The sequence below is a fragment of the Symphalangus syndactylus genome, chromosome 6 (assembly GCF_028878055.3).
Source record: "Symphalangus syndactylus isolate Jambi chromosome 6, NHGRI_mSymSyn1-v2.1_pri, whole genome shotgun sequence".
Lineage (NCBI taxonomy): Eukaryota > Metazoa > Chordata > Mammalia > Primates > Hylobatidae > Symphalangus > Symphalangus syndactylus.
In genome coordinates this window covers 113,392,744-113,969,459 of record NC_072428.2, presented here as the reverse complement: position 1 = coordinate 113,969,459, position 576,716 = coordinate 113,392,744, and the positions used below count along the sequence as shown (strand labels likewise).

General features: G+C 37.4%; 9 protein-coding genes and 1 non-coding gene across 24 annotated transcripts; 5 read left to right on the top strand and 5 right to left on the bottom strand.

Moving 5' to 3' along the window:
• Positions 1–64,741: 64,741 nt before the first annotated feature.
• On the bottom strand, positions 64,742–100,129 carry SPAM1 (sperm adhesion molecule 1). Of its 5 annotated transcripts, none has more exons than XM_055281425.2 (6): positions 78,747–78,862; positions 76,960–77,044; positions 74,776–74,886; positions 70,240–71,399; positions 69,683–69,772; positions 64,742–65,304 (listed from the first exon to the last, which is right to left on the bottom strand). In XM_055281425.2, exons 4-6 carry the CDS (start codon positions 71,191–71,193, stop codon positions 64,819–64,821), a joined length of 1,530 nt encoding a protein of 509 aa, XP_055137400.1. In that variant the 5' UTR covers positions 71,194–71,399; positions 74,776–74,886; positions 76,960–77,044; positions 78,747–78,862; the 3' UTR covers positions 64,742–64,818. The 5 variants fall into 5 exon arrangements, with proteins under 5 accessions (XP_055137400.1, XP_055137403.1, XP_063497883.1 ...); XM_055281426.2 differs by lacking the exons at positions 76,960–77,044; positions 78,747–78,862 and adding exons at positions 99,835–99,914; positions 100,018–100,050 and having other exon boundaries at positions 64,784–65,304; XM_055281427.2 differs by lacking the exons at positions 76,960–77,044; positions 78,747–78,862 and adding exons at positions 84,906–84,974; positions 100,018–100,045 and having other exon boundaries at positions 64,784–65,304.
• Positions 95,872–96,401, top strand: LOC129484022 (U6 snRNA-associated Sm-like protein LSm3). Its single transcript, XM_055281429.1, has one exon. The coding sequence runs from the start codon at positions 95,881–95,883 to the stop codon at positions 96,187–96,189; it is 309 nt and encodes a 102-aa protein (XP_055137404.1). The 5' UTR covers positions 95,872–95,880; the 3' UTR covers positions 96,190–96,401.
• Positions 100,130–142,796: 42,667 nt separating the features above from the next.
• HYAL4 (hyaluronidase 4) lies at positions 142,797–151,777 on the bottom strand. Its single transcript, XM_055281424.2, has 3 exons — positions 150,794–151,777; positions 145,181–145,270; positions 142,797–143,250 (listed from the first exon to the last, which is right to left on the bottom strand). Exons 1-3 carry the CDS (start codon positions 151,745–151,747, stop codon positions 142,849–142,851), a joined length of 1,446 nt encoding a protein of 481 aa, XP_055137399.1. The 5' UTR covers positions 151,748–151,777; the 3' UTR covers positions 142,797–142,848.
• Positions 151,778–187,463: 35,686 nt separating this feature from the next.
• LOC129484956 (hyaluronidase-4-like) lies at positions 187,464–209,293 on the bottom strand. The gene is given in 7 exon segments (XM_055283855.1): positions 187,464–187,972; positions 194,284–194,311; positions 194,619–194,632; positions 199,670–199,687; positions 203,984–204,073; positions 208,369–209,247; positions 209,249–209,293. Coding segments are annotated over 7 exon segments (1,458 nt in total). The 3' UTR covers positions 187,464–187,588.
• A 63,203-nt stretch (positions 209,294–272,496) lies between these two features.
• Positions 272,497–347,560, top strand: WASL (WASP like actin nucleation promoting factor). Of its 5 annotated transcripts, none has more exons than XR_010121594.1 (13): positions 272,576–273,114; positions 313,379–313,513; positions 315,767–315,853; positions 316,217–316,313; positions 317,938–317,961; positions 325,862–326,030; positions 326,742–326,784; positions 327,746–327,899; positions 329,740–330,260; positions 333,430–333,538; positions 338,310–338,400; positions 343,247–343,522; positions 346,175–347,560. XR_010121594.1 is itself a non-coding variant. In XM_063642183.1 (12 exons), the coding sequence occupies exons 1-11, from the start codon at positions 272,998–273,000 to the stop codon at positions 338,369–338,371; spliced, it is 1,518 nt and encodes a 505-aa protein (XP_063498253.1). In that variant the 5' UTR covers positions 272,497–272,997; the 3' UTR covers positions 338,372–338,400; positions 346,175–347,560. The 5 variants fall into 5 exon arrangements, 3 of the variants coding, with proteins under 3 accessions (XP_063498253.1, XP_055139825.1, XP_063498254.1); XR_010121595.1 differs by having other exon boundaries at positions 272,675–273,114; positions 343,247–344,280; XM_063642183.1 differs by lacking the exon at positions 343,247–343,522 and having other exon boundaries at positions 272,497–273,114.
• Positions 347,561–358,608: 11,048 nt separating this feature from the next.
• On the bottom strand, positions 358,609–366,866 carry LMOD2 (leiomodin 2). Its single transcript, XM_055283847.2, has 3 exons — positions 366,435–366,866; positions 359,515–360,861; positions 358,609–358,997 (listed from the first exon to the last, which is right to left on the bottom strand). Exons 1-3 carry the CDS (start codon positions 366,705–366,707, stop codon positions 358,971–358,973), a joined length of 1,647 nt encoding a protein of 548 aa, XP_055139822.1. The 5' UTR covers positions 366,708–366,866; the 3' UTR covers positions 358,609–358,970.
• Positions 366,867–383,223: 16,357 nt separating this feature from the next.
• ASB15 (ankyrin repeat and SOCS box containing 15) lies at positions 383,224–460,331 on the bottom strand. Of its 3 annotated transcripts, XM_055283845.2 has the most exons (13): positions 460,236–460,331; positions 443,436–443,490; positions 414,231–414,303; positions 411,392–411,579; positions 408,719–408,827; positions 407,052–407,104; positions 406,830–406,961; positions 405,593–405,751; positions 398,553–398,798; positions 396,029–396,200; positions 393,566–394,136; positions 392,541–392,694; positions 383,224–385,874 (listed from the first exon to the last, which is right to left on the bottom strand). In XM_055283845.2, exons 5-13 carry the CDS (start codon positions 408,823–408,825, stop codon positions 385,702–385,704), a joined length of 1,767 nt encoding a protein of 588 aa, XP_055139820.1. In that variant the 5' UTR covers positions 408,826–408,827; positions 411,392–411,579; positions 414,231–414,303; positions 443,436–443,490; positions 460,236–460,331; the 3' UTR covers positions 383,224–385,701. The 3 variants fall into 3 exon arrangements, with proteins under 3 accessions (XP_055139820.1, XP_063498252.1, XP_055139821.1); XM_063642182.1 differs by lacking the exons at positions 411,392–411,579; positions 443,436–443,490; positions 460,236–460,331 and adding an exon at positions 419,438–419,480 and having other exon boundaries at positions 383,759–385,874; XM_055283846.2 differs by lacking the exons at positions 411,392–411,579; positions 443,436–443,490; positions 460,236–460,331 and having other exon boundaries at positions 383,759–385,874; positions 414,231–414,305.
• Positions 443,685–567,088, top strand: IQUB (IQ motif and ubiquitin domain containing). 3 transcript variants are annotated; one of them, XM_063642181.1, is made up of 13 exons: positions 443,685–443,706; positions 508,004–508,404; positions 510,303–510,437; positions 516,982–517,143; positions 517,229–517,401; positions 517,594–517,749; positions 523,082–523,292; positions 538,399–538,574; positions 548,961–549,131; positions 553,571–553,747; positions 557,004–557,252; positions 561,036–561,221; positions 565,668–567,088. In XM_063642181.1, the coding sequence occupies exons 2-13, from the start codon at positions 508,008–508,010 to the stop codon at positions 565,848–565,850; spliced, it is 2,376 nt and encodes a 791-aa protein (XP_063498251.1). In that variant the 5' UTR covers positions 443,685–443,706; positions 508,004–508,007; the 3' UTR covers positions 565,851–567,088. The 3 variants fall into 3 exon arrangements, with proteins under 3 accessions (XP_063498251.1, XP_055139819.1, XP_055139816.1); XM_055283841.2 differs by lacking the exon at positions 443,685–443,706 and adding an exon at positions 494,054–494,842; XM_055283844.2 differs by lacking the exons at positions 443,685–443,706; positions 561,036–561,221; positions 565,668–567,088 and adding exons at positions 494,053–494,842; positions 560,506–560,584.
• Positions 470,772–488,702, top strand: NDUFA5 (NADH:ubiquinone oxidoreductase subunit A5). Of its 3 annotated transcripts, none has more exons than XM_055283851.2 (5): positions 470,772–470,894; positions 471,221–471,265; positions 478,665–478,781; positions 483,578–483,643; positions 487,043–488,702. In XM_055283851.2, the coding sequence occupies exons 1-5, from the start codon at positions 470,874–470,876 to the stop codon at positions 487,142–487,144; spliced, it is 351 nt and encodes a 116-aa protein (XP_055139826.1). In that variant the 5' UTR covers positions 470,772–470,873; the 3' UTR covers positions 487,145–488,702. The 3 variants fall into 3 exon arrangements, with proteins under 3 accessions (XP_055139826.1, XP_055139829.1, XP_055139828.1); XM_055283853.2 differs by having other exon boundaries at positions 470,857–471,044; XM_055283854.2 differs by lacking the exon at positions 471,221–471,265 and having other exon boundaries at positions 470,833–470,894.
• Positions 560,512–560,618, top strand: LOC129485503 (U6 spliceosomal RNA). The gene has a single exon (XR_008658655.1). It is a non-coding gene; the product is annotated as a U6 spliceosomal RNA (small nuclear RNA).
• Positions 567,089–576,716: the final 9,628 nt, after the last annotated feature.

Below are 576,716 nucleotides of genomic sequence, written 5' to 3'. Positions count from 1 at the left end.
ATTACTCCAGAAAATAAAAAAATACATTTATTGCAGGTTTAGGAGACTAAATTCTAGACACTCTGCTTGAGCCGTTAGAGTCTCAACCTGGTTCAAGCCAAGAAAAGCCTTTGGCGAACTGCTCTGGTCAACCTACAGAACATCACCTGGTGAAGTTTCCTGGTAACTTACCCTCGCAGGCCTAAACAGCTGTACCAAGAAAGAAATTGAGAGGCCATAGGTGTCACAGAGACAAGGAGCTAGCCAAAGAAGGGTGAAAGATTCCATCGATCAACAGTCCATCCAAGAAATTGTTCTTACCATATTAAGGAGAAAATTAGCTCCACTTTTCATGGGATTTCAACAGATGTTTATACTATATACAAGGTATTTTATTAAAATATTATTAACATCCATAACGAAAACAAAAGTAGCCTTATAGGATCTCAGATTCCAAACTTCAAACATTGAAAACTCATTACTGGGGGAAAATAATATTGAGAACATGCAGAAAGTTTATATCATTTTGTTATGATTACCTAATAACTTTTAGGACAAAAACAAAATTAAATAGGCTCTTGTATACTTCTGAAGGAGAACTATTTTAGTCTAATCCTTTTATTAGTAGCAATGAATGAAGAGGAAGAAAAAATAAATAAAAGAGTTCCCTGGTATATGAGAGAGAGCAATCAGATTCCAAATACTTAAAAGCAAGAGTTTAATAAAATTCATCATAGTACTTACTCATAATGCTGATATTTAAAGCAAACAAAACAAAACAGAAACAAAAGAATAATTAAGGCAGAAATTGAAGATCAATTGAGAAGGATACTATTCGATAGCTATAGAGAGCACATGTGTTAATTTTCTATGGGTAAAATAATTGGAATATGTGAATGTTATTCTATATCTTTCTAGAATGCAAGATTTGCATTCCAAAGTAAATTTTGGGTTCAGGAAACACTGCACACCCTAGGTTTGACAGAACACCAAATGTATACTTTATTGAGTTAATATTTATTTAGTGGAATTTCTGAGTTTATTTTTTGTGTAATGATGTTATTGGGCATGCTATGAAAGTTTTAATAATAGTGTTATTGAAGTGTCTACTCAGTGCATGAGTAAAGAGACCACAACTTATTAAAAACCTAAAATCACAGAACTTTAGAGCTTAAGAAGATAACTAATGGTCACCTAGTTCAACTCCCAGCCCATATGGTAATTCCTTCTAGATCATCTTGGACATGTGTCCGTCCATCGTCTTCATGATCACTTCCAATGACAGAGATCATTGTACTTATTCAGATCTCCCAAGAAAATGTGTTTCTTTGTTCTATAGCTTAGATTGTTAGAAAGGTCCAAACAATAAGACCACATCTGTAACTCAGTCATTTTTCGGAGTTTTTAATTCATGGACAAACCAAAAACCAAAGATTTTTTTTATTATTATACTTTAAGTTTTAGGGTACATGTGCACAACATGCAGGTTTGTTACATATGTATACATGTGCCATGTTGGTGTGCTGCACCCATTAACTCGTCATTTAACATTAGGTATATCTCCTAATGCTATCCCTCCCCCTCCCTCCACCCCACAACAGGCCCCGGTGTGTGATGTTCCCCTTCCTGTGTCCATGTGTTCTCATTGTTCAATTCCCACCTATGAGTGAGAACATGTAGTGTTTGGTTTTTTGTCCTTGCGATAGTTTGCTGAGAAGGATGGTTTCCAGCTTCATCCATGTCCCTACAAAGGACATGAACTCATCATTTTTTATAGCTGCATAGTATTCCATGGTGTATATGTGCCACATTTTCTTAATCCAGTCTATCATTGTTGGACATTTGGGTTGGTTCCAAGTCTTTGCTATTGTGAATAGTGCCGCAGTAAACATACGTGTGCATGTGTCTTTATAGCAGCATGTTTTATAATCCACCAAAAACCAAATATTTGAAGAAAGTTTCCAAGTGTGTCATAATTGTCTTACTCCAGGTTAAATATCCCAAAATATTTCAGCAATATGTAATAAAGTATAATGATAAAGCTATTTCCAACTTGGTCTAGAAATTTTATCTCTGCAAATAGGAAACAACATTACACACGATTAGCTATTTTTGCAGCTCAACTCTGCCATTGTTTCAATTGAATTTTCATTTCTCGAAATACCCTAGGTCTCCTTCCAGTGAACTACCTTTAAGCCAGCTGGTCCTCTTTATGCACTTATACATTCATATAAAGATAGTGGATATGGATCTCTGTTATTCCAGTACTGCATAACTAGGACCTGAAAGTGAGTTAGAGAGAAGTGACACCAAGTAGAGTGAAGAAGGGAAAAGTTACCATTGAATTTACTCTTCATTTCTTTTGTTTCTTCTATATTCCTGCTCTCTTCTCCTGGGATTAGATGTAATGTCATTTTCCTGTTTTCTGAACACTTAGCAAAGAACATAGCTAAGAGTGGATGCTCAGAAATTTTTTGTTGGTTCTGAATGTTTATGTCAGACATAATAGTGGAAGCAGAACTTAGAAATACTACCAGGTGGCATATGTGATTTCAATAGGACATTTGTTTATAGAACATATACAAGAATCACCTTGTGCCTAGAAAAAGAGGTAGGAGTTTTTTAATTTTTCATATTTTTCCCTCCTCTGCTCAGCAGCTTCTTTACCCAGGCAAAAAGCTCAGTTAGCCTTCTAAGAGAGTTTAACTACATGGTGGACTTTTAAATGTGTAGGCTAGTCAGAGAACCTAGCTACCCTTAAAAACATTATTTCTGAACCATGAATTTAGAAAGAAAAACTGATGTTCATGTGAACTAGTTCGAAAGAGTATGTTTTATTATGTGACTCTTCTCTAAAGACTGATTTGCTCAGTTTGCAGCTATTTTTATTTTTTTATTTTTAAAAAGAGATTTTCTTGTTTAGAACAGTTTCAGATTTGCAAGAAAACTGTGATGATAGCACACAGCTCTTACATACCCATTAACATCTTGCATTAGTATGAGTCTTTTGTTATTATTTAGGTACCTATATTACTAACAAGAGCCCGCACATTATTCAGATTTCCTTAGTTTGTACCTAATGTCCTTTTCCAAGATTCCATTCAGGACACAACATTGTGTGTTCCTGAATGGAACAAGAAGAAAATGCTCATGACAATTATATTTCTCATTTCTATAATTGGTTACATGGGCACAGCAGGTATTCATAACTACTTTCTTTCATTATTCATTTTGTATTCACTTCGCTTTCAGCAAATACTTCAGTTGGTCGTGGTTCTTTACCTGGTGGTGTAAACCAAACCTTCATTCTGAAAGGTCTGGGTCATTACAGACCTGGATTGGACTGGACAGTTGCTATGGTTTTCCACTGACCTTAATCACAAGGCATAGTAATGCTAAGAGACTCCCTAAGGGATCTCCTGTATTCCAGACCTATTCTTTCTTACCTCCGTTGTGAAGCAGCAGTCCAAATTTCCCCTTGTTAGTCAGAATAAATCACCCCAGCTAGCACAGTAACTCCCTTTTTTGCCTGTTGATTCAGAGGCATGAGGAATCCAAAGTAACTGAGTGGCAGTCTTAACTTCCAGTTCAATAGAATCATTGTTGTGTCTCCTGAAGGAATCATTTCTCCCTTTGAATCTAAGACCTCTAGGCCAGTGGAGCATAAGGTCATGGGAACAGGAAGCAAAAACTTTGCTGGTGGGTCACCATGTGTAATCCAGGTCCACCCCTTGATTCTTGGACCCATGAATGCTGGCTATGGGAGAAAGACTCATATAATTCATATGATGCTAAACCTTGTCCCAGCCCTGCAAGGCATTGTCATGGAGCTGGTGCTATAACTGAGTCTTCAAAAGGCCATTCCACCATTCTATCAAGCCAGCTGTTTCAAGATGGAGGAAAATATGGTTAAACCAGTAAATTCCATGAGTATGGACCCATTGTCATACTTTACTTACTGTGAAGTGAGTTCCTTGATCACAAGCAATGCTGTGAGGAATACTGGGACAATGGATAAGACATTCTGTCATTCCATGAATGGTTGTTTTGGCAGATGTATTGCATGCAGGAAACACAAATTTATATCCTGAGTGAGCATCTATTTCAATAAGGGCAAAATGCTGCCCCTTCCACCATGGAAGCAGCCCAATGTAATCAACCTGCCATCAGCTGGCTGGCCGATTGCTTTGGGGTATGGTGCTATATTGGGGACTCAATGTTGATCTCTGCTGCTGCCAAATTGGGTACTCAGCAGCAGGAGTAACCAGGCCTGCCTTGGTGAGTGGAAGTCTATGTTGCTTACCTCAAGCATAACCTCCATTCCTACCATCATAGACACTTTTTTCATGAGCCCACTGGGTGATGCCAGGGGTGATGAGAGAAAGACGCTTACTGGTATTCACAGAATGGGTTATCTTATTCAATTAATTATTAAAATTCTCCTCTGCTGATGTCATCCTTTGGTGTGTATTCACATGGGACTCAAATATCTTTAATTGTTTTTGCCCTTTCAGTGAGTTTTATTCACATACCTCTTCCCCAAATTTTCTTGTTACCAATTTTCCAAATATATTCCTTCCAAGCCCCTGAACATCCAGCCAAATCACTGGCCACAGCCATGAATTGTTACATAATTACCCATCTTGCCATTCCTTCTTCCAAACCAAGTGAACAACCAAGTACACTGCTCAAAGTTATGTGGAAGGATTTTTTTTCATCATTGTCCTTTCTTTCAGACAGTCCTTACAGATAAAGGCTGTATTGGTACAGCCATCCACTTTTGGGTGGTACCCACATATCATGCAGAACCATTTATAAACCAGGTCCAAGTCTTCTCTTCCTCTGTCAACTCATTATAGGGAAACCCCATGAAGCATAGGAAAAGGTTGGGAGAGACGAGGCAGTGTGGCAGAAGTGGGCAACATGGGCATTTGAGCCACTTTATATAACTTACTTATGCCTTCAGGGCTTACTCAGGCCCAATCACATATATATCATTTCCATTTGATAATGGAGTGCTGGTTTGCATGCCCAACTTTGTGACTTAGTGGTCACACAACACCCAGTTCATGATGGGCAGCTCAGGTCACATGGTAAATTGGTGAACTATGGTTAAGCATTCAGTATCTACTATGACACAGTAGCAGTAGCAGGCCAAGAGTTATTTCTTAAAAAAAAAAAAAAGTAGCTATCCATAGAGAATGGCTGGGATTTTCTCTACAATCCTAAGGCCCTACAGTACAATTCACCTATGGGGGCCTGCTTAAGGCTCCAAATAGCATCCATATCTGCCATTGACATTTCAAACACCATTGGATCTGCAGTTGTCAATGACACCACAATCTCTGAGTCTTTCGCCCATCTGACTGTATTTATTCCTGTACCTCTTGCAGGCTTCCTGTTTTCTTGTACTTTGGAAAGTCCTGAAGCCTCTGAGACTACATTCATTGACACTGAGTCCAGGAGGCCCAAAATGTCATTGTGGCCCAAGCAGCTAAGCAGCTTACACAGCAACTCATATTTGTTGCAAGACCTTCTTCTGTCTTGGGCCCCACTCAAAACTGGCAGCGTTATAGGTCATTCAGTAAATGGGCCAGAGTAACATATAGAATATGTGGAATACAAAGGGGGTCACTAGCTGTTGTGCCTCTTTTTGGTGTAGGAGTTGTAGACCAGATACAACAACTTATTCTTTACTTAGGAGAGAGATCTCAATATGCCCCACACCACTGGAACCCTAGAATTTTCAAGAGGGAGAAGGCGCCTAAATTTTGCTGGTTTTAATTTCTATCCTAAGGCACACAAATGGCCTTACCAACAAGTCTAGAGTATTTACTACTTCTTGATCCTAGGTCCAATCAGCAGAAGGTCACCAATGTAATGGACTAGTGTGATATCTAAGTCAATCAAAGAAAGGAAAGTCAATCAATATCCCTGACAACTAAATTATGACATAATGCTGGAGAATAGCTATACTCATGAGATAAGACAGTGCAAGTATATTGCTGGCCTTGCCAGCTTAAAGCAAATTGCTTCTGGTGTGTCTTATCAGCAAGTATGGATAAAAAGGCATTTGCCAGATCAACAGCTACATACCAGGTATTGGGGCTATGTTAATTTGCTGAAGCAATAAAACCACATAGTATAGCAGCTGCAGCTAAAGTCACCACTTGGCTAAGTTTATGATAATCCACTGTCTTTCTCTAAGATCCCTCTGTGTTTTACACAGGTCAAACTGAAGAGCTGAATGGGGATATGGTGGGAATCACCACCCTGTGTCTTTCAAGTCCTCAATAATGGCACTAATCTCTGCAATTCCTCCAAGGATATGGAATTGTTTTTGATTCACTATTTTTCTAGATAAACACAATTCTAATGACTTCCACTTGGCTTTTTCCACAGTAATAGCCCTTACTCAACAGGTCAGAGAACCAGTGAGGGGATTCTGCCAACTGATAAGTGTGTCTATTCCAATTATGCATTCTGGAACTGGGGAAATAATCACAGAATGTGTTCAGCAACCCCCTGGACCCATTATAAGATGGACCTGACCTAAAACTTGATTGGTCACCTGACCTCCATAAGCCTCTACTTTGGAGGGCCACAGTGACATTTTGAGTCTCCTGGACTCGCTGTCAGTGAATGTTGACTCAGAGACTTGAGGATTTCCCAAAGTAAGAGAAAACAAGAAGCCTGCAAGAAATACAGCAATAAATACAGTCAGATGGGCAAGACCAAGAGAATGTAGTGTCACTGACAATGGAAGCATCTTAGTCCGTATGGGCTGCTGTAACAAAATTCCACAAACTGAGTAGCTTAACAAAATAACAAGAATGTATTTCTTGTAGCTCTGAAGCCTATGAAGTTCAAGATCAAGGCGCTGGCAGATTTGGTGTCCGGTGAAGGCCTATTTCCTGATTTATAGATGGCACTTTCTCACTGTGTCCTCACGTGGTGAAAGAGACAAGCAAGCTCTCTCAGGTTTCTTTTATAAGGGCACTAATCTCATTCATAAGGGGTTCTCCCTTGTGATCTAATCACCTTCCATAGGCCACCTCTTAGTACTATCACACTGGGGACTAGGATTTCTACATATGAAGTCTGAAGGACACAAACATTCAGACCACAGCAAGAGGAGAGGAGAAAGAGGAGCATGTGTTCAGTATCATCAAATTTGGCACAAAATTAAAATAAGACCAAGGTCAATGACCATTATATTTCAGGATATTCAGAAAGGCAAAGTACAGAAATATATTGAGGAGTGTGACCTGAGAAAATGGTGACAATGGCATAAATGACTTATTTGAAATTTTGATTATATAGTGGAAAAAAAAGATGGGGCCTGTAGCTCAAGATGTGTGTGGAGTCAAGGAAGAATTTCTATGTCCTAAATCGTGAGATTTGTGTGAATATAAATGCTGGTGAGAAAGAATGCAACCCACTATAGAAGTTGAAGATACAAAAGATAAAAAGGACATAAAGTCTCACAGTTAAAGCATGCTTAAGAATAATTGATAACTACTAACATTATTGAGAGTTTACAAGTTATCTTCTAAGCATAATTAATTCTCATAGCAATCTGATGAGGTAGGCACTCTTATTATCTCCATTTTTCTGTATGCTATAAATGGGACACAGGAGAACTGACTATATTTCCTAAGGCCATAGGGGTAGAGTGAGGATTTGGACTCAGGCAGTCTGGATACCAAGCTGCATTCTCTAAACATCCACATTGACAGCGACATAGGATTGAAAGGGGAAAAAGACATAGGGAGCTAGCACTGCACTGAGTTTGCATGCTGCCCATCTTATACAATCCAATGCAGAACCCAGAGAAAGCTTCTGAAGTCAGCTCTACACAAAGGGAATTTAAATCCGTAAGTAATGACCAACTTTTGTATTTTTTTCAATCATTTATTCAGCAATGATTTGTTGAGCACCTACTATATAACATAAACAGACACTAGGAATACTCTAGGAATAAAAAACAAGCAAGTCTGACACGACACCTTGATTACCTACCTTATTGTATTAGTCAGTTCAGGCTGCCATAACAAAAATACCATAGATTGAGTGGCTTAAACAACAGTAATTTTTTTTCTCACCGTTCTGGAGGCTAGAGGCCCCAGATCAAGGTCCAGCAGAGTTGGTTTCTGGCGAAGGCTCTCTTTCTGGTTTGCAGACAGTCATCTTCTCTCTGGGTCCTCACGTGGTGGAAAAAGATTGAGCTCCTCAGTGTCTCTCCTTACAAGGACACTAATCCTGTCAGATCAGAACTGTGCTCTTATGGCCTCATTTAATCTTCATTACTTCTACAAAGCCCCTATCTCCGCATTCAGTCACATTGAAGGTTAGAGCTTCAACATATGGATTTGGAGGGAACACAATTCCATTTATAGCACTTCTAATTCCTTCTTTTAATTCCAACCAAGACCCTGTGTGATAATTGTTATTATCATTATTATTATTACCTACAACTCATGGATAAAGCCACTGAGACTTCCCCTGCCACACAGTTAGTAAGAGACAGGAATAACACTCCATTTCAGCATTCTTTTTTGGCAACATTATATGTCCCTCAGAAAGTTCAGGGCTGTGTCACTAGGCAGGGGAAAAGAGCATCCAAAAAGAGAAAGAGGGAGCATCCTCTTAGTTTTATCCTTGGACTATGTTATATAATCCCATTGTCATTGCTTTTTTATTGTCTCTTGGGAGGAGCTCTATTTTGTCTATGCCTAATTTTAACCTTTCTTAGAATTTGTACACGGATTGCTAAATCAGCCCCCTCCCCCACCATTTTTATTTTTTTCTTCTGAGTCTGTCTACTTTGTTACTCATAAAATTAGCTCTCTGCAAACATCTAATCACAGACACTCTGTCTCCAGGCCTTTCTGAAAGCTGAGACAGAGGCCTTGGAGAGCAACTATACTCAGAGCCAATTTCCTTAATTTCATGGAACATGTTTTGAGATGAGAGTTTAAAATATTTGACCAATGATATTCAGGAGTACAAAATCAATTTTCAATGCATTATAAATGGTGTATCATAAATCGGTAACTACATTTCCATTAAGTTTATAGGGTATTTATTTTCATTTTCGAAGCATGAATTCCTAATTGTATTTCTAGATGATCTATAAATAACTCCAAATGTGCTTATCAATGTTTTGCTTTTTAGGGAATAAAATAGATAACACAGATAACAAGGTATTTGGCTTTCTTAGGCAAATGAATTATTTTTTTTTTAGTCCAGATAATCTTATATTACTTTGGAAGCTGTGTGCAAATCAGGCAATTTAGATACAATGTCCGAGGGAAATAGTGTGCTTCTAAGGAACCACTGTTTGTAGTTTAAATATTCAGTGTGTAACTTCTCCAATTAAAGCACAACATAGTAAAGAGACACATCCCTGGTATCATTCTTTGTGTTAGAAATCATCAGCCTCTGAAAAACAATGAAAATAGTTTGAGTGAAGAAAACTTTGTGTTGAAGCAATGAGGTGAATTTTATGAAAATAAATACATTTCAGATTTTTTAACTTTACCACACAAATTATATATTTGAGGAAATATAGGTACCTTAACATGGGTACCATATGAAGATAAATAAATACCAGATTTTTAACTTTACCACACAAATTACATATTTGAGATAATATGGGTATCTTAATGATAAGGAATTCCGTTAGGGGTCAAACTGCACCCACATAGTTTAATGAGATCAAAACTCAAAATAGAAAAGGTGAGTGCCTGAAGTTAGCTATTCAAAGTGGTCTTTATACAAAGCTACTTTGTTTTCCATTACCAAACTTTCTTGAATAGGCCCACTCACTACACCAGTTAAATGTTGATAGATAATTTAAAAATCAGCTTTATACCACTTCTGTCCAGAATATTATGTAATGACAAATGTCATTTGCACTATTCAATGTCCACTAAACATATGTGGTAGCTGAACAGCTGGACTAGAGGTAGTGTACCTGAGGAGCTAAATCTTAAATTCTATTTAATTTTGACTAATTTAAAATGAAGTTATCACATGTAGCTAGTGGTTACTGTATTGAATTCTACAGCTCTAGTCTATATGTATTAGTTTGTCAGGGCTATTAGAAAAAGTGACTCAAACTGGGTGGCTTAAAACACCAAAAATTACTATCTGACACTATCAGAGGTTAATAGTCTGAAATTTAGGTGTCAGCAGTGCCATGATCTCTCTAAAGCCTGCAGGGGAGAATCCTTTCTGCCTTCTCTAGCTTCCAGTATTTGCCAGCAAACATTGACGTATCTTAGTTTGTAGATGTATCACTCCAATCTCTGCCTTCTTCATCACATGGTCATCTTCTCTCTGTGTGTTGCTGTGCTGAATGTTTGTGTCCCCACAAAATTCATATATTGAAATCTTAGTCCCCAGTGTGATAGTATTAGCAGGTAGGGCCTCTGGGAAGTGATTAGGTCATAGAGCAAAGCCCTCATGATTGGGACTAGTGCCCATATAAAAGAGATCCCAGAGAACAGGTTCATCCCTTCCAGCATGTGAGGACACAGCAAAAAGACATAGTCTATCAGCCAGAAAGTGCCCTTACCAAACTTCACATCTGCCTTGATATGGTGCCTCCCAGCTTCCAGATCTGTCAGAAATAAATTTTTGTTGTTTATAAGTTACCCAGTTTATGGTATTTTATTATTGCAGCTCAAATAGACTAAGGCACTCTGTGTCCAAATTTTCCTCGTCTTCTAAGCACACCAGTCATATTAGATTAAGGGTGCATTCTACTCCTGTGTGACCTCATCTTAACTAATTACATCTGCAACAATCCCATTCCCAAATAAGGTCACATGCTGAGGTACTAGGGGTTAGGATTTCAACATATCTTTTAGGGAGACTTAATTCAAACCATAAACCCACACTTTTGAAAAATAAAAAACTGAAAAAAAAATATGTTTTCTTAAGTTAACCATTATCATTAAGGCTACTGAAAACGTACCACTTTTACTTGGGTCTATGATCTCCTTAATTTTGACTTTAATTTGTAATCAAAATAGTTCAGTTCAGTTGAAATAAAATTAATTCAGAAAAGAATTTCAGAACAAAAGTTATTTTAAATAACTTCGGATAACCCAGATTATTTGATAGTGTTTGGCATCTAAAAACCAAAAAAAGCAAGTATATAAGATTGTTTTTAACTTAACAAACTTTTAAGTTGAAAACTGATTTAATTCCATTCCTCTTGGATTTTTGTGAACCTGTTGCTGCTTCTCCCTAAATCAACAGTTGGGAATAAAAAAGTTTGACATCCAAATAAATTTGAGCAACTCTGATTTTAAAAACATTCAAGACGTTTCCTTACTGTAGAACTTACCAGAAATCGTGTTAGCTAATGCTCATTGTGAGCTTCCAAGAGCTTGATATAGCTACACTATTTCCCAAACTTTTTGAGTACAGAATAGATTTCTTGAGTTGTTTTCATTTTGTCTTGTGTTTTGGCCTCTCACACGATATGCTCTGGGAAACATTCCCTAAATGTATCAACTTATCTTCTACCTATCCCATATTTCACTGTAATCTTCCTACTCTTGGTAACTCTACAACAGCCCTTTTGCCCGTGACATAAACTTATTCAAAAAGTATCAAAATTGAAGAGTAAAAAAACCTATTCTTTCTTGCCTACTGTATATGGAACCAGTAATCAATTCTTATCACATCTTTGAAATTATAGTGTATATTCATTTCTTTTCATTCCCTCAGTCTTCAGAAGGAATAGACATCTAATGCAACAGTTTTATAGTGTATTAGTCCATTTTCACACTGCTTATAAAGATACTGCCTGAGACTGGGTAATTTATAAATAAAAGAGATTTAATTGACTCACAGTTCTGCATGGCTCAGGAGGCCTCAGGAAACTTACAATCATGGCGGAAGGCAAAGGAGAAGCGAGCACCTTTTTCACAAGGCGGCAGGAGAGAGAGAGAGGGAGCAGTGGAAACACCAGACACTTATCACACAACCAGATCTTGTGAGAACTCACTATAACGAGCACAGCAAGGGGGAAATCCGCCTCCATGATCCAATCATCTCTCACCAGGTCCCTCCCTTGACACGTAGGGATTAAAATTTGAGATGAGATTTGGGTGGGGACACAGAGCCAAATCATAAATCATGTAGTTTATGTTACTTGTGCCCATTTCTATGTAATTCAATCTGTCTGAACTAAACTTTAAATTACCACAGTCATCACATTGAAGAAGAAATTAAAGCAGCATTTTATCAAATTTTGTCTAGTGGAAAAATAATTAGATTAGCCACTATTAACTAACTGGTCATTAAATGCCTAAGATTGTGAATTATTGCTTTTTCAATTCTTGATTTATTCTCAAATTAAAGTAGAACAAAGGTAGCCTAATCATTTGGCTTGGAATCAAATACTTCCTAGGAAAGCTCTTAGAGGTCCAAATAGATTTTTCTGTCTGATTTTGACTTTTCTTTGTGAGAACTATCAGTGGTTACCACTTAAAATGATGAGCTTACCATTTCTTATCATGTCTTTTTTTATCACTTAAACTCCAGGGCTTCTCTGAAGCTGGCATTACATGACTATCAGCTATGCTTGGATTCATTTCTCTAACTGTCCTCTTTTACAACTCGTTAATTGAATAAGTCTTCAAAGGATTTTAGTTGCCATGTCTTCAGAGTTGTTTTTCTTTTCTCCAGATAAAGAAAGGTCAGTTTGCCATAGTCAAATCATGTGGCTGTTTTTCCATGAAAGAAAATGTCTTTTTCAGGGCAAGTTACAGCAAGCCTACTTCTCACTAGAAAAATCATATATATTTTATATAATCATATATTTTATAATAATTATAATATTTGTATATATTGATATATTTTTATATAATGCATATGTGTATATCACAAAAACTTACCTTAGTAGCATTTCTGTTCCCCTCCAATAGTATTTTCTCCCCGAATATGCAGACATATTCTTGGGGATCCAATAGTTACTGTCAACTGAAATTAAGGCTGTTGAGGTAGAAATAATTTCATAAAGATTTATTTATTTTTATTTTATTGTATTTTATTTTATTTTCTTGAGATGGAGTCCCACTCTGTCACCCAGGCGGAGTGCAGTGGTGCAATTTCAGCTCAATGCAACCTCCGCCTCCCACTTCAAGCGATTCTCCTGCCTCAGCCTCCCAAGTAACTGGGATTACTGGCACATGTCACCATGCCCAGCTAATTTTTGTGTACTTTTAGTAGAGACAGGGTTTTGCCATGTTGGCCAGGCTGTTCTCGAACTTCTGACCTCAGGTTATCCACCCACCACGGCCTCCCAAAGTGCTGGGATTACAGGTGTGAACCACCATGCCCGGCCACATAAAGGTTTATTGGAAGCTAAATGTGAGGATTGACCCAGGAAGACACACCAGCAGAGCTGGGGGTGTTCCACAGTCTGTCACAAGGTGCAAGACATTTATAAGAAAGTTTTAGGCCAGACTCAGTGGCTCACACCTGTAATCTAAGCACTTTGGGAGGCCAAGGCAGGTGGATCACCAGATGTCAAGAGTTCCAGACCAGCCTGGACAACATGGTGAAACCCCATCCCTACTAAAAATACAAAAATTAGCCAGGCATAGTGGTGGGCACCTGTAATTCCGTCTACTGGGGAGGCTGAGGCAGGAGAATGACTTGAACTCAGGAGGCAGATGTTGCAGTGAGCCGAGATCAGGCCACCGCACTCCAACCTGGGTGACAGAGATTCTGTCGCCAGAAAAAAAAAAAAGAAAGTTTTAAAGAAAAAAGGGAGACTCCTTATAATGTAGTTGTCCCTTCTTCATTAGGGTTAGGGTTAGGGTACTATACAAAAGTTATAATTATCGGCTACAGATAACATCATATGGGCTAAAAATGTCTACATGCAGGACCATCAGTAGAACTTCATGCTTCAGTGAATCTTAAAATAAATCAGCATCCTATTTAGTGTCTGCAGGTTATACATTGATCAGTACAACCATTTGAGGAATGTATTATTTACTGAGAGACAGAATGTCACCATAGAGTCACAAGGCCTCCCCAAGATGGATTAATTTGGAAGTCTGCTTATAGTAAAATATGATCTGAAGGTTGTAATTTCTCATTTCTAAGGTTTTTTTTTGTTAATCTTTGCACTTTTATTTTATTGATGTAACTAAGTCCTGTATCTTACAATTTTGCATTACAATATTATTGCTCATGTTTATAATTTTAGTTATTATGGCGGTTGCTCTTGAGGCTGTGCCAAGTGAAAAGCTAATGACTTTAAGGTATACCAAATGAACTAAGGTTCATGACAGGAAAATTGATTTATCATAATGTACATGATATTACAGGGAAATTGAACCCAGATGAACGATTACCATACTCATTCTACAGGATGAATTGCCAAATCACTTTATTAGCACCAAAAATATTTTTCTGTTCTCAAATGTGGTAATAATTTAATTAGATCACTAATCAAAGTAAGTTTAATTAACACTACATGCAAATTTATCTTCAACTAAACAAAAGAACAGCTTTTCAGAGTTGTCTAGTACCGTCTCATTCAAATTGGCCTTTTTGATTACTCAGTGGATTTGGTTATCTTGAAGTAACAACATTATAAGCATCTCAAAGGCACCAATAGTAGTGAATTGTGGAAATATAACATTTATGTGAACAGATGCATAGAAACAGATCAAATAGAGGACAATATCCGAAGCTACATCTTCCAACTCTACACCCAATATCTGTAATTGACTTTCAGCAAGCAATATCATCCATCATGTTAAATTAACATTATTGCTTTATGGCTTGCTTTATATGAATGTATAGATTCGTTTAAGTTTTATATTTGTGTAAGAGCTATAAACACAAGGTTTTGCCCCTGTTTCTATTATCTAAGCAAATTAATGATAGATATTATTTCCACAATAATTTTTTTCTCCTTAATGGGAGTATGTGATATAAATTTCAGAAACAGTTTTGCAACTTTCAGTTTTTGATATAATCTGATTAGTGGAAAAGCTTCATACCCCAAGCTGTGGCTTTATCAGAACAAAACTTTTAAACAACCCATTAAAATGTTTTCAAATTCGGCTACATCTGCATGCCTGGCATTTACTAGCATTATAGAATACTCTTCTAAACACCACTGCATTTCTTATTCTCCTTATGAGACTAGGAGGGAATTGGAAAAGTGGAGATAAAAAGAATGAAGAAATGTAAACTGACTGAATAAGTCTGAAATTCAAACCCTCATACATTGTTAGAGTCTTCTGTATTCACATAGTAAAGTCCTTAGGAGACCAAACTTTGACATGCAAACAAAATTATGAATTTGAAGGAAATGAGTGTAAGTGCAGGTTTTAATATCAATGAATATGTGGAATAGAAACGAATGAGACCCTGAAAAGAAAGCCTACCATTGTTCAGAAACAATAGGATGTGTATTCCCCTATCTGATGGTGCCTTTTAGAGTCCCATAATCGCTTTCTTCTCTTTCTTGTTAGAGGCTTTCCTCTGTTGAAGGCCTTTTAACTGTCCCTGCTCCCTCACGTGTCTTCTCTGTGGAATGCACTCACCTAGATGTGGTGCCAACCAATTGGACGCTAAGGTGATCCATTACTACTGATTAGTGAATGATTCACTCCCCTGAGATCAGTCCATGTTGGTGTCTAGATAAATTCAGATTTAATCTTATCTTTTTGTATTCATCCATCTTTGAATTCTCTCTTTATTGGCCAATGAAATAGTGATGTAAAATTTTCACACAGAGATTAAGTCGGTTGATTTAAAATTAAATATGTAAATGTTTAAGCTGACTCTTTAATTCACTTCCCATTAAAAATTTGCTCTTAAATTAATGAAATCCATAGCTATGATTTATCAGGGATGAAAACTTATTTTATAAATCACAATAAAAAATGCCATTCCTTTTTTTTTGAGACGGAGTTTCACTCTTTTTGCCTAGGTCGGAGTGGTGCAATGGCACGATCTCGGCTCACTGCAACCTCCGCCTCCCGGGTTCAACCGATTCTCCTGCCTCAGCCTCCCAAGTAGCTGGGATTACAGGAGCCTGCCACCACGCCCGGCTAATTTTTTGTATTTTTAGTAGAAACGGGGTTTCACCATGTTGACCGGGATGGTCTCTATCTCTTGACCTCGTGATCCGCCCACCTTGGCCTCCCAAAGTGCTGGGATTACGGGCTTGAGCCACCGCGCCCGGCCGCCATTACCTTTTTCTAGCAACATGTTTTCTCTGTTGTATATAAGACTGCACTTTCCCTCTTCCTTCCCATGGGCCAGATCTAATTTAATTTAAATACCAGGTGCTTCTTAATAGAAAATTTTAAGTATATTTTTACCTATTGGGGTACATTAGGCCATTTCTGCATTGCTATAAAGAAATACCGGAGACGGGGTAATTTATAAAGAAAAGAATTTTGATTGACTCATGCTTCTGCAGGCTGTATAGGCATGGTGCTGCCATCTGCTCAGCTTCTGGGAGGCCTCAGGGAGCTTTTACTCATGGCAGAAGGCAAAGTGGGAACAGGTGTTTCACACGGCAAAAGCAGGAGGAAGTGAGAGAGTGGGGAGGGGAGGTGCCACAGACTTTCAAACAACCAGATCTAGATCTCATGTGAACTCAGAGTGAGAGCTCACTTATCACCAAGGAGATGGCACAAGCCATTCATGAGAGATCTACCCCCAAGATACAAACATCTCCCACCAGGCCCCACCTCCAACACTGGGGATCACATTTCAACATAAGATTTGGAGAAGACATCCAAACTATAATGGAGTCAGGAATCACTTTAGCTTCCATAAATACGCTCATTTATCTCAAAATTCTACACTTGTAAGACTTCTTTTAAAGTTTGATTAGAATTATACCATAATTCCAAGTTGATTAGTGGGAGTAGCTATGTATTGAGTATCCCCTCTGTACCTATAAGGGAATAAGAAACAGAATCCTTCACAAATTCTCTGTTTAACCAAGCATATGGATAAACACTTAACTGGCATAGAGATGGAGCATAATGGAACATTCCAATCAGAAGCAGGGAGGTAGAAAATCAAGGTAGGAGTGGTGAGACCGGCATAGGGGTCAGGCTATGAAGAGATATGTTTACCATGCTGAGGTCAAATTTATCCTGAGTATATTGGGTATTAATTGAAACAGGAAAGTGAACCATCTGTAACCAGATATGGTTTTAGAAAAATTACATCTATTAGCAAGGGGACATAGTAAATGAAAGAGAACCTGGGAAGTCACTGTAATGTCGAAGTAAGAAATGCTGAGAGCCTGAGTTAAGCTTATGGCAGAAGAGAATGTTATTTGGAAAGTAGGCTCTGGAAACATCCTGGATATGGCAAAAGAGGCATAGGAAGTTTCACTCACGTCTGTGTGAGGAGACCACCAAACAGGCTTTGTGTGAGCAATAAAGCTTTTTAATCACCTGGGTGCAGGCAGACTCAGTCCAAAAAGAGAGTCAGGGAAGGGAGATAGAGGTGGGGCCATTTTATAAGATTTAAGTGGGTAGTGGAAAATTACAGTCAAAGGGGGTTGTTCCCTGGCAGGCAGGGGCGGGGGTCACAAGGTGCTCAGTGGGGGAGCTTTTGAGCCAGGATGCCAGGAGAAGGAATTTCACAAGGTAACGTCATCAGTTAAGGCAGGAACAGGCCATTTTCACTTCTTTTATGGTGGAATGTCATCAGTTAAGGCAGGAACAGGCCATTTTCAATTCTTTTGTGATTCTTCAGTTACTTCAGGCCATCTGGATGCATACATGCAGGTCACAGGGGATATGATGGCTTAGCTTGGGCTCAGAGACCTGACAGGAAGGGTTGTGACTTCAAGATTTTTAGCTTTAAGTATATGACAGATGAAACAGTGCATCATCCGCATCCTGTTCCTTCTTTCTCGTTCTGTCTCTTCTTTTTTCACATTTTTAGCTAGCTTCTTATCCTAAAACACAGTACTGTCAAAGCTGATAGAATTACCTTATGTAAAAATATCTCATGACCTTTCTGATTCTATAGTATTAGATAGCTTGCATAAGTTATTTTTCTTGTATTTTATTTTAATAAACATTCACTTAGCCAGATGCTGGTTTGTCTCATCTTCTAAGGTGTTTTGTATATATTATGTGATATTTAAAGACCAAGGGTCCCAGACAACCTGACAAGGTAGTGGTTGAGGGTGAGGTGCACTGGAGAAGCCCCTCAAGGTGTCACATTGGGCCACCTGAGATGACAAACCTGCTCCCTGGAGGGGCTTTGGGGCTGCCCATGGGGCTTTCCTTGACTCACTCCTGGCAAAGTACAGCTGTGCAAAAGATATTTTAATTAGCACAATAATCCTAATGTTTTCACACCAATTTAGAGCCTAATTGAGAAAGACAAAGCAACTACTGGCAACTGCAAATTACGTGGCTTCAGAGGTAATCTAAACAAAAAGCAGGTCTGGGCAATTTTAGTCTCTCCCTAGGAGGACATAACAGAATTGAAAGATTGGTGCTGGCAAGTTCCAGGACCTGGGGTCAGAAAATAAGCACAAGCAGCACTCCTGAGCAAGGTATACAGACTGTTTGTGCCTCACCCTCTCTTATCCTCCTGCAGGCTGCTGAAAACTAGCTTTCAAAGTGTATATTTTTAGCAACATCCCACCTAATTGCAGCTTGCAGGAAAGCACTGTGATCAGAGCTAAGTTACGGATACTTTTAGAGTAGGGCACAGAGGTGCTGCGTAAAGTCCCAAGTTTAATGGCTGAGAATCCTTCAGTGGATCTCTACTTTTTTAACCCCACCGAGCATGTATACTAGAGCCTGTTACAGACTGACCGTGCTCAATTCATTCACCTACATGGGAGTTATGACAAGGGAGAGTCCTGGTACCTGGTACTTCCACATTGTCCAAACAAAAAGTGAAAAATCCATTTAGCCATAGGCTGTAGAAGTGTAAATAAGAAGAAAAGATTTAGTAGTAGACTATTTCCTACTGGATTTACAGTTGTATATAAACACAATACACATAAATGTATAATAGTAACTTTCATGTTTTAGTCCAAGTTTTTTTTTTATTACTTTGCATGGGATATTAAGTGATTTATACAGCTGAACTTTTACATTTTTTTCCACAGACAAGCATATCTTAAAGTAATTTGCTTAAAATTTTCAAACAGAAATTTGCAAGCCTTTTACCTTTTAAAGTATCCTTGCTTTCTTCTTAGATATACTTATTATTCGGTGTCCCATGAGGAATGATTACATTAGCGTGTTATAGTCATGTATTTTTAAAATACGCCCTGCTATAAATGTAAAAAGTATGGATATAGTTTAACTCTAGGAATACTAATTTGGAATAAAACTGATCTGTGTATTTTTACCATTTAAATGTAGATATGGTCTCAGAGCAAGATACTTTAGTGCTCTGTTTTAAGGTTCAAATAAATTAGTAAACTTTTATTTTTTATAACATTTCATTTCTCAAATGCATTTGCCATACATATGGCACAAAATTCAGAAACTATAAAGGAGAATGAGAAGAAAGCAAATAAAATCAAATTGAAATATTCTGACATATTACTGAAATATATTTAATACTGTATTAATATATGATTTTAATGCTTACATATTTTATGTAAGAATTTGTGGTTAGAACTGAGGAAACTGCTTATGCTTTAGCAAAAAGTAACTAATTGAGAAATCTTAAGGTTAGTTAATTTCTTAATCATTAGACATTTTAGTGGAGTTGCATGTCATTTATATATCTTGCTACTTAGGCATTGTAGTAGATTCAGTTATTATCAATAAATATTGATTCCCTCCTTTCCCCCTACTACATGGGTGGACTGAATTTTCCTGCCTTTTGACTTTGGCCTTGGCCATGTGACTTGCTTTGATCAATGAGACATTAAGAGGATGTAAGGATCGAAGTTTGTTTTTTTTTTTTTTTTTTTTTGAGACGGAGACTCGCTCTGTCACCCAGGCTGGAGTGCAGTGGCGCGATCTCGGCTTACTGCAAGCTCCGCCTCCCAGGTTCACGCCATTCTCCTGCCTCAGCCTCTCTGAGTAGCTGGGACTACAGGCGCCCGCCACCACGCCCGGCTAATTTTTTTGTATTTTTTTTATTAGAGACGGGGTTTCACCGTGGTCTCGATCTCCTGACCTTGTGATCCGCCCACCTCGGCCTCCCAAAGTGCTGGGATTACAAGCGTGAGCCACTGCGCCCGGCCGGATCGAAGTTTGAAAAGGAAAAGCACTGGCAAAATTGTTTGTTCTCCTGCACTCCTGCTATCCCCATGAGAATAGGACTGGGCTAGACTGGAGGTAAAAGGAACAGATCTGCCTCTAATGAGCTATGTCAGCCAAGCCCAGCCAAGCCTGGACACATGAGAAAAATTAAGTAAATGTTTCTGGAGGTACTGAATTTGGAAGTAGTTTGTTACACAGCATTATTTTGGCAATAAATAACCAATACAACCACCAACAGGAAATGCAATGAACAGACAATCTGGGTTTCAGTTCCAGTTCTGTCATACACTAGCTGTATGACCTTTGCACATTTAACCTATTTGATCCCATATTCACAGCCTGTTCAATTTGCAGCATAAAAACAGTATGTTAGCTGGATGTGGTGACACCCACCTGTAGTCCCAGCTACTCGGGAGGCTGAAGTGGGAGGAGGATCACTTGAGCAATAGGAGTTTGAGGCTGCAGTGAGCTGTGATTGTGCCACTGCAGTCCAGCCTGGGTGACAGGAAAAGACTTTTAAAAAAGGTGACAGAAAGAGAGATTGAGAGAGATTGAGAGAGAGAGAGAGAGAGAGGGAATGTTCCAGGAAGGTGGTTTCTCTAAGAGAAAAATAACTTTGGACTAATTGGTAAGCTTAAGAATGTGGAAATTGGGAGGTTAGGCTCCTGTACATACCTTTAGGAATGAGGTTGAATCCAGGGGGCTAAGCAGCAACAGCCCACAGGCTCCACTCCCACCTCCACTGCACCTCACAAGGTAAGACCCACTGGCTTAGAATTCCAGCCAGCTATCAGGAGCACCATTGCACCTCCCTAAGAAGGAGCTCCTAGGGAGAGGGGCAGGCTGCAATCTTTGCAGTCCAGGCACTTTAGCCATTCCAGCCTTCAGGCTTTGGAGAATCGGAGCCAACCCAGGGAGGAAGGGATTCCCCAGCACAGCACAGTTGCTCTACCAAAACGTGACCAGTCTGCTGCTTTAAGCGAGTGCCTGATCCCTTTCCTCTTCACTCGGCAGGGCCTCCCAACCAGGGCCTCTAGCCACCCCCACCCAAGCTCTCTAACTGACAGAGATCTTAATTCCCCCTGGGACAGCACTCCCAGACAGAGGGGTGGGCCACCATCTTTGCTGTTTGGGTGAGTTAGCCATTCCAACCTTTAGGCTTTGGAGTGTCTGAGTCAACCTGGGGTGGAAGGGATCCCCCAGCATAGCACAGCTGCTCTACCAAAATGTAGCCGGACTGCTGCTTTAAGCAGGTGCCCAATCCCAGTCCTCCTTACTAGGTGGGACCTCCCAACCAGGGTCTCCAGCCACTTCCTACAGGTGCCTTTGAGCTGGCAACAGGTTCATACCTTCCTGGGACAAAACTCCCAGAGGGAGGAACAGTCTGCCTTCTTTGTTGTTTTGTAGACTTCACTGGTGACACCTCTGGGTTCTGGAAAATCCAACATGACCAGAGACTAGAGTGGGCCCCAAGCATACCACCGCAGCCGTACAGAAGTGGTTAGCTGTTATGTGGGTACCTGTTCCCATATCTCCTCGCCAGGCAGGTCCTCTAGGCCTGGGCCTCCAGCCACCCCCTACCAGAGCTATTGAGCCAGCACCAACTCAGCAACTCCCTGGACAGAGCATCCAGGGGCAACTGAAAGCCTCTTAGCCCCTGCCTCTGCAGAGGAACTGCTCTTGCCACCTTTGGACTAACAAAGGCGCAAAGGCCCTTAGTGCCTTATCCACACCTCCAACAATCTGCAGTCAACCCAAAGAGAGGAGGCCAGTTCATCTCCTGTGGGTGCCACCCCCCCCCACCACCCATGGCTCATCACCAGACAGGGAACCCCTGGCTTGGGTCCATAGCACAAACCCTCCATCCTGCTCTGCTCTGAGTGATTGATGACCTGCATCTCTCTGGGGTGGGGCCCCCAGGAGTCAAGGAAATTACCCTTGGCCACAGCCACTACTAAGGTCCCTTGCTCTGCTGCCTCTGAGCTGGGGAAGGAACATAAACACTAGGATTGCCCTAGAGCTGCAGTGGGCAGCTCAGGAGTGCCAAGTCATGAACTAGAGCCAGCACTCAATGAGGAGAGGAATCCACACTTTCAGAGCACTGAGGGGTAACACAGCTGCAACTGTGAGGAAATATAGGGGAGCCACACAACAGAGCAAGAATCTACCAACTGACCAATAGGCCTAAGTGTCACTTGCTGGATCACACCCCAAAGCTTCCACACCAAAAATACCTCACTAACATACTCACCTCTGAAACCAGAGACAAGAAGTCAGCTTCAAGTAAAGACCCTACATAAAGCCTCAGCCCAGTGAAAAGATCCAGAAGTCTATTGACTGTTCTCAATCTATACTGCAGTTAAATGAACACTCGCACAGAGATGAGAAAGAATCAATGCCAGAACTCAGATAACTCAAATGGCCTGAGTGTCATATGTCCTTCAAATGACCACACCACTTCTCCAGCAAGAGTTCTTAACCAGGCCAAACTGGCTGGAATGGCAGAAATAGAATTTAGAATATGGACAGGAACAAAAATCATCAAGATTCAGGAGGAGGATGGCAAAACCCAGTTCAAGAAAAATAAAAATCACAATAAAGCAATGCAGGAGCTGAAAGACAAAATAGCCAGTATCAAAAAGAATCTAATGTATCTGACAGAGCTGAATAACACAATGCAAGAATTTCACAATGCAATCACAGGTATTAACGGCAGAATAAACCAAGCTGAGGACAGAATCTCAGAACTTGAAGACTTGTTCTCTCAAATAAGACAGTCAGACAAAAATAAAGAAAAAATGTTAAAAAAGAATGAACAAAAACCTCCAAGAAGTATAGGATCATGTAAAGAGGCCAAATCTACTAATCACTGGCATCCCTGAAAGGGAAGGGAGGAAAGGAAACAACTTGGAAAGTACATTTCAGAAAATAGCCCATGAAAACTTCCCCAACCTTGCTAGATAGGCCAATAGTCAAATTCAGGAAATACAGAGAAATCCTGCAGGATTCTACACAAGAAGATTATCCCCAAGACATGTAATTGTCAGATTTTCCAAAGTCAAAATGAAAGAATGTTAAAGGCAGCTACAGAAAGAAAGGGCAGATCACCTACAAAGGGATCCCCATCAGGCTAGCAGTGAAACTCTCAGCTGAAACCCTACAGGGTAGAAGAGATTGGGGCCCCATATTATTGGCTCCAAAGCTCCTTTAGCTGATAACTTCAGTAAAGTTGCAGGATACAAAATCAATGTACAAAAGTCACTAGCATTCCTATACACCAGCAACAACCAAACTGAGAGCCAAATCAGAAAGGCAATCCCATTCACAATTGCCACAAGAAAAATAAGATGCCCAGGAATACAGCTAACCAGGGAGATGAAAGATCTCTACAATGAGAATTACAAACATTATATTCAACAGTCTTAAAATAAATCTTCAACCAAGAATTTCATATCCAGCCAAACTAAGCTTCCTAAGTGAAGGAGATATAAGATCCTTTTCAGATAAGCAAATGTTGAGGGATTTCATTACCACCAGACCTGCCTTACAAGAGATCTTGAAAGGAGCACTAAATATAGAAAGGAAAGGCTGCTACCAACTAATACAAAAACACACAAACACACAGACCACTATCACTGTAAAGCAACCACACAAACAAGCCAACATATAACCAGCTAACAGCACAATGACAGGATCAAATCCATACGTATCAATGCTAAACTTGAATGTAAATGGACTAAATGACCCACTTAAAAGGGACAGAGTGGCAAGCTGGATGAAAAAGCAAGATCCAATGGTCTTCAAGAAACCCATCTGACATATAGTGACATTCACAGCCTCAAAATAAAGGGATGGATAAAAATGGAAAACAAAAAATCAGGTATTGCAATCCTAATTTTAAACAAAACAGATTTCAGACCAACAAAGATCAAAAAAGACAAGGAACACTTTTTTCTCTTTGATCTCTGCAATGAGAATTACAGAACACTGCTCAAAGAAATAAGAGAAGACAAAAACAAATGGAAAAACATCCTATGCTCATGAATAGGAAGAATCAATATTGTTAAAATGGCTATACTGTCCAAAGCAATTTACAGATTCAATGCTATTTCTATCAATTACCAATGACATTCTTCGCACAACCAGAAAACATTATTTTAAAATTTTTATGGAATGAAGAAAGAGCCCCAACAGCCAAAGCAATTCTAAACAAAAAGAGCAAAGCTGGAAGAATCATGTTACCTGACTGCAAACTGTACTACAAGGCTACCGTGACCAAAACAGCATGGTACTGGTACAAAAACAGGCACATAGACCAATGAAACAGAATAGAGAGCCCAGAAATAAGGCCACACATCTACAACCATCTGATCTTTGATAAAGCTGACAAAAACAAGCAATGAGGAAAGGATTCCCTATTCAATAAATGGTATTGGGGTAACTAGCTAGCCATATGCAGAAGACTAAAGCTAGACCCCTTCCTTACACTATATACAAAAATTGACTCCAGATAGATTAAAGACTCAAAAGTAAAACCCCAAACTATAAAAACCCTAGAAGATGTATGTGAAAACCTGGATGTCCAGGTAGAAGCCTGCTACAGAGGCAGAGCCCTGGTGGAGAACCTCTACTACAGGAGTATGAAGGGGAAATGTAGGTTTGGAGCCCCCACACAGAGTCCTCACTGAAGCACTGCCTAGTGGAGCTGTGAGAAGAAGGCCACAGTCCTCCAGACCCCAGAATAGTAGATACACTGACAGCCTGTACCATGAACCTGGAAAAGCCACAGGCACTAGCTCTTGAGAGCAGCTGTGGAAGCTGTACCCTGAAAAGCTTCAGGGACAGAGCTGCCCAGGGCCTTGGGAGCTCATCCCTTGCACCAGAGTGCCCTGGATGTGAGACACAGAGTCAAAAGAGATTATTTTGGAGATTTAAAATTTAATGACTGCATTGCTGGGTTTCAGACCTGCATGGGGACTACAATCCCTTTGTTTTGACTGATTTCTCCCTTTTGGAATGAGAGTCTTTACTCAATGCCTGTACCTCCATTGTATCTTGCAAGTAACTAAATTGTTTTTTATTTTACATGCTCATAGGTGGAAGGGACTTTCCTTTTCTCAGATGAGAATTTCGATTGTAGAATTTTGAGTTAATGCTAAAATTAGTTCAGACTTTGAGGGACTGTTGAGAAGGAATGATTGCATTTTGCAATGTGAGAAGGACATGAGATTCAGGAGGGGCCAGAGGTGGAATGACATGGTTTGGATTTCTATCCCCACCTAAATCTCATGTCGAATTGTAATCCCCAGTGTTGGAGGTGGGTCCTGGTGGGAGGTGACTGAATCATGGGGATGGATTTCCTCTTTGGTGCTATTCTCATGACAGTAAGTGATCCAAGATTTGGTTGTTAAAAGTGTGTAGCGCCTCCTCCCTCCCTCTCTTCCTTCTTCTCTGGCCATGTAAAATGCACCTGCTTCCCCATCACCTTCTGTCATGATTGTAAATTATCTGAGGCCTCCCCAGTCATGTTTCCAGTACAGCCTGGGGAACCATGAACCAATTAAACCTCTTTTCTTTATATATTACCCATTTTCAGGTATTTCTTTATAGCAGTGCAAAAACTGACTAATATTGTACCAAACAGGTACAATATTCACTTACAAAAAAATTAATTCACTTACAAAAAAAAAACAGGTAGGTTTTTTTTGTTGTTTTTGTTGTTTTTGTTTTTTTTTTTTTTGAGACGGAATCTCGCTCTGTCACCCAGGCTGGAGTGCAGTGGCACAATCTCGGCTCACTGCAAGCTCCGCCTCCCGGGTTCATGCCATTCTCCTGCCTCAGCCTCTCCGAATAGCTGGGACTACAGGCGCCCGCCACCAGGCCCGGCTAATTTTTTTGTATTTTTTTAGTAGAGACGGGGTTTCACCATGGTCTCGATCTCCTGACCTCGTGATCCACCCACCTCGGCCTCCCAAAGTGCTGGGATTACAAGTGTGAGCCACCGCGCCCGGCCCCAAACAGGTAGTTTTTCAACCCACGCCCTTCTCCCTCCCTTCTCTAGTAGTCCACAGTGCTCATTGTTCCCACGTTTATGCCCATGTGTGCTCAATATTTAGCTCCCACTTACAAGTGAGAGCACACAGTATTTGATTTTCCATTCCTGCATTAATTCACTTAGGATTATGGCCTCAGCTGCATCCATGTTACTGCAAAGGACATGATAGCATTCTTTTTATGGCTGCATCATATTTCATGGTGTATATGTACCACATTTTCTTTATCCATACACCAATTATGGGAACCCAGGTTGATTTTATGTTTTCACTATTGTGAATAGCATGGTAATGAGCACATGAGTGCATGTTTATTTGGTAGAATTATTTATTTTCCTTTGGGTATATATCCAATAATGGAATTGCTGGGTTGAACAGTAGCTCTGTTTTTAGTTCTTTGAGAAATCTCCAAACTGTTTTCCACAGTAGCTAGTTTATATTCTCACCAGGAGTGTATAAGCATTCCCTTTTCTCCACAGCTTCACCAACATCTGGTTTTATTTTTTACTTTTTAATAATAGTCATTCTGCCTGGTGTGTGATGATGTCTCATTGTGGTTTGGATTTGCAATTCTTCAATGATTAGTGTTGATGCAAATTTTTTCGTATGTTTGTTGGCCAGTTGCATGTGTTCTTTTGAGAACTGCCTGTACATGTCCTTTGCCCATTTTTTAATGTATTTGTTTTTCGCTTGTTGATTTAAGGTCCTTACAGATTCTGGATATTAGACCTTTTTAGGGTGCATGGTTTACAAATATTTTCTCCCATTCTATGGGTTGTCTGTTTCCTCTGTTAATAGTTTGTTTCGCTGTGCAGAAGTTCTTTAGTGTAATTAGGTCCCACTTGTTCATTTGTGATTTTGTTGCAATTGCTTTTGGAGACTTAGTTAAAAATTTATACCTGATTATCACCTACACCTAAGAAACCATCAGGATAAATCTCACTGTCCCCTAGATTCCTATATTCCTTGGTGACTCACAAGAAATTCAAGTTTCTAGGTCTTCCCTTATCTCCTGGATTCTTATCCTCATAAAGCTAGTCTGACTTCACCTTCTACCCATCCCTAACCTCCCAAGCCCTTTCACTGTACCCTTTGGAAGTCATAATTTGTCATCAGTAAAACTTCACATATTCTCAAACTCTTCTTTGAATATTCTATGCCCCTTCCTGCTCCACTGAACTTGACTTTCCTCTAAAAACACAGCCTCCCCTGCAGCCATCTCAGGATGTGGCAGTTTTTCTGCAGCATTTCATGTGCCTCTTGGCTGAAAGTGTGGTAATAACCTCCAAGCCCCTTGTTCATATTTCCAAACCTTTGTTTCTTATTCTTCCCATTTTATCAGCAACCTTGATGATTATGCCATCAGAGCAGCTTCCCATGCCCTCCTCTTGCTGTAGACAGCTGCTGTCTTGCCAGGTCCCCCATCACCACCCTCAATGCTACTCAAGTCACAAATCCTATCGGTTATAACAGCCCCATAACTAATACAACCAAGATCCTCACCTCTCTGTCTTTTGGCCTTTTAATGTCAGTAATCCTGTCCTCTCGCTAACATGATTACATCTTAGACAAGCTAGTCTCTAATTTTCATCATCCCCTCTCTCTAGTTACCACCTCTTTTCTTCTTTTTTTTCTTTAACTACTAATAATTGATCATTTATTATTGGGGCCTTAAAAATAAAAATGGGTTTTCAAAAACAGACTTTTATGTATGGATATGCTCATATGTGGGGCCAGCTACATGGGTCTATGGCCTGTGCAGCAATCACAATCCCATGCTTACACAGTCTCTATGCTTCATTTAATGCTCAGTTGTTACTGTCTTGAAATTATTTTATTTCATTTCTATTTCTTTTTTGAGATGGGGTCTCACTATGTTGCTCAGACTAGAATGCAATGGCTATTCGCAAGCATAATCATAACACACTACAGACTCGAACTCCTGGCCTCAAGTAATCTTTCTGCCTCAGCCTCCTAAGTAACTGAGATCACAGGCATACTCCAACATGCCCAGATCTTGAGATTCCTAATAATGTTTGAATGAGTGGCCCTAAATTTTTGTTTTGCACTAAGCCCCACAAATTAGGTGACTGGTCCTGATATATGTGAACATGAGAGGTATCACTTCTTATTTTTGCACCTCACTCCTCCAACCTAATTCTTGTCCTCACTCCATTCTACTCAGCTTGGATGACACGATCCATCATCATAATTAGTGCCTTGTATACATTCCCTCACCACTCTTATTTGTCTCTCCCTCTTGTTATACATCATTTCCAAAATTTCAAACGTGGAGAAATCCACTGTCTGCTTATTTCATGCCTTCACTCGAGCAGCTAACGAGAGATAGAATGAAGCTAAGAGGCCTTATATTAAGTTTAAAACCAGACTGGGCCTCAACGCTGACAGGCAATACAAATAATTTTCCCTAGTCAAGTAGTTCTCTTACTATTTCACAGTTTCTCTTTTTCCCTCAGATCTCTGATACTGCTAGCCCCTTCTCACATCAAATGAAGACCTACTTCTTATGCACTGAGGAAACAGAAGCAATTAGATGCTTATAGTAAATAGAAGAAGGACAGTAGAAGATGCCTCATCTACCTACCACCAAACTTTCAACCTCACTGCATGATGAATACAAATTCATGTATTCTGGCTTTTCTCCTATTTAAAGAGTAAACATTAGGGTTCCAATATAAGCCCAACCTCTCCTTGCACACTGCATCCAATCACTTCCTACATACTAAAGGATTTTGTACCTACATTAATCTCACTACTGCCTGCATCATCAAATTTCCTTCTCCATTGGATCATTCTTATCAGCCAACAAATGTACTTTAATAGCTCCCTCCCTTCTAAAAAAAAAAAAAAACATACACACACGCACAAAACAAAATAAAACTTCCCTGCCTTTACAAATCTCCTACAGCTTTTGTTTCTCTGCTAGCCTTCATAGCAAAACTCTGTGAAGAAGATTCCCACACATGCAGTCTTTACTTCCTCATTGTTCTTTTTCTCTTGAAGAAAAGTTGTATCTCCCCCACTCAAGGAAATTTCTCTTTTCACTGCCACAAATGACCTCCAGTTGCCAAATCAGTGGTCAACCAGTCTCATCTTCCCTGACCTCCCTGCAACAGGGCCAGCAGCGGCACCCAGCACTGTGCTCTCCTGTTCCTCCTTTTTGCAGATTTGCAACAGTTTGTACTTGACTCTGCAACTTTCTTTCCAATATGTCCTAGAAGATCTTCCAGGTTCTTTTTTTCTTTCTTTTTAAAGCACACATATTACTCCTTTACTAAAACTTTGGCAATAACGCCTTGATTTTTTTTTTTTTTTGGTTCACTTAAAAATTTCTTACCAAGTCCTACAAGATCAGTCTGGGCTGTATGCCTTCTGTTGTCTCTGTGCGAAGTAATGATATAGGAGTTAAGAAAAAATCACTTAGGCAGAAGCAAGGGTATGGGGGTCCTCGGTAAGGCTTTTCTTTTTGATGAAAAGCAGCCCCAAATCATTTTCTAACAAAGAGCAGCCTACAAGCTGGGAGCTTGCAGGGGCGAATGCCGGCAGGAACTATGGACTAGACTTTTCAAGATGGCGGCTCCCCCATTTCTTCCCTGCCAGCCAGGTGTACCATAAAAAGCAGACAAGATGGCACAGATCAACTGGAAAGCCCATTTGCATAATAAGATTAGGGTGGGGCAACCAGCCTTCCCTGAGCCCTGTGTAAATGTCATACCTGATCCAACCAATCTGTGAGCCTTACATAAATCAGACACCGCCTCTTCAAAGTGGACTATAAAATTCGGTGCATTCGCCACCAGCTGGTCCTTTCCACTTGGGGACCCCTTCCTCTATAGAGAGAACTATTTCTCTTTCTCTTCTCTTCTACCTATTAAACCTCTGACCCTAAACTCCTCATGTGTGTCCGTGTCCTAAAGTTTCCTGGCACACGACAATGAACCCCAGGGTACATACCCCGGGCAAGGTAGCCACTTGAGCAACTTTTATCCCACTTCATCCAGCTTGCCTGCCCCTCCCCACTCTGGCATAACTCACAGCACCCCTCCCCTACACTCTTTGTTTATACTGATATTATGAAACATCGCATTGTATTGTGGTTAACGTATATTGTGTGTGTGACTATTTGTTGGATAGATTCATATTTCTCTAGGAGATAGTGAACATGTCCCCAAATGGGAACAACATCATCATCATTGCATTTTGCATCTCACAATTGCATCATCTAATGCTAGCAATTGGGCTTTTCTGTGGGAGGAGTTTCTGGCTTGTAACTTCAACTTATGTCTGGAAAGTCCCATTTCCCCTTAGAGCTCTCTACTCACTGTTGCCATCCACATGTTAGTCTCAGAGTCAGGGCATATGGTTCTCCCTTTAGATATTCTGGTTCAGTATGCACCATCGTCTCTTCCCTTTGATACCCCTTAACACAAGTGAAATGAGGCCAGGATATTTAAATAAGACTTTGCCAGGGAGTAACAAAAGGGAAATTAATCCATGAAGTAACTTGAAACTATTTAATTTGCAATACAGGATACCACATGCTCTTTGAGCTCAAGGCTTTATTTCCATGTAAAGGGGCTGACTGGTAGCCCACATTCAAGAACTAAAGTCTCAATCTTTGCCTCCCTAAAAGTCTAGCCTAGAGAGGAAAAGCCCAAGTGTGGGGGCCAGAAATTCCTTCTCCAGCCTGACCAAGGCCAATCTTTTTCGTCCCAGTTTCCTGCGTAAACCCTGGTCTCTTTAGGGATTAACATTAACCATGTTTATCCCTTTCAAGGGAGATTCCATCCCCTAAGCACGGGAGTGTGGCTTTACACTCTCCTTTCATGAAGGCATCCAGATTGGAAAAGAGGTAAATTCATATAATAATTTTAAAACAGGCTATGGAGTGAAATCCTGGATTCAAATCTTTACTCTGCCAAGTAACAACTGTGATTTGGGGCAAGTTACTAAATCTCTCTGTGTGTTAGTGTCCTCTTTTGTAAAATAGCAATAATAGAACTTACCTCGGATGGGGTCATGGTGAGGATGAAGTGAGATAATAAACATCAAACACTCGAAACAGTGCTTGAGGCATAGCAAGGACTCATCATTCTAACTAGCTATAATGCAGAGATGCGGCTGCCGTCCACTCACAGGACACACACAGGTGATCAGGAGCTCTGTTCTGTTGCAAGAATAGTGAGCATGAAAGACAGAGTCAGAATATATCTGTTAACTTGAGAAGGAAAATGAAGGCAGAGCATTGCAGAACCTTGAAGGACAGATAAGGTGATCCCCACACTGCTCTACAAACATACATCTGGGAATGACGGCTCCCAGTTCTTTCATCCCCATCCCCTTGTCTCATTCCCACTTAAAATGGAAAGCTAAGGACCTTCCCTGCTTTACCAGGATCTTTTGAAGTGCAGATTTTACTCTAATCTTTAGTGGAGCTGTAGGGCTTCAGTCATTCATCTGCTCCCTTTATTATGCTACAGCATTTCTGATCAAACAGAATTTGAGAAGACAGAATCTGTCCTGTCAAACAGTAAACAAAGAAACTCTCATAATAGCCCAGTGTTGTCACATGGCCTCCAGGCTTAGGTGTCCTGGAATGCTCCAGATTTGTAGAAAGGCACTAAGCCATCTTGAATGTAGAAAAGGGACAATGTAGGACAAATTTGTTAAATATATCTTTGTCTTATAGAGTCATGATTATACAGATGATTAAGGTTTTTTTAAAATGCTTTCATAGTATAGCCTGGTAGAGAGGTCAGCAAACTTCCTGTAAAGGGCCAAATGGTAAATATTTTAGGATCTGGGAGCCATACAGACTCTGTCTCAACTACTTCACTCTGCCACTGTAGGAGAAAGTAGTCACAGAAAATAGTTTGAATGGATGTTACAATAATATGTTACTTCAAAAGCAGGAGCCAGTTGGATTTGGCCCAAGGTCCATAATTTGCCAAACACTGGCCCGACATACTGTTTCTTATACTTGCATTATATCCATAACACTTTCATGGTTTTTGCCAAATCTACGAACATATGTAATCTTATTTATTATAAAATTTAAGTTCACTCTATTTTTAAATACATTTTAAAATAAAAAATATAATTATTATTAATATAAAACATAAGCTAGTTTACTTTTAATAAAAAGATAACTTTAAAAACTACATAAAAAGAAACCACACAATTAAAATGCTAATTAAAATTTGAAGAATATTAAATGCTTACAATATAATTATAGAATAATTTTATAATATAATATAATATGATTAATATAATTATTATAGAACAATATTACAGAAGAATATTAAGTGCTTATATTATAATATGATAGAACCATATTGGGAGGATGGGAGTAGGAAAGTATACAGATGATACACAGGAGATGAGAGAGCTAAATCCTCATCTTTTATGATAACAAAATAGTAGAAAATGAATGGTTTCTAAAATGAAAAAATAAGAAATAGCATTATAAGCATATTATAATAGAAAAACAGAAGTAAATACCTGAAGAAACTTCTGAAATAATTTAAAATGATCGACTCTGAAAGTGGGAATTAGAAGGCAGCAGTTGAGAAGTCTAGCAAGTTACCATATTTTCAATCTTCTAGAACTATCTGACTTTTAAAACTCTGATAAGTATAAAAATGAAATTTTAAAAAGCCAAGGGTGTTGAAAAGGGTGTTTCCTTTCAAAGAAGGAACATTTTTGAATATATAGTTGACTTGAAGGTATCTACCATAATTTTTTAATTATTGATTTTTCTGTTAGGTATTAAACAAAATTCCTCAAAAAAATTTTTGAAGAAGAAATAAGATTTATCACTTCAAGCAAAGCTGCTTAACAAAGCTAGTCCCATATTGGACCTTGCTCAACCCCCATGCTGTTCTCTGTACCTTATCTATGGTGACGTTCTTTAAATCCCTCCTACCTGTGTTATCTCTACCACTGTCAGAAGCATTAGAACCAGAGTGACTCCATCTTGAATAGGGCTGGGTAAAATGAGGCTGACACCTCCTAAGTTGCCCTCCCAGGAGGTTAAGCATTCTTAGTCACAGGATGAGATAGGAGGTTGGCACAAGATACCGGTCACAAAGATCCTGCTGATAAAACAGGATGGTGTAAAGAAGCTAGCCAAAACTCATCAAAACCAAGATGCCTATGAAAGTGACTGCTGGTCACCCTCACTACTCATTATATGCTAATTATAATGCATTGGCCTTCTCAAAAATACTCCCACCAGCACCATGACAGTTTATAAAGGCCATAGCTATGTCCAGAAATTACTCTATATAATCTAAAAGGAGAAGGAACCCTTAGTTCCAGGAAATCCTCTTCCTTTTCTTGGAAAACTCATGAATAATCCACCCCTTTTTTAGCATATAACCAAGGAATAACTATAAGTATGGTGAACCCTGAATACCTGAGACAGGTCTCAGTTAATTCAGAGGTCTGTTTTGCTAAGGTTGAAGAGGCAGGCCGGTGACAGCCTCTAGAGTTCCTGACGACAGGTGCCCAAGGTGGCCAAAGCACAGCTTGGTTCTATACATTTTAGGGAGACATGAGACATCAATCAGCATATGTAAGATGAACACTGGTTTGGTCCAGAAAGGCGGGACAACTCAAAGCTGGCAGAGGGCTTCCAAGTCACAGGTAGTTAAGAGACAAATGGTTACATTCTTTTTGAGTTTCTGATTAGCCGCTCCAAAAGAGGCAATCAGATATGCATTTATATCAGTGAGCTGAGGGATGACTTTGAACAGAATGGGAGTCAGGTTTACCCTATGCAGTTCCCAGCTTGACTTTTCCCTTTAGCTTAGTGATTTGGGGGCCCCGAGATGTATTTTCCTTTCACAGTATACTCAGCCAAGCAGCCCATACCGCTGATTTCCCTATGGAGTAAACATTCTTTTGTTTCTTTATTTCTCTAATAAACTTGCTTTTACTTTACTCTATGAACTTGCCCCGAAATCTTTTTTGTGCGAGGTCCAAGAAATGTTCAACTGTTTTCAGGAAAGTCAGAGGCAGGGATTACTTCCTCAAGACATGGAGTAAAAGTGAGTGATTCTAAGTTTTAAGGTTTAGCTTTCTCCAAATCTTCCAAACATTTCCAGATATCACCTTCCAGATGTCAGGATTCCTTTCTTTCTTCATCAATATCCCACATTTCATGAGACCTAGCTATAATATAAATTTAATAATGTAAAATATATACACAATTCTTAAAATAAAAAGTGTTTATGCTACTTCAATTTCGGGACCATGGCAGACGGGAGGCAGGACTAGATTGAAGCTCCAGACACAGCAGCATGCGGAGACCATTAGCAAGATTAACCAAGAAAAAAAGAGAGAAAATCCAAATAACCTCACTAAGAAATGAAACAGGAGATGTTACAACTGACACCACTGAAATGCAAAAGATCATTTAAGGCTACTACGAACACCTTTATTGACATAAACTAGAAAATCTAGATGAGATAGATAAATTCCTGGAAAAATACAACACTCTTAGCTTAAATCAGGAAGAATTAGATACCCTGAACAGACCAAAAACAAGCAGCAAGATTGAAACGGTAATTTAAAAATTACCAACAAAAAAAAAGTCCAGGACCAGATAGATTCACAGCAGAATTCTACCAGACATTCAAAGAAGAATTGGTACCAATCCTTTTGACGCTATTCCACAAGACAGAGAAAGACGGAATCCTCCCTAATTCATTCTATGAAGCCAGCATCACCCAAATACCAAAACCAGGAAAAGAGACAACCAAAAAAGAAAACTACAGACTGATATCCTTGATGAACACAGATGCTAAAATTCTTAACAAAATACTAGCTGACCGAGTCCAACAACACATCAAAAAGATAATCCACCATCATCAAGTGGGTTTCATACCAGGGATGCAGGGATGATTTCACTCAAACAAATCAGGAAGAAAGAAACAAACCAGGAAGAAAGAAACAAACAATCCCATTGAAAAGTAGGCTAAGGGCATGAATAGACAGTTCTCAAAAGAAGATATACAAGTGGCTGACAAACATGAAAAAATGCTCAATATCACTAATGATCAGGGAAATGCAAATCAAAACCACAGTGATATCACCTGACTCCTGCAAGAATGGCCATAATCAAAAAATCGAAAAATAGTAGATGTTGGCATGGATGCAGTGATCAGGAAACACTTCCACACTGCTGGTGGGAATGTAAACTAGTACAGCCACTATGGAAAACTGTGTGGAGATTCCTTAAAGAACTTAAAGTAGAACGACCATTTGATCCAGCAATCCCACTACTGGGTATCTATCCAGAGGAAAAGAAGTCATTATTCGAAAAAGATACTTCCACACACATGTTTATAGCAGCACAATTCACAGTTGCAAAATCGTGGAACGAACCCAAAAGCCCATTAATAAATGAATGGATAAAGAAACTGGTATATATACATGATAGAATACTACTCAGCCATAAAAAGGAATGAATTAACAGCATTTTCAATGACCTGGATGAGATTAGAGACTATTATTCTAAGTGAAGTAACTCAGGAATGGAAAACCAAACATCATATGTTCTCACTGATATGTGGGAGCTAAGCTATGAGGATGCAAAGGCATAAGAATGATACAATGGACTTTGCAGATTTGGAGGGAAGAATGGCGGGGGGGTGAGGGATAAGACTACAAATATTGTGCATTGTATACTTCTCAGGTGATGGTTGCACCAAAATCTCACAAATAATCACTAAAGAACTTGCTCCTGTAACCAAATACCACCTGTACCCCAATAACTTATGGAAAAATTAAAAAATATAAAAAAGATTAATTCTAAAAAATAAATAAATAAACATAACACCAAAGCCAGAAACTACACAGGAAAAGGTCGATCATGGCTCTGAGCTAGTGTATCACTTTCCAAGTTTTACCTTCTATGTAGGGCATAAGGTCTGGAAGCCATGCTTTTTTTTTTCCACTGAATTTTTTCCCAATTTTTAAGTGCTTATATATCTGCCTATTCAAGGAAATAATAAGTAATTGTAAAAATACCCCAAATCTTGTCCAAAAAAAGTCTGGAAACACAGGGAATATGGTGTATTTTTAATATCATACTTTAGATTAACTATTGGATTTATTGCTTTAGAGACACTTACGCGAGATGGTATATGGAAGTTGAAGGAAAATATATTGAGCATATTCTATCAAAATGTTACGAATACATTGTTTGAAAATAAATTAGTGCTATGTTTCTGACTTTTTAAACACTCTATGATGTGCTGTTTTTAACTATAAAAAAATCAAACAAGATCAGTTGTGGTGGCTCACACTTGTAATCCCAACACTTTGGGAGGCCAAGGTGAGCAGATCCCTTGAGGCCATGAGTTTGGGAAAAGCCTGGGCAACATGGCAAAAATCTGTCTCTCCAAAAATACAAAACTTAGAGGACGTGGTGGCACGTGCCTGTAATCCCAGCTACTCAGGAGGCTGAGGCATGAGAATTGCTTGAACCAAAAGGTGGAGGCTGCAGTGAGCTGAGACCATGCCACTGCACTCCAGCCTGGGTCTACAGAGTGAGACCCTGTCTCAAAAAAAAAAGGAACGACCTAAACGGTCAATAAAGAATTGTTAATAAATAAATTACTCATAATGAAATAAATAAATAAATACATTCCTGGAGAAGTGTTATAAACAATTGTTCTAGAAAGACTTCAGGTAACTCATTTTTTTTAAGTTGAATTGATTTGTGATATGTAGGCATGATTGGACTGAAGCCATGGACCCCAAAAAGCAAGGCTCCATTGAAGCAAACAGTCCCTACAACTTTACATGATATAAGCAAATCAAGAATCTTTACAGAACTTTTAAAAATCTGTGTCCTCAAGGGAACTTTTCCTTTAAAATGTAACAGTGTACCAAAGGAAATTGCAAAGCAATTTGTAAATATTACTCTATTTGTGGTGAACTAAATAAAATTATATATGTTTATTTATATGCTTAAAATGTAGTCCAAAAGAATTTTTTAATTTACTTATGTACTTCCACCCTGCTTACATTTTTTTCAGTATCTACTATTTTTATACTTAATTTTTAAATTAATGTTAAATCAAATTTAAGTTAGTCATATACAAGCACCAAATGATAAATTGTTTTTATAACAGCATAAACTTACGTGTTTTAATATCTACTCCATATTTCTACTAAATAAAATTTTAAGCCATAGCACACAACCAGAGAAGCCCAACAATTCAATCTTTTCCTTATCTGAGTTTTGTATTAATAGACTCTTTCTTATCTACAAAGAGTGCCAGACGCATTAAAAAACAGCTAAGATTAGAATCGCAAAACATTAGTGTTTGTAAAGAACAACACTCAGCAATTATTAAGTGTTTAGTATTTACCATTCATTGTTCTAAGAATTTTTAAATTATAAGTTATTTTGTCCCTAAAAACCTTATTGTTATCTCAGTTTTACAGTTAAAGAAACTGAGAAACACAGTTTGAAAAACATAACCAAGGTCACAACTCCACAGTGGTGGAGCTAAGGTTTGAACCAAGCAGATAGAGTACTATTAACCACTCACTTACTATTAATCACTCACCACAGCACTCATTCCAGGGTAATTTTTAGAGAGTTTAAATAATGGACTGAAATCATAATAGAGTCTATTTTATAGGGGTAGTTCTTGGTATTTGATGGTTTTTGGTTTTAATCATATTGAGTCAAAGTCTGCTTCCCTGTGATTTATACCAACTGGTCTTAGTATTTCCATCTAGAAAAAATATAACAAGTCAGAGAATCAGTAGACAATGAGTTGAAAAAAAACCTTAACAGTTACATTGTCCAAATATCAAGTGCTTCCTCATCTAAATGGAATTTGAGGAGAGCTATCATATCTCTTGTACTATTCCTGTACTATTTCCCGAGCTTCTTTTTTCTAATTTTTTTTTTTTTTTTTTGAGACAGAGTCTCACTCTGTCACCCAGGCTAGAGTGCAGTGGCACAATCTCGGCTCACTGCAACCTCTGCCTGCCAGGTTCAAGCAATTCTCCTGCCTCAGCCTCCCAAGTAGCTGGGATTACAGGCATGCGCCACCATGCCTGACTAATTTTTTGTATTTTTAGTAGAGACGGGGTTTCACCATGCTGGCCAGGCTGGTCTCGAACTCCTGACCTTGTGACCCACCCACGTCGGCCTCCCAAAGTGCTGGGATTACAGGTGTGAGCCACTGTGCCCAGCCGCTCTCTTTAATTTTTTCAATCTGGCTTTTTGGGAACCAGATTGGGAACCACAGTTAAGATGTACTTCGGGAACCACAGCAGTTTGTCAAAGTTTCTCTTGAGTTTTGATATGCAGAATTGAATATAACATTTTAGTATAAAATTTGTATACCACAGAATGAGAGATATATTATATGTGATATATAATGTAATTAAATTATAATATGCTAATAATACAGCTTGAAGAAGACATCCCTGCTCTGCCCACATGTGTATATCTCATACTAATCTTGGACTATTGCATTATGACACAGTTGTCCTAATGAGGCCACAGTGTATTGTAATGCCAACCACATGAGTAGAAACTGAGGTATCACTGTAATGAAGTAGTCACTCTCAGTGCCAGTTATCCACGGAAAAGATAAATCCTGGGAATCGAATTATAACTTGGCAGAGAGTCTACAATGAAAAAAAGAAAAGAATCATGTTCTTCACTCTACTCTGAGCCTTCAGAAGTGTTTGGAGGGCTCTTGGGTGATGGGGAAAATAGACACTGCACAAGGAGGCAGACCAGGTAGTTAACAAGGAGATATAACCCTCTCACTGTGCAGGGGTCACACCCACAGTGGACCCAGAGGACAGCTAGGGTTCTGTTATTAAGAAAAGCCATTCCCAGAGGCCAATTGTATATGATGCTCTTTTATAGAAATTCTCTCCAGTTTCCTGAAGGCTTTAAATTATAGTCAGAAGACTATCCTATCTGCTTAAATTATGGCTGTGCCAGAGTAAGAATATACAGAGTGCAATTTGTTGGTGCCGGTGAAGTTTCTTAAAAGGTAAGAGAAGAACTGTGAGGTCCAGCTGCCCCTCCCTATCTGGAGACTCTCTGTCCATGACCAAGCCTGGAGAATCGGAAAATTATTCTATTAACGGAGCTGGCAAGTTTCCTTGTAGCGTGCTAATACTTTTAGCTTTTCAACAATCACATTACACCTTATAATTACAGTAAACTTTAAATCAACTAAAATGCTCAAGACTTTTTCAGATAACTGTACATACACCATACCTTTCAAATTTTATATATATATATGTTTTTTTGTTTGTTTGTTTTTGAGACGGAGTCTCACTCTGTCGCCCAGGCTGGAGTGCAGTGGTGCAATCTTGGCTCACTGCAAGCTCAGCCTCCGTGGTTCACGCCATTCTCCTGCCTCAGTCTCCTGAGTAGCTGGGACTACAGGCACCCGCCACCACGCCCGGCTAATTTTTTGTATTTTTAGTAGAGACGGAGTTTCACCGTGTTAGCCGGGATGGTCTCGATCTCCTGACCTCATGATCCGCCCGCCTTGGCCTCCCAAAGTGCTGGGATTACAGACGTGAGCCACTGTACCCAGCCTTGAATTATATTTTTAACCTAAATATGAGACTTCACAGTTTTCAATTACATAGGGTTTGTTTTTGTCCTAATATCCCAGCATGTCAAGATCATATAGTCAAACTCCCATTTGAATTGTTTTAGTACTAGTGAGCCCTCCCAGCCTTGGCCAGATTCAAGTTGGACAAACGTGTTATTAATAGATAAGGCCAAGGGTATAACCTTGCTTTATTTATTTGCCCAGCCTTGAAACTTGAATTTGCTTACTATTAACTAGTACATATTTCATCATCAGGTACTCAAGGATATCACAGGAGGCTTGTCAAATGCCTTGCAGCACTTAAAATACACTATATTTATATCATCCCTGGATAACCTAGTGATTTTCCTTGCAAAATAAAAACAAATAATTGGTTAATTTAGCTGTTATCAAATCTATCTTATGGTTTTTGTAATCAACTTACTCTTTTTTAAAATACCAAACTATCTGCTTAATACTTGTTTTATACTTTCTGCCAAGAATCTATTTCAGCATTAATAGAATTCACATTTCCAATTTTTTAAAAATATGAAAAGCATTATTCCATCAATCCATTTTCTCCTTATGAAAGATAAAAAAACAGCAACATACCAGGTATCTCTTCCGCTAACTTCCCCTTTTGCTGGTTCTAGGTATTAGGCAACAGAAGCAGAACAATAGAGATGTAAAGCCAATTATCAGAGATGGGCTTCCTCTGTTCCAATAGTTTTCAAATCTGAGTGACCATCAGAACTGAGTGGGGAGTGTTTTTTCTTAATTGTTGGCTGGCTTATTTTCGTATACATTCCTTGGACCCATCCCCCAGTATTCTGACACAACAGGTAAGAGGAAACCAGAAACCCCCAGGCAGTTCTGTTTAAGAGCCAGGTTTGGGGAATACCATGCTCATATCTATAATCTTTTCTTGGATATGATGGAACAAATAATTTTGACAACGAAATAATTATTACTGTATTTCATAGATTCCAAGACACTTTTTATGCATTTTAATATTTTCTAAATGGGGAAATATTTTACAATTGGTAGTGTTAACAGTTTAATTGACAGCATCTTCTTTTGCTGTGCTTAAAATGATGGTTCATCTTACAGTTGATGGCATATTTGATACAATGACATACGGTTGGTACAAGTTGTCAATTAATCTCACTATGGTTTATAGTCATGAACTTATCTTTAACCTTTAATCACGTGGCAGATAAATACATGCCTTTGGTCACAAGGTGGAATTAGTTGAGAATGCTTAGGAGAAACCACACATTTCCTTAGGACTGCTGGAAAAATCAGCAATCATCTTTATGTTGCAAGAAAAGCCAAGAATATCTAGGTCTTTTTGGTAACAAAAATTGAGGGGGGAAAAAGAAGACTTATTAGGAGTTATAGGCAATTCTAAGCTCTCAGCTTAATGTGGCCAAGAGAAAGCTTTTAGGAGTAATAACTCGCCTGTAATCTCAGCACTTTGGGAGGCTGAGGCAGGCGGATCACAAGGTCAGGAGTTCGAGACAAGCCTGGCCAACATGGTGAAACCCCGTATCTACTAAAAATACAAAAATTAGCCAGGTGTGGTGGCGGGTACCTTTAATCCCAGCTACTTGGGAGGCTGAGGCAGGATAATCACTTGAAACCAGAAGGCAGAAGTTGCAGTGAGCCGAGATTGCATCACGGCACTCCAGCCTGGGCGACAGAGGGAGACACCATCTCAAAAAAATATTATTAATCAATTAGAGAGAATGACACTGCATTGGTACATAGGAGCCTTTTATTTCCTTGCTTTCAGGACAGGTTCCTTGAGGTGGAAGTAAAGCTGGAAATGAAACTAATAAATAGGGGTCAGACTGTGATCCATGCCAGCACATAGGGGTAGGCTGCATCATGAACCATGTGTGATATAGTCATAGCAGGAAAAGAATTCAGGACTGCCGATCTGGCCCAATTAATTGTAAAAAAGAAGAAAATGAAGAAAAGTTGCAAAGCTGTTTTGTTTCCTGCTCAGGAAGAGGAACCCAGGAGCATGGCTCTGAGTCCAGTGTTCTTCACATTATGTTACATCTCTTGACATCTAAGCAGAGTGTACAATTTCCATGAACCTTAGAAGTCAACACTTTAAAAAATATGTTTAAATTATTTCAATAATCTATGAAACTTAAGTATATTCCAGATACATGATGCTGACTACATTTCGGTGACTAGGCTGCTTCTTTTTTCTTTATAAAGAAGTCCAGAATTTTTCAACAAAAATATGTTTTATCTTGGGAAAAATATTTGACCTTAAGCATTTATCCATTTTATTTCTTGACAAGTATTCAAAAAGAAACAAAAGCAAAACAAAAATCAATAAAAGTCACTTTCTCAAGACCATAGTCAGAACTTGCTGTCACCTTGGTTTAAGAATCATTAAAATTTAAGACTGGTTAGTCTGTATTAGCAGAAAATAAAAACTTTAGAGAAATCTTTTACCATAGATTTCAGATACTTACATAAGCAAAAAGATACAGTATAAGTGATGAAAAAGAACATTTTTCTCAGCTTTTACTTCCTGTGGTTAGTGTTATTTAAAACCAGTTGATTAAGATGATACTGAAGAACAATGGTCTTATCAGTAAGTGGCACTGGTTAAATTGGATATCCATATAGGAAAATAAATTAATTTTGACCCCATCTTCCATGATAAAAAAAAATCTAGGTATATTCCAGATGTAAACATGAGAGGTAAAACAATAAATCTTCTTGAGAATAGCATAGTGATATGGTTTGGCTGTGTCCCCACCCAAATCTCATCTTGAATTCCCATGTTTTGTGGAAAGGACCTAATTGAGTCCCTTCACAATTGAGTAAGGGGGCAGTAATTGAGTCATGGGGGCAGGTGGGAGGTAATTGAGTCATGGGGGCAGGTCTTTCCTGTGCTGCTCTTGTGGTAGTGAATAAGTCACAATGAGATCTGATGGTTTTATAAGGAGGAGTTTCCCTGCATAAGGTCTCTCTCTCTCTTTGCCTGCTACCATCCATGTAAGATGTGACTTGCTCCTCCTTGCCTTCCACCATGATTGTGAGGCCTCCTCAGCCATGTGGAACTGTAAATCCATTAAATCTCTTTTTTTTGTAAATTGCCCAGTCTCAGGTATGTCTTTATCAGAAACATGAAAATGGACTAATACACATAGTTATCTTCTAGATAGTATTAATGGCTTTGGTTTAAACAAAGATTTCTTAAGCAGGACATAAATATACTGTCCTTACAGAAAAACGCTGTTAAATCAGGCAACACTGACATTAAGAACTTCTCTTTCTTTCTTTTTAGGAAAAAAGAGGGGGATCTTCCTGTGTTGCCTAGGCTGATCTTAAACTCCTGACCTTAAGTGATCCTCCTGCCTCAGACCCCAAGTAGCTGGAATACAAGCACGTAGCACTGCATATGGCAGAACTTTTGTTCTTTAGCATAGACTGTTAAGAGATAAAAAGGCAAGCTGCCAGAATGGGAGAAAATGTTGACTAGACATTTAAGTTGGACTACTGTTGCTATAGGCATTCTTGAACCTCTTCTTTGGTGCACATTCTATACATTTCTCTTAGGTATAACCTAGGAATGGTTTATTATATAAATCACATATATGTGTGTGTGTGTATTTGTATGCAATCAAATATTAAACAGCAGTGAAGATGAACAAACTACCATCAAAACAGCATGAATGAACCTCACAAAAATAATGTCGAAGGGTGAAAGGCAGGCACAAAAGGGTGTATACTATTATGATTTTATTTATATAAATTTATAAAACAAAAAATCTAAGGTAATAGAAGTCAGACAGTGATTACCTTTGATGGGGAGGGTGACAACTGGGAAAGAATACAAAAAGATTTCAATGTAAAACTGCTTGACACTACAGATGTGTAATCTGTATACTTTATGTATGCTATACTTCAATAAGACTATTGTTATAAAAAGAATAAAATAAAAACATTATAGTAATAATCATGAATTGTAGAACTGATTGTGAATTAATAGAGTTGTGAACTGGAAATGATCCAAAATAATCAATAAATTTTAGCTAAAACAATTACTGAAGGTGACTCTACACATTTCTGGTGACAGAGGATATTTATTAGTATATTAATCTTATACCAGATAAAATTTGTTTTATTTTGAAGTAATTAATGTTTATGAGGTGGTATTTTTAATTTTTTAAACTTATTATTATTATTTTTCTTTTTTGAGATAGGGTCTCATTCTATCACCCAGGCTGGAGTGCAGTGGTGCAATCATGGATCACTGCAAACTTGACCTCCCAGGCTCAAGTGATCCTCCCACCTCAGCCTCCTGAATAGCTGGGACCACAAGTGTGTGCCACCATACCTGGCCAATTTTTTTTTATTTTTTCTGAAGATTGAGTCTTGCCATGTTGCCCAGGCTAGTCTCAAACTTCTGGGCTTAAGTGATCCTCCCACCTTGGCCTCACAAAGTGCTGGTATTACAGGTATGAGCCACTGCACCTGGCCTATCATTCTTATTTTTATTTAGTTTGCTTCTATAACATAAATTAATCTGGAGCAATTTGATGAATTGCAAATTTTCTTCAGAGTTGCTTTTTTCCTGGTTAATTCTCTAATATTAGGCTTTCAATAGAAATTACATTCTGTAGTTTTCTCTGATCATAAAGATAAAAAATTCAGTAGTTCATATGTTTAACAGACTATGGAACCTTTTAATCTCATTTTTCTAGGGAATACATACTTGCTATGCCTGTGTATTTCTGTCCTTGCAAAATTTGTATGTTGAAATCCTAATCCCTAAGGTGAAAGTGGGCTTTTGGGGCACTTCTCTCATGAACAGAATTAATGTCTTTATAAAAGAGCTCCCAGAGAGCTGCCTTGCCCCCTTCTTCCATGTCCTCCATGTGAGGACACAACTAGAAGGTGCTGTCTATGAACCAAAAGAGGACTCTCTCCAGGATAGCATAGTGATATGGTTTGGCTGTGTCCCTACCCAAATCTCAAAGCACCTTGATCTTGGACTTCCCAGCCTCCAAAACTGAGACATAAATTTCTGTTGTTTAAAAGCTATGCCAATTTATGGTATGTTGTTACAGCAGCCTGAATAGACCAAAACAGCACTACTATATCTACTTGATTTTGACAGACAGAGAAAGGAAACAAAAATCTTCAAAATAGAAGTACTAGAGGCATGGAGACCAGGTAGGAGGCTGTGGCAGTCAGCCAGGCCAGATAGCATGGTGACTCACACTAGGTTAGCAGCAGCGGAGGTGGTGAGAAGTGGTCAGATTCTGGACATATTTTGAAGGCAGAGCCAACAGTACTTCTGATAAATTGAACATGTGGTGTCAGAGAGATGTCAGGAGTGACTACGAGGACTCAGGCCTTAGCAATCAGAGGAGTTGCCATCAACTATGTGGGGAGAACAAGTATGGGAATAGAAGGAGGATCGGGACATCAGGGCTCCAGAAAGCCTACAAGGAACCTAGCTTTGTGGAATGCTCTATTGATCTCAGACCAAAGAAGGGATCGATTAATAAATTATCAAATTAGAAATGATCACTGAGAAAGACACACATCTGTCATCAAGACTGTTCCTCCTGTGGAGTAATTTTCTCAGGGGTTAGAATGTGATTAGCAGCTTCCTAAATATGGATGACATCCTCATCAAAATTTAGAAGGTGGGTTGCACCTTTTTCTACCCTCTGGAGACTGAGGCCTAAGGAGAATGAGTATCTTATCTAATAATAGTCAATAGTAATTTCCAGGTATCCTACTAATTCTAGAATAAACACATTTTTGATCTTTAAACACTTATTGTTTATCAAATGGGAATAGCAAGCTAGACACAGGAAATTTGATTTGAAAAAATTCTTAGCAATGATAAAGCAGAAGTTATACATAAACTAAGTTGGAAATTATCAGTTGCAATATTCCCAGTAATAATAATAAATTCAGCAATTAGTAATTCAGCAATAATCATTAGCATTATGAAATACTTCTTCTATGCAAGGCATCACACTAAGTTCTTTTACGCTTTATCTCATGTAAACTTCATCACAATTTCCTGATTTTACAGATGAAAAAACCTTAGAAATGGGTTCACAGCTCAGAAGTGTGCATCCAGATCTTAAATATACATCTGTCTGATTCCGCAAATCCATGCTAGCTAGTTACACTGCAAGAATAAGTTTAACAATTTAGAATTAAGTATGTATCCATCTCTTCTTCTCATATTGCTTCATTTTGATATATATCTTCATTGGATGGACTTAGGAGTTTCCATAAACACATCTTAAAATAGAAAGCGTTAATTTGAGTTGGCATGGTCACTTTTCCAGTATCATGTGACAGCTACCAAAGGGCTGCTTTATCTTGAGCAGAGCCTCCTCATGACAAAATAGGGTAGAGGAGGGGGACTTTCTGGGAGACCTTGAGGTCCTATTCCAGAAAGTGACATTCTTTCATTCTTAACTTATTTTCTCATCTATTATTCATTATCTTAACTTGTCCTTACAATAATTATATGTGTTAGACTTTTATTAGCAATCTCATGTTAGAGAAGAAAATTGTTGACATAAATATTGAGGTGATTTGCCTAGCGTCTGAGAGCATGTCGGTTCCATCTCTGGAACTAGAACAGTTTGATTTATTTTTTAAGTGAGCTGTGCATTATTTTTCCTCCTTAAAAGCAAATTTATTAAGTTTTATTTTATATGTAATAAAATTCATCCATTCTAAATGTATAATTCAATGAGTTTTGTTACATGTGTATGGCTGTGTGACCATTACTACAATTAAGAAACAAAACAGCTCCTTCTTACCCTCTATAGTCAATTTCCCCTCCTGACTCCCAGCACCTGGAAACCACTCATCCACTTTCTGTCACTAGAGTTATGTCTTTTCTAGAATTTCATATAAATACAATCCCATATTCTATAATTTTTTGTGTCTGCCTTCCTTTGATTGCCATAATGCTTTGGATATTTACCCATATTATTACATGTATCAGAAGTTTGTTCTTTCTTATTGCTGAAGAGTATTCCCTTGTGTGGATGTACCACAACTTGCTTATACATTCATCAGTTAATGGACATCTGGGTTGTTTAGAGTTGTTTGCTGTTATGCAAAAGCATAACATAACATAAATTAATATGAACATTCACAACAAGTCTTTGTGGGGACATGTTTTTCGACTTTTTCCTTAGTAAATGCCTGGGAGTGGAAAGGCTGGATTGTATGGTAGATATAATGTTTAACTTCATAAGAAACTGCCAGGTTTCTAAAGTGGTGGTAGCATTTTAAATTCCCACCAACAGTGTGTGAGAGTTCTGGTTGTTCTATACTTTCACCATCATTTTGTATTTTGGCCATTATGGACAAGTTACTCAATGCCCTCTAGGCCTGGTTTCCTCATCTTTAAATTGCAGCTGATAATAGTACCAACCTCATAGGATGGTTGTGAGGATTAAATAAGTTAAATATATTCATATGTCACACCACTGCATTTCAGTCAATGAAAGACTGCAAATACGAGAAGGTTCCATAAAATTATAATGGAGCATATATAGAAACCTGATATATGGCACTTGATATTGGCATTGCAGACCAAGGTGTGGAAAAGACTGATATTCAGAAGTGGTGTTGGAACATTTGGTTTTTTATATTAAAAAAATGTAAATACAAATATGAGCCGGGTGCAAAGGCTCATACCTGTAATCTTAGAGCTTTGGAAGGTGGAGGCAAAAAGATCCCTTGAGGCCAGGAGTTTAAGACCCATCTGGTCGAAAGAGCAAGTCCCTGTCTCTACAAAAAAGTAAAGAACAATTAGCCAGGGGTGGTGGCACACACCTGTATTCCTAGCTACTTGGGAGGCTAAGGCAGGAGGATCACTTGAGCCCAGGAGTTCGAGACTTCAGTGAGCTATGACTGTGCCACTGCACACCAACCTGGGTGACATAGCAAGACCTTGTCTCTAAATAAGTAAAAGCAAATATACATACCATCTAGGTTTGTGTAAGTACATCCTATGAAGTTCACACAATGACAAAATCTCCTAATGATGCATTTCTCAAAATGTATTCCTGTTGTTGAGTGACTCATGACTGTATGTGCAACATTTAGAACAATGTCTGGGGCTTGGTAAATGTTTAATAAAGATTAGCTGTTTTTTTTGTTATTGTTGTTACTGTTATTATTGTCTTAATTCAAAAAGGAGTTGAAAACTTTTGCTATGTGGTCACAGTGTAAATAATCTTCCTAGAGATGTGAGACTTGTTGCAACTGTTTTATAACACTAGTGGGGAGAGTGTAATAAAGAACAGTTGGGGAGCATGTCCACTTCTTCCATCCCCACATACCACAGATACCAAATCCATTGGCAACAAGCAAGATGGTGGTTTACCTGTTTTCCATATGAAGAAGGGGGAAACTCATTTAACGATTCACACACAAAGGCAATACAATATTGGGATTGGAGTTTAAGATAAAAGACAGAGAAGGAGGAGAAAACCACTTCAAGATAGATGCTCCAAGGACAAGAGAGGAAGGAAGACTTAGGGAGTAGAAGCAAGTCAGTCAGTCATGGACAGCTCTGGGAATGATGGTTAGAATGAGGGAAAGACAGATAGGATGGTAAGGATTTCACAAGCAAGATCTAGGATCTAGACCCAACTAAAGAGAAGATCAAATTGGCACTAGAGAATTAAATCAGATTTGAGAAGGGGTAACCTGGTAGTTTTCGTAGGCTGAAGATAGAATCTTTCTATAGTTTCTCCACACTGAGAATTATAAACTCCATTATACCCCCAAGAAAGCCAGTAAATATTTCTACAGACAAAATAGTAAAACCCTCATGACGGATACATCACATCTACATCAGGGAAAGAATGTGAGTCCAAGTCTTTGGCAAATAACTTCCCACTCTGACCCTTGGCATGGTAGTCTCTAAGCATCATAGTCTGTATGATCTTAAGCCACGTACCTACCCACTTCGACCTTCCTACCTTGACTCCTAGGCCAATCAAACCTCTTCCTCCATCTTTCTAGATCTATTTCTAATGGATTTTTCTATCCCACTCTCCCCATCCTCATCACTTCTACATTCAGCCTCAGTCTCTCTCTCTACCTGCTGCTTATCCTGACACACGGCTTTTGATCTCTGCTTTTTCCTCTTCACCTACACTGGCCCATCTTCATCCCACCCTATTATCTGAGCCTCTTCAGTCTAAGGAAAGGCACAAGGCATACATTTAGCATCCTTGTCTGCTGAATTGTATTATCATCACTGTGAAAAACACCAACTGCACTGCCAAGTCCCCCTGTGCTCATCTCCTTGACTTTGTTGAGCTAACAGGGCTTGGCTTCACATCAAGCTCAGTTCTTGTTTTGGTCTTCTCTGGCACTCTCCCTCTCTCTCTGTGACCTTAAGTCGAATAGATGTTTTACCGCTTGCTTGGAGGCAGATAAAAAATGTCCTACTTCATGGGAGAGTTGTGAGGACTAATTAAAAGCTCCTGAGGTCTTTTGAGAACTTGCTTGGTTCTTAGGAAACCTAAGTTCTTGACAGCCTGGCTGCACAGGTTCCTCGTAAACATGTCTGGGTTTTAGGTGCAACTTCCTTAAGGTAGGAATGGACTAAAATGAAACTGCAGTGTGACCAGCCATCACTTCAAATGCAACCCTAATGCAAGTATCCGTTTGTATAGCACCACTTTTTGTGTTCAAAGTGATTCAGATATAAATACTTTCTTTATTCTGATTTCCTCATTTAGAGGCTTTCATGTGGGAGACCCAGTGGTTACTACATGCAAGAGTATGTAGTAATACTTTTTTATGGTAAAGAAAGTAATCTTGGAGAGAGGTTTCAGGCCAAAGTGTCTCTTATGTTACTTGGCTGAATGAAATCCCTTGCTAATTTATATCTACAAATATGCCTTTGAAGTGACAACAATCTAGCTCAAAATATATGGTATAAACAAAATGTGGGCGAGGGATACTAAAAGAAGCAGATGATGCCACCCAGAAAGTCCATCTGTGTGACTTTCAACGTAACTATCTTAAGCAGGAAAATAGTTCTGCCACCACTGTGGCAAGAAGCCTCAGACACTGTTTTAGGATCAGAATCAGAAAAGAGTCCAGGGGATTTACAGGGCTGTGGACAACAGCACCCTTAGCCCTAATCTTCCTGAGAGTAGTAGAGTGGTGAGCAAGCCCCATTTTCTGCCCTGTCCCAGTTTACTCTACCATGCTACTTTACAGAATCAACCTAAATAAATAAAAATGGCAGAAATCAACACTCCCTTTCTATAACCTTAATCCAGATGGATAATTTTATAGGAAAAGATATGAAGGAAGAAATTCAAAAATATAAACAACAGATAAATCAAGCTGGATCCAGCTGGAGTCATTTCCCCCAGGCGGAACAGGCTCCTCCATTGATTGTAGCCTGACAGAATTCCTCAGAAAAGGAACAGCACGTGTTTGTATGGACCCCAGAAAAGAACTATGCCCCGATGCTATGAGCCTCTTTTAAAAGAATTTGTTTTATTATTTAGTGTTCTTTTTCTTTCTCTCCTCTCTGTGTTTCGTTTCCCGATGATAAAGTGAAACCCAAGGCAGTTACAATACACTTTCATGCTACACAGAGGTATTGGGGTACTACTGGGTTGGTGAAAAAGTTACTGTGATTTTGGCCATTACTTTCAATGGCCAAAAGTATTTTACTCAGGCCTGACAATAGCTCACTAGTCCCTCAAATTCCTTCTCCCAGACAAGCAGGGTCCTACACCCCTGGGCTCTAGCTGAAGCTGTTTCCTCAATCCCAGGTCGAGTGGAGGCATGTGTTACTTGCACTCAGACTGAGGTATGTGCAGCCAGCAGGGCAGGATGATCTGAGAAGCAGCTTCATGGAAAGAAGCCAATCGGATGTGAGCAGATCATCCATGGGAGGCATCAACCTGAGGGGCAGAGCATGAAGTTCACTGAATACAATTGAAAATCAGTCACCAGGTGAAATTTAAAACACAGCAGAGAGGAAAAAATGTGATTTCAGTCCCAACTCTCTTACTGCTATCTGTGTAATTGTGGCTATGTCACTTAGCATATCTAAGCCTCAATTTCTTCATCATGGACATAATGACAGCTTCTATCTCAAGTATTATGAGGAACAGATGTGAGGATACATGCAAAGCACTTATTAGAATACTTGGCATAAAGTAGAGGTTCCTTATATTTCATCTACTAGAATTACTACTATTATTGTTATTGTTACTCACCCTTAACCAAGAGGAGAGGGCATTCATGTATTTAGTGTGGCAAGGAGGGATTAAAGAAATCCTACGTGGGCAAACACAAGATGCCTAGCACATGTTGACCCCAACTGCTCTCCCATATTAAAAATGAGAAAACAGAGGCAAAAAGAGATTAAATGAAATTATCGGCCAAGCACGGTGGCTCACTCCTGTAATCCCGACACTTTGGGAGGCCGAGGCACAAGGGTCACTTGAGGTTAGGAGTTCGAGACCAGCCTGGGCAACACATCGCTACCAAACATACAAAGAGTTACCTGGGTATGGTGGCACGTGCCTGTGGTCTCAGCTCCTCCACATAGGCTGAGGTGGGAAGATCCTTTGAGCTCAGGAGGCAGAGGTTGCAGTGAGCCGAGATCATGCTACTACACTCCAGCCTGGGTAAAGATTGAGACCCCATCTCAAAAAATAAATAAAATAAAATAATTCCATGATGATTGACTTTTTAAAATTAGTATTTTGAGACATGTGATGAAGGAATTAGAAGATTCTTTATGCAACCAGCTGATGCCTTCAAAGATGATTTCCTATTTAGCAAGTACTTTTTGAAATTTAAAATCCATCAACATCTTTGGAATGTTGATAAGTTTTTGTTACATATAAAACTCACTGGACACTTTGTGAACAAACAGAGCACCTGTGGTCAGAGTGGCACATCTTGGAGTTTCACAGTTTTAGAGGAGGAAGTATCTTTATGCAGTGTGATCTGACTCCTGCTTTCTATGGTCCTGCTTGCCTATAGCAAAGTGTCAACTAATGCTAGGACTTTGAATCACTGCCTTTTGAATATGTTTTCACAGAAAATGAAAGCAGAATATGAACTTTTTTTTTTTTTGCAAATCTGTGATATAGAAATATGCAGACAACCCTCAGCATAACTCTTTTTAAAGTACTTCCGCTCAGACAACCCTTAAATTGAAACATGGGCTCTTAATCCTTCCTTTGCTGACATCAACAACCTCCCCTTGCTGAAGATGAAACTCAGTGATGTGAAGCCAATGGAAATTAAAGGACACCAATCTAATTCAGATAGTCTTGAAATATTTTGTTGTTCTGTTGTCACAAGCCCATTGTGTCATCTGTGAGCTTGAACTGATTCTATTTGCTACAACATGCTGTTGTGAGCCCAGCTTTTTAGAATGTGTTACCATCAAAACAGAAAGTCTACAGGAAAGTGAACATACTGCCATGTCAAAAACCATTCTCCAACTTCAGATCTAATTCAAAATAAGGAAGAGGCTGGGGGTGGTGGCTCATACCTGTAATCCCAGCACTTTGGGAGGCCGAGGCGTGTGGATCACTTGTCAGGAGTTCAGGACCAGCCGGACCAACATGGTGAAGCCCCATATCTACTAAAAATACAAAAATTAGCTGGGCGTGGTGGTGCACGCCTCTAATCCCAGCTACTTGGGATGCTAAGGCAGGAGAATCACTTGAATCTGGGAGACAGAGGTTGCAGTGAGCCAAGATCATGCCATGGCACTCCAGCCTGGTCAACAAGAGTGAAACTCCATCTCCAAAAAAAAAAAAAAGAAGAAGAAAAAGATAAGGAAGAGATGCTTTCTCATTGAAATTTATTTTTTAGCTAAACCAAAATTTATTTTTATTTACAGCTATGGATTTCTTTTTTTCTTCCCCCAATTTTTTTTTTTTTTTTGAGACGGAGTCTCGCTCTGTCACCCAGGCTGGAGTGCAGTGGCACGATCTCGGCTCACTGCAAGCTCCACCTCCTGGATTCACGCCATTCTCCTGCCTCAGCCTCTCCGAGTAGCTGGGACTACAGGCGCCCACCACCACTCCTGGCTAATTTTTTTTTTGTATTTTTAGCAGAGACGGGGTTTCACCATGGTCTCGATCTCCTGACCTCGTGATCCGCCCGCCTCGGCCTCCCAAAGTGCTGGGATTACAAGCGTGAGCCACCGCGCCTTGCCTCTCTTCCCCCGATTTTTAAGCATATTGCCTGAAATTATTTTTCCATGCTAAAATTGATGGAAAAGGCATAATTCTTTATAAACGGCATTTTGATCCAATGCAATAAAATAAGCTGTGTACATAATTTTTCTTATAATCTTATATAAATATCTACTGGAAGAAAATCAATAGGCTTCATCAGATTCCCAAAGCCTCCATGATGTCAAAAAGGTTAAGGATAATACCATGAAAATCTGATTATCTTGAGGGAAGGTCTATCTTTGTAACTTGCCTTCTCCCCACAGCATCTAGGAGAGTGACTGCACTTAATACCCAAGGATGTTGGTGATGATAGTCATGGTTTTTTCATTTCCTAAAGGATATTGATCATGAGACAGAGTTAGCTGAGTAAACAGAAACATATATGGATTTTAATTTTAAAACTGAGTTCAAAACTGTATTCCTTATAAAGTGAAGGAAGAAAACCTCTTTATTTAGTATCTTATGAATTGGAAAAGGAAGACCAGACTGGGAGGATGTAGAACAAAAATGTATTTCCTTTGTTTGCTACCACAAAATTATGAAATAGAATATGTTTCTTTACTTGTAGTGCATGCATTTGTATACTGTATTCATCAAAGTTAAAGTCTTTATTAATTAAAATAAACATTCTAAGGGTACTGATTTTGTTATGGACTGAACTGTGTCCTTTCAAAATTCATATGTTGAAGTTCTTAAACCTTAGTGCCTTACTATAATTATAATTATTATTATTATTATTATTATTTGTAGAGATAGGATCTCACTGTGTTGTCCAGGCTGGGCTTGAACTACTGGCCTTGTGCAATCCTTGATAGGAGGCCTTGAGCAATCCTCCTATCTTGTCCTCCCAAACTCTGGGATAACAAGCATTAGCCACTGCACCCACACTTAAACTCTAGTATCTTAGAATGTGACCTTATTTGAAGACAGGATCTTTAAGAGGTAATTAAGTGAAAATGAGGTCTTTGGAGTGTTCTCTAATCCAACATGACTGGTGTCCTTATAAGGGGAAGAAACATGGTCACAGACAGAAACATATGGAAGACACAAGGAGAAGATAGTCACCTATAAGCCAAGGGAAGAGGCCTGAAACACATTTTTCCCTCATGACTCTCAGAAGAAATCAATTCTGCTAATACCTTGATCCCAGACTTCCAGCCTCCACTGTAAGAAAACCATAAGAAAATTAATTTCTGTTGTTTAAGCCACCTAGTCTGTGGCACTTTGTTATAGCATCACTAGCAAACTAATGGAGATATATAGAATAAATCCCAGGAGACTCCAGGTAAAGAAAGTGAACCCAGACTAAAGGACTTGAGGAAACACTGAGCTGGGGGCATAGAAGAAGATATGACTTATTAATTCTTATGACCACCACTCTAGAAAAAAGAGAAACCTCTCTTAAAATACAGAGCTAGCTCTGAGGTTCCAAGTTTTCAGTGCCTTCACTATTCATCAAAGCTATTAGATATACTATCCAAAACAATCTATAGATTCGAAGCAATCCCTATCAAAATACCGATGTCATTTTTCACATAAATAGAAGAAACAATCTTAAAATGTGGGTGAATCAAAAAAAAAAAAAAAAAAGAGCCCAAATAGCCAAAACAATCCTGAGCAAAAGGAAGAAAGCTGGAGTCATCACACTACCTGATTTCAAAATATACTACGAGGTTATAGTAACCAAAAGAGAGAGCATGGTATTGGTATAAAAACAGACACATAGACCAACAAAACAGGACAGAGAACCCAGAAATAAATCCATGTTTCTATGGCCAACTGATTTTTGACAAAGGTGCCAAGAACATATATTGGGGAAAAGACACCCTTTTCAATAAATGGTGTGGGGAGAACTGGATATCCATATGCAGAAGAACGAGAATGTACACCTATCTCTCAACATATACAAAAATCAACTCAAGATCTATTAAAGACTCAAACATAAGACCCCAAACCATAAAAATACTAGCATAAAACATAGGGGAAATGCTTCACTACATCGACCTGGGTAGAGAATTTATGGCTAAGACCTCAAAAGCACAAGCAACAAAACCAGAAATAGACAAATGGGACTATGTTAAATGAAAGGCTTCAGTACAGCAAAGTCAACAACCAACAGAGTGAAGAGATAACCTGCTGAGTGAGAGAAAATATTTGTAAACTGTTCATCTGACTAGGGACTAATATCCAGAATATATAAGGAACTCAAACAACTCAACAGTAAAAAACCAAATAATCCGATTTTAAAAATGGGCACTCCAACCTTGGTTTGCATCTTGACCCTAGCCCTTGTTTTCTAGTGGGTTATTTTGGGAAAGTTGGTCAGAGTAAGGTCTCAATTTCTTCAGATAATAACAGTGTCACCATCACAGGGTATTATGGAGATCAAATGAGAAAATGCCTATAATTTCTTAACACAGGCCTGCCCAGAGCAAGTAATCAAAAAATATGAGCTAAAATAAAAATAACAATACAAGCATATGGTGCTTACTATGTACCAAGTACTGATCAAAGAGCTTACACATATCAATTCATTCCATTCTCACACAGATGAAGAAACAAAGGCACGGACAAGTTATGTAACCTGCTCAAGCTTACAGAGCCAATGAACGATGGGCCTAGAACTCAAACTCAGGTAGTCTGGCTCTAGAAACCATGTTTTCAAACTATTAGACATACTATCTCTCTCTATTATTAGCCGTTGTTAAAGACACAGCCCTTATCTTTTCCTTGAGCTTTGAAATCACATGGCTTTGAAACAAAAATTGTCAAGATACCCTCCAGGCACCTCAAATACAACATGCTCAAAACCTAATCCCCCAAACCTGCTTCTCCACCTTTGCTCCTTTCTCAAGACTCTATGACATTGTCCTAGCAAAGAACTTGGTGTCAGATTGAGGTTAGAAGGCAAGACTTTACCCCAGACCAGATTGAAGATTGGCTGAAACATGAAAGAGACACGAAAAGCAATTCTCCGTAAGACACCCTTGCCAGCATCATGAAAGTTTTTCATTGCCATGGCAACATCTGGAAGTTCCCTTCTCTTTCCATGGCAATAGCTCAGAAGTTACCACCCCTTTTCTAGAAATTTCTGAATAACCTACTCTCAGTTTGCGTATAATTATAAGTGGGTGTATATATGACTGCAGAACTGCCCCTCGGCAGCTACTCTCAAGCCCTGTTCTGCAGCAGCAGTCATGAAGCTCTAACACTGCCACCTCAGTAAAGCTGTTTTCTTCTGCCTTTGGGTCACTCTTGAATTCTTTCCTGAGCAAAGCCAAGAACCTTCCCAGGCTAAGCCCCAATTTTGGGGCTTATCTGCCCTGCAAAAAATTAGGTTCCTTGCTTTCCCTTGACCCTCCCACATCCAATCATCCAAGTATTGATTTCTAATTCTATCCTTTTCTCTCTATCCCTAATACTTTCCTAATTCAAGACTTTATCCTCCCTGGCCTAGATAATGGCAATAGCCTTCTAACTAGTTTTCCTGCCTCCAGACTCAAAGACCCAATTTCTCCACAATGTACTTTCTCTGCAGATTTAAAATACAAATCTGACCATTTCAATCCAGGCTAAAGGATTAATTACTGCTTCACTAACGCCACCCAGAAGACACTTCATATCTGACACCTACCTTTCCAGCCCCAACTCCCATCTTCCACCACACCCCCTTCCTTCTTGCATTTCAGCAATCTCCAGAGGCTCTCACACTCTCTCCATCTCTCTCACACACACATACATACACCCACACTTGTGCACACATGCACACACACATGCACATACACCATGCAGTTTCACAAATATTATATTGGAGTCTACGTTTTAAAATTATCAGCATACCTACTAAGAATATATAAAACAATCACAGGGAATATATAATCACTTAATTTCCTACCCTACCATTTCCCTCACTGACAAAATAACCACAAAATTAATTTACTTGTAGAAAAAAAGTTTAAATCAGTTTTATAAGTACATTTTAAAAATTATCTTTCAAGGACACAGAAGAACTTGCAGACAATCACAAAACAGCAACATTATGCATATAGTGTTTTTAGCATTGTAATACCAGATTTATCTGAAATATAAGCTGACTGATTTCCTTCAGGATATGTACTGTGACTAGCTATTACTTCTGTTTGCTGAAACAAGAAGGCTTCAAGGACACAGAAATGTTACTGTTGAAGAAGCACAGGGAACTTGATGCCATTATCCTACTGCCCCCTGCTACCATTATTGTATGTTATAAACGATGTCCAGGAAATTTTAAAGTGATGCAAACTTCTAATAACCTAAGCTTCCTCTTTTCTCAATTGCCAGTGTCTCCTTTAATCCATAAAAGCCATATTGAAAGTATATAAATAATTAACAGACGGCGCTTGATAACCTATTCCCTATAATACAGCACTGAGAAAAAAAAATTATTTTTTTTGCTTCAACCTTTAAGTTCCAGGGTATATGTGCAGGATGTGCAGGTTTGTTGCATAGGTAAATGTGTGCCATGGTCGTTTGCTAGACAGATCAATCCATCACCTGGGTATTAAGCCCAGCATCCATTAGCTATTCTTCCTAATGCTCTCCCCCTACACAGGCCCCAGTATGTGTTGTTTTTCCCAGCGTGCCCATGTGTTCTCATTGTTCAGTTCCCATTTGTAAGTAAGAACATGTGGTGTTTGGTTTTCTGTTACTGTGTTAGTTTGCTGAGGATAACAGCTTCCAGCTCCATCCATGTCCCTGCAAAGGACATAATCTCATTCCTTTTTATAGCTGCATAGTATTCCATGGTGTATATGTACCACATTTTCTTTATCTAGTCTATCATTGATAGGCATTTAGGTTGATTACGTCTTTGCTATTGTGAATAAGGCTGCAATGAACATACATGTTCATGTGTCTTTATAATAGAATGATTTATATTCCTTTGGATATATACCCAGTAATGGGATTTCTGGGTCAAATATTATTTCTGTTTCTAGATCTTTGAGGAATAGCCACATTGTCTTTCACAGTGATTGAACTAATTTGCACACTTCCCAACAGTGTAAACGTGTTCCTTTTTCTCCGCAACCTCACCAGCATCTGTTGTTTCTTGACTTTTTAATAATTGCCATTCTGACTGGTGTCAGATGGTATCTCATTGTGGTTTTGATTTTCATTTCTCTAATGATCAGTGATGTTGAGCTTTTTTTCATTTGTTTCTTGGCCACATGAATGTCTTCTTTCGAGAAATACCTGTTCACATCCTTTGCCCACTTCTTAATGGGGTTGTTTGTTTTTTTCTTGTGTATTTGTGTAAGTTCCTTGTAGACTATGGCTATTAGACCTTTGTCAGATGGTCAGATTACAAAAATTTTCTCCCATTCTACTAGATTGTTCCTTTGATGATAGTTTCTTTTGCTGTTCAGAAGCTGTTTGGTTTAATTAGATCCCATTTGTCAATATTGTTAAAATGGCCATATCGCCCGAAGTAATTTATAGATGCAATGCTATTCCATTAAACTATCATTGATATTTGTCACAGAATTAGAAAAAACTATTTTAAAATTCACAAGGAATGGAAAAAGACCCCAAACAGGCAAGACAATCCTAAGCAAAAAGAGCGAAGCTGGAGGCAATATCCTATCTGATTTCAAACTATACAACCAGGCTACAGTAACCAAAGTAGCATTGTACTGGTACAAAATAAACACATAGATCAATGGAACAGAATAGAGAACTCAGAAATAAGACCACACATCTGCACCCGTCTGATCTTCAACAAACCTGACAAAAATAAGCAATGGGGAAAGGATTCCCTATTTCATAAATGGTGCTGGGAGAACTGGGTAGCCATATGCAGAAAATTGAAACTGGACCCCCTTCCTTATACTTTATACAAAAATTAACTTAAGATGAATTAAAGACTTACATGTAAAACCCAAAACTATAAAAACCCTAGAAGAAAATCTAGACAATACCATTCAGGGCATAGGCAAGGGCAAAGATTTCATGATGAAAACGCCAAAAGCAATTGCAACAAAAGAAAAATTATTCATGATGGACAGATACCCATGGTCAGAAGCTATTCTGAAGCCTGGGGTGAAAAGGAATAGGAACTAGTTCCCTTGTGTTATAATGTTACTTGACTTCACATCCTTGCAGGAGCAGTATTTTATAATGGTGGAATGCACAGGCTTGGGAGTCAAAGCCACCCACTCCGATCTTCTTTCAGCCTCTAGGACTTATTAGCTGTCTGACCCAGGGCAAGTCACTTATCTAACGTGTAGTTATTTCAACTGGAAAAAAAATAATTAAATGAGGAATTGTATGTAAAGCATATGATTGTTGTGTAATAAACAGAAGTTCTTCTTATTTATGAAGAATTGTGAAGTGGTGATTAACAATTTCAGTCAGACTAATTGTCAGCATCACATGGAAACAGAACATCACTAAAAGTATTTGTCACTAAAGTCAACTCTAACTATTCAGGGATTAAGGTTTCCTACAGGATACAAAAATTATATATTTATTTTTGGCTGCACAGCCCTCAAAAACATTTGTATAATACATATTACAGTTTTAATGGTTTTTCCTACTTTTACAAAGTGATAAGCACAGTATATTAAACCCAGAAATGTCTTTACCTCCAGTCTTTAATTAAAACCTAGTAGTGCCGCATGTGGTGGGTCACACCTGTGGTCACACCTGCACTTTCAGCCACTAAGGAGGCTGAGGCGGGAGGATCAGTTGAACTCAGGAGTTCAAGGTTACAATGACCTGTCACCATGCTAGTGCATCCCAGCCTAAGCAACAGAGTCAAATGGCAAGATAACTTATCTCTTAAAAACTAAAAATTTTTAAAAAGTCAAACATTTAAAACCTAGCAGAGAAAAATAAAATCATTTATAATGATATAGCCTAAAAATTACATAATTGTATATTTATCCTTGTCCTTATATCTGTTATCTAGGATTAGCAAATTAGAATAAAAGAAGTGATATGTGATACATAATAAAAATTATGTATTCCACCTACTACTTTGAGGTTTATTATTAAATGTATCCTGTATTGAAAAGATTAGAAACCAAATAAATGAGCAAAGTTATATTAGCATAATGTTTTAAACATTTACAGAGTCTAATTACAGATGTAATGCATCAGTGATAATATAAAGATCTTCATGGAGGTCCCAATATTTTTCTGATAATTGACATGTACATCTAATATAGTATTTTTAAAAATTGGCACATAGTGCTTAAATTAGATAATTTGTAGTTTTCAGTCAAATTAAAGATGTTATAAATACATTTTACTTAATATACTGTCTTATAAAATAAAAATATTAAGTCAATTTTATCTTTCAGATATGAACCTTAAATCATCTAATAGAGGAAAAATTTTGGAAAATAGATACATTCTCCAAATAATCATTGCTATGTATTGAGCACCTATCATTCTTATAACAAGCACTGTACTAGCTAACTTTTGTTTACTTTCTCTAGTCTTCTAAACAATTGACCTTCTATTTGAGGAAATAAACTCAGAGAGGTTAAGTAAGTTTCCCAAAGTCAGCAGCTTACAAACTGCTAAACTGGGATTAGCTTGCTCTCCCCCCTATATCCTGCTACCAAGAATTGGGCTTCCCATGAAAAACTAACAGCTCATGAACTTTTGAATTTTATTTAAATGATATTTCTTATAAAAAAGTAATTTGCCAAAACTTTGTATAGCCTTATGCCCTTATAAAAGCAATGAGAGTCAGCAGATAGATGAATTTGTAATTCCTTGTAACTGATGTACTTTAAAAATATAATGATAATTATCATAGACAAATGCCACATATAAAATATAAAGGGAGAAAAAAATATTCTTTTTAATGCTAATCTTTGGTTCTTCTTTTCATACTATAATCTACTGGTATCTAAAAAGCCAATCTTAAATTTTAGAAATGGCAGCAGTCTACTAAAATCGAATTTAAGTATAAATGAGAAAACAAAGTTTACTCTGAAAAAAAATAAAAGATACCCATAATAAACTATAAAAAAAGTCAACATTACTGATTAGAAACCAAGTTAAAACAATATGTCATTTTCACCTATCAGGTGAACAATGACTGCAGAATTGTATAAAGACCAGTGTTGTTCATCTCTATTAGTGAGATCATTAATTGGAACAAAATTTTTTGAAAGATAATTTTGCAATATCTATCTAAATTAAAACGTATGTACCCTTCACATCAGCAATTCCATTTCATCCTGGCAAAAGTATGCCAAGGTATATATGTACATGATATTAACTATAAAATTTTTGGTAGAGAAAAAAGTTTCCATAAAATAAATATTCACTAACAAGAACTTTCTTTTAAAATTGTCATATAGTGGTATCATGGCATGAGGTGATCAGTACAAAAATGTACTGATATGGACAAACACCCAACATATATTGCTATATGGAAAGCAAGTTATCAAAAATTATGGCACCAGAGCCCAATGTGTTATTTGTGTATATATACATACACATTTGCTTCCACATTATTAGCAAATTTCCAGAATTATATACAAAAAAAGTGAAACCAGGTGTTGCTACTTGTAGTAGGAAGAGAGAAGTAAACTTTTAGTTTTCCACTTAGTATTATTTCATAATGAGCAGCAATGACTTATAAGAATAAAAAAAATTTTTACAACTCAAAATTGATTAAAGACTTAAATGTTAAGACCTGAAACTATAAAACTACAGGAAGAAAATATTGAGAAAACACCTCAGGACATTGGTCAAGGCAAAGATTTTACGGGTAAAACTATAAGAGTACAGGTAACAGACACTTTCGGAGGCCGAGGCGGGCAGATCACGAGGTCAGGAGATCGAGACCATGATGAAACCCCGTCTCTACTAAAAATACAAAAAATTAGCAGGGCATGGTGGCAGGCGCCTGTAGTCCCAGCTACTCGGAGAGGCTGAGGCAGGAGAATGGTGTGAACTGGGGAGGCGGAGCTTGCAGTGAGCCGAGATTGCGCCACTGCACTCCAGCCTGGGCGGCAGAGCGAGACTCCATCTCAATAAAATAAAATAAAATAAAAAAGTACAGGTAACAGAAACAAAAATATGCAAATGGGACTATAACAAACTAAAAAGCTTTTGCATGGCAAAGGAAAAGCAATGAACAGAGTAAAGCAAACATCTGTAGAATGGGAGAAAATATTTGCAAACTATGCATCTGACAATTGACTAATATATAAAATATACAAGGAACTCACAATTCAACAGCAAAAAACAACCTAATCAAAAAATTGCTGAAGGATCTAAGTAGACATCTCTCAAAACATACAAGTGACCAAGAGGTCTATGAAAAAAATACTCATCTTTGCTAATCACCAGGGAAACGCAAATCAAAACCACAATAAGATATCCTTCACCCCAGTTAGAATTGCTATTATCAAAAGACAAAAAACAGCAAACACTGGCCAGGATGTGGGAAAAGGGAACTCTTGGTGAGATGGAAATTAGCTCAGCCATTATGAAAAACAGTATGGAGGTTTCTTAGAAAACTAAAAATAGAACTACCCTAGTGATATGGTTTGGCTGGGGGCCCACTCAAATCTCATCTGGATTTGTAGCTCCCATAATTCCCACATGTTGTGGGAGGGATCGAGTGGGAGATAATTGAATCACGGTGATAGATTTCCCCCGTACTGTTCTCATAGTAGTGAATAAGTCTCTCAAGATCTGATGATTTTATAAGGGATTTCCCCTTTCCTTTGTCTCTCATTGTCTCTTGCTGCTGCCATGTAAGAAGTGGCTTTTGCCTTTCACCATGATTGTGAGGCCTCCCCAGCCATGTGGAACTAAGAGTCCATTAAACTTATTTTCCTTTATAAATTACCTAGTCTTGGACATGTCTTAATCAGCAGCATGAAAATGGACTAATACACATAGGATACAGCAATCCCACTATTTATCCAAAGGAAAAAAATCAGTATATCAAAGAGATATCTGCATCCCGTGTTTACTGCAGCACTATTCACAATGGCCAAGGTATGGAGTCAGTCTAAATGGCCATCAACAGATGAATGGATTAAAAAAATGTGGTATATATACACAATGGAATACTACTCAGTGATAAGAAAAATGGAGTCATGTTGTTTGTTGCAGCAACATGGATGGAACTACAGGCCATTATCTTATGTGAAATAAGGCAAGCACAGAAAGACAAGTATCTCATGTTCTCACTCATATGCGGGAGCTAAAAAAAAATTGAAATCATAGAGAGTGGAATTATTGTTATGATTATTAGAGGGTAGGAAGGATGGGAGGAGAGAGGGATAGGGAGAGGCCAGATAACGGGTACAAAACAGCTAGAGGGGAGGAATAAATTCTAGTGTTCTATAGCACTGGTGGTTACTGTAACTAGCAATAACATTGTATATGTTCAAAAAGCTAGAAGAGAGAATCTTACATGTTCCCAACACAAAGAAATGTTTGAGGTGCTGGTTATCCTTATTATCATGATCATTACACACTGTATGCATGTATCAAAATATCACTCTCTACCCCATAAATATGTACAATTAGTACATGTCAACTGAAGTTAAAAGAGAAAAAAATAAAAAAGATTTTAAGCTAACATAATGTAAAAGACTATACAAGTGGTTCAATTTTAAAAACTTCAACCTTAAAAATGCATAATAATTATTTTTAATTTTTAAAAAATGCATAATAATAATTTGAATTATTTTTATTGCTTTTTAGAGCTCAGTCTCATTTCAGATACTAAACAAAGCTTAAACATAAAGAAATGAGATCTGTAACAAGTAAAATATTTTCCTTTTTTTTCACGGAAAATGTAATGCCTTAAAAAAATTAAGATCCTAATGACTTGTGCCATAATTGGAAAGTACCTAGCCGAGTGGATTTGGAATATGTGGTTTCATCTCTTTTTGTTTCTAGGGAGGCATGGGGAAAGGAAGGAGGCGGTAGTAATATTTGTACAGGTCAGACTAGGTAAGGAATTTAGGTACAACTGCTTGTGCTTTAAAAGAGAGTCGAAGGTTAATTGTATACACTGAAGATATTCCTTTCAATCCTGTGCAAATTAGAGTCTTCAATGGCACCAGAGAAAGCAAAAAATACTAATTCTTTTCCCTTATCTCTTCCCTCCTTTTGTTTTCTTCTTTTCCACCCGAACTTTTTCCTTCTCCCTCTTTCTCTTGATTCTGAGCAGAGGAGAAATAGAAATATCCAAGCACTCTAAATGTTATCGATGGCTTGTATTGAAAGAGTTTTCACTTTCGAGTTCTTAAACACTCTATATCAAGTTTTATTTTATCAAAATATCAGTATCTTGTGCAGAATGATAGTGTTGAAACAATCCTGGCAGTTTTGCAAGTGAAACAGATAATATGAGTTTCTGTACTCTAAACTGGAGAATTTACGTAAGCTATTGATTCCTGAAATACAAATCCCTGAACTCATGATTGAGAATTCATACAATATAGCAGTGTTTGTCAAGTTCAAAGGAAATCGTCATTTCCTAGGTATAGTTATTCAGAAAGAACTTTCCAAAAATGATCTTTCAACAAGAGCTGTTCTTTTCAAAGATTTAATTAGTTGAAAAAGCACACTTTAAGATGGACATATTGTTCATTTCAGCTAACCTGTGCAATTATAAACTCACTACAGAAGAAATGATAGGAAACAAAATACTAACAATGAACATTGTGGCAGATAGTGTGGAGGGTGAGGCATTGTAGAAAATTTGAGATTCTTCTGTCTCCTTGGGAGGTTTTAGAAAGGCATCTATACAGACACCATCAGCAATACACACATCAACGGCATCAGTGTCTTTTACATCAGCTTTCTCCTTGCAACTCAAGGTGCTATAACAGCTGCAATAAAATTTTTCAGAAAATTGCTCCAGGTCTTCAGGTGTCGGTTTTCCACGTACTGTGAACTTTCCACCTTTCTCAAGTTGAATAGCAAAATTATCTGGGTTGAGGTGAAGATAGTCACTTGAATTCCAGTCTTTCCTTATACACACTCCTTGCTCCTGGCAAAGCACTTGGCTACACATTTTGGCTGCTAGTGTGACATTGATTATGTAAGGATTCAGTATAGTCTCCATGTAATTGTCTAGGAGCAAGCAAGATTTCTGTAAAATTATAAGACAGTCAGAATACCAAAGGACAAGTTAGTTCAAATGTGAATTAATTTAGTGTATTAAGCAATTTTTTTACAGAAGAAGGCAAAACCAGAGGTAGCAAGAAGTAGAAGATAATTTCTTTTTTACCTTAACCAACAAGATTATTCCAACTGCTTTTTGTAAGACAAGTTTCACATGCCACTTCATTCCACTGAATAATTGACTAATTGAGGCTTAGTATTCCTTACCCGTGCTATTCCTTTGTAATTCATAACATAATCAGGGGATAGAATGCTACAGCTGTTACAGTGTGTTAGAGTATGTTCTCTAGGATATTTGCCCTGATTGGAGTCCCAGTTCCATTGGTGACTAGCTGTAGGAACTTGGGAATTTCTTAAGCTTTCTAAGTCTTAGTTTCCTATCTGGGTGACTTGGGGCAAATTGATTAACTTGATTATGCTTCAGCTTTATCATCTGGAAAATAAGGATAATTATGATGCCTACCTCATAAAGTTGTTATAAAAATAGATAAAAAAGAAAAATACATATAAATGTGCTTAAAACAGGGGCCTACCATATCTTCAGTTGACCCTCAATAAATTATAAATAAATGTAAGAAGCACTACATTTGTCAGACAATTTTTTTTTTTTCCTGAGACAAAGTCTCACTCTGTTGCCCAGGCTGGAATACAGTGGTGCAGTCTTGGCTCACAGCACCTTTGATCTCCTGGGTTCAAGCAATCCTCCTGCCTCAGCCCCCTGAGTAGCTGGAACTGTAGGCACATGCCACTAGATCTGTCTAATTTTGGTTTTCTTTTGTGGTAAAAGTGAGGCCTTACTATGTTGCCCAGGCTGATCTTGAACTCTTGGGCTCAAGCAATCTTCCCACCCCAGCCTTCCACAGTGTCGGGATTACAGGCGTGATCCACCACGAATCGCCTGCCAGACAAGTCTAAATAGCATGGAAAAGGATGGCTTATAAATTGCTGGCTCGAATACATTAAACGGGTTCAACTGACTATACTTTCTATTAAATGTTATATATAGTCAAGTTATGGGTAAATAATGACAACTCTTTTACAAATTTGGCAGAGTATGAGTGATGACTAACTAAAATGATTCATCTTCATCTTGAGACTGGTGTGTCCTAAACCCTGGACACTGTCCTTTGAGAAACATTGAAGTTGATCACTTTTATTCATAATCAACAGCTCCATTGAGTGAGGTAGTTGTGCTAATCCTTTATCAGGCCAAAGGAAGTGGTAGTGGTAGATATGCAGGCATGTGAAGGAATCTTGGCAGCTTTCATCTGAATATATTTCTTTTCATCTTCCTTGAGATGATGTCATCTATTGTTGGCAGAATAACTGATTCCCAAAAATGTCTGCATCCTAATTCCCCGGAACCTGTCACAATGTGAACTTACACGGCAAAAGAGACTTTGCAGATGTGATTAAGGAATGGATCTTGAGGAGGGGAGATTATCCTGAATTATCAAGATGGACTCAATGTAATTACATGAGTCCTTGAAAGTATAGAAACTTTTCAAGCTGGGTTAGAAAGATGAAGTGAAGGAAGGAGAGATTCAAAGTGTAAGAGAGATTCAACCCACCTTGGCTGACTTTCAAGATAGAAGAGAGCCATGAGCTAAGGAATGTACTGGCCTCTAAAAGCTGGAAATAGCCATTTGCCAGTAGCCAGCCAGATAGCGGGGATCTCACTGCTACAAGCACAAGAAAGTGAATTTGCCAACAACCCAAATGAGCAAGTATCTTCTCCTAGAAAGGAATTCAGCCCTGCTGTCACTTTGATTTTATTCCATTGAAACCCATATTGGACTTCTGATCTAAGAACTACAAGATAACAAATTTCTTCTGTTTTTTTAACCCACTAAGTCTGTTGTAATTTTTATGAAAGCAATAGAAAACTAATACACCATCCATCTTCTTAACAATCCAATATTTTTCAATGGTGTTTAGAATGAAATTCAACTTCTTGTCTTGACGTGTGCACAGTGTGACATTGTATAACCCTTTCTTCCTCTTGTACAACCTTCCCACATCCATTCTACCTTAGATATAGTAGCTATTTCACTAGCACGGCAGGTTCATTTCAAACTGCATTTACTGTTCCCACTGCTGGGAATGGTCTTTCCTCTAATTTTTAACACAATTAACTTCATCTTTTCATTCAGATGGCAGCTTTAAATTAGACAATGCCCTTCTCTGATACCTTCTTTGTTAAACTCTCCATATCTATGTTTTAATTCTCTGTATAGCACTTACCATATCAAATATGCCTCTTACTTGTGTACTTTTTAAGTACTCATAAGTTCCAAGAGTACATAGACTTTGTCAATATTCTTCAACACTATGTCCCCAATATAAGGGACATGAGAATTTATACCAAGTTCAAATAACATTGCAGTTGCTTTCTCAACTCCACAGAGACAAGGGTTACACAAAGAGTACTAAAAGGATGAGAATGGCTTGAGAATCATTAACCTGCATACTTTGTAGTCTATGGAAATACATTAAAATTGGCTCTGTAATAGGTAAGACCTGGTTCTTATCATTTGTATATATATCCATAGTGTAAATACTCCTGCCATGGCCAATTTCAAGCTACCTCCCAAACATTACTGAATGCAGATCTGGGAATCAAGTACACCACCATTACACATTATGGTACCATGGTGTGAAGTAGCACATTATTACATAGTATTTCCATTTATAAAGATGCAAAAGATGTAAATAATCTCAAGAGCATGGATCATGGTAAAATGAGGTAAAATAATTGGTATATTGAAATGTGTCACCTGTTTTTAACATAATTTTTATTGTAAGTTTTTATCATTTAATTTTTAATAATGGCAGTGATTAACAACTGGTTCACAAAATCCCTGAATATTTAACAATTAGGTCTCAGCTGGGAGCAGTAGGGCTGGCTCTGTCACACCACCAGATCTAGTAAAATGGAATGAAAAGAAATGGCTCATTTGCATTTGTTTTATGTCAATTCCAGTAACTGCGAGTAAACTTGCAATTATCGGTTTCTTAAGTTGTCAATGAATCAGAGAAAACATGACAAGTAATCCAGGACTATCGATTACAAATGGCATAGAAAAAAGGGGAAGTAATGATAGATCTATTATTTAAAATGATCAGAAGTTGAGAAAGCTAGCAGAAATATATACAACAGAGTCTATAGGGAACAATTTTGGGACAATGCCATTAAGGAGAAAATAATCATATAAAAGTTGAAGAACTGTCTCTGGTATGGATAATATTGAAGATGATTTGAGAGACATAGTAGTAGAATTTGAATCTAAGCTTAAAGTGCCATTAAAAAACAAGCGTGACACTTAAATAGTATGTCATGTCATCCTATTCATTGAGGAGTGCCTAATTCACTCCTCCTCAGAGTAAGAGTGGAGCTTTCAGTTTTTTTAAAAAAGAAAAGAAAATAGTATGGAGCATTTATAAATATTTATAAGTTTTTAAGTAATAGGACATTTGAGAAGGGAGTTTATGGATTTGGGGAAACAACTAATAAAAATTAAGAATTTACTAAAGAAAATTATCATTTTACAATGATTTTCTGACACATAAAATACTTTACCAAGGGCCATATACCTTCTTCTGAACTTATATTTTCTGTTATTTCTTTATATTAGAGATCAAATTAAAGACAAAAGAGTTATGCAAAATAGGCAGATTACCTTTAAAAATTCTCATAAATGTAACTGCTGTTGAGTATTTTTAAATAAAGACTATGTCATGTCTATTCTATCCAAAGAACAAGAGATTAATATAATGCTTCTCAAAGGCTTTCTTAGACTACTGGAGTATAGACTATTCGCTGAGGTCCTAAGGTGGGACCCCTGGGCCATGAGTTTCATCTGGCATTCTTCATGGCATGTTCATCACTGGTATTTCCACAACCACCAGAGAAGAAAAAATTCAGCTTCAACTCAGCAATGTCCATACAACAGCTTTCCTATTGAGTCAAGAAGGTTGATAAGGTGGGGGATAAAGATCTGATATAGAGAATTAAACAAGAATAAAGGAACAAGGACCTATCTTCTGACACAAAACACCATGCCATAAAATTGAGACTGTAGTCCTGTTTTTGCTACTTAATAGTCACATAGCCTAGAGAAATTCAATTATTCACTAAATTTCTATTTCCCCACTGGAAAATGGGTATACTATTTTCTGCCTTACAACCACCACACAAATGTATTTTGATTCAGCCAGTATTAATTGAGCACCTATTACTACATTCCAAGCAGAGTACTACTTATTTTCTTATTTAATACCAAAACAATCCCCAAAAACATTAAACACAGAAATATTTTCATCTATTTTCTACCAATTCAACTTACCATACTTCGCATTATACTGAGGCTTCCCCATATTACAATTCCAGAAGCACCCAGAGCAACAGTTTCACCAAGTGTATACACAAGTTCATCCTGGAAAATGTGAGAGAAAGAGCAGATAAAAATGAAATGAAAGTGCTATACATAGGACAGTAACACCAAAGCTAAGCATGCTGACCCAATAATAATAATTTTAATACTTCCCCACTATTTCTATCTCTTACACAGCCATTGCCTTACTATAAAACAAATAAGATACTATTATTGTTTCAATCACTTCTATTGAAAAGAGAGCAGGCCTAAGAAAGAAAAAAAAAGAAACTGAGTTCATACACTGTCTATACTACCTAATTCTCCCTGCTTACTAAGAGATAAAGAGATTACATTAAAGATTAAGTGTATTCTTGTTTTGCATTCATATAATAATGTAGAACTACTTGTGTACACATTCCTGACTAATATTAAAAGCTAGATTTCACTCCCTTCAAAGATAATATTAAATTTCAATCAACATCTTTTGTGAATTTCATTTCCTAGCCCTCATACCCTGATTTACTTACTCGAGAAAGGAATTTCAAAACTTGATCAGTAAAAACTATGCGGGCATATACAAAAACCGGAAGTGGACTTTTTGCATCAGGTATTTTGGAAACTCTGATGGCTTCCCGAACTCGATTGCGCACATAGAGTGTAGCAGCTACAGGAGACTGCTGAGTGTTCAAATAAATGGATGGGTAAAGGGCAGTGCTTTCATTCCACAACCAGCTGAGATCATCATTTCTTTTTATTTCTACATTGAAGCAACTTCCATTGTAACCGGGTTTCTTATAGTGATGGTTGTAACAATCCGGAAAAAGATAATAACCCCACAAGTGATTTGGCCGAAGTAATTTTCCCAATTTTATAGTCTCTACCATGAAATCCTTCCCTGCCTTTTCAAATTCTTGTTTTGCTTTCTCAGTGGCCTCTGTGAGATTAAGTTGTACATTCTGTTGCTGAACCAATTCAATAGACCTATTCTTGTAAACATCTTTAGGTTTCCAGTTTCTTGCCCAAGTGGGTCTCCATTCTTCCCAGTCAATAACAGCCATTCCCAAATTGTCTACTGGCATATAAAATGTAATGTCTTGCTTAGCTTTGTCCAGATGGTCTTGTAAGGAAATCTTCTGGGGGATTCCTCCATTCACAGTTACTCCTGTGATTGAATCTATATAAGGATAGTAGCCAAGTCTATCAACATAAAATATTGTAACACCTTGCCCGGTGACGTTTATTCGGGGGCTTCCTATTAAAGAGAAGAGGCTCATATCTAGTGGCTCATCAAATTTTCCAAGACAAAATTCACTTGGGGCATTCCAGGCCCAGAGGAAAGGCACATTTGGAATAACAGGAGGTGCTCTGAAATTCAGAGTCAAGCAACGTGGAATCAGAAGGAAGGTGAAAACTATCTGGGATACTCCATTTGATTTAACAAAGCTTCTGAAAAAGATGTGCTTGAATTTTAGCACTCCCATTGTAAAGAGTAATGACTATGAAAACATTTATTTCTTCCTACACACTTTGGTTTACCCAATATTTGATGCAAAGTATGAGCACAGATGAAAGGGAATGGAATGAATTCACTTTGATGGATAAAGAGGTATAATGATTAAGTTATATTTAAATATTATTATTCTTGTTTCATGTTTCAGGATTGTTTTGCAAGTTGCATCACCTATAACTGAAAAATAAATACAGAATACATTGTTATGATGCATTTCATAATAAAGAATTAAGCGTATTCTTCTTTTGCATTCATACAATAATGTAGCTTTACCAAGTTCTCAACTTTAAGTGCGGGGGGTTTAATTTCATTTTAGAAGATGGAGGACCTACTCCTGTGTTTGAATCTATGAAATTATTTCCTCTCATGTATGATACAAATTCTATACTGTTAACATTTTTCTCATCTTCCCAAATCACTACTGGGCCTACAGAGAGGAGAATGTAGCTATTTTCCTTTTGCCTTTCTGGTTGTACAGGATGCTGTACCAAGCAATGCCTCAGCAAAAACCCATTGAAGGAAAATAAATTCCAAGTTGACCCTCTCATTCTGTTTCTTGCTTCTTGAAAGACCACTTTCTAGCAGTCTGCCATATACTGAAAACAACCTTTCATAGAATTGTGAAATTTCATCTTTCTCTTTCTTTTTTTTTTTTATTTTTTCACTTTTTTTTTTTAAAAGGGGAGCAAACTCACTTCTGCCAGAAGTAGTAAATCAACAGTTTGGTTGAATTTATTGAATCAACCAAAAACTTCTGCCAAACAAGTTGAAAATCTCCTTGGTATGCTGCTCAATCACATCTTACAATAATGTACTCCCATGTCTAAAGTTAATAAAACATTTTACCACTTTGTATTTTCTACTAAAAGGATCAGTTCTAGCCTAACTTAAGAAAAGCAATATATAGATTTTCCGCTTTTTATAGCATCTGATAAGTAAGATTGTGTTGTCATTCTGATTGTGACAAAGCGAAGTGTTATAGCACATACTTTAGCTGTATTAAACCACAAAAGTGATACAGTAAAATAGTCTGGGCAAAGGTCAAGAAATTAAACTATGTATATACTCAGCATTTAGTATTTGCAAAAATTACCTGCAAGAAGATATATTTAAATGTTCTGTGATTCTAGAAGGGAATTGGAAACTTTCTTTCTAATTAGATTAGTAGTATACTGCTATATGAAATTATAACAGGAATTATACTGTTCTTCCCAGGAAAATGTGTCCTTACCATAGCGAATTATCCAGTCATTCCCATTGCTGAAAAATAAATGACTCTAAAGAGATCACCATAGTCAGAATAAAATAAAATCATAAGGACTATTATAGTCTCAAGTTTTGAAGATAATGAATTTCCCTCATGTTTAGAACATATAAAGTAGCTAAATATTTAAATATTTATAAACTTCTTTATTCAGGACCTAGATAATCTTCACCTAAAATAATACTAGGGGGAAAAACTAATTGCTTTTAAATATCAACCATCAATACTAATGCCTGAACTGCAGTGACAGGGAAAAGGAAATGGAATAAAGGATTAGCTTTCCCTGTATCTCAGGGAAGGAGTAAGCTAACCTTATTGAAATTAACATTTAAATCTATTTCCACATGTTCATTTTATGTAAGAAAAAGATGGGGGCTGGGCGTGATGGCTCATGCCTTTAATCCCAGCACTTTGGAAGGCCAAGGCAGGTGGATCACCTGAGGTCAGGAGTTTGAGACCAGCCTGACCAACGTGGTGAAACCTCATTTCCACTAAAAATACAAAAATTAGCCAAGCATGGTGGTAGGTTTCTATAATCCCAGCTACTCAGGAGGCTGAGGCAGGAGAATCACTTGAACCCAGGAGGCGGAGGTTGCAGTGAGCCGAGATAGTACCACTGTACTTCAGCCTTGGTGACAGAATGAGACTCTGTCTCAAAAAAGAAAGAAAAAGAAAAAGAAAAACATGGGGCAGAATGAGCCTATTGAGAACTTCTCTACCATAGAAGTCTTCAAAAAAGAATGGACACTTCTGTGCTTGAAATTTTACTCAATGAAATATCTTTTCCTCAGCATAAATCTAAGGCAAAGCCTTGGAACAGAGAATTGGCACAAAATTGAGGATAGACCTAGAAGTTAGCATCAAGAATAACATCTTCTTTTTGTTTGAAGTATCTAATAGAGAACTTTACCTGTTTATAGAGAAAAGCTGACATTGGCCTAGACAAAGAATTTATGACTAAGACCACAAAAGCAAATGCAACAAAAACAAAAATGGAACAAACTGGACTTTATTAAACTAAAAAGCATCTGCACAGCAAAAGAGATCATCAACGGAGTAAACAGACAACCTATAGAATGGGACAAAATGTTAGCAAATTGTGCCTCTGACAAAGGATTAATACCCAGAATCTATGAGGAACTCAAACAAAATTGAAGAAGAAAACAAACAACCCAATTAAAAAGTGGGCAAAGGACACTAACAGACATTTTTCAAAAGAAGACATACAAGAGGCCAATAAATGTATGAGAAAATGCTCAACATCACTAACTACAAGAGAAATGCATGTCAAAACCGCAATGAGATATCATCTTACACCAGTCAGAATGGCTATTAATAAAAAGTCAAAAAAATGTTGTCATGGATGCAGAAAAAAAGGACACACTTATACACTTCTGGTGGAAATGTAAATTAGTACAACCTCTATGGAAAACAGCACGGAGATTTCCCAAAAGACTAAAAATAGAACTACCAATCATCCTTGCAATGCCACTACTGGCTATCTACTCAAAGGAAAAGAAATCGTTGTATAAAAAAGACGCTTCACTCAAATCTTCACTGTAGCACCATTCACAAGAGCAAAGTCATAGAATCAACCTAAGTGTTCCTCATTGGTGGATCAGAAAAAGAAAATTTGGTATATATACAATACGGAATACTATGCAGCCATAAAAAATAATAAAATCATGCCATTTGAAGCAACATGGATAGAGCTGGAGGTCATTATCCTAAATGAAATAACTCAGACACAGAAAAATACTGCATGTTCTCACTTTTAAGTGAGAACTAAACAATGAGTACTCATGGACATAAACATGGAAACAGTAGACACTGGGGTCTCTGAAAGGGAGCAGGTTGGGAGGGGGATGAGGATTGAAAAATTACCTATTGGGTACATTGGTCACAATCTGGGTGATGGGTACACTCGAAGCCCAAACCCTACCATTATGCAATATATTCATGTTACACACTTGAACATGTAACCCTTAATCTAAAATAAAATTAAATTTAAATGTCTTTTAATGAAAAAGATACTATTACAAAATAAAAAATAAATACATAGGTACCCTAATAGAGAACCTCATCTTCCTAGAAAATCTTAACTAATTTAACCCCAGGTAATAATGCCTGATCTTATCTCGCCACTAGTATTCCTAAGCTCTATATTCAATTTATACCTATTAAATTTGCATTTTTAAGTGTCTTCCTTGCTCATTGTGTAGATAATTGCTTCTTAAAGCACTTCTGCTAAGTCTTTGCTATCCCCCAAACCCAAACAATGGCACTTACCCAGAAGTCTGCTTTCAAAACCCAGCCACCCAATGTCTCTTCAGTAGTATCAAGGCAAGAAGTTGGCTGGTCTCAATGTCTTCCTAGAGCATTGGCTAGTCATTAGCATCCCTTTAAAAAAAAAAAAGATTATTTTCTCTCAAAATAGATTTAGAAACTTAAAATTCTGAATATATCTAAAATTCTACTTAAACTCTTATTCCTGTTGTAAAGGCATTTTATCACTGGAACACATGCTAGCTAAATCCCTTGAACTAGCAATCCCTTGTCTAAGGATAAGTTCAAAATCATTTTGTAATAAAAATTATGTAGCTACGTGTAGATATTCACATGTGTAGTATTCACCACTATGTATTGTAGCATCTATGAAATGAGAAAAAATAAAAAGCAAGTTCAATACCCAATTGATAAGAAATACCAATGATAAGAAATTCTTAAATATGGTATTTCATCCTGAAAGAATGTATGCAGATATCAGAACTAGTTACAAAGATAATGATGCAACATGTAAATATGTTTGCCTAAAATACAAAGTGAAATAAAATACAAAAATACACACAGTTGAAGTATATAAAAACATGTAAGTGCATGCTTAAGGAATTAAAAATATTCAAAAATATGAAAGAATATTTGTATTTTCTGAGTGTCCATTATATATTCCTGATCTTCTAATTTTCTTTCATCCAAGTATCATACCGTTTCTCAAATAAAAAGTGGAAACGAATACAATTTTAATGTTAGAAAATAGTTTGCCAGAACAAACTTGAATCTCAGCTTCCCTTCAGTGAGGAAAGACAAATAACCATAAACCTCTCCACACATTACCTACCAGGATGCTTGTACAGGGGATTCTTGTTCTTGTACGAGGAAGAAGAGTTGATGATTGGGAAATTTTTTTTCAAATAAATTTTACTGAGTATATTTAAGGTATACAACATGATGTTATGGGACGATTAGGATTTTTGAGGTAAGGAGAGGAGAGTATCAGACAGGAAAAAAAAAAAAAGAGCCAAATTTCTTGGCTTAGTCCTCAGCTCTTCTTTTCCACAACAAATGCTTTATTTCCATGACAAATGCTTTCTTTCTAGAGAATCATAACAGGTACAGAAGTCAGTCAAGACACTGCCTTCAGAATCTACCTTTTGGAGTTCCCATTTCCTGTGAGTTTATGTATATATTATCTCAATGGAATTAAAAACTGAATTTAGATACAATCCTTTACCATTAAAATTGTTATAGATTTTGAATATAAATGATTATCATAAATATTTTTAAAATTCAGAAATATGGACAAATATTGAAAAAGGCAAGACTATAACTTTGTTGAAAGCAAACCATAACATTACCAAAGGGGGAGGAGCAAAGAGTCCCAAATCTAAGTCATTCACAAGGCACCTCCTCAGTCTCCATTTCTCTACAGACCTCACTCAAAGCTACTAAACTTTGTTACAATACTGAAAATGGCCTCCATCCTCAGGAAGCCTCAGGATACTGAGATAATTTTAGTGTTCTAAATTACTTCTTTACATACTGTGGGAATCATTCTTTAACATGAAAAATGAAAAGCAAATTTCCACATGAGCGGTAGGCCCCAAGTTGATTGCCCTTGTATCCTCATCACATTTGGTAGGGTGTGTGGCATTTCCAAGGTACATAGTTCATAAGTCCAACCCAAAGGCTAATACCTCCAGTTACGAGTAACAGTGACTCCAAGCTAAGAATTTTAAAGAAACTTTTAAGAGACCAGCGTAATATCCCCGAAAGCACATTTTTTTTCCTAAAGCAAAAATATTTACAAGTATTTTCACGAATGAAAGGAGCTTTTGTGTAAGATTTTTTTCTAGGAAACTTCTTAAACTATTGTATTTTATAAATAAATTGACCAGAAATAGATAACTTGATTCAACAAGATAAGTTAATCCCATTTTAGGTGGCATTTCATCAACTCTTTTTTCCTTCCCCTTTATTATTATTGTCATAATTATTCCTCTCCTTTGGTTCTTTCCAGCCTCATCTTAACTTTCTCAGTGTCACCCAGATATGTTTTGAACAAGCCAGAGATTCTTGAAGCTAAAGAAACTGCTTAAAATGTGGCACATCACAGAACTTTTTATCTTTTTTTACAAAACAGTACCTGCTTTTTCCTACTAAGCTATGCAGTAGAAAGAACAAAAGGCAACTTACTTTTAAAGTAAAAACTGAAAAGTTTTCCTTTAAGATGTGACTAGGTCAGAAGTCACTCCAATCTATTAGCTCTGCAATATTTAACCTGTTGGGTGAGAAAAGACAGCCCTTTGCCCAGTCAATTAAAGGAAGATTTAATATTTTGAAATATTACTGTGTGAACCTGTGTGTGTGTGTGTGTGCGTATGTATGTGTGTGTGTGGTGTTTTAATCTCAGCAAATTCAATCTTTGAGACACAATCTCAGTCTGTTGCCAAGGCTGGAGTGCAGTGGCACAATCTTAGCTCACTACAACCTCCAACTCCCAAGCTCAAGTGATCCTCCCACTTCAGCCTCCCAAGTAGTTGGGACTACAGGTGCGCACAACCAAACCTGGCTAATTTTAAAAATTTTTTATAGAGATGGGGTTTTGTCATGACATCCAGGCTGGTCTGGAACTCCTGGGCTCAAGTGATCTCGCCACATCGGCCTCCCAAAGTGCTGGGATTACAGGTTTGAGCCATGCACCTGGACTTATTGCTCAGCATTTGGTTAAATTAATAACATATTTCTGTAGTGTAATACAAATGAAGCACATACTTTATGGAACTGTTTTCAAGAAAGTACAGCATTTATTATAAAAGAAAAATAATTTCTTTAAAAATTAATAAAATAAATTAAAATTAACATTTTCAAAACGATAAAGCAGGTTTGACATTTTTTATGATAGAAAAATACTACTTTTATGAGTTTTGAAAGGAAAATAAATATTGGGACCGCAAAATCACTAAGCCAAGGGAAACATCAACCTAGAAACTATGTCAGGCAAACCTGCTTCCCATTTTATTCCTAAATAAGCTAGCTACAAAGTTAAAAAAGCTACACACCTACCTAACAATTTGCCCACAAGGAAATGACTCCTGGACAAAGGATAGACAGAACTCAAAGTCATCCCACTGAGGCTCACCTGAGACATGCATATCTGATTGCTTCCTCTACCTTATTATTTATATAAAAATGCAGATTCACTGAATCAGACCAAATTTTGTATTCAGTGGAAGGCTGGTCAAGGACTCAAAAGAATGCAACCTTTTGTCTCTTATCTACTTACAATTTGGAAGCCCCCCACCTCAAGTTGTCCTGCCCTGCTGGACCAAACCAATGTGTACATCTTACACATATTGATTGATGTCTCATGTCTCTCTAAAATGCATAAAAGCAAGCTGTACCCTAACCAACTTGGGGACATTTGTCAGGACCTCATGAAGCTGTGTGACAGGCACATCCTTAACCTTGGCAAAATAAGCTTTCTAAATGTGTTAAGACATATCTCAGATACCTTTTGGTTTACAATTTGGTGACCAATGGAAGGGACTCTGCATGGAGGTGGCCCCTGACCTTTGAAAAATCTCCAACTGGGCTTTGTACCAGCTTGAGCTTTTATGGCCCAAACCAACAGGACAATTTGCTGAGGCCTGGAAGCTTCCCTCCCTCCAGAGAATCCCCAATCACCCAAAATTTGGTTGAGATCTAACGTTTATTTTGCTGTACAACTCTTTTTCTGAGTTTTACTTGCTTACAACAAGGAAGGCAAGTTTTTCTGCTTTCATGACAATGGAAGGCAGGTAACTCCTCTCTGGAATTTGAGCTTGCTTCCAACAGGGAAGGCCAGTTTGAATTTTTTCCTGCTTCTAGGCTGGTAGAGAGCTGTCTTCAGCCTGAGACCCACTCCTAGGTAAGTAGCTGAATTGGGATTTTGTCTTGGATAAAGTTATGATTAACAGTCAGCTGGTCTTAATTCTCCTTACCATTAGAGTGTTCAGTAATCATACTGTTGGGGTTTTTTGTTGTTTGTTCTGGTCTTTCTCTTTGGTCCCAGAGTTGACCAACTCTACCTGACTTGGTCAAATCTGAATGAGAATTCCAAATTATGGGGAACAAGGCCTGTATGAATTAGCTAAAATTCCTGATAGCTGCAAAAGAAAGAAGAAAAAAAACAGGTGCTTGGTTTCTGTGTTTGCTTCCTGTCTTAAAAAAACAACTGCTCTTTCATTTACTTTTCTTCACCCTATTCCTTCCTCTCCTTTCACCATCTTCAATACCAGGAAAAATCTTAAGAGGCTTCTAATGACTCAAACCCCCTAAAGAACTCAGAACACAGGCACCTCTTGCCCCTTTTTGGGGTGTTCTGTTTTCTTTGCAGAGTTTCAAGAATCATGGGCAGATTCTTCTTAGGTCTAAAGGTCTGCTCTCCTATATTTGCATTACCTGACCTCTTTGGCTTTGGAGGGTACCAAAGATTACCTTACACTGTGAGAGGATTTGACCTTGGCATGTGTAATGGTGGACAAAAGCTAACAAAGTTAAAGCTGGCTGAGGACAGTTACAGGAAGTGTTCTTCACTGTTTTTTTTTCCTCCTAGGAAGCTGTTGTTTAGGATCCTAATTCTAATTCAGAGGTGCATTCTGAAGAATCTTCTTCATTGGCTTTCCTCCCAAAATGTTAAAAGATGAATACTTTTTGTCTAATTCAAACTTTTGTTTTTGTCTGTGTTTTTTTGAGACAGAGTCTTACGTTTAAAACAAGGTAAAAGTAACCTGGAAATAAGAGAGATGTAAAGAAAGTTATAGAAATAAAGAGGTATTTTTGGTAGGAAAGCTTAAAGAAAAATAATTTTATATGCAAAAGAATCTTGTATGGTAAATTTTTGTCCTAAAATAAAATGACTGGTTGTTAAAGAAAGAGGGATGTTCAGGACGACCATGCCCAAGCATGTTATAAGTGGTCTGTGTAAGTCATAATAAGAGGGTTTATGAAAAGAAAAAAAAACTTTTATATGACCCAGTTGTCTATATTTAATATTTTTAAAACACCACTTATACGCTAAATAATTGGTTAGAATAATGAGATTTTCTTAAGGTATTGCTTTACTCTTAATAAAATTACAAGACTTTATGATTTTTTGTACACGAAGTTCAACTTTTACTGCATCTCGTTGTTTTCAGGTTTCTCTCCCCTTTTAAAAGGACTGAAATTATGGCTCTGTCCTTCAATTTGTTTTCAGCTACTGTAAGTTTTTTCTTTAGGTCATAATTGTTTTGGCCTGATGCTAATAATGTTTTATCTTGAAGGTCTAAAGGAAATGTTTTCTTCCAACATAATATTCTGTGTTCTTGGCTTTAAATTGCTCAGGAAGCACTTCCTATGTCTAATTAATTCAAGTGCCATTCTCATTAGGTCTGACGTGAGGATTATCTAAATGAACTCCCCACAGGGAACAGCAGTCACATTGCAGAAGTTCTTTTCTTTTGCCTTTTGGTAACCGGGCCTAAGAAACAGATTTTACATTTTATCAAAATAATTTCTATGTCATTATTATTAAGTTTAGATTTGCTTAGGAAAAGAACTGAGATTAAATTTTTATTTAATTAAGGTTATTACATCCGTGTAACTTTCTGCATGTGCTTTTACAGTCCTTGTGTCATTGAGTAGGGCTTTGACTTCTGAGTCTAAAAAGGACCCCAAATCTTGCTAAATCTTAAACACCGACAGCAGTTAAAGCCTCACCTTCAGACCCAGTAGAAGATGCCAATCAAAATAAACTGTGTTCATGAGATACAGGGACAGAAACTAAAACTATTCAATTCAAGGACCAGGGACTAAAGCAGAAGAGCTAGGCATGTGAGATCATAAGGGCTGATTTTGAGAAAAAATAAGTTCAGTTTCTCTATAAATTAACCATTAATGTTGAAGGCATGCTGAGGCAAGACCAGAATATGGACTCCTGTGTTAGATTAACAAGGTTTTCTTGGAGCATTAACCCACTTCTTAATAAAAGGTTATAAAAGTTATAAAAAGGCTTATGGAAATATATCTTATGGTCAAGATAATTAAAGTTTTATAGGCAGTTTATAAGATTTGAGAGACATATTTAATTGACTTCATTCTGTCTTTATTAAGGCTTATTGTTTGGTCTCCTCTCTCAAAGTCTCCTCTCTCAAAGATAAAGCTTTCTGCTTTCATTTTTTTAATCTTTGAGTTACCACTTTGGCTAAATAAATGACTTACTTTACAATGACTGTGATCCTATTTTGTGATATCAAGTATTCTAAACATTTTATATTTGAGACACTCTCCAAAATCAAATTCTAATTTTGGTCCTCATGAATTTATTGATATTAGTTCCCTAAAGTTTATAAGAGATATTTGGTTTATTTGATATGATAAAATCATACAGGAAGTATTGTCAAATATGAAAAAATGTTTAACCTTCTTTGAATTATGTTTACATAAATGTGTTATTAGTGTGTTCCAAAATTGTATGAAATTCCTGTGCTTCTAATACATCTTAGCATATGTTATCAGTAATAATTATGATTATTATGTGAAATTGTTGTATGCCACAGAAGTAACCAATTTTCTTGTAAATTGTGTATTTAACTATGACTGTTCTAAGACTTTTGTCATCTGCAGTTTTATTTTTATCCTTTTCAAAAGGTGGCATTATAACCAGCGAAGGATTCTGACAGGTGCACTTGAAGGCAGGTTTCTGATAACTTTGGAGATTGTGACATTAGAATAGAGGAAAAACTTCCAAGATTCTTAAGGAGAGCTGAAATGTTCATGAATATCAAGCAGAATAGGAGTTAACTGCATAGACTAAACCTCATGGAAGACTGAAATAAATCCTTGTATTACTTTTTGCTTAAAATGTTGCTGATCCTTTATCAGAGGTAAGAAAAACTTTTCTTTTGAAATATTTACAGCTTTTAATAATTGAGTAAAGTATACTCCTATAAACAAAATTTGGAGCATATTTCTCTCTACCTGATTTCTCCAAAATTTGGAAACTAGTTGCAAGTATGCTTAAGTTATAGCAATATAGTTATTTGCATAAGTGTAATAAGAATCTGTTTTCTTTTGTAACAGGACATAATTGTAGACACTAGTTATTTTACCAAGGTTTTTTACCAGAATGGAATTCTTTTAGATACAGACTCCTTTAAGGAATCAAAGTTGAATTAAAGAGGCAATAAAAGCCCCTTCAGAAAGCTGATCTTATATCTTGTCTACACAGTCCCTGCACAGGTTCCTGACCTGTGGTAAGTAAAGAATGTCACTTTCTGACAGTCCCAGGATCCCCAAGATTCCTTGGGACCTTGAGGTGAGGAATTCACTCCATTAATACAGGTATTTGCAGGCACAGGCTGAGCTTAAGGCATTAAAGTCAAACCTGAGATTCCTTATGGAATAAAGTTTCAGCAAAGCCAATTTTTTAAAAAAGAAACAATTATTCTTGCTGATTTTATGCATATACTATGGCCAAGTATAATAAGACTAAAACTTATTTTGCAGCTGAATTTGTCCTTTGACTTGTCTTTAGTGAAAATAGGACTGGAGAAAGAGAAAACGTGTTTCAAACTATCTCAGAGACCTTTGTTTTAAGCTACAGTTTAGAAAAAAGGTCTCTGAGGCAGTAAATAACTATAGTAAACCTGTTGTTAGATTCTAGTCTTGCCAAATATTTTTCAATTTTTATTATTTGGACTGAACTTACAGTTTGGACTGAATTCTAAAATTTTTCCTGACTACCAGTCTACAAAATAATCTATTCAATTTTTTCTTCTATTCCTCTTTTTCCCGATTTTTCCTAATTTGAAATCACTAAAAATTAAGCTGTGCTTTTTTAAAGCCCTGCAAACTGAACTAGACAACTTAAACTTTAGAAGAAAATAACAGCAACCTATTTACATACGTAAACCACTTTCATACCAGCCTACTGACTCACAGACTTCAGAGTAACAGTGCCTATATCAATTTTCCAGTATTGCTCACTTCTTTGTTTGTTGTTGTTTTTCTCCCTTCCTCTCCCTATTTTCTTTCTGTAGAATGTGAGATTTCACAACCTGGTAAAAATGAGCTTTACTAATAATGTGGGACCTACCTGTCTAGGAATAAACTGCCCTAGCCACAGGGGATGAGACAAAACCTGACGCCAGGGACCCATTTTCTTCTAAAATGCTTTTTCTGAAAGACTTTTAAAAGAAAAGGGGAGAATGTGAAAGAAAAATAAACCTTAGGACGCCCAAATCACTAAGCCAAGGAAAAAGTCAACCTGGAAACTGTCAGGCAAACCTGCTTCCCATTTTATTCCTAAATGAGCTAGCTACAAAGATAAAAAGCTACATACTTCCCTCACAATTTGCCCACAAGGGAATTCCTCGTGAACAAAGGACAGACAGAACTCAAAGTCATCCCACTGAGGCTCACCTGAGACATGCATATCTGATTGTTTCCTCTGCCCTATTGTTTATGTAAAAATGCAGATTCACTGAGCCAGACTAAATTGTATATTCAATGGAAAGCTGATCAAGCACTCAAAAGAATGCCACCTTTTGTCTCTTATCTGCTTATGACCTGGTAGCTTCCACCTCAAGTTGTCCTGCCCTGCCAGACCAAACCAATATACATCTTACACATATTGATTAATGTCTCACATCTCCTTAAAATGGATAAAAGCAAGCTGTACCCCGACCAACTTGGGAATACATTGTCAGGACCTCCTGAGGCTGTGTCACAGGTGTGTCCGTAGCCTTAGCAAAATAAACTTTCTAAATGTTTTGAGACCTGTCTCAGATACCGTTTGGTTTACAGAATCCTGCTTTCTAAGATGGGAAGAGAGAGGGGAGGGAGAAAAAGAAGAGCCAAATAAATAATGAAATCCTTCAACAGCAGTTCCCAAAATAAAATTTTATTTAATTACTCTTTTGAAACATAGAGATATAATTCACACATGTCCAATTTGTACAGTAAACTTGTCCTATTGTAATGGTGTAATTAGGAATTAATAAATGTAAGAGACTAGAAAATCACAATCATTAAACATGAATTGGAAATATTGAATCCTTCAGCATTGACTCAATATTTAACATGAATTGGAAATATTGTATTCTTCAGCATTGACTCAATATTTACATTGATGTGTTATTAGAAATATTAGTACTTTCACATTTTAAAAATGCATTATAGGTCCAAGCACCACCATGGCTCATGACTGTAATTCCAGAGATTTGAGATGCCAAGGCGGAAGGATCACTTGAGGCCAAGAGTTTGAGGCCAGTCTGGGGAACATAGGAAGACCCCTATCTTTAAAAAAATAGAAAATAAAAAAGCTAGCTGGGCGTGGTGGTATGAACCTGTAGTACCAGCTACTGGGGTGGTTATGGTTGGAGAATCATTCTAAGCCAGGAATTTAAAGCTGCAGTGAGCTGTGACTGCACCACCACACCCCAGCCCAGATGACAGTGAGGCCCCATCTCTTAAAATTAAAAAAAAAAAAAAGCATGATAAGTCAATACTAATTATGTTGTATTAAAAATAAAATAATTCATCTTATTCTTGGAAGATAATTCCTTTGGGGAAAAATGTGAATAACATTTTATGTCCAAAATATCTTTGTAGGTCTCAGAGCTTATTAAAGAATGCATATAATACACCTTTAATTTTAGGATTAGTTTATTGTTCAACTTTCAGAGCCACTCTCATCAACTGGTACTCAATTGATGCATGCTAAGTGAGTTAATTAGTAAATTATATAAATGAACTTGATATGCTTTAAATTTCACTAAGCTCAAAATTATGACCAATGGTGACACTTTAAAATGAAGATGTTCAAACACAAACTAAATCCACCAATCAGAAGCCACAGTGCAGTCAAAAAGAAAAAAAACAAAAACAGAAGTAAGCAGTAATTACAGCAGTAAAAACAGATTCAATTCAGAAAAAAACAATTGCAATAGGGGAAACAAAACCTCAGTATAATACTGGGCTCAATTCCAAAAACAACAAGGAAAAGTGATAATTTGTAGCCAAAAGGCAGGGTGGGGATCAGCAGGATAGAAAATTACTAGGAGGAACGATCTCAGGTAAGGCAGGTTCTGGTGAAAACAACCTAACAGTATTCTTACTGAAGGCTGGCCGGGGTGATCAGACATCTCCTGGGGGATGACGGAGGATGAGGAACCCCCAAGAGTAACCTGAAATAGAAGATGGGGAATTCTTGCTAAACTGACTTGCAGGTTCTTGATAGAACTGGACTCTGAAAGGAAGGACACCCAAGCCCAGAGTTTGAAACTTAGACAAAAATAATGCACAAATGAGCCTGATTAGAGTTTGATTAGCAGAAAATCTTTGTCTCTCCTCTTGTGCATGCTAAATTAGTTAGTTAATTAACTAAACGAATTTGATGTCCTTTGAGTTTAAGTAAACTCAAAATTATGGCTGATGATGAAACTTAAAGTCAAAATATTCAAAGAAAAATCAAGCATGTCATCCAGAAGCCACAGAACACAAGCATTATTCAGAAGACTAGCATGTCTTTTGTAGGCAAGCGTAAGGCTGACACACCCAGATATGACTGAAATGAAGTAATTGAATAAAGACTTGAGGCCGGGCACAGTGGCTCACGCCTGTAATCCCAGCACTTTTGGAAGGCCGAGGCGGGCAGATCACGAGGTCAGGAGATCGAGACCATCCTGGCTAACATGGTGAAACCCCGACTCTACTAAAAATACAAAAAATTAGCCGGGTGTGGTGGCAGGCGCCTGTAGTCCCAGCTACTCAGGAGGCTGAGGCAAGAGGATGGCGTGAACCCGGGAGGCGGAGCTTGCAGTGAGCCAAGATTGCGCCACTGCACTCCAGCCTGGGCGAAAGAGCGAGACCCTGTCTCAAAAAAAAAAAAAAAAAAAAAAAAAAAAAGGCTTGAAGATAATCTAAATGCAAGATGCTAATTAAAAACATAATAGCTTTGCTGAGGATGCTCTCTGTCAAATGTCTCTTGTTAAACCCCAGGCTGAGATCAATGATAACTGACTTTCAGTCAATCCAACATCCCACTATAAAAAAAAACCTGGGGCCAATCCCGGTTCTGTGATTACAGTGGTTCAGCTGCCTAGCACTAAGGCAAAGGGCTCAGTACCAAGTTAGGCTAAAGTTTAAGAAGAATGACAAACACCTTTATTACTACTGGTGCATTGCATAATGAAGTTCACAAAAGTATAATAACCATAATGAGGGCTATGGGCTTGCAATTAACCGTCTATTAGCAATAACCAGTGTTTCTCTTCTCTCGACCAGTCAGATGACTTTTGGGTTTTATTTTTATGATTTGCCAAAGTCATAGTTGCTAAATCTTCTACATATGGGATTGTATTAAAGATCCAAATAGCCTCTATAGTCAAACACAAACAGAAAACACCTTTGTCCAAAGGCAATAGGGACCCAATCTCATCAATTGTAACTAAGCACATTAACCAATGCTGAAGATAAATGCCAATAAATATATATTAGCTCACCTTCAAAAGATAATGCAACAAGTATTTCTCCTCTTATCTATTTAAGGTATCTGATGCCTACAGAGATAATAAGCCTCTAAATGGGGCACTTCGGATGCAGACTGAATTTTTCCTTAGGACAGGTGACTTGTTTAAAAGTCTTATCAGAGTGTTAAGTGGCTTATTATTTATCTTCCTAAAAAGCTATGTCTGAAGTCTACCTTAAGAATACACATTTTGTACAGCCAGGCATGGTGGTATGTGTCTGTAGTCCCAGCTGCTTGGAAAGCTGAAGCCAGAGAATCACTTGAGGCCAGGAATTTGAGACTGCACTGTGCCAATATCATGCCTGTGAACAGCCACTGTACTCTAGCCTGGGCAACACAGTGAGACTCCATCTCTTTAAGGAAAAAAAAAAGCACATTTTGTGATAGCAAAACTATAACTGAAGTCTTAGGTAATCAAATATCTTCCCAGCACCAACTGCCACCATTCTAACTAATGTGATATAGTACAAGATTAGAATATACTTGTGCCACAAAACAACACTAGAAACATTTATTAATGTCTTTCTTGACAATGACTTTTTTTCTGTCTTCTCACATTCACTTTTTACCTTTTACTTTCTATCTTTACTGTCTTCCATCTGCCCACAGGAGGTGGAAGCTGATGAAAAACATGTCTAAAAAGACTGAGGAACTCAGATCCAGAAAAGAATTTAGGCTTTATTTCCATTTGTAGTTCCATTATACAACAGCTGGAAGATACAAATTATTCAATCCTTAAGCATCACTTAGCTCTTTAAAAATACATCAGTAATTCCTAAATCTATCTAAATTCCAGGAATGCTGGGATAACGAGTAAAATGATACCTATGAAGTGTCTTTTTTTTTTTTTTTTTTTTGAGATGGAGTCTCACTGTTGACTGGAGTGCAGTGGTGCGATCTCGGCTCACTGCAAGCTCCACCTCCCTGGTTCATGCCATTGTCCTGCCTCAGCCTCCTGAGTAGCTGGGACCACAGGCGCCTGCCACCACGCCCGGCTAATTTTTTGTATTTTTAGTAGAGACGGGATTTCGCCATGTTAGCCAGGATGGTCTTGGTCTCCTGACTTTGTGATCTGCCGGCCTCGGCCTCCCAAAGTGATGGAATTGCAGGCATGAGCCACCGCACCTGGCCTGAAGTGCTTTTTAAGAAGCTGTGTAAATCTAAAGTGTAGTGTTATTTCCCCTGGACTACCAATATTATTAAATCTTGCTTATTATGGCTCATTTGCATTTATTCCAAACTATGAGAAAGATAACTGTAATAGGTGTGGAGAGGATTCCTTTTGACATTTTGGGAGCCATAAAAGCCAATGTATGCAATTAGATTAGGGATATCTCTATAAAAATATAGAGATTGTAAACCCCTAGCCTAAGAACATTAAAGAAATATTTGCCATGGATACTGATTTAGACAATACAGAGATGTCTGGGGATAATAACAATAATCTAAGTCTTCTGTAAAGAATATGGTTAATAAGAAAGGCAAGGTGGGAGGAGGAAGAGTTATACATAGCAAAATTCATTTCAAATTGTAGAAACTCAGAGCAAGTTGTATTTACAATTGTCCCTTTATCTCCACCAATAAACTGAGACACTGCTGGTGTTTTGCCTCCATAGAGATCACATGCTTCTCATTAAAAGGGAAATTGGAGAGATAAAACAACACTTCTGCAGCAGAATTCAGTCAGCCCCTCCACTCTGAGACCATCTCTAGCTAAAATCTATTTAGAAAGAGCATTACAGAGTGAAACCATTCCCATAAACTTTATAGAATTTATCGGGGAAGAAGGGAGGGGGAGAACTAAGATAAACCAAGCCTGCAGCACACTCAGCATTAAACATTAGGTTAGCTTGCTCTCTGACCCACTTCCTCACAGTGTTTCCCTGTTGCTCCAGAATCACATAGACTGTTATAAGACTGTAGTTCCCCCTAACTGCTCTACATGACAACTTGAACATTACTAAATGTAAGTTTTCCCTTTGAGATGTTTTTTAAGTCCTGCATACCAGTGAAACTACTGATGCCACCTGGTCTGAGGGACCTCATGAGGAGCTAACTTGTCTCCTTTTACCAAAGAATACAATTTCCACATCCTAATGACTTCATCCCTCTTACCCTGACCAATCAATAACCCCAATCTTCCAGCCCGTTGTCCTCCACAATCCCCTTAAAAAACCTCATCCCAGAAATCCTTGAAGAGATGGATTTGAGAATCTCCTTCCATCTCCTAACCTGGCTGCCCTGCAATCAATAAACTCTTTCTCTTCTGCAAACACTGCTGTCTCAGTGTATTGCATGGTTACTGTGCAGCAGGTATCTGAACCTGTTAGTCTTACAACGAAGCCACAACTAAATTTCACTTAAGTAGTCCAATTCATTTTAAGCACAATAGAGAGTAATTGAGAACACAGTAATACAAGAAAATAATATTAAGTAAGCCTATACCTAGCATTTTTTTCCAGACTGAAGGTCACAACCTATTAGTGAGTCATAAAGTAAATTTAATTGCTTGTAATAAGCCTTTAAGAAAACCCATAAAATAGACTATAATAGTGTAGAATAGGATAGGATAAAATAGGCTAGGATAGAATAAGAAGTACCAGAGTGTCATTGCATGAATAAGGGTGAGTATTGTTTTATGAACCTTTTCTATCAGTTATATATTTGTATGTGTATGTCTACTGAATAACAGTATAAAATGTATTTTTTAACTGTGGAATGGATTAAATCACTTGAATACACAAAAACTTTGGAGGCTGACACACTTGGGTTTTAAATCCTAAGGGCAGCCACTTTCTAATTAACTAGCCTTAGCAAGTTACTTAATCTCTTTAATCTCTTCAGCAACAAGAAGAGAATTCTTCTGTCTGAGAATTCCTTAAGCAATGTCTGTAAATACCTAAACGACTGGACTAAGTAATTTAGTTTTCTAGATTAGGATCAACAGGCCTAGAATCTTGTTTCTCAATGTAGTAGCAATGTGATCTTGCCCAAACTATTTCACTTCACTGTGCTTTAGTTTTGTGTGTAATTTTAACTGTAAAATATAGGCAATAAAGCAACTATCTCATAGGTCCCTTGTGAAATTTTGATGAAATAATGTATATAAAACACTTAGCACAATGCTTATGAAAGGATTCAGGACATGCTACCTCAAAATATGCCACTTTGGCATATTAGTTATTTTGAGTTGAGAGTGATTGAAGATGCAAGAAGGGCACTCTGCTTTCTTCCTTTCTGCCCAAAACAAGACATCAAATTCCCCATGTACAGGCACCCTCCCTGTATTAGGAAGAAGAGAACATTCTCTTTTTAAATCTTTAATTGACAAATAATAATTATACCTATTTATAGGGTACAGTGTGTATTTCAATACACATATACAATGCATAATAAGCAAATAAGGATAATTCACATATCTATCATCTAATTCATCATTTATATTATGAACAATCAAAATCTTCTATCTATTTGAAAGCATACAATAAATTCTTGTTAACTATAGTCACAGTAAATTGTTAACTATAGTGCTATAAAACACTAGAACTTATTCCTCCTGTCATGCTGTAATTTTGTATCCATTTACCTTCCTCTGCCTATTCCCCCTCCCTCCTCTTCCCAGCTTCTAGTAATCACTATTCTACTCCCTGCTTCTGTAAGATCAATGTTTCCAGCTTCCACATATAAGTGAGAACATGCAATATTTATCTTTCTGTGCTTAGCTTATTTCAATTAATGTCCTCCAGGCTCATCCATGTTGCAGCAAATGACAGGATTTCGTTCTTTTTATGGCTGAATTGTATTCCATTAGGTTTATATACCATATTTTTCTTTGTCCATTCATCCACTGATGGATGCTTAGCTTGATTCCATATCTTAGCTGTTGTGAGTAGTGTCACAATAAACATGAGAGTGCAGATATCTCTTTAACACACTGATTTCCTTTCCTTTGGATATATAGCCAGTAGTGAGAGTTCTGGTTAATATGATAGTTCCATTTTTTAGTTTTTCGAGGAAACTTCTACTGTTTTCCATAATGGCTATACTAATTTACATTCCCACCAACAAGACATGAGTTCTCTTTTTTTCATATCCTTACCAGCATTTGTTATTTTGTGTCTTTTTGATAATGTCCATTGTAACTGGAGTGAGATGATATCTAATTGTGATTTTGATTTGGACTTCCCTGATGATTAGTAATTTTGAGCATTTTTAATATACAGTTATGCATCCCTTAATAACAAGGATATGTTCTTTAAAATGCATTTGTAGGTAATTTCCTCATTGTGGGAACATCATGGAGTATACTTATACAAACCTAGATGATATAGCCTATTACACACCTAAACCATGTGGTATAACCTATTGTTCATAGAGTATAAATCTGTACAACATGTTACTGTACTGAATACTGTAGGGAATTGTAACACAATTGTAGGTATTCATGTATCTAAACATACCTAAACATAGAAAAAAAGTAATGTGCTGCACTATGACAGTACAATGACTATAACATCGTTAGATCATAGGAATTTTGCAGCTCCACTATAATCTTATGGGACCACCATGGTGTATATATATATATATATATATATATGGTCTATCATTGACCAAAACATTATTATACAGAGTATGACTGTACTTCTTGGCCATTTGTATGTCTTCTTTTGAGAAATGTCTATTCAGATTATTTGCCCACTTTTTAATCAAATGATGTATATATTTATTATTAATTGATGAGTTGTTTGAGTTCCTTGTGTATTTCAGATGTTAATCCCATGTTGGGTGAATAGTTTGCAAACCCTTTCTCATAAGAAGAGAACATTCTTATGAAGACTGGGAGTCAGTGCTCAAATGGATCTGTACAAACAATTCTATTAAAATAATTCTTATCTTCCATTAGTTCCCCAATACATTTCCTAGTCATTTTCCACAAATTACTACTCCTAGAAGGTTAAACTCCTTTCCCATTTTGTCACTTCTCCACAATTTGTCATTTTTGTTTTAAAAGTATGTAAGCTCTCTATCCTAATTGTTTCTTTGGGTTTTCATTTTTTTCTATGAAGGCTTCAATGTGCATGTAAAAATAATAAATAAAAATTGTTTGCTATTCTCAATAACACAGGAACAGAAAACAAAACACCCCATGTTCTCGCTCATAAGTGGGAGTTGAACAATGAGAACACATGGTCACAGAGAGGGGAACATCATACACCAGGGCCTGTCGGGGGTCGGGGGCAAGATGCGGGGAGAGCATTAGGAGAAATACCTAATGCATGCGAGGCTTAAAACCTAGATAACAGGTTGATAGGTGCAGCAAATGACCATGGCACATGTATACCTATGTAACAAACGTACACTTTCTGCACATGTATCCTGGAACTTAAAGTAAAATTAAAAAAAAAAAGAAAAAATAAATAATATTTTAGAAATTGTTTGCTATTCTCCTGTTAATCTGTGTTTTTGTCAGCCACAGAACTTCAGGAAGTAGAGGAAGTTTACTTTTCTTTCTCTACAGTTCTGGCAATGAGAATGGGATATCATTGGCTGGGACACCCTGCACACTTCAGAGGTTACCATTGAGATCTTGGGAGCACCCAGCAAAGTTAGCAAAAGATAAACATTTTTACCACATCAACCTCCTAATCTCTGCCTATAGAGTCTGGTCAAATGAAAATGGCAAGAGACTATCCCTGTCTTTCCCTTTTCAAATTCAGACTAGCAGGAGAAACAATTTGTGTGAAAGAGTTCTTTGGGTATAGATACTCATTATTTTTTTGCGTGTGACCAATCAAAGTTTAATTCCTTTAAGCTACATTTTGCCACAAGCAAAGAGATGGCAAATCAGTTTACTGGTCATCATTTTATACAAGTAAAGAAGGTGAGATTATGGTTCTGTATACTTTTTCTGGTCCATGTGCAGAGTAATGGTTCAAACCAGTTCTGTGGTTCCCAGTAGATTTGTAATGGTTCGGGTTCTCTTTATTCATCTTCATAGGCAGTTAGAAACAGATTCACACGAAGGTTATAAAATAGAGTATGGTTACTATCGCCTCAAGAAAAAGGCTTGGATCTAATGCAGATATGGTGGTAAGGAATCAACTCAGATCTCCTGTGCTCTCCATGATGTAACTTCAAGAAAACAATTATCCTGCTCACTCCCACCTAAGGTAGCACAATGAAGTAGGTGAGGGTCTTCCACATACTAGCTGAGTCCTCCTAGCCATAGATACCACTTGACGTGGCTGCCCCAATTTGGGATTGGACTGACCCCACAGCCGAGGAACCCAGAATGCAGCTGCCACTGCCATTTTCTACCTGGAGTCCTTGTGATTTTTAACTGAAGTACTCTTGGTTTTAATTCATCCTTTCCCTCCCAGATATGGTCATTGTTTTCCTATGTCTCTGTCTTTTGTGTTATTTTTCATATGGAAGGGAATCACAGGGTAGCACACAGGCATATGTTCTATAGACATGTTGTTAAAACTGGCTTTATAGACTGATGGGTTTACTGTCCTCATTGGGCTGGTGTTTGGACAAACTTTGCTGTGGGTCATCAATTTTTTTAAAAAGATGAGTTTCTCCTTTCATCGCTTTTTATGTTCTGAGATCTTGGCTTGTAACCAGTGAGGATATGCTCTTTGGTTTCTGCCAGCAGCGGGGTACAGGTTATGAGGGATGCATCAGGTGGCTACCATAAGGCTAGGAACCCTAGACATTGGAGGGTATGCTGAAAAATCAATTGGAAAAAAGCAGACTAATTGGAAAAAAGGCATGCAAATCTATTTAATGTGTATATACAGGAGACTTCAGAATGAAGTCCCAAAGATAGAGGGGAGATTGTCTATTTTTATGCTTCAGTTCAGCAAAGTATGAACAGCCATATGGAAATATGACTGGACAAAAAGGGTAGGATCTAATACTAATAGACTGAGGGAAAGAAATCCAGTCAGGCCTACCTGTCTAGATTCTTCTTGGCCTTTCCGTGCATGCATTCCTTCCTTCTAGGTATGGGACAGGAACCTCTCTGGAATGGGGGTCTTACGACTTACAGTCAAACAAGGGAGGTCACATAATTTCTTTATGGCCAGTTTTTATATAGAAAGGCAGAGGGAAAGTTAGAGTAATATTTTAGGTTTTATGGCTGACTTTTGGAAAAAGGGGTTCTGGTATCTATGACCTGCCCAGGGGAAAAGAAATTCTAGTTTTTTATGGCTAGCCTTGGAGGCAAATGGGACTGAGAGACAGGAGGCCAGAAGAAGGTCAGATAAAAACTTTTGCTTCTGAGGCCTTCATTATGGGGTATTACTTTCTAAGCCCCAACAACATGAAGTGTGAGAGCAGCATTTTCATTGTCCAACCTTGCCAGCTTTCAGGGGAGTTTGTTTTATTGAGGGGTCAGTATGGCAGATGCATTTGAGAGTAACAGTAGTGACTTAAGAACACCCTGACAATGACCCTGTGATGTAAGAATCCAGGAGTGGCCAACCCAGAGTTTCACTCCTTAGCTACAAAGGATATCTGAACCCCTGACCCATCCCTTGGAATATAGGCCATACAGGGGATCAAGGCCCTTTGTTTTGGGTTAGATGGAGCTTGCTAGGTGGTGGGTGCTAAGTAAAAATGTTATATAATCTGCATGCTTTTTACAAATGGGAGCAGTTCTCCTGTCCAGTTCTCCATGACCAGACCATCCTTGTATGTAAGTTCCCCCAATAAATCCTATGTCTCATTTGCTCTCAAGGTCCCAGTCTATAAGGAGTCTTTGTTGTCTCTACCCTTGTTGCTTTGCCAGTGCTGGGAAGTCCCATCCAGTATCACCTGTCCAATATCACGGATTAGAGAGTCTGTAATTGGGTGCAACTCACTTGTGTAGGACACCAGAGACACTAATTTTCACAGACATTATTCTTACAATGTTTGTGAAATGAGAGTCTTTTCATGTGTGACAGTGAGAGTCTTTGCTTCCTTAGGATATTTTTGGGAGTGGCTTTTTGGATCATGGGAGCTGCATCTTCTGCACCTCTTTGGGGATACCTCTTGAATTCATGATAAAAATGTATTCTAAGCCTGGAAAGTTACCTCCAGGTTTTTTCATGAAAAGATTTATTGGATCGAGTTGCAGTTAGAATGGATATATGCTTGGAGATCCTACTTGCAATGGCCAGATGATGAATCCATGGATTTGGAAAAACTTTTATATTTGAAAAGATTTTTAGAGAACTCTCATCCTAAACAAATGGTTTTTTGGTACCTATGGGGAGATAAAATTGGAAGTAGGACAAAAAAAAGAGCATTATGGCTAGGCTTAGGGATTCCCTCAAGATTAAGAATAGAAATCAGACTTAGAACAAAAGTTAAAAATCCACATCTACTGTATGTGTCCCTTTCCCCTTTACTCTCAATTCCAAACTATCCCTGACCTTCCAGAAGATATTTTGAATCTCCAGACCCTGACTTATGTTTCTCTCCTTCAAATCCAGCCCAGCCTCCTAAGCAAATTCCTTTAATCCCTGAAGCTCCTCTGACTTCTAAAACAAACAAACAAACAAAAATCCCTAAACACCTAGCTTCCTTCTTTAAATTCTTTTTCCCTGCAAGAACAGCAGAAAGCACTCTGGCCTAATCTCCAGGCCAGGGAATACAAGTTACTTATGTAAATGCTGATAGTCAGAAAATAACTTTGTCAGAGGCCCCAGGGATACACAGCAGGGCTCATTTCCATGTCCCTTATAATTCCATCTACTTTCTGGGTCGATATAATCAGACCCCATCAGCTGCAAGTCTTCCCATGAAATTCCTTTTGTGGATGTATCCTTAATACCACAACAAAGAATTCGTGTCCTCTGGACAGCAGCAGATCTTTTAAAATAAAAAGCCCTTTTATATCACACCCCACCCCACCCCCAAAACACACACCTTTCAGAAGATCCTATCAAACTTAGAAGTTAGAAAAGTTAGTGACAATATACAACTCCCCTCATAGGGATTTTGATTGGTTCTTCCTACCCAGGGTGATACTGTAGTTACCAGACAAGCCAGACAACCCTCTAGGAATAACTACCTCTCCCAAGTAACAAACACACATAAAGAAAACAGGTAGCCAGAACTTCTCCCAGGCCTTCCTGCAAATGATGAGGAAATGACTCAGCTGGCAGCTGATATTTAGGGCCTCATAAAAGTGATAGTAGAGACCTTGCCCACCAAGGTGCATTGGTCTAAGGTTGAAAAGTACACTCAGAAAGAAAGGGATGCCAAGGTTTTTGTGGAATGCTGTACACAGACTTTCCAAAGGCATGCTGCATTTAACCTCAAAGCCCCAGAATATAAAAATCTTATTATTTCCACCTTTATTGGAAATCCTCTGTCTAGAATAAGGAAGCAAATCCAAAGTAGCTTTTTTGTCTGGGCAGGACAGTCTCTTCAACATTGTGATTGAAGCTTCTACCCAATTCTTTGAAAAAAGGCTTGCAGAAAAACAGGAGGGGGAAAAAATTAACATTAACTGTCCTTGCCTTGCAAATTTAGTCTTTATAAAAACACACCTGCGCAGGGTTTGAAACATGGCGGACGACGTAGACCAGCAACAAAGTACCAACACTGTAGAGGAGCCCCTGGATCTTATCAGGCTCAGCCTAGATGAGCGAATTTATGTGAAAATGAGGAATGACCGAGAGCTTCGAGGCAGATTACCTGCTTATGATCAACACTTAAATATGATCTTGGGAGATGTGGAAGAAACTGTGACTACTATAGAAATTGATGAAGAAACATATGAAGAGATATATAAATCAACAAAACGGAATATTCCAATGCTCTTTGTCCGGGGAGATGGCGTTGTCCTGGTTGCCCCTCCACTGAGAGTTGGCTGAAACAAAGAATTTGTCCTGTATGGAAAACGAGAGACTTTGTACAGTGACCTCTCTAAAAGTACAGAACATTCACAAGAGAAACCTGCATACATTTTGATATTAAGAAATAATTCCGAGGATTCTTCCACTCCTGAAATGAGTTGATTTGCAGATAACTCACAAGTTCTTAAGCTAAATGGTATTTTCATTTTTCTCAAGCTCTTCCAATAAATACGACCATGAAGATGCAAACAAATAAACAAAAAATAAAAAAAACACACCTAGGAGCCTAGGGGTAATTCAAATCCCACCCATTTTTCTTACCAACCACAGAGCTTCCCCTATTCATTTCAAGATGTTTGCAGGCACTATATACAAACCCAGACATTGAAAAAAACAATTGTCCTGCACTTAAAAGAAAGGAAAGCTTAAACAATCTCTCCAGACCCCAACTTCCTCAGAGGACCCATTTTCCTCTTTGTGAGAGAGGAAGTATATCCTCCATCCTTAAAATAGAAGATCAAGAACTGGATTTTTCAATTGATACTGATGTGACTTTCTCTACTACTGGCTTAAAGTATTCATCTCTAGCTATCATCTCTAATTCTATTCAGCTGTTGGAATTCCAGGGAAGCCTGTTTCATTGCCTACATCTTAGGCCACCTCAATATTTGTAGGGCCTCTTAACATCCATCACGCCTTTCTAGTTTCTGACTTCTTACTGGCAAACCTTTTAGGCAGAGGTTTGTTATGTAAATTTAATGCCACCATAGAGTATAATTATAAAGATGTTTTTTATTTTCTTACCTTCAGACCAAACCTCAAGCTTCCTACCTTCCCTAATGGAAACCCATATCAATTTAAAATCTTCTGAAGAGGATGCAGTCTTAAAAGATATCCCAATTAGTATCTGGGCCTCACATATAAATGAGATTGTATAGCTTGGATAGCTACTGAGTGCACAGTCAATGGGCGTTACCTGGAAAAGTAATTAACCTTTCCTGTAAGTAGCGCAATACTCTCTTTCAAGATGAAAAATAAGAAATTGAACCTATAATAGACTATTTTATAGCAGGGTTTTCTTACCTTCTTACCCTGCAGTACCCTAATCTTGCCAATAATAAAAGTAAAATTTGATTTAGATGGGAACCAAATCCATAGATTTGTACAAGATCTAAGAGCCATAAACTCTTATAATGCGCCATCACCCCATAATTCCTAATCCAGCCACTATTCTGACCTCAATTCCTGCTGATGCAGTCTGGTTTATAGTAATTAACCTCTGCTCAGCTTTCTTTTTAATTCCATTACTCTGGGACTCAAAATTTGTCTTTGCATTTATGTTTAGAGGAAGACAATCAACATAAATGCATATCTCATAGATATAATTATGAGTTCCCTTCAATATTTTTCTAAGTCTGTAAAACCAATTTTGACCCTGTAGCTTTTACTCAGGCTTCACTCTTGTTCAATACATTAATAACCTTTTTCTTTATAGCCAAACTAAACAGGGTGCTCTTATAGACTCCCTCATTCTCCTGAAAGAACTAGTTGAATGAGGCCTTAAATCCTTCATATCTAAACGTCAGTGGATGCAAACAACTGTTACCTGCTTAGGACATGAGATATTTCAGGGCACTAAAAACAGCACAAAATGCTTTGAATCAGCCTTGCCCATCTCTCTCCCAAAAACAAAAAGCAGCTGCATAAATTCCTAGGGACAGCTAGCTATTGTCATCAATGAGTTCTTACTTTTGCTGCCCATGCTAAATCCCTATAGACGCCCTCCTCCCGATGCTACTTCAGAGTTCATTTCCTAGCTCTTGGAGCCATTGAACTCCTGCAAAACCTTAAAATGAGCACTTCTCACATAGCCAGCTCTTGGCTTACCCAACTTTGGCAAACCTTTTCACCTATATTGCCATGAAAAGAATAGGATTGTTTTGGGTATTCAAAACAACCTCTTGCCTCTTGGATATGAGGACTAAGCTCTGATTTTTTATCTTACCCAAATTCCTACCTAAGAGATCTAGGGAGTCATGCCCTACAAACTATAAATTTTCATCAGATGGGTTTTATTGGACCCTATGTATTGTGGCTTACTTTTCAATCTGACTGGCATAATATTATGAGACAAGGAAAAAAATATTTAACCCCAAGATCTATTTCCTTGCCATACCTTAAAAATGCCCTGCAGTGTCTCATGGGAAGAATCCACATCCTATAGAGAATCCCCTTCCCCTCTGTTTTCTTTCCTTCCTTCCCAGATCCAGGAGATAATCAACTAAGAGCCAGGCACACTTTTAAGTCCTATTAAAAAACTATTTACAACCTGGTCTCTCTAAAATCTCCTATCTAAGAGCTTCCTCTGCACAATAAAACTTGGTCTCCATAATCCTTTATCTTTAACCTGAACATTCCTTTCTATCGATCCCAGGTCTTTAGACAACCTCAACCAATTGTCAGCCAGAAAACCTTTAAATTTACCTATAAGCTAGAAACCCCCACTTTGAGTTGTCCCGCCTTTCTAAACCAAACCAATGTATTTCTTAAACGTATTTGACTAATGTCTCATGCCTTGCTAAAACACATAAAACCAAACTGTACCCCGACCACCTTGGATATATGTTCTCAGGACCTCCTAAGGGCTGTGTCACGGGCCATAATCACTCATATTTGGCTCAGAATAATTCTCTTCAAATATTTTACAGAGTTTGACTCTTTTCATCAACAGGTATGTCCTATACTATATTTCTGGTAAACCAAAAAGTATCAGAGACAGGTCTCAATCAATTTAGAAGTTTATTTTGCCAAAGTTAAGGATACGCCCAGAAGAAATAAACATGGAGTCACAGAAAGAGTCTGTGGTCCATGCCTTTTTCTAAAAATGAATTTGAGGGCCTCAGTATTTAAAGGGGAAAAGCAGGCTGGCGGGGAAAGAAGGAGGGTATGATAATCCACATGTTGCAAGGGAAAAGAAGTAGGTACGGGAATAGTCAATTATGTATTCATCCAGTGCTCAGTAAATTTGCACTTTACATAAGATAAGGTGAACACAGAGTAACTACCTGTGGAGTTAACATTTTATCTCTAGCTATCTGCTTAGGAACAGGAGAAAAGGCAGTTTCTTGCACAACTCACATTTCAGCTTAATTTTTTTTTCCTTTTGGCATGATGAATTGGGGTTCTGAGTTTTTATTTTTCTTTCACATTCTCAAGTCAGTTAGACCCTGTGGCATCAGGCATTTCCCCATTCCTGCATGAAGTAGTCACAGCTGGTGCCTTAATTGGCAAATTCAGTATTCTTACATTAGGTTCCCCCCTTTACCTCCATGTTCCCCATTCCCCCATTCTGTGTCCATTCTTTTATGAGTTAATAAGACACAGCACCTCTCAACACAGTAGCAGACCACCTATACACAGGTCTTATTAACCAATCCCTCCATTGTAATGCCTTTTTTTTTTGAGACAGAGTCTCATTCTGTCACCTAGGCTGGAGTGCAGTGGCGCGATCTCGGCTCACTGCAACCTCTCTCTCCCAGGTTCAAGAGACACCATGATAGTGGTGAAGAAATTAACAACTGAGGTTATTCCTCATTTTGGCATTTCTTTATAGATTGAATCAGACCAAGAAAGTCATTTTTTTAGTAGAAATAAAATACTCACTCACAAAATCTCTGGATTACTCATTAAAATTTCTTACTTCATACCATCCTCAATCATCAGGTCAAGTGGAACACAAAAATCTAGACATAAAAAGAACTTATAGGAAAAAATCCATCAAGCCAACTCTTTCAACCAGGAGATCAGGTATACATCAAGATTTTTAGAAAAAGCTTGTACTGTTACCTTGCTAGGAAGGACCTTATGAAGTACTGCTAACCACCTACACTGCTATCACACTTTCTGAATTCATGTGAGCCACATCAAGGTAGAGCCAGTCATCACTCTCAGGACAACTGGAAGACCATTCCTACAGGTGACCTCATAGTAAGGATTTCAGAGCCAAGGCTCTAGAAGCAAGATGACACCACAAAGCAAACAGCTTTCCTCAAGATCACAGACCAAAAAACTTTGCTTTCATCTATTTTACCCCTTTAAGTTTCTCTCCTCCCTGGTGTGTGTGGGGGGAGTAGAGGGGAGATCTTTTTCAACAAAACCTCCCATTTATTGAGAAGCTGACTGGAGATTACTTGTCTCAATCTATCCTATTCTCTCTCTGATCCTCCACTATGGGCTTTCTTTCAAATGCTGCCTCTTTCATATTAACCTCACTCTTTTCTTCATAGGTTAAACACAAACCTGACACCACCCTTGCACCAGTTTCTCAAACCTTGGTCATGTCAACTAAACCATATAATTATTGCTTATGTCAACATCTGATAGCATGAACAAACCTGAATTAGTTTTTATTCCAGCCCATGGGGTACCAGGTGGACCAACTATGGAAGATAAATGAATGAAAGAGTATGGTATCCATGGTCAGAAAAACAATGTCACTCTACTTTTCCTTCTGGTGAGTTCATTGGGCAAGGAAAAACCTCTATGTAAGCTCAAGAATTGTCCCTTGCTCAAATAAAGACGTTGGAAGAAAAAAAACTTTTCCAATTAAAAACAAATATGGTACTGATCTTTTCCCAAGTAACAAGCCAAGACAATATTGCAATCAAACCCTGTAGTTTGACTCCATACACCGCATCCTCAAACCCTTCATGGAGGTCATAATGAGGCAGGAGAATAGGGTCAGGAGACAGGGAGCCTGAGGACAAACTGTGGCTAACTTCTTGGAATTGGACCAAAAGGAAAACCCCACCTCTCCATGCCCAGGTGAAAAGGGGCCAAAGTTCCTGACCTCTACAAAACCCTCCTCCCCTACCTCACAAATGAGAAATGCCTCTGATTGGTTGTGGCCCAAGCCTCCACTTCAGCCTTTGATTGGTTGCAGGCCAACGTCCACTTCAGCTTCTGATTGGTCACAGGCTGAGCCTCCACTTCAGCCTCTGATTGGTCTCAAACCAAGCCTCCACTTCAGTCTCTGATTGGTCACAGGCCAATCCTTCATATGCGTAGGGTGTAACCAATTGGAGGCCTCTGAAGGGTACCTAGGGGTGTTACCAAATTCTTTTAGTTTAATTTAAAACCCTGAAGAACATTGCAGTTAGGCTCTTGATCCATTTGCTCAAACTTGCTCCTACTCTGTGGAGGCTACTTTCACTTCAATAAATCTGTGCTTTTGTTGCTTTGTTCTTTTGTTGCTTTGTGCATTTTGTTCAATTCTTTGTTCAACACTCCAAGAACCTGGAAAACTCATAGTCAAGACTTTCTATCCGGTAACAATAAGTGATTCTAGAACTACCTTTCATAAGACAAACTTTTGCCAAATCACCAAATGTGTTGGCTGGTTCATAGGCCACTCTTGCAGAATCTGGGTGGGGTAGCTCAGCTGCTCTCCTGATTAGGCTCCTTAGCACCAGAAATTGTATACAAATAGATCAAAAATCTGGATTAACTTGGTCAGGTGACAAAATCAAGCCTTTTAGCTGCCAAAGCCAGATTGCAGGTCTCCTATGTCAAATGTTTCACGACATTTTCTGCTTTTACAAACTGACAGAGGCACGTGAAAATGAAGGTGTGGAGACATCAATATGACCAATAACGAACGTTGTGGAACACACTACATCTAGGGAATTACAGTTTCCACTTTTTGTTCATGAACAACACTGATCATTTTATCTTGTATGGTTGATGAAAATGCTGCCTCTTTGTGAATCAGTTGGGACAAATATTGTCTGATTTATACCTCTGAACAAAAAAGATTAACATTCTCCATAAGATAATGAGGCTCAACCATTTGATTAGACTGACCTATTCCCAGAGTTGGGAGATTGGTTTAATGGGATATGGAGAAATGTGCTTAGAGTTGCACTTTTCTGCTTATTTATTCTCATTCTGATCTATATATTCTTCTTTTGAAGATCTATCACTCAGCTGCTAAACTGATTCTTCTCTCCACAGCCACTAATTCAGATTTCATTGTGAGAAACTTATGGTAAAGTTTCAGATGGGGGAAATGAAGGAATTTAGAACATGCTACCCCAAAATATGCTACTTTGGCATGTTGATTATTTTTATTATTTTACTTTATTTTTTGAGATGGAGTCTTACTTTGTTGCCCAGACTGGAGTGCAGTGGTGCAATCTCGGCTCACCGCAACCTCCGCATCCCGGATTCAAGCGATTCTCCTGCCTCAACCTCCCAGGTAGCTGGGATTACAGGCAAGCACCACTAGACCCAGCTAATTTTTGTATTCTTAGTAGAGTTGGGGTTTCGCCATGTTGGCCAGGCTTGTCTTGAACTCCTGACCTCAGGTGATCCACCCGCCTTGGCCTCCCAAAGTGCTGGGATTACAGGCGTGAGCCACTGTGCCCAGCCCAGCATGTTGATTATTTTGGGCTGAAGGTGATTGAGCAACAGCAGAGGCAGGAAGCGCTCTCTGACTTTCCTCTTTCTGCCTCAGGTATGACATAAAATTTTCCATGTGAAAGAGGCCCTCCCTGTTTTAGGAAGAGAACATTCTTATCACTGGAGACTGGTGGTCAATACTGAAATGGATCGGTTACAACCAAAACTACTAAAATATTCCTTATCTTCCATTAGATTTTCCTGTGTATTTTCTAGTCACTTTCCCAGAAATGACTGCCTCTAGAAGCTTAAGCTCTTTTCCTTTGTTTTGTCATTTCCCCACAATTTAGCATTCTTTGTTTAAAACATATATAAGCTCTTGGCCTGAGTTGTTTTTTTGGCTCTTCATTTTTCTTATAAAGGCTTCTGTGTGCAGTAAAAATATTAAATAAAATGTATATGCTTTTATTTTCTTAATCTGTCTTTTGTCAGCTCAATTCATGGGCCCCAGCCCCAGAAGTTAGAGAGTAACTTTTGTCTTTATACCTGGCAAAAAGAAGGTATTCCATAAATGTAAGTTGTTCCTGTTATTATTATTAATAATATTGTCCCTTGTGACCATCCACTCCCATAGGAAAGGCAGTAAAAATTATCAAAAAAGAAGGGCCACGCCCAGGACCATTTAATGATTCACAGAACTGCTAACATTAAAACTTTCCCAAGAAGTTAAGAGACAAAAAGTAATCAAAATGTGTGAGCTATGAAGGAATTGTTCTGGTGGAAATGAAGCACTCAGCAAATTTATACTGCAGTGGAGCCAGATCTGATGATAGTGCTGTGCCTCAGTGATGGTGAGTATCACTATGTATGTGCTTCTGAGAAGGAATCTACTCAAGACAGTCTTCATGGATCTTGATTCTATCAGCATGTCAGACTGACTCAAGCCTTAGTGTACACTGCATTATTTTGACTGCCTCTTTGCAACTTTGTGAAGGAGTCAACTAAAAATATACTCCATTCAAACTCAGACTTCAAGCTTTCTTCCCTCAACCCAGTTGAAATATTTTTCTGACTTATGAAGTGTGACGTATCTGGAAAGTTTTCAGTCTTTAAATTGAATTAATGGAATAAGTACATAACATTTAAGTAAGTGACATTTAAAACAAGTAGTGGCAAAACACATTATTAATATAGAATCCAGATATTTTTGCAGTTTTTGGTAGTTATACATTAGTCTGACCAAACAGGCTGATTGTACTTTCATTGCACAAAAGGGGAGGAAGAACAGTTACCAAAAATCAAACAAGCAATAGTTAACAAGATTATTTCTCAGTACCAAACTCAAATCAACTTACTTTAGCTATTAACATGTTTGTTACATCTACAAGTTACGAGCAACATTAATAACCAATATTGCTTTTATTGCTATTATTAAATAATATATCTAGCATGTAACACATATCATAAATGTATGGCACATGTCCTCCAAAAAGAAAATTAACTGCAACTTCAGCTTTTTAATGATATTATAAAGATGTATTAATATTTGCAGTTCTCTCTGCCCCCCTACACCATCCCATAATAACCTAAGCATATTAACACTTATGAATGAGAAGACCAGGTAATTGTGTTTGCCTCCTTACCAAGAACAGAGGAAAATAGGAGTGCTCTATGATTCTCACCTGAGACAAGAGAAACAGGAACTCAGTGCTAAAGCAACAGGCGACTGAGCATCTGGGTAGTTGGTGACAAGGTAGGAGTGTCCCTGAGACTCATCAACTAGGAAAAGGCACAGGAAAAGAAGGAACTTTGAGGGAAATCAGCTATAAACAATACCCAATAAGGCCAGGCATGGTGGTGGCTCACACCTGTAATCCCAGCACTTTGGGAGGCTGAGGCAGGAGGATCACTTGAGGTCAGTAGTTCGAGACCAGCCTGGCCAACATTGTGAAACCCCATGTAAGAACTTAGAAGTTCTTACAAATACAGAAATTAGACAGGCATGGCGGCACATGCCTGTAATCTCAGCTACTCAGGAAGCTGAGGCAGGAGAATCTCTTGAACCTGGAAGGTGGAGGTTGCAGTGAGGCAAGATCTCACCACTGCACTCCAGCCTGGGCAACAGTGCAAGACTCTGTCTTAAAAAACAAATGAACAAACAAAAAGAACCCAAGAATATTTATTAGGATTGGGGGCTGTTCCACTTCAGAATTTTTGAAGAGTTTGGACCAAACATGAGGTTGGGAGATGAAGAAAAGTTCTTTATAAAATCTCTTTTGCTTAAAAACAAAACAAAAGAACCAGAGCAAATAGCAAAATAACTTTAGAGGGTTAAACAGAAACTTCAAAAGGCACATACTCAGTTGTAAAGATAATTATAGAGCGGTGAGTCTCCCAAGGTTGCATGTAATTAGTACTTTAGCTACTTAATGAATGTTTATGGTTGACAAAAAATATTGTTGTTATTCACTTGTGTGTGGCTTATTTGCTCTTAACATGCAATAGCTACAATTTCAAAAACTTAAGCTGCAAGTAATATTTATTGATGGCCTAAACTGTTTTAACCAAACATGTGATGTTTGTTATAATTTTAAATGTTAAAATAAAAATAGCAAGTCTTTCATTAAAATTTCATTGAGACAGGTTAACATTAAAGCAATTTCTACCAAATCTCTAAAATCAGCCAATCAACAACTGATTTTGAAGTCATCTACCAATTTTCCATAGAATTAAGCAATTAATTATTGCATTTAAACATTGCAGCAACACTCTGGGGTAAGAATTATCATCCTCATTTGTGAAATGAGAAAATAAGCATTAAAAAAAAATTTGATAACTTGCCCACCAGTCCAAAGCTACAAAACCCAGTTCTAGCTAATTCTAAGGTTGCTCTTTACCCTGTCCTCTAGTGGACAAATTACCATCTTATAAAGATAAAAATATTAAGCAAACACAGACATTTTCTAGAGAAGGGAGAAAATATTTTAATTGTCTGATACGGTATGCAGATAATGGAAATCTTTCTGCTTGTATAATTAACCATCATATTTTGCTGATAGAATCAACCTCACTTTTTCAAAAAAGGAATTAAAGCTCACAGTCTAAATATCGTCAAAGTTAAATATTTAGTTAGATCCCAGTATAGTAATGTTTTCTCGAAACCAGTGATTGAGATAACTTTAACAAAATAGTTGCCTCATTTCTTAATTTTTTTCACTCAAGCATTGTTTTTTCTTCATTTACTCCAAATAATTAGAGGTGTCAGTCTGGCAATTATGTTTCATGTTCTGACTTAATTTACTCAATTTTGATCAGGAAAATGTAAGTGCTGTATTCATAATGACTAACTTCTCACATCATGGGATGGAAGAACTTAGAAGTCCTTTAAACTAAGAAACAAACGTTTTACCTAAGTTAAAGCTGAATTTGAATTACTTATGAGATCTTTTATCATCTGGTTATAGTACCTTCTAACCTGGCCAAGTGATTAACTGAAGGTCAGACTTGTTATAAAACTTCCTCAGAAAAACACAGTGAAGAGTGGGTGACATCTGCCTCCACTCATAATGGCCTACAAATTGTTGTGATATAAAGCACAAATGAGGGGGCCGGGCTAGGTGGCTCACGCCTGTAATCCCAGCACTTTGGGAGGCCAAGGTGGGGGGATCACAAGGTCAGGAGTTTGAGACCAGCCTGACCAACATGGTGAAACCCTGTCTTTACTGAAAATACAAAAAATTAGCCGGGCGTGGTGGTGCATGCCTGTAATCCCAGATACTCAGGAGGCTGAGGCAGGAGAATCGCTTGTAACCTGGAGGCAGAAGTTGGGGAGATTGCACCATTGTCCAGCCTGGGAGACAGAGCAAGACTCCGTCTCAAAAAGCAAGACTCCGTCTCAAAAAAAAAAAAAAAAAAAAAAAAGCACAAATGAGGAACCAGGGCAAAGGGCACTAGCTTTGATCTAGTTGGAGTCCTAAATCTAAAGAGAGAGTTGAGTAGTCACCACCACTTTTACTTTTCTTTCTTTCCTTCCCTCTCTTATTTTTCTCTCTCACTCTACATATATCAACACATTTAATTCTAATACTACTCCATCAGGTAGGCACACGTATTATCCCCATTTAACAGATACCACTCAACTTTATACCCCCAGACCAAGCAAGTTTCAATCTCATCCCTTGGATTCAGATTTCAGAGCCATATCTACTCCATTGGCAAAGCCCTAGAGGGCCTTAGTTCCACGCTTCAGATGAGGAAAATAAACCAGTGGGGGTGAGGCCATGTGAGTTCTTCAGTTCAAGAAATGTGTCCCATCAAAATGCTGGCTTGAGAGATGTTTCTGGCCATCTTCAAAGATACAAAGTTTCAAAATCTGAGGGAGAGAAAATTCTAGAAAGTGCCACAAGGGGTGTGACTGGAACCAAGGACTCAAACCATAGGTTTGGCTAAAACCAATCTGTGCCCAGGACCCTCAGTCTCCTGTGACGTCACCGTCCACAGTCAAGGGCAGCCCTGGCTGCCCCTGAGCAGTGGAAAATGGTGTTACCAGAAGGAACGGAGGTTGGTTGTTACCTACCTCAACTCTGCCCCCTTCTATATTCCTAATGGCAACACTGGGGAATATCCATTATTTTTATCATATGTCCGTTTAAATCTGCTGGTACCTCCATTGCCTCCCTTCCTCATCCAGCAATAATACCGTGGACTTTCCATCATCCCTCGTGCGCCTGCGCCACAGGGTTTGCTGGTATCCAGCCTCCTGCTGCAACCTGCTGCTTCTCAGTGCTCGGACTGCTCTGATGCCTTCAGTTCTCCTCTGTGTTTTCACTTCTCTGCTTTTTTGCTTCTCTATAGTACACTTGCAAGTACTCGGCCTGCTTTGATTTTGATTCTGGTTTCGCCTCTGTACTTAAGAATCTTAATTTTAGGAATCCTCTTGACTATAATCTCTACAACCCACGTAAGGCTCCTCACTCTATAGCCAAGGTCTAGCATCCATCCATTAAATTAAGTTAATTAATTAAATTACTTGTTAGCAATTAATTAAATTCTACCAAATTATTCAATCTTTCCTGGCCCAAAACCGCAGTTAAAATGTACTTCTCTCTTGCTCCAGTTCCTTAGCTAATTTACTTCTATGAAGATTGTCATGCTGTAATAGCTTATATTACATATTTATACTTATATAAGCATATAAATATATTTAGATTATATATTACCATAATCATGTTAATGCATTTTAATAGACTGTCTCTATGTTTTCACTGATTGCCTAAGTGAGAATGTCAGACATTACAGAAGGATATTGAGGAAATGTTCTAGGATCATGGAGCATCTCAAATTATGCCATAGGTGCCAACTACTTAATTTATTGATGCAGCAATTTAACAAATGTTAATAGAGCATTAATTCCATGCCAAGCCCTGGGCGTAAAGGATACTGTAATAAGCCACACGGAGCTAGTCCTGTTCTCATGGAGCCTGCATTCTAGTGGGAGGAAACAGACAAACAAGTAATAAACAATTTCAGGGTGACAGCTGATATTGCAGAATTTTTTTTAATGACAGAGAAAGCAATCAGTGTTGAAAAGGTATATAATGTCCATTTTATAGTGTAATAGATGATGCTGACTCTTAAAGAGATTGCATCCAATTAGCACTTCCTTCAGAAATTGAGTACTTACTTTCTTACACTCAAGCAAACACTGTATTACAATACTTTGTAAAGTCTTTGTCAACCAGAGTAATGTAAAAATGGTATCTCATTGTCATTTTAATCATAATTTATTTTCAGAAAATTTGAGTCATTCATATTGTCTTTGCTGATTTTCAGTCATTTTGAATTAGTTGCTTAAGAGCTCTTTACGTAACAGAAGAAATTATACTTTGTTACAGGTTCCAAATGTGTTTTTCTAGTTTGTATTTTGATTTGCCCATGATACCATTTTCATGCAAAAGGCAACCTCCTTTATTTTTTATATACAATTTGTTTCTAAATATTTGGAGAGTAAATTGGACTTAGATCAGTTTCCCCAAGAGCAGATCCTTCGATGAGATTTCATGTGCAAATGATTTCTTAAGAAATTTTTCTCAGGAAAAAATTCAAGAGAATGAGAAAAGTAGGACAGAGAAGGAGATGAAGCCAAGAAAGTGTGTAATTTTATGTAAAGGCCTTCAGAGGGCAGCTTTAACTTCATCGTTCAGGGGATCCAATTAAGGACTGCAGGAGGCAAAACCACACTGAATGGGAGGGAGGGAGAAAGGGAAGCACCCTGAACCTGGGGAAAGGAATTTACAAAAACAATAAAAAAGGACTTCGGGGATCTGCCTGGGCACTAAAGTGTCCCTTAATGAGGGGTGGGGCAAGGGTCAATATAAAGACAGAATAGGGAAGTTCAAACTCAGCATTTGATTTTATTGTGGAAATCTCTTCTTATTTGTTTGTGCTTACTTATTAAACTATGTAACAGAAGGAATCCACCCAGTCAGGAAAATTTAGTCCACCTTAACCTAGTCACTCATGATTAGTCATGTATAATTGTTTCCTTCTCTCCCTCAGCTCTTTCTGGATATTCATAGTCAGGCCTGAGGGTACCAAAGTAATTGAGAAAGTCAGTTTTCAGTAAGTTGAAGGCCAAGTCAGTAAGCACAGACGTAGATCTTGGGGGCCTATGAAAAGAGGTAACGGATTGAAAAGAGAACACTTGGTTTTGGTTAAGGAACACAGAATTCAGTCTTGCACTATTAATAATAAAGGATATCCTTGCCCTATTTCTGGTGTAACTAGAAAATAATCCCTGATACTGACTCTTTAGCATCTCAGAGTATTATCTCCTTGGAGAATACATAGTTTCCACTAAATACATTTTTAATTTTATTTCTTTCTTAATCTTCTTGTGAAGTAAAATTTTTATCTTGTAAGGTAAATATCAAGCTGAAAAAATCAATTCAATACACGTTTTCTAACACTTGAAGAGACAAGTTTGCACAGGCTGTGGGTTTCTAGAATCTTCCATGAAGGGTACATGGAGCTTATCTGGTCTGGTACTAGGGCAACTAGAAACAATAATTGCTATGGCACTATGGCTTCTATCAGCAGCGTAAACACATCAGGTTACCAATGTCCAATGACGAAGGGTCATTTAGTATGAAAGGTAGCTTAGCTCAGTGACTTTTGGGTTGTTGCTTTTCTTAACTGAAGTTTATGTATGTTCATGTGACTTTCATTGGGATTTCTCATGGAGAAGTTTTAAGAAATGACTTGGTAAATCCCAGCATCTTTCTAAGATAGTGTAGTCACATTGAAATTGGTATCCCCTGGGTTTGAAAAACGTAAGTCAAACGTAAGGCATATGGCTGAACTATTTGTTCACATCAGTTGGAGATTACCACCAAATGTTCCCTGACATCATATTAGTCAGACACTTTAAAAAGTCCATGCCAAGTCTATATTACTTTCTGATAAATCACAACTTAGTAAATAATATACTTGTGCCTGGCACCAAAAAGCAAAAAATATTTTGTGGTCACTAGTTCTAGTTCACCAGTGCTTATCACTTCATTTGAATTCAACAAATATTTAGAGGACACTAGATAGGAACATATAGGCAGAAGAATGGCATAATTGATTATATAATTATATGCAAAAATGTTATTATGAAACAGATATTGGTAGACTGATGTTCTAACATTTGAATTGTCAGAAGGTAATATTCTAAGACTATATATTTCTATGTGTAATTGTCATGGGACTGTTTCATCTTTTCTTTCAGGGATGTCAAATATATTAGAAAACCAAAATGAACTATCACATCATATCTGATTATTTAACTTTAATAATAAAAATACAATCATGTAAAACTTTACATAAAAACAACATGACCTACCATGGATTTTCCCTTCCATTTCTTTTTTTTTTTTTTTCTTGAGACAGAATCTTGCTCTGTCACCTAGGCTGGAGTGCAGTGGCATGATCTCGGCTCACTGCAACCTCTGCCTCCCGGGTTCAAGCGATTCTCCTGCCTCAGCCTCCTGAGTAGCTGGGATTACAAGCGTGCACCACCATGCTGGCTAATTTTTGTATTTTTAGTAGAGACGGGGTTTCACCATGTTGGTCAGGCTGGTCTTGAACTCCTGACCTCGTGATCCGCCCACCTCAGCCTCCCAAAATGCTGGGATTACAGGCGTGAGCCACCGCGCCCAGCCCATTCCCTTCCATTTCCTATAAATCAGTTCCTAAACTTACATTAAAAAAAAATTAATCACCCTTTCACCTCTGCTCACATAGTATTTCACTCATACTTCTTTTATAGAACTTGTCATAATAAGCTACTTTTTTTTTTTTTTTGAGTCGGAGTCTCGCTCTGTCACCCAGGCTGGAGTGCAGTGGCGCAATCTCGGCTCACTGCAAGCTCCGCCTCCCGGGTTCACGCCATTCTCCTGCCTCAGCCTCTCCGAGTAGCTGGGACTACAGGCGCCCACCACCACGCCCGGCTAATTTTTTGTATTTTTAGTAGAGACAGGGTTTCACCGTCTCGATCTCCTGACCTCGTGATCCGCCCGCCTCGGCCTCCCAAAGTGCTGGGATTACAAGTGTGAGCCACCGTGCCCGGCCCATAATAAGCTACTTTGAATTACCTATCTTTTTACATGATGATAGAATCCTTTAGAGAAGAGATGAAATCTTATTAATCTTTGTAACCTTCACAGTACCAAATATATTCCACATACACAGTCAATTCTTCACAATGTTTGTTGAATTAAACTGATTGGTCTTCTATTCATTAAACAAATATTTATTAAGCGTTGGTTAAGTGCAACTCTTTGGGCAGTGGGAGACAAGATGAATGACATTCTTCTCACACTTGAGTATTGTTGGGTTTTTAGAACACATACAAAAAATAACTATGGAACAAGACAAAATTTGATTTTTAAATAAAACTATGAATTAAAATTAAGCAATATGCTAAATAAATCCCCAGATTGGGGGCTGAGGCAAGAGGATCACTTGATACGGGGGTTCGAGACCAGCCTGGGCAACATAGTGAGACCTCATCTCTAGTAAAAAATTAGCTAGTCATGGTGGTGATGCACACCAGTATTCCCAGCTACTTGGGAGGCTGAGGTGGGAGGCTCGCTTGTACCAGGGAGTTTGAGGCTGCAGTAAACCGAGATTTCACCATTGCACTCCAGCCTGAACAACAGAGCTAGACCTTGTCTTAAAAAAAAACAAAAAACAAGGCCGGGCACGGTGGCTCACGCTTGTAATCCCAGCACTTTGGGAGGCCGAGGCGGGTGGATCACGAGGTCAGGAGATCGAGACCACGGTGAAACCCCATCTCTACTAAAAATACAAAAAAATTAGCCGGGCGTAGTGGCGGGCGCCTGTAGTCCCAGCTACTCGGAGAGGCTGAGGCAGGAGAATGGCGTGAACCCAGGAGGCGGAGCTTGCAGTGAGCCGAGATTGCGCCGCTGCACTCCAGCCTGGGCGACAGAGCGAGACTCTGTCTCAAAAAATAAAAAAAATAAAAAACAGTAATTTTAAAAGGCTAGACATCAAAAATCAAGGTGTCAACAGAACCACAATCCTTGCAGAGGCTGTAGGGGAGAATCTGTTCTTTGTTTCTTCCAGTTTCTGACGCCATCAGGACTCTGGCTTGTGGTGGCTGCAGCTTCCTCTGCTCCGTTTTCATATCTCCTCTTATCTATGTGTCCCCAAACTCCCTCTGCCTTTCTTTCCCAAGGATACATGTGATTTCGTTTAGGGTCCTCCCAGATAATCAGGAAAAACCCTTCGTCACAAGAAACTTAATCACATCTTTTGTCGTACAATAATACTCATGGGCTGCAGGGAATAGGGTGCAAGCATTTCCTTCTTGGGCCTACCATTCACTCCACTATACAAAACAACGACACCCATCTTATAGATTATTTACTATGTCACATGGCTAATTAATTGTGGAATTTAGCATTGAGCTCAAATCCTGGTTTCATCTTTCATCACTATAGGGTATATCATAACAAGAAACAAAGATGAGAAAAAAAACAGGTAAGGCATAAAAAGAGAATAGAGGAGAAATAGGGATGTGAAAAACAAAATTAAGTTGCAGACTTGAGACTTTGGACAGTAAGCAGAAAAAAATATTGCTGTGGAAAAGGTCAACAAGTGAGCCCAGGGACAATTGGCAATTAATTTTTCTTTGTCACCACACCTTCAAGTGGCTTAGTGCTCTAGACCTGGAACTGTCTACAGTTGAAATAATTCCACTTACTTACAATAATTGGTACAGTGCCTTGCAAATATTGTTTCATCATTGGAAGTCACCATAGTTATTGGGGCCTCTAATATTTTTTTAAGCTTAAGTTCTATAAGGCCTTGTTGATTTGGTATTTTTATAAACCTTGCAAATAGTTAAACCTTGCCAGATGACTAACACTCCCAGGTAAATGGTAAACAATATGGCTCTCATTTTTTCTACTTCTTGTCCGACATTGTCCTATTGAGAGAGACCATTGTCTTTAGGCCAGCTCCTGACAACCTTGCTGCACTTAAGAGTCGCCTGGGGGAGTTTGTTTATTTCTTAATTTATTTTGAGACAAGGTCTTGCTCTGTTGCTCAGGCTGGAGTGCAGTGGCACAAAGAAGGCTCATTGAGGCCTCAACTTCCTGGGCTCAAGGGATCCTCCCACTTCAGCCTCCCATGTAGCTGCGACTGCGAGTGTGTGCCATCACGTCTAGCTAATTTTTTACATTTTTTGTGGAGATGGGATCTTGCTATGTTGCCCAGGCTGGTCTCAAGCTTCTGGGCTCAGGCAATCCTCCCACCTTGGCCTCCCAAGGTGCTGGGATTGCAGGCATGAGCCACTGCGCCAGGCCTCACCAAAGGAACTTTAAAAAAAAATAACATTCTCACCCACCTTAGACAATTAAAGAGCCAGAGAGTGGGGCCTGAGAAAAGGGGTCCTGAAACGTTTTTACTTCTATATTTTTAACTTTCAAATTCACATTTTAAAATGGGCATACAAAATTTTGTGTTTAAAGAGGTAAAGGATTAAAATTCTAGCATATTGTAAATACTGACTTAAAAAGATAAAAGTCACATCACTTTTGAAATATGTATAATTGGTTCTAAATACCATAGTTAACATACTTCTTATCATTGGGAAATTCCCCACCTTTCTATTCCACACTTTCCATAGAATTTTATCCTACTAATATATTTTCATGCTTGGATGTCTTTTATTTATTACCCTATCATATAACTCTTCTGGAGCAAGAATACCTATATAAACTTGGATTTAACTTTTAAGATTTCCTGTGTCCTTAGGCTCCAAGTACTTAAAATTTCTGGATAGTGTGATCATTGTAATTGCTATTGAATGCACTTGATAAAAGCAACATTAATATATTGTAATGTGGTGGGGGGTATAAAAACCAAATTTCTACCAGTGAAAGAATAAAGTAAATAAGGTATATTTCTACGATGGAATGCTCAGCAATAAAAAGTGAGGAACTACTTATATATACATTAGCATGAATAAATTTCAAAACTGTTGTGCTAAAAGAAGCCAGACATAAAAGAGTATATACTATAGGATTCCATTTATATTAAAATATTAGAAAATGCAAACCAATCATTAGTGGCAAAAAGGAGACTGTTAGTTCCCTGGGACTGGTGTAGATGGAGTGACAGACTGCAAAGAGTTGTGAGGAAACTCTTAGGGATGACGGAGATGTTCTGTAACTTGAGTGTGGTGGTGAGTTCACAGTATGATCATTTATCAAAATTCATTGACTTGTACAGTTTGAATGAATATGGCCTATTGTACATAAATTACACTTCAACAAAGTTATATGTTTTACATTTTTATAAATGTTAAATAGAAAGTGAAATTGTATTGGAAATATGCAGAAGAATAAATCTTTACTCAAAATAAATAAATAAATAAATAAGTCCCCAGACTGGAGAGATGGCATACAAATCAAACAGTAAATAAAGGTTTCAAGGGAAAAAAAATAGCAATTTTGATTTCAACAGAGATGGAAGTGGTGTTGGGGATTAGGAAGGGGTAGTCCTGGGGAACATTTTACTGGAGTCCAGGAAAATAGTGTAGTATTTGAATAGTGAAATATAAGGCTGGAAAGATAGCTGGAATCAAATTGTGGAGGCTTTGGACAATAAGATAAAAGTTTTTCCTTTATCCGACATGCAAGTGGCATTATAAACCAAAAAATCACACTGATTGAAATTAACCTTTAGGGAAACTAATTTGATATCAGTATGTAGTATCTTTGGTACAATCAAGAGACAATCCACTCCAACCACCTGGGGTTCTTATCCCTCAAAGAGGAAGTGACAGGATTTTTAAAAAAGACAACGGCAGATAATAGGGTAAAAACTCATTTTTATTTCATACATTAAGAGACATTCACTGTTACTGACTAAAATCATAAGGAGAGCTTTGAATTATAAAAATCAAATGCTGATAAAGACAGTGACTAAAAATTGAAAGCCGCAAAGAAATAATGGGATCTGAAACAGAAAGGAGAAATAGAAAGCCTGCCTCACCTTTTTATAAAAAGAAGCCACATTGTACTTCTCAGAAGGTGGATCCCAATTTCACGAATAAAATGCTAATGACAAGAAATCCTAAATGATATAAAAGAGACTCAGCCAAATAGTAAAAGATCTATCTACAGAACAGTAAAAGTTGTAATCTATAATGACTCCAAGAAACCACTAGATCTTACTGTTGTGTTGTTTTCTTTTTCTGTCAAGGTCAAAACGTTTTGCATTAAGTGCATTTTTTCATATTATAATCTTTGTGATGTGGTTAACCATGGGTGATATTCCAGCTAGGAGCAGGCTGTGAGGTAATTTATCAAACTAAATACCTAAACTCAATCTGAGTGTTATCATGATTCTGGGTTGCATTAATAAAGCCTATTTTTGGCAAATTGGGCTCTCAGTCTAACAACTCCTCTAGTGCTCTCCCACCCCCCACAAAAAGGTTTCTTTAGTCTGGCATTACATTTCCACTTGGATGGGCTTCAGGAGGGGTCTATTCATGCCCTTGTATTACATGCATAGATGTGCATTTTCCTAGAAAGAGTGTGTCATATTTTAGGTATGTCTGGCAGAAGAGTAGTTAAGAATTCTTGACGTAGAATTAAGCTGGAAGAGACAGACATCTCACAGCTAACTCTAGTGTTAGATTACTTTAGAAAAAATGATTTTCCTTGTATTCTTGCATTGATTTTGAACTCCATTCCTGAACAGACTTGTTTTTCTGAAAAATAAAATATCCTGGGCTGGGCATGGTGGTTCATGCCTATAAATCCCAGCACTTTTTGAGGCTGAGGCAGGAGGATTTCTTTAGCCCAGGAATTTGAGGCCAGCCTGGGTAACATGGTGAGACCTCATGTCTACTAAAAGTAAATAAAATTAGCTGTGGATGGTGGCGTGCACCTGTGGTCCCAGCTACTTGGGAGGCTGAGGTGGGAGGATGGCTTGAATCCAGGAGGTTGAAGCTATAGTGAACTGTAATTGTGCCACTCTACTCCAGCCTGGGTGACAGAGGAGATCCTGCCAAAAGAAAAAAAACAAAACAAAACAAACAAACCAACAAAAACCCAGGTAACCCAGGAGTGAAGCCAGATCAAGTTTAAAAGAAATGCATGCATGTGTTATATTGACTGAAATTGTATGAATGCACAGTGAACCTGCTGCAATTTTCCTTACTGCAAATTCCTACTACAGCCATTCTGTGACTACTCTTTCAATGATAGGCTAATACAATGTTGCTTTTACGGAGACATAGTCAGGACAACAATTCCCAAACTGAAATTTTTTAAAGCCAACACTCTCTTTATTTCTCAGATGGTAACAGTGACAAATGTAAAGATCTCAATTCTATTGGAATTTGTGTTTTGTGATCAGCCCTGGTACTCTGATGCGCAAATGTTTCCAGTTTGAGGAGAAATGGCTGCTCTGTCAGTGGGAAGATTCTTTAGACCAGAAATTCTCAAACTTTAAACTGTCTACAGATTACCTGAGCTGTTGCAAAATGCAGATTCTGATTCAGGAAGTCTGGACTAGAGCCTAAGAGTCTGTATTTCTTCTCTTTCTTCCTTCTTCTTCTTCTTTTCTTTAAACAGAGTCTCACTCTGTTGCCCAGGCCAGAGTGCAGAGGAGTGATCTCAACTCACTGCAACTTCTGCCTCCCGGGTAGCTGAAATTACAGGCGTGGGCCACCATGCCTGGCTAATTTTTGTATTATTATTAGAGACGGGGTTTCACCATGTTAGGCAAGCTGGTCTCGAACTCCTGGCCTCAAGTGATTTGCCTGCCTCAGCCTCCCAAAGTGCTGGGATTACAGGCGTAAGCCATCGCGCCTGGCCAAGAGTCTGTATTTCTAACAGACTCCCAGTTGATGCTGAAGCTGTTGTCCCAAGACCACACTCTAAGTAACAAGATTCTAGATTAAACTTTCAGGATGCATTAAACTCTTCTTTGCTGTTGTTCTATACTCTCTTGTAATCTGTTTAAAGCCATATGGATTGTGCTGCAGTGTAGCCAGTAACTGAGACTGTCCAGGAAAGTAAGAGCATAGACTATTTCTTAACCCTATAATCACTTGCGAAACATAACACAAACAAAAATATACCAGTGCCCTGGCCTCACATCACATCCAGTAAATCAAGTATTTCTTGAAGTGATGTTTAGAGTTTCTTTTTTTTTTTTTTTTTTGAACAGCTATATTGAGATATAATTTGCATATCATACAATTCAATCATTGAATTGTACAACTTAATACTTTTCAGTACATTCACAAATTTTTGCAACAATCACTACAATAGATTTTAGAGTATTTTGATGACCTCAAAAATAAATTCTGTATCTTTTAACTATCACCTTCCTACCCCACATAACCCTCAGCCCTAAACAATCACTAATCTGTCTCTAGAGATTTGCCCATTTTAGATATCCCCTAAAAAGAGAATTGTACACTGTGTGGTCTTTCATGACTGGTTTCTTTCACTTAGCATAATGTTTTCACATTCCTTCCATGTTGTAGTGAAGGGAAGTTTAAATTTTTTTCTTGATGGTTTGTTAATTTGAATCTACAGCACATACTGATAATAGGCAGTGGAAAAGCATACAAATATATTATGTGCACATGCATGCACTGGAGTCATACAAAATATAAAAACTCAAAGAAAGTCAAATGGTTGACACTTTCATACCACTTTGAGGTTGTGGAAAGAATAGGGGCTCGGGAGCATGGCAAAATAGGTTTGGGGGAAAAAGAAATGGAAAGACCTGGCTAGAAAGGGTGGCCTTGTTATTTAGATGAAACCTCATATGTAGGAGCCCTCAGAGAAAATAGAGGGTAGCCAGTAGCAAATGTTTCTGCCAGATGTTTTAAAAAAAATTGAGATGGGATCTCACTAGGTTTCCCACAGTGGTCACAAAGCCCTGGGCTCTACTGATTCTCCTGCCTCAGCCTCCCAAATATCTGGGACCACATGCACAGGCCACCACATCTGGCTCCATCAGACTTTTAAAGGAGTCAGATTATCAGTTAAATTTTCCTAGGTCTGGACAAAGGAAGTTTCAGAAAAAGCTTTGTTTGTATCTGTTGTTTACTTCGCTTTAGCTCCTCTACAGATGTAAATCTCCCCCCACTAAAGATAGCTTTGCAGGACTACTTTTGTCTGTAGGTCCTCTGAACAGCCATCTCAAAATATGTCAAAAGAAGTATATTTTGAAGTGAAACATTTTGGTTTCCTTTAGTCTACCCTTTGAAACTTTACTTTCATAAAGTTTCACGGATTAAAAGCCAAGGTGATAGCTTTGGTGAGATTTTGGTTAGAGGTTGTCAGATAAGAGATTGGCAAAGGAGGATAACAGAACTTGGATGTTTGCTTCTCTAAATCTCATGTTGAATTGTAATCCTAATGCAGATGGCTGTGCCATGCTTGTATAACCTGAAAAACTGTGAGCCAGTTAAATTTCTTTTCTTTATAAATTACCAACTATTAGGTATTCCTTTATGGCAATGCAAGAATGGCTTATGATATGGTTTGGATCTGTGTCACTACCAAAATCTCATGTTGAATTGTAATCCCAATGTTGGAGGTGGAGCCTGGTGGTAGATTACTGGGTCATGGGGGTGCATTCTTCATGAATGGTTTAGCACCATCCCCTGAGTACTGTTCTCATGATGGAGTTCTCATATCTGGTTGTTTAAAAGTGTGTGGCACCTCCTCATCTTTCTCTTCCTCCTGCTCTGGCCATGTGAGGTATGGGCTCCCTTTTACCTTTCACGATAATTGTAAGTTTCCTCAGGCTTCCCCAGAAATCAGCATCATGCTTCCTGCACAGCCTACAGAACTGCGAGCCAATTAAACTTCTTTATATCTCAGGTATTTATTTATAGCAGTGTGAGAACTGACTAATACAGAAAATTGATACCAAGGAGTAGGACATTGCTGTAAAGATACCTGAAAATATGGAAGTGACTTTAGAACTGGGTAACAGGCAGAGGTTGGAACAGTGTGGAGGGCTCAGAAGAACACAGGAAGATGAGGGGAAGCTTGGAACTTCCTAGAGATTTGTTGAATGGTTTTGACCAAAATGCTGATAGTGATATGAACAGTAAAGTCCAGGCTGAGGAAGTCTCAGATGGAAATGAGGAACTTATTGGGAACTGGAGCAAAGATTACTTTTGTTATGTGTTAGCAAAGAAAATGGTGGCATTGTGCCCCTGCTATAGGGATCTGTGAAACTTTGAACTTGACAGTGATGATTTAGGGAATCTGGCAGAAGAAATTTTTAAGTGGCAAAGCATTCAAGATGCTGTTTCTAACAACATATGCTCATATGTGTGAGCAAAGAAATAACCTGAAACTGGAAGTTATATTTAAAAGAGAAGCAGAGTGTAAAAGTTTGGAAAATTTGTAGCCTGGCCAGGTAGTAGAAAAGAAAAGCCCATTTTCAGGGGAGGAAGTCAAGCAGGCTGTAGAAATGTGCATAACTAGAAGGAAGGCAAGTGCTAATTGCCAAGACAATAGGGAGAAGACCTGGAAGGCATCTCAGAGAATTTTGAGGTAGCCACTGCTATCACAGGCCCAGAGGCCTAGAAGGGAAGAATGGTTTTGTGGGCCAAGCCTAAGGCCCCACTACCTACCCTGTGCAGGCTCAGGAGACCACTCTGCATCCTGGCTGCTCCAGTTCCAGCCATGGCTCAAAGAGGTTCAGGTACAGTTGGGCCACTGCTTCAGAAGGTGCAAGCCATAAACTTTGGCAGCTTCCACATGGTGTTAAGCCTGTGGGTTCACAGAGTGCAAGAATTGAGGCTTGGAGCTACTGCCTACATTTCAGAGGATGTATAAAAAGGCCTGGGTGTTCAGAGAGAAGCCTGCTGCAGGGATGGAGCCCTTATGAAGAACCTCTACTAGGGTGTGTGGAGGGGAAATGAGCAGTTGGAGCTGTGAGAAGAGGGCCACCACAGCCTCCAGACCCCAAAATGGTAGATCCACTGGCAGCTTGCACCCTGTGCCCAGAAAAGCCACAGGCACTCAACACTAGTCTTTGAGAGCAACCATGGGGGCTGAACCCCGCAAAGCCGCAGGGGCAGAGCTGCCCAAGACCTTGGGAGCCCACCCCTTGCATCTGTGTGTCCTGAATGTGGGATGTGGAGTCAAAGGAAATTACTTTGAACCTTTAAGATTTAGTGACTGCCCTGCTGGGTTTTGGACTTGCATGAGATCTCTGTAGCCCCCTTTGTTTGGCCAATTTCTCCCTTTTGGAATGAGATTATTTACCCAATGCCTATACCCCCATTGTATCTTGGGTGTAACTAACTTGTTTTTTATCTTACTGGCTCATCAGCAGAAGGGACTAGCTTTGTCTCAGATGAGACTTTGGACTTTGGGCTTTTGAATTAATGCTGGAATGAGTTATGACTGGCGGATGTTGGGATGGCATGATTGGATTTTACAAAGTGAAAAGGACATGAGATTTGGGAGCAGCCAAGGTGGAATGATATGGCTTGGATCCGTGTCTCCACCCAAATTTCATGTGAAATTGTAATCCCCAATGTTGGAGGTGGAACCTGGTGGGAATTGATTAGATCATGGGGGTGCATCCTTCATGAGTGGTTTAGCACCATCCCTTTGGTGCTATTCTCATGATGGAGTTCTCATGAAATCTGGTTGTTTAAAAGTGTGTGGCATCTCCCTATCTTTTTATTCCTCCTGCTCTGGCCATGTGAAGTGTGGGCTCCTTTTCACCTTTCGCCATTATTGTAAGTTTCCTGAAGCCTCCTCAGAAGCCAAGCAGATGCCAGCATCATGTTTCCTGTATAGCCTGTGGAACTGTGAGTCAATTAAACCTGTTTTTCTTTATAAATTACCTAGTCTCAGGTATTTCTTTATAGCAATGCGAGAATGGACTAGGACAGCCTATCACAGAAAATTGGTACTGAGGAGTGGGGGACTGCTACAAACATACCTAAAAATATGGAAGCGTCTTTGAAACTGGGTGATAAATAGTGGTTGGCAGAGTTTGGAGAGCTCAGAGAAGACAGGAACATGATGGAAAGTTTGGAACTTCTGAGAGACTGGTTAAACGGTTTTGACCAAAATGCTGATGTTGATATGGACAGTGAAGTCCAGGCTGATAAGATCTCAGATGAAAATGAGGAGCTTACTGGGAACTGGAGCAAAGGTCAGCTATGGTATGTCTTAGCAAAAAGCTTTGCTGCATTCTACTCTTGCCTAGGGATCTGTAGAAGTTTGAACTTAAGAATGATGACTTAGGATATCTGGTGGAAGAAATTTCTAAACAGAAAAGCATTCAAGATATGACCTGGCTACTTCTAACAACATATGCTCAGATGCAGGAGCAAAGAAATGCCTGAAAGTTTGAATTAATATTTAAAGGGGAAGCAGAGTGTAAAAGTTTGGAAAATTTGCTGGCTGGCCATGTGGCAGAGTAAAACAAAAGGCATTATCAGGAGAGGAAATCAAGAAAGCTTTGGAGCAACCAGTTGCTAGAGATTTGCATGACTCAAAGAAGCCAAGTTTTAACAGACAAGACAATAGGAAAAGGCCTTGAAGGTATTTCAGAGATCTTCTAGGCAGCCCCTCCCATCACAGTCTCAGAGGCTTAGGAGGACTGAATGGTTTTGTGGGCTGGGCCTGGGGTACTACCACCCTGCACCATCCCAGCAGGCTGCTTCTTGCATCCTGAAGCCTTGGGTCAAAAGGCCCCAGGTATAGCATGGACCACAGCTCTGGAAGGTGCAAGCTGTCAACCTTGGCAGTTTTCACATGATGTTAATGGAAACTCAGAATACAAGAGTGAAGGAGCATTGGCAACCTCCACCTAGATTTCAGAGGACATAAAAAAAAAAAAAAAAAAAAATCTGGGTTTCCAGGAAGAAGCCTGTTGCAGGGGCATAGCCTCCATAGAAATACTCTACAAGAGTGGTGACAAGGGGAAAGATAGGGTTGCAGCCCCCACACAGAGTCCCCAGTGGGACACTGGCTAGTGGAACTATAGGAGGTGGGCTGTCACCTTCCAGACCCTAGAATAATAGATCCACCAGCAGCTTGCATCCTGAGCCTAGAAAAGCCAAGAGGTAGAGCTGCCCAAGGCGTTGAGAACCCACCTCTTGCACCACTGTGCACTGGATGTGAGACATGGAGTCATAGAAGGCTATTTTGGAGCTTTAAGATTTAATGATTGCTCTGCTGGGTTTCAGACTTGTGTGGAGCCTGTAGCTCCTTTCTTTTGGCCAATTTCTTCCTTTAGAATGGTAATGTTTACCCAATGCCCATATTGCCATTGTATCTTGAAAGTAAAATACTCGTGTTTTTTTTTGTTTGTTTGTTTTTTGTTTTTTTATTTACAGATTCATAGGTGGAAGGAACATGCCTTGAGTCTCAGATGAGACTTTGGACTTCAGACTTTTGAGTTAATGCTGGGATGAGTTAAGACTTTGGAGGGCTATTGAGAAGGAATGATTGTATTTTGAAATGTCATAAAGACTTGAGATTTGAGAGCCTAGGGCAGAATGATATAGTTTGAATGTTATCCTTTCTAAATCTCATATTGAATTATAATCACCAATGTTGGAGGTGGGGCCTTTTGGGAAGTGATTGGATCACTGGGGCAGATTTCTCATTATTAGCTTGGCACCATCCACTTGGTTCTGTCCTTGCACTCTTGAGTGAGTTCTCATGAGATCTAGATGTTTAAAAGAGTGTGGCATCTTCCCCCTTACTCTCTTGTTCCTTCTCTTGCCCTGTGATGTGCCTGCTCCTGCTTCACCTTCTGCCATAAGTAAAAACTCCGTAAGGCCTCCCCAGAAGCCAAGGAGATGCCAGTGCCATGTACAGCCTGCAACACTGTTAGCCAAATAAACCTCTTTTCTTTATAAATTACCCAATCTCAGATATTCCTTTAAAGCAATGCAAAAACACCCTAGCACAAGGGAGACAATATAGAACCAGTTGAAAGAACAAATTGAACTATATGATCTGAGATCTTGAATCAGTCTCTTAGTTCTGAGAATAATTTTCTGAAACAGTTGTGTCTCATTTTAGATGATGATGTTATAGGTAGGTTTCTATTAAAGTAAGGCCTCTATATTGTGTAGGCAAACAAGTATTAAGTTCAGAGACATTTTTATGGATGCAAAAGATAAACAAAGATAGGTGTCTGGAGTGGTTTATAAGCTAGTTTTTTTTTAATCAGAAGCATTTTTAGTTAAAGTAGCAATGTGGCAGAGTTATTTAAATTGTAGTTTGGATCAGGTGTGTCAGTGAAATTCTTTAGTAGTCCATATTTTATAGGCATGAAGGCCATCTGTCTATACAGGTTACTAGAGCGATTTCTCCCAAAGTTCATATCAAGTTGTGCAGCTTTAGTTTGTAGGGCTATAACAAAAACACATTTTTAAATTTCTAGGTATTTTAGATCAGAAATGTGGAAGAAAAATTGGAAATGTAGGTTTGGAGAGTCAAAACCAAATATACGAAAGAAGTAAAAATCTAAAATTTAGACCAGACTGTAGGTAAATAATAAAAACTTACAAATGACAGATGGGGATAAAAGCTAATAACAGGCGTATGATAGTTTTATTTATTTATTTATTTATTTTGAGATGGCGTTTCGCTCTTGTCACCCAGGCTGGAGTACAATGGCACAATCTTGGCTCACTGCAACCTCTGTCTCCATGGTTCAAGTGATTCTCCTGCCTCAGCCTCTCCAGTAGCTGGGATTACAGGCACCCACCACCACGTCCAGCTAATTTTTGTATTTTTAGTAGAGACGGGGTTTCACCATGTTGGCCAGGCTGGTCTCAAACTCCTGACCTCAGATGATCCACTCACTTTGGCCTTATATTTTGAAACACAATTTTTCTCATCTAGTTTCCCATTTCTACAAAATGTTTCCCATTTGGTTTCCCATTTCTACAAAAAACCATAGTTTTATTTTGACACATAATTTTTCTCATCTAGTTTCCCATTTCTACAAAAGATAAATCATAGTAGAACAAATTTATTTGTAAAGTAAATTTTAGTCTTATTATACTTGCCTTGATTATTTGCATAAAGTGTAGTAAGAATGATATTTGGCCAAATTGGCTCTTTGTACATTGGCTTTACTGAAACTTTCATAAAGAATCTCAGCTTAGACTTTTAAAAGCCTCTCAAGGTTATGAAGCTAAGCCAAGAACTTACCATCAGACTATGCATAAAATACCTGTATCAGTTGAATGAATTTCTCTCTCTTCTTGAGGTCTCCAAAATAGCTTGAGTTTTCCGGGCCTGTCAGAAAACATTCTTTACTCAGCACAGGTCAAGAACCCTACAAAGAAACTGTGTACACAAGGTATACTTTCCAATTTGGTTTCCTATTTCTACAAAAAAACATAGTTTTATTTTGTAACATAATTTTTCTCATCTAGTTTCCCATTTCTACAAAAGATAAATCATAGTAGAACCAATTTACTTGTAAAGTAAATTTTAGTCTTATTATACTTGCCTTGATTATTTGCATAAAGTGTAGTAAGAATAATATTTGGCCAAATTGGCTCTTTGTACATTGGCTTTACTGAAACTTTCATAAAGAATCTCAGCTTAGACTTTTAAAAGCCTCTCAAGGTTATGAAGCTAAGCCAAGAATTTACCATCAGACTATGCATATAATACCTGTATCAGTTGAATGAATTTCTCTCTCTTCTTGAGGTCTCCAAAATAGCTTGGGTTTTCCGGGCCCGTCAGAAAACATTCTTTACTCAGCACAGGTCAAGAACCCTACAAAGAAACTGTGTACACAAGGTACTCACCCAGTATTTTTCTAAGTATATTGGCTTTATAAAGTCAACCTCAATCCCTGAAAAGCATTCTGATCATATCTAAAAATACGACCTTCCAATCAAAGCCTCAGTAAAATAACTAGTGTATTCAATGTGTCCTGTTACAAAATAAAACAGATTCTATTGAATTTTTGCCAATAACTATATTTCCACAAATAAGAGTACTCATGAATAGTCTCTGAATTCTAGAAAAATAAGACAGAAAGTTAAATATTTTAACCTTTCTCATAAAAGTATACTTTATTTACCAAGTTGCTGTAAGCTATAAATAGCTTAAGAGAAAAAAAGTTTTCTTGACCCTGGAAAACAAAACAAAAAGAATCAGCATGTTTTAAATAAAAGGAAGTCATCAAAATTATTTTAGTCTATCATCAGTTCATTTTTGTGTACTTAATTATTGTTCTGCTCGATGTCGAGTTAGCAATCTTCATGAACCCATCAATCAGTATTTTTTAAATTCAAGTTTTGAAAGTTTTTAAGTAGTCCAATGGTATGATTTCCAATGTTATCAGAAACCTGTAACCAAAAATACTCATCAGGGTTCTTTCCATAAATTTCCTTGAAGAAAAAGCAAGTATTAAACTGTATCCAATTATAAACCACTTTTCTTAGAAGAATCAAAGTAAGATAATAATTTCCTGTGGATTACAAAAGACCTAGTATAGCCATGGTTAAAGATACAATTGGCAAATAAATTTGGTTACTTTTTTCGTGATCTACAGTAATTTAACATAGTAATCATAATTATGACTGATAATATATACCAAGACATATCAGACTTTTTAGATATCTTATAATTTAGAGCACATATTAATAACATCCACTCAAGAAAAGGTTAAACATCTTATTTGACAATGTCTCTCATATGCAACAAGTAAACCTAAGTAAACCTAATATGTCTCTCTTGGACTTCCAGGGTATATTACTCCGTTCTCACACTGCTACAAAGAAATACTAGAGACTGGGTAATTTATAAAGGAAAGAGGTTTAATTGACTTACAGTTCCACATTGCTGGGCAGGCCTCAGGAAATTTATAATCACAGCAGAAGGGAAAGGAGAAGCAGACACCTTCTTCACAGTGTGGCAGGATGGAGTGAGTACAAGCAGGGGAAATGCCAGATCCTTATAAAACCATCAGATCTCATGAGACTCACTCATTCTCACAACAACAGCATTTGGGAAGCTGCCCCCATGATCCAATTACCTCCACCCTGTCTTGACCTTGAAACATGGGGATTATGGGGATTACAATTCAAGGTGAGATTTAGGTGGAGACACAGAGCCAAACCATATCATGGGGTCTCTTTTTGAAATGTTCAAAAGTTGGCTCAAGGTCAAAAAGACTTAATTTAGAATTTGAAATATGAGTTTGAGAAGCTTTTCAAATATAAAAAGTTTAATAAACTTGATGAAAAATAGGATTGCAGGTCATTGTAAAATAAGTCATTTATTCAGCTAAAGTGATAATTAAAAATTTTCAAAAAACAAAAAGACAAAATAAAACAAACAAAAAAAACTTTACCCATTGATAGGGAGGTATATTAGTCCATTCTCATGCTACTAATAAAGACATATTAGCTAATTTGGCTAATTTATTAATTAGCCAAGTATAATTTACATACTTTACAATTTATATAATTCAATACTGGCTAATTTATAAAGGAAAAAGGTTTAATTGACTCACAGTTCAGCATGGCTGGGGAGGCTTCCGGAAACTTACAATCATGGTGGAAAGGGAAGCAAACATGTCCTTTTTCACGTGGCTGCAGGAAGAAGTACCAAGCAAAGGAGAGAAAAAACCCTTATAAAACCATCAGCTGTCATGAGAACTCACTTGCTATCACTAGAATAGCATGGGGGTAACCCACCTCATGATTCAATTACTTACCACCAGGTCCCTCCCACGACATGTGGAGACTATGGGAACTACAAGTCAAGACGAGATTTGGGTGGGGACACAGCCAAACCTTATCAGGAGGAGACTCAGTTTTCCAACCAACCAATCAAAAGAATAAAGACAACATGAAGCAAACTCTCCCCACTTATTGCCGTTTTCGTCTTTATAATCAAAAGGCTTCCAAAAGTATTTTACTACTTTTATTACTATTACATGACAATCTTATTTACAAGAGAAAGCCAAATTTTACCTTTTCACTAGTACATTATTAATACTAAAGCTAATTTTAACAAAACCTTATAAACAAATGTATCTCATCTGAATCATCTTTGAACATACATGATTTTATATGCCTTTTATAATCTTTTACAAATTTTAATTCTTTTTCTTTTATCAATTTAAGTATATTCAGTTTTATCTATCACTTTTTATTTCTTTGATTTAAAACAACCTCTAAATGAAAGAAAATTACTTTTTAAAGAAAAATCACATTTTATATCTTTTTATAACTTTTCTTATCAAAAACATCTTACATTTTTGTATATTTTATATACAGAATTGTTTTCTCTATATCTAGTAATTTTAATTACATATATTAACTTCAGTGTTAACTCTCAGTAAGGCTAATTTTTATTGAAAAACCAAAGAAGTAAGTAATTTTAATTTTTTATCTATTTATTTATTTTTTGAGACAGAGTTTTGCTCTTGTTGCCCAGGCTGTGGAGTGCAATGGTGCAATCTCAGCTCACTGCAACCTCTGCCTCCTTGGTTCAAACAATTTTCCTGCCTCAGCCTCCTGAGTAGCTGGGATTACAGCCATGTGCCACCATGCCCAGCTATTTTGTATTTCTAGTAGAGTCAGGGTTTCTGCATGTTGGTCAGGCTGGTCTCAAACTTCCAACCTCAGGTGATGCACCTGCCTTGGCCTCCCAAAGTGCTGGGATTACAGGTGTGAACAACTGTGCCTGGCCAGTAATTTTAATTTTTAAGTATCAAGTGCAGAACTTAGGACAGAGGACAGAGCTCTAAAGACAATGCCTGTAGGATCCAATGCCTCTGAAAGTGGTCAGAAGGCACAGCTGGACCAGGAAATATGAGGCCATATTAGAGTTGGCCATGCGCTGCAGCTAATGACCCAGGCACTGTAGACACACATATATTTCCAGGTCTAACTGTGGTCTCCTGTCTATACCCCAGAATCTAAAGACTTAAAACCAAAGACATAAGCTTATAGACAAATTAAGCAACTATCAAAAATAGCTCATAAACAATAGTTTTATGATGTTAAAAATCTAGCAGAGACAGAATAAATTAGTCTGACCAGTAGGCTCAGGCAAAAGTGTCTAAATTTTTATAAACATTTTAATCTAAATAATTTAAAAACTAGCTTTATATATGAAAGATTACTAAAGTTACATGAACTTGCAAAGCATTTGGGCTTATTTACTTAATTTATGAGTACTGATTTACATCTATCAATTTGGTACCATATATAGAAAGACAAATATATAAAGACAGACATGTAAACATGTATACATAGGAATAAAGACAGACAAATGTAAAAATGCTAGAGGTTTAATTTAAATTTTTCATCCATGAAACAAGTAAAACAGAGTAGGTTAAAAGGACAGTGGATTTAAACTGTACCTTTATGAACGGAACCGGTTAAAGTTGATCTGTCCTACAGGAATGAAATCCTTACCTAGTACTAGAGAAAAAAGAGTGGTAAATTTATATCTCAAAGCACACAGAGAGAATTTAAGTTGTTTTTAAGAGAGAATTTGGGTGTGTTAGAGACGATTAAAAGTGGATATCAAGGTAACAAAATCATAGGAATTTACTATAGGATTTTACAAAGAAGCATAGATTAACCTAGAGAAAGTTTAGAAACCTTTTCAAAATAACCAGCTGAGTGGCAGGAAAGTCATATTTTGGAGACCAATCTAGTTATATAGGTGGATTTTAAGTTTAGCTTCCATTTATTAACTGAATCACTGAGCTCAAAAAGTCCATTAACAAGTAAGGCCAACAAAGCATTGCAGTTTTTAGGGCCTAACACTTATACATGTGAAAAGCAGGAGCAGCTGGAAGGCAGAACATCCAGATCTCCGGAAATCAAGAATCTCATGTTTACACTGAATCCTGGGTCCCCACAAAGAGAAAACACCACGGGACTGGACTGTGTAATGCCTCTACAGTGCACCTCACTGCAAGGACAACTTCACGCCAATCAGCACACTCTAATCAGCTCATCCCTCATGGGAGTCTTAGAGCTTGATGATAAGTGTTTCTGCAGTCTTCAAGTGTACAAACCTCATTGTTCTCATCTAAATGCACAAAGAAATGAGTAGCCATCTACAGTAATAACCACTCACTGCAACCACTAGCAGCCCACCTTCAAAACTGCAGCTTTGCCAGGGACTTGCCAGCCATCACATACCCAAAATTCAAGTGCTCTCACAATACATATTAGCCCCTGCTACGCTCAAATGCCAAAGAGATGCTCAATGTGAGAGACAGCACAGCTTTTAGACCTGAGAGAGACCTGCCCATAATGCTTGGAACTCCATGAGGAAGATAAAAGACCCTGAAAAGGGGATGTGTGGTGGCTTTTACTGTGTTCCTCAAGGATCTCAGGGTCACTAAATGTAACATAGATTTATGTAATATAAATGGTGGCAAAAACAAAGTAGGAGTAGAAATAAATGAGAGAACAAGTCTTAGAGGATCCAATCTGAGAAGATGTTAAGCTTTCCAGAAGGCCAATGAAACTTTACATTTTTTTCTCAGTAAAAATTACATCAACAAGAAAAGAGATAAACAAGGATCAAACATAATTGAAAAGGGGTTTAGTTGGTTGAAAAAAAAGTTCCCAGGGGAGAAACATAATCCAAAAGAGAAAGAGTAGAAAGGCATATCTAGCTAGCTGGCTATCTCCTGAATATCAGCTTTTATTTGTTTGTTTGTTTTTTCTGAGACGAGTTTCATTCTTGTTGCCCAGGCTGGAGTGCAATGGTGTAGTCCCGGCTCACTGCAACCTCCACCTCCCAGGTTCAAGCAGTTCCCCTACCTCAGCCTCCTGAAGAGCTGGGATTACAGGCATGCACTATCATGCCCAGCTAATTTTTTTGTATTTTTAATAGAGATGGGGTTTCGCCACGTTGGCCAGGCTCGTCTCGACCTCCTGACATCAGGGGATCCACCCACCTCAGCCTCTCAAGTGCTGGGATTACAGATGTGAGCCACCATGCCCAGCTGAATATCAGCTTTCAATTAAGCTGACTTTGACCACAGAGCTCTTAAAAACATCTTTTCAAATATCTCATATGATTTTAGCCAGGAAAAACGGCCAATATTACTAGCTTTTGAACCTTTTTCTTTTAAACCATAGATAACTTTCCAAGTGACTCACCAAAGCCAATAAGTCTTAACTAAGGTTTTGACTTAACCAAGTAACCACAAGCCATCGCCAAAGAGGTGCAAAACGATCCTCACAAGATGCAGAACCATCCCAAAGACAGCTAAACAACTAAGGATGTGTGAGGTGTGTCCAAGGAGGTGCAATGCCATTCTCAAAAGATCCAGAACCACCTCCAAAGACAGCTCGATTAAAGAAATGTTTTGCTAGTCACAAAGTGGGTACAAGCCACATTTTTGTCCAGCCATATTCTCTAGAGTCCCAGCTTTTCATCTGATCTACACACCAAGGCCTGAAAGCCTTATGTGCCTCATAGAGACAGAAGACAGGAAATCAAAAACTATTAATGAAAGGGAAAAGGATTAATAACAAATGGGTACCCCAAAAGTTAAGAGTAACACAAACATCAAATCAATTTTTACATAAATGTTTCTTCTCCCAAGTTAAAGGACTTACATTTCCAAGCGACAGATTCCCTGACTGGCAATCAAACCCAGGACATTGTGGTAAAAACATAGCAATTTAACTACAAGAATACAAAATGTAATGTCCTTCATTGCAAACTTTTCGGGGAATTAAAGGAAGGCAGTTTGAGTGTACAAAATATTTTAACTTTATTTTAAATCCGATTTCTGCTTTGTTTCTCTTTTTTATTAACCTTGCCAAGGGAATTTTTTAGGCCATATTCCTTTTGTATCTTTTCATAGATACCAATAGGATAAGGGTTTAAGACAAGAGTTCTCTAAAAAGTTTTCTTTTAAATATAGACAATTTACTTATTTCGTAAGTGAGCTAGTTCTCATACTCCCTTCCCCAAATCCTACCTGTTAATCCAATTTGGGGAGGGAAAAAGACAGATACTCTTACTACCTTTATTTGATCTGGCACCATAGGCAGCTATCTGGGAGAACTTACTTGGTTAAAAAAAAAAAAATTCTTACCTTTCTTTTATGGCTTTTTGTCAGTTGTTCCAAGATCCCATTCATAGCCTTCAGAATGAACAGAGTGATTTGTTACTCCGTGTACAGTATCAGACTGTAAGGATGAAAGGCAAACTTCCCCTTTGCCCTATGAAAGTTTACCGAAAATTACCTGACAAAAGGCAGGAGGAGAAAAGGCGCGCACATTTTATTAACATGCATTACCCTAACTCCCAACTGGGGTACCGAAGTTTATTTACCTTTTTCGTAGGGGAGAAAGGAAGTGGGAAATCTAGACAATTCTTTTGAAGGTAGTACATGATAATTAGGGAGAATGAATGAACTAGGGAGACAAATTAATTTCTAAATGATTCTCTTTGGAATTTGAATGAGTCCAGGAGGCAGAAATTATCTTGTGAAAAAGTCCATTCAGTTGTGGTTGCATTCCTAAGTCTTCTTTTCTGCAATAGATAATGAGATTTCAGGGAGAGGATAGAAGGTAATTGTGTTTCTTTTGATAATAAGCTTTCTTGGTCAGATAAGGAAATTCCAGTCAAGAATTCTTCCCTGTACTTGGGGTTGGGGGAGGAACAAGACAATGTTAGAAGGATCTTAATTCTGAGGCTTATTTCTGAGGCCTTTTAATTTGCAAAAGCATTCAATATGCCCAAGCACCATATTTTGAGGAATAGTTTTCTGCCCCCCAAAGGTAGCATGTATCTATGTGTCATTCCTTTTTGTGGCAAACAATATTCCATTGTACGAAGATATTACATTTTATCCATTCATCAGTTGATGAGCATTTGGGTTGTTCTCACCTTTTCATTATTATGAATACTACTACTATAAGCATTATGTACAAGTTTCTGTATGGATATGTATTTTCATTTACCTTGGGTGGAAATGCTAGTGATGCAAGATTTTTTGCTCCTTAGTTCAGCTAAAATCCAGGCTCTTGACTCACGACCAGGAAAAATTAGACACACGGACACATTGAAGCATGAGGAGGGTAGATGTATTAAGCAAAAAGAAAGCCCACAGCAAAGAAAGAAGGGGTCCTGCCAACAGGCTCCCAACTCATAGAGTGAATACCAGGCCACCACACACAAGCTGAAGAGGCTAGGCTTCTCCCACTGCCTAAGGTGCAAATCCCTGGTGGCTCCACCCCATTTTTCCAGGGTGCATGTGGGCCCCCAGTCTGTTGCGGGCCTGCCCAGGTAAGACCCTGTGCAGGTTCCTTTAACTGCCTCTAGCATCTGTCACTAGGTTATATGGCAACTCTACGTTTAACTATTAAAGGAACTACCAGAAAGTTCAACAAAGCAGCTGTGCCATTTTACATTCAACCAGCAGTGTAAGAAGAGTCTCATTTCTCCCTATCTTTGTCAACACTTTTTATCTGACTTTCGAATTATAGCCAATCTAGTGGATATGAAATGGTGTGTCATTGTATAATAGAAGGTTTTTTGAATTGACACATAATAGAGGTACATATTTTTAGAGTACATGTGATATTTTGCTACATATAATGTGTAAAAATCAAATCAAGGTAATTGGGGTATCCATCATCTTAAACATTTATCTTTTCTTTATGCCAGAAACATTCAAATTCTTCTCTTCTAGCTACTTTGAAATATACAATAGGTTATTGTTAACTAAAGTCTTTTTAATTCCCTAAGAACTAATGATATTTAGCATTTTTAATGTATTTATTGGTAATTTGTTTATTTTCTTTGGAAAAATGTTGATTCAACTCCTTGGCCCATTTTTTAATTGGGTTATTTGTTTTGATTATTGAGATTTAAGTATTCTTTATATTGCAGACACAACTCTCTTGTTAGATATAAGATTTGCAAAAATTTTCTCCCATTCTGTGGGTGGTCTTCACTTTCTTCATAGTATCCTTTGAAGCACAAACGTTTTTAATCAATGAAGTTCAATTTATCTATTTGTGGTTGTTGTTCTTCATGGTTTTGGTGTCATGTTTATGAATCCATTGCCAAATACAAGGTCATGGAGATTTATCCCAATGTTTTATTCTAAGAGTTTTATAATTTTTGCTCTTACATTTAGGTCTTTGATCTGTTTTGAGTAAATTTTTATATATGGTGTGAGGTAGGAGTTCAAATTCCTTCTTCTGCATGTAGCTATCCAGTTCTTCCAAGACCATTTATAGAAAAGACTATCCTTTTCTTCACCTAATGGTCTTGATACTCAACAAAAATCAGTTAACCATAGACACATAGGTTTACTTCTGAACTCTCAATAGAACCTTCATAATTCTATTCCATTGATTTATATATTTATCCTTAGGCTTCACTCACTTGATTGAAGTTTCTTGGTAGTAAGTTTTGAAATTCAGAAGTTTGAGACCTCAAACTTTATTCTTTTTTGTCAAGATTGTTTCAGCTGTTCTGTATTCCTTGAAATTCCATCTGAATCTTAGAGCCAGTTTGTCAGTTTCTACAGATAATCCAAGGGTGATTCTGAATAAGGATTCTGTTGAATCTCTAGGTCAATTTGAAAAGTATTGTGATCTTGTCAATACTAAACCTTTAGATCCATGAACAGATGTTTTTCCATTTATTTCTTTAATGTTTTCAACAATGTTTTGTAGTTTTCACAATATAATTTTGGCATTCGTTTTGTTAAATTTATTTCTAACTATTTTATTCGTTTTGATGCTATTATAAATAAAATTGACTTTTTAATATTATTTCGGATGGCTCACAATTTATCTTTACATATTGACCTTTATCCTGCAACCCTGCTATAATTGTCTATTAACTCTAATAGCTTCTAAGTTCCTTAGGATGTTCTGTATATAAAATCATGTCATCTGCAAATAGAGATCGTTTTACTTCTTCCTTTTCAATCTGAATGTCTTTTACTTATTTTTCTTGCCCAATTGACCTGGCTAGAACTTCCAGTATCATGTTAAATACAAGGGGCAAAAGCAGATATCTTAGTGGGTTTTTTTCCTACTCTTAGTGGGATGGCAACCAGTCTTTCACCACTAAATATGATACTAGCTGTGGGTTTTTGTTGGTGCCTTTTATCAGATTGAGGGAATTCTATCCTTTTTCTTGTTTTTGAGCGTTCTTATCAGGAAAGGGAATTGGATTTTGTTAAATGCCTTTTCTGCATCTATTGAAATTATCATATCGTTTTTGTCCTTTGTTCTATTGATACTGTGTACTATATTAACAATTGATTTTTAAATGACAAACCACTTGCATTCCTGTGATAAACTCCACTTGATCATGTTGTGTAATTCTTTTTAAATGTTGCTAGATGTAGTTGGCTAGTATTTTGTTGAGGAGTATTCCATTTATATTCATAAAATATACTGGCCTACAATTTTTTGTAATGCTTGTGTCTGGTTTTTGTATTAGTGTGATACTGGTTTTACAGAATAAGTTGAAAAGTGGTCCTCCCTCATATATTTTAAAAGATTTTCTTTTTAAATGGTATTGATTTTTCTTTAAATGTTTATAGAATTCACCAGTGAAAACATCTGGGCATCAGCTTTTCTTTGTGTATAGTTTTGTTTGTTTTGCTTTATTTTGCTTTTACATATTCAATCTCTTACTTATTCCATGTCTATGGAGATTGTCTTATTAAGTGAGTTTTCTAATAATAGCTTGTGTCTTTCTAGGTATTTGTCCATTTCATCTAAGTTATCTAACTTATTGGCATACAAATATTCATAATATTTCTTTATGAAAATTTCATAATATTCCTTTATAATTCTTTTTCTGTAAGAGAAGTGGTAATATCTTCTCTTTCATTTTTCTTTCTTTCTCTTTTTTTTTTTTTTTTCTGAAACAGGGTCTCATTCTTTTACCCAGACTGGAGTGCAGTGGTGTGATCATGGTTCATTGCAGCCTCGACCTCCCAGGTTCAAGCAATCAATCCTCTCACCTCAACCTCCTAAGTAGCTGAGACCACAGATGCGCATACCATACCTGGTTAATTTTTTTATTTTTTGTAGAGATGGGATCTCCCTATGTTACTCAGGTTCATCTTGAACTCCTGAGCTCAAGTGATCCTCACACCTCAGCCTTCCAAAATTCTGGAATTACAGGCATAAGCCACTGTGCTGGCCCTTCTTTCATTTCTAAATCTTGTAATTTGAGTCTTCTTTTTCCCATGTCAATCTGGCTAAAGGTTTCTCTGTTTTAGCTTTTCAAAGAACTAGCTTTTGTTTTCCTTGATTTTCTCTATTTTTTTAATTCTCTATTTCATTAAGTTCCACTCTGATCTTTATTATTTTTTTCCTTTTATTAATATTTGCTTTAAGTTTAGCTTACTCTCCTTTTTCCATTGTCTTATAGTGGAAGTTAGGTTATTCATTTGAGATCTTGTTTATAAAATATGGATATTTATAGCTATAAATTTTCCTCTCAGCACTACTTAAGCAGCATTGCACAAGTTTTCAAATGTTGTGCCTTAATTTTTCTTTGTCTTGAAGTATTTTCCAATTTCTCTTGGGATATATCTTTGACCCATTGATTATTTAGGAGTGTGTAGTTCGATTTTCACATATTTGTGAGTTTCCCAAATTAATTTATGCTATTTATCTCTAACATTATTTCATTGTGACTGGAGAACATACTTTAGATTACTTCTATACTTTTAAATTTATTGAGATTTGTTTTATGGTCTAGTATTTGGTTTGTTTTTGAGAATGTTCTATGTGTACTTGAGAAGAATGCATATTCTTTTTTCATTTGGGTGGAATTTTCTATAGATGGCTGTTACATCAAGTATGTTTATAATGTTGAAGTATTTTGTTTTCTAGTTATCTTTTGCCTAGCCATTCTATTCATTATTTAAGTCTCCAAATATGATTGTTGAATTGTATATTTCTCCCTTCATTTCCGTCAGTATTGCTTCATATATTCTGGTTATCTGATGTTAGGTGTACATATGCTTATAATTGTTATATTCTCCTGATAGATTGACTATTTTTGAGGACTTTGGCCTATGAGGGTATAGCAAAATTTATAGTATTATCCTGTCTAGAGTAGTCTTATTCAACTTTTTCATTATTTAGTTCCTTAAGAGGAAGTAAACATCTATTTTCATTCAAACATGCAATCTCTTTTGAAACTGAAACCATTATATGGAATAAGTTAGCATTTTGGTTCCACAAAGAAAACTAAAAAATAAGACAACACTTTGATCTTGAATATAGAAAGCAATGAAGTCAGTTATTTTGGTATACTGATTACAATCGTTTTAGTAATAAATGAGTCTGGTTTTTCTGTGCAAATCAGTGACACATTAATATCTTATTAGATGGTAAAATCAACTGAAAATGCTAGTTAACAATCATAACATTAGGAAAAAATAGAAGCAGAAAATCTCTGCTGATGTAGTGCCATTAGACGAAGTTTTATGTCTTAAAAAAACACATATTGTTGATCAGAACTATCTCTTACATCAAGAAACAAAGTAAATGCTTGATAATATGCTCAACTCAATTATCCAGTTTTTCTAACTCCTGCACATATTTCAATAATGAATGTCACATTTATAAATCATTTTGGAAAGTACATATTCTGAGTAATGAGAAGTTGATACAGTTTTAGGTTATCTCCACATATTGTCTGTTGTAAACAGTACTTCAGTGCACACAGGAAGGCTTTGATCTCTTTGAGATCCTGACTTCAATTCTTTTAGGTAAATACTCAGAAGTGGGATTGCTAGATCATATGGTAGTTGTATTTTTAATTTTTCTAGGAACTTCCATACTGTTTACTCTAGTGGCTGCCCCATTTTTCATTCTCACCAACAATAAGCAAGGGCCCCAATTTCTCTACATTCTTGGCAACACTTGTTGTCTTTTGTGGATAGCAATAAATTTGACAGCAGAAAATTACTTTTCTTGGTGTATTAGTCTGCATTCTCCAGAGAAACAGAACCAATATGATGTGTGCGGGTGTGTGTGTGTTTATCAGAGAGTCAGAAAGAGAGAGGGAGAAATTTACTCTAATAAATTGGCTCACAGTTATGGAGGCTGAGAAGTTCCAAGGTCTGTAGTCGGAAAGCTGGAGGTTCAGGAGACTTGATGATATTGTTCTAGTCTGACTCTATAGGACTGAGGATGAGGTGGGCTGATGGCATAATTTCAGTCTGTGTCTGAGTCTGAAGACAGGAAAAGACCAATGTCCCAGCTCAAACACAGAGCTTAAGTCTCCCTTACACTGCCTTTGTTTGGGCCTTCAACAGATTGGATAAGGCCCACCACACTGGGGAGGACAATCCGCTTTACTCAGTCTTCTGGTTCAAATATTAACCTCATTCCAAAATTCCCTCACAGACACACTCAGAATAAACACAGTCTATGGCTCAGTCAAGTTGACACATACAATTAACCACTATACCAGGTATCTTAGTGGAACAGAATGCACTAAGTAGTCCCAGGGATAACCCAAGAACTTGTATTTTCCAGAAACAAAGTCCCCCATTTTAAGTTTGTACAATTGAAGTGATACTAGAAATAAAAAATTGATAGCTCCTGGGCCCTCAGAAGGTAACAAAGTATCCAGTTCATATATGAATTTTCAGTAACATTCAAATTTTTCCAAGTTCTTAAGATCAACATTAAATACAAAAGTAACAGTGTCTGTATGTATTTAGTTCTCTGGTAGGAACAAAAACCATAATACTAACATTCACTTTGGCAAAAAATTAATTTTTCCAATTATTAATTCTTTATTATATAAGTTTATAATTATAATACTGTAACAGACCTGCTGTTCAAGGTTTAGAAAAAGCAAAATCTCAAAAACAATGACAGCACCATATATTATTTTATATTTGTTGTGTGTGGCTTCAAATGGCTTCTCCTGGTTTCCTTTTCTTGATGAAATTATCATTTCCTTGAATCATTTATGGCTTTTTATCTGTAATGGAATTTCTAACGAGTACATTCTTAAGACCCTTAGAATTTCAGGCCCAGTACATGCTTAAGAAACTTTAGTTTAGCTATCTCCAGGAAGTCTTTCTAAAATGTGACCGAAAATACATTTCTAATATCTGAGATCATGAGTTTTTCTCAATATGATTAGATGGCAGTCAAAATCAAGTCTAAACAAGATAATTTTTAGATATCTTTTGAGATCAGCATATAGATGTTATTCCTCATTACTTTGTAAAATTGAATACTACCCCAATATGCAGATGTACTGTAATTTAGCAAGCTCCATGTTGATATACATATGGATTCCTTCTCCATTTTTCCCTATTTGTTGATAAATTCAAGTTGTTTGCCCTGTGGAATTCCCTAGGATCTAAATTTTGATGATGTCATCTCTAACTTGTTTAGTATTTTCCCTTATTCTTTATGTTTCTTGAGTTAGTAGATATTTTTTTCTCAAACCATGCTGAAAACGTTGGAAGTAGCTATATTTTAAAGGCCTGATCAAATTTCAGCTTGATTTCTGGAAGGATTATTCTTAGTTGATGTTTCATACTTCAACTAGGTGGTATATAATTGTCTGGTTGACTCTTTTTTGTGATTTTAGCAGCTATTGAGGATCAGTGCTTCTATCCATTAATTAGAAGTTACAAAATTGTTCTATCCTAATTACATCATACTTTCCCCATTTATTGGCTTGAATAAAAAGAAACTTACTCTCCTTCACTATTTGGTTACCTTCAGATATAGATTATGTAGGAAATGCAGAATAAATGATTGATAATCAGTTTTCAGAGTAATGATTTGATTCCTTAATATTGTTCAAAAGGGGCCAATGAAAGATTTCTGGGTTTTTTTAGTATCATTTTGACTTCATGGATTTAAATATATCTGATGTATTTCAACCCATTGCAGTTAGTATTTCTTCAGTGATTTTCAAGTTTCACATGTTTGACAGTGGGAGGCTCTTTAAGTTGACTCAAGGGTGCTTTTGATACAATCCTAGTAATCCTTGATAGCTTCCTTGCTTTATGTTATAACAAGAGATCCCGACTCGTCTTGAGCAATTCCTGTCTTAGACAGGCCTGGAATCAGACATGTTCCTAAGGGGTCCTGGTTTCTTTATGAATAAATAAAATTTAGATACTTAGAGTATGTCAGATGGGTGCATTGCTAGTAGACCAGTTAATTTAACAGTTTTTCTTCCACGGGGTCAAAGAAGGCACTGACTGCCTGATACCAGAATCACTATATGTGTGAATTATATTTCTTTGTAAATTGGTTTTTAAAAAGTACAAATAAGTCTTCTATAGTTTCTGCTGAGATCTAATGAAAAGAAAACCAGTTGAAGTTTCAAAAGTAAAGGTTTAAAGCCTGGGAACTTCTGTGTGATATTAAGTAAGTCATTTCACTATTCTGAGTCATACATAATTTCTTGTACTTCAAAATAGAGATAATATTACCTATCACAGCTTTTATGAGAACCAGTATTGAAAGTACTTCATAATAACAGCTAACATTTCCTAGAATGTTTTATATGCCAGCTTTTGTGCTATGTTACCTAGTTTATATCATTAAATCTGTATAAAAGAACAAAAATTATTATTATTATTATCTCCCTTTTATAAGGGAGAGCACCAAAGATTAGAGTGACTGGTATCTTGCTGTTTCTATAAAGGAAAATTACAATGATCCTAAGAAGCTGAGGTCATCAAGCAGAGTAAGAGGTAGATTTCCTGTCCAGGAGCAGTGAGCCAAATTAAATACACAGGTAATCTACAGCTGCAAAATGTGAGAAATGAACATAACCAGTAGTAGCAGCCCAAATTAAGAAAAATGTTTAAATGCATTAAATTTATGCTCAAAATTAGAACAAGTATATTTGGATTCAATTACAAAAAGAGGAAGACAACGTTATGATAGAAAGAAAACTCAGCAACTGGGATTACAGACTGGGCTCTTTTACAAACCTGTCATTTGAATTTGTCAAGAGATTTATTCTCTCTAGGTCTCAATTCTTCACAGGGGAATGAGGATATGTGATTTCATAAGCTAATCTGTTAGGATAAAAGTAGAACAGTAATGCTTGAGAAGAACTTTGCAATAACTCACTACTGATGTGTACAGTTAAAAAAAAAATACCACACATTTATAGGTTCTACCAATTCAGGTTTCTGAATCACTCATTAATTCCTTCATTTAACGATACCTGTTGAAGACCTACTAAGTGTCAGACACTGTAGCAAGTAGTGTTCTAGCAGTGAACAAAGTGAAGTCCTCATTTTCCTAGTTTACATTCTAGTAAGGAACGACAGAAAATAGAATACACCAGGCCCACTACCAAATTTGCAACAGATGATTTGTACGCCTGGCATACCCTTCCCCCAAGTATCCTCATGGCTAACTCTCTCACCTTTTTCAAGTTTTCATTCAAATGGGCACCTGCTTGATGAGGCCTAACACACAGAATATCCCTCCCTCCCCCACTCTGCTCACTATATTTTTTCCTATAAATCTTATCCCCTTCTAACATATGATATAAATTCCTTATTTGTGTGTTTAATATGTTTCTCTGAGCTATAACATAAATTCCAACACGCCAGGACCCTTTGTCTGTTTTGTTCAAGGATGTATTCCAAAGCTTAGGCAGTACCTACTAACGTGTAATGCTCAATACATTGATTAACAAACAAACTGATCAATGAGTGAATGAATGAATTAGAAGGATGATCTGGAAAGTTTTCTCTGATGAAGTGACTAAATAGTAAAAGCTTGGCATTTAAAAAAATCAAAGCATACAGAAAATTGTTAATTAAATCGTGTTACATCTAGTTGACAGACCATTATGTGGCCTTAAAAATGATTTTAAGTGATAGCTATAAAGGTTATGAAATAATACAGATACTACTTATAATGGATGCGTAAGTGAAAATGCATATGCATATATTACTATTACAACATATTAAAAGGTCTTTAGAAGAAATATTAGAAAGTAATATACCAAAAGTTACCCGTTTATGTTATAGTGATTATTGGTGATTTCCTTTATAATTTTTTCTATTTTCACAAATTTTCTATAATTTTGTTGTATCATCTTTGATATAGAAATGTTTAACTTTTTAAAAAGCTAATCAATGCAATACTACCTATCATTCACAGCATTTTGTTTTGTTATGTTTTTTACATTTAGAAATTAGACCTTAACAATGTCAACCTCCGACAAGCAGAGACTCGGAGTTGAAAAGAACACACCTGGATTTCAAATGTTTCACAGAAAAACAGAGGTGAAGAAGGAGGTTGAATCAACTATAATTTCTTCTACAACAGCATCATACTTATTTTGAGTTTACCTTTCAAGTAGATTGTCTCCAGAAGAAGGAAGTCCTATCAATTAAACATGACTCTCAAGAGAAAAACACAATGCGTATAAGTGATTTTAAACAGAACATAGCATCAAGAAGTAGAAATTGCCCAAGACCCTGTTTTATCCTGCACTTTCCCATTACTTTGGTAATCAAGAGTTGGTTGAGGCTGGGTGCAGTGGTTCACACCTATAATCCCAGAACTTTGGGAGGCTAAAGCAACAGGATCTCTTGAGCCTGGAAGTCTGAGACCGGCCTGGATAACAAAACAAGACCCATCACTACAAAAAAAAAAAAAAAAAAAAACTCAGTTGAGGATCAACAGCAGAGTCCAAGTATGCAAGGGCTATGTTATTCCATTTACTCCACAGAATAATTAATTGAGGTAGGAGTTATATTACTAAATTTCAGATAACAATATGGGGACTGTAGGTAACTTTCCCAAGGTCACACAACCAGATAATAAGTGAAACCATGATTCAAATTAGATTCAAAATGACTCTAAATTCACTATTCAAAAGTCATATATGGGAAGGGGAAAGCAAAAATATCTAACATTTCTCATAGGCCTCCTTTTCGATAGCACTTTTGGACCCCTTAAATGTCATGTTTTCTATATAATGATTTTTGCTTGCAAAAGTCACCAACTGCATTTTTACTAATATGGCTCCAGCTTCCAGATCTACAGCAGTGTCAGCGTAGGTAAGCATGAATATTATCCCAAAGCCTTCACAGTATTCAGACTGCCAGGGTCTGTGAAGGAAGGACTCGAAGTGCCATCTTAGAATTGGTGCTTTGCAAGTTGGGAATGGCTCCCCCTTACCTCAGTCTTCGGCCCCTCATGAGAAGCCATGCCAGGAATGGTTCTGCACTCAATAAGTCCAGGTGGGAAACAGAAACCTAGTGTGAACCCGTGGCTAGAATAGAAACTACATTTAGTCCTCTTCAGTGGACCAGTTGACCAGGTGACCCCTTCTGTTACATCAGATGATTACTTAGTAATGTGTCCTTAAATAAATTTCCAACTTGAAAAAACAGACTTTGAAATGAATAATTTAATATTTTCATGTATAATTTTAAGTGTGTACATTCATGTAAAGACTAAATTATACTAGTTTTAAAGCAACTTAAATATTCCAATAAGGAGGAAGTGTACATTGACTTTACTCCAGATCTGGTTTCCTAGCCAGATTGGAGGCAAATAAAATAGCATGTTTCTGTTTATGTTAAGTGACATACATAATGTCTACTTATAATACCTCTCAATAGAATTCATAAGAGAAAAAAATTGTCGTAAGTTACACCCTTCTTTAAATGACTAGGCAAGAGGCCACACAATTCCCTTTAAACTCAATTATCTCACAACTGAATGCTTTGATAACTTGCTAAAAGCAGTAGATAAAGTGTCATTAGTGAACTAGGAGAAGGGGAAACCCCAGAGCAGCCATCAGCCGTCTTTATTTCTCTGCAATCAGCTCCTTCATATCCCTGATAACAATGACAGGAAAATGTATCTGCCATCACTGCCAGGTCTGTATCAGATGCTTTTCCTTTTACAGTAAATTCCCCGTCCTCAGAGGCCTCTATGTGGTAACTTGCGGGGTTCAAGTGAAGGTAACTGGGTGCGTTCCACATCTTCCTTATGCACCTCCCATTGTTCCTGCAGAGGTGAAGGCTGCATACCTCAGCAGCTCTGGTCACATTGGCTATGTAGCTCCCTAAATCAGAACTCACAAACTGCTTCACCTTTGTACAGTTGGCCTAGAAATGTAGGAAGAAATCGATTTTAGTGTTTCTCCCTGGTAGAAATGTAGAAAGAAATCGATTTTAGTGTTTCTCGCTGGTACTGATAGAATTAGAGCTTCTAATGTCTCAGATTTTTGGTCTTGATTAAAACATAATGGCTTGGTTCCAGTTGTTGAACTTGTAGGCTCCTGGACACTATAACAAGGGTCCCAAATCAGAAAGGGAAGAGGTCTGAGGGGCAGGAGATGGATACTATGTTACAGTCAGGCTAAGCAACTGAACTTGCAAATGGCCCCCAGAATCAGCACATGAGACCTTGCTTTTCTCCATTTACATTCTTTTTTTCTTCCTTCTAGCTCCCAAGTTAATGGGTATAAAAGGAAAAGGAACAAACCCAAATTAGGAATGTACCAGAACTGCTGCCCTCAGGCTGCCATTCAGGTATGTGGGGCCTTCCAGGGTTGTGTTAGAGCCTGAATCATAGTCCGTCATTTATTGTCAAATCATCTTATTCCACCATTCTACCAAGTATTATAGCCTTCTGGATTTTCCTGTTAATTTCCATCAACTGTCCTGGGTCCCGTACTTCTAATACAATTCAAACACAGAAAAGCCTGTATGGCTAAGTAACTTTTGTGTATATGGTTCCTATTACGTGTTCTAAACAGAGGCCACCTGTGTGCACCCACCTTCCTGATGAAGCTTTTCTGATGAGCCATCAAGGGGCTGGGGTGGAAATATCACACCTGGAAAGTCAGGAATTAATCCTCTCAGTTTCTACCTAATTCTCATATGTGGGCATAGGCATAAACAGTTTCATGAACACTATCTCAGTAGCAACAAATTGAGACTGTGAAATTCTAAGAATAATATCAGATCATCATGGACTTGCCAAAAAATTCAATTTAGCAAAAAGTATCAAGGGTACCAGTATTCAAGGTAAAATGCGTTACACTATAGAAACATAAACAAACCACATCTGGAAATATGGAAGAGATTGTGATTAATGTGGATTGGGGAAAACTAGGAATCTTTCCTGGAATAAAAAAAAAATAAAAATCTCAGCTGAGAGAAATTTGAAGAGCCATATAAATCTTTTTTTTTCTTTTTTTTTTTTTTTTTTTTGAGATGGAGTCTCACTCTTTCAACCAGGCTCGAGTGCAATGGTATCATCTTGACTTACTGCAATCTCTGCCTCCCAGCTTCAAGCCATTCTCCTGCCTCAGCCTCCTGAGCAGCTGGGATTACAGGCATGTGTCATCACACTCGCCTAATTTTTATATTTCTAGTAGAGACTGGCTTTCTCCATGTCAGTCAGGCTGGTCTCGAACTGCTGGCCTGAAGTGATCCCACCTCCCAAAGTGCAGGAATTACAGGCGTGAGCCCCCGTGCCCAGCCATAAATCTTATTTTAAATGCTGTTAATTTTCAGCTGATTTCTCTGTAGAGAAAAAGTAACTTCATTGTGGAGAATTAAAAAGTTACCACCTGTTTCTCCCTCTCAAAATAGTATATAACACATTTTCTATAGTCGTTAAATGCAAGGTGTCCATCATCAAACTGTGGCTAATGCCAACTCTACCACTAACTATCCTAAATAGCTATTAACCTAGTTGGTTTCCCTCTAGTTTCATCATCTGTAAATGAGGATGATAGTCACTACCTCATATGACCAGTAAGTGAGCAAATCCAACTCAAAAAATCTCTTAGCACAACCTTAGCGCATCATAAATATTCATCAAATGTCAGTGTTATGATTACTATCTTTATAAAAGTTCACAATATTTTTTAGCCTTTTCTATGTATCAGGCCCTGATTTGGAATATTTATTCTAAAGCTGGTTTGCTATGCAGGTCATGAGAGCTTTATTAGAGTAAGCTCTCCAAGAAAGCAGAGAAATACTTTTAATAAAAAACATTAAATATACCTTCAAGATACTGACTTACCTTGGATGAAGTTAAATTCATGTCTCCCCAAATAACAATGCCTGCAGCTCCCAAGGCAGCACTTTCTCCTATGGTGCTGACTAGATCTTGCTAGATTGAAGATAGTAGAGTTCATTATTAATTTGAATGTAAAACAACCCACCAGGGGCCGGACGCGGTGGCTCACGCCTGCAATCCCAGCACTTTGGGAGGCCGAGGCGGGCAGATCACGAGGTCAAGAGTTTGAGACCAGCCTGGTCAACATGGTGAAACCCCGTCTCTACTAAAAATACAAAAAAAAATTAGCCGGGCGTGGTGGTGGGCGCCCGGAGGCTGAGGCAGGAGAATCGTTTGAACCCAGGAGGCGGAGGTTGCAGTGAGCCAAGATCGTGCCATTGCACTCCAGCCTGGATGGCAGGGCGAGACTCTGCCTCAAAAACAAAAAACAAAAAACCCACCAGGGATTAGGATTAGAGTCTGAGTTCAGTATGATAGGGCTGGTACTGAGCTCATATACTCCTTAGATACTATTTTCTATTTTCTTAGAGTGGCACAAATGCTGAATAAACCAATGCTCAAAAATCACACTCTGTAATCATATGCAAAAACATATAAATATTTTTAAAGAAAAACATATTTTGCCATGCAGGATATTATATTGAAGACAATGAGGCTGTAAAGTTATCAGAAATTATTTAATTGAAATAAATCAGGGGCACATACCCTCATACCAGGTTATATGTATGTGCCCTGGAAAGAGAATCCAAAAGTTTTCCTTCTCCAAATGCGATCCTGTTAACCAGGTTCCTTTTCCATTTTGCAACATGCCCCAGTGACACTTCATCCCCACAGTTATTTGGATGGGTTTATATCATTTCAATTCCAAGGCCAGGCAAAGAAGCAACGTTAAGGGCTTGCAGGCTCTGATTTGGTCCAGCTTTTATATTTGTCCCTGAAATTATGTGTGTTTAATTTCTAAGTACCTGACCTAATGTGCTTTATTTATGACTCATGCAGTCATGGTAAAGTCGCTGGAATTTTCTGCAATATGGTTAAGATAGACAAAGGTAAGGTTTTAGCAGAGAGAATTTTGATTTTATAATCTTAAAGGGTTATTGTTTTAGTGTTTAAAGATTAACATGGATCTAGGCCGTTTTCTGGAGCAAATTAAGATTTGAATGTATGTAGTTGGTTTCCTAGTTTATTAAATTATAACACATTCCCCCACTCTTTAGGATACTAAGCATTCACCTTTTACTCTAAGAGTGAATTTCTACCAATTAAATGCTAGAAAATGTTATTAGGTGATTTGGTGGAAAATAAAAGCAGAACTGTAAATGCTATTTTGCCATTGGGCACTTAATACTTGAGAGCTAAATCTCTTTATCTGACACTTTTATTGTCTAACACTAAAATTAAAGGTTTTACAATATCAGTTTTTACAGTTTTTTTTTTTTTCTGGGCAATTGTCTTGTGACTTTCAATAAGGAAAGAGATTTTGGTTTAAACTAATTTCCCTTTCAGGTTAACATCCATTTTCATTCCCTATGATTATAATATCTGCTGAACAGGTCATAGCTGACATGACAGGAAGGAGAGGAGGTTTTGAGAGGCTCAAATGAGATAGTATAAATGAAAGGATTTTGAAAATTGTCAATGGCACGATGAACAGGACAGAGGAGGAACCATCCCTGCAGTACCAAGACTGCAGACTCTGCTGAGTCTGTGTCCACTCCCTCTTTGGGCAAAGACATAAGGGAGCAGAACTTCTCACTCCGCTCACTTTGAAACTTCCCTGAAAATGGTGTCATATAATCACATGGTGTGATCAAGGCAGAAATCCCCAACAGCTCTCCTTTTGACGAAGGCATTGTCATTAAAGGAGAATAAGGATATAACATTTACATTTTATTTTTATAGGTTATTGACCTATAGTTAAGTATGTAAGCGGCAGATGTTTCTGGTGAAAGCCTTCTGAGAAAACCTTCTGAGGTTGCTGTCAGTTTCTTCCAAATTAGTTTTCAAATCGTTTCTCAACAAATTAGTCCACTGTCACCTCACAGACAGCAGAGTGCTGAATGAATCACAAAGCAGCTATGTTTTGGGGATCAGAAAAGCAAGGGCACTACCCAGCTAGGAAAGTCACAGATAAAGTGCTTCTGGGAACAGAATGGGACCACCCAAAAGCTTGAGCCACGGTGGTGTTGTCACATTACAGAAAAAGAAAGGAACAAAGTAGATGTACTGAAAATGAGCCTCCCAGGTCCCAGTGTGGCACAGGGTGCTTTGCACCTACACATGATCCTTGGACCTGAATCAAGGTTTCAGAAGCAGAGGGTAGGGCTACTCAGGGGATTCACTCAACACTTCGGTGTCAGTCCCTAATGCTTACCAGAGTGCATGTAAGCAAGGTGCCCACTGTGGGGAGCTGGAGCATTACTAATGAGCTGCCTTTGTGCCTTACCAGAGACAGCATGAATTAATGACAAGAATAAATATCTTTAAATCTATAGGCAAGGAAACTCCTGTTGTTAATTTTTAAAAGCACATCTCACAGATGGAACAGGAGGCCATTATCTTAAGTGAAATAACTCAGAAACAGAAAGTAAAATATCACATGTTTTTACTGATAAGTAGGAGCTGAACGATGGGTATATATGGACATACAGAGTGCAATAATAGACGTTGGAGACTCCAAAAGGTGCAAGGGTGGGAGGGGAGTGAGGGATAAGAAATGACCTGTTGGGTAAAATGTATACTTTTCAGGTGATTGGCCCAGAATTCACCACTACTCAATATATCCATGTAACAAAACTGCACTTGCACCCCCTAAATGTATAAAAATGAAAAACTAATAATAAATAATAAATGTTTTAAAAGCACAGCATCAGGTTATGTCTAGGTTGCATTTATATGTAAATAATACAGGCAATCTTCTCTGTGAAATGAGGTTTGACCACCTCTATATTTCCCATTCTATAGGTATTGCCTGAGATTCCACTCTTAAATATCCCATGTTTAAGTTTAAGGCTTTGATGGCTGTTAAAAAAGTAATAGCCATATCACATAGGTTTCTGTAGAGCTTGAAGTTTTCATACGCATGTTCTCATTTGATTTACATCATACTTTTGCTAGGTCAGTAGGGCAGGTAATATTGTCCCATTTTGTACATGAAGACACTAAGACACTAAGTCCAGGGAGGTTAAGAGATTTGCTACTTACCAGTGAATCTTTTTTGTAATCTTAACTGTATGTGTGTGTGCATTCTAAAATTCAGATACTGTTGGGAAAATCAGAAATGGAAGCCATTAATGGTCATTAAGAGTTTGGTACAAATGAATATCAGGCTTTTAAAAAATTATGGGTGGGGCCGGGCACAGTGGCTCACACCTAAAATCTCAGCACTCTGGGAGGCCAAGGCGGGTGGATCTCTTGAGGTCAGGAGTTCGAAACCAGCCTGGCCAACGGCAAAACCCCGTCTCTACTAAAAACACAAAAATTAGCTGGGCATGGCGGCGCATGCATGTAACCCCAGCTACTCGGAGGCTGAGGCAGGAGAATCACTTGAACCCGGGAGGCGGAGGTCACAGTGAGCCGAGATCACGCCACTGCACTCCAGCCTGGGCGACAGAGGGAAACTCCATCTAAAAAAAAAAAAAAATTATGGGCAGATTTTTAAAGTCAATAGGGTACAATGGTGGGTACACTTATAGTTTAAAACACTTGGAAATAGCTTGCCACTCAGAAAAAAAGAGTGCAGAATGAGATGAAACCCAAACTGTTGCTCCTTTCTTCCTGAGAGGAAAGAAAGCATTTCCGTGGCTATAGCTACTAGACAAAGAAGCTTACACCAGGTTCACAGAGTGCGCAGAATGTACCAGTAGTCTAAATTCATCTTTTGAAATGAACATTTTGTCCCTTAGAGTTTATTGTTTCTTCCAAAAGTCAATTTATTATCACTAAAGAAAGGAACTTTGTTGAGTCAAATATAGAAAAGACGTTTTACAAAAAAAACTGGTATTTAAATTTTGATTCCATTCCAGAGTCAAGATTATTTTGTAAAGATTTAGGTAACTTTCTTTTTTTTTTTTTTCTTGAAATGGAGTTTTGCTCTGTCGGCCAGGCTGGAGTGCAATGGTGCACGCAATCTCGGCTCACTGCAACCTCTGCCTCCTGGGTTCAAGCAATTCTCTCCTCAGACTCCTGAGTAGCTGGGATTACAGGCACCCGCCACCACACCTGGCTAATTTTTGTATTTTTAGTAGAGATGAGGTTTCACTATCTTGGCCAGGCTGGTCTTAAACTCCTGACCTCGTGATCCACCTGCCTCAGCTTCCCAAAGTGCTGGGATTACAGGAGTGAGCCACTGCACCTGGCCTAGGTAACTTTTTAAAACCTTTCAGACAGTACTGACTTCCTATTATTCTTCAGTCAATTATTTTTCACTGATTTTTCTGGGTGGCATGAATAGAAGTTCACAACAGAGACTTTTTTCCTTCCTCCTTCACCTCATGAATGATGTCAGAGGTATGGTATTTACCATATTTCATACATATCCATCATTTCTCCCTCTGATGAATACACTCCATTTATGTTCCAAAGATACCTGGTCACCGTAGAGCCCTCACCTGGGTGTTTTCTATGCCTCCTCCTTAGGATGCCTAGAACTCAGAACGTCTTTAACAGATATTGGTGAGTTGAAATTTGTAATGGTGGAGAAAGGAAAAATGCCTCCGTTAAAATATATTAAACCACTGGCTTCCAGCAATACCTTAAAACATTACTGCATCACACATGTGAAGCCCTCCACAAGTCCCGAGTCTTCTCAGTGTAGGAAGGTTACACAAGATTATCCAAATCCAAAGATTAGGCTGGGCACGGTGGCTCATGCCTGTAATCGCAGCACTTTAGGAGGCTGAGGCGGGTGGATCACCTGAGGTCAGGAATTCAAGACCAGCCTGTCCAACATGGTGAAACCCCATCTTTACTAAAAGTACAAAAATTAGCTGGTGGAGGGGTGGTGGTGGGCACCTGTAAACCCAGCTACTTGGGAGGCTGAGGCAGAAGAATCGCTTGAACCCAGGAGGTGGGGGTTGCAGTGAGCCGAGATTGCATCATTACACTCCAGCCTAGGTGACAAGAGCAAAAAACTCCATCTTGAAGAAAACAAAACAAAACAAAACAAAGATTAAAATACCCACTACTTTCCCTAGAATTTTTTGTTTAATTGGCTAGACAATTCTGCTTCCACATGTATGAGCAAACACTCCATTTCAAAACATCCTTTTTGATTGTCTAACCTGCTCACTGCCGATCATTTCAATAACCTTCCAAAATGCCCGATTGTAAGTGAGTACGGTTAAAGTTGGTATGCAGGAAATGTAGTCATTGCTGGTATCTACTTTAACCCTTTCTCACCTTACTTTGTTCCTTAAGAGAATAATAATGAATAAGATAATCAAAATTCAGTTTCCATAAATGAAGAGTCTAAACGCATGACTAGTCAAGGAAGAATTATGCTCCTATATAACAGACCATTAATTGAAATCAATTCTTCAAAAACATAATTAACAAAGAAATGTCCTTTTAGAGATAAGGAGGAAATCCCCCACCATTGGACAAGAAGCTTCTTACCTTAGAAAGGAAAAATAAAGGTTCATCTCTGTACCCTAGCCTTGTGTAGACAAATACAGGCAGAGCATAATCATGAGATGTCATGGTGGAGATCCTCATGGATTCATGCACCCGAAATTTGGAGAAGCGCAAAATGTTTTCACTGTCTCCAAGGGATTTCCAGACACCGATAGAAGGATATAAAGCAGCACTGCTGTTCCAGAGCCAAGAGAGCTCATTGTTCCTCAAGACTTCCTCTTCTGGGCATGACCCGGTGTAGTTTGGGGCATAAACGTTATAATTGTGGCAATCAGGATATAAATAATAACCCCAAAGGCCTTTGGGTCGGCTCTTAATTCCCAATTTGATGGTTTCCTTCATGAAAGCTTTTGCACTTTCTTCAAAGGTCACTTTAGCTAAATATTCAATATCGGTAGCTGATACATTCCTTCCCATATCGGAAATAAGCTTTCTTGACTTCTGTCTGTAAACATCTTTTGCGTTCCAGTTCCGGGCCCACTGTGGTCGCCAATATTCCCAATCTATAACAGCGAGTCCACTGAAATCTTCAGAAGGGATGTAATAATTAATATCTTGGTCAGCTTTTTCCAGATGTACTTGTAAACTTATGTTCTGTGGGAGACCCCCATTAATGGGGACCCCTTGTGATGTATACCACGGATAGTATCCCAATCTGTTGACATAAAATATAGTGACATTTTGCCCCCTGGCCTTGGCCAGTGGGCTTCCAATCACAGGAAACATTTTCAAATTTAGTCTTAAATTATATTTTATCAAACATTGATCTGTTGGAGCATTCCAAGCAGCTATAAAAGGTTTCCTTTGATAAATTGGAAGTTGAGCAGGTTTTAGACAAGAGATAAACTTTAGAATAAAAAATATAAGGAGCCATGAAGTGAGATGTACTGGTTGAACAACACAAAGCCTTAAATGTCCTTCAGATAATACTTTCATGGTAAGATAAAAATCTTATGTTATCTTCTGCTTTAGTGCACTCTAGAAGACCTGTGGAGAGATTTAATTTTCTGTTAGTCATAGTTTTGAGGAAAAAGACTCAAATAATAAATAGATATTATATATGTCTATTTGTAAAGTGTATCACTTAAAGATCTCAAAGAGGCCTATAAATAAATTGAGATATAGAAGCGTATGTAGAGACCTAGCTTCCATTCAGGGGCAGGAAATGCAATTCAACAAACATTCATGGAGCACCAGACCCTATGTCCAGAAAACAAAATGAATAAGATGTAGTCCTTGCCTTTAAGGAGTTCATGATCAGATAAAGATGTGAAATAATATTCACCATTATTTTGGAAAACTCATCAAATCCCAAGCATTGTGCTTAAGTGCTTTGTAAATATTTATTTTTTTAAAACTTGTAATAACTACATAAGGCTTATAATTACATTTCCATTTTACAAATGGGGAAACTGAGGCTTAGAGAGATGAAAAAGCTTGCCTGATGTCACTTTATATGGAAGGCAAGGTGACGTAAAATTTAAATAATAAAAATACATAACAAGTACTACATGCTAATGTATTGGAGCAATTACTTCTGTGAGTAAGCAGTAGGTAGGAATGGAAAGGAAAGTGATTGAGTGGCAAGAAATTAAAACCAGCCCAACTGTCCCAAAGAATAGATGTTTTGGGTTTCTTTTGAATAAACTTGGAAATTGACCCTCCCAGGGTAAAACTTAAGAAAGTTACATTTGTCTTACCTGGGTTCCTTTCTCAGTAAACCAACCATCAAGCCTACCAGAATGTTTCAAGGAACTGAAACTTACCAGATTATCACATCTAAACAGTGAGACACCAGACGCCTCACTCATCATGATTGCCTAACTGACCACTTGCCTGTTGACCAACTCCTCTTTCTTACCCCTCCTTAATTCCTGTTTTCCCACACATAGTTACTTTCCTTCTCTACTTTACAGACCCCAAATTTTAGTTGCTTGGGGAGATAGATTCCAGACTGATCTTTTATTCTCCTTGGCTGCAGCACCCGAATAAGGCCTTCCTCCCCAGCAATACTCCTTGACTCAGTGATTGGCTTTCTATGCAGCAAGCAACAGGACCTAGACCAAACCCCTGGTGTAAAAGAATGTCTCAGGGAAGACACTGGAGTTGAAAGAGAAGATAGGGCCAGGTAGGGTGGCTCACGCCTATAATCCCAGCACTTTGGGAGGCCGAGGTGGGTGGATCACAAGGTCAAGAGATCAAGACCATCCTGGCCAACATGGTGAAACCCCATCTCTACCAAAAATACAAAAATTAGCTTGGCGTGGTGGCACGTGCCTGTAGTCCCAGCTACTCAGGGCTGAGGCAGGAGAATTGCTTCAACCTGGGAGGTGGAGGTTGCAGTGAACCAAGATCACACCACTGCCCCTCCAGCCTGGCGACAGAGCAAGACTCAGTCTCAAAAAAAAAAAAAAAAAAAAAAGAGAGACACAGAGAAAGAGAAGATACATAGGTGTTTAGATAATAGAAGAGGGAAGACGATAGTGGCTACTTTGTCAAGTTATTTTTTAGTCATCTCTTTGTAAAACTACTATGAAATTATTTTTGTAAAAGCTCATCAAAGGGTTTGATGGCATAAAACATTTGCAGTCTTGTGTGTCATTAAGATGAAAATGCATTGTGGTTATGCCTGATGCATAGTGAGATTAAGGTGTCCAGGAGACATTTGTCCTTTGTCTGTGTGCTCAGAATACAGACCCCTTTCCTCAGTAGTTAATTCTGCACCATAAGTATCTTGGAAGGCAAAGCCCATATTTCATTAAATAAGCCAAAATGTCCCAGCCTTCCTTGCAGGTTTGGTATTGGTCTATGACTGTGGTCAGCCCAATTAGATACATCCTAATCTAGGCTTTGAATTGGGATATTGAGATTCAAGGAGGCTGAGGTGACATTGCCAGTGGTGACATAAACTCCAGTGTCAAGGAGCAGCAAGCTGGGGCATCCAGAACATGAACCTGATGCCCGTAATGTTACTGTTAAGTGGAGGCATTGTCCTCATGGGACACCACCTTTCTGCTCAAGTAAGCAAGGTTTGTTTTGGTTACTTACAACCAGGAACTCTGATTGATAGAGAACTGATATGGTTTGGCTGTGTCTCCGGCCAAATCTCATCTTGAATTGTAGCTCCCATATTCTCCCTGTCATGGGAGGGACGTGGTGGGAGGTAATTGTATCATGGGGGCGGGATTTCCCATGCTGTTCTTGCGATAATGAATAAGTCTCATGCAATCTGATGGTTTTATAAAGTGGTTCCCCTGCGCATGCTCTCTTGCCTGCCGCCATGTAAGATGTGACTTTGTTCCTCCTTCACCTTCTGCCATGATTGTGAGGGGTCCCCAACCATGTGGTTCTGTGAGTCCATTAACTCTCTTTTTCTTTATAAATTACCCAGTCTTGGGTATGTTTTCATTAGCAGTGTGAGAACAGACCAATACAAGGCGCTTCTGTGGCTTGTAGTAAAGCCTGTGCTACATGTTGTGTATAATTATCATGTTTAACCACCAGGTGTCACCAGCCAAACCTCACAGTATTTCTCAGGCCTTGGACACTGCTGTAAAAAAATTTTAAGTAATTCACAAAACTTCCTCCAAAGACATTTCAGAAGTCCTAAGTAAATGGATAAACACAAAACACCAGTTTTTAAGAGCTATAGAGGTAGATATTTTCATTTATTGAATAAATATACTCCATGCACAAAGCTGAGTAAGATTACCCCACTTAGCAGCATGAAATATATCATACTGCAGCTCTAAATTATGATTTGAAGAGAATAGTATTTTCAAGGGAATCTAGTTTTATGAGTAAGAAAAATTGTGGTACTCAAAACTTCCCCTTCTCTTTGATTTTTTATTATATTTTGCCTCCAGGTAAGAAAAATAGATTTACATATGCATTCATTAATAGAAGGGGGAAGAAGTTTTCCTTTAAATTTAAAATTCAGTTCTATTAGAGAAGACTCCATTTGTGTACCAAAAAAAGAAAAATCTATCCTGCCAGACACTTCTTGCTTTGGTCTCATTCAAAACATAGTTTTCCACTGACTATTGTTTCCCCTTTGGTCAGCTCCCTCATCACCACCATAGAACATCCTGGTTCATTTATTACAAAGTTACCAAGTGATTCTCTTCTCCTATCCTGGAATGTTATTATTGTTCTCAGTGTCACAGGGAAGACACTGGAGTTGAAAGAGAACTGGTGAACTGTTTGTTCTGGTGAACCAGAAGTGCAGCTTACATGGCAGATGGCTCACATAGCTCCTGATAAAATGTGTGGGTGCACGACCAAAAAAGGCAAAATAAATAAGTAAAATCCTGTGCCTGTGTCTTCTGCTCGCTGTATGTCAGGTTTCTGCTTCCTATGTACCCAGGTCAGGGCACTGGTGTGCCCTAGTTAAATATGGCTTGTTGGGAGGAGATCCCCTCACGTGACCCCTCTCAGATACTGTTTTCCCTTGCCTGTCCCACCATGCAATCTCTGTCTGTTTCTCTTGTCCTTCCTTCACCAAGGAACCTCCCCAAGCCTGCCCTTCCAAAAGCGCCCTTTGCTTCAGACCTTCCCTAGACCTCATTCCCTCACCCCACCTATGCCATTAAAATCCCCACCGCTGAGCTCTGCCTTATCTTGACTAGTTCTTGTAGCATAGCAACCTGTGCAATTATCCACAGTTAACCATGCGTCACCAGTGATAGCAACCTTCCTTTTCTTTCTCCCTTCCCCCTTCCATAATCCGCCTAGGAAAATGTGCTCCTGTAAACAAACCTCTAAATGACAATGTTTAGAAAGGGTTAGCAAGATATTGGAGGTAGAAGTGAATGAGGAATTTAACCTGGACTTGTCCCTTAAATTTGATCGCCCAGGTTTCTCTTCTTAGAAGTAAGGTCTATTCTGGGAACATATATGAAGGACTAGTTCCCTTCCTTCAACGAGGAAACTTCTGTGAAGACATTTTAAAGGCCCCTGCACAAATGATTTTCAATGAAATGACATACTCATTAAAGCCATAGGTAAAGGGAAGTAGCTTTCTCCTGACTCCTCCTCTAGTGGAAGGAAGTGAGGAAGGTTTAGCTGTTACTATGTTGACCTTGGTTTCATAGTTCTAATCTTCTTACCCTGACCAGAGACAAATGTGGCAAAAGCAGCAAACAGACAGGGCCTATTTCAGGTTGGCTCAAGGACCTCACCTCATCACTGCCCCTTCCTCCTGACAGTGAAGAAGACAGTGAAGAAGGTGGCAGGAGGGATGTTCTTTTGAGGGAGACAGGACCACCATGTACAGCTACAAGAGTCTGCAAAAAAGACTCTATCCCCATCCCCTACTTATTCCTATCTCCCTTCTCACTCCTTCCCCAAAGAAGCTTACTTGTTTGTGATAAATTAAAATAATAAAAAGAGCAACCCTTGGCATTCAGAAACTGTGAGTACTACACTCACAGCTAGGATGCATAATGCTTCTCTTAAACAATGTCACAGAATACCAGTCTGGACAAGTTTACTCTCAGACCATAATAAAATGAGACAAAGCCACGCCACTTTTAAATTTTGTCTAAGATCAGAAAAGAAGGTCACTGTGCAACCCACAAAATACCAAACATCCCTCTCTCTTGCTGAATGAATGACTGCTATTCTTTACCCAATCACAGGAACGCCTCTGCTTTCTGACAACATCTAATCTAGAGAAAATCCCTGCCTTCTTAGACTCTTCCCCAAATCACCCAGCCAAAACCTAAATCATATGATAGTTTCCTCCTAATACCCTCTTACTGAGACACCCCATGGCTTCCCATGGTGTGCACCCTCCCTTCCCACAATAACAAATAAAGCCAACTAATTTAACTGCAGGTGTGCACCTGGTGGTCTTTGGAGCACTGGCACTGTATGAAGGCAGAGGCACTTAGTGTTCATTCTTATAAGAATTCAGAAAATTTTTATTGAGCATCTTCTATGTACCAGGCTCTCTTCTAAGTACTAACAATACAATAGTGAGCAAAACAAACAAAAGCCCCTGCCCTCACTGAGTTTAAATTCTTGTAGGGGAGGGAGATAATAAATAAGAACAGTAAATAAAACATTCAGTATGTTGCAAATGATGATAACAAAGAAAAATAAATGAGGCAGGGATTTGTTCCTAGATGGTAACAAGCCTCACTGATCCCACAGATAAGAGGAGTCAGCCTGGAGGATGTCTGGGGAAGTATGAGGGAAAGCAGGTGCAAACGCCCTGTGGCAGAGCATGCCTGCTGTCTCTAAAGACCTTTGAAGAGGTCAGTGACTAGGTAAAAGGAGCCAGAGAGGAAAGAGTGAGGGTCTTGTGGGGGCTTATAGGTACTCAGGCTTTCACTGTAAATGAGATGGGAAAGATGTGGTGGGCTTTGAAAGAAGAATGACATTATCTGCCGTAGGCTTAACTGGATTCCTCTGGCTGCTATGTTGAGGCAAGCCTGAAAGGGAAAAGACACAAGAGAGAAGCAGGAAGACTGTAAAAAGCTCTTGCAATAATATAAGACAGAAATAGAGCAGTTCAAACCAGTTATTTATGAGACCACAATATTTTAAACAATCACCACAAAGGAAAAGGATATTATAAATCAATAAATTAATTGCACTAATTTGTTTTCATTTTGATTGCAACTCTAAGTGCCTGTTCTCAAACACCCAGTGCAATGTTTTTTAACTTTACACAGCATGGTGATCCATACTGATCTTTACGATCAGAGTGAATGCTCTGGAAAAGTTTTTCAAAGCATATACTCCCTTCTTAATATTCAGGTATTAGTGAAACGAATTGATTTTCCAAATCTACACGTCTTCTATTTCTTTTTTCATGATATTGGGGTTCTGTTTTAAAAACCTTTAAGATGCCAAGTGTCTGCTCCTAAAACCATGAGAGTTTGAAGAGATATCCTGAAGGTCATGGTCCCTTAGGAATTTAATAAATGCGCTGTTTTATTTCCAAGCCCTTAAGGAAAGTACTGACCAAAGTGATATTTTGTTGCCAATGATGAAAAATATATATATTCCTATATATTTATCAGACTGAGAGACAGAGCAGAACCATCAAGTTCAAAGCTATGTGCTCAATTTTGCAGAACTAATTGCTAACCTGTTTTCTAATAAAAGCTTATTAGAGCAACAGCCAATAATAGCCATGATGAACTAATAAAAGCTCTGATGAACTTTTTCTCTTTTGAAACATCAGTGCTCTGCAAGCTGGCTCTTTAGTATTCCAGCAAAAAAAAGAAAAATATTTTAATGTTAGAGGTTTCTCAATTAAGTATTTTACATACATTTTTCTTAAAAACTTGTTGCCTATGGGTTTACAATATAATCTACTTTATAACAGTATTTCTTTAAGGCCCATAATTCATCATTAGACACTGAATTTTATAACTGTTTTATGTTATTATCAAAGAACACAGTGTCCCTCCATCTGAACAAATTTTAGAACTCCTATACTATCTTGATTGCATAAAATTGTTTCCTTTCCAGTGTTCTTAAATATAGGCTTAAGTTTTGTAAATACGTGAAAATGACTATTTCAGTGTCACTTTTGCTAATGGTAAATTCACTATATTATTCAATCTGAAAGGCCTCATTTTTTCTGAAGCAAGCAAATTTTGCAGTTTTAAGAAATGCAACCTGAAAGAGATGAAAATTATCTTTGTATAAAAGTATACACTTAGTCATTGTCTAAAAGTATTACTTCTCTTTTAGGACTTGAAATTTCTTACAGCCAAGATCAACAGATTTCTTGGAAAAGCACACTAAGTCTTAGGATCACATTTTGAATAAAATGTTCCCTCTGTCAACCTGTTTTTAACCAAGTTCCTTAAGATAACATTAAGTTGATTTATGTCTTCAGATTTTTATTTAAAGTTGTTGAACTAAAAAGCCATCCAGTGGTCTGTGAAATGTTATTTAAGTCTTTCCAATGTCCATAGTAAAGATTACAACTTAAAATACTTCCCTCCCCATAATAATGACCCGAGCCATTGATTAGGAGTGCTGGGATGCTAGTCAGGGTTATCAGACAGAAACTAGGGATGGGGAGCTGAGGCCCCAACCTCAGGCCTGTGGACCAGAACAATATTTAAACAGGAGAGAGTTGGATCCCAGTTCCCCAGATCCTAGCTCTCAATGTTAGAGTACAAGACTGGAGAGGAAAGGCAAACATTTGAGAGGTCAAAAGCTATAGCCAGATCACATTGTCTTGTCTCTGGTAAACATGGCTTAATTTCAAATTTTGCCTCAGTCCTGACTGGAGTGGCTTGAAAACTAGGGTTCCCCTGGCTTTGCAAATGGCAACCCATCATCTATCTCTCTGTACAAGCATATATATTTTATCAGGATAAGAAATTTGAGTAAGGTGAAATGTACAGGGATTGACTCCAACCTGAATGAAGAAAGAGTACATTCCTAGTGGAAACAGAAGACTGGAAATTTCTATTTGAATTATCAATGGATAAAATCTTTCATCAAGAAATTCTGCTTCTATGTAATTCGTTGTAGCATTTCTTATAATTAGGAAGACAAAATTAATGTCTTCCTAATTCTTATAATTAGGACCACAAAATAAATGTCTACTATAAGGCAAAGGCTACATAAGGCATGGCCTTGTATACAGTGGAATGCTATGCACCTATAACAAACAATGAGGTTTCTTCTACATATTGATAAGGACATTCACCAGATGTTAAAATATTCTTTAAAATATATATTTGTTTTACACGTGTGTCTGTACACAAGCTGCAAATTTTAATAAAGTGTGTATAGATTGTTGCCATTTTTCAAAGAAAGGAATATATACATATATATATATATACATATATATATATACACATATATACATATATACATATATATACACATATATACATATATACATATATATATACACATATATACATATATACATATATATATACACATATATACATATATACATATATATATACATATATATATACATATATACATATATATATATACATATATACATATACACACAAATTACATATGTACACAGTATAATAATTTGTGTACTGAGGAATATCTCTGGAGCTGTATTAGTCTGTTCTCACACTGCTATAAAGAAATACCCAAGACTGGGTAATTTATAAAGGAAAGAGGTTTAATTTACTCACAGTTCCCTATGGCAGGGGAAGCCTCAGGAAACTTAAAATCATGGCAGAAGGCAAAGGGGAAGTAAGTGCCTTCTTCACAAGGTGGCAGGGAAGAGAAGTGCTATGAAGGAGGAACTTCCAAACACTTATAAAACCATCAGATCTTGTGAGAACTCATGCACTATCAGGAAAACAGCATGGGGGAAACCGCCTGCATAATCTGATCACTTCCCTCCCTCCACACATGGGGATTACAGGTCCCTCCCGCAACATATGGGATGATAGTTTGAGATGAGATTTGGGTGGGGATACAGAGCCAAACCATATCAAGAGGGATACTCAAGAAAGGTTATATTGCTTGCTTCCAGGGAAGAGAATAGGGTGGCTAAGTGAGAGAAGTAGCAGGGACGAGATTTATTTGAGAAGGAAGTTCTGTTGGGATTTTGTAACACATTGCAGTAACAGCTAATTCAAAACCATCAATCTGATTTTAAAAACTCAAAGTTCTTTCGATATATAAGAGAAGATGCAAATCGATTCTGACTACAGTATAAGGAATCAAGTTTTCCTAAAGAAAGTTACATCTCACTTGGATTTTGTTATGAAAATCATTTTTATAATTTTATTTGAGAAATTGTATGCTTATCTGCAATCTGACAAGAACATCCCTTTTCAGGAAATAAGAATGTTTTTTTAATGGAAATGAATACTATCAGCCAGAGCTTTAAGTTAAGGCTCTATTGTGACATTTAATTATTAAAAGCTAATTATTGATTGGTTACTATCTATGGTAAAAGAAAATTAACAGTGGTTAATGGTTTAGGAGGTGTTCGGTAGGAACACTGATGATAAGCTTGAAGAAACTGATTAGTATTATTATTCTCCACAAAATGTAATGCACAATACCAGTGAATTATTTAATACTAGTGGAAAAATATACTTTACAGTAATAGGCCTTCTCTGATTATAAACAAGGCAAAACTCTAGTTACAACAGATAAAAGTATGCAGAGAAATTGGATATGAGAAAATGATCGTTCTTCCTTATTTCTTTGACTATATATTAGTTTTGGTGATTTATTCAGCCTAATTTTAAATAACTCAGGAAGCTAGATTGCTTGTTACTTCTTCAGTATCAGGTAACTTTTTTCCTTGGATTTTCTTGAAGACTTCAATTCCATTTTATTTCATCACCCATACCTTTTTGATGAAGACTAACTTCTGATCTTATTTTTTATTCTTCAATGTCTATGGCATTATTTTTATTTCTTTTTATTCTACCCCACACTTTTCTTTTCTAAATCCTTCTCAAATCTGATTGCTTTCTTTGAATTATGTCCAACTACCCTGGTGTGTTTACAACACAAAATATTTCAGTGCAATTTAACAGAAGCCAGTAAAGAGCGCAGGTTAAAATCTTACACTCTGGAGCCAGTTACCATAAACAGCACACTAGAAAAAGTTTCATTGTTTTTCCTATTCAATTTTTATTTCTATTGTTTTAACTTGCCTTCCCAGCATATCACAATACTGTCTTTTTGGGCAGAAGAATGCAATGATAATAGTAATGGCATTTTATATATCTAAACATAGTATTGATGTTTATTCTGTTCTTATGAAGTCTCAACTTTTGAAAATTATATTTATGAACTAGAACTTAAATTCTAATTTATAAATATGGGACAGGATCTTGCACACTACCCTTTCCCCATGCCTCTCTACACCCTTGCCTTTCTCCGGTTGACATTTTCACATAAGACAGATCTTCTAACTTAGACAGCAATCCCACTATATGGCTCAATGGACATCTTAGGTACACTATGCGCTGACTGCCACATATTTGATTAAGTCATGCCTGAGTTTGCAATGCCTTTTGGCATTGCACCTAATGTTTTCTATCTAAAATATCTCTGTCAGTCTTCATTAAACTTGAGTATGAGATTTCAAACCCATCAAATTAAGCAATCTGAGAAGATTTTGGCTTATAAAGAGCTGGTTGGATTATGTCTGTATATAATTTTCTTCACTTTTTGGTTTACATCTTACATGATTAGCTACATATACATTTCTTTTGTTTGTTTGTTTTTTGAGATAGAGATAGGCTGAAGTGTAGTGGCATAATATCAGCTCACTACAGCCTCGACCTCCTGGGCTCAAGCAATTCTCCCACCTCAGCCTCCTGAGTAGCTGGGACTACAGGTGTCTGCCACCATGCCAAAGCTAATTTTTATATTTTTGCAGAGACAGGGTTTCACCATGTTGCCCAGGCTGGTCTCGAACTCCTGAGCTCAAGTGATCCACTTGCCTCAGCCTCCTAAAGTGCTGGGATTACAGGAGTGAGCCGCCACGCTTGATCTACATAGACATTCCGTATCTCCATTTAAGAGCCTAGTTTTCTACTTCAAGTACACCTTCTGCATAAATGATGATGTTCTTGATGTTACAACTGAATGTGCCAATCAGCCTGATTATTACCAGGTTTTAATAACAAATAGTATATGTTATCATGTGACCAACTGAATTATGTTTTGTTTCTATTTAAAAGAAAGAAAGAAAGAAAGAAAGAAAGAAAGAAAGAAAGAAAGAAAGAAAGAAAGAAAGAAAGGAAAGAAAGAAAGAAAGAAAGAAAGAAAGAAAGAAAGAAAGAAAGAAAGAAAGAAAGAAAGAAAGAAAGGCAGGCAGCTGGCAAGATGGCCCAATAGCAACAGCTCCGGTCTGCAGCTCCCAGTGAGATCAATGCGGAAGGAGGGTGATTTCTGCATTTCCAATGGAGGTACCTGACTCATCTCATTGGGACTGGTTAGACAGTGGGTTCAGCCCATGGAGGGCAAGCAGAAGCAGGGTGGGGCATCACCTCACTCAGGAAGTGCAAGGGGTTGGGGAATTCCCTCCCCTACCCAAGGGAAGCCATGAGGGACTGTGCGGTAAGAGACAGTGCTATCTGGCCCAGCTACTATGCTTTTCCCATGGTCTTCACAACCTGCAGACCAGGAGATTCCCTCAGGTGCCTACACCACCAGGGTCCTGGGTTTCAAGCACAAAACTGGCAGCCATTTCAGCAGACACCAAGCTAGCTCCAGGAGGTTTTTTTTGTACCCCACTGGCACCTGGAACACCAATGAGACAGGACCATTCACTCCCCTGAAAAGGGGGCTGAAAACAGGGAGCCAAGTGGTCTAACTCAACGGATCCCACCTCCACGGAGCCCAGCAAGCTAAGATCCACTGGCTTGAAATTCTTGCTGCCAGCACAGCAATCTGAAGTCAACCTGGGATGCTCGAGCTTGGTGAGGGAGGGGCATCCATCATTACCCAGGCTTCCAGAGGAAGGAGCAGGCAGCAGGAGTAGGCATTTTTCCCCTCAAAGTGTAAACAAAGCCACTGGGAAGTTCAAACTGGTTGGAATCCACCACAGCTCGGCAAAGCCACTGTAGCCAGACTGCCTCTCTAGATTCCTCCTCTCTGGGCAGGGCATCACTGAAAGAAAGGCAGCAGCCCAAGTCAGGGGCTTATAGATAAAACTCCCATTGCCCTAGGACAGAGCAACTAGGGGAAGGGGTGGCTGTGGGTGCAGCTTCAGCAGACTTAAATGTTCCTGCCTGCTGGCTCTGAAGAGAGCAGTGGATCTCCCAGCACAGCGATCAAGCTCTGCTAAGGGACAGACTGCCTCCTCAAATGGGTCCCTGACCCCTGTGCCTCCTAACAGGGACAGCTCTCAGCAGACATCTCATACAGGAGAGCTCTGGCTGGCATCCGGCGGGTGCCCTCTGGGACGAAGCTTCCAGAGGAAGGAGCAGGCAGCAATCTTTGCTGTTCTGCAGCCTCATGGTGATACCAGGCAAACAGGGTCTGGAGTGGACCTCCAGGAAACTCCAGCAGACCTGCAGAAGAGGGGCCTGACTGTTAGAAGGAAAACTAAAAAACAGAAAGCAATAACATCAACATCAACAAAAAGGACACCCATGCAAAAACCCCATCCAAAGGTCACCAACATCAAAGATCACAGGTAGATAAATCCATGAAGATGAGGAAAAACCAGTGCAAAAATGCTGAAAATTACAAAAACCAAAATGCCTCCAAAGTATAACAACTCCTTACCAGCAAGGGAACAAAACTGGATGGAGAGTAAGTCTGATGAACTGACAGAAGTAGGCTTCAGAAGGTGGGTAATACTCTGAGCTAAAGGAGCATGTTCTAATCTAATGCAAGGAACCTAAGAACCTTGATAAAAGGTTACAGGAACTGCTAAATAGGATAACAAGTTTAGAGAAGAACATAAATGACTTGATGGAGCTGAAAAACACAGCACAAGAACTTCAGGAAGCATACACATGTATCAATAGCCAAATCAATCAAGCAGAAGAAAGGATATCAGAGATTGAAGATCAACTTAATGAAATAAAGTGTGAAGACAAGATTAGAGAAAAAAGAATGAAAAGGAACAAACAAAGCCTCCAACAAATATGACACTACGTGAAAAGATCAAACCTATGTTTGATTGGTGTACCTGAAAGTGACGGGGAGAAGGGAACCAAGGTGGAAAACACACTTCAGGATATTATCCAGGAGAACTTCCCCAATCTAGCAAGGCAGGCCAACATTCAAATTCAGGAAATACAGAAAACACCACAAAGATACTCCTCGAGAAGAGCAACCCCAAGACACATAATTGTCGGATTACCCAAGGTTAAAATGAAGGAAAAAATGTTAAGGGCAGCCGGAGAGAAAGGTCAGGTTACCCACAAAGGGAAGCCCATCAGACTAACAGCAGATCTCTTGGCAGAAACCCTACAAGCCAGAAGAAAGTGGGGGCCAATATCAACATTCTTAAGAAAAGAATTTTCAACCCAGAATTTTATATCCACCCAAACTAAGCTTCAAGAGAAGGAGAAATAAAATCCTTTAAAACAAGCAAATGCTGAGGGATTTTGTTACCATCAGGCCTGCCTTACAAGAGCTCCTGAAGGAAGCAAAACGTATGGAAAGGAAAAACGGTACCTGCCACTGCAAAAATATACCAAAATGTAAAGACCATCAACACTATGAAGAAACTGCATTGACCAATGGGCAAAACAACCAGCTAGCATCATAATAACAGGATCAAATTCACACATAACAATATTAACCTTAAATGTAAACAGGCTAAATGCCCCAATTAAAAAACACAGCCTGGCAAATTGGATAAAGAGTCAAGACCCATTGGTGTGCTGTATTCAGGAGACCCATCACACGTGTAAAGACACATATAAGTTCAAAATAAAGGGATGGAGGAATAAGCAAAAAAGGCAGGGGTTGCATTCCTAGTCTCTGATAAAACAGACTTTAAACCAACAAAGATCAAAAGAGACAAGGAAGGCCATTACATAATGGTAAAGGGATCAATTCAACAAGAAGAGCTAATGTCCTAAATATATATGCACCCAATACAGGAGCACCCAGATTCATAAAGCAAGTTCTTAGAGACTTATAAAGAGACATAGACTCCCACACAATAATAGTGGGATACTTTAACACCCCACTGTCAATATTAGACAGATAAATGAGACAGAAAATTAACAAGGATATTCAGGACTTAAACTCAGCTCTGGACCAAGCAGACCTAATAGACATCTACAAAACTCTCCACCCAAAATCAACAGAATATACATTCTTTTCAGTACCATGTAGCACTTATTCTTAAATTGACCACATAATTGGAAGTAAAACATTCCTTAGCAAATGCAAAAGAACATAAATCATAAGAAACAGTCTCTCAGACCACAGTCCAATCAAATTAGAACTCAGGATTAAGAAACTCATTCAAAACCATACAAGTACGTGGGAACTCAACAACCTCCTCCTGAATGAATACTAGGTAAATAATGAAACGAAGGCAGAAATAAATAAGTTCTTTGAAACCAATGAGAACAAAGACACAATGTACCAGATCTCTGGGACACAGTGAAAGCAATGTTTAGAGGGAAATTTATAGCACTAAATGCCCACATCAGAAACAGTAAGGATCTAAAATTGACACCCTAACATCACAATTAAAAGAACTAGAGAAACAAGAACAAACAAATTCAAAAGCTAGAAGAAGACAAGAAATAATTAAGATCAGAACAGAACTGAAGGAAATAGAGACATGAAAAACCTTTCAAAAACTCAACGAATCCAAGAGCTGGTTCTTTGAAAAGGTTAGCAAAATAGACAGCTAGCCAGACTAATAAAGAAGAAAAGAGAGAAGAATCAAATAGACACAATAAAACATGATAAAGGGGATATCGCCACTGATCCCACAGAAATACAAACTACCATCAGAAAATACTATAAACACCTCTATGCAAATAAAGTAGAAAATCTAGAAGAAACAGATACATTCCTGGAAACACACACCCTCCCAAGACTAAACCAGGAAGAAGTCACATCCCTGAATAGACCAATAACAAGTTCTGAAATTGAGGCAGAAATTACTAGCCTACCAACCAAAAAAAGCCCAGGACCAGAAGGATTCACATCCAAATTCTACCAGAGGTACAAAGAGGAGCTGGTACCATTCCTTCAGAAATTATTCCAAACAATAGAAAAACAGGGAATCCTCCCTAACTCATTTTATGAGGCCAGGATCATCCTGATACCAAAACCTGGCAGAGACACAACAAGAACCACAAATTTCAGGCCAATATCCCTGATGAACATTGATGCAAAAACTCTCAATAAAATACTGGCAAACAGAATCCAGCAGCACATCAAAAAGACTATCTACCACAATCAAGTTGGCTTCATCCCTGAGATGCAAGACTGGTTCAACATATGCAAATCAATAAACGTAATCCATCACATCAACAGAACCAATGACAAAAACCACATGATTATCTCAATAGATGCCGAAAAGGTCTTCAATAAAATTCAACAACCCTTCATGCTAAAAACAATAAACTGGTATTAATGGAATGTATCTCAAAATAATAAGAGCTATTTATGACAAACCCATAGCCAATATCATACTGAATGGGCAAAAGCTGGAAGCATTGCCTTTGAAAAGCAGCACAAGACTAGGACGCCCTCTCTTACTACTCCTATTCAACACGGTGTTGGAAGTTCTGGCTAGGGCAGTCAGGCAAGAGAAAGAAATAAAGAGCATTCAAATAGGAAAAGAGGAAGTCAAATTGTCTCTGTTTGCAGGTGACATGACTGTATATTTAGAAAACCCCATCATCTCAGCCCAAAATCTCCTTAAGCTGATAAGCAACTTCAGCAAAGTCTCAGGATACAAAATCAATGTGCAAAAACCACAAGCATTCCTATACACCAATAATAGACCAACGGAGAGCCAAATCATGAATGAACTCCCATTCGCAATTGCTACAAAGAGAATAAAATACCTAGCAATCCAACTTACAAGGGATGTGAAGGACCTCTTCAAGGAGAATTACAAACCACTGCTCAAGGAAATAAGGGAAGACACAAACAAATGGAAAAATATTCCATGCTTGTGGATAAGAAGTATCAATACCGTGAAAATGGCCATACTGCCCAAGGTAATTTATAGATTCAATGCTATTCCCATCAAGTTACCATTGACTTTCTTCACAGAAGTAGAAAAAACTACTTTAAATTTCATATGGAACCAAAAAAGAGACTGTATAGCCAAGGCAATCCTAAGCAAAAAGAACAAAGCTGGAGGCATCACACTACCTGACTTCAAACTATACTACAAGGCTACAGTAACCAAAACAGCATGGTACTGGTACCAAAACAAATATATAGACCAACGGAACAGAACAGAGGCCTCAGAAATAACACCACATGTACAACCATCTGATTTTTGACAAACCTGACAAAAACAAGCAATGGGAAAAGGATTCCCTATTTAATAGATGGTGCTGGGAAAACTGGCTAGCCATATGCAGGAAACTGAAACTAGACCCCTTCCTTACACCTTATACAAAAAATAAGATGGATTAAAGACTTAAAACTAAGACCTAAAACCATAAAAAGCCTAGAAGAACACCTAGGCAATACCATTCAGGATATAGGCATGGGAAAAGACTTCATGGTTAAACACCAAAAGCAATGGCAACAAAAGCTAAAATTGACAAATGGGATCTAATTAAACTAAAGAGCTTCTGCACAGCAAAAGAAACTATCATCAGAGTGAACAGGCAATCTACAGAATGGCAGAAAATTTTTGCAATCTACCCATCTGACAAAAGGTTAATATCCACGATCTACAAGGAACTTAACAAATTTACAAGATAAAAACAAACAACCCCATCAAAAAGTGGGCAAAGGATATAATCGGAAACTTCTCAAAAGGTGACATTTATGCAGCCAACAAACATGAAAAAAAGCTCATCATCACTGGTCATTAGAGAAATGCAAATCAAAACTACAATGAGATACCATCTCAAACCAGTTAGGATGGCAATCATTAAAAAGTCAGGAAACAACAGATGCTTCAGAGAATGTGGATAAGTAGAAATGCTTTTACACTGTTGGTGGGAATGTAAATTAGTTCAATCATTGTGGAAGACAGTGTGGTGATTCCTCAAGGATCTAGAACCAGAAATACCACTTGACCCAGCAATCCCATTACTGGGTGTATACCCAAAGGATTATAAATCATTCTACTATAAAAACACATCCACACGTGTTTATTGCAGCACTATTCACAACAGCAGAGACTTGGAACCAATCCAAATGCCCATCAATGATAGACTGGATAAAGAAAATGTGGCACATATACACCATGGAATATTATGCAGCCATAAAAAGAATGAGTTCATGTCTTTTGCAGGGACATGAATGAAGCTAGAAACAATCATTCTCAGCAGACTAACACAGGAAGAGAAAACCAAACACCGTATGTTCTCACTCGTAAGTAGGAGTCGAACAATGAGAACACATGGACACAGGGAGGGGAACATCACACACAGGGGCTGTCAGGGGGCAGAGGGCTAGGGGAGGGACAGCACTGGGAGAAATACCTAATGTAGATGATGGGTTGATTGGTGCAGCAAACCACCATGACACATGTATACCTACGTAACAAACCCATACATTCTGCAGATGTATCCCAGAACTTGAAGTATAATTTAAAAAAACTTTGTTGAAACAACAAATGTAGTATTTAACTAATCATTAATTTGCATGTATTTTTTAAAAGATCATTAGATAATTTGTTGTCTACTTTGGTTTCCCATTCACATGGTATGAGAACTGTGTTGCACTTGGATCTTAGTAAAGTAAATTGAGTTCCTACATTAATTCATAGCAACATATATTAACCATAAATGTGAAGAAATACTTTTTCATACAAATATTTTTAATTCTTTAAAAATAAGTTTATTTGTCCAAGACTGCTAATTGCATGCAGTCTAATTACACAAACCTTATAACTTCAAAATGTTTCACAATAGATTTTAATTTCCAGATGTAACACAATATTCCTAACACAATAAGGAAATTTGGAAATGTTCCAATCATAGATTTTGGGTTAGACTAAGGATGCAATAAGGTCGTTCTGGAATTCTCTTGACAAAGGCAGAGGAACTCCAGCCTAGGATTGTAGCCAGTTCTTGAACCACCCGATATAGTGTATCAAAGAAATATTGCTCCTTGAAGAACGAGATTTAGATTTTTCACATATTCATGATAAGACAAAGCACAGGATTCATGCATTTGGGCCTATTATGAACATTAGGCCCATGCTTAGTACTTAGGTAAAGAGACTTCGGTCTGTGAACAAGAGAACTACAGGTTGTTCTTGTTAGAAATTCACAGTATCTGTAATTCTATTATAAGTAGAGTCACGGGGTGGCTCACGACTGTAATCCCAGTAATTTAGGAGGCCAAGGCCGAGGACCACTTGAGCCCAAGAGTTAGAGACCAGCTTGAGCAACATGGCGAAAACCTGTCTTTACAAAAAATACAAAATATTAGCCAGCTAGTGGTGTGTTCCTGTGGTTCCAGATACTCAGGAGGCTGAAGTGGGAGGATCATCTGAGCCCAGGAGTTCAAGGCTGCAGTGAGCAGTGATCATGCCACTGCACTCCATCCTGAGTGACAGAGTGAGACCCTGTCTCAACAACAACAACAAAAATCTAAGTATTCATATTTCAACGAGCTCTTCTTTCCATCATCAAACTGAATTCTAATTTACAAGCAAGCCTGAAATAAATCATGTGACTAAGCTTTCTTAGCTATTGCTACAATTGTATTGCATTTATCAGTACAACAAGTATCTCAAGTAACAATGATTCTAACATGTGTCACATTTGTTGGAAGAATTCCCAAAGCTTTGAAACAAACAGGTAAATCCAGTGTCACTCTAATTCTACCTGATTGGTATGTAAGAGGGTTGCATGCTACTATGTAACATAAAATATATGAGAAATATAGAAAGGAAAGTTTTGTATAAACAGGTGAAATAGAGAATCAAGTTTTTTGTTATTTGTGATAGAGTCTGACTCCGTCGCCCAGGCTGGAATGCAGTGATGCGATCTCGGTCCACTGCAATCTCCGCCTCCTGTATTCAAGCAATTCTCCTGTCTCAGCCTCCTGAGTAGCTGGGACTACAGGCACGCTCCAGCATACCCTGCGGAGAACCAAGTATTATGAAGATGATTCAAGTCAGCATGTCTATGAACAAAAGTTTTGTCTTAAAAGGTTTCTCTTTTGTTTTGTTTATGTATATTGTTTTAAAAAAGAAAGCCTGGGCCAGTTGCAGTGGCTCACACCTGTAATCCTAGCACTTTGGGAGGCCAAAATGGGCCAATCACTTGAGGCCAGGAGTTCAGGACCAGCCTGGCCAACATGATGAAACCCTGTCTGTACGAAAAAATACAAAAATTAGCCAGGCGTGGTGGTGGGTGCCTGTAATCCCAGCTACTTAGGAGGCTGAGGCAGGAGAATCGCTTGAACTCAGGAGGCAGAAGTTGCAGTGAGCCAAGATCACACCACTGCACTCCAGCTTGGGTGACAGAGAGACCCTGTCTCAAAGAGAGAGACAGAAAGAGAAAGAGAGAGAGAGAGAGAGAGAGAGGGAGACTGTACATTAGTTATTCAGGTACTCCAGGATCTAGAGACAACAAGTTTTATTAGCTCATAATTTTTCAACTTTTCACTTTATATACATACATACAGTCACATACACAGTCACTAAAGTAAACAGCATTTTCCCCATCATTATTAAATTTCTCAACTTTAAGATTTCTCTTTAATAGGTTGAATGATTTAAGATTTACCTTCCTTATACTGTTTTGGTACTTGTTCCTTCTTTTCTGGAAAATCTAAATCTATCCGTATGTACATATATGTATATGTTTATTTATCCTCTCCCCAATTACTAAGATTTTTCTTTTTTGAAATGCCAGATGATTGTTATCTCTAAATATTCAGTCACTTTAACAATATTTGGAAAGAAAATGTACAACCCAGTTTTACAACCAAAAATCATCCACTTTCTGAGCTCTTTTAAATGTTGCATGCTTCCTAAAATCTGCAATACCTATTCCAACAAACAGTCCTCTTGTATTGACCATCATGATAAGTATAACTATAAAATTAGGTATGAAAAACATGCTTCATTAAAGATGGCGCAAAAGTAAAATCTTTGTCAAAATACGCACTTATACTCTAATGGAAAACATTTATGTTTATAAAGTTAGCTTGAGGAATGCTTCACATCTATTGATTCAAAAAAATATTAAAGTTGTGGCTGTCTCATAAAGTCATGTGTTCCTATGGCTTGTTTGTAGTTAATTTACTAACCTGCTTCATGGAATACCTTTTGATGCTATCACAAGTTAAGGTTAGTAATGCAATCACAGAAACTATGCGCACAAGAAAAATGAAGAAAGCCTTGAGTAGTCAAAGTGGGAATTATTTTCAAATGTAGATTTATAATAAATAAAAAGTTAACTGAAATTTAGCTCGTAACTATCAGTGACAAATGTGTATTTTAGGCTGCTTGATTCATAAAAAACAAACTCATATTTCAAAAGGTATTGCATTTGAAAATTAAGTAAAGTTAAGTTAGGCTGCAAAATAAATTGAGTATTCCAAGAAATTAATATTGGCTTTTTTCTAACTCCTCAAATTTCTAAAAACAATTTTTAAAATTTTTACAAACAGGAAAAAAAAGTCTATTTTACCTTTGCTTTTGTTTGCTGCTGGTCCTTTAGTCACCTTGTGCAAATCAGAGGTTGAATGGCAAAGGATGTCCTGTGTGTGGTTCAGACAAACATGTTATTACGGGGGTGACTCAGTCCTCCAAGTTAAACTGGAGGCTTGCATTAAATCTCTTTATAACCAAAGTCAGTTCTCTTAAAAGCATCTTGGTATACATGACCATTGCTTTCTGAAAATATCCAGTTTAAATTCACTAACTTAAGATGGAAGAAAGAAAACTTTGACTCTTTAGCTGGAAAATGAGGAAGAAAAGAAAACTGTATATGTAAGACTTCCAGAATAAAGAGAAAAAAGGGGGTCAAGTGCTTTGTGTACTAAAGTATGTATTATTATTATTTTTTTTTAGATGGAGTCTCACTTCATTGCCTAGGCTGGAGTGGAGTGGCACAATCTCAGCTCACTGCAACCTCCACCTGCCAGGTTCAAGCGATTCTCCTGTCTCAGCCTCCCAAGTAGCTGGGACTACAGGCTCATGCCACCATACCCAGCTAATTTTTTTGTATTTTTAGTAGAGACGGGGTTTCACCGTGTTAGCCAGGATGGTCTTGATCTCCTGATCTTGTGATCCACCTGCCTTGGCCTCCCAAAGTGCTGGGATTACAGGCGTAAGCCACCGCGCCAGGCCTAAAGCATGTATTATCAAAAAAATAGATCCTAATGTGCTATTCTTGATGATAATGGAATCGTTGAATAGAGTATTAGGTATTATCCTGAGTAAATACAGCATGAATTTACTAGAACTAATGGCTCAAGATGGTGAGCTGAACATGTGTATTTATTTACTGTGTCATTTTCAGCACCTATGATTAGAAAAAATACACTATAAAGCTGAAAATGAAAAGGGGTAACATGACTCAAAGACTGAAAACAACTAAAAGTATATCTCAGAAATTTTTTAAAAGTAGAAAGACAAAAACAAACAAAAACCATAGTAGAAAGTTATTCTAGGAGATCATGGCAGACAAGAGGCAGGACTAGACTGCAGCTCTCACGTGGACAGACAGAGCAGTGTATGGAGACTCACATCGTGAACTTTTGCTCCAGAACTACTGCAGAAATTAACCAGGAAAGCTGAGAGCACCCACAGACCATCTGAAGGAAGCAGAATGCTCCTGGAGGACCCAGGAGACACCCCAAACACAGTCCAAGCTATGGAAGTGGGAAATGGGGAACCTGAAGGTCTAGATCACAGGAGAATATTCTGACCTTACCTTGAGCTGGGTCAATTCAGAGAGCTGAGTGAAATACAGGGATAGAGGAAGCAGCAGGAAAAGCCCTGTGGACTCTCTGAGTCCCCTGGGAAGCTATTTCTGCCAAGTCTTAGAGGGGTCCTTGGGGAGGGCTGCCAGAGGTATTTGGAAAAGACCACAGGGAAAAGGAAACCTCCAGCTGAACTTTGTAACAATTCCAACAGAACGTGAAGTTGCCTGTCCAGACCTCAGGGGAGGGTGTGAATCTGGTATGCAGACTCCACAGGCAGGGAGGCAAGAAAGTCCAGTTTGCTTTCACAGCTAGGAGGCTGGTAGTCTGGGGCAAGTTCTCAGTCCTGCTTGCCCACTGCTTGGAAACAGACTCGGTGCTGTTTGAGAGGGCAAGACAGGAGTGAGACTAGCCTTTTGGGTTGTATGAGAGCTGGGTGAGGCCTATGACTGCCAGCTTTCCCTCACTCCCCTGACAACCTGCATGACACAGCAGAGGCAACCCTAATCCTCCTGGGAATATAACACCATTGGCCTGGGAACAACACCCCCATCCACCACAGCAGCTGCCACCAAGACCCACCCAAGGAGAGTCTGAACTCACACATGCTTAGCCCTGCCCCCACCTGATGGTCCTTCCCTATCCACCCTGGCAGCCGAAGACAAAGGGCATATACTCTTGGGAATTCTAGGGCCCTGCCCACTGCCTGATGCCCCTGTGCTACTACAGCTGATGCTCTCTTCAAAGTGCCACCTCCTGGTAGGAGGCCAATACAAAAATAGTACATTAAGCAACCAAAATGTACTATATTCCTGATGGGTATTCAGGAAACCCATCTCATGTGCAAAGACACACATAAGCTCAAAATAAAGGGATGGAGGAGGATCTACCAAGCAAATGGAAAACAAAAAAAAGGCAGGAGTTGCAATCCTAGTCTCTGATAAAACAGACTTTAAACCAACAAAGATCAAAAGAGACAAAGAACGCCATTACATAATAGTAAAGGGATCAATTCCACAAGAAGAGCTAACTATCCTAAATATATATGCATCCAATACAGGAGCACCCAGATTCATAAAGCAAGTACTTAGAGACCTACAAAGAGACTTAGACTCCCACAGAATAATAATAGGAGACTTTAACACCCCACTGTCAATATTAGACAGATCAACATGACAGAAGGTTAACAAGGATATCCAGGACCTGAACTCAGCTCTGCAACAAGCAGACCTAATAGACATCTACAGAACTCTCCACCCGAAATCAACAGAATATACATTCTTCTCAGCACCACATCGCACTTTTTCTAAAACTGACCACATAATTGGAAGTAAAGCATTGCTCAGCAAATGTAAAAGAACAGAAATCACAACAAACTGTCTCTCAGACCACAGTGCAATCAAATTAGAACTCAGGATTAAGAAACTCACTCCAAACCACACTACTACATGGAAACTGAACAACTTTCTCCTAAATGACTACTGGGTAAATAACAAAATGAAGGCAGAAATAAACATGTTCTCTTAAACCAATGAGAATAAAGACAAAATGTATCAGAATCTCTGGGACACATTTAAAGCAGTGTGTAGAGGGAAATTTATAGCACTAAATGCCCACAACAGAAAGCAGGAAAGATCTAAAATCATCACCCTAACATCACAATTAAAAGAACTAGAGAAGCAAAGGCAAACACATTCAAAAGCTAGCAGAAGGCCAGAAATAACTAAGATCAGAGCAGAACTGAAAGAGATAGAGACACACAAAAAAATCCTTCAAAAAATAAATGAATCCAGGAGTTGGTTTTTTTAAAAGATCAACAAAATTGATAGACTACTAGCAAGACTAATAAAGAAGAAAAGAGAGAAGAATCAGATAGATGCAATAAAAAAATGATAAACGGGATATCACCACTGGTCCCACAAAATACAAACTACCATCAGTGAATACCATAAACACCTCTATGCAAATAAACTAAAAAATCTAAAAGAAATGGATAAATTCCTGGACACATACACCCTCCCAAGACTAAACCAGGAAGAAGTTGAATCTCTGAATAGACCAATAACAGGCTCTGAAATTGAGGCAATAATTAATAGCCTACCAACCAAAAAAAAGTCCAGGACCAGACAGATTCACAGCCGAATTCTACCAAAGGTACTAAGAGGAGCTGGTACCATTCCTTCTGAAACTATTCCAATCAACAGAAAAAGAGGGAATCCTCTCTAACTTATTCTATGAGGCCAATATCATCCTGATACCAAAGCCTGGCAGAGACACACACACAAAAAAGAGAATTTTAGAAACCAATATCCCTGATGAAAATTGATGCGAAAATCCTCAATAAAATACTGGCAAACCGAATCCAGCAACACATCAAAAAGCTTATCCATCACGATCAAGTTGGCTTCATCCCTGGGATGCAAGGCTTGTTCAACATACACAAATCAATAAACGTAACCATCACATAAACAGAACCAGTGACAAAAACCACATGATTATCTCAATATATGCAGAAAAGGCCTTCGACAAAATTCAACAGCCCTTCATGCTAAAAACTTTCAATAAATTAGGTATTGAGGGAACATATCTCAAAATAATAAGAGCTATTTATGACAAACCCACAGCCAATATCATACTGAATGGGCAAAAGCTGGAAGCATTCCCGTTGAAAACCAGCACAAGACAAGGATGCCCTCTCTCACCACTCCTATTCAACATAGTGTTGGAAGTTCTGGCCAGGGCAACCGGGCAAGAGAAAGAAATAAAGGGTATTCAATTAGGAAATGAGGAAGTCAAATTGTCCCTGTTTGTAGATGACATGTTTGTATATTTAGAAAACCCCATCATCTCAGCCCAAAATCTCCTTAAGCTGATAAGCAACTTCAGCAAGGTCTCAGGACACAAAATCAATGTGCAAAAATCACAAGCATTCCTATACACTACTAACAGACAAACAGAGAGCCAAATCATGAGTGAACTCCCATTCACAATTGCTACAAAGAGAATAAAATACCTAGGAATCCAACTTACAAGGGATGTGAAGGACCTCTTCAAGGAGAACTACAAACCACTGCTCAATGAAATAAAAGAGGACACAAACAAATGGAAGAATATTCCATGCTCATGCATAGGAAGAATCAATACCATGAAAATGGCCATACTGCCCAAAGTAATTTATAGATTCAATGCCATTCCCATCAAGCTACTAATGACTTTCTTCACCAAATTGGAATAAGCTACTTTAAAGTTCATATGGAACCAAAAAAAGAGCCCACATTGCCAAGACAATCCTAAGCAAAAAGAACAAAGCTGGAGGCATCACGCTACCTGACTTCAAACTATACTACAAGGCTACAGTAACCAAAACAGCATGGTACTGTTACCAAAACAGATATATAGACCAAAGGAACAGAACAGAGACCTCAGAAATAACACCACACATCTATAACCATCTGATCTTTGACAAACCTGACAAAAACAAGCAATGGGGAAAGGATTCCCTATTTAATAAATGGTGCTGGGAAAACTGGCTAGCCATATGTCAAAAGCTGAAACTGGATCCCTTCCTTATACCTTAAACAAAAATTAATTCAAGATGGATTAAAGGTTAAATGTTAGACCTAAAACCATAAAAACCCTAAAAGAAAACCTAGGCAATACCATTCAAGCCATAGCCATGGGCAAAGACTTCATGACTAAAACACCAAAAGCAATGGCAACAAAAGCCAAAATAGACAAATGGGATCTAATTAAACTAAAGAGCTTCTGCACAGCAAAATAAACTACCATCAGAGTGAACAGGCAACCTACAGAATGGCAGAACATTTTTGCAATCTATCTATCTGACAAAGGGCTAATATCCAGAATCTACAAAGAACTCAAACAAATTTACAAGAAAAAAACAATCCCATCAAAAAGTGGGCAAAGGATATGAACAGACACTTCACAAAAGAAGACACCTATGCAGCCAACAGACACATGAAAAAGTTCTCATCATCACTGGTCATCAGAGAAATGCAAATCAAAACTACAATGAGATACCATCTCATGCCAGTTAGAATGGCAACCATTAAAAAATCAGGAAACAACAGATGCTGGAGAGGATGTGGACAAACAGGAATGCTTTTACACTGTTGGTGGAAGTGTAAATTAGTTCAACCACTGTGGAAGACAGTGTGGCAATTCCTCAAGGATCTAGAACCAGAATTACCATTTGACCCAGCCATCCCATTACTGGGTATATACCCAAAGGATTATAAATCATGCTACTTGAAAGACACATGCACACATATGTTTATTGTGGCACTATTCACAATAGCAAAGACTTAGAACCAACCCAAATGTCCAGCAATGATAGACTGGATAAAGAAAATGTGGCACATATGAACCATGGAATACTATGCAGCTATAAAAAAGGATGAGTTCATGTCCTTTGCAGGGACATGGATGAAGCCGGAAACCATCATTCTCAGCAAACTATCACAAGGACAGAAAACCAAACACCACATGTTCTTACTCATAGGTGGGAATTGAACAATTAGATCACTTGGACAAAGAGTGGGGAACATCACACACTGCGGCCTGTCAGAGGTGGAGGATATGGGGGAGGGATCGCATTAAGAGAAACACCTAATGTATTGATGGGTGTGGCAAACCAACATGGCACATGTATACCTATGTACCAAACCTGCACGTTGTGCACATGTACCCTAGAACTTAAAGTATAATAATAATTTTAAAACAGCTATTGAAACTTCAGGAAATAATGGATGCACTTATGGAAATGCAAAATGCTCTGGAAAGTCTCAGCAATAGAATCAAACAAGCAGAAGAAATAACTTCGTAGCTCTAAGACAAGGTTTTCAAATTAACCCAATTCAACAAAGACAAAGGAAAAATGAACAAAGTCTCCAAGAAGTTTGAGACTATGTTAAATGACCAAACCTAAAAATAATCAGTATTCCTGAGGACAAAGAGAAATCTAAAAGTTTAAAAAAACATTTGGGGGAATAATTGAGGAAAACTTCCCCAGCCTTGCTAGAGACCTGAACATCCAAATATAACAAGCTCAAGGAACAACCGGGAAATTCATCATAAAAAGACTATCACGTAGGCACATTGTCATCAGGTTATCTAAAGTTACGATGAAGGAAAGAATCTTTTTTTTTTCTGTTTATGACATCATTTATTATAAAAAGCCAATGCAAAAGCCATACAAAAACTACATAAAACACATTTAAAATGGGCAGTATGATGGTAGAACCCTTTTGTAATGTTGATGCTACTTGTTGGGGTTGTCAGTCATATTAGATCTTGACATAAGCCCATACGTAGCATGATTAATTATGTAATAGTAGTTTTTCATTGCAATATTTCAGCAGACATGACATGGCCTGTTGCATGCCTGAATCTATTTAAATATTAGCAATTCCACAGAGTTTCTTTGTACATAATTCTGTTGATTTCAAAAAAAAAAAAAAAAAGGGCTCTGTAAAGAATTCTATGGTAGAGGTAAATAACAGAGACTACAGTCTGGAGTCAGGATTCATGCTGGAGAGGATGTGGAGAAATAGGAACACTTTTACACTGTTGGTGGGACTGTAAACTAGTTCAACCATTGTGGCAGTCAGTGTGGCAGTTCCTCAGGGATCTAGAACTAGAAATGCCATTGGACCCAGCAATCCCATTACTGGGTATATACCCAAAGGATTATAAATCATGCTGCTATAAAGACACATGCACATGTATGTTTACTGTGGCACTATTCACAATAGCAAAGACTTGGAACCAAGCCAAATGTCCAACAACGATAGACTGGATTAAGAAAATGTGGCACATATACACCATAGAATACTATGCAGCCATAAAAAATGATGAGTTCATGTCCTTTGTAGGGACATGGATGAAGCTGGAAACCATCATTCTCAGCAAACTATCGCAAGGACAAAAAACCAAACACTGCGTGTTCTCACTCATAGGTGGGAATTGAACAATGAGAACACAGGAAGGGGAACATCACACACCGGGGCCTGTTGTGGGGCGGGGAGAGGGGGGAGGGATAGCATTAGGAGATATACCTAATGTTAAATGACGAGTTAATGGGTGCAGCACACCAACATGGCACATGTATACATATGGAACAAACCTGCACGTTGTGCACATGTACCCTAAAACTTAAAGTATAATTAAAAAAAAAATGGCAATGCCAGACACGTTAATATTCTGTTCAGTGTTAATGGAATTTTAATGCTGCATGTTGGAGTTTCAGATTAATTGCTCCCTGAGAGACAGATGGTGTAGAATGAGGTGGTGAAATGCTCAGACTAAAATGGCATTTGATAGTTGACAAAAATCTACTTAAACACTTCCTTTCTGATGCAGGAAAGAATCTTAAGAGCTATGAGACAAAAGCATCAGGTAACCTGTAAAGGAAAACCTACAGATTAACAGCAGATTTCTCAGCAGAAATCTTACAAGCTATAAGGGATTGGGGTCCTATCTTCAGCCCTCTTAAACAAAACAATTGTAAGTCAAGAATTTTGTATCCAGAGAAACTAAGCTTCATAAATGAAGGAAAGATAGTCTTTTCCAGACAAACAAATGCTGAGAGAATTCACCACTACCAAGCCAGAACTACAGGAACTGTTAAAAGGAGCTCAAATCTTTTTTTTTCTTTCTTTTTTTTTTTTTTTTTTTTTTTGAGATGTAGTCTCGCTTTGTTGCCCAGGCTGGAGTGCAACCTTGGCTCACTGCAGCCTTGGCCTCCAGGATTCAAGCGATTCTCCTGTCTCAGTCCCATGAGTAACTGGGATTACAGGCGCCTGCCACTGCACCCAGCTAATTTTTGTTTATTAGTAGAGACAGGGTTTTGCCATGTCAGCCAGGCTGGTCTCAGACTCCTGACCTCAAGTGATCCACCCGCCTTGGCCTCCCAGAGTGCTGAGATTACAGGCATGAGCCGCCACACCTGGCCAAGAGCTCTAAATCTTGAAACAAATCCTGGAAACATATCAAAACAGACTTTAAAGCATAAATCTCACAGGACCTATAAAAGAAAAAGACGTTGAAAAAAAAAAGATATACAGGCAACAAATAACACAATGTATGGACTAGTACCTTACATCTCTGTATTAACATTGAATGTAAATGGCCTAAATGCTCCACTTAAAAGATACAGAATTGCAGAATGGATAAGATTTTACCAACCAACTATCTGCTGCCTTCAGGACTCACCTAACACACAAGGACTCATATAAACTTAAGGTAGAGGGGTGGAAAAAGATATTCCATGCAAGTGGACACTAAAAGTGAGCAGGAGTAGCTATCCTTATATCAGACAAAACAAACTTTAAAGCAACAGTGGTTAAAAAAGACAAAGAAGGACATGATATAGTAATAAAAGACCTTCTACAACAGGAAAATATCACAATCCTGAACATATATGCACCTAACACTGGAGATCCCAAATTTATAAAACAATTACTACTAGACCTAAGAAATTAGATAGACAGCAACGCAATAATAATAGTGGGGGACTTCAATACTCCACCGACAGCACTAGACAGGTCATCAAGAAGAAAGTCAACAAAGAAACAGTGGATATAAACTATACCTTGGAACAAATGGACTTAAAAGATATATACTGAATATTCTACCCAACAACCACAGAACATATAGTCTATTAATCAGCACATGGAATGTTCTCCAATATAGACCATATGATAGGCCATGAAACAAGTCTCAATAAATTTAAGAAAATTGAAATCATATCAAGTAGTGTCTCAGAGCACAGTGGAATAAAACTGGAAATCAACTCCAAAAAGGAACCTTTAAAACCATGCAAATACATGGAAATTAAACCTGCTCCTGAATGATCATTGGGTCAACCGTGAAATCAAGAAGGAAATTTTAAAAATTTTTGAACTGAATGGCAATAGTAACAAAACCTAATAAAACCTCTGGGATACAGCAAAGGCAATGCTAAGAGGAAAGTTCGTAGCCCTAAATGCCTATATCCAAAAGTCTGAAAAAGCATAAATAGACGATCTAAGGTCACACTGCAAGGAACTAGAGAAATAAAAACAAATCAAACCCAAACCCAGTAGAATAAAGGAAATAACCAAGATCAGAGCAGAACTAAATAAAATTGAAACAAAAAAATACAAGAGAGAAATGAAATAAAACCTGCTTCTTTGAAAAGATAAGTAAAATTGATAGACCATTAGCAAGATTATCAAGAAAAGAATACAGAAAATCCAGACAAGCTCAATTAGAAACAAAACAGGAGATACTACAACTGACACCACTGAAATATAAAAGATCATTTCAAGGCTACTATGAACACCTTTACATGCATAAACTATAAAACCTAAAGGAGATGGATAAATTCCTGCAAAAATAACCACCCTCCTAGCTTAAATCAGGAAGAATTAGATACCCTGAACAGACCAATAACAAACAGAGAGATTGAAATGGTAACAAAAAAAATTACCAATGAAAAAGTCCAGGACCAGACAGATTCATAGCTAAATTCTGTAAGACATTCAAAGAAGAAGTGGTACCAAACCTACTGACACTATTCCACAAGATAGAGAAAGAGAGAATCCTCCCTAAATCATTCTATGAAGCCAGTATCACCTTAATCCCAAAACCATGAAAGGACATAATCAAAAAAAACAAACTACAGACCAATATTACTGATAAGCATAGATGCAAAAATCCTTAACAAAATACTAGTTAACTGAACCCAACAACATACCAAAAAGACAACCCACCATGATCAAGTGGGTCTCATAGGAGGGATGCAGGGATGGTTTAACATATGCAAGTCAATAAATGTGATACACCACACAAACAGAATTAAAAACAAAAATCACATGATCATCTCAATAGATGCAGAAAAAGCATTTGACAAAATCCATTGTCCCTTTATGATTAAAACTCTCAGCAAAATCAGCATATAAAGGACATACCTCAATGCAATAAAAGCTATCTATGACAAACCCACAGCCAACATAATACTGAATGGGGAAAAGTTGAAAGCATTCCCTCTGAGAACTGGAACAAGAGAAGAATGCCCACTCTCACCATTTCTCTTCAACATAGTACTGGAAGTCTTAGCCAGAGCAATCAGACAAGAGAAAGAAATAACATCCAAATCGGTAAAGAGGAAGTCAATGTCACTGTTTTCCGATTATATGATTGCATGCCTAGAAAACCTAAAGAATCCTCCAAAAAGCTCCTAGAGCTGTTAAAGGAATTCAGCAAAGTTTCTGGATACAAAATTAATGTGCAAAAATCAGTAGCTCTCCTATAAACCAACAGAAACCAAGCTGAGAATCAAATCAAGAACTCAACCCCTTTTACAATAACTGCAAAAAAACCTAAAATACTTAGAAATATATCTAACTAAGGAGGTGAAAGACCTCTACAAGGAAAATTACAAAACACTGTTGAAAGAAATCATAGATGCCACAAACAAAAAGAAACACAACCCATGCTCATGGATGGGTATAATCAATATTGTGAAAATGACCATACTGCCAAAAGCAATCTACAAATTCAGTGCAATCCCTATCAAAATACCACCATCATTCTTCATAGAACTAGAAAAAACAGTCCTAAAATTCCTACAGAACCAAAAAAGAGCCCACATAGACAAAGCAAGACTAAGTAAAAAGAACAAATCTGCAGCACCACACTACCTGATTTCAAACTATACTATAAGGCCATAGTCACCAAAACAGCATAATACTGATATAAAAATAGACACATAGACCAATCAAACAGAATAGAGAACTCAGAAATAAACCCAAATACTTACAGTCAGCTGATCTTCAACAAAGCAAACAAAAACATGAAGTCGGGAAAGGACACCCTTTTCAACAAATGATGCTGGGATAATTGGCAAGTCACAAGTAGGAAAATAAAACTGTACCCTGATCCCTCACATTATACAAAAATCAACTCAAGATGAATGAAGAACTTAAATCTAAGACGTGAAACTATAAAAATTCCAGAAGATAACATTGGAAAAATCCTCCTAGACATTGACTTAGACAAGGATTTCATGACCAAGAACCCAAAAGCAAATGCATGAAAAAAACAAAGATAAATAGGTGGAACTTAATTAAACTAAAGAGATTTTGCATGGCAAAAGGAACAGTCAGCAGAGTAAACAGACAACCCACAGAGTGGGAGAAAATCTTAAAAATCTATACATCAGACAAAGGACTAATATCTAGAATCTACAACAACCTCAAAAAAATTAGCAAGAAAAAAACAAACAATCTCGTCAAAAAGTGGGCTAAGGACATGAATAGACAATTATCAAAAGAAGATATACACGGGCCATCAAACATATGAAAAAATGTTCGACATCACTAATGATGAGGGAAATGCAAATCAAAACCACTATGTGATACCACCTTACTCCTGCAAGAATAGCCATAATCAAAAAATAAAAAAATAATAGATGTCCGTGTGGGTGTAGTAAACGGGAACACTTCCACACTGCTGGTGGGAATGTAACCTAGTACAATCACTGTGGAAAGCAGTGTGGAGATTCCTTAAAGAATAAAAGTAGAACTACCATTTGTTCCAGCAACTCCAACACTGGGGATCTACCCAGAGGAAAAGAAGTCATTGCACATGCATGTTTAGAGGAGCACAATTCACAATTGCAAATATGTGGAGCCAACCCAAAAGCCCATCAATCAACAAGTGGATAAAGAAATTGTGGTATTTATATATGAAGGAATATTCAGCCTTATAAAGGAATGAACTAATGGCATTCGCAACAACCTGGATGGGATTAGAGACTATTATTCTAAGTGAAATAACTCAGGAATGGAAAGCCAAACATGTATGTTGTCACTCATAAGTGGGAACTGAGCTATGAGTATGCAAAGGTATAAGAATGACACAATAGGCTGGGCGCGGTGGCGCATGCCTGGGGGGCCAAGGCGGGCAGATCATAATGTCAGGAGACTGAGACCATCCTGGCTAACACAGTGAAATCCCGTCTCTACTAAAAATACAAAAAAAAAAATTAGCCAGGCGTGGTGGGCGCCTGTAGTCCCAGCTACTCCGGAGGCTGAGGCAGGAGAATGATGTGAACCCAGGAGGCGGAGCTTGCTGTGAGCCGAGATGGCACCACTGCACTCCAGCCTGAGCGACAGAGCGAGACTCCGTCTCAAAAAAAAAAAAAAAAAAGAATGACACAATAGACTTTGGGGACTCAGGGGGAAAGGGTCAAAAGGGGATCAGGGATAAAAGACTACAAATCGGGTTCAGTGATTACTGCTCAGGTGATGGGAGCACCAAAATCTCACAAATCACCACTAAAGAACTTAACTCAAGTAACCAAATACCACCTGTTCCCCAAAAACCTATGGAAATAAAAAAAAAATTTAAGAAAGAACAAGAAAGTTACTTTAGATATATGAAAAAGAAAGAGAAATTCTAATATTCAAAAAATGGAAATGGGTGGAGGACAAATGATCAGATCAAGGAAAATATTTATTTCAACACAGCAGAACCAGTTCCACTATTTAACTTACCAGAATGTGTAGAATGGCAAGCAGTAGAGACATTTGACCCCAAGATATTTAAGTAGAGAAAGCTCTTCCTATACAGGTTCAGAGTTTATATGTTGAACCAAATATAAAAGCAGACCTAAAATGAATATATCTGGATCTTTCCAGTGGGCATGGAAGGGAAAAAAAAAGGAAAGGCTGCTCATCCCAGGAAAGAATTACACTCCTTTTCCACGATAATTTTCTACTTATTTTGATAATTATGGGGGGTTCTACTAACCTGCCTGGTTTCTACTTATCTGTTACAGATGCATTCTCACTTGTCAATATGTCCCAACCACTTTCAGAATCTACAGTCCATCCTTTCATTCAGTGAAATAATCCTGTTGAGTAAATATGCCCAACAAACGCATGGGGAGGGGGGCAGAAATCCCTATGACAGATTTTTCAATTACTCTGGTCCTTTATAAATATAAACAGATGACCAAAGATCACAAAACATTTGATACAGACCAAAAGTATAAAGGAAATTAACAAAGGGAACATTCTATTCTCAAAGGAAATGGAATAGAATAAAATGTATAACAATGGAAACAATTTTCAATAATCTAATTAATAGCCTCAGAGAGATTTAAGAAGTTGTTGAACCAAACCAAAATAAGAGTACTATAACAAAGGAGCAATCATGTTACACACAAAAAAGGGTTCTTTGAAATTAAAACAAATATCAAAATATGGTGATGTCTCAGTTCATTTAGCATTGCTATAGTCAAATACCCGAGGCTGGGTAATTTATAAAGAAAAGATGCAGGTTGGGAAGTTCAAGATCATGGCCCTGGCTTCTGGTGAGGGCTTTCACGTTGCATCACAACATGGCAGAGAAGGTCAACGGGGAAGATCAAGGGGTAGCCTGGCTTTATAACAACCCATAGTCAAGGGAACTCACTCATTCCCATGAGAACTAATCCAGTCTTGCCAGAGCAAGAACTCAGTACCACAACAATGCCACTAAGCCCTTCATGAGGGATCCATTGCTATGATCCAAACACCTCCCATTAGGTCTCACCTCCCAATACCACCACATCTGGGATCAAATTTCAATGTGAGTTTTGATGGGGACTAATAAACCATTGCCAAACCATTGAAAGTGCAGAACAAACTAGTATTCTAGAAAAAGAGGTGAGCAAATCCATAATACGAGGCAAAAAAGACAAAGACTTAGAAATGTGAGAGGAAAGCAACACAGGGTTCAGATATAGAAAAGCCAAGATCTATCTAATAGTAATTTTATAAGTGAACAGTGAAAATTAGCTAACTATTTGCAAAAAAAAATTGAAAGCAAATTATCTTGAGACAAAGATGAGAGTCTAAATTAGAAGATAAAATCAAAAGACTTTGTAAAGAATGTCTCCAATATAAAAATAGCCATGACATGAATCTACTAAAGACCAGAAAGACTGATTATAATATACTGCTTGTGAAATGAAGACATAAATTCCTTCTGATTCAGAAAATTGTGGGTTGTATGGAATAGTAAGAGACTGGGAAAAACAAGTGTCCCATGAAAAAGTTTATGTCCAGATAAAGAGTGCTGTGTTGTTGTTGTTTTTTTCTAACAATAATGCGAGGTAAGAAACAATACTGCCCTACAGAGTAGACAAAAGTGTCATTTTTCAGGTAATTGAGGACAGAAATAAGCCCTCTTTGGGTTTCTAACTGATGTTACCTATCATCTTAGAAGATAGGTTTTATTTGCTAAAGTGATTTGTGGTATTTGTAAGATATTTTGCTTACAGGTGTACCTTTTACTAATTTCTCTTGGAAAATTATCATAGGCATAGGAAGAGTTTAAATTTTGATTTTTTATTTTAGAAAAAAATGTTCATCTCAGCATAAGACATAATTGATGATACTCATTTTTATGAGACAGCTGACAAAGTATTACAGTCTGGAAGTCCAAAATTATTCAAGTTAAAATAAACTACAACAAAACCTGAATGCTTTTCATGATCTGTTTTTAACTTGAGAAAGTGATCACTTATAATATTTAGGGATCCCCAATTACTGGAGTGCAAACAGCGATTTGCTTTTGCATTTGCTATTCCCTATTCCAAGAATGCATTTCCTCGGATATATTTGTGACCTGCTCCTGCCTTCAAGACATCTCATCAGAAAGGCTTTGACTCTCTTACATTTCCAGTGTTCTCTCACACTCTCTAATCATTTTACCCCTCATTGTTATTCTCCAGAGCACTTGCAGCCACCAAATATATGTGTGCTTGTTAGTTTATTGGGTCTTTAAAAAAAATTTTTTTGAGACAGGGTCTCACTTTGTCACTCAGACTACAGTGCAGTCACACAATCAAAGCTTACCACAGCTTTGAACTCCTGGACTCAATGATCCTCCCACCTCAGGCTGAAGTAGCTGGGACTACAGTCCACACCACCACACTCAGCTATTTTTTACGTTTTTTGTAGAGACGGGATCTTGCTATGTTGTCCAGGCTTGTTTATTGCTTATTTATCATTGTTCATTTTCCCACAAGTATTTAAGCTCCCTTAGAGCAGGTATATTCACTTTCTTTTCCCTATTGCCTTGCATGAGGTAAACACCCAGTAAATAATTTCTATATCAATGAGTGGCATCAATGACCACCTTTTTTATTTTTATTTTTTACTTTAAAGTCAATACATATTTTGGGAGAGGCTTGAGGTTGAAAAAAATCAACACTTGCTACTGTTTGGTATTTCAAGGAAAAATTGGCATTGTAGTAAGGGCTAAAAATTTTTTTAGCTGAATCACAGAAAAAGCCATACTGAGAAAAACTAATAAATTGAAGTTAACAGTAGGAGCCTTATTCATCTCTCTTAGGAGATCTGAAGAGTGATCATGACAAGACGGTCCATGCCAGCCATAATAGCAGTGACACACAAATCCATTCTTCATGTCTGTTATTGTCTTCTGTTTATTATTTTCAGAAGTGATGAATCTGAAACTCTTGTTTAGAACGTATTTCTTACCACTGCTTTCAGGCATATGCAGATAGAAGGAGGACTCAGGTGTTTTTCGAATACATCTTCCATGATTGTTACATAGACTCTGACTGCAGAGCTTGGCTGCAGATGTCACATCCTACAGCTCTCCTGTAGGAAGAACAGAAATCTACGTAAAGCACTCTCAAAGTGTGATTCCATAATCCAGGCAGTATTAATGCCTAGAATTTTGTATTTGGTAAGGCTGAGGAGGAAGAGCATTTGTGTGGATTAGCTATTTAAAGGAGGGACTAAGCCTTTATAGGGTCATGTGAGTAATGAGCCATGCCTTTAACTGGGAAGACTATGACCCAACAAAATTCATATCATTTCCAGGTGAAGATGATCTCACAGTGTCCCAGTAAAGACTGCTCCTTAATGTAAAGATATATCTGTAGCGATACTTTTAAAAGATATCATTAATATGGGGATGGTTTGTTAAAATTTAACTTTAATTGTGAAACATTTTCAATGCTGATACTCAATATATTTTAACATTAGGTCAGATTTTTCAAAAACTACCAAGTCATCCTATTCTTCTCCCTACCTCTGAAGAGATAACCATTCTCCTAAAGTTGATGAGTTCTCATCCACGTTTTTAGAGATGTGTGTGTGTGTGTGTGTGTAATTATGAATAAGAGGGAGTATTATTTTGTGCTTTTTAAACATTTACATACATATAATCATGTAGGATATTTTTGCAACTTGCTTTTTGAGCTTAACATTTTCCATTTTTTATGTTGATACACGTAGCATTTTTTCATTTTAATTGCTGTTCAGTATTTCATAACATAAATATAGCATACTTGTCCATCAGTCAGTTTTTAGGAGGTAAAATATAAAAGATCATTATTTACACCAAATGCTAGTGTTACTTGTACATTGTATATAGGGTCCAATGATAGTAGGTAAGAATGTCTTCCCACAAGTCTACCATTGGGTATTTCACTGATGTGTCCATAGCATTGGGCTTTAACTCTAGGACACATTTCTACAGATTAATGATCACATTGTGCAGCTAGGATGGGCAAACCTAATTGAAATGATATTATCAGCTAACCCAGAAGAGCCTGGCAGGAATCTTGATCAATGTCTGCCTTGATCCATACAGGTAGGACTATGGAAAAATTCTAGTAGATTAATTAATAACATAAATTGAGTTTTATATTAGCATTTAATTATTTATTTTATCAATATTAAAACTAATTCATAATTAAAAACCAATTAAGCTTAGAACAGTGGGATATTTTCTCAGTGAGAGGAGGCCCCAGAACTGTGACTCCATCTGGTAAAGATTTGGGAGATTCAAATTGAAAGTCATAAGGCAGAATAAAGCTCTTAATTGACAGGTAGTTGAACAAGGCCAGCACTTTGGCAATAGCAAATTCTGAAGATCATGTAAGCAGTATTATTTGTTACAGGCACATTCAATTGGGGGCAGTCTCATACTATATTTAGAAACACATGCTGTTTTTAGTCAGGACAAGACTCCTTGTCTGAGGCATCTGAGGAGGTTTCTAAGAAAGACACAATAAAATAAAACAGGCAAACAATTGAAGCAAAGGAAAGAAGGAAGGGGGAAAGGGCAGTTGGGAAGGAAAAAGAGGAAGGACAAAAAAGCAACCAAGAAAGACAAAGGTCGGCAGGAGTCAAATGAAGACAACATAGAACACTGGCAAATATAATCAACTTCAACTTGGGTGTTCCCTGTTCTGTCACAGCCGTCCTCCTTGAAATACCTTCTTCACTTAGCTTCCAGAACATCACATCCCTGTTTTGTCGCCAACCTCACTAGATGTTCCTTCTCAGTCTTCTTTACTGGCTCCTGTTCATCTTTCCTACATTTAACACTGAAGTGCCCCTGGCTTAAATCTTAGACCACTTCTCTTCTATAGCTATACTATTTCACTGGATAAGCTCACCCCATCTCATTACTTTAAATACAACCCCCAAATGTGTATCACCAGACCTTATCCCTGAATTGATTGTATACCCACCTATTTACTTGACATCTCTACCTGGATGCCATACAAGCATTTCAAACTTAACGTACTCCAACATAATCTACTGACCCTCTTCCCAGACTTCCCCATCTCAGCATAAGCCAACTCCCTCTTTCCAGTGCCTCAGGAGCAAAACCTTGGAGTTATTCATCACTCCTTTTTCCCCTTACAGTTAACCCATCAGCAAGTCCTTTTCAGTCTACCTTTAAAATATATCCAGAATTCAACCCTTGCTACCATTCTGTTACAGGTCACTATTAGCTCTCGCCTGGATGATTGCCTCCCAACTAGTCTCCCACAATCTGTTCTAAATACGGTAAGCATACATATATTTCTCTCTATAATTAAGCAAAATAGGAATCAATAATAAAAGAAGTAGACACAAAAATCCTAGTTTTTTACAGATTAAAAATACCCTCCCAAGTAGCAATTTGGTCCAAAAGGAAATTTTTAAAATTACAATTTCAAATTAATTAGAAAAATAAAAACAACTGGAATACTACATGTTAAAATGTGTTAATACACCAAAGTAATTTTCAATGTCAATGCCTAGTCATAAGTGCTTTTGTTTACTGGGCAATCCAATTATCAAACCAGAAACAAGGCATTTTGGCATTGGCTTTCACCTGGACTCCCATTCAGCTATACAGCAGTGTACACTGGTAGCTGATAGGGTACCGAGTGGCTTGCTTTCCACTTACACTTCTTTCCATGCTTCCCGTTCCCCCAACTCTCTGCATCTTCTCAGTCACTTTTCCACTCTTAGAAGCTCCACCTTAGTTGCTACCTGCTGCATTGAATCAGTGCATTCCCTATCTCTATGTCATTATCAGAAGCTGGTCACCAATTTCCTAGAACCCAGCAAGTGACATTCTACCCATTACAGCAAACTTTCTTGACTTTCAGTGTTTCTGGAGCATTAGCTAAATATATAAAATTAGCTTCTAATTTTAAATCTTTATCCAAACAAATGTGCACCTTTTTGTGGAAGTTTATCTTCTACTCTTTCTTTGGATCTAAAAAAAATGTCCTAGCATTTTAAAGCATGCTAATACTAAATGCAAAAGTAACACTTTTTATTGCAATAATTTTGATTATTTAACATAGAGGAATAAAATAATAAATTAAACAAGCATTCAAGAAATTAGAAAAATAATTTTTTAGAAAGCAATCTCATGAAAAGAAATAATAAAGTTAAAAGTATAAATTTATGAATTAGAAAATTGAATTGATAAAGAATAGGTCTTCAAACAAAGAAAACCATCAAACATTTATATCTGACAAGCCTAACTAATCAAAAAAGGAACAGTCATGATTGATTGATTGACTAAGTGGTTCAGCTCAGTCTCCAACTCATTGATAATGCATAGCTCGAAGCATCTACCCATTGTTTCACCCTTTGTGACATGGTTGATTCTTGAGGCATAGTCCGCCCTTATGATAAAACTATTAGGTGCGACTATATCCACCCTAAACAAAGATATCCCCAGATTACCACCCAGAAGGCAAGGACAAAGGCCAGATCTCTCTTTGGGAAAAGTCAGATTCTTTATAACCCGTTGTCTCTCCATCTCACTACCTCCTCTTCTATTTTACTGTGAAAGTTTTGATTATATCAACCTTAATTATTGCTTCTAGAGTTGGATTTGTCAGCCTCTTGGATGTGATTACATGGCTATTTCAGCTGCTCTAAGGAAAGATGATCTGTATTTAAAGATTCTCTAAAAGAGAATTTTGTCTATGTGACAGCTTGGATTTAATCAGACCATCCCAAATACATGCTTCAATTAGGGGAAACCTGTTAAACCATTTATATGTAATGTGGTTAAAAAAAAGACAGGAACTTTACATATAATTTATAAAAATCTAGGATGGGGGGGTGGAGCCAAGATGGCCGAATAGGAACAGCTCCGGTCTCCAGCTCCCAGCCCCAGCGACACAGAAGATGGGTGATTTCTGCATTTCTGCTTGAGGTACCGGTTTCATCTCACTAGGGAGTGCCTAACAGTGGGTTCAGGACAGTCGGTGAAGCGCACTGTGCGCGAGCCGAAGCAGGGCGAGGCATTGCCTCACTCGGGAAGCGCAAGGGGTCAGGGAGTTCCCTTTCCTAGTCAAAGAAAGGGGAAACAGACGGCACCTGGAATATCGGGTCAGTCCTGTCCTAATACTGCGCTTTTCCAACGGGCCTGGAAAACGGCACACTAGGAGATTGTGTCCCGCACCTGGCTCGGAGGGTCCTATGCCCACAGAGTCTCGCTGATTGCTAGCACAGCAGTCTGAGATCACGCTGCAAGGCGGCAATGAGGCTGGGGGAGGGGCGCCCGCCATTGCCCAGGCTTGCTTAGGTAAACAAAGCAGCCAGGAAGCTCGAACTGGGTGGAGCCCACCACAGCTCAAGGAGGCCTGCCTGCCTCTGTAGGCTCCACCTCTGGGGGCAGGGCACAGACAACCAAAAACTCAGCGAGAACCTCCACAGCCTTAAATGTCCCTGTCTGACTGACAGCTTTGAAGAGAGTAGTGGTTCTCCCAGCACGCAGCTGGAGATCTGAGAACGGACAGACTGCCTCCTAAAGTGGGTCCCTCACCCCTGAGCAGCCTAACTGGGAGGCACCCCCCAGTAGGGACAGACTGACACCTCATTCAACCGGGTACTCCTCTGAGACAAAACTTTCAGAGGAACTATCAGACAGCTGAATTTGTGGTCTCACGAAAATCCGCTGTTCTGCAGCCACCGGTGCTGACACCCAGCCAAACAGGGTCTGGAGTGGACCTCTAGTAAACTCCAACAGACCTGCAGCTGAGGGTCTTGTCTGGTAGAAGGAAAATTAACAAACAGAAAGGACATCCACACCAAAAACCCATCTGTACATCACCATCATCGAAGACAAAAAGTAGACAAAACCACAAAGATGGGGAAAAAGCAGACCAAAAAAACTGGAAACTCTAAAAAACAGAGCACCTCTCCTCCTCCAAAGGAACGCAGTTCCTCACCAGCAACGGAACAAAGCTGGATGGAGGATGACTTTGATGAGTTGAGAGAAGAAGGCTTCAGACGATCAAACTACTCTGAGCTACGAGAGGAAATTCAAAACAATAGCAAAGAAGTTAAAAACTTTGAAAAAAAATTAGAAGAATGGATAACTAGAATAACCAATGGAGAGAAGGGCTTAAAGGAGATGATGGAGCTGAAAGCCAAGTTTCGAGAACTACGCGAAGAATGCAGAAGCCTCAGTAGTAGATGCGATCAACTGGAAGAAAGGGTATCGCTGATAGAAGATGAAATGAATGAAATGAAGAGAGAAGGGAAGTTTAGAGAAAAAAGAATAAAAAGAAATGAACAAAGCCTCCAAGAAATTTGGGACTATGTGAAAAGACCAAACCTACGTCTGATTGGTGTACCTGAAAATGATGGGGAGAATGGAACCAAGTTGGAAAACACTCTGCAAGATATTATCCAGGAGAACTTCCCCAATCTAGCAAGGCAGGCCAGCATTCAGATTCAGGAAATACAGAGAACGCCACAAAGATACTCCTCGAGAAGGGCAACTCCAAGACACATAATTGTCAGATTCACCAAAGTTGAAATGAAGGAAAAAATGTTAAGGACAGCCAGAGAGAAAGGTCGGGTTACCCACAAAGGGAAGCCCATCAGACTAACAGCTGATCTCTCAGCAGAAACTCTACAAGCCAGAAGAGAGTGGGGGCCAATATTCAACATTCTTAAAGAAAAGAATTTTCAACCCAGAATTTCCTATCCCGCCAAACTAAGCTTCATAAGTGAAGGAGAAATAAAATACTTTACAGACAAGCAAACGCTGAGTGATTTTGTCACCACCAGGCCTGCCCTAAAAGAGCTCCTGAAGGAAGCACTAAACATGGAAAGGAACAACCGGTACCAGCCACTGCAAAAACACGCCAACTTGTAAAGACCATCGAGGCTAGGAAGAAACTATAGCAACTAACGAGCAAAATAACCAACTAACATCATAATGACAGGATCAGATCCACACATAACAATATTCACGTTAAATGTAAATGGGCTAAATGCTCCAATCAAAAGACACAGACTGGCAAACTGGATAAGGAGTCAGGACCCATCAGTGTGCTGTATTCAGGAAACCCATCTCACGTGCAGAGACACACATAGACTCAAAATAAAGGGATAGAGGAAGATCTATCAAGCAACTGGAAAACAAAAAAAGGCAGGGGTTGCAATCCTAGTCTCTGATAAAATAGACTTTAAACCAACAAAGATCAAAAGAGACAAAGAAGGCCATTACATAATGGTAAAGGGATCAATTCAACAAGAAGAGCTAACTATCCTAAATATATATGCACCCAACACAGGAGCACCCAGATTCATAAAGCAAGTCCTCAGTGACCTACAAAGTGACTTAAACTCCCACACAATAATAATGGGAGATTTTAACACCCCACTGTCAGCATTAGACAGATCAACGAGACAGAAAGTTAACAAGGATATCCAGGAATTGAACTCAGCTCTACATAAAGTGGACCTAATAGACATCTACAGAACTCTCCACCCCAAATCAACAGAATATACATTTTTTTCAGCACCACACCACACCTATTCCAAAATTGACCACATAGTTGGAAGTAAAGCTCTTCTCAGCAAATGTAAAAGAACAGAGATTATAACAAACTGTCTCTCAGACCACAGTGCAATCAAACTAGAACTCAGGATTAAGAAACTCAGTCAAAACCGCTCAACTACATGGAAACTGAACAACCTGCTCCTGAATGACTATTGGGTACATAATGAAATGAAGGCAGAAATAAAGATGTTCTTTGAAACCAACGAGAACAAAGACATAACATACCAGAATCTCTGGGACACGTTCAAAGCAGTGTGTAGAGGGAAATTTATAGCACTAAATGCCCACAAGAGAAAGCAGGAAAGATCCAAAATTGACACCCTAACATCACAATTAAAAGAACTAGAAAAGCAAGAGCAAACACATTGAAAAGCTAGCAGAAGGCTAGAAATAACTAAAATCAGAGCAGAACTGAAGGAAATAGAGACACAAAAAACCCTTCAAAAAATTAATGAATCCAGGAGCTGGTTTTTTGAAAAGATCAACAAAATTGATGGACCGCTAGCAAGACTAATAAAGAAGAAAAGAGAGAAGAATCAAATAGATGCAATAAAAAACGAAAAAGGGGATATCACCACCGATCCCACAGAAATACAATCTACCATCAGAGAATACTACAAACACCTCTATGCAAATAAACTAGAAAATCTAGAAGAAATGGATAAATTCCTCGACAAATACACCCTCCCAAGACTAAACCAGGAAGAAGTTGAATCTCTGAATAGACCAATAACAGGTTCTGAAATTGTGGCAATAATCAATAGCTTACCAACCAAAAAGAGTCCAGGACCTGATGGATTCACAGCTGAATTCTACCAGAGGTACAAGGAGGAACTGGTACCATTCCTTCTGAAACTATTCCAATTGATAGAAAAAGAGGGAATCCTCCCTAACACATTTTACGAAGCCAGCATCGTCCTGATACCAAAACCTGGCAGAGACATAACCAAAAAAGAGAATTTCAGACCAATATCCTTGATGAACATTGATGCAAAAATCCTCAATAAAATACTGGCAAACCGAATCCAGCAGCACATCAAAAAGCTTATCCACCATGATGAAGTGGGCTTCATCCCTGGGATGCAAGGCTGGTTCAACATACGCAAATCAATAAATGTAATCCAGCATATAAACAGAACCAAAGACAAAAACCACATGATTATCTCAATAGATGCAGAAAAGGCCTTTGACAAAATTCAACAACCCTTCATGCTAAAAACTCTCAATAAATTAGGTATTGATGGGACGTATCTCAAAATAATAAGAGCTATCTACCACAAACCCACAGCCAATATCATACTGAATGGGCAAAAACTGGAAGCATTCCCTCTGAAAACTGGCACAAGACAGGGATGCCCTCTCTCACCGCTCCTATTCAACATAGTGCTGGAAGTTCTGGCCAGAGCAATCAGGCAGGAGAAGGAAATAAAGGGTATTCAATTAGGAAAAGAGGAAGTCAAATTGTCCCTGTTTGCAGATGACATGATTGTATATCTAGAAAACCCCATTGTCTCAGCCCAAAATCTCCTTAAGCTGATTAGCAACTTCAGCAAAGTCTCAGGATACAAAATTAATGTACAAAAATCACAAGCATTCTTGTACACCAATAACAGACAAACAGAGCCAAATCATGAGTGAACTCCCATTCACAATTGCTTCAAAGAGAATAAAATACCTAGGAATCCAACTTACAAGGGATGTGAAGGACCTCTTCAAGGAGAACTACAAACCACTGCTCAATGAAATAAAAGAGGATACAAACAAATGGAAGAACATTCCATGCTCACGGGTTGGAAGAATCAATATCGTGAAAATGGCCATACTGCCCAAGGTAATTTATAGATTCAATGCCATCCCCATCAAGCTACCAATGACTTTCTTCACAGAATTAGAAAAAACTACTTTAAAGTTCATATGGAACCAAAAAAGAGCCCGCATCGCCAAGTCAATCCTAAGCCAAAAGAACAAAGCTGGAGGCATCATGCTACCTGACTTTAAACTATACTACAAGGCTACAGTAACCAAAACAGCATGGTACTGGTACCACCACAGAGACATAGATCAATGGAACAGAACAGAGCCCTCAGAAATGATGCCGCATAGCTACAACTATCTGATCTTTGACAAACCTGACAAAAACAAGAAATGGGGAAAGGATTCCCTATTTAATAAATGGTGCTGGGAAAACTGGCTAGCCATATGTAGAAAGCTGAAACTGGATCCCTTCCTTACACCTTATACAAAAATTAATTCAAGATGGATTAAAGACTTACATGTTAGACCTAAAACCATTAAAATCCTACAAGAAAACCTAGGCGATACCATTCAGGACATAGGCGTGGGCAAGGACTTCATGTCTAAAACACCAAAAGCAATGGCAACAAAAGCCAAAATCGACAAATGGGATCTCATTAAACTAAAGAGCTTCTGCACAGCAAAAGAAACTATCATCAGAGTGAACAGGCAACCTACACAATGGGAGAAAATTTTTGCAACCTACTCATCTGACAGAGGGCTAATATCCAGAATCTACAATGAACTCAAACAAATTTACAAGAAAAAAACAAACAACCCCATCAAAAAGTGGGCAGAGGACATGAACAGACACTTCTCAAAAGAAGACATTTATGCAGCCAAAAAACACATGAAGAAATGCTCCTCATCACTGGCCATCAGAGAAATGCAAATCAAAACCACAGTGAGATACCATCTCACACCAGTTAGAATGCCCATCATTAAAAAATCAGGAAACAACAGGTGCTGGAGAGGATGTGGAGAAATAGGAACACTTTTACACTGTTGGTGGGACTGTAAACTAGTTCAACCATTGTGGAAGTCAGTGTGGCGATTCCTCAGGGATCTCGAACTAGAAATACCATTTGACCCAGCCATCCCATTACTGGGTATATACCCAAAGGACTATAAATCATGCTGCTATAGAGACACATGCACACGTATGTTTATTGCGGCACTATTCACAATAGCAAAGAGTTGGAACCAACCCAAATGTCCAACAACGATAGACTGGATTAAGAAAATGTGGCACATATACACCATGGAATACTATGCAGCCATAAAAAATGATGAGTTCGTGTCCTTTGTAGGGACATGGATGAATCTGGAAAACATCATTCTCAGTAAACTATCGCAAGGACAAAAAACCAAACACCGCATGTTCTCACTCATAGGTGGGAATTGAACAATGAGAACTCATGGACACAGGAAGGGGAACATCACGCTCCGGGGACTGTTGTGGGGTGGGGAGGGGGGAGAGGGACAGCATTAGGAGATACACCTAATACTAAATGACGAGTTAATGGGTGCAGGAAATCAACATGGCACATGGATACATATGTAACAAACCTGCACATTGTGCACATGTACCCTAAAACCCTAAAGTATAATATAAAAAATAAAATAAAATAAAATAAATAAAAAAATAAAAAAAAAAGAAATGAAAAAAAAAATCTAAATACATTTTATATATATACATTTATCATAGATATATATAGAGAGAGAGAGAGAGAAAAAGAGAGATTTCACCTAAAACCCAAAGCTGAAGACAGTGGGGTTGAAAACTAAGGAGTTAGAGACATTTACCCATCTCCAGCATATATAAATGGCTAGAAATTATCAGGGCAGAAGGAATATTCTGTGAAAGGAATTTGAAGTAGACAGCACTGTCCTAGAACCCCACGGGAACTACTGGGAGCTTGGAGGCTGACATGTTTATTTATTCACTCTGCAAATATTTATTCAACACACATTATTATGTGCAAAGCTCTGCTACAGGTTCTTGGAATAAAGACACTGAGGAGAGATGACAGCAGTGGGAGTAGTCTGCCTTCATGTAATTTAACAGAACAAGGGTATAGGAGTATTTTCATGATCCAAGTGGATTTTACAGAGGTAGCCAGGCATGCATCTTCCTGAAAGTCCAAGGGGAAAGGGAATGTAGGAGGTACTTCTGGGGAAGAAGTAAAGGGGAAGTTTCAAGGTGGTAGCTAAAGCCTGCATTGTTCAAAGCAGAGAATGGTGTCACTCGCGGGGGTGAAGGAGGTGGTGGTGAGAGTTGTGGGGAGAATGGGGCTTCCTGTAATCAAATTGCAGCAGTCCTTCATGTAAGAAAAAGTCAGCCACTAAATGGCAGCCATATCAAAAGGCTTTCAGCAGGAAAGATAATTACAAATGTCATTAAATTTAAAAAAAATATATTGCCACCCTTTCTCATCCTCATCCCCATCTTCTAAACCCATCTTTGAATTAGCTGAACAAAAGAACTCACTGTACCCCTCTTCTCCACACCTCAGATCCAAGCCTGGGGTGTGGGGAAGAGAGGTAAGAAGTAATAATCAACACTTACATGGCACTTGCCACCTGCCACGTATAGTTTCAAGTGCTTTACATGTATCAATAGTGTAATTCTCATAAAAGTCCTATAGGAGAGATACTATTATTTCCTTCATTGTATAGATAAAGAAATTGAAAAGTCAATTACTTGATCAAGGTCACACAGCTAGTAGGTGACAAAAAGTGAGCATTGAAACTCAAGCAGTCTCACCACAGGACTCCTGTTCTTAACAATGCTGACATCCTAATTTGTGTCACACTGAATGAAAAGAGATTGCTATTTTTATATTTTATAAGACTAGACATTTTAATTCCTGAAAATGAGACTGTTTGTTAATGCCTGGAAGTGAGGAAAAGCTGCGGTCTCAGAATTTTCACTTAGGCAGTGGGATGGGTGACCATACTCAAAGGCAGCTTTAGAAAGGTAGTAGTTATTTTGTGAAAATTAATAGAGTTATTTTGTGTGTACTATCTAGGTAACTTGGGATAACCTAGAAGAAAGGAATAAATTCATATATGTAAATATATATATGTGCATATATATAGATGTGTGTGTGTGTATATATATATATATATATATATGACTTCTACAACTAAAAATGAAAAAACAAATAGAATATCTGAATAGACCAATAACGAACATGGAGACTCAATCATTAATCCAAAACTTCGCAACAAAGAAGAGCCCTGGACCTGAAAACTTCACCAGTGAATTCTGCCAAACATTAAAAAAATAATTAATGCTAATCTTTCTCTAACTCTTCAAAAATACTGAAGAAAAGGAAACATTTTCAAACTCACTTTATGATGCCAGCATTACCCTGATACCAAAGCAAGGCAAAGATGCTGTAAGAAAAGAAAATTATCAGCCAATATCCCTGACGAAACTGGATGCAGAAATCCTCAACAAAATAATAGCAACCCAAATTTGATAGCACATTAAAAGTATCATACACCATGATCAAGTAGGATTTATTCCTGGGATGCAAGGATGATTCAACACACACAAATCAACAAATGTGATATAACACATAAACAGAAAGAAAAATAAAAATCATATGATCATCTTACTAGAAGCAGAAAAAGCACTTTTTAAAAATTTAACACCCCTTCACAGTAAAAACTCTTAAAACAATAGGTGTAGAAAGAATGTACCATAACATATAAAGGCCACATATGACAAGCCCATAGCTAACATCATAGTCAATGATGAAAAGTTGAAAGCTTTTTCTCTAACATCAGAAATAACACAAGGATACTCACTCTAATCACTTCTCTTTTATTCATTTTAATTTAATTATTTTTCTTTAAGAGATGGAGTCTGTCACCCAGGCTGAAGTGCAGTAGCACAATCATAGCTCACTACAGCTTTGAACTCCTGGGTTCAAGTCATCCTCCTGCTGTAGCCTCCTGAGAAGCTAGGACTACAAGCACACACCAACACACCTGGCTAGTTTTTTCTTTTTTTACCTTTTGTAGAGATAGAGTCTCATTATGTTGCCCAGGCTGGGTTTGAACTCCTGGCCTCAAGCAACCTTCCTGCCTCAGCTTCTCAAAGTACTGGGATTATAGGCATGAGCCATCTCATCCAGCCAACTCTGACCACTTCTATTCAACATAGTACTAGAAGTCCTAGCTAGAGCAATTAGGCAACAAATAAAAATGAATCTGAATTTAAAATTATCCTTGTTGCAGTTGATATAGTTCTACATATAGAAAACCCTAAAAACTACAAAAAATGTCATAAGTAATAAAGAAATTCAGTAAGGTTGCAGGATACAAAATCAACATACAAAAATTAGTTGAATTTCTATCTATTAATAGTGAGCCATCTGAAAAGGAAATTAAGAAAACAATTCCATTTACAATACCATTAAAAATAATAAAATACTTACGAATAAACTTAACCAAAAAAGTGAAGGACTTGTACATCAAAAACTACATAATATCGATAAAAGGCGTTAAAGGAGACATAAATAAAAGACAACCTATGTTTATGGATAGAAAAACTTAATATTGTTAAAATGTCCATACTATCCAAAGTGATCTGCAGGCTCGATGCTATCCCCATCAAAATCCCAATGGCATTTTTTTTTTTTTTTTTTTGAGACGGAGTCTCGCTCTGTCGCCTAGGCTGGAGTGCAGTGGCGCAATCTTGGCTCACTGCAAGCTCCGCCTCCCAGGTTCACGCCATTCTCCTGCCTCAGCCTCTCAGAGTAGCTGGGACTACAGGCGCCCGCCACCACGCCCGGCTAATTTTTTTGTATTTTTTTTTTTTAGTACAGATGGGGTTTCACCGTGGTCTCGATCTCCTGACCTCGTGATCTGCCCGCCTCGGCCTCCCAAAGTGCTGAGATTACAAGCGTGAGCCACCGTGCCTGGCCGCAATGGCATTTTTTACAGAAATAGAAAACAAAAAACTAAACTTTATATGGAACCACAAAAGGCCCAGGAAAGCCAAAGTAACCTTGAGAAAGAAGAACAAAACTGGAGGCTTCACATTTCCTCATTTAAAAATATATTACAATTCTACAATAATTAAAACACTATGTTACTGGTATAAAGGAAGATATACAAGTCACAGGAACAGAATAGAGAGTCCAGAAGTAAACCCACACATATATGATCAACTGATGTTTGACAAGAGTGCCAAGAACACAACAGAGAAAGGATAGTCTCTTCGACAGATGGAGTTGGGAAATGCCCAGAAATGAAATTGGATCCCTATCTTATACCACACACAAAAGTCAATTCAAACTGGACTAAAGACTTACTTAATATTAGACCGAATACTGTAAAACTGTAAAACTCCAAGAAGAAAACACAGGGAGAACGCTTCTTGACACTGGTCTTGGCAATTATTTCTTAGACGTGACACCAAAAGGACAGGGAACAAAAAGAAACATGGACAAATGGGACACATCAAACTGAAAAGCTTTTGCACAGCAAAAGAAACAGCAGTGTGAAGAGATAACATATAGAATAGTAGAAATATTTCCAAACCATATATCTGATAGAGGTCAATATCCAAAATATATAATGAACTTCTACGACTCAGCAAAAAACACAAATAACCCAATCAAAAATTAAGCAAAGGACTTGAACAAACGTTTCTCCAAAGAGGACATACAAAGAGCTAACAGGTATATGAAAAGACGCTCAAAATCATAATTATCAGGGAAATGTAAATCAAAACAATGAGCTATCACCTCACACCTGTTAGGATGGGTATTATTTAAAAAATAAAAGATAACAAGTGTTGAAGTTGTAGAGAAATGGGAACCCCCGTACCCTGTTGATGGGAATGTTAAATGGTACAACAGCTAAGGAAAACAGTATGGAAGCTTCCTCAAAAAATTCTAACTATAACTACTATATGATTCAGTATATATGCATATATACTTCTGGATATATAAAAGAAGTGAAGTTGCAATCTCAAAGAGATGTCTGCATTCCCATGTATATTGCAGCACTATTCACAATAGCCAAGAAATGGAAACAATCCAAGTGTCTGTTGACAGATAAATGAATAAAGATAATTCAGTATATACATACAATGAAATATTAGCCTTTTAAAAGAAGGAAATAATGTCATTTATGACAACCAGATGAACCTGGGGGACATTATTCTGTGTGAACTAAGGCAGTTACAGAAGGACAAATGCTACATGATTCTACTTACGAGGTATCTAAAGTAGTCAAACTCGTAGAAGCAGAGAATACAGTAACAGTTGTAAGGGGCTGAGGGTGGGAGAAATGAGAAGTTGTTATTTAAAGGTTGTAACGTTTCAGTTATGCTAGATAAATAAGTCCGAGACACGCTAGTTCAGTTACGCTAGATAAACAAGTTTGAGAGATCTCCTGTACAACTTAGTGTCTATGGTTAATAATGTATTAAGCACTCCAAAATGTAAGAGGGTAGATTTCATATTAAGTGTTCTTATAATAAAAGGGGGATTGTTAATTTTTCTTTTTTTTTTTTGAGATGGAGTTTCACTCTGGTTGCCCAAGCTGGGGCGCAATGGTGCAATCTCGGCTCACCGCAAACTCTGCATCCTGGGTTCAAGTGATTTTCCTGCCTCAGCCTCCTGAGTAGCTGGGATTACAGGTGTGCACCACCACATCCAGCTAATTTTGTATTTTTAGTAGAGATGGGGTTTCTCCATGTTGGTCAGGCTGGTCTCGAACTCCTGACCTCAGGTGATCCATCTGCCTCAGCCCCCCAAAGTGCTGGGATTACAGGGATTACAGGCGTGAGCCACCGCGCCTGGCCAGAACAGAGTAGATTGTTAATAAACCTTTATATACAAATAGATTTTTCTCCCACATGCATTTCTATAATAGGTAATCAGCAAAGTAAAGAATCATTTTGGGGCCAGGTACAGTGGCTCATGCCTGTAATCCCAGCACTTTAGGAGGCCGAGGCGGGTGGATAGCTTGAGGCCAGGAGTTTGAGACCAGCCTGGCCAACATAACAAAATCCTGTCTCTACTAAAAATACAAAAAAAAAAAGTCAGGCATGGTGGCACATGCCTGTAGTCCCAGCTAGTCAGTCAGGAGGCTGAGTCACGAGAATCGCTTGTACCTGGGAGGCAGAGGTTGCAGTGAGCCGAGATTGCGCCACTGCACTCCAGCCTGGGTGACAGAGTGAGACTGCCTCACAAAAAAAAAAAAAGAAAGAAGAAAAAAGAATTGTTTATCATTTTTGGAGAATCTGCCCTCCTTAGTGCAAATGAAATAATTATTCATTTTTAAAATTTATTATTTTTTGTTTGTCACATAGGTATTATGCCATTTAATCTACCAAAATCCTGCAGAGGAGGTTTTCTTTTAGTCTAATTTTTTAGATGGAGAAGCTGAGACTCAGAAATGTTAATTAACATGCTCAAAATTACACCCTTAGGACATAAACATCAGTTTCTCACTTAGCTGTCTGATTAGAATGATTGTGCTCTTTCTACTCTTCTACTAACCACAATGGCTGGTATGGAATAGGTGCTCAATGTTAGACCCTTTTTGAATTTCACTAAGGTCAAGTAAGCAGATAATCAGCAACCATTTGACTCTGATGCGAAAAAGAAAATGTTTTTAAACCAATCTCAAAAGTATATTCAAGTTGCTGACAAAGAAATCATTGCTTACCTTTGAAGCAGAATATTCATATCCTCCCCACAATATTACTCCTGCTGCCCCCAATGCGGCACTTTCGCCAACTGTATGCACTAAGTCTTCCTAGAAAAGACAGGTATCAGGAGTAGTTTCCACCAAGTCAAATTTTGTCAGTGATAATGCAATAATAAGACTCAACCCTTCAACTGTGGTAAGGAACACATTAATAACGATATCTTTGTTTCTAAAACAAAGGACTATACCACAAGGTAAATACTGCATGATCTCACTCAGATAGAATCTGAAAAAGTTAATCTCATGGAAGTAGATAGCAGAATGGTGATTACCCGAGGCTGAGGTGGTTAGGAGGGAGAGGGGATTGAGATGGTGGTTAAAGAATACATAATTACAATTAGATAGGAGGAATAAGTTCAAGAGATCTATTGTGTAGCATGGTGTCTATAGGTAATGACAACATATTGTATTCTTGAAAAATGCTGAGAGAGTGGATATTAAGTGTTCTTAAAATAAAAATAACTGTGAGGTCATGAATTTGTTAATTAGCTAGATTTAACCATTCTACAATGTATATGTACCTCAAAACATTATGTTGTATATGATAAATACATACTACAATTGTATATGTCACTTAAAATATAAATTTTAATACACAGAAAAAAAGCATTTCTTTTAAATAAAGCTATCATACAAAAAATAAAACAAAAGACTATACCAGAATTGGAAAAGGTGATACTGCCTTGGATTCTTACATTTATTTGATAAATATTTACAATGTTCCAGGCAATATTCTAAACACTGAGAATATAAAAATGAAATAGATTTCAATTCCTGTTCTTGAAGGAATGCTTTTTAGTCTAATGGTTGAGACAGACATATAAACAAGTGACTATAATATAATAATTTTTATATTAGTAGCACTCACAAGGCATATATAAATTAGAAGTGCTTAATACTTCATGGAAGAGTCTGGGAAGGCTTCCTTAACAGGTTAAATTTCATATGACTCTTGGGAATGAGAATCAGTAGACTCTTGAGAATGAGTGTGAATTCACAAGACAGTCTAGAGAGAGCAGAGTTTTATATACACAGGAAGAATAAGAGCAGAGACTCAGATCCAGGCAAAATCACAGTCCATCCAGAGAACTCCCAGCACTTCCTTGTGGTAAAAGCACACAGAATTTGAGAAGTAAAAACATATGAATTTCTATGTATAAACAGAATCCAAATACAAAGAGAAAAATGCTGTTTTAAAGTGTTAAGACAACTGGCCAGGCACAGTGGCTCACGCCTGTAATCTCAGCACTTTGGGAGCCCGAGGCAGACAGATCACTCGAGGTGAGTAGTTCGAGACCAGCCTGGCCAACATGGTGAAACCCTATCTCTACTAAAATACAAAAATAGCCAGGCATGGTGGTGCCTGCCTATAATCCCAGCTACTCGGGAGGCTGAGGCAGGAGAGTCTCTTGAATTCAGGAGGTGGAAGTTGCAGTGAGCCGAGTTCCTGCCACTAAACTCCAGCTTGGGTGACAGGGTGAGACTCCATCTCAAATAAATAAATACATAAATAAATGTTAAACATTTAGTGCTGGAAAGACACAAATTTGCAACTTTGATTTTTTTTTCTTTTTGCATATAAAGAATGCATTGGAGGGTGGGTAATCCCAGCACTTTGGGAGGCTGAGGCGGGTGGATCACCTGAGGTCAGGAGTTCGAGACCAGCCTGACCAAAATGGTGAAACCCTGTCTCTACTAAAAATACAAAAATTAGCCGGCATGGTGGCACAAGCCTGTAATCCCAGCTACTCAGGAGGCTGAGGTGGGAGAATCACTTGAACCCAGGAGACGCAGGTTGCGGTGAGCCAAGATCATACCACTGCACTCCAGCCTGGGTGACAGAACGAGACTTCATCTCAAAAAAAAAAAAAAAAAAAAAAAAAAAGAATGCATTGGAGGGGAAGGTCAAGATAGTACAGGCAGGAACACCAATTAGGAGGTAATAGAAATTGTTCGGTGAGAAATGATGATGCCTCAACAAAGGCAATGTAAATCCTTGTAAAGCAGAGGGAACAGATGGAAGAGTTATTTGGAAATAAAGATGGATAAGTTTTAGTTACCTATTGGATAATGGAAAAAGGAGAAGGGAGGCAGCCAAGTGACTTTCAAATTGAGTGACTGTATAGATTACAGTTCGTAAAGATAAGAAACTGAGGATGTTATGCTAATGAATATAGGCCAAGAGCAAAGAAGTAGGAAATAGGGAGAGATAGGAGATAAAGGGGATGACCCATGGCGTAATCTGCCTTCTTTTCTCCCCTACAAGGTATGGAGAGTCAGAGATCCAGTGCAAAGGTGGAGTGCTCACAGACTGCAATGAGTAAACTGTCGCGCCACTGTAAGCTTTCCTGCGTTATAGGAAGGTTTCAGCAATGCTGGTATTTATGTTCTGCAATTTGTCTAAGTAATACAAGAAGGGAAATCATTCTTCCATTATACTGACTAGTATCACATTCCTTCAACCTAAATGTAGTCGCTTATTTTAATTGAGACACTCCTGAAAGCAAATACCAAACAGAACTGGTTTTAAAAAAATGCATTGGAAAGTTATGTTACTTAGACCAAAGGTGAGAAAAAGCCATACTGTTTTTTGATATGTGATACATGGAAGGCAATAGGAAAGCATTAAAACAATTCAATATAATGCTCAGGTGATTCTATATATTTTGGTGAGTGGAGAATGCAGTCTATTGATTTCTAAAGTAGAGCTCAGAGGTGATACTTAGCATATAATTTACTTTAAAAGTCTAATGTACCCACAAAAATTAAAAAAAAAGAAGATTAAAAAGTCCAATAGTACAAAAAATAGGAAAGCAATGAACAAGGCTTTTATGAAAATGTGGCTCATCTCATTCTCCCATTTTCTCTCAAGGTGAACTCTTTGACTGCATGAATTATGATTATTTTCTACTGTTATTACTAATAACATGTAATTCCTGACACAAGGTAGGCACTCAAGAATTTCTGAATGAATAAATATAACCCAGGTTTTTTTCCCGAAAAAGATTTAAGAAAGTAAAATGATTTGAGAAAGCTGGTGTCACTTGAGGAATATCTTAGCAAGAAGACTTTGGTAGGCATGACTGATATCCTAAAATACCTGGACAACTGGCTTTTGAAAGAAGGATTTGCTGTATTCTATGTTGCATCAGAAGGTAGAATTAGAACTAGTGGTATGAAGTTATTAAGAGCCAAAGTAGATTAAATATACTCAAAACCTTTCTAGGAATTAATATTTCCCCCAAATGGCGGTTTGCCTTCTAATATAAGAAGTGCCCCCATCAAAAAGTGTTAAAGTATAAGAAAGGGTTTTTATTTGGGTAGGAGATGGGTTAGTGCCCATGAGATTCTTCCAAATTTTTGTCATAATGCTATGATTCTTTTCCTTCTAAACTTATTGAATGAATAGCCCATTCTGAATAATACTGAGTAATCCTGCAAAGATGAATATGTCAAGTCTAATTAATAATTGGATTTTATTCTGAAATATTTAGGAAGAATTGCCAATGCTTTTAAATGGCCTTATCTCAAACCTAAGTGGTCTAAGTGAGCTGTGTATTGTCCATACAACAGCTCTGCTTCTGTGTTGGGTACTGGCATAAAGAATTGTTGGCTGTCAGGTATGGATGGAGATTTGAGGATTTTCTTATCTAGCCACCTATCCAATTATTGAATCCTTACAATAATGTCCTATGTGACAATCTAGTTAAAATTTGGACATTTGCCATGTCTTCAAACTTATTATCTTCTAAACAAGCTGATCTCCACATCTGTAGGCTTCCAGCTTTGTGTTCAGTCTAAAGACAGTATCTATCTCCTTATATAAACCAGTTTTAATGCCTTGACAATAACCACTAGATTGCATTGTTGACTGTTAAAGACAAATTCAAGAGAATCTATGTAATTTTTTTAGTTAGCCTAGCTAATTAAAACATACAAATGCAATATAATGAGAAATGTAGTTGGTTAATAATTTACCCTAAGCTCTATGTTGTACGTTTTTGATTTGGAAAATTGCTGCTACCTTTTCATATTAAGAAGTTAGTTCTAAAATTTCTCTCTGGTTAAAATTAATCTGTCTGTTACATTATTTAAATCAAGTTTAACATCTGTTCTGTAGGAAACTCCTGTGAATGCTAAGCTGGTAAGAATCATTATCCAAAAGTGTTAAGTGTACAACAGAATTGAGTTGACATTTGAAGAAATATACATGTTTAATGAGAGAACAGCATTGTATTGCTAAGGGAAAATAAATATCCTAAAACATTTATGTATAGGCTTTATATAGTTATTCTACCAAATTTCCATTTTTTAAAAATGTGAGTGACTGTGCTTTTCCTTACCTGTGACAGAGCTTCAGTACTATGCAAATAAAATGGTCTGGAAAAAATAAAAACTGGCAAAACATAGTCATGTCTAGCCATTACGGCAATCCTCATGGCTTCCCTAACTCGATAGTGAGCAAATTTCAAAGCATTTAAGCTTGACTTCAGTATTTTATCCAAATGTATTGAAGGATAAAGTGCTGCACTTTTTTCCCACAGCCACAGGAGTTGGTCATTGCGGAGAACTTCATCATTTGGACAATTACCTGTGTACGTCTCTGGATTTATTCTGTAATCATAATTGTAGCAGTCTGGATAGAGATAAAAGCCCCATAAACATTTTGGTCTCATTTCTAAAGCCAATGTGAGAGTAATGTTCATGAAATTTTTTCCAGCATTTTCAAATTCCTCTCCGACAACTGTTTCCACTTTCATTTCTGACCAATAAGGATGATGGTTTCTAGTGAAGGCTAAAGAGTGGTTTTTATATATTATTCTGCTGCCCCGATTTCTATCCCATTGGGGTTTCCAACTTTCCCAGTCAATAACAACAAGTCCTTCTGATCTCCACCAAGGGACAGCTTCTCCAACGTCATCAGCAGTTTTCCTAAGGTGTTCAGAAAGGCTCACGTTCTGCAATATTCCTCCATTAAAGGATTTTCCATCTTGAGAGAAGTAAGCGTAATACCCTAATTCATTTGGATAAAATATTGCAATTTTTGACCCACTCTGAGTCTCTAAAGGATTTGATATAATGTTAAATTCTTGAAGATTTATATCCACGTTGAAGAAAGGCATACAATACATTGTTGGGGCTGCCCAGAAAATGTTGAAAGGCTGGCTCTTGATCACCGGAGGTATTGCTGGTTTGAGGGCTGCCTGAGTTAACTCTTTACCCTAAGAGTGGCAGCACTCCTAACCACACCACCCATGGGTTACACATGGCTTGAGGTTTTCAGCACTACAGCAGTCTCCTTAAAAATAATAAGCAAAATATCATACATAATGGAGTCAAATGTCCCTTAAGTTTTGTGGTATACAATGAATAGACCAAATATTTTAAAATATCTTTGAGGCTCATTAATATCTATGCCAATTTATAGTTTCATCTGAACAAGGGAGGATGAGTGAGGCTTTTTTGTTTTTTTTTTTTTTACTCGAAATGTGAAAAAAATATATAGTCAATAAAAACTATAAAAAGTTTCACACATTCGTCAACTATGCAAACTCTAGCTGCTAGCCATTCTGGTTTTAATTTCCTACAATTCTGAATACGCTAACCCAAACCTTCTTGTACTGACAAGCCTTCATTGGCTCTAAGAGGAACTAGAAAAGAAAGTCTGAATGGATTGTCATATCTCCTTATTGATTGCTTGCAAAGTGACTCCAAGAACATGCCCACTTGAAAATTAACAAATATTGGGATTTTAACAAATATTAAATAGAACAAAAAGAAATAACTAACTGTACTAACAGTAAGTAATACTTTACATGCAATTTGAAATGCACTGGCTTCAAATGTTTATTTTTAAAACAGAGAGCAATTACCCTTGGAACTAGCATAGGCTGAAATAAAAAACAAGTAGAAATGTTAATTACCCTTTGTTGATTATGGATTTTGGTGCTATCATCTTCTCTTAGGCATATAAACAAGCCTAAAATCCTATTAGTTCTTTAACTCCAGTGGTTTTCCTATAAAGAAACTGGATTGTATATTCAGCAGTTAAACCCTAAATAAAACTAGTCTCTTTAGGCCCCTCTAACTAGTCCGTTGGGACAAAAACTGCCAAAGAATCTTCCCAGAATATAAGGACTATCTAATAGTTGATGCATTCCAGCCAACAAGATCTCATCCTGAAAGCAATATGGTTTCAGTTACATATCAAAATTATCTTATCTTATGGATTTTTTTAAATAAAGGAATTTATTTTAAACAGATTTTTCTCTGATATAATTAAATTCAGTTTCTTTTTAGCAGTCATACATTGTTTCTCATGTAGTTCTTGGTGTCTTTATTTAATGTACTAAATTCAGGAAAGACACCAACCAAAATTGTACACTAACTCTCACAACATAGCACCCCAAGTTTGTAAGGAAACTTGAGTAAGTCGTAGGCTCTCTGTACACTGAATTTTTAAATTAACAAATGTGAATGATAACTTACTCTTTTAAATAAATTGGATATTATTGAGACAACTGCCTTCATGTGGAGTGTGTGTTATAGCACCAGATGAATCTCTAAGCTATCAGAGATGGTTTCTCTCCCATCACTCTTCTTCAATCATGGGATCTTAATTTGACTCCCACTCCCCCACAAAAATATAAAGGCAAATCTTCTTCATTCTTTATTTGTTGTTCAGGGAAAATGTAACAATATCTACTCTCCATAAATATTATTCTTTACCTCCCTCTGGTCATGACAGCATATTGGGTATATATGCCTAATAAACTGACAACCTTGGGGAAAAAAACACCTTTTTAAAGTGTCATATCACAATAAATTTTTTAGAGCCAAAGGGCCTAAAAATAAAAAATATTGTTCGTTAGTAAAATACTGTTACAAATTTCCTCTTCTGGGAGATTTTCATTATGTTTTCCATGTATATAAATGATACACAATCATCTATTTTTGTAGCTAGCCTATGGAAAAATTATTTTGGCATTATTTTGGTCCCTAGTCTACATTTTATAACAGACTTCTACTACAGTAACAAAAATATGCATTATAATGGTATGCATTTTTAAATATAATGAATTCTTTCTACATGCTGCTTGCTGAGATTTTATTTTTTCTAGCTATTTTTATTATTCAAAATATAAAACTAGATCTACATTTTTCCACTTATAAAATATATATACTAATAAATACATATATACATACATACACTTGAATTTTTATTCAACAAATCTGATATGTTTCAGGCAAGTAGCCAGGTCTAGCGAAGCAGTGGGGAAGGCAACATAATTCTACACATTGTAAAAAGGTATAGATACCAGCCAGACGCAGTGGCTCACACCTGTATTCCCAGCACTTTGGGAGGCCGAGGCAGGCAGATCACGAGTTCAGGAGTTTGAGACCAGCCTGGCCAACATGGTGAAACCCCATCTCTACTAAAAATACAAAAATTAGCCACGTGTGGTGGTGTGCACCTCTAATCACAGCTACTCAGGAGGCTGAGGCAGAAGAATCACTTGAACCTGGCAGGCGGAGGTTGCAGTGAGCTGAGATTGTGCCACTGCACTCCAGCCTGGGTGACAGAGTGAGACTCCGTCTCCAACAACAACAACAACAACAAAAGATATAAATACTTAGATGTAAAATATAAAACTATAAAACCCCTAGAAAAAATATAGGAGAAAATTTAGATTACCTTAGATAAGCAGATGACTTTTTAGATACAATACTAAAGGCACAATCCATGAAAGAAATGGTTGACAAACTGGATTTCATTAAAATTAAAAACATCTCATCTGTGAAAGACACTGTTAAGAAAATGAGAAGACAAGCCACAGACTAAGAGAAAATATTTGCAAAAGACATATCTAACAAAGAAGTGTTATCTAAAATATACAAAATATCTTAAATTTCAACAATAAGAAAATGAACAACCAGATTTAAAAATGAGCAAAAGGCTTGAACAGACATCTCATCAAAGAAGATATACAGATATGAAAAGATGCTCAACATTGTATGTCCTTAGAGAATTGCGAATTAAAACAGCAATGAGACGCCACTACATGCCTATTAGAATGGCCCAAATCCAGAACAATTCCAACTCCAAATGTTGGTGAGGATGTGTAGCAACAGGAAACTCTCATTCATTGCCAATTGGAATGCAAAATGCTACAGCTATTTTGCAAGACAGTTTGGCAATTTCTCATAAAATTACATATACTCTTACCATACAATCCAATCATTATGCTCCTTGGCATTTACCCAAACAAGTTGGAAACTTATGTCCACACAAAAATCTGCACGAGAATGTTTATAGAAGCATTATTCATAATTGCCAAAATTTGTAAGCAACCAAAATGTCCTTCAGTAGGTGAGTATATAAATGAACTGTGGTACATCCAGATAATGGAATATTATTCAGTGCTAAGAAGAAATGAGCCATCAAGCACTGAAATGATGTGGAGTAAACTTAATATTACTAAGAGAATTAAGTAAGCACCTTACTAAGTGAAATAAACTATCTGTAAAGCTTACAAGATTACATATTGTACAATTCCAACTATATATGACATTCTGGAAAAGAAAAAATATGGAGACAATAAAAAAAATTAGTGGTTGCCAAGGGTTGGGGAGAGGGACAGATGAATAAGTGGAACACAGTGGATTTGGAGAGCAGTGAAACTATTTTGTGTAATACTTTAATGGTGGATACATGCCGTTATACATTTGTCAAAAGCCATAGAATGCACAACACGAAGAGTGAACCCTAATGTAAACTATAGGCATTGGGTAATAAGAACATGTCCATGTAGGTTCATCAGTTATAACAAATGTACCACTCTGGTGGGGCATGTCAATAGCAGGGAAGGTTGTGATGTCAGGGAGAAGGGAGTATACGACAAGTCTCTCTACTTTCTGCTCAATTTTGCTAGGAACCAAAAAGTGCTCTAAAAAGTAAAGTCTATTTGAATGAAGAAAGTTATAGATGCAATTGCATTCACTGCTACTATGTTTGTAATAGAAAATCCTAGAAACAACATCTATGTGACCAACAAGGAGTTTCTTAAATATATTGTGAACTGTATTATGGTAATTACACCAAATATTATAGTATGAAGTAACACGGGTTTTTTTTTCCAGTTTCTTGTTGTCTTTCAACTTTTTCATTCATTTTGCCATGAAACCCCTCACAAGAAGAAAGTCAGCTTTAAAGAGCCAATTTCAGATTGACACCTGTCAAGTAAACATTTTCTGCTTCTCTTGCAGCCACTGATACCCACAGTTCAACCATGCAGGAACCAGAAGCAACCTAGTATTTGGGAAAAAAGCACTTGGCAAGGGATAGAGAAGTGAAACACACCTCATCTTTTCTCCTGGTATATTTTCTTCCATCAGATTTAATCCAGAAGAACGAAAAAAGAGTTAACTTTTACTAAACTTTGAATTTCATTTTATAAACCTAATTAGTGACGGAAGTGCTAAAATCTGGTTGTTGAGACTAAGGATCTGTAGGTGACTATAACTTTGAGGGGTTTAGTCTGCTCTTCAGTTTGATCTGATGGTATATGCTCCAATAAACTGGGGCTGTTCAATAAATTGTTAATGGAAGGGACACTTGCTCCCTCCCTGTCCAGTGGGATGTAACAGGTGAGAGAGAACACAACTAGCAGGTAAGAGAGACGCAGAAGAAAAGGTCCTAGAGATGGATGGTGGTGATGGCTGCAATGATATGAATGTACTTAATGCAAGAAAGAACGCTGCAAATGCTGGGCACAGTGGCTCACGCATGTAATACCAGCACTTTAGGAGGCTGAAGGCGGCAGATCGTTGGAGGCCAGGAATTCTGAACCAGTCTGGGCAACAAGGCGAAGCCCTGTCTCTACAAAAAAGAATACGAAAACTAGCCAGGCATGATGGTGAGTGCCTGTAGTCCCAGCTACTCGGGAGGCTGAGGTAGGAGGATCACTTAAGTCTGGGAGGTGGAGGTTGCAGTGAGCCGAGATCATGCCACAACACTCCAGACTGGGCAATGGAGTGAGATTCTGTCTCAAAAAAACAAAAAAGAAAAAAAAAGAGAGAGAAAGAATGCTACAAGGGAAGTGGTGCTTGGAGGACAGCCAGTTTCCTATTATAGCAAGAAAATACAGAGAAAACTCAGAGAAGATGTATTTGATCTAGGGGATTCTCTTGATTGGAGATTTTAAGTTACAAAGAATATAATGGACAGGTTTTCAGGGACAGGGAGTGGCATGATCTTGGCTCCATTAGAGGGTGTAAAGAAGAACACACCAAAGACAAATAATAACCTGGGAATTTGGGCTTCATGTGTTACAGGCATGATGGAATGAGTTCTGATGGATTCTTAAAGGGAGATGAATAATCAGTTCCAATTATATCCTCCTTCTTGTCAGTGGTACTACGGTCTGAATGTTTGTGTCCCCTCAAAATTCATATGTTGAAACCTTATCTCCAATGTGATTATATTAACAATTGGGCCTTTGGGAGATGATTTGGAAGCTCTGCCCTCTTAAATGCGATTAGTGCCCTTATTACAAAGGCTCCAGAGAATGGCCTTTACCCCTTCCACCAGGTGAGGAAACAGTGAAAAGGTGCCATCTATGAACCGAGGAGCAGGCCCTCACCAGACACCAAATCTATTGGGACCTTGATTGTGGACTTCCCAGCCTCCAGAACTGTGAGAAATAAATTTCTGTTTTTATAAGCCACCCAGTTTAAGATATTTTTGTTATAGCAGCCTGAACAGACTAAGACCATTGGTATCTTAGACATTCTGTAGTGGGAAGATATAGAGAGAAAGGGCATCAGCTTTCTCTCTAGATCGTTCAGAGTTCTATGAGGTCTCTTTTCAGTTCTGCCAAGGACAGCATCCAAAATGAGCATGAGGTTTTACCATGCTTTTTTTAATACATTTTCTGCAACTGAAATGTGAACCTACTGAGATGGTCTAAACCAGAAAATACACACACACACACACACACACACGTGATAATATATATAAAATATGTGTGCATGCATGTATGTGTGTGTGTGTGTGTGTGTGTGTGTGTGTGTGTGTGTGTGTGTCCATATTCCTATGCAACTGGGAATTTCATTCTTTCCACTCAAGGACAGCAAGTCTTATCAGGGAAATACATTCTTACGTACTATGAAATCATCAATCACTAAGTTCATTACGATAAAGCATTGTTAAACCTAGGACCCAGTAAAAAAAAAAATCACATTGGAGTTTGCGAGAACTTTTAATCAACAAAGGTTTACATATATAACCATAAGGCCTTTTGTAATGTATTATCGGGCATTCCAGGCAAAGATGAGATTTTCTTTCATGGAGGGTCTTGTTTGCATGAAAGCTTGAGCCCTGGCCGGGCATAGTAGCTCATGCCTGTAATCACACCACCTTGGGGGGCCGAGGGGGGAGTATCGCTTGAGCCCAAGAAGTTGAGAACATCCTCGGAAACACAGTGGGAGTCTGTCTCTACAAAATAATAATAATAATTATTATTATTATTATTATTATTATTAGCTGGATGTGGTGGCATGCATTTGAAGTCTCAGCTACTCAGAAGGCTAAGGCAGGAGGATCAGTTGAGTCTGGGAGTTTGAGGCTACCGTGAACTATGATCATGCCACTGCACTCCAGCCTGGGTGACAGAATGAGACCCTGTCTTCAAAAATACATAAAAAATAGGCAGGCACCTTGAGAGGCTGAGTACCTTGAGAGGCCAAGGCAGTTGGATTACCTAAGTTCAGGAGTTCGAGACTAGCCTAACTAACATGGTGGAAACCTATCTCTACTAAAAATACAAAAATTAGCCGGCCGTGGCAGCACACACCTGTAATCCCAGCTACTCAGGAGGCTGAGGCAGGAGAATTGCTTGAACCTGGAAGGCAGAGGTTGCAGTGAGCTGAGATTGTGCCACTGCACTCCAGCCTGGGTGACAGAGCGAGCCTCCGTCTCAAAAAAAAAAAAAAAAGCATAAAAAGTAAAAATAAAACTAAGTCAAAATTGTTTTAAAAAGAAAGTTTGAACTTCCCAAGAATGAGATACAGTAAATACACTAAAGCCTCCACCCGAAAGGAAAACCTTCATTACTTTGGCAAGGTTGGGGCCTTCTTCCTGCCTACCTAAAGCCCACCTATGGAACTTAACTTTAGTTTCAGCATCCTCCTTTCCCCTCCATGTTCCAAGGCCAGCTGCTCCCAGTGCAACACTCTCATCTCATCAATAATTTGATTGATCTCTGTATGTACTATTAGGCCAGCCTCATCTTTTCTTGGTTATTTCAGTTTTGTTGATGAGTCTTGAAATCAGATAGTATAACTCTTTCAATTTTATGTTTCTTTTGCAAAATTGTTTTGGATACTCTAGATCCTTTGCATTTCCCATATACGTTTGATTTGATCTGACTTGATTTATTTATTTTTTTTTTTCAGATGGTGTCTTCCTGTTGTCACCCAAGCTGGAGTACAATGGCGCAATCTTGCCTCACTGCAACCTCCACCTTCTGGGTTCAAGTGATTCTCCTGCCTCAGCCTCCCAAGTAGCTAGGATTACAAGTGCCTGCCACTATGCCCGGCCTGTATTTTAAAATATACTAGTCATTTCTACCAAAAAAGCCTGCTGATTATTTTACTGCAATTTCTGCCTTTTAACTGGTGTGTTTATGCAATATAATAAATATATTACATAATGTAACAATTAGTACAGTGGATTTTGAGTCTATGATCTCACTTCTTATTTTCATTTTGTATCTTCTCTTTTTTATTAAATATCATGCCTTTCTTGCTCTTTCACTTTATCTACTGCCTCCATCGTTCTACTTCTTTTTTATTATGTTGTTAGTGGTTGTTCTGGGACTGATAATATAACTTAAATTATCAATGTCTACCTAGCTTCAGTATTACTGTTATTCACACTTTACATTTCACACCTATCACTTTCCACTTCTACTTTTCAATTCTCACTTCCCCCTTCACCTTTTACACTCCACATTTCAAAAATGTAATAACTTTACAATAATATAATTCATTTATACCTTCCTTCATTTAAAGATGTAAGAATTGGAAAGGAAAAGAATAAAATTCATATCCAACAACATTATTGCTTATGCAGAAATTCAAAGAATCTACAAATTATATGAAATAATAGGAGAGTTGAACAGATTGTTGGATATAAGATGAATATATGAAAGTCAGATGTATTTCTACTCACCAGCATAACTGAAGAGAAGACAAAAGAAGATTCAAAACTTGTGCAAGGCCTCTACAGGGGAAAGTTATTCATCTTTTTTGTGATTATATTATAGACCTAAATAAATAGACCTACAACTTTTTCACCCATACCATTCACTACATAGCACAATCTCTTGATTTACACTGATTTCACCTTTCCAAACCACCTGGGGAAGAGAGGCTAGCGATTAAGGAAGGGCTTATCTCTGAGATCCTGCCTAGGAGACCCCACCTCCACATCTGGAAGTGAGAATAGGTTACATTTACAACCTGTGAAATCATTGTGCTTAAGATAAAAAATTTTAAATGCTCAATGAGAATTCATCGATATAAAGAGATCTACTGAAGGACTTCCTGTGAAATATCTGTGGAATAATGTCTAATCTATAGCCAAGGTTTATAGAGATTCTAACATTCAGATTCAACTCAGTATCAGCAGAGTTCACCACCACATTCATGGCATGGTGTTTGATGCTAAAGATGGACATAAAATCCTGCCCAAGAAGTTCAAGGTCTAATGTGTGGGGGCCATGTGTGTGTGCATACATGGAATGTATGTGTGGGAAAGTATGTGATGGGAACAGGAAGGAAGGAAGGAAACATATACATCCTATTTAAAATACCAAAGAGAATAGCATGAGTGCTAACTTTTTCTTTTTTTAAATTAGCTGTTACAAAATTAATGATCATTGCACAAGATACAGATAAATATAGACAAAATTAAGATTAATTTTATTCTTATTACTCAAAAAGTAATATTTTTCCTGTGCACCCTAAAGTGTTGATTAAATGAGAATCTTTTCCCTCCCTTCCTCTAGGACTCTTCAAGATAAAAACTGAAGAGGACAATCAGGGCAAAAGGCCAGACTTCCATATGCAGAGTCTCAGAGCACTGGGATTTGTAGTATTATTACACCTGTGAACCAGTAATACCCAATGGTGGGTAAAGTCAAGAAACATATGTGCATAACCACACTCACCGTATACTTTGTTACAAAAACAGTGTCACACTATATATGCCATTTGCTACTGTGTTTATTCACATAGGTTAGGTGGCGACTTGTGAGAATAATCAGCTTTGTTAGAGAGGGGAGATAGCTACATTTTCTTAGCATATATAGTATTGTGGGAGTAAATTGAGAACTCTAGTATAAGGATAAGACAATTATATAAATAACCTATATATTATGTGGAGTAAAATCAGTTCCACAAGCTAGACATACCCAGAATGCCATGTGAGTTCAAAACATGGAGCTATCAAATGTGGTTTAAAAGATCTGGATAAACTTCAAGCTGGAGGTGGTATTTAAGGCTTGAAACATAAGCAGAATTTCAACAAGCTGAAATTGCAAAGGGACTCCAGATGGAGGAAATGGCAAGAGGAAAAATGCAGAAGAAGAAAGACAAAGGGCATGTACAAATGGTAACAGACACTGATTCGGGGGTGTACATATATCTTCACATGGAGATCTGCTGCAGGCAGTTAGAAATTTTTCTAGAAGTATAAAATTGGGCATGTTCTGTGTTGAAGTGATGGTTGACGCAAAGCAGGAAAGTATCTACAGAGCAGAGATGAGACCTGAAGATAGAATTTTGAGAATCACCTACATTTATATTGAAAAAGGAAAATGTCCAATAATAAAAGGAAAAATAGTCTTGAGAGAATTGGGAGGACAGTACAGTGTACCTAAAGATAAGGAACACAAACATTTAAGAAAGGCAAGCTGTCAAAGATGAAAACCAAGAAAAGGCAACTTTGCTGAAGCCACTAGATGCTGATTAAAGATATCAGTATACAAGTATTAAAACATTGAAGGGGTTTATGAGTAAATCAGTCTAGTGAAGGCGGCATTCTTTTTTACACTCAAGTGATGTCTCTGTGGCCCCACTTTTTAAAAATTTTTTAAAATTCAATTTAAATTTAAAATTTTTTTAAAATTTATTTTATTTTTTTAGAGACATTGCCCAGGCTGGCCTCAAACTCCTGGACTAAAGCAATCCTCCTATCTCAGCCTTCCAAGTAGCTAAGACTAGAGGTGCATGCCACCTTGCCCATGGAGTCTGCGGCCTCTTTATGTCTCCCTAGAGATCCTTCAGCTAGAGTAGAGAGAGGATTATTTCTCAACAAGGGAATGCTTAGATGGTACAGCCTCTCAACTTTGTGGTACTCAACTGAATTTACTCCTGAAAGGCTAAGGGAACAGAATGACACCAGATTTAGAGTTGTAGTAAATAATCAGGTGTATGGAGCCTAGTGTCTTTCAGTCCTGAGACACCAGCATGGTCAGTCATGACAGATTTTAAGACATAAGGTTGACCTTACACAGTAGTGTAATATAGTAGTATACAACTGCATTTGTTTCATAATCTTAAAATATGTATCCTATTTGAAATGGTACTACATCTTTTTAAAATTATTTATTAAGCTATCTTATTTTTACAAGCAGATGAAAGTATTTGTTAATGCTTGGCTTTTCCTTTAGTATCTTTTATTTGTCTTTAAAATTAAAGATTCAGTGCCACAAAAAGATCTATAGGGTGTTGAAGAGTAACATATGCCCAAGCTGTATCCTTTTGTAGGGACGTCTTCAAAAGAAAAAAAAAATAAAAACAAAAATTTCCAAACTTGGGATCTACAACGTGAGTTAGATATTTTAATTTATATTAATAATAAGTGTAGCCAAAGAATACACAAGACAAAGTAAATGGAACTTGATTTGTTGTCTAATACAAGCACTGTTGATGTGGAAGCATCAGGCATTACATTGGTTACTTTGGCAACAGTTATACTTGGAGATTATATGCTCAGTTTCTTCTCTCAAACTCATCAATCAGAAAAGTCACTCCTCCTCCCCTGGAGGGGAATAAGAGAAAAGACAAGAAAAGATAAAAGTGTTTTCCATACTACTCTAGAAATTCTCTACCCTCTAGGACCAAAAACCATGGGGGAAAAAATGCACTGCCCTCACACCTGTCTAAAGGTGACCAGGCAGTCGTGGTTCGCTGGAGAGAATCACAATTTACACCTGTTGCCATCGTGTGATAATTAGTAGTGCACATTTTAATACCCCAAACTGTCCCAATTTAGACAATAAGTTATATGAGCAGCCTAAATTTGTAGCAATTGTAGACTCAAGAGATGCATAATACTGAAAATAGAAGTTTCGTAATAACTTCTACTTAGCCTGCAAAATTGAGGACTAGGACACTGAAAAAAGATTATAAAATCAAACATGAACTAAAATTGATGAAATCAAATAAATAAGATACATTTACTTATCTTATTTTTTAAAGAGAACGTTTAAACTGCTTAGAAATAAGAATAGGTTTTTGTATTTTTTAATTTAACTTTAGGATTTAAGTCATCTTCAATAAGTCAATTTTTACTTTTTCATCCTTTCTCCTCATGAGAGAAAAGGCCTCAGGTAATTTATGGTTCAAGCTAATGAGTACCTTAAAATAGCTTACCTATTTTTGATTGAATATTAAAGTACATGGATAGAAAACAGATCAGTATTCCTTTTCTGGATTAATAACTCAATGCTATTCCCACTCCCACTCAATTCTACATAAATTTAAAAGACAATCACTTTTAAACATTTTTAGTAGTTTAACAAGATTTATTTAAGTGCCTCAATAAGAAAACCAAAAGTGAATGAGAAATAATATGAATAATGCCTAAATTGACCATATTCTCATTGGCCGATTCTTTGTATTTTTAGTAGAGACAGGGTTTCACCATGTTGCCCAGGTGGGTGTCGAACTCCTGCGCTCAAGCAATCACCCACCTTGGCCTCCAAAAGTGCTGGGATTACAGAAGTGAGCCACTAAGCCTGGGAAAAACTTCTATTTTTAATTAATAGTGATTTCATGTACCAAATAAAATAAATTTTATTTTGAAATTACATTGAGGCTGGGCACAGTGGTTCACGCCTGTAATCCCAGCACTTTGGGAGGCCAAGGCAGGTGGCTCTCCCGAGGTCAGGAGCTCAAGACCAGCCTGGGCAACATGGTAAAACCCCGTCTCTGCTAAAAATACAAAAAAAAAATGAGCCAGCATGGTGACGCGTGCCTGTAATCCCAGCTACTCAGGAGGCTGAGGCACGAGAATCGTTTGAACCCGGGAGGCAGAGGTTGCAGTGAGCCAAGGTCAGACCACTGCACTCCAGCCTAGGTGACAGAGCTAGACTACGTCTAAAAACAAAACAAAAACAAAAACAAAAAAAGAAAAAAATTACATTGAGATTTTAAATGGGTATTACACTAGATGGAATTGTTAAAGATGCAAGAAAATGAAGTGATTGCATTGTAATTAGATCATAGATGATATACTTGATATTTTAGCTACCAAAAGAAAAACTTCTATTTTTTTAATTTTTTTTTTTTTTTTTTTTTTTTTTTTAATTTTGAGGCCGGACATGGTGGCTCGCGCCTGTAATCCCAGCACTTTGGGAGGCCGAGGCGGGTGGATCACAAAGTCAGGAGATCCAGACCATCCTGGCTAACATGGTGAACCTCCCGTCTCTACTAAAAATACAAAAAACTAGCCGGGCATGGTGGCGGATGCCTGTAGTCCCAGCTACTCAGGAGGCTGTAGCAGGAGAATGGCGTGAACCCGGGAGGCGGAGCTTGCAGTGAGCCGAGATCGCATCACTGCACTCCAGCCTGGGTGACAGAGCAAGACAGTCTCAAAAAAAAAAAAAAAAAAAAAAAAAAGTTGAGACAGTCTCTCTTTGCTGCCCAAGCTGGAGTACAGTGGCGCGATCTCGGCTCACTACAACCTCCACTTAACCAGTTAAAGCGATCCTTCCACCTCAGCCCCACCTCCAATAGCGAAGCTACAGGAACGCCACCAAGCCTGGTTGATGCTTTGTGTTTTTAGTAGAGATGGGGTTTCACCATGTTGCCCAGGTGGGTCTCGAACTCCTGCGCTCAAGCAATCAGCCCACCTCAGCCTCCAAAAGGGCTGGGATTACAGGCGTGAGCTACCAAGTCCAGGCAAGACTTCTATTTTTAGTTAATAGTGATTTCATGTACCAAATAATGTATTCAAACAAAAATTCATATTGGAATTGAAGTAAATAAGAGATCTTGTTTAAAATGCAGTCATTCGTTGGTAGAAAAACATGTCTGATAAAAAGAACAAAAAGAACAAGAAACATGGAACCAAAATGAGTAAATGAAAATTATTAACAAAAATGTTAGCAAAATGTTGCTAACATTTAAATTTACATATATTTTTTGTATTTTTAGTAGAGACAGGGTTTTACCATGTTGCCCAGGCTGGTCTTGAACTCCTGACCTCAGGAGATTCACACCCCTTGGCCTCCTAAAGTGCTGGAACTACAGGCATGTGCCACTGTGCCCAGCCTCAATGTAATTTCAAAATAAAATTTATTTATTTAGCTAAAATAAAATTTATTTTTATTTTAAAATAAATTTTAAAATTTGCTTAAATAAAATTTATTTTTATTATGAATAAAATTTATTTTGAAATTATAAATTTATAATTTATAATATAATTTTATTTTATAATTTTATAAATTTATAAATTACCTTTATAAAATACCTTCCATAGTATTATATTTTCAAAAAGATTAGAAAAATGAGCCTGCTGATAAAAGAGTAGGGAACTGAAAATATTGGCTTAAAAGGAGCTCTGAAATTAATTTTTTTCTGATTGTCTTTTAACCAGAAAATTAAAGGAAAATCTACAATAAAGAAATAATGTCTTTACATAACGCTATGAGGAGAAGGAGAGGAAAATACATTAAATGTGAATCAGTCAGAGAGAAATGACATTACTTTATCAATCCTAAAAGAGTTCGTAATGAGTCTACTGATATATACAGTTAACTCTGATAAATGTGGATGCCATGAATTATTTAATAGCCTCTTACAAGTTTCCCTGCTTATATGATTGCCCCCTTCAGTCTAGTTGCAAGCGTAGTGTTCTCTTAAAATCTTAAGTTAGATCATGGCACTCCTCTGCTCAAAGCTCTTCAATGGCTCCCCATTTCCCTCAAGGCTCTATCTAATCTGATCACAGTTACTTCTCTTACTTCCTTTCCTATTTCCCTCCCCTAGACCATACTCTAGAGTAATAGAACTTTATGTTCCACACAGTCACTCAGCTGCCACCATCTTGTAGCTGCTTCATCCTAAACATGCCACTTCCTTGGGTATTCTATCAAAGGGAAAGAGAAACTTGAGAAATCTGCGTGGACTTTTCACTATCTCAGTCTGGAAAGGACACACTTATATCGACAAACATTCTATTAGTCAGAACTTGTCCTATCCACTCATTTAATTGCAAGAATGCCAGGAAGGGAGTAAATGGCATCTGTTTCTGTCAGCCCCGTGAACGTGATTGACACACCCAACCACCTGTCCCACTCCTAGTTTCAGCTTTGTCTTTCCTAAGGTTGCTTTTAAGCTCATGATAATATGATTATCCATTTTTAGAGATGGCTTTACATTTTGTGGTTTGAAAAGGATAGTGCAAGATCTTTATAAGTCTTTATTTAGGACTAAAGTATGGTTCTAAGATCATTGTAGGTAATCTCTCTCTCTCTCTTTAAATGAAGCAGTGTTTGTGGGATGAAGGAACACACCTACTCTTTCCCTTATTAAGAATAAAGCACTGAGCAAGTAGAAGGGTGGAGGCTCTGATAATTGCATAGTTTCTATACCACTACTGACCTGTAATCACTTGACCTTACTTCTGACTTAAATACACAAGAGTGACTTTAAACATCTGTGTTGCAACTAGCTTTATAACTACCGCTGACAGGTGTCCAATTACAAAGTTCCTATTGCATTACAGAGTTTTGAATAACAGAAAGTTGCCAATTTGAATATCAACACAGGGTACTTAAAACAATATAAAAATTTCCTTCAGAAGCCAGGCCACATCTTTAGGAAATGTAAGGAAGTAGCACCCTCTGGTGGGTAAAATAGGAAAATTTGTGGAATTGCTTATTGAGGAATGTGTAATTGTGGGCACTTTTTAAAATTATTGTTATTGCCATAGGTGTAATTAAGTTTTCAAATATAAGCTTTTTGGGAATTTGGAATTGAGACCTGGGGAACAAAATGCTTTTCTTAGAAAACATTGATAAATAGAAAGTGCATGACTTTGCAAATTGCCATTTTTGATTGATAGCTACTCGTATGAATTCCAGGTGAGTTAAAGCAGAGTCTAGTAATGATGAGAAGGTTACTTATAACCTGAGACTATTATCATCAATGAGCCACGTGCCTTAGTAATTTAAAAACGTTTACATATGCTAGGCCCAGGCCTTAGTGTGGGCCTCCAATCTCCAATTTACTTAGTATTTATCAACAGAGGCCAACAGGTGGCCCTTTTTCATATCTACTTGATCTATTTGTTAGCCAATTTTAGAAATAATAGTTTTTATTTTTGTTTTGTTTTTGCAAAGGCAAGAAAAATAAGTTTTTGGCTTTTCAGCTTTCAAGTATCTGGGTCCCATTTACTTAGCTGACATTTTTCTCAGAACTTTAACGTTGCTTCCTTGAGCAATTAAGTTTGGAGTTCTATTTGACTAAAAGGTTACTTAGTTCAACAGAGCAGCAGTGTGATGGACCTGTTCTGGAATTTTACCCTGACACTTTATTACAGCTTTTTCTGTGATGTTCAGTAGCAATGAGAGAATAGAAGACCTTTTCTATAAAAAGAGAAGGGTACACAAATAGTCATAGCAAATATGCTAAAACTTCATAGAACCTGTTACTCATCCATTTACAATTGAGTCTCATTAAGCCAGGCTACTTTTTAACCTTTTACCTTAAGGATACTTTTTACCTGAATTTGTCCCCATATGAATACCAAAACCATATGTATTTCATGGTATGTGAATATATACAGCAAGAAGTCCTAGTCAGTAGGCTTCTGTGATCAAGAAAGATGGGCATAGCCCAGAGATTGAGAGCACAGACTCTTGATCCAGATCCTGACTTTTTTTTGAGATCTTGTTGCCCCCTTAGCTATCACCTCCCCACTTCCAAGAAACCACTAATCTATTTTCTATCTTTATAGATTTGCCTATCTTGGACATCGTATATGAATGGAATCATACAATATGTGGTCTTTTTTGACTGGCTTCCTTCACTTGATACAATATTTTCAAGGTTCATCCATGCTGTAGTATGTAGTATGTATTGGCACTTCAATTTTTTCATGGCTGAATAATATTCCATTGTATGTACATACTACATTCTGTTTATCCATTCATCTGTTGGTGGACATTTGGGTTATTTCTACCTTTTGGCTATTATGAATAATGCTGCTATAAACATTAGTGTACAAGTTTTTATGTGGACACGTGTTTTCACTTATCTTGGACATATACCTAGAAGTGGAATTACTAGGTCATATGGTAATTCTGTGTGTAAACAGACTACCTGATTTTTAGGCCTGGTTCTGTTGTTGCTTGCTCTGTTGTCTTGGGCAAATTTTTAAAAAATTAAAAAAAAATTTTTTTTAAATCAGTTTTTTAATCTATAAATGGAACTGATAGCATCTCATATAGTTGATTTAAAGATTAAATAATTACAACTTGAAAGGCTCATAGTATACTTATAAACACCATATAAGTGTTTCTTTAAAAAAATTTTTTTTCCAGATTCTCTTCTTTAAAGATTTTGTGAGAATCCCTAAATCCAAGTGACAGAAGGAATTGTCTCAGGTTTGGCCAGGTCTGGATGACTCTTCCTATGAGGCTCCACAGTTGTCTGTTCCCATGATGTCTAATCCACGCTGTTCTGTATTTGAATTGTTGCTTGGTGCCTTCAGGGCCTTCTGGGGATTTGCAAATAGTGCTTACTCTTTGCATTGGCAAAAGTTCAAAGTTCACCTAAATACAAGCTTTACAGAGGCTTCATTTCCCTGCAATATAGTTTGCAAACAATTGGCTTCCTGCTTTCTCATAAACCCTGAGGATGGTTTTTATTTATTTGGTTCACCCTATACTCTTAAACGAAGCATCTTATCCTATGTGTCTCTGTCAAACAGTACTCAAGGAACCAGTTTTATTCTGCTCCATTGGGGTAAGAATCTTTCACATGTTGGGTCCAAGCTATATGGATCCAACCATGTTGCAGTACTGTGACTCTTCCTCTTCCTTGGTAACTAAACACTCCACTAATAGCATTTCTGATCAACCCAGTCATACTTACAACTGCATAGGTTTCATTGATAGTATATTAGTCTGTTCTCATGCTGCTACTAAAGACATACCCAAGACTGGGTAATTTATAAAGGAAAGAGGTTCAATTGAGTTAAGTTCAGCATAGCTGGGGAGGCCTCAGGAAACTTACAACCATGGCAGAAGGGGAAGCAAACACATCCTTCTTCACAGGTTGGCAACAAGAAGTGCCAAGCAAAAGGGGGGAAAGCCCCTTATAAAACCATCAGATCTTGTGAGAACTCACTATCATGAGAAGAACTTCAGAAAACGCCCCACGACTAAATTACCTCCCATAGGGACCCTCCCACGACACATGAGGATTATGGGAACTACAATTCAACATGAGATTTGGATGGGGACACAGCCAAACCATATTATTCCACTACTGGCCCCTCCCAAATCTCATGTCCTTGCATTTTAAAACACAATCATGCCCTTCCAACAGTCCCCCAAAGTCTTAACTCATTCTAGCAATAACTCAAAAGTCCAAGTCCAAAGTCTCATCTGAGACAAGCAAGTCCCTTCTGCTAAAGAGCCTGTAAAATCAAAAGTAAGTTAGTTACTTCCTAGATACAATGGGGGTACAGGCATTGGGTAAATACAACATTCCAAATGGAAGAAATTGGTGAAAACTAAGGGGTTACAGGCTGCATGCAAGTCCAAAATCCAGTAGGGCAGTTATTAAACCTTAAAGTTCCAAAATTATCTCCTTTGACTCATGTCTCACATCCAGGGCATGCTGATGCAAGAGGTGGGCTCCCATGGCCTTGGGCAGCTCAGCCCCTGTGGCTTTGCAGGGTATAGCTCCACTCTTGGGTGCCTTCAGGGGCTGGCATTAAGTGTCTGTGGCCTTTTCAGGCACATAGTGCAAGCTATCAGTGGATCTACCTATTCTGGGGTCAGGAGGATAGTGGCCCTCTTCTCACAGCTTCACCAGGCAGAACCCCACTAGGGACTATGTGTGAGAGCTCTTACCCCACATTTCCCTTTTGCATTGCCCTAGCAGAGGTTCTGCATGAGGGTTTCATCCATGCAGCAAACTTCTACCTGGACATCCAGGTGTTTCCATACATCCTCTGAAATCTAGGCAGAGGTTTCCAAATCTCAGTTCTTGACTTCTGTGCACCCACAAGCTGAAAACCACATGTAAGCTGCCAAGGCTTGGGGCTTATGTCCTCTGAAGCAACAGCCTGAGCTGTACATTGGCCCCCCTTAGACATGGCTGGAGCTGAAGCAGCTGGGACTCAGGGTACCATGTCTCAAGGCTGCATAGAGCAGAGGGGGGTCAGGGGATGGGCCTGGCCCAGGAAACAATTTTTCCCTCCTAGGCCAACAGGCCTGTGATGGGAGGGGCTGCCACAAAGGTCTCCGACATGCCCTGAAGACATTTTCCCCATTGTCTTGGTGATTATCATTCACCTCTTGTAACTTATGCCAATTTCTACAGCTGGCTTGAATTTCTCTCCAGAAAAATGGGTTTTTCTTTTCCATCACATTGTCAGGCTGCAAATTTTTCAAACTTTTATGCTCTGCTTTCTCTTGAACACTTTGCCACTTAGATGGTTCTTCCACCAGATACCCTAAATCATCTCTCTCAAGTTCAAAGTTACACAGATCTCTAGGGAAGAGGCAAAGTGCCACCAGTCTTTTTGCTAAAGCGTAACAGTCACTTTTGCTCCAGTTCCCAAAAGGTTCCTCATCTCCATCTGAGACCACCTCAGCCTGGACTTTGCTGTCCACATCACGATCAGCACTTTGGTCAAAGCTATTCAACAAGTCTCTAGGAAATTCCAAACTTTCTCACATCTTCCTGCCTTCTGTGCCCTCCAAGTCTCTAGGAAGTTCCAAACTTTTCCAAATTTTCCTGTCTTCTGAGCCCTCCAAATGGTTCCAGCCTCTGCCTGTTACCCAGTTCCAAAGTCGCTTCCACATTTTGGGGTATCTTTACAGCAGCACCCCACTCTCTGTGGTGCTAATTTACTGTATTAGTCCATTCTCATGTTGCTAATAAAGACGTACCTGAGACTGGGTAATTTATAAAGAAAAGAGGTTTAATTCATTCACAGTTCAGCATGGCTGGGGAAGCCTCAGGAAACTTACAATCATGGGGGAAGGGGAAGCAAACACATCCTTCTTCACAGGGTAGCAACAAGAAGTGCTGAGCAAAAGGGGGGAAAGTCCCTTATAAAACCATCAGATCTTGTGAGAACTCACTACCATGAGAAGAGCATGAGGCTAATGGCCCCCATGATTAAACTGTTTTCCACCATGTCCCTCCCATGATATCTAGGGATTATGGAAACTACAATTCAAGATAAGATTTGGGTGGGGACACAGCCAAACCATATCAGATAGTAATCTCCCAAGTCCTGAGATGTTCTATGTAATAACATGACCCAGACAACTTTGGGTCTCAGATTTTATCCCTGTAAAAACAGTTAGGCATAAGGGCAAAATATTTAGAGACAACTGTCTAGCAAATACTTCAAATTGTTCCTAAGCAAAGAAAGCAAAATGGGTAGCTTATTGTGTGGCAAGCACTAGTTTCTTTAAGGAATATTTTAGACCAGGTCAAGTTTGGAGCATGGCATGAGACCCTCTGTACATCCTGGATGGCACAGCTTCCTGTTATACAAAGTTCCAGAGCTTCTTGACCATCATAGAATGTTTTGAAACACCACAACATACCAGACACATACCTGGTTTTGCATGGTCTTAGGATAGCTGTAGAAGAGAGCTCAATCCTGGTCCACCAACTGTGTTAAGGCATTCACACACCAGTCTAGGGGACTGGGATCCCCTGAAAATGGCTGGCCTAAAGGGACCTCAGAGCCTATGAGGGGAGGTCTGGAAGAGCAAGCTGAACTGGTAGCCTGCCCAAATGTCAGAGGAGCAGTGGACCATGGTAGGAGGAAGCTTGACCTTACCTGATATTACTCCCTTCCCCCTGAGCATCAATGTGTTATGACAGTAGAAGGCTAGGATATCAGTTACATCTGTTTCTAGGGCCCTAACTCTTCTGTGAGAAACATCTCTGATCATGAGACTCTAAGGGAGTTTTCCTACCAGTCAGAGAGGGAGAAAAGCAAGAGATCAGTAGTCTGGGCATGAGACAGGGCATGAGAATAAAGGAACTTGTGCGCAAACCTCACCCACGGGACCTCCCAGACAGAATAAATTAACAGGAGGGGCTTCTACTAAAAGACCCAGTCAAGCAGGTGCGGGCTCCAAGCCTGGAGATTTGCACTATTATTATATATGTGACTATTTGTATGCCCTGGCAGGTAAAGCCTACAGCTATGTGTGTTCGGTGCATTTAACCTTCACAATTAATTTTACAGAAGAAAAACTGAGCCTCAACAAGGTAATTTACCTAAGTGCAAAGAGATAAGAGGCAAAGCCAGGAATCAAAACCAGAGCTGTCTGACTCCAAAAGCCAGGCTCTTACTTCCACAACTTAAGGCATCTCAAGAGGTGGAAGATTCAGTGGAGCATAACCAATAAACACGTACAGCGTTCTAAATAATGATAAAAAGCAACCTAATGTGAGCAATTTCTATGTGCTATGTGATCTGCCTGTGTAACAGTGTGACTTCCTGAGGAATTTATTGATATCTTGATTTTGTCCCCCTATGTTCTTCTCATCAGTGAAACAATGAGGTCAGGGCTCTATGCCCTTGAGGTCTAGAGTTCCCTTGTCCTCAGAGTGAGAGTTCATAGGACTCATTTCAAAGCTCTCAGCCAATGAAGAAATTAAACTGGACTGTCCCAAAGAAGATGAAAATAGAGGCTTTGGGAGAGTGGCCCAACCTTGCAGTTGGTTTCACAGATGCAAACATTGGGAGAATTGTGAATTTCTTCACGTGCTTGGACTTGGCATTCTGGAGGTTACAAGTCCTTGTATGGGAACAAGTGTTTGGAACAGCTGAGAACTGGCCATTAAATGCTATGTCTTGAGCATCTTTTTAAGACATTTGTGACTAAGCAGTCAGCAGAGAGGAATTCTGAGGAAGTTTTGGGCCAGCTCACTCAAGGAGGCCGTCTCCAGTGCATGGCAAAGAAACCATGCTCAACTGCTGTTGAACATTTGGAAGACTGAGCTGCCATCCATGTCTGTGAAGGCTGTATACAAAATGGCCCTGTGCACAGCACCCAAGTGGAGCCAAGGGGTAAATGGCTATCCCTGTGGACCAAGAACCAGGCCCTTCCCCATTTTCCTGGGAATATGTAAGCCCCACGGGTTTTGTAAGTTCCAGTGAGGATAACCCCAGTTAATCATTGATATTGAGCTTATCATTGACCCTGATAAGTTATGATTCGGAGATGGCTTTATTTAGAAAATAAAGAAGCATACCATCTCTTGTATCTTGCGTGTCAAGAAGCTATTCATAACTTTACACAGACAATAAATCATTTTCCATCTACATGATGTATTACTGAAGTTCTATTATCATTCTCTTTTTACAGATAAAGAAATTAGACCTTAAAGTTGAACAACGTGCCCGTGTTGACATGACTCAGAAGCCCTTTTAAATATAAGGAATTCAGGCCTTTCAGATTTCCCAGCTTTATGAAAAACACTGTGGCACCGTTATACATGCTGTGAAAACTAATTCAAGGAGCCTGTCACCACAAGCTGCATAAACAAATCGTTACCAGCATAAACAGAATGTATAGCAGAATTTATTCTTTGAAGAAAAAACTTACTGATATTCAGGCCAGGTACAGTGGCTCATGACTGTAATCCCAGCAATTTGGGAGGCCGAGGTGGGTGGATCACCTGAGGTCAGGAGTTCGAGACCAGCCTGGCTAACATGGCAAAACCTTGTCTCTACTAAAAATACAAAAATTAGCCGAGTGTGGTGGCGGGTGCCTATAATCCCAGCTACTTGGGAGGCTGAGGCAGGAGAATCACTTGAACTCGGGGGGTGGAGGCTGCAGTGAGCCAAGGTCATGCCACTTCACTCCAGCCTGGGTGAAAAAGCAAAACTCCATCTCAAAAAAAAAAATTACTCATATTCAATTATATGTAGTACATAATATGGTTGGCCATAAACAGGCATGTCTTTGAATTTAGTTGGATAGATAGAATATATATCCATAAAGGTACTTTGCACTAAGTTTCAAGAGAGGGTTACAGATAATGAATGCTATAGAAATTTGGGTTGGAGCTAGTAGATGGCACAACAGAAAGAACACTAGATAATGAATCTGAAGACATCAGTTCCAACTCTGACGTCAGCTGTACCACTTCTAGTTCCCTAAACTTCCAGATTATTAATTTCTCTGTGCCTCAGATTTGTCATTTAGAAACTGTTTATAATAATATGCTACCTTCTTTTCTCACAGGATTTTTAATGATTATATATGCAAAAACATTTACAAAACATAATGAGCTGTGTAAGCAAAGGAAAGACTTTACTGTTTCCCCTGTTTTCATTACTGCTGTGTCTTCATGATTCATGACAGCTCTGATGGTCAATTTCATGTGTCAACTTGAATTGGCTAATGTGGGTGGGCTTCAACTAATCAGTAGAAGGCTTAAGAGAAAAGACTGAGGTTTCCCCCGCCTCAAAGAAGAAATTCTGCCTCCAAATTGCATCAGACTCAAGACTGAGATAAACACCTGCCAGAATTTTCCCTACCTAACAGCCCTTCAAATTTCAGACTTGCCAGACCCCATAATCGTATGATTCAATTTCTTAAAATCTCTCTCTCTCTCTGGCTCACTCATTCTCTCTGTGGCTCACTCATTCTCACTCTCGCTCTGGCTCTCAATCTCTCTGTCCAACAAATAGGATATATATATACACACACAGACACATATACATACATATATGTGTTTGTACTTATGTGTATATGGATATATATACATACATATATGTATTCATGTATACATCCTATTGGTTCTATTTCTCAGGAGAACTCTGACTAATCTAACAGCTGAGCTAACAGCTTACTTTGACAAGAAAAATCTGGAAAGCAATTAAAAGGACTTCAGAAAGTACTATTTTACTCTCAATATATTTTCTGTTGGTCATTTTTGAATATTTATGAAGTAGCAAATAACAGAGCATATGTTTCATAATTATACCTTTCATTATTTCAATAAAATATGCATATTTTATATACCCAAGCAGGAAATACAATGACACGTGACTATTCACTATTGTTTGAAGCAGTTGATTTGCCTGTCCTGGTCAGAGTGTATGTCATTGTTCAAGGTGTTCCTTGCATCATGTTACCTCCCTCCCCAGTCACCCCTTGTCCAAAATGGATTATAGTCCATTCTCTAAGGCATAGTTCAATGACCCTTCTAAGCTGAAGTGCTCAATTCTTCTAGCTGAAAATGGTCACTACCTCTCCTAAACTCCATTCCTCTTATACTATTTATCACTTCAGGTCCTAAATTACAGTTATTTGTGTGTTTGTGTTGTTTCCACCTCTAGAAATAACAATCTTCTTGAGAGTAGCATTTACTGATAAATCATAGCTTTTATCAGAGCCCACTGTGCTGGATAAATACACCTTCATGGGTCATTTCAATCTCCAGAATTCAATCTCTTCTCTCTAATTTGTGCCATAACAAGTCCTATAAGTAATTTCTATCAGAGTGGCTGTAATCTTTAATGTATGGTGGTGGTCTGGTGATGAATATTTATTAGATAGAGAAAGGATGAAAAGCAACAGTATGGGGCTTTAGCTATCTAAAGAACAAGCTTGAAAATCGGCTTACAATTACATTTTTAATGAAGGAATTTTACGAACAGAGGTAGTAAAATAGCACAGGCTTTGAAGTGTGCACTGATAACTGCACAGTAACCAAGGTACTTCCTTGTTCTCACATGAAATGTTCTTGATATTTGTCAGTGATATAAACTAACTGCTAAATATGTAACAAAAGCAAAGTACAAGTGTCTGTGTACTCATCAAATATTTTACTTTCAAAAATATTCCTGTACCCTCCATGAACAGTGTGTACTTTTCATCTAAATTCAGAACACTTTAGTAACTTCACAGTATGTGAAGAGACACAGTGGTACAAAGAGATAGAATGACTTCTCAGGGGTTAAAAGCAGAGCTGAGATCTATTTTAGATCTCAGAATTTTAAAATTTTAATTTAGGATGTTGGATAACCAATATTCCTTGTTCATTTGGGAGCAAATTTATCAAAACGTTATGGTTAGAGAACAGAGATTTGTTCTTGAGTTCTATTCAGTTAGTTTCATATTTTAATGCATCTAAAAGTTTCTAAAACGAGAATTATTCTAGAAGACACAAATAGTAACCGACAACACATTCAGTTCATTGAGCATTTTTTTTTGAGACGAGATCTCACTATGTTGTCCAGGCTGGGCTCAAGCATTCCTCCCACCTCAGCTTCCCGAGTAGCTCAGACTATAGGTGTGTGCCACCATGCCCAGCTTAATTTTTAAAATTTTATCTTAGTAGAGATGAGGTCTCACTGTGTTGCCCAGGCTAGTCTCAAACTCCAGGGCTCAAGTGATCCTCCTGCCTTGGCTGCACAAAGTGCTGGGATTACAGACATGAGCCACCTCTCTTGGCCATTGAGCCAATATTTATTGGCTGATAACATGTACTATGTTGAGTGCTGAAGACCCATTTATAAAGAAACAAAGCTCTTATCCTCAAGACCCACGTCTATTGAGAGGGGGTGGGCACACACAACAAACCAACTGGTAAGTTGTGTTTGTTGCTAAACGCTATTTTTGGATTTCCCTGCTGTTAACTCACCATGGTTTAAAAAATTCCCTTTTTTTCTGTTTTTCATCCAAAGAGATGAAGTTTGCTGTCATTGCAATTGCCCCTCCTCCACTCAGTAAACACACACTGAACTCTTAGGGACAAAATTAAACTGTTTGGGATTCAGGCGCATTGAGGAAGATTATGCTTCCTCAATCCACTCCTCAGAAGGTGAGGTTATTGTTTGAAATTGATGATGGGGTTGACTGGGCCATAGAGAGGATTTCCTAAGGCGGGTAGGGACTTGGGTCTTATTCCCACTCAGAATCCCAATAGGTGATAGGACTGCTGATAAGAAATGCATATAAATGGCTGGTGACTCAATATTGCCATGGCCTTGCAAGCTTTGGAGAAGGCTGCTAGGGCTGAGTTGAGCATGGAGGAGGACACTTCACAAGCAGCAGGGCAGCCTACCTTCAAACAGGCCACATGGGCTTGAGCAATGGGCATGACATTAGGCAACTAGAGTGAACTCAAGCTAAGAATCCTTTCCTCTCCTCAGCTGACCCGTCACAGAAAAAAAAAAATTTTAAATATAAAAGAATTTTTTCTTTCATGATAACATCGGATGAACTATATAATGCCCCAGGGAATCTTGAGCAATGCTAAGGAAGGGCCCTCTAGTAAATCATAGCCATGTTGACAAGGAAGTTCAGAGTGAGATACATTTTGTTTTTCAAAATAAAGTAATGCAGCTTTTTTCTTTTTCTTTTTTTTTTTTTTTTTTTGAGTTGGAGTTTTGCTCTTGTCACCCAGGCTGGAGTGCAATGGTGCAATCTCAGCTCACTGCAACCTCCGCCTCCTGGGTTCAAGCGATTCTCCTGCCTCAGTCTACCAAGTAGCGGTGATTACAGGTGCCCTCCACCATGCCCAGCTAATTTTTGTATTTTTAGTAGAGACAGGTTTTTGCCACATAGGCCAGGCTGGTCTTGAACTCCTTACCTCAGGTTATCTGCCCACCTTGGCTTCTCAAAGTGCTGGGATTACAGGCATGAGCCACCACGCCCAGCCAATAATGCAGACTTTATTCACCCAAGTCTCATGAACCAAATTCATACCCCTTACAGTTTAGATAGATAGACGAAAGATGATAGATAGATAGATAGATAGATAGATAGATAATAGATAGAGTGTGATACATACCAAAATAGAGAATGTATTATGTGCTAGCATTGCAACACAATTGTGGCAGACAAAGCAACTACCCCATTTACTAGATTTTAAAACTTGTTTGATTACTTTAGTGTTTCCCCATTGGAACATGTCTTAAAACTGATGCATACTTTTAATATTCTATTTGTTTGGCTTTGATTTTCCAAAAAAAAAATAAAGCTGATGTTTTAGAATCAAGGAGTCATCGTATTTCCTGTAGGGAAATAACAGAGAAAAGAAGGTATCATAGATGAATTGATTTTTCAAATGGTCAAAAGATAAGCAGTGAACAAAGTGGAGTAAGGATAGTATGTGTGGAGGTGGAAATATGTAGAAAAATCATAGTGAGTGCAAGAAAACCTCAGCATCATTGGCAACCAAGTGATTTGACACCTCTTTCACCCCAAACTACTTTTTGAGCACTTATGTAGAGTGTGAAAAATTATATTAATAAAAAATTTTACATAAAAACAAATTTTTTTACTGATTGACTTCTGCTTAAAGCACAGTCTGTATTTTGAAAAAATGAGACCATTTAGTTAGAAGCATATTCAGAGATTAAAATTTTAAATTAAAAGGTGAATCATGTCCCTATTAAGCAGTATTATGGCCTGCATTTTGGACCTTGGGATTTTGGCTATTTGTAACTGCTCGTGTGCAAGAAAGCTCAGAAAAGAGAGGTGATTCTAGCAAGGAGTTGTAGTTGTCTGTTTTGTTTTGTTTTGTTTTCTTGTTTCTACTGAAGGGCTTGCTTCTTTTGCCAGGAAAGGAAATGTAAATTTACATTTTGCCTAGGATAGCAAATCAAAGCCTGCATTATCTGGCAACATATTTTCAATGTAATCCAGGGCTGGGTAGCATTTTTATAGGTTGGCACTCAGCTGAGGCTGTCCATGTGTCCCATGCCTTAATCCAGCTCTGAGTTCAAAGAACTTAAAGAAGCAAAAGGGAAGTAAAAATGTGTTTATGGAAGGGATGGGAGATGAAGGAGTACAGCAGAGTGCAGCACATTATTATTTTCATGAAATATGTGGCATATACAATCTGTTTTGATCACTTCTTTACAATATAGGTATCGTCATCCCCATTCTTAAAGATGGTGAAACTGGGACTAAGAAAGTTAACTTGCCTTAGACAAGGTTAATCAAGTAGTAAATAAGTAGAACATTGAGTGCAGCCCTTCTGAATCTCAACTCATGGACTGCCCACTGCCTCATATAACAGGTAGAGTGGCTAGCTAGCCAAGTGAGACGTTTTATTTGTTAAAGAAATCCAAATACTTAGGTCCAGCACAGTGGCTTATGCCTGTAATCCCAGCACTTTAGGAAGCCAAGGTGGGAGAATCACTTGAGCCCCAAAGTTTGAGACCAACCTGGGCAACATAGGGAGACATTTTCTCTACAGATAATAAAAAAAATTAACCAGGCGTGGTGGCGTGCACCTGTAGTCCCAGCTACTTGGGAGGCTGAGGCCAGAGGATCATTTAAACACAGGATGTAGAGGCTGCAGCCTGGAAAGTGGAGGCTGCAGTGAACCGTGATCATGCCACTGCACTCTAGCCCAGTGACAGAGTGAGACCCTGTCTCAAAAAATATATATGTACTTAATTTTTCAATAATTGTTTATGGTACAAGTGTCAAGGCAAATGGAAGAATGAAAATAAATTATCCAGCTGGTTTTGATCAGGAAAACACCACTTCTCCCTTTGTTACACTCAACATACAACTCCCTAACACAGTAGCAGGATTCTAGTTGCTAGTTCTAGAGGTCACACGGCTTGATACCTGACTTACTCTAAGACATGTACAGTAACAAAAGCAACAACCACATAATCCAACCTGCGACTACCAAGGTCCTTCCCACATCCTGGAAGGCTCGTTTTCAGTGGAATTAGTAGTGGTGGTAAAAACTAGCAAATTCAAATAAAAGCAGGTGTGGTTTGTTTAGCTCTTTATAGAGTTAAGGTAAGCAAATTTATTTGTAGCAAAACACACGCAATGAAAGTCCTTTGAGAAAAACATTGCTAAATAAAGTTACTGAAACACTGTGGATTTTTAACCACAAAGTAATTCCCTGGTAATCAGTTTTGAATGCTGACAAGCTTGTTTTCTTCCTGGTTTCCTATTTCTGACCTTCTAATTCCTTTCTTTAGCAACAGTAAGAATATTCCAAAATAATTCTTTCCAAGGACTCTGTGTCAGCAGCTGTGAAGCCTCTAAACTTCTGTTTTCCTTTGGCTGGTCATTGAGTGAGGTCAGTGTGAGGCTTATGTCACATTTTCTAGTTGGATTAAGCAACTTCGCAACTGGTGAAAAATGTAAAGTTCTAGATTATCAATATCTCAAGAGTTTTGAAAATCAATGATGATATTGCTATTATGTAGTATACAAAGTCTGTGCTAAATTTCTGACTAATATGTTTGTTAGACATAGTTTGAACTCATTTATCTAACATCTTATTTTAACAAATATACTGAAATTAAGGAGTTTCTTTTTAAATCAAGACTAGACATACCTTAAAATACCAGGAAAATTATTTACTATACAGATGGGAAACTGAAGGATATTCAAATAACAGAATTAAACTCTCTTTTACAAATATATTCTGCTGCTATTACATGAACACACACACACACACGCATGTACACAGTGACTAAGTACTTTCTGGAGGAAGTTCTTGCTAAAATAGTAAGATTAGATTACAAACACATTTTATGACAATTATTTTATTGAAAGGGAGTGACCAAAAGCTATTTTATGTGGTGGTAACTTAGCATACTTTTTATTTCTTTGGTAGACATTTAACACGCCTATGAAATTTTCTCATCAGGCTCTTAAAGAGTTGGCTGTCCAATACTGAAGGGTACTCACCAATGACATAAAGTCTAGTTGTTAAAATCATAGGTCGTTTCTTCATTCTCCTTACATCATATTTAAACAGACTTTATGTTTGGTTCCCAATTATTTTTTTAAACTTATATTTGGCCCCCATCACCCTAACCTATTCCCTGCAGCATGGAACATGGGCTTACATGGTCTCTACTGGAATTGTTTTTAATTGTGCAAACAACTCACTTGGCCTGCAAATACTTATACTCTCTCTGTGTCTGTCAGCATTTTAATTTTTTTCAAGGCTCTACTCACATAGGACCTCCTCAGTGAAATCCTTTTCAATGATTCTGGGGAGAACTGAGTAATTCCTTCTCTATGTTTTAATATCACTTAATTTATGTCTTGTTATATCACTTATTAATTCTTAATACAATCATGTGTGTTCCACCACTAGATTAATTCTACTAACCTTCATAGACTGTTGGTAATATGATGAGAAGTAGAAATGTAATTATGAAAACAACCAATCAATAAAAATTAGGGAAAAAAGTCCTAATTAGAAGGCAAACTAATCCACATTTTCTATGCAACTTAATCCATAAAGGATCATGTCTGATTCATCTTTGCATTATCAGTACTAGCCCAGGGCTTGATGTGTAGGAAGCATGGGATGAATATTTATTGAAATTAACTGAAATTAGCTGAAACTCAGATTTCCTGATCATGAATAAAAGGAAAAAATTTCTTTAAGAAGATACCTGCTCATATCAATGCTACACTTTAGAAAAAGTCAAAGGCTTATTATATAAAGATTATATATTTATTTACATAAGGATAAAAAATTGTTATTCCTCCTATGGTAGAAACCTGTTAGTTAAAAACCGGGCACTGAAAAATTCTGAACTTGGTTAAACTAATTTTAAGTGTGTTCCGTGGGATGTTATATGTGTCACAGGAAACAAGGGAGTTTCAATAATGAAATAAATTTAGGAAACATTGAGTTACAGTAAGTTAAAACATTTATTATATGACTTCTAAGAGGCGAGTACATGTTGTAAATTTCTAAGAGGGAGATGGAATATGATTTATTTCCCAAGCTCATTGAATCAAGAAATCCTACCATCAATGAGGATCTTATGAAAGGTGAACCATGAAACTTACTGTCCATACTGAAACACTTTTGAAAGTGAAAGGGAGAGCTAGTTAATAATTATGCCAGGACAACAGGTGTAAACTGGGATCCTGCCAGGAAAATCAGGATGTATGGTCACCCTACTTTTATAAGATTTTTTTTAAATACACTTTGAAAAAAACTAAATTAATATGGCCAAGAGATAAAATTATTTTATGTCAACACACGTCTGCTATTAGTATATGTGTTGATAACATCAAGAGGAAGATCACTTGCATTTTAAACATAATGATATGTTATTATTTTTCTAGCTCAAAGATACTCACCATTCTTATAGCTCTTTTCCTGAAACTATAATTTGAGTGATAAGGTTGTATGGTTGGGGAAGAATAATACACAATGGAATTTCTCACTTAGCAGTTAGGAAGATGATTGAAGAATGCTGGCTTCCTGCCTAGAGTCTACCCCACCAAAAATACTAGGATCATATATGTCAACAACCTCTTTTTTCTTTTGTATTATTGATATTGACCACATTGTAAATGATTTCAACTATGGAAAGGCAGCAGTATCTCAGGCTTTAACGCAAGGCAGAGGTGGCGGAAGCATCATATTAGCCCATGGTGGTGGCATGCCTATAGTCTTAGTTACTCAGGAGGCTGAGGTGGGAGGATTTCTTGAGCCTCACAAGTCCAAGGCTGCAGTGAGCCAGGAACTTGCCACTGCACTCCAGCCTGGGATATAAAGTGAAACCCTACCTCAAAGAAAAAGCTTCATAAAGGAATTACCATTTATGAAGTAACCCAGGTTCTAGACTAGCACTGTCCATAGAAACAGGAAAGCCACAATTTGATTTTACAGGTTCTAATAGCCACTTAAAAATTTTTTAATAACAGGTAGAATTAATTTTAATACTACTTTAACTCAAAATATCCATAGTATTATTATTTCAATATACATGCAATATAAAAATATTAGATACTTTTTCATACTAAATCTTTGAAGTCTGGTATGTATTTTATACATATAGCCCATCATAATTCTGACTAGCCACATTTCAAGTGCATATGTGACCAGTAGCAACCATATTGGAGGGAGAGTTTTAAAACTACTCTTAGATATTTTGTATTTGGCTGTGCAGATGATTTCATATATTCTTAGATGATGATTCTAAGGGAGCTATACTACTTGGTGAAGAAAAACGAATAATAAAAATAATCTTAACTGTCATTCCTTATATTCCTATGTGACAGCCATGTGTCAGTCTTTTGTGTACATTATCTGAGGTAATCCTTGTGCCTATGAAGTGGACACATTTTTATCCCTGTTGTATTAAGTAGGGAACTAGGCTGATAAAGATTAAATAACTTAGGCAAAGCACTTAGCTGGTAAGATAGAGCAATGTAGTGCAGTGGGTAAGAGCAAGGATGATGATCTGGCACCCTGGTCTTGAAATCCTGATGAAATTCTTAGCGAATATATATTTAGGAAGCTTATTTACTCACCAAAAGTAACTTACAGTATGACTTAGCACAAAACCTGTCACATTTCAAGATCAACAAATACTGGATTTGTTAGTATTTCTATTATTATTACGGTTATTACAGGTGTTATAAAGTAGGAGAGCCAGAAATCAAACTCAAATTTAACTGATTTTAGGGCCTACAGTCTTAATGAGAATTATGCAATTTGCATGCAAGCAACATATACTGTATTACAGCTAATTCCAAAAATGCAATAATTTTACTTGTCATTGTATGATAGTTTTTTATGCGTATTTGATGTGTTTATTTTTTTACTTTGCAAACTTCCCTAAGATGTTTCAAAAGACCAAATAAATAGATAATGAGTACTCATATTTTAAAAGTCAGCCAAGATGAATCAGTTTGAACTCTACAGAAGAAAGGTACTATGTAAATCCAAGAAACCATAATTAACAGAATTCTTAAATAATTATAACATTTGAGAAAATTAAGCTTGATTCTCTCCTAAATTTATACTATTAAAAAGTTTACCCAGAGATGAAAACTTTGAAAATTTTTTTATATTGAAAATGTTCAAACATACTCAAAATAGAATTTTATAATGAATCCCCATGAACCAATCATGCAGCTTCAATAATTAACAGCACAATCTTATTCCATCTATACCCTTACCACCACCATCACCATTATTTTCATTGTATTATTTTAAAACAAATTTCAGACACCATATTATTTCAACTGTAAATATTACATTATGTGCATTATTAAAGATGTTCTATGGAAAGTATCAGACCTTTGCTAAAGATGCTTTCGTCCAAAGGGCAAGCACTCTGGAATCTCAGTTTCAATTCTCCTTCATTGTCACTGCCCCGAGAACTGTCTAGGATGTAGCACTCATATCAGCATTTCATTTGGTCTTGGACAATAGTTCTTAACCTTTTTCTTCTCAAGACCCCTTTTTATTCTCAAACTTGTTGAGGACTTTAGAGAGCTTTGGTTTATGTGGGCTATATCTATTGATGTTTACTAGATTAGAAATTAATACTGATAAATTTTTTAAAATCTTAATTCATTTTAAAATAACAATAAAGTTTAGCTGAAATGTGGTATCTTGAATCTTATATAAGCCTCTTACATATTAACATGGGTAACATATTTGTATGTAAATAGATTTATTTTTCCAAAACAAACAAAAAAGCTAGTGAGAAGAGTGGCATTGTTTTACATTTTTACAAATCTCTTCAATGTCTGCTTAATAGAATTCATTTGGATTCTCATATCTACTTTGGCATTTAAACTGTTGCAATATATTGCTTTGGCTAAAGAGTATGAGGAAGTATAATTAATTCACGTAAGATTCATCAATCTGGTCTAAAAATTTAGGTAAAAATTTGAAAAGGAATATTTAGATATTTCAATTGTCAAAGTGTCTCTCTACTATGAATCACAAAGGTAAAACCTGAAATTTTACAGTACAAAAATCTGTGGACACCATCTTAATCAAGCTGGCATCACCAAAATGGGAAGCTAACATCATGTGCTCCTAATGTGGCGACCGAGATCACAACTCCACTTACGTTGCGCTCCTGCCAAAAGATTCATAACCTGCATCTCATCACTAGGAAACTCACATCAAAAGACATTGTACAAAACAATGAAAAATTATTTAAATTTAAGAGGCTGATGCTCTTAAAAATAATACTGTCATGAAAGACAAAAGAGGAAAAAAAAGGCTGGAAACTGTTCTTGATTACAGGAAACTAAAAAAGACATGGAAATTAAATGCAAGACGTGATCTTGAATTGAAACCCCATCAATTAGCAAAATTTAGATATGTATTGTATAATGGATACCTGCATTGAATTAGTGTTAAATGTCATGAAATTGATCGTTTTATTATGATTTTGTAAAAGAATACACTTAGGAAATGCTCACTGATGTATTTTAGAGTAAAGAAGTATAATGCCTGCAACTATCTCTCAAATGACTCATGAAATAATACAAATAGGTGATAGATAGATAGATAGATAGATAGATAGATAGATAGACAGATAGACAGACAGATAGATGGGTATGGAATGGTAAAGCAAATGCGGCAAAAAAAAATTGATAAATCTGCTTGAAAGGTATATAGGAGTTGTCTTGTGCTGTTCTTACAAGCCTTCTATGACAAAATTATTTCAAAATAAGTAGTTAAAATAAAAATAATTCAGAATTTTAGAACTTCAGTTAATATTTCTCTCAATTATAAATTAATAAAACCTTATAAGCAAAAAAAAACTAATGAAGAATTTTGCCCTGATTTCTTTCTTAAATTTCTCATTTTAGAAGTATAAAACAAGGAGATGGAAAAATAAACTCATGATGGAATTAAAATAATTCTGTTATTCATTAGCACATTTTCTGAATTGAATGCTTTTTATAACAATACAAAATTCTGTTTATAATCAAAATGCACTTATCTAGGACACCATCTAAAAGTGGTTCACAGTTTTATGGAAATAAAAAAATATTTTTAAATTAATTCAAATCAACAAGTATATAGTGAAATCAGGTGCTAACAGTGCTTAAGCATCTGGAATAATGAAAAATAGAAACAAAGAACCTATCCTCAAGGAGTGTATAATTTTATCAAGCCAAAACTTTTTGCATGTGTGAATTAAAAAAGTAAAATAAGCAGCATATGATTTAGCACTTAAATGTTAAATATCAGTCAACTCTGTCTAACAAAAGTATAATGCGAGCCACATGTATGATTTTTAATTTTCTATTAGCCGCATTAAAATGAAGTAAAAAGAATCATATGAATTTTAGTTATATGTTTTATTTAACCCAATATATCCAAGACATTATTATTTCAATATGTTATCAATATAAAAATGAATATTTTACATTCTTTTTAATACTGTTTCAGAAATCTAGCATGTATTTTATACTTATAGCACATCTCAATTCAAATCAGCCACATTTCAAGTAGTCAACAGACACATGTGGCTAGTGGCTACCATTCGGCACAGAGCAAGGATAAATAATGGTAAGAGAATTTCTTTCATAAAAATGGCACAATGGTGGTGGTGTATGGCTTCAAAATGGTCTCATTATCTGGGAGTGCCAAGGAGTTTTTATTAACTGTAATTACTTGAATTTGGTGAGCTCCTTATTCTCCTATGTATTTCCCAGGATAATGGTCTGTTGCAAAATTCCCCTTCACCATAATTATTTTTTGAGAGTTTTCAGGGGTATTTTGCCTGTAGTCACAATCAATCAATCCTTTCACCAACCTTGGTTGAGAAGCCACTTGAAGGGAAGCATCATCACTGTCAAAAGACATGTTTCCTAATATATCCCAAATCTGCAGTGTAAAGATGGAAAGAGCACCTCACAACTCTTTGTGCCAGTGCTGTAGTGTGTGCTGCCCCCAAATGTAGGACATGTCCCTCTCCAAAACCTCATCTTCCCTCATGAAAATGGTGCCTTCAGCCAGGCACGGTGGTTCACACCTACAATCACAGCACTTTTGGAGGCTAACGTGGGAGGACAGCTTGAGACCAGGACTTCGCGAGCAGCCTACTGCAACATAGCAAAACAACATCTCTACAAAATATAAAAATAAAAATTAGCCAGGTGTGGTGATGCCCACCTGTAGTCCCAACTACTTCGGAAACTGAGGCAGAAGGAGCACTTGAGCCCAGAAGTTTGAGGTTACAGTGAGCTATGATCACACCACTGCACTCCAGTTTGTGCAACAGAGTGACTCCCCATCTCAAAAAAACAACAAAAAAAACACACACCTGCAGCTTTCGCCTTACATGCCTCTCCCCAAAGGGCCTTGAATTAATACAAGATCAAGAAAGAGACAGCATGTTGCCCATTGTTGCATTGATTTCTAGCTCCCAGGCTCCTATGCATAAAGCTTCCTCAGACTTCCTGCAGCCAGAAAGTCTTCATCCCAATCAATCCATGGAAATCACGCTCTTCTTAGGCTTATCCTACCAGTTCCCAAATGCCACCCAGTCATGCTGAATCCCAGCAATAGGCACAGTCCTCTTTAAAGCTGAGATCTTTGCCGTATAAGCAGAGACATACAGAAAGATATTTTACTTTATGCAGTAGATGTTTTCTTGAAACTTTTATATAAATTGAAACTGTCTAAATTAATTCCTATTTAAAATGGATTATAGATGGCAAGTGTTGGGTGTGCCTGAGAAAATCTTCTCTAATTCAATTCCTCTGATTTTCCAGATGGCTAAAGTGGCCAGGCCAGTTTGAGCTTGCAAACTTGAAATACACACGGTCTGCTCTATATTTCCAGATAGCTGCAGGTCTTCCAACTTCTGGTTTAGGGGGCTTCCTGTTATACCAGTTGCCTAGGGTAGTGTGTCATTTTAAAGATTCATCTGGAGAATGATCAAAAAAAAGTAGGGAACTCTTTTGATGTGTCATCTAATGTGGAGGAAAAAGAAAGATAAAACCAAATTCAGAGATTGGAATGAAGAAGGCTACATCAAGTCCATCAAGTCCTTGTCACAAGTGGACTGCACTCAGCATTTTATACATAGCACAAAGCAGAGTGACTTTGCTGTAGTTTTTGTCTTACTCCAGATGTGGTTGTAGACTAACAACAAGTCGTTTCTGATTTTAAATGTATATAGCTTTAGTATGGAATATAAAATAGGAACTTTCATGGCACTTTTTTTCTTCCTTTTTTTTTTTTTTAAGAGATAGCCTCTGGCTCTGTCTCCCAGTATGGAGTGCCATGGTGTAATCACAGCTCATTGCAGCCTCAAACTCCTAGGCTCAAGCAATCCTCTCACCTCAGCCTCTTGAGTAGCTGGTACTATAGGCATGTGCCACTATGCCTAATTTTTAAATTTTTTGTAGAGATGAGGTCTTGCAATGTTGCCCAGGCTGGTCTCAAACTTCTGCCTCAAGAAATCCTCCTGCTTTGACCACCGAAAGTGCTGGGATTACAGGCGTGAGCCACCATGCCTGGCCTCTCAAGGCATTTTTAAAAGATGTGCAAGTATTCTCTTAAAACATTTCATGAGTTGCCTCATTCAATCAAGTGCTTACTTAGCACCTACAATGCAACAAGCACTACGCTAGACTCCAGATATCCAGAGTGGAAAGGATATTTTCCCTGCTCTCAAGTTGCTTGTAGAGGGACATAGAACAAGAAAAGAAGCAATTTTAGTACTGTCTGTGGTAAAGGTACACATAGAGGAAGATACCTAACCCAGAGAAAGCATCCTGGAAGTAGTGAGCGCAAAACTGAGACTTAAATTTTGTTGGAATTAGCCAGGAAAAGCATGGCAAAGAAGGTGAGAGATAAAGTATATCGACATGAAGAGTCAGAAGGGAAAGTACCTCCAAAGAACCAGAGGTGAGAGAACACATGTTCAAAGAACTGAACAGGCAGGTGAGATCTATGTGAGCTGGATCAGAAAAAGCCTTGAAGAACATTAGGAATCTGGACTTTATCATAATGGAAATGAAAAAATACTGAAGGGTTGTTGAGTGGCTTGAGACAAAGTTTGCTTTGCATTTCAAGGAGATCCTATGACTGCAGCATTGACCATGAATTAGGAGAAAAAGAGAGATCCATTAATTAGCAGTTGTCGCTTTCCCAATTATAATAGATATCTGGTCTAGGATGGTAACAGAAGCTGCTAAGAACAGCAAGGGACAGATGTCACAGGAAAAAAAAAAAAGCAAAATTGACAAGATTTTGTGACAAATTGAAGGTCAAGGCAAGGGAGCATACCACACCCAGTGAGCAAATCATAGGAGCAAGAATTAAGCATGTGACCAGGCATGGTGGCTCACGCCTATAATCCCACCACTTTGGGAGGCCGAGGTGGGAGGACTGCTTGAAGCCAGGAGTTTAAGACCAGCCTGGGCAACACAGCAAAACCCCATGTCTCTAGAAAGTTTTTAAAAAATTAGCTGGGCATGGGCATATGCACCTATAGTCTCAGCTAATTGGGAGACTGAGGTAGGAGGATCACTTGAACCCAGGAATTGAACCTAGGAGTTTGAAGCTGCAGTGAGCTTATGATCAAGCCACTGCACTCCAGCCTAGGCAACAGAACAAGATTCTACCTCTAAAAAAACAAAAATAAAAAATAAAATACAATTAAATTAAACATACAAGATCATGTCTCACTCACCCTTGACCCTCCACTGCCTAGCAGACTGCCATGCATAACAGAGTGTAAAACAAATGTTTGATGAATAGATGGATGAATATGGAATTATTGACTGACTGACTAATTAAATTCATTAAGAAGCAGGAAACTTGAGGGAGAGGTGAAAACAAAGAATGAGCATTGCCTAAGAAGAAGAAAGTTCAATCTGAAAAATTAAAAATTCCCATCTAGATTGAGATATTGTTTGAATTCTGAATCATGAGCTTGAGGAATGTAATTAAGCAAACAGTAAAGGTCTGACTCAATGAGTTGGTTCCTGTAAAGAAAATGCACACAAACCTACATGCGCATGCACACACAGACACACCCCAAGGTAAAATTGAATTGTTAACAGCTAATACCATGTAAAAAAATATACATTATGTAAAAACATTCTGTGAGATAAAATCTATCCCTAAAGTATGTAAGTACCCTGTAGTTATTCCTGTTTGAACTAGTATAAATTGAGCTAGTATAAATTAATATGAAATTTAAAAACCAATAATGTAATTTCAGGTAGTAATTTATTCTTATCTTAATCTTCCATAGAAAAGAGTAAATAATTAAGGAAAATAACAAAGAATACTTATTATTCATAAATGGATAAGTATTAAATAAATGAAATAGCAAATATTTACTTTTTTAAAATGTAGAAATAGGTCAAATCTGATAAACCACAGTTTGTATGTTTTTTCCCATATAAGAGCACAAACAGGAACTTGTACAAGAAGAGCACCTGGACTATTTGTTGCATTAACAGCGAAAACTCCTTAATTAACTATAAAATATAAAGAAGCAAAAACTAAGTGCGAATAAGAATCAGGAAAAAGCAAAGACTTCCAGTAGCTTTCATGGGCAAGATTAGACTTAAACCATCAGAAAAATATTCTTATGGAATACAAGTTCCAATGACATAGGAAAAAAAAAAAGAAAACAAATCAAGACCACCACTGAATCTTAGGAGATACAATGTGGTGTGCCATGAACAGCTGGCACTATCAGTTCTTTTTCAAGGGTGTAGTCTGGTCTGACATCAGATTCCGTTTTTTAACTGTAACATCTGCTAACAGTGTCCTTGTCCCTCACTTGGTGGATGGCCCTCTGCAGCTTTTGATCGTTCAGCCCCACCCCACTTCCTTCTGACTTGAGGCAAAAGGCACAGAAGCAGCTTTCATCAGGAAGAGCTTGGCTTTAAGACAATTTTCTATAATTCCATTTTGAAGATGCTTCACTTTCCACAGGTTTCATTTACTGTTCCACAAGTCACAATTTCTACACCACATGCATCAGATAATTGGATTGCTGCTTTGTCCCTAATTCCTAGTTTCAGTCTCAATTTTTTGCCTACTTACTCATTCCTACCACTAAGATGAAGGGCCTTTCTGTCTATTTTAACTTTAGTCCCTGCGTTTGAAATTTTGTAACAGAAACATTGTTTTCAATGGTTGGAAACCTGTTATTTGTGCACAAGCCTCTCAGATGACAAGTCCCATGTGTCATGTGTCTAGATGCCAGAGTGTCACATGTCTCAGGTATATGGGTATCATGATTATGCTCTTGCCACCCATTGAGATGCCCACTATTGCCTGAACCACGACGGGATGTTGCCGTTGCCCAGGGAATCTATCCACCAATCACTCTGCTTCCAGCCTTAGTGACTTCTATCCAAATCCAAGCATATAAGTCAAGGTTCTCCAGAGAAACAAAACCAGTAGTAAATATATAAATATATCAGAGCTTTGAACTTCCTGGGTCTCCACCTTTTTATATATAAAAAAGGAGATTTATTATGAGGAATTGGCTCACATGATTATGGAGGCTGAGAAGTCCCATGATCTGCCAACTGCAAGCTGGAGACTCAGGAAAGACGATGTCAGTCAGTCTGAGTTCAAAGGCCTGAGACCCAGGGGAGCTGATAGTGTAAATCCCAGTCTGAGGGCTGGAGAAGACAAGATGATGTGTCCCAGCTCAAACAGACAGGCAGAAAGCAAAAGTGGTTAATTTCTCTTCCCTTTCCCTTTTGTTCTACTCAGGCCCGCAACAGATTGTATGATGCCCTCCATCTTGGGCAATGTACTTTACTGAGTCCATTAGTTCAAATGCTAATCTCTACATGAATGGGTAAGTTAAAAAAAAAAGAAAAGAAAACCTCAAACCAAACAAACGAAAAACAAGCAAAGAAAACAAACGCTAATCTCATCCAGAAACACCCTCACAGACACTCACTGTGACCAGTGAAGTTGACACACTAACCAATAAGTCAAGTAATTGGTATTATGTACAAACTACCCATAACAAAAATGCCAAAATATCATAACAACTAAAAGGTTTTAAATTGCAACAAGATATTAGTAAGGAGATGAAACACTATGGAAAAAATATATAAGACTGCCAATGTATGTGAATGATGAGCTGAAGAGAATAACAAGCTGGGTAACTGAAATCAGATACTAGATGCTACTGGCATCTAGTGGGTAGAAGCTAGAGAGGTTGCTAAACGTCCAACGCACAGACAGCCCCACAACAAAGAATTATGCAGTCTGAAATACCATTAGTGCTAAGATACAGCAACACATACATGTAGTTTTTGAAATCTGTATCCCTCATTTTGCATGATACCATGTTGACTGAGATTTGGAATCAGTGAATAGTGAGGAAATAATTTCAATAAATATGAGATTCAGTTAACATCGTACCAAGCAAGATGAGGACTGCCTTTATTTATTTGTCAGTTGAAGCTCAACTATCCATGATATTATAGTAGGAAAGGAAAGGTATTTTTAGATATAGATCTCTCTTCAGCCTGTTCTTCCCAGGGTAGATTATTTAAAGTCAGGATGCTTAGAACTAACTGGACTTTTTATCTTCTTCTAAAACCTATCTCTTACTCATCCTCTTTTTCTGTTAATGAAACTACCATTATTTTTTCTCTTCCGTCTCCTGAAGCCCTCCAGTAAATTACCAAGCTCTGGTTCTATTCCTACTGTATTTACATTCATTTCCTCCTTCTTATTCTCAGTACCCCATCTCTAATTCATATCTTCCTTTTGCCTTTCACAGACTACAATTGCTTCATAATGAGACACAGAATCTCTGCCATGTAATCCATTTTAAGCATATGTCATACATAAAACCTTTTTTTTTGATAAATTACTTTTCTTAAAGCACAACTCGGATCATGTAAATTCTTTGCCCCAAAATCTCTACTACTTCCTATTGTCTGCTGAATAATCTGACCCCAATGTACTCTAGTTTCATTTCTCAACACTCCTCTCCATGACTAATGCTCCCCTGAGCAGGATTACTACACTTCATTGTGTAATTACGCCCTGCTCTTCCCCATTTCTGAGCCTTTGTTCACACTGTCCACTCAGCTAGAAACCTCTACCCTGACTCATCTTGTTACCTATCTTTCCAGCTTTAATGTTACCTTTTCTCCCAGGTCTTCCCTGGAACTTCCATGGCAGGATTTTTTTTTTTTTTTTTTTTTTAAGACAGAGTCTCGCTCTGTCGCCCAGGCTTGAGTGCAGTGGCACAATCTCTGCTCACTGCAAGCTCCACCTCCCGGGTTCACACCATTCTCCTGCCTCAGCCTCCCAAGTAGCTGGGACTACAGGCGCCCGCCACCACGCTCGGCTAATTTTTTGTATTTTTAGTAGAGACAGGATTTCACAGTGTTAGCCAGGATGGTCTCTATCCTCATGATCCGCCTGCCTCGGCCTCCCAAAGGGGATTTTTTTTTTTAATAGCCCACTTACGGTAATGATTTCCAAATGCCGGTTCACAGACAAACCATCAGTGACAAACTTTTCTCCTGTCCATGATGAAATGAACAATGTAGGTGAACGTTTTATAAAGGAATATTTATTTAGTTTAAACTTTATTCTGGTATCATGCCCAGCCTTTTATTATTAAAACATCCTCTCTTTTAAAATATTGTTTAAAAAAAATCTTGGCAAAAATAAAAGCTGATAACCACACATTTGTTACTTCAGTTGTTGAGAGAAATTTCACTGGTCTGTGAAATCCACGAGTCCTCATATCACATTTTACCCAGGATTAGTAAGTGGTCAACTTTTTGTTTCATGGTGTTCTTTTTTTTCAAGTCTCTTTCACTTACAGATTTGAGGCAGCTATTATTACTCTATGAGGTTATTTACAAAAGGACTGTTTAAACTATAGAGCAGACAGATGATTGCATTGTGTAGTCTCTTGCACTTGACGGTGAATTGTAGTGGACACTGTGATGCATCACCCAGATCCTCCTTCCAGGAGGACTTGTTTCCCCCATGCTAGAAGGGCTGTTGGCAGAAGCCATCAGCTGCCAGCCTTTTCGGGATTGCTCCAATTGCAGAAAGCCACCTCAGTCAAGGTCATGCCCCTTTCTTGGCAACTCATACCCAATGACTAATTCACACAATGTCAGGAATACTCTGAAGGGCCATTCTAACCCCAGAGGTTTTCCTTGGATCAGCAAAACTGTTGCTGGGTCTGCTCCAAATTTAACTTTTCCTTCTGCCTACTCCTGCTTCCTCCTTCCCCTCTCTCTAACAGGTACAGGTCCCATAAACACTCCTATACACAGCCTAACTGCTAAACTCCATCCCAAAGTTGGCTTCCTATGGAACCCAACCTTCTTTATTAACTCACTGAAATCCAGAACTATGCTTTTAATCTTTACATCTTCCCAAGAGCCTTACATTGTGTCTTGAACATGTACTTGATGCAATTAGAAAAGTTAATTAAGATAGATCCTCTTGCTTGAACCCATAATTCTACTTAGAAAAAAAAGAAGACTAAACATACATAGGTAATGAACTCACTTGTGTTTCTCTCCCTGTGATGATATCATAAAAATTCTACTTCAGTATTGGTAGATTCTTATGTTGAATTTATAAGCTGACATGAGAAATACAATTTAAAATATCAAAATAATGTTACCTTTACTTAGAAATGCTCATGGATCTCTGAAAACAGAAACAGACTCTGGCATACAAAAAGGAAATTATTAAAAGGCTCATACAAATCTCGGGACAGAAATAGGGGCAACGTCATTTGCCTGGAATCATAGCAAAAAAAAGGAACCAATGGACAATCTCCTCAGCTAGCTGATCAGAATGAATCAGCTCCTTTTTTGGCTCCAAAGTAATTCCTCTTGAAACTCAAAATTCAGGGAGAAATTGTTTGCTTGGCCTGAGTTGTGTCACATGTTCACCTGGTCAAAGATGGCAGGACACTGGACTGACAATACTACCAAGATTACATGCAACAAGAGATGTACCTCCTCAAATGGTAGCTGAAGTGCTGCCATAAGGTTGGTGCAGATGTACAGTGTAACTGACTGATGAATCGGCCTACCTTATACAAGTCTATCAGATGATCATAAGCAAAAAACATCCCGAGTCTCTGAGTCTGAGGATGAATCGAGACAATATTGTAGTAGCCATTGCCCAATAAATATAATCAAAATGCCCTATAGTTTCACTTTTCAGGAGTGCTAAACAAGTGGAAATATCCTAATAAGATAGGTCTTTACCAGATCAAACAAACCAGAAAGTACAAAATATAGATACTTAAATTATATCAACCAAACCTATGCAAATAAAGTGAGGACAGGTTGCTTACATTATTGAGATAAAGTTTTTTGGTTTTTATTTTAATAATGGAAATTTGATTGTATATGTTATTTATTTTTACTGTAGTTAAGTAGTACTGTAGTTATGTTTATAGCACCTATGATTCTGGATGGATGAAGTGGCTGCCTAATATGAGATTACTTATTTTCCTATTCTTTTAAAGTTAACCTTAATCTTACATTTTTTAAAAATTAAAGTTATTTACATACCTTTGTGGTAGGGTTGCCAGATAAAATACATAATACCCACTTAAATTTGAATTTCAGATAAATAACAAATAATTTTTTAGTATAAGCAGTCTCAAAGGTTGCATGGGACATATTTACACTAAAAGTTATTCATTGTTTATTTGAATTATAAATGTCCTCAGGTGTCCTGCTTTTTATTTCCCCTCTAAATCTGACAACCTTACTTTGTGATGCATACCTGATGTTTTTTATTATCTGGCATTCATTTTCCCTACGACTAGTAACCAAATCTCTGTTTTCCTTTAGAGGACTATCCACTCTACTATTAATATATGTGTGTGGGTGGAACTGGCCCATCTCTTATAGGTGCATGATTCAAGCTGTATCAACCTAACTGCAATGTCATGCCACGGTGATTCGTTCAGTAATGGGGACATGACTCTGGTCAGGACAATGAGAGCCAGACCTAAGACTTTTATGCTCTTTGTAGAAAAGACAAGAGTTTTTTTTATTTATTTGTTTTGTCTTGTTTTGCTTGCTTGTTTTTCCTGAAATTATTGCTAAGCTTGTTGATAATATGTCCTGGAGCCAGCACATGGAAAGAGTCTGTCCAAAAATAGTGGCTTCATGGGATAAAGCTGAAAGATGAAGAATAAAAGACTGAGACCTACTGATGTCATTGAGCCCTGGATCCAGCTAAGCCTGAAGAGGTCTATCTTGGACTTTTTCATTATTAGAACAGATAAATCCAATTCACCAAAAAAAAAAAAAAAAAAACAACAACAACAACAAAACATAAGCTAGTGCACTTAAATTGTTGCCACCTGCAGCCAAAAGTCTCTTTTAGCAAAGATATTTTGAGGCAATGAGAGGCATATACAATAAAGTTATTAAATAGAAAAATCAGAACCAAATATATGAGGACAAAGTAAGCCAATCCTAAAAGTTAACATAATTTAATGTTTTCTAATATCTGTGTACTACTGATAGTAAGATGATTTTAAACATATATAAATAATTTTTCATTTTGATAGTTTAATAGTATTTCAATGTGAATTAAATACATAGCTAGCACATCATACCCAAATGTTCTTATAAAAGACATTTGCTAAAGTAAAAATATGATTTAATTAAAATTAGAATATAAATTATTCTTCTGGAAATATAAGGATATAGCAAACATCATGAAGGTATCATGCAAGGGTCCAAAATTTTGAAAGCATTGACATAGTTAATGTGATTGTATATCACGTTTTGCTTTGAGTAACCCAGCAGTCAAGGTTGGGGCAGGAAATGGGGAGAAATATGTTATTTTATAACTATCATCAGAACAGAAAAATTATGTCAATATTTCTGGAAAACCTATTTATTCTCTGCAGCCAAATTCCAAAACAAATTTCTCATTTAGTACTTACATGAAGACTGTTAACCTTTATTACTTAAGGAGAATATCCTCAGCAATAGTTTTATAATCAAATAAAACCATCAATATAAAAGGAAATTTTTAATGTTTTTTCTTATAAAATCTTCCATTAAAGTCAACAGTTTTAAAAATATACTTTAGTACAACTGGTTCTATAAAATTTAAGTTAATATGGCACAACCATGCAGCCTTTCAGGGATCTAATTTAATGAAAAAAAAATAAGCTTAGGTTACCTGGGGGTTTCAATGAAGAGCAGTTACATTGAAAACTCATAAACCCCACATCTCTTACTGGGTTTTGAAAGCAGCTGAATAGCAAACAATTAGCTATCTGAGGTGGCTTTAGAATATTGGTGCCATATATTGCTAATGGATTCATATGCTTTGAAAATCAAGAGCACAAAAGACAACCGTTATTAATGAGAAAAAGAAAAAAGCTTTTGGTAATTCAAAGAATTCTGTAGCAATTACAATTAGGAACCTTTCATAATAGGTAAGATACCAGCATAATGTCCCTCAGAACAGAATGCACATTGTTAGAAATCAAAGTGTAGTAGGCCTTTTCTATTAGGAATTATAGGAATAGGAGTTGGAAAGTGGGAAATCAAGAATAATTTTTGAAGAAAGAACAAGTAATATAATAAAGTAAAAATATAATATAAATCATATTTTTACTTTAGCAAATGTCTTTTATAAGAACATTTGGGTATGATGTGCTAGCTATGTATTTAATTCACATTGAAATACTATTAAACTATCAAAATGAAAAATTATTTATATATGTTTAAAATCATCTTACTATCAGTAGTATACAGATATTAGAAAACATTAAATTATGTTAACTTTTAGGATTGGCTTACTTTGTCCTCATATATTTGGTTCTGATTTTTCTATTTAATAACTTTATTGTATATGCCTCTCATTGCCTCAATGAATGACAGCAAGAGATAAATGAGAGAAAGATATGAAGTTAGGCTTTCTAAAGCATATTTTGGAGAGGAAATTCAAATAGCTTAAGGAAGAGTAAAACAATAATAAATGAAACCTAATCTCACACGAGAGAGTGATAGAACACATCCAGAGATTAAACATATCCAGGGAATAAATGTCCTTGGGGCAATGGTTTCTCTTACCAAGGAAGCAGGAAGAGTATATTGTTTGCTATTTTGGGGTATAAAGTAGTTTCAGTCATAGCCTTGGTTTAATAAATACGAAGACTAAGATAAAGAGATGCACTCTGTTGGTAGTAGAGTAGTTGAAATGCTGACTATAGAAAGGCAGACTACAAAAGAAGATGTTCCTTTAAGTTTTAATTTCTGATAAAACAAATATTTAAAAGTTATTTTTTCTTTTGTTGCATAAATATTTGCCTTCTATTGCATTAATTTTGAAAATACAAACTATTCATTAGCAGATTTTACTTCTGAAAAGTTTATGAAAACTAAGAAGGGAATTAAGGTCAGATAATTAAACAGACCTTAAACTCCCTTTCATACCACATTTCCCATAGAACTAAGAGATACCTAATACTCTGAAGGTGGGGATTTCTCTACCTGATTAAAGATTACATTTTAAACTCCTGACTTGCAAAAATCCCTGTTTAGTTAATCGTATCTATTTTTCTCCTTACCTACACTGACACGAAAACTCTTCCTTAACCCTTCTTAGAAACTTGCTTAGAGAACAAGATTTTTCTATACAAAGCATCTCTCTGTTATCGTCTTTTCATCTTTCTTCACCCTCAGAGTGACAATTTTTTTATCACTGATAGCTTTGTTAACTCAAAAGAGTTAAAATGCAAAAACTTCCAGAAATATTTTTCTTTGAGAAATTGATGTTTTTTATTAATTAAAAATTAACACATATTCTGACTGATGAATAAAATGTCCAAAATAAGTAGCTCTTAAGTACTTAATGTTGCATTTTTTTGTAATAGAAATATCTTTAGACAGACTATTTAATTAAAGTATGTTATTGCTGGGCAGTCTGACACTTTGGTTGAATATATTTCTATCATTAAGCATCACTGTCACTTTCAAAAGAAAATTTTGTTTTCTTTTCTTATCAGATTGTTATGGATCAAGGGTGTCCATAAAAAAGAACTAAAACTGGAGTGGAAGCTGGTAGCTGGCAAAAGATCTTCCAATGAAGGTGGGAGAATTTTCAAGGCACTTACCTGGCTACAGAGGATGACTTTGGCATTTCTATCCAAACAGGTGAGAACAGAATTCTCAGCCATGATTAAAATAAAATATTTAGCATTGGGAGATCCAAGATTATTTAGCAGAAAAAGAGATAGAGAGCTACAAGGAAAGTTTCTTAAAACTCCAAACCATCTTCCCTTTGTCACTCACTCCATTCCTTTCTTTCCTCCCTTCTCCCTACTATATGCTTTAATCATTAGTCAACAAATTCTTACTGAGACCCCTGGACTCTGTGCTAGGCAGTGGAGGATCATCTTCATGAAAAACAAACATATTCGGGGACATATACTTGTAAATGTCAGGATCCATCTCCTTAGAGTCAAATGAGGGGACAGATAAGTACAAATAAGTTCAATTCATTTTAAGCTGTGAGGGGATTAGATGCAAGTTGCAATGTGGGCACAGACGAAAAAGGGACAACTCACCAGGGAAATTCAGAGAAGGCTTCTTGAGGTGGTAAACACCTGACATAAATATTGAAGGAGGCTGGGCACGATGGCTCACCCCTATAATCCCAGCACCGGGCGGCTCAGGTGGGAGGATTGCTTGAGCCTGGGGGTGCAAGACCAGCCTAGGCAAGACAGTGAGATCCTGTCTCTACAAATAATTAGTCAGACATGGTGATGCGCACCTGTAGTCCCAGCTACTCAGGAGCCTGAGGTGGGAGCATCACCTGAGCCCAAGGAGATCAAGGCTGCGCGAGCCATGATCTTGCCATTGCATTCAAGCCTGGGCACTGGAGTGAAACTTTGTCTCAAAAAACAACAAACTAATTTACTGAAGGAAAGCTTGCCTGACAGACAAACTGGGGGAAACAGGAGAGAAGACATTCCAAGGAGAGGGAATAAAGTGCAAGAAGTGTGGCGTGTTCAGGGAACTACACGTACTGACAGAGTGTAAAGTTTGAGGGAGGGTTTGGAGGTGGGAGGAGCAGCTACCAGAGGATGAGGCTGAAGCTGTTGGAAGGAAGAGATATTAAAGGGCCTTACATGTCATGGTAAGGAACTCAAATCTTACATTGAGAGGTGACAGCATATTGGCAGCCCTCGCAGTCCTCGCTCGCTCTCGGCACCTCCTCAGCCTTGGTGCCCACTCTGGCCGCGCTTGAGGAGCCCTTCAGCCCGCCGCTGCACTGTGGTAGCCTCTTTCCGGGCCGGCCAAGGCCAGAGCTGGCTCCCTCAGCCTGTGGGGAGGTGTGGAAGGAAAGGCGCGGGCGGGAACCCGGGCTGCACGCGTTGCTTGCCGGCCAGCGCGAGTTCCGGGTGGGCGTGGCCTCGGCGGGCCCAGCACTCTGAGCGCTCGGCAGTGAGGGGCTTAGCACCTGGGCCAGCAGCTGCTGTGCTCGACTTCCCGCCAGGCCTTAGCTGCCTCCCCGCGGGACAGGGCTCAGGACCTGCAGCCCGCCATGCCTGAGCCTCCCCACTGCGGTGGGCTCCTGCACGGCCCGAGCCTCTGCGGCGAGCGCCGCCCCCTGCTCCAGGGCGCCCAGTCCCATCGACCACCCAAGGGCTGAGGAGTGCGGGCGCACGGCACGGCAGGCAGCTCCACCTGCGGCCCCAGGTGCGGGATCCACTGGGTGAAGCCAGCTGGGCTCCTGAGTCTGGTGGCGACTTGGAGAACCTTTATGTCTAGCTAAGGGATTGTAAATACACCTATCGGCACTCTGTATCTAGCTCAAGGTTTGTAAACACACCAATCAGCACCCTGTGTCTAGCTCAGGGTTTGTGAATGCACCAATCGACACTCTGTATCTAGCTATTCTGGTGGGAACTTGGAGAACCTTTGTGCCCACACTCTATCTGCTAATCTATTGGGGAGGTGGAGAACTTTTGTGTCTAGCTCAGGGATTGTAAATGCACCAATCAGCACCCTGTCAAAACGGAACAATCAGCTCTCTGTAAAAGAGACCAATCGGCTCTCTGTAAAATGGACCAATCAGCAGGATGTGGGTGGGGCCCAATAAGAGAATAAAAGCAGCCTGCTTGAGCCAACAGTAGCAACCTGCTCAGGTCTCCTTCCACACTGTGGAAGTTTGGTTGTTTTGCTCATTGCAATAACTCTTGCTGCTGGTCACTATTTGGGTCCATACTTCTTTTATGAGCTATAACACTCACCACGAAGGTGTGCAGCTTCATTCCTGAAGCCAGCGAGATGAGGAAGCCACCAGAAGGAAGAAACTCCGAACACATCCGAACATCAGAAGGAACAAACTCCAGACAGGCCGCCTTTAAGAACTGTAACATTCACCGTGAGGATTCGCAGCTTCATTCTTGAAGTCAGTGAGACCAAGAACCCACCAATTCCGGACACAGTATTGCAAACGGTGCGGAGCCTCTGAAGAATTTTTTGTTTTCTTTTGTTTTTGAGGCGGAGTCTCACTCTGTCGCCCAGGCTGGAGTGCAGTGGCGCAGTCTGGGCTCACTGCAAGCTCCACCTCCTGCGTTCACGTCATTCTCCTGCCTCAGCCTCCCGAGTAGTTGGGACTACAGGCACCTGCCACCACGCCTGGCTAATTTTTTGTATTTTTAGTAGAGACGGGGTTTTACTGTGTTAGCCACTAGATCTCCTGACCTCGTGATCCACCCACCTCAGCCTCCCGAAATGCTGGGATTACAGGTGTGAGCCACCGCGCCCAGCCCTCTGAAGAATTTTTAGGAGAAAGAGTAACATGATCAGATTCTCTCTTGCATGCTGGCAATGATGTGCTGGATGAATTGTGAGAATAAAACCAGCGAGAGAAGTGAGGTGGTGAAGGATGCTTGATTTAGGGCACAGGCAGAAGAGATGAAAAGGAAATGGTGGTGGAGGGCTAATAGGAGATAAAATTGACGGGAGGTGGTGACTGAAGATTAGAGGGCAGAAACAATGTGAGCAATAGGAGAACAAGATGGTTTTTGAGGTTTGTAATTGGAAAAGAGAGTGTGGTGGTATTAATCACTAAGATAGGAAACACAGAAAAGATTTTGAACAAAGATCATGAATACAGATGTGTACACAATGACTTTGAGGAACTTATCAGTTGTAGCTATAGTTCCGGAAGAGAGGTTTGGAGAAATATCTGGGAATCACAAAGAGGGCAATAAAAGCTATCGACATTAATAGTGTCACTGTTAAGGACATAGGCTCTGCTGTCAAAAGACTCAGATTGGAGTTGGCTCTCTCATTGACCTTGTGCAAGTTTTCTAAATCTGAAACGTGCTGTTAATAATATCTCTTATAAACCACTAAAGAATTAAATGGAAATGTATCTAAAGCATTCAACATGGTGTCAGGCATGTAGTAAGTGCTCGGTAATGCTACCTTATACTCTGATGAATCGGATTAGAAAATTAAAATTCACCTGGCTGGGTGCGGTGGCTCACGTCTGTAATCCCAGCACTTTGGGAGGCCGAGGCAGGCAGATCACAAGGTCAGGAGATTGAGACCATCCTGGCTAACACAGTGAAACCCCATCTCCAGTAAAAATACAAAAAATTAGCCGAGTGTGGTGGCGGGCGCCTGTAGTCGCAGCTACTCGGGACGCTGAGGCAGGAGAATGGGGGTGAACCTGGGAGGCGGAGCTTGCAGTGAGCCAAAATCACGCCACTGCACTCAAGCCTGGGCAACAGAGCGAGACTCCGTCTCAAAAAAAAAAAAAAAAAAAAAGAAAGAGAAAATTAAAATTCACCTATTCACTAAATCTTCTGGGGACCCCTACTCTATTCAAGGCCAAAATAATGAGGCAAAATGATAGAGCTCTGGGTGGAATTAATGTTTAAGATGCAGAGCCATAGAGAACGGCCAATGAGTGATCATAAAAGCAGGATAGAGACACCCTACATAGGACCGATAGACACCATATTGATTGATGGTAGAGAGCTTGCAAAGAAGAAAATGTCCAATTCACATTTAGTTATGTGACAAAAATGTCACATGAAATATTAAATGTCACCCCCAATATTAAAATACTGGGGATGGAAACAAGCTCACATTGCTTGATGAGTGAAAAAGAAAGGAAAAGAAAGTAGACAATAAGTATAGATTACTCTTTTTAGAAGGTTGGCTGTGAAGAGGAAAGATACAAATTAGTAACAGGGTATTTATTTAAAACGATTATTTTAATGAAGGTAGTTTTTATTTTAATTTGAGAGATATCTGAACATATTTATACATTGACCAGAAAGAACCAATGGAGAAAACAAAACGATGTATATAGGCAAGAAGGTGACTCAGAATCACTGATGGAGCAAAAGGAAACGAGGAAATGTAGAGCGCAGCAAAGCAGAAGGCCTTAGAAAGAGCAAAGTGCTTCACTCAGTGAGCACAGAGATGCCAGACCTAATGGGTGCTTGAGTTATCTTTATTGCCACTTGAAGAATTCTGAGGCTATCAAAGAATTACTGAATTCCACGTTGAGAGAGTGCTAACTACATTAGGATACAGAACACTATGACCATCTGGGAAATAACTGAAAGTCAGTTCACCACTGGGAATGAACAGGAACTGGTGGCATGTGCAGCTTCAGGCACTGTGGAAAAGTTCTGGTTCAGAAGGCAGATCTTAGCATTGGGGGAGATGATGATCTTAACAGTGGTCACTATAAGGGAGCTCAACATGAAATAACAGTGTTTAGAGTCAGGGCATGGAGGAATTGGAATTACTTGGAAATCTGGGAGATCAGCATCAGAAAAGTCCTTCAGCTGTTAGAGCTGGAAGAGATCTATCCTCTTAGACCAATATTTTATAGGCACAAAAACTCTTAACAGATTATCAACAACTGGAATTAAGCAATATTTAAAAAGGGATAATATACCATGATCAACTGGGGTTTATCCGAGGAATGCAAGCCTGTTTCAACATTTAAAAATCAGTGCAATTCCAGGAACAGAAAACCAAACACCGCATGTTCTCACTCATAAGTGGGAGTTGAACAATGAAAACATATGGGCACAGGGAGGGGAACATCACACACTGGGGCCTGTGGGGGCGGGTGGGGGGCAAGGGGAGGGATAGCATTAGGAGAAATACCTAATATAGACGGCGGGTTGATGGGTGCAGCAAACCACCATGGGACATGTATACCTATGTAACAAACCTGCACTTCTGCACGTGTATCCCAGAACTTAAAGTATAATAAAAATAAAAATAAAAATCAGTATAATTCACTGTATCAACAGACTAAATAGGAGACAAAATATGAGCTTATTTAACATAAACAGAAGAAGCATTTGACAAAATTTATGAGGAAAACCTCTCAGGAAGATGGGATAGAAAAGAACTTCCTCAATTTAATAAATGGCATCTAGCATCATATTTAATGATCACAGATCAAAGAAGTAGAAAACAGAAAACCGTAAAGAACATCAATGATACCAAAAGAAGTTTCTGTAAAAAGGCCAATAAATAGTAAAACAAAACAAAACAATTGTTTGCTTGCCCTAAAATATTAAGAAAATAGTTTTTAATGCATGCAATGTGATTGAATATGCTGCATAATTTTTGAAAATTTGGCTTAACCCTTTTTGACATGGGATCCAAAGGTTTTGCTATAAGGTGAGTTTTATCTATACTATATTTTAGTGGCCATAACTGAAAAGGACACTTTACAAAAAACATGAAGATACACCCACCTGGGAGAAATACACGTGAGTTTGCTTACTTGAGCATAATACTTAATGTTTTTCAATTGTATTCACCTGTTATAAATTTATTCAAATTTTGATAGTAATTTTCTTGCAAACTGAGAAGTATTTCATTTCCATATTTTCAGCAAATAAGAAAACACCAAAATTTTTTTACTTGGAAAAATTTTAAACAGGTTTAAAGATTGTTTTTAAGTTTAGAAATATATGTTTTTTACAGGTGACATATTTTATCATTTTGAACTTTAAAGTCACATAATGATGGACAAGATTCCAAATGACTGTTTTCAAAACATGCTTTTGACAATATAAGTTTCTTTTGAGAAGTAGTTACTTTCTCACTCATGGTTAAAAACCTTGAAGCCACATAGTAAATGTGTGCTTTCTTTTTCTTTTTTTCAAAAATATCTACTAAAAGTGATTTCTTGTCACTGGAAAGATCAGCACACTTGAACAGTTGTCTGTTTTGTTTTAAAAAAAAGTAACATCCTAAGTTTAATGATTCTTATAAGAAATTTACACAAAGATAGACTGTATGTCTTTGTTATAAATTATTTTCATGGTCATCTCCTATCTCATTACAAAGTATTTAAATACTTTAATTCATAAGTTATTAGTTTAGCAACCCTGGATCAAATCATGAGTTTCACTTTTGGCTGTCTCAGTCCTATAACTATCAGGGATATATTTTTTTTAGCATTATCATAAAATATCCCTGTAGCAGGCTATCCTCAGAGGCAACATTCATTCATTCTTACTGGTTAATTTATCTAATGCTATCTCACAATTTTTGAATTCCTCACCCTTATATTATTCGATGGCAAAAACTACGCAGTTACCTAAAGCAAGGTTTGGGAAACTTTTTCTGTAAATGGCGAGATAATAAACATTTGAGGCTTTGCAGGTCATAAGGTTTCTGGTACAACTACTGAACTCTGCTGTTGTAGCATGAAAGCAGTCATAGACAATACTAAAACAATGGTCATGGCTGTGTCCCCCGAAAAGCTCTATTTACAAAAACAGGCAACAGGATAGGTGGAGTATAGTTTGCTGATCCTGGCCATAAAGCTTTCTAGAACCTCAGAAGTTTCTAGATCCTAATAACCAGAGGTAGTAATGTAATTGTCTAATGCTAGTTTCCCATCTTGGAATATAAATGAGAGTTTCACCACCTCTTGCTTCAGTATAGCCAGGTAAACAGTGCCAAATGACCCAGTTTTCTGAAAGATCTGTTGCCTGTAACCACCCTCATGGTACAAATTTTAGAATACCTAGGTTTTCCAGTTCAGAATCACCTAGAGTTTTTGTAAATAACAGAATCTGACCCAGGCTAACTAAAGCAAAAGGGACTTTATGGGAAAGATATTGTGTGCCTCACAGGTCAGTTCATTTTTTAAGCAGAGGGCAATTATCCTAGACCATCTTCCTATTCCACTTGATATAAGACTAGCTCATTGTACAAAATAACATCATGCTGAAATGACCTGTAGAGCAGGAAGTTGCAAGTACACTATGTCCTTGGTCACATAAATGAATGCTGGGGGGTAGAAATGCCATGAAATATAGGAGCCTGATACCTCAGGGGTGTTTCTGGGGGTCTGTTATTCTGAGGCATGCAAAAATATGTCCTTCAAAATGAAGGACATGTTGCTATTCCTTTCATGCCTTTCCAGCAAGAACAAGGCTTGGTGGGCCTCTCTGGATGATAATGACAATAAGGCACAGTTGAGTGCCTTGTTTCAATCACATTGTCCAATGATCACAATGCTGCAATCTCTCAATGGAACTGAGAGCAAAAGAAGACTCTCTAGTAAGTTCAGGCTGAGGTGAGGTAGTCTGTGAATTGTTGCTTATGACACAATAAATCCAAGGGTGCTTGGAGAGCCTGAGGAAGATTGGCATGTTGTATGGACTTGCATTAAAACAGGAAATTGAGACAGGGTAACACGTTTTCCTTCTGTGTGTCAGAACATTATAATGTGCATGCATATAGATACCATGATTATGTGGGAACTGAGTCAACATACCAAGTCAGCCCTGATGCTTGTTATAGCTTTCCTCTTTCATCAGTTCAAAGCTCCAGTCCAACAGAACATATAATAAACACACAATAGCTTCAATATGAAGAGGATGAAGGTGAAAGAAAAGTGCCAATATTCTATTATATCTTCCTAAAAAGAGGAAAAATTGAATGTGAGAAAGCGAATATGTAATTTAATTTTTAAACTGATTCTAAGTAAAGATATTGAGCTGAATGACTCCTAAACTAGGAATGAGGAACTTATTCTAATGTGACCATCCACTCTAAGTTGTTTGCATGTTCAGTGTGTTTCTTCCTCTATTAAAAAACAAAACAAAAAAATCAATGAATACTACTAACTTCCAGCCACGGGGAACTGAGAATCATGACTGATGTAACATCTATCAAGTATTATGCAATCCAGTTTTGAATATAAATGACAAATATTAGATCAATAATTCCATGAAACCACAGTCACCAATTACCCTTCCTTCCTGCTCTGAGGTAACTAAAAGTAGGATTTTTATGTTCAGGGGGTTGTATTCTTACCAATCCCTCTTTCAATAGAGTAGGCTTATGATAAGGCTTATATATTCATTTTCATACCACCAAAAAAGGATTTGTAATAGTGAAAAAACATGAAATTGTTTATATTCCCTTATGCACTGCCTTTTACCCATTGGTTTTTAAAATGCAGGATTTTTAAAAAAATCCAAAATACATGGGATTGATTATATAATTTTGAGCTGAAAAGGACCTTAGCAATCATTAAGTCATTCCTTTCATTTTACAAATGAGTAAGGAGAAGCATGATGAAGTTGAGTGATTTTACTAAGATTACATGGCTAGTTACTATCAGAACTCAGATTAGAAAAGCTATAGCTAATAAATACCTGCTTGCCCTTGCAGCTATTTTGCCAGGTGTGAACAATGAAGACATTCCACCTACAGACTCTATCCTATCTAGGTCTTAAACTGACAAGAATAAATCCCAGTGGTTCATTACAAGTTCCATCCCCTCAAAAGATATGATTCAAACATAGTTTGTGTAATGCCATAAGCATTATATGCTTGGGAAAGGGTGGAAGGTGGCTGGTGGGGGTGGTAAATTTCATCCCCTGGAGGTCGTCTTGAAGGTCTACTTATTGGAATCACCAGGAGGGCTTCTTAAAACATACACTGATGAGTCCTATCCCCAGAGTTTCAGGTTCAGTGGGTCAAGAGTGGGGCCTGAGAATGTGCATTTCTAACACGTGATGCTAATACTGCTATGAGAACTGCTGCCAGTCTCCCCCAGTCCATTGGGATGCCAGCCTACTTTTTGTCCTGGTTATTTTCACTTTAGTTTCCAATGCTCTTGGATACTAAGCTTGCTTCCATATGCTTCCAGAGTTGCTTTCTAAGACCAAGTGAAGCCTTGACATAGTGTTTTTGCAATCACTTCATGCTAAAAACTATTATTCCCCCAAATCCCTAAAATATCACACACATTTCTTTTCTCAGACTAGGCCCCTGGACACCTGAGCTCACTCAGGAGGGAAAAAAAAAATCACTTTATCCTCTGGACTTGAATTAGGTTGCTGGGTCATCTCAAGTGGAGGTCATTCCTTTCTATTGCTGTTGTCACAAGCCCTGTTCTGGCTCCCATTAGGCTGTGTGCAGTTTCTTATGTATTGTGTTTTCTCTCCGGGTGCTCTCAGAATACCACATGCTTAGTACTGTGTGGAAGTTTGGGCAAGACTGTGGTTTCTCTTTATTTGATCTCAGATTCTGTGTAACTATCTTTGTACCTGATAAAAATTCATATGTTTTTATTTGAATCAAAGGTGGTCATTTGATCTACAAATATACGTTGAATAATGTATAGGTTCAATGTTAAGACTAAAAAGATACAAAGATGAATAAGACATGATACCAGCTCCTAGAGAGCTTTGAGGCTAATGTAGGAGACAAACATTTAAAAAGTAATTATAATTTACAAATGAAAAGCCTGCATACCACTGACTTTGACAATTTATTATATCAAAATGACTTACTTCAATTTTCTTTAATGAATCAGCTAAATAGCTATTTATAGATAAATGATATCAACATGTATGAACATATAGTACTAACCCATTCAACCATTGCCAACTTTCTAAGGACAAGTAACCTAGTTAATGTGGGGGAAAAAACACAGTTCTTATTAAAGACTTTGTATGGAGGCAAAAATAAATACTGTTTACTTCCTAGATACAGAGTTTAACAATTTTATTATGTATGTAATATGCATGTAATTCAGTACACAAAAATGCTATCATCTTGATAAAATTGGAAAGCATTAATATTTCATATTATTGCTTTTTCTTAACAAAGACCCTCTCCCCAGTCATCAAACGTCCTGAAGTTCCAACTGTCCCCAGTTGAATTCACTAGCTGCTGAGTACCTTTTAAATACTTTTTCTGTGTTCATGGAATTTCTGACCTTATGAATCTGCAGACCCTAAACAATGAGCCTGAAATCTCCAGCTCTTTTACAGCTAGGGTACAAGTATGTGACCTTTCCCTAATCAGACACACCCATGGACAACTGTGATTTGAAAACACATAAAGTGAAGAAGCATGTGGCATCGGGCAGCAAGGGTGGCAGTAGAAACACTCTGCTTTTAGAATCTCAGAAGAGATTCTAGTTTCCAATTCCCAATGTTAGCAGTAAATCTACAGTATCTCTGCCCAGAGATGACAACACTCAAGGGCTCACTGGAGTAGTTCCACAGTGAAACTTGGGTGTGGTTTCTAATTGTATAGAGTGAGTCAGGAAATCTGACATTTGACCAACAGGCATTCCAGAAAGAGAAAAGAAAAAAAATTAAGGGGAAGAAAAATATGAAAATAACAAAAGAAAAATTTCCAGCACTAAAAGACATGAGTTTTTGGATAAAAAGGGCCTTTAGAATACCCAGTACAATAAATGTAAAAGTATTCCACTATGGTACATCATCAACTTTCAGAATTCCATAAACAAACAGAAGATTCTAAAAACTTTTAGAGGTCATAAAGAATCATATACAAAAGATCAGAATCAGAATAACTTCAGATTTCAACAGCAATGTTGAAAGTTCGAAATCAATAAAATAACACCTTCAAATTCTGAAGAAAACTGGTATTCAACCTGAAATTTTCTACCCTGTTAAACTAATCAACCAAGAGTGAGATTAGAATGAAACTATCAGATATGCGAGGTCTCAAAATTTTACTATCTATGCACTTTTTCTTAGGAAGCCACTAAAGGATATACACTAACAAAACAAGGGAGTACGTCAAGATGGATGACATAGGTTCCAAGAAACAGAGGGTCTAATACAGAAAGATAAAGGGAAATCCCAGGACAGTAACTCAGTAAAATTCCAGACAATAGCCATGTAGCAACAGTACAGATTAATATGGGATGATGGATGGCTTTGGGAGACAGGTCTTTGATTAAAATTAGTGAGTCTAATAGATTCCTGATACACTTGATTATGTGGAAAATAATATGAGGAAGGACTTTATAGTTGTTAATATAGAAGAAATAAAAGAAATAAAATTTAAGCAAATTATTGAGGGGGGAAAATCCAACAAGTTAAAGTGGTACAAGAATGTAACTTCTGTTCTATGCTGTTTTAAGTTTTGTACTAATATTTGACTTTTTAAATTATGTGCATTTATCATTTGTATAAAAATAAAAATTGATTTTAAAAAGTTATGTAGTAGCAGACACCATAGCCTTGACCCCAATAATTTCAATGTGGTAGTGGGGACACGTGGCATCTTCAAATTTTCCCAAGCATCCAACCTGCCTACTCATTTATAATGTAGATTGACCTTGAGAACATTACAATAAGAAATCAATGTTGTTCCTCTCTCATTTGGAATAATAATAAGCCACTGAATATTCATTAAAGAGGAGCCAGAAAACCAGTAAGCAGCATCCTGGGAACTATAACATACTTAGCTCTTCAAATCATTTCTTGATTACAGGTAAGTACTAGGTATTTGGAGACTAGGCCATATAATGGTACTAACTATCACTGGTAATTTTGTAGCATGAATAAGTATTCAATTTTCCACTAACTTCAATAAGAAATCAGAATGATTTGTAAATAAACTATTTATTCCTAAAAAAGAAAGCCCCAAAGAGGTTTGTAGTTAAAATGAATTTAAAAATGAGAGGCAGAAAAAAAAAATGGTGTGCTAGCTTACTTTTCAGAATTTAGTTGATGAAAAAGAAAACAATTAACATTTAACTTGGCATAACATGTACTAGAACAAATTCTTGTAAGCATTGCTATATGCAACATTTACATAAAAATGTGCAGATATTTTACAAGACGAACAGTTTAAACACATGACATTTCTGGAGGTTGCATGGGAGAAGTAGCACTCATTGCCCCTGCACTTTTCTGCAAATCCAGATTTGCAGTATTCAGATTTGCTGTTGTTGTCTCTATAAAATCAGTTCTGCCATAGCCAAGCAGCAATTATGGCTACAATGAATGGCTGCTGTATGCCGTGTGCTTTCAGCCACCTTTATATTCCCCCACAGTAAAGGGTGTCACTACCTTTTAAATTATTAACATTAGCAAGGGGAATAGGGTGTTTCAGAGGACTTGTAACAGTACATAAACAATGACATTTGTAAAGAAGAAAAATATATAACAAAGAACCATAACAAGAGAAGCTTGCAAAGTACCCATAAGGATAACAGCAGGAATGTATCTGAAAATATGCCCTCATTTCCATAATAAGCTACCCTAATGTTTTCTGTTAAAATGAGGGCTTTACCTTAAAAGATCATACCAAAGAAAGAAAGAAGAAAATGGAGTAGGAGAATAGATGCTAGTTGAGGTAAGGAAAGTCAAATGGAAGAAATTAAATGTAAGAATTGCCTTTTTTTTGTTATATTCATATACACCTTAATAAAGCTTTTATTCACAGCCCTCTCCCACTACTCTTTCCTGTCTTCAAAATAGTTTGGTGGTCTACAAGTTCTAAAAGCTGGTATTTCTAGCATACGCATTTTGTGTGTATATTAAGATAAAATCCCTAGTCTTCTTAACTTAGCTTACGAACTTCAAGATACTCTGTTGAAGGGAAACAGAATGCTTATGTCCTAGATAAACTCCAATCTCTCAAACTGGGTAAAAAAATTTGAGATAAGGAAAATAACTTGCCAAAGAAAACAGAGAGAAAAGATGTCTTGTGTTCTGCCAAACAGAGGATATGCTATCAAGTACGAAAGAAAGGACTTGCTAAAACTTTTGAAACAAAAACAGCCAGTACTGCTTGGTCTCAGGATCAGTATGGAAAAATAGAATCCTTTATGTATGGTAAGGAGGGAATCCCCAAATACTGCTTGTTCACAGGCTTAAATGAGTAAGGAAGTCATATTTCCAGTGAAATGTTCATGCTTACATTTTCCACATCAAGAATTGGAAAAAGCCCAGAGAAAAACAAAAATAACAAGCCGGGCGCGGTGGCTCACGCTTGTAATCCCAGCACTTTGGGAGGCCGAGGCGGGCGGATCACGAGGTCAGGAGATCGAGACCACGGTGAAACCCCGTCTCTACTAAAAATACAAAAAAAATTAGCCGGGCGTAGTGGCGGGCGCCTGTAGTCCCAGCTACTCGGAGAGGCTGAGGCAGGAGAATGGCGTGAACCCGGGAGGCGGAGCTTGCAGTGAGCCGAGATTGCACCACTGCACTCCAGCCTGGGCGACAGAGCGAGACTCCGTCTCAAAAAAAAAAAAAAAAAAAAGTGGAGGGTAGAAGACAAGAACTTAAATTGCAATTTTGTGGACAAAGGACTATATTGAAAATTTGGAGAAAAATTAAAGAAAGGTTGGACCTGAGGAAAAAAGTCTACTGTGGTCATAATTTTCCATCTCCAAGTCTAAAGAAAACAGAACAAGGGCAAATAGTAAAAAGAAAATTGCATTTCGGTAAGTCATAAAATTTCCTGAAAGAAAAGAAAATCAATAAAACAATAGATAGGCTAGGCTAGTAAGAGGTTATGAAATGATTGGAACTCAGTCGTTCTCAGAATGAGATAGCTTCTTCAACGCAGCTACTGTCCACTCACCTATCATCTCACGGCCTTTTTTTTTTTTTCACGGCCCTCTCCCACTACTCTTTCCTGTCTTCAAAATAGTTTGGTGGTCTACAAGTTCTAAAAGCTGGTATTTCTAACATAAAATTTGCTAATCTTTCAGTTTTTATTAAATTAGAAGCTAATAGGATTCTATCTCTGGATTTACAGTTTTAAAAAAAGTTTTATTTTGGCATACTGGGATATATGCAGCCTATTTGACATAATATATGGCCTAATCAGAAATTCTGCTATCAAGTTCTTCACTATATATTTGAAAAATTATGTACAATTGTATATTTGAAGGACAGTTTTTGAAGAGTCAGAATTAGAACAAAGGTAAGAAGACATATATTGTCTTGATCCCTTAGCTCAGGGAAAGCAGAAAAGACCATTGGCAAGGACTGTCAATGGCCGACAACTAATACTTGAGTAACCACTACGTATCAGGTACCTTACATGTGGTATATTTTTTTTAATGTCTTATAATTTTAGTTTAAAAAAATTTTAATACACAATAATTGTACATATTTATGGGGGTACATAGTGATGTTGCAATACATATAACGTATAGTGATTAGATCAGGGTAATTAGCATATCTATCATCTCAAAAACGTCTTTGTTTTGGTTTTGGGAACATGCAATATCCTTCTTCTAGCTATTTGAAACTATACAGTATTGTTAACTATAGTCATCCTACAGTGCTACAGAACACTAGAACTTATACCTCCTATCTAGTTGTAAGTTTGTATTTTACAACTTTGAAGTAGGTGTAATTATCCCTATTTAGACTATAACTGTATGAAACAGAAATTTTCATTTTACAGATGAGGAAACAGACGCAGAGAAGTGACCTGTCCAAAGTCCATAGGGTTGTAAGACTCATAACAAGAACTACAACATGGGCCTATCTGAATCTTATACTTCTGGTACGATACTTGTTCACATGTTTGAAAAGAAGAGCTTTAATTTCTATTATTTCTCAAGAATTTGTAATGCTTTCTCTTGTCACTGTGCTTTCAACTTAGAGGAGTTGCAGTTTTGATAAAAGACAAACTGATTTAGCTTCTAGGTTTGTTAAATATGTAATTCAGAGGCAACTCCAGGCTTGTATTTCTACTACTGGTTTCTAAATCTAATTATTTTATAAATAGTCCTGTTGCTTTAATTCACTTTTTACCCTAACATTATTAATCAAGTTTAACTTTGAAATCTCCATATTTTATGTGAGAACTCCTAAGGATATGCACTCTTATTTTCCTTTGTAAATTTATTGTTTCTCAGCCTATTTCATTAAGGGCAGCTTTAATTTTAATATTTTATAATATTTTCAAAGTGCATGATAACGGTTTATCAGTCTGGTTAGTACATCAGAGATTTCTATTGGGAGCTATCAGAGATGTTAACATCCAACAATTTTACCAAAGTGTAATTGTTATAGATGTCTTAAGTTTAACATACAACTTTTTTGTTTATTGAAATTAAGCAATTAGCAGACATGAATTTATGCAACAAAAATGTTTAATGTGGAGAACAGTGAGATGCATATTTGATAATTCACTGCAGTCTGCATCATCATCTCTATATTCCAAAATTTCGTCTTAAGCCGTTTAGTATTTAACTCACAGAACAAAGGGGGTTATCTTAGATAACTTTTAATATCCTGGGGTATTTTCCAAATTCACGATACAGGGAGAAAAAAAAAAAAATGTGTCCAGGCCCTTAGAAGAAAATACTTTGAATTTAAATGTGACACATATATTAAATCCACGTGACACGCCAGGCAGGCGGTGGAAGTCAAGTGCATTTGTTTTTGTTACATCCATCAGGGCGATTTCTTTCACAATTCTGGGAAAGGCCTGTTTGTTCCTCCACTCCCACAACTGAAGTTTGGGACAAAGTTTGAGAAAATCCCAGGCACCTGCAGCTCCTATCGAAGCCGGCGAGGAGCACAGGGGAGAGCGTTTCTTCCCAGGTTTCAGTCTTCAGATCGCAGGCCTCTAGGACCCGCAGAGCGAGCTGCACGCTGCACCGCCTGAGAAATAAGAGCTATTCCAAGGAGGGGCCCTGGGTCCTCACTGACGCTTCGCAAAGGTGTGCGTCCGCCCAGGGAAGGCCGGCGGCGCAGCGACGGCGAGGAGTCTCCATCCATCTTCTCTTCAAGCAGCAGTAGCTGGGTCTGAGTACCCAACCGACGAGCCGAGACGCCAGAAGCCAGAGTACGAAGTTGGAAGCCTGCACCCCAAGCCAACCGGGATTTCACTTAGCTCCGCGCGGTCCGCGCCTCGGCCGGAAAGGGGCGTGGCTTCGGGCCGGCACCGCGAGGCCCGCCGCCGAGTGGGGGGGTTCCTCCCGAGCCCCAGCCGCGCGTTTCCGGCGCGCTCCCCCGCGCCCTCCGTCCTGTGGTCTCGCCCGCCCCCGCTGCCATGTTGGATTGTGCGGCCGCGGCCGCCGCTGCGGGAGGGTTGGGGGAGGAGTTGGGAGTTTAGCGCAGACGCCGGAGTGCCAGGACAACGACCATCCGGCCCTAGCCTGGCCGGGCGGGAGCCGGGAGCTTCCTTTTCTCAGAGCGGTCCGAAGGTGGCTCGCCTTCAGCGCCTGCTTCCGTCGACCTCGTCCTCCTCCCTGCTCCGGAGGAGCTGCGAGATGTGGCGCCTCTGACTCCGCTTCTCCCCGCCCCTGTCACCGAGAGGGGGAACGAGCTCTCGCCCACTCGCCGGAGGAGACGGCCCTGGACTCCCAACCCCGCCGGCGAAACCATGAGCTCCGTCCAGCAGCAGCCGCCGCCGCCGCGGAGGGTCACCAACGTGGGTTCACTGCTGCTCACCCCGCAGGAAAACGAGTCCCTCTTCACTTTCCTCGGCAAGAAATGTGTGGTCAGTGGACAAGACCCGCGTCGCCACCCGTGACATTACCTCACGGGCCCGGGCTTGGGGGCCGGGAAGTGGGAGTGGGGAAGGAGGCGGGAGCGGCGCGGGGAGGGTCCCGCTGTGGGCCAGGCCTCCCGCCAGCCCCGGCCCCGGCCCCTCGTTGGCGCCCTCGCCCCGCTCCCTGGGTGCGGGCCGTGGCGGTCGGGCGCCGCCTCCCCGAGCTGCTGGAGAACAAGGGAGTGTCACCTCCGCAGGCCTGTCCTCCAGCCTGGCCGGGCCTCGGTCCGCGCCCTTGCTGCTGGTTAAAACTTTACTCTCAGGCCACAAGGGGATTTTCTTGCAAGAGCCGCTTGGTCCCAGAATCTGGGCCCTTGTTCTAGCTCTCGCTTCACCTTCTACTGCTTGATCTGGGGGTACCTTCCTTAACAATGCCAGGTTTGAGGAGTGGATAGGTCGGGGAAGGAAGGTGGTTTTTAATCTCCCATTAGGATTCCAGGAGGGAATGAAGTCGAGTGCAAGAGCCTGGGCTCTCTTCGGATTAGAGAGGGTGCAAGAAATGTTATTGCTCTTCGTTAAAGAGAAACACGATTTATTTCTCCAGCAACCTTGCCTAGGCCTGGTTTCTACTCTCCTTCCCACTGATTTTTTTTTTTCCCCCATTGGTGGGAGGGGGTGCTGCTCTCCCCGTAGCCATGCGCAGGGAAACCTCAATCTCTGGTAGTTCTTGGCTTTTGGGGCCGAGAATGATTCTTAGTTTGGTGCTGTGCGGCCAATTCCAACCCCAGATGGCCGGTTGGGAGTGAGCAGTTCTGCTGTGGGAAGGGGAATGTGTGTTGTTGACGGAAGCATTCATTACATTGGCTGCTGGCAATTCTGGGGGTGGGGAGGTTCTGCTCTGTGGTGTAGGCCTTGTCCGGATCATACTGCGGTGACTGGGTTGAAGTGTGATTTGTTGAAATACTGGCTGGGTCCCTTTCCACTTTGTTTGCTAGCACCTGCAGAGTATGTGCCACTGGAAGCCAGAAAACACGGAAATTTCAATAGAGCAATACCATTTTATAACTCCTTTAAGTAATGTTAGGTACGCCAAACCAGATTTCACCTGCTTCTTTAAGAAGTTAGGATTAGACAATTTCTGGAAAGTTATTGGATTGTTAACTTCATAGGAGTCCACCCTTTGTATCTTGTGACATCCGGTTGGAGATTGAATCGTTCCATTCAATTTCAGATGTGTTTCATATTTCGGAATTTAGACCTTAGAGAACATTGAGTTTCCTGATTAGAAGGATGAAACTAGAGGAGTGGCTCAAAACGAGAATTTTGGGTAACAACTTTAAGCCTCTCCGCATTCACAAACACTTTTTTCAACAAATGAGAAAACTGATCCAGTGAGTCCAAGTCATACAGCAATTTAATAATGTAACCAGAACTAGAAAACCAGGACTCCCCGCACCTAGTCCTACCCCATTGTACTTTCCACTACATCATGTTGTTTTAGAAGGGTATTTTTTTTCTTGTTACTGATTTATTTCTAAAAGTGATGTTAAAGAAATAACCACTTTGCCTTTTTCACCAAAAACTAAAATACAAGATTCTTAAAGCACCACTAATATGTTCAGTTTAGGAAAATCTCCAGCACTTTGAATGTTAGTTACCTCCAATGAAAAAAAATTCAGTTGCTGGTTTAGTAGATTAGCTATGTAACCTGTACCAAAAAGGAAGTAGTTGTACTGTGTCTACATACCAGACACATTAACTTTAGGCAGAAAGGACATTACATTTATACACAAGTATACTAATTGTTCTGTGCTTACCTATAGTTTTACTGGTTTCGAAAAATGGCAGATGGGGAAAAATACTGTGATGGGGAAAAATGATGTTGCACGTTGGTTAGTGTAAGTGGATTGCTGAATAGGCTGTCAGTATTCAGTGCTTAATTTCTTTATGCCATTTTTATTAATCAACTTTACCTTTTGAGTTTCTGTCATTTAAAAACCACACAGTTTCAGTTGTCTGCTTTTGTGGGATGAAGTCGTTGCAAATACTAATTTCAATATTTGAAGTCCCTAGTTAATAGTGAAGTAAGAGTGATATTTTAATTTTTGAAATAATCTCTTCCTCCCTTTGCTGATTATTCCGTTTTTTTTTTTTGTCGTTTAAAACATTACTGAAATATATTGTCTCATAATAAATTCAGCAATAAGATTTACAGGTCAGACCAAATGTGTTAGGCTGAAGTATACTCAGAGCTCTATCTAAGAATTCAAGAAATGAAACAGAAGCAGTTATAGTCGGAGCTCTGGAGGAGCTTCATTTCTTCTTTCATTCAACAAACATGTATTGAATACATGTTGAGGTCAAAATCTGGAAGGGCTGATACTTGTCCTCAGGGAGCTTACTAGGTCTAAAAAGGGAAACGTGTAAACTGATAAGTCAGTGCTTCAGAGTGATGTGTAAGAGGCTGCTTTTCACGATAGAAAATGCCTTGGCTTTGTAAAAGCAAATATGGGTTCAAACTGGGGGTCACTTTGGACAAGTTTCTTAAGCTTCCTATCCTAGATTTGGTTTTCTCATCTGTAAAACAAGGAGACTATCTCATGGGGTAGTTGTGTGGATTAAGACTGTGTATAAATATATGGAAACTATTTTTATAAAGGTTTAGGGGATTAAAGGAGAGAATGGTGGGAGAGAGGATGAGTAAAAGCTTTTTAAAATGGATAACTGATTATTTATATTTAAACAGGTACTCCTAGGCTGATGAGAGGTATGAAACAGCTTGAAAAGTTAGGAGACCTACTAATAAGTTTGTTAGGTTTGTTAGGGAGCAAGGAGGGCTTCTGCTTGGGCTCTCAGATTTAGGTATGAATTGGAATCATTGTGGAGATTATGAGAAATGCATATGCCTAGGCCCAATTCCTAGATAATACTCAGAATCACTGGATCTGAGGTGAAGCTTGGACATGTCTATTTTTAGCAAGCTTGACAGAAAATTCTAAAGTATATCACAGTTTGAAAACCACTGCTAAAGTCCACGTTGTCTGATAGGATAATCCTTGAGCACATTGGAAATCTTAATAGATTTTTCTTCAATTTTTGGCCTATATTTTGCAAATTGAAGCTAAATTAAGTTAAACCAAATTCTTTTAGTACAGCATTTACCTGACCGCTTAAGATACCAGTATACATTTCACAACTAAGAAGGAGATACAGTTGAGGAAGTATTGCACTATTTAATGGGGACTCACAAGATCATATTTGACTTAGAAAATTTTCAGGGGAAAGGTAGAGGCAGTATAGAAGGTGGATTGAGGATTGTGAAGGAAAGACAAGGGAAATCAGACAGTTGATTTATAGTATTGCAGGTGAAATATGATGAGGGCCTGAATTAAAAGAGTACTTTGGGAATTCAAGAACAATTAAAGTCCCCAGCAGAAATTAGTCCCGGTTATATATAGAAGGTGAGGGAAGGGAGTTTCAATAAAGGCAGGCATGATAACCACCAGCAGAAAAAGTATACAGAAACATATTTTTATTCTCATTCACTGCAAATATGCCTGAATGTTAATGAGACTCTGGATTGGTGATTGGCTTCATGGAGGAGGCAGATCATCAGTAAATTTTTTGTTTTACCATAGTTTCTAAAAATTCATTTTGTGGAAATTGAGATTTCATTGTAATACATAAATACATGATATGTACTTTTACATAAATAGTTCTGATGCCATTCATTAGCTGGTAGTATTAAGAAGGGAGAACAATTTCAGAAGGTTATAAACAAGATTAGCGATTCTGCTAAGTGAAATTCAACATATGTAGTCCTAAATAAGTGAGAAACTAAGGATTAGGAAAAAATAAAACATTAAACTACGTCTCTACAGCCATGTCTGGTTTATATGGATTGGGGTTGATAATGTTATTGAGCATTATCTTTCCCTGCCATACTCACCTGGTTTGGTTTTTCAAGATTTAGTGATACTTAAGCCATTTTTATTAATCAACCTTAATCTTTATTTCCTTTAACTCCTCAGCACTTGTTTTAACTTGCTTATTTTCTTTAGTTTTTTGTTTCCTCACTATATATAATTCTTGGAGATAGACTTTATGCATAGGTAGTCTTCTATAATTTTTATAACTTCTAGCACACAGATCAGTGAATACTTATTGATTGATTGAATAATTATAATTACTCACTTGTTTATTTTTTAGGAGCTGATTCTGCATTTCTCATTGCTTGATTAGGTTGTTAAGCCCTTCAGTTTTTAATGCACATGGTATCTGGACTTCAGTCTTCATTTATTAAGCAACTGAAATGGTTTAGTTCTGCTGCTGAACTAATATAGGTGGTAACAGTTGTCTAACAGTAGTTTGTTTGTGTTCTAAATCAGACCTTTTGGGTAGGGATTCTTAAATAGGCATAGAGGGAAGGATATGCTTAGAGGGATCATTGTATTGATGATGGCCTGAGTAAGGTACTACTGGTGGAAAGTTTAGGCTGGGAAGGTATTTCACCTTCAGTAGTAAGGAAAGATAAAAGTTAAAATTCACTGGATTTGGAATATATACAAAGATGAGAAGATACCCTTGTCTAGTATAGAGGAAAAATATGAGCACAAAAATGTATGTGATGCAGCATAGCTATAAGCACAAGAAGAGATTCAGAGAAGTCCAACAGGGTTATGAATTTTGTTTCTGGTTATTCTTAGCTCTATACTACAGGGAAATTTCTTAACTAGTCTCAGTCTTAATGTCTATATTTGTAAAATGGGCTTAGTCAAGGATTTCAAAGAGTAATACAATCATTATGGAAAATGCTTAGAGTCCATGACACAAAGTATTCTGGGAGTTTGGAGGAGCATATGAAAGAAAGTTGTTATGAATACCATTCAGTGCTCAGTTTAGATTTCCTGTTACTGGCAGGGAGGATTTAGAGTAAAATTTTCAACTCTATATTGTATTTGTTTTGAGTTAGGTAAATTAACAATTTTAAAGTCAGTTAATTATAGAGTGTGTGAATTAAAAGTTAAGGAGCAGCTTGAATATATCTCTTTGGGGAGTGTCTGGGCAGCCTGAGCCTCCCTGGCTGCTAATTGAAGAGGAAGAAAAGGGGTCCTGATGAAAAAGTTAGGAGTTCCTGTATTTTAGTCCATGCTCTGCTACCATACATTGTGAATGTGAACAGGAATATTTTTTTTTTTTTTGAGGCAGAGTCTTGCTTTGTCGCCCAGGCTGGAGTGCAGTGGCACGATCTCGGCTCACTGCAACCTCCGCCTCCCAGGTTCAAGTTATTCTCCTCCCCCAGCCTCCCAAGTAGCTGGAACTACAGGCATGTGCCACTACCCCTGGCTAATTTTTGTATGTTTCGTACAGACAGGGTTTCACCATGCTGGCCAGGCTGGTCTCGAACTCCTGACCTCAGGTGATCTGTCTGCTTCAACCTCCCAAAGTGCTGGGAGTACAGGTGTGAGCCACTGTGCCTGGCCATTTCTCCCTTTCTGAACTTCACTTTTCTAATTTGAAAATGAGGGGTTGGACAAGATAACTCCACAGTCTTTCCAGCTTTAATGCTTAATCAGTTTAACTATTCTAGATGCCAGGGACTCTAGCAGGGAAAGAACAGGCCTAATGTTAACTCTAGCATATATGTGTTTTGCACAGCAGAGACTAATATAGCATATATCTAAGCATAAGGTAGATAATCCTGAATTATTCCATTGAAAATTCCCATTTTTAATTCACCTTTTTCTAAGCGTTATAATTTAATAGGCATTTCACTTTTAAAACAGCAGAGTGAATAAAAGAAAAAGAGAATAAAAAGGCATTAGTAGTAGAATTACCAACTCTTAGCTAACTTAGAATTATTATTGTTCGTAATTATAATGTATTTTTGGGTTATTAGAAACTGCTTTTTTGGTTAAGATGGAATTATTTTTAAGAATTTCTCTTTTGTTAACCAATTCCATCTAGAATCCTAATTCTGGATGAAATTGTATTAGTGATATGATAGGTGTTACATGTTACTGCTTATTTTCCAATATTAATAGGTTTTTAGTTTAAGTGGTAGACTTAATAGTTATAGTGAATTGACTTGGTTATTTTAGAGACTGATTCAAAATTGAGGTTACTGTGGGGATTCATTCGTGTGATTAAAATAATCTTGGTTTTCTTAAATTTTTTTTTTTTTTTTTTTTGAGACGGAGTCTTGCTCTGTCACCCAGGCTGGAGTTCAGTGGCATGATCTCACCTCACTGCAACCTCTGCCTCCCGAGTTCACACCATTCGCCTGCCTCAGCCTCCCGAGTAGCTGGGACTGCAGGCTCCCGCCACTACACCCGGCTAATTTTTTGTATTTTTGGTAGAGACGGGGTTTCACCGCGTTAGCCAGGATGGTCTCTATCTCCTGACCTCGTGATCCGCCCGCCTCGGCCTCCCAAAGTGCTGGGATTACAGGCGTGAGCTAACACGCCCAGCCAAATGTTTTTTTTTAATGCACTGGGCAACATGCTGAAATTATGGCTTATTATATTAGTGAATTTTGTATTCCTGAAACAGCATACCAAGAGACACTAGAACCTTTGACAGAACTTTTCTGAAACCCAAATGAATGCCAAAATTAGGCATCCTTTTAAGACGCGAAGGGCTGGGTTTTATCTTTTACTGTCTTTCTTGCTTATTCAACTTCTCTTCTTGCTGTGCTCTAGATATTAGAAAGCACAGCTCTTGAGGGAAAGATGTGACTGGGCCCTTTGAACAGTGTCTCCTTCACCAAGTTCTGCCAGTCACTCTTTGGCCATCTCTCTGTTGTGGACAGTTGTAGGGATTTTATTTAAAATACACTATTTTTTTAAAAAGTTATCTTTTAATGTAAAAATTGTATCTGTGAATAATATCAAATTGTAAAGTCTAGAAATTAAGTCTTGATTAGAGAGCAGGTTTGATTAGGACATTCATTATTCCTCATAACATGCAGAATTGGAGCTACTTAAGCGTTGGCCGAAGTACAGAGGAGCCGGGTTCTACTTGTTTTGCTGCTGAGCAACTCCAACCACGTATGTCAGTATTCTAGTCTTCTATAGTAAGATTTTTTTAAAGTCTTTATAAAAAGTGGTAAGAGCAAGACTTTCCTAAGGAAATGCATGCTTGTAGTAATCTCGTGTATTTCACTTTTGTCCATATTCTATAGATTTTTAAAATAAATAATATTGGCCGGGCGCGGTGGCTCACGCTTGTAATCCCAGCACTTTGGGAGGCCGAGGCGGGCGGATCACGAGGTCAGGAGATCGCGACCACGGTGAAACCCCGTCTCTACTAAAAATACAAAAAAAATTAGCCGGGCGTGGTGGCGGGCGCCTGTGGTCCCAGCTACTCGGAGAGGCTGAGGCAGGAGAATGGCGTGAAGCCGGGAGGTGGAGCTTGCAGTGAGCCGAGATTGCGCCACTGCACTCCAGCCTGGGCGACAGAGCGAGACGCTGTCTCAAAAATAAATAAATAAATAAATAAATAAATAAATAAATAAATAAAATAAATAATATTAATGGAAGTATAATGGTAGCCCATTCTAGTTTTGAATAGAAAAACAAATTTTAAAAGAGCAGATAAGAGTTGAGCTTTGTTATAATTTATTCTGTCTGGAAGTCATAGCTTTGTTGAGTTCACTCTTACTCTAAAGGTTCTAGAAACAAAAGTTTATACATTCATAGTCACAGTAATAGGATATACATTGTTAACTATAAATATAATTCTTACAGGTCACCTAGCATCGTTGATGGATTCTTGGAAACCGTGACTTTAGGTGAAACAACACATAATGAAACCAGTTTTACCATAGGGTAATTGATATAAACAAGAGCTAAGTTTTTGTAGCATATATCACCAACCTTCTAAATAAAGACAAAAACACTTCTAATATTAATTAATGAAATAAATATGAGCTGTAACACATTTAAGAAGGAGTAATAAAAACAATATAATTATTTACCCAGTTACTTCACTTCAGTCTCAGGTGGCTGGAGCCTATCCTGGCAGCTCAGGGTACAAGGCAAGAACCTACCCTGGACAGGACATCATCCCATCACAGGATGCACTCATACCTACACCCACACCTCACTCGCACACTTGCTTATCCTGGGATAATGTAGACACACCAGTGAACCTAACATGCACATTTTTGGGATGTGGGAGGAAATCCAAGTACCCAGAGAACCCAATAGACATGGGGAGTACCTGCAAACTCCACACAGACAGCAGCCCCAGCTGGAAACTGATTTTCTTTTCTCATCAAAGTTAATAATGGGCTGGATGTGGTGGTTCACACCTCTAATTGCAGCGCTTTGGGAAGCTGAGGCAGGAAGATCACTTGAGGCCAGGAGTTTGAGACCAGCGTGGGCAACATAGACCTAATCTCTACAAGAAAAAATAGCTGGTAGTGGTGGCTTATGTCTGTAGTCCCAGTTACTCCAGAGGCTGAGGCAGGAGGTTCACTTGAGCCCAAGAATTCAAGGATGCAGTAAGCCATGATGAGGGCATTGCACTCCAGCCTGGGCAACATAGCAAGACCTGGTCTCTTAAAAAAAAAAAAAAAAAAAAAAGTTATGATGAAAGGACATTGAACAAAACGATGTTGAACAAAAGGATGTTATTTGAGGACCTGCTGTATTAAGTATTTAGTAATTAGGAGACATTTGGCATACTTAACCATATTCATAAATATAGTGTAATACAAAATAAATCTTATTTATTGCATCTACGTTAGTAGTCTCAGAAGTATTAGAGAGTTATACTGATATAATAGCATATAGGAGAGTAAAACTAATTAGAAAACATTATTGTCTCTTTGGAGTTAATGCATTGTAGAGGAATTGTAACCCTTTTTTTAAAGAGACCAAATAATTGACTGTAGAGTAATGAGGTAAATACAGAAAAGTCACTTAAGAAAATGTGATCAAATGAAAGATATATATATAAAAGATAATATATGAGATATATCTGACATATGTATGAAATATATAAGCCTTCTCAATCAACTCTTTTACTAATACATAAACTGATGCATAAACGAGCTAGAAACTGAAATGATTTTTATTAGTGAAACATAGTCAAGTCTTGAGGACTTACTGAGCACATAACACCCTCCCAGTATCTTGGAATATGAGGGCGCGGTAAGGAAAATCCAGGTTTTACCCCTCAGTTATTCACTGTATAGCTGAGGAAGACAAAAATTATACACAACATACACACACACACACACATATACACACTCATATATAAATGTATAAAAGATTTGAATAATAGAGAGGAGAGATAGGTATATCATTGTGAGACTTGAATATAAAAAACCTTAAATAGCCTAGAGAATTGATGTCAGAAACAAGGAAGCAGCTTATCAGGTACAGATGCTCTTCTACTTATGATGGATTATGTCCTGATAAACCTGTTGTAAGTTGAAAATGTTGTAGTCAAAAATGCATTTAACACACCTAACTTACCAAACATTATAGCTTAGGCTAGCCTTCCTTAAATGTGCTCAGAACATTTACAATAACCTACAGTTGGGCAACATCATGTAACACAAAGCCCGTTTTATAATAAAGTGTTGAATATTTTACATAATTTATTGAATACCATACTGAAAGTACAAAACTAAATGGTTGCATGGGTACTCAAAGTATGGTTTCTACTGAATGCGTATTGCTTTCGCACCATTGTAAAGCTGAAAAATTGTAAGTGGAACCATCATTAGTTGGGGAGTATTTATATTGGGAAATGTGTAAACAAAAGTTTGGGGTAGAAAATGTGTATAGAATTTTAGGAGGTATTGAGGAGACTGGTTGGCTAGAATTGAGAACAACATTTGCTTGGGCAGATAGTGGATGGTAAGTTTGAAGAGTAAATTGAGGCTAGATTTTGGAAGACCTTTGAACTTCAAATCTTAAGGATTGAACTTTATTCCCTAGAAAGTAAGGAAACACTAAGATTCCTTCAAGAAATTTCAAGATAGGAAGGATCTGGAGAAGGAAAATTGGAAATTATTATTCATAATAGAAATAATTGAGTAATAGTTTATTGTTTACTAAATTTCTTATTTATTAGTTCAGCACATCAGATCTGACTAAGAAACCTGGAATTGTGGCAGCCTCTAGAGCAAGCTTGTGCAACCTGTGGCCCAGGACAGCTTTGAAGGTGGCCCAATCCAAATTCATAAACTTTCTTAAAACATTGTAAGATTTTTTTTTTTTTGCAGTTTTTTGTTTTTGTTTTGCTCATCACCTATCATTGGCGTTACCGTATTTTGTGTGTGACTCAAGACAATTCTTCTTCTTCCAGTGTGGCCCAGGGAAACCAAAAGATTGGACACTCCGATGTATAGCAAAAAAAAGGACTAAGTCCTTGATCCTTGTGTCCATGGCAGACACCAACAATCACAGCATTTTTTCCTACTGAGTTCAGACATGGTCTCTGACTACTTATTGTATTCCTAGAGGCAACCACTACCAATTGTCCAGGTTCACGATAGATGAAATCTAGTTGTCATTCCAAGGCTAGATACCAAAAACATGTGAAGAAAAAATTGGCAATATTTAATTGGCTTGTGAATTCTGGATGACAACAAAACCTCATACTATAAATGGCTAGATAGTAGGAACTAGAACTTTGGACTCTAGTGTTGATTATTGCGGCTGTGGGAGTGGAATTAGATCTGTGAAGGTGTCAAGCTCAAGATTACAGAGGGAACAGTCTAGCTAATGTTTTACTTGGCTAGCAGCATTGGAAGAGGATGGCTTTGGCCAAGTGCTAAAGTGCTATTCTCTTTAATTTCCTAGAAACATGGTATACATATTGTTCTGCAACTTAACTTTTTCACTTCTATTAATATATTAATATGTATTTCCATGTTTATATCTGTTGCATCCTTTTTATTAATATATTACTGCTTTATATCAAGTTATATTTATGTGTAATTAACCTCTATTAATGGGTGTAATAGTTTTCCCTATAGATAGTCTCACACTGGTGAAAACATCTTATTGTTCAATTCATAGTTTTTGGTGAAACCGAATATCTTTTCATGTCAGTTGACCATTCATATTTCTTCTGTGAATTGCCTCTTCTTGTCCTTAGACCAATTTTCTATTGGATTATTTGTTTTTGTCTTAGTGACTTGGAGAAGCACTTTATATGTTAAACATAATAATTCTATATTATAGTTTTTTTGTGGTTTGTCATTTATCTTTTGACAAGTATTTGGTTTTGGTCATTGTACAGGTTTAACATTTTTTGTAGTTAAGTGGAATAATCTTTCTATTATCATATCAAGTTCCCTAGCTCAGAATTGCAGAAATATTTGCTCACATTTTTCTGGTATTTTTGTGGTTTTATTTTGAACATTTAATCTTTAATCTTTCTGGAAGTGAATTTGGAAAATGAATGTAATAGAAATCCAGCTTTTTATTTTTGTGAATGGCTAGTTTTCCCAACACCATTTATTGAGCAATTTATTTTCTCCCACCCATATGAAATGCTTTTTTTTTTTTTTTTTTTTTTTGAGACGTAATCTTGCTCTGTCACCCAGGCTGGAGTACAGTGGCACTCTCTCTGCTCACTGCAAGCTCCGCCTTCCGGGTCAAGAGATTCTCCTGCCTCAGCCTCCTGAGTAGCTGGGACTACAGGCATATACCATTACGCCCGGCTAACTTTTGTATTTTTAGTAGAGATGGGGTTTCACCATGTTGGCCAGGATGGTCTTGATCTCTTGACCTCGTTATCTGCCTGCCTCAGCCTCCCAAAGTGCTGGGATTACAGGTGTGAGCCACCTTGCCTGTCTGAAATGCTGCTTTTATAATTTACTAAATTACAAGGAGTACGTAGACCAAGCTTTTCCAACCCGTGGCCCATGGGCTGCATGTGGCCCAGGATGGTTTTGAATGCAGTCCAAAGCAAATTCATAAACAGTCTTAAAACAGAGATTTTTTTTTGCAATTTTTTAAAAGTTCATCAGCTGTTGTTAGTGTTAATGTATTTTATGTGTGGCCCAAGACAGTTCTTCTTTGAATGTGGCCCAGGGAAGCCAAAAGATTAGACAGCCCTAAGTCTTATACTAATTTTTGAAGTTTCTTCTATTTCTTTCATTTGTTTATTTCTTGGCCAGTACACTGGATTTTAATTTAGTGTAGCTTCATAATGATGATACAGTTTGATAAGAGTAAGTCTCTCATGTAGCTTCATAATGATGATACAGTTTGATAAGAGTAAGTCTCTCATTACTCTTCAATATTTTCTGGCTATTTTAATATGCATATGCTTAGTGTTTTTTTCTAAGGCTTTATCCTCTACCAAAGAACACTTGGTTTGATTTGGAGTAGCATTGGATTTGTAGATTAATTTAGGAAGAATTGACATATTGAGGCTTTCCATTGGAAAGCAAGAATTTTTATTTATTATTTGTCTTGTTTTCTTCTGTATTTGTCTTGTTTTCGTCTGTACTTTTATACTGTTCTTATATATACACTACCCATTTCTTTAACATTTTTTTTTGAAGTACAAAATAATACCCAGGTACAGTCATGTATCACATAATGGTGTTTCAGTCAGTGATGGACCACATATGTGATAAGGTCCCATAAGATTATAATGGAGCAGAAAAATCCCTATCACCCAGTGACGTAGCCCTACCGACTATTATGCTGTATTGTTGCCATGTATTTTACTTCTACAAATGTTATAAATTCCATGATACATTTTTGTAGTTTTTGCTGTAAAGATTCAGTTATCTTTTAGAGACATTTAAATAGTAAGGGAAAAAAACCTTGTATTTATTTATTCACTTGGTTATCATTTCTGGTACCCTTAATTCATCTGTCTAGATCTAGGTATTTCTCTGGTATCATTTTCTTGCAGTGAGAAGGAGAAGTATTTTTTTCTTTGGTTCTTTTAAAATGTTTCTTGTAGTGCAGGTCTTCTACTTATAAATTCTTTCAGGTTGATCTAACTTAAAAGTCTATATTTTATCCCAATTCTTGAAAGACATTTTCTCTGGGTATAGAATTATAAGTTGATAGGTTTTTCTTTCTGTTCTTCAAAGGTACTGCTCCAGTATCTTCTGGTTTCCATTATTTCTGACAGGAAATCTGCTGCTGTTTTTTTCTTTAATTTTTTGTACATAATGTATCTTTTTTCTCTGACTGCTCTTCTGATTTTTCTCTTTATTACCAGTTCGAAGGGATCTGATTATGATGTGCCTTCATGCAGTTTTCTTACTCTTTATCTTGCTGGGTTTTAACTAAGTTTACATCAAATTTGGAAACTTCGGACATGATTTTTTCAAGTATCTACTTCTCTTTCCCTGGCCCTGCTGGGCTTGAGTTTCAGATATATTAGACTGCTTGAAGTTGTCCCATACCTCACTGCTGTACAGCATTTTTTCCTCTCTGTCCTCCTCGTCTTCCTCCTCCTCCTTGCTTTTTCCTTTTCTGTGTTTCTTTTGGATAGCAGTTGTTGCTATGTTTTTAAATTCACAAATATTTTGTCTACAATATCTAATCTGCCATTAAAACCGTCCACTGTATTTTTCATTTCAGACATTGTAGTTTTCATTTCTAGAAGTTTGATTTGCATGTTTTTTAAATATATGTCCAGTCTTTGCTCTAGCTACGTTTTTAAATATATGGACTACAGATATAACAACTGTTCTAATGTCCTGTCTGCTAGCTACATTTTTAAATATATGGACTACAGATATAACAACTGTTCTAATGTCCTGTCTGCTATCATCTGAGTCAGTTTCTGTTTTATTCCTGTTTTCACTATGGGTCATCTTTTCCTGTTTTTGTTGTTGTTGTTGTTGTTGTTGTTTTTCTGCATTTTTGGAAACTTTTGATTGAATGCCAGATTTTGTAAAATTTACCTTGACTCTTTTAATCAGTCTTGAATTTTTGATGGTAAGAAGCTATTTTTTTCATGAAGTCATTTGTATAATTGCTAATTGATCTATTTTAATAGCAACCTGCTCTTTTATGTGCTCTTTACAATAATACTTAACATTTCTGAAGATACAGATAGATTTTTTAAAATTCCCATTGAATTTTTTTTTTTTTTGTCAGTCACTTGCACTGTGTATTCATTGTAGTCCCTCTACTCTTTGCTGCTGGTTTTCCTCAGCTGTCTTATTATTCTTGGTTGTTTGTTTATATTTATATTTGAAGGACTGCTTGCTCAATATAGGTAGCTGGCTTGCATTTTTTAAAAAAATGAAATAGTCTTATTTTTTAGAGTAGTCTTATTTTTTAGAGCAGTTTTACATTTACAGGAAAATTGTGCAGAAAGTGCCAAGGGTTGCCATATACTCTGTCTCCTTCCCTACTCCCTCTGCAGTTTCTCCTATTAATAACATTTTGTATTAGGTAAGTTTGTTACAATTGATGATCCAGTATTGATACATTATTATTAACTAAAGTTCATAGTTGAGGTTAGGTTTAAGTCTTTGTGTTGTACAGATCATTGGGTTTTGGTTTCACATGTACATAGCATCATGTCCACCGTTACAGTGTCATACCAGAGTAGTTTAACTGCACTACAAATACCCTGCACTGCACTTATTCCTCCCGCCTCTCCCTGCTGAAATCCTAGCACCCACTGATTTTTTTTTTTTTAACATTTTCTATAGTTTTGCCTTTTCCAGAATGTCATATAGTTGGAATCATACAGTATGTAGCCTTTACAGACTGGCTCCCTGTTTCTGTTGCTCCACATTCACACCAGCATTTGGTTTTACCAGTGTTTTGGATTTTTAGTTATTTTAATAGTTTTGCCATCATATCTCATTGCTTTTGCAATTCCCTAAAGCCATATGATGTTGACCTTCTTTTCATATGACTATTTGCCATCTATATGTCTTCTTTGGTGAGATGTCCAGGTCCTTTGTCAAATATTTTATTGGGTGTGTTTATGTCTTATTGATGAGCTTTAAGAGTTCTTTATCTGTTTCAGAATCAATTCCTGTATCACCTGTGTGTTTCACATGTATTTTTATCTGAGTCTGTGGCTTGTCTTTTCATTCTTTTATCAGTGTCTTTCACAGAAAGAAGTTTTTAATTTTAATGAAGTCCATCCAGTTCATCAGCTTTTTCTTTCATGGATTGATCATGTTTTTGGTATTGTATCTAAAAAGTCATCACCAACCCCCAGGTCACCCAGGTTTTGTTTTATGTTCTCTTCTAGAACTCTTACAGTTTTGCAATTGACATTTAGATCTTTCATCCATTTTGAGTTAATTTCTGTGTAAGTTGTAAGGTCAGTGCCTAGATTTGATTTTTTTTTTTTGGCATGTGGATGTCTAGCTTTTTACCACTTGTTGAGAAGATTATTATTAGTTCTTTATTGGATTGCCTTTGCTCCTTTGTCAAAGATCATTTGACTGCATTTCTATGGGTCTGCTTCTGGGCCACCAATCTATTTTGTCTATTTGTGTTTTCTCTCAAGGCCACACTGCCTGATTACTGCAGCTTTATAGTAAGTCTTGAAGACAGGTAGTGTCAGTCCTCTGATGTTACTCTTACTCTTCAGCGTTGTGTTGAATATTCTGAGTCTTTTTCCTTTCTGTATCTTTCAGTTTTTTGATATCCACAAAATAACTAGGATTTTGACTGGGGTTCTATTGAATCTATAGATCCATTTGTGGAAAATTGACATTTGAGCAGTATTTTTTTCCTATGTGAACCTGAAATACCTCTTGTTTAGGTCATCTTTGATTTCTTTCATCAAAATTTTGTAGTCATATAGATTTTGTACTTATTTATTAGATTTATACAGAGATTTTTTTTTGGTACTAATATAAGTGGTGCTGTGTTTTTAATTTCAGGTGTTAATTGGTCATTCCTGGTACCCAGGAAAGCAGTTGACTTTGCATATTAACCTTGTATGCTACAACCTTGCTTGATATAAAGGCTTATTGGTTTCCAGAAATTTTTTGTTTCTTTGATTCTTTAGGATTTTCTACATTGATAATTATGTCATCTGCAAACAAAGACAGTTTTATTTCTTCCTTCTCAATCTGTATACCATTTATTGTGTTACATTAGCTAGAACTTCTAGAAGGATATGGAATAGGAGTGGTGAGAGGAAATATTTTTACTTTGTTCCCAGTATTAGAGGAGGAACAGTCTACTTTTTCTGCAGTAAGTATGGGGTTAGCTGCAGGTTATTGATGGAAATGCTTTATCAAGTTGAGGAAGTTCCCTGCTATTTTTGAGATTTTTTTTTTATTTTTTATTTTATTTTATTTATTTATTTATTTTTTTGAGATGGAGTCTCGCTCTGTCGCCCAGGCTGGAGTGCAGTGGCGTGATCTCGGCTCACTGCAAGCTCCGCCTCCCGGGTTGACGCCATTCTCCTGCCTCAGCCTCTCCGAGTAGCTGGGACTACAGGCGCCCGCCACCACGCCCGGCTAATTTTTTTTGTATTTTTAGTAGAGACGGGGTTTCACCGTGGTCTCGATCTCCTGACCTCGTGATCCACCCGCCTCGGCCTCCCAAAGTGCTGGGATTACAAGCGTGAGCCACCACGCCCGGCCTAGATTTTTTTTTTTTTATTACGAATGAGTATGCTTTTACTGGATCTGTTCATATGATCATTTGGTTTTTCTTTAGCCTATTGATATGATAGGTTACATTAGTTGATTTTTGAATGTTGAGCCAACCTTGCATACCTAGAGTAAATTTCACTTGGTTTTGATGTATAATTCTTCTTATATATTGTTGGGTTCAATTTGCTAATATGTTGTTGATTTTTTTTCCATCTTTGTTCATGAGAGATATTGGTTTGCAATTTTCCTTTGTTGTTAGGTCTTTGTCTGATGTTGGTATTAGCTTAATCCTGGCTTTACAAAATAGTTACGAAGTAGTCCTTCTGCTTATATTTCTAGAAGAGATTTCTATCATGTATTCCTCATATGTTTAGGAGAATTTACCAGTGAAATCATCTGCTATGGTGTTTTTTGCTTTGGAAGGTTATTAATAATCCAATTTTTAAATAGTCATAGGCCTATTCAGATTGTCTAGTTTTTGTGTAAATTTTGATAGATCGTGTCTTTCCAGGAATTGGCCCATTTAATCTAGATTACTAAAATTAGTGGGCACGAATTTTTCCTTGAAAAAAGGAATATTTTTCAAAATATTCCTTGTTAGTCTTTTAATGTCTGGAGGATCAATAGTGATAGGCCTCTTCTTTTTTTATTTTTATTTTATTTTTTTTATTTTTTGAGACGGAGTCTCGCTCTGTCACCCAGGCTGGAGTGCAGTGGCGCAATCTGGGCTCACTGCAAGCTCCGCCTCCCGGGTTCACGCCATTCTCCTGCCTCAGCCTCCTGAGTAGCCGGGACTACAGGCGCCTGCCACCCTGCCTGGCTGATTTTTTTTTTTTTTTGTATTTTTAATAGAGACGGAGTTTCACCGTGTTGGCCAGGATGGTCTCAATCTCCTGATCTTATGATCTGCCTGCCTTGGCCTCCCAGAGTGCTGGGATTACAGGTGTGAGCCACCGCGCCCGGCCACCTCTTCTGTTTTTATGTTAGTAATTTGTGTCTTTTCTCTTTTTTCTTGGTTAAGCTGGTTAGAAGCTTGTCAGTTTTATTGACTTTCATTTCTGTATTGATTTTCTATTTTCAGTTGCATTGATTTCTGCTATAATTCTTTTTTTCTTTTCCTCTGCTAACTTTGGGTTTAATTTGGTCTTTTCTAGTTTCGTAAGTTAGGTGCTTAGGTTATTGATTTTAAATCCTTTTTCTTTTCTAGCACATTTCTGCTTTTGCTGCATTGTACTCATTTTCATGAGTTATATTTTCATCTTCATTTAGTTTAGAATATTTTAAAATTTCTCTTGACTCCTTTGACTCATGAATTATTTAGAAGTATGTTTAGAAATATTTCCAGATTTTCCTGTCTGTTACTGATTTATAGTTTCATTCCATTATGGTCTAAGAGCATACTTTGTGTGATTTCTATTCTTTTTAAATTTGTTAAGGTGTGTTTTGTGGCCCAAAATGGGGTCTCTCTTGGTGATCGTTCCATATGTGCTTGAGAAGAATGTGTATTGTACTGTTAGATGCTGCATTCGATAAATGTCAGCTAGATCCAGTTGATTGGTGCTGTGCAGTTCTATCCTTCCTGACTTTTTGCCCACTTGTCAGTTACTGATAGAGGAGTGTTGAAGTCTCTAAGTAAAATAGAGGATCTATCTATATTTGTCCTTGTACTTACGTGGGCTTTTGCCTCATGTATTTTGACCTGTATTGTTAGCTGCATACTTATTACAGATTGTTATGTCTTTTTGTATAATTGACTCTTTTATCATTATGTAGTGTCCTTTTTTATCCTTGGTGTGTGTGTGCATATATATATATATATATATATATATATATATGTATGTATGTATGTGTGTGTGTGTATACATATTTACTCTGAAGCATACTTTGCCTGAAATTAATATAGCTGTTCCAGCTTTCTTTCAGTTAGTGTTATCAGGGTCTGTCTTTCTCTATCCCTTTGCTTTTAATTTATCTGTGTGCTTTTGTATTTAAAATGGGTGTCTTCATTGAGTACACATGGACACAAGACAACAACAGACAACGAGGCCTACTTGAGGATGGGGGGTAGGAGAAGGATGAAGATTTAAAAACTACAAGTGGGATACTATGCTGATTACCCGGGTGACAATTACCTGTACACCAAACCCCTGTGACATGCAATTTACCCATATAACAAACCTGCACATGTACTCCCTGAACCTAAAATAAAAATTGGAAATAAATAAAATAGGTTTCTTGTAGACTGTGTGGAGTTGGGTTGTTATTTTTTAACCCATTCTGACAGTCTTCTTTTAATTGGTGTATTTAGACCATTCACATACGATTATTGGCAGTTGGATTAATATCAACTGTAACTGTTTTTGTTGTCCTTAGTCTTTTTTTTTTTCTTCTGTTCTTTGGTTTTAATTGAGCATTATATGTGATTCCATTGTCTCTCTTTTTCTAACAGCAGTTGTACTTATGTTTACAATTTTTTAAGTGGTTGCCCTGTAGTTTGCAATATGTATGTACAACTAATCTCAATCTAGTATTGAATTATACTCCAGTGCTTTGTGAATAGTGGAGATACCTTAGAACACAATATTCCCATTTTCTTCCTCCCATCCCTCCCCACTGTCATTAATTTTATTTATCTAAAAGCTGTAATCACTGAATACATTGTGTCTACTGTTATTTTAATCAAACTATTATCTATTAGATCAATTAAAAAGAAAAAAATTATTTACCATTTATCCGTTCTCTAACAATATCTTTTTTGTATGTTTGTGTATTCAAGTTTCTGACCTCTATCATTTTCTTTCTCTAAAGAACTTTAAACATTTTTTGCTAGGCATATCAGTAACAAATTTCTTCAATTTTCAGTTGAAAAATTATTTCTCTTTCAAAAATGTTTGAAGGATAATTTTGCTGGATACAGAGTGTTAGGTGGTTGTATTTTTTTCTTTCAACACTTTAAATATTTCACTCCACTCTTTCACTACACTCTCTCCTTGTTTGCATGATTTCTGAAGAGAAGTCCAATAGAATTCTTAACTTTTTTCCTCCACAGGAGAGAAAATTCCTCCAATAGGAATTTTTAGGTTTATTGAAGGCACACAGAATGAATTCTTAATTTTTTGAGCCTTGTTTAATGCTCCTAATTATTATCTTTTTCCAATTTTTGAGAAAGACCTAAGAAAGTTTGAGAAGCTTTTAACTTTATTTGATTAAACATACACCGAATTATCATAATCTCATATTAAGGGAGCTCAAAGTAATGCTCATAGAATAGTCAGTAACTATTGAATTTAACTGTCAGAAATTCACTGTTAGAAAATCTGGAAATTAGAAATTGGCTTCCTGTGTACACCCACATACGTATCTGTAGGAAGACTTATTTTAGTGCTACGTTGTAGATTGACTTTTATGTTGTTGTATCTCTTTATTCCATAACTTTACATCAACCTGTTCATTTCCAAGAACAAGAATCTTCCATGGAATGCTAGGAACAGTTTGGAGTAATCCAAAACATTATGTAATACACAGCAGACTTTGGAAAAAGCTCTGATAGCAGTCAAGTGACTTATTTAAAAAATATTGTGTTTTACTCATTAAAAATATAGTGCTGATTATTAAAGACTTAGTCCTGCACTGTCCAGTGTGGTACTTGGTAGCCACTAGCCACATGAGCTATTGAGCAATTGAAATGTAATTAATTCAAATTGAGATGTTGAGTAAGTGTGAAATACACACTGGATTTCTAAGACTTAGTGCAAAAAAAAAAATGTAAACTATTTCATTTAATATTGATTACATGTTGAAATGGTAGAATTTTAATATATTCAGTATATAAAATTTATTGAAATTAATTTCACTTTTACAAGTTGGCTACAAAATAATTGAAATTGATTATTGGCTTGCATTATATTTCCAACCGTTACTGTAGACATAGGCAGTTCACAGAGTAATAATGATGACAGTGCAAATCATCTATAAACCTTACCACCCAGAAATAACACTTATAACATTTTTGTCCATATCCTCCTAGGTTTTGTCTTACATGAATTATTGAATAACTACACATGTATGTACTTACTCTCAGCAAACACACAGCCACAGGCACAGACATTAATGGTTTTTGTTTGTTTGTTTGTTTTGTTTTGTTTTTTGAGACAGAGTCTCCAGATGACTAACAGCAGTTATATATAATGGAGTTGCCCAGGCTGGAGTGCAGTGATACGAGTTCAGCTCACTGCAACCTCCGCCTCCCAGGTTCAAGCGATTCTCCTGCCTCAGGCCTCCCAAGTAACTGGGATTACAGGTGCTCACCACTACCATTTTTTTTTGTATTTTTAGTAGAGACGGGGTTTCACTGTGTTGGACAGGCTGGTCTTGAACTCCTGACCTCGTGATCCACCTGCCTCAGCCTCCCAAAGTGCTGGGATCACAGGTGTGAGCCACTGCGCCCAGCCGACATTAATGTTTTATGGACCTTGTTTCTTGTCAGTAGATATACCATTATCAGTGGACACATTTATGGAATCAGCAATTTCCTAGAGATGGACAGTGTTGGGTTGTTGTTTTCCCTTTCTACCTTTTTTACTCCCTAACATAGCAGGCCACACACACATGCTCTTCATCTGTCTTCACCAGACTTGATCTATTCTTTTATGACAGTTTCTAAGAAATAAGTTTGCTCAGTTTTAAATTCAATTTTTGCCTTGCCAAATTGCATTTTCCAATAACCTATACCTTTTTTTCTAGTGTTTTCTTTGTAGTTCTTGGAAGTGCCCAGTCCCCAGGTAATGTTAAACAAATGTGAGTTTTATTTTTTTGTATTTCATTCTGTAAAATGCTCTGAATTTTAAAATGTGATCTTTCTGAATGCTGTCCATGCTTTTTGTAAGAGTCTTAAGAGACATCTCACTTTGAAAATGAAAGTGGGTGCCTGAGATGATGAATGCAGCAGTATATTTTACAATTAAGCTTTTTTGTCTCCCTTGTAAAGTGAGGTACGTTTCTTTTCAAATAAAGCAAGTAAGGTTACATTAATGTTTATTGTTAGTAAGAACTTTTTTTCCAATTTATCTAGCTACCATGAAATGAAGTGTGTCAAACATAAGTCAGTGTTTTTGGTGGTTTGCCTTAACGCTTCATCTTAAGATTCTTTTTTTCACTTAAGAAATTACAGTATAATTTATGTATAATAAAATACACAGATCTTAAATATTAACTTCATGAATTTTGACAAATGATACAGAGTATGACCATACCCCCAAAATAAAGTTTAGAATGTCTGTAATACCTCAAAAAGTTCCCTTGGGAGTCTAACCAGTTAGTTTCTTTCTAATTCCTGCCTCTCTCCCATCTTCATCCACCCTTTGCAATCACTTTCTGATTTCTGTCATGGTGGCTGAGTTTTGTCTGTTTTGGCCTCTTCACTCAGTATTACTGTTTTTGAGATTCATCTCTGTTATTATTCATTCTTTTTTTATTAGTCAACTGGTCAGTGTTTACCATGAATATACTACAATTTGTTTGTCTGTTCTTCTATTAATGGATATTTGAGTTTCCCGTTTTTGACTATTATGAGTAAGGCTCCTATGTTCTTGTATAAGTTTTTTTTGTGTGTGTGTGACACATATTTTTATTTCTTTTGGGCAAATAGCTCAGGAATTACATTGTCACTGGAAAGATGGAAGTTTATTTTTATAAGAAACTTTGAGATAGTTCTCTAAGTGGTTGTGCAATCTTTGCACTTCCACCAGCTATGTATGAGACTTCCCATTGCTCCACGTCTCCAGTATTTTATGTGGTCAGTCCTTTTGTTTTTGGTCATTTTAGTGGATATGAAATGGCATCTCAGTGTGGCTTTTCATTATATTTCCTTTATGACTAATGGTATTCTTTCACCCTTTCATGTGCTTATTGGCCATTTGTGTATATTTGTTTTTTTGTGTAGCACTTCAGGTCTTTTGCCCATAGATTTAGTGGGTTGTTTGCTCTTTATTAATGATTTGTAGGGATGTTTTATATATTCTGGACACAAGATTATTATTAGAGATATGTACTTCAGATATTTTCTCCCAGTCTGTGGCTTGCCTAATTATTATCATTATTATTATTATTATTATTTTTTTTTTTGAGATGAAGTCTCACTCTGTCGCCCAGGCTGGAGTGCAGTGGCACAGTCTCGGCTCACTGCAAGCTCCGCCTCCTGGGTTCAAGTGATTCTCTTGCTTCAACCTCCTGAGCAGCTGGGATTACAGGTGCATGCCACCACACTCGGCTAATTTATCTATTTTGATTAGAGATGGGAGTTTCACCATGTTGGCCAGGCTGGTCTTGAACTCCTGACCTCAAGTAATCCACCCGCCTTGGCCTCCCAAAGTACTGGGATTACAGGCAGCCACCACGCCTGGCCCTAATTAATTTTTAATGTTTTTTGATGGGTTAGATTTTTTTAGTTTTGATAAGGCTAATTTATCTTTTTTTTTTTTTTTAAACCTTTTCTAGCACATGTATTTGTGGTCCGAGAAATCTTGGCCTATGCCAAGGGGTCACAGTCGCAGTCTTCTGCTTCTTCTAGAAGCTTTGTGGTTCTAACTTCAGGTTTATGATCCGTCTCAATTTTTTTGTGTTATATATAAAGTGCAAAAAAGGTCATATGAGATGATCATATGAATTTTTTCTTCACAGGTTCATTTTTTCCCTATGTGGTTAATTTGATACAGCACCATTTGGTAAAAAAGCGTTATCTTTTGTCATTGAATTGACTTGGAACTCTTTCTAATAATAATTGACCTTACATGTTTGGGTCTATTTCTGGAATCTGACCTGTCCCATTAATTTGTTTTTCCATCCTTATATAATATATTATTGATATGATTGTAATTAGAATGATTTTTCACATTCATATGCATGAAGAATATTGGTGTAAACACTGGTCTGTAACATTAACAGAGTTAATACTGGCTTTGCAAGACCTTTAAAAAATATGCTTCAGATCTCTAGGTAATATTTAACAGTGAACTTATGTTTGCTTAAAACACTGATCTGTTTATCTTCTTTTCTTGTGACCAAAATTGACTGTTAGGGATTCTTACAGACTTAGTGTTGAATAAAAATTTTTAGGTTAGGGAAGGAATTGAAATCCCACTTCCCCCTTCTAGAAGCCAGTGGGACATTTAATTTAAATGTTTTCTGCACTGAGACACACGGTTCACAGCATGGGGTCTGCAGTAAAGCAGATCTAAATTTATAACCCTGTTCTTTGGAGTTTCTACCTCTGTGACAATGGGCAAATTACTAAATCTGGCTCAGTTTTAATTTCCTCATAAATGAACTTAGTTCCTTCTAGGATTGATATTAAATAAGAAAATACAAGTAAAGTTCCTAACAGTCTGCCTGATACAAGTATCAGTTCTAGACAGTTGTTATTAATATTTTTATTTGGGATTCTAATGAGGAAAAACGCATATTTCAAGAAATTGTTTTTTTTTAAATATAACCTAATGTAAATTAAAATAGAAATAGGTTTCAGAGGCATAAATTCTGTGTAAAATTACGTGTGTTTTAATTTTTATCTTTGCATAGCTTTACAGTTTTCAAATTATATCCCTCCTTTTTTAAAAAGACAGATTATTAGCATCTTGAGTTTAAAAGTCCGTTCTGTATTTTCATAGCACAGTAATGATGAGCATACTTAATCTTTATTGAGTAATTTAATAGAACATTAAATTTACATGCAGTTTGTATACCACAACAATGTGTAAAAGATAGAACACCGTCTGTTTTTAAGACCATCTTGAAAACCACAAAATTGTTGAGTTAACCAACTGTACTGCAAATTATTTCGTGCTTCTGTGCTCATCTGACTTACAGCCTTGTTGTACTTTGAAAATCAGTGGGAAAAGTACATTCTTTTTAAAAATGTATGTTGACTTTGGTATGCTGTTTTTTGCCTCAGAACTCTCACTACTTCCTTCTACTGGGGAAGCTTTGAGAATTAGTGGGAAAAGTACATTCTTTTTAAAAATGTATGTTGACTTTGGTATGCTTTTTTTTGCCCCCAAACTCTCACCACTTCCTTCTATTGGGGAAGCTGTTGTAGAAGCAAATTGTTGTGGCATTTAAAACAGTATGAAGGGGGATGCATTAACTGAGGTTTTTCACCATGTCATATAAATGTTTATGATTAGTTATGAAGTGCCAAGAAGAAAAGTGTCATCATTCTTCTAAAAATAATTTTAATAACACAGATTAGCAGTTTGTAATGTTCTGAAAAATTATTTAAGACTATTTTGATAGCACAGCAGTAATCAATACGATTCTAAGAAAGGCACCCCTTTCAGTTCAATCCAGCAAATGAATAAATGCAAAACGCATATGAAATACTGTGTTGGAGGCTAAAGGTAGTAACAGTTCAAGAGCACGTGGCCCTTGTCTTTAGAGGGTGAACAGTGTTTTGGTGAAGCAGACCCTACATAGGAACTTATAAGTCATTCAATAAGTGCTTTATTGGATGTATAAATGAAATATTATGAGAATACAGAAAGGGAGAAATATTTGCTTGAGGAAATGGAAAAAAACTTGATCAAATGTGATACTTAAAGTACATATATGGAGTTTGAAAAGTTTTCAACATTATGTTTCAGCAGAGTGAACACTATAAGCTGAGAAGTGTGATATGTTTGGGGTCTGCAGGTTATTTGGCTGCTATCTCTGATATATATTGGGTTCATAACAATATAGTGTCAAAATGTTGATTGCCTCAGACTAAGAAATAGCTTGAATTCTTGAAGAAGAGTTTGGACTTTATTTTTATCAAATAGGAGCCTGTTATGTTTTCGAATATTGATCTGCGTACTAAAAGATAATTGGCAAGCACTTACGAAAGAATAAAATAGAGGCAGTGTCTCCTCTTGGGAGGGGGGAGCTATTACAATACTTCAGGCCAAAGCAAGGTATAAATTTCAGGTCTCGCTTATATACTTGTATATAATAGCATATACATATAATGAAAAAGTGTGTCATTTCTCATTGAATTTCATTAAGATTTCAGAGATATGAGAATATACACAATCTTTAAGAAGTGTATTGTTAGCTAAGCTTCTTTTTGTACAAATAAAATGAACTAATTCTGGCTGGCTCAACCAAAAAGGAGTATTTTGACTACCAGAGGATCCCATGGACTCCAAAACAGAATTGAACAAGGAAGTTTCAGGAACAGCAGGAAGCTGGGAAGCTCTGAGAAAAACAGCAGGAGTTATTGGAACTTCTCTGAACTCCAAGCCTCTCCTTCCTTACTAAACCCATCAGTCCTGGGTCCCAGTTTAGAATTCTAAATTCCTGGGAGAGAATCTTAATTTAATTTATTGAGCGTAGCACAAGTGCTTGTCCCTGGAGAGAGGCAATGAGTCTGTAACACTGGAAGTATTGGGGTTGGGGAACGGGTGGTACTGGCAAGGTAGGTTTGTCATATGTATACAAGCCAGCAAAAATCCTATTAAAATATACTACATGGTTATTAATCTGGTTTCTCACTGACCTAAACTTGCTTTAGATGCCATTGTTCAAAATATTTACTCTCTACTGTACTGAAGTGCTTTTTGAGTTACAGCTCCAATCTGGGATTTGCACATAGTAAAGGTGTGAATGTTATCTTTCTTATGTTATCTTTCTTATTTTTGGAAGCCTGGGCTTTTTTCAGATTCTCTTTAATTGACCAACGTACTGAAAATTAAAGAAAGATTAGTCTTTTCATTACTAGCTTCTATTGGCTAGTAATAGAGCCTTAAAATGATCTGATTAGAAATGTCACAATGATACATCTGATAATATCATAATTAGCATTTAATAATGCATACAGTGCCAGTGTTCTAAGTACTTTATGCGTATTAACCCTATAATAAGGAACTCTACATGTATTAACTAAATAAAGTTAGTCCCATTTTATAGATGGGAAAACAGGGATAGGGTAGTTCAGTAATTGCTTAAAACCACATTGCTAATAAGTGGTGGAATCTATCCCGGAGTCTGTGCTTTCATTCATAACACTATTCTTCCCTGGGACATTCCTGATTCTTTGCCCTCACTTGTGTCCAGTTAGAATTCAGGGCTCCCTTCTTAGCCCTCCCAGAACACTTTTATTCTTGCTTTCATTTTGGTACTTATACTTTGTTATAATTATTATTTTCGTTATAATTTTTTGAGACAGAGTCTCCCTCTGTCACCCAGGCTGTAGTGCAGTGGCCATCTTGGCTCACTGCAACCTCTGCCTCCCAGGTTCAAGCAATTCTCATACCTCAGGGATTACAGTCACACACCACCACGCCTGGCTAATTTTTGTATTTTTAATAGAGGTGCGGGATTTCGCCATGTTGGCCACGCTGGTGTTGAACTCCTGGCCTCAAGTGATCCACCTGCCTCAGCCTCCCAATGTGCTAGGATTACAGGTGTGAGCCACCATGTCCAGCCTACAATTATTTTTCTAAACATATCTCCTTTTTAGGTTATTAACGTCTTGGAGACAGAGACCTTCTCTTAATCATCTAAGATGATTAAGATAATAAATAATTGTTAATTGAATTAATGCTTTGTTCAGATTTAGTCTCTAGGTTAGCCAGACATTTTGTGAATAAATACGATTTTTTAAATTATTTTTATTAGGAACATTCCTTTGTGTAGTTATCCCAACTTTGACCTTCTCTTGACCTTATAAGTTCCGTATCTTGTTCTAATAAATTATTTGCGTAAAATTATCCCTGGGACTTTCCAGAGCATTATTGTCCAATAGAACTTTTTATGATGCTGTCCAATATGGAAGACATCTGTGATTATTGTGCACTTAAAATGTAGCAGGTGTGACTTTGAGAGACAACATTTTTCACTTATATTTGAATAGCCATTGTGGCTAGTGGTGACCTTATTAAACAGTACAGCTCCAGAGAGCAAAAGCAAGATGAGTCCAGAAACTAACAGTACCCCCCCGCCTGCCCCTGCCCCCGCCCCCCAAGCCCCCCAGCTTTGGAGCTTACCTAGAGAGGACAGTAACAGTGTAAAAGATCTGTGTGGACTCAAAGTGAAATCATTCCCAATTAATTTATACATTCTAAAAAATAGAGAACATTTAAGTTATTAAATCTCAATCTCAGCTCACTGCAACCTCTGTCTCCTGGGTTCAAGCATTTCTCTTGCCTCAGCCTCCTGAGTAGCTGAGACTGGGACTACAGGCGCTTGCCACCACGCCTGGCCAAATTTTGTATTTTTAGTAGAGACGGGTTTCATCATGTTGGACAGGCTGGTCCTTAGGTGATCCACTCTCCTTCGCCTCCCAAAGTGGTGAAATTACAGACGTGAGCCACCACACCCAGCCTTAAGTCTCTTAAATTGTGAATAAAATGTAAATCTTAAAAACAAAACTTAAGAAAGGTTCTTGGATTCTTTGGCGGGGTTTTTTGTTGTTGTTGTTCATTTGTTTGTTTTTTTGGTGGGGATGCTATCTAGCTCTTGTGTATAATGTACAGGAGAGTCTCAAATGTACTTTAAGTCCTTAGGTTGTATGTTGAATTTAAACTGTTACTTGTTACAAAGTCCGTACCTTTACCTCATGCCTTCAAAAGCTCATATTTAAATAAAATGGCTCTCAAATTAACCTACCTTTTGCACGTTTTTTGCCCACCTTGATTGTACGTGTCAAAGTCAAGCCAACTAAAAGTGCTTATTTATATAAAGTATACGTACATCCCTGTGACTGTCCTTAAATGCTTATTAGATCATTGAATTGCTGAATATAGAATAACAAATATGGAAGACAAAAAATTTTAATTTTCTTATTTTTATTAATCATGTTTAAGAGTTCGAAAGACTGCAAGAGTAAGTTTGTAAAAGAAATCAAAGACTTTGTTGTTCATTATAGACTGGCTATCTCCCTATAGTAGCCAAAGTTTGCTTTTTATTACTTTGAGCCCCTGTAGGTACTGTAGTATGTTATTCAGCAATGTTTACTTTTAATTTTTTAGGAGGAAGCTAAAGAGCTACTCAAAATTCTTGCTAGGTTACTGTTTCTAGGTCAGAAAGGTTATTTTTGTTTGCTTGTTTCAGACTTGCACCATGATGTGATTTGAGTAGGTCTTTTTTTTACGTGTATATTTTTTAAATCAATTTTTAATTTTTAGAAAGCCAAAATATCAACATGGTTTAAAAATCCCACAGTGTGCAGGCGCCTGTAGTCCCAGCTACCAGGAGGCTGAGGTAGAAGAATGGCATGAACCCAGGAGGCAGAACTTGCAGTGAGCTGAGATTGTACCACTGCACTCCAGTCTGGGTGAGAGAGCGAGACTCCGTCTCAAAAAAAAAAACAAAAAACCCCACAGTGTGAAAAGAAAGTGATGTTTCTCATTTATCCAGTCCTTCATTTGCCTAGTCATTTCTTCTCCAACAAAATACCTGTCCACACACAGAACCTCTAAACAACTGTTACTAGTTTTGTCTCTTTTTCAGAAGGTTCTGTGCATACATAGGCAAATGTACATTATTTATTCTTGTTTATGATATTGTGTACAGATGTTAGTATATGCTACCCTTCCTTTTACATCTTGCCTTTTATTCAGATTACAGTGTATCTTGTTCATCTTATCATTACTTGAATAACAACTGTTTTTTTTTTGCAGCTGTATGATATCCTATTTGTATAACTGAACTGTGCTTTATTTAATGAGTGTGTATTTTTCTTGATGACCAAAAAAATTCGAGTAATTTTGGATAATTTTAAGATTCTGAAGATTTGAATTAATGATTTAAAATAATGATTTTGATGGAAGTCATTGTAAAGTGTGTTACCCCTTTACCCTGGTTTAATTAAATAGATCAAACACATTACTGAACTGATTTTAATTCTTAATGATAAACTGGTTGTTGGGAAACAGGTTTGGGGGTAACCATATATTTTGTGCTAGGTGAGTATAGAAATAAGACAGGGCCCTATCTTCAAGGAGTTGACAGTCTGCTGAGAAGACCTAAGTGAACAGATTATAATACAGTAACTGGTATAATTAAGGTTCCTAGGCACTATGGGAACTCAATGGATAGGCCTTTGTCGCAGACTGAGGGAAAGGTGGGTTGGGAGGTTCCTGTCACATGTGAGCAGTGGCTAGTGACTATCTGTCTGGTGGCTTGGGTGGTAAAAAGAATTTACCATGACAGTTGTAGGTACAGAAAGGCAGATTTCTTAGAGACAGTATGAAAATATGTTGCAAGGGTGCAACAGACAGGTCAGCAAGAGAGGAGCTGACTGCCAGGATACAAAGGCTTGCTGGAGATTTTATAGAATGGTGCTTGTGCTCTGTACGGAAGAGGGCATTGTGCAGTACTCATAACAAGGTTGCAGTGAGCTAACTTGAATTTTTCTGTCAGCCAAGGGTCTGCTGATAGCTGAGCTCAGGAAGATCGTGAGTTATTTGCACAGAAGGGCTATGTGTCCTGGACCATGAAGAAAGGCAGACTTACAGCTTATCTGCTTTCTCTTTTTGCTTTCCCTGGGTCGTCTCTCCAGCCTGACTCCCCTCCCAAATTAGGACTTCGCAGTTCCCACAGGCAACGTCATAGCTGAAGTTTGAACAGTGACCAAGTGAAAGGAGAGTCAGAGAGGGTACTTCACTTTTGGGAGCATGGATTTCGACATAAAGGATCGGGATATGAGAGAGGTTAATGACTTCTAAGACAGTCCCGTGTGACTTCAGCATATCATGTGGTAGATGACTACACATTTCTTTTTATGATCAGAAACATTATTTTCCCAATATTTTGCACTGCTGATGAGAACACATGTAAAATATTGACTTCATTTTAACAAGAGTGACCAGACTAATAAAGGGATTCATAAACCAGGTCAGATGAGGAATGATCAAAATAAATTTTACCTTAAAAAGAGATGATGTGACAAGTAGAGTTTTAGTGGAACATTGCTGTGGAAGCGAAAATGTTGCTGCCACTACACAGAAATAAGTATGCTGTAACTGGAGGATGTAGTATATACCTTCGGTTTTGCATTATTATAGCTATAGTACCTGGCATTATGCCTGCCACATAACAAATGCTCAACATATACTTGAATGAAAGAATAAAAAATACAAAACACATGGGTGGCAATTGCCAGGAAAACAGGTTTAGATTAACTATTTAAAATTTTCTAACAGTAAGATATTCTTACTGCTAAAACAATAAGATAGTTTTTCCCTCAAGTTGTGAGCACCCCATTACAGCAAGCATTTAAGCAAATGCTTTGTAATCATCTGTTAAAAATATTATATGGGGCTGGGCATGGTGGCTCATGCCTGTAATCCCAGCACTTTGGGAGACCAAGGCAGGAGGATCACTTGAGGCTAGGAATTGGAGACCAGCCTAGACCACATAGTGAGACCCTGTCTCTTTAAAAAAAAAAATGTTATATGAAGGATTCTTAAAACATTGAATATAGAAGACTCTCCTCCTCCCACATACACTCACTGTCATTACCCACCTATCTTAGTGTTTTTGTGTTTTTTTGAAGTTGCTTGGCTTTAGTTCTCTTAAATGGATAAGATCACTGTATGTTCAAAAGTTGTTTCATTAAGTGTGGTTTGGCAAAATGAACATATTCACTTAGATAGTTGTTTTCTTCATATACAAAATTCTGTTGTTTTGATTGATGCATCATTTTCTGACCCCAAGCAAGGCTAATCCAGGTTTTGTGGCCTGAAGCTTATAATTTGGAAGGGCTCTCATTAAGAAAAATAATCCAAAATTAAGTCTAAAAGTGAATGTTTATTTGGTGTGAGAAAAGATCACAACAAATAAAAAATGCCATAAACTTCACAAAATTTAGACAAGTAGCTTATTATAACTTACTGTGTTTGTTATTAATTAACAGCCCGATATATTATACCTGTTTGGTACTTTTTTTCTACCTATTGTGGCCATATATTCATTCATCACTTCTTTACAAGACAGTTTTATGTTTTATATAGGAAGAGTCTTTTCCTCTTGCATAAGGCTTGACAGAGTACCAACCATGGACCAAATTCAGCCTGCTTGTTTTTATAAATAAAGTTTTTTTGCAGCACAGGCATATGGAAATTATCTATGGCTGCTTTTGTGTGCAACAATGGATGAGTTGAAAGAGATCATATGGTCCACAAAGCTTAAAGTATTAAATATCTGGCTTTTTACAGAAAAAGACTCCTGCTCTAACATATTTGCTCAAAATTTATTTACTATCGATAGTTGTGAAGCTGAAAAAAAGTTTTGAAACCAGTTACTAGTAATGTAATAGCACATCTGTAATTTCCTTCACTTTGCATAAAACATGTTTCTTGCCTGGGGAGAACTTTACATCTCATTTGTTTGGACCACTACCCCGACCCCAGAAGTGTCCATGTAGTTGGATCATAGTATGTCACACCCAGCAGAAGCTGGGTAACACTCATGCAAATCCTTGGGTTAAAGATTGAGTCTGGATGCATCATGTGGTCCAAGAGGGATGGGACATTACTGCTAGGAGCTAGGTGGATACAGAAATAGTGCATTCTTGATGGAAGTTCCACAATCATCTTCAGGGATAGCTAAAGAGGAGCCCCTAGGCATGAGGCCGCAGTTGCCACTGGTCCTGTGTCCCAAAGGAGAATAATCCAAGCCTTGTAAGGGACTCTACGAAGTAAAAGATCCTGAAACTTAAACTTAATTAGCTTCATGGTAAGTTCACCTCTTTTCCCCAGAACAAACAACTTAATGTCTGTTTGGAGTTTTTCCCTTCATAAACATCTTTTTTTCCTCATGCACCAGCAATCCTTTACTTTCTACAACCACTACCACAAACTCTCCCTCCCTGCTATTTTCCCTGCCCCAAAATTAAGGTAAAAAACAGACCAAAAGGGAGCGTTAGAGGAATAAAACTATATTAAGGATATATCCTTCTTGGAGAATCATTTAGCTGGCATAGGGCAAAAATATGACAAATTAGGAATTGGGATGAATTACTGATTATGTAGTGTATGTTGAGTATAGAATTAGCAGCTGATTGGGAAATTCATCCAAAGCTGTATAATATGTGACCTCTGGCAAATAAATTGAGCTCATCTGTAAAATTAGGGGATTGGATTATATGCTTGATAAAATATATGGTGAAATGGTATTAAGTGCTATTTGGCTCTAGCATTCAGGAATACCCACATCCCACCAGCAACTGCAGTAACTACTTTTCACCCTCTCATCCCAAACTTCCCACAGAAGAGTAGTAGCAAAGTTAAAAAACAAAAATCTCTCTTTCTCTCCCCCTTCCTTCCTCCCTCCCTCTCTCTCTCTCTCTCTCTGTTTCTTTCCCTCTCTCTCCCTCCATCCTGCAGTTGCACGCTCCCTCCGTCTATTATCTCTCTGTTTTTTCCCCTTGTTATCAGGACTAGGGGCTCCACTAGTAATGTTAAACTTTGGGTCAGGCACAGTGGCTCACGCCTGTAATCCCAACACTTTGGGAGGGTGAGGCAAGCGGATCGCCTGAGGTCAGGAGTTCAAGACCAGCCTGGCCAACATTCTGAAACCCCATCTCTACAAAAATAACAAAAATTAGCTGGGTATGATGGTGGGTTCCTGTAATCCCAGCTTCTTGGGAGGCTGAGGTGGGAGAATTGCTTGAACCTCGGAGGCGGAGTTTACAGTGAGCCAAGATCGTGCCATTGCACTCCTCCACCCTGGGTGAGAGAGTGAGCCTCCGTCTAAATAAAGAAAGAAAAATAAAAATAAACTAATTGGTGAGCTGGGACTCCTAGGGTACCCGCTTTCCAACCGTATTCCCTGAAAATCCAGACCCAAATTTCAGGTTTTACCATAATCCAACTGAATTTGCAAGAAACAGAAGGAAAAGGAGACCGAAGAGAGAGGAAAAACTCCTTTTAAGTAGATCCACTTAAGTTACAGGGTAGGCCAGAAGAGAACAAGCCACACCTATGAGCTGTCCTTTTAACACAGTGTCCTCACCCATTTGCAAATATAACGCAGTCTGTAATGAGATCAGTATTCCTCTCACCTTTATCTGTATATGATTATCATTCTGGTAGTAGAAAGTTAAGGAGAATACAGTAAGACTTGCCATTTTTAGTTTTAACATCTAATTTTGGTTGTTTACTGGTAATGCTAAAGGTCTGTGCCACATAATACCTTGCAATTTTCTGGATATATGAATTTAAATCATAGGCAGTATATAAGATTGGTGTGTGGTTGTGAATAACCTAAGCCTGCTGTCTAGCACACACCTTTCCATATGGCTTTTGTATATAATAAAGTGATTTTTTTAATGGTTCCAAACAGGAATGTGCACTGATAATGAAGGTGAGGTCTAAAACTTTTATGATTTGTAACCAAAAATTTGTCATAACTATACTGGTAGAAATGGAATGGAGGAAGATGTAGAGCCATTTCTTATAGGTCATACGTCTTTTAGTATATTAAAACAATCCCCTACATCTGTTATCTGTTGTTGCAAACAAACCACCTAATGACTTTGTGACTTATAGCAGTATCAACATATTTCTCATTCTGTAGATTGAGTGATTGGTCTACTGGTGACTAATGTCACCAGAATGTAGGGACTGGGCTCAGAAAGGACAGTTGAAATGGACTAGGGCCTTGCTCTCCATGTGGTCTTTGATTCCAGGTTTTAGGGCAGCACTTCCAAAAGGGCAAGCTACAAGATACAAGTATTCCCACTTCTCCTTCCATTTACCAATGTTTTCTTTGTCAAAACAAGTCACATAGACAAATCCAGCATAAGTGGAGGAAGATAATATATAAGAACTTGAATCAAAGGCCATTAAGGAATGATGTGCTACTGTACCAAATCTCCGGTCAAGGTTTCCAAACTGTATATGGCTGTTTATCTCTTTAAATCACAGAATTGAGCTGTGTTTTGTATTACTTTAACATTAAATCTGTGTCTTCAATCCATGCCACTCTTCTCTTTCTTATTTCCTACTCCACACAGTTCACCAAACTTTCCTATGGTAGGGTCTTTTTTGATGAGTCTACTTAGAATGCCATTTCCTCCATACTTACTTCTCACCAACGCTTTGTTCACTTGAGTCACCCTTTTTCATCTTCAGGTAAGATGTCACCTCAGGGAAGCCTTCCTACACTAGTTAGGTTTTACATTTTTCTTGCATACTAATTTTTCCTAGTAGCATTTTAGTAGTTATTAATGCCAGTCTCCCCATTAGCTAGATGTTTTAGAACCTTGTCTAATTCATTTTTGTATTTGCCCTCATTTTCATTCTTGTCCTCACCCCCAGTTATCCCAGCCCCTTGTACATAGTAGGTTCTTCATCAACATTTGGTGAACAAATATGTCTGGCATAGAAATTTTCTTAAAAAGCTGCCAAGATCTAAAAGACTCTCTGTGTTTGGTCCCTAAGATAGCAGCTGTTTTTATCTGGCTCCGTTTTTCTTCACTGTTGAGATTCTGTTTGTTACTTTTTGCTTTTGTGGTTTTCCTCCTTCATTCCTCCGGGTTTGCTTTTTTTAAAAAATTATTTCTTGTGGAGTCTTTTGTCATTGCCATATTCTTTTTAAAACGTGTACTGTTTTTGTTTGTTTTCTCTTTTCTTTTCTGGTTATTTCTCATTGTAGAAATTACCAGGTGATAAGATCCCTTCTCTCCAAAGTGAATTTTTGTGTTTTCTTTTCCTGGATAGTTCTTACTGATACCACTCTCAGGAGTTTTTGTTCCCTGCCAGATACGTTGTTTTTCTTTTTTAAATTTATGATTTCTATATTGGGTTTTGAGGTAGGCATATAACGGTTGTTGCTACTTTAATTATTTAGAACATTGTTTCATGAGATCACTGCATAATAAACTGTAAGAATTCAACCGAATTCTTTGCATTTCTTTTATACTACTTTTTATAATGTATAGATTAAAATTTTACAGTCATCTCTTAGTATCCATGGGGGATTGGTTCTAGGGCCACCCACAGATACCAAAGTTCACACATATTGAGGTCCTTCAGAACCCACCCATGTGAAAAGTCTCCCCTCCTGTTTTGTGGGTGTCTCATCCTGCTAATAACTGTATTTTTCAATCCACGTTTGGTTTCGGATGCAGAACCCTGCGATATGGAGTCCTGACTGTATTTAGTGAAAAAGATCTGCATGTAAGTGGACCCACACAGTTCACACCTGTATTGTTCAAGGGCCAACTGTATATTCAGAGTAATAATAGGTCATTTCATGTAAATATATCATCAGAGCATCTAGGAATGTATTTAAATCTTAGCTTTTATATAATGAGAAAACTTAGAATGGATTTTCCCATGTTAGTTTTCAGACATTTGAGGCCAAATACACATTCAGATACATGCGTACGTATAAAAGTTGGAGTATTTGACTGTTAATCTAGGCCAACATGGTCATAGAAAAGACTTTATTTTATTAAGTCATATGATTTTCCCCCACATTTAGTGTATTTTGGATATTTATTGAAAATATGTTTTTGGCCAGGCACAGTGGCTCACATCTGTAATCCCAACACTTTAGGAGGCCAAGGTAGGAGGATCACTTGAGGTCAGGAGTTTGAGACCAGCCTGCGCAACATAGTTAGACTGCATCTCTACAAAATATTAGAAAATTAGCCAGTCATAGTAGTGTGTGCTGGTAGTCCCAGCTACTCAGAAGGCTGAGTGAGGTAGGAGGATCACTTGAACCTAGGGGCTTGATGCTGCGGTGTGCGATCTCACTCACCATTGCACTCTTGCCTGGGTGACAGAGCAAGACCTTGTCTCAAAAAGAAAAAGAGAAAATATGTTTAAATATTTTCTTTAACAACATTGTATATTTATTAGATTATAATAAAGTAATTATTATTAAATATTCAGTTATTCAGTATTAAGTCATCTTAGTATTTGTTGTAGGCAGTTGATGGCTAAAAACAAGGATCCCTGTGACTCCTAGTATTTTCTAGTCTTTTCGTTATCTAGCTGTTTCTGTAGTCAAAGAAATACCTATTTTCCTGATCTAAAATTCTTACTCTGACCTGTTACATAATGTGGTTGTTCTGAAAATGTGAAAGGAATTTAAACAGTAGAAGTGCTGAATGTTTGTGGTTTAAGTCTTACTCAGGACAGAACTTTTAAGAAAGTTGATACACATATAGAGGGAATAGGAGGAAGTGGGAGTTTTCTTAGTTTTGGGCCATTGCAGCAGTGGCTAACATATATAGAGGTAGTAATGGCTCTGGGGAGAGGACCACCTTCTCAAGATAGCTGTGGTTATGAAAGAGAGCTAAGGGTCATACATTTTAATGAATCATTTGTGATTGTTAAAGTTAGAAATAATTTCATACTTGCAGATACAGTACAAAGAACTTGTATATATCCTTCATCCAGATTTGCCAAATGTTTATTACATTTACCACGTTTTTTTTTTCTCTCTCTATATGTATACATGCATGTTACTGAATAACGTGAGAATAAGTTGCAGACATAATGCCTCTTTATAATATTTCAGGCTATATATCCTAAAATCAGAGTCATTCTCTTATTATTGTAGTGTCATTATCAAAATCAGAACATGTAGTTTTTAACAAATACTTGTTCACTTGGGGACAAAGTATAGGTGGAGTGAAAGTATAAGCTTGCAGAACTACTTTAAGTGCTTATGGGAATTGCAGTCTTTTTAGTGGTTAGGAAATCAATACAGAAAATTATTCTGATGTAGAGTAAGACCAGTGGAATAACAAAGTGACACAAGGTACATAAACAAGCACTTCAGAAATGTGAAAAAAAAAAAAAAAAAAAAAAAACCAAAAGAAGTCATTTCAACCTAAGGAATCAGAGAAATACTTCTCGACTGGTGCAGAGTCAACTTCAAAGAGATAGAAGTCCCGGGCAGAAGGGCAGTGGGAGGGAATTCACTTCCTGGAATACGTCCCTCGTGTTCTTCCTGCCCTTGATCATCAAAGTTCTGAGAATGAATATGTTATTACAGTTACTCAGTACTGAAATATCAGGAATACAGAAGATACGACAGGTTCTGTTTCTACCAAAGTTGATACAGTACTTTTTTTCCTTTTAATTAGCAGATTTTAACCTTAACATTATTAGGGTAATAAGAAATAGATTTCCCTTCCTAAGCACTTGTTCTTAGGTTGTTTTTCATTAATATCTTCTTAATTATGAAAGACAAGAAGGAATGGAATTGATTCATTGTAATTACCTAAAGGAATGGAAGGAATGTCTTTAAAAACTTAATTAAGTCACTGTCAATCTAGAGTGTGGGGATTAGTGACTGTTTTTATATTGTCTAGCATTAATATACTGTATTAAATGTATGCTAGTTATTCTCATATTCAGTGTTATTATTCTGAATTAGAAAAGGCTTTACAAGTTGCTGTGGTATGTCATTTTCAGACTGCCAGATGAAGGTAAGAATTAATGAAACAGACAGACTGATAATAACAGTGTAGCAAATTTTTGAAAATCCAGTTACTGAAAATTGCTTTTGAATAGTTGCTTTTTTAGTTTTAATGTTTATAATGCAGTATGCTGTCTGTGAAAGATTATAGCATTGTTAGTCTTTATTTCTTAAGCAAGTGTTTTAAGAATTTAAGTGTATCTAAAGGTTTAAATGTTTTTTAGTTTGGGTTTTTTTGTTTTGTTTTTTAAAGTTCACATATATAGCCACACGATGTTTTACAACATGAATATTTATAACATCATGAATATTTAGTCCTTTGGCTAGCAAGGGGATTTTCATGATGGAATTTCAGACCCTATTGAATAACTTTTTTGTGTGTGTGTGAGCTGTTACTTCTTGATTTCTGGTAAAAAAGTAGGGAGATTTTTAGATCTTCATTTTGGTACATCTAATTTCCTAATTGCTTTCCTTTTTAGAAATGAATGTATTTTCACAGTACCATACTAAAAAAGACTTTATATGAATTCTCCTTAGAACTAACAAATTTGCTTGTTTGATTTTTGAATTCTTCAGCCTGGTGTTTGATACCTTTAGATAGTGTATGCAAGACCCATTTTTCTGAAGTTTTCACTGCTGGCAGCAGGATGCCTGTGGCACTATCATCCTGAGATTGTGCACTTGCAAACACAAGTGTGTTTTGAGCAGGCCAAAAAGTGTCCCACATTCTTCAGTCTCCTCTTTGAAACCCAGTGTCCCAGTATACACATTTTTTGTTTTTAAGTTATCATAATTTTTAATGACTCTTGTAGAAATTTTTCTGTTCCTTTGTGTCCTACTCAGCACTGTGTGTGAAGTTCAAGGTTGAATTTGGTCTGTAATGTTAAAAACGTAACATTGAACATTGTTATCTGAGCAATTGTTTATGGACTTTTGATCCTAACAGTATACTGATCTTACATTTCTGACTTTAGTATATAGTTATAAAAGATTTGTGCATATAATTGTTCTTTGAAATTCCTCTTACCAAAAGAGGACACCCCTCAGGCATAGTTAAGTAAACCTAAAACAGCATATCTTCAAATCTTAATGTAGTCTATTTTTTATTACAGAGCCCAAATTCCATTGAACTAAGATACCATAATTACTTAATCAGCTCCTATTTTAGGTTATTTCAGTTCTTCCTCTTTAAAAAAATATATATTTATATGAAATATTTTATTTTTATATTTACATTAAAATATGAAGTATTATATTCTAAATGATTTTCTTAATTTCTAGTTTAAAAGTGAAATTACTGGATCAGAAAACATAATTATGGCTTTCAGAGGATTTGTAAGTGCTTTATCAGTATATGTGTGTATCACTTTCATAGAAACTTAAGGTTGAATAGTTACATTCTAGGTTATAAAATAAACTTAATTTAGAATAAAATTAGTTTATACCTTTTCTAGTCTTGAGGAAGGGGGCAACATGGTGTACTGGAAAATCTAATGCCCTAAATTGTCCATTGCATGTAACGAGTTAGCTTCACTCCTATACATCTGAAAGGGTTCTATTTAGGGACTATCCTTGGTAAAATTTAGACAATAGTCACTCAAATATTTTTCATATCCTCAGTATAGCGTTAAAACTGTGTGGCCCCTTGTGCAAATCACTTACAATCTTAAACTCACTTTAGAAAGGAGATACTATAATCTGCCTTCTAGGGTGGTAATACTGCTTTCAAGTTTGTCTCAGTCCTTATCTGGATAAGTGCTTAACTGCTTTATAGAAGTCAGCCATTACTAATGCTGCTACTTCATTGCTTAAGTGTTCACTTTATTGGGAAACAGTATAATAGGGGGAGTAAGAATGCTAGATTTGAAGTCACAAATTGCCTGGATTTGGAATTTTAGCTCTGCCATTTAGCTGTGTGGTATTGGGCAAATTACCCTCTTTAGTGTTGGGTTTCTCAAGTAAAAAATGAAGTTATCATAGTAATAACAAATGAGGCTATATTTAAAAGTGATTAACACACTTCCTAGCACATTTTAAGCATCAATAAATGTTTTAAGTAATTATTGTTATATGATTATTATATTAGTTATTTATTACTGCATAAGAAATTACTTCAAAAACTAGTGGCTTAAAATAACAATACATGTTTATTATCTCCTTGTTTCTGTGAATCAGGAATTTAGGAGCAGCTTAGCTGGGTGGTTGCAGTCAAGCTGTCAGCAGGAGCTATGATCATCTACATATTATTTTGAACCTAATGATTATAAATTTTATATTTTGCAGACTATGTCTTCAGCAGTGGTGCAGTTATATGCAGCAGATCGGAACTGTATGTGGTCAAAGAAGTGCAGTGGTGTTGCTTGTCTTGTTAAGGACAATCCACAGAGATCTTATTTTTTAAGAATATTTGACATTAAGGTGAGTTTTGTTTTGCTTTCACTTTAAACTAGGTGATTAGGTTTTCTATATCAATTATAATTTAGTTTAGATTTGTTTATCCTATATGTGATATTTAAATTTGTACATAAACTAATATTAGAAGAGTGAAGCTTGGTTTTTAGATATTGACATATGGAAATCATGACCAAATGGGAACATGTCTGAAGCCAGAATGTGAATAGTTTCCTATTTTATCTTTCTACTGCTACAATGCATTAAAGCTTTTTTTTTTTTTAAATTATGCCTGTTGGTTCTTGGGCTTTCTCTATACCCTATATTTTTTTAATGATACTCTTTTATTCCACCTTGTTCATTATAGAATAGCGTACATAGTCTGTTCAGGGAACAACAAAATAATATTTTAGCTCAGTATGTACTATTATTTAGCCCAGGTTTAAAACATTTCAATATCTATAAAAATCTGTTTGCTACTCATTTTTCCTTATGTTGTTTCTCATGATAGATATATTCAGATTTTCATAGCTTTACATCCCTCCCCCCCAATCATAAATCACATAGCTATAGATTGGATACCCTTTGTTAGGTATTCATTTCTTACAGTTGTCATAAAAATATTTTGCTAAGACGAAGTCTCCGTTTTTTTAAAAACCTTTCTGTAAGTAAGCCTCCGTGATTAATATTTATATGTGGCAATAAGTGCAATGAGATTTTAATTACAAAAAAACTAAAACTGCCTCTAAACTCTTGGGCGCTAATATGACCTGATAGATAACATTCAAGAGATTTTTACACCTCTGGTCTCAGCTTTATTTGTAAAATCAGATAACCATCTTGCTCTGTTATGAAGTATTTCACTGAGATTAAATGAGATCTCAGTTATGGTATTTGGTAAATTAGTGCTTCTTTTGTTGTTGTTGTTGTTGTTTTGAGACAGGGTCTTGCTCTTGCTGTCACCCAGCCTGGAGTGCACAGCTTACTGCAACCTTCATCTCCTTGGCCCAAGCAATCTTCCCACCTCAGCCTTCTGAGTAGCTGTGACTACAGGTGCATGCTACCACACCTGGCTAATTTTTGTATTTTTTTTGTAGAGATAGGTTCTGCTGTTTTGCCCAGGCTGGATTCAAACTCCTGGACTCAAGTGATCCTCCTGCCTCAGGCTCCCAAAGTGGTGGGATTACAGGCCCGAGCCACCAGTCCCGGGCTAAATTAGTGCTTCTTAATGTCTGCTTCCAAGACAGCTGAGAGATACGACATGCTTCTGTCACTAGCAGTGGCTTACTAGTAGTCACTAGCAGTGGCTTACTATGGCAGTGATTCTGGGGGTTGGGGAACACATACATAGCTTACATAGTTTGAAAGAAACCTCCAAGTGCTTTGACATATTTGTCATAACCATTGAGAAGCACTATTTAGAAATGGCATACACATACTAAGAAGAAAGGAATTCCACTGCAGTGGTTATAATGTGTGAACAGTGTATTTTACATATTTTTAAATTGTTGTCTAGGTAGAACCTTGCATTTCTGAATAGGGCAATGACTATCTTTCTCTAACCACTTATTTCCAGTTGCTGGACACTCATAAGTCACCTTTGGTATTAAGATTCAACATATTTTTTATACTATGGCAATAGATATGGCAGTCATCATGGCACTCTTATCCATAGTTTAACCTTGATACATTTTAATTATCAGTGTCTTTCTGCATCATGATTAATACTACTTATACTAGTATATAATTAGAAAGGTACTCTGCAAAAGTTAAGAATTTGAAGATGGTTAATTAGCAGTACAAGGAAGGTATATTTGACCCTCCCACATCTGTAAAATTGAGGAAAAGAACATAAAGTATTCCTGCAGTGTTTGATAGTACGTTGTCTAAATATTGCTGGTGGAACTGTGCTTTGGTAATCAGTTCATGTGCAAAAGTATCCTATTCCTGCCATGTAACATTGATGACCTAGTAATTATTCTGGTTATGTATTTGACCAAGTAACTGAATTTGGAAATGGTTGGCTAGTGAGATTGTATCTTAGCTGAAGTAAACTAACTTGATATGTAGGTTTTATGAAAGATACGTTATCCAGTGTTTACAGTTTTAAGAAATTACTGATTAGATTGTGACACTATTTATATATTATAAATGTTACATGTGTGCATGTAAAAGTTATTTTTAATATAAACAATTTTCTTAATATGAGTCATCTTCTTTGTTTCATTCCTAGAGATTATGTTTTGGTAGTTCTTATTTTAATTTTTAACTTTTTTCTAGGATGGGAAACTATTGTGGGAACAAGAGCTATACAATAACTTTGTATATAATAGTCCTAGAGGATATTTTCATACCTTTGCTGGAGATGTAAGTCATATTTTTCTTTATTGCCATCTTTACTTTTTTCATTGCTTGCCTTTTCTATCCAAATTATTTATAGAGCCTTATTGAAAGATCAAATTCAATTTACTATTTCATTTTTTTGCTGAAGATGAAATATTCAAATTAGTATTTGTATCTGCTGTGATAGGTAACTTCTCTAATAGTCATCTTTTACTTGAACTTCTTCATGCTTTTGTGTTGTTATTCAGATCATAAAATAATGTCTTATCTGCTAGTAAAATTAACCTTTCATTCTTCAGAAATATACTTCTTTTGCTCATTGTTTTTATGATGTAAAGCTAAATTCATACATTCTGTTGTTTCCCCTTTGTGATGAAAATATTTCAGACTTGTCAAGTTGCTCTTAATTTTGCCAATGAAGAAGAAGCAAAAAAATTCCGAAAAGCAGTTACAGACCTGTTGGGCCGTCGACAAAGGAAATCTGGTAACCCTTTTTTTAATTACTTAAATCGGGCCAGCAAACTAATGCTCGTGGGACAAGTGTGGTCCATTTCCTGTTTTTGTAAATAAAAGTTTACTGAAACTTAGCTATATTCATTGGTTTACATGTTGTCTTTGGCTACTTTTTTGCCACAACACAGTTAAATAGTGATGACAGTGATTATATGGTCCTCACAGCCAAAACTATTACCTGAAATATTTACTGTTTACAAAAAAATTTGGTGGTCCTTACCTTAAAATAAGTAATGTTTTTGTTGAGAACTATTTTTTTTAGATTTACTGAAGGGCCCATTCCAATAACCTTTTTTGTTGATAAAATTTCGTATATATTGACTTTTAATTTTGCATTTGTGATAGCATTGTTTGTAAAGTCTTAAAAGTATTTTATACTTTGTAAACAAAGACTTTAGGTAAGCTTAGAAGCAAATAAGCAGAGTTGCTAACAAGATCTGTAAACATTGCGTTGTCTTTCTATTTTGTTCCTAATACTATATAGTATAAAACCCATAAGGAACTTAGTTTAGTGTGTGAGACAACTCAAACACATATAAAACAATTACAGAACAATGCAGGATAGTATAAAGCTTTAAATTAATTGGTGTAGAACTATTATTCGACAACAGTGTACCAGGCCTTTCTCTTGTAAAGTGGAGAAAGGTGACTAGGAAAGGGGAACCTCTCCAAAATCATCTTAAGCAGATCAGTTTCAGGAGAAAGAACATGTGCTTTCATCCAGTTCTGTAGTTCCAAAAACTGTATGCCAATGACTCTCAAAGTTTTTTCTTCAGTTCTGAGACATCTTCCCTGACCTTCAGACTCTGTGTACTCAAGTGGCAGAATAGCCTTTAGACTTACCACGTCTGAGCAGAATATTTGATCCATGTCCTGTATCCTGAACCTTAGCCCCACTCAGACCCGTTCCTATTCTTCTACTAATCTTCCTTGTTTCAGTAAAAGGCATTTGTTCCATCTTATCCCTCAGGCTCACCATGGTCCCTCATAAATCCTATCAGAGTCCTATTGACTCTGCCTTCAAAAACATGTCCTGTCTGACTATTTCTTACCATTTCTGCTGCTACCATCCTAATCCAGGCCGCCATGATCTGTCAGCTGGGCTGCCACACTAGCTCTCTGACTAGTCTCCCTGCTGCTACTCAGTCCTTTTTACTATCTCTTTTCTATACAGTAGCCAGAGTAAACTTTTAGAATTGTAGATTAGGTTATATCACTTTCTCTATTTAAAATTCTGTAAGAGCTTCCTATCATATACACATAAAATCTATAGTCCTTAACCGTGGCCTATGGAACGCTACATGATCTAGTCCCTGACTTTCCTTCTTACTGGTCTCCTTTCACTGTGCCTTTTGTTCACTGTAGTCCAGCCTTCATGATGTTCTTTCATGTTGCACCCTCCTTGGGGCCTTTGAATGTATTGTTCCCTTCCTTATTTTATTTAGATCTCTGCTTAAATGTCGGGTCTTCTGAAAAATCTTCCTTAGTCACACATACGTCAATTTAGGAATAAGATAGTTTAGTGAATTAATTTTTTTATGTTGATGTTGTCTTACATATATTTAATAATATTATTCTAATTTATTTTCTAACAGAGAAAAGACGAGATCCCCCAAATGGTAAGCTTTTTGACGATTATTTATCTTTTAAGATTTTAGATGACAGTTTAATCCTTGTGGAAACATGTACCATACGTTAGTAATATTTAGTATCTTTTACATGTTTATCCTTGTGGAACCATGTACCATACATGAGTAATATTTAGTATCTATGATCAAATTATACAGTTTATTGTGTTCCTATTTTTAATTAATGATTGACAGATGAGACTTAGGAAACAATATTCTTCGATATTTTTCTAACATGAAGAAAGAATACATAGGGTGAAGATCACTAATACTTATATCTTAATTCTGGATTCACAGTTGACTAAGTGTACAATCGGGGCTTAACATTTTTCCTAGAGGCAGTACATTTTGTCTAGTGTATTTGTTAATTTCCTACTTTAAGATTTATCTTTCATTCTTATTTCAAAATATGATTTCACATTGGTTATGTGTTATATGAAGCCCCTTTCAGAATGAACACCTACTGTTATGGTGTATTTAGAACTAATTTAGCTCCGTATAATGCTCTTTAATTTGATAATGACCACTTGAAGTATTATGAATTCATTTTTTTTAGAAAACATTGAATACCAGAGAGTAAAAGCAGAATACCAGGATGTAAAAGATAAGGTCTCAGGGGTAGAAATTCTTACTCTAGACTTCATAAACTCCCTGCAATTATGTGCTAAATATGTTCTTTTCTCTGGAGAGAGAGGATCCATGGGTTTAATCATATTTAAATGAGGTCCCTGACTCTATGAAGGTAAAGAACCATTCTCCAGGACACTTTGTTATGATAGAGAAAATGGCTGCTTTTTAAAAGCATATCTCAAATCCTCTTATCAGAACCTAGAATGATTATTCAAGGAAAACTTACGTAATACAAAGTTCTTAATATATGACAGCTATTGGTGATTGTTGGGGTTTGTTTCTTTTAAACAGATATGTTGCCTTTTGATTTTGTCTTTAAATTTCTTTTCCTGATACAGAAACATGAACCAAATGTTGGTGTATTAAATTCTGGGTTATTTACCTTATTATTAATTTTTTAAATGCCTGACTACCTTCAGTAGTGCTTAACAGGTACCAAATATTGTATAGTTTCACTTTTTCTTTTGAATAGAAATATTAATACTTTTTAGGGCTTTTATGGGGATTGAAGTAATCAAAGCTTAACATAGTGCTTAATAAATACTAGTTATTCTGATGAAGATGATGACAACAATAATAATAGCAACTACTAGTTAATGATCTTTTACTACCTGCCAGGCACTGTTCAGCAACGTTCTGAAGTAGCTCCTATTATCTCTTTTATAGATAAGGAAACTGAGGCACAGACAGGTAACTTGCTCAAGGTCTCATAACTAGTAAGTAGTGAAGCAAGATTCAGCATCAGATGATTTGACTCTAGAGACTGGCCCCTTAACCACTATGTTATGTCAAGATGATTTTGAAGGCAAAATTGAGACACAGGGTAAATATCATGTCTCAGGATATATAAGTTAGTACATGGCAAAGGCAAAAGAAACAGAAGCAGCTGAGTTACAGGTTGCTCATCTGTGAACTTTTGATGTAGTATTAGAAATTTTCCTTGATGTAAGCCTAGTATTTCAACCTTTTTGAATTTGTTACGTTATTTTGAATTTGGAGAGTATATACAGTATTGAGTACCAATGGAGAAGACTTTCTAGTGGTGTCATCAAAACACTTTGGGGAAAGTAACCCCATATTTTAAAGTGTAGATGCTGTAGAAATAATAAAATTAAGGTTGTAAATACATGTATCCATGTTGGATCAGTTCCAGGATCCCCCCCATGGATACAAAACTTCATTGATATTCAAGTCTGCGATACAAATGACATAGTATTTGCATATGACTACAGATTCTCCTATATGCTTTAAATCCTCTATAGAGTACTCATAATACCTAATACAATGTAAGTGCTAGGTACATTTGATCTTAGCCAAAAGGCTGAGAAGCAATGCTGGGTAAATAGTTGTTATACTGTATTGTCTGGGGAATAATAGCAGGAATGGTCTGTACATGTTCGGAACAGATGAACCCATCTGTTTTTATTTTTAATCCACAGTTGGTCGAATCCATGGATGTGGAATGCATGGATATGGAACTGTGAATATGGAGGGCTGAACATTTATAAAATGAATTTCTGAAGAGGCACCTAGTTTCCATGAATAGATAGAATTTGAAAATTCTTTTTTTTTTTTTTTTTTTTTTTTTTTTTTTTTTTTTTTTTTTTTTTTTTTTTTTTTTTTTTTTTTTTTTTTTTGAGACGGAGTCTCTCTCTGTCACCCAGGCTGGAGTGCAGTGGCGCAATCTCGGCTCACTGCAAGCTCCGCCTCCCGGGTTCACACCATTCTCCTGCCTCAGCCTCTCCGAGTAGCTGGGACTACAGGCGCCCGCCACCACGCCCAGCTAATTTTTTTGTATTTTTAGTAGAAACGGGGTTTCACCGTGGTCTCGATCTCCTGACCTCGTGATCCGCCTGCCTCGGCCTCCCAAAGTGCTGGGATTACAAGCGTGAGCCACCGCGCCCGGCCTGAAAATTCTTTATGTAACAGTGGTGTTTCATAATTTTATTACCCCTACTAAGAGACCCACTTAGAATTAAATGTAGTTTCAGGCCAGGTGCAGTGGCTCTCGCCTGTAATCCCAGCACTTTGGGAGGCTGAGGCAGGCGGATCACCTGAGGTCAGGAGTTCAAAACCAGCCTGGCCAACATAACGAAACCCCGTCTCTATTAAAAGTACAAAAATTAGCTGGGCTTGGTGGCGCGTGCCTGTAATCCCAGCTACTCGGGAGGCTGAGGCAGGAGAATTGCTTGAACCCAGAAGGCGGAGGTTGCAGTGAGCCAAGATCACATCATTCATTTCACTCCAGCCTGGGCAAAAAGAGGAAGACTTTGTCTCAAAAAAGTAGTTTCTTTCTCTGAGTTGGCTATTGGTTTTAAATCTTTAGTTTTAATCATTTGGCTCAGTGGTTTCAGACTTCTTTCATTAAATAAATGGAGGGATTTTTTTTTTTAATAGTGTTGTTAAAGGACAAAATTATACAGCACGTATTGCCAATATTTGTATACTTATAAAATATACATATAATATGGAATTAATATATTAATACACAAAGAATGAAATAAGTAATTATTAATACAAGTTGTAATATTTTAAAACTGCTTTACATTCAACTATCTTGCTTTCCCCACTAAATGGAGACCACTGTTTGGGAGGCAGCATTATTACTTTACTGTATTTGGTGCACCACCACTAGGTGGCAGTGGGGCCCTGGACCATGTCCTCCAGTAGCTATGCAGGTGCTTTGTCTCAGATCCTTATTTAGATTATCAGTTTACCACATCTTTTCACATTTTAATTATTAAAAAGATGCTTTATGTAGAATTTACATACATTCCGAAAATGCAATTCAGTATCTTCCTCACTCCTAATTTCTTTATTGGTCAGTCTCACATTTTAGCATATATGCTTTCCAATGATTTGTTCTCAGCTTCGTGACTGCTTGACATCAGAGGCCTCTAGGCCACCTGTTTTTCAGCTGTTTTCCTTGGTGAGGCTTCTTTGCTTCTTATGTAATTAATGGGAAACTTGAGTTCTTTTAGATTTAAAATTAACTAGACATGTCTGTTCACAAGAACATTTAAAAACCTTTTCCTGCAACAGTTGTCCTTAATCAGAAGGAGATAATTTGTCACTTGTTTTTTGAAAAAGAAGGAAAACAGCCTGCCTTCGTTATATGTTTACATAGTAGTTCTTAGGATAAGTGTAATTTCATAAATGGAATAATTAAACTTTACTAGAAATGAGTACATACATCTGTTACTAAATCTTTCATATACTTTATGTTGTTTAAAAAATGGCTCTATACCTTAAACAGGATATCACTTTTTTTAGTGTGTCGCTTGAAACAAATACTTAATTTGGCTTTAGAATAGCATTTTAAACTTATTTCCTAACATCTTCAAACTCTAAAGTAAATAACCATTGTCAACAGAAATAACCAAGTACCTAACCTCTTGAATGTATAGAAATCCATTTTTTTCTAAATTCTGTAAGTTGTTAGTAAATATTTATTGAATAATGAATTGTTGGACCACAGACCAAGAAAACTGATAAATTGGTAAACAAAGAATGTATTATGGCATTTGTAAAAGTAGCAGTGTTATCCACCTTGTACTTTGACTTTTGTGTAAGAGGTATAAGAGGTAGAATAGTTGGCTGGGCACGGTAGCTCACGCCTGTAATCCCAGCACTTTGGGAGGCTGAGACAGGTGGATCATGAGGTCAGGAGATCAAGACCATCCTGGCTAATACGATGAAACCCCATCTCTCCTAAAATATGAAAAATTACCCAGGCTTAGTGGTACGCACCTGTAGTCCCAGCTACCTGGGAGGCTGAGGCAGGAGAATCACTTGAACCCGGGAGGCGAAGGTTGCAGTGAGCCGAGATGGCGCCATTGCACTCCAGCCTGGGCAAGAGAGCAAGACTCCATCTCAAAAAAAAAAAAAAAAAAGTAAAATAGTTAATTGGAAGGGTAGTGGACTAGGAACCAAGATACCAGAATACACCTTTGCTTCTGTCACTAATCATATGACTTTATGAAGATCACCTGACTCTTACTGTCCTTCATTTTCATTAATAAAATGAAAGGCGATTTTGAAAAGAAACTAATTTCCCATCTAATACTAATTTTCTATATATCTCCATTATATGGATTTTTCTTTATAGGCTTAATGTATTAACTAGTACTAATGAAATTCGTCTATAATGACTTAAAGAGATAATGTTGATGCATAATAATATATTCATGCCTGATTTTTGGGTAGAGGAAGAGGGGAAACACACAGTCTGATTACGATATGAGTTAAACATTGTTACTCGTTTCACATATCACTTACATTTTGTTCCTATCTTCATTCTTGAATCTGCCTCAGAGACAGCTGAATTACTTTCTCTAGTGAGTTATAAATCAGGGTTATAAGAAGCTGATTTTTCAAAAATGTACTAGCTTGGATAATTTAAATAATTAAACTTAGCTTTATCCAACTGTATTTCCATGCTAGTCATCTATAGTATAATAGATGGCTTTTATATAAGCTAAAGTGGCAGAAAATATTTTTGTTGTTTTCTGTTTTTATATTTTACTGGCGAGTCTGATTGTTTGTAGTTGCTATTTGAATACTTAGTTCAGGAAAAGTCATATGAGTGAAGACAGTGCCTAATTCTTTTTTTTTTTTTTTTTCTTTTTTGAGACGGGGTCTTGCTCTGTTGCCTGGGCTGGAGTCAGTGGCGCAATCTCAGCTCACTGCAACCTCTGCCTCCCAGGTTCAAGTGATTCTCCTGCCTCAGCCTCCTGAGTAGCAGGGATTATAGGCATGCACCACCATGCCCGGCTAATTTTTGTATTTTTTTAGAGGCGTGGTTTCACCATGTTGGCCAGGCTAGTCTGGAACTCCTGACTTCATGATCCGTCCGCCTTGGCCTTCCAAAGTGCTGGGATTACAGGCGTGAGCCACTGTGCCTGCCCAGGGAGTACCTAATTCTGATACTCCTAATTCTGTCTTAATTCTTAAATTTTGTTAAGAATAAAGATAAGAAACTAAAAGTAATTTGTAGCATCCTTATTGTGGATGGTGTTGCTGATACTGACTGGTAAAGATAAGCGAGAGGGCAGAAAGGGAAGAATGAGAAGTAAAAGCAGACCACCAGATAAGTCTGTGAAGGTCTGAGTGTAACCCCAATTCAACCCTCTAGCCCCCACATTCTGGATATTCTCAGTAAGTCCTTTATTTTGTACAACTACATAAATGCCGAAATCTGATACCTGAGCAAATTTGAAAATTCACATCCTAATCAGCCTTTCAGGTCATTCTGTACTGCTTAACTCACCTTTACTTACCGATCTAGTTATTTTTCAGATTATTCCTGGGCACTGCAAAAGCTTTTAATGATTTTATCCATATTATTCAGTAGCTCTCATTTTTCCCAAAAACTATTTCTTACCCATATCAGCAACTTCCTATGGGATTTTTGAATGAAATTGTAACTAAAACTTTAGGATTATTAACATATTATATATAAATAGAATTTGAATATTAGGGGAAAAGAGTTGAATTTTGGTGATATTAAAAGTATACCTTTCCAAATTAATTACTTTTTTGATAAGGTGACATGGCTTTCATAAATTTGTTTTAGTTTTATTTTATCTTTAATAGTAGAGTTGGGAGAAAATAGGGTATATACAATTTACCCATGTAAATAAACCTTTTTTTTTTTTTTCCAGATAATTTTAGTAAGTAGGATACTTTGGCAGTTTGGGGCATAATTAAGGAATTACAGTCAAATTGGATTTTAAGGATCACCTAATATACATTAGCCTTGAGATTTCTATTTGCCATTTATTGATTATGTTGGGGATCCCCAAGACCATCCTCAGAGGTGGTGATTCACCTGAAGGACTTAGAGGACTTAATATATAGCTGTACTCATGGCAAACATTTATTACAGTGAAAACACATATAAAACAAAATCAGCAAAGGGAAAGACACGTGGGATGAAGTTCATAAAAAAAACCACACACGAGTTTCCGAGAGTTCTCACAGAGGTTCCACCTAATTCCTCCAATAATGAATTGTGACAACATGTGAAATGTTGTCTAAAGGAAAAGCGTGACACTTGGTGCCCAGGGTTTTTGTTGGGGGCTAGTTACATAGGTCTCCCCTGCCTTACACTTACCAAGATTCCAGACTCCCAGAAGGAAAGTAGATGTTCAACATAAACTGCATTGTTAGCACAAACAATTTAGACACAATAAGCCTACCTTATCAGGGAATAGTGGGAGCCCTCTTGAAATCCAACTTCCCAAATGGTCAACTGAGGGCCAACCGAGGGCCAACCTTGCAAGTGGTCCTTTCTAAGAAGAGCAGTCTAAAGTGTGCTGTGTTAAACTCTTTTCTACACAACGATGATAGTATTTCATACATTTTGGAAGTGGTCGTTAATGTAGTCACCTCAGAGGAACTTGGTCTCAAAGGAGGATTTGTCAGAGAACCATATATAAAAATAGGCTCTCTAAGGAACACGTGTTGCCCTTTAGTTGAATTTTTAAGAAATTTTTCATTTGAATGCTCCACATTCAGACTTTCATACTTTTAAGATCAAGAATTTTATTTTGAATTGTAAGACAAGTTTTGTGCTACATTTAGTACCACTTCTGAAGATACTATTAATAATGTGGAAAGATGCCTTTGGCATTTTTACTGTTGATTCTTGCACAAGATGAGTACTTTAAGAATTTTTGCATTTTAAATTTTTTAATTCTATACTTCTGATAGTCAAGGTGTATGCGTGCTGGTCAGGAAAATATCATTTGACATAAGTATGCCAGTTTTGGAAAAAATGGTAGTAATAATTTTAAGTACCCTTTTTCTTCTTGACTAATAAAGTTGAAACAAAGACTTAAGCCTGTATTTCTTTGTTAAATTTAAAACAAAAATAGATACTTTACTTTCTTTATCCTTGTTACAAGATATGTTTCACTTTACTATTGAGCAATGTGTTGGGTATGAGGCTATTATAATCAACATTTAAGAGATTAATTATATTTAAATTCTACCTGGAAGTTCATATTCTTTATGAAATTTAATGGTATAAAAATGTAAGTTTGCTTTGAAATAGTGCATCTACACTAATTTCTTCAAGAACTTACAGGTTTTAGAAATTTAGGCAGCACTTTATGAAAAAAATGTAGAAGTTTAAAATATAGATAATTTATAATGAAGTGATCCTATTTCAGAAAAAGTATTTAAATTGTAAATTATGATTGTCTATCATTGTTATCTTAAATTATACCCCTTCTATATAATTTGGTTTTATTTGCAGGTCCTAATCTACCCATGGCTACAGTTGATATAAAAAATCCAGAAATCACAACAAATAGATTTTATGGTCCACAAGTCAACAACATCTCCCATACCAAAGAAAAGAAGAAAGGAAAAGCTAAAAAGAAGAGATTAACCAAGGCAGATATAGGAACACCAAGCAATTTCCAGTAAGACAGTTCTTTTGTTGTTCTTATCTTCACTTTTGATTTATTCATTGCTGTTCTTGATTTTTAACTTATTAGAAAATTTTCTTTTCTTTTCGGGAGGGTGTGTACATTCATCACTTGGATACCATCTTAACTATGCACTTTATTGGCTTTTTTTTTTTTTAAGGCAGCTGCTCAGTAGACGTTCTTGGAATCTTACAGTTTATTTACTTTTTCAACTATGAGAAAAGAAAAATTAGATAAAGTTGTTTCTTCAACTAATTATTGCACATAAAAATGATTTCTCACTTTGCTCTAAAAATAGCATTTAGAAATTGTTTACAGATACTGCCTAGGGGCAGTAAAACCCTTTGGTATTTATATAACATATTTCAAGCATTTTCATATGCATTATTTTATTAGCTCATGAAACCCCTATCCCGTCATATATATAATGCTTGGACTCTTATGGTAATTTGACAATTAAGGAAATAGATGCTCAGAGAGATTGTACAAAATTTTTAAGTTTCAGTTAGTAGCAGAGTCGGGGCTAGAATCCTGTTCTTCTGACTCCTTGTACATAGTTTTTATCACAATATGGTTATGTCTGTGAGAACTGTTAGTTCAGGCCAAAATTTCAAAGCCAAATGTAGATTGGATTTCATATATATTGTGTTTATAATGCCCTTTATGCATTTTGTTTTTCTATTTTTTTTCTATTTTCTACTTTAGGCACATTGGACATGTTGGTTGGGATCCAAATACAGGCTTTGATGTAAGTATGTTTTCAAGTCATATACGTTATAACTCTGTGGAAATGTATTGGCGTATTTTAGATTTTTATTTTTTTTATCATTTTTGTGGTTTCTAGTGTCTATTTGAATGTGCTTGTGTTTTATGTATGTATACGACTGAGGTTTAAAACCATATTATTGTTCTGTCATTCATGGCTAAGTCTCTGAAGACATAGACTAAGGTTTTGTGTACCTTGGCTTTATACACTGTATAAATAAAATCCTTGTGCTTTGAAAGCCAAGAGAAGAAAATCATTTCTACCAAGTGATAATTTCAGGGGAATGTATACCAAATTACTAGAAAGTAGTATAATCAAATTCTGAATATTCAGTTGTTGAATTCTCTAGATCTTTATATTCTCCTGTTCTTTTTGGCAGTTTTGCCGTTGTTTTATAGCACTGTGAAACTGCTGGCGAAAATTAATCAGCGTTTGGATACATTATTTTAAAGAGATACTACTTGTGATTGGAGTAAAAAATCTTTTTGGTTATTTTTGTTATAGCTACAGTGTTAACCCTACAAACATACTGAGCACCTCTTTGTGCTGGGCATTGTGCAAGGTGCTTGGGATTACAGGAAGATCCTTGTTCTCAGATTTTCAAATTAATTTACTTTTTTTGTGTTTATTCCTGATTTTTACATACTTACTTAGGACAGGGTAGAATAAATGAGCATTGGAGATGTCTGAATCATGAATAGGCTAATAGAAATCTAAATGAGATGCCCTCTTTTTGAAGGCAGGGAACGAAAAGGAACAATAAGAAAATAGGGAATCTATCCAGTTTTTTTTAAATAAAATATTTGAGTTAGCATATAAGTAATATAAGCATGTTAAAAGTTTAGGCAAAATAATTTCAGAAGGACACAGATGAGACTTAAAATTATGTTTTTTTTTTTAATTGGGATATATTTTTATAGTTAGCAGTTACTTTCTTTTGTAGCTGAATAATTTGGATCCAGAATTGAAGAATCTTTTCGATATGTGTGGAATCTCAGAGGCACAACTTAAAGACAGAGAAACATCAAAAGTTATATATGACTTTATTGAAAAAACAGGAGGTGTTGAAGCTGTTAAAAATGAACTGCGAAGGCAAGGTAACTTTTATCTCTATTCAGCATTCTGTTTTGTTTTAATCTTTTGAGGTCAGTTTCATGGAAAGCAGTTACATTCATACATGTGAACCCTTCCTTCAGCAGAATGTTGAAGTTTATGGACAACTAATGTGGCCCATCACACTATGTCTTAACATTATTTTATTATAACTAAAAAGCTTTACAAGGTTTTATTAAGTCTTTATTCATAAAAATCCATACAAAATCTTCCAGCTATTCTATTTTAAAGTAAAAACTTATAGTTGCCTAAATGTTTTACTTAAGGAATCCTATAAACCAGATTTTATTGTAATTCAGAAGTAGTAATTTAAATATAATCACTTTTTAATTAGTAATACATGCATTTTCAGAATGTAAATAATGTAAACTTTCTATTTTGAAATACAAATCCTTTTTCTTGGATAAAGTATAAAATTTTCTTTTGTACCTGAGAGCACAATTTATAACCTTTTAAGATTTGATATTTATTTTAAAGGACCTCGTATTTCAGTTTTGTCTTAATAATTATCACAGTAAAATGCAGATAAAATACTCTAAATTTTCCAATATAACAGTCATCTCTTTGCTACCTTATTAGGACTGCTTTCTTTTCTTCTTGCTGGCTTTTGCATACGGATAATATTGTAGTTAAGCAAAAGCTCTGGTTAAAACATTCTTCTGAAGAACTTAACTATCATTTTAAATTAGGCATTTGGTTTACTTATGGCTTTTTTATTGCCAGTGTTCATTTAAACTTTGATTGATAGATTGACTTATATAGTTCATAAACATTATTATGCCAGTACTGGTCTCAGGATATTTAGATGTAAAGGATTCTCATGCCTCAGCCACCCAAGTAACTGAGATTACAGGCATGCACCACTACACCCTGCTAATTTTTATATTTTTAATAGAAATGGGGTTTTCCCATGTCAGCCAGGTTGGTCTCAAACTCTTGGCCTCAAGTGATCCTCCCGCTTTGGCCTCCCAAAGTGCTGGGATTACAGGCATGAGCCACCATGCTCAGCCAAGTTTATTTTTCTGTTATATCTTACATTTTCACTGATGTAGAATAAGACTGCTAATATCATGACTACTAGAATAATAGTAATTTTTGTTGATAACTTTAATTTTGCAGTGTATAGAAATTCTCAGTTAATTTCTTAGTACCAAGTTCATGTCTCTGGAATAAGTAATTGAGCATTTCAATGAAGCAACCAGCCTCCCATAATGCCATTACTAGAATTGCAGGTAATTTTTAGAGATACAGACATTATACTATAAAAGTACAAATGTGAATTAAATGACAAAGTCTTACATTTTGAAAGAAAAGCATTATATTTGGGCCTTAGTGCAGATTAATATGAATGAATTATATTAAGCTATGCTACACTATAATTCTGAATGTGAATTGATTTTATTTAAAAAAAACAAGTGTACTTGATTCTTTTTTAAAGAGGGAAGGTATTTGTTTTTATTAAAATGTAAAATAATGCTAATTAACAAAATGTTTAATTTCATTGATATATTTTGTTATTATTTTGTAAAGTAGAAAATGTTTATTCCCCTTACTTTCAGAACTGGTACTAATTCCTAAAAAGTAAACTATTCTGTTTTAGCTCATATTTTTTTAAGAACCAATAAGAAAGTGATCTTTAGGCTGACAATTCTCAAAAAAAATTGTGAGATATCATCTGTGCTCAGGTATCTTTGTAAAATAAAATGCAAAGATGAGACCCTTTTTTGATATTATTTGATTTTTATACATGTTAAAATGAATTACTTTTCAATATGATGTTTATGAGAAGAAAAAAGCATGCCTTTTTTTCTGTTTGCATTTCAGCACCACCACCTCCACCACCATCAAGGGGAGGGCCACCTCCTCCTCCTCCCCCTCCACACAACTCAGGTCCTCCTCCTCCTCCTGCCAGGGGAAGAGGCGCTCCTCCCCCACCACCTTCAAGAGCTCCCACAGCTGCACCTCCACCACCGCCTCCTTCCAGGCCAAGTGTAGCAGTCCCTCCACCACCACCAAATAGGATGTACCCTCCTCCACCTCCAGCCCTTCCCTCCTCAGCACCTTCAGGGCCTCCACCACCACCTCCATCTGTGTTGGGGGTAGGGCCAGTGGCACCACCCCCACCACCTCCACCTCCACCTCCACCTGGGCCACCGCCCCCCGCTGGCCTGCCTTCTGATGGGGACCATCAGGTTCCAACTACTGCAGGAAACAAAGCAGCTCTTTTAGATCAAATTAGAGAGGGTGCTCAGCTAAAAAAAGTGGAGCAGAACAGTCGGCCAGTGTCCTGCTCTGGACGAGATGCACTGTTAGACCAGATACGACAGGGTATCCAACTAAAGTCTGTAAGTAAGCTTTTTTTTTTTTTTTTTTCATTTTAGATCCTCTATCATAATGGAATTTTAAAGTAATTTATTGAAAGACATTTTTGAAAAGTGTATTCTTTTTTTTCTCTTGCTAATTCATTCTTAACCCTATAAATTTAAAAATACTTTTACATGCAATGATATGCACAAATTTTTAATTCAGCTTTGATACATCTCTATAGCCATGTAACCCATATCTCTATATCCAAATGTAGGGTATTTCTATCACCCCAGAAGGTTTTCTCATACCTCTTCCCAGTTAATTTTTCCATAAACAATCACTGATCTAATCACCATAGATTAGTTTTACCTATTCTAGAACTTCATATGAATGGAATTTTACAGGATGTTTGCAATTCATTGTTCTAGACTTTGCTTTCAAATAAAAGGTACTTTAAAGAAAAATCCTTATTAAGCTATGAGAATTAAAAATAGCCCTACTTGAAACCAATTGCGATCACCTTAGGAAATCTAAACTGGTAGCTTTATGAAAATTAAATCATGTTCCAAAGTTTTCACGTTCTAAAATTTAGATTAGTAGAGAATCAGACAAAAAAATTGAAAGAGTTGTAATAGAATTTCTGACAGTGATGGCAAATATATTTAGGATTATCTGATTTGGGTGAGGTAATCATTTAATCTTACAGGTCATTTAATCTTCTAGAGTTCAGCAAACATTTTTCTGTAAAGGATCAGGTAGTAAAATTTTAGGCTTATATAGGCAATATGGCCTCTTGTGACCACTTAGCTTTGCTGTTTTACCACAGAAGCACCACAGACAATACATAAATGAATGGACATTCTTGTGTTCTATAAAACTGTATTTGGACACTGAAATTTGAATTTTGTATAACTTTCACATATCAAAAATACTCTTATTTTCTTTCAGCCATTTAAAAATGTAAAAATCAAGCTTAGTTTTTAGATAGTTTAAAAAAAAAATCCAAGAACAGGCCAGATTTGGCCCATGAGCCCTAGTTTGCTGACTCCTATCCTAGAACCTAACCTGTCTACATTTACATACTAATTTTGGAGCCTTTTATAACATGTTCTCCAGGACTTCAGGCAGGTCATGGATGATACAGTTTTTCTGTGAAGTAAATGGAGATGACAGAGGATGTTTTAATTGATAATTATTTCCCAGTATAGGAATTAAAGTAACTTTCTAGATCTCAGAAACTGTCTAAAAGGAGAGTAATAGATAGGAAGCACAACTAATTGAATGAAAACATGTAAACGTTAGCATAGATTTAAGAAGACTCTGATCTTTAAAATATATCTAGGTCTTTACATGTATTCAGGATGACACTTAAACCTATGAACAATCATCTCTGTTCTCTTTCCCCATTTAGATCAGACTAAAGGCCTGTCAAGAGCAGTTGAAGAACTTTAAAGAGTGGTTAGTGGGGAGAATTAATGTCAAAATGACCACAGCCCAGCTTTTACCTTGGAATTTCTGCTAGTTCCTGTGTCATTCTCATTCCCGTAACTCTCACTCCTAACCCACCTTTTTGTTTTCCCTTTTCTATTTCCTTTTCACAAACCAACTTTTGTTTCTTTCTCTCATTTAGCTATAATAAGGTGATTTTAAATTTTTAATGAATAAAGTTGTATCCTCATTTATTTTAAAAAGTTTTAAGAGTTAAATTTGTTTACTTTCTGCATAACTTTCTCCCATGCCAACGCTCCGTTTCTTTCCATATTTTCTATTCTAAGTGTTGGATGGGGGCCATTTTTATCCTAAATAATCACTTTCCTTTTGATTGCATTTATTGCAATCATGGAGTGCATAATCAGTGAACTATTGGCATGTTATACATGTAATCTGAGTTTGTTGTTTTTCTAAAAAAACCATTTTGTGGTTGAAATTTCTATGTCTATGTTTCTTTAAATTTTTTGAGTAAATCATCAATTTATTCTGTGATGAATATGATTAACATAAAACCATAGATTAAAGAGCTAGTAGGAGGTATTAAATACTCACATATATTTTTGAATTCCATGGTTTCAGTACCTCAAATAGTACCTTGTTCAAGTAAGCACTTCAAAAAATGTGTTTGATGAGAGTGTGCTCACTTCTGCTTTGTGCTCTCTGCTTTACATTATCACATTGCTTAAAGGTAGTCTAAATGTCCCTACCGCTGTTGTACCTCCTTGAGAGCCTTGTGCAGAAATACAAAGCTCTGAAACTCTGTTATCTTTCTTCATTTGTGATACTTCTATACTGGAAATAGTTAATACATAATGTTTAAAGCCAAAATACTAAGGAATGAATCTATATCTTAGGGGGAACCACTTTGAATTTTTTTAAAAAAGGTGTTTACTCCAGAAAGAACAAGGAGTATTAGAAGAAGAATTGTACAGATCAAAATGGAAAGTTTGTCTTAATAAAATAATTGTCTTTGGGAAATGATTAAGAATTTCAAAAATATATATTATATATATGTATGTATTAAAACATAGGTAATTATTTAGTACAGCTGTGCTGTTTCATCTTTAATTATAATTTTTTTTTTTTTTCCTGAATGCACTTTAGCACAGATGGAATTACTTCAGTTAGGGATTGTTACTTGCCTAGTGAGGCAGGTACATTTTGAAAGTTGCTCAACTCAATCTCCTTAAAAAGAAATTATATACTATGAGAAAAGAGGTTCATTTTGAAGGTATAAATATAACATAAAGGTGTAAAGCTGAATTTTTGTAGGCAAATAAGTTTCTACCTTTGTTTTTCAGTATCTTCAGTGTGCTTCCCACATAACAACTCTGGAGTCTAAATATTACCCTCTGTTTATAACATGAAGTCCCTTGATAATAGCTTTAAAGTTGATCATCTAAGTCTGTGTGTGCTGGAATAAACAGAAGTAACCCAGCAAGTATTATTCAGGAGAGGGTTTGTTATCTGAACATAAACATAGATTTGGAAATGTATTGTTGGCTTATACATGAAGATGGGAAGGAAATATTTTTGAATAATATCTTTAAGGCAGCAGTTTGTTTCTTGTTAATTGAATCTTGTCCTGCACTTGCCAGTTTGATACCTTTTTTGTCTTTTACAGTAAGAAGTGATTCTAAGAAAGTAGGACTTTCTGGAGACAAAGATTCTTTGCTAAGGATTTATTACTGAGTTTTGCTAACTTTCTTTTCCAAGGTGTCTGATGGCCAAGAGTCTACACCACCAACACCTGCACCCACTTCAGGAATTGTGGGTGCATTAATGGAAGTGATGCAGAAAAGGAGCAAAGCCATTCATTCTTCAGGTAGAGAGAGAGAGAGAGAGAGAGTGTGTGTGTGCGTGTGTGTTTAATAAATCTGAATGTTTGACGTTCTGTTATTTTTATGACTGTCTTTGCTAGCTTTCTCTCTGCTAATTGAGTAACTCCTGATGTGGGCTCTAGGGTATATTTTAAAAAGTTGTCACGTCTGTGACTAGTCTCTCTGAGACTTAACAAATGCAACACCACCACAGCCATAGCCATAAATTGAAAGAACAGCTTTGGGAATATTGACAGTTTTGTTTCCTATATCAGGAAATGCTAATAGACTACCTAGCAAACAACCTTTAAACAAAGCTTGAGATTTTTAGATCTTATTCCTGTAACATTACTGTGACATAAACAATTCACGGCCGGGTACGGTGACTCACACATGTAATCCCAGCACTTTGGGAGGCCGAGGCGGGTGGATCACCTGAGGTCGGGAGTTCGAGACCAGCCTGGCCAACATGGAGAAACTCCATCTCTACTAAAAATACAAAAAAATTAGCCGGCGTGGTGGCGCATGCCTGTAATTCCAGCTACTTGCGAGGCTGAGGCAGGAGAATTGCTTGAACCTGGGAGGCAGAGGTTGTGGTGAGCCAAGATCGCACCATTGCACTCCAACCTGGGCCACAAGAGCAAAACTTTGTCTCAAAAATAAAATAAATAAATAATAAAAATAAAAATAAATTGGGCCATTTACCTCATCTGTGAGGATTAGGGCTAAGAATTTAAGTAATTTTTACTGTTTCTAGAGTTTGCTAAAGAATACTAACTTTTTTTAAACCTTTCTTTTTCATTTTCTAAAAGGTTGATTTGAACAAACCAGTACCTATTCTGAGGTGATTATTAAACATATACATACCACCATATAAATGAATATTGCTTTAAAGAAAGAACAAGAATGTGAGTTTTGCTGATTGGAGTAGTTGAGGTTTGCTAAATAGCTTTTCCAACATGATGTGCTAGAATCAGATCTTTCTTCTTATTAGATTTATTTAATCTCTGTGAGCCTCAGTTTCTTGTTTGTTACATTCAGAGAACTCACGAAGCATATAGATGTGAGAATTAAATAGTATGTCACTAATCAGCAGATTGCCTAGCACATAGTAGGTGCCCAATAAATGTTACCTTCCTTTTGTTTCTCTGTAAGGATGTGCATGTTTTAAGATCCTTGAGCAATGTTTGTTTTCCTTAAATAGGCATATTTGTACCTACCCTCCATTACAGAGATAGAGGTAAATATTTATTGTGGAATAATAATAAAATTTTAACAAAAAAAAGAAAAGTCCCTGCCTTCATTGACATGCATTAGGTCTAATGAGAGAGAGAGAGAGACAAGCAATAAACAAAGCAAACTAGAAAAACATATAGTATGTTAAATGGTGACATGAACTAAGGACAAAAGTCTAACAGAAAAGGGAAATAGGAGCAGACTGTTGAGAGAGAGGTTCATTTTGAAATGATAAAGGACGATAAGCGACAATAAAGCCTAACTGAGGTGACATTTGAGAAAAGACCAGCAGTTCAGGAAGTGAACCATGTAGAAACTAGGGAAAGTGTATCCGATGAAAAGAACAGAAAATGTAAAGTCTGTGAGGTTGAGAAACAATGAGGAGATCAGGGAGCTTGCAAGGGAGGGAGGGAAAGAATAGTAAGGGATGAAATACAAGAAGTAGTATGAGGCCAGTGGTAAGGCTTTGGAGACCCCTGAAAGTGCACTATCTTTTATTCTGAATGTGATGGGAAGCCATTGGAGGGTTTTTAGCAGAGGTGTAGTAATGATCCAAGCAAGAGGTGATGGAGGCTTGAACCAGGTTTATAGCACCAATGAGAAGTGGTTAAATATTAGTTATATTTTGAATGTGGAGATCACTGGGTTTGATGATGGTTTGAAAGTGAAGGTTGAAGAAAAAGAAGAGTGCAAGATGACTCTTGCACAGTTGTTCAAGGTTTTTTTTTTTTTTTTTTTTGAGACGGAGTCTCGATCTGTCACCCAGGCTGGAGTGCAGTGGCACAATCTCGGCTCACTGCAAGCTCCGCCTCCCGGGTTCATGCCATTCTCCTGCCTCAGCCTCTCCAAGTAGCTGGGACTACAGGCGCCCGCCACCACGCCCGGCTAATTTTTTGTATTTTTTGTAGACACGGGGTTTCACCGTGGTCTCGATCTCCTGACCTCGTGATCCGCCCGCCTCGGCCTCCCAAAGTGCTGGGATTACAAGCGTGAGCCACCACGCCCAGCCTGTTCAAGGTTTTTGACTTGAACAACTGGAAAGGGGAAAGACTTAGGAAGAAAAAGTTTGAGAGGGAAGATTAGGAGTTTGGTTTTACATATTAAATTTGAGATACCTATTCAACTATAGATGTGGAGTAGGCATTTGGTTATGAGTCTGGAAGTCAGGAGAGGTCTGAATTGTTAAATTGCATGTCAATAGGATATACATAGACACATGGTAAAGTTATGGTTATGTCTATGGTATAGTCTTCTTTAGCAAATTCTAAAAACAATGAAAATTACCTAAATTCTTAGCCCTAATCCTCACAGATGAGGTAAACTGCCTGAATTTTTTATGTCATAGTGATGTCACAGGAATGAGATCTAAAAGTTTCAAGCTTTGTTTAGAGGTTATTTGCTAGGAAGAGATAAAGAAAGGTCTTCATTCATTCATAAAGAAATGTAAGGCTTCTGTGAACTACATGATTCTGAAAAAGCATGTATTCTATGCTGGTATCTGTGAGTTCTGCTAAATATTTCCCTACAATAAGTGTTTTTTTTTAAATAATATATAATAGTCATGCTAATATAATGAAAATATAGGTTGGTTTTTACTTATTTTCAGACCCATTTATTTTAACTATTAGTATTTCTGTGGTCGTACCTGATGATGGAATTATTAGCTACTTCTTCCTCTTCACCATAGATACTGATAAGTTTCTGTCTTTTGTCACTCTGCAATGCCAGCATAGTCAGGTGTCTTTGATGCTTTTCATCCAGGTAAATTTTGTGAAGCATGTGTAGCAAAATCTGGTAGCAAATTATTTCCCTTGCTAGAAAAGTAAACAGAAATTAACAAGACTCAATTGAACTTTCCAAATAAATTCTGTGACAATTTAGAGCTGACCATCAGACTTAAATAAATAAATAATAAATAATTATTGTTTTAAAAGTAACAACTTAATTTAGGGCTAAGAGAAGATAACATTGCCTCTCTTGGGCTTCTGTTAATTTTCAAGTTCTAATACTAGAGCTCCAGTACTTCTTCAAATACTACCTTCACACAATCAATTTTACATGAGAAAAATAGAAGAAAAAGATTGTTCTGTGTTCTGTACATGTAACCCACACATATGTCACGTAGTCGTACTGGCTCTTTATCATTATCAAGTACAATTACTCATCTGCTGTCCCACTTTATATACTTGGCCTTCATGGGTCCTATATATATATTTATATACATATTTATATGTATTTATATATTTATATATAGGTATATGTGTTTATGTTTACATATAGGTATATATATTTATACATATTTTATATATAGGTATATAAAGAGGTTAAATATGGAAAGTCAGTATAATATAGAAGTATGCTTATAAAATCTGATGACATCTAAATATTCCTTCAACAAATATTTATTGAACAGCTGATGTGTAGTGCTGTTTTGGTGTTGAGGATACAGTGAAAAATAATATAGGCAAGATCCCTGCTGTCATGGAGCTTAATAGATAAAGTACAATAATTTTAGATATTAGCAAGTGATATGAGGAAAATAAAATGGGATAGGCAGTTACTGATTATGGGGAAGGGCTATACTTTACATATGATGATCAGGAAAGGCCTCTCTGAGGAAGCAGTTTTTAAATGGTTTCTGAATGATGAAAAGATTCAGTTTAACAGAAGAAATAGCTACTGCAGAAGTTCTAAAGCCAGAATAAGATTGGTAAGTTTAAGGGACAGAAAGGAGACCATCTTACTAGAGAGAGTGACTTGAAGGGAGAGTACATTATGAGAAAAGTTTGGGGAGAGAGAGAGACAATAACTGGGCAAATCATGTAAGTCTTGTGGAGGGAGGTAACATCAGATTTCATTCAAATAGCAGTGGTAGCTGCAGGAGGACTTTAAGAAGGGTAGCAACATATTTTTTAAACTTGGAATTTAAATAATATCACTCCATTTGCTCTGAGTCAAATAGACTCTAGAGTTGCAATAATCCAAGCAGGATGTGATGGTGGTGTGGAGAGTAGCAGTGAAAGAGGTGAAAAAGAGCAGGCTTGGTAATTGGATCGTGAAAAAGGAGGAAGTAATAATAATTTCTAGGTTTTTGGCCTGATTATGTGACAGGATGGTGATGCCATTTATTGAGATGGAGCAGCAGACCAGGATGGAGCAGGAAAAGAAGACGGGAAGGAAATAAAAGTTAGAAGTTTTGAGTTTGAGAATCCATATGAAGAGTACAAGAAGGCAGTTGGATTTGTGACAGAAAGGTCAACCCAGATGTGATTTTATACATTAACAGGTTGAAATTTGTCACATAGATATTAAGGAACTAGAACCATTGTCTTCTGAGCCCTGTTTTAATCTTTAGTTTACTATCATACTCTATAAATATATTTCTTTAGATTCACTTTAAACTGTTTTAGTAACTAGATTCTTCTGGGAGTCACATTATCTGTGTTTCAGGAGTTAAATAATTGGAGAAACCACCCAAGAATTATGTAATGTCATTTTATTTATACATATGTTTTAATTGTCTTGATGATTTTCTTGTAGATGAAGATGAAGATGAAGATGATGATGAAGATTTTGAGGATGATGATGAGTGGGAAGACTGATCTATATATTATATATATATATTTTTAAGGTGAAATACTAAACACTACTTTCTGTCTGTGGATTCTGTAAAATTATCATGTAAATGTTCTACCAATTTGCTGTATATTTTTGTTGCCTTTTTTGCTTTTTTTTAATCTGTGCAATACCTCATTTAATCTGTAAAGGTTTGTCGTAATCCTCTACAAAGCTACTCCCTGTTATTGTGTGCAAGTTTACACCAGGATGCTCACTTGATTTGTGAATATTTTTCATTCCATCAACAAGGGAGTTTAAATACTATATGTGAGACTGACAAAAACCTTAATGTAATTTACTTATAATGCCAGAAGGAAAACACTATTTTCATACCCTACTTTTTCTGTACCTAAATTTTCTTAAAAAGAAATCTAGTATAGCACTACATTCTTTTTTAAGTGATGCAAACCTTAGTTTCTTTAGCCCCTTTATTTTGAATACAATGCTACATATGAATGTTGAAGCTGATACATTGCACAGTTCTGTAGACATCACTACACCCGATGCAGTTTCTCAAATTTTAGCAATATGCTCTACATAAAATCACTACAGAGATACTAGTGGGGAAGACGAGTAACACACCTCTTACAGAAATACTGCCTGTTATTGGTATAGCAGTGGTATTTGCAGACTGGGATCATAAGGAGCCCTTACATACTTGTTATTCACTGAGGTTATTTTTATGCTGTAGCAAATGTGACAGGCTCTTTTTAGCAAAACTTTTGAAAATTTTTTTGGTATTACTCTGGAACAAAATTTAAGTTGGAGTTTCGGGGATTTAGGGAGTAGTTTTCATTCTATATGAACTGAAGTAATATTATGGTAACTCCAATATTTGGTTAAAAAAACTATACAAATCAGAATAGTACTAAAATACTGTAGAATTTTAGGATTTTTATTTTGCACTTTGTGTGGATTGAGGTGTTCTGAAATACCAACCATAAAAATGTAATCGAGTTGGCAAAGGTATGCGCTGAGACACGGAACCGAACATGCATTGATTTGGATAACTTTTGAGGGTTTTTGTCAAGTAGCATGTGAAGGGTTACATTTTTTTTAAAAGATTGGTGGTCCCAATGTCAAATTTCTTGGAACACATAACTGAATGATAGATTTTTTTTTTTTAAAGATAAAACTTTACAACCTGCACATTTGTTATGCATACTAAATGGTGTGTTAAAATTAGGGTTTCTTTGCCTCTCTACAGTACACTAATCTGCCTAAAGGTGGTTGTTTCATATTTATAATGCTAATTATCATACCTACCTACTTTAAATTTTAGGTAGAAAATTATCTGATTTAAATACAGACATATTTTTCTCACATTGAGTCATATGCATAATGTAGTTCCAAATGTATTTCATTACTATAGTCACAATATCCAACTAAAAATTACGCTATCTAGAATTGTACCGACCAAAATCTCGTATTGGCAGATCTTGACAGGCTGGACCTGCAAGATGTGGCTTGAATTTAACCATTTATTACATAATCTCTAGTGATCATGCATCTAGTTATCATAAGAAATAATTTAAAAGGTTTTGTTGCTGAAAGCAGTAAGTGGTGCAGTAAAATACTTAAGTTATTCAAAGAATGTTATCTTTCTTGCAAGAGTAATTTAAGCACATGAGAAAGAGTCTAGACTTTTTGTTTCTTGCAACAACAGTGCCCTCTGCTGCTAGAAACCTTTTTCTACTTACTATCATTTTTACTGTGGCTTGAGCTCAGTCAATCTGGTGCAGATGAGGCTGGACAACTACTAACCAATAAAATCAGGAGTTTGTACAAAAGTTAAATGGGACATTATAATTATTTTAAGTAATGTTAATTGAAAAATTTTTTTCTTTTTGACAATATAAAAATTTTTAATTTCCTAGAAATGTCTTCAAGGTAATGCCAATTTGAGATCCCTCTTAACTTTTGGCCAAGAAATTCTAGATTTTCCAGCTGACTTTGGTATAATATATATTTATCAGGAACTTCTCTCAGCAGAGAGTACCCATTCTTCGAGTTCAAAGCACAATTTTAACCATGTAAAATGGATATATAATTTGCCAAACGTAATTGGTTTATTCTTTTTTTCTTAAAGAAAAAAAGACATTGGTTGTTGTTGCAAAAAGTCTAAATTACTATTTGTTGAAAAACAGCAGCTGTGGAGTTCAGTCCAGGCATGAAGACGAAATCTGCTTTACCAAGTAAGGTGTAAGGTTGCATGTTTCAGTCCTCTACCATCCTGCACCGTGAGCAGCACTATACCTGTGCGTTGTCTGAAAGCCTTCCGTATATTCTCCAGCTAAGTGGTCGTCTGGTAGCCTTTGCATTTAACAAACTAGCATGAGGCTTTTTATATCTAAATGCTACGTGATAGACAATTTCAGCTAGCCACATATTGTATGTATGAGATTCATAAAGACTTTCAATCATTTCATTTTCAAACAACTGAAATTTTGTTTAGTATGTGAATTCTTTTTTTGAAATGTATAGTGAATAGGATGTTGCACTGGTGGCAATTCATCATGGAGCATAATAAAATTAATTTGACCCAAATAGTATAAAATAATGTGTTTCATTTGTTTATTGTTAAGAGTAAAATAGGTTTAAAATTTTTAAACTGTCTAGGGAAGGGCACAGAGCGATCAATGTTAATGGTTGATGTTTTCAGCAGACTGCATGCCCTGAGAGTTAAGAGTGTGCCATTAAATAAACATGGTGAGCAGAAGAATGTTACACCCTGTTCTGTTGGGAAACATGACAGCTGCTCAGCAGCTCCCCTAGAAGCCACTGCTGTCGTTTACAGAGCATTGACATTGCAAGGTCAAATTGTTTGGAACTCTTCCACATAGCAGAAATGTTGAAGTTTTCTGAATCAGAATGATATTGGAGTTTATTGGTAGTTTCAATAAATGCCAAATATAGCAGTTTGTATGGGACATAAGTAGCTTTTAATAAATGATATCAAAGAGGGTGCTTGTTTTAAACGGGAAACTGTTTTTGATAAATAGAATTTTCTGTTTCACTGACCCTGGCACAAGTGGGTGTCTGAAGATTAAACTGAGTTGCGGAATTCAGAGTGTAGGATGCTACAAAATTCCTTTTTAAGAGCTTTGGCCAAATTTAACCATTTCAAGAGTAATACGTTCTATTAAAAAGTTGTTTCTGTTGTACAAATGTGAACACAAGAATATATTAGACTTTTAAAAGAATTTTTTAAAGAGAAGTGAAATATGCCTAAGAATTGTTTCTGTCACATTTTTATCTAATCAACAGAGGGGATTCCCGAGATAACTCTTGTTTTAGAAACGGAGTTCCTAAAGGACAAGTATAGAGATAAGGCTTATTTATAGTACAATAGAAAAGCCTGTATGGAAAAGTTGGGAAATTTTACCTTCCACATTTATTGACATTGTCACATCTCACCTCCAAAACACAGCATTGTTTATTCTCTTGGTCATTTATTCATGGATTGAAAAAAAACAAAAACCTTGCTTTCTAAGGAAGCCTCTGGGAAAGGTATAGTACACTGTTATGAATATGTTAGAGAACATGCTTTGCAGCTACCGCCTTTACTTCTGTATGTGATACGTGGCATCCTCCATTGCCATGAGGAGCCTATTGAAAAATTTGTCTCTGGATGCATCTGCCATAGGTTTTTCCAAAAAAAGAAAAGCATCACAGATTGTGCTAACTGTTGATACAGTGTTTACTATTAAACAAGTCCAGTGTGACTCCAAATTGGCCATGCTCACCATCAAGATTGACAAGTCAATATAAGAGTAGCACACAATTATTTTGAGTAAAACGTAACAGATTGTAGTTTATAGGTGGTTTCAGTCTAATCAGATGTTTGTGTATTGGGGCATTTCTAGTAAACTTGAAGTAGTCCCTAAATTAACAACCACAAAAAATCTACCTTAGGATTTTTTTTAAAAAAAGTTTCTATTTAACAGCAAGTTCAATTTCAGCAGTATCAGATTGCATTATAGAACTTGAACAAAACACTATTTTCTGTCTTGAATTGCTTAGCATTTCATGACCTAAATTTTGTCTTGTCTTAGCTATTGCTAGATGTGTGAAGATTTTCATCAAGGCCTAATTTTAAGGATTTTTTAAGCATCAATATCATCATATTATGAACTAAATGTGTGGTGGACATTAAGATACAACAGTGGATAGGATAGGTCCCCACCCACATTTACATCATTTAAATCTAACATACTTATTTCATAAATGAAAGACGTTTGGAGACCATTGAATTATATGAGAACAGAGGCATGTGGACACCACCAAGCCTGTTCTCTAATTTTGCAGGTGAGGGTGTTCATATTCACAGTGCTTGTGGGGCTTGCCCAAGGTTAATTAAAGTATCTACTAGAAGCCAGATCTGACTAGTTCAGCTGCTGTTTCTCATGCACCATAATTCTATTGTATGCCTTTCTCTTTTCTTAAGAATAAACGCAGATTTAGTTTGTTTCTGGCTACAAATGTCACCCTTTCTCATATCATCTGGATGTTGATAGACGCCGCCAACATCCTGTGTCCATCTCTAACCAGAAAAGCTGGCTTGCTTTGAGGAGCCAGCCTGTAACTCTGATGCATGTGATTGTATTTTGGCTCATTGGCAGCAGTCATCCTACATTGCCCAAGCATTTGGTCATCACAGGGCACTTCTGTCATCTAGTACAGAGTTCAAATGAGGTTGAGCTTTTCTTTCTACAACCAAATTATTTTTGTTAGTTTCTTACAGAAACTATAGGCATTGTTTTTACTTAGACATAAGTATTTCATAAGTCTACAGTCAACTTGTCTGATAGAAAATTAGTTTAAGAATTATTAATTTTCTGAATAATTTTGATCAACAGCTGCACTGTCAATGTAAAGACCGGGAGTTCTTCCAAGGACCACAAGGACAAACAATGCTTCAAATCCAACTTCCTGGCTTTATTATTGATGAGAGAGAGGGAGATCCTAACTTGGTTGCATGTATTTCAACCTTACTGGAAAAGAGGCAGGAAAATAAAATGTGGATCTCATATTTGTGGAACAAATACAAGAAACAAATGAAAAGGCATTATCATGTCCGGTTAACTATGGGAAAACAAAGCTGTTCATGTCTCAGTTCTATAGTTGTCTTAAAGGCAAGTATAATTTAGCTCCTTAAATCAGCGACTGACCTAATTTTTTTTTTTTTAGCCAGGGTGGGAATCTAAGGAGGCAGAGAACAGAAAGGAGAGTTTGTGTTTGTAAGCATATTGTGGTGATCAGGGGAATGCTAGCAAGTAGAATTAAGAAATGCATTTGAATCTCCATTTTGAGGGACGAAAACTAGTTCTGGAGGAGGAGATCATATTTGTGTTTTGTTTATTGAGCAAGGATGTGAATGCATAAGGGCCAAACTTTTCCTTAATTGTGTTAGCTAAAGCTCAAAACTACACCTGACCATTCAAGTGTAAGGGTTTTTTTTTTTTTTTTTTTTTTTAAGTTTTCTGAACTTTGCTATAGATACAAGCATAACCCTAGTATTTCAACCACATTCTTTCCAACCCACCAGTAAATGGACCTTATGATTCCATTTAAGAGGCCTTGCTTTGGCCATGGTTGAATGTCTGGATGCTATAGAACATGCTTATAATGGACTTGCTGCCCAGAGATGTTTAGGAAGTTCAAGTAGATTCTGAGCCAGATGGTTGTTTGAGATCTGCACCAGTGCGCAAAAGTTCTATAGCCAACATACTGCATTAACTTGACATGGTTTAGGCCAGTTAGACTGTGCAAAGAGAGGTAGTCTGCGCACACTACATGAGCCCTTTAGCACCCTATTTGCTTTAGCACTTTCATCACTTTGTTTTCCGAAAACTCAAAACAGCGGAAAAACTGATTCGTTACGGGAATCACGGTATATTTCGTGGTTTTTGTTTGTTTCCAAATTGTCTAAATCATACTAACCAAGATCATTCAACCAGCTTAGGAACAACAGATTGTGCATTTGAGTTGTTTTGATTCTGTAAAGACTTTGCAAAGCCTACTTCACTAATTATGTACTACTGTTAAATGGTATTTGAAAGGTTGTTGGAAAAGATAGGGTAACTTATATGCACAGAAAAAAGAAATGTAGTTGCCCTTTCCACTGCATGGCAGGTTAACACTTCAGTGTAGCTTTATCTTTGTATCTTGGTCTTGCCTTGTGATATTAGGATTGTGGTAATGATCCTACTTATGAACTGCTTGACATAGTAAACTTCGGGGTATCTTTCAACTTGTGAAAAACTATCGCTCTATCTTCACATTGGTAAGATTTTCCACAAAATTGAGGGTAGAGATAGGCATTGTAAAACTGTAAAGGAATTTTTTTTGAAGGTTTTCCCCAGGAAGCTTTTAAATATACAAGTTTCTTAAATATTAATAGAAAATGGTGACTAAAGGAAGAAAGAACAGAAATGTAAGGAAATGTTCTGCTAATTAATATTCCTGAGTCTTCAGAAATTTCCAGAAGTATGATTTGTTTTCAAAGCCAATGGATAAATGCACTTGAATGCAAGTATTACTCTAATGTCCTATACTGAAACAAACAAATGATTATCATTACTGTAAGTTGGAAATAGACCCCAGAATAAAACAAATCTCTCTGTGTACTAATACATCTCTAAGATCGGGGTCATACAGGAAATTCATGTGACCATATAATGCTAAGTCCCATTGAGAAATCAGGCTTATTTTTTTTCTTCTGTCACTTCCTTAGCAAGTTTTTATAGTTTATTAAGTTCCCTTGACACAGTAGGATTTGGGATAGAAATTGTGCACATGACCAATTGTGAAAGAATGGCAAAAAGGCATGCATTGGTGGAGAAGTAAAGGACAGCTGGAAAAGTTTGACACAGTATTGGATAGATACACTGGTTGTGTGTGTGTACCAACAGCTCAGGCCACTTCCAAACGTGAAAAACACAAAGCCTGCGTTAGCAGGTCACTGGAGAGGCCAGTCTTGGAGCTACTTGATGTTATTTAGAGATTGCCTTAGTATGCATGGGCAAGAACATTTATGTATATTGATGTATATAAAATATTTATAGAACCACCATGACCTGTGGAAATTTAAAACAACTTGCTAAGTACAAGGAGAAGGAACTAGTGCATAAATTATTCTGTGGCTGACTCCATTTAGGTCGAGAAATAGTTTTTTATCCATAGGTCATGATTCTTGGGAGGTTTACGTGACTGCACTCAGCATCTAATCTAATGGGAAAATGTTGGCAAAACAAAAGGGTAAGGAGGAGATTTATATTTGTAATTGTTACCCACAAGACTGATAATGGTTCAGTGGTGAAAACAGGCTAGTTGGAAGATTTGGTGACTACAGGCTGTTTTATGCAGGATGGTTCATATCAAATTGCTGCATAATTTATTTCTAAATATGAGAGTTTAAGTCACTGATGTAGGAAATACATATCCTTTAATCATTTTGTCAAAGCTAAATCATCTGTTCTCTTATAATTAGAAAAAGGGACCATTAACCATGGAATTTTGGACATGCAGAAGTCTGTGTCCAACATGCTATTCAGAGAAATGTAGGTGGAGGTGGCATCTTAGACGAATATCTATTTCTTGTGGGAGAACTGGCCTGACTAAATATGCACCTTGGCAATGGGATTAGGCAACTTGCTAGAGCTGTTCCGGCTCTCTTATGGAGGAACATAAATCATGCTATATAAAATTCAAAATGTAGAAAACTGTTTTTCTCAACTGTTTGGTTTTAAGACCTAAATTTCCAATGGCATTTTTTTTCCCTGCAGGATCTCAAAAGATAGAAACTGCATGATGTTGAACAGGCAACTAGAAGAAACAACAGGTTTCAGAGAATTATGGCATTGCTTCTCAGTCTTCAGTTATTACTTCTCTTCAAAGCATTGGTTTACTTTTTCTCTGAATATTATGGTAATAACCTTCATTCTGCTTACAACTTGGAGAATTTATCCAATGCAATTTTGTTTTATAGTTTCTGCCATTCCCTCCTTCTGTCCCCCCGTTACAGCAATGAGTACTAGTTTTCAAGTGCAGGTATTAAGAGGGTAATGAGGGGGGATATAAAATGCACAGAGGAGGATTTGCTTTTTCATATATGGGTTCTATAACTTGTAAGTGAATAGATATTGGAGGATGGGTGCACAGTGAAACTTTCATGGACTTCTTGTTAGTAGTAACAAGAACACCTTCAAATATTCATCCTACTTTGCAGTAGCAGTATGTGTATCAGTCTGTGGTGGTATTTTTCTAAAATACAGTTTCCAGAGGGCGCAATTGAGCCACTTAGTTTCATTTCCCAGTGTAGACTGCTCTCTGACTTCCTGAGGGTGGCATCTTCAGGCCCTGTCTCCTTTCTACGAAGTGATGGTATGTGGACTCTCACCTAGTTTCAAACTGGACTATTTCATGACAGCGATGAAGCCATTTAGAGGGGCTTCCAAAAGTCCCATGGCTGTACTCACCCCACTCCCAGACCTTCATCACCAAAATGTTTTTCCTTTGAGGAAAATCATATTGAAAAGAATTCTCATAATACTAACTAGTATTTATTGGAACACTTATTAAGTGTTGCATGCTACATGAAATGGTTTATATGAGTAAGATATCCAATATTTCAGCCAAAGCAAATGAAACTTAGATTAAATAATTTGCACAAATTTAAGTAGCGAATAAATGTCAGAGCTGGGCTTCAAAATAAAGTCTGTCTTAATACAAACCCTTCACCACTATAGTACCCTGCCTACCAGCTAGCATTAAGACACCGGAGATGGTCTGGATGCAAAAATAAAATGGTTATTCCAATATCTACTTCAAATGTGGAGGACTTGGGATTTTTCTGCTTATGCACATGCAAAGACCCAAAGAAAAATGCAGTCACACTGTGATTTAAAAAAAAAAAAAAATGCAACAGAAAGGAAAATACATTATAATCATGCAACTAAACCAGCAGCCACTAAGGCAAGTTTTAAGATTAGAACAGCCCCAGATTTTTTGGAGTACATGAATAGAATTTTAAAAATATTTTATCTGGTTTGCTCATCCCTGATCCCCATTCCCTACTTCACCACCAATGAAATATTTTTTCCACTTGAAAGATTAGGTAACTGGTATGTTTGAGTAATCCCACATGCTTAATAAATGATTACATAACAGTTTATTTGGCATTACCTCATAGTTTTCTTTGTGAATTTAGAGTAATCTGCCAATGTGTCGTCTTAAGTATTTCATATTTATTTTATATTTCTGAATGAACCCAATGGTGATTTTTAATTTAGGGAGGTCAGGAACAACTTGGATTTGTTGCTTAAAAGAAAAAAAAAGTTTGTATTTCTTAAAAACAGCTTTTATTAGTGACAGCTTCTGAGGCAAAAGGATTGTAATCCATCCGAGCAAGTTCTAACAGGTCAAGATTCCTGCTAAATTTTCTATGAGTGTCTCTGCAGAGAGTCACCAGAAATTCTTGGCAGGATTTAGAGAAAAAGTTGGTGTTACTTTGCTCCTGTTGAATGTGATATTTTCAGCCATTGCTGGTTTCTTGCATAGTCACCACAACTCTAAATTGCTAACATGTTGAAAAAGCAAGAACTGCAGAAGATTGAAGTATAACTTCTAGAAAGACATTCACAAATAGGTATCAATATATTTTTCCTCTGACTCTTCCCCTTAAATGTAATTTAAGAAAAAAAAAAAAAAAGCTGTATTTTTCCAGTTTTCCCTCAATGTAAAGTATTCCTTTGAGCTGCTATTTGTTGGATAATTTGTTCACAGGAATGTATTGGTTTAATCTGGGTGCTGCCACCAACCCACCCCCAGCTTGACAGGGAATTATTTCACGATAAATTCAGGAAGGACAACTTGCAAACTGTAATCTGAGAGTGACTTTAGATCATTTGTTTTTGTGTTTATGTAACAGTGATTAATGGATCTTCTGAGATTCTATTTAGGGAGAAAGAGACATTTAGCAGTGCTAGTGACTATAGTTTTCGATGTGAGAAGATTGGTATACATTTCAATAACATGCCTAATTTTTAAGACATTCTAAATATATGGCTTTAAAAAAAAGTTGTGTTGCTAACAAACTGTTTAACTTGTTCTAAAGGCTATACAGCTAATCACACAGTGTTTCAATCTGGAACAAGTGATTAGTCATCTGAAAATTCATGCAGCATTGTCAGTGTACAAACAGATATATCTAAATGAAACCCTCAGCTTTAGATTGCAAATTTGTCTAATGAACTCAAAGAGTTAAGGTTTTAAAGATTATAATTTCACCTCTGGATAGTTTATTTAGAGAACCAGACTTCCATTTTCCAGTTGTCAACCCTTGACTTTCCCAAACACCCTCCCAACTGAAGCCTGCACAGCAATTCCTGACTACACAGCCTGACCTCTGCCGCCAGATCTCACATAGAAAAGGGGTGGAGTCTTTGAGGGAGGAGGGTCAGCACAAGTGAATGTAGATATTCTTAGAACTCTGGCCCTAAAATGTGCCAATGTTAGAGTGAGATGGTAGAGTGAAATGCCTACGTTGGCAGCTCCTTAGTGACATGCTCCTTGGAGCCCTTTAGCCTCCATGCATAGATCCTGCCCTGTCCTAGACTTTTGGGGCCAGTCTTGCCTCTAGAACCTCATTTCTCAACCACAATCTTTTTTGATCAATGTAAAAATTTTGCATTCAAAATAAGTATTTGTATGTAAAAGCAAAATTGAAGACAAGTGATTTGTTACACACAAGACAAGACTTCAATACGTTCCTTTCCTGTTGCGTCATTTTCCAATCCCTTTACCTCTACTGGGGAGAGCCTTGTTTCTATAAGGAGCTCTAGGCTATTTTCTTTTGAACTGTCCAAACAGGACCAGTGACTAGTACTCTTGTTCCTAGACTCCAGCCATCCCCTCTGAGCCACTCCTTTAGCTCCCTGCCTGTACTTTAGTTCAGATCTGCAGTATAGCTTCCTTTGCCCTAGTCCTGCCCTGTCAAGGGTGGTAGTCAAGTGCCTTATGCCCCATTGCCAGAGTCTGGGTCACTTCTTGCTCTGGTTGGACCCCATGGGTACATGTCCCACACATCCACCCACCTCCATCACCACCACTACGACAAGGGCCAGGTGGTAATGACTCCTGCCTAGACAAGAATTACTCTTTGCTGACTGGATGTCCGCCCACATCTGACCATCCACATGGGCTGTTGGTTTTCTGACTCAGGGGCATTTCTATCTGGCTTGCCCACCACTGATCCATAGATTGATCTACAGATCTCAGTATCTTTCTTCAAAAGGTAGAAGCCATGGAATACAGCAATTCTAGTAGTTCACTTTGGACACTTACCATGTTACTGCAGAGTCCGGTAATATACTAAAAGTGTTTGAGGGTAAAATACTTAACACCTATCCTCCTCCTTTGGCTTGGAAACATTTTAGTATGTCAACATGTCATCTAATTGTGTGGTTTTCAAAAGTAAAATATTTTCAATCATAAAGTTCCAAAAGGGGTGACTGATTGGGATTTTCTTTATAGCTGAGCAGCACTGTTCATGTAATATCTAGTAATAGCACAATGGAAAAGCATCCCATACCACTGTTGACCACACTGGAGGAGTGGTGAGAGGGTACTTACATAATGTCTCTTCACTGTTGTTGAGTAGCTAATTATCTCCATCTAATCAAATATATGTATTGAGACCTTGCTGTTTTTAAGGCAGAACATAAGATACAGTGCCTGATCCCCAGGATATCAATCCAGTAGGATAGTAGGAAGATAAGACATGTGGCCGGGTGCAGTGGCTCACGCCTGTAATCCCAGCACTTTGGGAGGCTGAGGCAGATGTATCGCCTGAGGTCAGGAGTTCCAGACCAGCCTGACCAACATGGAGAAACCCTGTCTCTACTTAAAAAATACAAAATTAGCCGAGTGTGGTGGCACATGCCTGTAATCCCAGCTACGCGGGAGGCTGAGGCAGGAGAATTGCTTGAACCCAGGAGGTGGAGGTTGTGGTGAGCCAAGATTGCACCAATGCACTCCAGCCTAGGCAACAAGAGCGAAACTCAGTCTTAAAAAACAAAAAACAAAACAAAACAAAACAAAAAAACACGTATGCAAATAGTATAATGCAATGCAAAATATAGTAGGTACCAAAAGAAAAGTTTGAGGGAAGGACAAAGAAGACTCAGAGGGAAGAATGGAACAGGTAAATTTTCTAAGAGTGAATCTTGAAAGAGGAGTAGCTTATTGACCCAAGGAGATGTTAAAAAGAAAATTCTGAACTGAAGAGACACTGTGAACAAAAGCAAGGAGGTGGGGAGCCAGGATGGTGTTTGAGGAGCAAGAGCCGAGTTTCATGCTGATTAAAGGTGTTAAATGAACCAGAGGCATTTTCTGTCAGGCAAATTGTAGCCATTGTACGATATCAGAAATACAAAATCCCATTATCATAAAAACTACCATGTGAGCGGTGTGCATTTTCTAGGAGTCAATTCATTTATTCAACAAACATTTATTAAATGTATTTGGCGCTGGAGCACTAACAAGATCAGACATGGCTACTGTCCCTAAACAGCTCATGTGGCAAACGCTCTGTTAAAACTCCTCATCAATGCTGAGTGTGTGGAATTCAAAGACAGGTAACTGTCCAGTGGGAAGACAGGAGGGAAAGGGATAGAGAAGACTGTCCAGTGAGTGATATGCAAGACTGTGGGACATAGCAGAAGGTTTCGGAACAGGAAGAGGAGTTCAATTTTAAATATATTGTGTCTGAGGTGCTTTTCCATTTGGATGTGTGGGTTTAGAATTGTAGGGGTAGATTTTGTGCTGGAGTAAAGACTTGGGGGTCATGTGTTATGATGGTATTTCAAGATAGAGGCCTGGATAAGGTCACCTAAGGGAGAGTGTGGAGAAGAGCAAAGGCTCTTTCAAATCGTGCCTTTTTCCCCATCTCCTTAGGTCAATAGGATACTCATCTTTCAAAGTGTCTTTTGGAAGATGAGTAGGTATTAACCAGATGTAGAGAGTGAAAAGTGAATTCCAAACAGGTAGATGATATAAGTAAAGATGTGTGTCAAGAGGGGCCATCACTCATTCAGTGAACTACAAGTCACTCAATATGGCTTAAGCACAGGGTACCTAAGGACAAGCGATGGAAGATGAGGCAGAAAAATGATCAGAATCGTATTTACCATGATAAAGGATATTAACTTTATTCTGTAGAATATGGGTTACTATTAAAGAATTTTATGCAGGTGACTGATGTGATCAGAGTTGAATTTTGGAAAAAATATCACTCTGGCATGTTGAAGACAAATTGGGGGTGAATAAAAATGGAGACAGAGGCCAAGTGCAGTGGCTCACACCTGCACTCATTTGGGAGTGCAATTTGGGAGGCCAAGGCAGGAGGATTTATTGAGTCTAGGAGTTTGAGTCTAGGAGTTGTAGACCCCTTTCTCTACAAAAAATTTAAAAATTATCTGGGCATGGTGTCGCATGCCTGTAGTCTTAGTACTCGAGAGGCTGAGTGAAGAGGATCACTTGAGCCCAGGAATTTGAAGTTGCAATGAGCCGTGATCATGCCACTGCACTCAAGCCTGGGTAACAGAGCAAGACCCTGTCTCAAAAAAAAAAAAAAAAAAAAAAAAAAAAAGACAGAGAAACCAGTTAGGCATCATCAGCAATGCAATAGTCCAGATAACAGATTATGAGTGACTTAGCAAGGGTTTTTTGTGGTGACCAAGGAGATGTACCATTTTCCAAAGGGAAGAAAATTTTATTCACAACTACAACTTTGGAGTGGCTTCTATTAAATAAAAGATGTATCTGCTGGTCATATTGACCCATTTGGGTATGCAACGGTAGAGCTAGAGCTGCCTTTGGGAGGAGGGTGGAGAGAGCTGAACTTGCAGTACATAAAAGAGTGGAAGAATTTGGGATTCTCAAGAGTAATCTAGGAGAGTGGTAATGAAGCAGAATCATGAGAAGAGGAAAGAAGGGATAAACCAACAAGAAAACAAAATAGCCAGTGAGAATAGATTTCTGGTGGTGTTAGCCAGAGGATTTTTCATCATAGGGCATCTAATACTCAATTTGAAGCTGTTTATGTTGCTGTAATCAACCTCATCTTCATTTCCCAAAATTTCATGCTGTGTTGAGTCTATGGAAGTTAAGCATGAGGGCTGATGTGGTCAATGTAGTTTGGAATAGTGACATTAATCGTAAGTTTGCAAGATGCATGCTTAGAGTATGAAACGAAAGAGGACCATGAGCATACAAGCCTCCAGCCCCCACCCCTCCATCCAGGAATTCTCAGAAATCTTGCATAAGACTTTGAGCTGTCATGGAGAGAATTAAGTTTTCAGTTGACTTTATTTGGATCTTAGATACAAGTTTATATACCTTTATATGAGAAATGTTTTTTCTCATGTCAAGTAAAATGACATACTAGAAGATGTGCCTTTTTTATCCTGAGACTTTGGGGAACCTCTGAGTCTCCACCAGAAGAGTGTGCTCACTTTTTGAAGGACTGCACTACACTCTTCGTCTTGGTGAGTTGTGCCACACCACTCCTACAATCTGATTTCCACCTCCACTGTCCCATGAACTTGCTCTCACCAAGGTCAATGTTCAGGTAAACACTTTCTAGCTCTAGACTCACTGAGGCATTTTATGCCATTGACCACGCCTTCCATAGTACAGCTCTCTGCTCTACAACATGACTGGCATCTCTCTGCCCTCTCTGGTCATACTCAGCCTCTGTCATTCTCCACACTCTTCCTGAGTGACCTTATCCAAACCCCTACCCTGAAATACCATTCATAACACATGACCCACATATCCTTACTTCCAGCACAAATCCCACCCCTGCGATTCTAGACCCACACATTCAAATGGATAGGCACCTCAGACACCACGTGTTTTAAATTAAACTCATCTTTCCCCCTCCCAAACCTGCTTCTGCTATATTTCCTACCCCGTTTTATGGCATTTTGGACCACCCAGATGGCCCAGCTAGGAATACAAGTGTCATGCTAGTCTACTCTCTTTTGTTGCCCACCCCCTCCCCCAACCCACCCCCTATAGCTAACTAGTAACCAAATTCTGGGGAGTTTATGCTTTCCTAGTCTTTGTTCTATCTGTTCCAGCCTCTTCACACCTACACAGAGTTCATTGTTCAGTCTGCATCACTTCGTTCTTAGATCATTATGGTGGTCTCCTAACTGGTCTTCCCACCACCAGCCTAGGCCTCACTGAATCCATTCTTCTGTTGGTTACATTCTTCTGTTGGTTACAAATACCATGTCACTTCTCTTGAGCTCCTTTGATGCTCCTCTTGGCTTTTCACATTCCCTAGTTTACACTAAGTTGCTCAGTACAGACTCCTGTGACACTCAGCCCATATCAGCCTTCTTATTCAGATAAAATTGTACTGGCTTTTAAAAATGCATCTTACAAATACATGCTCTGTGGTTCAGATTATCATATAATTTGTCTGACAGAAACTTGGTAAACATGACAATTTAGTTGAAACCTAATTTCCAGTTTTGGTGTACCACAATGATGCCACACAACTCTAGTCTATCTGGGAGATGGCTTTTTAGCTGTGATTTGTCACAGCTAAATCATTTCTTCTAAGGGCTTTTGGAAAAGTTAAAAGTTACAATAGCTAAATGCTAAGGGAAGAGCTGGGACAAACAAAATATATAACACCAGAGACTGGACTAATCAAAATAATCTAAATATCCAGCAGTTCTTGAAATTGCTTAAATAAAATAGGATTTTAACGGTATGTAAACTATCTTCTTTTTGAAGAAAAAAATAGTTATGTGTGTGTTCAAATATGTATTGAGAAGAATTTTTAAAGATGCACTAGACCAGGCACAGTGGCTCATGCCTGTAATCCCAGCACTTTGGGAGGCCAAGGCGGGCAGATCACTTGAGGCCAGGAGTTCCAGATCAGCCTGGCCAACATGGAGAAATCCCGTCTCTATTAAAAATATTTTAAAAATTAGCCAGGCATGGTGGCGCATGCCTGTAATCCCAGCTACTTGAGAGCCTGAGGCATGAGAATCGCTTGAACCTAGAAGGCCTAGGTTGCAGTGAGCGGAGATCGCGCCACTGCACTCCAGCCTGGGTGGCAGAGCAAGAGTCTGTCTCAGAAAAATTAAAAAATTAAATAAAAGATATGCACTAAGGAGTTATCAGTAATTGTTCTGTGTGGATGGGATAATGGGATTCTTTATGTTCTTTTGCTTATATGTGTGTTCTGATTCTCTTAATGATCACACACCATTTTAGTTCTAAAAAGAAAAGACCATACAGAAACTACACAATATTTATATTCTTAGTCCACCAAAATTATCAATACTAGAAAAAAAACTAAAATATTAACTTTTTACCAAATTGCTTTTTACAGAATGACATTAAATCCTATGGTTTCCAGCCATTTTTTATACTAGCCTTTTTCCTCAAATTGAAATGTCTTTCCCAATCCCCACGCCTGTGAAATTTTTTTTTTCCCAGCCTGGTGACTTTATTGTTTAAAAATTCTGATAGTGTCAGCCGGGCGTGGTGGCTCACGCCTGTACTCCCAGCACTTTGGAAGGCCGAGGCAGGCAGATCACGAGGTCAGGAGATCAAGACCATCTTGGCTAACATGGTGAAACCCCATCTGTACTTTAAAAAAAAAAAAAAATTAGTGGGGCACGGTGGCTGGTGCCTGTAGTCCCAGCTACTCGGGAGGCTGAGGCGGGAGGATGGCTTGAACCCGGGAGGTGGAGCTTGCAGTGAGCCGAGATCGCACCACTGCACTCCAGCCTGGGCAACAGAGCGAGACTCTGTCTCAAAAAAAAAAGAAAACAAAAAAGAAATTCTGGTAGTGTCACATTCTTGGTGAAGCTTTGCTTGATCCAGAGTCTGCTGTAGGTCAGGGATCTATGATAAAATGTGGTTCACAGGCTGAAGCCATTCAACACCTATTTTTTACAGCCTGTGAACTAAGAAAATTTTTACTCTTCTGGAAGTGTTGTTTTCCTTAAAATTCCCACTGCTCTGAGGTAGAAGACACTTTCTAATTCAGCTTGGTCTCCCAAGCCTGGAGGAGAGTGCCCTGTCCATAGGAGCCACTTGATAAATAAATGCAGAATGCATGAAGGAGTAGTGTAAGTTTCCTCCTTACACTAGAATGTAAGTTACATGAAGACAGGGCTTCTATTGCCTTTGCTCACTGTTTACCTCCAGTGTTTGGAAGATATCTGGAACACAGCAGGCACTCAGAAAATATTTGTGGATGTTAAGTGCACCAATATTGGTGCCATGTTTGAGTTTTGTAAGTTTTAGATCAACTTGTAGTCTTTTATATCATACATTTGGCAATTTATGGAAATAAAAGTCCACCTTAAGAGCTTCAGCGAAACAAGGAAGAGGCAGCTTTAACTGTGTCGAGAAAGGAAGTAGTTATGAGATACTTTCAAGAGCATATTGATTTACCCCTGTCTTTAGTGCATCTGCATAGAGACATTGCAGCCTGTAATTACCTCTTCCTTTCACCCTGTGGTAGTAACAGTCTCAGGGCAGGTATTAAATCAACATCCTGCTGACACCGAGTTATTAAATACCTGTGGCAGCAGGGCTCATGAAGCAGAGGGACTCAGCATCCTGGCCCTGTTTCAAATCAGGATGAGCTGTACTGAGCTGTACTTTCAGAGATTAACATGCCCACATTAATCATAGCCTAAACACTTCATCTGGTCTTGGACAGTCTCTCTCCCAGTGAGTTGAAAGCTCTTTATAGAGGATGAACTAATTAGTTTTCATATCAGCTCTATGAGTTTCCAGGGAGGATGGACCAGGATCCCCATTCTGTGCTGAATAATGATTATCATAATATTTTGCATGTTTACAGTACTGGATTCTGAAATAACACATTCTAGAAATTTTTTTTTATAATGATAAATGTGCCTACTTAGAATCTGACCATATTATACTTGTCTTATTATGTGCTTTATACCTTTGTTTCTTAGATTGATGTGAGAGCCTGTATCTTCATTTAAACTTTGTGAAGTCCGTAGTAAGTACATGTTGCTCTCTCTTAAGGCACAGAAAACCACAGTAAGGCAGCCTGTTAAAATGCAAAGAAGAAAACATGTCTCCTCATCACTTGCTTCTGGTGAGAAGGCTTGGCCAGTCTCCCCAGCTCAACCAGCTCCTGGTAATACTCATGCTAGCCTTTTCCTCTTTATTCAGGAGGGCTGCCACACCCCGCTCCTGGGATCTCTGCATGGTTTAATCAATGACCCAGTTTATCAGCAAACTTTTGCTTCTCTGCCTCATCAGACTGGAGGTGGAAGCTGTTCACTTCTCACAACCCTTTGACTTAGAAGAGTCCTGTCTTCATGCACACACAAGGGTCAGAGGAAGGGAGGGCCTGCCTTGGCTTTCTGTTCTGAATTTACACGCCTGCACACATACATGCCTTTTAAAAACCTACATTTTACCTTTTATTTCCTTGAACAAGAATAAATGTAATTGTGACCATGAGGTGAAAATAGTGAAAAGGTGAAAATAGTGAAGTCTCTACTAAGGGAAATGAAGATCTCCACTGTTCTAAGAACAGCAAACCTTGGGAGGCTAAGTCTGGATGGAAGAAGAGAGGTGCAGTGACACAGAAGGAGCATGAGCTTTACAGTCAGAGACACCAGCCTTACCCTCTCTGTACCTCGGTTTACTCAACTATAAAATTGCAATAGCACCTTTTAATGTTGTTGTGAAAACATGAGACAACTTAGTTCAGAAAATATCAGTCACCTCCCTTCCCTCACGTGGAATCAGGGCACCAACCAGCTCATGGGCCACTGGGATCCTTTTTAAGTGATTATGTCAGTTGTTATTCTGTAAGAGAATGGCTGAACAGCAGAAACAGACTCAAAGAGCCAGGCTGAAGGACTATGGGAGAGGAGTGAAACACAATCCTCTTGACTGGAGATAATCCAAAGCTCTGTATCTGAAGCAAACAACTATTTACTGGGTGATCCAGAGAGTTTGCCAAGACCACTGTTATAATCTGTAGGACACAAAGGATACATCGCTAATCATAGTTAATACAAAGGACTTTAGAGGGATTTATAACTTTCATAAATTAGAGTGGAGCACTAGAGTGAAGTGAAGGAAATTCAATGTCTTTCTCTTATTTGAATTCAGACACTTCTTGAGTGACAGGGGTAGAAGGATAACTGGAAAAAATATTTGTGCCCCATGTCCCCATGTCTATTTTGTGAATGTTAGCATCGTCATGATTTGTGTAGAGACCCACTAGATTAAGGCTTATCCAAGGAGAGCTCAAAGACATATTTGAATGGTCCATCCTTAGCATCAGCCAAAAGGTAGCTTTGAATTTAGGGGTCTTCCAGTATTCCTCTAGCACTTATTTCCTTCCTACCAAGAAACTTCTTTTCAGTTTTATTCCTTCCAGAGATCGTTCACTTTTATAATAAATGATTGAATCAACATCTGGGTACCTATGGGACTTCTGGAAATATGGAAGCTTCAGCTACCATCCTGGGTCTAGCATCAATGAATCTAAGATGATAATGATCACATTGGGGATCTTTTCGCAACGCTTTATCTGACTTTGAAGAAAGTTCTTACTGGGCACACTAGCTCGCGCCTATAATCCCGGTGCTTTGGGAGCCCCAGGTGGGAGGATCTCTTGAGCCCAGGATTTGGAAACCAGTCTAGGCAACACAGTGAGACCCCGTCTCTACAAAAAAATTAAATTGTTAGACAGGTGTGGTGGTGCATGCCTGTAGTCCTAGGGACTCCAGAGGCTGAGGCAGAAGGATCAGTGGAGCCAAGGAGTTTGAGGCTGCAGTGAGTTATTGATTGTGCCACTGTACTCCAGCCTGGGTAACAGAGCAAGACCCTGTCTCAAAAAAATAAAATATAAAAAAAATTATTGCTTGCAGTCCTTCAGAAAGAGTTCTGATCAGATTTTCTTGAACAAGAGGAAACAAAGAAAGGCAAATGCTTAGGACTCAAACCCTTTTTGGGTGAGAATGTTATTTTTTTTAATGTCCAGTAATGTTACATACACACCTGACAGATGTATTAACTCACAGAAAAATATTAGTTTGCCTTTTTTAAAAAAGGGAAAAAACTTCAATACACATTTATCGAGATTACAAAAATCTGACAGATATATCAAGTCACAGAAAAATATTAGTTTGGCTTTAAAAAAAGGGAAAAAACTTCAATCCACATTTATTGAGATTACAAAAATAACAGCACATTTCATGAACTCATTACAGCTCGGAGTTACCAACACATCCAGAGATAGGAAGAGCATCTTTAAATTAACTGCTTCTTGCCAATACAAATCTCACGACATAAAAAAGAAATTTATTTTCATATTTACAGAAGAAACATGCTGATTGTTTCTTAAGATTCTCTTTGGAATTAATGGGTGAGATTATTTTTAAAGTCAGGGATCATTTTGAATTGAAGAAGGTATTTTAGAAACATCTCACAATGCATTTCGTGTAATACCACTGAACAGTTCTGCATCCTCTTCTAAAGATCGTGTTTTTATCGCAGGGCTTCTGGAACTTCCACCTACAAAAATAGCGGATTTTCTCTCAATGAAACAACACACATGATAAGTGAAAAGTATCCGTAGGATATGTCTCTAGCAGTATCCTCTGAGAAGAACTCGGGTTGATTATTGCTGCATGTAATAATTTTTTTACCATGTTATAAATTTTATGTTATAAATTAGGTATCAAATCAATCACAACTCTGTGGTAAAATTTTTGACAAGTGGTGAATCCTTTTGGAATTTAGATTATATTCCCTGGTTTTCTTCTTAAGGGAATTGGGACATGTATGAAAATGGTCCTTGCCCTTATATGACTGAGAGGCTGGGAAACTGGCCCAGGCATTCCTTTCAAATAGAAATGTGCTCACTTGTGTGTCTGCTCCTAATGTTTCCAACTTGGTGTGTTTGCTCTCGCATACTAAAATATTGAAAGTATTGATAAGTATTGTGAGAGGTGACTTTGGTACCACCATGCAATGGAGGACAACTCATTTACTGTTTCTGTGCCCCTGTGTCTGTTCTCTGGTTACTTACCCGCTTTAGCTGTTTTATGCTGCTTCCCCGAATTGCTTCCATGAGATTCTCATGAGCTGATCTCTGTGGGGTAGAAGGTCGGGAACTGTCTTCCATTTTCTTCTCTTGCACTGACCTCAGAGAATTTTTTATTTCCTTTAGGATATTGTTTGGCTGTTTCTTGACCTTTTTCCCTTTTTTCTTTTTCTGTCCATTTTGTAATGCCCGTTGGGCACTCTCCTGTTGTTTGATGACTTCTGCAATGTTTCTGGTAATGAGCTTTTTCTCTGGGAGTGGAGGAGGGGGAGGAGGAGGAGGTGGTGGCAGCCTTTGGGAAGAAGGAGGGGGAGGAGGAGGAGGAGGGGGAGGAGGAGGGGGAGGTGTGGCCACAGGAGACAGAGGACGGCTCCTCACAGTCTGCACTTTTTTGGGGAGCTTTGGGGATGACCAGGGTGAGTGCCTGGGAGATACATAAGGTGAAGAGCTAGGTGTTCCTCTCTGCCAGACTTTGGTCCTAAGATTGGGTCCTCCATCATATCCCTCCTGCTGTTTTTGCTCCTGCAAACGTTTTTGCCTCTGTTTATCCATATTTCTTGTCAAAATGCTCGTCATGCTCATTCTTGGTCCTGGGAGCTCAAAATGGTATCCCAGCCTTAGCAGCGTCGTGTTCTCCTTCAGCAGCTTGACAATCTCCATTTCTACCTGGCTGCCCATGATGTGCCTCTGGTTGTGGAAACGCAGCTCCGTGAGCACCGTGTTGTGCTGCAAAGCTCTCATGATGGCCAGGATCCCCTTTCCCGTTATGAAGTTGGACTCGACATTTACGTTGGTGATGTGCTGATTGACTTTGAGCATCTCCGCAATAGCCATGGCTGCACTGTCGTCGGCATGCGTGTTGGCCAGACTGAACGTCTTCACCACAGTGTTGTCCTTGAGGGCTTCAGCAAAGCGGGTAAGGGTCTGCGTTGTGATGTTCTCAATGTTGTTCAAATTGACTTCTGTGGTGTCAGGGTCATTGCTTTTAATCTTGTCCAAAGCGTCCTCAATCACTGTAGGATTTCCACAAGGGTGAATGGCAGCTGGGGACTCTGTGTTCCTCCCATTGCTGCCATTGGTCAAATTTATGTTCTCTATTTGACTTTTAAATATCTTTGGCTTAGAGTTATCAGAATTGACACTATCATAATTTACAGTTCCATTAATCCCTTTTGCAGTTTCAATTGTTCTTTCCTCTTCTTCGCTGTCTTCTTCCTCCTCTTCCTCCTGGGACTCCTCCTCCTCCTCCTCTGTATACACTTCCTCAGAAACCTCACTGTTACTTTCAGTAAAGATAAGCTCTTCCTCACTTTCCTCTTTGTCTTCTGAAACCTAAAGAGTATGATATCATCATTAAGCTTCTTAAAAATGATACCATTTTAAGTACATTTTTTTAACTTGCAAAAGTAGCACATGGCAAGTGACACAAGTTTATAATAAAAAAAGTTAACAATCCTCTGCTTCCGATCTGTCTAGTTCTCATGATCAAGGTTGACATTTTATTGCAATAAATAGCAATAGCTTTTTCTACAAACATTTCTCTTGTTTGCTGCAGAATATCCAGAATTCAACTTATTGAATAAAAATATATAATCATTTTGCCAATTTGAACAAATAAATCAGAACTTCAGCTTTGGAAAACCCTTGATAAATTTGTTCACCTCCTAAGGACAGACTCTTACTGGTTTACTCTCCATTTACTTACAGTGTAGCAAATTCAACCCTCCCTTCTGGAATCGCTCTGTCCTTTCTTATTTCTCCATCTCAAGCAAGCAAATGACAACAAAAATATACAATATGTTAATGAGTTCCCCTTTTTAATTCCAAAATTCCCAGATTTGCCATCCATAGCAGATGTGACAGAAGCCAACCACTCTCTGCCAGGCCTTGCCTCAGTGTAGACAGAAGCAGAGCTGTCATTGGCTCCTCCAGCATTTATCTGCTTCTACGGTAGAGCCCGGCACAGGGCTCTACCGCAGAAGACTCTCTGAATCACCTGAGAGCTGCCTCTGTAGCTGTCCCTCATCTGGGCAAGGGAAGCCTAAAGTCGGGGTGCTGCTCAGGACAGCAGGAGGTCAAAATCCAGTTCGATGCAGAGAAAACATTCAGGTCACCCTTTTCAAGTGAAAATCCACTTGAAACCTCCAGCTAGTCCAGGGTTAAATGAGACAGACTGTAGAAGACCAGGTGGGAAAGATAATCACCCTTGGCATCCACTAGATTCTAATCAGTAAAGTGGATGGAACAGCAGAGAACAGCAGAAAATCTTAAAGTAAGCCATTGCCCAGCCTGATGGTCTTAAATTATTTAGCATGTATCAATTATGAAAGGCTTTCAGGCAAACACAATTTCATTCTATCTTTGTCTTTCCTGTTTACAAGATTTGCTGTACAAAGACGCCCAAGTGACCCCTTGTTTCTCTTTTTCTTGCTATCTTTTCTGATTAAAAAAAAAATAAATAAAGGTCTAGAAATTGCTGATAGATCTTTTTCTCCTGTTGTCTTTTTAGTCCTTTCTCTTTATCTTCTCAACAGCCCCGGGACCCTGCCCTGTCCTCCAAGCCCTGATTCTTCTCTCTATATTGGCAACTTTTTTTTTGACCTCAAGGGCGCCTGCTGCCTGAGGCATGTGGATCTAGCTTTGGAAAACACTGCCCTTGTCTCCAGGTTTGTTTGCCCAGTTGCTATCACAAAATAGCCTCCAGTTATCCACTGTTTGGAGTGGCAGGCACGGAGTGATGGCCTGGGGAAGGGGTCAGCCACTCCTGGGATGACTTTTCCAGTCTTAATTTATTCACTTCTTCAGGAGCAGGGAGGGAGAGAGACAGATACTGTGTGTGTGTGTGTGTGTGTGTGTGTGTGTGTGTGTGTGAGAGAGAGAGAAATGTTTGGTGGTAGCTGGCTGCAAGTCACAATGCAACAACACAAGAAAAAGAGTGTGGCTCTAGCCAAGTCTCCGGGCATACGTGAGGGGAGAGAGGAAGCCTTCCCTGTCCAGCAGTGAAACAAATGGATTAACCCGAGGAAGGAAAGAATTGTGGGCTGACTTCTTCTCACCCCATTCCACTCCAAATTTCTTATAATTCTAGTCCCTGTAAAGCTGTGTGTGTTCATGTGTTTGTATGTATTTTTAGCTGTTTCAGTATTTGGAGGAAAGGGGCCTCTCTCAAAATCCAAGGTATACGGCCTTGTATGATACCATTACATTTTATTCCCTTGGTTTTTTAAAGACCATCTGGCTCTATCTGCAAGATCTGTTTTCCCCTTATAATGTACCTGGACAGATAATATCTGAAACTGTGAGTTGTCATATAGCATCTAAATGATAGCTCTCCCAGAAAGCCTTCTTTGACATCCCCTCCAATTATCCCTCCAATGCATTCCCATACCATTGTACCTGCCTCCAATAAAGTACCTGTCACACTTTCTTTTAGTCACTTGTTTTTCCCAGCAGACTGTTAGCTGTTGAGAGCAGTGGACCATGTCTGCTTTGCTCACCTAGCACAGTGCTTAGCATGTAGTAGGAGCTCAATAATTATTTGTTTACCGAATGGCTCTAAGTTGACATTGGTTAACAGCAGCTCAGAGTCAGGACTACACACAGGAGAAAGGTGACAAACCCTCCCAGTTTGCCTGAATGTGAAGGGTTCTCAGGATTTTAGTCATGAAATCTAGATAGTCCCAGACAATCTGAGATGATTAGTCACCCTAGGTGGGGGACATCTGGAGAAAGAACAGAAGGAGAAAAGGTGTCTACAGAGGTGAAGTGAGAGGATGCAAAAAACAGACTTTGCTTACTTTATAAAATACTCTATCCCTAGGGGGCCTGTTTTGTTACAGATTTCCTATATGCCACTGCTTTGGCATTAACCCTGATTCTTTGGAGAATGGAGGTGGGAAGGAGGGTGTAGAATAAGGAGGTGGGAGATGAGATGGCAAGGGACTGGACAAGGAGAAGGGGAATGTTAGTAAACTTAGAAAACAAATCAGGTAATGAGAAGCGTGGCGGTTCGTTTCTCCTGATCGCCTCCCTATTATGTATGTACATATCACATTCAAAGTATGTGTTAATTGACCGTTTATGTTATTGGTAAGGCTTCTGGTCCACAGTAGGCTATTAGTAGTTAAGGTTTGGGGGAGTCAAAAGTTATACATGAATTTTGGATGCTGTAGGGGCAGGAGTTGGTTCGCCTGCCCCCCATGTTGTTCAGGAGGTAACTGTAGTTGAGCGGTTCTTAAGTTTTACTGTGTGTCATAATCACCTGTGAGAGCACCAATTGTTGGGCCCCATTCCCAGAGTTTCTCATTCATCAGATTGAGGGTAGCTCTATAATTTGCAGTTCTGCATCCCAGGTAATGCTGATGCTGCTGACTGGGCACCCACAATTTTGAAACGTTCTTTAATTTTCACTTCTATGTACAAGCTGTTAACCTCTAATGAGATTCTTAACCTTGCCTTGTCTCAGTTCTCAAGTGCAGAAAGTTAAGAATGAAGTGAGATAATGGGAGAAACTCATTGGCACCTGTGCTGAGATTTAACTACTGCTCAATAGGGGAGCTAGACCGTTGGGATTCTAGGGTCCCTCGGAGCCCCAATGCAGCGTAAGTTTGTGTAAGCCCAAGTGGGCAGAAAGGCTGGCATTCAACAGGTGTTGCGTCTGCTTTTTATAAGCCTTTACAGAGCCAGCCACCTGATAATCAATCAAGACCCTCCGCTCCTTCTCAGGGTCCCTCCTTTATGGCTCTTCACTTATGCAACTACCTTGCTCCCCCAGCCACCCCACAGCTGCTTGAAGATTTTTCCTATTGTGGGAATTGGATTTGCACCCTCCATTAGCAAGCTCCTACTCATCACGCCTTGCAACTACAGACAGCTGGCTGGCAGGGAAAGTACTGGGAGAAAAGTTAATAGCCTAGAAAGGAACTGAAGTCCATCAACACAGCAGCCTCTCTAATTGAGCTGATAAGCCATTGGCAGGGATCAGCAAAACCTTTGGCAGGATCAGGTGGGTTCATCCGGCTGACGATAGGTTTTGCCCTTTGGTTCCCATCACTATCATGTCATTGTGACATTAAAAAGCCTTTGTTGGATTATTGATACGCTGGTTGTACAGCCTGGATATTTTGAGACAGTTTTTTTTTTTTATTTTATTTTTTTTTATGAGACAATGTTTTGGTTTGTGGCTCAGGCTGAGTGCAGTGGCACAACCATAGCTCACTACAGCCTCAACCTCCCATGCTGAAGCCATCCTCCCACCTCAGCCTCCTGAGCAGCTGGGACTACCACCTGCTAATGTTCCACTACACCCAGCTAATTTTTTTTTTTTTTTTGTAGAGATGAGATCTCACTATATTGCCAGAGCTGTTCTTGAACTCCTAGGCTCAAGTAATTCTCCTGCCTCAGCCTCCCAAAAAAGTGTTGGGATTACAGGCGTGAGCCAGCATACCTGGCCAGTTTTATTTTACTAAAGAGAGTTTTAAATAATTGTGATAATAATGTCATTATTATTTTGACGCTCATTATCACATCAAAGAAAAAAAAATCCCTCTTAAAACATGGTTGTGGAGGAATTGACCTGCCCAAGTACTGACTTGTAAGTGTCCTTCCTTCTAACACACCCCTTCTAGCTGATCAGTACTGTGGCCTTGGCAGACCCTTGCCAGATCCCAGTGGCCCTTCCTGCAATGATTGACATGGACAAAACTTACACATATCTTGCTGCAATTGTGGCCCACATAACCCTATCATCAAGATCGTCTAACAGCCCTAGATTAGTACTGTGGAAGTCTTGCCATTGGCTTTAGGCCATTTGATTTTAGATGATTCCAACAGAGTGTCAGAGTTTTAAACTGTTTCTCCTGGCCTGTGTTCTTCCATAATTCCGGAAGAATTTTTTTTTTTGTTATATGGACACTTTATTATCATTACTATTTCCCCAGAGAATAATAGTCTTTCGGACTTCCTTCTGGTAATGACTCATTTGGCAAATTCAAAGTAACTGTTTACTGGGCAGTACACAAGAGCTTTGTAGACCTGAGCTCTGATATAAGCACATTTCCTAACCTCAGGATCACCATTGTAAAGGAGACAGAAATCTAAGAGATCATCTATACAGCTGTGCTGCCCCTGAGTCCTCAGATGGGTTTCAGGATGTGTTATCATTTTGAAATTCTATGCAAATTTGGTGTATTTTGCACAAGCCCAGGGCTATTTTCTTAAGAAGGTTCATAACTTATCAAAATCTCAAAGGGGTTCTTGATTCACTAAAGAAACACTGTCTCTAACTCCCTCAATGTCCAGAGGGAAAGAGAACCCTGTACAAGTGATCGTTCAAGGTCTAAAGACGTGGGAAAAGAGCAGGGACTTGTAACAAGGCCCTGTGACTCTCAGTGTCATGTACTTCCCACCACCCCACAACTGCTTGGTATTGGAAAAGAACTATTTCACCATAGCTACTATCACAGTCAAAGCAACCATCATTCCCACTTTTGTCTTTGTAGGAGAAAATAAATGTACTTAACTGAAAAAAAAAGTATACATTTATATGTATGCATATATTTTGGGAACAAATATTATGCCACATTACCAACTTATAGCTCAAACAAGACTTATGTTTGGCAAAATATTGAATCCCATACACTGGCCGTGAATTATTTTCCTCTTGAGCTTTCCATTTGTAATTAATCAAAGAGCCCCAAATGAGAATTTTACATATTATGATCCATTGGGTGGCCATAGCATTTACATGATTATTTCAGCCTGAAAAATGATTTAGTAGCAAGTATAAATGGGTTATAGGAAAATTCAAGTGATGAGAATTGAGAAGTTAGGGAAAACAAGTGTCTGGGTTTGGGATGGGGTGATGGGGAGGTGGGGTTAGCCAAGGAAAAGTCCCGAGAGCCTACCTTTCCACTTTCCCCCAGCCTCTCCTTCTCCAAGAGTTTTTGGGACTCCTTTTCCCAATAGGCCATCAGTGCCTCTCTGCTGAATGTCCCCGTGGGGGTTTTCTCCGTCAGGCTCTTTTGCCTTAGCCCCACGGGAAGGTTGCGGTCAGGTTCAATGTCTTCCAACTCTCTCTCTAGCTCCTTCAGCTCCTCGGCTGACAGGGAGGCGAGGAGTTCATCCTCGTCAATGGATTCATATTTACTGAGTCCTCTTCGGTAGCCAAAGGTAGACATGGTCCCTGCTTTGTCAGACCCAGAAGGAGCTTGAAGGACCAGGCATTCAAGGCAGCCAGAAGCAGGCAGGGAGGCAAGTGGCAGGCTGGTCAACAACTGGTGCTGGGAGTGGCTGTGGGAGCCTTTTAAGAGTGGTGATACAGGGCTGTGACAATGCAGAGAGGGGTGAAGGCATGGGCTGTTTTAAGCATCAGACGTCAGCTAGACATTTGAACACAAAGAATGTCACATCGGTGGTGGATGGAGGTCTCAGAACCAGTGGGGATTATTAACATACTGGCCAGGGCCATATTTAGCTGAGTCTGATAGCTCATGAGGACAGGCAGAATGTTTCAGATAAGGAGTAACACAGTTCTTCTCACTTTGTATTCAAACAACAGGGAAATAAAATTTATTTTGAAAATGACTTGCCACCACCACCATGGCTATGAAAAGATTCTTTCATTATAATCTTAGGGTTGAGAAATGTCTCCACAATACTCCATGGGTAGTTATTCTGGTTCTTCTATAAACATACTGTAGGTGGTATTGATGGGGAAAAAAGGTCATAATAATATAGTATTTCATAATTTTATTGTACTTTGCAGTTTACAAAGCACTTTAATAAGTTTTTCTAATCATAAATACTGTGAGATGAATAGCATGATTCTCATTTATAGATGTTGGCAACTGAGGCTCTCAGAGATTAAGTGAAACATCAGAAGTTGGAGAGCTGAAAGTACAGAGAGGTGTCTTTCTCCACTGAACGAAATGTTTCTTCCTACTCACCATGATTACTAGTAAAAATCTAGACTTGCAAATGAAACTCTAAAAAGACAAACGATAATACTGGATATGATTTATTAAGGACTGACATTATGCCATTCCAGTGCTAAGCATTATCTCCTTTAATTCCACAATCCTGTAAGGTGTACATCAGTGCCTGTACTTAACTAGTACACACTTAGAGAGGTTAAGTTACTAGCATGGGAGCACAGATCCAAGAAGTGAGAGAGCTAGAATCTGAGCCCAGATTTGTACCTGGCCTGAAAATGGAAGAGGTGCTAATTTGAAATTATATATATGACTTAATCACTACATATTATATATATGCAACAAATTTTCTTATGTACTCCATACATTTGCACAAATTAAAAAAAGAAATTATATATGAGCATATTGTTGTGTATATGTTAAAATAAATCCAGAGTTTATAGGACTTCATAAATATAATACCATTTTATAGATATGTAAAATCTATTAAAAATATTAATGCATACAAAAATACATTTATCAATACATGTATAGTACATGATATTCTGATTATACCTTCAGCAGCTGGTGAATATTTGGTTTGTTTCTAGCTGTGGGTTTCTACCTTTTATCTATGAATAAAGTTTCTATGAACATTTACATGAAGTGTTTGAGTAACCTCAGGTTTTCATTTATTTTGAGTAGATATGTAGGAGCGGAATTACTGGGTTATATGGTAAATTTACTTTTTAAGAAACTGTAAAAAGCTGTTTTGCAAAATGGCCGTACCAATCAATTTACATTCCCATCAGCAATGAATGAGAGTTCCGGTTTCTTGACATCCTCACCTATTATTGCTTGTCTTTCTATTATAGTCATTTTAGAGGGTGTCAAATGATAGTTTTAATTTTCATTTCCCTAGTAACTAATGATGTTCATCATTTCATGTGTTTATTGGCCATCTTATATCTTCTTTGGTGAAATATTTATTCAAATCTTACCTCCCCCTTTTTTAAACAACTTTTTGAGACAGGGTCTTGCTCAGTCACCCAGGCTGGAGTGCAGTGGAGTGATCATAGCTCACTGCAGCCTCAATCTCTTGCTTATGCCCATTTTAAAATTGGGTTAATTGTCTCCTTATTATTGAGTTGTAAGAATCTTTATATGTGCTGGAGACAAATATTTTATTAGGTATATGATTTTTTTTTTCTATTCTGGGGCTTGTCTTTTGATTCATTTTGAAGAGCAAACTTTAAATTTTGGTGAAGTCCAAGACCAATTTATCAATCTTTTTTCTTGTATTGCTTGGTGTTATAGTTAAGAAATCTTTTTCTGGCCATGCACAGTGGCTCACGCCTGTAATTCCAGCACTTTGGAAGGCTGAGGTGGGCAGATCACTTGAGCCCAGGAGTTTGAGATCAGCCTGGCCAACATGGCAAAACCCTGTCTCTACGAAACATACAAAAATTAGCCGAGTGTGGTGACAGACGCCTATAAACCCAGATACTTAGGAGGCTGAGGTGGGATAATGGTTTGAACCCAGGAAGCCAAGGCTGCAGTGAGCCAAGATGGAGCCACTGCCCTCCAGCCTGGATGACAGGGAGACTCTGTCTCATTAAAAAAAAAAAAAAGAAGAAGAAAATTTTTTTCCAACCCAAGGCCACAGAGATTTACTCATATTTTATTCTGAAAGTTTTGTAGTTTTAGGTTTATTTAGGTTTCCTACCCATTTTGACTTATTTATGTGTATATGTAAGGTAAAGTTATATATTCATCTTTTTTATTTTTATTTTTTTTAGGGGGAGTCTGACTCTGTTGCCCAGGCTGGAGTGTAATGGCACCATCATAGCTCACTGTAGCCTCTACCTTTTGGGCTCAGGTGATCCTCCCACCTCGCCCTTCGGAGTAGCTGGGACTACAGACGGCAAGCAACCACACCCAGTTAATTTTTTTTTTATTATTTTTTTGTAGAGACAGTGTTTTGCCATGTTGCCCAGGTGGTTGGTTTCAAACTCATGGACTCAAGTGCTGCCCCCGCCGTGGCCTCCCAAAGTGCTGGGACTACAGGTGCGAGTGACAACACTCGGCCCAAATTTATCTTTTTGCACACAGATATTCAATTGTCCTAGCACCATTTGTTGAAAAAAACTATACTTTCCTCTATTGAATTACCTTGGCACCTTTGTGGAAAATTAACTGACCGTAAATACAAGGGTTTATTTCTAGACAGTCAAGTCTGTTCTATAAATCTATATATCTATCCTTATGCAATATCACATGGTCTTAATTGTTGTAGCTTTATAATAAGTTTTGAAATCAGGATGTGTATAAGTCTATCTGACTTTGCTCTCTTGTGAGAATGTTTTGGCTAGCTATTTTGATCTTAACTTGTTATGGTATTCTACTCCAAAAATAACTATGACACTTTTCAATGATGCTAATGAGAGAGATGATGATTGAATTAGAAATAATGAGTTCATCTGTGTGTTTTTTGTTTTGTTTTGTTTTGTTTTTTGCAGCCTGTAGCATATGCTTTTGTGTAACCTCAGCTCAGCAAGGGCCCATCTTTTTTATTTGAATGAGTTTGATTTTTGGCAATGACATCAAGTCATGATAGCCAAATCTGATGCATGAGATGAGTCATTCAGCTGTAGTACCACATTTTAGGTAAAAAGATGAATAAGGATTACAATCATGTAAAAATCTATGTGCTTTTGGGAAAAAAAGAAGACGACATATAAATGATAGCATGAGTTCATTCTTTCAACAATATGTATTGGCCACATGTGATATGTTGACTACTGTGCGAATTTTAGGGTATATAAATATGTGCAAAGAAACACTGGAATTGTGTTTTACCCTATCTCTCTCATGTTTGCAATTGTTCTGTAACATCCTTTTTTTTTTTTGCTAAGTTTTATTGGACAATTGACTAAACACATATTACATGCCAGATTCTAATTTAGTTGCTTGGGTTGGAGAAGTGAACAAAATCAACAAAGTTCCTTCCTCCACAGAGCTTACATTCTAGATGAGAGAGACAGACAATATCTAGACAAACATGTAAATATAGAACACATTAGATAGAAGTTCTATGGAGAAAAATAGAGCAGGGTAAAATGGAAGGAAGATTTTGGGGGTAATATTTCATCTAGGAAGATCTCTGTAGTAAGGTAACATTTGAACACAGGCCTGGGCTCGATACATGCAAACTATAATATACATTTAGTATTCAGATATTTTAGAATCACAGATTCTCAGATTTCAAAAGGACTTTGAAATACATGAATTTTGTATCACTTCTATATGTGATCATCTAGTGTTTGCTTGAACATCTTCAGTGAAAATAGCACATTTTCAAAAGCTTATTTCATTGTTGGATGACTCAAATCTTCAGAAAATTATTTTTATTGCTTTGAAACTAGTCTCTTGAAAAATCCACATATTTTAAATTTTCTCATTGGAACAACCCAGAATAAATATCGTCTCACACGGATTTCTTTTCCCAAATCTTATATGTCCCATGAGTGACTCTGAAAATGGCTCCAAAAGAGAAGGCTTAATGCCTTTTGTTTGTTTGTTTTTGTGTGTGTTTTTGCTGTGTGGCAGCATCACTGGAAAAAGCCATTATGGACTCTCAAAGACACTGCCTTAAAAACAATAGTCATTTAGATATCCTAGTATATTTGTTACAAATCACTCCGATTATGATAATAATCACAACTCACGAATGATCTTATGAGTTGGTTCAAATAGGTTGGATACATCTTGGTTCCCCCTGTGAGTATCCTTCACAAACTTTAAATCTCCTGGATACAATTCTGCTGAGTGATCAAACACTACCCGCCTGACCCTGACTAGAATTAAATATGGTGAATAATTTAGTTTTCTTTGGAACTTTGTCTACATTGAAAAAATCCAGTCACTATATGTTCCAAGCATCAGCATTTTGTATTTTGAGATTTTTACTTGGTCACATTATCTTTTTGGATAGAATTGTTTTTACAGTCAGTAATACTCCAAGCCTTTTGACGATTAAGATTTTTTGTTAAAAAAAAATCTGCCTTGGGATAGAATTTTTTCGTAGTTCTGGCTTCCCAATGAGATATATTCAGATACACTCAGATACATACTATCTCCCAATATATTGGCAATTCCCTTTTTAGTGAAAACAGAGCTTCCCCTTTCAAATTTTTTTCCTTTTGTTTTCCTCCTGAAAATACTATCATCTGTTTGTTGGTTTGTTTATTCAACGCACATTTACCAGCTACGTTCTGTGGAACAAGTCTGTGCTGGAAGCTGGGATTATAAACAGAAAATGGAAATCGATCTAGTCTCTGCCCTCAAGGAGTTCATACTCCGGGGAGACAGGCAGACAGCTGACAATAACACAGTGCAGTGATGCCTCTAGCCAGGCGCCAGGGAGGGAAGAACCATGGGGCACAGATAAAGAAGCAATATAGCCTATGTGAGTGGATTCAGAGAAAGTGCAGAATCAGATAGAGCTTTCCAGGCCGAAAGAGCAGCCTCTGGACAAATGCACAGGAGTATGAAAACAAAAAAACCAGACTGTTTGGCGTAGGTGGAGTAGGTGGAGATGAGGCAGAAACTGGCCCTGATTCAGGTACTACTTTTTTTTTTTTTTTTTTTTTTTTGAGACGGGGTCTGGCTCTGTCACCCAGGCTGGAGTGCAGTGGCACAATCTCGGCTCACTGCAAGCCCCGCCTCCCGGGTTCACGCCATTCTCCTGTCTCAGCCTCTCCGAGTAGCTGGGACTACAGGCGCCCGCCACCACGCCCGGCTAATTTTTTGTATTTTTACTACTTTTTAAAAATGGCTTTGGTATCTACCCCTCCCCACTCTTAATAGCCACCAGTATCATGCCCTTCACTTGGTAGGTGCTTATACATGTTGAATATTTCTTTATTTGAAGGGCTTTCTAGGCCATGTCAAAGAGTTTTGGACTTTATTACCATCTAGTGTTAGGTGGACATAACATTACCCCGCAGCATCATCCATAGCCATAGTTGCCTAACAAGGACACTGTTCACCTTAGCAAGTGTCCTGATTTAATAAAGACTCAACAAGAGAGTGGCAAAAACTCACCAGTTCCTCCAAAAATCAGCAATACTAGACCTGCCAGCAGATCTGGTGTTTCCACAATTAGTATTTATAGGGTGATCAGAGAGAGCTCCTAAATATACATGTATCTAATTCCTACTTCAGCCTAACACTCTCTATGGAAGGAGACTCCTACTTCCTATAGATGAGCCACTTTGCTTGCGACTTATGTTTTTGTGGCAGCTACTGTTTAGAAGCATTGCAAGGCCCTACCAATTGTTTGTTTTCATACTTTATTAATCCCCAAATTTTGAGAAGAATTTGGTAATTTCAGAAACTATTGCTATTTTAAAATATTTGTTTAGGCATTCCTATTTATGTCCACCAAAGAGTTAAGTGAATATATTATTGCAAATATATTTAATTATTAATTATATATAATATTTATATATCATATGTAATATATCATATTTAATTAAAATTCTCATTTCCACTGATCCTCTGCTTTATTCTACTATAGGCTTATATTTTTATTTTATTTTATTTTATTTTTTGAGACAGAATCTCTCTCTGTCACCCAAGTTGGAATGCAGTGGCATGATCTCAGCTCACCGCAGCCTCTGCCTCCCAGGTTCAACTGATTCTCCTGCCTCAGCCTCCCAAGTAGCTGGGATTACAGGCGCCCACCACCACACCAACTAATTTTTGTATTTTTAGTAGAGACAGGGTTTTGCCATGTTGGCTGGTCTCGAACTCCTGGCCTCTAGTGATCCACACACCTCAGCCTCCCAAAGTGTTAGAATTATAGATGTGAGCCACCACACCTGGGCTGCTATAGGATTTTATCACTCACAGATTTAATATGTGTATTTCAGTGATAGGAAGGAAGGAAGGAAGGGAGGGAGGGAGGGAGGGAGAGAGGGAAGGAAGGAGGGAGGGAATCTCCATCTGAGTATATCACTGGTAGCTAAAACTCGACCTGCCCCAAACCAGTGTTTTAATTTCACTTTATACTTTCCTCACCCACTCTCCCAGCCTTCTATGTTTCTTTTCTTTTTTCCTTATTTCATTTCTGTTGTCTTTCCAACTTTTAGGTTCAAGGGGTACATATGCAGGTTTGCTGCATGGGTAAATTGCATGTTGCAGGGGTTTGGTGTACAGATAATTTTGTCACTCAGGTAATCAGCTTCCACATTTCCGAAAATAGTATCCTCATCCACCATGTGCTGTAGCCTATGTTCTACCTTTGTCTCCTGCCTTCACCAACATCATTATATTCCTTTGGAAGGCCTGAGCTCTTATATTTTAAACAGCTCTTGAATCTTACTTCATTTCTTGCTGTTCCCCCTGCTTGAATCTAAGCTGCTGTCCTCATTTTCTTGGATGATGGTCATGATGGACTAGCAGTCTCCCTGGTACATTGCTGCATGATTCTTTCCCCTTTACCATAATGCAGCCAGAGTTAACCTTTTAAAACACAAATCTCATCAACTAATTCCCTGGCTAAAACCCTCGAATAGTTTCCATTGTCCTTCAGGCAGGGCCTTCAACTGCAGGCTCTGGCCCTTCTAGCATCAAGCCCTACTCACCTCTCCAGCTTCAACTTGGGCCACTTCTTCCAACTCTCACACTTGAGCCACTTTGGGCTGAATTGTCCACACACCCTTCATCCCCAAGCCATTGCACTGCTCCTTTCGTTGCCTGGAAAGCCTTTGCCTCTTCTACTTTACTCAAGTCATAAGTAACACTTCCTCAGGGAGGTCTTTCCTGATGTCTGAAGCCAGCTTAGTTTTTCCAGCTCCCACAAAACTATTTCATGGCAGTATCCCAGTTGGGATTACCTGTTTCAAATAGGTCTTCGCTGGAAAGGCCTTTTCTCCAAGGAAGAAACCATGTCTGCCCCATTTGCCCTCCTCAGGGGCTAGCATAATTATTAAGTGTTCAGGAAGTAATTAAACATACACACACACACACACACACACACACACACAGAGAGAGAGAGAGAGAGAGAGAGAGAGAGAGAAAGCAAAACAAAACAATACAAGACAGATGAGTTAGAGAGTAGGCAAGGGTAAATCCGGTGTTATAGAGCCCAAGAATTACATAATGTTGAGAACCTCTTTAATAATATAAAATTATAAATACAAAATTAGTTATAAAAGTGAAAATGTATTTAAAACAATAATAGAAATCATGATAAAGTACTGGGTCTTAGGTGATTTAGACTTCTTTCTTCTTTGATGCCTTTAAGGAGTTTATTAGAAATGCTTTCAGAGTAATGCCACTTCATTGTAACCTGGCTTTTCTCCCCACCAAGAGCTCTCTATTAATCCTGGAAATCCCAGCACTCACAAGGACCTGAAACTCACTCTTCATGGTCAGTCTGCCTTTGAGTCCCCCAATCTAATGAGTGAGCCCAACTGGCCACTAAGTGCTCATATCTCGTAGTGGCATTTTTGTCCTTCTCATGGATGGCTTTCTTATTTAAGTTGTCCTCAGTTTGCTGGTGAAAAAACATTGAAATCATATTGTAAACCAAAAATAAGATCCTAAGCACCTCGTCCCCGCTCCATTCTATTGAACAGACAGCGCTTTGGGCCAAGGGGACCTCAGAGAAACCTGAAAAACTGAATTTTGGCCATGACAGGAAGGTGATCGGACACACCTCATTAAACCCTCTCCGTTTTGGAGTTTAGGCACAACTGGCCAGCATTAACATCAGAGATCACAATGAAACTGCCTTTGCAAAATTATGATTGAGGCAGTGAAAGAGATCTCACTTAACTGACTCCATCCTTCTAACCTCCAAGCTGTCCTTGTTCATTCTTGGGTGTAGCCTGAACTAATTTTGGGAGAAACTTAGTTTATAGTTTAAAACAAAGATGATAACAGCCCTTTCCCAAAGTAGACTTGCTTCTTTCCAGGAGACTAGATTGCCTTTGTAGGACTAATATTAACCACAAGATGAGGAATCGTGGTTTACGAGTCATGCAGCTGGAGGCTACAAGATTCTGACCCTCCTTAAACTGCTCCTAAGATCAGTGCTTGAGATATTTTGCAGACTCTGCACTTGAAAGCATCTCCCAGATCGATAAACTGGCTCATCTGATCTTGTGGCCCCCATACAGAAACTGACTCAGCGCAAGAAGACAGCTTCACTCCCTGTGATTTCATCTCTGACCTGTGACCAATCAGCACTCCCGGCTCACTGGCTTCCCCTCACCTACCAAGTTGTCCTTAAAAACTCTGCTCCCTAAATGCTCAGGGAGGCTGATTTGAATAATAAAACTCCAGTCTCCCGCACAGCCGGCTCTGCGTGAATTACTCTTTTTCTATTGCAATTCCCATGTCTTGAAGAATCGCTCTCTCTAAGCAGTGGGCAAGGCGAACCTCTTGGGAGGTTATAGTAAGACTGACAAAACTTCTCTTGTGGCAATAAGATTCCAAATTCCAGCGTGACTCTGGTATAGCATCACATATTCTCTGAGGGTTGCCTCCTATGAAACTTCGTTTACTTAACAAAGGCCTTGGCTTCTACAACCTCCTTGTCTTAGCTGAAACATTTCTTTCTACTGACTTCCTACATTTTTAGACAAAGTTTAACTCTTTCAACTAATTGCCAGTCAGAAAATATTTAAATCCACTTGTAAGATGGCCCCTACTTCCAGCTATCCTGCCTTTTTTTTTTTTTTTTTTTGAGATGGAGTCTCACTCTGTCGCCCAGGCTGGAGTGCAGTGGCACGATCTCGGCTCACTGCAACCTCCACCTCCTGGGTTCAAGCGATTCTCTTGCCTCAGCCTCCTGAGTAGCTGGGACTACAGGCGTGTGCCACCACACCTGGCTAATTTTTGTATTTTTAGTAGAGACAGGGTGAGCATGAGTCAAATTTAAAATTATTTCACCATATTGGCCAGGCTGGTCCTGAACTCCTGACCTCATGATCAGCCTGCCTTGGCTTCCCAAAGTGCTGGGATTACAGGCATGCACCACCGCACCCAGCCTATCCTGCCTCTTTAGGCTGAACTAATGTACATCTTCCATGTATGATTTATGTCTTTACTTATAGCTCGTATCTCCCTAAAATGTATAAAACCAAGTGCTATAACCCAACTGCCTTGGGGACTCTTTCTCAGGATCTCTTGAGACTGTACATTGGGCCATGGTCACTGATATTGGCTCACAATAAACCTGCTTAAATATTTTACAGAGTTTAGCTTTTTCATCAACAATATGTTACATTATCATTTGCAAATTTGGGAAACTGGAAATTCTTTTATTCTCACAAATGTTAAGTCTACTGTTAACAAGCTATTCCTAATTTTCACCCTCCCTCTGCACCTGCCTTTTAAAAAAAAAGTCTTAATCTAATTTCTCTCACTGTACAGGTGCAAGGTTGCTGCTTGAAATAGATGTAACATGTTTCCCAGTTACACGGAAGGGTTTGGGTTTTCAACATTTCCTACGGATGATTTGTAATTAGGCTGCTGAACTAATGTAATGGCACCTAAGGAAGTTAAGCTTCCGACATTGCTCAGTCAGTTTGCTGGGAGCTTCTCAGATAGCTGGAAAGAGGTTCCCAGGGGAGAATGTCAGGCAGAGGTCAGGCTCTGTACAGACAACAACCAAACAGGCCAAAGGGATCAGATGAGAACTGGCAATACCCTTATCAAGTCTTCACTCTTAGGTTTGGCAGCCAAGCAAATCTCCCAGCTGTGCCAGCTTGTGGTAGTGAGCATGAGTCAAATTTAAAATTATTGGAGCTATTTATAATATCTTGCAATTGTATAATATTTATAGTTTATACAATACTTTTATCTACAGTCAATGTGCCAGGCAGTACGACATGCTAATGTGATCTCCATTTAATAATTGTGTATATTAACACTTAACTTGTTTGAGACAACACTTGCTGAAGTAAATACTACTGAATTAGTTCCATTTTACAAGGGATAAAAGTGGGTTCTGAGGTTCTGGGAGGTTAAAAAATCCCCGTAAGTATGCCCAGCTAGTAAGTAATGGGTATAATTATGTTCTAATGAGTCCGAACTGCTTCTCACATTGAGATCTACTAGTTAGGCATTTCAAAAGGTATCAAAATGAAAGAAGGATTGGATGAAAGACAAAGATTTGTAATAGAGCATCTAATGCTTCACCTGTGTATAGTAGGTCTACTTATTGTTTGTTAATCTGATTCAAACATGTAATAATAAGTCCCACACAAGCAAATAGAAAGATAAACCGATAATGTTAAAACTGTAAAGACCAAAGAAAAAGATTTTCAGAAAAAAAATGAGAAATAGCTGAATTTATCAACCAAGTCTTTCATCTTACACAGCAGATGGTGAATATGGAATTCCACTTATGAAACAGGAAACAGATTTAAGTTCTAATAAAAAGAAACTTTACTTGAGGTGGACTAGAAGGTTCTAATAAAGCTCACCTAAAGTTCTCATAAAGGAAATTTTCCTAGAGGTGGAGTAGAAGGTCTTCCATTCATTTCAGCAATTACCCGTCCTGAAACCCTGAGTGTTGGTCTGACAAGTTTGGACAGAGTTGTTCACTGTAGTATTAAGAAGAATGATGTGGAAGGTGAGCACCCAAGACAGGGATCTCCTTGGTATGGTTCCCTCCTCAGGGTCATGACAACTGTCACTTTAGAAGACTCCAGGTCCTGCAGGCAAATGCTACATTAAAGGGCAGAAAAGTGGAGATCTTGCTGTGAATGAGGGCAGAGAGGTAAAGTCAGTTTCAAAGTACAGGAATATGAGGACTCAGTGTGGCCCGACAGTGGGACAGTTAGTGCTTGAAAGCTGGTATCTGGTTACGAAGATTTTTTTTTTGAAATTTTATCATGAAAATCAAAGGCACTCACTTTTCACACAGACTCCCAGCTCCTAACTGACCTTTACTTTCACAGCGCCCTGTGTTCTTGAGATCTAGGGCCTGTTGAATATTTGCCTTCTCTGATTCCCCCCGCCGGGAGTCCCCAGTTTCTCTCTGTTCTCCTTTCTAAGGCATCCTCAGTGAATCAGAGCTGGTTTTCAGAGAAGTTACAGAAGACCCATCCCGCTGGTAACATGATCCCTTGCCAATTCCCGCCCTTAACAGGACTGGAAACTTTCACTTTTAGCTCTCCAATCTACATGTTTTATTGCATTTGTTTTCTAAAATATATATTTTTAAAAGGTGGAAAAGTTATATTACAAACAAAATGAAAATGTCAGAGGCTGGCAGAACAAGCTACATGTGTTCGGGTTGAGGTCCAGTAAGACTGCTGAAGGCAGCAGGCTTTGTGTTGCCCTTGAAGAATGTGTCATCATCTGCTTTTAATGGCCTTATCAGCAGGGCAAAACCAATAAACCATGTGCTGCCAGCACAAGAACCAAGTGCTTTCCTCCGAGCCAGATGATTCCATTGTTGTGCTGGGCCTCTCTGTGAGGTTGTAAACAGGGCATTCTCTGCCGGTAAGACACATGCTCCTCCTGTTCTTTTTTTTTTTTTAAGGAGACATATTGAGGTGAAATTTACATATCATAAAACTCACCTACCTTAAGTGTAACGTTCAGTGATTTTTTTTCTTCTAGTAAATTTTCTGAGTTGTGCAACTATCACCACAAACCAATTTTAGAACATTTCCATGATCTCAAAAAGATCCCTTGTGCCCATTTGTAGTCAACCTTTGTCCCTATGCTCTAGCCCCAAGCAACCTCTAATCTGTTTTCAGTCTCTCGATATTCACTTTGTCTGGATATTCTATATAAATGGAATTATACGATTTGTGATCTTTTGTGTTTGGCATCTTTCACTTAACTTAATGTGTTTGAGGTTCACACATGTTGTAGCATGTTAACAAACAGGATCCCATTGTCTGGATATGCCATGTTGTGTTCATCCATTCACCAATTGATGGACATTTGAATTGTTTCTGATTTTTGGCTATTGTGAATGATCCCATCCTATTCTTGATGAGCTAAAAATGATGATATTGAAGGAAATTGGGATTTGGAGTCAGGTCCTAGGGATTTGGAGTCAAGTCCTAGCTCTGACATTTACTACTTTAGTTAACTAGAAGATTTATTTTCTTTTCTATAGAGTGGAGATAATTAACCCCTTCCCTCCCCTGTTCCTAGAGTAGCTGTAAGAATCAAGTGAGGTGATGTATGTGAAATTCTTTATGAACTGTAAAACCCAGGATAAATGAGAGACATTATTGAAGTAGTCTTTCCAGATGTATTCAAATGGTCTAGATGGTCCTCAAGATATTTTCCATATTCATAGAACAAATTATGAAGCCTTTGGCTGTAGAAAATATCTATGCTTTTCTTCTATGGACTTGGGGTTCTCATCCTTTTTCCCTTATCAAAGTCCATTATTTAAATGTTCAGATATCATTCTACCTCTCTTAAATGTACTTGTATTTGAAACCTTATTTTTGATTTTCAGATAAGGTTTTATGTTGAAGAGAGGGTCTTCAGATACTCTAGAATCATTGTAGGAAGTATGCAAATCACTATAGTTGAAGTTCTGATTTAATCAGAGCACCCTCCAACCCACAGACTCAATTTAGCTTCTTGGGTACTTCAGGTGATTATGAAGGGCAGGCCCCCAATGAGGGGACTGGGTGCAGAGTCAAACACAGGTTGAGGGGTTCAAATGAGTCAAAGGAAAGCCTAAGCAAATGTTGGCAGTCTCCAGTCAAAGGTGATTAAAACTGTTGCTTCATTGAAATGATATTAAACCAATGTGGGTAACCATATACTTAGGGGTATTCAGACACTCAGGAACATAGCAATTGCCCAGAACAATATCCTGCATGTCATGCCTGGATATTTAACTTCCACAAAACCTAGAAAATAGCTTCCATGGGAAAACAGTGTGGACTTTGCTTCAAACAGAAAGAACTGGCTACTGTGTCTCACACATACTCAATCCAAAGGTAGTATCACATTTAGTGCCCTCCACATCTTCTACCTGATCCAACCATATAGGATGCTTCCAAGAAGTTTATCTTAAATCTCATTGAGAGATTCCAGAATGGAAGATTTCCAGAGCAACAGCAATGACTGTTACCAGTTTCCTGGAGTCTGAAGCACAGAATGTGATTGCCTGTCAAGTGCCTCTGGTAGAATCATTGGCTAATCCAGCATTAGAACTCAGTTGCTCCCAGTGCCCAGATTCGAATTACTAGACTGTCTCTTTCCCAAAACAGCAAATCCCCTGACATCTCCAGCATTCCCTGAGGTTACACAACATGGGGCACTGAGGTCAAATAAGTCTATTCCTTCTACTCATCTTCTCCCCTAAGAAGCCCTTTCTTTCCTTGTCAATAATTGATAATTAAGGCTTTACTAAGGAAAAGAATATGTGGGGATTTATTGCCTAGAGACAATTCTCTGCAAGTTTTTATTCCGTGAATGTTGTCAAAGTATTTAGAAATGACAGTGAGATGCCATATGCATTCCTAACATTTTTTTTTTGTATTTTCAGATGTAATGACAATCTACAGCCATGTACCATACGACCAAGGTTCTTGACTTTTGCACCTCTGACATTGGCACTGCCACTATGTAGTAATAATGATGAGAACTCAGGTTTCATGTTCACTTACTCTATATTGGATATAGTAGTTTAGACACTTAGTTCATGTCTTGTCCAAAACCAAACAGCTAATAATTTGCAGAGCCTGGCTCAAAATGGCTCATAGTCTGTTTTTATGTTTATATTTTAATGATACTATTTATCTGTATAAACTTAAGACACTGTAAAGGTAATTGATATCTTTTTTGGTATCTTTTTGTATTTTTTAAATTGACAATAATTGTATATATTTATGGTATACAACATGATGCTTTGAAGTATGTATATATTGTAAAATGGCTACATTGAGCAAATTAACATATTCATTACTTCATATACTTTTTTTGGTGATGAGAACACAAAATCTACTCTCGTTGAGGTTCTCAAGTATACAATGCACTATTTTAACTATTGTCACCATGTTGTACAATATATATCTTGAACTTATTTCTCCTGAAATTGTGTATCCTTTGACCAACATTTCCTGAATCCCCTCACCTCCTGGCTCCTGGTGACCACCATTTTACTTTCTGCTTCTGTGAGTTTGCTTTTTTTAGATTCTACATATAAGTGAGATATTTGTCTTTCTGTATCTGGCTTATTCTAGTTAACATGATATCTATTTAAGTACAAAATATCTGTCCTTTCCCACTGCATTACCTACACTACTGCAATAACATGCCATACTTCAATGCATGTGTGTATGTCTATGTGTGTATTACATATGTATGTGTCATGTACTTGTGTGTATATATGTGTATAATGTGCATTTTGTTTCATAAAAAACTTGAAGCAGCCTACATTTTTTAAAAATAATTTCTACATTTACCTTAGATACATGCGTGCATGTGAAGGTTTGTTACATGGGTATATTGCATGATGCTGAGGCATGGATCTGTTTACTCAAGTAGTGAACATAGTATCCATTAGGTAGTTTTTCAACCCCTGCCCCCTTTTGCCTTCCCCCCTCCCCCCAGTCCTCCCCCCAGTCCCCCCCACTCCGTCTCCCATCCTCCTCCCTTCTCCGTCTAGTAGTCCACAGTATCTATTGTTCCCATCTTTATGTCCGTGTGTACTCAATGTTTAGCTCCCACTTATAGGTGAGAACATGTGGTACTTGGTTTCTGTTCCTGCATTAATTCTTGTAGGATTATGACCTCCAGCTGCATTCATGTTGCTGAAGCAGCTTATAATTTTTATATTCCTAAGTAATTTCTGATTGGAAGGTGGCTATATACATAAGAGTATGAAACTTGCAATCAAAATTTGCATAGGAATTTCTGGTAAAAGGTCAGTGACAAGAAAAAGGCTTATGTATGTTCTCTGTGTCATAAGATACTCCATATTGTTAGTTTCCATGCTGTCTGACCCACAGGTTCTGGTTGTTCAAAAGCCTGCATTAAAGACGGTGTTACCTATGAATATTTGCTGCACATTGATACAATCGTTTTCACATCTTCTGCATTAACATCCTATTAACAGAAAACACGTTCTGTGACTAATTAAAATGGTTAAACCATATTCTTCAGGAGGCACTTGGTTTCAATGCTCTTCTTAAAATTATCTTTAGCCAGAAATGGAGATCCTATTTAATGATGGCCTATGGAAAGATAAGACATGCTTAATGAGAGTTCAGATCTGCTTTTTTCCACCCGGACTCTCTGTGTGATACAAAACAAAATCCACAGGGACTAAAACAGCCACAGACATCTTGGCAGCATGGGGGAAGATGACATCCAAACTCTGCCATGTTGATTCCACAGTGGCTAGACAGGCTCCACTGTAGAATGTTTGGCTTCTCCTAATGCTGACTAGGGAGGAGCAGCTGTTACCCTTTCCCGGATAAAGTGACATACTCTAGAAGAAACAGAATCCTAATGAGATGGAAATTAATTCCTTTTTCTATCCAGCCATCTCAAAAACAAATACACTGCTAGGAAAACCCAAAATATGGTGAGCAAAAGATCAAATCTGATTTAGATACAGCAATTGCTCTTTTTCATAAGACACATTTTTCTCTTGCTTCATAAATGCCAAAAAGCCACTTTTAAAAACCCATAGCATGTGCAGTTAATTCATATCTTTATATCCAAGTATTTCTTGAATATTATCTACACAAATATATATCAAATAAAATGTCAAAGCTTTAGTGAGCAAAAGTTTAATATATGAAGTATCATAAAGCAGAGTTATAACCTCAATATGATTTTTTATTCATTAGAGTAATATTTTTAGGTAACAATACATTTAACCACATCTAAGAGTGCAACACAAGAATAATAAAATCTTGTATACAAGATGTTACAATTAAAGATAAATACATTACAGTTTAATTTACATATAAAATATATCCTCTAGGGAATACAAGAAGTTAAAATTATAATCCTAATTGTACAATTTTTTATGCTTATTTATCTTTCAAAGGTAACTAAAGCTAAATACAACTTGAAAACTTTATAGACTAGTGAGATATTACTGTTGAAAGAATATAGTAACAAGGTAAAAATAAATATAAGAAAAATACACTATTAAAATCTAAGAATAACATTAAATAATTACATTATAAGATTACATAACTCACTCAGAAATTTAAAACTATTATTTCGCCATGATGTCACTGATTATTTTTGTCACTTATTCAATATAGTTCAACAAATACTTATTGAACTCCATGCTCTAGGGAATGTGTTTGGCCCTGAGAAAGCACTGGAAAACACAACAAACATAGAACCTGCCCTCATAGAGCTTATAGTCTAGTGGGAAGACAGCAGGGAACACAGGCATCTATAATATGGCACGACAAGTTCTGTGCTGAGGCTTCCCATCCTAGAGGAAGCAACATCTCAGCTGAGACCTATAGGGTAAGTGCGAGTTGATCAGGTGAAAGGGTGCAGAAAAAGTGGAAAGAGAGTTCCAGATGAGAGAAGGAAATGCGAAGACCCTGAGGTTAAAAGAGAGCATGGTCTATTCTACAGCAGTGGTTCCCCATACAAAGGTCCTCAGATATTTGATGGCCCACAGTGAAATTCTCACTTGTCAGTGGGGAAATGAGAGCAGTGTGAGGTCTTTTCAAAGTAAAAGTCATTCAACTTGAGTGACTGAATTTATGACCATCTTATTTTCTGGCATTAAAATGACCCCTCTTTTATGAAATGATGGTGAGAGTAGATGGTATGTTTTAATGACTCTTTTTGAAAAATTAACACAACAAAACTTATTGGTGTATGACACCTTAAAGTCCAGGAATCACTGTTTAAAAAATAAAATTCTAGAAGGTTCAAGGGAAGGAAGGAAAGGGAGACATCCAGAGATGAGGCTAAAGAAGAAGGCAGGAGTTAGATCATGAAAGTTCAAGTAAGAACTTTGGAATTTAAGAGCAATGGGAATGATCTTAAGCAGAGAAGTCAAACTCTATTATATTTGTAAAAGACTATTCTGAGATGCTGTATGTAGAAAGTGTTTGGGACAGGGCAAGACAGAGGCAGGGGAGCCAGGTAAGCAGCACTGTATTAGCCCAGGAAAAAGAAGATAATAGACTTAGGGCCAAATGCCGGGTGCGGGGGGGCGCTGAGTGGAAGACGACTTCAGGAGATAAACTTAATAGGATTTGGTGATTTGTCTTATTGGGTGAGGAAAATGGGATGGTCAAGCCTCATGTCCAGGCTTTTTTCTTTGGAAACTGAATCGAGCATTGTGCTAACTATTGAGCTCGAGAAAGAGCTTTTTTTTTTTAGTTCATCTGGGGACATGTGGAATTTGAGGTGTCTTTGTGTTCAAATGTTCATTAGGCCAATTGTCTACATAGGTCAGGAGAACATGAGAGAAAGAGCTGAGCTTCGGATGGAAATTTTGTAGTCTCTAGCAAAATGATTAAGACCATGGATGTGGATAAAATTTCCCAGAGAACAAAGCAAAGAGGTCTTAGGATATATAACTGAAAGAACAAAAAGAAGAGGGCTTAAGATATATAACTATAAGATTGGCTAGAGATGAGCTAGGCAGAAGCCAGAGACAGAGTGTCTAGGGAGGTGGGAGGACACCCAAGAGAACAGGTTTTGTGAGAAACAAGGAAAGAGGTATCATTTCAAGCAAGGAACAGGCAACAATGTTGGATGCGGTAGGAATCGACTGGAAGAGGGACTGAAGAATGTTCACTGAATTTAGCAACAAAGAGATTGTCAGGGACCTTGAGAAAAGCAGTGGAGGGGCAGATGCCAGATCACAGTCTGTGAACTTACAGGCAGGAGGAGCTCTTTTACAGAGCGAGACTATGAAAGACAGAATAGGGCCAGCAACTGGCAGATGTGGGTTTGAGAAAGTGGTTATCTGTTTTTTAAACATAGAGACTTGATTGTGGATATTGTAGGAGCCACTTGATAGGGAGAGTTTGATGACTTGTAGCAAACAAAGATACAAATCTAAGTTCAAAATACTATCTTTAAAAAATGCAAATGTCTTTAAAGACATAAATCATGGTGTTCCCACAAGAACACATGATAACCTATAAAACTGTCAATTAATTTAAATACACTTTACAATTAAGGATGTAAAATGGTTACAAGAAATTATCTGAGGGAATCACATTTCAACATATTTTTTTAAATCACATTTTAAAATATTAAGTTATGGCAATTTTAGCTCTTGTCCATAGAGATCATACTCTTTAAATAATATGTATCTTTGAATAGCTGGTGGTAAAGGAAGCTTCTCCATTGAGGCTGGCTGGCAGAGTTTCTGGAGACCCATAAGTCTTCGAATTTTTAACCGACACAAATGCTTCAATGAACAAGGATTCTCTAAAAGAAATCGGGAAAATAAGCAAAAAATTTTTTTAACTAGTGGATTGACCCCTAAGATATGACTATTTAAGAATAACATGAGTAGTGTATTCTGAAAAACATATATGCACACTTTAGTAACTGGTGATTTTAAGCGAAATTCAAATTGTAATTGAACATTCTGGTCTACTCCTCTAGAATGTAAGCTCCACGAGGGCAGAAATTTAGTCTGTCTCTGTGCCAGGAAGAGAGTCTGGCTCATGGTAGGTGTTCAACTAGAATTTGTGGAATGAATAAATGGACTTAAGAAAGCAAATGCTCACATCTCTTCTTTATTTTTTAAAGCTAAGTATTATAGAGATATATTCCTTCACTTTCTTTCTCCTACCAATCTGTCTGATAAATAATTATCCATGAAACGTCGACGCAGATGATTCCATCTATCGTGAATAATCCAATCTGAGTTTTGTTTCCAGTGTCTGATACTTAAACCTTGTATATTCTCAAAAAATATACTAATATTATTTAAATATCTGATATTTTCAATTCCTACTTTATCTATATTATAATTGGAAGATTGAGATTTTATAGCACCAATATGAACGAATGAAGGAGCAGCATAGCATTCAGGCTTAGATGTGTGCTCTGGACCTGGTCAGCTTGGATTAAACTCCTAGCTCTGCCCCTTAATATTTGTGTGACCTTGGGCAAATCGCTTAATGTCTGTGAGTTTGGTATTCTCATCTGTGAAATAAGGATAACAACAGTACTTATCTCATAGGGTTGTTTGAGGATTAAACAAATCGTGTAAAGTATTAGAAAAGTGCTCAGTGCATTGTAACCATCCGATAAATATTAACTGTCATTCAATGCAATAATAAACATGATCACATCTCTATTACATTTGATGATATAAACGATTTATCATTTAAAATTAAAAACAATGTTCTCAAATATTATTGATGCAACATTACCAAAATAAGCAAAAAAAAAATCTAAAAAAAAATACAATTTTTTTTTCCTAACCAATACGCTGCCTTACAGATAGCTGGAGGACTCCTGACATCCAGTGGTTAATCACACTCACAGCAATCAACTGGCTTCGACTCTCGTTGCAGTAATATATGATGGAAACGATAAAAAAAACTTCCTGGCCTTATTCTTACTTGGATTGTCTTTCTAAAGTCATCAGAATTAGTAAGTATTTTGCAAAAAAAAAAAGTGAGCAATTAATTTCCATTTAAAAGCAAAGTCTGTTCTTTCTATGACAGGAAGTATAATGGTATTGTAGAAAGAGTCTGTTTTCAAGTAAGACAAACAAGGGTTGAAATCTTCACCTTGTTATTTTTCTGTGTCTATTACCTTGAGAAATTAATTTATCTAAGTCTCACCATTTTTCTCTGCCTTGAAATCTCCAAGCTAAAAAAGAGAAGGTTTTAAGCTTTTTATTGCAAAATAAAATAGAGAAAGAAAGTACACATGTATAGTTTCATAAGTTATGTAAGTAATTATTAGTTGAACATCTATAATCACCTCCTAGGTCTATAGGAAATAGAACTTTGCCAGAGACCAAAGAAATTATTCTACAATCCATCCTTCTTTATTTCTTTCTCCTGCCATAAATAACTACTATTCTGAATTGTAATCACTTTCTTTAGAGTTTCATCATCTAATGCACTATCCCTGCACTATAGTATTGACAATACATTTAAAAACTTTTTGCTATGTCCTTTACGTCTTTTTTAATCTGCAAGTTATTCTCTCCATCCCCTTCTTGTCTTTTCAACTAATCTTTGAAGAACCCAAATGCCCTATAGTTTCCCACAGCCTGAACTTTGCTGATTGCATTTCCGTGGTGCAGTTCCATGTCCCACTGTCTCCTCTATTTCTTGCAAATTGATAACTGGATCCAGAGGCTTGATCAGGCTCAGGTTTGATCTCTTTGGCAAAACTATAGCAGGTTCTGTGTTCATTCTTTGGGGGCTACATATTAGCAGCTGTTGATGCTCATTGACTACATCCATTAATTTATTGGAGGCTATATAATGGTGATAACTAATTATATCTTTTTAAATTATTTAGGATACTTTTATAAAGGAATGCTTTTACTTACCTACTCTTTAGTTACTAACGGCATAGTTTATATATATGTGTATATATATATATATGTAAGGCAGAATAAATGCTTAAGTCTTTCTTTATCAGTTTTTAAGATAATGAGTTGATTTTCTATCATATTCTGGAGCTGACCAGTTTTTTTCAAAATTGCATATTTAATAAATCATTCTATTGTAAAGGTACATGCACACGTATATTCATTGCAGCCCTATTTGCAATAGCAAAGACATGGAACCAACCTAAATGCCCATCAAGGATAGACTGGATAAAGAAAATTTGGTACATATACACCATGGAATAGTGTGCAGCTATAAAAAGGAATGAGATCATGTCCTTTGCAGGGACATGGATGGAGTTGGAAACCATTATCCTCAGCAAACTAATGCGGGAACTGAAAACCAAACACTGCATGTTCTCACTTATAAGTGGGAGCTGAATGATGAGAACACACAGACACATGGAGGGGAACAACACATACTGGGGCCTGTCGGGGGTGTGGCTGGGAGAGTTTGAGCATCAGGAAGAATAGCTAATGGATGCTGGACTTCATACCTAGATGATGGGATCATCTGTGCAGCAAACCACCATGGTACATGTTTACCTGTGTAACAAACCTGCACATCCTGCACATGTACCCTAAAACTTAAAATACAAGTTGAAGGAAAAAAAAACCCCACAAATCGTATATTTAAGTAGATTGGTTTCAATTCATTGAAATCATTACCCTTTTTGAAACTTAAATTGTCCCATCTTTGGCCAGTTGGAACCTCTTCAAGTTAGCCCCTGAATTCTTTTGTCATGAATCATGTAGTCTTTCAGAGTTTCTTTGCTTTCTGGTATGACCAGATGTTCCAGGTTCATTTTATTCATTTCCTTCCCCAGATGCAATCATCCATTTCTCAAAAACAAAACAAAACAACCTCCAGCAAAACTCTGGTTTCTTTTGTTAGGAAATGGCATTTCCAGGCCAAAATCTGGGTTGTAGGAATGCTCATTGCTACTGGGTTTATCATTATTTCTAAGACTTATCTGTAAACAGACAGACACGCGCGCACTCACACACACACACAGCATAGTCCACATGCACACAGATGCTTTCAAGATAAAATAGCTTATGAGTTTATATTGTTACTTCTAATTCAAATTCAGGACTACAGGATTTTTCTTTAATCTCTTCTCTATTACATCTTTATTTTCTTTCTGCCACACTGACAATCCTTGGTTTCAAGGATACAAAGAATAATGGAATTGGAATATTCCTTGATTACTCATTTACTGAATATATCTGTCATCCTCAGCATAACAATATTAATATTATATCACCATCAATATTTTAAGATATTTAAAAATATGTATTTTAATTATTAAATGTTATTTATTTTATCTATTTACTAATGTTCAAAAATAAATAATTGTGTTATATCTATTTTATCAGAGCATATAACCATTACGTGTTGCATCTTCTCCCTTTTAACTCTCACTTAGTCTTGGCATTCTGCTTAGTGTTAGCCTTGTTTAATACTAGTCCTCATGGTGATATCTCACTAATCATTTTGGGTTGTCTAAAGGCCATTTCTTAGTGGATCCTTCAGACGTCAGTAAGAGGAACAATATTTCCTGAGTTCTTGCATGCTGACAGCAGTTTGCCTACATTGATCATTGGAAGTCAATTTTGCTGTGTAAGCATCCTTGGCTCACATTTTCCTTCCAAGGAGAGTCTTAAATATGTTACTCCATTTTCTTTTGGCATAAAGTATTGTTGATGAAAAGTTTCATAATAATCTATTTTTTGCCTTGTAAGTCACTTGTTCTTTTTGCCTATGTGCCCAAAGGATATAGTATTTTATATATTATAGTTTCAAATTTTTCTTTTTTATTACAAGTTTTTCTTGAAACTTAGTTTTTTGTATTTGTTATGTTCCTTTGATTTGGTTTTCCTTTTCAAGGAATCCTATTATCCATATATTGACTATTCATTGTCTGTCATCAGTGTTTTTAGCTGTCTTTCAAATCCTTTTATCTAAGCTACAAGGATGCAAAGGCATAAGAATGATACAATGGACTTTGAAGACTCAGGGGGAAGGGTGGGTCAGGGATAAAAGAGTACACATTGGGTACAGTGTACACTGCTTAGGTGATGGGTGCACCAAAATCTCAGAAATCGCCGCTAAACAACTTATCCATATAACCAAACACCACCTGTTCCCCCAAAACCTATTGAAATAAACAAATATATATATTTTAAAATCCTTTTCTTCATTTATATTTGATTTAAAATTTTTCTTCCGTATCCTCTTTTATATCTCTCAATGTATTGGCAACTGTGTTGCTAGTTCTTGTTTTCATTCTAGTTCAGTCTTCACATTTGACATTAATTTTTTCTGTTTTTTATTCCTAATTCTTTCCTCAGTTGTTACCTGATTTCTGAATTTTTCAAATTTTGACTCATGTTGTTTTTTCATATCTGATATTATTTTCCTCATGCTTTTTAGCTCATTTTTGAAATAGAAGGTTTGAATTTTGATTGTTCTGAGAGTGCATTTTTTATGTATTCATTGCCCTTGGGGATATTACTCTGTTCTTCTTTCTATGATTATTATTTTTTTTTTGAGGCGGAGTCTCACTCTGTCCCCCAGGCTGGAGTACAATGCCGCAATCTCGGCTCACTGCAAGCTCCGCCTCCCAGGTTCACGCCATTCTCCTGCCTCAGCCTCCTGAGTAGCTGGGATTACAGGCGCGCGCCACCATGCCCGGCTAATTTTTTGTATTTTTAGTAGAGACGGGGTTTCACCTTGTTAGCCAGGATGGTCTCAATCTCCTGACCTCGTGATCAGCCCGCCTCGGCCTCCCAAAGTGCTGAGATTACAGGCGTGAGCCACCGTGCCCTCTCTGTTGCTCATTTTATTTGCATTTAGTTTTCTTGAATTTTTAGAAGGATGCTTTGTTCCAGATAGTGCTTCTAACTTTACAGAGCTTCTTGCTCTATTATTTTCTTGCAATGACCCAAAATATGGTGGTTAGATCTCTGAGGTTTCCTGGCTCTGTTTGCCACCCCAACTTTTTTGTGGGTCCTTTCTTGTTTCTGTCCTGCCCGATTTTTGATTTTACTCTCAATGCGGGCTTAAATCCGGGAAGGGAACTTAGAGAAGTGGTTTTCAAGAATGCATAGGGTCTAGACTGTTTTGTAATTTCCCTTAGCCTTAGCTTTTTATTTGTAAAAAATAAGCATGATAATACTTTACAATATTTCATAGCACACTGTACATATACATTTCAGATATCTCACATAAACTTACCAGATAATAAAAACATAAAAATGTTAATACTTTAGTTTTAAAACTAAATAAATTTATTAAGTAATTTAAATATTCTAGACACTGCCACCTTATATGCATTATTTCTTTAGATTCCCACAACAACCTTATTAGGTTAATACTATCTTACATCTACTTTGCAATGGGAAAACCTAGGCATAAGAAGAATAAGTAACTTGCTCAAAGTCACACAACTAGGATGGCTATCTTGGTCTTTTTATAGGAAATAAAAAATCCTCCTCCATTTAGAGAAGCAAAAATGGTAACAATAAATTGTTGCTTTTTATCATGAAAACATCAGTCCTGAATTACATATGCATTTTATAACCTAGCAATCCTACTCCTAGGCAAGGCCAGAATTTCATTTCATTCTAGGTCTATCTGACCCCAGAGCTCAATTTCTGGGCTAACAATACTATATTACTCATCAGATTCTCCAAGACTCCTGTTTTAGTTGCTGCAAAGTCTCTTCTATTATAGAACTAATTCCAGGGGAAGGCTGATTCAGGTATATTAAAAATGTCAAATTATTTAAATCTCATATAAAATTCTATAATGCTTCTTTAGGCTTCATGAAATTGATGTCCAACTAGGTTTTGAAAGTTTATTTTTCCAAACTCATATTTTGAAAGTGAAAGCATCTCAAATCTATGATATTTTTCTGATTTTTATTTGGATTTGGATTATTTAAAAATGTACTTTCATTGAAACTTGTATGATTCATTTTCATGGTAAACTTTCACCTAGAAAAGACAAAATGGCCTGTCTACAAATACTAACCTTTGATGGTAGGACTTTGTCAATAAAGACCCCAGAGAAAGCATTGTCAAAAAAGAATAACTCTAATCCCTTCTTTCATTCATTTACTCCATATTTATTGAAATGAACTACTTATTGGGCACTATGCTAAGCCTTGCGAATATAACAAGAAACAAAGTAGATCTCTACCCACATGGAGTTTGCAGTCTACATATTGTTTGATATTATAGAAGTTAATTTTTAAAATGATTTGTAATCAGAACGTTAATATAGCTGTAGTATTACTCATTATTCAATTACAAAGCTGGAAAATACAAAGAAAAATGAAAATATGTATCTTACAACAGAGGAAGTGTTAAGGATGATTTTAAAACCCAGATAATTCTGGAAATACAGTACAGTAGCATAGGAAAAGTATCAAAGAAGACATTAAGAAATTTCCTCCATATATGTTCTTAATTTAAAAATTGTAGGCAAAACTTTTGGTTTTTACCTAGTATTTGGCGGATTTCTGGCCATTCTCTCTGTACTTCTAGTGCAGACTTCAGTTTAGCACACAGAGGAACATAATCCATGTAATCTATTAGTACACGAGTAACTTTGCCTACCAAGTGCTTCATCCAAGGAACTGTAATAAACTCACAGAACTGAGAGAATTGATAAAATTTAATTTAGTAGTATTTTTAATATGCCATATACATAAACACTCAATTGTGTTATGAAAAAATTACTCTTTGTCTTATTACAGAAAATAAAAGATCCCTCCTTGTAGTGAACAAAAATTAAAAATAAATTGTTGGCTGGGCGCGGTGGCTCACGCTTGTAATCCCAGCACTTTGGGAGGCCGAGGTGGGCGGATCACGAGGTCAGGAGATCGAGACCATGGTGAAACCCCGTCTCTACTAAAAAGACAAAAAATTAGCCGGGCGTGGTGGCGGGCGCCTGTAGTCCCAGCTACTCGGAGAGGCTGAGGCAGGAGAATGGCGTGAACCCGGGAGGCGGAGCTTGCAGTGAGCCGAGATTGCGCCACTGCACTCCAGCCTGGGTGACAGAGCAAGACTCCGTCTCAAAAAAAAAAAAAAAAATAAAAATAAATAAATAAATAAATAAATAAATAAATAAATAAATAAATTGTTTGCTTCTCTCTGTGAAACCATCGGCCCTGAAGACTCGCCTGGCTCTGATGTGACTGTAGTCAGCAAAGCATGGAGAAGTCATGCTTCTTTCCATCTGGCCCCAATATTCCACCAAACAGGCGGAAGTGACTAATTGCATACATTTTCACATTCTTCTACATTCAGTTTTCAAGTCAAGAAAAAACAAACAACATATTTTTGGGGGAGAGGTTGGGGGCTAGATTTATGCTTATATCCCTATATCATTGCAAACAAAAATTGAAAAAAAAGAAAAATAGAAAAATTAGAGTTTATTTTTCTTTTCTCGTAACATCCATAATTGAATGAATGTGTATTAAATTAGAATGATGACCCAATATAAAGCAGAAAAGGCATAACTCACCGGGTTATCTTTTATTACACAAGATGTCCATCCTGGCAGCACCTCTTCCTGTATCTCTGACCACACAAATGAATTTCCAAAGATGTCACCATGCATGCAGTCAAAGCACATCTCCACTTGATAGCCATTATTCAGCAATAGCCTCAGCATTACCTCGTCGTTTAGGGCATATTGAATGACACTGGGGAAACGAGTGTCATTCACATGCATAAAATAACAATTGACATTAGCTCCATGGGAGAGAAGCAGCCTGACAATTTCATAATTATTGGCCCTCACTGCCACAAGTAGACAGTTGAGGGGATCTAAGTTTGGGTCTGCACCTGCAGCCAGAAGGACTTCTGTGCAACGAACATCATTATTAGAAACGGCAAAATACAGCGCAGTCTTCCTCTCATCGTCATAGCTCTGGGAAATGTGGTCAGCAAGTAGAGTGTTGACATCAAAACCATTTTCAATGAGCAGTTCTAGACACTGTGCATTTTGTCCATCTGCTGCTGAGTGAATTGGTGTTAGCCCACTTTTCCGAATTGCATTTTTAGATGTTACTGGGATAAGGTATTTCAGTGCACTAAAAGAAAGAAGTCAAATATCTACTTTCCATAAAGAAAATCAAGAAATTAAATAAACTACCGTTCTCACTAGTAAGTGAATGCAAATTGTATAGTTTCCCTTATTTTCTCTAGATAACTTTATACTGAAACATTTAACCTTTGTCTGCCGAGGTACAACTATTTAGTTTAGTGTAATGTAGCTCAGTTTTGATTTAACTTTCTGTTCTAAATATTCCTGGGAAACTGCATCTTATACGTTTTTTCCTAGAATTGTGGTTCCTCAGGAACCCTCCCCATCTTCCAATTTTCCTCTGAACAATATAATATTTACAGGTAACCAATACTATTTTTAAAAATATAGGAGAAAAGTAAGCCTTTCTAATGCCATAGAGGAATGCTTCGTAATCTTGACCATTAGGATCATGGGGTCATAGGAAGTGACCCTGGATGTCATTCAGTCCAACTGCTTCATTTAACAGAAGAACAATCTGAAGTTTGGAGAGGCAAAATGATTGTCCAAGGTCACACAGTTAGATGTAGAGCAGGACAAGAATTTGGGCCTTTTCGAATTCTTATGAATTATTCCTCTTTCACTGATTCCTATACAATCTATTTTTTAGTATTGACCATGTACACTCTGTCTGCTTCCGTATAACTTGCAATTAAATTATTAGCCAAAAGAAGAGTCTTTAGTATTCCATCAACCTTGCATCAGTCCAATTGAGATAACCAACCACAGTTTATGTTTCTAAGTACATGTGATATAGTTGTGAGTTTCACACTTGACTAACCAGCTAGACATGTATGAGAGCCACAGGCAAGGAGAACCTGATCTCTTGTGCCTACTGTTGTGAATTCATGAACACTGGGAGTAAATCAGGTAAACTCTAACAACATGTCACTTAGCATCAATTATGCGTCACTGGTCACTTAGCCAATGGCCCACTGAAATCTATAAAGCCCAATTACTTCAAAGTTTTTGAGCTTATGAAATATATTTAATTGCCTAAAACCATCTTCTCATGGTGGGTAGTTTAATATAGGGATCTAGACTTCTACCAATGTGTTAATTAGGTATATTTTGTGATTTAAGAATCTATTCAACCATTTGTATGGAATAAAAAATTCTAAACTTATAATGAAACTTTTCTATTCAAGAATACATTTGACATTATACTATAATATCTTGGAGATGTTAGGAAATAACTGGAATAACACTGATAGTATTGCTACAAATTTTAATCCTTTGTCAAGGGCAAAATTTTTAGAAACTCTGTAGCCTTTTGTTGAATACATTTGTTTTTTTTTTTTTTTGAGACGGAGTCTCGCTGTCGCCCAGGCTGGAGTGCAGTGGTGCGATCTCGGCTCACTGCAGGCTCCGCCCCCTGGGGTTCACGCCATTCTCCTGCCTCAGCCTCCCGAGTAGCTGGGACTACAGGCGCCCACCACCTCGCCCGGCTAATTTTTTGTATTTTTAGTAGAGACGGGGTTTCACCGTGTTAGCCAGGATGGTCTCAATCTCCTGACCTCGTGATCCGCCCGCCTCGGCCTCCGAAAGTGCTGGGATTACAGGCGTGAGCCACCGCGCCCGGCCTGTTGAATACATTTGTAAACAGAAAGGCACTCTTGAGTGGCTTGTGCAGAATTCTCACTTATGCCTTAATTCCTTCTAAAAGAAAATTTCTTTTCATTATAAAAGTACTATAAATTCATTTTTTGGAAGTACAAGAATATCAAAAGGAGGAAAATTAAATAAGTTCTAAATATGTAAATTTGGAGCATCAAAACCTGAAGATTATGCCTATTTCTCCTTGGATTTTGAAAGGTATTACATATAGACTTGTGATTATACTGTATATACAAATTTGCATTTTTAACTCAAATAATTACCCTATAATTTATCACTCACAGATAATGCCCCTCATAGGCAGCTCGGTGTATAGGAAGATGCCCTGCTCGGTTGGGTACATTTCCGCTTCCTCCATATTCCAGCAGGAGGGAAATGCAGTCTGGATTGCCACCTCCTGCTGCCTCAAACAGCACCGATGCCCCATCATCCGCCAAAGCAAGCACGTCACCACCTGGCAGTATAAAGCATGTGGCATAATGATAACTGGATGGTATTGTTTAAACAATCCCCTTAAAAACAACCTGCTGTGGGGCTGGGCACGGTGGCTCACACCTGTAATCCCAGCACTTTGGGAGGCTGAGGCAGGTGGATCATGAGGTCAGGAGTTCGAGATCAGCCTGTCCAACATGGTGAAACCCTGTTTCTACTAAAAATACAAAAATTAGCTGGGCATGGTGGCGTGCACCTGTAATCCCAGCTACCCAGGAGGCTGAAGCAGGAGAATCGTTTGAGCCTGAGAGGTGGAGGTTGTGATGAGCCGAGATCATGCCACTGTGCTCCAGACTGGGCAACAGAGTGAGACTCCATCTCAAAAACAAAGAAAAAAACAAACAAGAAAGCCCCACAAAACCTGTTGTGTTCCTTTCTGGTTAGTACTTAAAAAGTATAGAATTAAGGGCCTCCATGTTTTCTATATTTTCAATAAACAGTCATGCATGCAGCATGGTTTGTTTTATTAGAAAATCTTTGGGCCAAAAATCATGAGAGAAACTAAGTCAATTTTCATGATAGGCAAATTCTTCTGAAAAAGGCTCATTAGACTTTTAAATTTAAAGACAGTAGTTTTTTATTTAAAATTTTTTTTAAATTTTTATTTATATTTATTTATTTATTTATTATTTATTTATTTTTTATTTTTTTGACGGAGTCTCACTCTGTCGACCAGGCTGGAGTGCAGTGGTGTGATCTCAGCTCACTGCAGCCTCTGCCTCCTGGGTTTAAGCAGTTCTTCTGCCTCAGCCTCCTGAGTAGCTGGGATTACAGGTGTGTGCCACCACAAGGTTTCACCATGTTGGCCAGGCTGGGTTTGAACTCTAGGCCTCAAGTAATCTACCCACCTTGGCCTTCCAAAATGCTGGGATTACAGGCACGAGCCATGGTATCCGGCCCCCTCTATTTTAACTTAACAAATACTTACAGTTAATAAAGTATTAACAAATACTTTATTGCCCTCTATGTGCAATCAGTGTGTGTGACCCTAAGAAGAATAAGTGTGACTACTCTAAGGAGCTTAGAGGGGAAATGAAACAAAATATCAGACAGCACAAACTGTATGATATTCCAGTGACATTGACATTAAGACAAGGAGACATGATATAGGGGACTGTGGCTCTGCTGCTTATGATGAGACCTGGGGGGCTAGCCATTTACTTCCATGCACCTCCATTTCCACATCTGTGAATGATTAATACAGCTTACTTCACAGGGCTTATTTGAAAATTAAGTGTGGTTGTATTGGGAGACCTCAAAAATGTTAGTCTTTTTCCCATAGGGAATCACTGGGGATCATGTGGTGCTAGAGTTCATTTGCAGATGAGGACGCTGAGGACCAGATATTTAAGGAACAAGGCTAGGGTCTCGCAGTGAGTAGTGGTTCAACCAGTTTAGGAGTTAGGTTTCCTTAACTCATGGTTCTGTAGTTGTATAAAGCACCTGGAGGGTTTAAGAAAGGGCAGTGTCACAATCTGTTGAGAATTAGGAAAGGATTTAGGGAGGAGGTGTCTCAAGAGATTGACTTTGAATTGTGCTGAAGAGATGAAGGCAATGACCTGACCCAAACCCAGAGAGAAGGAATGCAAGGTATGTTTGGGAATACTGCTAGTGTACTTTAACTGGAATGTAGGATACAAGATGGGAGCAGTGAGGGATAAACGTGGTAAAACAATTTGAGATGATGCAATAGGGATTATTTTTTGGATAGCTGACACTATTCTAGCTGCCCTATAGGGAGAGGATCCAAGTTGCAGTATGTACTGTGATTCTCTGATGGGAGACTAGAAACCCAGAAAATGGTTAGAAAGTATTTGCACTGGTCCGGGGAGGATTGAGGGACCTAATCAGGATGGCAGATGGATTGCAACGAGAGGACAAGAGAAACGCTACAAGAATTTGCAACTGATTGGATTTAGGAAAGCAGGTGATGGAGGAATTAGAGATAAACACAATCTTTCGATCCTGTTGAGAGAAATTATTACATTAGAAGAGTGGAAAAACAGGAGGAATTCAGTTAAGGAGAAGATGAGCATGAGGCCCTGATGGGCCATCTATGTGCAGATTGAACTCTCTCTCGAGACAATCAGGACTGGGCTTGTAAATGTGCAGGTCACAATATATAGGGCTTAGCTGAGTTGTAGAGTAAGGGTCTACTGAGGGACCAGGTGGGAAAACCTGATGCCAAGTTCCATTCAGCAGAGGAAGAAGAGCTCCCCTAATTACATTCAGGGGAGGAAGAGTGAGGAATGGAGAAAAGGAGAGTTCGACAGGCAGGACAAAAGTCAGGAAAGTGTAATTCCTTTTCACATACCTTTGTGGATTAGATGTTCTAACACATCACAGTGACCATACTCAGCAGCAACGCCTAATGGTGTGACTCCAAATCCATCTCTCAGGTGGACATTGCCTCCGTGTTTTAGCAGCAGAGCTATGATATCTTTTCGGCCTTGCTTGGCTGCTTCATGCATTGCTGACCATCGCTTGACACAGGGCTGGTCTAGGCTAGTGTTGTATTTGATCAGAGTCGATACCATGTCATAGGAGCCCTTTTTTACAGCTTGAAAATGATTGTTAAAAACAACAGTAAGTATATTAACACAAATACTTTAGGTGGTATTAAACTAATTACTGAATTTAGTATTGAAATAGATACTAGCTAGTAACATTTTTTCTACAATGAAAATAATGTATTTCTCATATCCCTTCTATTTCTCATATCCAAGTTTATATTTGTGAAATGTAAGTTTACAAGATGACACTACCTTTTCTTTAAGACCTGGAGGAGGGGTAAGAGTTTCACAGAAAATAACATGTATCACTAGGATAGGATGCTGTGTGCCCTCTCTCTAAATTTTAATTTCTTCACCAACAAAATGGAAATAACATTTGTTGTTGGGTGGTACAAATTAAATAATGTATGTAAAATTCTCAGTGTAGTACCTAGTATAAAACAGGAGCTCAGTAACTGACTATTATTATTATTATATCACTCCTAGGACCCAGGAACCTCATATGTAAATCATGTTCATCAGGTTTCCCCTATAGAAACAGGGTTTTTTCCCCTTGCCACAAAAGATAGCAGTAAGTATTGAATGAATTTCTCTTTCTTATTATATGTATTTTCTTTCTTTCTTTTTCTTTTTTCTTTCTTTCTTTCTTGCTTTCTTTTTTTCTTTCTCTTTTCTTTCTTTCTTTCCCTTCCTTCCTTCCTTCCTTCCTTCCTTCCTTCCTTCCTTCCTTCCTTCCTTCCTTCCTTCTTTTCTTTTTTTTTTTTGAGACAGAGTCTCGCTCCTTCACTCAGGCTGGAGTGCAATGGCACAATCTCAGCTCACTGCAACCTCCACCTCCTGGGTTCAAGCAATTCTCCTGCCTCAGCCTCCTGAGTAGCTGGAATTACAGGTGCATACCACCATGTCTGGCTAATTTTTGTATTTTTAGTAGAGACAGGGTTTCACCATGTTGGTCAGGCTGGTCTCAAACTCCTGACCTCGTGATCTGCCTGCCTTGGCCTCCCAAAGTGCTGGGATTACAGGCGTGAGCCACCGCACCCGGCCCTCTTTCTTATATTTTTAATGGGTGATTATCAATAAGATTGTTTAGAATCTACATAGGCCAGCTGTTCCCAGTGAGTGAAGTGACAGTTAATGTAGTACAATTAAGGAGGTTCACCAAATCAGTTGTCTCTCTCCCTCTCTGCTCGTCTCTAATGGCTGAAATTATACTGTTAAAAGGTTTTTCCCCTTTTGGATTATTAAGAGATTGTCCCCATTTAGATGTATACACTTCTAAAAATGTAACTTTCTTTTCCTTGTAAGTAAAATCTTATTAAAATACAGATTAGAATGAGTGCTGCCCCTACAAATGGAGATGTACACAGTTACATTCACTCATCATTCATTCACTCACTCATTTACTATTCAGTTAATATGGCTAGCTCTACTAAAGGCTCTGTGTTATGCACTGTGGACAACAGGAAGAAGATACAGATTTGGATCTCACTCGTAGAGTTTACGGCCTAGAGACGAAGCCTATGCTGCCTTCTATTTAAAGAGAGACTCAAAGTCTGGGCCTATAGTGGGAAACGTAGAAGAAGATGTGAGGCCACATGGAACATTCTGGGGTAACCAGGAGGCAGAACGCAGAAAGGATCTAAAGCCAAGGGAAGGAAAGCACCTCCCAATGTGGTAATGGGAGGATGAAGACGAACTTTGCCTACTTCATTTGGGAGCAGGCAAGCCATCCCTGCAGGAGATTCCAGTTTTTCTCCCTCTCCTTGTCTAAAGTAGAACCTGTTGACAAATGCCTCTCTCTGAATTGCCCAACTGTCACTGGCAGCTCTAATTACAGTGAATTACCTCATGCTAGCTGGTGTTACTGCAGAGCAAACATCAGGTAAGCTAAACAAACTAAGAGAAATGTGTGCTCATGGATCTTCTTGCTCTGATGGCAGTTTTTATAATTAGAGAAAAAATGTATTAAAATAATGAGACTCTTCCCTCATAATCTTTTTACCTTTTGTCTGACTCAGAAAACATATTGATTAAAATAGTTTCTCTTCATGAAAATAACTGCATAAATGGGACATCTTCAACTTAAGATAGTTTTTAAAAAATCAAAACTTCACTTCCAATTTAATTTTTTGAAATAAAGAATGTATTTCCCATAGAAATAATAATGTAAATGGTAGGAAACCCCTTCCAAGCTAACTCATGAAGACATTCTTAACCAATAAATGACTGAAATAAGGAAAACTCATAAAGCACAGTATTGGTGTAACATAAATGATTAAGTAAAATAATTTAAAAATGTCTTGTTTTACATATGGATATATATATGTTTACATATTATATATAATTTTTTTCTCTAGAACTTAAAATTCTAAAATTTAGAATTCTTTAGAATTTTTTTCAGAAATATTCAAATTCTTTATTAATTTTTAAAATGTATAGCTTCAATAGTAATGCTTAAAACTGACCTTAAGTTGAAGAGTTTAGGGAATTAGATTAAGAATTTTGCATAGATGATAGGCAAGGGTTATCTTGATTATCTTGACAAGGACTGGTGGATTAAAAGCGGAAATGGAGTGAAGAGGATGTGTATTGATTTGTGAGAAAGAAAATGTCTGAAGCAAAATGAACTGATCAGTGAATGGGGTAAGGCCATCAGGAATGGAGGGCAGTGGGACTGAAGCATCATGCCAGACGGTCCCTGAGCGTCCTCCTTACTCTGGGCTCCACTGGTCAGGATCAGCTTGTGCCTATCCAACTAGGGAAAGGTGACACCAACTCCAGGGGAGTGGGCAGAGAAGGAGTCCAAGTGCAAAAACCTTTAGTAAGTGTCAGATCATCACAAATCAGATATCTACCACTCAGCAAGTAACTATATGACTATAGTATATCCAAGTACCTTAAATAAGGAAGGGCCAGATGGCTGATAGGGAATAAGGGTCCTAGAGGGGCCAAAAGTGATTTTTTCCTTGGCCCTCTAAGGATATCTCATAAATACAGATAAGGATGATGGCATTAGGATAAGAAAAATTAACATGGCATTGTACAGACAAAAAGAAGAAATACTTTTTTCCCTCTTATCTCTCCTCTACAAGTTAAGGGATTCTGAAGAGCGAATCTCAAAGAAGACCATAGATTCAAGAACAAACTGAGGAAGCGCCATGAATAATCCATTTTCCTATAAAACCTAAGAAGACTTGGAATGGGTTCCACAACAAAGGTGCTGATTAAGGTAACCCAGGAAAAGTCCCTCTTCCCCAGATGTGTGGCTGATGAGGACATACATGAGCACCTCCAGGATATTAACTTCATGGAGACTTTAGTCCTCTCTCAACCTTACCACTTAGTTTCTAACATATGTTATTTCCTAATATTAATTCTATTTCAATTCTGATAACTCAGTGATAGAGTTCCTTTCCTACACTTTAGATATTGCTAGCACAGAGAATGGAACCAACATGGAACTTTGAAATGCATGTACATGTTTACTGCTCTGTTGTAGGCCTTAAGCATTAAAGAAAAATTTAAATGAAGCCAAAAGAAAACAAGGAGTGATAATCACGGCTTAGTTGTCCTTTAAGAAATAAGTGGATTGAAACTAGCAGGTGGAGAATAATTCTCTATTTGCAAAGTGAAGCAGTATACAAGTCTGGAAATGTGTTCTTTTTGTGCAGAAATTCAAGGTGATCTATAGAAACAACACAGATGTTGTTGCAAATACTCTGTGGCATATTCTGGCCTTTAAAAAATAACATAGGTCACGGGCTGGACACAGTGGCTCACGCCTGTAATCCCATCATTTTGGGAGGCCGAGGAGGGCGGATCACGAGGTCAGGAGATCAAGACTATCCTAGCTAACATGGTGAAACCCCATCTCTACTAAAAATACAAAAAATTAGCCAGGCATGGTGGCGGGCGCCTGTAGTCCCAGCTACTTGGGAGGCTGAGGCAGGAGAATGGTGTGAACCCGGGAGGCAAAGCTTTGAGATCGTGCCACTGCACTCCAGCCTGGGCGACAGAGCAAGACTCTGTCTCAAAAAAAAAAAAAAAATATATATATATATATATGTGTGTGTGTGTGCGTGCATGTGTGTCACATTACTAGTGGCGAATCAACACCCACAGATACATATTCTGTTTAATGTCTGTAGAGCCTGCTCAGGAAAAGAGTTCTGGTTTATTTATGAAAAGTGTCACATGACTGTGATTTAAAGGCAGGCTAAAATGTATGCAGAGACTATGATTGGTTCCTCAGTATTTATGCTTCCCCTCTTCCTTTTAGCCACACAGGCCCCAAGTATTTAGCTGGCCACAGACCATCCAGGTAGACACTAAATGTCCTGGCCTCCCTTGCCCCAAGGTGTGGTGGCATTGTGACAAAATCTGAACTAATGGGACATGAGTGGAAAGGCCATGTGCACTGTCCTGGTCATCTTTTTAAATTGAAGATGGTTGCCTAGGGCTTCCTCTTTCATCCTTCCTGCTGCCTGGAAAATGGTGACATTGGGAGCAACCTTGGAAACACACTGTAATGTTGATACAGCCACCCTCACAACCCTGGGCCATTCTGCCATGTGTGAGAGAGAAATGACTTCTTTCTCTTTAAGTCATTCTTGTTTATTTGTTTGCTTTGTGGATGTGTCTTTGTTTTTTGTTACAGAAGCTTCGTCTGTATTCTAACTATATGGATTAGGTTGTTTTTCCCGTCTTGTCTGAATTTGTGAAGGCTGAAAGTTCTGACATGGGGCAAGAGTAGGCAAGAAGGGGCTGGGAGCGGTGGCTCACGCCTGTAATCTCAGCACTTTGGGAGGCCGAGGCGGGCTGATCACGAGGTCAGGAGATCGAGACCATCCTGGCTAACATGGTGAAACCCCGTCTCTGCTAAAAATACAAATCATTAGCCGGGCGTGGTGGTGGGCACCTGTAGTCCCAGCTACTCTGGAGGCTGAGGCAAGAGAATGGCGTGAACCCGGGAGGCGGAGCTTGCAGTGAGCCGAGATCGCGCCACTGCACTCCAGCCTGGGCGACAGAGCGAGACTCCGTCTCAGAAAAAAAAAAGAGTAGGCAAGAAAGAACCAGGCCAAAATGACACCACGCTGTGGTGACCCTCTTCACTGAGCAAGCTGTATAGGGGCAGAACACCTGCCGTTCCCCTATACAACCCTCAAGGCAATCCCCAAGAGCAAGGCTCTTTGAAGGCTTCACAGATTTACTGCTTTTTTATTCTCCTAATTTAATTTAAGTGTATGCTTTATTATAGCACTTATAACACTAATTTTCCATTTAAATCACATCTAACTCTCCTCCTAGACTCTGAAAGGAGGAAGATTAGTCCATTCATCTTTATATCCACACTACCTAGGACAGCCTCTGGCTTAATGTGACTTCCTTTTTTTTTTTGAGACGGCATATCTCTCTGTCATCCGGGCTGGAGTGCAGTGGTGCAATCTCGGCTCCCTGCAACCTCCACCTCCCGGGTTCAAGCGATTCTCCTGCCTCAGCCTCCCGAGTAGCTGGGATTACAGGTGCCTGCCACTACACCCAGCTAATTTTTGTTTTTGTATTTTTAGTAGAGATGGGGTTTCACCATGCTGGCCAGGCTGGTCTCAAACTCCTGACCTTGTGATTCGCCCACCTCGGGTTCCCAAACTGCTGGGATTACAGGCATGAGCCACTGCGCCTGGCCAATGTGACTTCTTAATACATGTTTTTTGCATTGATACTGTTGAATCAATGCCATCAAATACAAATATTTTACTAATGTTCATGATTTATCCAAGTTTGCTTAACAATATTCAGGTTTTCTTAATATTCAGGTTGTTTAAAATTTTTTTAAGTGATTCCTCTGTGAACAGGAGCTGTGATGGTTCTTAACTAGCTATGACCTTTAACGTCTTACTCTGTGATTGCTGGTAAATAATCTTATGTCCTTTCCTCCCTCTCCTCCTGCTCCTGCTCCTCTTCCCTTTCCTCCTCCTGCCACACAGACAACTTCATAATGGCTCCTCCCTCTTGAGCATCTATTAATGTGAGAGCTTTTATATATTTTTTTCTCTAATTTTTCATCACAATTCTGCATGGTAGGTGTTGTATTTCCATTTTATACTTGAGAAAACTGAGGCCCATGATTGCAATTCACAGCTAAGATTTAAACCCAGTGATCTCACGTGCCAACACCAAATTCTTACTCCACCACCCTATGTCCCTAAGAGGAAGGAAATGTTATCTCTGGGTCATTTGGAGTTAATCTTATCACTCTCTGCTTTCACAAACAGACTTGCCCATTCTTATTGTTCAGCAAATAGCAGGATATACAAGACAGAGCTGGTAAATGTCACCTTCAGGTTTCCCATTCTTCCCTTGTGTCACAGTGTACCCCTCATAGGTGCCATGCTCTGCATCCGTGTGCTCAGAATCTGCTGGCCCCCCTTCCTTCCAGCTTCTCCTGATCAGTCTGATGTGAACTTGATGTCTCCCTTTGGAATCCCTTTCCACCTTTTGCTTCTGGCTACATATTGCACATGCAACCCTCCTTACAACTGGATCCTACCTAGAGAATATTCCTTTAAAATTGCTATCTCTGGCTTCAAAAAACTAATTCAGATCCCTCCTGGTTAGTTGCAGTCTCTACAACTGGATACTGAAGGATATAGCCATCTTTCATATTTGACATCCTTGTGGGATAGGAAAACGAAATCACAGGACAGAAGATGTGGGAGTTAGGCAAGTAGCTCAGGGAATGGAAGCAGCTGAGACCACAATTTTAGCCATTATACGGTGGTTTCCAATAAATACTTATTATTTGTTTCAAAGTATAAAAGTTCTAGAAAAAAAGATCATTTACCAATCAGAAGGGGGGTCTCTCCTTTGTCATTTTTTGTGTTGGGCCACACTCCCTTTTCCAATAAAGTTCTTACATTTTCCACCAGACCAGCTTTGACTGCCAAAGTCAAGGGTGTTTCTCCATCACAGGTCTTGAATTCCCAAAGTGCCTTATAGGATGCTGTGACATGAAAGCATTATGTTGAAAAGTTGAAAATACTCACTTATAGGATATCACACAAATCAGAGCAACCCCTATATTATATATATCAGATTGAACAAAGTCAATTGATGAAAATGAAAAGACTTTGACAAAAGTTTACCAAATGACAGTGGGGATAAAGTAGATGCACATGGACTTGCTAATCAAATTGACAGCTAGAAAACCAAAATCTGTTTCTAGCTGCTTTTTGAAAATGGCATGCTAAGTCTCATTTCTTGATACGTTACAAAAACAATGCTTCAATCCTTCATATTATAATTTATATTTTAACTGAAATTGTTTTTTGTGAAATGAAACCTGTGAATGTGGGAATGAGAATGTATTTGAATGTAGGTATCATTGTGTCAAACTGATCATTAACATCATCTATATCTGTCTGTCTAGCTGTCTAGTTTTCTAGATGGCTGGCTAATAATCAAGTATGTATCTCCCAGAACATAGAGCTGTCATGCAACAGTGGAAGTTGAATGATAGGGCACTCTCAAAAGTGTTCTGTAAGATGCTGAGATGTGAAGACACTGTGTTAGAACATAAAAGTTACTGTTAATATTTAACAGTGGCTTGATTTGCCACAATATTTCTTAATGCTTACATTATGAAAACAATCAATGTAATGTAAAGACGAATATTGTCATACTCCCTGTTGTACTATATAAGAATCTTTTGGAAACTGTTAACTCAAGAGATAGTTCAAAATGAAAAATTTTAAATTGACTTCCAAAAGAAAAGAGTGTTATATATGACTCAATTCATGATATATAGAAACTTTTATCACTTTTATGTGATAACCACACCTTTCCACCAACCTGTGTCTCATTCATAGGTAAAAGGATGCAAAAGGTAAACCCCAAATGTCAAAAAAAGTCCTAATTTTTGTACTCTGAGTTTAAAATGCAGGTGCTGCCTTTTTCAAATTCCAAATAATATTTTAATCTGCCTTTTCTTTCTGCTAGTTATGTTCACTGAAAACACTTATAACATCAACATATTAACATTCTTGCTCTGGTTTGGTCAAACACGCTTTATGTTCTCTTACCATCCAGAACAATCTCAAGTATTTGTTGAATGGGTTGAACAACAGCTTCATGCAATGGAAACCATCCTTTTTCATCAGCTTCATCCATTGCATATTTACATTTTACATACTCCTGGAGCTCATGAATGTGACCTAAATTAAACACATGGACTGATGACTAATCTCTGTTTTTGCAAGGTGGAATCTCCAGTCCATCCCACTGTAGATAGTACACCCATTTACCTTGTTTTATGGCCTCCACAAGTTTTCTGTTTTGAGCACTTAGGGATACAAATCTATGAGATAAAGAAAAATCATATTTATACTAGATACTAGTGATATATTTCAAGGAACCAAACATTTTAATTTATATTGCATTTTTAAACTTAATTTTAATAATCAAGATCCAAAGGAGATGCATACAATTGATTTTATCTCCTTAAAAAGTAAATGTATGGGAGTCAGACACAGAGTATATTTATGATGCATTGATCTAAGAATATTAGTGAAGATGGCAAAATAGAAGATTACAATGCTCTCTCTGAGATAGCTCAAAGCAATACAAAAGGCGTAAACAATTACAGTCAGAGTCAGAGGAGCTAGGTTCAATTCCTAGCCTGATTTTGTGATTCTGGGGAGGCCAATTAGCCTTTCTGGATGTGGGTTCTTCATCTGCAAAATGATGGAATTAATAGAAAGATCTCTAGGGCTTTTTCTAATTTTAAAAACTCTATGCTCAAAAAATGTTTATTGCTTTGAACTTAATAAATGCTAATAAGATACTTACCTGGGAGCTTATGGTCTAAACTACATATGCGAGTTTTAAATCAACTGTTCCACAAGTGGAAATAGGCAGAGCATTTACTAAACAAACTCCCAACCACTGGCCCAGCAGGTCATGATTTAAACCCTCATGGAAGTTTTCTGGTGTGTGTGTTTGTTAAGTGGAAAGAAGGAATTCCATAACAAATTTACTTAGCTCTGTTAAGCAGAAACATCTGCTAGCATACCAGGGTTGTGAATGCCTTCCAGGGAGCTCTAAAGTTCTAAAGCTTGTTGGAGATAAGGGAGAAATTCCAGACCAGAAATTTCAATGTACTACATCTATTTTTTCAAAGCTCAAAAGCAACAATTTTTAAACACTGGATCTCTTCAAAAGTACGACTAAATTCCAGAATACAAGATTTTAAACACTACAACAAAAAGTAAAGGTAAACTAGTTTATTTCTGTCAGACGTATAATGTGTTTTTTTAAGAAAGAAATTTACTTTTGCAGTTTTAGACTCAATAAATCCTACCTACATAATACATCACTTTTAGGTGTATTTCAATTTATAAGTTCTTGTCATTTGGATAGTAGATAATCAAACAGGTGGTAGTGTGTATATTACTTTGTCATATAAAAGCCCACAACTCTTCTCTCATTCATTAACTAATGGGCTACGTGGCTTAGCATTATTCTTCGTATTTTAAACATACAACGGTGGAATATGTTACCTATAAAGGGTTAGCTGAATCAGTAGCCGAATGAGCTCTAGAGTGTACAGACCTCTGTATACCAACCTGTCTGTATATTTGTTGTATAAACTGTACTTGCAAATATGTTCAAATTACTCATTGCCCTTTTTGAATCTCTATTAATTTAGAAAATAGGCAATTCTATACAACCAAATTCATCTAGGAATTTTCCACATAGGGTTTTTCCTGTTTTCCACATGAGGTGAGGATTTGTGGAAGATCAGATTGCTAAAACTTATGAGCAGTGGCCCTTGGAAAGCTGTTAGATTCCCTATCAGAAAGGAAAGGTCAATTTTCCTAGAGGAGGAATTAGGAAACGGTATTCATTTTATCTTACAACAAAATGAATGCCGTAAAGAAATTTTGCTGAGGATAGTTGGTTTGACTACTACCTTTCAGGACAAAGTTCAGTCTTGCTGGCTTCAATGGATTCTTGAATACTTAGCTGAATATCATAACTTGTAAGATGGTCTTCATCAGGGTCATCATTAGTATCCATTCCTGCATATAATTCTGAAGGAGACAAGTTCTTATTATCAACAAATGGCCCAAAACAGTACATAGAGTAAACATGAAAAATGTATAGTGAAAAACTAAAATGCATTTTCCTTTCCCTAGTTAACAAATACAAATGCGGGTAACATTTTAATCCACATTACATGTGAGGTCCATTTTATTAACTTAAATGGTCTAACTGTTGAAACCTTTAATGACCTGCCCTTTGAGCATTTGCACTTTCTAACTTTTGACTTTTTTTTTTTTCCGTAATGACTGCAGTTGGGCTTATAATAATTCACTTTTTCCTGAGCTTCTGATTGATGCCAATTTTGGTCCCTCAGTTTTCTTGGAGAGTGTGTACATAACATATTGAAAGCTTAAAAATTGATCCAATGAGGATAAGATGGATAGTGGCTGTAATGGAGAACAGTCATCCTTTTACATTCCCTGTTTTTTTTTTTTTTTTTTTTTTTTGAGATGGAGTCTTGCTCTGTCGCTCGGGCTGGAGTGCAGTGGCGTGATCTCGGCTCACTGCAACCTCTGCCTCCTGGATTCAAGCAATTCTCCCTCCTCAGCCTCCCGAGTAGCTTGGATTACAGGTGCACACCACCATGCCTGGCTAATTTTCATATTTTTTTAGTAGAGACAGGGTTTCACCATGTTGCCAGGCTGGTCTCAAACTCCTGACCTTGTGATCTGCCCACCTTGGCCTCCCAAAGTGCTGGGGTTTACAGGTGTGAGCCACTGTGCCTGGCCCCTTTTACATTCTTCACAAACCAGCGATGGTCAGCTTCAAAGTCTGACTGGTCTCAGAGCATCATTTGAACATTGTAATAAGGACCATTTTAACTTCATCCATAGACCAGAAACCAGCCCTCCTATAGAGTTCCCATTCACTCCCTCACACAGTTCTATTACAAGCCACTGCTCTTGACTGGCCCATCTCCCTGAAGATAATACAGAAAAATGTAGATTAGTCTTCATTTGCTTATTTATCCCAAATATCAAATTAGGAGAATGAATTTACTATTTTACTCTTTACTATTGAATCAATTGCTTTATTTTGAGAGGACATTTAGTAAATATAGAAATAAAATTTCTACAGCTGAGTTGACTGGCTAATATGAAATTATCTTTGATTGATGGTACTTTTCAAGCATTTTATAGTCTCTATATGAAATTTTACTTTCTAGTATGTCTTCTGAATGAGAGAAAAACAAAAGAGTGCTCTGCAGGCAATTTCCAAAACACAGTTGACACACGCTTGACCTCTTCTCATTCTTCCTCAAGGTTGGATAATCTCAAACTCTATACCTGCTAACATCCAAGGCCTCTAACCTGTGGAGAGACTGTGTATGAACTCGATGGCAATATTATGATTAATTGTTCATTGTTCTATAGCAGTGGCCTTAATATTACCTCAGAACAAAAGGTATAGAATAGTGTTAATGTTCAGAGACCACACACGAGATAGTCACCATGCTCCACCAAGCATGTTCCCTCACACTGTGGTATCTCAGGCTCCTCAAAAGGCACCCTAGAGATCTTATTCACCACATAGACGTAAATGGTATTTTGTTTTTTAATTTATTGTTTATTGGCTCATTGTGTGTCTCCTCTCCTTAGAATGTAACTCAGTAAAAGCAGGGAATTAGTCTGTGACCTCAGTGCTAAGAGAAGCATCATCTCCTGGTTTGTGCTCTCTAAATATGTGTCGAATAAATGAATTAATGAATTAATAAGTGAGCATTGAAATATAATTCAGGCTCTTCTTTGTTCTTAGAACTGACCATTTCCGTTGGATATGGAGTTTCTTTTTTTTCCAACTAAACAAATTTGATGGTTCACTCTGTGCTTCGCTTCATTTCTCTCTTCTGTTCTTTTACATAATATTCCTCTTTATTCACGAGGCCCTCCAGCTGATCCCCATCCATGGCTTGCACTGTGTCAAGGCTGGCACGAGACATTCCTCCTATAGAAACTCTTGGTATAATTCTTCAGTTCCTCTCCAGCCATCTTAATCTGTGAACATCTCCTCTTATGTAATGTTTTCCCGTGTCTGGGTTTATACTCACTCATTCTGTATTTGCTTTACAATTCTTTACATACTTGTGTTTGTGTTTTCACTCGGACCATTAGTTTTCTGAGAGGAAACAAAATCTCTTTTCTTTGTTCTGTCTTTTCCCTCTATTCCTACTCCTTGTCAACTATAGCAAACAGCTGCGGTCAGTGGTCACTGGAATAAAAGTTGTTGACTCATTACTAGCAGACAAGTATTGAGTCTGTCAGCCGGCACCAGTAGATGACAAAGTTCAACCTGTGGCCTTGCCTGGTGACTTTCTCAGTGATATTACTGGGGTGATAGGGGGGATTGTATGGCTCTGGGATTAGTAATAGGATACAGAGCCTTTCACCTATTTAAATCACCAGCTTAAATCTAACCCTGTTTGAAATTTGGGCTTTCAGTGTATGAGAGAGCACAGGCTCCATAGAGAACTGAGCTGGTCTGTGGAAAGTATTTTATTTTAACGTTTTTTTTTTTTTCCTACTATCAAAAAGGAAGTTACCTAGGTTCCTGTTTGGTATCTCTAATGACAGTAGGGTGAAAATGATGGGAACACTTTCTATGCAGAACAACTCCAATCTAGCACAGGTGTCTCCAGCGTTTTCCTGAAAGCTTGAGATGAAGTGAAGATCTGCATGCAGGTGTACTAAGGTGCCAGACAGTCAATCAAAGGAGCATTACTGGAATGGACTTAAAGACATCAAGACACAACGATTAAGGCAAGAGGACAGTAACTTATTTATCTAAACCTCACATAAATTTATCCTTTAGATAAATAAGAGTAACTTATGTATCTAAGACCAGCTCAGTTCTCTATGGAGCCTGTGCTATCTCATAAATAAGAGTAACTGGCCGGGCGCGGTGGCTCACGTTTGTAATCCCAGCATTTTGGGAGGCCGAGGCGTGCGGATCACGAGGTCAGGAGATAGAGACCATCCTGGCTAACACGGTGAAACCCCGTCTCTACTAAAAAAAATACAAAAAAATTAGTCGGGCGTGGTGGCGGGCGCCTGTAGTCCCAGCTACTCGGGAGACTGAGGCAGGAGAATGGCGTGAACCCGGGAGGCGGAGCTTGCAGTGAGCCAAGATCGCGCCACTGCACCCCAGCCTGGGCGACCAAAAAAAAAAAAAAACAAACAAAAAACCAAAAAAAAAAACTTATTTATCTAAACCTCCTTGAGTGGCTAGGACTCAATCCCACCTGAGGGCCAGCAACAGTCTATGGGAAATTATTTCTATAAAGCACTACTCAGAAGCATGAGGAAAGGTCAGACAATATTTTGACATCTTTAAGATATATTTATGGGTATCCCACTTCTCAGTCTAGTGAAAATTGGCTTGTTTTTTTTTTTTTTTTTTTGAGATGGAGTTTTGCTCTTTTGCCCAGGCTGGAGTGAAATGGCACAATCTCGGCTCACTGCAATCTCCCCCCTGCCGGGTTCAAGCGATTCTCCTGCCTTAGCCTCCCGAATAGCTGGGATTATAGGCACTGGCCACCATGCCTGGCTAATTTTTGAATTTTTAGTAGAGATGGGACCCCCAGTGTGCTAGGATTACAGGCATGAGCCACCATGCCCGGCCTGGAGAAATTGACTCTTAATAATAATTTGCCATTTAACATTCAATGTTGTTCTAGAGAAGACCACAAGATAAATCATTTGTTCTCCATAAGTAGCTGATTTACAAAGTAACTGATGCAATCATATTGTACAATCAGCCTCTTCATTTAAAGCACTGGTTAACCTTGCTTAGGGTCATGAAAACATTTGATGAAAGCTACGGATTGTCCTTCCAGAGAGACATGTCCACTCAAAATTTTGCATGCAATTTCAGGGAACTTATGGAATCTCAGAGGTTTTTTCATGTTCTCCTGGTAAAAAACCACTGAATTAAGGATTCCTAAATGCTAAATGCCAAATATATTCCTCAGATATCAATAAGTATTAATTTATTTTACAGATAGGCTATGTTAAATCCTTAATTCAGGTAGTGAGAAGAGGGAACTTTGGTGATCATGTAAATTTTTTGATACATTTGGCAATAGTAATAATAACCATAAATTATCAAGTACTTGCTTTGTTTCAAGCACTGTGCAAAGCATTTTGTATACGTTACCTTGTTTTAAATTCTCATTCCAATTCTATATTGTAGGTATTATAGATTCAAGAGGTTAAATGACCCATCAAATGTCCCAGAGCTAATAAGTAGAGTCTGGACCGAGCAAGCAATACCTTCACTTTTAAGGTCTTTCAGAAGTTAGAGGAAAATATCTCACAGTCTGTTGCCTTTAAAAGAAAACACTGTGATCTTGCTTTTAACAGCCAGCTTTTGATGACAATCACTTCCAAAAATAAAAAATAGCTTCCAGGGACACATAAATCTTTTTCTTTGGCTCCATGCAATGAGGCTTTATGTTACTTAGGGTGGTCTGAGGTTCCTAAGCTTGCCTTCATTCTGTACTTTTTGCCTTGGAGTCTAAACATCATGGTCCAAACAACAGGATCAACGTACCAGTTGGTGCCTGACTGAAATGGTCAGGAGGTTGATAATGTTGCAAGATATGATGCAGGAGTGAACATGAGTATATGACACCTTTTTGCATCGGTTTTGCTAAACTGCCTCCAAACCATGATCTGAGCTAATGCCTTCCTGTAAAGGTGGCTGATAAATTTTTGACACCTGTCAGAGCTTCCTTTGAAATACAGTAGCTCCCACAGCACTGAACCAAGTTTCTCCCTTTCCCTGAAAAAGGACGAATACAACTTTCTTCCTCATGAGTTGTTTAGTTGGTTTACTCCTGCTTACATGCAGATCTGTTTACCCCACCTACCCTCACACTCTGTCTTGGGCATAACAAAATTGAAACCATCTCTGTGAGTCCTAAACAAGGCTGGCCTTGAGAGTGAGCAGAGTGGACAGTTGCTTCCATGGTGCAAGGAAGGGCTCTGTGTCCATAAATAACACACTGCCCCCAGCACCTGTCACATCAGTGTCATTCTATTGCATCAGCAAGAGATTCTGTCCTTTAGGGCTTATTATTCCATCTTCCAGTGTCCCTTTTAAAATTTAGATAGCAACATATTGGTCCCTAGTTTAGAACCAAGATGTCTTGGGATAGTTACTGGAGTACCATGAGGCTGGGAAGATGGCATAAAGTTTAAGGCTAGGACCTAGTGGGAAGTGATACGAAGGGACAAGAAAAGGGCAATAGAATACAATTTGGTTTTCTTTACAATTTTATCCAAGGCCAGCCCAAATAGAAACCCTAGGGTTCTGAGGGAGATGCAGGTTTTGGCTCTGTGGAATGGGGGACACTGATTCCCTGGGAATTTTTCTTTTACCTTGAAGCTGCAATGGTTCTTGAGTGTTGAGCTCATCTGCCAGAGGTCCCTGAGAGAATCATCAGGATTTATCCTATCAGAGGAAGGACAAGAGTTAAAAGACATTCTCTTTTTTCTTTTTTTTTTGGTACTGTCAAAAAAATACAGTTGTTTTATACCAAACAATACTAATTCTCATTTTTATGCACTTTGATCATTTGTATGCATACTTTTTTTTTTTTTTTTTTTTTTGAGACGGAGTCTTGCTCTGTCACCCAGGCTGGAGTGCAGTGGCGCAATCTCAGCTCACTGCAAGCTCTGACTCCCGGGTTCATGCCATTCTCCTGCCTCAGCCTCTCCAAGTAGCTGGGACTACAGGCGCCCGCCACCATGCCCAGCTAATTTTTTGTATTTTTTTAGTAGAGACGGGGTTTCACCGTGGTCTCGATCTCCTGACCTCGTGATCCGCCCGCCTCGGCCTCCCAAAGTGCTGGGATTACAAGCGTGAACCACCGCGCCCGGCCTTGTATGCATACTTTTAAAGATGTGGAGAAATCAATATAAATACAATTCTGTTATAACTTTGCTTTTTATTTGGTGGCTGAACGCTTATTTTTTAAGAATTGCATAGCACAAAGTGGCAAATCACATGAATGGATTCGTTAGGATGATTTAAACAACAGAATCAACTAGTTCCCCAAAAATTTCAGATGGAAGTGTAACTCTGTCAGAATTGGGTTTTACCCCACAGTCACAGGTAACTTTTACTTACAAGCAATAAGTTACAGCAATTCCTTCTTTATGGTATTTGCCTTTTCTACTGAAGAGAAATCCTAAGCATGATGGGGAGAACTAGATCAGTTTAAATAGCATCTTTCTTAACAGCAAAGTATGTTCTTCTGATACCTTGAAAACATGCACACACACAAACAATCTTAGTCCAAAAAACAAGTGCTACTTTTATGTTACTTCAAAGAAACACAACTCAACATTTTAGAAAAAGATATAAAAGGCAAAATGATCTGTAGAAACTAAACATGATATCTGGCATGTGATAAAAACTCAGTATTTACTAAATGAATGAATAATTGTATAATTAAATACACACAACTCTTAAAATTAGCCTTGTATTTCCTTTATAGGTCACAGATATATTTTTGCCGAATTCTCTTCAAATTTCGGGGCTTCACTGATTGATGCTTAATTTCTATGTAAATATACTAACGATAGAACCTATTTGGTAGTTTTGTTTATCTCTAGTTTCATACTACAAAAGTAAAAAATTTTAATGAAATTAGTATGAGGACTAGTTAAAGAAAATAAAATAAGAACGATAAGAAAAAATAGAGAAAAAAGAAATTTTTATGCCTTACTATTGATTTCCAAGTCAAATTTAATTATAACAGAAATGTGGGAAGATGCATGTTAGCTTTTGAGGACTACACTCATAACAGTTTAGGAAGGAGCTTTAGACTCACAAACTCATGGGTTTCTAGGGGAATATAAACTTACAGAATAGCAAAGAGTAAAGGAAGATAGGCCCATGAAAAGACAACTTACTAGTAGACGTGCCCTGATCACAAGCTAATGTGATATAATTATTTTTAAAAGCCCTTTCCTTTGTCTGTAATTCTACGTCTAGGAATCTACCTTATAGAAATAATCAGAAGGCCGGGCCTGGTGGATCATGCTTGTAATCCCAGGACTTTGGGAGGCTGAGATAGGTGGATTGCCTGAGCTCAAGAATTTGAGACCAGCCTGGGCAACATGGTGAAACCTCATCTCTACAAAAAATACAAAAATTAATTGGATGTGGTGGTAGGCACCTGTAGTATCAGCTACTTGGGGGGCTGAGGTGGGAGGATTGCTTGAGCCTAGTAGGTCGAGGCTGCAGTGAGCCATGTTCACGCCACTCCACTCCAGTTTGGGTGATAAAACAAGACTCTGTCTCAAAAACTAAATAAGTAAATAAATAAAAGAAATAATCAGAGATGTAAAAAAAGATGCGTATGTGAGAATGTTTATCTCAGCTGCGTTTAAATTGCCAAAACATTAGAAACAACATAAATGTCCCCAAATAGGAAATTTGTATAAGGCATTATTATACACATAAAAAAATGGAATACTACACAGTTATTAAAATTCATATACTTGAAGAATATTTAACATTATATGTGAAGTGTCAGTTTAAGTATGATGTTTATTTAACCAGATATGACTAACCACTTTTAAGGAACTATGATGGATTTTTCCCCCAACTTTATTGAAGTATAGTTGACAATTTAAAATTATATGTATTTACCGTGTACAACTTGATAATTCGACATATGTATACATTGTGAAATATTCACCACTATCAAGCTAAGTAAACTATCCATTCTGGCACATAGTTTATCTTTTTTGGGGGTATAGCCATTGTAAAAAACAGTACAAAGGTTTCTCAAAAATTTAAAAAAATACTACCTTATGATCCAGCAATCTCACTTCTGCGTGCATATATCCAAAGGAATTGAAATCACTATCTCAGAGAGATAGCTGCGCTTCCATGTTAGTTGCAGCATTATTTACAGCAGCCAAGATATAGAAACAACCTAAATGTCCACTGACAGATGAATAAATGAAGAAAATGTACTGTGTATTTACAATGGACTATTAACCTTAAAAAAGAAGAGAATCTTGCCACTTATGACAACATGGATCAACCTAGAGGACATTATGCTAAATGAAACAAGCCAGGTAAAGAGAGACAAATATTGTGATATTTATCTGTGGAATTTAAAAATTTGAAGTCATAGAAAAAAGAGTAGAATGTTGGTTGCCTGGGGCTAGGAGGTGCTGGCCAAGGGGTACAAATATGAATAATTTCTGGAAATCTAATGTACAACAATGTAACTGTAGTTAACAATATTGTATTGTATACTTGAAATTTGCTGAAGGTGTAGATTTTAAGAGTTTTCACCACCAGTTACAACAAGAAAAGGAAACTAAGGTGGACTTTACAGAGTCAAAGCTTACAAAGCCCTCTCAGGAAAATAAGCTTAGCATCTACCTCTCAGGACTGAGCAGGCCAGGAACTCTCGAGAAGAAAGAAGATTGCCCAAATGTACAGGAAAGCAGGTAGAACTTGGTGAAGAGAGTTTCTTGGCGTGGGAAGGAGCAGAAATTTGAAAGAGCAATTCATTTATCTGAATCATCCAAGCAGAGGCTTCATTACCTAAGTTATTGTGTCTGTCTGCATGAAACCAAAAGTTTATTTTCCATTAATAAGTGAGTAGTGGCTCCTGAGAAAGGTGAGGCCAATTATAGACAATAAAAAAGCTACTTTTGATTTGTGCAGTTGAGCTGTAGGGTGAGTAAAAAACATTTTGACTACATTGATTACTTATAGTAACAATAAAAATAATATCTCTTGACTTTTAAAAAGTATTTTTTTAACTTTCGTTTTAAGTTTTATCTTAACGTTTGTTATATAGGTAAATTGTATATTGCAAGGGTTTGGTGTACAGAGTATTTTGTCATGCGGGTAATAGGCATAGTACCTCATAGGTAGTTTTTCTATCCTTGCCCTCCTCCCACTCTCGACCCTCAAGTAGGTCTTGGTGTCTGTTGTTCCCTTCTTTGTGTCCATATGTACTCAAAGTTTAGCTCCTACTTGTAAGTGAGAACGTGGGGTATTTGGTTTTCTGTTCCTGTGTTAATTTGCTTAGGATAATGACCTACAGCTCCATCCATGTTGCTGCAAAGGACACGATCTCATTCTTTTTTATGGCTGGCTAGTATTCCATGGTGTGTATGTACAACATTATCTTTATCCAGTCTACTGTCATTGTGCATTTAAGTTGATTTCATGTTTTTGCTGTTGTGAACAACACTGCAGTGAACGTACATGTGCATGTATCTTTATGGTACAGTGATTTATTCCTTTGGGTATATATCCAAAAATGCGATTGCTGGATTGAATGGTAATTCTGCTTTAAGTTCTTTGAGAAATCACCAAACTGTTTTCCACAGTGGCCGAACTAATTTACATTCCCACCAGCATTGTATAAGCATTCCCTTTTCTCCATAACCTCGCCAGCATCTGTTATTTTTTGACTTTTTAGTAGTAGCCATTCTGACTGGTGTGTGAGATGGTATCTCATTGTGGTTTTGACTTGCATTTCTCTAATGATTAGGGATGTTGAGCATTTTAAAAAGTATTATTCTTATGCATATACATATAAATATTCATATACAAATATATATACATATATTCTCTCCAAAAATATTCATTCCTGGCATAATGTATTTTGTTCAACATGACAAACAATCCTGTCTGGTGCTCAAGTCAAATTTTTTTCCCTTCAAAATTGATTCAAATAATAATAAGTCACTGCATTTTTTCATATCTTGTTTTGAAATCATGCACAGGCCATTGATTTCTTTCTGTTGGAGGCAGTTGATTATAATGGTTGAACCTTTGTTCAAACCTGACCTGCCTGCATTAGCTGCCTGGTTAACTGTGTCTGACGTGTTGCAAGTAGTCAGTAAACATTACCTGTTATTCTGTGATCGAACTCCTGTGGAATGGGAAAGTAGGATTCTAGTACTTTTTGAAAGTTTTAGTTCTATTCCTTACCCTTGAATATTCACTCTGACACCCCCATTTTATTTTCTTCTCCCTCCTTTTCCCTAGAATCACCAATTTTCAGAGTTGAAGACTGTCAGGTAGCCCCAACAGTAAATTTTATTTACAACATGCCCAGTAAGTAATTGGTAGCCTCAGCTTGAACATCAAAGTGTCAAGGAGCTTGCTACCTCCTCATACAGTGCTTCTCCTTTAGCCAGCATTTTTCTTTTTTTTTTTTTTTTTTAGACAGAGTCTCCTTCTGTCAACCAAGCTGGAGTCCAATGGCATGATCACGATCTCGGCTCACTGCAACCTCCGCCTCCCAGGTTCAAGTGATTCTCCTGCCCCAGCCTCCCGAGTAGCTGGGATTACGGGAGCCCACCACTATGCTGGGCTAATTTTTGTATTTTTAGTAGAGACAGGGTTTCACCACATTGATCAGGCTGGTCTTGAACTCCTGACCTCAGGTGATTCACCCCCATCAGCCTCCCAAAGTGCTGGGATTATAGGCATGAGCTACGGCACCCGGCCTAGCCAGCTTTAACAATTAGGAAAACCAGTGAAGTTGAATCCATCTCTTCAAAACATTATCTGAAGATAATGTTTCTGCTTCTCTTACCTTTTTCTGGTTCTGTTTCTCAGAGCTACACTGAGAGAGTATTGTTCCTCTGCAACACTGGAGCCCTGTTAGTATTCCCCAGGAAGGCTGTCAGGTCTCCACTGAGCTTTTTTTTCAGAGGCTGGACAACTGCTCTTCCTATAAGATGGTCTCACCTCCTGCACTGTCTTGATTGCTTTCCTGTAAACACATTTGTTTATCCATTTCTTTCTAAAAGTGACATTGAACCACAGGCTCTGAAGGCAACACAACAGCTACAGTCAGACCAACATAAGTATAAGTGGGTGTGACCACTTCCCTTTTCTCAAACACTATACATCCGTTAATTTAGCCCAGGTTCAGATAAATATTTAGGCTATCATGTTACACATTTGATGTAGACCCCAGTATCCCAAAATTCTACAAGTCATATGTTTTCCCCACATTGTTTTCTGTGCAATTGTATGCAGGACCCTACTGGACTCTATTTATTCCTATTACATTTTATATTTTTTCAATTTGGCCTTTATTTCCTTCTGCTAAAATTGAATGCATTTTCTATCTCTCTAAGTATTGTTTTATTTGCTGACTTAATAAGCATGCCTTCTATATGTCCTTAAGCTCCACTGATAAAGATAAATGTTGAAAAGAAATTGGCACAGGACAGAGGCCTCTATGTTGACATTGATCCATTATTTTGCACCCTCCCAGAAAAGGTGTTTATCCAGCTACTAATCCCCTTAAAGACACCACCACCTAGTAGTAATGTCTCCTTTTTGATAATAAGACCATCATCAAGGAATATTGTCAAAGACCTTGTTGAAATACAAATGCACAGTTATCTATGATACTACATTCCTCTGCTCTGCTAATCAAAAAGACAAAGGAAAATAATTAACCCACCAATTCTTAGTGATTATTTTTTTCCTAAGGATGTTCAGACTATCCTATTTGTCCATGCAAAAGCATACATTCAGTGTCTGTTATGTTCCAGGCACAGGGCTAGACACGTACATACGGGATCCATGCCCCCAGGGAGTTTTCTGCCTTTAAATAATGTATTTTAGATTTTTCTCCAGAAGTCATACCAGTTTCTCTTTAAGGTTTAGCGCACAGTCAAGCACATAGCATAGCAGGTCTTTAATAAATATTTTTATATTGAGTTTAATAATTATTATAACTAATATCTATTGAGTGTTTACCTGTGACAGGCATTACACTAAGTGCATTAAATGGATGTCACTTAATGTCTATGACATAATTCTCCCCCACTTTACAGATGAGAAAACTGAAGCACAGAGTCATTAGGTAACTTACCTAAGCCCACATATCTAGTGGGCAGTGGAGAGTGGGATATAGCCCAGTCATCTGACAATGGAGGCCACACACGCTTAACCAGTATACTCTATGACTCAGCTACTTTGAAGGAATTAATGAAAAGAGGGTCTTATTTTGTAACCTAAAAATTCATAAACCTGAGAAAAAGTTTTCTCAAAAAGTTTAAGCAACTACCTAACAAATTCATCCAACTCCAGGGGAAATATAAAACTTGTAGGCAAATTTCTATTTGAAAATAAAATATTCTCATAAAATAACTGAATTGTAAAATTATAATTTTTATCACAATAACTTAATAATCTCAGCAGAAAGCAGTGATAAGATTTTTCTTGTCCACATCACTGCTTTACTTCATGGAAGTCAAATCATTTTAGATATAGAAATCTCCTTAGAAGTTAACTGTGTATTTAAGAACAATATAAGTGACAATATCAGATACATTTTAAGGACTTTCCAACCTTTAGATTTTGTGATATAATTTGCAGGAGTAAGTTTCCAATTCTATTCAGTTTATTTTTTAAAAATCTAACTAATTTAAAGAAATGTTTCTTTAAATTGGCAGAAAGCATTCATCTTTTTCAACAAGTGATGAAAAAGCCTTAAAAGAGATTTATTTATTCACAAAAATTATTTAAATTTTTTTTTATTAGAAACCAAGAGGTGAGCTGAGACCCTTCTGGGATTCTATAGTAAATATATTGACATGTTCTATAAAGATACTCATTCTTAATCTGTTTTTCTCATGATACAATTTTTTATGCTTAGTAATTATGCAATTGAGTTGATATTCTATAAGCAAACAAATTCTAGCTTTATTCTCTAATTAAAAAGGCCTTAAACAGGTAAGTCCATAGGTGATCAACCGGAAAGTAATGAGTAGCTACTATAATTTGTATTTCCATCTGTTTAAAATATTACCAATAATGAACTATTCAATAAGCTAGTTGGTGAGGTACAGATCAAATATTTCATAATCTCACCTTTTGGAATGATCATCTTGTCATTCTTATCCAGGGACTTACCTTCCTAAATCAGAGGAAGTGCCCTGGAGCCAATGTGTGCTTCTGTGTATCTAAAATTAAGTATCCAGTTGGTGGTTAAATTAAGACCTGACCTTGTACAACTGAAACATAAGCGGTCTCTGGCACACGGTAAAGTATTACCCATGACTTCTCTAGACTCTCATCAAAAGAAACGCAAGCCTACAGAAGTATAATAAGATTATCTGTGTCCTGATTTGTTCAAAGAACTCTTATGAAAACAAAGGACCTGCCAATTCAGCTGCAGGGGGTGTTGCTACTGATGGAACAAAACCAAACCACTTAGAATTAACACACAATTGAAAGGTATTTGTTCAAGAGACAAATCTGTAAGTCTTTGTGTTGTCAGACCCTAATCCACTTTTGACGTATTTTAATACACACTATTTTTCTTTCTCCATCTTTCAGATTCAGGTCAAATTTCATTAAATACAATCTTCTTGTCATACTAATTTGCTGTCTTTGATTTTTGTTTAATAATTGCTAGTCTGATACACAGATGGAGATAGGGCAGTCAGTGACATCTAATCTGATCAAGAATTTTTAGGTCAAGTTATTGAGCATATATAGTCTAAAAAAATGAGTAGCAAATGTATTAATAAAACAAGCAAAAAATTGGGATTTTTAATTGAGGAAGGTTGTTTTCTTTTAAAAAACCAATTAAGTTTATTGTCTTACTGATTTTCCAACGAAAATAGTCTGCCTTAAATTTGTTTTGACACAGCTATCCTTGGATTAACTCAGGCCACCATCGGCACTCACAAAGCCATCTGGCCTCTATCCCCTACACTCCCCACTAAAACGACTCGTTTTGCGGGTCTCAGTGACCTCTTTCTGACTTACATTAGAAACTCATTTCATATTTTATATTCATTTTCATTTCTTATTTTACAGACCCTCACTGGATTTGCTGCCAGTGATTCTTCCCTTTTTCCTGAAACTCTCTATTTCTTAAGCTACTGGGAGCACTACACGCTTTTGTTTTTCTTCTCATCTCTGACATTTTCTTTGTACTCAGTGTTAATGAATATAAATATGTGGATTTTAGTGAATTTGCCAGTTTTATTTCAAAAATTGAGAAACTGCAAATGTGAAAAGAGAGGTCCTAACTCCTCTTTAACTGTGATAAAAGAAGGTGCATTTCAGTCATCTTCAAAGCAAACTGAGAAGTATTTTATGGTTTTTTTTTTATTATACTTTAGGTTTTAGGGTACATGTGCACAATGTGCAGGTTTGTTACATATGTATCCATGTACCATGTTGTTTTGCTGCACCCATTAACTAATCATTTAGCATTAGGTATATCTCCTAATGCTGTCCCTCCCCCCTCCCCCCACCCCACAACAGTCCCGGGAGTGTGATGTTCCCCTTCCTGTGTCCATGAGTTCTCATTGTTCAATTCCCACCTATGAGTGAGAACATGTGGTGTTTGCTTTTTTGTCCTTGCAATAGTTTACTGAGAATGATGTTTTCCAGTTTCATCCATGTCCCTACAAAGGACATGAACTCATCATTTTTTATGGCTGCATAGTATTCTATGGTGTTTATGTGCCACATTTTCTTAATCCAGTCTATCATTGTTGGACATTTGGGTTGGTTCCAAGTCTTTGTTATTGTGAATAGTGCCGCAATAAACATACGTGTGTGGCTGGGCGCGGTGGCTCACGCTTGTAATCCCAGCACTTTGGGAGGCCGAGGCAGGCGGATCATGAGGTCAGGAGATCGAGACCACGGTGAAACCCCGTCTCTACTAAAAATACAAAAAAATTAGCCGGGTGTGGTGGCGGGCGCCTGTAGTCCCAGCTGCTCGGAGAGGCTGAGGCGGGAGAATGGCGTGAACCTGGGAGGCGGAGCTTGCAGTGAGCTGAGATTGCGCCACTGCACTCCAGCCTGGGTAACAGAGCGAGACTCCGTCTCAAAAAAATAAATAAATAAAAAAAAAAATAAACATACGTGTGCATGTGTCTTTATAGCAGCATGATTTATAGTCCTTTGGGTATATACCCAGTAATGGGATGGCTGGGTCAAATGGTATTTCTAGCTCTAGATCCCTGAGGAATCGCCACACTGACTTCCACAATGGTTGAACTAGTTTACAGTCCCACCAACAGTGTAAAAGTGTTCCTATTTCTCCACATCCTCTCCAGCACCTGTTGTTTCCTGACTTTTTAATGATGGCCATTCTAACTGGTGTGAGAGGGTATCTCATTGTGGTTTGGATTTGCATTTCTCTGATGGCCAGTGATGATGAGTATTTTTTCATGTGTTTTTTGGCTGCATAAATGTCTTCTTTTGAGAAGTGTCTGTTCATGTCCTTTGCCCACTTTTCGATGGGGTTGTTTTTTTCTTGTAAATTTGTTTGAGTTCATTGTAGATTCTGGATATTAGCCCTTTGTCAGATGAGTAGGTTGCAAAAATTTTCTCCTATTCTGTAGGTTGCCTGTTCACTCTAATGGTAGTTTCTTTGGCTGTGCAGAAGCTCTTTAGTTTAATTAGATCCCATTTGTCAATTTTGGCTTTTGTTGCCATTGCTTTTGGTGTTTTAGACATGACGTCCTTGCCCACGCCTATGTCCTGAATGGTATTACCTAGGTTTTCTTCTAGGGTTTTTATGGTTTTAGGTCTAATATGTAAGTCTTTAATCCATCTTGAATTAATTTTTGTATAAGGTGTAAGGAAGGGATCCAGTTTCAGCTTTCTACATATGGCTAGCCAGTTTTCCCAGCACCATTTATTAAATAGGGAATCCTTTCCCCATTTCTTGTTTTTGTCAGGTTTGTCAAAGATCAGGTATTGTAGATATGCGGCATTATTTCTGAGGGCTCTGTTCTGTTCCATTGATCTATGTCTCTGTTGTGGTACCAGTACCATGTTGTTTTGGTTACTGTAGCCTTGTAGTATAGTTTGAAGTCAGGTAGCGTGATGCCTCTAGCTTTGTTCTTTTGCCTTAGGATTGACTTGGCGATGCGGGCTCTTTTTTGGTTCCATATGAACTTTAAAGTAGTTTTTTCCAATTCTGTGAAGAAGTCATTGGTAGCTTTTAAACCACTATTAACTGTGTATTGCAATAGTCAAGGGTAAAGGTTAGATCATTGTATACATTGTCTACATGTTATCATTATTAATCTAATTTGGAATTTTTCAATGAAGAACTCTTGTGAAAACCAATCAGCATTGTGAAACGCTTTAATTTTATACAACTTTTTTTTTACTTACAATATTAGAAATTCATATAAAGCTTTAGAGTATAATGCAAATGTATTGGAAAATGTGCACTTAACACTTTAAAGTGTGGCTTGACACATTGCAGTGACTTTTCTGCTCTTAAACCAATGACGGTATGCCTGTTTTATCCATTTATATAGTAGTTGTTATAGATCTACCTATACCATACAACGTTTAAAATAATGCATATAATGATAGAAAAGCCAAAATAAGATCACGTGGTAAAATAAATGAGAGCCTGTTATTGAAGACATAGTCCTGTGAACACGTCTTGCTTTACCACTTACTGTTTCTGTAGATGCGTTATTTACATTTTTGAGATTATTTATCTGTAGTATGGGAGTGATGATGATGATGATGATGATACAATGACCATGGCACTACCATTTTAATGAGGCCTATTCCTCAAGTAGTTAGTCATCTATGCACACACAATAAGACATACTTTGAGTAACTCATATATTTGAAAGAATGATCTATTCATAACGCTAGTAATCGCCTCCACATTTGCCTCTATGGAAGCTGGCTTTTCCTGTGGGTTTTCTCAAAGGGGAAACAAAGTGAGTCCTAGCTTTTCAAACAGTGCCTCTAGTTTTGTCTGGTGAGAATGAGTTTCTGGGAGGGGTCAGATTTAACAGTGAAGGACTAGGTGAATACTACTGTTGTTCCAAGGAAGGTGCACAAAATGACACTGACATCCAAATATGCATTCCTTCTATCTATATATAGCAAGAAATGCATGTGCTGTTTCAAGATGATAATTATAGCAACTGATATGAAGAGTCTTAGGTTAAAATAGTTGAAGCACAGTGTTAGAAGAACTGTCTTTGGACCCACCTATTTCTATTTTGGGAAGAAGAAATTTAGGTAGCATTGTTTGTGAATTTCCGGGGAGCAATGTGGCAGCTTGGCCTTCATATTTTAGGCACCTGCCACTGCTACAGCCCCACTTTGCCCACAGGTACTCTGTCTTCCTGAAAAAGAGTGTGGCGCTTACAGGCCTGGATTTTAAAAAACAGCTCTTGCTATGATTAGTCATACAATCCCATCTACCTTCTATAAAGTCACTTATTACGTCCTTTCTGATCTAGCCCATTCTTTATGAGGCTTTATCAGAACTGGAGCTTTATCTTTGCCTTCTACAAAGAATGGTGTTGTTCAAACACCTTGGAGAGTCCTACTTTAAGTTATCCTATTATTTTTTGTTTGTTTTGTGTGCTTTTTTTGTATTCTTTTTTGTTGTTGTTTTTAAGTTATCCTATTATTTTGTTGTTTAGTAAGCAATACCCATGTATATCTCACTTGGCTTCATTTTTACTTTGGTATATTTCAGGCTTTCTCCTTTTTCTCCTTCTTCCTTTTTTGTACTTGACCATTATTTTAGCCTTGGGGTCAGTGATTTAAGAAATGCACATTTTATTTTGGTTAGGCATAAAACAGTAGAAAAAAATAAAAACATAAAATAAATCCTTTATTTCTAGTATGCTTCCCAGAACCTTGGTAATTGTTTATTTTTGCTATGCTGTACGCTGTTTTTCCAAACTGAAAATCAAACAACTGAAACCATGAGTCAAATCTATTAGCACTGAACTACTCCAACAGCACTGATGTCACAGGCCCCTGGAAGAATCCACATTGTTGACATTACTCTGGTCATTTAGTTGCCATGCAGCCAAGCAAAGGCAAGTGACGGAAATAGTATTTTTTAGTAAGGTAGCACTATAGGTAGTTATACTAAATTAATGACAAACAAACAGTGGGGAAGATCCTGTATGGGGTTTCAGTTATATTTATCACTTTGTCTAGTAAAGTTTTTGGCACTCATCAAATATGTGTTGAATATTTTGTTGAACACTGATGACTTGTTCAAATGAGTTCGCAGTTATTTCTGTTTAACCAAAGTTTAAGTCAATTAAGGTTGAGTCATAATAAATTTTTTAAAACCTGGTTGATCTTTTTTTTTTCTTTTTTCCTTTCGCAAACAAAGTACTTAATTTTCACTATTGTGAAAGGCATTTCAAGTGTATCTAAGAGAAACAAACTTGGATTAAAAGGAGAGAATATGTATTTTAGTCTAAGATCTGTCAGTTTTTGTGAATTAAGACAAATCATCTAGAGATATCTAAAGGTTTATACTTCAGTTTCCTACTGTGTAATAACACTGCTCTTGTTATTTCATATCATTGTTATAAAAATAAGAGCATAATTATGAAAGTTCTTTGAAAAACTAATAATTTCTATACAGATACAGGACTTATAGTCTAGATATAAAAGTATATTATACTTCCAGGGACATAAAATGGACATGAGGGAAACCGTCGTATTTGGTTGTCTATTCTATATATACAGACACACATTTTAGTATATGCATAATGTGATGCTAGGCACTTCTTGGTGTGTCAAGATGGGTGGGGCATGTGGTTCTAGTCCTAAAAGCTTACCACTGTATAGAGACAAACAAGTAGAGAGATGAGACCTAAGAAGGCTGTGGAGGAGAAGGTCAGAGAACAAAGACACACACACACACACACACACACGAACTTTGAAAAGAGAAAATGGTTTTACATTAATGGATCATCAACCTAGAGTAGTTTCCCCATATCTGTGAAGGACTTTTTTTTTTTTCAGATGAAGTCTTGCTCTGTTGCCCAGGCTGGAGTGTAGTGGTGCAATCTCAGGTCACTGCAACCTCTGCCTCCTGCGTACAAGCAATTCTCCTGCCTCAGCCTCCCGCATAGCTAAGATTACAGGTGTGTGCCACCATGTCTCACTAATTTTTGTATTTTTAGTAGATACGGGGTTTCACCATGTTGTCCAAGCTGGTCTCGAACTCCTGACCTCAAGTGATCTGCCTGCCTTGGCCTCCCAAAGTGCTGGGATTACAGGCGTGAGCCACCACGCCAAGCCAGTGGAGGATATGCTCTAAGACCCACAGTGCTGAGTGCCTGGAAACACAAATAATACAGAACTCTATGTATGCTGGTTTTTTTCCTATACATAGATACTTATGACAACATTTAATTTATAAATAAAGCACAGTAAGCAATTAACAACGATACTAATAATGAAGAACAATTATAACAACATACCAGCATCAATATTCTTGCAACCATCATTAGATAAAATAAGGGTTCCTTGAACACAAACACTGTGATACCATCATGATTGATCTGACAATCAGGAAAACCACTAAATGTTCAGATAGGCTGGTGACATATGCAGAGTGAATATGCTTAACAAAGGGGTGATTTATGTTCCAAGTAGAACAGAGCAGGGTGACCCAAATTTCATCACACTACTCAGAAGGGCATGCAATTTAAACTTATGAATTGTTTATTGCTGGGATTTTTCATTTAATATTTTTTGACTAGGGTAACAAGCAAAACCGTCTGTAAGGGGGATTATCGTTTAAGAACCCTCCTTTTTCTTCCAGTCTCTTATAATTCTGACTTCTTACATATCTCAATAGTGCTAAGGCAAAGAGATCGTCACTATTCTTAGTACCTTATTTAATATAAACCAAGCCTAATTATAATCAGGACTTACAATAAAGCTCTATATTGGCAACCAAAGTAAATTTTGAATTATTGAAAATTCAGTATTGTACTCTATTCTCTCTGAAAATAATTGATCTTTTCATGTGCATTTGTGTTTTGTTTCAATTTCTAATTGAAGTTGCTAATGCATAATGACATTTAATTAATATTTGATTGTAAAAAGAGCATTTTAACAGTACATACTATAGCAGAAATTATATGAATTTAACGAAGAAAACTTACCATAATAAATTCAAATTTTTCTTCTACTCTTTCTTTATTTTTTCCTTATTATTATTATTATTATTATTTTGAGACAGGGTCTCCCTCTGTCACTTAGGCTGGAGTGCACTGGTATGATCTTGGTTCACAGCAACCTCCACCTCCCAGGCTCAAGTAATCATCTCGCATCAGCCTCCTGAGCAGCTGGGACCGCAGGCATGCACCACCACATCTGGCTAATTTTTTTTTATATTTCTTTTGTAGAGATGGGGTTTGACCATGTTGTCCAGGCTGGTTTCAAACTCCTGAGTTCAAGCGATCTGCCCACCTCTCAAAGTGTTGGGATCACAGGTATGAGCCACTGCACCTGGCCTAAATATTTCAATGTCAATCCATCCTTTCTACCATTAAAAGATATCACTCTTGCCTCTTGTGGATGCAGGTCTTTATATTTTATATTTCAAATTGGAGCCACCACTTTGTGTATGTTAAAACAATTTCTAAAGATCTCATGATTTGCCTTTCCCCAAATTTTTTTTCAATATAAAAGGTAAGTTTAGTAATTCCTTTGGGAAACTAGAAAAAATGTGATGATTTATGCTAGTTTTAGATTTATCTTTAGTAGAACAGTATAAGTATTGAGAAAAAATATTCTGAATATTCCCAAAGTATTTACTAAATATTTGGCTTAGTTATGGCTTGATTTCAAGATTTAAAATGTAATTACCATTCAAGTAAAGCAAAATTTTACATTTCCTTTATGTATACATTAATATAAAAAGTATTAAATCAGATTGAGTTTTGAGGTTTGGTTAAGCTGTTTTTATGCAGCTTGGAATGTCTGGGCAATTTTGCAGTCTTGAAGATATGGCCCATTCACCCACAGTGTAGACAAATACTTTCAAGACGGCTTTGGGTGGGAAATAATAGTGAATTGGCTCACTAGCTAAAGAATATTTACAAAGTCAAGAATGGTAGGACCCAGAGAAGTAGATGAATGTGGGATTCTCACCAGTGCAGTATTTAACAAATATTGACCATCTACAATGCCAGGTATTATGCTGTGCACTAGGTATGCCAACGAGCTATATCAAGTTCCTGTCACTGAAAAGTTTGTATTTAAGTAGGTGAAGTGAATGTTACATAAGTAAGAAAATGAATTGTGGTAAACTCTGTGAAGAAAGTAAGCATGACGATAGTTGGTCATTGAAGTGGGGAGGCTTCCTTCTCAGAAAGGATAGTCTGAGAGGGAACACATCTGTGCTGAGACCTTTCACAAAGAATAACCAGACACAGAAAGGTATAGAGGACAAACTTTGAGGAAGATGGAATGTAAGTTTAATCTTTACTTTTTGTCATGAGGCAAAAAGGATGTGCCATGTTGAAGGGATCAACCAGAGAAGAAATGAAAGTGAAGCTCATCAAGGGAGGGTAGGGGTGGGAGGTGGGCCATGGATAAAAGCTTAAGTTTTATTACAAACACATGAATTGAATGGTTTTAAGTTAGGGACTAATAATCTGGCTTATTTTTAAACAGTGATAAGGGTCATTTAGGGCAAGTGTCATTTAGGATAAGTGTCATTTAGGCCTCCCATGCCTGGCTCGGTGAGTCCACGCCCACGGAGCCTTGCTCGCTGCTAGAGCAGCAGTCTGAGATTGACCTGGGATGCTGGAGCTTGGCGGGTGGAGGAGCATCCGCCATTGCCGAGGCTTGAGTAGGCAGTTCTATGCTCACAGTGTAAACAAAGCTGCAGGGAAGCTTGAACTGGGCGGAGCACACCGCAGCTCAGCAAGGCCTACTGCCTCTCTTGATTCCACCTCTGGGGGCAGGGCCTATCTGAACAAAGGGCAGCAGACAGCTCAGACTTAAACGTCCCTGTCTTCAGAGACAGCAGTGGTTCTCCCAGCATGGCATTTGAGATCCAATAATGGACAGACTGCCTCCTCAAGTGGGTCCCTGACCCCCGTGTAGCCTGACTGGGAGACTCCTCCCAGTAGGGGCCGACAGACACCTCATACAGGCAGGTGACCCACTAGGATGAAGCTTCCAGAGGATGGATCAGGCAGCAATATTTGCTGTTCTGCAGCTTCCGCTGGTGATACCCAGGCAAACAGGGTCTGGAGTGGACCTCCAGCAAACTCCAACAGACCTGCAGCTGAGGGGCCTGTCTCTTAGAAGGAAAACTAACAAACAGAAAGGAATAGAATCAACATCAACAAAAAGGACATCCACACCAAAACCCCATACATAGGACACTGACATCAAAGACCAAAGGTAAATAAAACCACAAAGATGGGGAGAAACCAGAGCAGAAAGGCTGAAAATTCCAAAAAGCAGAATGCCTCTTCTCCTCCAAAGGAACACAACTCCTCGCCAGCAAGGGAACAAAACTGGATGGAGAATGAGTTTGACGAGCTGACAGAAGTAGGCCTCAGAAGTCGGTAATAACAAACTTCTCCGAGCTAAAGAAGCATATTCTAACCCATTGCAAGGAAGCTAAAAACCTTGAAAAAAGGTTAGAGGAATGGCAAACTAGAACAAGCAGTGTAGAGAAGAGCTTAAATGACCTGATGGAGCTGAAAACCACGGTACGAGAACTGCGTGAAGCACACACAAGCTTCAGTAGCCGATTCGATTAAGCAGAAGAAGGGATATCGTGATTGATGATCAAATTAGTGAAATAAAGCGAGAAGATAAGATTAGAGAAAAAAGAGTGAAAAGAAATGAACAAAGCCTCCAAGAAATATGGGACTATGTGAAAAGACCAAATCTACATTTAATTGGTGTACCTGAAAGTGACGGGGAGAATTGAACCAAGTTAGAAAACACTCATCAGGATATTATCCAGGAGAACTTCCCCAACCTAGCAAGGCAGGCCAACATTCAAATTCAGGAAATACAGAGAACACCACAAAGATATTCTTCGAGAAGAGCAACCCCAAGACACATAACTGTTCAGATTCACCAAGGTTGAAATGAAGGAAAAAATCTTAAGGGCAGCCAGAGAGAAAGGTCGGGTTACCCACAAAGAGAAGCCCGTCAGACTAACAGTGGATCTCTTGGCAGAAACCCTACAAGCCAGAAGAGAGTGGGGGCCAGTATTCAACATCCTTAAAGAATTTTCAACCCAGAATTTCATATCCGGCCAAACTAAGCTTCGTAAGTGAAGGAGAAATAAAATCCTTTGTAGACAAGCAAATGCTGAGAGATTTTGTCACCACCAGGCCTGCCTTACAAGAGCTCCTGAGGGAAGCACTAAATGTGGAAAGAAACAACAGGTACCAGCCACTGCAAAAACATGCCAAATTGTGAAGACCATCGAGGCTGTGAAGAAACTGCATCAATTAATGGGCAAAATAACCAGCTAACATCATAATGGCAGGATAAAACTCATACATAACAATATTAAACTTAAATGTAAACAGGCTAAATGCCCCAATTAAAAGACACAGACTGGCAAATTGGATAAAGAGTCAAGACCCATCAGTGTGCTATATTCAGGAAACCCATCTCACAAGCAAAGACATACATAGGCTCAAAATAAAGGGATGGAGGAAGATCTACCAAACAAATGGAAAGTAAAAAAAAAGCAGGGGTTGCAATCCGTCTCTGATAAAACAAACTTTAAACCAACAAAGATCAAAAGAGACAAAGAAAGCCATTACATCATGGTAAAGGGATCAATTCAAGAAGAAGAGCTAACTATCCTAAATATATAAGCACCCAATACAGGAGCACTGAGATTCAGAAAATAAGTCCTTAGAGACCTACAAAGAGACTTAGACTCCCACACAATAATAATGGGAGACTTTAACACCCCACTGTCAATATTGGACAGATCAATGAGACAGAAAATTAGCAAGGATATCCAGGACTTGAATTCAGCTCTGGACCAAGCAGACCTAATAGACATCTACAGAACTCTCCACCCCAAATCAACAGAATATACATTCTTCTCAGCACCACGTCGCACTTATTCTAAAATTGACCATATAATTGGAAGTAAAACACTCCTCAGCAAATGTAAAAGAACATAAATCACAATAAACTATCTCTCAGTCCACAGTGCAATCAAATTAGAACCAAGGATTAAGAAACTCACTCCAAACTGCACAACTACATGGAAACTGGACAACCTGCTCCTGAGTGACTACTGGGTAAATAACAAGATGAAGGCAGAAATAAAGATGTTCTTTGAAATCACTGAGAACAAAGACACAACGTACCAGAATCTCTGGGATACATTTAAAGCAGTGTGTAGAGGGAAATTTATAGCACTAAATGCCCATAAGAGAAAGCAGGAAAGATCTAAAATCATCACCCTAACATCACAATTAAAAGAACTAGAGAAGCAAGAGAAACAAATTCAAAAGCTAGCAGAAGACAAGAAATAACTAAGATCAGAGCAGAACTGAATGAGACAGAGACACAAAAAAATCAATGAATCCAAGAGGTGGTTTTTTGAAAAGATCAACAAAAAAGATAGACAGCTAGCAAGACTAATAAAGAAGAAAAGAGAGAAGAATCAAATAGATGCAATAAAAAATAATAAAGGGGATATCACCACCAATCCCACAGAAATACAAACTACTATCAGAATACTATAAACACCTCTACACAAATAAACTAGAATATCTAGAAGAAATGGATAAATTCCTGGACACATACACCCTCCCAAGACTAAATCAGGAAAAAGTTGAATCTCTGAATAGACCAATAACAGTTCCTGAAATTGAGGCATTAATTAATAGCTTACCAACAAAAAAAAGTCTGGGACCAGATGGATTCACAGCCAGATTCTACCAGAGGTACAAAGAAAAGCTGGTACCATTCCTTCTGAAACTATTCCAATCAATAGAAAAAGAGGTAATCTTCCCTAACTCATTTTATGAGGTCAGCATCATCCTGATACCAAAGCCTGGCAGAGACACCATATAAAAAGATAATTTTAGGCCAATATCCCTGATGAACATCGATGCGAAAATCCTCCATAAAATACTGGCAAACCGAATCCAGCAGGATGTCAAAAAGCATATCCACCATGATCAAGTTGGCTTCATCCCTGGGATGCAAGTCTGGTTCATTATACACAAATCAATAGATATAATCCATCACATAAACAGAACCAACAACAAAAACCACATGATTATCTCAATACATGCAGAAAAGGCCTTCGACAAACTTCAACAGAAACTAGATACTGATGGAATGTGTCTCAAAATAATAAGAGCTATTTATGAAAAACCCACAGCCAATATCTTACTAAATGGGCAAAAACTGGAAGCATTCCCTTTGCAAACTGGCACAAGACAATGATGACCTCTCTCACCACTCCTTTTCAACATAGTATTGGAAGTTCTGGCCAAGGCAATCAGGCAAGAGAAAGAAATATAGGGTATTCAATCAGGAAAAGAGGAAGTCAAATTGTCTCTATTTGCAGATGACATGAGTGTATATTTAGAAAATCCCATCGTCTCAGCCCAAAATCTCCTTAAGCTGATAAGCAATTTCAGCAAAGTCTCAGGATACAAAATCAATGTGCAAAAATCACAAGCATTCCTATACACCAAGAACAGACAAACAGAGAGCCAAATCATGAGTGAATTCCCATTCAAAGTTACTACAAAGAGAATAAAATACCTAGGAATCCAACTTACAGGGGATGTGAAGGACCTCTTCAAGGAGAACTACAAACCACTGCTCAGTAAAATAAAAGCGGACACAAACAAATGGAAGAACATTCCATGCTCATGGATAGGAAGAATCAGTATCGTGAAAATGGCCATACTGCCCAAGGTAATTTATAGATTCAATGCCCTCCCCATCAAGCTACCACTGACTTTGTTCACAGAATTGGAAAAAACTACTTTAAAGTTCATATGGAACCAGAAAAGAGCCCAAATTGCCAAGACAATCCTAAGCAAAAGGAACAAAGCTGGAGGCATCATGCTACCTGACTTCAAACTGTACTACAAGGCTACAGTAACCAAAAGAGCATGGTACTGGTACCAAGACAGAAATATAGACCAATGGAACAGAACAGATGCCTAAGAAATAACACCACACATCTATAACCATCTGATATTTGACAAACCTGACAAAAACAAGCAATGGGGAAAGGATTCCCTATTTAATAAATGGTGCTGGGAAAACTGGCTAGCCATATGTAGAAAGCTGAAACTGGATCCCTTCCTTACACCTTACAAAAAAATTAACTCAAGATGGATTAAAGACTTAAATGTAAGACCTAAAACCATAAAAACCCTAGAAGAAAACGTAGGTGATACCATTCAGCACATAGGCGTGAGCAAAGACTTCATGACTAAAACACGAAAAGCAATGGCAACAAAAGCCAAAATAGACAATTGGGGTCTAATTAAACTAAAGAGCTTCTGCACAGCAAAATAAACTATCATCAGAGTGAACAGGCAACCGACGAATGGGAGAAAATTTTTGCACCCTATCCATCTGACAAAGGGTGAATATCCAGAATCTACACAGAACTTAAACAAATTTACAAGAAAAAAACCAAACAACCCCATCAAAAAGTGGGCAAAAGATATGAACAGACATTTCTCAAAAGAAAACATTTATGCAGCCAACAGACATATGAAAAAATGCTCATCATCACTGGTCATCAGAGAAATGCAAATCAAAACCACAATGAGATACCATCTCACGCCAGTAAGAATGACAATCATTAAAAAGTCAGGAAACAACAGATGCTGGAGAGGATGTGGAGAAATAAGAATGCTTTTACACTGTTGGTGGGAGTGTGAATTAGTTCAACCATTGTGGAAGACAGTGTGGTGATTCCTCAAGGATCTAGAACTAGAAATACCATTTGACTTAGCAATCCCATTACTGGGTATATACCCAAATGATTATAAATCATGCTACTATAAAGACACATGCACACATATGTTTATTGTGGCCCTCTTCACAATAGCAAAGACTTGGAATCAACCCAAATGTCCATGAATATTAGACTGGATAAAGAAAATGTGGCACATATACACCATGCAATACTATGCAGCCATAAAAAAGGATGAGTTCATGTCCTTTGCAGGGACATGGATTAAGCTGGAAACCACCATTCTCAGCAAAATATCACAAGGACATAAAACCAAACACTGCATGTTCTCACTCATAAGTGACAACTGAACAATGAGAACACAGGGACACAGAGAAGGGACCATCACACACCAGGGACTGTTGAGAGGTGGGGGGCTGGAGGAGGGATAGTGTTAGGAGAAATACCTAATGTAAATGACGAGTTGATGGGTGTAGAACACCACCATGGCAAATGTATACGTATGGAACAAACCTCCACATTGTGCATACGTACCCTAGAGCTTAAAGTATAATAATAATAATAATAAAGAGATGAAGGTCATTATATAATGATGAAGTGGTTAAATTTATCAAGAGAAAATAACAATTGTAATTATATGTGTACCCAACATCAGAGCACCTAAACACAGAAAGTAAATATTAAGAGTTCTGAAGGGAGAAATAGACAATAACAGTAGGGGACTTCAATACACTACTTTCAACAATGAAAAGATTATTTAGACAGAAAAACCAGCAAGGAAATATTGAACTTTAGACTAAATGAACCTGACAGACATATGCAGACCATTACATAGAAGAATACACATTATCAATGGACATAGAACATTCTCCAGGATAGATCATGTTAGGCCCTAAAGAAATCTTAAGAAATTTAATTAGATTGAATTCATATTAATTATCTTTTCCAACCACAATAGTATGGAACAAGAAACCAATAATAGAAAAAAAATTAGAAAATTAAAAAATATGTGAAGATTAAACACACTCATGAAAAACCAGTGGGTCAAAAAAGAAATCAAAAGGGAAATTAAAAAACTCCTGAGACAAACAAAAATGGACATACAACATACCCAAACTTGCAAGATGTAGCAAAAACAATTCTAAAAGGGAAGAGCATAGCAGTAAACACCTATGTTAAGAAAAATAAATCCCAAATAAATAGCCTAACTTTATGCCCCAAACAACTAGAAAAAGAAAAACAAAATAACCCCAAAGTTAGTAGAAAAAAGAAAGGAAGGAAGGAAGGAAGGAAGGAAGAAAGAAAGAAAGAAAGAAAGAAAGAAGAAAGGAAAGAAAAAGAAAGGAAAATCAGAATGAAAATAAATGAAATAGAGATAAGACAAACGAGAAAAGATAAAAAGTTGGCTTTTTGAAAAGATAAAATTAACAAAACTTTAGCTGGCCTAACTAAGAAAAAAAGAGAGAAGATTCAAATGAAATGAATAAAATCACAGATATAAAAATACAGAAATACAAAAGATTATAAGAAACTACTATGAAAAATTAAACACTAACAAACTGTAAAACCTAGAAGGAATAGACAAATGCTAGAAACCTACAACCTACCAAGACTGAACTATGAAGAAACAGAAGATCTGAATAGACCAAAATGAGAAAGGAAATTAAATCAGTAATCAAAAATCTCCCTACAAAGAGAGGCTTCACTTTTGAATTTTTTCAAACACTTAAAACATTAATACCAATTCTGCTCAAACTCTTGCAAAAAGTTGAAGAGGAGAGAATACTCCCAAACTCATTTTACAAGGCCAGCATTATCTTGATACCAAAGCCAGACAAGGACACCATAAGAAAGAAAATTACATGGCAATATCCCTGATGAACATAGATGCAAAAACTTCAACAAAATATTAGTAAACCAAATTCAGCAGTGCATTAAAAGGATGATGTACCATGCTCAAGCGGCATTTATCTCTGGGATGCAAGGATAATTTAACATAAGTAAATCAATAAATATGATATGCCACATTAACAGAATAGAGGATAAAAATCATGATCATCTCAACTGATGCAGAAAAAGTATTTGACAAATATCAACATCTTTTTTGATATTAAAAACTCTCAGCTAATTAGGTATAGAAAGAATGTACCTCAACACAATAAAGATCATATTTGGCAAGCTTACAGTGAACATACAGGTGAAAAACTGAAAGCCTTCTCTCGCCACTTCTATTCAATATAGTACTGGAGGTTCTCGCCAGAGCAATTAGGAAAGAGAAAGAAACAAAAGGCATCCAAATAGAAAAGGAAGAAGTTAAATTGTCTCTGCAGATGACATACTACCATGTATTAAAAAAAACCTCAAAGACTTCACCAAAGAACTATTAGAACTAATAAACAAATACAGCAAAGTTTCAGGATACAAAATTAAACTACAAAAATTAGTAGTTCTATACACTAACAATAAAGTATCAGAAAAATAAATTTTAATAAAATCCCATATACAATAGCTACAAAAATAAAATACCTGGGAGTAAATTTAACCAAGGAGGTGAAAGGTGAGTACACTGAAAAACATAAAACAATGATGAAAGACATTTGAAAGAAGACACAAATAAATGGAATTTGGAAGAATTAACATTGTTAAAATGTTCACACTACAAAGTGATCTACAGATTCAATCCAAGTCTTACCAAAATTCCAATGATATTTTTCACAGAAATGGGGGGAATATATTGAAATTTGTATGGAACCAAAAAAGACCTTAAATGGCTAAATCAATCTTGAGAAAGACCAAAGCTGAAAGCATCAAATTATAATACAAAGATTTCAAGTTATAATACAAAGACAAAGATATAGTAAACAAAACAATATAGTACTCGCATAAAAACAGACACATCAAAAGAGAGCACAGAGCCTAGAAATAAATCCATAAATGTATAATCAACTGATCTTTGACAAAGGCACAAAAAATACACAATGAGGAAATGATAGTCTTTTCAATAAATCATGTTGGGAAAACTGGATATCCACATATAAAAGAATGAAATTAACCCTTATCTTAAACCATATACAAAAATTAACTGAAAATAAAGACAAATTTAAGACTTGAAACTGTAAAACTACTAGAAGAAAAATGGGGTTGGCTGGGGGAGACGTACTTGACAATGGACTTGGCAATAATTTTTTGGATATGACACCAAAAGGACAGGCAATAAAAGCAAAAATAAACAAGTACAACCAAATCAAATTTAAAAAGTTTCTGCACAGCAAAGGAAACAATCAATGAAAGAAAATGCAACCAAGGTAGAAAATATTTACAAAACACATATCCAAAATATATAAGGAATGTATACAACTCAATACAGAAAAAACAAATAACCCAATTAAAAAACAGGCAAAAGATCTGAATAGACATTTTTCTAAAGAAGATATACAAGTGTCCAACAGGAGTGAAAAGATCCTCAACATCATTAATCCTTAGGGAAATGCAAATGAAAACCACAAAGAGACATCACTTCACACCTGTTAGGAAGGCTGTTGTCAAAAAGTCAAAAGATAACAAGTGTTGATGATGAAGTGGAGAAATAAAACGTCTTGTACACTCTTGGTAGGAAAGTAAATTGGTACAGCCATTATGGAAAACAGTTTGGTGGTTCCTCAAAAAATTTAAAATAAACCTACTATATGATCTAGCAACCCCACCTGTTAGTATATATCTAAAGGAATTGAAATCAGTATCTCAAAGACATATTTGCACTTCCATATTCATTGCAGCATTATTCAGAATAGGCAAGAGATGGAATTAACCTAAGTGTCCGTAAGTGGATGAATGGACAAAGAAAATGTAGTATATATTTATCACAGAAGATTACTCAACCTTAAGAAAAAAGAAATTCTGGTATTCGTGACAACATGAATGAAACTGGAGGACCTTATAGTAGGTGAAATAAGCTAGTAACAGAAAGACAAATGCTGCATGATATCTCTTATATGTGGAATCTAAAAACGTTGAATTCATAGAAACAGAGTTTCAGTTATAAGTTTTAGAGATCTAACATACAGCATGGTAACTATAGTTAATGATAATTTATAGTATACTTAAAGTTTGCTAAGAGAATTTGCTTAATTGTTCTCACCAGACACATACACACACACACACACACACACACAAATAATAACTATGTAAGGTGATGGATATGTTAATTAGCTTGGTTGTGGTAATCATTTCACAATGTGTAAATATATCAAACAATCACATTGCAGCATTATGTATATACACATTTTATTTATTAATTATACCTCAATAAAGCTGGAAAAATGTAAAGCATAAACATAAGTAAGAAATCCAGGTCAGAGAGTGCTGATGTTAATCCAGCAATATTGCGTATGTATTCCTACGTGTAATGTGTCAGTCTGAGGACTTTATCCTAGTGTGCCCTAAATTGAGGTTTAGGGAATAGGGGGAGGAAGTTCTCTCTTCTGCTTGGATAAATTTGCTTGTTTCTTTAACAATTTAACAGTTAAACAGTTTATTTTTAAGAAACAACAAAATTTTCAATTTTCAGAAATTTAAAAATAAATTTCTAAGAGGGGGATTGGTACAAAATTCAAATGCAAGATTATTTGAATTCTTTGTTCAGATAATTATATTTTACAACTGAGTAACAGAGCCAGGGAAATGCTAACACATACATATGTTGGTCTTTTCCTTTACTGGTTTCACATCATTTTTATTTGGGAGGGAAGATCTTTCCTCGTAATTTTCCTTTTAAAAATATTTCGATTTCACTCATTGTTTCTTTCAGGTGACTCTTAGAATCATCTAGTCAAAATGGAATTGTGACTGCAAGTGCACTAAGAAAAGATTCCTTTGGGAAGAATGAACATATTTTAACAAATATGTTCAATATTTTTACATATTTAAAATATTGACTCTCACCCAGGAAAATATCTTAATTTATTCAAAACTTTTCTTTTGAACTAATGTAAAGTTTCATAGTTTTACTGAAGTCTTGAGTATTCCTGACATATTTATTCTTCAATAGTTTGTGATTTTTATTTCTTTGTGAATAGAATTGTTTCCCCTGGTTATTCTGGCACATCGAAAACTAACACTCTTTGTATATTTATTTTTATGCAGCTGCCTTTTAGAATTCTTATGTGTTTTAATGATTTTAGGTTGATTTTCTTGCTTCTGTACAAAATGCTGTCATGTTGAGTTGTTGAAAACCTTATAAGAAATATTATACTAATCTGTTACGGGGGGAAAAGATAGATTCTACTAAGAAACATTTAGAACAATATGTTAGTATGTAAACTCTAAGTGTGACTTCTATAGAGCAGTTGTTCTTAGGTTTGACTCGCATTGGAATCACCTGGGGAGATTTAGAAAACACTGATGCCTGGCCCCCTCCTTCAGATACTCTAATTTCTGTGCATCAGGACATTAAAACTTCTTTCTTTTTCTCTTACTTTTTTTTTTTTTATTGACAAGGCTTTTCTGTGTCACACAGGCTGAGTGCAGTGGCACGATCATAGCTCACTGCAGCCTTGATTACCTGGGCTTAAGTGACCCTCCTGGAACTCAGTTTGGATCACATAAAATTTGAGATACCTATCAAAGTCTAGCAAGAAAGGTTAAGTAGGCAGGTTAATATGGTCCAAGTTTAGAAGAAAAGTCTGAGCTGAAGAAATAAATTAGTGATACTTAAAACCATGTGGCTAGAAGAGCTCACCAAAGCAGTACATGCAGATATAAAAATAGAGATGTTTAAGGGATGAACTCTGGGGCTAACCAGAGCTATGAGACAGAATACAAGCCAAGGGAAGAAAAATATTTACAGCTGAAAGGAGTGATCGACTGTATCAAATTCTGCTGCTAAGTCAAGTAAGACGAGGACAGAGAACTGACCATTGGATTTGGCAACCTTTAGGTTTGGTTTTTTATTGTGGAATCATCCCACTAACTGGCTAGACTTCCTTTCCTGGTTTTCCATCTTGTCCCCCTTCTACTTTGCTTCTCAGTATATTATGAAGATGTTATGAGGAAACGAGACAGTGTTCTTATGCTTAAGGATCAGAAGACCCATATACAATTTCCTAAGTCTAGGAATGTTACTCCCTTTTCCTGTGTCTTCTCTCTGAAAAAATCTTTCTTCGCTCATTTTATTTGACTTATTTTATGACTAAAGGTTATTGATTTATCAAAATCAGCTTTTTAAAAGTTTATACTAGTAACTACTTTAGAATAAAGAGAATGTCATATAACAGAAATTGAAGTAGAATTTAAAACTCGTTTTATTGCATTTTCTTAGAGAATCATCAAATACTAGATAAGCAAGTGATTGAGGTAGAGAGTGTATTACCCACTGTCAGAGAAGACTTTTGGAGGAGTTTAGAAAGTTGCTACACTTCATGGTTATCAATTCCAGTTTCTCCTTAGTTCCCACTTCCCATGATATTTCCTCATATGATAATATGTTGAAATTAGGCCCCAAAATAGCTCTGATTTCCTGTTCAATTTTAGAATCTACAATGCTGTCATTTATTTATTTATATTTTTTAGAGACAGTATTGCTATAATTGCCCCAGCTGATCTTGAACTCCTGGCCTCAAGCGATCCTCCTGCCTCAGCTCCCAACTAGCTTGTATTACAGGAGTGAGCCACTGCACCTAGGTCTACAATGTTATCATTTTATGTTCTCTCATCTGAACATTCTATAATTTTAAAGATTCAAATTCCTCTAAAATATTTGTGATGCTTGCCATCTCTGCCTGCTATAAAAATTACATTTTAAAATAGAGGCTAGTAGATTAATTTTTTTTTTTTTTTTTGAGACGGAGTCTCGCTCTGTCACCCAGGCTGGAGTGCAGTGGCGCAATCTCGGCTCACTGCAAGCTCCGCCTCCCGGGTTCACGCCATTCTCCTGCCTCAGCCTCCCGAGCAGCTGGGACTACAGGCGCCTGCCACCACGCCCGCCTAATTTTTTGTATTTTTAGTAGAGACGGGGTTTCACCGTGGTCTTGATCTCCTGACCTCGTGATCCACCTGCCTCGGCCTCCCAAAGTGCTGGGATTACAGGCGTGAGCCACCGCGCCAGGCCTAGATTAATTTTTAAAACAAGATTTACACTAGTTTCTTTCATGGTACTAAGTTATCATTTCTGAGTATCCTAAATGAGGTATATTCCTCTTTGAATAATACTGCGTTCATTTATTTGCCAAGTATGTATTAGCTACTATGTGCCTGGTACAATGATAATGTTCAAGAAGGCAGTTCTTACTCTCAGTCAGTGGAGGGGATGAATAGGTGATCAAAAGAGGGTGATGCTTAGCTTCTAGGAGGGGACCAAGAGTATGCCTTAGACAATATAAAGGCTTGAGCTGAGACTTGAAGGACAAGAGGAGTTTTTCAGATAATATATAAAAGGAGAGGCATTCCAGGCAGAGAAAATACACATAGATCTGAAGGAAAATGGCATATCTGGGGGGAATGCTGATCATTTACTTTTGCTGGTCACAGAATGCACTGAGGAACCTACAGACAATGAGCAGGAGCTTTAGGTAAGAGTTAGAATATGTAGGATATATGTATATACTGAACTATATACTGGAGTAAAGAATTTGGGGCTTTATTTTATTTCTTCCTCCAGGACGGTGGCAATGAGAAAACGCTTTCTCTTTGGGGTGCACTAGGGTAGCGGTGTTATTCATCAGAATCTCTAAAGGCCATCTGTGGAGTCTTAACATTCTGAAACACTCACTCCCTTTGGATATTGTAATACAACGCCCCCCTCCCCATCTCCCATTGTCACACATCCTTCCTTCCACAGGGACGTTACCTTCACATACTGTGGGTTGAACCTGTCCCTCAAAGTTGTCTGGGCCTGAGGACCACTGCAGGAGACAAGAAGAAGCCACGGGAGCATTTTAGGTAGGAAAAGATCATGATCAGTTTCAGCAATTTCTCCTCCCTTTCCTTGTTTTGCAGATATTTACCATTACAACATAGATGGAGATTTTCATCTAAATTAATAAAAGATGTTCTCTATTCACAAATGGAAATGGAGCAACAGTACACAATTTCTGCCCCAGAATTCATGGCTGGTGCAGGTAAAAAGCTCTTTACAGTTGCTAGTCGATCCATTTGCTTTACCTAAAAAGTTCATTTGTATAGTTTTAAATGGTTTGCAGAAGTCTTTTGAAAAGTACTCTTGAAGTTTCATGTCTTTTCCTCAAAACTTGACAGCCTTGGGAGTGACAAAAAGGGAGAAAATATACAAACATATGTGATATATTCATAGCTGGACTTAAACAGTGATAAAGAAAATTTTCATTTTACAACCTACTTCCAGTAGAATTTTACAATCCTACTATGTAGTAAGAATCATTTCCTCTGAGTGGTGTTCTCGCTCTGAGCAAATCATTTCTTAAGTAGCAAATTCTCCTCACAATTTGATGTCTATCAGTTTAACCAAAAGACTTCAGAAACCTAATATGTAGCAAAGCTCACAAGGTCTTTAGAACATGACATATCAAAAAAGATGAAGGTAGAAATAACAAAAATGTGCCCTTAGGACTTAAGTTGGATGGGATCCCCTTTCTCTGGCATGGAGTCTAGGTACCTGGAGAGTACCTTTTTTTTTTTTAATAAGTGCACACTTGAATGATCATGTTTTGTTTTCACTCTCACACTGTAACAATGCCCAAGAAGGGCAAATAGTAAAATGATGCTGTTATTTGATGAATTAATTATTAACGATAGACTGGTTTTGAATTCAAAGTGTTAGGAATTTAATGGATTTTCTCCTTAGTGGCTTACAGATCTCCCGTACCCTTCTACTATCTAGTAAGTATTATGTCCTCTGAACGGTGTTCATGCCCTGAGCAACATTCATGCTCTTAGAGAAACACCTCCTCCTCTGCAAAGAGCTAAAGGAGGTTGGTGGGGCACAGATACCATCTGAATTATTGGTAAATAGAAGCTATTTTTAAGTGGAAGACAGTTCCACTGCAACAAGCTGAAGAAAGCCAGCACCATCTAGTGGAAGGAGAGTCACACAAGAATGGACGCCTGTTGGTTTGGTTTCCAGTTCTGTATTTTGAACTCTTTTCTGAGACTGAGGTGTGCATTGTTAATATTGGTCTCTTTTCATAATAGACTTAACCGAATGGTCTCTGACCAAGCTTCAACACTGCGTTTTTTTAGTGGTTTGCGGTATAATACTTATAATGATGGCTATAGTTATTGAGATTTTGTTATAACTAAGCATTTCTCTAAGCCCTTATCTCAGGGCTTCCAGGCACAGTTGTGCAGGTTGTATACTGCACAAGGTTGCTTGGGTGAAGGAATGGGGAGACTGGAATCCATCTTCATCTCCACTCACCCACATGGGTGCCCTAGAGAAGGGTTGCATTCACTTGGAGAGATGATCAAAATTTTCTAAACTGCACAAAGGTGCCATATGATGCAGTTCTGGTTTTTCATATGCATTATCTCACTTAACCTCATGGCATTCTTGCAAAGTAGGTGTCATATTATTGTGACCATTTTTCAAGGAAGAAGTAAGGCTTAGGGGGTTAAGTAAAATTGCCTAAGGCCACATAACTACCCTGAGCAGTTTTTGCTCAAGTGGCTCACAGCAGAGGCAAGCTCAAAGCCTCTCCTGTGCCTAGCAAGTTTGATTGTGATGACTGCTTCACTCACTGACTCAAGCAACTCAAACCAAAAACTTAACAAGCAAAACCAAAAATTTAAAAAGCAGTACAACAGAGAACGGCCTGCCATGCACCTGAGGACTTCACCTGCCACCTTAGCATAACTCCTGTTTGCTCTCTGAACAGGCAAGACGCATTCTTTCGCTGGGTTCTTATTCATCTTGTCCTTTCAAATGCCCTTTGTTGCCACTCCCCCATTTCCTTCAGTAGAAATCCTTCTGCTCCTTTAAGACCCAATTTAGACCGTCCTTCTCCATCTCCATGAATTTTTCTAATCCTGCCCATCTCTTTTCCTCCTTTATTTCCCTATCATATTTATTTTGTTTGCCTTACCTAGTAATGATTTATGTAATCTTTTTGAGGACAGAAGGTCTAACAGGCTTTGGACAATGTGGCCATTCAATAAATGAGAATTAAATTGAAAACCTAGGGACCTAAACAATGGCAAGAGAGACCTGCAGTTTTATTATATGCTTTATGTTCTCACTTAAACTAAATGTCTAAATAGGAATTTCATAATATTGAATAATGACAAGCTGGGAGTCTTAAGCCAAATCCACAATGCATTCTATAGCATAATAGATTTGTTTCTAATAAAGACCTAGTGAATAACTGAATTAGTGTGATTCGCCATAATTAACTCAACTCCCAGGAGCAGAAGGAGTTATAGATTTGCAAATCCCAAGGTACCAGGCATGTTGCAAACTTGTTCTAAGTTAATTTTTAACTTTCATTTTGACTGCAATTATCTATTAAGCCCTCAGGCTACAGTCAGGCAGATAGTAGAGAGAAAAGAAATCAGAACAACTCTTCATGGTATTTTTGAGACTATTTATAGAGAGTTTACTTTGCATGGAAGTGAACTGGTAATACAAAAGAATTCATAGAACAAACATATAACTATTGTAACCTCTACAGTGAGTACATAGCAAAACAAATTTAACAATAGTTATTCATTGAAAATGTAAATCTAAGATCCTTATTTTTAACTATAACTAAGAAAGTATTTTTATCTAAAATTTTCCCAATTACACTTATAAAGAAAATGTAGTATATATACACCATGGAATACTACACAACCATAAAAAGAATGAAATCATCTCTTTTGCAGCAACATGGATACAGCTGGAGGCCATTATCCTAAGTGAATTAATACAGAAATATAAAACCAAATACTGCATATTTGTGAGAGTTGAACAATGATACACGTGGACATAAAGATGGATACAATAGACACTGGGGACACCAAAAGGGAGGAAGCAGGGAGCGAGAGGGGCAAAGGTTGAAAAACCATCTATTAGTACTACAATTACTATTTGGCTGATGGATTCAATAGAAGCCCAAACCCCAGCATTATAGAATATCCATGTAACAAACATGTATATGTACCACCTAAATCTAAAATAAAATAAAATACCTTGCATATAAATTACATTGTCATAGGTTTATGTTAATGAAGAAAAACAAAACTAGTTATTTCAAACAGATTGACAAAAATAGGGGAAATAAGACTTTATAAAATAGTTTAAAGATAGCAATGATTCAGTAGCCTGAATCTGTAAGAGGAAGGTAGACTTTAGCACATAAAATTCTTACCATGCATTCAATGTCTCCCTGAGGAAGAAAAGACTAAGCTATTGAATGAAATTGCTGTGGTGAACAGCAATCTCTCTCATTAGCTCAGATATTAAAAGAGTATATACAAAAATTGGCAAAGGTCTCTATAATAAAGAAAAATATCAGTCTGGTGATAATAGTTAGAAAAGCAAATGCCTGAAATTAACTGAGTTTGCACAAATAAATAAGTGAATGAATAAAACAGCAAGTACTAAAAGTATAGAGGAAACAAAGATCCAGAAAAATAAGTAGAAGGAGGAAAGAGGGGTATATTCACAGTCTAGACAAATGGCAAACATTAAAATGACAGATGTTTAGGCCAAGGCAAATTGCTTCCTAGAGGCTAAAAAACACCGAGTTCTAATCACAGGAATACTGCTGGTAAGTTTTGAGCAACACAGAGAATGAAAGAGGGATCAAGAGGCTTTAGAATCATTTTGTCATTTTTTTTTCCAACTGATACAAAATATCAGCAGGTAGTTTGTGAATAGTGAAAACAGTAATAGATTATCCAGTATGGGTTATGAATAACTTTTATAATTTGAAATTTATTTTACTATTCATTTGTCCTTTTATTCATTCAACATTTAAGTTGAACAATGAGAACACATGAACACAGGGAGGGGAACTTCACACGCTGGGGCCTGTCATGGGGTGGGGGGCTAGGGGAGGGATAACATTAGGAGAAATACCTAATGTAGGTGACGGGTTGATGGGTGCAGCAAACCACCATGGCACGTGTATACCTATGTAACAAAACTGCACATTCTGCACACGTATCCCAGAACTTAAAGTATAATTTAAAAAAAAGTAATTTCTACATGCAAAGACTATGCTTGGTATTTTTTCAAAAGGAACACTCATAAACAAAGAACATGATGTCTAGAATGTCTTTGATAGAAACTGTCCTTGCAACTCTGGGGATAAGACGAAGAAACATGAGCTGGGTGAAGAACAGTTAGTTAGTGGATTTAAAACTGTTTGCATAACCATATCCAAAGAAAATCTAATAACGGATTGATGTCAGTTTGACTTTGTATTGTTCAACATGTTTGCTATGTTTATTACCATTTTTGATCAATTTCTAAGAGCATCACATTTTGGAGTTTTCAAAACCTGAGAAGAAGAGAATTCTGGCAGAAAGAATTTAATTTGACTTACGATGTTAAATAAGGTATGACAAAATGAAATTAATTAAAGTCAATCTGAATAAAAACTGAAGCTATAATAAAAGCAAATGTCATTGTGATGTGTTCAATTATCTTAAGTGAATGAAAAATGTGATTGTTGTTTTCTAACAGCTGTTAAAGGAAGGGAAACTAGGCCAGTTACAGAAGCATTTCATGTAAAACAGTGCTTGTTCAAGACAAGTGACAGTTCTCAGTATCGAATAAGAATGAATAACATTCACCAAAATAACACATAGCACAATTATTATTTTTGTAATAAAATGCAAAATCATGGCCATATGCTGCAATAATGGAAAAAACTCAACCATGGAAGATGTAAATGATATAGTAAACCTTTACATCTAAGTTCAAAACATCGGTCATGTAGGTATATAAATAATATGACAAAGACACAGACTTCAGTTTATTAAGTAGGAGGTGGTTATGTAAAAGCTATTTTTATAACTACAAATGTTGTCTTATGTGATATCAATAAGAGAATAATTCCCATATTAAAATAGATAACAGGAAGTCTTCTTGTTTGACCATGGCTGCAAAAGTTGACATCTTTCTCTTTTTCCTCCAGAAAATTTACGCATAAGCAACAAGGAGAATGACAAGAAGAATAAAATAATACAAAACATAAATTCCATTTTCACAGAACTGGAATAATGTAACCCAGCACATCCTGCAAGAAATGCAAGGACTAGTAAAAGTACAGAGTGGTGAGAAAACCTAGTGGCAGCAGATCTTAGACATGCCACAAAAATATACTTTCTAAAGGTGAAGAACTCAACTTCACAGTGAAGTGTGTAGTAAAAGCTATTTTCTTTTATTGCAGCATTCCGTGCAGGAACTAAAGAGAGCAAGGTGGTGGTACAAGTCTTCTTGGATCTGATTTGGCTCAGAGAAGCCGAGGATGTGGAGCTACACAGAGAATCCCATAGATGAGTGACAGCTATAGGAAGCAGTCCCTTTGTTATCACTTAGACATAGTTGGCCAAGGAAAATCCAACTTATTTTAAAGTGAGAAATAAACATGAAATTCCTATGGCACAAATATAAAAACACTATGAAAAATATAGAATAAAGCAAAACTTTTCAACGTATAAATCATACACACATCGAAAATGTTGCCATTGAACAGATGAAAATTATGATCATACATTTTACCATTAATTAAAACAACAACAACAAAAAACACAACTTCATATATTAAAAAAGAGTAAAAAGTACAAATGCAAAAACTCAATAAAGAGACGCAAATAAAACAGAGGAAGATCAAATTAAAGCTGCAAACTCAGAAAAGAAGAAAATAAACTAGTCACAAAAGTGAAAACCAAATTTGAATGATTACAGGACTATAAAAAATGTAGAAGATAAAAGTAAGAAAAGCAAATAAAATAAAATTGAAATAAAGAAAGTCTTAAGGATAATAAAGCATATTCCTATATATCTATATATTTATATCTAAATTTACATATAAAACAGTCAAGTAAAATCCAACAAATTTATAGTTGGAGACCCTAAGGAATGAAGCTGAAGAAAATAGAAGCCAAGAATTGAAAGTCATAAATCGAGAAAATTTTCCTGAAATAAAAGAAGATTTAAATCTAAATACTTACAGGACACACTATGTATGCCAGGGAAAAGTAACCAAAAATTTGATATGGAGACATAGTCTAGGAGTGTCAGTGGATTTCAAAAATTAAAAAAGAAAACTTCATGCTGCCAGGTTAAAAAAATCAAATAATTCATAAAGGGAAAAACAATCTAACATAATATTTCTCCAAAGCATCACTTACAAGTTAATTAAGTAAAGAAAATATAAGCAAACAATTTTATATCTAGTCAAGCTGTCCTTCAAAGATAAATAAAGGTTACAAACATATTGTTACAACCGAACAATAATGCCTTGGGTAACTATGACAAATGGAGTAGTAGGGAACATTGAAAATATTTCACTGTAGAAATAATAATAAAAGAAATGTAGGGAATTAAGATTACTGAGCAGAATGTTGATATTATATGCCCTCACAATACAGAAGTGAGACAATTAAAGTTGCTTTCTTTAATTGTGTATAATTTAATTGTGTATGATTGCCTCATGCGGAATATCTGACAATGAAAGGAGATACATTGTATCTGACATACCAAATAATAGAGTATGAACATATTTAACATATGAAAGCAAACACTAAGAAAGGCAGTGTTTTACTAGAATCAATGGAAGAGGATATGCAAAGGATGACAGAGAAAGAAGGAACATGATAGTTTCATTGTTTTTTCCTAGTAGGGAACTAATAGATGTTGTCTAGAAAAAAATGGAAAACCAAGAGTTATGTTATATAAATATAACGTTAACCCTTAAATTAAAAATACAAACCTTCTTAAATATCTGAAAAATTATCCAAAAATTGAAACAGGCTGCCCAGGCAAAGATATTTTTAAAAACTACCAAAAAAAAAAAAAAAAGGAAACATACCTGTCATATTAAATGTAAGTAAGCCTAACTCATTGCTTAGGGAAAAGGATCAATGTAAATTATTCATGGTGAATTCTTACATCTGTCTCCATATTTTTCTCCCCTATGTGTCTTAAATACAGCCCAAGAGAGCTGAGAGTTAAACAAGTATGATATAGATCCAGTAAAGTCTTCAGGACTGAAATAGAAAAAATAAAGAGTACTTTGGAGGAAAACAACCCTGGAACTACTTAAAGATGTATGAGCTGCTTGTTACTGGATAAGAAAATAATCCACTCTTCAAGAAAAAAATATTGCTTGATGTAAGATCTTTTGAACAAAGTACAGTGGGTTAAGGAATTAGCTGTAAGACTGCCAGAGATGGAAAAATGGAATTGGCAAGTAGAATGAGGTTCAACGTTAAGAGGGCCTCAAACTTGGGAATGTAGATATGATGCTACTGGCAATGGGAAATGGCTGAAAGATATTGGGTACCGGAGTGCTAACATGTAAACAGTGTTTTTAACTAGTGGTTTTTAAAGTGTGGTTCACAGACCACTATCATCATCATCACCTGAGAACTTGTTAGAAATTAATATTCAGATCCTATCCCTGACTTACTGTGTCACAAACTGGGGGCCTGGGGATAGGATCAGGGAGGCTTTAGCTGGAGCCAGCAATCTGTGTTTTAACAAGTCCTCAGGTGATTCTGACACATACTAAAATTTGAGAGCCACTGTTTTAAAAGATTGTCCTGGGCTAAACAGATGCTTAGAAGGCTGTTGTATAGTACAGGAGTGAAGTGTTGAGAAACCGGAAGTGGGTAGAAGTGTTGCAACAGTGAATCAGAAAAAAAAAAAAAAAAAAAAAAGGAGAAAAAAAAGGAGATGGAACCTGGTGATGAATTTTATATAAAAAAAGAAGAGATGTCAAAAATGATTCCAAAAGCATTTTGGCAAAGAATGTGGCACTCCAAAGGGGATATTTAACTGGCTAACAATCATGTGGAAATAGACTGCTATCACTTTTAACAGAAGCATAGCAAATTCAATGAGTAACATGTATTTATTTGGTCTATCATGTTACTAGGTATTTATAAAAGCGACTTAATGAAATTCAGTCAAAATAATATTGTAAATTTGTAATTTTTGGCTGGGCACGGTGGCTCACGCTTGTAATCCCAGCACTTTGGGAGGCTGAGGCGGGTGAATCACGAGGTCAGGAGATCGAGACCACGGTGAAACCCCGTCTCTACTAAAAATACAAAAAATTAGCCGGGCGTGGTGACGGGCGCCTGTAGTCCCAGCTACTCGGAGAGGCTGAGGCAGGAGAATGGCGTGAACCCGGGAGGCGGAGCTTGCAGTGAGCCGAGATCGCGTCACTGCACTCCAGCCTGGGCGACAGAGCAAGACTCCGTCTCAAAAAAAAAAAAAAAAAAAAAAAAAAATTGTAATTTTTGTCCCCTGCCTTGACCCAAGCACAAGACAATGGTAGTTTTTTTTTAATTAATAAGACCCAGTCATGCTAAAAATAATATAAACATTTCTGTAGAACAGAAATAAAACTGAAACATACGTTTAAATGATTGAAGCTACAAACCTGTTGGTCTTTAGACTTAGATCTAAAGTAGTGTAGAAATTTGAGACTTTCTGGGTAATGGGAACCAAATTTACTCCACTCCTGGAAGGATACAGGAAACAGGCCTACCACACAAAATTTAAGACTGGAACCAGACTCCCTCCTCAAGAAAGGAGGCTAAGAAAAACTAGGTTGATTGCAAGGGTCACAGCTCTTATAAACCCGAGTGTTTGGGATGGCAGGGGGAAGGGAGCTGGAGGGAGGAGGTTTAGAGAAATCCCTCACAGATCAGGAAACCAGCCAAGCTGCTTCTTTGCTTGAGGACCAGAACCATGGTATCTTCAGAGGCCCCAAGACAAAAAATAAATACATAAATAAATAAGACTTAGTTATAGACTGGGAGCTCTAGGCAAAATGCACAGACAAATAAGGGTTGGGTGATGGGAAGAAAGAAGATTCCACTTAAGATGAGCATTTAAACTAAATTTCCAAACACTAAGATAACCAAAAAAAAAAAAAGCAAATCCAGAGGGAAAGGAGAGGTTATTGGGAGCGGAGGGGAAGCTTGGTAATAAAATAAGTGAAGTATATTAGAAAATAAAATTAACTAACTCTTGCCTGTGGGGAGAAAAATCTCTATTTTTACATAAATAATGGAATTAAAATCATAGACAATAATAGAAAAGAACATGGGAGAGGTGATTTCAGGGAGTACTTTTAGAGCATGCTAAATTCTTGCATTTTTTTCAGTGAGAAGCTAAAAATTTACTGATTACATTTAGATGTTGTTAAAAACACATAGCTAATCGTTTGTTAAAATTTGATAAGTCACCATTAGAAAATGAAAAGCAAATCATTTTTAAACCAGCAAGGACAAAAAAAGACAAAAAAGAGAAAAAAGAAAAATGTCGACAATTAATTAGATAGCATAAAGTAAGGGTATAGAAAGCAAAGAGAAGCATAATAAATTTAAAAGATGAAAAATATAAATACCTCAGTTATAATAAATGTAACAAATGTATAAAACTCATCTAATAAAAAATATATACTACTTAAAGTACACACATTTAAAATAACATGTTGCAGAAAATTGAAAAAAGAAATAGTGAATATACTAAGAAAATGTTAAACAAAAACAAACAAAAAACCATGGGGCAATAATATCAGACATACCAGAAGTTAAAAGAAAAAGCATTAATAAAGAAAGGAATGAAAAATTATAACAATATAAGGAACAATCACCAAGAAGATATATCAATCGTAAACTTATATGAACCTGAAAAGAGCATAGAATATCCTGAGTCCAGGAATTTGAGACTAGCCTGGGCAAGGTCCCTACAAAAGATGTAGTGAGACCTCCGTCTCTATAAAAACATTAAAAAAACTAGCTGGGCATGATGGTGCATGCCTGTGGTCCCAGCTACTTAGGAGGCTGAAATAGGAGGATCACTTGGGCCCAGGAGGTCAAGGCTACAGTGAGTCATGATCATGCCACTGCACTCCAGCTTGGGCAACAGAGCAAGATGCTGTCTCAGGAGAAAAAAAAAGAGAGAGAGAGAGACAATATGAAAGAAAAATAAAGGATATAAACAGGAACAATTCATAGAAGAGAAATCTTAATGGCCAATAAACATGAATAAATGCTCAGCCTCTCTAGAAATCAAGGACACACAAATTAAAACAAAAAAAGATAAATTTCGCAGCTATTAGTTTAATATTTTTCTGATGCTAAATGTTAAGATGAGGATCTCTCAGATACTGCCGATGGGTATGAAAACTGGAACAATCAATTAGAAAACTATTTGGCTCTATCTATAAAATATGAAAAACATTTACTCCACAAACAGTAATTCTACCCTTGGGTATTACTGCTTGAATAGGTCTTGTACATAAGCAGAAGGAATCGTGTGACATAACTTGCAATTGAGATTAATTGGAAATAATGCAATTTACCACTTACAGAGAAATAAGTAGGTAAAATGTGCTATAGTCATATAATATCACACTATGCAGAAATTAAAAGCAATAAATTGATATCTAAGTATCAGTATCATTGCTCTTAAAAACAAATGTTAACTGAAAAGGGTATATTCCAGAATATGTATATAATTACTTACATTTTAACAAATTCAAAAAACCACCATACACAAAAAGTATAAGGATTCTAACTGTATATACATACAAAAAATACCAGACTATGTATATCAAAGACTCAATGGTTGCCTGCAAGAAGGAAAGGTAAACTATAATACTTCAACTTTATTCATAATGATTTTTTTTTAATTTAAAGCAAATGTGCAAAATGCTAACATTAATTCTGGATAGTGGGCACACAGTGTTTACCATGTACTTTTTTGTGTAATATGAACTCTTAACATAAGATTTACCCCTTTCCCAAATGTTTTAAGTGCACAATACCATGCTAACTCTAGGAACTATGTTGTACAGCAAATCTCTAGTACTTACTTACCTCACATAACTGAAACTTTATATCCAATAACCATCATTCCCCATTCTTTCTCCCTGAAGCCCCTGACAACTACTATCTACTGTCTGTTTCTATGAGTTAGGCTATTTTAGATCTCATATAAGTGAAATTAGCAGTGTTTGTCCTTCTGTGACTATCTTATTTCACTTAGCATGATGTCCTCCAGGTTTTCCCATACTGTTGCACATGCCAGAATTTCCAACATTTTTAAGCCACAATAATATTCTCCTGTATGTATATACAACATTTTCTTTGTTCATTAATCTCTGAATGGACATTTAGGTTGTTTCCATATCTTGGCCATTGTGAATAATGCTACAGTTGAACATAGGATGCACACATCTCTTCGAGATCCTGATTTCACTTCTTATGGATATAAACCCACAAGTGGGATTTCTGGATCCTAAAATTCACATGGAATCACAAAAGACCCCAAATGGGCAAAGCAATTTGAGAAAGAACAAGGCTGGAGACATCACATTTTCTGATTTCAAAATATATTACAAAACTACAAAATTAAAACAGTGTTGTGCTGGCCTAAAAATTGACACACAGACCAGTGTAACAAAATAAAGAGTCTGGAAATAAACCCACATATATGCAATCAACTGATATTTGAGAAGAGCGCCAAGAATGCACAATGGAGAGAGGATGGTCTCTTCAATAAATGATGTGGAAAAAACTGAATATCCACATACAAAAGAATGAATTGGACCCTTATCTTACACTGTACACAAATATCAACTCATCATGGGTGAAAGACTTAAACCTAAGACCTAAAACTGTAAAACCACTGGAATAAAAAATAAGGGAAAAGCTTCTTGACATTGGTCTTGATAATGATATATGACACTGAAAGCACAGGAAACAAATGCAAAAATAGACAAGTGGGACCATATTATAAACTTCTTTCACTTTTCTTCTTAAAAATTTTGTTTAAATTAAAACATTGCTGGTGTGAATTTGGTGAAAGAACATCTCTTTTACATTGCTGGTTATGTTGTAAATTAGTACCACTGCTTTGAAAGACTTGGCAATGACCTTAACTATTTATATTTTTTGATATAATACTTCTCTTTTGGGGAATTGAACCCACATTTTGGCTTGGATACACTTTATTATCTATAAATAAAAAGATAAACTGGATTAAAAATCATATTTTCTATTTTTTAAAATTGTTTGATTGGTATTCCTGGGACATATTATTGTGATATTTCATCACTTTCATAGGGTGATTAATGAAATGAAAGTCCAAATATTTTGAAGTAAATTTTACAGTTAGCATTTTTGTATTGTTCTTCCTTAACTCATAGATTGATCTGACACTTGTTTTAAACAATAATTAAATTCACAGTACAATTAAAATGCACAGTATAATTAAAAACCACAGTACAACCAAAATGAAGAACAATTTAATACTGAATAATCATCAAAATTGTTGAGGCTTTCTATGTACAGGTTTGATAAAGTGCTCCCAATCTCACTTGACCTCCACTAACCACAGCATGTACTCAACTGCTGTGCAGTTAGTGCCTCTCAATTGTATTTGTTTTTATGGTAAATTTAAAGAAATGATTATTTATTACTTAAAAACAAGTGGAAACAAATATTACAACTTTTATTGACCCAAATGACCTGGAACGCAGACTTGAACAGCTAGGGGTTCTTGAACCACTGTCAGGAAATGATGTCCTAGTCAAACCATTGTGTGTTTTACAGATGGAAATATTGGCATAGTTCCAGAGGAGTTAAAGGACTCATCCAGGCCATACAGCTGGTAAGTTGTAGAGCTATATTCCTGCTGAGAGTTCTTTTCAGTTTTAGTGATTTTGAAGAGAAGTCCATATGGACAGGTAAATTTGTTAGAAAAAGAACTATATGAATGCCAGTGGTAATGGGAAATGGATGGGGCTCAAGAAGCAAAGATATATAAACCTACTTAACCCAAGTTAGGAACAGGAAGGGAGAAATTGTCTGATAGCTCCCTTGCAGTGGTTCCTTATGGAACTAATACAAGATTTACCAAAGGACTCTTTAAGGCTATTCTGCTCAGGCCTATAATTTGTCAAGGTGAGTCATTTCAAGCCTAAGGGTAGAGGTAAGCAGGCATGCCTGCTAGAGTGAGTGAGGACATCAGAAGCCAGTTTCTTAGTGTGTTTGGCTTTCCTTGCTCATGCCCAGATCATTCCAGAAGTAAAGAAAAGGCCATTCAAGGAGGCATCACATGGCTGCTCACATGAATATGACACCAGTAACAGTCCCTGCCACTCTTGGTGGAAGGGACAGTCAGGGAACTATCAGGGTGGGTGATAGAGTCAAAAAGTAAGTGCTACCTTTCACCACTTGTAAGAGCTATGGCAGTCCGGGCATGGTGGCTCACACCTGTAATCCCAACACTTTGGGGGGCCGAGGTGGGTGGATCACGAGGTCAGGAGATCGAGACCATCCTGGCTAACACGGTGAAACCCCGTCTGTACTAAAAAATACAAAAAAATTAGCCAGGCGTAGTGGCGGGCGCCTGTGGTCCCAGCTACTCGGGAGGCTGAGGCAGGAGAATGGCGTGAACCCGGGAGGCAGAGCTTGCAGTGAGCCGAGATCGTGCCCCACTGCACTCCAGCCTGGGTGACAGAGCCAGACTCCGTCTCAAAAAAAAAAAAAAAAAAAAGCTATGGCAGTAGTTGTAAACTTTAGGTATTGTTGACAATGACTTATATCCCATCATAGTGCAGTTTTTCCTTAGTCAAAAACATAATAACAGCAATCATTATTTGCTTCTAACTTCTAATTGTCTAAGTCACCCATACAAAGGCATTTTCATCACATTCGAATTCCCTTCGGCTTCCTCTTTTTTGTAACTTGCCAAAGAAATTAGTTATAGTTAATGAGCTTGCCTCTCTGTTACCTCAAGAGTGTTTCCTACATGTCCCCTACAACCACCACAGCTATACTATGCATTTAAGATATCATGTAAATTCCATTTAGCATCCTTTTCTACCTTGTTTACTGGCCTTGTGCTACTGTGGGTTCATCTTCTTGTTCAGCTGGATTTTATAATAACCTTGTCCACCTTTCTTCAGCCTCTTCCTTTTCCCTGACTACTCCCCTTGCCCTAGATTCTGACGGTGGACGCACTGACTCTCTCACTTCCTTCCTGCTTTTATGGTTTCTTAAGTCAGTCTCATACATCCTTTAACTATTAAAAATGCATGCAGCAGCATTTTAAGGCCACATAGGGTCACACAACACCACCCACACCAGGTAGTAATGACTTTTTAAGTATTATGTTGGCCTTTTTTTGGGGCCCTAGCTATTGCTGGACCACATTTTTTCCCCTTGCTATTTACATGTATCTGAGATCTTTTAGCTCAAACTCCTTTATGTTGTATTGGTTGTTATGTTTCTTCCCAGATGAATTTACCAGAACATTTAAAAGAAAAAAAGGTTTTTATTCCCTCAATGTTAAGATGTTGCCAAGATTGCCATTTACGTCTGTCTCTTTAGCACCACCACCACCTGACAAAATGACTCCTTAATGGTTGAGAACTGCCAGTCTAGTTCACTGACAGGTCCCTAGAATCCTCAGTACTTAAACAGCAGTTTCTGACACAGAGTAAACATCAATAGACTTTGGCTTAATAAATGATTATTTTAGTTGTTCTGTTGTTTATTCAGTTTTTAAAAAACGATCATATCCTTCTCACATTTCTGAAGTCCTTTCTCTATTTTAGCTGTTGGCTTCTGTCCCCCATGTTATCATGTTTATTTCACTTGTCATTGTATGTGGGATAAGATTAGTTAGAAATATAGTATCAACATTTATTATGTATTTTCATAATTTTTCAACTTTTTATACTTAATTTTCTCATTCTATATCTAAATTATGTTAAGGTATTCATTTTTAAAATAATTACTGTTTTGTTACCATTTTGTTGATTTGTATATTCTCATTACCATTTACATTAATAATGCACATTTATTTTAATCCCACAAAATAGTTTTTATCTCTTTAGACAAACATTTTTGCCTTTCATCACTTATGTTCTTTCTTGCTTTTAAATGAGAAGCAACATTTCACATACAGAAGTGGAATTAAGCCTTCCCCAAATGGCAGGAGTGAGGTGGCTGGAAATATTTAATATTCAATCCTCCCATAGGTTTTAATTTTCTTTTTTCTTTTTTTGTTTCTTGAGATGGAGTTTCGCTCTTGCTGCCCAGGCTGGAGTGCAATGGCACGATCTCAGCTCACTGCAAACTCCACCTCCTGAGTTCAAATGATTCTCCTGGCTCTGCCTCCCAAGTAGCTGGGATTACAGGCATGTGCCACCACGTTGGTTAATTTTGTATTTTTAATAGAGATGGGGTTTCTCCATGTTGGTCAGGATGGTCTCGAATGCCCAACCTCAGGCGATCCGCCTGCCTCAGCCTCCCAAATTGCTGGGATTACAAGCGTGAGCCTCCGCACCTGGCCAGTTTTAATTTTCAATACAGACAACTATGTTTAACCTCAATTTTAAGCTTAATCCAAATCTGAGTGGGATTGTGGGATATCCCCATTTTCACACATTGATTAACTCCAATATATAGAAGCAGATAGCCACTAAGATAAAACTGGGTAATGGCTTTTATTTGAATTTCAGCCCATTTTAGAATGAAGTTCTGAAAATCAACATATCTGAAAACCACAATTATTTGAGTATGGACACTTTTTAGAAGTGTTCATACTATAGATAGAGAAAAAAACAGGTAAAAATCCAAATCATTTTTTGAACATACCTGATATGGATGGAGGCACAAGAGATGGATAACATCCAAATGATTGGAATTTGAATATTTTCGTCTATTTTAATCATTAGCTTAGCAGAATGTTTGTTTTTTTTCTTTCCAAGGTTGAGAGAGGAAATAATAGTTTCTGATTCTGGGTTATTTTTGCTTTTGCTCCCAGTCTTGAAAAATAAGGGGAAACTGACTAAGCGGTACCTGTCCCCTGTACATTTTCAGAAATGAGCTCCCCAGGCTCTGAGAATTGAGATGCTTTCTTCCTATTCAGTGGTTTTTCCTCATGCCTCTCTCAGTGATTGGCTGTGGAGCAGCGCTCCAGAATCCTAGATTCCAGGCTAACATTTTAACCACCTAACTTTGGTAGGACCCAGTCCCTCACAAAAGAGCTTGCATCACTGAGAGGCAGTGTAGGAAGTCCTAACTCTTCCAACACTTAATTTTGGGTAAACAAGAGCTCTTTTATTGGATAGGCTAGAGGCCTCACAAAGCAAATTTTGTAAAATGTTGAGGCCCAGATTTTTGCTCTAAGTCACCTGGATCTGGCCTACTAAGCTTATTTACAGAACTTCCCAACATTCATCTCCTTCTTGAAGAGGATAAGAACATTTACTCCTCTGGCAACTCTCTCCCACCTGAGAACACAGTGCCTTTGATCCCCTTGCTACTCACATTTAGACATTCTCAAATCCCTTTCTGATGCCAAGGATAGTGTTCCTAATTCTACTGTCACTAGCCTAGAATACCACTCTCAAGCCACTGCCCCTCTGCAAAAGGATTGGCCCAGAAATCTACACATTTTCTCACTACATAGAACTTAATTATGCAGTACCTTAGTCAGGATCAAATAGCTCTATCTAGTTTTGGTGTCTTTAGCAAATATGATACAGCAGAAGCCTGAACCCAGGGTTACAACAAATCAACACATATGCATCTTTCATAATTATATGATTCTATATTCTAGAACACATCCTACAATGATAAAAATTCTTAGAATCTGGAGTGACAGGGAACAAAGACTATGACCTCATAAACTTCTATTCATCTCAGTTCCAGTGACTATACCAGCATTGCCTCGTTTGAAAAATAAGGTCATTTCGGCCAAATCCAAATGTGGTTTCCAGAAAAGAGTGACTTGGGGTGTCCAAATACATAGGTCCCTTCACAGAGGAGCAAATGGATATATCGGGTGATTAATTCCAATATAATAGTTTCTTTATGTTTATGAAAATGTATATATATACATGCACATGTATCTTTAAAATGTCATTAGTACATATATGTTTGTTAATAAATATTCCTTCTGTCCTAAATTATAATTGTGGATGATGTAAATACTAGAAATTAAAAATTATGATGGTAATTTGGTAAAGGCCTATTTTTCAGCAATCTGAACTGGAAAGGCTGTATTTCCATGGTTCATGTTTCTAGGGGCAGCTATCCTAAGGAAGAGGGGAGCATATTATTAAACTAATCTATTTCTCAGGGTATTAGTTTTCTAGGGTTGCTATAACAAAAGTGCCACAAATTTGAGTGGCTTAACCAACAGAAATTTATTATCTCACAATTCTGGAGGCTAGAGGTCCAATATAGAGGTATTGACAGTGTTAGTTCCTTCTGAGGGCTGAGAGAAACAATCTGTTCCATGCCTCCTCCCTAACTTCTGGTGGTTTGGGGGCAATCTTTGGTGGTCCTTGGCTTGTAGATGCATCACTCTGATCTCTGCCTTCATCTTTGCATAGTGGTACCGAACAGTGTGTGTTTCTGTATCCAAATTTCCACTTTGAATAAGGACATCATTGACATTGGATAAGTTCTCACTCTAATGACCTCATCTTAACTTGATTACATCTGCAATGACCCTATTTCCAATGAAGGTCACTTTTTTTTTCTTTTTAGACGGAGTCTCACTCTGTCGCCCAGACTGGAGTGCAGTGGCACGATCTCGGCTCACTGCAACCTCCACCTCCCTGGTTCAAGCAATTCCCCTGCCTCAGCCTCCTGAGTAGCTGGGACTACAGGTGCACGCCACCACGCCCGGCTAATTTTTTTGTATTTTTAGTAAAGACAGGATTTCACCATGGTGGCCAGACTGATCTCGAACTCCTGACCTCAAGCAATCCACCTGCCTTGGCCTCCCAAAGTGCTGGGATTACAAGGCGTGAGCCACTGCGCCTGGCCAACTTTTGTATTTTTAGTAGAGGTGGGGTTTCACCATTTTGGCCGGGCTGGTCTTGAACTCCTGACCTCAAGTGTTCCACCTGCCTCGGCTTCCCAAAGTGCTGGGATTACAGGCGTGAGCCACCACACCCGGACTGAAGGTCACATTTTGAGGTAATGAGGATTAGGACTTCAACATATAAATTTTGGGGGAAACAATTTGTATTATGGTTCCCCAGAAAAACAGAACAAATATGATATATAAAAATGTATGCTGTCTGGGGAACCCTAAAGCAAACTGTTTCTCCCAAAATTCGTGTGTGTGTGTGTGTGTGTGTGTGTATTATAAGCTAAATAGCCAGATAGCTGGTAAAACATTTCTGGGTGTGTCTGTTACCTCTGAGGATGCTTAGAGAAAAGATTAGCATTTGAATTTATAGAATAAGGCAAAGAAGATTACCCTCATCAATGGGGTGGCCATCATCCAATCCCTTGAAGGCTTGAACAAAGAGACAGAAGAAGGGTGAATTCACTTTCCTTGTTTGAGCTGAGACATCTATATTCTTCTGCCTTTGATTATCAGTGCTCTTACTCTTGGACTGGGACCAGGATTGATACCATTGGCTCTCCTGGTTTTCAGGCTTTTGGGTTTGGACGGAATCACAACACCAGCTTTCCTAGTTCTTCAGCTTGCAGACAGCAGATTGTGGGACTTTTCAACTTCCGTAATTGTATAAGCCAATTTCTATAATAAATCTCTCTACATGTATGTGTGTGTGTATGTTTATATGTACTTGTGTGTGTATGTGTATAGATGTGTGTGTGTGTGTGTCCAGATGCTTCTCAACTTACAAAGGGGCTACATACCAATAAACCCATCATAAAATTGAAAATATCATAGGTCAAAAATCCATTTAATACTCCAATGAGCTATCATAAAGTTAAGAAATCATAAGTCAAACAAACGTTAAGTCCAGATGTTTCTTGACTTATGGTGTTATGTCCCAATAAACCTATCTTAAAGTCAAAAAATCATAAGTCAAAACATTGTAACTTGGAGATCATCTGTATATGTGTGTGTATGTGTGTGTGTGTGTATATATATACACACAATAGGATATATAAAAATATCCTATATATAGGGGTATTGTATATATATCTCCTATATAAATGGCTATTTCATGTGTGTGTGTGTGTGTGCGCATAAAACGAAAATGACATATATCCCACTGGTTCTGTTTCTCTGGGGAACCCTGACTAATACAGGAGGTTAGGTCTGAGAAGTGAGGGAGTGAGGGGCAGGGCCTTGTGGATGGCAAGGTGTAAGGACTTCGACTTTTACAGCTTCAGTGAAAAAAATCATGGGAGAATTTTGAGCAAAGTACTTTCTAAAAGAATTATTCTAGCTACTGGGTTGAGAATAAAAATAGTAAACTAATAAATTAATAGTAGTCAAGTAGGTGGTGCCATATTACACATACTGGGTCAGGCATACACATATTATTATATGTACTCATTTATTATATGTACTCATTTAATGTACTCCAGAGAGGGAGGCAAAACTCAAAATAGGGAGACCCGTTCTGGGTATTCTTTTCTTGTTGTTGTTTTATTGATTTACAAAAGTTCCTTACATATTCTAGGCATCAGCTATTTTTTGGTGGCTATATGGGTTGCAGATATCTTCTTCCCGTCTGCGTTGTTTTACAATTTAAGTTGTGTCTCTTGTTATTCCGAAGTATAGAATATTAATGTAGTCAAATTCACCAACCTTTTTATGATAGATTTTATTTCATTTTTCATAGACATTTGTATTGGGTCGTCCTGCTCACAGTCCTGCCACATGCAGACTCCTTCTTCACACTGCCCATGATGTGGCACCTAAACATAAATCTCAATCCTGGTGCTTCCTGTTTAGAACCCTTAGAGAACTGCCTGTGGCTCTGTGACCCTCATCATTTAGCCTCCTGTAGGTCTACTGGCTCTAGGATACTGTGATAACAGCCAAGTATATGTATAAAAGGCACACTTTATTTTATTGTGCTTTGCTGTATTGTTTTACTTTGCAGATGTTTTGCAAATTTAAAGTTTGTGGCAACTATGTATCAAGCAAGTCTATTAGCACCGTTTTTTCCAATATTATATACTCACTTCATGCTTCTGTGTCACGTTTTGGTAATTCTTGAAATATTTCAAACTTCTTCCTTATCTATTATGGTGATCTGTAATTACTGATCTTTGATGTTAGTGTTGTAAGCGTCTTAGAGTTCAACAAACCACACCCATATAAGACAGCAAACTTAAATGTTATTTGTGTTCTGATTGCTCCACCAACTGGCTGTTCCCTATCTCTCCTTCTGCTCTAGCCTTCCTATTCCCTGAGATACAACGATGTTGAAATTAGGCCAATTAATAATGCTGCAGTGGCCTTTAAGTGTTCATGTGAAAGGAAGAGTCACAAATCTCTCACTTTAAAACAAAAGTTAGAAATGATTAAGCTTAGTGAGGGAGGCATGTTGAAAGCTAAGATAGGCCAAAAAGTAGGCCTCTTGCACCAAGCTGTGAATACAAAGAAAAAGTTCTTGAAGAAAATTAAAAGTGCTACTCTGTTAACACACGAATGATAAAAAAGCAAAACAGGCCAGGTGCGGTGGCTCTCACCTGTAACGCCAGCACATTCAGAGGCCGAGGTGGGCGGATCACCTGAGGTCAGGAGTTCTAGACCAGCCTGACCAACGTGGTGAAACCCTGTCTCTACTAAAAATACAAACAAAATTAGCCGGGAGTGGTGTGCCTGCCTGTAATCCCAGTTACTCAGAAGGCTGAGGCAGGAGAAATGCTTGAATCCGGGAGGCAAAGGTTGCAGTGAGGTGAGATCGTGCTGCTGCACCCCAGCCTGGGCAACAGAGAAAAAACTCTGTCTCAAAAAAAAAAAAAAAGAAAAGAAAGAAAGAAAGAAAAGAAAAAGAAAAACAGCCTTATTGCTGATATGGAGAAAGTTTTAGTGACCTGGATAGACCAGGCCATCCACAACATTCCCTTAAAACCTAATCCAGAGCAAGGCCCTGACTCTCTTCAGCACTATGAAGCCTGAGAGGTAAAAAAGCTACAGAAGAAAAGTCTGAAGCTGTTAGAGATTGGTTCATGAGGTTTAAGGAAAGAAGCCATTTTCATAACATAAAAGTGCAAGGTGAAGCAGCAAGTGCTGATGTAGAAGCTGCAGCAAGATCCAGAAGATCTAGCTAAGATCACTGATGGAGATAACCACAGGAAGCAACAGATTTTTTTAAATGTAGATGAAACAGCCTTCTATGGGAAAAAGATGCTATCTAAGACTTTCATAGCTAGAGAGGACAAGTCAACACCCAGCTTCAAAGCTTCAAAGGACAGGCTAACTCTCTTGTTACAGGCTTATGCAGCTATTGAAGCCCATGCTCACTTACCATCCTGAAAATCCTAGGACCCTGAAGAATGATGCTAAATCTAGTCTGCCTGTGTTCTATAAATGGAACAACAAAGTCTGGGCTAAGAAAAAAAAAAGATTTCTTTCAAAATATTACTGCTCATTGAAAATGTACTTGGTCACTCAAGAGCTCTGAGGATGAAGATGTACAAAGAGATTAACATTGTTTTCATACACAACATGCTGCAGTCAGCATTCTGCAGTCCATGAGTCAAGGGGTAATGTCCACTTTCAAGTCTTATTTAAAAAAATACATTGTATAAGGCTATACTTACCATAAATAGCGATTTCTCTGACAGATCTGGGTATCATAAATTGAAAACCTTCTTGAAAGAACTGACCACACTAGATGCTATTAAAAAGATTTGGTGATTCATGGGCCAGGTGCGGTGGCTCACGTTTGTAATCCTAGCACTTTGGAAGGCTGAGGTGGGTGGATCATGAGGTCAGGAGTTCAAGACCAGCCTGGCCAAGATAGTAAAACCCCGTCTCTACTAAAAATACAAAAATTAGCTGGGTGCGGTGGCAGGCGCCTGTAATTCCAGCTGCTCAGGAGGCTGAGGCAGGAGAATTGCTTGAACCGGGGCGGCAGATGTTGCAGTGAGCCAAGATCATGCCACTGCACTCCAGCCTGGGCAACAGAGACTCTGTCTGAAAAAAAAAAAAAATTGGTGATTCATGCAAGGAGGTCAAAATATCAACATTAACAGGAGTTTAGCGGAAGTTGATTCCAACTCACATGGATGACTTTGAGGGGTTGAAGATCAGTGGAAAAAGCCATTGCAAATGTGAGGAAAACAGCAAGAGAATCAGAATTAGAAGTAGAGCTTGAAGATGTGACTGAATTGCTGCAATCTCATGATAAAACTTGATCAGATGATGAGTTGCTTCTTGAATGAGCAAAGAAAGTGGTTTCTTGAGATGGAATCTACTGCTGGTGAAGATACTGTGAATATTGTTTAAATGACAACACAGGCTTTATAATATTTTATAAATTTGGTTGATAAAGCAGCAGAATTGAGAGGACTTATTCCAATTTTGAGAGTTCTTCTGTGAGACAAATGTTATCAAACAGTGCCTTCTGCTACTGAGAAATCTTTTGTGAAATAGTCAATTAATGTGGCAAACTTTATTGTTATTTTAAGAAATTGCCACAACCACCCTAACATCCAGCAACCGTTACCCTGATCAGCCATCAATATCAAAGCAAGACTGTCCATCAGCAAAAAGATTACAACTTACTGAAGGCTCAGATAATTGTTAGCATTTTAGGAGTATTTTTAAATTATTTATACCATTTAGACATATTGCACACTTAACAGATGATAGTATCATGTAAACATAACTTTTATAGGCACTGGGAAACCAAAAAATTTGTTTGTTTGACTCACCTTATGGGGACACTCATTTTATTGAACTTATCTGGAACCAAACCTGCAATATCATTGAGGTATGCCTGTATGCACAGATAAAATTTACATACCATTTTAACAGCTGGCTCATTTATGGGGACCAAGGGGTAAAGGCTCCAGGTTAATCATCCTATTGTATTTTCAGCATATCACTCTAGGCTCCTCTTCTGGCACTTTTCCTAATCCCAAAGCACAAAACTCCAGGAATATTGAACTATCTTACAAAACACACACCACTGTTTATACCACAGGGTCTAAACTCATTATCGATGTAACTTTAACTCAATCTTGATTAAGTCTAATTTATCTATTTCTTTTTCTTTTGTTGCTTATGTCTTTAGTATTATGTTTAAGAAACCACAGCCTAGCCCAAGATCATAAAGATTTATTCTTCAGTAAATCTTTCTTAGAACTTTTCTTCTAAGAGTTTTATTGTTTTAACTCTTACATTTAGACTTGTGCTGCATTTTGAGTTACATTTCTTATGGTGTGAGGTAGTGGGCCCAGCTTCATTTTTTGCATGTGGCTATCCAGTTGTTCCAGCACTAACTGTTGAAAAGACTGTTTCCCACTGAATTATCTTCACACTTTATTGAAAACCAATTGACCATAAATGTCGAGGTTTATTTTGAGACTCTAAATTTTATTGTATTAAGCTGAATGTCTATCATTATGCCACACTATGTTGATTAATGTAGCTTTGTGGTATGTTTTGAGATAGGGAAGTATGAGTCTTTCAACTTTATTCTTTTTTGAGTTTGTTTTGGCAATTCTGGATCCTGCACATTTCCATATGAACTTTAGGACCAACTTATAAATTTCTGCAAAAAGGAAGCTGGGATTTTGATAGGAATTGTGATGAAACGCTACATCAACCTGAGTATTGCCATCTGACCAATATTGACTTCAAATCATTAAATAAGAAATATCTATTTATTTAGATCTTTAGTATTTCCAACAATATTTAATACTTTTCAGTGTACAAATGTTACACTTATTTTGTTAGATTTATTTCTTTTTGATGCTATGGTAAATAGAATGGTTTTCTTAATTTATTTTCAGATTATTCACTGCTATAATAGACTAGAACATATTTTTGTATATTGATTGCTATGGACTATGTCCCCCAAATTTCATATATTACAGCTCTAAACCTCAATAAAGTGGTATTTGGAGATGGAATCTTTGGGAGATAATTAGGTTTAGATGAGGTCATGATGGTAACAGTGGCCTTATAAAAAGGGACACCTGAGATCTTGCTCTCCACCCTGACCCAACCCCAAGCACACATAAAAAGAGGTAAATAGGAGCATACCGTGAGAGGGTAACCAGTATAAGCCAAGAGAAAAGGCCTCAGAATGAAATCTGTCTTGCTGGCTTTTATCTTAAACTTATCAGCCTTCAGAACTGTGAGAAATAAATTTCTGTTGTTTAAGCCACCTCATCCATAGTATTTTGTTATGGCAGCCTGAGCTGACCGTGATAGATCATAGATCATGTATAATGTAACCTCGCTGAAGTTATTTGTTTTAATTGTATGTATGTGTGTATTCCTTAATAATCCTATGTAAAAGATTATGCAACTGTGAATAGAGATAGTTTTACTTTTTCCTGTCTCTTCTGGATGACTTTTATTCATTTTATTTTCTTGCCTAATTCCCTTGGCTAATATTTCCAATATATTGTTGAATAGAAGTGGTGAGAGTGGAAAAATATTTGTCTTGTGAATGATCTTAGCAGAAAAGAATTGTCTTTCACTCTGAAGTATGATGTTAATTGTAGGGTTTTTCTAAGCATCTTTATCAGGTTGAAAAATTTCTCTTCTTTTCCCAGCTTGTTGTGTGCTTTTATCATGAAAGCATGTTGAAATTTATCCAATGCTTTTTCTGCATCTATTAAAATTATCGTATAGTTTTTGTCCTATATTCAATGGTACATTAGATTAATTGATTTGGGGATGTTAAACCAACTTTGTATTCTTGAAATAAATATCATTTATTTGTGCTGTATAATTTTTTTTTCATATGCTACTGAATTTGGTTTGCTAGTACTTTTCTGAGTATTTTGTGTTTATTAATAAGGGATATTGGCCTGAAGTTTTATTTTCTTTCTTCTTTTCTTTTCTTTTTTTTTTTTTTTTTTTGTGAGATGGAGTCTTGCTCTGTCACCCAGGCTGGAGTGCAATGGCCCAATCTTGGCTCACTGCAACCTCTGCCTCCTGAGTTTGAGTGATTCTCCTGTCTCAGCATCCGGAGTAGCTGAGATTACAGGCACGCACCACAAGGCCTGGCTAATTTTTGTATTTTTAGTAGAGAGAGGGTTTTGTCATGTTGGCCAAGCTGTCTCGAACCCTTGACCTCAGGTGATCCTCCCGCCTCAGCTTCCCAAAGTGCTGGGATTACAGGCGTGAGCCACCACGCCTGGCCAAAGTTTTCTTTTCTTGTTGATTTCTTTGTCTGGTTGGAATCAGAGTAATACTTGCCTTATAGAATTAGTTGTTAATTGTTTCCTCCTCTTCTATATTTTGGAATAGTTTCTGAAGGGTTATTCTTTAATTGTTCAGTGGAATTTACCAGCGAAGCCATCTGGACCTGTGCTTTTCCTTCTGGATAGGTTTTTTTTTCTTGCTAATACAATTTCTTTAATTATGTTAGATCTAGTCAGATTTTTTTTATGTCTTCTTGAGTTGATTTAGGTAGTTTGTGTTTTTCTAGGAATCTGGCCATTTTATCTACTTTTATCTTTTTTAAGCATAGTTGTTCATAGTATTCCTTCTTATTCCTGTTTATTTCAGCAAGGCTATTAGTGATGGTTCTTTTATTCTTGCTTGTATTAAATCTTCTCTTTTTTTTCTTAGTTTCACTAAAGGTTTGCCAATTTTGTTGATCCTTTTAGAGAACCAATTCCTGGCTTCATTGATTTTCTTTATTGATATTCTGTCTCCTTCTTTTCTAATCTTTGATATTTCCTTTCTTCTGTTTGCTTTTGGTTTAGCTTTCTTTTTTTCTGTCTCATGCCTCTAATGAAAGGCCTCATCTCTTCCAATTCATTCTCTTCAACTGTTGCCAAAGTTGTTCATGTATCTGAAACACAAATTTGATGGTGTCACTTAGAAGCTTAAAAGTCTTCTCATTGTTCCCGTTTCTTACAAAGTAAAATTCAAATTTTGTATAATGGCAAACAACACCTTTCATGATCTTAACCAGCTTACCTTAACAATCAAACCCACCTTTCCAATCACATAAAATCACCTGGAATTTATAGATACATTTTTAACCTCTTTTCCTTTGTACTTGTGTTTTCTCAATTTGTTCTTTTCTCCTACTGACTTTTTAGAAAGTCACCCACGCTTTTTAGTTATTTCCTTTTCCCTGGTACCATCACACTTTGCACCAACTTCTTTTAGAACAGTTACCAAATTATTTATTTATTTATTTATTTTTTGAGATGGAGTCTCACTCTTTCACCCAGGCTGGAGTGCAGTGGCACGACCTCGGCTTACTGCCAGCTCCGCCTCCCGGGTTCACGCCATTCTCCTGCCTCAGCCTCCCAAGTAGCTGGGAATACAGGCGCCCGCCACCACGCCCGGCTAATTTTCTGTGTTTTTAGTAGAGACGGGGTTTCACTGTGTTAGCCAGGATGGTCTCGATCTTCTGACCTCGTGATCTGCCCGTCTCGGCCTCCCAAAGTGCTGGGATTACAGGCGTGAGCCACACGCCTTCTTCATTATTCTTTGAATTCCAGGATGTGAAATCCCATTTTAGAAATTATGTCCCAGTAACTGACACATAGTGAGTGGTCAGTGTTTGTGGAGGTAGGAAAAAGCGGTATGGTCTGATATCATTTCATCTGGAAAAAAGAGAAAAAGGATGATGTACTTCAGCCAGTGAAATCGAAAAGAGCGATGGAAAATGGCCTCACACTCCATAGGGCTTTGGTTCGTAAGACACAGAGAATACTGACATCCTTGTGCGAAGAACTAACTTGCTGCTGAGAGATCAATTCAGAGGATGCTCAAGCTCCGTTATCACCTTCATTTTCCTAAACTGAGAAAGGAAGGTTGAGGAATGCACCAACGGTTAAGCACAGTACAGGTTCCTACAGCGACTGGAGTTTTTTGGTAGTTGGGAATGTTTCCCTCAATCTTTGGGCAAGCCGTCAGCAGTGGCAGGAACAGGAACAGGAACAGACACCTGAGAAACCCTTTCTTTCCCCAATCGTCTTCTAGCTTAGCTTTAGGCTTGTATGCCCATTGCGCATGCGTCAATTTTTCTCTTTTAAGATGGGCGGGGCAGAGTCTTTGCTCCTTCGGCGATCCTGAGGGGGTGGAGCTAAGCTGTTTCCAGGGTGACAGAGTGGCCACCTCGGTGGTCGATTGAGCAGGTCTGAGAATTGTTCCCAAAGGGCTGTGCGTCATCGACTCGTCGGCGCTATCATGGCTGGTGTGCTGAAGAAGGTGAGACGAATGGAGGTCACTGTTGGAATTTAGACTGTGGGGGTAGACTCAGTCCGATAGCCCTGCTTCCCGCGGGTGTTGACCCCTACTGTCGCGGGCTCGGCGGTGCTTTTCGGGGACTCGTTCTGCATGCCTTACCCGGTAGGGCAGGTTAGTGGTTCCGCTCGGAGAGTCAGGAAAAAAGCTCCAAACAGGTGGGACTGAGAGACCAGTAGCTGGCTTTAGAGCAGCTTTAGCCGGGGGGTTCGTAGTTTTGTATTTCCTTCGCGTGCTGGACGTATGGAAACTGTAGTAAACAGCATGAATCGTGTTTTGTTTTTGAACAGACCACTGGCCTTGTGGGATTGGCTGTGTGCAATACTCCTCACGAGGTATGTACCTTTGTTCTTTCTTCATTCCTGAATTCCCAAGGAAAACTAAATTCCTGTCACTTTGCCTATTGCAGGGTTAACGGGATACAGATATTTCAAGCCCTTAATTACAATCCGCGTGAGCTCTTGAGACACGGGCGCTGTCCACCTACTTCGTTGATCCGATGTCACATTTTTATTTATTTTTGCCATGACCTCTTTATTAAGCCAGTTTTCTTGTTGACTTTTTCCTTGACATTTTCGTGGGTTCACTTGTACTTGCTTCTGTCAGCGCCATCTCAAATTTATTATCTCCATTTTCCATCTTTTCTCCCTGCCTTACCGTTTCTGCTTAGGTGCGTTGGATTACATATATTTAGGCTTACTAAAGGTACTGCCCCCTTTTCCTTCTATTAGGTCTTTTCCATCTGTATTCACGAATGTTTTAATCAAAAAAACCCACAAAATTTTTTTATCCTTGTCTCGTATAATCGCACCATTTCTCTGCTTCACTTTACAGATAACTCAAAAGAGTTATCTCTATTGTCTCCAATTTCTTTCTTATTCACCCTTGAATGCACTCAGTCACCCTTGGCATTTTCCAAGTTCAGTTGTCTCCATGCTGCCAAATCCAACGGGCAGCTCCAATTTCTCACCTTCATTGACCTAATAACAGCGTTTTTTGACACATTTGACACTTTTTCCATCATGCTCTTTTCAAGTTCAGTTGTCTCCATGCTGCCAAATCCAACGGGCAGCTCCAATTTCTCACCTTCATTGACCTAATAACAGCGTTTTTTGACACATTTGACACTTTTTCCATCATGCTCTTTTCAAGTTCAGTTGTCTCCATGCTGCCAAATCCAACGGGCAGCTCCAATTTCTCACCTTCATTGACCTAATAACAGCGTTTTTTGACACATTTGACACTTTTTCCATCATGCTCTTTTCAAGTTCAGTTGTCTCCATGCTGCCAAATCCAACGGGCAGCTCCAATTTCTCACCTTCATTGACCTAATAACAGCGTTTTTTGACACATTTGACACTTTTTCCATCATGCTCTTTTCAAGTTCAGTTGTCTCCATGCTGCCAAATCCAACGGGCAGCTCCAATTTCTCACCTTCATTGACCTAATAACAGCGTTTTTTGACACATTTGACACTTTTTCCATCATGCTCTTTTCAAGTTCAGTTGTCTCCATGCTGCCAAATCCAACGGGCAGCTCAAATTTCTCACCTTCATTGACCTAATAACAGCGTTTTTTGACACATTTGACACTTTTTCCATCATGCTCTTTTCAAGTTCACCATTTATCTCCATGCTGCCAAATCTAATGGTCAGTTTGTGTTTCTCACCTTCATTGACCTAATAGCAGCGTTTTTTTTGACACATTTGACACTTTTTCCATCATGCGCTTTCTTTACTGGGCTTCAGGACTCCCCCAGTCTCCTGGTTTTTTCCCCCTACTCCTTGGCTTTGTCTTTTTCTGGTTATTTTTCTTATGCCCACTTTTAAAATTTGAGTTACTCAGGATTTAGTTCTTGGACCTTTTTTTTTGGACCTGTACTCTGTCACCAAGAGAGAGCTAATCCAAACAGAGAACGGTTTTAAATACCACCTATACACTGATAACCGATTTCCATGTAAAGCACTGACCTCTTCCTTTATGAAAGTCCTGAATATTTAATTGCTTAGTGGGCATCTCAATTTGTATATGTCAGACAGGCAACCCAAACTTAACATGTCCAAAATGGGGTTCCTCATCTTCTGCCTAAAACCTGCTCTTCCCTCAGGCTTGCTCATCTCAATTAATGGCAGCTCAGTTATTTTGACTCAGGTCAGAAACTTGAAATCATCTTTGATTCCTTCTTTTCTCTTACACTCCACATTTGTTATTTCAGTAAATCCTCTAGGTTCCACCTTCAAAATATATCTTGATTTTGACATCTCACTACCTCCTCTGCTACTACCCTCTTCCTCAGTCACCATCAGCACTGATGTGGATAATTGCATTCACCTCTTAACTGCCTCTCAATGCTTGTCACAGCCTCCATTTGGTCTTTTTTTTCCAGCCAGGCTACTAGAGTTAGTCTGTTAAAATATGAGGTAGGTCACATCTCTCCTTTCCTTAAAACTAATGGTTTTCCATTTCACTCTAAATAAAGACAAGTTTTTTATTGTGACCCTCTGGCTCATTATTCTACTGATTTATTTTCTTATGTCTCTACTAGAATGTAGGTTTCATGAAGACAGGGATTTTTAATTGTTTCACTGCTAGAACTCTGTCACATAGTATGTGCTCAGTAAATAGTGTTAGTTGAATGAGTGTCTTGCACTTAACTATGATTTCATAATAACTTTATTGTCATTGATGTAAAGAACTGAACTCATGGTTTTTCCCTTCTAAATATATTTCTTCCTCTGTGGGCTGTATTTTTCTTCATAGTTTCAGATCTTTCTACTCCCTAGGCTGGGAATTTGGACATCATAGTTGGTATTTCTCTTGTACTCTCATATTCATTCCAATGATTATTTTTATCTTTATTTTTTTTGCTGATCCTTTTCTATAACAGCTCTTCAATCTGACTTCTGTTTACGATTTCTATTGTTAACAACCATAGTTCAGGTCCTTGTTCTTGTTTAGAGAATTACAACAACCTCCTTACTGGCCTTTCTGCCGTGTTTCTCCTTCAGTCCTTTTAACTCACTACAACGAAGCTAATTTTCCTAATCTAATCATATGATTTTCCTAAATCTTTTAATTGTCCACAGAATAAAGCCTGGATGCTTTAACTTGGAATGGAGAACCACTTATAATCTGACATTTTCTCCAACTTTATCTCCTATGCATTTCCTTATATGTCCTGTACAGCAATACATTCCAAAATCCCCAGTAGATGTCTGAAAACCACATATAGTACCAAACTCTCTATATGCTATGTTTTTTTCATACATACCTATAATAAAGTTTAATTTATAAATTAGGCACAATAAGAGATAAGCAGGCCGGACGTGCTGGCTCACGCCTGTAATCCCAACACTTTGGGAGGCTGAGGTGGGTGGATTGCTTTAGCCCAGGAGTTTAAGACCAGCCTGGGCAACATGGCAAAACCCCGTCTCTACAAAAAATGTGGAAATTAGTCAGGTGTGGTGATGTGCACCTAGTCCCAGCTACTTGGGAGGCAGAGGCAGGATTGCTTGAGCCCCAGAAGTTGAGGCTGCAGTGAGCTGTGATGATGCCATTGCACTCTAGCCTAAGTGATGGAGTGAGACCCTGTCTCAAAAAAGAAAAAAAAAAAACATAGCGATAACAACTAATAAAATAGAACAGTTATAACAATATACTGTAATAAAAGTTATGTGAATGTGGTCTCTTTGTCTCAAAATATCTTATTGTACTGTACCACCCTCTTGTGATGAAGAAAGGACAGAGTGGGATAGTGTGAGATTTCACCACACTACTTTGAATGGCACATAGTTTAAAACTTATAAATTGTTTATTTCTGGAATTTTTCATTTAATATTTTCTGACTGAGGTTGACCGTTAGTAACTGACACCTTGGAAAATGAAAGCATGGATGGGTAAAGGGGAGCTACTGTATTCTAACCAAGTGCTGTCCATTAAAAATACAATGCGAGCCTTAAATGTAAGCCATATTTGTATGTAATTTAAAATTTTCTAGGACTAATTTTTTAATGAAGAAAAAGGTAAAATATAATTATTTTATTTACCCTAACACATCTAAAATATTGCCATTTCAGTATACAATAAAAAAAAAATCAATGATATTTTATAGTGGTTTTTTTTCATACTAAATTTTCAAAATCTGGTATGTATTTATACTTATAACACATCTCAGTTTGGACTAGCCACATATCAAGTGCTCAGAAGCCATATTTAGCTAGCATCTACTGTTTTAGACAGCACAGTTCAAGAAAATAGAACTATATACCACTTCCTTATGTTCGCTGTATTTTCTGCCATTCAGTTCTATGTATTCTGTATGTAATTGCCTTTTCCAATATCTTTAAGTTTTTGTGATCTGCCATCCCTCTGGGTCTATGTTAGATGCTACCTTTTTGAAATATGAACGCTTCTCTGGTCTCAGCTGAAGTGAATTCTTCTTCTGCTATAGAAAAATAATGCTAATACTTAGTGAAACTTAATGTGTACCAGGTACTGTTCTAAGTTATATATACCCTATGAGGCAGTATTATTCCCATCTTACAGATGAGGGATGAAGACACAGAGATGGAAATAACTTGTCCAGTGCACCTAAGGGGTGGAGCCAGTGTAAACTCAAGCAGTTGTGTTCCGGTTAGCACACCCTTAACCATTGCTAAGTATTATAATCTCTCTTTGCTCTATGTATTTCCCTATCCCTGCCAAACACAAGCTTATTTTTTCTTTTTATCATTTTTATTATTTTTCCTCTTCTGTATCTTATCCTGTGATATGGTTTAGCTCTGTCCCCATCCAAATCTCATCTTGAATTTTAGCTCCCATAATTCTCATGTGTCGTGGGAGAGGAACCTGGTGGGAGGTAATTGAATCATGGGGTGGGTTTTTCTCATGCTGTTCTTGTGATAGTGAAGAAGTCTCGTGAGGTCTGATGGTTTTATAAAGGGCAGGTCCCCTGCACATGCTCTCTTGCTTCCTGCCATGTAAGACAAGCCTTTGCCCCTCTTTCACCTTCTGCTATGATTGTGAGGCCTCTCCAGCCACGTGGAACTGTGAATTCATTAAACTTCTTTTCCTTTATAAATCACCCAGTCTTGGGTATGTCTCTATTAGCAGCATGAGAACAGATAAGTACACTCTATAGTACCTTAAACATATTGGAGTGTGATCCATGTCCAGTCTATTTTTATACACAAACAGTGTGGTATTGTATATGGGAGTACTGAGTATATTTTGTTACGGGTAGCGACTGTCTGGGGCTAGTGTTGCATGGTGGTAAAAATAATTTACCAAGACATTTGAGGTAAAGAAAGGCAGATTTATTAGAGAAAGTATTAAAATACATTGCAAGAAAGCTATTGGCAAGTCAGAAAAAGAGGAGCTGAATGCAAGTAGCAAAGGCTTGCAGGGGATCTTAAAGGACGGTGCTTGTGCTGTGGGCTGAAGAGAGCTTTGTGCAGTACTGATAACACCTAGGTTGCAATGAGCTATCAGGCGAGGGTCTGATGATAGCTGGGCACAGGAAGATTGTGAGTTATTTGTGCAGGAGGACCATGTGTCCTGGACCATGAAGAAAGGTGGACTTCTAGCTTATCTGCTTTTTATTTTTGCTTTACCTTGTTCCCTTTTAGGACTGCACACATTTTTTTTTATTTTTTTTTAGTTTAAGTTCTGGGGTACATGTGCAGAACGTGCAGGTTTGTTACATAGTATAATATACACGTGCCATGGTGGTTTGCTGCACCCATCAACCCGTCATCTACATTAGGTATTTCTCCTAATGCTATCCCTTCCCTGGCCCCCCACCCCATGACAGGCCCTGGTGTGTGATGTTCTCCTCCCTGTGTCCATGTGTTCTCATTGTTCAACTCTCACTTATGAGTGAGAACATGTGATGTTTGGTTTTCTGTTCTTGTGTTAGTTTGCTGAGAATGATGGTTTCCAGCTTCATCCATTTCCCTGCAAAGGATATGAGCTCATCCTTTTTTATGGCTGCATAGTATTCCATGTTGTATATATGCCATATTTTCTTTATCCAGTCTATCACTGGGCATTTGGGTTTGTTCTGAGTCCTTGCTATTGTGAATAGTGAGGACTGCACACTTTTTTTTTTTTTAATTGAAAAAAAAGGTTGCTCTTTAAGAGAAGGGTTTGTATACTTGTAATTATTGAGACTTACTCCTGGAGTGATCATGTCTTGTTTGTTTCAACTGTTCTGGTTCATACCTGTGTTTTGGCGTAATGATTAATAGGTATCTTTTCACTGTCATAAGTGTCCAAGTTTGTATGATAAACTAAATGTCCACCCTATTGATAACATTTTTTCTTATATTCTATATTAATAATCCTGTTTTCATCTGTATTTCTCTAGACACATATATTTTTGTCAGGAAAGATGAAAATTTAAAACCTGAATTTTAGATCAGATTAAAACTTAATTAAAATGTGATATTAAAAACTAATATATGCATTATATATTTAAATTGGAGCGGATCAGCTTCTTACTAAGTGATTTCTATACTGAAGTTTAAGTTTAGTGTGCTTCAGTACATGCTATGCATTGACTCAATTCTCTTGCTACTTTTTTTGTTGAGCCTTTTATGCAGGCTTTATGTCATAACTCATTCATAATCAGAAGCAAGAACACTGAAGTATTATGACCGTATTTAGTTAAATTTGATCATACAGATGTAATGCTTATATGTGTTTATTTCTACAGAAATTCAAATAAGAAAAATAAAAAAAAAAAATTTGCAGTGCTTGGGACCTCACTTTGAAAAATACTGTTTCAGGCTGGGTGGGCTCATACCTGTAATCCCAGCACCTTGAGAGGCCGAGGTGGGCGGATCACCTAAAGTCAGGAGTTTGAGACCATCCTGGCCAACATGGCAAAACCCTGTCTCTACTAAAAATAGAAAAAATAGCCAGGTGTGGTGGCGGGTACCTGTAATCTCAGCTACTTGGGAGGCTGAGGCAGGAGAATAACTTGACCCCAGGAGGGGAGGTTGTAGTGAGCCGAGATCGCGCGATTGTACTCCAGCCTGGGCTATAAGAGCGAAACTCCATTTCAAAAAGAAAGAAAGAAAGGAAGGAAGGGAGGGAGGGAGGAAGGAAGGAGAAAAGAAAAGAAAGAAAGACACTGATTTAGTAAATGACTTGATTTCCAAAAAGGTCATTAGGAATAAGTTGTTTTGTTTCTGACCAGCTTGGCCAACATGGCAAAACCCCATCTCTACCAAAAATTAGTCAGTCACGGTGGCGGCCACCTGTAATCCCAGCTACTTTGGAGGCAGGGGCAGGAGAATCGCTTGAACCTGGGAGGTGGAGGTTGCAATGAGCCAAGATCATGCCATTGTACTCCAGCCTGGGCAACGAGTGAAACTTTGTCTCAAAAGAAAGAAAGAAAGAAAAATACTGATTTGGTAAATGATTCGATTTCCCAAAAGGTCCTTAGCAATAAGTTAGTTTTGTTTCTGCTCGTTATCATACCTTTGACTTATCTAGAACTTGTTATACATAGAAAATACAGAATGTTCCCACGTTTATATACAGGTTTTTCCTAAGTTGTAAAGGGTGTAGATAGGGCACGGACATAAAGAAGTCACAGCAAAGAAGAGTTAAATTTTAAAAAAAACAAAACAGATGTGAGTTTTGTTTGTTTTGTCTTTGAGACAAGTGTTCCATTAAGTCTTTGGTAATATTTTAACCTATGGAAATTTGTATGGTTTGTCTTTTCAGAGGCTAAGAATATTGTACACAAAGATTCTTGATGTTCTTGAGGAAATCCCTAAAAATGCAGCATATAGAAAGTATACAGAACAGATTACAAATGAGAAGCTGGCTATGGTTAAAGCGGTAAGTAGCTAAGTCAGTTTTGTTTTCTTGAATTTGTGGTATCCAGTGTAACATTTAACCAAAAAAGTTTAGTTCCTTATTTTTTATATATTCGACACACTTTTCTTCTATTCTCCTTCCTTGAATGCTCTTTTCCCATCATTCCTCCCTTTTATTCAGCAAACTTTATTGAGTGTTTTCTATATGCAAGCCTCTGTTACATACTGGAGTTTGAGACTAGGATCAGATCCTTCCTTGAAGTAACACTGTAGCTGTTCCTTTTACCTCTCTTCCCTATTTAGTCCTTTATTGATCTTTTGCTTTTTATCTTGGATATATCAATCTTGATCTCCTTTTTCTAATCTTAGAGAACAATAAAAGCAAAACAAAAAAGGGCATTTTTTTTCAAAGAAACCTGTCAAAAAGACTAGACTATTATTAAGTAGCAGTTAATGAAAGTCTAGACTGCTGATTCATACCAAACTATATTGCACTATTGTTAAATTTTCACACTAGCAATCATTAAATGGACTTCATGTAATTATCTAAAATAGTGCTTAGAAACCCTGAAGGTAATTTATATACATGCGTAAGTGATCCTAGTCACATATATGTCTTCTTATTAGATTACCAGACTATATAGTTCAAAGAGAATTCCTAACTTTCGTTAGGTATGCAACAAAACAATGCAGTTTGTATCATATTTTGTATTGTATTATATGATGGGTCTCACTCTGTTACCCAGTCTAGAGTGCAGTGGCACGATCACAGCTCACTGCAGCCTTGACCTGCCAGTCTCAAGCAATCCTCCTACCTTAGCCTCCCAAGTAGCTGGGACAACAGGCACTCACCATCATGCCCAGCTAATTTTTAACATTTTTTGTAGAGGCGGAGTTTCACTGTGTTGCCGTAGCTGATCTCAAGCTCCTGGCTTCAAGTGACCTTCCTGCCTTAGCCTTCCAAAGTGCTGGGATCACAGGCATGAGCTACCTGCACCTGGTGCCTCACCTATTTTATCATCATCTTTCAAATAGCCTCAAATGTTTTTAGCTTGTTCCTATCTTAAAAATAAAAAAAACTGTATGCTTATATTTTCCTTTACTTATTGCCCTATTTTTGTTTTCTCCCATAGCCAGTTTCAACCAAAGAAGAGTTTACTCTCATACTTCTTTACTTACTGGTTCCAAAATCCTTTTCTCTGCTATTTAAACTGCCTTATAACTAATTGATCTGTTTGTGCTTCCATTATACTTCATTACATGCTCCACCATACAACCAATAATAGACTGATTTTTTTTTCAATGTGTAAATCTTGTGATGGTACAGTTGTCCCTTGGTATCCATGAGGGATTGGTTCCAGGATTCCCATGGATGCCAAAATAGAAGTATGCTCAAGTCCCTTATATAAAATGGCATAGTATTTGCATATAACCTATGCACATCCTCTTGTATACTTTAAATCATCTCTAGGTTACTTATAATACTACAGTGTAATGCTGTGTAAGTAGTTATATTGTATTTTAAAAATTGCTGTATTGTTATTTTTATTGTTTTTTTTTTTTTTAATATTTTCCATCTGTGGTTGGTTGAATCCATTCTTAGTTGAATCCACAGATGCGGATCCTGAGGGCCAACTGTACTGTCTTGCTTAAAATCTTACTGTGGTTTTCTGTTCAGTGTTTCTCAAAGGCTGAGTTTAAGGATTTATGTTGAGCTGGTTGTATCAAGCTTACTTAGCTACCTTTATCTGCATGATTTTGATGTATGGCCGTGTTTGGGAACCACTGGCCTAACAGGGTAAAAACATGGTATAGAAGGCCTTCTAAGTTCTGGCTCTTGGTTATTTTCTCAATCTGATCCTGTTGCCTCCTGTTTTATACTCTATACTTAAGCAGTACCAAACCGCTGGCAGTTCTGTGGATTCCTTGCATTTTTATTTTTGTGTTCATTTGTATTTTCTCATTTCCTGGAATGCCTTTACCTTGTTTGGTAGTTCTTACTTTTTCTTCATAAATCATCACTTCTTCTGTGAAACGTTTTCTTACTTTCTTAAGTAGAGTTTGACAACTTCATTAACCTCCTTTCCATTGTACCTTCATGCTGTATTATGTCTCCACCAGCCATAAGCTACTTGTTAATGATATTGGATTCAACTTTGTATCCTTAGAATCTAGCATGGTACCTGGAACATAAGGTTCCTTAGAAATATTTCTTTATTCCAAAGGCTAGATATAACCCCAAACACTTAACAGTTGTATCTCTGATTCCTGTTTTTTGGTAAAATTATCACAGATTTTGAACCCTGCATACAGCCACACACAAAATCTTCAGTGAATATTGCCATGATTATAAAATATCTATTTACTAAGCCTAAGGTGGAAATAAAAGTAACTTTTTTTTTTCAGATTATTACTAGGGAGATAGTAATATTTTGGTGAAAAGCATTGTTTGTGTCCCTATCCAAGATTTTCATCTTAGTTCTAATACTTACTTGTGGAGTGACTTGGCATATTGCTAGTTTTCTCTGTCTCAATTTCATCATCTATAACGTGGGTATAATAATACCCACCTTGAACACTTTTTGTTAGAACTGAATGAGGTAATGCATGTAAAAGCTTAACATAGTCCCAAGTATATAGTGAGCATTCAGTACATGATACCTTATCAAGTTTAGTGGCATTATGCCATTGGTGACTAAAAATCACATTATTCACTATCAGTAAGACAAATTTTGAATTGTTTATGTAACACAGGCTTTTTCTGAATTGAAAGTGTTGTTGAACATTCCTTGCCTTCTTTACCTTCACTCTCTTGAGTCTCTTATAACAGTGACCAGCTTCCCTGTTTTGTTTTTGATTTTTGGTCTCTCATGAGTTAATTCCCTGTTAAATAATCTGTCTTAAACATGCTCATTACTTTCTCCCCTTTTCTCCCCCTTTCAGCTGCTTTTTATGTATTCACTTCTTTAACCAAGAAACATTTATTGAATGCCATGTATGGTTCTAGGCATGGAAGCTTGTGCCTAGTTGGCACAAAAACAGATAAAAATCCTTTCCTTCTTGGAGATTATATGTTAGTTATGGGAGACCAAAAGAAAAAAAAAAGTAAAAACTGAGTAAAGAAGTACATAATGTGTTAGAAAATAGTAAGTGCATTGAAGGAAAATAAAACAAGGAAAATGTGTGCCATGGTGGGGATAGGGGATGTTACACTATGTATTAATTTCCTATGGCTGCTGTAATATTCCCACAAACTTGGTGGCTTAAAACAATGTAAGTTTATTTTATTAGATTTCTGGAGGCCAGAAGTTGGAAATCAACATCAGGGACCCAAATCAAGGTGGTGTTGTCAGGGCTTTGCTTCCTTTGGAGGATATGGGATAGAATCTGTTCTTGCCTCTTTCAGCTTCTGGTGGCTTTTGGCATTTATTGGCTTGTGGTCTCGTCACTGCAATTTCTGCCTTTGTGATTACATTACATTTTCCTTTTCTGTGTGTAATATCCCTCTGCCTCTCTTTTATAAGGACACTTATAATTGCGGTTAGGGACTATATGGATAATTCAGGAAAATCTCCCCATGTCAGCATCCTTAACTTGATCATATATGTGAAGTCTTTGCTGTATAAAGTAACATTCACAGTTTCTAGAAATTAATACATGTATATCTTTTGTGGTATTTTTCAGCCTATCATAATGCAAATTATCAGTAGTTATCAATAAGGTGTTATTTGAGCAAAGATTTGAAAGGTGGTGAAGGAACAAGTGATGCAGATACCCTGGGCCATCCAGCAGATACCCTGAGGCAGTAACATATCACGTCTTCTGTTGAAAAACAAAATGTATTATTTTCTCCCTCTTTATTCCATTTATTGGCCAGAAAAACACCCTGAAATGACAAAGCCTTATTTACATATGTGGGTATATTTACAGAGCATGATTTCTGGCTCAGAAAGCTCAGTTTACCAGAAAATAACTAAATGTCATTGAATGTTCTAGATACTATATTTATTAACATTTTATTTTTAAAAACTTTTATTAAATAATTATATACATTACAAATGTGTAGAAAAAAAGGACTTTTCCAGAACAACAAAACCCTTGCCTCTTCCCCTTCAATTTACTACTTGTAAAGTTAATCTCTATTTGGACTTCTTTTTGCCTGTTTTTGAATTTTATATAAATGAAATCATTAGTATGTACTGTCTTACACATACTGTACTCTGGCTTGTGCTTAATACTGTGGTTAAGAGAATCACCTATATTATTGCATACAGTTTATTCATTTTCATTGCTGTGAAGTATTATATCCAAATATTATAATTAATTGATCCATTCTATTACAGATGATCATTTGGGTTATTTCTAGTTTGAGGCTATAATTTGTGCTGCTGTGAATATTCTCAAACATGTTTTTTTAAAAACTATATTATGCATTTCTGTTTGGCATTATGCCTAGAAGTATAATTTCTGGGTCATAGAGTAGCATTTATTTTTAATTCTAATACTCTCAGAGGAAATACAGGAAATACTAAGAAAGCAAAGTCATATTTTAAAATCTGTTTTAGAAAGACTGAATTTGACATTGTATTTCTGTCCCTTGATCAGCATGTCAATAAACATTTAGCACTTTTCAATATGAAGACAGAAAAGCAATGAAATAGCAGAGGTGAAATGAATTTTCACCAAGTATTTAGTAAAAAGAGTATGATGAAAGAAAAGTTGTATTTTTAAGTGTTTTTATATAGGAATTTTAAAATATAGGATATTGAAACATTCAGATAGTATGCTTCTTTAATTTTTTCTCTCCCTGAAATATAGGAACCAGATGTTAAAAAATTAGAAGACCAACTTCAAGGCGGTCAATTAGAAGAGGTGATTCTTCAGGTAAAGAAAAAGTTGACTATTTAGGTGTTTGGTTTCATAGAGACACACAACTGATGTTCTAGAATGAAAGGAAAACTAAATTTCCTTATTTATATCAACTCGTCAAATATGTAAGACTAATCACATATAGAAAATGTGGTGCTTCTCATGTGTATGTTGATTATAGTATTTATTGTTGATTATAGCATGAATTTGTGAGACTTCTGTTAGAAGACTGGAGTTTGACACTTTTTTAATTTAATTAGCATGTTCTCCTTGGCCTAACCTTAGTTTAAATTGGTAGCACAACATTACTGTTGTTTTAATAGTTGTATCTTATTTTAAGAGTGTGGCATATTTTTAGTAGGGAAAAATACAGACATTTTGAATTATAAAATTAAAATGTACTTTTATTTTTATTTTTGGTTCTTGAGCATTTGAGCAAGTTAAAAAACAATTGCATAGTATATTTGAGAGCTTAATTCTACATTATTTCCCAAATACTAACCCTGACAAATAATATTGAGTAGTAAAATGTAAGCATGATTATGAAGAGACTGAGATTAGAAAAATATTAACATTATTAATTACATTTAGAATATTTAAATCTTAAATTATTCTATTGGGAAATTTTCTTCTCCTCTCACTATACCTGCTGCTTATACAAGAGAACAAACACTACAGTTTAGTTGTATTTAATCTGAATTTTAATTCTTTTCCTTTGGTCATAGGTAGGTTATAGAAATAGATAGGTTACTGATGTAAATAGACCGGAAATATACTATTTTGAGTATTATGTAGTTGGTTTTTTAAAGCATCTATGGGAAAATAATGATGCCTCTTTTTTTTTTTTTTTTAAGATTTGCATCTTTTTTCTCCAATTGCTAGTACGGTTAAACTTTAAAAATATGTTCTTATATTTTATAAATTATGTCAATATTTTTACTGTGTCATTTAGTCTTTGTGTTATTTATACATATGAGTGTCTTTTTATAATAAAAGATATTAACCTTAAACTTTTGTGACATTGTCTGCACATACTTTTTCTAGCCTGCTTTTGCCTCTCAAATGGGGTTTTTCCCCCGTATGTAGAGGTTTTCAAATTTTTTTTTTTTTTTTTTCTTTGAGATGGAGTTTTGCTCTTGTTGCCCAGGCTGGAGTGCAGTGGCATGATCTCGGCTCACCACAACCTCCGCCTCCTGGGTTCAAGCAATTCTCCTGCCTCAGTCTCCTGAGTAGCTAGGATTACAGGCATGCGCCACCACACCCAGCTAATTTTGTATTTTTAGTAGAGACAGGGTTTCTCCATTTTGGTCTGGCTGGTCTTGAACTCCTGACCTCAGGTGATCTGCCTGCCTCGGCCTCTCAAAGTGCTGGGATTACAGGCGTGAGCCACCCTGTCCAGCTCAAATTTTTTTTATTTGGTGAAATTTTGTTGTTCCACACCCCTACAACACTCATAGTATAGGTTTAGAATGTCTTCGTCTTATAAGTGTCTGTTAAATATTCAATTGTTTCATTTAATTTTTATTTTGTTGTATCTTTTTTCAAATGTAACCCTTTCTAATGTTTTCTTACTGTTGATTGAAGGACAGATAAAAGGAAATATTGGGTAATACTGGAGATTAGGGAGGTATATCACCAACAGACATGATATACCAAATCAAAAGAATTGTTAGATGGCTCTGGAAAAAGAGGAATATAGCATTCAGACAGCTTTCTATGAATGTAGACTGTTTCGGTTATTCAAAGGCCTGTTTTCTTGGCCTTTATATTCATTTGTCAGGTTGGCTATGGTACTAGATACAGTGTTATGGGAACTTGCCGCAAACCTTATACTATTGTCCTATACCTATTTTTTCTGTACCACCTGATTTTACTTTGATCATGACTTTATTTAGTTGATATATTAATTTTTCATGGAATTAAGTTTTAAGGCATATTAAGTATTTTTAAGTCAGCTGTGCAGTTCCCCATGTTTTCAGGTCAGTATTAAGGGTAAATTAATTTTAGTATTTTTTTAACTCAGTATATATAGTATATTATTTAAATATAATCATAAAAATATTGGGATATTTTACATTCTTTTTTATATGAAGTCATCAAAATCTGGTATGCATTTTACACTTTGCAGCACATCTGAATTTGGACTAGCTGCATTTCAAGTCCCCAGTAGCCATGTATGGGTAGTGGCTAACACATTAGACAGTCCCATTTCGAGATGGATGGTATGACGGTGTGTCAGAAGCCAAAGAAGAAGGAGGAAATAGGCATCGGGGCCAGGTGCAGCTCGGTCCAGTTTCCTGAGATAGGGCTGATTTTCAAGGATGAATGAGGGCTAGGTGCCCTCCTCATGCCCTATAATGCCTGGGAGAGATTGAGAAAGCATTGGATGTTCATGAGACCCAGGGCAACCTTAGGAAATATTTTATCAGTATTTAAATTATTTTCTCCTTTTGGCATTAGTAATACCTCTACCCCTGATTTCCATTCATCTGCTCTTTAATTCATTGTTTTTTATAGTTGCTTGTAAACATAGATTAAGTTTTGGGACCGCTGTCATAAATGGGGTATTATCTTTTAACTATGTAATAATAATTACCTTTAATATAATCTGAGCACTTATTCTGTGTTTGAATGTCTTTTCTAACATCCTGACAGGTGTTTAATAGCATTAATCTTATAAGTTGGCTAGAGTTGTCATAAATATTGTTTGTTGTAGAAAAAATATGAAATAAAAAACTACCTAAAATGTGTGTGTTATATAAATATAAGTTGCGTTTGAAAGGAAAAATTAAATGAAACATAATTTGATTAAGGAATTTATTCGGTTAGTAAATATTAATTATACATGTATTGTGTTCTACATTCCACAGATTACTGTTTTATAAACTCTGGGTCTCAAGTGACTGTGGGTCATGGAATCAGTTAGTTGGATAGTGATTAGCATTAAAAAAAACACAATAGAAAAAAGCATATATCACTGCCAGTAAAGATAATGATTTAAAAAGTTTTAGTTATATGTTTGTATTGTGGAACTCAAAATAAAACATATTTTCTTACTGTGGGCCATGGTAAAATAAAGTTTGAAAGCCACTGATATAGATGAAAAGACATACTTCTGATTCTCAAAAAACTTGTGAAATATTATTAAGATAAAAAAACCTCACCAGCTAAACTTTTAAACACTATAGCCTATTTCAATCAAATAGAAGACAACAAAAGATATCCTTTCTTACTCCTGATTATGTAGCTGTGAGAATTAAGGTAATTTAATTACTTAATATTCAACATTTGATGGTGGAATAGATTATGAGATATTAAATGAAAGTAGTAACTAATAGTTAAATTTCAGTTGTTCTGATAAATATCTGTTGAAGAGTAAAATCCAATGATCTTTTAAAAAATTTGTATTAACAGGCTGAACATGAACTAAATCTGGCAAGAAAAATGAGGGAATGGAAACTATGGGAGCCATTAGTGGAAGAGCCTCCTGCCGATCAGTGGAAATGGCCAATATAATTATTAAGTGACTTTGGTGTGTTAATGGGAAACTGATGTAATTAAATATTCTGTTATATTAAGAGCGTGTTCTTATTACTGACATTTTGTAATCAAGAAAAGTGATATAGAAAATATGTAGGAGACTGTTAAAATTGGTGATTATGGTAATATGGTCATGTGAATCCATTTTTTATTTATAAAGTATTCACACAAGTTATTTCAAAGATGGTATTTCTGTGAACAGAGAGGCCATGGGAAGATTTGAAAATTATTGAAGAAAAATTCCTACAGATCTTCAATGCAGAGACCATAATCAAAAAGTAAAGTTTCTTTAGTAGTATGTTCAATACATCATTTAATTTTTTAAGTTATCCTGAAGAAGAAAAGGTCCTTAATTATTATAGTCTAAACAAATTTATAGATTACTGTTTGAAGTAAATAATACGAGTGAATATTTTCAAGTGTGATAAAATAGCACAAGTGGCTGGTGATAAAATTTGAAATTATGGTTAACCTCAGCTGTGATCTTATGTATGTAAAGTAAAATTTAAATATATAATTATAGATTGATTACAAAATCCATAGTGTCATTTTATTTTAGTCATTATTTGAATTATACCATTTACTCTGTTTTCTTATAGTCTTAATTTTATTATATTTTGTTGTTACTGTATATATTTGAAAACCTTCAAATTAGAATACCTTGTACAGTTAAAAGAAAGATTTCCCATTGCATAGAGGTTATTGGAGAAATTTTCCTTTTGTTCCACTTGTGGAAGTTAGTTTTCTGGCCCGTGGCCTTTAATTTTCTTACTCAACCTAATTACATCAGGATAGAGGTAGAGTTTCTGTAAAAGAAGAGACATTAAGAGTTCCTGAAATTTATATCTGGCATACGGATAGGCTTATATTCAAAACATCTTAGTCATATGACTATAAATTAAAAGTGGAATCACTAAATAGTTTGCAGTACGTTTCTAATATAAGTGTAGGTGGGTATCAAAACAAGACAAATGCTGTTCAGGGGAAGAAGTTGGCAAGCTTAAGGTTAAACAAAAGTAAAATTACATGTGTTTTCGCCTTTTCTTCCTAGCTCCCTGTCATTTCTAAATAATTGGTTAAATTTAACTTGGTATCTCTTTCCTTCATAGATCGTACTGTACTCTTGTGGGGTTTTGTGTGTGTGTGTGTGTGTGCACGCGTGCGTGTGCACATTTGCTCAGAATGAGAAAAAAATGGTATTTTTCCTTCTTTCCATTGTATTTCTCCCCTCATAGAGCTGTAACATTAATACTAAATAAATATTAAATAAGGTGGATTCTTAGAGGTTAGAGTGCAAGAAGGCTCCTTCTGGTGGGGAAGTGTTAGAGGGGGAGTTGGAAGCCCAGGGTTTCTCATTCTCATGGTTCTAGTATTGTTAACTCAATGACTACATTGAGGCAAATTTGTCATGTTTCTCAGAATGGCCTATTTCTAATGCTGTAAAAGAAATAGAATACGATTTATAACAACATTTTCAGTTCTAAGCATTTCTTGAATATATAATATATTTATTAAAGCATGATCCTGAAGTGTGTTTGCATGGGTACTTTCAAGGTAATTTTCTAGCTAACCATTATTTTTCAGGTCCTTTGGACAACACAGAAAAAAGATGGCTTGCTGTGTTTTTGTCATACTTTCAGTCCCGTATCTGCCATGATTCTTGGGCATCTTTCATGTTTCACCAACAGTGTTACTGAACTTTTTTGCTAAAAGGGGACCTTACTGATGTTTGCATTAGAAATGCTAGTTGTAGAATAATAGTCATTGTAAAAATAATATTATAACAATAATAGCTAATGTTTGTTGAGACTTTAATATGAATGTCGGGCACTATCATAAGTACCTGACTAATTTCACTCATTAAACCTGCACTGCAACCATAAGAGTGATACTACAAATTACCTTCATTTTCCAGATAAGAAACCAGAACCCTACGTGTGTAGTTTTCCCTTGCAATTATGCAACTTGGGACGTTGGGGACACTGAAACCAAGAGATGATTTAATAACAAATCCAAGGTCACGTACCTAGTAAGATGTGAAGCTAAAGTTTGAACCCAGGCAGTCTGGTTCTAGAACTGATGCTCCTGTTATATTATTATTTATGAGTATGCTTGGGATGTTGTGACTTCTTCCTGTGCTGTATGGGCTGTACCAAATGAAACTATCCTGCTCTCTTTACTTTTTCTGTCAAAATATCTGTAAAGAACAAATATGAGCAGAAGTAGTAAACGATTTCATTTTCTGCAAAGAGCTGCATATTGGTTATAGGCAGATTATGTTAATGGGATAGGTATCTAAAAGGTATTGCAATTTGGTCATTGGTTCTTTCTCCTGTCTCAGTTGCTCACAGAACTTTACACCTGATCGTTTTTACTCCTTCAGTCTTTTCCAAGTTGCTTCCTATAAACATCCAAGTTAAGTCTCCTGATCACTTTGCAAATGATTCTTTTATTCAAAGATCTTCAGTGTTTTGGGTGGCTACTAAACTAATTGTAATAATTTTCAGAATGGCCTATTTCAGTTCTCCCATGGGTTTCATTCTAGTTAATCACCATACTGCAGATACTTCAAAAGAAAGAAGCTAATCAATCTGAGCTTTGCTAAGAAAGAAGAAATGGCAACAAAGTTGATGCCCCCTTTCTCCCACACTGGGACTTAGTGCAGACGATTCCAATTTCTTGGCATTCTTTCCTTTGGGATGAAAATGGCTTATATTTAGGATAACTATAGGATAATTTATCATTCCACTTGGAATGATTTTGAGTGAAAATAATTACATAAGGATAATAGATGTACACCATGACTGTCCTGGGCAAACAAGATATAGGGGGGCACCCTACTGGAGTAAGGCTCAGGTCCCAAGATTGCCATCTTTCCCACACCAGTAGGATCAAGTAGTCTGTCATTGGAATAGAATGAATTGATGCCAGCAGTAGTAGTCATCATGTGCAATCAGGCCTCAGGTTTTATTGTATCCTTTCACTCTTACTCATTCTCCCCTCCCCCTCCTTTTCCCTCAGAATTGGGGGATGGAAGAAAAGAGAGCTTATATTTTATTGTCAATTTTCTAATCCCAGTCAGAGGAATGAAGCTAATTAAGCCAATAACAATGTTTATGAATGTATCTTTTTTAAAAGGGAGATGACAATATATAGGAAAATTCCCACATGTAGGCTAATAGCACCTTTTTCTTTTTCCTCCCATCCTCTATGATTATGTAAACAAACAGAAGTTAACACCCTACGCAAGTGTGTTGTGGGGTATAGGATTAAGTACCAAATTGCTGAACATATCACGAGTATTTTGGATTTACTGAGTGCAGTCTTCCCGTTAAAACTAAGTGTTCGGTGGGGAGGCGTGGTGGCTCACACTTGTAATCCCACCACTTTGGGAAGCTGAGGTGGGTGGATCACTTGAGGTCAAAAGTTCGAGACCAGCCTGGCCAGTATGGTGAAACCCCCGTCTCTACTAAAAACAAACAAAAACTAAGTGTTCAGTGAGATTGTAGCCTATGCCTCAACAATAGTAATGCCAGTTTTTTTAGAGAAAAGTAAATGAAAGGCTACCAGTTGGGTTTAGAGGAGGCTGACGTTTTATTTTAGACAAAATTCACAGGAAATCACAGTGGGAATGTGATAAGGGGTTTGAATGATTGATGGGGACAGGAAGAATTCATTTGAGAGACTAGAGATGAGTCAGTATTCTAGATAGTGAAGTAAAATAGTGAGTAATGTAGTGACTTAGCATGGGTTATCCTTAAATCCTAGTGTCTTAATGTAAGTGTATTTTTTATTCATACTGCATGTCTAAGGGGGGTTGGCAAGGAGTGCTCATAGACACACAAGGAATCCAGGCTGAGCGTGGCACCATCAACATATATTTCCATGACCATAGTGGTGGTGGGGAATTGGAACATGGTAAATTACACATAGGAATAAAAAAAAAGAAACAACCAAGGTTAAATTTTTTTTTATTGTGCCACAAAATTTATGAACCACTAAATTTGTCAACCACAAAATTTATGAATCACTAATAATTTTCAAATTGGTCTTTAGGTTTACATTAGTAGCTAATTTTTTGTGGTACACTTAAATGTAATTTATGATTGGCTTCTGTATATAATTAAATGAAAAGCATTGCAAAGATTTCTAGTTTGGTATTTCTCATCGTCCTCAATTTTGTTTTGGGTGAATCTATTAGCTTTTCTAAAGATAACTATTACTATTTTTTTTTTTTTTACAAAATATTGGCATTTTAATCTCTCTATAACTGGAGGGTGAATTCTTTTTCACCAGAGTAAAACAGGTCCACAGTCCCTTATCTAAATTCCTAATTTCAAAAATCTCTGAAAACAAAGTTTTTTCATAACTCATTTGGCAACAAACCCCACCTGAATTACATGAGGCTATTTGTGGTATTTATCCCACTTCAATGTGAATATGAATATATTTTGCCACAGATGTATCAATATATTTGATTCTAAACTGCTTCTTCAGACCCTCTGAATGTGTTACATAATGTAAAGTATATGCCCATATTTCCTTTCAAAAATCTGAAAAATTCTGAATATCAAACACATCTGTCCTAAAAGGTTTCAGAAAAGGGACTATAGACCTATATTTCCATTCTCTTAACAAGTTCACAAAGTGGTATTATGATCCAAATTTAATCTACATAATTTCCAAAACAAAAATTTTCAGGTCCTTAGTTTTCTAAATTATTTTAATGTTAAAAATACTCATTATTCATTTTAACCTGGAGTAACAACGGGAAATACTTTGAAATGCTTGATTTTATCAAGCCACTAGGTGGCATCTTTGTAAAAATAAAAGCACATCAAAAGAAATGCTTATTACATAAATAAATGCTGAGATGAATAAAGGTAGATGTTTCATGAGAAATACAAAGTCGTTTGGTGGAATAAACCCTGAGAAAATGCATAGATTTATCATGAAAAGGAAAATGGAAAATGGTATTGTAAAATTACTCTTTCACTTTTGGAATTGAGAAGTTTTTTCCTATTGGTTGTTTTCATTAAGTTTGAATATAAATTTATTATGTAACCAAACTACATTTGTGTGTATGTGAGTGTGTGTGTGCGTGGACAGGATTTTGACGTGCTAATAACCTTTCCATGCTCCACAGACTACCCAAGGAAGCCTAACTATTAAGTTAGGTTCCTATTTAAGATTAAATTGTATAAAGTCATCCTCACAGCAAACTACAAAAAAATATGAATAGTGGCTATCAAGTCACATTTAACACTGTGAAACACTTAAGTTCTCTCCTACCAGTTTTCTTCCCCCATCTCCTGACTCTTATTCCTAAACCTACTGTTTGCATACTGTCCCTAACATTGAGAACAGTGAATGATAAATTTTAAAGAGGAGACCCAGAAAAGTGAATGTTTAAAACCAGTGGAATGTTTATTAGTAGCAGAATGTAAGATAAATTATGATTTTGGAGATGGGAGTGTATGAGTGTTTGTAAAATCTTATCTGCACACCTCCACACCTGGTCTACCCATCCAAGAAAGCCTAATTCTAGTGGTTACCTCTATGCCCATTTTTCCCCTTTACTTTTCATGAACGTGTGGAAATGATTAAAATGAATTTACTTTTACTGATCATTACTAAAACAAAGCCAATTTTATCTGAATATGTATTTCACTATTCTAGTAAAAATATATTTTAAAATGGGATGACTGAAAAAAATGGCATTGGATATTACAAAGTTATTGGGGAGATGAGAGTGCAATTTCAGCAGAACAGTATAAAGAAATAAATGAAGACAATGAACATTTATGAATAAGGGAATGGACCTGTACTAATTTTATTAATCCTTTTAAAATATCAAATCAAATTAAATAGTACTGTAATAGTGGGTAAAAAATCTGGGACCTGGAGTTAGATTGCTTAGGTTTAGTCCTGGTTCCCTCATTAAACTTTGTGTGCCTTAATTTTCTCACTTACAGAATGGATCTAATAGTTTCTCCCTAATAAAATCGTTGTAAGGATTAAATTAAAAATCTATGTATGGTGCCTCATGACAATGAATACTTCATAAGCTATTATGAGATAGCAACATGTAGTTTGTTACTAAATTTCCAAGAGGAACATACTTGACCTCCAATACTATCCTGTGCTTCTTTAAAAAGTTTTCTTATTTATTGATAGGCCGGGCGCGGTGGCTCACTCCTGTAATCCCCAACACTTTTGAAGGCGGATTGCTTGAGGCTAGGAGTTCCAGATCAGCCTGGTCAACATGGTGAAACCCCATCTCTACTAAAAATACCAAAATTAGCCGGGCGTGGTGGCGGGCGCCTGTAATCTCAGCTACTCAGGAGAATCGCGGGAGCTGGGGAGGTGAGGTTGCAGTGAGCCGAGATCTAACCACTGCACTTCAGCCTGGGCGACAGAGCAAGACTCTGTACACACACACACACACACACACACAGAAAAATAATTTATTGTTAGACAAAATTTAGTTTATTAAGTAATTTAGTGATTAACAAAAGTTCTTCTCTTATAAGCAGAATTATTTGATAGCTACTATCTCCCTTTTCTCTTTGGCTGCCAGGAAGCTGAGAGCCAATTTGTTAGTTTAACAAAAGCAAGTAGGCACTTGACAGTTTCTCGCCTCTGACTTCATCGTGATGATTTCTCTGACTCGGATTTTTTTATATCTGTAAGATTAAATTGCTGTCAGTGTTTGGTTTAGAGAGCTGTGCCCTTTCACAAGTGTAAAAGATCTTGGAGAGAGGTTACTGTCCTGATTCACTTGGATCTAGGTAGCCAGTTGGTAACAGCCCGCCGCCTCTGGCTCCTCCCCTTCTCCCCGCTGCGTCCCTCCTCCCCGCCCCCTCCCCTCTGGCCCCGCCCCTTTTCTCTGCCGCTTCCCTCCTCCACGCCCCCTCGCCTCTGGCTCCTCCCCTTCTCCCTGACGCGTCCCTCTTCCTGTCTCTTAGCCTCTGGCGATCCTCCCCTTTCTCCTGCCATGTTTCCCCTCCCCCTTTTCCCTGTCGCGTTCCTCCTGTGCAGCCCCCCATCCCCCTCCTCTGGCTCCTCCTCCTCTGCCCTAACGCGATCCTCCTTCCGGACCCCGGCCCCCAGCCCGCCTCTGGCTCCTTCCCTTATTTCCTGCCGTGTTCCTCCTTCCCGACACCGCCCCTCCGCCTCTGGCTCTCCCCTTCTCTCTTGTCGCGCTCCTCCTTCACGACCCCGCCTCCCCGCCTCTGGCTGCTCCCCTTCTCTTCTGCCGCGCTCCTCCTTCCCGACACCGCCCCTCCGCCTCTGGCTCCTCCCCTTCTGCCGCACTCCTCCTTCCCGATACCGCCCCTCCGCCTCTGGCTCCTCCCCTTCTCTCCTGCCGCGCTCCTCCTTCACGACCCCGCCTCCCCGTCTCTGGCTCCTCCCCTTCTCTTCTGCCGCGCTCCTCCTTCCAGGCCCCGCCCCCTGCCCTCCTCTGGCTCCTCCCCCCCACCCGCCTCTGGCTCCTCCCCCCACCCGCCTCTGGCTCCTCCCCTTCCCCCCCTGCCGTGCCCTGGCAGGAAGAGGTGGTGCCAGGACCGTTGCTAGGATACGACCAACAGCTGAGAACGCGGCGAGTATGGAAGCTGCTTCTTAGGAGCCTGGGAAAGCACTTCGACGAGAATAGTTGGGTTTCGTACACAGGTAGGAGGACAGGTTTTGACTGCGGCCTTCCGGTCCGACGCTTAGATCCAGCCTAGAGCCGGTGACAGCCGCTCTGGACTCTGGGTTCTGTGTGCTGTGCAGTGATTCGCGCCTGAGCGCCTGGGGCTGCCTGGTCGGTCAGGAATGTTACGCCTTTATTTTAAAAACCGTGCGAAGCATCCCATCTTTCTCGGCTCCTTTTTTGGCTTCTCCTCTCTGATTTCGGACTTGAAGCAGCAGCATCAAGCTAGGAGGTACACCTCACCTCACACCCCGAGTGCTTATCACGGTAATTGCATAGAAGATGTGTGTATAACCCAAACCTGGCACTAGAGACTGTTAGCCTTCCGTGGCGACCATTCTCATATTAAGTCGAGAGATTTTAGACTTTCCTCACCTGGCACTCTCACTCCTTCCTCTCCACCCTTGGTCTTTGCCTCTTAACAAACCTAAAAATTCAACAGATCTATTTGGTAGAAGGCAATACTGGATCCCTACCTTACTAACTATACTACATTCTAAATGTATTAAGCTTTAAATGGTAGGGAATGAAATGTAGGTGAAAAGGGAGACTTTTTTGTATGCAAACATGATAAGAGGTTGCTTTTTAAACATTTTCATTTGAATAGATAATACATAAAAAATAGTTCCAATAGTAAAAAGAATGAAGAGTGAAAATCCTCCATCTACCCATTTCTCCCCATCTCCAGGCCACCTTCCAGAGGTGTTTTAGACATACGCAAATATGTAGTTACACCTGTAACATTGTGCATACTCTTCTGTGATTGGCTTTTACACTTAAGACTGTGTGTCCAGTTGTTTTCTATCAATATTTACAGATCTGTCTCATTTATGCGTTTATGGATGAATTTATGTATGTTTCATTGTGAGAAGGTGTTTCGAAGCATGTCAGGAAATTTGGAAACTCTCATAAGCAAAAAGATTGATAAATGTCACTACCTAACAATCTAAAATTTTTATATAGTAAGAGAAAACAAACAACATCAAACATACAATGGGAAATATAAGGGCAACACATAACAAAGGGATATTTAATTATTAGGACTCAAAACAATATGAAGATGTAAGGAAACACTCAAGGGGAACTTCTTGGGGCTATAATAGAAAACAGTTTGATGGAATTTAACAAAATTAAGATCTGTATGCTCTTTGACTTGTCCATTCTAAGTCTGAGAACTCATTTTCAGTATACTTACACATATATACAGAGATAGATGTATAAGATGTTTGTTGCAGCACTATTTTTAATAGTAAAAAGCTAGAGACAGTTAAAATGTCCATCAATGAGCAACAGTTGACTACAATGTGGCTTAGCCTTGCAAAGAAGTTACTGTGAAGTTGTTGAAAAGAATGCGGCAGAATCGTATTTTACATAAAAATAAATGTTAAGCACATATTGTAAAAATAAATCATAAAGTAGTATTAAAGTTTAAAAATAAACAGAAATATAGTTTATGAAAGACATTGATATGATCATAAACAAATTTAAATGTATATATATTATATAATTGTAGCTTTATAGATAATTCCTGGAAAGATAAACTGCCTAACAATGAGAAATAAAATTAGCATGTCTGGAATACTTTTACTTCTTATTTTATCCCCTTCTATTCTGTTAGATTTTTTTTCTAGTAAGCACATATTACTCTCTTAAAAACAACAAAATGAACAATAACAATAATGAAAAAACGATTTTGAAAAGTCTTTTCCAACTGTAGCTTTCCAAACTGGGTTGGAATTTCACATTTTACATTTCACACTTTTAATATGTGTACTTTGTTATTTACATTTAATTTGCTGCAGTGAGAGTTTACACATTTATGTATGCAAGTAGAGCATATTAATATATACATATGAGGGGGTATTAGAAACCAATAAAATTAGCTCCTTGTTCTAGATGGGTGAAAAAAAAATCTGCTGAGTATTTTCTACTCTATTTTAAATCATAGTCATGTTTCTCCCTTAAGAATTAAAGACATTCTCTGATAATGTATCTGATGGCAAAATTGTTAGTTAAATTCTGGATCTGACTACCACTAACCTACCATGAGGCATTCCTGGGTCTTAGCTTTTTCATCTGCAGGGAGATCAGTTTCTAAACTTTTTCTTAATCACCAGGACCCCTTTTCTGTTCTCCTCCCAATCCCCCATGGACTCCTACACTGAGATACAGCACAGTTAAGTGGTTAAGGGCATGGGTTCTGGATCCAGACTGTCTGGATTTGGATCCCAGATATACTGCTTACTAGCTCTGGGTTCTTGAAAATACTACTTAACCTCTCTGTGCTAATTTCTTTATCTGTAAAATGGGCATAATTATATCATCTGTGAGAATTAAATAATTTGGTGTATTTGCTAATATTACGCTTTATTTTAAAAGTATTTTTTTCTCCTAATTTATAAAACGAGTAATTATGTAATACCTAGGAGTCATTTTTAGTGTATAATTATCATTAGCCATTTGGAAATTTTAGAAATAGTTCATTACTAATTAGCTAACATTTATTATATGCTTATTGTGTGCCAGGCACTGTTTGCTAAGTACTTTATATACACTATTTTATTTAATTCTTGGAAGAACCTTTGATGTTGAAACTACAAATATCCCATTTCACAAGTTAGGAAAATGAGACTTAGGTTAAGAAACCTCTGTATCTCAAAGTCATATAGCTAGTAAGTATCAGGAACTGTGAGGGGTCTGGTGTTTTACCCTATGTACAAACTAATACGTTAGTCACTGTTTCTTGGATGCTGGGTCAAAGGACACATGCAAAAGAAGTAGCCAGTGCTTCAAGTTTGTGCCAATTTCCCAAGCCCCACCCAGTCCAACAGGGGAAACACAAGTGAGTCTACATGGATGCTTGCACATGGAGAATTTACTGCTTTTACAGTATACCAAAGAAAGCCTGCTCTTTGTTTCTGGGGAAGAGTTTATCTCAGCCATTGCAGTTTCTCGGTGCAAACACAACCCTGAGAAAGGGTCTGGGTAAACAGTGGTCATGGCCTTGCATTTTTGTCACACCCCACAAGAACATGTAGGGACACTCAAGACCCATGGCCAATTGCTTCTTTCGACAAGAAGTTGTTAAGTCTGGAATCAAACTCAGGTGGGCTGGCTCCACAGTCAGCCCTTCTGAAATTCCACTTTAGGAAACCAAAGCTGAGAATCACTGTACTGCATGGCAATGAAGTCATGACTTAGAAACCTTGACATTTCTTATTTTTAGGTTGAATAAATGCTTATCACTGCTAACCATCATAAACACAGTTGCTAATCACCCTTTTTATAAACAACTAACGTCTTGAAAACATGTAATTATTTGGATCATTCATATCATTAATTAAGGACCTATGAACCTTAGGCACTACTATACATACAATCTACAGGTTACAGAGAACTGTGATCAGTGTGTGTGTGTGTGTGTGTATGTGTTTATTTAGACAGGCTCTCACTCCATCGCTCTGGCTGGAGGGCAGTGGTGAGATCTTGGCTCACTACAATCTCCACCGCCCTGGCTGAAGCTATCTTCCCACCTCAGCCTCCCGAGTAATTAGAATTGCAGGTGCGTGCCACAATACAATGCCCGGCTAAGTTTGTATTTTTTGTAGAGACAGGGTCTCACTATGTTGCCCAGGCTGGTATTGAATTCCTAGGCTCAAGGGATCTGACCACCTCGGCCTCCCAAAGTGCTGGGATTATAGGCTTGAGTTACCGTGCCCAGCCCTCATCTTGTTTATAAGGAGATAGATTGCTTGGAGGGGAGCAATCTAGGATACCTAACATACTAAAATTAGGGTGAAATAAATATAAGCATTAGAAACCATAGCAACTAGGAAATGGAGGCAGACGCATTGAGGAGGAAGATGGAGGGGTAAGGATTTATCCAGTACCTATCAAAGAAACTTTATAATATGTGGCTTCCGTTTCTGACTGCATTGATTTCACATGTCTCATGGCTTTAAATACCATAGACTTCTGACTCTCCAATTTCCAGGCCAACATCTTCTCAGAACTTCAAACTGCTAACCCAGTGTCCAATGGGCATCTCAAACTCAGCATGCCCCAAATCAGACTGATCTAATTTCCATGCATACCTCAGGCCTCCTTTATTTGAAGTTTTCCTTATTTCTGTAAATGTAGCTCATCCTTCTGGTTACTTGGGCTAAAAATGTTAGCAGTATCCTTGATTCCTCTCTTTATCTCATAGCCCACATTTAGTTCGTCACTAAATCCTTTCAGCTCTATTTTAAAAATATATCCAGAATCCAGTCAGCACTTCTCATCGTCTCCTCTACTGTCACCCAGGTCCATTTCACCTCATGTCAAGGTTACTACAATAGATTCCAGTAGACTCCTGATGTCCTACCAGCTTCCCACTCCCCTACCTTCCACAATCTAATGCCCTCTCCCCACAACCTCCTCTCTGGCTTCATCTTCTATTGCTCTTTTCTTAACTCACTGCTCTCTAGCCAGATAAGTTGACTAGATAGTTATTCCTCAGATATGTGATGCTTCTCATTTCTCCATTTGTCCTCATGCCTTGCTTATTTTCTCAGTTCAGCCTCCTGCTCAGATGTCATTTTAACCAGAGAGGCATTCCTTCCCCACACAAATACTTAGCAAAACTTGCCGCTCTACTCTGCCATACTCTGTCCTGATAGTCTCATACTTCCTAGCCACCTTCTTTGCTTTATTATTTTGCTAGCTCTTTATCTGATCCAATGTATATTTTACTAATTTAGTTATTACTTGTCTATTTTCCTCACTAGAATGTAAGCTATTTTTTAACTGCAGATCAAAATCTCTGCAGTAAAAACTGCAAACTACCAACCAGATCAAAATCCCTGCAGTAAAAAAAGCTTATATTCTAGTGAGGAAAAGGGCAAGTAACAACTAAATTAGTAAAATATGTACTGGGTCAGATAAAGATATGTATCAAATATCACACGTGTCCAATAAATATGTACAATAATTATGTATCAACAAAAATTTAAAAATTTTTGAAAAGCCTTGTCCATGGCTGTGTGTAGAACCATAGAAGTGTCTCTACACACAGCTAAAAGAGGGACTGGTAATGAGTAGGTACCCAATAAAAATTTGTTGAAAGCATGAATGAATTCAGCCATGGCCAATGCTTTTCAAAAATTTAAAAATTTTTGTTTATACGTAATTTTACATATTTATTGAGCAACTGTGATATTTGATACATGCATACAATTTGTAATAATCAAATTAAGGTAATTAGGATATCTGTTACCTTATCATTTCTTTGTTCTGGGAATATTCTAAAACTTTTCTTCTAGCTGTTTTGAAATATAAAATATTGTTAACTATAGTCACCGTACGGTGCCATCAAACATAGAATTTACTCCTTCTATGTAAATGTATTTTTGAACCCCTTAACCAACCTTACTTCATCCCTCCTCCCTCCTGCCCTTCTCAGCTTCTGGTAACCATCATTGTACTCTCTACCCTTGTGAGATCAACTTTTTAAGCTCCTACTTTTGAATGAGAACATGTGATATTTGTCTTTCTGTGCCTTACTTATTTTACTTAATTAACATAATGTCCCCCAGTTTCACCCATGTTGTTGCAAATGACAGAATTTCATTCTTTTTTATGGCTTAATAATATTTCATTGTGTGTATACATGCCACATTTTCTTTCTTTATTCAGTGGTAGACACTTAGGTTGATTGGCTATTGTGGATAGTGCTGCAGTAAACATGGGAGTGCAGATATCTCTTCAATATGCTGATTTCCTTTCTTTTGTTTATATACCCAGCAGTGGAATTGCTGGATTATATGGTAGAACTATTTTTAGTTTTTTGAGGAACCTTCCTGCTGTTTTCTACAATGGCTGTAGTAATTTACATTTCCCACTAACAGTGTACTACCATTCCCCTTTCTTTGCATCCTTGCCAGCATCTGTTATTTTCTTTTTGACAATAGCCATTTTAACTGGGGTGAGATGATGTCTTATTGTGGTTTTGATTTGCATTTCTCTGATTATTATTGATGTTGAGTATTTTTTCATATAACTGTTGGCTATTTTTATGTCTTCTTTTGAGAAATGTAGTGATTATATTGATGAAAAAAATAAATTAGAGGGTAGTTGAGGTATGATTAGGGAGGCCTCCCTGGAAACTGAGACATGGAAGATGAGGAATTAGTCATAAAGATTTGTAGTAACAGGCCAGGTGCGGTGGCTCACGCCTGTAATCCCAGCACTTTGGGAGGCTGAGGTGGGCAGATCACCTGAGGTCAGGAGTTTGAGACCATCCTGGCCAACATAGTGAAACTGTGTATCTACTAAAAATGCAAAAATTAGCTAGGAGTGGTGGCGGGCGCCTGTAATCCCAGCTATTTGGGAGGCTGAGGCAGGAGAATTGCTTGAACCAGGAGGCAGAGGTTGCAGTGAGCTGACATCTCACCACTGTACTGTAGCCTGGGTGACAGAGCCAGACTCTATCTCAAAAAAGGTTTGTAGTAACACATTTCTGACATAGGAAACATAAAATGCAAAAGCCCCAAGAGGGAGATCAGTCCTAGATACGGTAAAAGTTGGTGTTGTTTAGAAGATGAGGTCAGAGAGGCAGGGACTAGATCATTTAGGACCTTGAAGGCCATGGCGAGTAGTTTGGATTTTATTCTGGAAAGCATTTTATTTTAGAGGTATTTAAGCAAGGATGAGAGGGGCATGGCATGATTTTCTTTAAAAAATATTTTTCTGGCTGCTGTGAGAATAATGGATTTTTTTGGCAGGGGTTGGTGGGGTAGGTGTTTCAATAATGAAATTAAGATAACCAGCTAAGAGACTGTTGCTGTAATACTGTCAAAGTATGACAGGATGACAGACAAAAGTAGACTGAGATTAAATTTTCAGGTCAGTATTGACAGTGCTTTTTGAGTGGCTGGATAATGGGTGAGTGAAAGAAAAAAAATAAAGGATGACTCTAAAAGTAGACCTTCCTTGGTTGTGTTATATTATTGTTTTATTATACTGTTAGATATAATTTACTCATGTTACAGTTATTAAATTTATTATCTTAGGCCTATTGGATCAACTCTCATGCCCTGGTGGGCATTCAAGCTGGTTTAATCCTTTTTCACCTTATTAGATGGATATAGGCATGGCTTGCCGTTTAGGTATCTATACCTTCAGACTGCTTTTAAATGTTGTGTCTATTAAATGGGGCCTTGTTCACATTGGGTAGTGTCAGATGGAGCCTAACAAAGTTTCAGAGCATAGGTGAGCAAGCATTGTTCTTGCTGGCTGTAGGAAAGACAATGTAATTGCTGTTGTAAAATGGTCATTCTTACTACATAGCTATGAGAATAATCACTAGATGCTGACTCTGACCCTCAGAAGCTTTTTTGGTGTTGGTCCATGGATGGTTCTTATTCCTCATGGAAGACAGTTCCCCGTGGTTCTCTGGAATTTCTGCTTAAAAGACACTGATAGCTTTGTTTTGAATTTTGTTTTCAAGGATATTTGTATACTGAACAGTCTTAAAAGATATAGGGTCTCTTTCTTTCTTTTCTTTGAGACGGAGTCTCGCTCTGTCGCCCAGGCTGGAGTGCAGTGGCGCGATCTCGGCTCACTACAAGCTCCGCCTCCCGGGTTCACGCCATTCTCCTGCCTCAGCCTCCCGAGTAGCTGGGACTACAGGCGCCCGCCACCACGCCCGGCTAATTTTTTTTAATTTTTAGTAGAGACGGGGTTTCACCATGTTAGCCAAGATGGTCTCGGTCTCCTGACCCCGTGATCCGCCCGCCTCGGCCTCGCAAAGTGCTGGGATTACAGGCGTGAGCCACAGCGCCCGGCCGATATACGGTCTCTTTCTAAAGCAGAGGTCAGATTTATCTGTCTGATATAATAACAATGATATATTCCCCCAAGGCAAAGGTTGGGCATATTTGCGTGAAGTCCATTATAAAGGATTAGAGTTTCTAAGCTTGGGGTTTCTTAGCTGTGATACAAACCCACTGTGTGTATGGCATCTAATTGGGCATTCCACATTGTTCATCTGGGATTTGGGGGCACAGGGATCCTATGTGAATATAAAGCTCATGCTATCTGCTGTGCCATGAATAATAAAGTCCTTTGTCTTGACCCAGGAGTCTTATCTATTCTAACAGCATTCATGAAACTATGGCAGGCTAAATTGTTAGCTTGTAGGTAGGATGAAATCTCAGACCTGTCATAATTCTTAGTTCCTATTCCTAAAGAGGCTTTAGCACTCTTGATCCTATACGCTCCCAGCCACCTTGTCTTTTCCCTACTCTACTAGCCTATGATGTCTTATCTAATTTTTTAAACAGGTAATACATTTATATTGTTTAAAAATAAAAATATTAAAAATAATACATTGAGAATTCTGGAGCCCACCCTTGTTCTGGCTACTTCCTACTCACCTTGCCCCCCATCAGATAACTAGTTTTCTTAGTTTCTTTCATACTTTTCTGAGTGTTTCTTTATCCAAATAGAAACAAACACAAATATATATTCTTATTTCACCTTCTTTCTTTTTCTCACTTAATAAATCTTGGAATGTGACTTCTGCCAACATATAGAGTACTTCATCCTCCTCTTCCTCTTTCTTCTTTTTTATTTAGCTTCTTTATTAAGTATAGCACAATCAGAAAGCCACATAAAACACATATACAGACGAATGCATGAATGAATTATGATAAGATAATGAATTATGATAAGATAAATGCCCTTTTTATCATTTTCACCCCCACAACAGATATGACAAATGATTGTTTTGTATTTCTGTGTGTGTATGACTTTATGACATTATTTTTATACAGCCAAAGTGCATTTATATTTACCCATATATTTTCACTTTCTTTGCTATTTATCATTTCCTATACCACTGACCTTACATCTGGGGTCAGCTCTTTTTCCCTGCCTCGTTGATTTTCAAAAATTGTTATTGTTATTGAAATTCCTTGAGTCTTCGTCTTAATAGCACACTTTTTTCCCCCTACTGAAAGGAGCATTAGTTGCTATTACTTTTTGTTATCTTTCTAGTAAGGGATAATCTAGACACAATAAAATTTACCCTCTTTAGTCTGGAGAGCTATACATTTTAATAAACACATATAGTTTGCATAACCACTATATTTGGGTTATGAGATTTTGAGTGTTTCCATCATGTAAAAAATCCCCACATCCTTCTGTAATCAACTCCTTTCTTTACCCTTAGGCTTTGGTATATTTTCTAACCCTAGGATTTGTCATATAAATTGAGTCAATAGTACACAGCCTTAGTAAAGCTGGCTTCTTCACTGAGCATAATTTGTTTGAGTTTCATCCATGTTGTTGTGTGTACCACTTGTCTTTATATGCACTCACTAGCACTTGCTATTAGAGAGCTTTAAAAAATATTATTTTAATTATTCTAATAGGTATGTAGTGCTATCTCATTGTGATTTGAAATTCCATTTTTATAATGAGTAATGATATTGAGCTTCTTTTTATGTGTTTGTTCTCAGGGCTGAGACTGGGGTGAAGCAAATGATGCACCTAGGCCCAAAATTTTAGGAGGCATTCATTTTCAGACATGAGTACAAGTGTAGAGCATTGTAGGCACTTCACTTGCCTCAACCTAGACCTGGCCCTGCTTAATTGCCTTCTATATGTATTCTTTGGTGAAGTGTCTGTTTAAATCTTTTACCTTTTTTAAATATTATTTTTTCTTATTATTCTCTATATAGTCTGGATATAAGTCCTTTATCAGATATGCATTTTGTGAAAAGTATCTTCTAGTCTATGATTTGTCTTTTTATTCTCCCAGTTGTGTTTTCTGAAGAGCAGAAATTCTTGATTTTGTTGTTATTGCTGTTTTTAGAAGATACTATCTTGGCCAGTTTGGGGTGAGGATGACCCCTCAGATAGAAACAAAAGCATTACCTCAGACTCTTCAAAGAGGGCGGATGAATATGTTGCTAGGAGGTAGGGCTTTGTTATGATATCCTCTTTCTTTTTTTTTTTTTTTTGAGATGGAGTCTCGCTCTGTCGCCCAGGCTGGAGTGCAGTGGCGCAATCTCGGCTCACTGCAAGCTCCGCCTCCCGGGTTCACGCCATTCTCCTGCCTCAGCCTCTCCGAGTAGCTGGGACTACAGGCGCCCGCCACCACGCCCGGCTAATTTTTTTTAATTTTTAGTAGAGACGAGGTTTCACCGTGGTCTCAATCTCCTGACCTCGTGATCCGCCCGCCTCGGCCTCCCAAAGTGCTGGGATTACAAGTGTGAGCCACCGCGCCCAGCCGTGATATCCTCTTTCTCATTAGGCCATTAAGCTCTGTTCCAGGAGAAAATAATCAAAATCGTGTTTCTGTGAGTGTGTTTTTTGTTTTTTGTTTGTTTGTTTGTTTTGTTTTTTGTGGTGAGAGCCTGAAGAAGTTTCTTGACCTTTTTTAAAATTGAGTTTTGTTCAGGTTTTTCTCATTCCACTTCTTTCCCTCTTGATTGTTTTGAAATTTGAAAACTATGTTTCTGTTTTTTATTGCTTGTAGTGAGATTTAACTCTGCATATTTACGTAACGAAGTCTAAGGTTAAGAATATATCCCCCTTGGAATGGGAGGCCATTATTTTAAGTGAAATAACTCAGAAACAGAAAGTCAAATACCACATGTTCTCACTTACAAGTGTGAGTGAAATAACATCTACACCTGAACATAGAGAGTGGAATAATAGACATTGGAGACTTGAAAGAAAGGGAGCGGGGGAAGGGTGTGAGGGATGAAAAATTACTCAGTGGGTACTATGTATACTATTAGGGTGATGGCCACAATAAAAGCCCAGACTTCACCAGTGCACAATATATTAATGTAACAGAACTGCACTGTACCTGTACTCCCTAAGTCTATACAAATAAACAAATTATAAACAGTATAAGGATTTGAGAGAGTTTGGTCTGGTTTTTTCCCTTCTCAATTATATATTATTGTCTAATATTTCAGTTTACTATCATTTTGTATTAACAGTATTTGTTTGGATTTACTCATATGTTTATGATTTTTCACATTTACCTTTCTGAGTTGCACTTCAGACATCCCGTGAAATTATTTTCCTCCTTTGAGTATATTCTTCAGAAGTTCCTTTAGAGCAAATATCTTGGTGGTAACTTAGTAACTAACTTGTAAATGCTTCTGTTTTCTTTCTTGAGAGGTAATTTTGCTGGGTGCACAATTCTAGGTTGATAGTTATCTTTTTTCAGTTGGCCTATTGTTGCATTGGCTCCTATTTTTCTGATAAGTCTGCAGTGATTTTACTTTTCTTTGTATTTATATCAGCAAATTAATATGATTCAAAACAGTATATGTTATATTCTTTATCATTGTACTTTCAGGACCTTCTCTTTGTCTTTGATATTCTGTAATTTCATTACAATGTATATGACTATTAATTATTTTTATTTAACCTGTTTGGTATATATTTGTTATGCTTCCTGGATCTGAGGATCCATATTCTTTTATCAGTTTTGAAAAGTTCTCAGCTATTACCTTTTAAAATATTTTTCCTGGCTGGGCATCATGGCTCATGCCTGTAATCCCAGCACTTTGGGAGGCTGAGGCAGATGAATCATTTGAGGCCAGGAGTTCGAGACCAGCCTGGCCAACATGGCAAAACCCCATCTCTACTAAAAATACAAAAATAAGCTGGGTGTGGTAGCACATGCCTGTAGTCCCAGTTACTCAGGAGGCTAAGGCAGGAGAATCACTTGAAACTGGGAGGCGGAGGTTGCAGTGACCTGAGATTGGACCACTGCACTCCAGCCTGGGTGACAGAGCAATACTCTGTCTCAAAAAGAATAAATAATACATAAACATGTTTTTTCTCCTCTATCTTTCTATTTTTCCTTCTGGGACTCCATTTTGACATATGTTAGTTCAGAAGCTGGCAAACATTTTATGAAAAGGACTTCACAGGTTTTTTTTAGACTGCAAAGACCACACATAGTCTCCAATGCATCTTCTTTGTTGTTTTTTGGTTTCACAATACAAAATCATTCTTAGCTCACAACAAAATATATGCTTAGCAAAAACATGCTAGGCTTTCTTTTCCATGGCTTTTAGTCTCATATTTTTTGTATCTTATCTGTTTGCATCATTCTATATAAAATCATTTTATTTATCTTCCAGTTTACTAATTCTCTCTTCTCTCTCTAATCTTGTATAGCTTATTCACTGAGATAAACAATTGTATATTTTTATTGCAGATATTTCCATTTTTAAAAATTTATAATTTAGTAGCCAGAGAATTCCACTGGCTATGGGTGAATTTATTTTCTTCATAAAGATTTGTGCTCAAAGTAGAAGCCCCAGAGAGAGCTTTTCCACCTCACTACTGTTTCAAGGTTTCATATTCCCCTTGCCTTTGCCATAGAAATCTGGTCTTGGGCTACCTTCCCTATTTTCCCTACCTGACTTCTGTAGGTGGGCTCCCTGCTATATTGGACATTCGTTTCTCTGATTTAGCTCCTGCATCTGCAGCCCGGCTCTGGCATGCCCTGGACTATCCCTGCCCAAGCTTTTAGATGCTGTCATCTTGTCTTCCAGACCCAAGCTCTTGGTTGCTATAGCTGTGGGTCTAGTCAGCTCCAAGCTCAACTTATATTTGTTGTAATAGGTTTATATGGGGGGGAGCAGAGGTCATTGCAGACCTCTGCTACAATTTGTAAGAGCAGAGCTACTACAAAAAGTGTATTCTCTTCAGGGTACACTTGCTATAGAGCTGGCTGGTTCCTTGGAGCTTCTAATCATTTGTAATGCTAGAAGCATCCATCTATCAGTTTTGTATTCAGAAAAAAGAAATTCAAAAAGTGTTTTCACGAGGCATTCTTCATTAAATAAGGAAGTTTCAAAAAAAAGGGACTAAAATAAGGAAGAAATAAGGAAGAAATGACAAGATATTTAAAAATGTTTTTCCATATATTCTTTGCAGAGTATTGTCAAATTTATTGTTTTGAGGTTCTTTTTTTCAACCTATTACAAAGATAAACATTTTTTTAAATTGAGCAACATTTTAGTTTAATATTATGAATGTTACTCTATACTAGCAATGAATTTGATTTTTGATGTAGAAACTTCATCTATGTAGTAAATATGTTTATTTTCTTAATTCAGGAAAATGTCTAATCAGCAGGAGAAGTATGAAGCTCAGAATATAGCCAATTCAACAGAAGAAAGTGATAATGCTTTTGATACTGTCACTATTCCAGTTCCCTCAGAAGAGCCTCAAGAGTCAGATCAAACTGAAGAGCATGAATCTGGAATAGAACAATTCAGTGAGAGCCGTGCAATACATTTTGAGGAGCAAAGTGACCAAAGCTTTTCAAGCCTGGAACCAGACAATGAACAACTCATGGAAGAGGTTATATCACCAAGACAAGTTTCATATACTCCACAACATTGTGAAAAGCAATATGCAATGCAGAGGCCAAATGATGATAGTTTGGCATTTCTGGATAAAATAAAGTCTATAAAGGAGTCTTTGCAAGAATCAATGGAAGATTCTCTAGCAACAGGTACTACCTAAGGAAGATAGGCTATTTCATTTTCTCATTTTGAAGAATGAGTGAGTTTTCTTGTTGGCTTATTTTTGCTTAAAGATTTGTTTTATATTTGATATTCCTTTCCCCTTCCCTTATACACCAAACTTCCAGAGATACATAGCTTGAATCTCTTAACTATTTGTGAAAGCTTCTCTATTCTGCAGTATCTATTTTTCTTCAGTGAATGAGCATCATTAAATTTAAAAATTGATATTTATATATTTTTTCAAAGAAAGTAGGTTTTAAAAATGTTTACCACCTTGGAAAATGATGGAGAAATTGTTGACTAAAATGGGAATTATTTTATATGCCAATTTGGAATTAATTGTTGTACCTAAATAGCAAGAGGTGGATGGGAACTTGACAATAGATTTTTCTAGTTTCGTATCCAGTGCTCGCTTATTCTACATATCATGTTGCTTTTACATATTTCTGTAGTCTGTTTAGTGTTAACTTATATTTTCCTTCAGAAAAATCATTGTTTCTCATTGTAGGTTAATTTTAAAGACATAAAGTAATGTTGATAGCATACAGTAGTTATTATTACATTCTTAATAACAGCAGATGGCACCAGGAATAAGGTGGTTACACAGAGAACCATTCTACTTGCATGGTTAACTGACTGCTCCTTTTCTGTCTTGTGAATGAGTTTTGAGAGAGTTTCTGCCTACAGAGTGGAGAACATGAGCCATGATTTAACAACAATAATAACAGCAGCCTTGTTTGGCTGGTAAAATGTGGCTTTTGAATCTAGTGGGGTAGTTTACCTTTGTGTAATGTGTCCATACAAGTAAAGAATGAAAAGAGAGAAGGAGAGAAAACTACGTAAGCCCAATTATACCTGATTGAAGCAGGTATCTCTCAGTTTTAGTATTTAATGTAAATTTGGGTTTCATTTTTGGGTATTTCTGTCATTCCCTGATATTATAACTTAAACACATAGTGATTTTTAAAAAAATGTTGTCTTGGTCCTGTACCTCCTGAACTTCACAAATCCCTTGACACATTTCCCCTTCCCAAAGCTTAAGAAGTCACTACTATGAAAGTTTTAAAATTTATTAATTAAAATAACCTTCTTATATTTGCCATCTGAGAAAGTATTCTCTTTGTTGATAGAGAACCGTGAAAACAAGTTTTAACAAGCTCACATTACCGATGCCTACTTAAATTTTGTCATGTTATTGATAAATGTCTTATTTTTAGCTTTATGAAAACTGTAATTTCAGGAATCTAGAAATATACAAAACTTTTTTGATCCACAGTCTTTATTCTATACTCCATCTTCTTATGTCTTCTCCATTAAAATTTGAAGTCTGTAGATGTAAAAGAGTTTACCCATATTAATTACTTTTTACATACCGTATTTCCCTCCTATATTCGTGAACAGATAATCATTTTATAATAACATTTAAAAAAACTTTTAATATGTAAGTATCTTGATTCTCTCTTTTCTAGAGGGGGTTGAGCCATATTATGTCCCTCTTTGTGAAAAGTAGTTATAGTGCATTTCTAACTTCTGAGACACTCTGTCTCAGGTCTGTCTTTCCTAAATTCACTATGCAAAAATGCCTGATTTCCTGAGATGTTTCCTAGGCTTATATCTGAACAATACATATCAGGTATTGAACATTAGAGCTAATTTTTGAGATTATGGGTTGATTTTCAAAGCAGCTAAATATTGGCTACTTCTCCTTATAGAAAATTAAAAGTAACTGTTATCATTGGGGCACAGCAGGGAAACACTAGCAAGAACAACTTGTATTCTGTGTAATTAAAAATTAGCACATAATTCTGTATCTGTTTGTGGACTGTAGTTTGCTGACCTTTGCTATATTTGACTATAATTCTTTCTTTTCTCTTTTAATTTACAGTAAGAGTTGTACTTATTCCAGTGGGCCAGGAAATTGTAATACCTTTTAAGGTTGATACCATTCTTAAATATCTCAAGGACCATTTTTCACACTTATTAGGTATCCCACATTCTGTACTGCAGATAAGATACTCAGGTAAGTTTGGAGGCTAATAAAACATATCAAGACTTTTCTAGTTTTAACATGTAAACAATCAAGATCTTTGATTTTAAAAACGAAATATCTTGATACTAATTTAACATTATATTGTGGTTATGCATTCAGTCATTCAATACATATTTAGTAAGGGCACACTTTGTTCTTGATACTTTGCTAAGAAATGAAGATACAGAGAAATGTGAAATAGGATTCCTGTTCTGAAATTGTTTACAGATTAGTAAGGAAGAAGATGCATGCAGTAGCTACCATGTAATGTGTAAACGCTTCCATGGAAATATGCACAAAAAGCTGTGGGAACAGGGGAAGGAACTTGGTAGATTCTAGAAAGTTTCATTTAATAAAAATGATAATAATTGTGCCAAGTCACAAAGAGGTGAGAAAATGTAGAAGTTTCGGCAAGTGGTAAGAGGTGTTGAGTGGCTGGAAGTAGATTATATATGGGTAGTGGGAGGAGATGAGATTGAAAAAATGGATGATGAAAGAGAATGTGTAGAAGAGGAAGAGGACTGAAAATGATTTATGAGTATTCTGTACATTAAGGTCAATTCACATTTCCATGATGATAGATATATTTATATTTTGTGGATGATATTGAACAGCCCACTGAAGTTATATTAATCTTGTGTCATGAGAGGACATAGTCTTTATTAACTGTTACAGTTTATCAGACTAACATACCTAAATATATGTTTTTATAGAATATGTCTGAACAGATCCTAATATTTTAAACAGTTTTGATATTGACTTATAATGATGCCACAAAAAGTTTCCAGAGAAAAATAATTTAATTTCCAAATTATTTAAAAAAATCTATTATAGTAAATGTACTCCAACAGTAAGATGTTCATGTGTTCAGATAAGTGATTGTTAAAACTTGATTTGCTATACAAAAGCTAAAATTTAAATAATTATTAGTAATAATGATTATGACCATATTGTTGGTGTTGGTGATTAATTTATTGACCATATACTGTGTGCTAGTACTTACAAAAAATATTTTGCCTACGTTATAATTTAATCCACACAGCAGCCTTTTGATGTAGGAATTACTAGTAACTCTTTTTTTGGAAGAAGAAACCCGAAACTCAAGAAACTTGTGCAAAGTCATGAAACTTGTAAGTGGCTGAGTCTGAACTTAAATGTAGGTATGACTCCAGAGGGAATTTGAAACTGCTGCACATGAACTATAAGGTGAAGTTCAAAATTGGATGAGAGAGCACTTTGAGATTGTAGTAACCAGCTAGTGGTACTTAAGGATTTCTCTGTTCTTTATACCTCATGACCTTTCCTCTTTAAGTACCAGGCATCACCACTGGGTAGCAGGCTTATGCCAGCAGCAATTACAAAAGAGCTTGACTCTATGCCAGGCATCCTCTAAAGTGCTTTCTGCTAGTACTGGAACTCGAGCTCCAGTTTGGTGGGATTAAGCCCATTGCAGAAATAAGTAGAGAAATAAAGGGGGCTCTGGGGGCCCTGTAGTGGTTTCCTATGGCTGTTCTAACAGTCACAAACTTAGTGGCTTAAAGCAGCACATATATTTTGCTTATAATTCTGGAGGCAAAAAATCCAAAATTAATTTCATTGAGATAAAGTCAAGGTGTCTACAGGGCCACTGTCCCTCTGGAGGCTCCAGAAGAGAATCTGATTCCTTGCCCTTCCAGCTTTTAGAGTTGCATTCGTTGTATTTCTTGGCTTATTAGCACCTTCCTCCATTTTAAAAGCCAGAACTGTAGCATCTTCAAATCTCTCTGCTTCTATCGTGTGGCCTTCTCCTCTGTCATCAAATCTTCCTCTTCCTGCCTATAATAAGGGAACTTGTGATTACATTTACGGCCCAACCAGATAATCCAGGAAAATCTTTCCAACTCAAAATTCTCAATCAAATCCACAAAGCCACTTTTGCCGTATAAGGTAATATTCGTAGGTCCGGGAGATTAGGATGTAGACATACTTGGGGCAATTATCCAACCTATCATAAAGTCCATATGACATTCATGTTAATTTTTTTTTTTTTTGAGATGGAGTCTCGCTCTGTTGTCCAGGCTGGAGTCAGTGTGATGATCTTGCTCACTGCAACCTCCACCTCCCAGGTTCAAGTGATTCTCCTGCCTTAGCCTCCCAAGCAGCTGGGACTACAGGCATGTGCCACCACACCCAGCTAATTTTTACATTTTTAGTAGAGACAGGGTTTCACCATATTGGCCAGGCTGGTCTCAAACTCCTGACTTTGTGATCCACCTGCCTTGCAAAGTGCTGGGATTACAGGTGTGAGCCACCACACCTGGCCCTCATGTTAATTTTTTAACTGAAGAATGTAGGGTGTGAAGTAGAAACTCAAAGATCTTAGAATGTGCTTTCTTGAACATAGCCAAAATAGACTACGGATCCTCCTCAATTTATGATTGGGTTATGTCCCAGTAAACCTGTCATAAATTGAAAACATCATATGTCAAAAATGCATTTAGTAAGCCTAACCTACCAAACTTCATAGCTTAGCCTAGCCTACCTTAAATGTGCTCAGAATAGTTACATTAGCTTACAGTTGGGCAAAATCATTTACTACAAGGACTCTTTTATAAGTGTTGAATATCTCATGTAATATATTGCATACTGCACTGAAAGTGAAAAACAGAATGATTGGGTGCTCGAAGTATGGTTTCTACTAAATGTGTGTGGCTTTTGCATCGTGATTAAGTCAGAAAATTGTAAGCTGAACCATTATCATTGTAAGTTGGAGAATGTAGTGGTGTCTGATGGATTTCTAAGAATAAGTAAACCTTTTGCAGTGTTCACATTCCTAACTGTAATTTAGAAGGACCATAAATTGGAAGATTAATATAGATTCCATCAATAAAGTTTCCATGACACAAAACAGCAGCCAGTTACATAGTTACATTTTTGTATGCCTTAAAATAGAGAAAGAAAATTAGTCAATTTGCTGAATACACCAGTGGCTGGGCAGATGGGGGAGGAGTGAGTAGAAGTTAAAACAATAGCATCATAAAAATTAAGCATTGTATACTTTTTCTAGCACAAAACTGCAGCTTACCTCTACGGTAGCATGAATTAATTTATATGAGTTTCTGATTATGAAAAGAGAGAAAGTAAAGGATTCTGCATATATGCTTCTCTGTACTGGGGGTGATATGGTTTGGATTTGTGTACCCACCCAAATCTCATGTTGAATTGTATTCCCCAGTGTTGGAGGAGGGGCCTTGTGGGAGGTGATTGGATCATGGGGGCAGATTTCCCCCTTGTTGTTCTTGTGATAGTGAGTTATGAGATCTGGTTGTTTAAAAGTGTTCAGCAACTCCCCCTTTGCTCTCTTCCCCCTGCTCCAGCCATATAAAACGTGCCTCCTTCTTCACCTTTTGCCATGATTGTAAGTTTCCTGAGGCCTCCCCAACCATGCTTCCTGTACAGCCCATGGCACTGTGAGCCAATTAAATCTCTTTTCTTTAAAAATTGCCCAGTCTTAAGTAGTTCTTTATAGCAGTGTGAGAACGGACTAATACAGAAAGTTGGTACCAAGAAGTTTGGCATTGCTGTAAAGTTATCTGAAAATATGTAAGCAGCTTTGGAACTGGGTAATGGACAGGTGTTTGGAGGCCTTTGAAGAAGACAGGAAGATGGGGGAAAGTTTGGAACTTCCTAGAGACTTGTTAAATTGTTGTGACCAAAATGCTGATAGTGATATGGACAGTGGAGTCAAGGCTGAGGTAGTCTCAGATGGAAATGAGGAACTCATTGGGAACTGGAGTAAAGGTCACATGTGCTATGCTTTAGCAGAGACACTGGCAGCATTGTGTCCTTGCTCTAGGGATCTGTGGAACTTTGAACTTGAAAGTGGTGATTTAGGGTATCTGGTGGAAGAAATTTCTAAACAGCAAAGTGTTCAAGATGTGGCCTAGCTGGTTCTAAGAGTATATGGTGATATGTGTGAGCAAGGAGATGATCTGAAACTGGAACTTATATATAAAAAGGAAGCAGAGCATATAAGTTTAGAAAATGTGTAGCCTGACCATTTGGTAGAAAAGAAAAACCCTATTTCAAGGGAGGAATTAAAGCAGGCTGCAAAATTTATATAATAAAAAGGAACCAAATGTTAATGGCCAAGATAATGGGGAAAATGCCTCAAAGCCATTTCAGAGACCTTCATGGCAGCCCCTCTTGTCACAGGCCTGGAGGCCTAGGAGGGAAAAGTGGTTTTGTGGGCTAGGCCCAGGGCCGTTTGGGACACTTCTGCCGGCGTCCCAGCTGCTCCAGCTCCTGCTCTGGCTAAAAGGGCTCCAGATATGTCTCAGGCCATTGCTCCAGAGGGTGGAAGCCATAAGCCTTGGTGGCTTCCATGTCGTATTAAGTGTATGGGTGCACAGAGGGCAAGAATTGAGGCTTGGGAGCCTCTGCCTAGATTTCAGAGGATATATGGAAATGCCTGGATGTCCAGGCAGAAATTGGCTGCAGGAGCAGAGCCCTCATGGAGAACCTCTGCTAGGGTGGTGCGGAGGGTAAATATGCAGTTGGAGCCCCCACACAGAGTGCCCACTGTGGCACTGCCTAGTGGAGCTGTGCCTGTGGAGTCTTCCAGACTCCAGAATGGTAGATCGATTAGCAGCTTGTACTGTGCACCTGGCAAAGCTGCAGGCACTCAGTGCCAGCTCTTGAGAGCAGCCATGCGAGCTGAGCCCTGCGGAGCCACAGGGGCAGAGCTTCCCAAAGCCTTGGGAGCCCACCCCTTGCATCAGTGTGGCCTGTATGTGAAACATGGAATCAAAGGAGATTATTTAAAGTTTTAAGATTCAATAACTGCCCTGCTGGGTTTTGGCCTTGCATGGGACGTGTAGCCCCTTTGTTTTGGCTGATTTCTCCATTTTGGAATGGGTATATTTACCCAATGCCTATATCTCCATTGTATCTTGAAAGTAACTAACTTGTTTTTGATTTTATAGGCTCATAGGTGGAAGGGACTTGCCTTGTCTCAGATAAGAGTTTGGTCTGTGGACTTTTGAGTTAATGCTGAAATGAGTTAATACTTGGGGGACTGTTAAGAAGGGATGATTGTATTTTGTAATGTGAGGACATGAGATTTGAGAGGAGCCAGGGGCAGAATGATATGGTTTGGATTTGTGTCCTCTCCCAAATCTCTTGTCAAATTGTAATCGTCAGTGTTGCAGGAGAGGTCTGGTGGGAGGCGAATGGATCGTGGGGGTAGATTTCCCCCTTGCTGTCTTCTTGGTAGTGAGTGAGTTCTCATGATATCTGATTGTTTAAAAGTGTGTAGCACCTTCTCCTTCACTCTTTCTCCTCCTCTGTTCACGTAAGATGTGCCTTCTTCCTCTTCACCTTCTGCCACATTTTCCTGAGGCCTCCCCAGCCATGCTCCCATACAGCCTGTGGAATGGTGAGCCAATTAAACCTCTTTTATTATTTTTTTCGAGACAGAGTTTTGCTCTGTTGCTCAGGCTTGAGTTCAGGGTGTGATCTTGGCTCACTGCAACCTCTTCCTCCCGGGTTTGAGTAATTCTCTTGCCTTAGCCTCCCAAGTAGCTGGGATTGCAGGTGTATGCCACCACGGCCTGGCTCAGTTTTGTATTTTTAGTAGAGACTGGGTTTTCCCATTTTGGACAGGCTGGTCATGAACTCCTGGCCATAGTGATCTGCCCACCTCGGCCTCCCAAAGTGCTGGTATTACAAGCATGAACCACCATGCATGGCCTAAATGTCTTTTCTTTATAAATTATGCAGTCTCAGGTAGTTTTTTATAGCAACGTGAGAAAGAACTAATATGGGGGGTAGGATGGGTATTAAAATAATTATCCTTCCTCTTGATATGGGTGTGTCCTATACTTACAGTTAACACATTGCGTTTTTTTAATAGAATGAATGTTTAGCATATTATTCTGCTCATACCATAGAATGTCTTTATTTTTTAAATGTTTACGGAGTTTCATGGTCATTATGTATTTATATTCCTGATGAACTGAGAGTAATGTAGTGTTATTTATAATGCTGAATTCCTGCTCAAGAATGCCACTAAAACTCTTCCTATTATGGAGTTTTTTCTACTAACATCAGAGCAAGAGGTAGAAACTATTAATACTATATTTAATAATTAAATGATATGTGTTCCTATGAGTAAATATATTAATACTGTATTTAATAATTAAATGATATGTGTTCAAAGTTTCAAAGTTCACCTTTGGTATTTTCCATCTCCTTAAAATGAGAATGTGTAATTAGCCATTTCTAGAAATGGTGACTATAGTTAATAATAATATATTACATATTTGAAAATTGCTAAGAAAATAGATATTAAGTGTTCTTACCACAAAATTATAAGTATATGAGGTAATGGACATGTTAATAGCTGTATTAAGCTACATCACTATGTATACATAGTTCAAAACATGTTGTACACAATATATACAATTTTTATTTGTCAATTAAAAACAAAGAATAAAATCAATGAATAGCCATTTCTTTGTCATAAAACTTTTAAAAATTTTATTTCAATTTTTAGGAAAAATTCTTAAAAATAATGAGACTCTAGTACAACATGGAGTTAAGCCACAGGAAATTGTACAAGTGGAAATCTTTTCTGCAAATCCAGATCTGTATCCAGTCAAAAGAATAGATGGATTAACTGATGTCTCTCAAATCGTAACTGTCACTGTCCAAACTGGTTCGTTATTTGATGTCTTTTAGATAAAGTATTTTTGAGTCCCTTCTTGGTTGAGCTTTCATTGAATCTTGGTGTTATCTCTCAGGCCTTGATCAATACCAGCAGGTACCTGTTGAGATTGTCAAATCTGACTTTCACAAACCATTTCTTGGTGGATTCAGACATAAAATAACAGGAGTAGAGTATCACAATGCTGGAACACAAACTGTACCTAAAAGGATTCCCGAAAGACTCAGTGTATTTTGTAGGGATACACAGGTAATGTTTTTATTTTTCTCTTTAGGTTTTTGAAGGTATAGACTCAATAATTGTACTGTATGACTCTCTCAAATTTCTCTTAAGTAATTATATGGCAATTAATAAAAGAAGATTAACTTACATATGTAGAAAAACTCCCTTATGTGTGTATATAGGGGATATTTATTTTAATTTTTAATGTTTCTCTTTTAGACAGTTTTTCAGAAAAAAAATCTCCAACAAACTACAAGTACAACATCCACACAGATGACTAACATTGGTGTATATGTATCAAACATGACTGATAAACTGGTAACACCAGGAAGGTATTTTTCAGCAGCAGAATACCATGCTCAAAGACTAAAGGCGGTGAGATAACATTTATTGTGGATGAATACTAAAAATTTGATATATAAGCCAGTTGTTCTGAGTGTGTCTGTTTCTCCGAGTCACATTTGCTTGAGAAAGAATGCTCATGAGTATGGGTCATATTTCACTGCTAACAAAGCAGTCTTGATCTCCAGTATTCCCCCATGTAAAAAACCAGAATCTTAAATTCTTCTAATCCTTCCTTTCCTCTTAGGGAAACCCAGCTTCTTTTGTGTATTGCTTTTGGCCATTATTAGCCTTCTCAACACTGCTGTCCCTTGGCCTTAACTCTTGTCACAGTAGAATCACCAAGGGAACTTTCGAGACTAATTGAAACCAAATAGGGCAGTAGTCGATTTTCTCTGATATTAACATAGCCATTCCAACTCTGTCCAACTCTGTTTTATTTTTTTGCATGGTCTCTCATTTTTCATTCTTTTACTTTGAACCTATTTGATCTACCTCCTACCATCAATTTAGTGGGAGTAAAAATGACCTGAAAGCAGTGACTTTAAGAGATTTTGCTTTTCAAATGACAAGAAATCTGGAGCTAGGCTATTCAGCCCAAGACCTTTAGAGAAAAATACTTGTAGTGAAAAGTCTATTGACTTAATTGCCCTGAAGGAGACAGTATACCAGGGTAACCATGGGGCTAACTTTATAGCAGGCTTTATCAGTGCCAGTTATTCCAGCCTGATAATTTTTTACTTTTTCAGTCCAAACTAGGTTTTGCCAAATAAAGGAATATATGGAGTTATATAATTTGGGGAAGAGTGAAGTTTGAGTGGGATTTAAGGGAAGCAGTATTCTGATAGTCTCAATGCAAAACAAGGGTGTGTGTAAATGGGCCAACATTAGGTCTGGACTGTGAAGTAGTCCAAGGTCATGTTCCTTTGGAAACAAAGTTAAAAGAGATGGGAAATGTTTCTTTGAAGTTCAGCACCTTGGTTGTAAATTGAGGCTGCTTCGCTCTGTCAGTGACATAAAACCTCTAGGCAAGAGTGGAATGTTTGTTTCTTACTGATCTAATTTCAAACAGGAAAGTTTCTGATAGTTTATGAATTTAGAGAACAAAGTTTCTCAATGAGTAAGAAAATAGCAGTCACTCAAAGAAGGGGATTGTTAAAATATTTTATAGTTGTAGAGTGTCCTTGGGAGAAATACTATTTTTGTTAATTTTGTAGCTGACCTGATTAGTGCCTGTTATTCCAGCCTGACAATTTTTTACTTTCTCAGTCTAAATTAATTTTTACTCTCTTATTATACTGGGCATGGGTGGTGATTCTATGATGTCATTAGAATCATAAACTCCTTTCATTTTTCTACTCCATTAAGCTCATCATGAGCTTGTTACTGTATGAAGATAAAATGGTTGACTAATTTTCATCATGCCTGCATTCCATGGGAGAAGAAGGGAAAAGTCAAGCCAGCATGTTCCATGAATGCCACCTTCAAGGATTTCCCCGGAAAGCCCCACCCAGTGACTTCTGCTTGCATCCCATTGGCTTGAACTATGTCATGTGACTATCCCTACTGCAAAAGTGTGTGAAAAATGAATTTTTAAAGTAGCATATCATTGCTCCTCAATGAGATTGAGATCTTAGTAAGAGAAAGTAGGGCAAAGTGGATATTAGGTAAGGAAATGGAAATTTCTGTCATTTTCCAAACTCCAAAAAATGATATTGAAAGGATAAAAGTATAAATATACAAGGACAAAGAATACATGAGAAGAGTAAATGTGAGTTGCATTTTTTTTTTGAAGTTTTAAAGCAGATGGAGAAATGTTAACTTGACTTACTAGAGCAGAGGAAGTGAAAATCTAAATGCCTGCCAACGAGGATGGCATCAAGAACCAAATAGATTTGCCCCATAGAGTCTTGAAAGGTGAATTGGAGGTTCTGTGGGAGGTGGAAGTGAGGTGTGACCTGTAAACAGAGGAATTTGTTAAAAGCTGGTATAGGGAGTACATTTCTGTTTAATAAGTTCTTTTAACCTTGATTCCTTTCTACTTAGGTCATGTTTATTTTATTTTTTTAATAGGTTTTGAGTTCACTGCTTGCTATTTTAAATCTTTCTTGTTTCAAGAAAGATGATATTATATGTGACTAGTGATATTTTTGGATTCATTCTTGCTATTTCATTCTGTTTTATTTACTAATTATTCTTATTTGTTTATGCTTTTTTTAGCCCTTTCTTTTTGTTGGTTTGATTAAATGTTTCTTTTTTTGTTCTTTCATAGTTCAGAAATAAGTATTTTATTTTTTCTAGTGGTTATGTTACAGGAAAGGGGTCCTGATCTAGACCTCAAGAGAGGGTTCTTGGATCTCCCACAAGAACTGATTCAGGGCAAGTCCATAGAATAAAGTAAACGCAAGTTTATTAAGAAAATAAAGGAACAAAAGAATGGCTACTCCACAGACAGAGCAGACCCGAGGGTTGCCCAGTGCTGGCTGCCCATTTTTATGGTTATTTCTTGATGATATGCTAAATAAGGAGTGGATTATTCGTGCCTCCCCTTTTTAGACCATATAGGGTAACTTCCTGATATTGCCATGGCATTTGTAAACTGTCTTGGCGCTGGTGGGAGTGTAGCAGTGAGGATGACCAGAGGTCACTCTTGTCGCCATGTTGGTTTTGGTGGGATTTAGCTGGCTTCTTTACTGCAACCTGTTTTATTAGCAAGGTCTTTATGACCTGTATCTTGTACTGACTTCTTATCTCATCCTGTGGCTTACAATGCCTAGCTGTCTGTGAATGCAGCCCAGTAAGTTTCAGCCTCATTTTGTCTGGAATTTATCTCAGAAATATTTTGGAATGAGGCCAGATGCTGAGGCTCATGCTTGTAATCCCAGTACTTTGGGAGGCTGAAGTGGGCAGATCACTTGAGGCCAGGAGTTGGAGACCAAGCTCGGCAACTTGGTGAAACACTGTCTCTACTAAAAATACAAGAATTAGCCAGGCATAGTGGCACGTGCCTGTGGTGCCAACTGCTCAGGAGGGGAAGCATGAGAATCACTTGAACCCGGGAGGCGGAGGCTGCAGTGAGCTGAGATCACACCACTGCACTCTAGCCTGGGTGGCAGTGAGACTTTGCCTAAAAAGAAAAAAAAAAAAAGAAACATTAAAAAAAAAAAGAAACATTTTGGAATGCTGGGATTTATCTTTCATGTGTCTTATTTTTCATTCATTCATTTAAATTTTTATAAGCCTTTGTCCTGCATGCTAAAAGGTTTTCTCACCTAATTTTCTTACCTACTTATTACTTCTTATGTTCTACACATTCTGCGGATCAGCTTACAAGAAACTACTAGTTCTCTGTCAATACCCATTTTTCCCTTCTCCTATTGTAGTAAAGCTTTATCTAAGCATGTGGCTGTTCCACTGATGACCACATTTCATCACCTCCCTTGTGTATCAGTGAGGCCATATAACTAAGATCTGGACAGCGAGATGTGAGGGACAATGTAAGCCACTTACAGTTATCGTTCTTAAAATGCTCTTTGTTCCTTTTCCCTCTATTTACTGGTTGGAAGATGGTAAGTGGACCAGCCATCTGGGACATATGAGTAGGAAGCCATTTGTTAAATGTAACAGAGCTTTCCTACGAGCCCTAAACTGCTTTGCTAATCCCTGGATTGTCACGTGAAAGGGAAAAAACTTCTGTGTTGTTTAAACAACTGTCTTTGGGTGTTTTAAATAAATTTAACAAGTTTAGTAGCACTCAGGCTAATCCATATTCTATTAATTTTTTTAATTTCAAAAATAAAAATTTTGCCAGTCTTTTTTCTTGGTTCATTATATTATTTTATACTGATAGCCTTTCCTTTCTCTGTGAAAGTATTAACTATATCTAGTCTGCTCTTGTATTTTGTTTTGTTTTGATTTACTCTAGTAGTTCTAAAACTTTGCTATAAGCATCATCTGGAGGGCTCATGAATATATAGAATGCTGTGCTTCTGCAGGAGTTTCTGATCAATAGCTCTGGGGTGGGGCCTGAAAATTTGCATTGCTAATATTTTCTAGATGCTGCTGATGTGTTTGAGATGCTTAATGTCCAATGTGCCAATAGCATATTGGTTCACCCAGTGTGACCCCATGAATTTAGGGGACATGTAAAGCTTGATTATGGGAGAAACGTAGTTTTCTGGATAGGGGGCTTTTTTTTTTCATCCTGGGTGTCACCTTCTGGGACACTCACCACTCTTGCCTAGGGACAAATATCTCTGTTGCTCCTTGCCTAATTATTTTAGAGGAACCTATCCCTTTTGCAGTTTTTAAAGTCACCGGTTAGTGGCCATTCTGCTCAGACCATCCATCAGTTTTCGGCTTAGAGCAGTCCTAGAGCCCCTTCTGTATTTTCTGACTTGCTTCTCCAGTGAATGATTAGCTTACAGACTCTTTCTTCAATTAACTCTACCAGCCTCTTTTATTGAAGGGATTCTTCAAAGTTTCTGTTATTTTGGGGGACCCCTTCAGTTTGATCTAGTATCTTTGTCGATATCTGCTTTACATAGTTTTTCTATAATTATTAGGCATTAGGATGAGACTAAGGGATGCATCAGCATAAGCTCTATCATCAGTCTTGATCTGGCCTCTTCACATTTTATTTTTATTTATGAGTTTAATAAATAAAATTATAAACTCTCAGAAAAAAATGATAAACTCTCTCAGCTATATCATAAACTGTTTGCGGGTTTAGTACTATGGTGTACTTTCAAACATATTCATGTTTCATACAAGTTAATAAATATTTGTTTGTTTCAGTCTCTATTTTATCTAACCTGCCTTTGGTGGTTTCCACACATACCTACCTGATGTGTATTTAGGAAATACAGTTTTGTTGTAAACATGAGCCTAAACTAGTGGCATTTAAGATAAGATGGAGATAATTAATATTTATAACAATAGTAGTATTTATTGAGGACTCATGATGTACCAGGCTTGGGTTAAGCACTTTATATGTATACTCTTACTATCACTGTTTTACACATGAGGGTACTAAAGCATAGAGATGGCAAGTAACTTATCCAAATCAAACAACTAGTGAGTAGCAGAAGGAAGAGTCAAACTGAGTTTTACTCCAGAGTCTATTCTGCTAAGTATTGTACAGACATCCTTCTGTGAAGGTGTATTTGTGAGATTTCAAAGTCAAATAGCAGTGACATGCATTATACTTGTTTTTTATGTTAGTGTTTGTGAAAATATGTATTTAGAGCTAAAACTAGACTCAGTTATTTTGTTGTGGAATTGGAATTGAAATAATCGTTGCCTTTATTGTCTGATCAAAAAGTTGATGATAGACACTTTCTATTTCCTTTTAATTTAACTATAGGTGATAGTGATACAGACTTACTACAGGCAATGGCATGCTAAAATCTTCGTAGAGAATTTAAGAAGACAGAAAAACTTAAGATTGGAATGGGAAACACAGCAAGAACTAAGGAAGATAAGAGAAAAAGAAGAATGGATAAAATTGGACTATCACCGGAGGCATAATCCTAAAACAAATGAAGATTTTGAATTTCTTTATAATGCATTAGAATGTAAGTTTGACACAGGCTTTGCAAAAAATTTTTAAAATTTTTCATTAATAGGAAAAACAGATTTACTGCAGACAAAAGGAAGGTGTTATTATTTTAGGGAGATGTCTTGGAAATTTGCAGTAGAGAATTTTGAAAGATGAATACCACTTTATATTTGGAATAAGAATTAAGGCTGAAATAAAGTTAGAAATGCTTTTATATTAACAATTAAAATGTACATACTGCTTTGTGAATTATGCAGTTTTAGTATATTATTTCATTTGATCCTCGTTCATGTGAGATAAAGAGAGAAAGTACTGTGTAATCTGGTTTTCTTGTGGTTTGGGAATTTGTGAACTCAGAGTTGAGCTGTTCTTTAATCCCTCAATCCAGTATCCTGTCTGATTTTCCTCTTTAGAGAAGGGGCTTGGCAATATTTTTAAATTCCCCCTTATTAATAATACTATATAAATGTATATTCTCTACACCTTGACTTTTATACCTTATTTCTTCTACAGTGTGTGTGCTAGTCATGGATAAATTAAAAGTTTCGGTTATTTGAACGAGCCAGGCACTCTTTACCCAGGCAGTAGATACACCATTCCCCTTCTTGGAGGTGCTTCTCCATTGCTCACCTTTGGATCTCAGGTTAAATGTCTCCTCCTTAAAGATTTTTGTGAATGACAACATAAGTTGGATATCCTTTTGTCATCTTATGGTCCTCATTGCACCTGAAACTTTTCATTTATATCAGCACAGTTGGTAATACTACATCTTTTTTTCAGTCTCAGTTATTTCTTTAATAATAATATATCTTTTGTTTAACATTTATTTCTGCCATGAGGGAATAATTCATTTATTTTTTGATGAGCTGTCTTTTACTGTGCTTAGCTCATATGCCCAACAAATGTTCGTAAAATGAGTGAATGAATGAATGAATGAATGGAAGAAACCCAGGGTTGTACTAATGCAACTGTCTCTAGCTTCTGTTTTGCCAGCAGTACCTGGTAAGGTGGAAATAACTGGAGCAGAAGAGTTATTTAATATACCAGATATCTGAAAGTGGAGAAATTAGACCCTTATGAAGACAGAAAAATTTAAAACCTAGAAATAGCCTCAATTGGCTTTTGTAGTTGAATGGGATATTTTAGTCCAAAGAAATAGTTTTTGACTTCTCTCTGATTATTTATAACACTAAGCAAATTTTCTTCCACTCATTTGTTTCATTACATACTATTTTTTTTGTGGATGTTATATGTTCTGTTCCTCAAGTTGCAGTTTCCTTTCTAATTGGATACATTTTTAAGCATCAGATATTGAGTCTGTTTTTATAACTATAAGATAATATGCTATTTACCAAAAATAATATAATTAAACATTAGGGCTAATAAACAATATTAATAAATTCATTTTTAACATAAAATCGAGTGGCTTTAGGAATATTTACAGCTTATGGTAAATATTTACAACTACTATGGTAGTATTTGAGGTAAATGTTAAGCCTGATCCCTAGAATTGTGTGTCTGTTTTCCCTTTTATCCTAATCATTGTCCTCTGGAAATACTGCTTATTTTACTTTAAACTTCACTTCTACTTCCATTTTTTCTATCAGATGATAACAAAGATTATTAAGTGTCAGTACTTCAATAGAGAACATCGTTAGCCAGGTATCTATGAAAGGTCTTATTGACAAGTTTAAAACTAACATTCTATTAGAGCAGAGCTCTATTAAAATAATATTCTAAATTCATATGTGACTAAAGGATACCATTGTTATTTTTGTATGGTTAACAGACAACTGTGCAAAATAATAGAAAATATGTTGAATGAGCTTCTGCCTGTTCTATTTATTAGTGGTGTTAATTAGGACAAGTTTCTCACTTCTCCTAAACCTCAATTTCTTCATCTATAAAAAGGAATTAATAATTTTTGGCATGTCTACTTCAGAGGGCTTAATAGAGTAAAAAGTATAAAATATTACATTTATGAAAGTATTCTAAAAAGTACAAGGACCTATGCATATGTGAGCTATTGTTTTATGGCAAATGATTTTATACAGAATTTTCATACTAAAGTAGAACAGATGCATTTTATGTAAGTCCACATATGATTTATATATGGAGGAAAATGAAATACATGAAGTTTCTTATATAAAAGAGACATCTTTCGGGTTTTTCTAGTCCTAAAATTCCAAATTAAAAGCCTTGGAATAATAATTTTTAAGTTCTGTTAAAAAATCTGTGGTTCACAAGTTCAGTAATTTATATTGCTTTTCTGTAATTTTCTTCATTTCGTATTCATAACTCCATTCCTTGGAACTGCTGCCCTCTTGTGGCTCATAATGATAATTGTATACTTTGAGCTATAATTCATAATATGAAACTTAACTTTTCCTCAAGGTAGTCTGTTCTTCAGTAATAAAAGCAAAATGATATCAATTTAAGAAAATAAACTTAGCTGTATAAGGTAATATGTCAAAGATGAGGCTATCTCCAGGCAATAATATTTGATTTTTATGTCTTTTTATAGCAGTATGTTGAGGGTGATCTCTTTTATTGTTCTGAATTATCACTAGGGCCATTACTTGGAAAAAGAGGTGCTAAGTATCCCATATTCTAAATAGAATAATTGGGGTTGTTTTGTCTATTTAAAAATTTTGTATAGGTAGAATTATGCAGAATAGAATTTTTTGTTTGTTTTTCAAAATTCAATATTATGTCATGAGACCGATCCTTGCTGTTGTGAGTAGTTGCCCTTTGTATGCCATTGCATGGATGTGCCATAACTTATGTATCCATTTTACTGTGGATTTGGTCCTTCCCACCCCTCCTGCCTGTCCCCCCAACTAGTTTTTGGCAAATATGTGTGTGTATATATATATATTTTCACCAAAAGATGTTTGTAGTAGTACTACTTGTGCGTGCGTGTGTGTGTGTGTGTGTGTATATATACACACACACACACACACACGCACGCACACACACACACATTTCTCTCAGGGTGTAAACCTAGCAGTGGAATTTCTGGTTCATAGGATATATACATAATTCAGCTTTAGCGAATCCTGCCAGATGGTTTTTTAGAGGTTGTACCATTTTAAACTCGTATGGAAGAGTATGAGAGTTTTAATTGCTGTCATCACTCCAACATTGGGCGCTTCTGTCTTTTTCATTTTAGCCCTTCTGGAGGGTGCTATCACCCTGCCTTATTTTTGACTGAGGCTCTAATAGGTGAGATACCAAGATACCAGAGTCAATGAGAGTCAATCTCTCTCTCCCTCATAAAGAATTTACAAACCAAGTAAAATAGGACCTATTTCTCGGCTCATGGGTCGCTTAGCAAGATAAAAGGTATAAGAAGGGCTAGGGGAGATTTGAAGAGGTTAGTAAGGTAGGTTTTTTTTTGGAGAGAGCCATTGCTATGCTATTGTGGGAAGGTTTAAACTATAAATTCAATTTTTTAATAAATATAGGGGTATTCATGTGCCTTATTATTGAGTAAGCTTTGATAGTTATTGTCTTTAAAGGAATTGGTAATTTTTTCTGAGTTGTTGAATTTATTGGCATAAAGATGTTAATAATGTTCCATGTTATCCTTTTAATACCTATAGGATCTATAGTGATGTTACCTCAATTACTGATACTGGTAATTTTGTGTTTCCTCCTTTTTTTCCTGATCTGTCTGCCTAGGGATTTATCAGTTTTATTACTCTTCCTCTGATTTTTCCCAGTTCTTTTTCTCTGTTCCATTTTGTTAATTTCTATTGTTATTTATTTCCTTCATTATGCTTACCTTTGGTTCAGTTTACTCATCTTCTAGTCCTGTGGTGGAAGCTGAGGTCATTTGATTTGAGACCTTTCTTCTTCCCTAATTATAGGCGTTTGGTGCTGTAAATTTTCCCTTAAGTACTGCTTCAGCTGCATCCTCACATTTTGATATGTTGAGTTGAAATTTTCTTTCAGTTCAAAATATTTTCTAATTATCCTTTTGATTATTTGTTGACCCATGGGATACTTAGAAGTAGGTTAATTGCTAAATAGTTGGGGATTTTTCAGATATCTTTCTGTTATTGATTTCTAATTTTATTGTAATGAGAGAATGTAATTTTGTATAATTTGAAGTTTGAGGGTTTTTTTTTTTGTTGTTTTTGTTTTTTTTTCCGAGACAGTATTTTGCTCTTGTTGCCCAGGCTAGAGTGCAATGGCATGATCTTGGCTCACCACAACCTCTGACTCCCGGGTTCAAGTGATTCTCCTGCCTCAGGCTCCTGAGTAGCTGGAATTACAGGCACGTGCCACCACACCCGGCTAATTTTGTATTTTTAGTAGAGATGGCGTTTCTCCATGTTGGTCAGGCTGCTCATGAACTCCTGACCTCAGGTGATCTGCCCACCTCTGCCTTCCAAAGTGCTGAGATTACAGGCGTGAGCCAATGCACCCGGCCAATTTGAGTTCTTTTAAATTTATTGAGACTTATTTTAACAACTAGAATACAAATTACATTGGAGAATATTCTGTGTGCATGTAGGAAGAATTTACTTTCTATTATGGTTGGATGTAGTGATCAATAAATGGCAATTAGATCAAGTTGGTTGATAATGTTGCTTAAATTTTCTGTATTTTTACAAATTTCTCATTTATTTGTATATCGATTATTGTGAGAGGGGTATTGATATCTCAGACTGTAATTGTGAATTTTTCTATTTGTCTTTTCAATTTTATCAGATTCTGCTTCGTGTATTGTGAAACTTTCTTATTAGATGTGAAAACATTTAGCATTACTATGTCTTGTTGATGAATTGAGCCCTTTATTTAAATGATCTTCCTTATTCCTTATTATATTTTTTGCTGTTAAATCTACTTTGCCTGATATTGATATGCCTTTTCCATTTTCCTTTTGATCACTGTTAGTTTAGTATATCTTTTTCTATTTTGTAATTTTTGACTTCTTTGTGTCTTTATATTTTTGTAGGCAACATATAACTGGATCTTATTTTTAAAATCCAATAAGATGATCTCTTCCTTTTAATTTGGATGTTTAGACTATTTACATTTAATGTGATTATTAATATGGTTGGATATAAATTTGTCATCTTTCACTGTTTGTTTTATATTTGCTCCTCTTATATTTTTAAAGATTTATTTATTTTTTGTACTTATCTGTTTACTATTATGAATTTAAATTTCCCTTCATTTATTTTTATCCTCCTTGGAATTCTGTTGCATTATGTGCTTGAGAATATGTGATTTTTATAAATTCTGGATAATTCTTAGCCACTATCTCTGATACTAACTTTTCTCCATTATCTCTAGTTTCTCATCTTGAAAATCGTAGCAGACATATGTTGACATTTTTAACACTGTTTTTCATTTTATACTTTTATCTCTTAGGTTTTTTTGCTGCTTTTGGGACAGTTTCTTCATATGTATCTTTTTGCTTACTAATTTTCTTTCGGAGCTTCTCTAAACTCCCGTTTAACCTATTTCCTAAGTTTTAAATTAAAAAATATCAACATAATATGTGGAAGTTTTATTTGGCATTTTTCAAATTCATTTGAAGTTTATTATATTTTTAATATTTTTTCCATTTTAGTAAATATTTTATAGTTTTAATAAAATAACTTTGTTATCTGAATTTCTTGAGAAGTCTACATTCCTGCTGATTTTTACTCATGTAGTATCTTTCTTCATATTTAAAAAATATGAGAGTAATATCCTACTCTATATTACATATTGTAAATGACTTTAGCTGTAAAGGAAAACCTGCACATCACTTCACAGAGTTCCAATTATTCTATTCCAGGGAGTATGAGTTCTTACCATGGTTCTCTGTTATATCAAAATAGTATTTATGCCAAGGCTTAAGTGTACAGCTTAATGACTTTTTACATATGCAGACATATATATAGCAACTACCCTTATTAAAAGGTAGGATATATTTATGCCCCAGAATGTTTTCTCATGTTATACATAGGTCTGCATCCCACTTGCACTCCTGCAAGGTAACCACTAGTCTGACTTCTATCACCATAGATAAATAGTGCCTGTTATTGAGCTTCATTTCATACATTTTGCAGTATATTTTATTTCTGGCTTCTTTGCCTCAAGGTTATATCTGAGATTCATCCATTTGGTTGCTTATAGGGCTAGTTCTTTTAAATTGCCACATAGGATTCCATTGGATAAATATAACCACAATTTATTCATTTTCCAGCTGCTAAATGTTACTTCAACATTTTTGGCTTTTATGAATAAAATTGTGATTAATATTTCTTATATATGTTTTCTGGTGGATATATGAACTCTCTTCAGTATTTTTAAACATTGCATTGCAAACTTATATGAGCTGTAATATTTTTCTTATTTGTTTGGAATTCTTGCAAGGCTTGCGGTAAGGCAATTTTCCCCAAACAGGCCTCATACTGATTGCTCCTTCTTGGCCTGTGGGTATTTTTTGTGTGTACTGAAGGTAGACTCTTTGAGTTTCCTGATTCTGTGTGTGTAGGATGGAAGATGGGAGTAGGGACTCAGTCACATTTTCTTAACGTTTCTAAGTTTCAAGACCTTTTCATCTGTTCACTTCTTCCATGGCCTTTAGGCCCTTTGCCTTTGGAATCAGCTGCTAGCAAATGTGCTCAGGGCTCTTGAAGCTGTCAGTACCTACTTCCCACCATGGATTCTACCTTCCTGATTTTGCTTTTTGACCTGTAGGGGTTTACTGTACTTTCTTGTGAGCTCAGCTTTTCTTTTTTTTTGAGACGGAGTCTCGCTCTGTCACCCAGGCTGGCGTGGAGTGGTGTGATCTTGGCTCACTGCAAGCTCTGCCTCCCAGGTTCACACCATTCTCCTGCCTCAGCCTCCCAAGTAGCTGGGACTATAGGCGCCGGCCACCGCGCCTGGATAATTTTTTTTTTTTTTTTTGTATTTTTAGTAGAGATGGGGTTTCACCGTGCTCTCGATCTCCTGACCTCGTGATCCGCCTGCCTCGGCCTCCCAAAGTGCTGGGATTACAGGCGTGAGCCACTGAGCTCAGCTTTTCTTTTAGAAAGTTGTTTGTTATGCTGTCCATGTGTTTAATAATAGAAAATTTTTTTCAGACTATTAATAAAAGTTTATATTCTACTGTTTAATGATATAGTTACTGCTGGTAATTGGTTTTAACTTATTTGAAACTACTCTGAAAGAAAATCACCTAAAAAGGCCTTTGGATGAATCCTATATGACAAAAATATTAAAATACTGTCACCCATGGGTAACTTCTATAGTGAGAGCTTTTACTATGAAAGCAGTATACACATATGGAAGTGTGTATACATGTCACAGCCAAAAGTGCCTTGTTAGCTAATATTCTACTGAAGTTCGGCAAGTTTCTAAGTTGTAGCCATATTGGCATTTCTGCTCTTAACAATGATTTACTTTATTTGCTCTATCGGTGAATAGAGGACATGGAAATTGTGTTTTAAAAAAGATTAAACACAAGCATAGTTTATACTTTTGCTAGGTTTGAGAAATTCTCTGGTGTGATAATGTCCTCTATTAAGAACAGGAACTATTAGTTACTACATATGGTTTAAGACAAAATGTCATCACAGGCACACTCTAATAATGTCTTGATTAATGGTGGGTTTAGCTGTAAATGAATACCTACACATCGCTTCACAGAGTTCCAATTGTCCTATTCCAAGGAGTATGAGTTCTTACCAGGGTTCTCTGTTATACCAAAATAGCACTTATGCCATGAGTCTTTGAAATTGACCATATAGTATTTTCCTCATTGTTTTAACCAGTTCTCACACTGCTATAAATAACTATCTGATACTGGGTAATTTATAAAGAAAAGAGATTAAATTGACTCATAGTTCCACAGACTGTACAGGAACTATGGCTGGTGAGGCCTCAGGAAACTTCGTGACAGAAGGTGAGGGGGAATCAAACACCATCTTCATATGGTGGAGGAAAGAGAGAGAGTGAAGAAGGAGGTGCTACACACTTTTAAACAACCAGATCTCATGAGAACTCACTCACTATCTTGAGAATAGCAAGGGGAAATTTCACCCTCATGATCCAGTCACCTCCAATGAGGTCTCTCCCCCAACCTTAGGGATTACAATTCAGCATGAGATTTGGGTGAGGACACAGCCAAACCATATCACTCATCCTTGGGCAAGGTGATGCTGCAGAACTTTTTCTCAATTTACCAATGTTCTAATAACACTTATCAGGCTGAATACAATAAATTATATATAAGCTTATTACCTGCACACAACTAAGGTCCTTTGAAATATCTTAAGGACTACTCCAAAGCCCAGGAGTCCTGATAGAGCACGTGCCTTCATTTATTCCTGACTTTCTACCTTCTCAAGAGTATAGTGTAGTCCTAGGAGAGTAGAGGGCAAATTAAATGAAATCTATAAAACAGTAAAGATTCTGTCTCATATTTCGTAAGTACTCAATATGATAGTGTTAATTATACAAAGGATTCATGTTTATTTTAACCGAATCTCTTTAGACTTGAAGTTACCTTTATCATTATTTTCCTTGTTTAATAAATATTTACTAAGGACAATTACTATGTACCAATTAATTATGCTACAAACCAGCTACTTGGTAGCAAGGCTAAGTCACATTCACAGTGGTCATCATACAAGGTAGAAGGGATAATTGCTTTAATAGAGAAATAAATAAAGTGCTAAACACTCAGCAGAGTTAGGTAGATGACTTCTGTGCCAGGGTGTTGAGAAGTTGTCAGGGAAGGCTTCAAAGGGTGTCTAGGATTTTTTATTTGGCTGAGAAGTCTTTCTAAAAATAACCTGTCAGATCAGGGATTCAGTGCATGTCACTGTGTTGGAAAGCATTATTATCACTGTTGGGTACATATTTCTGTATGTTCACAGCTAGTCTATATCTGAATTTTTCCTTTCTTTCAGTTTCAAGTAATTGGTCGTCCATACTGTGGCCAGAGTGATTTATCAAAAATATAAGTCTAACGTAAAACCCTTTCGTGGTTTCTTCACCTACACAATCAGGTCCAGGAGATGGACTCCTTATACCTCTCCAGCTGAATCTCTCAAGAGCCCTGACTTCAAGCTGTTTGTGTGGCTCCCTGACTTTATCACTTATGCCGTGTTTGTCATCTGGAATATCCTTCTACCTTTCATTGCCTGAATGACTCTTATCTCAGACGCAGCATTGGAGTAATGATCTTCCAGAAACCTCTCTTGACACACAGATTGGGCTTGAATCTCTACTTTTTGACCATGATTCTCTATACATACCACTGTCTTAACTGTTCAAGAGAGGCTTTTAGTTGGAATCTTGCTTGGTTCTCTCCAGTTAGGCTTCTAGTCTGTGATGAGAATTTTAAAATGCAGATGCATCAAAACTGCCAATGGTGGACAAAATATTGTATGTTCTGCTATTTCTTGTTTGGAAATTGCAAGTTTAGATTTCAGAAATTTAAAATGAATATGGGCTTTAGATACTAGTCCTGTTCTCCTTTCGTTTTATAGTTGAACCTCAAACCCTGGAAATCAGGTGGTCTGTCTAGGAAGATGAGAAGACAAAGTAAATCAGTTTTTTCAAATGAACCAATTCCTTTAATATCTTTTGCTTAAAAATATTTGTGGTTATCAATATCTGTAATGGGCTGACTTATGTTTCCCCCAAATCCGTATGTTGCAGTTGTAACCCTCATTACCTCAGAATGTGACTGTACTTGGAGAAGGGCTTTTAAAGAGATAATTAAGAAAAAATGAGGTCATACAGGTTGGCCTTCATCCAGTATAACTGGTGTACTTATAAGAAGAAAAGATTAGGACACAGGCATGTGTAGAGGGAAAATCCATATGAAGATACCAGAAGATAATCAACTGTAAGCCAAGCTGAGAAGCCCTCAGAAGAAACCAAGCCTGTTGACATATTAGTCTTGGACCTTTAGCCTCCAGAATTTTGAGGAAATAAAGTTCTGTTGTTTAAACCACCCAACCGATGGTACTTTGTTATGGAAGCCCTAGTAAAGTAATATAGCATCTCAATTTTTTTATTATCATCCCTAGATAACATATTTTAGGAAAGGAGGCAGACTCTCTCTTGTCCTCACCCAGTGTCTCTTCTGTATAGTTCTAGAAACCATCAGATTAGATATAAAATCAGTTTTGTTTAGCTGTTCCTGTGTCTTCTGTTTTTCTGTTCTTTGTTAGTAGTTGGGAAATAGTGCTTTTTGCTGACATATTTCATCCCTTACTGTAGATTTACAGGGAAGTTATTCATCTAATAGAGAATTTTACCGGAATTAAGGTCTTTTATTTTCATTTCTCGTCAGGTTGGTTGGGTCGTTTCCTTTTTAAAAGGCCTACTGATAATCTAACGAAAATAGAGAATCTGAATGGATATGAATATGTGTACTTGAATACACACTTATGTATCTCCAGATTCATCCAAGACTTAAGTATTTATCTAGAAGAGTAGTATATTATTCTTTGAGTTTTTTTGAGAATAGCTAAAATAATAACTTAGTGATCTACCTAAATTTATTATTGATTCTAAAGGTTTCTGTTGTAAAACTGGGACATAAAATAGGATTGCTAATATAATTCCATTTTTATTCACTTTTGCAGAACATCCATATAATCTGATATAATTATATCAGATAAATAGTCTTAGTTATCAGACTATCTGATATAATCATATCAGATAAATTGTCTCAGTTATATCCGCAGGCCAGCAGTTTTTCTCTTCATTCATAAACTGCCTTTTGGTATATAGATTTTGTCATAGTTCTTAAAGTTCTTTTGGTTGGTAAAGTTACCAGCTCTTAAATAACAAACTCATCAATCACAGATTTCTTAGACTTTCGTAACATAATTTAGCTCTTAAATTTACAATCTTTTTGCTAAACATAATTTAGCTTTTAAATTTGTAAATCCTCTTGCTGTACAGACCAAGCTGTACAGTTTCTGTATGATGTATTCCTGATAAGGGACAGAGTGGATTCTTTTAAAGAACATGACTGGCAAGTCTTAGACCTGACCAGGATGAATTCAAATTGAAATTTGAGAGGAGAAAGAAATACTCTGATAAAACTATAAAACTAGATATTATGAAAGGCAGTGGCCAGATACAATACTTATGGCCTCAGATATTTATCTTCTAATGCATAGAGACTGATTTTAAAGTAAACATGAAATTTTTATTAGAAGAAGGCAAATATGGCTTCCAATTACATGAATTATTCCTAAACTTAGTGAGAAAGTAATCATGTCTGGGATATAACAATGCAAGGGTATATTTTACTTGATTGAGTTGTATATAATGGAAGACAAGGGTAAGTAATCTGCCAAGAAGAGATCTACTCAAAGGAAGTCTTTAAACCTAATGGTGAAAATGTTGGGCTTTTAGGTGAAGATAAATGAAAAGAGAAGTAGAAATTCTGTTCATGTGGAAGGATTTTATAGTATGTCCAGCCAGCGAGAGGCAGGGAAACATATTAGTTCCTCTAAGAAGGAATTACGTTATTCTCGCTTTTGTATGAACCATAGAACCAGTGTCCTTTCACATAATAATTGCTCAAAAATTATTGAGTGTTTTGAATTGGCAATGAAGCGATAGGGTTTGGGCAATTATAATAACCATATCAGAGAAATAGGCTTCTTGGAATTCAGAAAAAAAATTGGTTTGATTCTATGGCCAGTTCATGAGACTGTAAAGCTTCATTATTCTCATAATCTAATAATAATCTCCATCTGAAAGGAAAGATTTAGATGGCTTATTAAGTAAATGTAGCCCTCCAGTGGTAAACCAGCTGATAAGTCCACACTGAAAAGGACTGTGTGTAATGAAAGGATAACATGGTTTGTGAGAAATGGGAGAGTATGTTGAATGAAGCTAAATCTATGTAAACCTCTGTGGATGGAAGAGAAGCCTACTGTCTATGGGGAGGAATCCACGAGCATCCTGCTTGTGGAAGTGAAAGGACAGAATTTATTCTGCAAATCGAAAACCACATGTGAGAGGCACAATAAACAAGGAGAACTATAAAATGTGGCACATAAGTATTTTTAGGAATAGTTCAGAAAATCCAAAAATACCTGCAATGAACTGAAACTTATGATACATGCCAATGAGTAAAGTGACTTTGGGAATATTTGTTCAGAATAATGAGCAGTGGGCTGCAGTTTCAACATGTTTTGCTTTCATGTCTATGCAGAGCATAGCACAAACATGGCTTAAGTGAGTTTGGGTTCCCAGTCCAGATGTATATTCCAAGGTATCAGAGTAATGATCAAAACTGTTCTCAGTAATCTTTAGTCATGAAGAATGGGCAAAGTACTCAGAAGACATGATCTTTCAGAGAAGACTTGTGGTTATTACAAACATTACAGCTTTTTATAAATCCCTCCTACTTTTGACAGCTACATGACTGACATTTGAGGATTATTTATGCTAAATTTCCCCAAGTTTCCCTTGTTGAAATTTTTGTTGCATCCTATGCATTTTGACATGTAGTGTTTTTTTCTTTGTATTGTTATACTTTTTACTTTGATTAAATTGTTATTTTTGATGATATTTCTTCAGTTAACAAGCAACTGGAATATTTCTATTTAAACTTTTGTTATTCTAGTTTAATTGTTCTGTGGTAGAAATGTAGTTTGTAACATTTCTGGTTTCTACTACAATATGATATGTCTATATAAATGGTTTATTGAACTTGGAAAATGAAGTTACATTTTCAGCTTTTGGTGTTCAGAGCTTGATGTATGACAATTTAATTTTTAAAAATCATTGTTCAAATATGCTTTTAATTTTTTTACTTGGCTCTGTCATAGACTAATGCATTTTTATTTTATCTATTTTTTAAATAATATAAAACATACTCCCCAACATTGTGTTTATAATTGATAGAATTTTTTAAAAACATATTTGATGGTATATGATTTCCTATATAAACATTCGTGACAGTCAGACCTTTCATCATAAAATCACCTTCTACCTAAAAGACCTGAATTTTGAGGTTCTCCCCCAAGTTTTATGTTTTAATATTGCTACTTCTGCTTTCTTTTTTGGTCATATCTGCTAACCTTTTAAATTTCACCTTTCATGTCACTTTTTTTCACGTGTGCCCTCTGAAAACATCATGTCACTAGAATTTTACAAAATTATCTTATTTTCAACAGAAGAATATCTGTATAATCATTTCATATTTTAAACCTAACTATTATGCTTTGTTTTGCTTTTCTCATCTTGCTTTTTGCACCATTTAAAATATTTGGTTTTTTTTTTTTGCATAAACTCATAGTTGTTATTATCTTCTGCAGTGATTTGAAATGTTAGGCATTCTTCTGAAAGTTTTCCAAAGACTTTCCTAAAGCATGGTAAACTATCAAATAGCTTGATAGGCTACCCTTTTCTCTAGTTCCGAGTGCTTAAGTTGGGGTTTCTCATCTTCTGCTAGGATGTTCACTTTCTGAGATGAGAAGCAGAAGTTTGGTTAACAACATTTGTGTGCCTTTTTGACAGTCTTTCATTTATTTGGTAGTATCTGCACTATATCTTTTAGAAATTCCCCAGGGTTTCTTACATAGGGATAAACTCCTTTCAAATTTTTAGTACTGATTTAAGTCTCTCTCATTTCTCCTGTCTTTCATATTTTTTTTATCGTTTTAGCAGTGACATAGGAGAGGGGAGGTAGCAGTTTGTATAGAAGCTTCTATCTTGACAGAAATTTGGTATGCCATATTTTAAGAGGTACTATGATAAATCAGAGGAGCTTGACTTACATGGACAGAAAATGAGTCAAATGATGCACAATTGAAGAAACAGAAATATTTATGTCTAGAGAAGATAAAACATAGGTGGGGGGTGATTGCTCCCTTCACATACCTAAAGGAATACCATGTGGCCCAAGAAACAAACTGACGCCGTGTTGCCTCACAGGCTAGTATTAGAACCAGGGTGGGCAAATTAAACCTGTTCAAGCTGCTAAGAGAAGGATACTTTCTTAAACGTGGGGTTGAACAATTTAATTTCTCAAGTTATTTCCAACCCTATTCTTTTGTTCATGTAAATAATGTTGACATTTTTGAAATGTGGGATACAAAAGAGTTTTCTTCTCCAAGTTTAGTATATGTAAAAATTAAATGGAAAACTTGGTAAAATGCATGTATCTATCTGAGCTTGGAAATTTTGATTTATTTAAGTTTGGGCAGCACGTTTTTTACTGATAGTAACCAGGGCTTTAAAATATCATAAATATTATTATAACATAATGCATTAGTTTGAATAAACAGTAAATGCAATTACTTTATAACATTTGTGACTATAATTTAGAGTTTTGTAAATAAATGGAAAACAGCACCTAAGTGAATGAAGGAAATGACTGAAATCAACAATTCTACATAAAACTATATCAATTTGGATCCTTGGGGAAGCAGACACCAGGATGTAATTGGAAGTGAACGATAAAGGGGAGAGGGAGCAGAGGAAGGAAAAGGAAATCTTCAGTTTGAGATGAGGTTTGACACCTCATCAGTTGAGAGAGGGAAGGAAAGAAGATGGGGTATGGAAGATCTTAGCTCTAAGGAAGCCTAAGCCAGCCCAACAATTGACTCTAATATGATTGACCACAGAAAAGTCCACTGTTGGGCACATACAGTCAGGCTCTGACTCCCACATGGTGCTTGGTCATTGATGAGAGCTTTGTAGGCAGAGTGTGACCTTGGCTTCACCAAGGCAGCAGATCTGAAATGCTGTAGTTGGAACTGTCAATTACCTTTGCCCCTTGTGACAGGTACTCTCTTGAAGGGAGATGTGAACAGTGCACGCTCATGGCTGCCACAAAGTCCAAGTCATATTTTTGTCAATGCTAGGCAGTATGAATGCTCACTTGGAGTTATAATTTGACATCATCTGTACTGTTTCCCTTTGGCTTCTGTTTCTTTGACTCTACTTTTATTAAGTCTCTCTGCTTCCATTTCGTCACTTTTTTTCATGCATCAGGTGTACAATATGAATGATTCTATCTGTGTATACTTTTGTTTAAATTGATGTAAAAATAAAATACTCCTCGTCAGGATGTGATCATAAAAAATGGGATTTTAAAAACTCAGGAGTCTATTGTGTTATTCCTCTAGTCTGGCGGCAAGAAGAACTTACACGTGTTAACCAATCTTTCACTGGAGCTGAAAGGAAAGCTGCTCTGTGTGAACTTCTGGAAAAAGAGATTCAGATAATTGCTTCCATTGGGAGACATAGATACATTGCTTATATGGCAAATCAGGAAGCAGCAATACAAGCTTTTTTGGATAAGGTTAGTGAAGTGACTACTATTTAAATATGAATGTATTCTGAGTTTAAAAATGTAGAATAATGTACCAGACAAGAGACTTAGATTGCAAGAATTTACATGAATTTTCTTTAGGATTTTGATGACATATTTCTTAAAATGTGATATATTTTTTTTTCTGGTATAGCTTGAGATTTTAATAGCAGCCTAGAGTAAAAATTGATAGGTAATATGAAATCCATACATTCTTAATTAAGGGGATTGGCCATGAAGGAAAAGATGGAGACACATTTCTTGTGACTGTGTTCATTTAGATTTAGATTGGCTATATAAATCAGATAAGTTGTATACTGTGATAAAATGCAAAGTATTAAAGTCACGAAACATCTAGGTCTGGGGTGCTCTGATGGTAAGCAACCTGGGAGAAATAGCTATAGAGTAGTATTTTTGCTTTGGCTCACCACATCATTAACTAACTTCAAATTTCTGACCGAACGAATATATGATTATTGAAAACCATGAAAACATATAATTAAGGAAAAAAACTAAAGTAATTACCACTTTTGTGGTCAAACTGCCTGTTTGACATTGAATAGCCTGTTTCCATAGTGATCAATTTTCTTTTATAAACCTAGTCTTTCCAAACAATTTAAAGCCAATTCAGCTACGAAGGGGTGCATTTCTCTAAGATGTTAGCCTGTAGTGCTTCTGTTTCTATGGTTCTTATTATTTGAAGACATTTGTTCTTAAAAACCATATTTTTGATATTCTCAATGCCCTCCTCTCATCTTCTTCACTCCTTTATTTGATCTCAGTTTATCTGTGGCTTTAACTACTACCTGCATCCCAGAACTCCCTATAGTTCCATGCCAGATCCCTTTAAGGAGCTTCTACATCATATATCCAATGGCCTACTGTCACTGCTCTTTGGATATCCCAAGATTACACTTCAAGGAGACATGATGAACCCTAAGTCCTATCACCTTACTATCCCTTGCCCCTCACCTGTAAACTGATCTTGTTCTGCAGCATAAATCTATCTGTATGAAATTTCATCATCTACTCAGTTGCTCCAGACAGAAACCTGGGCATTATTTTTGACTTCCCCATCTAGCCAGCAACCTGTTTATTCTATTGTTTAATACCTCCTCAATTCTTTTTAATCCTGGGTCAACTATTTAATAGTGATTTTGAGCACTTACTAAGTACTCTGCTTTAGCATACATTGTTTCTTTTTTTATTATTATACTTTAAGTTCTAGGGTACATGTGCAGAACGTGCAGGTTTATTACATAGGTATATACGTGCCATGTTGGTTTGCTGCACCCATTAACTCGTCATCTACATTAGGTATTTCTCCTAATGCTATCCCTCCCCCTGCTTCCCACCCCATCACAGGCCCCCATGTGTGATGTTCCCCACCCCATGTCCAAGTGTTCTCATTGTTCACTTCCCACCTATGAGTGAGAACATGCGGTGTTTGGTTTTTTGTCCTTGTGATAGTTTGCTCAGAATAATGGCTTCCAGCTTCATCCCAGCAAAGGATGTGAACTCATCCTTTTTTATGGCTGCATAGTATTCCATGTTATATATGTGCCACATTTTCTTAATCCAGTCTATCATTGATGGACATTTGGGTTGGTTCCAAGTTTTTGCTATTGTGAAGAGTGCCATAATAAACATACGGGTGCATGTGTCTTTATAGTAGCATGGTTTATAATCCTTTGAGTATATACTCACTAATGGGATCACTAAGTTAAATGGTATTTCTAATTCTAGATCCTTGAGGAACCGCCACACTGTCTTCCACGATGGTTGAACTAGTTTATACTCCCACCAACAGTGTAAAAGCATTCCTGTTTCTCCACATCCTCTCCAGCATCTGTTGTTTCCTGATATTTTAATGATCGCCATTCTAACTGGTGTGAGATGGTATCTTGTTGTGGTTTTGATTTGCATTTCTCTGATGGCCAGTGATGATGAGCATTTTTTCATGTGTCTGTTGGCTGCATAAATGCCTTCTTTTGAGAAATGTCTTCATATCCTTTGCCCACTTTTTGATGGGGTTGTTTGTTTTTTTCTTGTAAATTTGTTTAAGTTCTGTGTAGATTCTGGATATTAGCCCTTTGTCAGATGGGTAGATTGCAAAAATTTTCTCCCATTCTATAGGTTGCCTGTTCACACTGATGGTAGTTTCTTTTGCTGCACAGAAGCTCTTTAGTTTAATTAGATCCCATTTGTCTATTTTGACTTTTATTGCCGTTGCTTTTGGTGTTTTAGACATGAAGTCCTTGCCCATGCCTATGTCCTGAATGGTATTGCCTAGGTTTTCTTCCAGGGTTTTTATGGTTTTAGGTCTAACATTTAAGTCTTTAATCCATCTTGAATTAATTTTTGTATAAGGTGTGTAAGGAAGGGATCCAATTTCAGCTTTCTACATATGGCTAGCCAGTTTTCCCAGCACCATTTATTAAATAGGGAATCCTTTCCCCATTGCTTGTTTTTGTCAGGTTTGACAAAGATCAGATAGTTGTAGATGTGTGGTGTTATTTCTGAGGCCTCTGTTCTTTTCCATTGGTCTGTCTCTCTGTTTTGATACCAGTACCATGCTATTTTGGTTACTGTAGCCTTGTAGTATAGTTTGAAGTCAGGTAGCATGATGCCTCCAGCTTTATTCTCTTTGCTTAGGATTGTCTTGGTAATGCGGGCTCTTTTTGGGTTCCACATGAATTTTAAAGTAGTTTTTTTCCAATTCTGTGAAGAAAGTCATTGGTAGCTTGATGGGGATGGCATTGAATCTATAAATTACCTTGGGTAGTATGGCCATTTCCACGATATTGATTCTTCCTGTCCATGAGCATGGCATGTTCTTCCATTTGTTTGTGTCCTCTTTTATTTTATTGAGCAGTGGTTTGTAGTTCTCCTTGAAGAGGTCCTTTACATCCCTTGTAAGTTGGATTCCTAATACCTCCTTAATTCTTTACTTCTTCCTTTCCAAACCCACTACCATTGCCTGTAGGGAAAAGGCTCTGCCCTGGTGTCCTGATGACTCTGCATATATCAAATAGGCCTTCCTATCTCCCCTGGGAGGCTGTCATGAGACAGGTCTTGCCTTATCTTCTGTGCATGAGCTCGACCCTGACTTAATTGAATCTGGATTTTCTTCTCATCTGGATTTCTTTATGTTTCCAAATTGAGCTGCTGCCTCCAGTTTCACTTCTCAATTCTCTTCTCCATTATCTATATCACTGCCAAAGTGGCCTCACTAAACACAACTCTGACCCTGTCCTTCCTCACTGCCCTTAGGGAACAAGGATTTTCATGTTTTCAAACCTCACTTATCTCACTGTTGTATCACTGCCATCTCTCCCTGAATACTATACCCACACTGCTTCAGCCATGCTCGATTACTTGCATATCCCCAGAAAGACCAGGTGCTCTCGATCCTTTTGCATTGGGTGCCTTTACATGGAACATCCTTTCCTTCCTTCCTTAGTAGCTAGCTATTGACCCTGTAAAACAAGCTCAGATGCCTCTTCTTCCAGAAAGCAAATGCTGGTCCACCTACTCTAGCCTGTAGTATATGCTCTCATGAGACTGTCTCATCTCTGTCTTTGTACATAGTGTGCACTCTTTGTTGTATCTACATGCCTGAATTCTTTCTAGATTTTGAACCTTTAAAGGAAAGAGTTGTCATTTATCTCTGTATCCTCATATCTTAGCACAGTTCTTACTACAGTGTCAATAAATGTTTGTGGAAGAAGGTAGGGAGGAAGAATAAGGGAGAGAAATAGTGGTTGTCCAATTTTGTATTCCAAGTTTCAAGAAATTATGTAATGTAGATACTGTCATTTTAAATGCTTAAATATGTTAATTCTAGGAAAGATGAATTTATTGTAGGAAAGCTATAATATTCATACTTCTCTGGAGTCAGCTTTTGAAATAAACTTACTTGTTTAGCAAGTTGCTTTATCTTGCATCCTGCTTCATCACTGGGATACTTAATTGTTAACCTCACCAGAGAAGAGAGTATGGGCCCAGGGCAACACGAATATTCAAAGGAACTGGAAGCCTCTGAGTGTCCATGGACAGTGAAGATGGGTGTCACCTTTTTTTATTTGATGCTGAGCCTTCTGCAGAATTTTCCCACTAGTGCCATCATACTGTTTTCTATTTCCTGCAAACTACTTAAAATTCTATTGTTGTATATACTTACACAATGTCTATTCTTTATGCCCAGAACATTCCCTACCCCAGGCCCCATGTCTAGCATTGTCTATAAACATTTAAGTAAACTTTTTGAAATTATGGAGTATCCATAAATGGATCAAGGCCCAACATATGAAAGTGATTCCAGAGTCAGTTGATGACCACTACCCTTTCTCATGAGGTTAGGCACTCTAAGATGGTCTTATGTAAATCTCACCAAAAAAAAAAAAAAAAGTGAAATGGGGAAATTTTAAAATTCTGTTTACCAGAATTCCTAGGAGGAAGGGAGATCTAATTTTTGTGTGTTTGTTTTTTTGTAAATACTTTGATAAGCTGTTGGGGTGGAATTTGAGACTCTGAAGGATCCTGAGTACAGAAAGAATTGTTCTATTCCAGGAAAATGGAGGTTTTCAAGAGTTGTCCTAGAGGGAAATAGATAAGGTAAAGTGAGGAGACAATTGGAAGGCAGTGGATGTACAGGGTGACTTTTTGTGACTTCTTTAGTTGTGTGACTAAATAAAGGAAATATTAAATGCAATATAATTTTATTTTTGGAAAGGGAGAGGAAACCAGATAAATAAGCTGGGCTCCATGTCCAGATGGATCAGGGTAACACACAAAGGTGAAAGGCAGAGAATTGAGGGAAGGATGAAGTTAGCCACAAGAATTTGTAGAAATCAAGGCAAAGGCGTTTTGTGGGTCACATGTTTTAGAATTGGAGTTCTAAACCCACAGTTACCCCAGCTGATAAACCAATTAATCTCATCAATCTCCAGGCTAAATTTTAAAGGAAATTGACATTTTAGTTGATGCAATGGGATTTTCCTTCAGTTTTGACTAAAGACTTGTATTAGGACAGGAAGAACACACCACAATATGGATCAGCTACGCTTGACGACAACTCCCAGTCAGTGCACATAGCCTAATTAATCCAGTGTTGAAAAATATTGACTAACAGTGACTTCTGGCCTGCTTTTAGCCTGCTATAGTAAATTAAAAACTCACTGTTACTCGAATTCAGAATCACCTAAATCACCTTTTTGTATATGATTCTATACTAAGAAGACGATTACGATAAATTTTAGTCTTTTGATGCGAATACTTACAAAGTGTCCGTTTTTCGCTATGTTTGTCAACCTCCCCCACCCCCAAGCCTAGTATTATCTCTAATATTCAGGAGGAGTCAGTGTTGATTTCATAAAACTTGAATGAAGTAACTTATTATTCTAAAGTTTTTGATTTTTAAGAAAAGATAGCTTATGATTAATCCCTGAAAGTAGACAAGGTCAGAGTTTTTTCAGATATCAAAATTAACAAACAACCAGTGCCATATGTGAATTTGAAGATCTTCATTTAACACCACAATATACAGATATATCCAGAGAAACATTTACTTTCCTTTAATTTGGAAATAACTTTGGATAATACAATTTTATATTTTAGTTTCAGTTTCACTTTTTTGAGTCCAAATACTGTGTGATTTATTGAACTAATATTTTATTTTTAATCCTTTTGTCCTGAGCATAGAATGTCTCTGAATAATGAATTATAGAGTCTTAAATTTATCCAGTCAAAGCATTGAGCTAATAGATTATAATAGACTCTATACTAAGTTCTCATTCTTAATAAAAGGCTAACTCTAAAGATTTTTTAAAGCATTAAATAATTAGTAAATTTAACCCACCAAATATTGACTTCCACAGGGTATCAAATATTAAAAACTTGGTTGGGCACGGTGGCTCACGCCTGTAATCCCAGCACTTTGGGAGGCCAAGGCAGGTGGATCACGAGGTCAGGAGTTTAAGACCAGCCTGACCAACATGGTGAAACCATGTCTCTACTAAAAATACAAAAAAAAAAAAAATTAGCTGGGCATGGTGGTGGGTGCCTGTAATCCCAGCTACTCGGGAGGCTGAGGCAGGAGAATCACTTGAACCCGGGAGGTGGAAGCTGCAGTGAGCCGAGATTGCACCATTGCACTCCAGCCTGGGCAACGGAGTGAGACTCCATCAGAAAAACAAAAAACAAAAAAAACAGAAAAACTCACACAGCTTGACAGAGGTGAAGAAATTCAGGTCAAGAAGTTTGAATCAAAAATCATCAGGTGGTTTCTAATGTATCTTTGGGTGTTATTTACCCAAACTGTGTAGAGACCATTTGAATTTCTGTAAGATATTTTTCCTTGAGTCAAGGCCATTTATTTATTTGATAACCATTGATTTGTACACTATTCACAATTGCAGGCTTAAAAAACTGCAATCCATGTTAGCTGTGTCTTTTAAATGCTTTTTCTCCATACCCAGGTAGGTAACAGTTAGTGGGGCAGGAAAGTGCCACTGCCTCTTTCTGAACTCTGCATGAAATAAGGGTGCTGCTATGGCTGAGCAAAACCCCTGTGCTGTGTAAAAGAAAAGTTGATCACTATACAGTAGCTTTTGCGGAGAGTTAGGGCTATTCTTAATTTGTGTCCTTAGGGGCTTGATAATTAATTTAGGAGGAAGAAAATATCTACTCTCCTAGTGCAGTCATTTCTTCTTTTTTGTGGAAGCCTGCTGCTCTCAAGGTTCTTGTTATTTCTCCACCTTCCTTTCCCTGAAATGTGTCTTCCTGCTGTTCTTCTGTTTCTCTCTTCCAGGGTCTGTGCTGTCTCATTTGTTGGCAGCTAAATGGAATTTATTATGCTCCTATTTTCTGAAGCAATTTAAGTACATGATTGTTGTATATCTGTTATCACAGCCAAAGCTTTCAAAGAAAAAAGGAAATAGGGAAGAGAAATAAGCAAAGTTGACATTTTTCCTGTGTCAGAGTAAAAAACACCTTAAGCCCTGAAATCAAAAAAGCCTAGGCTTGAAGATCAAGTTATCTGTGTTGGCTGAAATACATCTAAGTATAAAAACAGCTTTGCTGAACAGATTTTTTAATATCTTTTCAGTGCCAGCTCTAGGGAACTTGAACTTCAAATCTAGGATTCTTTGTATCACTCGGTTCCCTTTAATCTGGCTAACTCCTAGTTATTCTTCAGATTTCATCTTAGATACTTTCTTTTTAACAGTTAAGTGCTTCATAGCAACCCATAGTTACCTATTTATCTACAGTCATCAAGCGTACTCATTTTTTTTTCTAATTACTTATTTTCTTACCCTTCCATCCCATGAGATTTGAGAGTTCTTAAAACCAGGATAGTATTTTATCTACTCAGTGCCTAATACATTGATTAATGTATAGTAAACACAGTAAATATTTGTTGAATGAATGAAAGAGTATTGTAGACACGTGAGATATATAGAACTACATGAGAAATTTCTTTCTTTCTCTCTCTTTCTTTCTTTTCTTTCTGTTTTTTTTTGAGATGGGGTCTTGCACTGTTGCCCAGGCTGGAGTGCAGTGGCGCAATCTTGGCGCACTGCAACTTCCACCTTCTGGGTTGAAGTAATTCTCCTGCCTCAGCCTCACAAGTAGCTGGGATTACAGTTGAGTGCCACCGCACTCAGCTAAATTTTGTGTTTTTAGTAGAGATGGGTTATCACCATGTTGGCCAGGCTGGTCCCAAACTCCCGACCTCAAGTAATCTGCCTGCCTTGGCCTCCCAAAGTGCTGAAATTATAGGTGTGAGCCACCGTGCCTGGCTGAGAAATTTATTTCTCATACTTTTTTGGGAGAAATGGAATTAGCAAACATAAAACAATTATAAAGCAATTTGGATCCAAATTTCATTGCCTCTAGTCACTGAAATAGAGACACTGTATACTTGTGTGTGTTTGTGTGTTTCTACAAGTACAATAGGATTTCACATACAAGTGATATAATTGTTTCAAACCATAGTAGTTAGAAGAATCTTTATGGAAGAGGTAGGGTTTGAGTTCAAAATTGAAAGGTGGAAAGGACTTAGATGAAGAATATATTTGGAAACCAAGATCTAACCACATTATGCTATATTTGTTAGGGCTAAAAACTTGGGAGGAAGATAGAGTTAAATCAGTCTATCAACTGAAAAGTACAATGTGATAGGTAAAGTAGGTGTTTCATAAAAAGGTCATTATATTTGAATTATTACACATGAAATAATTTACCACCCTGCAGATCAAAAGGTGTTGTCCAAGTTACTGGAAGAAAAGGAATTGCATTTAATAGAGCAAACCTGAGGAAAATTGTATGCAAAGATTAAGACATTGGTTAGACTTTAGAATATTACAGCATGAAACCTAGCCCTAGCCTTTAAAAACTTTTTAAAAAGAGCTTTAAAATAAGCATCAAGCTTCAATAACACTCTGAGGCCTACCCAAAATAAAGCTATATGCATTTAAAAATTATTTTATTTCTAAGTGATAAGAATTGAATAAAATATTTTGTTATTGAGCTATTTTCCTTATAAGCTTTTAATCAATCTTAATTATATCAGTCTGATAATAATACATTATTTAATATTAAATTTATGCAGTAACAATATAAATTAATTATAGGGCTGCAGCTTCTCATTTACTGGATTAAAACTGGAGCTGAGAATCTAAAGTTTCTGATGAAGATTCCTACCTCTGAATAACATTAATTTTGGCTTTGATCTGAATATGATGCCATTACTTCGAGAATATATCAAATATAGTTGTTTTTAAGAGGTAGCTTTGCAGTTCTCAATGTGATTTGGCTAATGTGAAATATAAAAAATTAGATGTAAATTGATATTACAACTAAAATTCCTTCCTGATACTGTCATTGTTTTTTTTTTTTTTTTTTTTTTTGAGACAGAGTCTCGCTCTGTCGCCTAGGCTGGAGTGCAGTGGCGCAATCTTGGCTCACTGCAAGCTCCACCTCCCAGGTTCACGCCATTCTCCTACCTCAGCCTCCCGAGTAGCTGGGACTACGAGTGCCCGTCACCACACCCGGCTAATTTTTTGTAGTTTTAGTAGAGATGGGGTTTCACTGTGTTAGCCAAGATGGTCTCGATCTCCTGACCTCGTGATCTGCCCGCCTCGGCTTCCCAAAGTGCTGGGATTACTGGCGTGAGCCACTGTGCCCGGCCTTCTGTCATTCTAAATACAGTTTTATATAATGTCTCTATTTGGTTAGTCCACATTCTTGATGATCTGTTCCAATACATAGAGCTTCAATTTAAACCTTACGTTAGATCACATCTAAGATTTAAATGTTTGCAAGTATGGTGTAAATTGTACTACAAGGACACCAGAGCAATTACAGTTAACCTACAAAAACACCCAACATGTTTTTGAAGAGTTGTCATGATCAACATAGTCTTATTTCTGAAAAATTGTCATTAGGGAAAGAAACTGAGCAGCTCAGCTTTGTACCCTAAAGTAGAGGAGCTAATAGACAGTAAGTGTTCACTGTGAAATTTCTGGGTGAATGCATCTCCTCTAAATGTCCCTGTCAGAGGGAACAGAAGCAGTGGCAAACACAGAGGTACCATCATTAAAGATTATCCTGTGTTTCCTGAGGAGGACTAATTTCACCTCCTGTCTCCAATCTCTGAATTCTTAGCCTGGGAGTCCTCAGAGGAGCTTCAGGGCAAGTGAACTTCATTTCTGGCCCTTCATTTAGGAGGTGGGCTAGGTTGGGAGGCACTAAGCCAGATTTGGAAATAGGAAGTGAGAATCTTAGCCAGCATCAGGGAGGCAGGAACCACAGCCCAGCACTGTTAAGACAGCAATATAGCTCTTTCACTATGGACATCTGCTTTGAGAAGAATTTTGAACTTCTTATAGAAGTATTTTTATAGGACATTAAACCATAACTCAGAGAGTCCCTTTTTGGTATATCTTTAGGTCTAAATATATTGAGGATTGTCATAATTACTCTACAAAAGTTATCTTCAATTGGCAAGGCAGGATCAAGACGTATTTATATACAGTCAGTATAATTGAACTAAGCAGATAATTGTCCTCATGGGATTAATGAGTAATTCCATACATCTCTCAAACAATTCAACATAAAAACTAGTAGCAAATCCTGAATATTGTAGAAGTGTATGAACTTCTACAGACTGAATAACTGTCTTTCATATTTGTTTTTTTCTAAAATATTTTACTTTTGCCTGATCTGCAAATTCTTAAATTAATTTTCTTAAGCTTTAGCGATACTTTAGTTATAAAGCACATTATATTAAGGTAGACTTTTAGTAGAAGGATCAAAATTGTTATTTGTAGTTTCTAATTAACTGATAATTATAAACATAATATTATTTTAAAGTGTTCAGCTCCAAAGATATGGAGAACCCCTAATGGCAAAACAATTGAGATGGATACACAGTTCACCATCAGAGCCAGAGAGCTGCAAAATATCTATAAGTGCATTATGCTGAAAAATATCTCTCAAGATGAGAGGCTGGATGTGCTTTTAACTCTTAAACACACTGTAAAGGTATGTTAACTTTCTCTTAGTTTGGGGGTAGAGTTCACTATCAATAAAAAAAAATTAATGAAATACTAAAACAAATAAAGTGTTTTACATTAAGAATTGTTTTGGTATAATTTGGGAAGGATGTGGTTTATGCATTAATATTTACCTAAAAGTTCTCCAAATATGTTATAATACATAATAAATGTAAATATAATGAATGTAAATGTATCTGTATGCAATGAATGCAAATATATGCAGTATAGCATGAGATTAATAATTACATAAACAGCAATTATAATCTACATATGTTGACTTTTTCAGTGAAAAATTGATTTTTAGCAGTTTTAAAGCAGCACCATTGTATTTTTATCTTTTTTCTTGTCAATTATTGATTTTCTGTGTTCTTCATCCTACTTTTAATGAAAACAAAGTTGGCGGATATCACAGATCAAATTTTCCCAAGACACAAACAACAAACTCAGAGATGGGGTTTATATTCAGGAAGTTTGTTGGAGAGTGCTATCAGGATAATTCCTGTGAGGGAGTAGAGAAATCAGAATTGGGAGGATGGAGAAATTAAATTGTGGTGGATTCTCAACAATGACTTCAGCCAGTGTAACAGGGAATTCTGAAACTGGAAAGGCCATCCAGAGTTGTCCTGAATTTAGGCAAGGGGCCAGGACAATTTACTCCCACTTTGACCATGTATTGGATGGGCTGCCCCCAGAAGGGCATAGCTTTGGATGAGGTAACTTTCTTTATTAGAGAGCAGTTCTCAGAAAGAGCCTCACTTGAGAGTTGTCAGCCAACAATCTACCAGGATGGGGAGAGCCTCACTTGAGAGTTGTCAGCCAGCAATCTACCAGGATGGGGAGAGTACACATACTGCTGCCTGGATCCACTTCATGTTGTAGGTTTTAGGATTAGCTCCTCCGGATTTAGATAGGCCCGAAAGCAAGGTTAATAAGAAAAACTGCAGCCCCTAGTGTAGTCATTGGCTTTAAGGCCACAAGACATGCTCACTGTTTCCTTCATCTACTATCTGTTTTAGATTTCCTTCTCCCCGAACTAGCATCTTGACTGGTCCAGGTGGCCCACTTTTTGGAGTGACTTGTACCTTGAGAGGTCTGAACCACAGGTCACTATGCTTTTCTCAGGCTGAGGCTACCAGACTTCCATTTACTGTCAAAATCAGGCAAAGATATACCAAGAAATGCCCATTACCTGGGTGCCAAACATATTCTTCTCTGTCCCTGTTGGGTAATAACTGCACCATTGTCTTTTGAAGATCAGAGTCAGTTACCTCTATAAGCAAGAAAACACTTGCCTTGCCCGCAGGTCTCTTGGCCTGCAGAACTTAGGCATTAGTTGTAGCTCAGAGTTTAATAGGACTTACACTGTGTCATACATTAGAAGCATTTTTCCTCCAGGAATTAGGACCTCTAAACTTGAAAAGTCCAGAGTTACAGGGGCAGGAAGCAAAAATTTCCCAAGTAGTAAGTGGGGCCATTTTTACTTTCACCTCCTCTGTTCCCAGACTAAGGCAGTTACAGGGCTTCCACTTGGTCTTCCTCATCATGGTAGCTCTTACTCCACAGGTCATGAAATCAAGGGTAATGAGGCTGTGCCAACTATCAAGTATTCTATTCCAGTTATATATTCAAGGAGCAGGGAAATGAATGCTAGGTGGCCCTGTGAACCCAGTAGATCCATTATGATCTGGACCTGGGCCAGGACTTGATTTAGTTTTTGTTTTCACATATCCCAGACTTTCACAGGATCCTGGGTCTTTATACTGCCACAGCAATTAGTCATTTGATTCAGGATGTCCCTGAGAAGAAACGTGACCTTAGATGAGGCAGTTTATTTTCAGCTGATGGTAACTGTCTGTCTTCAGGCAAGATGGCTCTCTTCAGCACAGGGAATTCTCAGAGAGAGGCTCAGTGGAGAGCTGTCAGCTACCACAAACTGCTGCTGAGAGTCTGCTTCAGTGCTGAAGTAGGGCTGATCTGGGCAGCACACTCGAACATTCATCACAATGAATATTTTGTCTATATTCCTAATTAAAGGGGAAACCCTGCTGTTATTAGGACCATTGGTATAGCTCTTGCATTTTATAGCTCAAATTAAAGGAAATACTGAGCTTACATTATGGTCAGTGTAAATAAATTAAATAATTTATATTATTTTATTTAATTTATCCTGACCATAATGTAAGCTCAGTATTTAATGTAAGCTTATATAATAAGTGGGCAATAGAGGTAAAAAGTATTTGGGTTCTGAATTGTGCTTTTGAGTTCTCAAGTTAATAAGACACTTGGCAGATGCTTGTTCAGTATAGCATAGAAATATGGGTTGTTTCTGTTTGATCATCTGTATTAACTAAAGTTTATACATAAGCAGTGGATTAGATAACTGCATGGTCAGTCTGTTTTGGTCATCGATATGGCGCAGATTGCCAGAACATATAGACATAGATATTGTAATGAACATCAGTGGTTCACTATATATAACAGCTGAAAACTATCAGCCATATTTAGGTCCATCTAAGTGAGCTACATGATTACAAACCTGAGAATTTCGTAAGCATAACATTTTGATACCCTGTGTAGGTTTCTTTACTCCTAACTGTAAAGAACGCTCTTTCTGTGGATGAGTTTGTGTGTCTGTCCTCCAAGGCACACAAAACTCTTAAAACGCATTAAATAATTGGGTAAATGGTTCTTCCAGGGAGACATCTCCATGGCAGCAAAGGCATTGACTGCCTTTTTTCTGGACCACTTTTTCAAAGATGTTTGTGTAGTGACCAACCTTGAAAGATAGAGATAGGTAGGGAGGAAGAAGCAATAGGTCCAGAGGTAGGAAATAAACATGATACTTACAGAGGGCAGTAAAAAGACCAGATTGGCAAAAAGAGAGTGCTTAGGGAATACAATATAAATCCTGACATAATTAGGACCAGTAATAAAAAGGCCAAAGGATGGACTCATAAAAGGCAAATCATGCATATCTTAATATGTTTAGTATGAAATATTCATATATACATTTACTTGAAAATATTTTGATGGAGGATTCTGACTCTATTCATTTATGGCTGCACAACCTTAAAATAAGTTAATATTTATGAAAATCAGTTTTGTCATTTGTAAAATTAGTTGCTCTGAGAATATGTATGTGTGTATCTATCTACATGTATGTAGATATATATACACACACATATATAAACATAAAAACTTAATATAGTGCCTTACAAAGAGGGGGGCCTCAATAAATAATAGGTGTTATTTTGATGATAGTTACTAATACAGACCAGTGAATTTTAAACCTCAGTACATATTAGAATCACCTGGAGAGCCTGAGAGAGGGACAGCATGAATGAATATGTGCATAAATGAGTATAATACCTAGGCCCCACTTCAGAGCAGTTAAATTAGCTCTTCAGGTATGAGGACAATATTAAAATTTTTAAAAATCTCCCCCAGGTCCTTCTAAGGTGCCTCCAGGGTAAAGGACCACTGATGCAGACTCTCGTATTAGCCTTACCAACTATGTAGTACAAAGTACAGAAGAGCATTATTTTACAATTAATGACTTTATCTTCTGACTCCTTCATTCAAGCTGTGTATCTTCCAGTTTTCCCTTGGCAGTTGGAGGACCTTATAAATATTTCTACATTAATCGCTTATTACTTGTGGCTTTGTGGCTTTTTCATCCAACCACACTCATTTCTATTACCTTATAAAAAATATTGTGACCTATAATAAATAGGCAGAAAAGTGAATAAAATATATACGTACAGTTTAACAAATATTAAACAGGAAGTTGCCAACGTTTCTGGTGTCCTCTTTTCCCTTCGAATTACAATTCCTCCTGTCATCTTCTAGAAGTAACTATATACTGACTTTCATGGTAGTCATTTTCTTGATTTTTCTTCAGTTTTACCACCTCTGTATAAATCTTTAAATAATATGGTTTAGTGTTGCTTATTCTTGAATTTTATTTGACAGAATTGTACTATATCTGTTATTTTGTACCTTGAGTATTTTGCTTAAAATTAATTTGTAAGATTTAAGTTTTTGTTGTATATAGCTATATATACAACAAAAAAATCAGATAATATTTTATTGTATGAATAAACCGTAATTTATTAATGTAATCAATTTATTTATGGACAATTGGCTGTTTCTAATTTTCAGTGAATATAAACAGTAGAGCTCTACATGCACATTTCTTTAAAGAACCTAAGAGTAGAATTCCTGGGTCATAGATTATGCATATCTTTAACTCCAGTATGTCGGATAATACCGATTTTTTTCCAAATTAGTTTTGCCAATTTATACTCCTACTGGCAATGTTTCATTTCTTTAGGAATGTAGATTTTGGTTCGTTTTGATGGCAATTTGAAAATGAACTTAGTGATTTGTAAAATTTTATACCATATATTTTTGTTTTTTGTATAGGAACATGAATGTAAACTAACTCGGGAAATTCTAGAATTGATTGACAGAGAGGTTGACCTTATGATGAGAGGAGTCAAACATCATAACCTTGAAGGACTCCGAAAAAGAATTGCGACACTCTTTTTTCATTATATCAAAACACCTCTGTTTAATCCTGAAGTTGCAAAATACCTTAAGGTATTTTACATTTTTCTCTATATTCCTTTTTCAAAATCCTAAGATGTGGTATAGTAAATTGAAGTATATTCAAATTTTGCTTTAACACTTTACTTGGGAGTCCATGTGGAATACCATCTTATTGGTAGTATCTCCTTTGAATGATACTTTGTGATGTTGGTAAACTAAACTTACTCATTTGACATGTGTGTATTTCCAACCTTCAATTATTTCCTAATCTCTTCACCAACTTTCCAACTGAATATTGCATCATGTTGAATGTATTATGATTTCTCACGCCTCCGTGGCTTTGTACACACCATTGGTTTCCCCTGGAATGCTATTCAGTATTTACCCAGCCAATTCCTGTTCATTTTCTAAAACTCAACTCTCATCTCTCCTCCTTCATGTGGCCTCACAGGGAGTTAAATTCTTTTTTTCTGAGATTCCATGTTATACCTTGTTTGTGTTCCTTATAACACTTATCACAAAGTTATAATTATTACTGAACAGGTCCATATGGATATTCTGAGAGAACTTCAAATGTAACATATTTGAATTACACTATCTTCTCCAACTCCAGTGTCGTTAGGCTTCTGTGGGAATTTTGCTCTCTAAAGCCAAGATAAATGCTTCATTGCCTTCTTACTGTGCAGAGCTATTTGAAACACTATTAGTAAAACTCTTGGGGTGGAGAATGTTGTCAGAGAATTATAGTTTTATTTCAATGATTATATTCAGTTAAAATTTACTTAAAAAGCTGACTAAACATCTTTAGCTTTTTTTAAAAAACAAAATCTCATATTTAGTCAAAACTTCTAGAAGAATAAAAATTGTTTAATTTTTATATTTTTTAACTTGATTTTTAAAAACCTGATTGTATTGCAAAAAGGATATTAAAATATAACAAAAGTCCAAGAGAAAAAGTTCCCATTATATTATTTCATATTCAAACCAGTGTTTCATTTGTCTGAGCCACCTTCTTTCTCTGTAGACTTATTCCGTTTATCTTTGGAGTAATACAATTGATAGAGTTCCTACAATTTTAGATAATGTTGTATCATTTTATTCATTTTTAAAATTTGTCTTTGGTAAAATTTACTCTTTTTAGTAAGTTCTGAAAAATGTATAGAGTCATGTAACCAGTAGCACAGTCAAAATAAGAAATGGTCCTGTCAGCCCCCAGAATTCTCTAATGCTGTCACCTTGTAGTCAGCTTTTTCCCTAAATTCCCGATCTTTGGCAAACACTGATATGTGTTTTATTTTTATAGTTTTATCTATTTCAGAAGGTTATATAAATGGAATCATACTATATGTAGTCTTTTGAGACTGACGTCTTTCACTTAGCATATTGCATTTGAGATTCACCCATGTTTTTGAGTGCATCAGTGGTTTGTTTTTATAGCTGAAAAATATTCTAATATCTGGATGTACAAGAGTTCTTTAAAAATCCATTCACAGTTGTAGGACATTTGGATTGTTTAGAGTTTTGGTCTTTTATGAATAAAGTCATTATAAGCACTAGATATGAGTTTTTGGGTAAATTGATTGTTTTGGGGTAAATTCCTAGAAAGTGGCGTATTGAATCACATAGTAAATGCATGTTTACTTTAAAAAGAGACTACCAAACATTTTTTTCCAAACTGACTGCACCATGTTGCATTTCTGCCTGCAGTATATGATAAATATATTAATTAAGATAAAGGATTTAAAGTTTGTTCTTGAGTCTAGGACACATCTATGGATTATCCTGTACTTCTTTTTTGGGGGGAATATGCTCTTCAATATCTCAAACTACTGGCTGGATTTAAAAGTTACTGACTTTAAAAAGGAATGGCTCATTTGCACATTTTTAGTTTGCATAGTGGGAGAAGAATTTGAAGGAACACCACTACCCCCACAACCACTTTTTGGGAGTAGGCCAGCATGAAGCACCCAGTGTACTCTGGAGAATTCGTAGAGTTAAATTCTGTAGCTTAAATGGAGCCCTCTGTCATCATAATCATAATAAAAATGAGTTATTTTTTTCTTGCACAATTTCAGATGGGTAGAGAATTTCTTTCCATGGCATTATAATAAATGCTCCATCTATAATGGAGAGGTGTACTAACGCGTTTTCATGAGGTTGACTGATATATTTGCTAATTTAATGCCTAGGAGGCATGAAGATAAAATAATCATTCAAGATAAACAAAATGTGTAAATCTCAAAATAAGAAAAGGAACCAGATAAGTTGTCTTCTGGATCTTTGATCATACACCTAGATCACTCTTCTTTTCTCCTGAAGAATTGACTACCCATTAAATTTACATATTGTCTTCTCTCTCAAAATTACAAGACAAGGGACAATGAAGTTTTCAAAGAATATTACCCTTTGGGAAGATGGAGCGTTTAGGAAAAGTAAGGCAGAGTAGAAGGGAAGGTGCAGAAAGGTAACACATGTTTAGAACAAAGTAAAACATTAGAAGGGATTATAATGGTAAATATTTTAAATCCACATTAAGTAAGAGAAAAAATTTATAGAACATTGATGTCCATTTCCTTCTTTATAAAAATATTTTTTGAAAGTCTTATATATCACATGCAAACTCTGTTGCTGCTTAATCTTTACTTTCATGGAAGCCAGAGGTACCATAAATTAGGAAAGACTGGCATATATATATGTCTTGATTCAGTTTGTGTTGAAATGTTCACAATTCACTCATTCATTCATGGTACTTTAGCCCATAGTGAATAATTGGATTGATTATTTTATGGTAGAATTACTTTCTGTCTATTGCTTTAGACATAGAATTTCAAACTTTGAAAATTAATCATTTGAACTAATCTAAATTTGTTTTGAAGATAAATTAAATGAGAAGAACAATTGAGTTAGTGGGTTTTTACTTATATGTGAATCTAGCTATCGCCTATAGGAATAACTAATGTAATATAGAACTGAAAAAAATCTAAATTTTCTTAACAATAAAAAGCCTCTTCCTACTATTTTTTTCAGTCAATTAATTTTATAAGTGATTTTACCACAAATATCTAAGATTTGATGAATAACAGATTTTCAGTATTTTGGCAGGATGAATAAATACTGCTTGAAATTTAGATTTTCTGTAGGATAAGAAGTTCAGGGAAAAATATAATTTTAGAAATTAGCCAACTTTTTTTTTTTAATCTCATTCTAAGATAAGTTAGCCCTTTTTGCTTCTATTGGTTGGGATCATATTTGGCCTGGCCTGGCCTGGCTTTTATACCTTTTTTTTTTTTTTTTTCTTACTATTTAGGTCCCTCAAGACCCATTGAAATTTTATAAGAAGATTTACTTTTGCCACAGTTGCCAGCTTTATTTGCCTTCTACAGAATTTTCTGTATCATCCACCTCACGCCGCATATACCGGTGTCGTAACTGCATTAGCCTTGAGAATGAGGCTCAAAAACGAGAATCATTTTTGAAGTACAAATGTTTACTTCAACAGCTCTACTATACAGAAGCTGATTATGAAGATGATTCTAAAATTGCTTTCTTGATGCAGGTATGGTCAATAAGGGGTGCCAATTATAGCTGAAGCTTGTCAAGGAGGCTATCTTGCAATCTTTTGCATGTTCGTGTGTGTGTGTGATTGTTTAATGACTCTCTATTCCACAAGACTGTAAGCTCTGTGATGGCAGGAGTATGCTTTTTTCCCTCCTGCTCACCATTATACCTCTATAACCTAATACAGTACCAAGTTTTTATTTAAGGCCCTCAATATTTGTTGAATGAATGAATGACTTTTACAGAAACTGATGTTACATATACACATACTAGTGTTTATGAATAACAGTAATAATTAGTGTAAACTGAATGTGACCATAATGATAAATAACACCAAAAGTGAAAGCTAAGGCTTATAGAAAGTAAAAAAAAAAAAAAATACCTTAGGGAAAGACTTTGGTACTTGTCTATGTAAAGTGTTGATATGATACCACACAACTGGAAAGTTTCTGGCCAGAGTTCTTTTGGATGAATCATTGCATTGGATCATTGACCCTATCAGTAATCTGCTTCTCGTAAGAACTTCTAGCTCTGTGAGAGGGTGGAGCCTGTGAGATCAGGAATTCTGGCCTGAATTCCTAACTTAACCACTACTTTGATCTCTTTGGTTATTCCATGACTTCTATTGGGTTGTTTGGGCCAGAGGATAGTCTGTGTCTCTACAAAATAAAAACAAATTCCTGACACTATTTGGACTTAGGTAAGGGAGTGAGAAAAGAGAAGTACTTACTTGTTGTTGATATGACTACCCAACATTAGCCACTTATTAATAAAAGTATGTTACAGAGCACTATTGACCTCATTGATGATATTTGTGTTCACAGACTGTGAAATAAGGGCAAATTTTCTGTAAATTAAAGTTATTAATTAAAATGAACTAAATTGTATTTAATACCAAATAGGAAAATAGGCACTACTATGAATAGAAAACTTTATAGAGATTAAAAAAAAGATACCAAATGTGATGTGCTTTGTTAAAAAATTCTTCTAAATCAGTAGCTTTCAAACTTTTAAATCTCAATCCATAGTAAAAATGTATTTTTATGACAACCTGATATAGGCATGCAGATAATTCTCAATACTCAGTACCTATATGGCTTTACACACTTTATTGAGTTAATCAGCACAAAAATCCTGTCAAAATAGGCATTATTTCCATTCTGCAGATGAGGAAAGGGAAGCACTGTGTGGTTAACTAACTTGTCCAAGTTTACGCTACTAAGTACCAGCACCAGGATTGAAAACTAGGCAGTCTGATTCCCAGCATCCATACGTGTAAATACATGCTGTTCTGCCTCAGAAATAAAAGTTTCCAAAATAATGTTTATCTTTACCCCTATGGATGCACTCTGATATTTTCTAATCAATCTCAGTCTTCTTATTCTAATTTCCATTTGGAAAACTTTGGTATCACCCAAGAGGTAGCAACCCACAGTTTGAAAAACACAAATTAAAATGATTACATATTTTGTCCAATAGAATGAATATTTTGTTAATAAATTTGATGTTTATTTCAGCTTAAATTCTTATTTGCTACCTTTATTCAGGAATTATTGACATGACAGATGTATATTTCCTTGTAGAGAATCTTAGATGTACTAGGGCTTTAATATAAGTCACCAACAAGTGCTGCCTCAATATTCCATGTTATATTAGTCAGATTTCTCCTGAGAAACAGAACCAATAGAAAATGTTATACATATATGTTATATATATACATATAAGGAGATTTGTTACAAGGAATTTGCTCACATAATTATGGAGGCTGGTAAGTCTAAAACCTAAGCAGCTGATGGCCCAGTTCAAGTCTGATGACCAGCAGGCTGCTATAGAACCAGGAAGAGCCAATGTCTCAATGCAATGGCCATTAGGCAGGAACAGTCTTCCTTACTTGGGGACAGGGTGAACTTTTTGTTCTATTCAGGCCTTCAACTGATTGGATAAAACCCACTCACATTATGGAAGACAATCTGCTTTACTCAGTCTACTGACTTAAATGTTAATCTCATCCAAAAGTACCCTCACATAAATACCAGAATACCTTTTGACCAAATATCTGGGTATCCTGTGGCCTCGTCAAGTTGATGTAAAATCAACCATTACACATATTGAATGAAAAAATTCTAGGGAGCATTGTAACCTTTCAGATAAGGATAATCTCCATTAGATGTGATTTAATTTCAATACCGTATCTGTATAGGGTTTTGGTCTCTTATATTACTTTTCCAGTGTCTAGGATTAGCAGACAAATATGTGTCCAGTAGCTTCCCCCCCTTGTAATTGGTGTAGTTTTGATTAACATTTATTTCAGTAATAGTGTTTGAGGCATAATTTGAATGTTTGAACATTCTCATAAATAGTAAATCTTGTGGACAACAGCAAAGATTAGCACATATTAAATGTGAACATGATGTCATGTAAAATGAAAAGGTGAAAGTTAATATATATATAAAGTAAATATTCTGCAAGAGATTTGAGTGTTGTACTAGTCACCTCGTTTATCTGTAATGCATACAAATACTGCCTAATATAATAGGCAGTGGTATTGCTCTGTTACTGCAAAAATTTCAAGTACAATGACTACTTGAAAGGTAGAAAGCTCTTAGAGACTGCCAACCACACTTATCATGTGCACATTTGACATTTACGTGCAAATAAACACGTTATTCTGTGTGATATAATTTCAAAATTATTAGTACAGTTGAGCAACTAAATTAAAAACAAAAATGTAAACAAGATGCATTTTGAATGTAAGTAAAATATATAAAACATTGAATTTTAAAGGTCTATAAATTTAGTTTTCATAGCAGCTGTGTACAGAGTATTGTCTTTTTTAGCATTAAGTAAAAGCTAGAATGCATTCGTTGAGCTTAATATATTGAATTATCAATTTATGAAATACTGTCGTAGCCGATGATGACAGGTTCTTTTTGTTTTTTACTTTGGCAGATTGTTTAGGTTTTGTCTACTCATTTTACAGAAAATATTTCTGCTCTCACACTTTTTCACAGAAGCTTTTTTAAAAAATGTTCTTTTTACATGCTTATACTTTGTTGAGTTTGTCCCTCTCTGGCAATTGTAAATTTATAATGCAGACCCCATGATAAAAAGTCATTCCAAGAGTTTTAGCTAATAAAATTTACATTTTTAAAAAAGTTTTAAACAGCTATTTCATTACCCCTCTTTTTTATTAAAACAACCAAGTCTTTTAATTAACACTAAGTGAATTACTTATCTTTATTAAATCTCAGCTTCCTGTGTTCGCTTCAGCAGCCCATATACTGAAATTGGAACAATACAGAGAAGATTAGCATGGCCCTTGGACAAGGATGACATGCAAACTTGTGAAGTGTTCCATATAAAAAAAAAAAATCTCAGCTTCTTCATTTGTAAAATGGCAGTAAAAGGTTTTAAAAGGTCCCTACAATGGCCCTGAAATTAAGATGGTACTTACTAATGAATGTTTAAAAATCATTCAATACCATATGTTTATTATGGTAACATTACAGTATTATTAAGATTATATTAAGGTAAAATTAGCATACTGAAATAAATTTATACTGCTTACTCTGGTTTAGAGATGGGTACGCAACTGTGAGACTGATAATGTAGTTTAGGCAAAATGAACGGAAGTTTAGTGAAAAATAAGGGGCTATGTGTCATGGAAACCTAGTAAATAATATTTCACTTAAAAATACTCTATAATTTAATTATTTGCTCAAGATAATAATCTTAAACAAATTTAAACTACATTGTTTTTAAAACTTGCTTTAACATGCAGCTACAAGACATTCAGTACCTGACAGAGAACATATGGGCGTCCCAGTCAGTCCTCAGTGCCTGTGACAATCTCAGTGATCTTGTCATGGTCAGGTGGAATAAATCCCTGGAGTGGTCCCCCTGGAACTGTATTCTTCTTACCAAAGATGAAGCAGCTGCTCATCTCAAGCTAACAAGTATTGAAGAGGTAAGAAATTTGAATTTTATTTGGGAAGTTAATTTAATGATTGGAATTATTAGAGATAGCTGGACTGCCTTCTAATATATTCAATGCTTAAATACTTCCATCAGATTAAGAAACAGAACTTATGGATTAACAGCAAAAAAAATATGCATGGCATATATGGCACAGATTAAATAAAAGGTATATATAAGAGATTTGAACATATTACAAGTCCTAAACATCATACCGGTCTCTCCTAATAGCAAGTTTAAGCACATTCCACAGTAAATTCCACGAAGGCAGCGATTTTGTTCAGCTTATTTACGTCTATTTCTCTAATGCCTACAATACTGCCTGTCACAGAATGGAGTTTATAAGTATTTGTTGAATGAATAAATGTGCATTACCACCAGATAGGTATTATGGAACCCAGAATCTTTCCTTCTTTGATTAATTATCATGAGTCTGTTTAAAAACACCCAACTCTCAAATTTTGTTCATAATTTTGTGCTCTAAATGGCAATCATACTGATGGGGTGTAGTTCTGATGCTCCATTTTTCATTTGCTTCCAACTTGCTGGGAGTGGAGCAAGCACTGTAAACATTAAATGCCATTTACTGTAATTTTAGTAACTTACATGATACAATCTGTAAAACATTTTGATGGGTAAATTGAGGGACTCCTGAAGAGTTCCTAGAGAGCTCCATTTACACTAGGTCCAGGATCCCAAGAGTTAATACTGATTCTCTGCATTGTTTAATTCCACACAAGATGTCAGCTAAAGGAAAGTAAAGAAATGACAAAATGCAATAGTCGTTTAAAATAGTGTGATTCCCTATTTGTTTTTTTCAGTGGAACAAGGGGTGATGAATATAAAGATAAGAAACTAGCTAAAGTTTTAGTTTTAAAACATTTTTTAGTTTTAAGAAGCCAGGCTAAGAAAAATTTCACTCTAGGGATTGAAAGAAAAGGTAGCAATAAGTTGAAGCTGTATTAAATGTTATATTTAGTAAACTAAGCTGCCTCATAAATATTTAATCACAGGAAGCATAGTCAATACTAGCAATATCATTTCATCTAGGACCCATGATGAGATTGAAGTTCATTCCCAAAGCTGATATTCCAGTGCTTCTTCAATTAATCCACACAACTCCCTTTGTGCATTTAATCAAATTACTGCAGTATCAAATTAAATGTTCTATTCACATGCATTTCTAATTTCAGAATGCCAGTCTTATTGAATTTCTGTAAAGGGCACCAAGATTTGCAAGCAGACAAACTGGAAAAACATTTGCTTTTTTTATGGTTTTGGGCTGATACAATCTTTTAACTATTAACTTTCAGCCCAGTTAAAGAGTAGTTTATATCTTGCAGAAAGATGGAGCATTTTCAGAATTTTCTTAATGTTCAGAGATATTTGCTTTCTTAAGAAGTTAAAAAAATACTTGAAAGTTAATATGAAACAGGTATAGGAAATGTGGAAAAACACTTTCATTAATGTGAACTTTAAGTGGAGCGGATTGATCTCTCCTTGTGTGCACATTGGCCAAAGTAGGAACAATCATGGACTTAAAATTAGTAATCCTGACCCAGTTACTCAAATCTCTGTCACTGACAACTTTACATTAAAACCTGCCCTCTTTGCTTCATAAATTTTTAGAAAGATTAGCTAAATAAGTGGAATCAGTGAAGAGAATAAAAGCAGCTCTGGCTCTGAATTCTAGCTTTACCATTCATGAATTGGGAGAAATTGGACAAATTTGTGAATGTCTCAATGACCCAGTTTTCTCATCTATAAAAAAGAGATAATGGTATCTCATCATAGGGAAGCTTTGAGTAGACCATTATTTAAAGCTTTCTGCATAGTTTTTTTTGGCATGAATAAACTTAGGTAGTAACTATACACTTTAAAAATTTTTGATGCATTTTATTTTTAATTTTAATAAAAGCAATATATTATTGGCTTAGAATCTGAACAGAATAAAAAATGTAATGTAGAAAGTAAAAGTCTCAGAGGTTGAGGGAATAGGAAGAGATTTGTTAAGGATACAAAAATTATAGCTAGATGGGAGGAGTGAGTTCTAGTACTGTTCTGTGGCACTGTAGGTTGTCTATAGTTAATTACAATACATAGTTTCAAATAGCTAGAAGCAGCATATTAAATGTTCCCAGCACAAAGAAATAATAAATGTTTGAGATGAATATGCTAATTACTCTGATCATGATCTATGTATCATGCCATCACTATGTACCCCATAAATATGTACAATTATTATCAATTAAAAAAATTTAAAAATGATTGAATGAATAAAGGGAAGCAAATAGGCAAATCTCCCATGTAGAATTCCAAATAATTTATGTAGATACTCTCCACTCTTAAGGAGATGGAGAATAACTCTCCACCCTTTAAGTGTGGGCTGTACATAATAACTCCTTTCCAAAGACTATATTATGGATGCAAGTGGAGGAACTTTACAGTAGAGAAACCTGACAAGCACTATCTCAGCCAGGTAATCCAGATTAACAGCAGCAGTGCTGTCATGTTGATGGTATGTACTGTTGATATGATGTGAGGAGAAGGGCACTTCACCCCCTGTGGTCTTCCTCTCCAAAACCCATCCCTTCAGTCTAATAATGAAGAAAACATAGGACAAACCCAGATTGAGAAACATTCAGGAAAATGTGGGTGTGGGGTATATGGGACCTTTCTGTAATATTCTTAGAACTATTTATACACCCAAAGAATTTGTGGACATAGTTTAAAACCATCACATGGCTATTTCAAGAGAATGGACCTTATTTCAATGGGAAAAAAGGTCTCTTGATGTCCACCCATCCCTATCTCCACGTTGCAATGGTAACTACTATTTCTTATGTATATAATAATCTGTTGAAATCCTTCTGGAAGTTTTCTATGTGTATGTAAGTATATACACTTTTACTGTAGCAGGAATTTCATATTAAATGACTCTGAGACTTAGTTTCTTTGCTTTACTTAACAATATAAATAATATAATATGGAAATATATTCATTTATTTAAGAGTTACTTATTAGTGCCTTGGACACATATACCATAATTTATCTCATCTTTAATAATTTATAGTTCTGTAAAGGCACTTTGAAAACCTATAAAGTTTTGTACATGTGTAAGTTAATATAGCATAATAAAGTGTGTTAGTTTTTCTTGAATGAAATATGGGCTAAGAAGTGGTAGAAACAAAGTTAGATTAACTCAAAAGATGAATATTTTAACCTAGTAAATTTTTCTGTTAAGAGGAAATTTTAATAAGCCCAGGATACTCCTATATAATGCTTTCTGCTCCTTTGGTCCTTTCACCCGGGACTTTCTTTTATCTTTGATTTGACCCTCTGAAGAGACCTTTATTGAGGGAATATCTTATTCTCAGAAAATAAATTTTAGGAAGAAGTATAGGTAGTATTTGTGATTTGATTGAAAAGAGGGCCAATTAAGATTAATAGGTAATAGATTACATTTATTAATTTAACCAGAATTTACTTTTGGATGTGCCAAATACTGTACTAAGTAATTACAGAGAAACAAGAAAATTTAATGAATTTAACTTTTTGTTGTCTCAGCTGCGTTTGGGTTCAGCTACAAGAACAGAAAAAGCAATTTATAATGATTTAATCAAATATGGGTTTAGTTTGCTTATGTAACAAGAAAGTTCAAAGGTTGGCAGTTTGGGGCTAGTATGGTGACTCCACCTTGTTCTCAGAAATTCAGGCCATCTCACTTTTTCCTCAGCCATATTTAATCTTCAGCTTTCTCTCTCATGTTTAGTGGGCTCTTAGTGATAGGATAGCTAGTTCATCTTCTTCATTACATATACCTCTCAGTAATGGCAAAAGGCTAGAGGTGCTTGATAGGTGACTCTTCCCATTCTTTAAAGTCCCTTTCAAAGGCTTTATTCAATTATATATATATAATTATATAAGGTTATATATATTGTGTATAATTAAATAATCTTGGAAGACATTTAGTTGTCACGTCTCCTTAGATTCTTCTTGGTGGTGACAGTTTCTCAGACTTTCCTTGTTTTGTATTTTTTTATTTTTGTTTTTTCTCACCTCAATATCTATAACATTAATAATATAATTATATATATATTCTAACTAGATACCCCCAGTTAGAATAAAGGCTTAAGAAAGCTAGACATATCACACCCTATACAAAATCAGGCCTCTGGCTCAAATGGAAGAGAGAATGAATATTGAGTTGGTAACTAGCAGTGGTTTAAACTTAGAGAAGTCAGAGGGAGAGTTGGGGAAAACTTCCAGGTTTAAGTATCATAGGAGCTGAGTCGTGAATGATGATAGACAATGTGAGAAAAATAAAGGTAGTCTGGGATGAAAGAATTGAAAAGCAAAGGCACCGAGGCGTGACAGTATTTTTACCTGGCAAAATATATCTGTGATATTTACTAGAATTTGATTTTTTTCTTTGCAGGGATATGAACGCTCATTTATTCACAAGATCAAACACAAACATATCCTGGCTAAGAACTATTTTTCTCAGATTCCAGTGCTGGCATCATTTATACTTAATGATGGTGAAATTGATGAGATCAGATGGAAATATCACTCAGACACAACACCGAAGATTATAGAATCCCAGAGGCCTCCTCCTTAGATGATCCAGGAGTATTTGTTTGATGATCGGCATTTTGTTAACTGCTAATAGGGTAATACAGAGGTCACAGAGTGTGGAAATGGAATTTAATCTGTTTATTGATTTTGTTTTTTGTTTTTCATAGTATTTTGAGTTATATAAAGACAAAACATTTCTATATAAGTATTCTGTTGTTAGGAAGTTAGTGCTAAATTGAAATGCAAATTAATATTCTGGAGTAAAGGAAACGTTTTAAAATGTGTTTTCACACTAAATTTTTAAAAAATTTTCAAGTATATTAGAGTTAAAATCTAACAACCAAATAAAAACTAGACAACTTTCAATTTATTTATTTTAGATAAAATGTAGTTATAGGAAGCTAATCAGTATGTGGAGGGGAGGAAACATTACAAAGTACTCTTTCTTGAAAACTTCTATAAGTAGGATAAAAAAATTTATATTTTAGTATAGGCATTTGAATCTTTGCAGTTTATTGTCTGCTTTCACCTTCCATCCTTCTCGTAATCCCAATAAAACAATTGAAACTATTTATAAATAAACAAAAACCCTTCATTCTGGGTAAACAATGGAGCTATTAGCATATGCAAGAAAAACTCCCTGTGGGCAATGGTGAAACTGTAAGAAGAATAAACTTGGTTAAATAAACCATAACAACCCCCTTCTCCAATAAACCAAAGGAGTGACCTTGACCACATATACGTTAGGGACCTACGGTGATGAACAACGGTTTGCCAGTCAGTGTTTTTTTTGGTTGTTTGTTTGTTTGTTTGTTTTTATTATACTTTAAGTTTTAGGGTACATGTGCACAACGTGTAGGTTTGTTACATATGTATACATTTTCCATGTTGATGTGCTGCACCCATTAACTCATCATTTAGCATTAGGTATATCTCCTAATGCTATCCCTCCCTCCCTCCTCCCACCCCACAATAGGCACGGGTGTGTGATGTTCCCCTTCCTGTGTCCATGTGTTCTCATTGTTCAATTCCCACCTATGAGTGAGAACATGTGGTATTTGGTTTTTTGTCCTTGCGATAGTTTGCTGAGAATGATGGTTTCCAGCTTCATCCATGTCCCTATAAAGGACATGAACTCATCATTTTTTATGGCTGCATAGTATTCCATGGTGTATATGTGCCACATTTTCTTAATCCAGTCTATCATTGTTGGACATTTGAGTTGGTTCCAAGTCTTTGCTATTGTGAATAGTGCCGCAATAAACAAACGTGTGCATGTGTCTTTATAGCAGCATGATTTATAATCCTTTGGGTATATACCCAGTAATGGGGTTGCTGGCTCAAATGGTATTTCTAGTTCTAGATCCTTGAAGAATCGCCACACTGACTTCCACAATGGTTGAACTAGTTTACAGTCCCACCAACAGTGTAAAAGTGTTCCTATTTCTCCACATCCTCTCTAGCAACTGTTGTTTCCTGACTTTTTAATGATTGCCATTCTAACTGGTGTGAGATGGTATCTCATTGTAATTTTGATTTGCATTTCTCTGATGGCCAGTGATGATGAGCATTTTTTCATGTGTCTGTTGGCTGCATAAATGTCTTCTTTTGAGAAGTGTCTGTTCATATCCTTTGCCCACTTTTTGATGGGGTTGTTTATTTCTTGTAAATTTGTTTGAGTTCTTTGTAGATTCTGGATATTAGCCCTTTGTCAGATGAGTAGATTGCAAAAATTTTCTCCCATTCTGTAGGTTGCCTGTTCACCCTGATGGTAGTTTCTTTTGCTGTGCAGAAGCTCTTTAGTTTAATTAGATCCCATTAGTCAATTTTGGCTTTTGTTGCCATTGCTTTCGGTGTTTTAGACATGAAGTCCTTGCCCATGCCTATGTCCTGAATGGTATTTCCCAGGTTTTCTTCTAGGGTTTTTATGGTTTCAGGTCTAACATTTAAGTCTTCAATCCATCTTGAATTAATTTTTGTATAAGGTGTAAGGAAGGGATCCAGTTTCAGCTTTCTACATATGGCTAGCCAGTTTTCCCAGCACCATTTATTAAATAGGGAATCCTTTCCCCATTTCTTGTTTTTGTCAGCTTTGTCAAAGATCAGATGGTTGTAGATATGCCGCATTATTTCTGAGGGCTCTGTTCTGTTCCATTGGTCTATATCTCTGTTTTGGTACCAGTACCATGCTGTTTTGGTTACTGTAGCCTTGTAGTATAGTTTGAAGTCAGGTAGCATGATGCCTCCAGCTTTGTTCTATTGGCTTAGGATTGACTTGGCGATGCGGGCTTATTTTTGATTCCATACAAACTTTAAAGTAGTTTTTTCCAATTCTGTGAACAGTCATTGGTAGCTTGATGGGGATGGCATTGAATCTATAAATTACCTTGGGCAGTATGGCCATTTTCATGATATTTATTCTTGCTACCCATGAGCATGGAACGTTCTTCCATTTGTTTGTATTCTCTTTTATTTCATTGAGGAGTGGTTTGTAGTTCTCCTTGAAGAGGTCCTTCACATCCCTTGTAAGTGGATTCCTAGGTATTTTATTCTGTTTGAAGCAATTGTGAATGGGAGTTCACTCATGATTTGGCTCTCTGTTTGTCTGTTACTGGTGTATAAGAATGCTTGTGATTTTTGCACACTGATTTTGTATCCTGAGACTTTGCTGAAGTTGCTTATCAGCTTAAGGAGATTTTGGACTGAGATGATGGGGTTTTCTAGATATACAATCATGTCATCTGCAAACAAGGACAATTTGACTTCCTCTTTTCCTAATCGAATACCCTTTATTTCCTTCTCCTGCCTGATTGCCCTGGCCAGAACGTCCAACACTACGTTGAATAGGAGTGGTGAGAGAGGGCATCCCTGTCTTGTACCAGTTTTCAAAGGGAATGCTTCCAGTTTTTGCCCATTCAGTATGATATTGGCTGTGGGTTTGTCATAGATAGCTCTTATTATTTTGAGATATGTCCGATCAATACCTAATTTACTGAGAGTTTTTAGCATGAAGGGTTGTTGAATTTTGTCAAAGGCTTTTTCTGCATCTATTGAGATAATCATGTGGTTTTTGTCATTGGTTCTGTTTATATGCTGGATTACGTTTATTGATTTGCATGTGTTGAACCAGCCTTGCATCCCAAGGATGAAGCCCACTTGATCATGGTGGATAAGCTTTTTGATGTGCTGCTGGATTCAGTTTGCCAGTATTTCATTGAGGATTTTTGCATTGATGTTCATCAGGGATATTGGTCTAAAATTCTCTTTTTTGTTGTGTCTCTGCCAGGTGTTGGTATCAGGATGACGCTGGCCTCATAAAATGAGTTAGGGAGGATTCCCTCTTTTTCTGTTGATTGGAATAGTTTCAGAAAGAATGGTACCAGCTCCTCCTTGTATCTCTGGTAGAATTCAGCTGTGAATCCATCTGGTCCTTGACTTTTTTTGGTTGGTAAGCTATTAATTATTGCCTTAATTTCAGAGCCTGTTATTGGTCTATTCAGAGATTCAACTTCTTCCTGGTTTAGTCTTTGGAGGGTTTATGTGTCGAGGAATTTATCCATTTCTTCTAGATTTTCTAGTTTATTTGCATAGAGGTGTTTATAATATTCTTTCATGGTAGTTTGTGTTTCTGTGGGATTGGTGGTGATGTGCCCTTTGTCATTTTTTATTGTGTCTATTTGATTCTTCTCTCTGTTCTTCTTTATTAGTCTTGCTAGTGGTCTATCAATTTTGTTGATCTTTTCAAGAAACCAGCTCCTGGATTCACTGATTTTTTGAAGGGATTTTTGTGTCTCTGTTTCCTTCAGTTCTGCTCTGATCTTAGTTATTTCTTGCCTTCTGCTAGCTTTTCAATGTGTTTGCTCTTGCTTCTCTAGTTCTTTTAATTGTGATGTTAAGGTGTCAATTTTAGATCTTTCCTGCTTTCTCTTGTGGACATTTAGTGCTATAAATTTCCCTCTACACACTGCTTTGAATGTGTCCCAGAGATTCTGGTACGTTGTGTCTTTGTTCTCATTGGTTTCAAAGAACATCTTTATTTCTGCCTTCATTTTGTTATGTACCCAGTAGTCATTCAGGAGCAGGTTGTTCAGTTTCCATGTAGTTGAGAGGTTTTGAGTGAGTTTCTTAATCCTGAGTTCTAGTTTGATTGCACTGTGGTCTGAGAGACAGTTTGTTATAATTTCTGTTCTTTTACATTTGCTGAGGAGAGCTTTACTTCCAACTATGTGGTCAATTTTTGGAATAAGTGTGGTGTCGTGCTGAAAAGAATGTATATTCTATTGATTTGGGGTGGAGAGTTCTGTAGATGTCTATTAGGTCTGCTTGGTGCAGAGCTGAGTTCAATTCCTGGATATCCTTGTTAACTTTCTGTCTCGTTGATCTGTCTAATGTTGACAGTGGGGTGTTAAAGTCTCCCACTATTATTGTGTGGGAGTCTAAGTCTCTTTGTAGGTTTCTAAAGACTTGCTTTATGAATCTGGGCGCTCCTGTATTGGGTGCATATATATTTAGGATAGTTAGCTCTTCTTGTTGAATTGATCCCTTTACCATTATGTAATAGCCTTATTTGTCTCTTTTGATCTTTGTTGGTTTAAAGTCTGTTTTATCAGAGACTAGGATTGCAACCCCTGCCTTTTTTTGTTTTCCATTTGCTTGGTAGATCTTCCTCCATCCCTTTGAGCCTATGTGTGTCTCTGCATGTGAGATGGGTTTCCTGAATACAGCACACTGATGGGTCTTGACTCTTTATCCAATTTGCCAGTCTGTGTCTTTTAATTGGAGCATTTAGCCCATTTACATTTAAGGTTAATATTGTTATGTGTGAATCTGATCCTGTCATTATGATGTTAGTTGATTATTTTGCTCATTAGTTGATACAGTTTCTTCCTAGCCTCGATGGCCTTTACAATTTGGCATGTTTTTGCAGTGGCTGGTACCGGTTGTTCCTTTCCATGTTTAGTGCTTCCTTCAGGAGCTCTTTTAGGGCAGGCCTGGTAGTGACAAAATCTCTCAGCATTTGGTTGTCTGTAAGGGATTTTATTTCTCCTTCGCTTATGAAGCTTAGTTTGGCTGGATATGAAATTCTGGGTTGAAAATTCTTTTCTTTAAGAATGTTGAATATCGGCCCCCGCTCTCTTCTGGCTTGTAGAGTTTCTGCTGAGAGATCAGCTGTTAGTCTGATGGGCTTCCCTTTGTGGGTAACCTGACCTTTCTCTCTGGCTGTCCTTAACATTTTTTCCTCCATTTCAACTTTGGTGAATCTGACAATTACGTGTCTTGGAGTTGCTCTTCTCGAGGAGTATCTTTGTGGCGTTCTCTGTATTTCCTGAATTTGAATGTTGGCCTGCCTTGCTAGATTGGGGAAGTTCTCCTGGATAATATCCTGCAGAGTGTTTTCCAACTTGGTTCCATTCTCCCCATCATTTTCGGGTAGACCAATCAGACGTAGATTTGGTCTTTTCACATAGTCCCATATTTCTTGGAGGCTTTGTTTGTTTCTTTTTATTCTTTTTTCTCTAATCTTCTCTTCTTGCTTCATTTCATTCATTGGATCTTCCATCAGTGATACCCTTTCTTCCAGTTGATCGAATCAGCTACTGAGGCTTGTGCTTTCATCACGTAGTTCTCGTGCCATGGTTTTCGGCTCCATCAGGTCATTTAAGGACTTCTCTGCATTGGTTATTCTAGTTAGCCATTCGTCTAATGATTTTTCAAGGTTTTAAACTTCTTTGCCATGGGTTCAACTTCCTCCTTTAGCTCGGAGTAGTTTGATTGTCTGAAGCCTTCTTCTCTCAACTTGTCAAAGTCATTCTCCGTCCAGCTTTGTTCTGTTGCTGGTGAGGAGCTGCGTTCCTTTGGAGGAGAGGCGGTCTGATTTTTAGAGTTTCCAGTTTTTCTGCTCTGTTTTTTCCCCATCTTCGTGGTTTTATCTACCTTTGGTCTTTGATGATGGTGACATACAGATGGGGTTTTGATGTGGATATCCTTTCTGTTTGTTAATTTTCCTTCTAACAGTCAGGACCCTCAGCTGCAGGTCTGTTAGAGTTTGCTGGAGGTCCACTCCAGACAGTTTGCGTGGGTATCAGCAGTGGAGGCTGCAGAACAGTGGATATTGGTGAACAGCAAATGTTGCTGCCTGATCGTTCCTCTGGATGTTTTGTCTCAGAGGAGTACCCGGCTGTGTGAGGTGTCAGTCTGCCCCTACTGGGGGGTGCCTCCCAGTTAGGCTACTTGGGGGTCAGGGACCCACTTGAGGAGGCATTCTGTTTGTTCTCAGATCTCAAGCTGCATGCTGGGAGAACCACTACTCTCTTCAAGGCTGTCAGACAGGGACATTTAAGTCTGCAGAGGTTTCTACTGCCTTTTGTTTGGCTATGCCCTGCCCCCAGAGGTGGAGTCTACAGAGGCAGGCAGGCCTCCTTGAGCTGCGGTGGGCTCCACCCAGTTTGAGCTTCCCAGCAGCTTTGTTTACCTAGTCAAGCCTCAGCAATGGCGGGTGCCCCTCCCCCATCCTCACTGCCAGCTTGCAGTTTGATCTCAGACTGCTGTGCTAGCAATGAGTGAGGCTCTGTGGGCATAGGACCCTTTGAGCCAGGCGTGGGATATATTCTCCTGGTGTGCCGTTTGCTAAGACAGCTGGAAAAGCACAGTATTAAGGTGGGAGTGACCTGATTATCCAGGTGCCATCTGTCACCCCTTTCTTTGACTAGGAAAGGGAATTCCCTGACCCCTCGTGTTTCCCAGGTGAGGTGATGCCTCGCCCTGCTTTGGCTTACGCTTGATGCACTGCACCCACTGTCCTGCCCCCACTGTCTGATACTCCCCAGTGAGATGAACCTGATACCTCAGTTGGAAATGCAGAAATCACCCATCTTCTGCGCCGCTCACACTGGGAGCTGTAGACTGGAGCTGTTCCTGTTCACCAATTCTTATTTGTATTGCCTCTCAGCTCCAGTGATGTACTTCTTTGCCCTGCTTGCGATACTGAAGCTGAACCCTTAAATGTTTCTCCTTTGCCAGCCGGACCATGTTAAGTATTGCTACTGGAGGGAAATGTAAGGAGAATTTAGTGAGGGGCTTATTTTCTTGGTTCCCATGTGCTTTTTTGAATCCTTGTTCCATGTGGTGGGGAGCAGTGGGCAGAACACCCAGTGGCACCCACCCACCAGTGAGTTTTGCCAGCACTTCTGCGTGTGGCTGGAATACCCAGTGGTGGTGTTTACTCTCCCATGAGTTTTGTCAACACCCCAGTGATTAGCTCCCCAGTGAATCTTGCCAGCAATCTCATGAGCAGTTTCCTGCTTGTCACCCCTGGCTTGTGGTATTACAACACACTTCTCTGCCACATCTACATCTTCTATATCAAGGTCTGATTCTCAGCTTTGGGTACGGCATGTTTTCAAACTTGTTTCTTCTTTGGGTGATCTGCCTCTACCTTAAAGGTGGACAGATCCCTGCATCTGCTGTTCTGTATTCTTAAGAGGTCTCTCAGTAGTAGTTAATCCCTTGTTACTAGTCAATAATTCTTTATATTAAAATTTCCCAGTTCAAATTACAGTGTTGCTTTTAATCTCCTAACTGGACCTTGGCAGATACAGGAGAGAATGTTCAGATTTCTTCTTTAAAGTAAGAAACCATTTGCTCTACTTTGTATTACCCACCATTAAGAAAGAGGCATAATGCTTAGTAGGCTTCTTAGATTCTGGGGGAAACATAAGCCACATTTGGATATGGGGCTTTAAACTATTTATTGAATAAACCTTAAAACTGCCAGTTTTAAGGGAAATAAAGGCACTTCTGCTTGGGCCATGTGACTTAGCAAACCCTATACCTGTAGTATAGGAAATATGCTCTTTTCTGCCAAGTGTTCTGATCTTCTTTTGGGTCATGGTGGAAACTGAATACCCAGTCATGATTCACTAAATGACTATGTTACTCAAAATGCTCATAATAAACTGTGAATTATCAGATCCACACAATAATAGAGTTGACCATGCACAGCATCATTTCTGTAAAGTAGAGATTATATGAGAATATCCTTTAAGGTCTGGAATTTACAAGTAAACTTCATGAGGTAGATAGTTCAAACTCCCATGATATGTTCTCCTTCTGCTTTTCTATTTACCCCTCAAATAACAACTGTGGATTCTGGCTGGGTGTGGTGGCTCACGCCTGTAATCCCAGCACTTTGGGAGGCCGAGACGGGTGGATCACTTGAGGTCAGGAGTTCGAGACCAGCCTGGCCAACATGGTGAAACCCTGTCTCTACTAAAAATACAAAAATTAGCAGGGCTTGGTGCGGGGTGCCTGTAGTCCCAGCTACTCGGGTGGCTGAGGCAGGAGAATTGCTTGAACCCCAAAGGCAGAGGTTGCAGTGAATGGAGATCATACCACTGCACTCCAGCCTGGGTGACAGAGACAGACTCCATCTCAAAACAACAACAACAACAACAACAACAGCAACAAACAACTATGGATTCATGAAGAGTTCCCTATGACCACTTAAATGAAAGAAAAAAAATGAGCCAGTTTATAGAAGGATCCATACACTATGGTGTCAGAACATGATCTGGTTGAGAGACAGGTGTGCTCTCATGCTGCCCACTGTATTACAGCTCCACTGGAGATGGTCATGGGAGACAGTGATAAAGAGAATTCTATCAGAAGGAAAAATTTCAGGTGCTGCATGTTTGTGGGATGAGAGATGGCTGCTAGTATAGATCTAGAAATATCCATAGCAAGCAGCCAAAAAGTTGTTCAACAGAAAAGAGACTTGGGAAGAATAAGAACTAGAAAATTGGTGATGAGGAATTCTAGGGAAGCTGCATGTGGATAGGCATGCCCTAGGTAAGTGTGCTTCAGGTGGCATTCACTGCAGAGGAAGCTGTCAGTATTCAAATGGACAAGACCATTCCTCCTGTGGATGTCAGTCAGCTTCTTTTGCTGTCCTTTCTGGTGCTTACTCAGTGGATCCATTTACAAAGTGACTGTGACAGTATAGATGGAGCTTACTCATGGGCTTAACCACAGAGATTTTTTTTCACAAAGGCTGCTTTGGCTACCACCACTGCTGGGTGTCCAGCCTACCAACAGCACAGGCCAATAAAAAGCCACAAAACGATATTATTCCCCAGGAAATCTATCTAGCCATCAGGTGACTGGTGGATTATGTTGGATCCTTTCTGTTATGGAGTGGGCAGACTTGTTTTTTTTCTCATGAATATAGATATTTAATAGGCATATGGATTTTCTTTTTTCTTTTCCTTTCTTTTCTTTTTTTTTTTTTTTTGAGATGGAGTCTCGCTCTGTCACCCAGGCTGGAGTGCAGTGGCGTGATCTTGGCTCACAACAAGCTCTGCCTCCCGGGTTCACACCATTCTCCTGCCTTAGCCTCCCGAGTAGCTGGGACTACAGGTGCCTGCCACCATGCCCAGCTAATTTTTTGTATTTTTATTTTTATTTTTGTATTTTTAGTAGAGATGGGGTTTCACCGTGTTAGCCAGGATGGTCTCAATCTCCTGACCTCGTGATCTGCCCACCTCGGCCTCCCAAAGTGCTGGGATTACAGGTGTGAGCCACCGCGCCTGGCCAACATATGGATTTTTTTCTATGTTTACAATATTTCTGTCCACACAATCATTTATGTATGTACAGAAAGCCTTACTCATCACTATGGTATCAGATATTACATTGCCTTCAATGAAGGAACTCATTTTACAGAGAAGGAAGTGAGACAATAGATTCATGCTCGCAGAATTCACTGGTTTTACCATGTCTCTATCACCTACATATATATGCCTTGATAAAGTGAAATGATATAACCTACTAAATGGTGAGTTATGGCACTGTCTGGGTGACAACACCCTACAAGGTTAGAGTGCTTTCTGACAGGGTGCAGTGTATGCCTAAAATAATTGGCTATATGTGGTGCTGTCTCCTTCACAGCCAGAATTCACAGGTTGGGAAATCATGGGTAGATCTGGCTAATAAATACTGCTGTGTCTCCTATTTTCAGAATGCATGGAACTGGGGACAAAAGGATAAAGCAGAGAGTGACCTCTTTCACTATTATACCATATAACCAACATAAAGAATTATCATTTCCCATCCCTCAGTCTTGGACTTAATGAACTTGGAGGTCTTAATGTCCAAGGGAGGAATTTCTCCCGGGAACACAGTAATATTTCCACCAAATCAGAATTTGAGACTCACAAAACAATTCTTTAGAGAGTCCAAATAGTTAAGTTTAAGTGTGTCTTCCTAAGTGAACAGGCTAAAATTTCTACTTCCCATAGGTTGAAAGCTACAATGTCAACCAATAGCTGGTTGAAAATAGCATTTTCATATTTTTTTGTTATAAGATTATTTCACTCTCATCAATTTTCTAAGTTATAGTCCCTGGCAACTCCAAATGATATTCCAGGAATGTACCATGGTGCCCTATTAGATGTGATACACCATATTGCTTTACTGGATCCAAGAGCTGCCTATGGGGATAATAATATGTCATTATATAATGAGCATCATAAAACATCATTTTGGATTCCAAAAACTAACACACACTATATTTTGTAGAAAAGTAATATATATTTCAAAGTGAGACTGTTTCAGAGGGAGACCTGAAAAAGAATTGAATCAAGAAAATAGTATGTTAGAGGCTCTTGGCTAGGAGAGAGTTCTGATAATCCTTTTACCAAATTAAATTTAATGCATGGCAAATTAAAAAAAACCAATTCTTATATTACATACCTCTAATACACATAGAAGACAGATCAAAAAATTATTAATGAATTTAAATTTTAAAACATATACTAAATTTTTGCTCTTGATAATTCAGATGGAAATATTTCTATAAATATTATACATTTATATAATCAGGAAAGGAAAATGTATACTAAACTATGAAACT

What these genes read in the sequence shown, in the direction of transcription:
- LOC129484022 (XM_055281429.1), top strand. Translation starts at nt 95,881, where the DNA reads ATGGCGGACGACGTAGACCAGCAACAAAGTACCAACACTGTAGAGGAG.
- ASB15 (XM_055283845.2), bottom strand. Translation starts at nt 408,825, where the DNA reads ATGGATACTAATGATGACCCTGATGAAGACCATCTTACAAGTTATGAT. An exon ending in ACTTGAGATTGTTCTGGATG is followed by an intron (nt 405,752 to 406,829) that starts GTAAGAGAACAT and finishes TTCATGTCACAG; the next exon opens with CATCCTATAAGGCACTTTGG. An exon ending in AGAGACCCCCCTTCTGATTG is followed by an intron (nt 398,799 to 405,592) that starts GTAAATGATCTT and finishes ATCATTTTCAAG; the next exon opens with CTGTAAAAAAGGGCTCCTAT.
- NDUFA5 (XM_055283851.2), top strand. Translation starts at nt 470,874, where the DNA reads ATGGCTGGTGTGCTGAAGAAG. An exon ending in TGGCTGGTGTGCTGAAGAAG is followed by an intron (nt 470,895 to 471,220) that starts GTGAGACGAATG and finishes GTTTTTGAACAG; the next exon opens with ACCACTGGCCTTGTGGGATT. An exon ending in TGTGCAATACTCCTCACGAG is followed by an intron (nt 471,266 to 478,664) that starts GTATGTACCTTT and finishes TTGTCTTTTCAG; the next exon opens with AGGCTAAGAATATTGTACAC.
- LMOD2 (XM_055283847.2), bottom strand. Translation starts at nt 366,707, where the DNA reads ATGTCTACCTTTGGCTACCGAAGAGGACTCAGTAAATATGAATCCATT. An exon ending in GGCTGGGGGAAAGTGGAAAG is followed by an intron (nt 360,862 to 366,434) that starts GTAGGCTCTCGG and finishes CATACTCTTTAG; the next exon opens with GTTTCAGAAGACAAAGAGGA. An exon ending in GCATAAAACAGCTAAAGCGG is followed by an intron (nt 358,998 to 359,514) that starts GTAAGTAACCAG and finishes CTATTTTTGTAG; the next exon opens with GTGGAAGTTCCAGAAGCCCT.
- HYAL4 (XM_055281424.2), bottom strand. Translation starts at nt 151,747, where the DNA reads ATGAAAGTATTATCTGAAGGACATTTAAGGCTTTGTGTTGTTCAACCA. An exon ending in CTTTATTTTTCCTTTCTAAG is followed by an intron (nt 145,271 to 150,793) that starts GTAAGAAGCTTC and finishes TCTTCAATCTAG; the next exon opens with CAAGATCTAGTCAGCACCAT. An exon ending in TGAATTTAACTTCATCCAAG is followed by an intron (nt 143,251 to 145,180) that starts GTAAGTCAGTAT and finishes CTACATTTCTAG; the next exon opens with GCCAACTGTACAAAGGTGAA.
- SPAM1 (XM_055281428.1), bottom strand. Translation starts at nt 71,193, where the DNA reads ATGGGAGTGCTAAAATTCAAGCACATCTTTTTCAGAAGCTTTGTTAAA. An exon ending in TTTTGAAATTCCTTTCTCGA is followed by an intron (nt 69,773 to 70,239) that starts GTAAGTAAATCA and finishes CACATTTTCCAG; the next exon opens with GATGAACTTGTGTATACACT. An exon ending in TCAGTATAATGCGAAGTATG is followed by an intron (nt 65,305 to 69,682) that starts GTAAGTTGAATT and finishes ATAATTTTACAG; the next exon opens with AAATCTTGCTTGCTCCTAGA.
- WASL (XM_063642183.1), top strand. Translation starts at nt 272,998, where the DNA reads ATGAGCTCCGTCCAGCAGCAGCCGCCGCCGCCGCGGAGGGTCACCAAC. An exon ending in GGAACACCAAGCAATTTCCA is followed by an intron (nt 326,031 to 326,741) that starts GTAAGACAGTTC and finishes TTTCTACTTTAG; the next exon opens with GCACATTGGACATGTTGGTT. An exon ending in ATCCAAATACAGGCTTTGAT is followed by an intron (nt 326,785 to 327,745) that starts GTAAGTATGTTT and finishes TTTCTTTTGTAG; the next exon opens with CTGAATAATTTGGATCCAGA.
- IQUB (XM_063642181.1), top strand. Translation starts at nt 508,008, where the DNA reads ATGTCTAATCAGCAGGAGAAGTATGAAGCTCAGAATATAGCCAATTCA. An exon ending in ACTGCAGATAAGATACTCAG is followed by an intron (nt 510,438 to 516,981) that starts GTAAGTTTGGAG and finishes TTCAATTTTTAG; the next exon opens with GAAAAATTCTTAAAAATAAT. An exon ending in AGCTAACAAGTATTGAAGAG is followed by an intron (nt 561,222 to 565,667) that starts GTAAGAAATTTG and finishes TTTTCTTTGCAG; the next exon opens with GGATATGAACGCTCATTTAT.